The following is a 530,952-nucleotide window of genomic DNA, read 5'->3' as shown; positions in this document are numbered from 1 at the left end:
TGATTTCAGATGTATCTGAAATATGAATTCACTCAGTAAACTCAGCTTTACGACTTTGGGCTGCTTTTGCAAGCCTTGCTCACACTAAGCTCTCCCTGAATGTCTCCCTGAATAGAAATACTATTCTTAAAATAGAATAGTTATTATTAAACAATCTATTCTATTCCTACTGTTACTGAAATTCAGACATTTTTAAATGAAAATATTTTTCTCTTTTACTAGTTTCTAAAAGTCAACAAGTTTAGCCAGTTCTTGCAATAATTTTCCTTAATGCTTTATACACAAAAGCAAATGTAGTTTCTCATCATATGAGATCGATTTAGCTTCTATATATATATCACTAATGGCTATTTCACTTCTCACATGTTTTAGTTTTGTTATCACAACTTCTTTTAATTTCAGTGATGTAAATAAAGAGAAGAAACAGTGGGACTTACTTGCATGTGAATATTTGCCAGCACAGCTTTGCAGCCTAGTTGTACAAGTATTGCCATGCCAGTATAAGTTTTCAGATGAGCATTCTGCTCACAGATTAAAAGGAGCTTTTCCAATTTAGCTTACATTTGGCTTTGCCCTGGAACATCCTCATTTGGAATTTCTCAGATAGATGAATGCATCCTTTTGCTTGACAAAAGTATTCCAGGCAAATCTCCTGCTACAGGGAAACTTACCACTAGCTTATAGCATGGAACATCTTCACTTCTTTCAGATCTTTGACAAGTAGTTATGAACAGCCCAGCTGCAAACTGTGATCAAAGCAAGCAATGTAACAGTACAGAGGAAAACCACAATGTAACCCTAAAAGTGAGAAATAATTCATAATACACTGTATACTGCAGATTCTATAAAAATTGCTCTCTTTCTTCTACAGATGTAAAGCTGTGACATCATAGTGATGTGCAGAACGACTGTGGTTTTGTTTTTCCTTTTTTCTGAGATGTAAGAGAGCAGAGGCTGGGTTTTTAATGAATGTTACTTCACTGCAGGTTTCTTGTCACAAAGTCTCAAGCTGCTTTTTTTACAGGTCTGTCCCATGTAGCACCCTAAAAACTGACCTGTATGTAACACTAGCGAAGTCCCAGAAAGATGTCACCACCTCTAGTTACAAGGATGGAAACTTCAGCTTTGGAAGTGACTCGCTCTTCAAAGAGTGCAGAGTTTGCAATGTGCACTCTAGTTATTTCAAAATACCATGTGACAGGATATGTCCTTATTTAGAGTACAGAGCTTTATCCGTCAAGCCTTTGATACAGAGAAGGACCTGTTACTATCCCCACTTACAAGGATTTTATACATTGCCACTCTTGTAGTCCAACTTCTGGTAGAGGAGTAAAAAGGAAGTTAAATTTGCAAGGAGTTTTTCCAGGTTCCTACTTTTTCTTTCCCTCATGCAGGGTTCATTAGAGTTACTGGGTAAGTTTTCTGTTGGTTTTGTGTTAAACTAGATATGAAAATGTTTTTCTTGGGGCAGCTTTACAGTTTTTATATATAGATTGATTATTTTGTATTTGTTATCAGATTTGATGCATGATCTAAAGAGTATGTTTTATATTATCCTGGCAGTTCTTGATTCACAGAATAAAAGAGGTGACATGTAGGGAGATGTTATGGGAAATGGAGTTAACAAAAGCAGGAACTTTAAACTGGAATTCCATTCCGTGGAAATATTAAATTAGATACATGTATGCGAGGGTGATGGGAGATAGGGAATCATGGAGCTCTTTCCATCTATTTTCCCCATCACACCTATGGAGCAGTGATCAGTAAAATGGTTTTAGAGCAGTGTTCTCGTGATAGCTGTGCAAATTTTTCTTTCTGCTTCAAGACATGAGGTATGAGAAGAAAGAACTGGCTCCTCCCCTCAGCCTGACCAAATTAGAAGAATACTTCTAATCTGAAGATGTATAGCACTCTTTGGGTGTAGCCATAGAGAGAAATGGTAAAGCAGTAATGTACGTAGAACTGAGTGGATGAATGTGTTTGCATGAATGTCACATTGACAGAATATATCAGAAACCAGGATAGAAGGATTCTCCTGTAACACTGTGATAGTTTAAAAAGGTGAAGCATTGCTAACCTTAGAGAATCTAAGTAAGGGTGAATATGCAAGACTTCTCCAATGCAGAAGTGTGCAAGTGAAACCTAAAAGTTTTACTGTGTAAATATGCTCATGACAACCTGATCCATATTCTTGCTGGTCAGCTATCTTTTTTCTTTTATTAATTAATGAAAAGATGGAGTGATAAAACAAGCCTCTTGAGCTGTACAGAATAGCACAATGAAGTGAACTCTCTCTTGTCTGAGACCTACTTGTGGTTTTTCTGCCTTTAGGAACCACAATTTATCAGCAACATAGCATCTCAGAATTTGACTTTCCAACAAGGTATATGTCTCAAATTCTGAACACAGTTTCTCTTTGTAGGTCATAGACATGAGTAGACTCTTTGATATCTCTTTTTATGTGACTTTGGTGCATGGCATGACCAGCATGAACTCAGACCAATATCTTCCTTTCAAAAAATTCCCATTGCTCTTTATTCCTCAGGCATGCCCTGGAGGTCAATTATCACTTAAACTGCTATATACTGCTTTTTCCCCTTAACATCCATTTCCTACCTTTTTCCTGTCTCCTACTGTCAGTCTACATAAAAATGCTTTAGCTAAAATTATCCTCCTCTCCCATTTTTATACTATCTTAGACACCAAATTATGTTTGGATTCCTCCACCTCAGGACACAAACCTTTTCACTTTTCTCACCAACTCCCTTCCTACAACAGTTTCATAAGGTTTTGTGAGTTGTTCTGCAAAAAAGACTGCAGTTGATCTGCAACCTGGTCCTACACAGACTGTCTTTGTAGCTCCTCTGACCATCAAGGGCCAGGTTCTGCCACATTTAAAAAAGCTGCTTCTCTTGGTGATGAGCTAAGAGGGAGTTCCAGCCCCACAGGGATGAAGAGCCTCCAGCATCATAGTTTACCTACACGCTTACTTTTCTCCTCTGACTTCACCCTGGAATCTGTTTTACTCAATCAACAGATATGTCTGGAAACTCATTCACTCCCTGCTGAAAACTTAGAAATCTAAAATAATGTTTTTAATTAAAAAGTTTACATTATTATTTTTTTAGTTGATGCCTAATCTGTTTTCAATTTTTCTGGTGTATGATACCATACAGTTAATTCTGTGCATTTTTAGAGATTTTGCTTCATTACATACTTCATTTGTCTTTAGTTGATGCGTTGTCATTCCTCTAACAGCAGTGTTCTGTGTCGCTTCTTCCAGATGACACAGAAAGATTTTGGATAGAAGATGTTTCAACTGGCATTCACTATCAGATAAACTCAGAATCAGCTCTAACATGGCACCAAGCAAGGAAAAGCTGTCAACAGCAAAATGCAGAACTACTAAGCATCACAATGATTCATGAGCAAGCATATATAGAAGGTAAAATGATAGAGAGCAAGACTTTAAAATATGCTGCCCTAGACCTTTAGGTTACAAAATTGGCTGCCTTGTCTTCTGTCTCCGTGAAGAAGACAGGGTGTCAGGGCTGGTTCAGCAGCTGCCAAAAGGGAGATGGTCTGAAGTACCCTTCCACTAGCTGATGGTTTTATATGAAGGGTTAGTCCTAAACCTTTATGGGGATAAAACGGCCCCATCCCACCTTTGTGTTCTAGGTGGGAACTACGTCTTCTGCAGCCTGTCCCAGGGGGAGGGTTTCTTCCACTTGTCTTCATGCTGGTGCGCTCATTCCTGAGCAGGGCTATGGTCAAATTTACCTTTTTGCTCTGTGTTTCAAGGGTTATTAATCTTTCTAGGAGAATGTATGAAGATGGCTAGATTGGTCCTAATATGGGTACATTTGCATACATAAACTCCAAATAACTCCAGTGGATTTCAAATACAAGTATTATGGTACCAGTTTGGTTATAAATGGTTTGAAGGAGGATTTGAAGCCAATCACATTGAAAATATCTGGCAGCAACTGATTGGCACACTGCCTCTGTCTTTTTGATGTGTGTACTCCATGAAAGCTGTTACAGAAACATTTTAGCACAATTCCCTTCTGAAAACAAGGTATATTTTACATCCCTTATGTTGTAATGAAACAAAATGAGAGAAGTAAACTCTTATATAAGTAGTGAAATAGGATGTGGATTTGTCCTTTTAACTACTGAGATCTCTGCTAAATCAATATTTATTCATTTACTTATTTTACTTTTTAACTTGTGCAACTCAGTAAAATGGAAATTAGTGGTTTGGGGCTGGTTTAAACTAAGAAATATAAATTTATTACTTTTGATTTAAGTTTTTTTAGATAAACTTGCTAAGAATGAGAATAGCGAGATGAAACTTACTTTTTTTTTTTGCTAATTTAAAGCTAACTAAAAATTTTAGTCTTTCATTCTGGATTGGATTGAACACTTTAAATTTCAACAGTGGATGGCAATGGGCTGGTGGCAGCCCTTTCAGATATTTAAACTGGGCTCCAGGTAAGAACTGTATCTATTTTGTAATCTTTGAATGGATTCTGATAAGACACCAACAAATAAAACTGGCATAGCTACTTTTATTTCAGGAAAGGCCATTTGGAAGATCTAGGTGGTTATTTTAAAATTACACTTCCAAATTACAAAGTTCACTGCGGCTATCAAATATAGCAGGTTCTTCTATTTTTTTATCTAAGCAAAGATCTTGTTTATGAAAGCAGAGTATCATTTGAAGTGATATATAATCCCACAGATCAGAGATCAGAATTTTTCCATAACATATTGTCCGAGAGTATGAATATAAACCAAATCTTCTGATGATAGCAAAATATTTAGAAAATAATGGCACTATGCTGTCTGGAGAAATTCTAAATATTATTGAGAGGCTTACAGAGTCAGCTCATAATTCTTGAATGGTTTATGCAAAATTGCACTGGGCCACCTCAAGGAAGGGAGACAGAGGTGGTGCCTCTCACACATAGGGAGTTCTGTTTTGCTTATTGTTCTTTTGGTCCTGTATTTGCTTTGTGCCCCAAGTATTTCAAGCTGCCTCCTGTTTCGGAAAAGCTACAGGGTGGTAAAGGAGTAATTAAAATCTCCTTTATTTTTTCAAAAATTCTGCATCAGGAAATTTCCATTGCTGCTTACAGAGGTTTTTATGCACTACAACAGAGACAAGAAAAGGTATGAAAATCTTGAGCTATACCAGAGGGATAATAGAAATTAAAAGTCAATATTTTTAAAGCTTAGAAGTTTTTGACACAGGGTAAAGTTCTAGCTTCAGCTGTTCTGTCTGTGAGCACCAGGATATCAAGAGAAGAACAAGAAATTTCTCAGTACTATCCAGACACAAAGTCAGTGGCGGGTCATTACTCCACTTTCAAAGCATAGACTAAAACCAGCATGCTATAAACTACAACAGCAGCACTTATGCTGTAGAGGAGGGCTTCTTCCTATTAAGTATTGAAGAAATCAGAATAAGTTGATGTTTCTACTGACAACATGATGGTTTTGTCAATCTTTTTTGTTTAATTTTGCTGTGAGTTTCTATTTTCTCTCTTACTCAAAGGAAGTCCTTTCCTACTCCCTGGCAAAATCTGTGGAGTGATAAATCCCAGAAAGAATGCTAAATGGGAAAACCAAGCATGTAATCAGAGACTTGGCTACATTTGTAAGAAGAAAATCCTCAGTTCAATGTCTTACATCATACCCAAAGGTGGGTTAATCAAATAAAAAGAAACATTTTCTTCGACTTCTAGAAAGAGCAATCTGTAAAGGTCTGCAAATTGTAAAAGGCATGCAACACTATTTTTCAACCAAGATGTTAGGAGCTTTTGAAAAACACAGCTACACATGCACACTCAGACTTTGTGTATTGCTTTTGTCGTCCCATCTTGTAATTGACATTCATAGGAGAATATTATTATTTTTTTCCATCACTCTATTTTTCATTCTTGCAAGACAGATAGAAGCTGCTCTGTCATGGTAACCAGCACCAACAATCAAATTTGCATAAATACAGTAGAAATCTTACTCTCATTTTCTTCAAATGAGCAACTGCAGTTACTTTAATATTCATGCAAAAAATCCTCCTCTGATGAAACAGTATGCAGTGTGATGGGTTCATACAAGCAGAGCAGGAGGAGCAGCAGTAATGGCACAGGCTACATTTCAGCCATGGGCTATCCTGACCTACAGCTTTGATGGCAACAACATGGCTATTAACATGCCACATACAGGAGGGATCTGCTGGAGGCTGTCATCTTGGAATCCTATAAAAGCTACTTTTAAAGAGGTGGTTATATTAAAGCGGAGAAATAATTTCAGAGAATCTTTATTCCATTATTAACCTTAAAAAGAAATGCAGGATTCTATTTTTAAAGCAAGCTTAAGGTAAGCTTTTAAAGATATTTCAGGATCTAAGTAATAAAAAAGCTACTGAGTTAATATGAAGAGAAGACTTCCAGCTCTGGGCTAATTTGCAGTGCTTACTGACCTGCAGTTTCCAAGTAATTACTTCACACTTTTCCTTATCTGAAAATTATGTGAGACTGCAGGCAAAGCCTAATGTTAGCCGCCACAAGCAGAATGGGAGACCATGGCACACTGACTGAACTGCTCTGGGGGACAAAGAAGGGAGAGACTGATGTCTTCTCGGGTCTCTCTTCTGCCCCAGAACGTTATTTCAAATTGCATTTCTGACACAGAGTAGGCATTTTTCAATGATTCTTTGCTGAAGGAGACATAATTCTATTTGCATATTTAGCATGCTGTGCCTTAATGATATTTGGTTTTCATTTGAATGTACTTTGCATTTCTAACTACAGCTTTATGTTTATTCACATAGTCCCACTTTTGTAAAGAGGGCTCAAGGGATCTCATTCTAGTGTCCTCTATTTCCTCCTACAAAATTGCTCTGAAAAATTGCACTTTGATTTTAGAGGAATTGAGAGCTAATGAGTGCACAGACGGTTGGTGGCCATACGCAGGTCACTGCTACAGCATTCAGCGGGAACCCAGAATATGGAAAGATGCTCTGACTTCACGTAAGAAGCAAGATGGAGATTTGGCAAGTGTCCACAACATTGCTGAATACAGCTTTTTAGCGTCACAGCTTGCTTACAGTGAGTATATATGTAGGCCTGTATTGTGTTTGCCCCATCTGTAACATAAAAGCTGGGCTTCATATTAAATATTAATGCTTTCTCTGAGATGTCACAAGTGGAAGGCTGAATCTAACTTACAGGTGCTCTTTTATGTTGTTGCTGTTGCATAAACACAGAAGTATATTTATATTTATCAAGAAATAATCTACATTGTAAAATGTTATAAAGCAGAAAAAGAAAAAAAATTGTATTCCTTACAGACACAGTAAAGATTACTAAAAATTGCACTTTAGGCACCTTTATTCGATGTTCAATATCTTCAGAACTGAGCTCCATACTCAGAAGAAATTTAACTTCTTGCTGAGATTAAATCCTCTTGCTGAGGTTAACCGCTTGCTATATATCCTTCTAAGAAAATAGCATGTTTTCACTTCTGATTTTCCTTGGATATGTACTAACCAGTCCTGACACTTGCTGTACATGCTGGACTTGGTGAACACCCCTGATGGCTCATTACAAGCCCTCTAATACTTCCCCATTAAGAAAATGTATTGGCAGATATCTTCATGGCTTGGGCTCAGTATGATCGCCTGAGAGATCTGACACAGCCACTCATTGTCCTACCCTCCATGCTAGAGACCATTCTGTTGTTCTGAATCTCAGATACTCAGAAAGTTTGCGAAAGTCCTCTTCCAGCCATAAAGAGCCTTATGTTTATTAAACTCACCATTTCTGTATGGAATCTGAGGCCTTTTCAGTACAAACCAAGACATCTGTTCCTGCAGATCTGAGAGGAAACCAGCATTTGTGTTAAAGCACGAAGACCACCTCTCATGTACCACATGCCAAATTTAGCAGTCTCTGTTTGTTCTGCATGAGAAAATGTTCACCATACTGCACGGTGAGCCATAAGCAAACCTATTTCTTTTCATGCTTCAGATTCAACAGAAGAACTATGGCTGGGTCTGAACGATCTGAAGACTGACTTCTATTTTGAGTGGAGCGATGGGACTCCTGTGACATTCACTACATGGCAGCATGGGCATCCCACGTACACAAGTGGCCTGGAGGACTGCGTTGTTATGAAGGGGCAGGTATAACCATGCAGTCATGTTATAGTAATGCCAACTAATAACTACATCAGTCTGAAATCACTTAACGTTATATGCTTATCCAGGAGTCATTCTATATCTTAACTTAAAATAGTTTTCCCTATAAATTCGGCATCAAAAGGAAGTTCATTTTCCTCTCTGATAAACCATATGCCCCTCAATGTCACATCACTGAGACATGGCATTAAGGCATGGGCACCTGGCACCAGGACATGTTTCTTCAGCTGTGGCATAAAGAGAGCTCTAATACCTACCTGCCAAATATCTAACCTAAAATCCTGTAGTTGCTTGACTCATAAACTTTATTTTCTTGCAAGACAAGCTTGTTCGACACATTTACATGCGTGTGCATGAACACATATACACAAAAAAGTGTCACGAATTTTAAAAGAAACAAATTGAAAATGCTATTTTGAAGGAAATGCTGTTATTGAAAAAACTCTAATATCGTAGAATAATGTTGATATTTGCCAGTATTAAGCATCAATAGAATTGACCCTAAATTGTATTTAGGGAGGAGGGGAGGGAATTAGATTTTATTTTTCACATAATTCCTTTTTTATAAGAAATCAGTAATCAGATTCTTCTCCTTGATGGATAAAATAGATTTACTTCAACACACTCAGATGTGCGTTATTTCAGTTTTATTGCTCTTTTTGTAGTGTAGTGAAATAATCCTGCTCTAAATGCAGATTCATTAGCCCCAGATGAGATGTGCCTTTACAAAACTTCCTATTAAATAGATAGCTATGATAGCAAGTAATTCTGAGACTTCAAGATGTTGTTTATTTCCTTCTTTCATCTAAACCAGTATCAAATAGATGAAAAAACCAATCCTGACAGATCTGGTTCTTTTACAAAAAGGATCTCCAGCAATGATCCTATAGCCTTCCTAGGTAACATCTTTCAGTAGGCCTTGTAGTGAAGAAAGAGGAAAATGCTAGCTTTCCAATGTTTATGAATGTCCCTTTTTTACATGGATTTCTTCTCCCTGATATTCTAGGATGGATATTGGGCAACTGATGCTTGTGATAAGCGACGTGGTTACATCTGTAAAAAGAAACCTTCATCACAATCCTCTGAAAAAGAAACCACCGAGGATCCAGGCTGCCAGAAAGTAAGTGCTCTCTCATAAATTAATTATGTTGGGAAAAATGAACAGGAATTAATTTACTGTTTCTTGCTTCTTTTAGTGTCTTTCTATTTCTATCTTCTCGAACACCTACTCTTGAGTAAACCTAGTATTATCCTACTAGTAATTTACTAATACATGTTCACTTTTAATTTTTGCTCTGAAAATGTTCAGGAAAGTCAAGATTCATTTTCATGTACATGAATTCATGTACATTTCCCTTCATTCCCAGATGAACCACCCTGAGGCTAAATTACAAATATCTTTTAAATCATAATTTTACCACTATTCTCTCTCTTTATGCTCTTACCCTCACAATACATATAAAACTACCACATGCTGCTTTGTCTCTTCTATCAGATCTGCTGTCTATTTAAAGTCTTTGTAAAGTCCTTACTACATAAGCACAATAAAAGAAACAAAATAATTTCAAAACAGAAAAGGAGCAGCTTTTCTGTACCCTGTTCCAATTGATGGACTACTTAGTTGGCTTGTGAGTGATACCACCAGGTTGGTTTTTTCCAAACAAGAAATTTTTCCAGAATTGACCTTTTCAGAAAATCTTATTGGTCAGCACAGATCTCTCTAACAGCAGGAAGAAGTAGGAGTGTTCTACTGATACTCCTTCTTTCTACCTTCCCCAGAAACAGCCACTGACTGGATTCCTCTTGGCTCATAAAGTGTCCTTGGCCATCGCACTCAGGGATGGCAGGGGCAGCTTTGGGGATCTATGCTTGTGTGTGATTTCATTTCCATATTGCAATATTTTTATATTTCATTATGTCAGATCCCACAGCTCTGGAAGACTGGAGCTGCAGCTCCCCCTTGGATGAAACACAGGCTCATTCTGGTGCAGCCTGCATAATCCCACCTTGAAAAGCACTAGCAAATAGCACAGTCACAGTTTTCTTAGAAAAGTCATGTACATGTGAAAGAGATGGAAAAAAAGATCTCAATGCCATCCTTTAAACAAAAAAGGCCTTCTGTAGGAGCAAAGAGCAAAAAAACCCAGCTTTAGTCTATTAACAGATCAGCCTAGTCCCATCTTTTTTAGCTTAACTGCAGCAAATTTAACACCGAATATTTACACACAGAAGAGCAGAGCTAATTTCTGTTTTGAAATATCTTTCAATTTCACATTAAAAACCTTGTATTTGTCACAGCATTGGAAAAGGTATGGTTTTCACTGTTACTTGGTGGGTTCTGCATTTTTGACGTTTTCAGAAGCAAATAAGACATGAACAGAGCAAAGCTATCTAGCTATGGTGGAAAGCAGGTAGGAAAAAAGAAATCTTTTTTTATACTTCAAAATCAGTGCTTCTGATGGACCAACTTGCAAAATTTATCCTGTTTTTGAAGTCTTTGAAGTGCTTTATCAGTTCTTTTAAAAAAAATTTGTAATAGTAAGCCAAATAAAATCATCTTTTCAGGAGAAAAAAAGACCAAAGCAGACTCAGTGTTTTAGGGCTTTCTACTTAATCTATTATTCCCATTCTGGGGGTTCTTGAGTTAAACAGTTTTCCTTTATATTTCAATTCCTAATTAAAGCAACTTTTGTGAGTTTTTGTTGTTTGTTTGGTTTTGGTGAGTGTTTTTTATTTGTTTATTGGTTTTGGTTTGTTTTGTTTTCTGTTGTAAAGTAGTTACTACAATTTTCATCTATTTATGATAGGAAAGCTTTACCAGAAATATTTTCCTATGCTACGTTCTACATCAAATTCTGAACAAACGCAGCAAATCTTCCCCAGGATCTACTGCACCACAGGCAAATGTATTGTCTCCAACCTACCCATACCTCAGTCAGGCTTTGCAGGTTTCATGGCATCTGAAGAGCATGACTGCCTTCAGAGGTGATGGCTACCAAAGCTGACAATTTGGTCCTGACTTGAGGTCTGTTTGAGGCCCCTCAAATATTTGGAAAGACAAGGAAAACAGAATACAAGTAGAAGCCTATGTGAGTAGTTGCTTGTGACATTTCATAGAACTGGGTGGAAAGGAGAAAGTTGTCCCTCGCCAAATTCTTTTGACCACACTTAAAAGACTGCTGAGGTTTTGCCTACACTTGCCTAGGGCTCATGCTAGCACAATGATGATACCTCTATTTGTACCACTTAGATTAGTATTGCAAGGTAATAGTTTGTGAAAGAACACTCTTTTCCACTTCAGAAATGATCAAGCCTTTCTGATCAGTCTGATGGGGCTGAGGTCTGAAAAATATTTCTGGATTGGTCTCTCTAACACAGAAGAACGAGGGAGTTTCAGGTGGACCAGTGGTGAAACTCCTCTCTTCACACACTGGAACACAGCAACGCCAGGTAAGCTCTGGACAGGCTCAACCCTTGTGGCAGGAGTGCAGCTGCAATTCATGCAGCCTTTTGCTTTCCATCCCCTAGTGTTAGAACTAAGAATGAGCACTTTCTTTTGTGCTTGTAGCTGCAGGTGGCCAACACCATCAGACCTTGTGTTTGACACCAGCGCAACAAGCACTGTCACAGCTAAGTGTCAGGTGCTGTGTAAGTCAACCACCTGCAAAGTTGTACAGAAACAGATTTTTTTGTGGGACAGGCTGAAGGCAATACTGTGCGGGAATTAACAAGGTCCATGGGCTCCTTTGTTTTCAACTTTTTTAACACCAGTTAACAACAACTCATCAGATTGAAAAAAAAAAATAAAATTATTATTTTAACCCGCAAGGTGCATATTGAGAAATCAGCAGTGCACATCCAGTTGTTTTGCATGTGCATTTCAGCAAAACAGATTAGCATCTGCATGGAAACTCTTGCCTTCACACTAGCTAGTTAGGCCTTAAAACAAATTTGTCCTTGATATCAGCCTTCTTGAAATTTAATTACCTGGATATTGAGAACCCCTAAGTAGTTGTCACGCCATCTGCTACATATATAAATAAAATCAAGTGCCATTTGCCCTGTGATTTCCCTGAGGTGGCAAGATAAGGAAGATTTGTATTCTAAAGCTGAAAATCTCTGGTTTTAGCAAATGTGTCTGTGAGACTCATTGGCCTATATCTGGGCTCTGGCAGGAAGCATTAAAAAATAATTTTATACCCAGAATGGTTTGTAATCTGTATGATCTGCATCTTCCTTTTCATAAATTTCTATGAATAAAAGCAAAGGTCTCATTTCTTAGACAGAAATTTAGACTTTGGTTTTACTAATTTCCATATCACAAAGAAAAAGAACAAGGCTGTGTTGCCATGGAAACTGGAATTGCAGCTGGATTATGGGATGTTGTTAGCTGTGAGAAGACAGCAAATTATCTTTGCAAGCATCAGGCAGCTGGAGTGCTGCCTCCTGCTCCACTGGTACAGGTCCCTGCAGCTGCCTGTGCCGAAGGCTGGGATGGAGCCGCCCAGACAGGCTCATGCTTCAAAGTAAGTATGTGTCTACCTTCACTGTGAGCCTGAGCATGGGGCCGCCCAGAGGTCAGTGCCCTGACAACCATGGTACTCAGGGACCAAGGTGCTTGGTCAGTTTTTGGGAATGATCTTCTCTATGATGTTCAAGAGCAAAAAAAAAACCTACAGGAAAATCCAGTGAATATAGTGAAAGTCAACAATAGATAACCTGAAACAATGAAAACGGAGTCCTAGGAATGTGCTTTCTTCTATTTAAGTGCCAGGTGAGAGCCTCACCTAATTTATTTGCTTCCAGGAATTTGAAACTTCAGAAAAGCATAGCATTGCATCTCAAGAGCTGGCAGTGTCACTTGCACAAGACTATGTTGCCAGGAGAAAAATCATGGAAACCTGGCCCTCCGTCAACTTTTTCTCACATAGCTTGTGATACTTTTAAATTCAACTTTAGTTTGACATCAGTGACTCCCCAGCAATTAAAGGTTTGGGCATTCTCTTGATTTAGCTAAAAATGCCTTAGAAGTCTCCTTTCTGAAGAGAAAAAAAAAAATAAAGAAAAGGCAAAATAGGTCAAGTAAAAGTAAAGACACAACAATGCGTTTCAGGTCTTTACAAAAATATCTCACTTTCTTTCTTGAAACTTTCTGCCTGTTGCGAGGCCAGAGGTGATTCTAGCCCTGTATTTATAAGGGTCTCAACTTCCGTGTCACACAATTATTGTAACTAACATTATTGGTTCTTCCAATTACCAAGTTGTTGATCATCCTTTCACCAGAATGTCAAGCATCCAGTTCCTTACTTCCAGAACGCATGTACTTCACAGTACAAAGTGGAGATATTTGTATGCTTGCACCACCATACAAAAATCTCTTCCTCAGCCAGGGTCAGCACCTTGCCAAACAGCTTTCTCCATCCATACTATCCTTTCTATTCCAACATATTGACTTCTCTCTACCTTCCATTTCTCAAAAATCTCCTGCTTTCTACTCAAAATACTACAGCTGAGCTATGCCATCTTTCTTTGAGCCTTTCAGTGGTCAAAGTTCCAATTATGTTATGAACTATTTTTTTATTATGTTTATACGCTGTGATAACTTTTGCCCTTCTCAAATGCCTGTGCTACCCTTGCCTTATTTTAAAATAGAGAACACTAAGAAAAGAACACTTTACTAATGTTTAATATTATAGGTCTTGACAGACAATGTGTTGTCTCACTCAAGAATAAAGGGGTGCTAAAGTGATACTGATTTTAATTACATAATTAAATATATTTCTATGTGCCAAAATTTGCACATTTAGTAATCTATTACTTTTATTTTCTCAATAGTTTTTTGTGAGAGAGGGAAATCAAAAGAAGTCTTGGTTTGAGGCTGAAGAATTCTGTAGAGAAAGAGGAGGAAATCTGATCACAATCAATTCAAGAGAAGATCAGATTTTATTATGGCAATTAGCATCGTAAGTGCTTGCACAACAATTCTTTTTTTTGTTCATGCTATGTTACATAAGAATTCCTTAAAATATGTGTGGAACTGGGCAAGTGAGTGATTAAACACAATAAAATTTTAAATTAAATTGAAATTTTTCACTTGGAAATAATATCCTGAAACTTTTTTTTAAAAAAAATCTTGAATATTTCAAAGAGGGCATGATAGTTTTGAAAGTTTTATCACTGGTTTTATCCTGCTTCTTCTCCAAATCATACCAGCTTTGTACACGTTAGTACCACTTCTGAAAGGGAGGCAATAAAACGTTCAGCTTTAACTGTGCCTTTTTTGAACTGCTGTGATTTATATTTTAATCAATGCATTCAAAAAAACCCTTGAGTTAATGTGTGATGTAAACTAAAATCTGAAGACTTAATGTGGAAAGTTTATGACTATAAACTGAAGACTCCTGAAATCAAACAGGAATTTATTTTATTTAATTTTTGCTAGTACTGTAGATGCAATGTTTTTCTCACTATGTGGAAATTATGCCATTATTTCCCCCCCAAATTAGACTACTACATTCTGTATTCTGTAATGTCAACACATCTCAGTGACACATACTATACAGCTATTTATCCAAAACTGTTTCACTTAGTGGTGGATCTAGGTTTAATTTCTCAAGTAGATTTAAAACAGTCATAGAGAACAGTTTTCGTGACCTCACCCTTCAGTTTATTAATTTTTAGTATTGTGAGATGCTGAAGGTGTTTTTACTTGTTTGTTAGGTCTCTTTGTTTTAGACTATGAAATCATTGTGGAGGGAAATCTTTGTGTTATGTAGTGAATGAAATAGGAATATTTCATCAGGTCCATAGGTATGACAAGACAAATAGCATGAACTATTAAATAAACTCTATAGGAAGTGCCAAGAAGCAAATCAAAGCAGTTGAAGAACAATTTTTCATTAGTTAAATTGTATTATAGCTCTCTACTGATGTTTTGCTTTTTCTAACACCTCTGCCTGTGAACTGCTGCTATAGCCAAGAACTGTATTGTAGCCACAAGGATGGGAGCCTGAGGTAGCTCTGTGCTACATCACTTGTCCTTTAACTTCCATTCAAGTACAGCAAGTCTTGTCCCAACACAGAGCTCTATCAAACCCCTTGACAGAGTGCAGGCGGTGAGCCTGGCTATGGGCCAGCAGTGAAGGAGCAGCTCCCAACTTGATGTGACAGAAAGCATCATGTTTCTGTGCTTTCCATCATTAATACCACAGCCCCTCTTTCTACACTCCTGTATTTATAGTGTATAATTTATTTTAGGGATAAAGGACTACGTGCTCAGGCTTTCTGGATCAGTTTGTTTCTCTTAAATCCTGATGAAGGATTTGCCTGGATTGATGGTTCCCCTGTGAGTACTTATTTGCTGGATATTATTTGACTTTCTGTCCTTTAGAATACAGATTTTCATTTTTTTATGGGTTTTTTTCTGATCTCTTTAAACCTTCAGTGGTGCACGGCAGCCATTTTTCTGTATCAGGTGAACAACTGCAGTGCTTAGTGGTTCCACTGCCTTAACACAGTAATGGAAGTACAAAGTTGGCTCTGTTTCATCCCTGGTACTATGTTATATCCCATCTTTCACAGACCACACTCTTAGGTCTTCACAGCATCCCCAGCTGGGCATTGCTGTATGTCAGCACAGAGAAGGCAGGTTTCCATCTTTCACAAAGTAAGATAAGACTCCCTCCATCCATCAGTTTTCCCTCCATCAGATACATGCTTTTCTATACTGCGTAATTTTTACACCTTCTCCTGGGATTGATAGGGAAAGTGAGCTGATCAGCATGGCTTTCACAGCCCTCTCAGCCCTATCTGAACTCCTATTGATCCTATAAACTAAGTACTTGAGATGATGAGATCCTAAAGTTATGTTACAATGACAATCTCAATTACTTCTACTCAGTTCAAATCGCATAGTAATTGAGATATATTTCCAACATAGGTAATTTATGAGAACTGGGATGAAGATGAACCCAACAACTATGAAGAACTTGAACACTGTGTTATGTTTAATAAATCACCCAAAATGTGCTGGAATGACTTGCGCTGTGAACATTTACTTAATTGGATTTGTGAAACAAAAAAAGGTATGATGACTTGCCGTTGAATTGGAGCAATAAATTCACATTCAAAAACAAATTGTATGGATTTAAACAAATTGAAAGGAAGAAAGATACTGGGAATTGTTCATTTTAAAATCAGTTGCAGTGAAGGGAACACATAAAGCAAGAAGAATAAATTGAGTTATTTCAATTGTGCTCAAATGAGGGAACTTAAAGATGTCCCTATTTATCTCTGGCTTTATCTCTTTCTGCAATGCTTTGAATAAATTTACAAGGCAGTACTTGACCCTCTCCTTTTATCTCCCCTCTGTATTTCTATCTGCTTCAGGCTTACCTAGGAAAGCCAAAGATGCAGGACACCAGAGTTCTCTGTACCAAAGAGAAAAAAGCTTTGCTTCCTATTGTGAAATGAATAGTGGGAACCAAAGTGAGAGATCAGTTGCTATAGGAAACAGCAACTCTGAAAAAGAGGTCAAAAGTAGAGGCTGGTGTAGCCTCGAAGGACTCCCGCATCCACCAGCTTTGTCTGGGAAGTAGGGCCCTAACACCAGGCCTCCTGCACCTGGTGCCAGGGCACAAAATGGACCAGATGGACATGTGTTGGGGTGCCTGCCAGCAGGAAATGGGGTCTTCATGGGCTAAGGACCCCAAGTGGTAACCAATAATGAAAGAAGGTGTTTTATTTACTCAGTCCTACTTTTACGTCTCTGCTTCCTGGTTGTAAACCAAGTACTTGTATGCATCTCCATGGAACAGGAGATCCTTAAAAGCTTCTTGAAATTAAAAGAAAGTTGGATGAACACAGGGAACTAGTAGGAGGCACAATTGGGAGGGGAAGGGAGAAGCAGTTGCATAAAAATAACAGTGAATATTTGTAATATTTGATTACTCTGCCAACAAACCGTTGCCTTTGAATAAGGCACCATGCTAACACGGAAAACTTGCGTAAGAGAAAAGGAAGAATCATAGTTCCCTTGTGGGTAGATTAGTCATGTAAATGCACCATCAAAACAATGACTTTTGTGTACCAGCTTGAAGCAGTACATCCTGTGCAGCCCTTTCTGGTATGCGGAGCACTGCTGCTTTGTGCAGATGTGGCTCTCTGCTCTTGGTGGGATTACTCAAGAAACCACGACATAAAGACTCTGATCAGTTAATTTTGATCCTAGATGACCTTTCAAAAGTAAAAAAGAAATACAATTAGATCTTGTTATTGTGATTCTATATTGTATGATCATCATGAGTGTTAATTCCCACATGCTCACTTAAGACACATTTATTTAGACACTCCATTTTTTTGAAAAACAGGGAATGTTATGTTAGGATTAAAAAATAAAATAAAAATGAGATTAAGAATGTAAATTCATCATTAAGACAGCTGAATTATTTTAGTTCTATTCTTCACTCAGTACTTGAGAATAAAATGTTTAAAAGCTCCTAACAGAGGAATTTTAATCCTTTTTTCATTTGTTTGCTTATTATTTCCCATCTAAACTGTTCCTGTTCCATCAAATCACAGCAGAAATGGAGAAAGAACAGAATTAGTAGCCCTTGTGAAGAACAAGATAACAGGCATCCTAATGAAAGCAGAACTACCTTTGAGGAGCTATAAGTGGCTCTAGGAATAGCAACAGGTTAATGGCTTCCTCCTGGTCCATCCTGTAATCAGAAGCCTGGGTTTGATATCTACTAGCTCTCCAGGACCTCTTAAAACCAGATTCTCCTAGTAAAACCAAAGCCATCAGGATAGGAGGAATGCATCAAGACATAGGAAATTATGTACAGTATTAACAAAACACCAGCATTAACTTTCAGTACTTGTGAATAGTTTACTACTATGTAGGCAAACTTGAGGATTTACTATATTGGCTGGATTATGTTGTTTGGCTCTATTCCCATGAATATAAAATATTAACACTAGCATGCGAAGTAAAAATACTAAATATATTTTCAAATTGATGTAAGCTTCTTCTGCAAAGTGTTTACTGCACATCCTGGATTGTTTAATAAGTGCTGTTGCAGATACGTATATATGCCTTAAAGATACATATTTTTCACTAGATAAATATTTCTAAATTATACATTTTTTTAAATTTAATCCAGTGATATTTGCTCTGAAATCTTGAAAATACATTAAATAATTCATAGTTCTTTTTTTTATCCCCTTCTCTATTATACAAAGCATTTGCAACTACATAAAGCAAACCTCTCTGGATTTTTTCTGTATTTAGAATGTTGCTCATGATGATCTTTTATTTTACAGGTACAGTGCTAAAACCTGAACCGAACTACAAACTTGGTAGGATTTTTTTCAAAGAAAAGTTTACTGTATAGTTTTCAGACTTTGCACAGACCAGATATGAATACAATATTCTTTATCTTTCAGAATATCAAGTCACCCATGGTGGATGGATTATATATGAAGATAAGCAGTACTATTTCAGCAAAGAACGCCTCCGTATAGAAGCAGCACGGAGAATTTGTCAGAAGAAGTTTGCAAATCTTGTTGTCATTGAGAATGAAAATGAAAGACAATTTCTATGGAAATATGTAAGCACTAAGCGAATTAATTATAATTGAATTCTGAAGCAGAGCAGCTGAAAATATAAATAGAACAGCCTATGAATTTAGCTAGGCTGGAGTCCTAAGCTATTGTCCTAGTTTATTTATTTATATAACAATATCTTTGTCCAGGACCTATACAGAAATTACTATTGCTTTTAGTAGGTAGAAGAAAAAGACATGTAAATGCTAAAGGTGCAGCAAAGGGTAGTTCCAGGCCCAGGTTTCTTATTTCTTCTAAGATACGTAGTATTCAGCAAAGTGATTATTGCTTTCCTGTGCAGTTTTCCTCACTCCAGGATGTTTCACATATCCCTGTGCCTGCTTGAAATCTGGGTCTGAACCTGCCTGAGGCTCAAATACTGGAAAAAACCCAATCCAAACCAAACCACAAAACCCACTACCCCCACCCCCCACCTCGAACAGGATAAAAAAATCAGAGGCATGGTTAATAGGCTTGCAGATTTTTGCTTGCTGTTGAGGAACTGTTTAGTGTTTAACTGTCCATCACTTTTGTTTTAGATTACTTCAGAAGTCAGAGTGGAATCATATTTAATTGGCTTAGTTGTCAGCTTTGATAAGAAATTCAGGTGAGTAAAGGAAAACTGGTAGTGGACAACAAATAATGGTAATTTCACCACGCTCTGTGGGAGCATTCATGTGTGCTTTCATTTCATGAGTTAATAGCTTGTGTAACTGACCTCTGGATAGTTTTCAGGAGAAGCCTTAGATCAGAAGTGTTAAATTCTTCTATAGTTAAGGAGAGCAATGTGTTTTCCTTCCAAATCTGGGAAAGCAATACCTGTAGAAGTTCTTGACTAAGATACATCTCAATGCCTTACACTGACAGAACTGAGTTAAACAGCTAAGCAACCCTTCATAAGTAGTTGAAGAGAACTAATTTTAGGATGTTATTCTGCTTTAGACATCAACCTTAGAATGAGATTAACTCTGACCAGATCTCCAATGGTTAGAGAGAAAGCCCACAGATTTTGATAAAATGTAGGTGTAAGGGTTTAATCAGACTAATGCCAAGTTATGTGAACTTCAAGCAAGAAGTGTAAGCAACATCTCGCCCAATAGCTTTCTGAAATTGCTGGTAGGGAAGTTGTTTTAGAAATATGTCTGTAGAAGGCTTCTGGGACGACACTCTTCTGGGATGAAAGGGAAGTCTGTGCACTGGTGAGATTTTGGGGTTTCAGTCTTGCCCAGACCGTAAGAAGCCTTCCCTTCGAGTATGGCATTGTTTATCCCACCTCTGGCAAAATGGAATGCTGATGGGACTTGAATGTGATAGTACTAAACAGATGAGAAGCAGCAGTAATGCTGTGGACATTTTCTCTCCAGTATATGAAGAGCCATCGCCCTCTCGTCACTGTTAATGTCTTGCTTAATCCTTTACCTCAACAGACTTCGTAACTAAATGACTGCTAGAGATCTGACTGGCAGCCATTGTCTCCTTGCTTCTTTCAGCTGGCTGGATGGGACTCCAGTGAATTATGTTGCCTGGGCTTCAAAAGAACCCAATTTTGTGAATAATGCTGAAAACTGTGTGATAATATCAGATTTTGGTAAGTAAAATAACAACAAGAAATATTTGGTTGAAAACTCAACATCAAAATCCCAGATGTTTGCTACATATTTAAATTTGAGGCTACCCTACAAATAGGTAGTTGAACAATATTGACAGTTTTTCAGAACAAGTATGCTGAGGTTTGTAGTGGATTAAGCCCAGCTGGCAACTTAGCACAATGCAGCCACTCCCACCACCACTTTCCCTTCCAGTGGGATGGAGAGGAGAATCGGAAAAAATGTAAAACCCTGTGGGTTTAGATAAGAACAGTTTAATAATTGAAATTAAAGTAAAATATAATAATACAATAATGATAATAGGAAATAGAGGAAGGACTAAACAAGTGATGCATAATACAATTGCTCCCTAGCTGCTGACCAATACCCAGCCCATCCCTCAGCAGCAATCAGTCCTTTCTGGATAACTGGACATGACATGCTGTGGTATGGAATACTCGTTTGGCTAGTTTGGGTGAGGTGTCCTGCTTCTGCTCCCTCCCAGCTTCTTGCACACCTCCTCACTGGCAGAGCATGAGACTGAAAAGTCCTTGATCAGGGTAAGTGCTACTTAGCAACAACTAAAACATCGGTTTGTTATCAGCATTGTTCTCAGGCTAAAGCCGAAACACAGCACTGCACCAGCTACTAGGAAGAAAATTAACTCTATCCCAGCCAAAACCAGATCAGGTTTAAAACCACACCATCACTATTAGGAGACAAAACATACCACAGAGGAAGGAGGAGCGTATTTGGGTAAATGTGTACATGGCAACTGTTTCACATGCCTCAGGAAGGTTTCATTTGTGCTTTATGTATACTGTCTGGGGCTGAATGCTGTAATGGTCGTACGAGAGTTTCAGACAATGATTCTCTGTATTCCATTTATTTACAGGCTTTTGGAAAGTTGTAAACTGTGCTGAGAAAAATGCCTTCATCTGTGAAAGGCAAAATTCAACTTACTCAAGATTTGCTCCTACTGTACTTCCATCTCTGGGAGGATGTCCTGAAACTTGGCTTTTGTTTAAGAACAAGGTGCAGTAGCAAATATCAGCCATATTTAGCAAATTTGCTAGAAGTAGAGAAAACAACTATCCCTTTTATCTCACTATTTAAATTCTCTCACTTTACGCACCAGTTTATTAAGTGGTATTCTAATAAGCAGTGTAGTCAATTTTCATATTAGCAAGTCTGTATCTAAATCTAAAAAAGTTGAACTTGAATGTTTTAAGTTACTATTTTTGTAAATGTCCATGTGCTTTTAGCCATAGTTACTTTTTCAGTTTCTAGAATTTTCTCTTTATTTTACTCCATGAAAATCCTGTTCCATTATCCTTATCTCTATGTCTAAGTCCCCTTTTCTGAGTAACAGAGGCAAAGAAATGAAAGGTCACGCTTTTCATATGTAGTCAGCTATCGAAAGAACTCATCTTCAATTGAGTAACACAAGCAGCAATAAATCTCAAATGAAATACAGAAAACAAGCAAGCATTGTTATTTGCTAAGTTAAACAAAAGTACACCTAGCCACATGAACTTAAAAAAACCCCAACAAACAGATGAAAAGCACAAATCCATCCCACAGTAGAAATGGTAGGAAAAGTTTTTATGCATTCAAATGACACTAAAATGGAGAAGCAGCATATGTTGGTTACACACCATGTCTTCTGTCCCTCAGAAAACATACAATCACAAACCCAATTTTTTTTACATCGGCATTTGGGAAAAATCCCCATGGGATACTAATACACCGTACAGAAGAGTATTTCTTCCTGACACCATTCCACTTAGGCTGAGTGCTCACACAAGCTCAGGCTTTATCTCTGCATCTGCGATACATAACTGGAAGAACTTGAACTAAGGGATGCCTGCCCCAGTCTGTGTTCTCAATCAGGAAATAGTTTCAGTCCCTCAAAAATTCTACTTTTCAGTAATGTCTAGTGTGTGGTGCCCCTGCCCATGGCAAGGGGATTGGAACTAGATGATCTTAAGGTCCTTTCCAACCCTAACCATTCTATGATTCTATGTTACTTGAAACCTCTATCTGTGCACGTTGTATATCCACTTAATACCTCAAAAGCTTTTGGAGGCTGACCACTCTTGCCAAACACTAACACTGGACAGCCCACAAGTTTGTAAGTGCTGCGCACACACATCACTATGATTAGCTGGGTCTCCTTGGTGGCTGAAAGTGTTCACATTTCAGCAGATCGCCCATCTGCCGCTCTTTACATGCAAGGACTGGAGCTGAATTAATCTAACCCAGTGGTTCTAATACTCTTTGACACCTGAAATTTTGTTTATTCCTTTACTCCCCACAGTGTTATAAAATATTTGGATCCAGAGAAGAAGACAGACTGACTTGGCACTCTGCAAGAAGTGCTTGTATAGAATTAGGGGGAAATTTGGCCTGTATACAGAATGAGCAAGTGCAAGGTATGTCATTTAAATCTTTTGGTACTAAATATGAAGCCAGCACATTTCACTAATGACAAGGCCAAACTAGCCTCTAGATCTAAATCGCATAACCTATGAAGGAAGTCTTGGAGATGCTTGGTCCAAAGAGAAGAATGGAGTGCGGTATTATGACACTTCCTATTTCTTGACAAAAGCGTCATGTGGAGGGAACAGAATAATCTGTTACCCATGGCCTTGGAAGATGGGATAAATAGTAATAGTTCATAGCAATGAAATGCCTACAGATATTCAAGTTAGACAGTAAACAAACATCCATCAGAAATTACATATGTGCAGTTGATGTTACTGATTAATCCTTTTGAAATCCTTTATAGCTCTAATTTCTACAGCATTTCCAAGAGGTCTGTATTATTTTTCTTAAAAAAAAATAAAATTCCTTTTGGTTTCCCTTAATGAAATCAAACTGCTTCAGTTCAAATACCAATTGTAATATTTCTCTTTTACCATAATTACATCGTCTAACAATACTGAACTTTATGTTTCCAATATTTTTTAAGTTGATTAGTTGTTTTATTTGGAATTTGGTTTAAACTGAATTTGAAGAAAGGCAGCTCCTCAGCTATTCTCCTTCTATGTTCTTTTTTTTTTTTATAATAGGCTTCTTCACCTTCTACCTAAAGAATGTTGCCAATGAAACATGGGTCAGACTGAATGACATTAACAGAGAGAGTACATATATTTGGTCAGATGGAAGAATTTTTCGCTATTATAAGTGGGTAAGAGGATTTCCATTTAGAGATAAATATATACAAGTTGACTGGAAGTTTATTACAATACAGCAAACAGAAAAAAAAATCAGAAAATAGGTAACTTAGATAACATACTCAGAGTAACTGGCCTGACTTCTGTCTCAAATATATATCATATATATATATATATATCTTATATTTCAATGGCTTCAAGCAGAAGGCAACTAAGTATTTCAGGGATCAATTTTTTAAGCTGTAGCCAGAGATTAATGGGCCTGTTTAGAGTCTACATTTATCATCATTCCTTTGCAGAAGTCTAGAACTGCAGAAATGGAGAGCTCTGTTTTAACTGCAACAAATAATTAAAATTACTAAAATTGTTCGATTTAACTGAAAATATTCAGTATTACTAGCTGGGATTTTTACTTTGTTTTGTTGTTTTTCCTTGTACAGCATGAATCCAAATGAAAATTCAATGAATTCAGTATAAATTACCTCAAGATACATAGTAAAAATAGCTTTGGTGCACTTACTTCAAGAAATTTTTGTAAACTGACAAAAGTCCTTCCAGTAATCTGCCAAAGAAAGTACATTTGCTTGAGATACATAATACGTTTACTTTCCAAGAAACAATAAATGAAAAAAAGAGCCAGAAAATGAGAGAAGAAAGCTATTAACTTTGTCTCCTAATATTTCTATTATTTTGCCAGACATTTTGTACTTTATCACCTATAATTTTTTTTTTTTTTATTTTTCCCTAGACTGACTGTATCGTAATGATGAAAGAACCTATACATGAAGCAAGGTACTGGAAAGATGCTGACTGCCAACATAATAAAAGCTATATTTGCCAGATGGACAGCAGTAAGTTTTATTTTTCACCTTCTTTGTTGGAAGACATTTACTGAACAATCTGACTGTATGAGTCCTCAGTTTTAACTGCCTGAATGTGCCTATAACAGCGAGGGTGAGGGAACTAGGGCTACTTTCCCAGCTCAGGAATTCCAGACTCAAAACCTGTTTTGTGACAAGGATTATAGAAAAGTTCCATCTTTACAGCCTCCTTCCTACCAGCATACCCACTGACACTCAAAGAGAATGACTTCACCTACCCTGCAGACATCTACACTTACATCAGTTGCTTGCACATGGCAAGTAGACACTTAGAAGGCAGGATTCATCTGCCTCATTGTGAGGCAAATGCCCAAAACAAGTTGTTAGAAGAGCCATGCCTTCAAAATATCTTTTTTATCTATTGACAGAAAAGTTTAGCCGCTTATGCTTTACCCAACTAACACAAGCCCTCACACATACTCCTCTGGGGGGTTAACTGATGTCAGTTAAACAGATTCGTTTGCTGGTCAGTCTCTAGCAATGCTTTTACATCAAAAAACCAGGAGTAATCAGAAGGGCAAAAGTTCTAGTTTTCTTCGTGTATCCTCAGGGTGGGAGATGCATCTGGAGCACAACCCACTGCAGAGTCTGCAGGAACAGAAACAGGGAACTGCAACTAAAAATACAGTAAGAAGCCACAGCTGAGTCAGATGTTTCATGGCTCTGCTCCTTACAAGTGCAGAAAGCTGCATAAGGGTGTCACTAGCAAAAACAATCGCCAGAGTGTTCTCGATACTGACTGAACATGAAGGCAGTTTTTTGTCCTTTTTATCTGTTCACGTCGCTAGCTCTAGGTCTTTGTCTTCTACTTCTGCATATATAGCTACAGTTTCCTTTTTCACTTCATCCTATATGGGAAAGAAATAGCAGCAGAGTCACAAACTTTGCTTAGAATGAAATTTACCCCTATTTTGAGACTGAAGTGGTGTGGAGATCCTGGCACTGTTCTTGGGGTTCTTGGGCTTGGGAGGAATTTCACCTACACTGTGGGAGGGGGACCTAGAGAGCTCTGAGGGGAGGATCATTGTGTGCCCAGTATTCATAACATTTCATCTAGTCCAGTGTCTGCCTAGAGATACACACAGATCATTCTCTCCCTAATCCCTAATATAAACAATAAATTTATTATTTATAGTTAAAAATAATTCCAATTTACCATTCAAATATGTCTCCTGTGTTTTAGGTAACAATTTGATGCTGGTGCTGCCACACTATAGTCATCTGTTACTCCAAAGTAATACTGCTGTCCAGGCAGCTAGTAATTTTTCACTGTTTTTTCCCCTTCCTCTCAAATTTGTACCTTTTTCCTACAGAGCCTGAATTGTTTCATTCCACAACTGCTCCAGGTTCTGACTTCACCCATTATGATAACAGCAGCTATTTAATCATTCCATCTAAAATGAATTGGGAAGAAGCAAGAAAAGCCTGCAAGGAGAAATCTTCAGAGCTTGCCAGCATTTTTGATTATTACAGTATTGATTATTCCTGCTGCTGCGGGCAGTGTAATATGGCGAGCCCTTATGGATTGGGCTCAATAGCAATATGGTAAGATTAATCAACTTATAGGTGGTACAGTTAAAAGCTATGATTGGATTACTATTAGCAGGGAGAATTGTAGCATGAACAGATTTAAGATCCTAGGACTGGTGGACAGCACCCACTTCGTTTAACTTCATCCATCTTAAATCATTAAGCTTCATCTTAGCCAATGGAGAATGATGGGAACCTCTGACAGTGCTGGACTCTCTTTATTAGTTCTATGGGAATCTTAGACACTTAGGTAAAACTACCTGGTTAACTTTTAGATGGCCATTTTTAGGAGAGGCTCTAAGGCACCAACAGGGTCACTAAGGCTAGTGCCTCGTGATCATTGGCAGCTATAACTTTTTCATTCCTTTTTGTTTAGAAGGGTGCACAGGACATACCATGTGCCTCTGAACACCCTCCTTGTTACACCTGCTATGTCCCAAAGATTAAAAGCAGTAAAAGCTATACTGTACTAGAAATGATTATGGAGATCCAGGTCCACCGCTGTGTAAGAGAACACTTGAGTGAGCATCAGTCATATTAGCTCTATGACGGAGTGCCAAAATGAGCTTCAGTTTCTCTAGTGAATATGCAGTTGTTCAATGCACTTAACTATCATGTTTCTATTGCATTGTTCTTTAAAGTGACTAAGCTACCTTGATACTAAAAAAGATCTCTTTCATCAGTAATAATCCTCTTAGCTAGTGATTGTTTTTACTAATTGTGATTACACACTGACATAAAAAAAAGGCAAAATATGTCTAAAACTCAGTATCTTTAGGGAGAATTTACAATAAATGTTGCTTCAAAATAGCTTTTCTTATATAACGAACGCAGCAGCGCTCTAATAAAGCCTCTTAGAATGCTACATTGTCTGAGCCAATGAACTTGTTGATGAACAATACATATCTCCATTATTCTAACAGTGCCTTTCCCTACCAGACAAAATGCTTGGTCGTAGAATACATAAGTGATCAGTAATCACCAGCCTTGACATGAATACTTTCACTCATGCAAGTCCATGGGACATGTCTATCCAAAACTATTTCAGTACGGGAGGCGTACTGCTGTGTCTTACTTTTACGCTGCGGAGTCCTGATTCAATTCAATTTTTAACAATAGTAGCACAGATGTACAAACTGAGTTCTCTATGTCACTGTGAAAATGTGCATTTGTATAAATCCACTTACCAGAAACAACAGATAAGAGTGTAGAAAAATTATGTTAAATGTCTGTTTCAATTTTAGAGTCATGGCTATTACAAATGGATTGATAAAAGGAAAACAAATTTTTCAAAGTGGTACTATGGAGAACCAAAACAAAAAACAGCTTGTGTCTACCTAGATCTCAATGGGGCCTGGAAAACAGCACCTTGTAATGAAAAACATTTTCCTGTCTGCAAAAAATCTGAGGGTAAGCTATGGCAATGACTTTTGGTTTTATGGCAGAAACCTTGCTCAATCTGTTCTAACTGAAATACAAATTTTGAAACATATATAAAGGAATAATAAGCCTGAATATGCAATGCCAATACCTTTATTTTGCATAAACAATGTTTTATTTTAATGGCGTTGTCATTGATCAGCCAAGATACTGTCGTTTTACTGGTCTGGGTGATAACGGCCGTAGGAGTTATCTTACATTGTGGGCAGACAGAATGTAGAGATTATGGGAGTGTTAAACATTTCACTTCAAGTCTAGAATGTGAAACTTTCTGCTGGCAGGGATTTTGTGGGAAGGACTGTAATCAAAAAGTCCACTGAGTATAAAATAAATTTTATTCCTTCAACATAAGCAGCATTCATACACTGGTTACAGCTTTACTGTTACTAGATTCTAAAAAGTGAGGAAAGGAAGAAGAGTTGTACCTGGGGGAAAATAAGGGCCTGTTATTGACCCAAACAAAAAGTTCATACTTCATAGTGATTCTATGGGTGTCACTGAGAAATGCTACAAATTAAAAGCTACAGGCAAATCTTAGAATGAAACTGAACCTCTTTGCTTTCTCGTTTGTATTAGAGCAGCTGCTGCTAGTTCTAGTGACACAGGTTTAATGCAAGTTCTGAGTTTCTTTTGGTCTGGTTTTGTGTAGTTTTTCTTTAATTTCTTTTCCAAGCCATACTCTGAACTTTACCCATATGCAACTTCCATTTTAAAAATGTATGTACTAATTGACAATGTTACTGTTTCCATAATTTCATTGCTTTCAGGAAAATACAGGGCTACTACATAAATATTCAATGAGCTTCAGTGTATTCCATGCACTGTCAGACTTAAAGCTGTTCAGAAATTTTATATAAGGATTATTACCTTGAGGAAAATATTAAACGGGAAATTTCCACAGTAAACTATGATTTAGATTATTGTTTCATTTAAAATCAAATTGTTATTTGAACCTCCTGAGGTTTTGGGAATTTTTTTGTTATTTGAAAATCCTGAGGGTTTGGGATTTTTACGGCTATTCTTTTTCTACTTTTTACAGTGTCTTTTATTTATACAGATTTGTTGTTTATAACAAAATAAACCAGAACCAAAACCCCCTGAACACTCAAATATCCTTGAGACAGTCCAAGTTTGATTTATTTGGTAACACAGAAGAGCGCAGGCTCACATTGAATCATTCAGCTATGACTGAGCAGTTCTGCTCCTCATTGTCACTCTTGACATAGTCGCTGATAATTCTAGCACTGTATGCCAAAGAATATTTTAAGTACTTTTAAGAAAGGGTTTTTAAAAAAAACTTGATTTCAAATCTGAAGAGCTGCAATCCCTACTGAATGAAAGCATCTATAATATCTCACTTCTTCCAGATGTACTTCCTTCTGATCCCCCACAGGGTATTGGAACGTGTCCTGAATCTGGTCACATATATTGGATTCCTTTCCGAAGCCACTGCTATAACTTCAATGTCAATCAAATGAGCTGGGCTCAGTCTGTGACTCAGTGCATTCAATCAGGTAATTATTATTTTTACCTAAAGATGGGATTTCAGTCTTGACATAAAGAAAACTCACTTGAAAAACCACTTGAAAACTAATGAAGTAAAATCTACATGTTAGAAAAAGGAAATCAGCATCACATTCACTTTTCACCATTTATGCCATTTGCTTTTCAGTTATGTTGAAATTAAGGTGACCAATTTTCTTTTTTTTTCCCCCAGTTGTGCTTGTTTCTTGTTACATTTCTTCATTCACAAAATTTCTTCTTTTAGTAAGATTTTAAAATGACTTTACTTCTTTTTAGCCTCATTCCTTCTTTTCTCCATCTGTCCCTACACAAGAGTAGAAGTAAACATCATAATAACAATCACTTATTTTTAACGTGGGGGTATGATCCAAAAGGGATTGCATGTACTGCCTGAAAGTCCTTGCTCTAGCAGCAGGGCTCCCTGGCAGCCTGCAGAGCCAGGGGAGGGCAAATGCTTCCTTTCCCCATTTTGGAGGCATCTGGTCCCAGCCAAGACCATGAGCTGCTCCTTGGCGCTCTTCCACTTACGCTGCTGAATCATCAGGTACCTCATCTATACTTCAGGAGGCTGTGAAAGAGAAAGAGAAGCACTATACTGCCCAAAAGAAATTGATCTTTTTGTTTCATATCTTTTCAGATCCTCTTAGCCCTATTCCTCCACCACCATTGCCAGAAAAAATAATACTTCAGTTTTAATTGCAAATCTGTTTGTTGTGCAGTATTACATGCTACATAATATCCTGTCAAACCATGAAGAACAAATAAACATCTGCAATATGTGTAAAAATTATCCAGTCACTTGAAAATAATGTGCACTTTGCCTGATGTTTAAAAATCATCATCTTCACTGTGCTTTCACATCTTTCATGTCCGATGACACAACTCACAGTTGGTGCTGTTCCACTACAGCTGAACACTGCTTTCTGGTCTCTATTTCCTTGCTTGCTCCTTAACAGCAGGAGAGGTTTTATTATTAACCTTATCCTACATCAAAGGCTGTTACTACAATATGCCACTGACTGCTATAGCAGGGGATACCTCCAGTCATTTTCTGTTGGTTTTCTTGTAGGTGGTATGTTGACTTCTGTAGAAGATCTGACTGAATCAAGCTTTTTAGCAGAGCATGCAGACTTACACACAAGCAAGACAAGTGGCTTTTGGATAGGAATATACAGAAATGTAAATGGTAACTATTTTAAGTTCTATAAAAAACAATAAATAGACTTCATTAAATAGACAGAAATATGAATAAGACACATTGTTGTTTTTAAGGAACTAATTGAAGTACAATAGAAGCTAGTTAAAATCAAAAAGATAGAATGATAATATGTAATCTAAAAATGTTTGGAAATTGATAGTTTGAAAGGATGTAGAAATTTGCTTGGCTTCAATTATGGGTCTTGCATGCGTCCACCAAAGGGATGCCACCATGTGGGTTCTGCCTCAATTCAAATATCCCGTCTATATCTGGTTCAGTAGCTTTGCTATGTGGATGAAGAGTTAGGAATGTGTGATGTCGAAAAGTGTTAGGGATATCTTTTGAGAAGCAGAACACAGATAATAGTGCTCTTTAAGAAAGCAAGATACAACATTCAGTTTCAGCTGTCTGTACCTGAGGCAATCATCGGCTGCATTTCTCAATTTGAACAATCCAGAAACTGCTGTAATCAATGATAGTTTTGCACAGCTACTTAGGTTGCAGTGTCCTTCACAGAGGACCACAGACTATGACATATCTGTCCCACTGACCTCAGCCCTCCCTGAGGACGTCTCCTATTCCTGAACTGTGAGAAAGCCTTTCCCACCCAGTTTGCTCTATGCTCTGGTGGGGTACGTGGCTGGTTCTCATCTTCTCATGGCTTGGGAGCACCCACATGTGAGTTGTGGGTGTCCAACCAGAGCCCACAGCATCAAGCTTCTCTGGTTTAGTGTATGGGGAAAATTAGGCATTACAGTGAAAGTTGCTTGATTTTCAATGAGTACTGATGAAATAATAATTTAGAAATTAAAAAAAAAAAAAAGTAAAATCCTAGCTTTATTTCTTTTCAGTTTGAAACTTTAGTACCCTAGAATAAAATATGTGGATATATAAAATAAACTATCAGAAATGGAATGGAAAATCTGCAAATTGTAATTTGGAAAAGCAAATTTACAAGAGAATTTAAAGAAATAAAATGCATTAGAAAACAACCACAAATAGAATCTGAAGAAAGTAGGATTGCATTATAAGCTAAGTAATAACATTAATATGAATATTCACTAGTATTAGTGAAGGTCTTTCATATGGAACTATGAGTATTGCTACTAACTTTTTCAACAGGGCAGCTGTTTTGGCAAGACAACAGTGCCTTAGACTTTGTCAACTGGGGTGAAGGACAGCCCTCGGACAATCAGCTTGGCTACTGCATGGAGTTGTCTGCATTGTCCGGCTACTGGAGTATCCTTCCTTGCTCTTCCCAAAGGGGTTTTATTTGTAAGAAACCAAAGAGTAAGTGACTTTTTTAATAGTTGTTCTTGATGTTTACGGTTTTATTTCAGTACTAATAGCACATATAGTCATTACAAAAGACTGACATAAAATGCTGTATTTGCAATCTTCCTTATTACCTGTTTCAGCATTCAGTCAAAAATAATAATAAGTAGTTATCTTTTTTGTCTGCTCTGTTTATAATTTCAGATTTTCTTGCATTGTGTGATGAATATTCAATTAATAACTAAAGATGATCAATATTTTCTTTAAAAAATTTTAAACTCCTTTGTCATTTTGCTCCAACGTACACATGTACTTTCCTGTTAACATTTGTATTCACTTTCTATGGGACAATGATTTGCTTTTCTTCCCCTTGCTGTACCATGACACATGCTGTTCCAGAAAGAGATGGATGAAGCAATTCTATTTAAATAATAACAGAACAGAAGCATGATCCAGAGAGCATATAGTGACCTTTGAAAATAGTAGAAGTGTTTTTGTTAGCTTTTTTATTTTTTTTTTTTTTTGTATTGTGTTTCTGTGTAACCGAGTACCATCTGCTTTGGTCAGGAAGTAGAAATATCAGAATATTGTGAGCCAAGCAGCCATGTGGTATTTTGGAGTTTAACTGTTAATGCTGAAAAAAAAGTACTATTTCCTGCCCTCTTTCACAACCCTGAGGTTGGGGATGTTTTTGTGGTTCTGTCCTTTTCCCCCACCCTGAGCAGGGCTGCAGCTGGTGGGGAAAGCAGCCATACACATTCGTAGTGATGTCAGACCATTTTCTGAAAAGAAAAATTCTCCTTTTAGGGCAGCTCCTAGTTTTCTTTGAATAGTCAGGGCAACAGACACTACAGAAAGCTCATTCTTTGTTACCAGATATATCGGAAACACAGAAAGTCCATGTCAACACATACTTTATTTGATGGGTTTGACCGTGAGCGGCCCCTACGTGCAATGCCAAAGTACAGAGAATATTCCCTGACATAGGTTCTTCAGTAGAATAGTGTTTCAGTACAAACCAAAATTACATTACAGTGAGCTCTACATCCTTCCAAGGGACAATTTAACAGCTGTGTTCCCTTCCTGCTCACAAACACACTGGAGCTCAATGCGTTGATGTGCTTCTGCAGCAGCACCCCAGCTCCTGGTGCTTCCTAGGCTGGGACACCCTGACTATCCCTGCAGTTCAGGCTGCGCATGGGGAAGATCTGTTCTTGCACTGGCCATCATCCAGCATCGACCCAGCACGCTGGAAAAGACCTTGCAGATGGCGCCCTCTTCGCACAGCCAGGAAAAACTGCATAAGAAACCTTGAACTTACAATTATAAATGCAAATGAATGATGGTAAATTGAAATCTGCTGGGTCTCAAAGGAATTGTGTGCAGTACAGGAAAACTGTCAAATATCCTCACCATTTGATCAAGTTGTCTCCAGTCTCTGCAGGCATGCAGAATCAGCAAAGAGGGCAAGATTTGTTAACCAGAGGAGAAGAGAAAGTCCATCTAAATCAGTCAGACACTACCTGCGCTTGGAGATTCTTTGGTTGTTAAAAAAGAAGCAAGAAGAGGGCTTAAATATACAAAACAGCAGTTTTATTACAATGAATATCAGATTAAAAATCAATCTATCTATCTCACCTTTTCATCTCTTTTAATTTAGCAAATGTGTTTCCAGGAGAAGATGAGGTAACCTTGATGCGCAGCCCTTTTACTAACATGAAACTGTCAGCACTGAAAATGTGACCTTTTTAGATTTTGACTAAACATTTGTCTTTATCTTTGACAGCTATTCTTAAAGCAGCTGCAAATGTGGAAGGTAGGGTTTAATTTTCCTTCCTAATAGTTTCAAAGAGACACTAAAAGAAATATTTGGGGGGGTCTATAATTTGGTATTTATTATTTGGCTTTTATATGTTTACTTATATTGGCTTAATTTACTTAGTTGCCACTGAATAATTTACCAGTACCAATGAGACAGAGACACTTTAGGCATCCCGGGAAACTAAATACTTTGGTAAACTGAGCACTCCCTCTTTGCTCCTTCTTTTGAATGCTAAGATATATGAGGGGGGCTGTCACAGTGACATTATCATAGATTTTACCCCTGGTAATTGAGGGGGAACTTAGACCAGTAGTTTTCAGTATCCTTGTATTTATTTATGGCTACAGTACACCCACTTCTATTTGCTTTGTATTTATTTACAGATGACAAAAAGGACAAAGCACATGGCCACATGAATATGTGGATACTACTTACTCTGGTCCTCATCAATTTATTAGGGATGGGCTTCATTATTTATTTTTTATTCAAGATAAAAACTCAAAGTGCGACTGAAAGAGAGACGAGGCGGTACAGCACAGTGCTAGAATACAGCTGTGCCCTAACTGGAAGGGATGATGAAAATGATTCTACCAACAACAAAGAAAAGAGTGAACACAGTGTCATCTAATGGGATAACACAGCCGGACTACATGGTTAAGCTAAAAAAAACATATCTAGCTGGACCAAATGAAATCTTGAAGAAGTTACATGCACCTAATAGATACTAGGAACTAAAATTAACAATTATTCCTTTCTTTGGTAAGGATTAAGAGCTATTGCTCTATGCTCTTCAAAAAATACTCTCATGACAGTGTGACCCAAAAATGTATAAAATGGCTAATTAAACAAGCATGAAAAATAAAAAACTAGTGGGAATTTAGATTTAAAATACCCTATCGTTCTCTCTTTTTAGACCTTTGTGGCAGCATCACATATAGTCAAGTGCAAACATACAGTAAGCACTCTCTCTGGAGAGCACTCAGCCCCAAAGCCTGCACTTTGAGGATATATCTCACCACAATGTACTGAAGCTTGCATATTGCCACTCAGGTAAGATGGTGTTTGGAATAAACAGAGATTTACATGAATTGGTTTTCACTATTACTGCCCCTGTCTTGCACTCTTTACACAAGTATCTTCCTTGCCATAGTATTGTAAGTGAAATGCAAATACTTGTCCTTCATTCATGGCTTCAACTTGGATTTTGCAGTACAAGTAAATCTTTTCAGACTCAGTCATATTCTATAATTTCAAATGTATTTTATGAATTAATAATATGGGACTATATTAATAAAGGATCTATATATTACATATATATTACATAATAATACTTCAGTGTTGTTTAATTACCAGTTGGAGATGTTATTTTGTGTGGTGATCTAATGAATCATTTACTTTAAGAGAGAGGCTAACACGAGGAAACACAGAACTATGAACAAGACATATGACTAAAAAGAAACATAAATAAACTATAAAATAAAGTGGATGCCAGATAAAGCTGGAAGAGTTCATTCCTGGTGTTATTCCACTTGATTGCAGATTTTGGGATGTTTTTTCTTACTGTCCTCCAACTCTCTGATAAATGGACTGATGACTGATCACAGTATCCATGCTATGGGCTAGTAAGGCAATGGGGCCCACCACAGTGTCCCAGTAATTAAATGCTTTAGAGGTTTACTGTGCTGTTTACATTTTCTATGAATTAATGTTGTTTATTCCAGACTGAAGAAGAAAAAAAAAATAAAGAAAAATATCTCAAGGATCTCTGGGAATAACAGATCCTTAGAAAATGTTGGAGAGGTTGTTGGGCAGGAACAATCCACATGACATTGAATCACTGGTTTGTGGATCTTGCAGTCAAACAAAACATATTGCATAGGATAGGGAATGAAGGGCATTCTGTACTTAAACTGCTTTTACTGACAGTCCATTTGATCTTACACCTTTTTTTTCTCCTTAATGTAAGTTTCAACACAAACCTGTATTTCTTGTTTTGTAAATACTGACACCGAATTGGATTCAGTGCTGTTTGATGGCTTACAATAAAGGCACAGTAAATGAAAAGAGTAAACAGCTGAAAAAAAAACTTGAAATAAACATCCATATTTATAATTTTGATATTTTGATAGTTGATATTGGTAACACAGCTCTGAAGACCCTATACACTGTAAATGGGTTTCTTCTCTAACATTAAATGATATTTTGCCCTTGCAGAACATATTATGAGATTTGTCTTCACAATAAAGCCATGAAAAATGAGAGAAAATTCCAACGGCAATTTCTGCTGAATATCTTCCTACTTTTCCTTTAAAACAAGGATTTTGAATCATAGCTGAAGTTGATTTCAGCTAAATAAAGGGCTGCAACTCATTTGTAATTCTCATTTGAGAATATTTTTCTTTTCTTGTCTCATTTAGACTTGGTACGAAGAATGAATTATTAAGTATTAAAATTCATTAGTACTTTGTGGACTAATGCAGTATGTGGACTAATGCATAATTTTAAAAGACAATTTTGTTGTCCAAATCACTGGTTAAATGAAATGAGTATAACTTTTGTAGTAGTGAAGACCTATTTGGCCAAGAAATTTGCATGTATTTTTTTCCGAGTTTCCCAGGTACATATGTATGAGATTTCAAGAACATTCATTTAAAGTGCACTCTCTGCTTCTTTGTCTTTGAGGGTGTAGAATTTACAATCCCAGAGCAGAACCAAGAAAGACAAAAATAATTCAGCAGAATGAACTTTGCCACTTGAAAATGGATGGAAACTTCACTTTCAGATGCAGAGTTTGAATTTTATAATTATTTATTGATTTCAAAATACCACATGTGACAGGATATTTCCTTATTTAGAGCCCAGAGTTTTCTCTTTCAACTAAAACTCTCCAAAACTAAGAAGGAGCCAGCACCAGCTGGTTCCTTAAAGACTTCTACTGCAGCAGTTTATTTCACCTCATCTGTTCGTGAATAAGAAGAAAGAAATGAAACATTTGACTTTTTCTACAGTCTTAGTATTCCTGTCCTTCGTTCATACTGCTTTGCAGACATTCGGTAAGTCTTTGTTTTTTATCCTCTGCAAAAGTGGATGTGAAAGTGGGCATTTTTGTTGTCTTGCTTGTTTCTCAGGCTCTTTAAGATTTTCACGCAGCTTGACTACCCTGCATTTTATATCCATCCTAACTGGAGTAGTCCACAGAAGTTTAAATAGGTACAGATACAGAGATGTCGGTCCACTTTTAAAGAGTCAAGATGGGGTAAAGCTGGGAATCAGAAGTCAGGAGAGTCATGTGATAAAGATTTCCATTTGGATACAACTTAATTATTGGCTATGTCTGTTCTGTGAAGTAGATGGACTTCACAGTGTGCTCCATAGTCTTTGTCTGTATATGTGACTGAGTTATGAGAAAAGAAAAAGAGAAAGGAATTAAATAGGGTATTTGTTGTATGTGTATTTCCTAGCCTTAGGATAAGGTTGTGTGGGATGAGATGGAGCTTGTGGACTGATGTGAGATGTAATATTGTGGCTGAGTAGATGCCAATGAAAGAAACATATTAAATAGGTCAGTCATGAACAGGCCTGGAATAATCACTATGGCTTTCAGTGTAAGGATGAGAGGCATAGTTATGCTGTATGCTATTTGATGTCTTGAAAAGCAGGCAGCTGTGTTCAGACTGATGCTCAGCACTGAATGACCTGCTTTACATGTCAACGGTACAACTGCAGTACTGAGCAGCCTTTCCCAGCAGGGCCTGCTTATCTTGAAGGAATACTAAATTAGGCTGCTTATAATCCTTTGGAAGTGTTAGCTAGTTCCTTCAGCATTCACATGTTGTCTTTCCATAACAATGCACAGACACACAGGCACACAGCTATGGTATCTTTATCTCTGTATGTTGCTCAGTGTTGGTTCTTGTGAGAATGTTTTTGAGAATGTTTGTGATTTGATTGTGTGAATTATGTTGACTTCTTATGATACACATTCTAATGAGAGAATACTGGAACAAGGCAAGATAACAAGTCACTGTTCCATGGTTTTTCATCGTAAAAAAAAACCCCAAACCATAAAGAACATGCTGATTACAGAAGGAGCAAGAGCCACAGAAGGCTCACTCAGTGACTGTATTAAGCACAAATGCAACTCCATGGACGTGAGCTAAATCTATAGCGCATGAAGTGATGGCAGACTTCCAAATCTTCAGTAAGGTCTCTTGAAAGAAATGAAAGAAACTTTCAGGAGAAAGTTCATGAAAATTTCATTATAGTGATGACATTGTTGGTGCTGCCAAAATGTACTTTATGTGCTCATATTCCTCTGTATTGTATTTACATGTACTTACCAGAGCTTCACTTATTTTTCCTTCACAGAGGAAATCAAAGTCTTGAAAATGCTGTTTGATCTTTGCAAAAGTGACTCAGATTTACAGTCTCCTGACATGAGTCAGATCAGCATAGAATAAACAGCACATTTCTCTCCCCATGAGCTCCCCTTACCATGTGCTCACCATAAATACATTAATTCTGATTCTTTTGTTTTGCAGACAATGAAATATTTTTAATATACAATGAAGATACTGAACTCTGTTTAGTTGCCCAGAGTTCTCATGCAGTCACAACAGCTGCTTGCAAGAAAAACACTGAGTTACAAAAATTCAGGTGGGTGTCTGATGACCAGGTGATGAGCATGGCATTTGCACTGTGTTTGGGTGTGCCCTTCAAGAAAAATCAGGCTAAAATTTCTCTATATCCATGCAACAAGAAAAGTGAATTCCAGAAATGGGAGTGCAGAAATGCGACCTTGGCAATCCAAGGGGAAGATTTATTTCTCAGTGCTGGCAAAAGAAAAGAAGACAATATAGTGCTGAACACAGGATCAGCGACAATGAGTAAATGGAAGATCTATGGAACCATGGATGGTTTGTGTTCTCAAGGCCGTGAAGGTAAAGTTTAAAGGTTAATCTTGATGGTGTGTTGAACACACTTTTTTGCCATCACAGATAGGTCCTTTGACTTTTGCTCCTCTTAGTCTAACGTCATCTGTTCCCCCTGAGGCAATGGTGGACTAAAGGATGATTAGTTCACATATTCAGGCCTATATTCCTCCAACCTGGAGATGCACAGCTGCTTGCCTTCAGTTAGAATGCAGTATGTGCAAAAAAAGTGCATTTTGAATTTTACTTTTAAAGCAAAGGTAGATGTAGGCTATTTTTAATTCTGAGCTTTAATCAAAGCACTGTATTTAACTGTATCCTGGGACTAGTGAAGTCGTATTAGTGTTGTTGTATGAAAAAAACTTTAAGTTTAATATTCTAGTATTAAAAGTACGTAAATAATTCCATGCACACTTCCTTTCAGCTGCTCTATGAGATTTCAGATACCAAAAATTCCACAACATTTAACAATTAAATCAATGAATTATTTTTAATGAATGACAGAAAGTTAAGCTACATGGTACACAAATAACATTATTTTTAGAAAATTATATTTAAATATTAGATAAATACCATTACAGTTCTTTCATAGTTCGCTACTGTGAGTAGTACTGTGAGTGTGAAACTGCTCTAATTCCAGCTGTTACAGCTGCTGATATCATAAGCAAATGGTAAATTGCAAGACCTACCCAGAACTTGCATGGAAGACAAGTCTGGTGACAGCAGACTTACAGTGATGCAACACTTGTAACCCTTCCTCCACATGGCCTTATGAAGGAGAGTGAAGATACATAGAGAATTGGGGCTCCCGAATTTCCATACCTATATTATACTTCCTCGTTTGCCCCCTCAGATCTGTTTACACTGTTAGGAAATGCCAATGGAGCTCCATGTGCCTTCCTCTTCCAGCTGAGTGGTACATGGTATGCTGGGTGCACGGCTGCTGGCAGGTCAGACGGCTTGCTCTGGTGTGCAGCAACTCCTGACTTCGATAAGGACCATTTGTATGGATTCTGTCCAACTGGCAGTAAGTCCCAAATGCTGACATAGATGGTATAACACCACACTGTTAGGTAAATATATCAATACTGAGACACTTAATAATATGAAGGGAAAAACCTTGTAATTATTTTACTCAAAAATGTCTCTGTCATGCCATATCATTCCTTACAGAAGAAACAAAAATGTTTCCTATGAGTCTACAGTCAGGCTGAAAGTTGTCTGAGTGCATCCATCAGTAGCTAACACCCAGGAAAAGACCAGTATGCTTTAAATATGACTGCATTCAGCATGAAATAATATGAAAATTGAGACTACTCACAGCCTAATTCTCCTTGCCTCATCGCTATTTGTGGTAACAATAGTATAACTTTTTCTACCCATGCAAATCCTTGTTCTGTTTACAAGAAAGGTCTACAGTCCATGGGAGGATGCAGTTTCTTTTCTGAAAGACATGAAATGAGAAAATTGGCTCAAAAGTCTTACTGAAAGATAAGGCTAGCAGTGCTAGCCTTTCCCTTGTGATGTTTGAAATTACTTTTCAAGACAATGTTATCTGAACAGAGAAATGTATGTGCATCTGAGTGCAGGATGAAAGACACCAAATATGGCATTAATGAAGATATTAAAAATGCTGCCCAAGTGATGCATTTTTCAGTGCTATAGCACAGACCCACTGTTTGTCATTCTGATAGGAGTATTACACTGGGAAACCAGGTGCAATTCATTATCAACCACTAACTACTACCGAATTTTAACAGGCATTACTGACAGTTATTTCCTGGTGCAATATTACATGGAGTAGCTTGAAATGTCCCAGAACATCCTCAATATAAACTGGCAAACATGAAGTATTTGGCACTATAAAATTGCTGGGACACTGTCACTAACACTTGAGTCTACAGAATGTTAAAAATCTGAAGTGAATTAGCAATAAACACAATAGAAAATAAAAAACATTTCTTCTAATGAATCATTCAAGAATTTCAATACACTTTCCTCAACAAAAAAGAAAGTTAGGGGAAGTTGTAAACACAGCTTCTTAGCACTTGCCCAGGGAACAGTTTTGCTAGCAGTGAGTGAGTCTCACCAGACAGTTTAGAAATTCCAATTACCTAAAAAACATGCAGACTAGAAATAAGGAATACTTTTTTTAAAAAATAATAGAATCATAGAATCATTTAGGTTGGAGAAAACTTGTAAGACCATAGAGTCCAACTGTAAACCTAACATTGCCAAGTCCACCACTAAACCACATCTGTAAACACCACATCTACACGTCTTTTAAATACCTCCAGGGATGGTGACTCCACCACTTCCCTGGGCACCCTGTTCTAATGCCTGGCTACTTTTTCAGTGAATAATTTTTTCCTAATATCCAATCTAAACCTCCTCTGGCACAGCTTGGGGCCATTTCATCTTGTCCCATCACTGGTTACTTGGGAGAAGAGACCCATCCCTACCTCGTTCTATCCTCTTTTCAAGTAGTTGTAGAGAGCAAAAAGGTCCCCCCTGAGCCTTCTCTTCTCCAGGCTAAACACCCCCAGTTCCCTCAGCCATTCCTCTTCAGACTTGTGCTCCAGACCCTCCACCAGCTGCGTTGCCCTTCTCTGAACGTGTTCCAGCACCTCAATGTCTCTCTTGTAGTGAGGGGCCCAGAACTGAACACAGTATTTGAGGTGCAGCCTCACCAGTGCTGAGCACAGGGGGATGATGTCTGCCCTGGCCCTGCTGGCTGCGCTATATCTGATACAGGCCAGGATGCTGTTGGCCTTCTTGGCCGCCTGGGCACAAGCTGGCTAATGTTCAGCCAGCCATCAGCACCCACAGGTTTTTTCTGTCAGGCAGCTTTCCAGCCGCTCTGCCCTGAGCCAGTAGTGTTGTAAATGTAACTAATGATGGCATAGTTTGAAGAGAAAATTTTCTATCAATCATTGGAAATGTTTTCATTTCAGTTGTATTTCAGCCAAGTGTTAATTCAGGCATATGCTATGACCTGCTGAACAGGTTTTCAGAGTAGATAATGACCAAGGTACGGTTTTGCTTTATTGATCTCTTCACACTATTATCGTAATTGACTAGGAAAACTGAAAATAGAGGATGACAGGCCCATCTCTGCTAATATCAATGGCAAACTCTTTTTTACTTAGCAAAGAGCAAGCTAAGACAACAGTATGGGTTTGGAGGGTCTGAGCCTAATTTGTTCCAGAATCTCATTTCACAAGTAAGCTTGTAGTTAAATTTTCTCATAATTTTTTTTGCAAGATATTTATACAAACTGCAACACTAAATTTCCTTTTTCTCATACAGACAATGACAGATTTTGGAGTACAGATCCTTTGACAGGAACCTACTACCAGATAAATTACCAGTCAGCTCTCACGTGGCACCAAGCAAGGAAGAGCTGCCAGCAGCAGAATGCAGAATTATTAAGTATCACAGAGATACATGAACAAAAGTATATAGAAGGTGAACTAATAAGCAAGACTCAGTTAAAATTTTGAGTGTCAAAGAGGTTTTTGGACTGATTACAAATGTTTCATATTTTAATAATATTATGATGAATAGCTGATGTAAAAATGGTATATGTACTGCTAGAAAAACAGCACAATTATAATAAATTAAGCTCTTCATAGGTGGAACTTTTGCAAGTTGTGGATTTGCCATTTGGATTTTTTATTTTTTTTTTTCTCAAAGAATGTTAAGTATTTCCAGCTAAATAAGCAAAAGTTGCCTCAAGCTCAGACAACACCAGTAAGGTCCCAGAAAGAGACATCATTATAGGAACATCATTATAGGAGGCAGTCATTATATGACTTTTGTGTTAAAAAATTGATATTCTTCACATGTATCTATAAAATAGATTTTTGGAAATATCGTACAGATCTTACACAAAACACTATAAAAAAGTCTAAAACCTTCCTGGATTTATTGTAGACTCTGTAGAATAAAGGCCCTGTATCAATTCCATCACAATGAAGCAAACTTGTAACAAATATTATCAATAGCAATTCAGTGTTTCAGTTTTCGAATCTTATTCCTTACATATAACTATAGAATAGCCTTACATTCAGATAAACTATTACGCTAAACAGTCTTCTGCCATTCTCTACCCTTTATTTACAAAATAAACTGTTTATTGCCAGTAAATATGGATTCTGTACTGAACTTAGAAATCACTAAGCAGACATTATCTTCCTCTGAACTTTGAAAACACAGAGCATTTCCCAACAAATTTCATTAGTATTCAACTCTTTTGGTTACCTAGATTTGATTGACAGCAAGAGATCCTCTCTCTGGATTGGGCTTAACAGTCTGAATCTCAAAAGTGGCTGGCATTGGAGCGGTGGCATTCCCTTCAAATACTTTAACTGAGCACCAGGTAGTAATCATTTTTTTAGCAGTTTTTGGAACTAATATTTCCTGACAGTATGATGAATGCGTATTAATTACAGTCTCGTAGTATTCCCCATGAACATGAGGAAATCGAGTTGAAAGTTTATGAGACATGAGATTAAAAAGCTGAGTGTGATGCTTTTCTTCACTGGATATATCACAAGTAACTTCAAGCAGAAGAGGTAAATAAACTCATTTTCTACCAGAAATGGACACAGTGAAATGAAAAACTCTCGTTGAGCGGTAGCATACTAAGAATGCCTTCAAGTCAGTGAAATCCTGTGTGTTTCCTCAAATCTCATGAGGGTTATCAGACCCTGAGTCCTACAAGGACTCAGCTGTCAGTGGGCATCAGCCTTGCAAAGCCTTCCCCTTCACATTTTATTCTTTTCCTCTTTCACTCTCTCCTCTTTAACATTCAAGAGAGACTGCAAATAGAGTTCACAGCATTGGCAGTTTATCTTTGAAAGTGACTTGATTGTCATGGCAACAGCTGGTTGCAGCAAATGCTGTATGTTTGCTTGGTGAACAAACAAATGCACATATATTTTGGCCTTCCACAAGTCTCAAAGGTGCCACCTGTATCTGGCACAAAGGATGAAGGGAAAGCCCAGAGTTACTAAAGGGTCTTCTACCTTCACCTGGTCTGGTCAAATTCCTTAAGCCTTGCAAAGAAGAGGAGCAGCTGGCTCCAAGGTCAAGCAGCCCACACCCTTGGAGTTCCTGTATTCCCATGTGATGGCTATTATGAGTTAATTATGCATTTCCAGTTTACTGCAAAATTATTGTAAGTTGTATCTTTTGGAGGAAGGGAAATAAAAAAAAAAGGAAGTCATCAGTCTGCGGACCTCTGTAAGAAGAGGAAAACACTGCCCATTCCCCAAGGACAGTGCTCCTGGATAATCTCCTGGAGAGCCGGTTGCAGGGGCAAGCAGGAGATACAGACAGCAAGTGTGAGGGCATGTAAGGGGCCTCTGATTGCAGCAAGGAGCAAATCTGCAACCAAGTTGCCAAAGAGACATGCAGAAAGGACCTTTCCAAGGAACCTGAGTGGAGCTTTTTGTTCCAGCACACCACTGAAAGCTGCTGGAACAGAACCTGATATAGAAAGGAAAGACTCCCCCACAGGGGCATTGTGGAAATGAGGAAATTGGTTTTCACATATGGTTTGGTATGTCTCATCCAAAAGATTTGCCTTATAGTTTGCTTTAGGAATTTAATATTATTATTTTTCTGCTCTGCTAAATGCAGCTCTAGAAACTAGAAGCTATTTAACATGTTCCCATAAAGAGGAAGCCTACCCTGCTAAGTTCTGTCCAATGTAGGTTCCCACCACTGTCTGCTCAACTGCCAGACGACATGTCTAATCAACTGGTGGCACTTTGCTTTTGTCTCATGTTTTTAACAAATAATATTAATTTACTAAGCTTGGTTTAGCTCTACAATGCAGAGCTAGAACTCGAATTTTCAGGTTTTGAAATTTGTTTTACTGTTAGCAGCTGATGGTTCTTACTCTGAAGGACACTCTTCTCTTTTCACATCTGTAAAATTCCTTGTCTGACTATGAGGTATGTTAAGATGCTACTTCACTGTGTGCCTGCCCCAAATACTAGCTCAAACTGTGTCCTCTGATTCCACGAATGTAATTGAGTGTTTCAAGCTCATTACTTAGTCCTATCAGCATAACTGGGTCCTGACAACAAGTTGCATATAAAACTAGATGTTTCCTGAGCTGTGAAACTATGAACTCTCATTTCCTGCAGTCTGTGTACAGCATTGCAACTGTAGCAGCAACAGGTACCCTGGACTCTTCGGTCCAGCATCTACTGACTGAGCAACAACGTAATTTATCCTGCAACTGGTTGTAAGTTACATATTCCTTAAGGGAGGTATTGCTGATTAAACAGGGAGGGGAGAGCAAGGAAAGGACTTGCTGTAGCCTTTCCATCAGTGCAGGCTTAAAGTTTGGCCTTTTGTGTGAGTCAACAATTTTCACAAAAACTATAGGAATGTTTTGAGATTGCTATTCTGTAATCAAATATGGCAGAAAGCGTGTATTATGCAACAAGCAAAAATTGTAAAGTAATGTTTGATGGGTACTTATAAATTACACTTCTTATCTCCAGTAGAAAAATAACTGTAGCAAGTCCTGAGTTTGTAATTGGCACATGAAAATGCTGGAAGCAAATTGTTCTTTTAGCTGCTGTCATAGAACATGTGCTACGTAAAATTAATTTGTTTTTTATTCTATGAAGGAAGCCCTGAGCCTGAGAAACTCTGTGCAGTACTAAATCCTAGAAGAGATGCTAAATGGGAAAACCAGCCATGTAAGCTGAAAGTTGGGTATATCTGTAAAAAGGAAAACTCCACACTGGATCCTTTCATTCTTCTAAGTATGTCAAGCAAATAAAACCCTTTTGATAAAGACAGAATTTATGTCACTAAAATGAAATTTCATGGCTATTTAATATAATTTTTAAGAAAGCATTGTTATTCGTTGTTCTGCTTTAATAAGTGGCACAACAGAAAGCATACTGTTATTTCTTTAACCAAATTGTTTAAATACTGGAAATGTTGTTGGGACCCGATAACCACACAAGCAATTTTTTAATACTCACAATTCCAGAGGCACTGGTCTAAGCCATACACTTTCACAAGTGTATCATGGACTGCATGGATACGAAAATAAAGTTAGAGATGCCTCACTGTTCATGCAGAACATTCTAATAAGAACACCGAGGCTTATCATGAAAGGCTTGGAAAGATGGCACCAGTAGGCTCAAACCACCTTCTCAGTGGGATTGCCTGGAGACTAGGAAGATGGAGTAATTAGCAAGATCCTTCAGCCCATTTTTCTATTATGCTTTTCTTTGATTTATTTAATGAGACTTAGTATGGAAAGACTTCTGTGCAGAGAATTATTTGAGCTGCAGTAATAATGTCTTTATGAAACATGCAAAACATAATTGGGTGGGGTATATTGTGTGAAAACACTATACATGGAATTCCAAATAGTCCTCTGCCCAAAAGTGAATATTTCACACTAGTGAAGCTCAGTAACTACTGGCTCTATTATTTTCCTCTTTTGTTTAAGTGCAGTATGTTTTCTGCAAAAGTACAGTGTGCAACAGCAAACAGCCTAAAATGTCTAAAATGTACAAGGAATGAAGAGAACTACTACTTATTTATAAACACTTCATTTTCATTCTAATTAGTTACTTAACTGATATAAAATGTAACTGCAATTATTCCAGACTTCAGTTTGCACAGCTTAATAACTTGAAATATCTATTGATTTTGAGGGGATACAGAGCCTGTTAAATGCCCAGAAGAATGGCTGCCCTATGGAGATCACTGTTTCATGGTTCATAGAGACCCCAGAGAGTGGAAAGAAGCCCTACTTTCCTGCAATGAGAGCAATGGCAATCTGGCCAGTATCCACAACCCTGAAGAGCATGGCTTCATACTGTCTCAGCTTGGCTACAGTAAGTACTTCTACAGGACAATGTTTGATGCAGATGGAGAATTATATTATTAGACATATTACAGGATTAATAATAAAAAAACCCTATCTTTTTTTGTCATGAACATTTATAGGGAATCCCACAGATATATAGGTTAAACCCACAACTGAACACCAAATTACACAAGAGGAATCATTAGTGCTCTCTTTATTTTCTTTTTCTTTCTGTTTGTTTTGATTTTAATTTGGGTTGGGTTGGGTTGGGTTGGTTTTGGGTTGGTTTTTTTTTTTTTCCATTTGTTTTTCTCTGCATGAAATCACTTGAAGGAAATAGCAGCTCTAGTTACTGCAGTATTTGCGCTGATTATCTGCCTCAGACACCTTGTAGCTATACAGTAATGGACTTTTACTCATAAAGCTGAAGAGTCTCATTTCCTGCTGATATCTCATTTTTTAACTTCTTGAAAGACTGTGTTTTAGATCTTAAACTCCACTGTTATTTAATCTGGTTGAATTTCTATTGTAATTTCTGCTCATTTCCATAAAATCTTGCTCCCATGGACTGTTTCAAATTGGGTACTAACACAGCTGAATTTCTGCTTTTAGAGCTGTAGATGAGCTGTGGATTGGTCTGAATGACCTCAACACTCAAATGTACTTTGAGTGGAGTGATGGAACTCCTGTGACATACACCAAATGGTTGCCTGGAGAACCAACCCATGCAATCAATGGGCAAGAAGATTGTGTCATTATGGCAGGAGAGGTAGAATCATACCACATTTGTGTAGCACTATACTATTTGATTCTTGTTTCTCTTTCTAGGGTTTTTTTGAGTACAACTTAGAAAGACCTCAGGGAATGGTATCTTTACTCACTAAGAAAGTTGTTTGTTCTAAACTAAATTTAAATTACATTAGAGATAACGAGATCAATGTTCATATCTGATTGTGAGTGTACATTATATGCCAAGCAAACCTTAACAGTCTGCCTGTGACAGTTAGCTTAATATAACCACATAATTCAGATAACTACTTGGAATTAGAAAGTACAGCTCTTTATTCTCCCATTGAAACAATATTTTTTAAAATATAATCAATAAAGTTTCAAAAAGAAACAGGTTTTGCCTCACTATTTTTCACCTTTTTCCAAACTGCCATCTAGGATGGATACTGGGCAGACAGTGCCTGTGATTGATAGAAAGTTAGGCTACATCTGCAGAAGAGACCCACTACAAGGAGTTTCTGGGACAGCAAAGACTGATCCTGCCTACCTGAAGGTAAGAAGAAAGCATAACCAAGAATCTGGTTAGCAAAAATCCATTTCACAATTTCCAAGTATGAAATCCACTTTCATAAGCTCTACTTGACGTTGATACTATTTCCCTCCCTTCCTCCACCCACCCCTCGCAACAAGTGTGATTGTACATCAGATTCAGGGTGATTTTCACTACATTCTCTTATTTAAGATAAAGTTACTTTGACATTTTTTTATTCAATATGAGTCAGGCCCATTATGTCTCAGAACCATCTGTGAAAGAGGCTAAAGCCATTACTGAGGTTTTCTACATATTTGTTATATTATTCTACGACCACCCGTGGTTGTCTGAAGATGTGCTAGAGACTGGCATCCATTTCTGAGCTATGTGACATAACGTGAGGTGATGACAAATCTTACTATTGAGGCCAAACTAAAACAATCAAATTGTTTTTATGAGTGAATTTGTTTTGCACAAGTAATTGTATCCTATTGCTTTTCCCCCCACTCCTCTCTCTTTTTCCCTCTTTTTACTTTCCTATTTACTACTGTTCTATATTTAGTAACATTTCCCACAACCCCGTATGGGGAACAGAGCTGAGACTCATTGAGCTAGATAGAACTAGGCCACAGCCAAATACTGAAAACAGATTTTATTTACCTTTCTTGGATGCAGCAAGCAAATCTTGAGCTGGTGTAGAAGGGAAAAGGGACTTGGAATTCAGCTGTAATTTTGAGGCTTTTGCTTTTTGATAGTTTTTCTGCTAGCTCTTCAGTCAGACTTTTTAAGTGAACTGATGAGTCAAAACAATGAATTAGTCTAGTTACTATTCTTTTAGAACAGAAACATCAGGAAACTTGAGTTAGCATCTCACTACAGCAGACTACTCTTTGGTTCTGAGCAAAGAGTATTTTTTTCAGCTGCTTCTGAATACGCTCTCCATTCTGTGTGCCTCTGACTTCTTTATGAGTTAAAATTTAGTTACTAATTGTCAAAAAAGGTGGACTCATATGCATTAAATCTTCTATCTACGTGCTTAGTAATCTTAATTTCCACTAGTCCACTGGAATTCAAATGAGTACATTATCATATTTGGCTATATAAAAAATATGTTGATTTAGGAGTATACACTGAAGTTCAAGCACTATTACATACGCTGTTACTACTGCAAGTAAATTTCACATGGTCTTGACAGGGCTGGGAAAGACATGGTTTTTACTGCTACCTGGTTGGACGTACTTCTGTAACATTTTTAGAAGCAAAGAAAACCTGCGAAAGGAGCAGTGGTTATTTAACAAGTATAGGAGACAGGTATGGAAAAGTTAAAAACTGTGTAATTGATGCAATAATATTGGAATTTTATAAAACAGTTAAGAACTTTTTGGAAAAAAAACAGAAAAACAGAATATACTTTTTCTGGAGGAAAAAAAAGAAAAAAAAGAAACCCAATAAGTACAGTATGTCGTTTCCAACTAAATATATTTTACACATTCATGTTTTCTAGTACTTTACTCTGAAAGAACAGACCACAGCTGCCTCTGTTTGTAAGGAGCAGTTTTTCGGTATAGCACAGCTTCGCCTGCTATTGAAGCTAATCTATATGGTACCCAGTTAAGCACATATTTCCACATAAAAGGACACCTAGTAGACGTTCCATTCATTCTAGTCTTGTGTAGTTTATGATTATGAGAAATGCAGACTGAGGGAAAGCTAAGCTTAACCGCTCCTTAAGCTGACTCCTGTAATTTCAGATATGAGCAAGCCTACCTGACCAGCCTCATTGGTCTGAGCTCTGAGAAGTACTTTTGGATTGGTCTCTCAGACACAGAAGAGCAAGGGATGTTCAAGTGGGTGACTGGTGAAGGTGTTCTGTACACAAACTGGAATGCAGCAATGCCTGGTACTCTGCCATTGGAGTAAATTTATGCTACTAAGGAACTTTCTGTGTTGTAATTCTAAACTGTTTCCCAACCTTGCTAAAACACATTCATACGACGACACATACGAACATTCTGCCTTTGAAACAGGAGTGTCGCTGATACGTGTACTCGGCGCTGGTGAGGCCACACCTCAAATACTGTGTTCAGTATTTGCTGGGTGCCTCAATACAAGAGAGACATTGAGGTGCTGGAACACGTTCAGAGAAGGGCAACGCAGCTGATGGAGGGTCTGGAGCACAAGTCTGAAGAGGAATGGCTGAGGGAACTGGGGGTGTTTAGCCTGGAGAAGAGAAGGCTCAGGGGGGACCTTATCGCTCTCTACAACTACTTGAAAGGAGGATAGAGTGAGGTAGGGATGGGTCTCTTCTCCCAAGTAACCAGTGATGGGACAAGATGAAATGGCCCCAAGCTGTGCCAGAGGAGGTTTAGATTGGATATTAGGAAAAAATTATTCACTGAAAAAGTAGCCAGGCATTAGAACAGGGTGCCCAGGGAAGTGGTGGAGTCACCATCCCTGGAGGTATTTAAAAGACGTGTAGATGTGGTGTTTACGGATGTGGTTTAGTGGTGGACTTGGCAATGTTAGGTTTACAGTTGGACTCTATGGTCTTACAAGTCTTCTCCAACCTAAATCATTCTATGATTTTCTATGATGTTATGAAAGTATTTCTTTCCTGGCTCCTCACTGGAAGAACAAAATCAAACTGAGTGGAAAAGGTGAAATCCTTTCCAGCCTGGGCTGCCAAATCCTTACAGTGAGTGGCATAGGAAAGAGGCAGGCAAGGGGTTGTTCATGTGCTTATAAAGCTTTTCAGAGGGGAGGGAAGATGATGAAGAACTCTGCTTGCTGATTTCCTCTTTTTAAAACACTCTTCCTTTGAGCAGACACTACACTTAAAATTTTGAACAATCTTTTGTAAATTAATCACATGAGCTGTAAAAATGTCAAGGGAACCACTTTAAAACACATTTCAATTTTCTTTTATATGTCACAAAGGAAATGAAGCTGGTTGTGTTGCCCTAAGGACTGGAAATGCAGCTGGACTATGGGATGTTCAGAACTGTGAAGTAAAGGCAAAATTTCTCTGCAAAAAAATAGCTGAAAAAACCACTCTTCCTCTTGCTTCTCAAACCATTTCTGATTCCAAATGTCCCTTGGGTTGGGATACAAGCAATAACATTAATTCATGTTTCAGAGTAAGTATTTTATTTTCCAACACTCCTACTCATGAGACAGAAGAGCACCAAATAGGGCATCTAAACTTCAGAAGGCATCTAAACTTCAGAAAATGGCATGTTATTACATAAACATAGTAAGCGTATATACAATTATTCATGGAAATTGACACAGCATCACTCTGTCAGTGATACATTAGGTTATCCAATTATCATACTGTTTAATCCATATTATATCTCATAACTGTAATTGGAATATTTTCCTATTTTGCTTATACAAGGCAGTCAGCAGATTTATCTCTAACATGTTGAAACATAGTGTTCTACCTATATCTTTAGGGTTTTGTGAGAGAAGAAAAGCAAAAGAAAACATGGTTTGAAGCCCGAGATTTTTGCAGAGAAATAGGAGGAGACCTGGCTGCCATTAGAAGGGAAGAAGAGCAAGGAGTGATAGAAAATTTAATAACGTAAGTAAAAAAAATACCTAGTAATTTATATTTTTGTGCAGCAATAAATTTATATAAGAATAAATTATAAAATGCTTGTGTTGCTCCTGACATAATTAGTTGGAAATCTTCGTCTGTTTATCATCATAGTCATAGCAAAAAGAACTGAGAATACATTTCATATAGGTACCATTTTCAAAGACATTTTTGGAGCTCCTAAAATTTGTCATCATCTGCAAATCTTTCAAATTAAAAAATACCAACCCAACAACCAAATTGGTTGAGGGCTTCTCCTTCAGACCCATTTCTGTTTGTTCACTGAACTGTTTTGAAATTAAATTGTGTCTTCAAGCAAGCACTTTATTTCTCAAAGAACACTATAATCACAACATCAGTGAAGAAAAACAATGTGCCATGTTTTCAGCACAACCATTTGAGAAGTAGCAAATTTTAAGGCATGAACTTAACTTACTTGCTAATGGGAGTTGCCTGACCCATTTTATTAGTTTTAAAATTTCTACTCTATCTTCAGTAAGTGTGAGAGTTATTGTCCCACATAACTTTCAAAATTTAGCAGAGCTAACCACATACATCCTCTTCTTCCATGATATGTTTTCTCATGCTCTAGGAAAAAGCCACTACCATCTCAGCCTTTCTGGATAGGTTTGCAGTGTTTGGATCCTGATGTTGGGCTTTCCTGGAGTGATGGATCACCGGTGAGTATTTAACCTAGCCAGTTTCTTTCTGTTCTGACTTTCACTGTGTAGCTGTTTTCATGACTGATGACGATGAAATTTATATAAGAATTCACAAAATGTCTACCTAGGTAACTCTAAATCATTATTCTTCATGCTGGTTTAAAAAAGACCAATAAACCCTGAGGCTGCACTGTCACAACAGTGATGCATGGAGTACTAGACAGAGTACTAATTACAGCTACAGAGATGATTATCTAAGAGGCAAACACAGGAAATGTTTCTCCTGATTTTTATTAGTCTCTGGTGATACATTGCCACCTTCTTTTCCCCTGCTATTGATTTATAACCTCATTTGATTCAGGTTTCCATGGGACTGCTAGAGCCTGTAAAATGCTGCATAAGCCCAGAGAATTTCTTTTTTCTTGTGAAGTGACTATATTGCTTTAATAGCCCATATAGACTGCACAGTCATGGGAGGAAAGTAAGGAGTGGTTTGAAACTTCAGTTCTACTTCTCTTTCCTTCCAGAGTACAACTTTTTTTCCCTGTATGATATAAGAATGAAACCAGAGCTGTGTTTCTTCTTCAGGTGGATTATAAGAAGAATGCTTTTATTGACAACATTGCATTTGAATATTGTGGAGCAATCGGGGAAGAGTCTTCCATATCGTGGATTATGGTGCCCTGTGAAAACAGTCATAACTGGATTTGAAAATAGAGAAAGGTAGGTTACTTTTTACTCTAAACTCACATTAGGAAGAAATTTAAGATTAATCCCATTCTATCAAAACAGGAATTTATCCAAGTTGCATGCTGGTAGAAAATTTGGTTGATTTTTGCTTAAGGAAAAATAGGTCAAAACATATAAATACTTTCAGAATAGAACATCTCAACTGTTACTGATAAACTTTTTGTTTGTTTATTTTATTTTAAAAAAGTATATTATATGACAAGCTTTACTAAAAATATACTTGCTTATATAATTATAAAATTATAGAAAATAAGGTAAAGGCAAACTCAAGGTCTTCTCTGGTAAAATCTACTGCCCAGCACAAAACCAGATTTTTGTCAAAACAGATGCTTTGACTGACATGAAAATGTATGCTTCTTGGAACATTTACTTCTAGGGAATTCCCAATTTGGGGGCTAAAGGGCAGAGAAGGAAAAAGAGAAAATGACATTTAAAAAAAAAAATAAAAAGAGATTGCTTTAAATTTCTGTATCCTTTGTGAAGTGAAACTTCACTCCTCCACCCAGGTGTAGCTAGAATGCTACACAAGGACACACTAGTCACCTACTCTAATCTAAACAAGACTACCAGCATACTAGAATCATTCACTTTGTAAGATAACAAGTAAAGAAACTCCTATAACAACAGGTTTGCTGTAATGAAAAGATGGTAACCCAAGCTTCAAAATTTATATGCTTTAAGACAATAGGCAGGCTCACATCTTCCTCTCATACTAGTAGCAAAATCTTCTACGTTTACACCACTGTGGGTTTTTTTTTTTCAAAATGTAACTACTGTTGAGAAAAATACTCAGCAAAATAAGAGAGAAATCAGTTGCAGTGTTGCATTGAGTTACACATTTTACTTCCAAGACTTTGGAAGTAAGGTTACTTTGGTGGCTCCCTGCACTCCTTAACACAAGCAGTAAGGGTTAATGTTTAAAGTGACATTTTTCTAAATAACATTATTTCTGTTCTAGTGAATTATTCAAAACAATCTGATTTTAACCAAGACACATTGTCTTAGCTTCTCATGCTGAAAAAGTAATAGTCATTGACATTTATCACAGAGAAATGTGAAGATACCTTTCCTGGTAACTTCTTTTATAAGTCCTCACCTGCATGATCAGCACTAAACTAAAAAGTTTCAGTAACGCAAAAGTGTCAGTAGTTGCATACTGTTAATTATTAGTAGTATATAAATGACAGAAATTATAGCCTGAAGAAATTACCATAATTAGTCAGCAGTGTATAATATCATACTGAAAGATGCTAAAATAGTCCTATTACTTTGTACTTCCAGAACAGACATACATTTTTTTCTTTTAAATCTTTTAACTAATCATACAGTAGATTATTTTTAAAAGGTAACATTACCTTTTTTTATCCAAGCATGTGCATTACACACTTTATTCAATGTAATTACACATACAGCAATACAAACATTACAAACAATTCCTGTGGAAAAAAATTATAAAGGTGACATTTGTTTCACATTTTTATACATCTTGGCCTTGCATGTTTAGAGAACCATTGCTCCAATATCCCACTCCGAGTGATGGGGAAATTTTTCATTTAAATTTTTTCTCAAAAATTGATGGAAATTCAGTCGAATGTGATTCTTCATGAAGTGGTTTCATAGAAGGAAAAAAAAAACCAAACCCCAAAACAAAACCCCAAAAGTTTCACAAGCAAATGAAAACTAAAAAAATTTAAAATACTTCAAAGCAAAAAAAAGTATAGTTTTTGAATTTCTTGTCCAGATGCAAGACAATGTCCATGGAGAATCTCTTATTATTGCACAAAGCATACCAATAGTGAAGTGTTTTCACTCTTAATTTTCTTTCAGAAACAAGCACTCATTCAGACTAACTTCAGTCATCTAATTTAGGCAACGCTCAGGACGTACAAGATGCGCTTACAAAAAATCGACCAAGACAGAGATTTAGGCCTGTAATACATCTGTTATACCCTGAACATCCATTATTACTCTGCGTCAAAGAGACTATATGTATATTCTGCATTGAATATGTAAAATACGAAAAATTGATAGACATTAAGATAATTTCCACTAATTGAACACTTATACTGGTTCAATATTTGGGAAACAATTACACCTTCATTTTTTTCCCATTTCATTACAGGGACACCCTTGAAACCAGAACCTCTGGACCCTCCTGCCAGTAAGCTTCTGTTTATTTTCTCTTATCTAAAGGGTGGTATAAGTAACAACACCAACCTTGTGTAAGAATTGTGAAGAATACAGATTCCTCTTCTGTGTTTCAGTATATGAAGTCACAGAAGATGGCTGGATTATAAAAGGAGACAAAGGATATTTTTTCAGCGCAGAAAAGACCTCTATGGAGAAAGCCAGAACATTCTGCAAAAACAATCATGGAGATCTTGCTACTATTGCAAATAATAGTGAAAGAAAATTTTTGTGGAAAAGTGTAAGAGGAAATTTGACTATCTATCTTCTACATTATATAGCCTGTACACCCTGCTGCATATGATTGTGAAATGCAGGAGAATGTGCTTGCTGCATAATACTAAAACACTTTATTAGCGTAGATACAAATGTCAAATGAAAAAAATATTTATTCCACAGAATAAATATAGAATAGAGCTTCTCTTTAGGAAGCTAAATACAAAACAATTTACCATTTACTAGGGTAGGTACATTCTTGTATATTCTAATCTAAATAGAGTTCTGCCCAGGACCAAATATATGCAAGGAGCAATGAACAGACAGATTGGTTGTATACTGAGAAAACTATCTTTTTGAGAGGGTGGTTGATTCTCATCTGAATATTCTAGAATACATGTTATGTGTAGATGTGAGGCTACCAGCAGCATATCTCTGGTGGTCATAGACCACGCCATATTGCTGAACAAAACAACTTTCCAATGAAAGATTTAGCCTGATCCAGGTCAGGGACTGATGAACTAGGACCTTCATGAATTAGTTTTCCTGCAACATGTATCGAAACGGTTCTTGTATTTCAAGGACACTGCCTATACATTGCCTGAGATGGTTCTGTAGGGCACATGCCAAAGCCATGACAGGGGCATGCTAACAGTTTAATGGCATGGTTGTTGCCTCAAACCTCTGCCATAATCCTGTTAGGTTTACTAATACCAAAGTAGCCACATAATCTTCTTTCTGTGTCATGGTATTAGATGCTTTCTTTTATTATATGGGAAGATATGAAAGGAGGACAACAACAGACAGCTTGAGACACATGAATTGCATGGCTGCTTAAGTACAAAAAAAAGGTATACTAATTCTTTTCTCAGATCTTCTTTATTACTTCTTCAATTAAGAACACAACTTTGAAAGCATTTGAAAGCATATCAGTAATGCAGCCAAAACTGGGAACGCAGCACTAAAGATCATAAAGCAAAAAAAATGTGTTGTATGGTATTTCGGGGTCCTTCAACAGGGGTCCTCTCTGGTGAGTACACATGATCATTTTATACAATGTGTATTCTTCTATTTGCTTCGATAACACAAAAGTTACATTTTTTCATATTAGATAACTACTAAATAATAAAAAGCACTAACTAAATATACATTTTTGTGTTTAGATCTTAAAAAATGGCAAATTGGAATCATATCTCATAGGATTAATTCAGAATGCTAATCGACAGTTTAGGTAGGTAAACAAGCTGTATCAAGATTCATAAAAAGTGGTTGTAAAAGTTTCGTACTGCCAGAATTCCTTCTGGAGGGACCACTGCAAGGGAGTTAAATGCAGGTTCAGAGAGTTATATTGAATGTTGAAATGAATGCTCTCCCTTGGTTCAACTACATTGTAAAACCACTGTTTTAACACATTTTTTATAGGGAATATACATGCTATGAATACATAGATAATGTCTGTTAAAAACGAAGGAATTTTTGTTCTTTGACTTAACATGCAGGGATTTAGTTGTGTAAGGGCTTCTAGTGCTACTGGAAATTCAACTTACAAACTCAGCTGTGATTTTTTTAAAAAACATTTTCATCATGTTAAGGCAGATATTTCTGAACTTTTCCACGAACATTGTCTGAGCAACTGCTACTGTTTTGTTGCTGGGTTTTTTTCAGTTGGATGGATAGAAGCCCAGTGCACTATGCAGCTTGGGCACCGGGTGAGCCCAACTTTGCCAAAGCTCAAGAAAACTGTGTGGTTTTAAATAAAAAGGATGGTGAGTTACACAACTTCTTTAAAAAAGTATTTTTATGGGTACTGCTCTTCTCCCATTTGTTAAAAGTATCTTGCCAACTTTCCCAGCAATTTGGGAAAATATGCGTAATAAAGTCATTACATCTGAGGTTTTTTTCAGGGGCAATATCAGCCATAAAAGGGGAATATAAGAAATTGCTTTTAATGGGGAATGCAGGGACAATTTCGTCGCTGATTTTTCAGCTGCACAAACAAAATATTCTATTCAAATCAACAGCTAATTGGTCTTTCAAAAAACAGTTAGAGAATAGTTAGCAAAGGAATAGAGCATATGTGGAGTTTCATGTTTGATAGTGTATTCACTGATAAAATGTTACTTTACACTTGCATGTCTCCATGCAACAAAGCTTTTTGGGTGGGTTCTACTTGGAAGTAACAGAGTTGCCACATCAGCCATCTCAAGTGGCCAAGTATCAAAGTCCTCCTGTAGGCAGTGATGATGGGAGGTAGTTAGGCAGAAGTATGTTATCTCATATTCCCAGGCAGATTGTTTTTGAACCTGCAAGCATGGAAGTCAGTTCACTTCCCACAAATTTCAGTCTTATTCAATGTCTTAATATCTATATTTAAATTGATTTCAGGCTTGTGGAATGATGTCAGTTGTGGTTTTTCAAATGGCTATATCTGTCAGAGGCACAGAAGTTTTACAAATGCAACACTTCCTTCAGTGGTACCTGCACCTCCTGGAGGATGTCCTGAAGATTGGCTTTTATTTAAAAACCAGGTATGATAACATCCATCTAAGCACAATCGTATTAGTCCTTGGGAAGGTGCTAAAATATACAAGAGGCCTTTTTTGTCTCAGATATGAACTGACAGTGACTATCCAAATTTGCATTAAAAATTGAACCAGTTGCCTAATGCTTGTAAAATGGAGACTTTACAGATTTCTGTTTTCCTGAGAAGTGGTCGTCTGAGATAAACTGGAAAAACTGCTAAATTTCACATACTTCAAAAAACATCAAACTGAATTCAACTGAAAGTACCAACAATAGAGTAAAATTGGAACAAATAAGGAATAAGGCCAAATTTTTCAGACAGGTTTCAATGTAAATTGCATGTTTCTTCCCAAAAGGGACAACCTTGATGTGCTTATTAAGTGAGGGTTCTGTTTTCTAATATATACAATATTGTTATGAAAACAGCTATGGAAACTCACACCCATACAGGTTTTTTGCATTTTTGTTACAGTTGCAGAGTTGTTATTTTCCACAAGCTATGCAAGATAAGTAAGTCTCTGACAGGGCTACTGGCATGCCACAGAGCAGAGGGTGAGCTGGAAATGTGGAGAGCAGACTGATAATTACCAAATCCAGTTCAGGGCAAATGTGTATTAGTAATGTGATGACTGGGAACTTTTTAAGAAGTAAGAATCATATACTCCCATTAATTAAAGAGCTGCAAAGTGACAAAGGCTCAATGCACACATGAAAGCACACTGACCACAGGTCAAAAACATTTTCCAGAAAGTTCAGATGACTCAATGTAAAATCCTCGGCTGGGCTTTTCTTGTAGAGTCAGCACTTTTTTGTCTTTTACTAATGATGGAGTATGACTTCTCAAAATCTCTGAGTTAGTTAATGCATTAGAATTTCACCAGACTCCTGTTGTGGTTTATAAATGGTTGTTTGAGTTTTGTGGTGACTTTTTCAGTTCCTTAACAGAAAGACACAGAATAAATCTTAAATTTGTTAATGCTTTTGACCTGGTTCCAGAGCTGAGTCCCTGTTAACTTTGGAAAATTATTTTGTGGGTCTGAGATAAGCTAATTTCTACTAAAACTAGGGTAGTTCAAACCCAAATTCCTTTTGCTGTCACTCAGTAGTGGTCTATACTCATTTTTCCTCAGTGTTACAAATTTTTTGGCTCTTTCTATGAATACTGGTATAATGCAAGAAGAATTTGTCTGGACCATGGAGGAAACCTGGCGAGCATACACAGTGAACAAGTACAAGGTATAGTGCAACAGCCCTTCATGTAATAAATAGCATTTACTCTGTATACAATGGTCACTTCCTGCAAAGAAAATGGCAAAAAGAGGCAGTATGTAAATGTATGTATTTTATAATATATATACTTAGTGCGGGTTATATGGCCATGGCATGAAACATTTTTGGAAGAACTGGAGGCATCTGTTTAGGGCATGCTAGTGATAATAAAGGTTGCTTCCTCCTGTTCCACACAAACTGCTTTACATTGTTTATTGGGTATGAATTATCATAAAAGAACAAATCAAGACCTGGCACTTGTAGTTTTAGACACAGAGAAAGAAAAGGAATCCACGGTCTGTTTCTGCCAGAAATAGAAAGAGATATATTACTATATCTCTCTGAAATGACTGTCTAAATTCTGAAACTTAATTCAATAGTAGAATGTCAGAGGAAAACCCATTTTCACCTTGCCTATGTTCCCAGTCATTCATCTGCCGCTGTGTACAGCTACACATTTCAATCAGTCAATCAGCTCATCCCGAGTATTGAAAGAAGTGAACTCATTAGGTAACATGGTGGACAGGCATGTTTTTTTATCTTTCCTCTTTCCAAGCCTGATTCATAGTTCCAAATACTTCAACTGTTTGAGACTTTTCACAGACAAAGGCTTGGCATAAGCTGGCAATAATAAACTTGGTGAAATTTCTGATCAAATGCTAATTAAAATGTATATATAAGACTCTACTGAGCAGAATAGTTAAGGATTTGTTTATGAGCTGATACTTTGTCTGATGACAAGATGTGTTTATCTGCTTTTCTATTGGCTTTTTTTCCAGCTTTTCTCACGTACCATTTGAAGAATTTTTCAAGTGATCCCTGGATTGGTTTGAATGATATTCTCAGTGAACTCAACTTTGTTTGGAGTGATGGAAGTGCTGTCTCCTATACAAATTGGGGTCCAGACTCCCCAAAACTTGTAGAACCTGTTTTGTTTGATACTTTACATCCAGAAGATGGCCACAATCTGCAACAGGTAAATACTGCTTAGTGTTTAACATCACGTTAAATCTGAAGAGCAATATTACTTCAAGTAACAGCTCACTTTGATACAGACGTTGGTTCAGCCTTCTCCTCAGGTTATTCATCTACCTTTACATGGGGAATTGCAATAAGAAATTTCAATGTTTGAGTATTCTAGCTATCTCAGAGCATAAAATGGCATTAAATATTAGATAGATTGAATCAAATTTTGGGTTTCATAGTGATTTCCTGTTCATTTTGCAAAGAATATAAACATAACATTAAAATATTAGAAGTTAACACGCATTGGGAATATTTTCACGTTTGACAGGTTAACTCAAGTGAAAAGGAAGGAGGAGAGAGTTCAATTCTTTTCTACTTCTTCCCTATTTAAAATCATAATTGAATTGCAAAGAGCCAGTAGATGTCAACTACTTTCTAAACCAATCAAATTCTCTCGACTGCTAGCACTGAAATTAAACCTCAGAATGCTGCAAATAGCATTCTACATATTCAGATCAATATAGACTGATTTGAACACCCACATTGCCTTTCTTCCATTTATTTCCATATCATGGTTTCAGAACTTGCCCTTCACACTATGTAATTCCTCTCCTTGTCCATCCTCCCTTCATTTTGATATCCACAACTCTAGGGAACCCGGAAATCCTACCTCTAGACAACCAGCTTAATCTGCACCTGAGCCAATAAATTCGGCTCTTGCCCATCTAGCCACTGGCCAAGGCATGCAGGAAGGAGATAGGATACAGTATAATACATAGCTCTACTGCACCTCTAATAACACTCCCAGGAAATATCAGCCTGGGGGGAAAAGAGTGCAAAGGTACATTCTTGTTTTCTCCCTCATCTTCAAGATACTAACAGCTATCTCCTTCAGAAGATCCTTTTCAAATGAGTGAAATAACATCAGTAAGTTACTCAAGCTTAAGAAACTAGAGGCAAGAGCCACTAAAATAGATGTTCCTAAAATTTCTGCATGGCAACTTAGTAGTCCGTTGCAGGTTGTAATAAAGTTCCAGCTTCCTAAACACTCAGCTACCCTGATTTGGTGTAGCTGAAAAGGAAATTCTAAGAACTAGAGCTAATGATAACTGTGTCAAGAACCACCATTTAGATGATTCTGTCAATAATAACTACAAGTTAAAGTTCTGCAAGTCAAATACAAACCATGACCTCTGTTTATTTTTATTTCATTCTTATTCAAAAAAACTTACTAATAGTTGCTCACTAGTCAAGACAGAAGATATGACAGAAAGTTCTTGAAAATAATATGCTTTTCAAGTATGTCTCCTTGAAAACAACCAGATAAACAAGCAGGCTGAGCTGAAGTTGACAAAGATTTACAAGACAGTACCAAAGGGGAGCTGGCCATCATGAGGAGACCAGAATGGACAGAAAAGGATAAAAGGAAGGTGTTTCTGGAGTTGTAATACAAACCCTACAATATTGTGATTCAAATAAAGGACTGAAACTACCCAGGGGGCTATAGTACTTTGTATTATAACTTCTAATATCAATGTACTCATATTCTTTTCCTTACTCCAACAGTTTGATTGTGTTTCTTTGATGAGAGGTCATGCTGATGACACAGGAAAATGGAACAATGAGGAGTGTACTAAACTCAGAGGGTTTATATGCCAGAAGAATAGTAGTGAGTTCTGTATTGCTAATCTTGAAATTTCTATCACAAGGATTAAAATAACTTTTCTTGTTTAATATGCTCTAGATCAGGGGGTTTTTTGTTTTGTTTTGTTTTGTTTTTTGGTTTGGTTTTTTTTTTTGTTTGTTTTTTAAAGGATCAGTAAAACCTGAGGGCCCCTCTTGCATCCCAGTATTACTTAGCAATGTTTTGGAGAAGGGAATGATAAATAAAATGTCAGAATTTAGGAAAGCAAAATTCTTTTATTTTTAAAATTATAGTTAAATAGCTAAAACCCATAAACATTTTAATTTTTATTGATTATCATAACTGGTAAGTTTTACATTTATCCAAATAAACCTGATTGATTGATAGTCACAAAGCTGCTCAGTATTTTGAAAACACCTACCTAAGGGTAGGTTTGTTATTTTTGACTGATGGGGTGAATTCACCTTTGCAATATAACATACTGTGGATTTACTGATTCAAAATCCTCAGAGGCTGAAAATGTATTTCTTTCATCTGGAAAGTTCACCGTTGTTTTGAAGTTATCTGTTACTTATAAACAACGAATAAGAAGATGTTCCATTCCATTAGCAATTTTCTACTAGATTTGTAAATAATGATGATACTCAGTCACTCGAGTCAAATACGTGGTCTCCAGATTTAACTGTTCCTGAGGTGGGTTTTTTCCTCTTATTCTTGCAGATCCTGAACTCTTTAAGTCATCTGTAACAGAGCTGGACTTCGCTTTTGACCATTCTGGAGGCATCAGCTATTCTGTCACCCATTACAAAATGAACTGGGAGGAAGCACAGAAAAACTGCAATAGCAATGCCTCAGGACTTGCCAGCATTTTAGACCCATTTAGCCAGGCACTGTTGTTCTTATTTGCACAGGAATATGGAGAGCCTCTGTGGATTGGTCTTAACAGCAACGCGGTAAGTACACATACATTACATACAGGCAGTTGAGCTGACCTTTATGCTCTCATCTTTTAACCTAGAGGGATTTCTGCCAGCATAGTGCTGAAAACAGCATGTTACGTCAGTACAATACCTATTTATGGTGGAGTTCTTCAAATAAGACTCACAGAGTGGAGATTTTAATGAACTAAGAACGATTACAAGCTTTAGCACATGGAAATGTTCCCACAAACCAGTATATAACAATGTTGTGTGTTATTTGGAGCCATTTAAAAGGTCTTAAGTATAAATCATAAAATCTCCCATATTTTGAGTTCATTTTAATCTAAAAGATATTCCAGGAACAACAGGCATGCTGCCCTCCTGCCATGTGTGAGTACCTCAGTGATCAGTGACATGATATCTCAGGTTGCACATCTGAGACCTGCGAATGAATGTTTTTTATGTGTGTGTTTATGCTTACACATTCTACTAGAGTAGTCTTATTTATGGTACCAGTAGGAAAACATAGTCATGGATGGAAACAGGGCTAAAAAATAACAAAAATTAGTTAAAGAAATCTGGCAACTATATGATATGGTACATATTGACCAATGGATATAGTTTTTCAGTTGAAAATGCAATTGGTGTAATTACTTCCATTAAGAAGTTAGGATATCATGGAAAAAAAGAATCCTTTCTGTTCATCTGATGTCTACATCAGTTGTATGACAGGGAAAGGTGAATATTTGGATGGTAGGTGTGTTTTGACATACTACACTCGTCCCCATGAATCACCATCACGATAACTACAACACAAGCAATGGCGATCAGTGCTGCTTATTAAGAACATTCCCACTCCCACTCCCATTTTCCATCCAGACCTTTGCGTGGTCATACCAACATGATGTCTTATCTGACTCCCAGTTTTACATCTTCTCTCTATTCCCCTTTTTTTTTCCCTTCCATTTCCCAGTGCTTGAAAAATGCTCTGAATTAATGCTGGATACTTTTTGAAGCGCAGTAAAAAAAAATCATCCTGCATTCACATTTGTGGATAACAGACACTGTACATTTTGTTGTAGTTAGTGTTTACAAGCACAAAAAGGGGGCATTAGTAAGCATGTGATTCCACACTGGCCACAGGAGATTCCTCTTGAGGATCCTATGTAGTATCTACGCCACTGTCAGCAACCTTAACATTACCACATAGATTTTGCTTCCAGACCAATGGCAAGTATCAATGGATTGACAGATGGAGATTAGCTTACAGCAAGTGGTCCAGTGGGGAACCAAAACAGACACTAGCATGCGTCTACCTAGACACTGATGGCACCTGGAAGACAGCTTCTTGCAAGAAAAAACTCTTTTCTGTCTGTAAAAAATCAGATGGTAAGCAATTGTATTTAAGCATTTTAAGTAGGGGATGTGTAGATTTATCAACTGTGCTAAATATAAAAAGCCACTAGAAAAATACTTGGTTTAGACACTAGTATACAGGAAGACATGAGTAGCTACTAACTAGCTCTACATATTGACATGAATTCTTCCCAGAAATAAATCAGTTCATAACAATAATTACCAAAAGCCCAAGAAACAAAGGATTGAATACTCGTTAATTTCTTAGTTATGCATTCTAATAGGAAAAGTCATTCACCTGCTATGAGACCTGTTTTAATTAGGCATCATATGAAATTCTGTATCCAGTTTGGGACACCAAAGTTTGAAAGGGCTCTCAGTCATCTAGGGTTTTCAGATGACCAGGGGACAAGAATGTAAAGGTAATATTATAATTGGTGTTGGACAAAAGAGTAAGAAGCAAAAGACTAGGAGGATCCAGATTGTGAATTCTGAATATTAAAAATGAGCCCTAATGAATGGAATTAAATTCTTCCCTATGTCTGCTATGAGTTGAAAAGGAGTATCAGACTTAAATATGTTAAGCAAAACCTTCTAATTTTATCAGTACAGAAGCCTTTTATAGGTACTTTGGGTAGGTCAGGGAATCTCCCTCACTACAGCTGGCTAAGAACAGACAGGATGAACATCTGCTAGAAATTATATGATTATATATCAACTGCATGTCACCTGTGAGCAGGTGATAACCCCTTGAGGAGCTTTCTAAGCACAAACTTCTACGATTTCTATGGAAATAAGGATAAATATGCTTTAACAATTTAGCTATATTCTTGTTTTTCTCAACATTATGGAAGACCTTGAATAGTTAGAAAACTTAAAACTGCATGCTAAAAGACATTCTAAGATGATGTAATTTGACAAAAATCCTCAGATTTGATATATAATGTCTCTTTCCACTTTAATGTTCTGGAAATCTAATTTGAGTGCTGAATGTTCCTTAATAGGGAAAGAAATAGACTGTAGAAGACTCACAGGAAGAAAACGTAATTTGGCAGAACATTTAATTTTCATTCCATCTGCATTTATCTCCTCATCCAAAATCTTCCTACTATATCGATCACTATGGAATATATTCAGGAAGCATTTTAAAAGAAAAATCCTGCAAGCCATGTGTAGTCGTACCAACACTTTCATTCACAATCACAGTTTCTGCTAAAAGGTTTTGATCCTGTCAAAAAATGACACTGAAACATCAGAAGACATTTTAAAAACAGCAGTTATAACTAATCAGGCAGGTATTTATGCCAGAAAACCAGCTGGATATTTTGTTGACTAGAGTAATTACAAAAATCATAATTAGAGGAAATCTATAATTCATACATACTAGTGTATCTTCCCAAATCCTTAATAAATGAATATAAAGCGAAATATGCTCTGAAAAACAAAATCAAAGCCATACTCAAACTCTTTTTAGAACATGCTTCATTTTGTCTATGATGACAAACCTAATATTGTTTGTTTAGTTTTGTCTTACTAGTACAATGGGATAAAAAAGTTTTATACAATAACTGGATTCCAACTACCTGATCTCTTATCAGTAATGGCCCCTACTGAGTCCCCACAACTTCCTGGAAAATGCCCTGAATCAAAAGGACACGAATCTTGGATACCTTTCCATGGCCACTGCTATTACTTTGAGGCCTCCAGGAAAAGAAGTTGGTCTCAAGCTCATCAGGAATGTGCCCGACTAGGTGTGTGGGGATTTTTTTAGAAAGATTGAAGATGTAATTTAAACACATAAAAGAATGGATGATATTGCTAAGCAAATCTCTAAATTACTTTAAAACTTCAAACAATGATTTTTAGCTTGCTTTTCTGAGAATGCTTTTTCACAATAAAACTAAACTTTGTCAGAGACAGATGTGTCTGGTATCTCAAATACTAGGTGAACTATGAATATCCCAAAAATACTAAATTCCTACTAGTTTTATAGATATCAGTAATTGGGTAGGGAGATAAACACTTTTACAGTCCCCAGGAAGACACAGACTTCAGAATAAACATTTTCTTTTCCTTCTCCAAACAAGAGGGAATCCCCACACAATGTAAAATAGGAGAAACAAACTCATAGGAAAGTTGCCTTTGTTAGTTCCAGGACACAGTTTATTAAATGGATCGCACTGGCTGGACAACAAACGAGATGGAGGAGTCATTCAGTTCTCATGAACCAGTAAAACACCCCCAACCCTGCAGCTTCTGCACTGGAACAGCCCCCATTGCTGTCTGCGAGCTGGAGAGAAGAGCCATATGTGGATTAGGGGAGAGGAAAAGACACTTTACTCCACATTTCTGATTTCTCCTGACTGTTCAGTGATAAATGCCATGATGCAGCATATATTTCAGAATTCTGTGTTTTCATACACATAGGGAAGTGCTGCAAGAAATCCTTGTATTCTCTCTTCTGATTAAAAGTATCACTCAGACATATAGTGCTAATGTGTAGGATGTTTCCTCATGTGTATGAAAACACAAACGTATGATTGGGTAAACACAAAAAGTAGCTTTGCAAGATATTTTACTTTATAGCTGTGTGACAACAGAATTCCTGAAATGGTTCTATAGAAAGATAAATTACTACAGAATGTAAATAGCACACTAATAACCAGCATGAAAGGTCACATTTGGAGGCTGGTCTAATTCTACGCTTTTGCCTACATGTTACCCACTGGCCAGACCAGGAAGGTGGTCATTTCCTTAAGGCCCCAACACAGCTGTGTGTATTTGTAATGCATAATGTGTGTAATTTGCAATGCGTAAGGGCGCCTTACACATCCTATCTACCCTTGCAGTACATAACATCAGGCACTGCTAAAAATGCTGCATAGCCACTGGGGAGTGATACAGCTGTAGTAGCAACATGCTTGGTGTTGACTATGTCATATGTACCACTTTTAGTCTACTTGCACCATATTCTGGGTGGTTGTTGGGCTTGTCCAAATGGTGTTGCAGGACATCAATTTTTCTTCTCCAAAATACCAAAGGCTAAACAAAGTCCATGTTTTTGTGGATCCACTTGCATCCATACAGCTCACAATCATGCTCAAAATACAATGCAGTGATATAATAACTATGAGACTAATGAATATTACATGCAAGAATCAGTGTCTTTTACATATTTTTGTGTATCTTTTATGTGTTTATTGACTTCAGCTGTGACAAAATGCAACATTGTGATGTGTTATTAATATTTTTTCAGCTGCTAATTTGGTATCAGTAGGAGACTATACTGAGGTAAACTTTCTGGCAGACACCATTATGATACTTCATGGAAAATCACCAAACTTTTGGATAGGACTAAAGAAAACTGACAGAGGTAATATCTTCAGTATTTGATTATACATTACCATATCATACAAAACGATGACATATTATATTAAAAAGAAATCAATTTTGTATATTGGAAAAAAACACACAAATAAAAAATACACGAAGTTTATTTCAAAGCATGTTTACATATGCTTAGAAATGTACCTGAAAAATTTAATGACCTGTTTGTGTTATAAATTTTTGTTTTCCTCATCACAAGTTATTCTGTCTAACCCCTTGTATTTTATACATATATGCTCATTTTAAATATTAGAACAGTGGGTATGGACAGACAAATCTGCAATGGATTTTGTCAACTGGCAAATGGGAGAACCTTCAAACAAAAGGCAGGAAGACTGTGGAGAAATGTATGCATTGTCTGGCTTCTGGAACACCAACATCTGTTCTTTCAAAAAAGGATATATCTGTAAAAAACCAAAAAGTAAGTAATATCTCTAATACATTAAGGTAAATAATGCCTGATAATGTATTTTCATTGCATAATGTAAAAATGTGTGCAAAACCTATAGACCCTAATAGCAGGATTCACCTGCCTAAATACTGACAAGCCCCACATGGCTTCTGACTGCCCCTCAGAAGGCTGCCTCTCCCACAAGTCCTGTAAAATTACCAACAGTCCCATGCAGCCATCATGAATACTTTAGATCCCGATGTTTAGCTAAAAGAATGGTCAAAGACCACTCATTTTTAATAAACCCACAGTTTTCAGTAGACTTTTCCCTCAAATATCACACAGACTAAGCTCAAAAGCAACATTTTGTTTGATTTCAGCTGAATATATAATAAAAAAGCTATATCTTGTTCTGATGAGTGCAATGAAAACTCTGTCTTGTAGAAATGTTGGAACTGGTGATTCTTTTCATTACTGTCCTCTGAGTTGATGTATTAGACATAGAGGAATAAGATAACATACATTTTTGTGGCACTTTTTATCTACAGTATGATAGAAATATATGTAATAAAACGCTGGTAATATACTGAACACAAAATGATAATCTGCAAGAAAATGCATGAGTTTGATTACCAACCAAGATTAACTGAAAGTGGTCCAGAGCATGAACATTTTGTTTGGTTAAACTTCGTATTTCTGTTCACCTTTCCCTTACCTGCTAAGTTTAGGAAGTGCAATTACCACAGGAAACACATCCACACAGAATGGTTGTCTCTTGACAGAGGGGGCTAAACTCATAGAAGATCCTTTTCAGCTCAAGTAAAACGCTCATGATACATCTCTAACACTCAAGACATCCATTCAAGAAATGTTTCATGTTTCAGAAAACACCTTAAAAGGAGTAAGGATCCTGTGGGCAGTTTCTCAGAAATGAAAATATTTGAAAACACTTTTAGAAAGAACAGAATTCTGACTCTTAGTTTCCCGTCTTGTATGGTATCTCAGCTGAGGAGGTCAGACGTTCTTGGAATGAAATAGCCAATCACCCTATTAGAGGTTTATGCATACTTAGCTCCACGTCCCTGGGAAAGCAATTGTCACCAGTAAGTGGATTTAGAGGGAATTGTCAGGAACATCTGGACTTAGGAAGTTTAAATTGCCTTTTTTTGTTTTTTGTTTTTTTTTTAATTTTAATTAAAGCATTCAGAATAAACATTTTCTTTTCCTTCCAAAAGCTCCTGAAAACACAGAGATGTCAAGAGAAGATATAGGTAAGCATGCTTCCTTTTAAGTTGAATTATAAGGAAATGCTCAAATACAACAAGAATATAATTACATAATTTCTAGGTATTCATTTTGAGAGTATTTAAAACAAAAATTTAAAAATAAAAAGTCTATAAACTTAATCTGTATCTAGATGTAGGAAATATAGGTTATTCTGATGTAAATCCGGTTTTGATGAGACTTAATTTTTTTTGTTTGTTTGAATAGTTAAAAAAGCCCATGAAATAAGTGTTGAACAGCAAATCTACATGCATATTGCATTTGTCTGATTTCCGGTTAAAGCAATCCCATTTATTACTGGATTCTGAAATCTCTTAAAATTGAAGGTGTTGATATCATTTTATCCACTTACAGAAGGGAAAATGGAGACAGTACTTCCCACTGGCATCATCTGGCTGTTCATTCTTATAGCCCTTTCAATAGCTGGAGCTGGAATTATAATTTGTTTCTACTTGAGGAGGAAAAGACAAAACCTGCTACAAAGTTCAACCACAATGAGTGGACTAGAAGCAACTGTGGATATCCAAGAAAAAGATGCACATACCACCATGTAGAATGACAAAATGCCTGTATGTTCCAACTAACAAAAATCTTACGTCAGTTTTGCATTTTCCTACCCAGATATAGTCTCCTCCCTTCACAAATACAGTTAGTGGATTTTTGTAAATACATACATATACTCCCTCCAAAATCCCCTCCAAAGGAATTCCTTTTGTTTAGTTTGGGGAGTACACATATTTTTCACATAAATGAGCATGGCTGAAAAGCTGGCTCCAGAGGCGTTACAGAGAAACTCTGACAGAAATTTACTGTGTGAAATTATTTTATTTAACTTAATGTAGAAATTCTCCTTTTTGTACACAATGGAAATCATTATACTCAGTTCTTTAAATCACTTTTTTCCTACTGTATTACTTCGGTGTTATCTAGGCTATGATCGGAAACACTGTTCATGTCAGATTTTCAGCTTCACAGTTTACAATACTGTATTTTCATTCATTTAAAACCTGTTACAATGCCTCCATCTCTGAGTGACAAAAAGATGATACCATGCTAAAGATCTCTTATAAAGAGAAGAGAGTATCTGGAATAAGTGGAATACGTTTCTGCACCAGGATATCTGCGCCTATGCTGGAGCAGCCTGAGAACACATTTGTATTACCACTATTACTTACTTTTCTAGATATCCAGTAAACAATAAAGCCTCCCAAGCAGAAATGCTATTGATAGCTACTTAGAATGGAAGTAACCTCTTCCTGTAGGAATACTGACTTCAGTTGTTTTATCAAGGGCTATCTTAAAATATGGGGCACCCCCGCCAACATGTTTCCTCCTGAGCTTTCAATTTTTACCCCTGCACTCCTTTACTGGATGGACACACCTTTGGCTAAGTTTGTAAAGAAATTTCACCAATCAGAGATACAGAAAGATGTCTAAAGATTGTACAGCTCTTCCCTTTCTGGTATGTCTGTATTACATTACGTAACCAAGAGACCTGGTAAACCAAATTAACAAAAAAAAAAAACCCTATAGGTTATTTAAAATAGAGCTAAAATTAAGTAAACCGAAAGTAAACTTTACAATTAACATCCTTTGAACACTTTTTAAACCTCAGAGATAAAAGCCCTGAGATAAAAAGAAATTCCTTAAATTACTATAATAAGCCCTGTAATACTAACTCCAGTGATAAAGAAACGCTTACTGCTATTTTCAGGAAGAAACAGGAAATAGCTGAGAGAACTTTGCAGAAAACTCTGCAAATGAGAAAAACACCACCTGCTTCCCATGGAGATGACTAGAGATAAAACTGTTTCCTGGTATCTGCTACAGATATCTGGAAATATATAGTTATACTTGCCTTTTGGACAAGTAAATATTGAAAGTGCTTTTCCTATTCCATGCTTACAAAGAGTATAGGTTGCTGGATCCTACCATATATATGCCTTGCTTAGTGAATCTGATAAATTAAATTTACCTTTCCCAAAAGAAAAAAGAAAAAATACAACAGAAGAGACTAAATTTTGTTTATCTGTAAGTTAACTGTAAAAATTGGGAGCTCATAACACAGGTATTCTTGTGACTAGCTTAAAGCCTATAGCCTCCAGAGGAGCCTACGCAGGAAAAGCCGGGCTGGTATTAACACCATTCGGGAAGCACAGAGAACTCAATAGTCAGGCTACTCTGCATGCTAGCTATCTGTGTTATCATATGAAAATCTTTGGGTATACATACTTTTTAATGTAAAGTTATTTTGTAACTAGACTGAACATCATGTCTGAACAAGAAATGGACAGGATCACATGCTATGCCTAAGGTATGCTGCTGATCCTCCTGCAAGATACTGGGACACCATAAAGGTCAATCCAAAGTGCCTCTTACAGAATGACAGAGTGCGTTATGGTGAGAACAGCAGTGAAAATAGGCCAGGACAGAGTGAGCCAGGGCAATGGTACTTGTAGCTGGGGAAAGGGCTGAGAGGAGGGCCATAGCCCTGACCAGACCTGCTCACATCAGGCAGGCACTGCAGTTGTTACCCACTGCTTGCAGCGCAGAACAGTATTACCATAGCAAGCAAGGGTCATTCAATCTACTGAGTCTCAAACAACTGAACCACCACAGGGGCAGAGACCAATGTGTCTGAACCCTCTGATGCCGCTGTATTTGTCTTTTGGAGTTGATACTGGATATGACTAAGACATTGGCCACACACCTCATGCATTGTTCAGACACAGAAGAGGGCTGGATTGCACTTGGTTAATCTGCACTGGGCAGAGGAGACTCCTACTCCTTTCAATGCTCAATGCTTAATTCCAAACCCCAGTGTTTCTGCACAAGTCAGTTGTTTGCATGTTTCCCTCTTCTCTTCAAAAAGACCCGTGTACTTAAATGCACTGTCAGTTCAGTGCTTGGGATAAGAAAAACACTGCTTGAATGACTCTGTTTAAATTATCTTCAGAGTGGAGAAAGCACCCCAGCACTGTTTTCAAATAGAAGTGTTTATACTGATGTGTGTGAGTGTACTCATGTAGGATTTTTCCTGCCTGATTTTCCTCATCAGTTTCTGAAGACACACCACCTCCTCTGTAACTATACTGTGGTAATTTTGTGACAGAAAAATGTAATTCAATAATGGAAATACAGAATCCTTACTCTTCCTGCAGCCAAAGGAAAAAATTTATTTTTCAACTGTGGCCAAAGAAGAGTTGGTATGATACTGTGTTTGAAATACCAGAGTTAAAACAGGGGGATGTATGGAATTCCAACTAATTTGGTGTCTCACAATTACAAAGTCAACTCTCCAAGAATTAATCTTTTCATTTTCTGTGCTAGTTTTCTTTTGTATCTGTTAGAACACTTTGTACCTGATACTACTGCTGCACAATGGACTGAACTGTTGACAGAATGGAAAATTTTAGTATAGACAACACTGGCACTGCTGCTCGTGGTTGGTTTTACCTGGTTGCATTCAAGTTGGAACAGAAAGACCCACAGTAGCATTGCTGTGAATCATGAGCCCTTAGAGACAGTAAATACAGTACCCAGAATGATAAAACTTAGTCCTCTCTCTAAACCCTTCTGTTACCTGTCAAACAATGGATCCTAAAAGGCATCATGAAACAATTACTCTTCTTGCTATTGTCCATTAATTAATTCATATTCTGCTGCCTGTTTATTATGGTCTTTAGAAGGTATCAGTGGGCCTACTTTTCTCTTTGCTGACCTTTATAAACTGCTGTATGTAACGGGCTGGACCAGATCTGGGCCATGGGGTTTACACATTCCCTTTATGAATTATATAAAATTTGTAACATGCAAATTCATTCATTACAATTATAAAAATAATTTTTAGTCTTTTGAGTATTTTAAGTACTTTAAACATTTAGGAAAACAGAAGCAAAGTGTATCCTGCATACTTTAAGGGTTTTTGTCATTAATTGCATATTTTAAAGCTTTGCACTTGGACAAAGTATAAAGACTGAATCCAGGTGTAAATTGCTTATTACAATAAACTTTTAATCTTCACATTTCTATAAATAACCCTACTGCGTCTTAAGAAGAAGAAGACAAACAAGTTTTGTGGAAATGGTCTTAGGCTAGTTTCAACAGTTGCAGGAAGAATAATTGTGGACACATTTTCACATAATATTTTCCTTATTTTTCATCATAACCATTTGCAATAACACCATTATCTCTTTCATTTATAGGCTCAGCTATCTGAGACATCTGAAGAAGATGGAATTCATCTCACATAATGTAGCTATCTAAAATGCAGGCATATCTAGCTAAACTACTCACCCAAGGTCCTCACTGTGGTCAGCACAGAGAAATGGATACATTAGGGTGCAATTACTTGATCTAGCCTAGGGACTGATGAGAACCTCTAGACTCCCACTAACACACAGAAAGCCCAAATCAATTACCTCCCAGTAACTGAGTTCTGCAGGATCCAATTCTTAATTGGTATCTTATGCAATCTGGCACAGCACAGACTAATCGTTTCGTTGATTACATTTATCATCAATAGCTCCAGGCTATTTCAGAGAACAGTTACCAAAAGCAGCCCCAGTAGATTTTTTTTTTTTTCCCCTGCTTGAAAACCATTACTTTTGGAAACAAAATTTCTGTTAAATTAAAACATTTCTGTTGATTTTATTTTTCATACTAATTCAGAATAGAAACTAACCAGATAGCATTTCTTAAGAAAATGTTAAGAACATTGACAAAAGTTCCCATGAAAGCACAAATTATTGACCCTAACCACATTCTCCTCCTTTTTCTACTGTTCTATGACTTTATTCCCCTGAATCTTTTTGCCTTTTATGCCTGCCCTATACTGGAGATGGTTTCTCTCTTCTCCCCCTCATTTTCTTTCTCTGTTTTATATTCTTTTCATATTAAGTTCCAAATGTAAATGTTAGAAGGAGATCAAAGTACTACATTACAGTTTTTCAGTGAATACTGTATGAAGAGATTATGCCAATGGGAGTGGACTGGTTAGTACAGTTACCTAATTGGTTATATATATATGTAGGATACCCCAGAGAAAACTCACTCTGTTTCCCAAGACTACCTATCTATCACATATAGATTTGGAAATCTATATGGAATATAGATATTGGAATATATTCCAATATAAAATATATTGGAAAGACATTTAAATGTAAGTTCTCGATGTAATTATTTCAGCACTTCTATAAAATACTTAAGAAACTTCTGCAAACTTTAATGCTTGAGAAAGATTATTTGAACTAGAACAAATGATACAAGTTTTATGTTCATTAGCACTCAAGCACAATGAGACAAAGGTTTTTTTCCTAACTGAACATTAGTTTTCTCCGTTGGGTTTCAGCAGTTCCCAACTGTTCCTAACTTCAGAACTCCTTGTTCACAAGTCTGCTATATATCCAGAGGAAATTGTTCAACTTCCTGATTTGATCCCTTCTTTAATAGAAACAGAACTTGCATGGTTTAAATTATTCTGAACTTTGGCTGAATCAAGTTCTAGGTAGGTTTGCAGAAGCTGCAAAATGGAGAAATGTCTTTCCTACAAGATCACACAGACATTGAGATGACAAGCCTTCAGTGGCATTCCAGTACTGCATGAGCCAGGGACTCAGGAGAGGGCTTCATCAAAGACCAGCCACAGTTCACAAGTAAGCTTCTATTTCTACTGGAACTGCAAAGCAACTGAATGCCTTGGGGAAGGGTCCTCTCCATCCTGGGCCACTTTCTAGGTGTCCCCCATGACTGGCCAGTGGGTTGAGGAATGACCATTGGAGAGTCTATCTTTCGCACAGTAAAAGAACCCAGACTTGAGCCCAATTTGTGCACTGAAGACCGGCACAAGCTGCCCAGATATGTTGCGGAGTCTCCAGGCTTGGAGATATTCACAGCCCTGCTTGGTGCCAGGGCATGGACCAGGTGATTTCCCTTCCACCTTCAACCCTGCAGCGACTCCGTGACTCAGCCATCTTCCCTACTACACGGGTAGACATGCCAGGATCTAATATGGCGAGCCACATGCCACAAAGCAATAGTGCTCCAGAGTGAAGGGCACTTCCAATTCCCTCTTCTGCCCCACACTGCATTGCACACAGCCGCCTGTTGCCCTACACCTTGTTAACGTGCAGCGGGGGGCTCGAACCCGCGAGCGCTCCCCAGCGCCTGGGAGCACTGTGCCCTGCTTCCCATCCCGGAGGCTGCACGGCCCGCATCCCTCCCTCCCACCCATCCCTGGCTTTCGCTCCGTCCACACTCCCACCGCCCCCGCAGCCCTACACGCACTGACAGGGAGCGGGGAAACCTCCCCTGCCGCCTCCATGGGAGCCAGCCAGGCTCACTGGGGCTGGGGTCTCCCTTGTTTCATGGGCCGGGGCTGGGGGGCAGATGAGGGCGGCGAGAGCAGCACAGCGCTAAAACTGACCGCGCGGAGCGGCCGCGGGGCGGCTGGCGGGCGCGGGGCGCCATCACCCGCAGAAGCCGGCGGCGCCATCTAGCGAGCGAGCAGCGGGCTGCGGCCGGGCGGCGGGCCCGGGCCACCTTCTGCTTTGGTTTGGTGTTTTTTGTTTTAAGTGCAGTAAACGCTGACAGAAGCCCTGGAGCCAAAGAGGACATCTGTACCATGACAGCAGACTGGTTTTTCTGCAGGGCAACGAAGTGCCAGGTGAATTACTGGAGTTGTCCGGGATGTACCTCCGGAGAAAGGCAGGCTGCCTCTGCTGTGAGGGACTGCCAGCCCGAAGAGTGCAGGGTTTGGGTGAAACAGAACAGGTAACACTCTGGGATTCAGAACCTGGAGGCAAACAAATGAACTACAGTGGAGATGAGAGGAAAGTGGCTCAGATTTCATGCTTCATTTTTGGGATGATGAATGTGATAGTCCTGGTGTCTCTCCAGCCAGAATTGTCTCATTTTCTAGTCTAATGTCTAGTCTAATGTGGTATGTACAATTTTTTCCCCCTTTTCTTTTCTCTCCTTGTCACAAGTCTTATGGGACCATCACCTTAATGTTCCAGGTAGGTATTTGTCACTATCTACGCTATTAGGGTCAGTTTGTACAATATTAGCAACAGAAGACGTGGGTGATTCACTCTTGGTTCTGGTAATCGGTTCCTTACGTGACAAATCAAAACCTGCGTGCCTCTGTCTCCCTCACTAATGAAGGGATAATAATGTGTGTTTATCTTGCAGAAGCATTTTCCAGATCAGTTAATTGCTTTTAAATCTTAAAACTGAAAAGTCTGCAAAAATGCAAAGAACATTAGCTTATTATCATTGGTGACGCAACTAACAGGAATTCTCCTGGCTCACTTTCAGAAACTTGTTTACACACCAGACTTGCCCCTCTTGGGGATATAAATATGGCCACTTTTATTTCCAACCTTTTTGTCTTACTGTCAGGATGAGGGCATCTCACCACATCACTAGTCTTTCTGTAAATGTCCATTTAATATCTTTCAGTAAATGTCCATTTTGTTGGTTTTATGTTTTCCCAGACTTTCATGAGCTACATTTATTTCTTTACAGATTTTTCAAGAAGTGAAATGGAGTTGCACTTAGAAGCAATGACTGACACATCAGAGAGCATCAGTGTACTTGCTAGCAGTGTTTCTTTTCTCCTGTTTTCATTCTTTTCAGCTGTTCACTAAGATGCTATTGACTACAACAGATTAAGAGGCTTCAAATAAAACAAGCAGTAATAGTGGAAGACTTCAGTTACCTGTGCATAGACTCTTATTTATCATATGGGCTGTCATGCACACAGACATGTACACATACATCACTGTGAAAACTCACAACAGAAGGTTAATCCACACCAAGAACACAAGGCCTTGTTCGTGATATGCTTGGTGAAGGTCAATGTAACACTGATCACATTCTCCTCAAATTTGACATACATGAGTGGGGAGAGGGGGGAGAAGAAACAATATCCCAGGAGTTGTTCTAAAAGAACTCAAAATTTTTGTTTGTACATAACCTGTCCTTGAAAACAGCTCCAGTGCCAAAGGAATAGCAAGTCACAAATAACACATCAGTCTGTAAAACAATCTTCATATTTCCTGAGCCCTGTAAGACAGTTAATCTAATTTTCTCCGAGGTAGACTGGTAAAAACAGCAATAAGGAAAGAATTAGGAAACACCTATGATACCTTAGACCAAGATTAAGTGTGTCTTTCGTATTGGGAAATTAGGCCTAACAACTCTACCAAAAGATGCAATAACATGTGGAGAATATAGGTCATGTGCTATTCATAATCTCCTGAGTCACCTGGAAGCAAGAGCTGATGATGGTATTTACTGATAACTCGTAATTATTCATGGTTGTCAAAATTGGAGGTGGACTGTGGACACCTGCGGGTTTGTCCACTGCTGAGTTATGAGATAATAAAATGGAAACTAAATTTAGTGTTATGAAGGTTGAAGTAATGCATTTGGGAAAATTAACCCTAAAAATACATGCACAGTGACAGTTAACAAAATTATCAATGGGGTTATTGGATGCAATGAGATTAAAAGCACTAATAGCTTTTAAAGTGATTAAGGGTAAATATTATGGAAGCCTATAGAATCATGAGCTTTTTAGTTGCCATAGGATGGCATATTGTCAAAAATGAATTTGCCATGTTCCTGGGGAGGCCCACAGCGGCTCCTGAATACAATCGTCCAAATGTGACCTCTGTCTCAGGAGGTTCCTAAACTGTTAATTCAGAGAAACCAGGATGATGTAGCAAGGAAGACTTACTCAGTATATGCTTATTTGCACACTCCTGAAAGTGCCCATTATTAGACTCTGTAAGAAAGAGAGAAGACAATTTATTAGATGGACTTCTGGTTTGAGGCACTGTAGTACTACTTGTTCTACTAATTCTTGTTGTTATTAGTGACAAGGTTGAAAAGAAGTGAGCTTCACTCAGCTAAAGAGTAAGCTGGAAGTTCTTGAGTATCTTGAATATGGCTCTATGGCATGTCTTTTAAATCAACTTGTCAGATGCCTGAAATGTTTCTAAAAGGTACACAACTCTCAGCTATTGTATATGTAATCTGTTGGTTTTGGAAACAGGGATGTTTGAGCAATGGACTGTTATGTTCATCACTGCTTTCACAAAAGCAGGTGTAGTGTCCTTTCAGAGACATGAAGAGATTAAATACTTTATAGTGTGCATCTCAGAAGGCTAAAAAATTTACTTCTCTCTCTTGCATGTGTCCATTGATGTGATTTCTTCAAAGTGTTTCTTTTACTGTTTAAAGTAAAAAATTCAGTTAACATTTCTTTGCCTGCTACTCAGGAATTCTGACAGTTTATACCAATTTTGTCTTGGGAAAGAAAATGTAGCTTTTCATAAGACATTGCTATGTGTATTCTGCTGAAGAAAATACACACTCAAGTTCCATACTTGCTTACTTTGCAGTTTTCCAGGATTTGAAGCACAAACCTGAAATACGGTCTATTTATTTGTATAGAATCATTTGTAGAGACAGATTTTAGTGACTAACCAGAAGACACTTTCTATAACACTAAAAGTCATAAATATAATTCATCAGGAATGGCTTCTGTCTCTGCTTACTGAAAGATTATTTTGAGGACTTCCACAGTCGTGCTTTAATAGGAGCTCAGGACATGAGTAAAATCCTTGTGTTTGATGTTCTGAAAAATGTTGAGTGTTTGACTTTAATATACTCTAAGATATTGTTTTTCTATTGATTTGGGTACTTAGCAAGTATGTAGGGTTATGCCAAATAGCTTGTATTCAAATAAATATTTATACAGCACAAGTGATTCATACATTACAAAGCCAGAAAATGGCATGGTAACTACCTGCTTTAATCAGAGACCAGAGGCTGCAAGACTTCTTCGAATCAATTCTTATCAAGCTATTCTTGCACTATATCTCTTGATTATTTTGTAAAGAGATTACATATTTTCCCACTACTATCAGCAACAGAAACAAACATTAAACAGTCTCCCAGCTCTGTTTCTTGTACTGTCAGCTTTGTTTCAAAAATATGCTGTCTTATTTCCTGCAAGATTTCCTTTCTGGGCCTTTAATTGCTTTTCACCTTAAAAACATCCTTCAATCTTTGTCTTTGAGACTAAATGAACCTTCAGCACTGTCTTTACCTCTGCACTATGCTGGAAATACAGAACAGGCTAATTTGTCCTTCAGATCTAAGGATACTTAGAATGCTGATTGCTTAACCTATAAAGACCTAGGATAGGGCAACAAATAATGCTTTTCAGAAGCCTTCTAACTACCATCCATTCAATCACCATGTCACTTATTCAGAATGCATGTCTTCTGATTAGGTAATGCACTGATTTTTTATATTCCCCCCCCTCAGTTTTCTGCTGTTCTGTCATCTCTGTCATTTCTCAGGCTTTGCAGGACAAAGCCAGCTGTCCTAATAAATCAGCAGTCTTTTCAGAAGGAAATCAACCTCAGCTTTATTTTAACTGATAAACTTACAGCCTCCTGATATAAACAGTGCACTCTGTAATTGGCTATGTATAAATGCTGTGCTTCAACTCTTGTGGAAATGAGAGATATCGAAAAGCTGTCTGTATCATCAGAAACATCAATTGCCATCAGCACTCCTGTTTTTTCCCCATAATTCCAGCAACCGGGCAGATGAAGAAATAATTTCCCCCTCTTACTGAGTAATAGGAAGTGGAAAGTATAATATTTCATCTGAAGGTTCTAGTGGAATTGGAACAAAACCATTATTTCAAAGTATTTCTTCTTCTTATTGCTCCCAAAAATGTTTGTGGGTTTTACCCTCTAAAGCATATATTAGGAAACACATTTCATAGTTATTAACATGACCATACAGTTATTTCGCTGGGTACACAGTGGACTATCAGAAAGGCTTTCCAAGCAATTTGGGTCCACCTTCCCAGTGATCACCACTGAAAAAGGTTCCTGGAGTTCAATATGATTTTAACTATCCTAAGAAAGCCTTGGTTTGAAAAATGCTCATCTACTCAACTTTTACCTATATGATCGCACCTTTACATTCAGAAATTCTTAGGTACTGAATTGTACCATATAGGAATGAGGAACAGGTGGCTGGAAATTGTGCCAAGCCAAACTGAGCACAGAGCACTCTGTCTAAAAGGGTTCACAGCCATTCCACAGCTTCTATGGAAGCACATGTGCATACCTGCACAGATACTGTAAATCAATTCAAACAGCTGAGAAGCCTTTTTGTAGGTTAAGCTTTGTGTCTCCAACCAGCACTTTTTACCTCCTGCGTGCTGTTGTAAAGAAAAGGAAAGAAAGAAATTTTTATATAGTTCATACATCTTCATACAGCAGAAACTTGTATTGATCTCTTGAAAACACTTAGAAGATGTAAGCCTGTCAAGATTGTTGGTATCTATCTCAGAACTGATAGGCAAGTAAAACCACTCTGAAAAAGCTCCTGTATGCTTCAACATGTGTTGTGTAGGAGAAAATGAAAGGAAAATGAATACAAAAAGACTGATGAAAGTAGATTAAAACATTACATTGAAGAATTTACTGGGTATTCTGGAGTCATACTGAAATGAATGTTTTTCATGAACAACAAAGGCTGTTTAAACAAATTCTGCTTAAGGTGCTATCCCTTCATTTGACTCAAACATGCTTACTGAATGGGTAAATATTAACAAAACCAACTTCATCACAGGTAAAACATTCAAGACAAAAATAGGAATTTTGAGGCAAATAATCTATTAGAGGTAGACTATATTTTCCTTTATCTCATTAGTACTTTACCTGTTACTTTTTGCTTTAGATACCAGATATTTGTTATTCAATTAAAATAATTTGAAATGAGTGGGAAACACTACGATTCTTATTAAATCAAAGACTATTTTGTTGTAATAATAGGAACTTTTAAATTAATGTAGTAGTTTACACTCCTAGTTTTATGTCACTTTTTTTCCCAACTACAAAGAAAGATCATATCATATGGGTTTCATGCTGAGTCATGAAAAGATTATGTAAAGAAATAACCATTTTGTTTTCAACTGCATAATAGAATGTCTAGTACACTTGCTTTCAGGAAGAATTTTCAATCTTCAAATATAGCTGAATTACTTTTTTAGAATCAGAATAAAGCTTTCCTTTACATCTGTGGCAAATTCTGCATCATTTCATGGTATTTTGAATTTGCTAAGGAAAATTTCTTCTCCTTTGTGTTGAACACTCAGAAATTAAAATATCTGTTATAAAAGGAAAATATGAGATAGGAAGTTTACACAGGGAAAGTTATTTCAAGTTGAAAAAAGCAGAGAAGAATGATTTCCAGTGTTGGTTGTATCCTAAGAATGTACGACCTCTTGTTCTGAATCAAGATCTCCCAATATTATGCAGTAGGTCTTCAATGAAGACAATCCTCTCAGTGTCCATTCTAACAACAACAGGCAAAAATCTTCAGGGAGAAGAAATTGACTTCAGAAGGTTGGGATTTTTTTACCCTTTCAAAGGTTTTCTAATCCTTCTATTTCAAAGAAACAACAAATCTGCTGTAAATTTAACCTCTGGTTGAATCTTGTCCAAGACTGAGAACTTTTTTTCTGAAATGATCAGGACCTAAAAAATTCTCAGCTGGGTATTATCCCAAAAGATTGCATGCATCGAGGGAGGCAGAACTACACTTAAAGCTTGCTGAATAGCTAACATATACACTTGTCTCTATGAAAACCAAAATGGATTATTTGTGGAGTAAGTGATGCGGGAACTCTTCTAAGAGGAGAGTTGTAGCAGCTGGGTGTTGGGGCAAATTAGAGCCCAAATTAAGTAAATTGAGTGTCTTGGGGAGTGGCCATCAAAAAGAAATGAGTTGTATTTAAGGAAAAAAAGGAGGGGGAAATGCTTGTGGTCTAGACAGATAGAATCAGGGATTTGTTGTATCAATGGGACTATGCGTGTTGCAGGGAAGGTGCTGCAGGATTTCTTGTTTTTCAGGTAGTTAAATAGTCCAAAATATTTAACGTTGGCTGCATTATGTAACAGTTTGACCTGTGACAGTCTTCAGACATGAAGTAAGTAGATAAAGTGAGGGAGAAAAAAATAGCAATCGGACGTGTGAAGATAATTACAGTAGCTAAAGAAAGGATTTTGTAGGAAGATAGAGAATGTTAAGGATAAGAGGAGTGTTGGAGAGAGCCATAGGACAACTTCCAGAATTGATGTTTTCCTGATGTGCTATTAACTGCATAGCTGTGAAACCCAAGCCATGATGCAGTTTAAAAGGCGGTCAAGCCCAGCTGTTAAATTGTTAAAGAAAATCATGTTTATACATGAATATACTAGTAACCCACAGGGCAGGTTTTTAGGATTCTGTTTGCTTTGAATATATTTTGTGCGTATATTTTTTGGGGGGGTGGGTAGGGTGGATATTGGTTTGGGTTTTGGTTTTGGGGTTTGGGGGGGGGGGGGGCGGAAACAACGTGGTTGTAAATGAGAGAGTATCTTTGGACCAAACAAAAATCTCTGTCGGAATACCCACTCTTGTTTTTTGGTTCCTATATTTTTCTTTCCTGAAAACTAAAAAAGTTGAGGAACACTGACTATTTCCAGTCATAACGAGTTTCCAGTTTTATCTTTGTTTGATTTCATTACCTTGGTTCAGTCTACTGCATAGACTCCTTCATATTCATTGACATAGCTTGACTTTTGTTCAGTTTAAAAATGTGAAGTTGCTTTATATCACAATAAATGATACTCTAAACTCTCCCCCCCCCTTAAGTTTAGCAAAAACAGTTTAAATATCACATTCAAAACTAAGAAATCTACATGTAAATAAGCCTGTAACCATGTACAGCTGTTCCCTGACAAATTTATTTGAAATTCACTGCTGCTAAACATGGAGGCTTGGCTAATGTAAGCTGGGTATATTTGTGCTCTTGTGTAGGCTCTGCTCACTCTAGTCAGGTGCTCTGTGCTGCACATCATGCAATGACTGGCAGGACTGGAGCCTTATATAGACATGATAGATGAGATGTATTGATGAATTCAAGTCCAATAACTTGTGAGTATCTAGCTGATGTACTTTATCTGTCTTTCTTGAGAAAATGTCTCAGGGAATTGAGACATCTGGTGTGATGGATTTTTCACGGCAAATGTCAGTCCTAACCAGTGAGTTATTTTCTATATTTAAATTGGTTTTGGAATGGCATAAATTACGCTTATACAAACACTTTTGTCAGTGAAATTCATCACAGTCTTACAAATTCAACAGAGGTTTCAGTGATGCTATCTTTTGGGCATGTCCTGCAATGTATTATTAAATGAAACAAACATGGTTAAAAGCTGTGGTAACAAATAACTATAATATTTTTTTTGGCAGATGAATAACGTATGGATAAAGAAATCTTTTCAAATTAAAGTTTAAAGCAGTCATCATTTAATTACACAGTTTTATTTTTATTAGAATTTTTTTAATACTAGATTGTAATCCAATGCTTTCTATTAAACCATTAAGCAAGTAACCTATAATTATTGCCAACCTTAAGCAATCATTATGCAAAACTATCATTTCAGTACTTGGCACATTCAGTATTTTTACTATTCTATCTTCATTTTATGTTTGTAGTAGAAAAATAGCGGGCAATTGCAAGTGCCATCTTTTTAAGCAAAAAATATAAAGCCGGTTTTCTCAACTGTGGTGAATTAGAGAAAGGTACAATAACGATAGAGCTCTAAATGATAAACATCTTTTGTGGACAGTTGCTTTCCCTGTTCAAAAGGACGTGAATTTAAGTCTGAGCTGGGTCTTCAATATAGTGTTTTGTTATCGCATAGGGAATTAGAGGCAGTGCGTGAAGAAGGGAAATTTGCATGGTCCACCAGTTTTCTTTGATGTTTTCTGCTAGTCTGGATTTTTATGGCAATGCTGAAAATCACATAGCAGGCAAATGAACTGCGGAATTGCTACAAGTTTGAGATAATGAATATTCATTGCCTCAATTAGCAAATTAAAAATGAAAGCTCAGTAGGTTTTAGTGATAGTGTTGCAGCTGTCTACCATATTTTTACAATAGTGTGTAATCAAACTCTAAATGAATTTTTTGTCTTGATAATATTTTTTTATTATGCTGTTGTCATCCTTAATGTTTTGTGTATGGTCCACTGTGATACATGATTTAAGAGCTCCATTCTTTTCAAATTAAATAGCTTCCTTATTAAACTAATTACCTAGGAAGATGCTTTATTTATCAGTTTAAGATTCTTAGTCTTCGGTAATATCCTGGATGAGTTCCCAATCTGAGTTATAGCCAAGGCTTGAAACTGAATTTCAAAAATCTTTACTTCATATGAACATTTAAAGAAAACATCATGGGACAAGTGTACAGGTGTACCACTGTTCTCTCCAGTTTCCCACCTGTGGATAAGGTCAGATTCCTCTTTGAGCCACTGGGATCGTGTGGATCATCTTCCAGATGATGGGGAACATGATGGGATACTGTAAAGAAAACTATCAGCCGATCTCTTCATACAGGAAAAGGCTGATTTGGGCAGGCTGAGAGAACAAAAGCTGGCTGCATTGATGTATAGACTCAAATTTACCATCCTCAAGAAGCTAGGTGTTATCTAGGACTGCTAACGTTTCCTCTGTTCTAGCATGTAGTACAGTGTTTACTGTCGCACTTTGCAAATCCCCATGGCAAGGCACATCTGCTCTCATGTACGACACTGATTCAGAGGCTCACAGCACTTGCTGTGAGCTGTCTTGGTGAATGTCTTGGTGCCTGTCAGTTCAGCTACCCCACATCTAGTAAAGAGGAGTTGAAATCATGCTGGCAAATAAGAAAATGTAACTGGAGTCTACAAAGGGAGTTAGTATATTTAGCTAGTCTTCTCTCACATTGGCTCACTCCAGAGCAGCTCTTTCCTGAACTGTGTTATTAGTGGAAGTAATGTATTGGATATATTACAGCCCTAGCCAACAGAGTCAGCAAGCATTTATAAGGTAGTATGTATCTATATGTGTGTCCAGCATTTCCTAGTTAGGCAGTTCTGTTTAGGTAAAAACTCACAGATGATCTGAGGGCTAGAGCACCTCCCCCATGAAGTCAGGCTGAGAGTTGGGCTTGTTCAGCCTGGAGAAGAGAAGGCTCTGGGGAGACCTGAGAGTAGCCTTTAGTGTCTAAAAGGGGCCTACAGGGAAGCTAGAGAGGCCCTTTTTACGAGGGCAGATAGTGACAGGACAAGGAGGGATGGCTTTAAGCTGACAGAGTGGAGATTTAGATTAGATATTAGGATGAAATTCTTTAATGTGAAGGTGGTGAGACACTGCAACAGGTTGCTCAGAGAAGTTCTGGATGCTGCCCCACCCCTTGAAGTGTTTAAGGCCAGGTTGGATGGGGCTTTGAGCAACCTGGTCTAGCGGAATGTGTCCCTGCCCATGGCAGGGGGTTGGAACTAGATAATCTTTACTAAGATTATCTTTACCAAGATTTACCAGCCCAAACCCTTCTACAATTGTATGATCTTGATCTTGGAGAGTATAAGACTAGTCATACCTAAAGCAGCTTTAATGTGTTCCTGAGGCAATGAGTAACAGCGCTAAACTCCATTGGGCAGTGACTCCCTTATTTGTGAAGCATTTCTCAACCCTTTGTCAGCATGATATCCTGTGTTGCTGTCTTATGTATAAACACTCTCACTACATAATTCCCGTGTTATTATTGGTGTGTTAACAACAGCTGGAAGCAGTCACTACAAAAAATAAAGACAATATACTCATGTTTCCCATGAGTCATTACATATACTGTCTTAATTTCTTTGCTTTTAGACTAATGGTGTTTCCAATGATTTGTATGTTGAAAATGTGCTATATTGCTAAAAAAGCCAGAAGAAAACAAAAGCAGACTGTATGCAGTGTTTATATGGAGCTAGCTGAAGCCTGAAAGACAGCAACTTAAAAAGAAAATTACTTCTCTGTAAACAGCTTGAAAGTAAGCAATTTAATTTAACAGTTCCAGTTTGGGGACATGGTATTTTTCTGAAGTGTACGAAGGATTGCATTTAATGGGTTAGATATGTATTAACAAGGAGCATTTGGAACAATAGGAACTTCAGGAAGGGAGGGGAGAATTAAGTGCTTCAGGGAGAGAGAGAGAGAGAGAAGTCATTCAAACAAGCATCTGTTCCTTAGGAAAGCTGGAGAAAGTCAAGTAAAACTTGTCAATCACCAACTCTGTTATCTGTTAGAACTAAATCTGTTCATATTTAGTTTCAGGTCATATTTCAATTTGTTAAAATTCATGAAGTTCTGTAGAAAATATCTGGATTATAAATAATTAGTTTTACAAAAGTGTTCTGATGATTTTCCTAAGGCGTACTCAACAGGAAGCAATACCAACTCTGACTTTCTGAGCTGAGTGCTGCCTGAACTTAATAATGGCTCACAGAGCATGCTCTCCAAGATACCAAAAAAATTAGTCAGAAACAGGATTTTCCTCAGGAACAGAGGATGCATTCATCGTTCATCTGCAACTGTGGTAAATCCAAGCAACATTTATTTTTAATTTGAGTAAATTAATTTAAAATGCTTAACTAGCTACCACATGAATCCATATTTAGAGCTTACTCTCAAGTCAGCAGCAAGAGCCACTTCCTTTTAACTTCTGATTGCAATGAACATGCTGTGGGATAGGACTTCTGGAAATAAAGGTGTGTTTTCTCCTGCCCTCAGCTTCACTAGCCATATGCTTTAGTGTATGTCATGCTATGTTTATCTACCACTTAGGTATCTAAGTAAATCAAATGCCTGCTACAAGCAGTTGCTCGGATGTATATAAGGAAAAGAAATGGTTCTGCTAGTTCTATTAAAAAAAAAAACCAAAACAAAACCAAAAACCACAAACAAACAAAAAGAAGAAACAAAGAAACCACTGGGGTACATTGTTTTGGCTATCCAAGATCATAGTGAACTATCCACATCTCAAGTATTGTTTTGAAGTGGGAAATACATTGAGTTTGAATGGGTACAAAGGCAAGTAAAATTTACTGATAGAGTAATGGTCTTAGAGAAGCTAGGAGGAAAATACTTAAATCTGGACTGGAGAAAGCTGATAGAGATATTAGTGGTGGTTATAAAATCGTGAATGTTGTGGATAAAATGGATACAGAGCTGTTATTGATCAAATTTTACAGCACACTAATTGAAAATAATAGGAGATTATTTAAAAGGGATGAAAGAAAATACTATTTTACACAGTGTGTAGATAATTTCTGAAATTGTTTAGCACGGGATCTTCTGAAGGCAGACAGTATAAAGAGGGCATTTGGTTAAAATGTGGGAAAATAGGTTTATAAGTAGGTACTGGAGACAACAGTCGTGGATGTACCCTCTAACAGCTAACTGTAGTGACTACTTGTGCTGGGAATGTGAGAGGAGCAGACCACAGACAGTGTCAGGCTTGTATGCACTGTCAAAACAGCATTTTCTGTTGTTGTGATAGAATGCTAAATTAGGTAAAACACTGCTTAGAGCCAGTGCATTTCTTAGCCCCTATGGTCCTCTGCTCTGGGTGTCTTTTGGGTTACTCCTTTCATTTTGCTTGCCATTCTTCTCTTCATAAGGTTTGTCTTGCAGTTTGATGCTTATTCCAGTCAAAAAGTTATTAAAAATACTGAGCTTTATAAAACAGAATAAAATTAACCAAAGCCATAGACTTTTGCAGGATTTTCAACAAAACCACGAATCCTTCATAAAATGCATGGAAAGAAAAAAATCCTGCCTCATTTATGAATTATGGCTAAATTACTGATGAGCCTAATGGTTTGTGCTGGAAAATCAAAACATTTTTCTTTTTTTTTTTTTTGGCATTGTTAAGACTCTGTGACAAGCATCACATAGCTGTCTATGCTTTTCATTAGCTAAATGCACAGGTAGTTTGACATGTATCTATCCATTTGAGGGTATCACAAATGTATATTACCTCACACTAATGTAATTGGGCTAACTTGCAGTGCAAGTTACATCTTCCCAGGTAATAGGTTTATTATTACAGGGAGTACATAGCATGTAAGAATAGCACTTTCTCCTGAGATGGATGGTTTGTTTTTTTCTTTAAAAAAAAAAAAAAAAAGAGAGAGAGAGAGAGAAATTTTGGAGACAAACTGTACTGAGAGAAGAATACATTCATCAACTGTTCATGTTGGATTTTCTTCTGTTCTTACTGCCTCCTCATTTATAATATTCATTGAGAGATGACATTTAACAAGACATTAACATTAATGCCATGGATATTGCAACATGTTTAACTGAATCAAAATATCTCTTGAAGTAAGTCATTATACTTTACAAATCAAATTTGAGAATATATTTTTATATATCCTATTATCTTTAATTATCATTTGTTTCTGTGGATAATTTTAAGTCATAATAAAACCCCACATTCTTCTGTTGCAAATAAACTTCATTGGAAGTTAAAGGAATAAACAAGAGCAATGTGCCACATGCATTTGAATATCCATCTCTAAACCTAATAATTCACCAGCTTAGTACAACATACAAACACTTGGAAAGTGTTCCGTACAGCAGAGGGCAGCAGTGGTAAAATGGCGTGTCAAATAGATCATTACAGTATGTCTACCTTTATTATCTTCAATATAATGTAGCTCAAACAGTAAAAAGAAAAGCTAAACCTAGGGTTAAATCTTTTGTTGAAGTTTTCTTGATGATGTTCGTGCCAGCATTTCTTTTCATTAGTAAGAGAAAATTATTCTCTTACGTAGTTTCCAAATTCTGTACTAGAATTGCTCTGGCTTTAACTTCCTAGAAAGGTCACTGAACCTCCTACCCTATTAACTTTGGGTTTTTTTCTTTGAACAAATGAAATTCAATCCAGTTCTGAATTAGCAATTGGACATATTTTTTCCTGAGATTGTAAATTGCTAATCCCACAGATGCATTTTATTAGGGATCGCTTCATTACATTCTAGTGGTCAATATTCTGTTATACTGCCTCTCAATCAGTGCATTCCTTTTCATAAGTATAAAAAATATTGGAAAGCCTTTATAAATTAAAGTAGCAAATGTAATGAAAACTGATTGTGCCCAATCGCTTTGCATCTTTTCTCTGGATTCTTCATTTTGAGTAAGATGGTTTATGGTATTCATAATGTTTATCTTAGTTTTTTTCATATCTATAGCTGAGGCTTATGTCTGCAGCTTTCCTGCATGTACATACTAGGACAATATTTCTTCTAGCCCTTGTTTTGCAGGAATTAAATATCTTTGAGATTTTTGCTCCTCTGTCAAATATATTTGAAAGTGGCAAAATTGTTAAAGACTTGGGTGGAAAAAGTGGGGGAATTCATACAAAAAGAGGGAGGGATTTAATTGGGAAAATGCAGTTGATGATAGTACAGATACCAACAACAAGAAAATCTCTACAAGTTCTCTTCACTGTCAAGGAAGTCATCATAATTGCAGAGGCTAGAGAACAATTCTGGTCATCCAAAATTTTTTTCTAGATTAGGCCAGACAAGCTGCCTCTTAACATGCCTTTCTCTCTAATGCCTATATGGGGGAGCATAGGGTAACTTGCCCAGGTACAGGTATTAGTGAGCTTCACTTAGATGTTAAAAATCTTGTGTGTATTTGCTTTTATGGAAAACATTCAAATCAAAACCAAAGAGTTGTTGGCAGGTTAAGGGTGTAAGCTTTACTGTAAAGTTTGTAGTTTTAAAAATAATTGATTTATAATCAACATACAGCTACACACCTACATTCTCAAAGATTTAATTCAGTTTTATAGAGGTGTTAAAGAAGAGATAATACAAAGCAATGTGTCAAAAGAAAGCAGGGTGTGTTTTTTCATCCCTGGTTTGCATATACTTCCCTCTTTCCAAATGACAGTAAAGACAGTCTTTGGAAGGTGTATCTGAGAAGCGTTTTTCTGCAGTAAGAGAACAAACTGGAATTAATACATACCCAGTTAGCACAGTGTGCAGACAGTCAATATGCCTGTGTCATTTATTGCCTTTAGTTGGCAAGATTTGCTTGTTGAAGAGTTCCATGCTACTCAAAAGGAGGCATAGAAACAATGCAATGAGAGTCATCACTCACAGGTGGGGAGGAAATCCAGTACATTGGGTGTATCCACTCTCCAGACTTTCACGTGAAGGTACATACAGACTCACACTTCCATTTTTTTCACTTTGCCACTAGGTTATGAAGAATCTTAATTTTCTTTCTCTGATATAAAATTGCCTCAGCTTCTGCTGTAGTTCTTTTCAGGATTTCTGGGGGGGTGGTGGGGGGGTGGGGAGGGAAGGAATTTTTGAAATTAAAGTCTGGTTAAAAACCCCACAAACCTCCTTGCAGAGAGTTAATTTTTAAAAGTACCCCAGTGCACTAATGCTCTGCATACTAATCCACTTAGGCTTTCTTTTTCCAGCTTATGAGTGCCAGCCATTGACTTGTTCTACTTGGCTATTTTGGACCTTACACTGGGCTGCAGATTCTGTGTTGTTAAGTGTAAGCAAGTGTATCTAATTATTAATAAATACTTTAAGTTCATCTAAGTAACTTGTGAAAACTAGGGTTACACTTTACATTTATGATTTTCCAAATTCCTCTGTGTGTGTGCATTTAAAAAGGGCAGTGGAGAAGCGGGGGATTAGGATAAATACTCTTCTTGCATATCTCAAAATCTATTTCCAAGTGCGTAGAAGGGGGCAGGGAAGCAAGAACCACAGCAAAAGCAGAACTACAGTAAACTTGGCTAGTGTCATACCAAGCAGACAATTCGCTTGTAGCAGACCTTCAGTTCCAGGAAAGTTTCTGTCTCCGATGTTTCCAAGCTACTCACATTGAGCACTTCAGTATAAATCCCCAGCTGCTAAATCAAAGTACAAGCACTTGCTCAGCAGATAGTTAGCATGAACTGCCATCCAAGACTACAGAGTTTACTGGTATGGGAGCTAATAAGAGTTTGCCTTATAAATATAATTTTAATATTATTTTTTTTAATCTAAGCAGAACATATCTTTAGCACAGTGCTTTGAAGCTGGCATTTCAGTGCTTTCTAAAATTACAATTACCACACTCACAAAAATCTCTGTAGCCTAGTTCTAAATTAAAGGCCACTGTGACGAATAGAGGTGGATTGACCACTGAACTAAAAGTTGATGGCTACAGGTGTCTGTTAATTCCTCGATTCCATACAGGTGTATGTATAGATGAATAGTTTTAAACAAAATATACATGGCTGATCCTTTAAAAAAGTTCTTTCCTTAAAGCTGAAAATAACAATAAACAAAACTGGATAAGTGGAGGTTTTTAAAAATAAAATAAGAATTAGTATTGGTAGCTAGGAATGTCCTATTAAATAGAAAGAGCATTAATTCTGAATTCATTAAAGAAGGAAATTTTGTGTTAAAAATTTAAGAGGGCACAATAAAATAACAAAATTTTTTTGTCGAAAATCCTGTATTTTGCTTTTTGAATTTTCTGAACATCATTTGCTCATTTGTACCATGTGTTCTCTTCTTCCAGTTGTATTTCTATATAGAGCAATATAAATGTGCATTCAAATTATGTATAAAGTACATTATTTGTACTTATACAGGAGAAAAAAAAAAGGTTGATGGCAAGGAGAACTAGTACGTAAACAGAGTCAACATCTATGAAAAAATTAAAAAGCACAAATATTAAAACAGTTTACAGTCAAAGAAAGATTTAATAATATATCAAACCCAAAGTAATCAGTATGAAAATAAAGTACTCAGTAATAACTATCAAAAGGTGTCTCAAAATCAAAGTGAATTCTAGCCCTGGTGCAAGGTCTAGATAAGACTTTTTTAAAGTGTATGTATGTGTAAATTCAAGTAACTATATTAGTATGCTATCTTTGGAAAGTGTAGTGCCTTACTTTGATATAAATATGCTTTCTGCTCTGTTATAACCAAATAATTATTTCAGTTAAATGTTTTTTACATTTGCCAGACAAGACATCATATATTTAGACAGAAGCATTGGTTACAGAGCATTCTGGCCCATTATTGTTTGTTTTTAAAAAAAACACGTCTTGGAGTATGGTGAAATTTCACAGAATGGAAGTTTTTTCAATATTTCAATAAAGGTAAACAGGGTGACTGGGTATCTATACGCCATTTCACCAGACATCAAGCAGAGAAAAGCACTGTAGAATGCAGTTAGTGAAGAGTTAAAAGAGAGTAGCGTAGTTAATACTAATCAATATGATTATATGGGAAATGGATCAGGACAAACCAACTGTGATATGTATTTCATAAGACGATAATCTTCTCTGACAGAGATAACAGTACAGAAGCCCAGGCTTCCACAACGCTTTCACCTGATTCCTGAATGACTGCAATTTAAAAAAAAAATTACTTTGTGGGATGCCGTAAAACAATATTCATTCAATTAAATGAATCATGAATGGCAAGTTGTTAAATATCAGAATAGGCTTTCAGGAGGGCGTTTTTGATCAAATGCCATCTAACATTTTTCTCAGTGCTTAGGAAAAAAAAAAGGGATTACATATAATGATAATGGTCAGCATCTGCTTATGTTTGTAATGGTTTTTTTACTATATGGGATGTTTAATTGTGCTGAAGTTTAGGTGAAGTATCTGAAGCTAAAGAAATCCACACTGGAAGTATGATACATACATGTTAAAGGTGGGGATAACAAAGCTCTGAAACAACATCCCTATTGATGGCTTAGATCCTCAAATGAAGATTTTGATAGGGCCTGATTCTGTACATAAATATGTCTTAGGATGCAAACACACAGTGGGTTTATTTCAGAAATTTCTGGGTATAGTTTTTTTCTCCTGCTTTAATGCCAAACTGTGTAATGATCCTAAATGATCCATTCTGTTCTTAAAAACTGTGAACTGGAAGACATAGGTTGAAATCCTTCCACGTAACGGAATAGAAGTTATATATAAAAAACTAAGAAAAAAGTAATTTCTTATTGGTACTGTAATTTCTTATAGTAAACTTCTAGCTTACCTTGAATTTTCTAAAAGGCATAGCTTCAGTAAAACATGTTTTCCAAGAGTGATTTTCAGTAACTGGACAGTGGAAGTTATACAGTATGGAGCATCTTCAAGATAAACAAGTAGTTTGTGGGCACAAACATTCAAAAATTAGAAGAGTTATTTACTTTAAGTCTTCAAAAGGTATCTTGATGAAAAGAAAATTGAAATATAGGCTGTTCCTGTTTCCTATATAGGACGTTATAATTAGAACTAAATAGAAAATTCAGGCAAGCACTTCTTGGAACAGTGTGTGGGAGATTACAGGTACTGATTAGTCCTAGATTGTCTGGGTGGTAACAGTTCAAAATTGATAATTAAGGCTTAAAATACCAACCAACATCACAATGAGTGATGTTGTTACAAAGACTTCTGCTTGAACATTTACAGCTGAATATTATAAGGCTTTCTATGCTTGATGAAATTCAGGACCCACTGGTGTGATACATACGCTATTACCAGCTGGTTTAGAGTAAGTTCTCCTTTATGGTACCTGACAGAGAAGGGCTTCAGCCCTGAAACCAAGCATCCTGTATTAGTTCCGAAATGTATCTGCATTACCACTATTTATTTGTTTATTCCTGCTCACTGTCATCATGGCTGGGATCCTAACATGTGTCTTCACTAGTAAGTGAAATGAGGTCCACATTGTTTGTGATATGAGGATAGCCTTAATGCAAAAAAACTGTATTGTTACTTCATTCATTTTCTGGAGATGGCGAGAAGTGTTGAGGCAATGAGCTGAGCTTATTGAGATAATTAACAAAGGTGGAGCCTAAGGTCCATGCTTGAAATCTGCTTTCCAACTCACAGTCCTCCATGTGTTTGCACTAATATTAACTGGTACCATCTATATTATTTGTAAGTATAGTCAATAAGCATTGTATATAACATAGATAAAACAAGTAGAAACCAGAAAAGTGATTTGAGAATGGGATGGAGCCCTGGTTATGCCAGTGCTGTTAACTTCAGAAGTTGAACAACATTTCATTAACAGGCTTTTAGTTCTTAAGAAACAGCAGTCTAGTGGGAATTAAGAGTAACTGTCTTTAGAGTTGGCCTACTGCGCTGTTCTTTTGGTTTTGGTTGGAGCAAACTTACATTTCAGCTTGGCTGATTACGTATATATTTTTAGTAACTTCCAGAACAAACACAAATATTTACTTACCTACAAACAGCCTGAGTACAATAAAAGAGATTTTAAAAATGTTTCTACTGCCAGGTTTTGATGCAGTATAATTGCATGTTAAGTTAAAGCTCTTTTTATAATCTACGTTGGTTTTATTTTCAGTATGTTCAATATTTTTAACATTCAGTATATTTTCAACATTTTAATTTATTCAATGCATCTACACAACTAGAAAGGTCTAATTCTGTTTTTTGTGACTTTCTACTTTATGAAAAATGAATGTTATTGCTAAAAATAAGCCATAGTTTCTATTCAAAAGTTGGTAAAGAGGAGTTAATTAATAAACTACTAGAAATGTCAATTTTTTGTTTGTTTTTAAATAAACTTTTTTTTTATCCAGGATAAAGCAGATGCAGTAGATCTGCAGAAAGTCACTATAACAATTGTGTATAACTGTGATGTGGTACCAACTAGGAAATTACTTATTAAACTGGAGGACACGGAAAAATTGAGGGTGGGTAAAAATATAGCAGGTCATAGGTTACTTTGAAAAGGGATTGATTGACCTGATATAAGGTTGCTAGCGAGATCTTTGAAGATTCAAGTCTTTAGATTTTTCTTATACTTTCTTAAATTTTTTTTGGCATAAAGTTTGCTGATAACATTGGCTCAGGAGGCTGCGCAGGATATTTGTTTTCATGCAGAAAGAATTAGAAGCATGGAGTTTTAGACATGACATGAAATATAACAGTACATAATAAGGATTATAACAAGAATTTCTAGGATGGGAAAGAATGGAGGATTAAGACCTGCATGTATCACTTATCCACAGGAGTTATGAGGCACGTAGACTGTGCAATCATAGAAGAGGCAAATGTAATCTTTGCATGCACATTGCCAAAGGAAAGATGTGAAAATTCTAATATTATTGTAAAGATACTTCATTGGGAATAATGATGATGGTTATTATCACACGTACTTGTCAGGAGAATTCAGTAAGTGGAGAAAACCCTGCTGTGTTTATATAAGAAACAGAATAATTGTATTGAATCAGATATGGGGATTTTTATTGTTCTTTCATATTCTTTTTAATTTGTTTCATACTCCTTGTATATACATTTGTGTACAGAGAATATGCAGACATACTAAAATGCTTATGCAGATGAGCACTACTGTTGCCCGTCATGAGATCTCCTATACATTTCATAAAATGCTTTGAATATTCATTTACAGGACAGGAAATGAATAAGGATGCCAGTATCTCACCTCAGTATGATGAGTTATTCTGGTGTCTCTTAGTACAATAAGCATTGAACTCACAATTGTTTTCTTCTAGAACTAAGCACACAACCAATGGCAAAGAGATGCTAAACTCACTGAAGTATTATTAAAATGCAGCAATTCTGTTCCAGGAACAAAAGAATACATATACAAAGATATCAGGTACAAAGAATTCTGTGGACAACACTGAGCAGAATGAACAGTGTGTCCTCTTAATGATAAAATAAGAATTGTTCCTAAATTGGATAGAACAATACTGTGTTAACTCAAACTGTATTTGCAAAGTTGATTTTGTATTTGCTGTATGTATTCTCATAGTCTAGGGAAAAGCAAGCATTTACGTTATAATCTAAGGGTTACATATATGCATTCGTTGTGAATACGGGTATTTAGGTTATCTATGGTTATATATAGATAAATAACTTTTTTAAAGCAAAAAACTTTCATGAAGTATGAGCATTTCTTATGATAAAAAACTCCTCTCTCACTTCTTTTGTTACCAAACCTTCAGACAGTGGGTATAATACTGGGTTACATGGGGGAGATACTAGTTGGTCAGTAGTTTTAATAAAGGTGGAAACTAGGTTCACTGTATTGTGAAGAAGTTTGTATTTGGTTAAATTTAATTGTTTCCTATCAATACTGATTTTTTCAGGGTCCTTCTATTCTAGGATTTTCCTTTTTTCTTTTCATCTTTATTACTTCAGCAACTGTTACTTGCAGCTTATCTAGTCACAACTGTTCTGTAAGCTATTCTTAGTGTTGGTGCCACCTACAAACTTGCTGAATTTAAACAAAGGAGGAAAAGAAGGTCTCTTCCTTCCCCTCACCCTGGCTTGTATTCATGACCCAGAAACTTATATTTTTCCTTTGTTTTTAGGTAGGCTAGAAGGCCTTGAGGAACATCAGTCTTCTCTCGTGCAACAATTACCATGGTGTTTGCTTGCAATGACTCCTCCTTGTTGTGAGGAGAATTTCTTTAGGACAGCTGAACACTGAGTCATAGTTTGAAAACCAAAAAGTAATGTGAGTAAATGCTTATTAATTTCTGTAATAGTAAAAATTATTTATAAAATATTGTATGAAGTAGGAAAAATTACATAAAGGGACTTTTGAATGTTTTTGGAGCATAAGATGGTGACTATCCAACAGGAAAGGAACATTCCAATATGTTGGGGTTAGAAGTCAGTGGCTGAAGCAGCAATGCAAGATACACGTTTCCTATAAAGTGAATAGCATAACTGTTGAAAGGTTATTTTTCAATTTTAAAACCTTAATTTTTTTCCTTTAAAATATTACTTGGTGTTCTATGCTGTAATACTATATAATATTTGATTTAGGATGTTTAAATTTATAGTCTTACTTATTTAGTTGGACTGTAGATGCTTTGTACTGGATGACACATTGTTAGTAAAATCAGCTTGCGGGTTTTTTGCCCTGTGTCTTTGGAAAATTAAAGCAGCAGAACCAAACAATAGACATAATAGAGTCTGATTATGCTCCAGGACATAACCAAACAACAGGTAGTGTTGTTTAATGTTTAAATACCTTCAGCAAAACTAGGCAGCTGAAGTTCCTAGGGATGAACACAAGAGCATTTTTTCCCCATGTGTTTTTTAACTTAAAAATGGGCAACATGATCTACTTCCTTCGGAAGCTCCCTCTTTTTCTTGCCCAAGATACTTACATCGCCTACTGTGACTATGTTCTTCTTATAATTAATGTTATATTTGAATAGTATTGATGGGTTTTGGGGTTTTGGTTTTGAGGGTTTTGTTGGGTTTTGTTTTTTTGGTTTTTTTTTTTTTTTTTTTTGAAACACAGCCAGATAGTCAGCAATGGCAAGGTTGTGTGAGGAAGAAGTCTGTAGTAAGATGGGGGCAATTAATGAGGTTTTAGATGACACTCTTTCCATATAAATGAACACTTTCATTTTGTCAACCCATATAAGCTATTTTTAATGTAACTAGATTTCCAGATCTTAGGAAACTTTCTGCTAACAAGTGAATTTTGCAATCCTACACTAATACAAGGCTTGTTCCAGAGACATATATTAATATATGTAACTCTGCTAATATATGTATCTCAGATAATTTCAATAGCATTCATTTATTCTAATTCATTGGCAATCTTAATATATGTGATATTGTTAGGATTTCATGTGAGGCCAAGGAAACTGAATAGACTGTGGTAATTTTAAAGCACTGACATTTTTTATTACAGCTCTCTGGCATTAATTCATTGGCAAAGATGCTTTATATATTGAAAATCTACACAAATTACATGTAAAATGTAGCCTTTTCATATGTCAATATGCTGTCTATGGATGTAATTATAGCAATGTGCACGCACCACATTAATAACATGGAGGAAATCTACAGTACCACAGGATTCTTTTCTATTTGCCATAATTGCTGTGATTAGTAAAAGGGCAAAGAACACGTTTGCATAGTCCATCAAAACAAGTTATCCAGTATGTAAGGAATAAGAGTTATGTAGCTGCATTTCTCAATAAGCTGTGAAGTTCAGCAGGGGTCTTGCTAAAATAATGCCTGCATCCTCTCCCATTCTGCTGTACAAATACAATTAAGGCATTTGTCAGGTTGGTGGAACTCACAAGAATGTCCTTGTCATCTCATCTCAAAGTTTTCGTATTCCTATGTAGTCCATTCACCAATCTGTTGAAAAACAGCTAATTGCAAAGTGTGGTTATTCATGGCATTTGTGAATGGGCAACTTACTTTTGTTCTTCCAGCAGGTGTGTAGGTGGGAGAAACAAGCTGCAGTAAGTCTTACCAGTTTACTTAAAATTAAAAGCAAATAAATAAAAATCCTGTAATCAAAGAGGGCTTGCTGCATGTGCTTGTCATGTTCTGTGTCTGGTTATGCCATTTGGAAATTGCCTTCAATCCTGTTCACTAGAATGCAAGTCGGGATAATACTATTTGAGCTTCTAAGACATAAAAGATTTCGTTTGTGTGTGGAGCAAATTTGATATGTGGTTGTATGAGATCATAATCCAATCATGAAGTGAAAATAAAAATTTTTGAGAAGTTCCCATTTTTATCACTCTTCTTATCTTGTTTCTTGTGTTACTTACTTTACTCAGGCATGTACCTACGCCTGTCAGCAATCAGTTACTCTCTTGCAAGTGTGCCTCTGTGGTAACTGATAAAATCATTAAAAATGACCAATCATCTCTGTAAACTCTTGAGCTCAGATCCATGTTTGATCATGCCAAGCTCCTTAACTAAGTGTAGAATTAATTAAAAAAAAAAAAGTTTCATTTGCTTATTTAATCAGGAAGTTCATCGTCCTCTGATTTTGCAATACGCAGTCTGTCGTTGTGTTAGAATGGTAAGCTACTTCAATTTGAGTTACCCCAGTTCTCTAGTTCCTCTGAGGGCTCTTTCTTCTGTGCATATTGTCATTCTATTGTAAGCAGAGAGTCACTGGCTTAAAAGCATTATGCATGGACCTTTTCCTCCCCCTTTATTAAAAATCAGTGGAAGACATGCAATTGAATTTGAGCCAAAATAGCAGGGACTTATGAGAGAACATTACAAACCATGAGAGAACAATAATAGTGATAGGTGCTTTGGGAGGTTTTAAGACATTAAAATGTACTGGTGCTTTCTTTCTGTGTATCTTAGCGAGCTAATAGTCATGTAACTACACAGTTCTGTTATTACCACTGCTCTATTTTATCAGTTGGCACACCAGGATGGATAGGTGGTAGGGGAAAAATGCTAATACAGAAGGGTTTAAGAAAAGGACATAGCAATTGATGCTAGTAATTACTTCAAAAGTAGCAATCCAAGTGCTGTGTAGACAGAAAATTCTTTGACAGTGTCAGAAAAGCACAGGTAGTGCTCTCATGTCAGGGGTAAAAGCAGAGATTGAGGCTTGAGTCACCATCAGTGATTTTGCCACCACTGAGAAACTCATTTACAAGCTAGAGGAGGTTTGCAACACTTAAAAAGAGAGGTGAATTCTCCTTTGAAATCAGCCCTAGTACCCTGTACTAGTAATTATAATTTTAATACACTGAACACTTACTATTTTTTTTACCATCATTCTGTAATATAAATGTTAATGTAAGATATAGCCAGTATTATTATGTAAATCTTCTCTTAGCAGCTTTCAGTAGTTATAAATTATCAAATGTGTTTTTAAATGTTAGCTTCTCTCAATAAATTGAAACAATTCATCCTCTCTTTATACACTTTAATTGGACAGAATGAATTCTTCATTTCAATCTGTAATTATATACAAAACACCAAATTATGCACAGATAAACCTATTCTGTGTTTGTTTGGAGATTGAGCAATCCCTGGAATTAAATGCTGGAAGCTATTCCCTCATTATCTGAGGAATTATTTTTATTAGTGGAACAAGTCTGGACATAGTTAGCTTTGTTTCACAGAGCAAATTATATAAAAGCTAGAGGAGATGCATATTATCATGTGTTTCTGCTTTTAAGTCATTCATATAAAAATAAATATTGAAGATAATTTCTGTAATGCTTGTTTGCGTAAAATTGCATATTTGGCAATGTTTGATATATATCTTTTGTAACTTGTTAAGTAAAATGAAAAATACTTTGATACAAATATAAGGGTTTTTTTGTACTCGAGTATCTAATAGTAGGACTGATTTTTAAAATGCTCAGTCTTGATCACATAAGAGTTTATATATACTTCCATGAACTTTTGAGAATATTCGTTTACATTTTTCATTTTCCTCAAGCTGGTGTTGTCAGTTTAATTTTTTTTTTTTTTTTATAGTGAGTATCAGTTGCTAGTTCTCAGCCTTACTAAAACAAAGCTGTTCCCTTTAAGCTCACCACCTTGTAAGAAATATTACTGGCATTTTAGAACCCAGGATTTTTTGTCAATCTAGCTTTAAAGAGAATTATGACATTTCTATTACTACAGGCTTACTGCTCCATAGGATTTGTTGAGCCAACTGAGATACTGAATCTTCATTTACAGCACTGAAGGTTTGGAAGGTGGGAGAGGGCTATGACTGGTGTACCTGTTGCTGCAGAAAACTGTCAGACGTGACAGTTTTAACTAACTGCCTGCGCAATACTGTTGTAATGGCATGGTGCCGTAAATGTCGACTTTGTAACTGCATCCCTCTGGAAAATCTGAGTGGGTGGAAGAAATTTTTTTCACTGCAGTCTGAGCTATCCCAGCTTTTTTAATGGTTGCAAATGTGGCACAGAATAAATGGGGATGAAAGAGCCTGTTCTCTATGGACGATGTTTCACAAAGAAAAATTTTTCTATGGAGGAAAGATTTCTATTTCTATTCTGCTCTCCTATTTGCGAAAAGAAGTAATGTTTCATGGAAAAAAACGAAGTCAGGTTTGTTGTAGAATTGATCAGATAATGTAGTAATGTAGAAAAGAAAGTGCTTGCATGTATTATCCATCGTAATGAAATACATTCTTCAATAGATTTTGTACATCTTGCACTGTTAAAATAGACTGATTACATAAAATGATAACTACTAAAATATGTGAAATACATTCAATAACGTGATGCTTAGAACTTGCCAAGAAGAACATGTTCTAATTCCTATCCACCTCCATTGTTACCTTAAGAGCAGCTCTCTCCATAGCAACTGAAAACTTTTCAAGGCAGCAATAAACTAATCCTCTCCAGCTTCCAGAGCACCATCAAGGAATTTTAAAAACATTGGACTTCCAGCAGCTAAAATACTTCTGAGGATTCAGAAGGCCACAAAGCTAGATACACAAGCATTCTTTTTCCCTTCAGAAGGTAAGAAAATGATGTTTAGAAAAAGGTGCTTCCTTGTGACAAAGATGCATATTCCTAACCTCTAACAGTAAAATGTATCTAAATACCAAAAGATTTCCTAACTTCTAAAAACGTACTAACCTTTATCTGAGTGAATGCCAATTTGAATTCAGTAGTTCTTTTTTCATTTTCAGTACTTTCTTAGCAGAGTTGTCTTTAAAATGAGACACACACATATCATATTGTAGTTAAAAGAATCTGACCTTACAGGTAGCTGTTTAACACATGTGCATTATCATCTGAAAATGTATGTCACTGCCAACATCTGCCCATGAATAAAATCAAAACTTCTTTGTGGAAAACAGAAGTGAAACTCTCTTATATTTCTTGCTCTTTGATATTGAGACAGATTATTGTTAAAGCAGAGGCGATGGTGTATTAGGAAGGATAGTGACAAGATAGATTTACAGTACAAAATGTCTTTTACATCTAGAATTAACAAGCTAAACTTGCTGCTTCTGATGTGTTTGTCTTGTTTATTTACCAAGTTCTGTGAATGGAATGATGACCTCAGTTTTGCAACTCTTTCATCAGATCATAAAATATCACTAATTTTTACATACACCCTGTTCATTCCTGCTTTGTGTTGTATAGTTAGAGTTTGGTAACATTGGTAAAGTGTATTGAAAATAAAATCTGCTCTGTATCATTTTTGTGTAACATAATTACTGCACATTCATATCAGAATTACACTAGTAATCTTTATTTACAGCTATTTTTGCTACTAAAACCCTGTTTCATAATGGAAAGAAAGTGAAAGCTATGGTATTTTCCTGTTCTTACTGAAGAGGATTGTTAGTGAATGCAATAACATAGCACTGAAATGAAAACCATACACTTTACTTTTAAGAGGAGGGAAGGGCACTTTGAGTCAACCTCTTGGTAATTCTACAGAAGTTTTAAGGCCATGGTTGTCTTAGTTTCCTGCTGTTCTGGGCTGTAAAGCCCTTACAGGCTCCCTGTTGTTCAAAAACAGCTTGTCACTGCAAATCAGCTTAGCCAACCAATTAATAAATCCTTGCAAACATATTGCATTCACGCTAATTAAACGGTTGGGGTTTTTTTCCCCTTTACTATTCAGATTCCCCAGGTTTCAAGTTTAAGCTGTGAAGTGCAAACAACAATTCAACATTCAGTGCAGATCACGCACCGCAGGAAGAGATGTGTTTTCTGACCAAGCATCCAGCTCTTGGGATGGTATGTTCTGCTTTCATATTCGGCGTGCTCATTGCTGAAGGACAGCTTGGGGAAGAGCATGGGCAGAATGGCAGCTATGCTCCCAGACGAGGCTATCTGATGGAAGTTTTACGCGTTCTTTCAGCTGACAACGCTGAGCTCCACATGAACCACTCACAGGAACTGGTCAAAATGTTACTGGAGAGAACTGAGTGCCCGCAGCGGATTTATGGCATGCAAGAGGATTGTAATCTGGTTAGTGCTTCAATTAATGAGGGATATCTTTACAGGATCATCAGTGAGTTTGAAAAGTATTTATTATAGTGATACTCTCCTGAATACAAAACCTAAACATGTAAAGCGCTTGTTGTTGCAGCAAGAAGTTGTCCCTGCTTTAATCATTTTATTCTGCATTATTATTTATTGCTTGAGCTTATGAGGAAGTATTCCAAACATGACAGGCGTTCCTTTAAAATGCCATCTTTCAGTCACATAACACTAATAATTTTCCTTTAAAACTTATCAGGTGTTTATTTTCCAACACAGACTTTTCTTCCTTCCCTCGATCTAACTATGAAAGCTTAAATCTGGGACAAAGAGGATTTCCACTGTAGAAACACATAGGTAAAAGCTGGTGACTAGTTCTGCCACTCTTTTTTCTTTTTTCCTTTTTTTTTTTTTTCTCTCCTGTATTTTAGTTCATAAAAATAAAACCCAGACTGGATTGTCTCAGATTTAAGGGTCCACTTCACTGAAATAGTCGAGATTTAGGGGACGGTTTTGGTAAGCAGTTCAGGTCAAGGAAAATCAAAGGCAGACAATGAAATCTACAAACCCAAATTGAAACTAGAAAAAGTCCAGGGTACAGCTTCACAGAGGTTTGGTTGCCTAGTTGAGTTTAGGGTATTTTCAGAACTGATTCCCAATTTGGCAAAGAAAGGAACAAGTCTAATAAGATCCTAGGTCCTGGTAGGATAAAGGCAGTGGTAAGTGAGCAGCTTAGCTAAAAGGGACTACAAAGGGTTTGGTTGGTCTTGGCTTTGATTAACATTACTCTAGCTCTGGCATTGTTCAATGACCTATTATTAGCAGAGTGTCACTTTCCATCAGATTTATGAGGATGGTCAAAAAGGTGAATGATTTCACACTGTACTATTCTTGGCAATCTTCCAAGCCAATGTAATGGAGAACTTTTCCTCCCTTGCAGTAAAAAACTGCTTACTTAACTGGCCCTTTCTGCAAATGCTTCCATTTATCAGATGAGCCCCAATGTGAATTTCATACATAAATAAGGCAGGTGTTTGTTATTCCCTAAATGGGCAATTTTTATGAAGGAGATCATGCTCTTTTTCCTCTTTGCACATTCAGGCAAATGTACCAGATATGCGCCCAGATCAGAAGCTGAGAATGTATTAAACAGTAATGGGTATAGACTCTTCCTAAACCTCACAAAACAGAGGTCTAGGCCTTCTGGTTCTCCCTCTTAGTTCCAGTTCTCTTGATTGTTGTATTTTTTCTCTTGTCTTTGTGGTATATTTGTGGAGAGCATGCACTCTGTGTCCTTGAATGGAAATGAAACGATTTTACTTCGGTCAGGGCTTCCACTCTGTGTAGGCTTCATCTTGGAATTTTCCTGTGGGAAGAATTTGAGGACTTTCACCATTTCTAGTACTTCTCAGTGCTGGCTGTGTCGGTAGCACTGCACACATTCTGCTCTGCCAGTGCCACAAGGGCACAATTCTCTATGGAAAATCCATGAGAGAGAGAGACAGTATCTTCAGTAACATGCAGCCCACATACCACCATGCTGAAATCTTCCAAGATTATTTAACCAGATTTGGTAAACCAAGATAGCAAAAACTGTGCAAGAAGCACTATTCTTCAAGATCATAAACATTTGAAACAGAATGCCCAATCCTAGCTTGGCATTTTCTTTCCCATACTTGTTGGGATTAACTAATTGATTTCAGACTCAACTTTCCCTTGTAAATCCAAGATTCTGGTCATAGTATGTGACTGTTTTCATATATATATATATATTTTTTTTTTTTTCTGTTAATGATCTCTCCAATGGGTATTTAAAAGGGTATTTAAATGGGTATTTTTTGTTAGAATTGTTTCTAATGAAAAGTAGCAGCTCCCTCAATTCCTCCAAGGAACATTGGTTTCTGAACAAGACAATGTGTTTGATTCTACTCAGCTTCTGTATAGGAAAATGAACTAACATACCAAGTGAGATACACCAACCAACATGTCATGCTTGCAGGCACAAACAATTTAGTCTGACAAACTTGATTCTGTCTGGATTCATGATTTTATTAAAGTGCAGCTTTGATCATCCCATGGTACAGTCATGAGTTGTACTTTGTTCTCTGAAATGTACAGTCTGACTGTTCTACAATAATAGTTGAGATTAGCTTGCACGCCTATAACATGCTGGGAAAGGAGCCAGTTGGAATAAAATGGCTACACAATGAATGAAAATAGTTACAGGATCTCTTCAAGAAAGATTCTTTATTCTCGGATTCAGTATTTTATTTCCCATAGCCTGACATAGACATTTATTAGTCTTCTGATCTAATTTTGAAGACTAACTTTTGCTTGAGCTGCCACAAGTTTCTGGAAAGTGTCTGTATCAAGAAAAATTGAGAGGTTTACATACATATTTAATAATATATGTATTTAAAAATCTGTGCTCAGACAGAAAGCCCGCAAAATGTAAGAATATGATTTCAGCCCCTCTTGAAATGCATCTGGAGGACTAAATGGTGTTTAGACTTTGTGCAGGCTCTCTGCACAGGATCAAATTGTTCCAGTTAACAGAATTCATTTAGAAAAAATAAAAAGAGCTGTATGGTTGTAGGGTCAATGAAGTCTCTTAACAGTGCATTGAATATGATATAACTTCTGTTTACATACCCTAAATTATCTAAAGCCCAGATAAGGTATTTGTCTTATAAATGCATACAGAATGCACAGCTGAAAATTTGGATAGCCCCAGTGCTTATCTGATACATTTCTAACCAGAAATACAAGCCGTTGAAGCCAGTGGAAGGCTTTCAGTTTGCTACAATATTAATCAGTTAATCGTGATTTGTAGTAAATCTTAAATCCCTTTGATAATTGATATTTCTTAAAAACACAAGGGGATCTGGAAAAAAACACAGTGTGATCTTGTAGCTATAGAACTGCAACGAGTTACCTGCACCCTCCTCCTGGCATTCCATCAGCCTGCTGCCCTGTAGTCTTAGGTTCAGTTCCTTAAATATAAGAGTTGAATTCTCCTGTTCTCCTCTCTCACTGTATTGGCAGATGACTGGCAATGTGTTGCTTGAGTTGAATTTCCATTTATTTTTATTTTTTCACAGTGCCTTGAACCAGATGCTTTGTTACTAATAGCTGGTGGAAATTTAGAAGACCATCTCAGTGAAGAAGTATTTGAGAGAATTTCTCTTATTCTTCTCTACTACATTCTTCATCATAGAGATGCGTGCTCTTCAAAACTCAGCTTGAATAATAAGGATTATAAGTTTTACCTACAGAGTATGCTTAATTTAAGACATGATGAAAACTGTTGTTATTTTTCACGGAATGAAACTGAAGATATTTTGGCTGCAGTAAGGCAACATTTTAAAACTTCTGAAACCCAGGTAAAGAAAACAGAAGTAAAAATAACTTCATATTTATTACTGATATAATGCCTTTAAGCTAAGTCAGACATTGTGTCAGGGTTAGGGTTCTCCAGAAAACTGGTACATAACCATAGGAGAGGACAGGCTGAACACTGGTCTTTTGTTGTGCGTGCTGTTTAATACTATCCTTCTCCTTGACTTCCTTCTGGCATGTGTTAATTAGCACTTCCAGAGTCTGCTGAGACATGATTGAGGAGATAGTGCATATTAGGAACCATTCCCAAAAGGCAATTTAGATACAGTTACCCTGCTTAGGGCAGATGGAAAAGAGCATAGCTGTGTAAGATGCAAGACCTGCACTTGGCTTCAAGGGCAGAAAATACTTTCTTATCTCTTGTATTTGTTAGTATAAAAATACTAGCTTGTATTCAAATGGTATACAAAACAGCTCCAAAACTCATCTGGCTTGGTGAATCATTTTGCGGTGATGAAAACCTTGCCAGCCCCTGCACTTCCATGTCCATCCAAAGCAGGGCGGAATAAGGAATCTGTCCAAAGATATGATGGCTTCCTACAGTTGGGACACATACATTTGTGCTACCTATGATCATGAATATGCGTTGTAGAAGGACTGATACAGATAAGCTTAAATTTAAACCTTAAAAAAAAAAAAAAAAAAGGCATTTGGAGTATAGCCAGCAAAAAAAACATCCTTTTTAAGTCAGGAAACGTGCAGAGAGTTTTCTCACCACTGTTTATTATTCCTTATCTCAAGTAGGGTCTATAAAATAAAAGGATAATATTGTAAAGTTCACAATCTAAAGAAAAACTGTTTTCCTTGTAATGGGCAGTAAAATAAGTTTTTGCCAGATTAGATAACTCCTAAAGTACAGGTTGACCTCCTCTGAGAAACCCCTGAGATCTGTTTGTAATATACAGTTCAAGGTTCGAATTTGCCCTTTTCTTTTTTATTTAATTAGATTTTAATTTACGCCGTACTCTAGTAAAGTTTCCTACACAGAGGAAGATGGCTAGGAGTCCTGGCTGTGCAGCAGAATGTTGAAGGCCTCCAGTTTCTCTTTCTGTGTTCTTTGTGTAATCATTTCCCATCATAAATTATTCACTGACCAGTACTTTTGGTTCTGAGGCTTGGTGAACATGCTGATTTCCAAGAACTCCAATGGTATCTGGGCAACTGTAAAGAGGCATCGGCGGGTATTTAGCATGTCAAGATAGAATAGCAATCCATAAAGTGCTTTACTGTGTGGTCTGTTTGTTTATGCTGGCAGTATAATCAGTTGTCAAGCCTGTTCAGTAACTGAGACTCTACCGCTCAGACATGAAGGAAAAGAGGGGTTTTTATGAAAGGTACTCAAAACATTGTAGTCTAATGCTTTGAATCACAAAGCTTGAGTTATGGTAAGTGTTTTTAGTGGCTCTTTATATGTTTTGATTTCTCTGCAGTGTTTAAGGCATATATAGAGAGAGATGAGTATGTGTAAAATGTACTGGCTTATCTAGTTGACTTTTCAATTTGGATAATATGGGTTTGAAACAAATAAATAAACTTAAATAATTTTTGCCAAGTTAGGGTTTTGGTATGGTTTTTCTTATTTGTTTGTTTGGTTGTTTTTTTAATTTCTCAAACCCCAACTCTTTGTGATGAAAATAAACAAGGTGGGCAGAAATGGAAGAAAGCAGGGATGAGTTTCCAGACAACTGAGAGGGCTGTACGCTGCTTCCTCACTTCAGACCTGCACATGTCCACACACATGAGTGTACACAAATATCTGCTTGTGTCACCCAGCAGGGAAGTCATCCTTTATCTGCAGAATTATATCTTTCCAGATAGCTGCCATATAGCAAATTATTGATTCAATTTAATAGATAGGGAACTAAAAATATTGAGAGAATTCTTGATATAAAGAGTTATTAAAGTCTGTATCTGAGCCAATTTCTTATGCCTTAACAAAAATTCCTCCCTTTTCTGCTGCTTTCTGGAAGTAGATCTAGATGCAATTGAAGAAGGGCACAGGAATAAAAGAAACAGCATGAAAATAACACTAAGCAAAAATAACCTGAATGAAGGACTATACTTCTTCCCCATATACTGAGTAAAATTCCAGGATTTTTTATTTTTGTCTGTTCTCCTGAAAATGTCCTGTTTCTCATTTGATGTCAATTACAGCTTTAATCTTTGTATTTTTTCTACTCTGGCTGTCTGTGAAAGCTTTCTCTCCAGTTTCTCCTCCTGTCACTCTGATTATTTGAATGGAGGTCACCAGGTCTCTCTTCATGCTGTTTTCTCCTGATTTCAGTGTGTTGATGTGAGTACTCTGGAGAAAAATGCTGATATAATGGACAGAGATGGTGCTGATGAAAACACTCTTCCACGCCTTGCTGCTTTAATCATTACTCTGGCTCTCCAAGGAGTCTGTATGGGAAAAGCAAGTTTGCCATCCCCAGAGTTCTTTATAAAATATATTTTCAGTTCTCTAAACAGTACCACTGAACTCCAAGTGGCAGGTAAGCTGTTTATTCCTTGCCTTTTGCAACACACATTTGATGTAAACTATCTTTAAATGCCTGAAGGACTTTTCACACTTCATTTTAGATTAAAATGCTATTTCATTTTAGAGATGTTAAGTAGTCTGTTCTAAATTTAAAAACAAGGTTGGAAAATGAACTTATTTTTATAAATCTCTGAGAAGTCTAAAACTAATTGTTACTGAAATTATTAAATGTGTAGTGTCACATTAATTTATTACTTAATTGCTCAGCACAGTCTGAACTACCCAAGAGAGTGCTGAGAGTGGCAATCTAGCTGTGAGAGCAGAGTTCACTGGGGCCTCATTTACATTGCTTCTTTATGCAGATCTTTACACATTGCAAGACTCACTTAGGGGTAGATAGGATAATTCATGTACAGCAGCCAGGTTAGACACCTTAGTCATGCGCACCTCATTGTAGAGGTACCCCCAGAAGAGATGAAATAGATACAGACCACTATGTTGTGACCAAATGCTCTCTGATATCTGCCTGCTGTACCTGAAAACATCTTTATGGTTTGTGCTTCCCTACTCACTTTCTGACTTTAGTACCCAGTGAGTCTGGAATATGCAAAGTTTTTTTTCTTCAGGAGCTCTATTGCTAGAGGTATCAGAAATGCTACTTAACCATAAATATATATAAACGTCAGAGAGTTCCAAGTGATCAATAACAATAATAATAATAATAAATAGAAAACATGGGTGTTGAGCTCTCAGCAGCTGCTATCAAGTCTATTAAGTTCTGTAAAAGATTCTGCATGTTTAGCACTATAAGAAGCTAAACCATCAACTCAGGGGCCTATTACAGATTTAGAGGGTTTTTGTAAAACAGCCACTTTTACTTTTTTGTGGTAACTGCTAATAGCAACACTTTACAGGCTTTTCAAAGCACTTTAAAAAAGTTACATTAAGTATGGGTTAAGACAACTTTAAAAGTTGGGCTGAGTATATAGGTGTCTTGAACTTTGAGAGGTGTCAAGCAGAAATTACATATGGTACCAAACTGAGGAGATAAAAAAGTACTAAAATAAGGAGTTGAATTAATGTTAAAACCAATGAAATTTTAGCAATTACTTGTGATTTTATCTTTCTAAATGCATATTTTCCTATGGTAACATATCTGTTTTCTAATGAATTACTAGAACTAGAACAACTACTAAATGTGCTTACAGCCAAAAAGACCTGCACTGTAAATGGGCAATTCCACAGTCACAAAAGAAGACGTTATAGTATGGCAATCAGAGATATTGGATTCAGAAATATTCCAGTCAAAGGAAACCAAACAAAAGGAGAGTATCTGAAAGATTATTCTGAAGATCGTGAAAGGAACACAGATTGGGACCAGGTTAATTTATTTTTATGTCATTATAGTATTGGTCACAGAATTCCAGTGATATAAGTTCAAATTGCTTTGGAAACACTACATTATTTCTGAGGTAAAATTTACTAGTTTCAAAAAGTCAAGTTGATAATGATGAAAATATATTTTTATATAGTTATATTTGTTTAAGTATCAATTGGGGTAAGAACTTCATGGATGTTGAATGTGTGATTAAAGCAGTTGGGAGAGTCTAATGGAATGGTTAGTGTTATGCAGTATCAGGTGTTTCTTCAAAACACAGAGGACTGTAGTACCATGGCTTCAATGTTTTCACACATTTGTAAGATTTCTTTTGCTCTCATGTTACAGAGCATCTAAGGCCCCTTGTGCCCTTGTAGAAAGAAGGGTTGCTTTGTACTGAGAAAAAAAGAAGTAAATTAAGGTTTCTGCATAAGCTGTTTCTAAAAGGCTTCTGTAGACAGAAAATTGGGCTTTTAATAGCCATGGAGTTCAGAAGCTCCTTTAGAAAGTATAGAGTCTGTAAGACAGAAATTTAGCTACTACCCAGTATCCTCTTTGAGGGCTTTGAAGGACAGTGGCTCATTGCAGGTGATTTTATCCTTATCCTAAATATTCGGAAATAAACAAATTTTGTTTATAACAATGATTAAGATGGCATCCTTTAGACTGGAAATAACTCCTTTGACAAAAAAGATTTCAAAGTATATACTTTGTATATATTTTGATGTAAACACTTGAAATACGTACTTCAAACAGTATGTTACTATTTTTTCTAGTTCTTTGCAATTTAAGTTATCTCCAAGACACTGTTTCTTCTCAATTCAGGAGAATAAGCAATTGCAATTTACTTTTGCTGTGTGGTTGTTTTATGATGCGCAACTGAGACAAACAGCATCTGGGTAAATGCCATTCTGAGATATATTTATCTGTGTAATTTTATTGCATTTGGAATACATACTCTATCAATATGTTTATTTCTTTCCAGCTGGCAACAAAAGAAATCATGCTGATCAGCATGATAAGGCATTTAGTGGTGTCTCAAAATAATTTTAAATAAAGGTCATTTTAAATGTGTTTCATATTAATTTTAAATTATGAAGGATGGTAATCAGTAGTGATGCTATCTGTTCAAGAAGTAAAATTGCTCTCCAGCAATAGAATAATTTATAAAAGACAGTTTTTGATTTCTTGAACTTCTGACACTGTCTGTAATTCAAAAGATAAGTGTGCAGGGGAGTTATCTGAGGCTTGGGAGTCAAACTGAGAGCCAAATATTCTGTATAGACGAAAAAATCACAAAGAAACAACTGGAGAGAAGATAATTTCTCTTCTGCATTAATTTCTACTTTCTTTGTTTTATTCCATTCTGATTCTTTCAAGCTATGTCTGTTTTCTTTGACATATCGTCCTATCAGAAAGCTTTGCATTTTACTGTTGTGTTGCTAATTTTGTCTCCTGCTTTCTGCACGTATCTATGACAGCCATAGTGCTCCATTTGTAACAGATGCTGCTGCATATGAGGCATTGACTTGTTTATGGCTTGTGTTTGCTAACTACCTGAAGATCTGAAATTTGTTTTCATATAGGAATTATATTTGAAACATTATCACTGAAAAAGTCACTTTCTTTTTAAGTCATCATTGTCAGTACTGTTTTAAAAAATGCATATAAAGAAGTAACAGATGAATAAGAGCAATAATATTAAGTTCCATTTAACTGTGTAACGAGATCTATGTATTCATTTATTATACCTCATTAATGAAACATCAATTTTGGGAACCAAAATCATCCATCCATCCAACTAGTTTTTCATATGAGAATATGCAAATTTGATTCACTTGTTTCTTCAGTATCATCCTCCAGGACTGCACACATAGTTGTTTAACTAATGGAGACCGAGTACTCTGCCTCTCTTTGTTGAAAAGCTTAAAAGGCTAGGGCTTGCAACTGGAAAAGATGCAGGTCCTCATTCCTCAAGTCTTAAAAGAACATTTTACTAAATAAGATTTAATTTTATTTTTTTTTTCTGTGCAGTTGGACTGTTTATTTTCCAGATGAGGTCTTGCTTTTTCATTCAAAATTCCCGATAATAAAATCACATTAAAGTTTTGGTTCGTAGTAATCCTGGACCTCATCTTGTCTACCCTACTTATCAACACAGGGCCAACATCAAAGTCAGATTAAGTTTCATAGGGGCATCTCCAGTTGAATTCTAAATGTCTCCAAAGAGGGAGATGCCACAGTTTTTCTGGGAAAACTGTACCACTGCTTTATCACCCTCATTTTGATTTTTTTTTTTTGGTTGTTGTTTTTTGGTTTTTGTTTTGTTTTGTTTAAATTATTATTGTTGCAAAGTGGAATTTTCCCTGCTGCAACTAATAGCTATTGCCTCTGATCCTTTTGCTGTACACTTCAGAGAAGACTTTGGCTCTATTTTCCCTATAACCCTATTAGATAGTTGAAGACTTAAGATAATCCATAACCCTTCTCTTCACCAAACTGAACAAACCCAGCTTCCTCAACCTCTCCCCTGCACATGGTGTGCTGCAGTTCCCTAACCATCCTGGTGGCCCTCCATTGAACTTCCCTCAGTTTGCCAATGTCTTTTTTTTATACTGCTGGTTATTAAAGTGGACATAGTCCGGATGTGGACTCGTTATGTCGAGTGTGGAGGGCAATATTCTTTTTCCACTGCCTATCAGCTACACCCTTGTTAATGCAGCCCAATATGCAGTTAGCCTTCACTACCACAAGGGCACACTGGTGACTCATATTCAATTGTCTGTCAGGACCCCAAGGGCTTTTTCTGTAAAGATACCTTCCAGTTTTTCACAGCCTTTATTGGTGCATGGGGTTATTCTTTTGGAAGCACAATGAATTTGCTGATCTTCATGAAGGTCTTGTCAGCCCATTTCTTTGGCTTGTCAAGATCCCTCTAAATAGCAGCCATGCCCATTAGCGTATTGACTCGTGTCCCAGTTGGATTTCATCTGTGAATGTGATATGGTAGACTCTGCTCCATGGCTCAGATCATTGGTGAAGGCACTAAATAATATCAGTCCCTGTATAGAGTGAGAGATGCTGCTCATTACCAGCCATGAGCTAGACTTCCAACTTGATACCAGTCATTGGTGTTCCCTACTTCTAGGCAACCACTGCCTAAAATAGGCAAACTGGAGGTCTTTTCCGATATGGTAGCTCCTGAATTGTCTTCATGCTTTCCTTTGGCTAGGAAGCAGAAAAGACTAGATCCAGGTGGCAAGATCAGCTGTTATCCTGAAGACCTCAATGTGGCATTCACAACAAATGTATCAGTGCTTAATTCGTTCAGTTGCTTATTGATCTACAAGGCATATTTTACTTTAATAATGGATGAACAAAGGCAGGAAGGTGTTGGGGTTTAATTGGGTTATTTAAAAGTAATGATAATTACAACTTTTTTATTTAAATAGTAATTTTTTTTCAAAAGAAACCTAAGCTTCAGTGATTAGAAAAATAATATTTAGGAATCCCTTGATTCTCAGATGGATACTAACTCAAGTGAATCACAACTAATCAGATGAGATTAAGAAGTGACAATTATTCCTTTAAGTAAAATAGCATATTTGATCTGGACTTCTTTTTAAAAGTTCTTACAGAAATTGACACTAGAACCGTTCTAATGCTAACTGCTCATGTTTTTTACAAGAAGTTTCATCCTGGAGATTCTTCATTAATTTTTTTCAAGATACAGATGTTCCTAAGAAAAGTTCCTTTTCTTTTTTGGACAAAGACATGTTTCTAACGAACAAAAAGTAATTGGAATTCTTGAGTAGCTCTAATAATACAATTATTAAGTAATATTTAGACCCAATTTAGACTATGTAACATCTAATTTGCTGACCTTAAAGTGACATGCCATTGTTAAAAGAATTTTAAAAAGCAACTGAATTCCATATCTCACTAAGCACTCAGCACAAGGCAAAATTCCAGGCAGCATCTTACATTAATTATTGCTTGCATAATACTATTGCTATTAATGCAGTCTTACATTAAGAGCTAAGAATACGATTTGTGTTACCATTAATAGGTTTTTGTTAACTTGTATGACAATAGAATTTTAAGAGATATTGTTGTGTCAGGTCCTCATGATATTAACAGGCTTCAATAGAAATTGTGCTACTTCATCCCAAAGAAGATTCTGGTCTTTCTGGAATATATGGTAATAACAAGCTTTAATTGGAAAAACAAAAAAGTATTAGAAGTACTTGAAGTAATTAAACTAATATAACCAGAAATTCGTATATGGAAAATATATTTATTATTACATATATACATACATAATAATAATATATATGTATATGTTAATATATATGAGTGTTATATAACCTGTATTTCTAGGCTATACACTGTTATTCTAAGATTTTGTATTTAACCTCAGCATCAGATGCAGATATATGCAATATATTCAGTAACTGTATGTACTTTCCTGCATAGGTTTGTTTCTCTGCCAATGAACTGGTGAAGATTTTTTTAAAAAACAGTTCTTCCTCCATTTCTAAGGACCACTTCAAGCAAATCAGTCCAGCTATCATTCAGCAACTATTAAGTTGTTCATGTCAGCTTCCTGACTCCAAGAAGACAAAGCTTCCACCAACAACTCTGGAAAGTGAGTTATGTTCTTACCAGTAAACTATTGTGAAAATTCAGATAAAGGGATGCAGGGCCTTAACTTCTGGAGACATTTCATTCATTAATAAACTTTAACCAAAACATGATGAGATCTATTCACTCTTTAATTTATGAACTCTGTAATTTCATAGCATACATGTCAGAGAACAGTACTATATTGAGAAGTGAGAGGATCCAATGGTCTCAATTTTATATTAGACAGAATTCTATTTCAATATGTTAGGTTTTAAGTTTTATTTTCTTAATTTCCTAGAGGACTGCTTGAGGTGAGCCATGACAGGTCCTTATCAGTGGATTGCTGGGCAGTAATGATTTATTTTATGAAATTTCCAGGTTTGTAGTGGTTTATACTGTAATCATTACATTGCTCTTACATATAGTTTCAAGGTCATGATAGCTGGCATTTTATACCATAATGTGGCCAATGCTTGATATAGATAAATTCTGTGTGAATGTTGCTGGTTTTTCATGTTGTGATATTTTACAGCAGAGAAGCTTTGGGGATACTACTGTGGGAAGAAAAACAACCAGAAAACCAGTCACACAGGCAACTTGTGTGACAGAGTTGGACCAAGAACTGAGTTAGAGTATAATCAGATTGTTTCCAGTTGCTGTTGTAGTCCTCACATGCCATTGCTTCAGGGATTTCTGCCTCATCTTTTCTATGCTACACAGATATGCCCATTTTTCAGATGAGGAATCAAGGGACAAAGAAAGGAAATAACTTATTTAGATCATATACAAAGTTCGCAGCAAATTCACAGTTGAGTGAGATTCTCCCAAGTCTAAGGCCATCAGACCATTGATGACATTTTAGTGATCTCATAAAGGTGAGAGATATGTGTAGATAAGAAAAGCTGGACTATACAAACACAGAATGGAATTAATAAGAGCCCTTTCTGCAACACTTTCCCTGTGTTTTTTGGCAAAGGGAGGTTTCTATGACCACAGGGACACTTCTGCTGGCTTTAGAGAGACAAAGAACTTCATGTTTGATCTATGTGTTACCTAGTGAACTGAGCATAGGCTCATTAATTTTATTCTCAGTTCTATTTTACTGACAGACTGTGCTGTTTTGATAAGTCACCAAGACCTGACCTTCCATAAATATCTACTATACTCTTGTATTTGGGTGTGCAATCTATGAAATTTACTGTCTGATTTTACGAGGTGTTGAGCACTTTCAGTACTACTAAAGTGTGAAACGTTAAGTGACACTTTTGAATATTTTGGCATTAGTTCTTTTATGTCTGTTTCTCAACAGTGTTTTACCTCCATCATAAGACTTTCATACAGATTAATCAGGATTCATGTTGTGCAAAAGGTTGGAAATGTGACCAGTGTGCAACTCTGAAGAATTATAAGAATAACCTTCCAAAGGTCCTGATGTAGTAACTAAAGGAGTGTATGTTCACAGCACATTCGTAAACATAATTTTGACAAAAATGTTTATGCTTAGAACCTAAATTTGATGCCTATATTCATCTGAGGTTTTAGGCCTTGGTTTGCTTGCTGAATATGATTTGGTTAATAAAGTGGTATTGATGGTAAAGATACACAGGTGCGGCATATGAGGACGTAGAATAACAAGCAATAAATTTGTTAAGAGAGGAAACAAATGCAGACCAGCATTCATTGTGCTGCTCTGAGTGTCTGTAATCTGAACAGTCACAGTCTATTTAGCTTTTTGAGGTCCGATATTTGGAAACATTAGACTGTATTGCCTGTAAATCATGAAAAAAATTACTGTTTTGTAAACTTACAATTCTGTAATCTCTATTACAAATGCCTCGAAAAATCTGAGTAGTTGTACACAAAGGTGACAAAACACAGCCTCAAAAACAAATACAAAACCAACTACTCAGACACAAATAGAAATACTGAATGATTAAAAGGTGCTCTTGTTTTGTTTCATTTGTTTTTTCCTACAGAATATGGTTACAGCACTCTTGCTGTTTTACTTATTACTATCGGATCTATGTTTGGTACAACTCTCATTTTATTTAACTCCTGTCAAGAAATCTATACACTCATTTTACAGCTGTTTGTCGGTTTGGCTGTTGGGACTCTTTCTGGAGATGCGTTGCTACATCTTATTCCTCAGGTGGGTAACACACACTTCCGTGCTTCTAAAATGTTGACACATACATGCACAAGCACAACACACACACAGAAAAGTTTAATTTAGGCCTGGCTAATATTCATCTGTTTAAAAATAAAGCTTTCCATGAAATCTGCGAACCAGCTACCTAGCATTTCAAATACATTTGCACTTTGTAGTTCAGAGACAGATTCCAAGCAGCAAGAAGCAGAAACCAATGAGTAATGAGTTCAGAAAAAATCAAGTTCCTATTTTCACAAAAAACTTTCCAGAAAACCCACAAGTGCTGCACAAGCCATGTTTCTAGATATATTAAACTCTTTTATGAGGCAGATTCTGTAACACATTTTAGGAGAAATTGTTCAAAGGTTGTATAAGGCATCCACAGTCTCCTCTACATATTGTTCCAGAGAACCAGGGGCTATTAGCCTAATTAATCCTGCTGCCTAGAACTGTAATAAAATGGGTGCTATGATATTTTCCTAAATTAATTAAATAATTTTTAAGAGTAGGATAGTGTGTAAAACAGAACCCAAATTTTCCATGGTATATTCATTTATTTCTGACTGAGCCTCATCTGATATGATACAACTGTTATGAGTAGGCTTCAACTGGTTGTTGAAAGAGAGCTTCACACCTTCACTTGAGATTCTGGTCAAAATGTTCTTTGTACTCAATACACCATCTCTGGAAGCAGAACTGGGAGAGTGTTTTAAGGAAGGCAATTCTCAGTGAATGTCAGACAAATGCGTGTCATTAAGAAACACATTTTGAGTGCAAAAGTATTCTCCTTCATCAGTTTTCAGTGACATAGCAAGTAGCCTTTAAAATGCCCACGCTCAGAGCAAAGGAGGGCTGCCATCCTGTGCCACTGAGCTAAAAATGGAAGCACATCCACCAGCAGAAAGCTTTATGGATTATTTTCAATATAAATTTACATCTGAAGACAATGCAAGTAACTTTTTAGACTTTAAAGATCAATATACTCTAAACAAAATATACCACATATACATCTATACATATGTAAAGGGCAATTTCATAAAATTGTCTCTAAAAATGTCACTTTCACCACTGCGAGAGGATGAGGTTAGCAGAGGCTCCTAATAATTCATTTCATCTACCTACTATTCAGGTGATTAGCTCAAAACAAAATCTAAATTTGAAGGGGAAGGAAGAAGAAAATGTTGATAGTAAATTTAATTAACACACTATGGATTATCAAAAATTAAAGTATTGTCATTTTAATTTGTTTTTTCTTTATCTCTTTTTCTTTAGACTCTTGGTTTACACAAACATGAAACACAAGAGGTAGAACATTTCTATGAGGGGAAAGAATATATCTGGAAACTTCTGGGTATGATTGGAGGAATTCATGGATTTTTTCTGATAGAAAAGTGTTTCTTCCTTCTGGTAACACCACGTGACCAGGTAAAACTTTTGCACTTCATCTATTAAAAATCTCTTCTATTTTGAGATTTTACAGTGCAAAAAATCTTAAAATGATTGTAGAAAATAATTATAATTTGAGTGAGTTAAATGAAGCATTAAAAACTGCTTACCAAACTGTTTCTACCAGCTTGACATTCGATTTCGATTTTGCTTTGCTCTATGGATTTTGTGCACTTCATGAATGTGTTCTGTATATTTATAACTCAAGAAGGGAACAGTTATTTGAATGTGTTCCATAAGCATGCTTTCATGACTAGCACTGGAGCAGGTGAAGAGTATGTATCCATATGAAATAGCAATGACAGTTGTTTACTCTAGGCTCTGCTTGAAGAGGAGGAAGACATAGATGTAACCACAAGATAATTTCAAGAATGATGACTTAAAATTTCCAAATTGTTTTTGACCCCTATCCCAATTGATCTGAAAATCCAATATGTATGTTGTTGCCAGTAGAACCCAATCTTATATTAAGATACCTCCTTGCTCGTTGCCTTGCTTATAGTAATTCTATTACTGTATTTCAGTGTGGCTGGTGCCTGAAGATATGGTTATGCACAAGGATATAATGTAACACAAAGTGTGATGGCTCACTAAGTTTCTCAGCATGGGAGGCTATAAAAAAGGCTAAACTTTTGCTTGTTCTGTTTTACAGAGAGTGTTTAATGACTGGCCTGATTTAGATACATAGCAATGAGCCCCCCCACTATCTTTGAGTCAGCCATAAGAATATCATGTGAGATTAATAGAATGAGAATATTTTGATGATAGTGATATTTTGCTTGTTTGGTAAAAAGTAGTCCTTTTTGTTACTTATTTGGAAAGAAGGGCTTTATCATCATTCCACAAATTTTCAAACTTGTTCTACTGAGAACTATATGAATTCTCAAAGTTAATTTTTATATCCATCTCAGCTTCAAATTTTAATCTTCAGTTTTAATAGAAAATAAGTTTTATCAAACCATTACAGATGTCACTGATTTATCTGATTCCCTGTTCAGGCTTTTTTTTTTTTTTTTTTTAGCCAAAAAAAAACATTAGGAAATGTTGATGCCAGCCAACAATCTTTTTCAATAGGGTTTGTTTTGTAAAAACTAATTCTTCTAAATGATAAGCTTTTACAAAAGCCTGAGAAAGACTGCACCTGTGTTCACTGGGTTTCAGAACTAATTGCAAAGCATTTTCATTCAGCAGGGCCTTTCTTTAGTTAATGGGCACTGGGGACATTCCCATGATCTTCCAGTGGAATCTGAATTAAATGAACATTCAGGCAGAGGCAAATCTACTTCAACCATACAGTTGGTAGGTTGCAAATATGACATACTTCCCTGATTTTATATCCTTCTTTTTCTGTTCCTCACAAAAATGAACCAAATTAATGTCATAAATCAGTATTATTGATTTGTCCTTTATTACATGACGTGATTGTCAGGAACCTCTACATTTTGAAGCTTATAATGAGCTTTTACATTGATTTTAAAAACGGATTCTTACAATAACTTTTCTTAAGTGTATATCAGATTTTTATAACAATACACTTCCTGTTCTACCACTTGCTGATTAAATTTTGGAAGAATTCTCTCCTCCCTTCTTTTTAAAAAATTATCATATGTAAGGGCAGACTCTCTCATGGGAAAAACTTCAGGATTTTCTGCAGTACGAGTTAAGTACATAATTAGTGAACAGATGAAATCTTGGAATGTTCTTGGGCACTTTCCACAGTTTTGAAGAGTAACAAAAACAAGCCGCATATCTGGTAGTAGTGCTTACCTATAAGAAGTTACCTAATTTTCTATTGGTGGTGAGTATCCAGACAGATACATCTTTGCAAACTAAATTTACTTATGCCTTTTAACCTGGGTTGGTTTTTTTTTTCTCCCCAAGAAATCTCTTCATTTTATGTGTAGAACCTAGATACATAGGTTCCTGGTTATTTATATCAGGATCACCAGAGATCTACTATAATGTGATCTCCATTTTACTAACACAGTGGTGATGGGCAAGAACCTGATGAGGCACTGCTAATCTTTCAAATACAGTTAAGAAAGCCTCAATTGAATGCAGTGTAGCAGACCGTTGAAGGATGTTTACTAATCTGTGAACCACGTCATAGTTTCCTGTTTATGATAATGAACGACCTTGTCATTCCTCTCAGCTGCAAGATCCCCCCAATGTTCTGTGTAGATCACATGAATTACCCTGGCCTAGCTAGTCTGTACAAAAGTAGCCAATTTTTCAGAACCATGTGAGTAATAGTAAGACAAACACTGGTTGACTAAGAAAAGCTTATAAATCCTTCAGGTCAGTGATTAGTCTTGCAGTTTTGACTCAGAGTTCAAAGAAGTGGCATGTGAATAAATATTATAAGAGAAGTGGAACAAATACTGGAATTCATATGACTGGCTGCAGTCATGGGAATGAAAGACTTATTTTTCCTTTAAAATGTAGAATTTAAAAACCAAATCCTTTCCCTTCCCTCCTCATGCTGCTACAGCACATATCCCACATCACAACCAAGCTAATACTAGCCGAGAAACATATTCTGTTTTGCCACCAGTACACATCTCTGCTACAGTTTGTGGAGTGGTGGCTACAGTCCCTGACAAAACACTCTTTTGTCCTGCTGTTGACTCTTCACTGGCTGCCATAATGGCTTTAATATGCTTTTTTGGCCAATAAAAGAAAAGATAGTGATTATAAATTCAGTTTTTCTGGTTTCTAGCAAATAAGGATTTTTGGCTTATCTCACCCTCGCACAATTTTCTAATAATTTCTCTAACCAAAAGGAAAAGACCCAGGGAGGTAGGGGGAGAGAGAGGTTCCTCATGTTCTCTCTTTTCTCCCCACAGCTGCAGTTTCTGCTAATTAAATATTAGGGCTGATGCATCAAATTAACTCTCTAAGATAAGGACAAAGATAGATACTTTCTTCACTCACTCATTGCAGGGGAGTGTACTTATGGCCTTCTATGCCCAACCAGTGATGCCTGATGCCAACCAAGACAAAGCCTTAACTAAAGGCCACAAGGCAAGGCACTGGAGGCTTTAGCACCCTTTTTATAGAGAAAAAGTATCTACATTTTAACAGGGTGTGAGACCTACTTATGATCATCTTATTTAGTCTTGTGTTTCCACAGAGTAACTGTGAAGTAGGTGAACTCCAAAGAGACACTGGTGTCTACGCATTTTTCCTTGGAAATCCTTTAGATGTCCTATCCATCAGGAAACTACAATTATCTGGTCATAACAAAATCAAAAGATACAATTTGAACTATAATGTCCTTTTCAGTTCTGCATTTGGCTCAGATTTTTGTATATTCAAGCAGAAGCATGATTTTCTTGGGTTACAACAGTGCTTATGAATGTCTGTGTTCCTATCTGAATTAGACTGTGACCTTTTCTGGGCAAAGGAGATTTCTTTTTTGTGTGTTTCTGAAGCACCAATCACACTGCCAGTGCTCAATAAATTATTCTAATGATATCTATGCAAATAACAGCTACTATCTTTAATTCAAAAAGTTTGAACTTATTTGATATTTTCCTGTATTTATAGCAGCAGCTGGAAGAGCCCCTTAACACTGATCCATTATCTTTGCTTTTAACTAGAGAAGCCCAGAAGATTCTGAGTCTGCTGAAGATCCTTCACAGAGTAAGGCGATCAGCAAAAAAAGTTAGTATCAACAAAAAGACTAGAGAAGTTACAGGAAAAACCTTCAGACCTAAGATGGAATTGAAAGTGTGAAGTTGGCTTAGCTCTGCCTTTGCTATGTATTACATCACCACATCTGATGGTGCTTGGCTACGTAATTTAATCGCTGCTTGAAGATCTTTTCAGCTGCCAACCCTGTAATTGTGAATTTAATTAATCTTATAATGTCCATGCTTTAATGTTTGTTTACTCACTTTTGCAAACTATTTTTCTAAAGCCTTTGCTTAAAGGAAAATATTCAAAATCTAATACAAACCAGATTTTTATAATTGTAACTTTGCTAGGGCTTTTATTTCTGAAAGTAGTGAAATGATGGGTTTGTTGGCTCGCTGTACTAATATAATTCTGCTTCCTTCTTCTCTTACACAGTAAAGAAATAGCCTCTTTAAACCAATAATTATTTATTGCATGTATGGAATTATGGGCTCATGATGGCTCTCAGTTTTTAGGATTATCTGTTTTCTCCAGAGAGCTTCAAAGTAGTTCTTCTCTGTCTTGTTGCTGTCTGTTCCAAAAACTGGGAAAATAGAGCATAAACCAAACTCTGCCTTTGACTGTACTTGTGTGAACTTGGTGAATTTAATAGAGTTGTAGTCATTCATTGTAATTGAAATCAGTTTATTTATTATAATCAACTCACCTTTATTTTGTGATCTCAGATTTCAGGTCTTCAGTTTGATTTATTTAAAAATGTCAGTATCTTCTTCTAAGTTTTTAATATTCTTTGTTCTTGTGCGCTCCATTTCCATTTCTGAGGCTTTTGAAATTGGGATTTCCATTGCTTCAGTCTCACCTATCCAGCAATACACAGTCCAGTGCCAGTTTCAGTGTGACTACCTAGTCCATCTCTAGATGTTTCCTTTCTGTTCAATCATCACTACTTGCTAAGCACAAACAAATTTCTAGTGTTCTCAATGTTCTTTGCTCCAAATAACTAAATTTGGTGTATAACTAAATTTGGGATAGTTTCTCAGTAATGTTCTTTGTTTGGTTCCATTTTTATCTCATACCCCAATTTTACTTCTATATTAGAAATCACTAAGAGAGAGCATATTAGGAAAGGGGTGTTGGTTTTTGGTTTTTTTTTTTTAGGAGGATTTTTTTGATAATACGTGTTTTCAAAAGTTTGTATTGTTAAGTTCTTATGGATAACTTAGTGTATAAACATACCTAGGGACCTTGGTACTGAGCTAAACTTTTAGGTGTTTTTTTTCCCCAAAATAGAATGGAATCTGCAGCTCTAAGACAGAAGCCTGATATCTCCAGAAGTGCCAGACTTCTCTGTAATGCATGTCAAGTAGGACTGCAAGAGGAGTTGTCACCTTAGATAGCCAGTGAGTAATTCAGAAAGCAAGAAGCTATTAGAAGAAAAAGATGTCTTAGTGGCCCTCTCCTCATTTATCCCCACTTGTTCTACCAATATCTGAAAAGACCAAACATTAGCATTATATATTTGGTATGCTCAGTGAGACTTTACATTAACTTGAACTATTTTTGCTGTATAAGTAATAAAAACATTGGAAAAAGGACCTATTTATAGATTAATGTTTGCTTTAAATTCTTATTCAATGTTTTAAAAACTTAATCTATGGTGGGGGTCCTGTACCCATTAGCTTTATGAAAATTATGAAATAGAATTTGCTATGAGTTCTGATCACCAATTTACGCAGACAAAATTATAAAAAATACGTGCAGAATTGTTTAGGAAGAGGTGTCTTTGTAGAAATAGGGTAGTAAGTTCATAGTTAACAGTTACTGTTGCAGCAGTATAATGCAAAGAGATAATTGCTAATAACAAAGTTGCTTTAAAATAGGCTCAAAGTAAATTAAGGTAAACATTCAGTTTTGTTTATATATGCATCTTCTTAACTTTCAGTCAAGGAAGTTCACAAAGCTTACATTTGCAATTGCTCCATAATGTTAACCTGATCCCTATGTTATATTATAGACAACACACTGGAGTGAGTTCCAGTAACCATGGTATATCTTCTTCAACAATCAGATACTTGAACAAAACAGACTAATAATATCTTAGGGCAGGCCACGATTTTGTCCTTGCCAGTGCTTATTACGAATCACAAACTTCATCTAATGCAGCAATCTATTATTTCTATGTAATTCATTCTCTGCACTATTGATTATAAACTGCCCATAGTGTTTAGAAGGAACTGCGTAAACTGGGGACATCCACTTCCAGCTCTGTAAACTGGCAGGAAAATCTAACAAGCCTGCCAATTTTTCTGAACCCGCAGAGCTCCCAGGCAACTAGGGAGGATTTTCTGTATATAGTTGTTAGGCTTTTATGTGCTGTGTGGTTTTTTTTATAATAGGCTGAAGACTTCAGTTCTAGACAGTTTATGAAAGAAAAACATCTCCCCCATCACTATAAAACGGTCATCTCTGCAAAAACATTACTGAAGTGAAACCTCGTAATAACTATATTCAGACAGTTCTGTGCAGCTTCACATTAGCTCCTTAGGCTGTAATATTATGTCTGTGTGGGGCCATCGAAAGTCAGGAAAATACACGTTTAGGGTGCGAATCACAACCCCATATCTTCAGGCATAAAAGGAATTATTTGCGAAGTGTTCTGTCCATACTGTGCAGAGGGAAGCTGGATGAGTTTCCTGAGGCACATTAAGAGGTCCTGCTTATAAGATTATGGATAAAATTATTGGAACAATATACAAGGTAGGGGAGCCAACTATACGTTGCTAAGCCTAGATATTGAGCCAGCGAATGGAGCCTCCTTGCCACCTGAGGAGATAAAATCCCTCCCCGTGAATCCATTCAGCATGTTACCCAACTGTCTGGGTTACAGGGTGGACAGGGAGATGGTCTCTAATTCCCTAGCTTGATATCAGTATCACTGGTAGCATCTTTTCACTCATGTCTGATGCCTGATGATGAACATCTGCTGTACTGTTCCATACTAAAGCAAGGTCACAGAACAGCCTTGAATAAAAACAGCCATCTGCATCCATGAGTGATGCTGCAGATTGGAGTACTATAAGCATAACAACCACTAATTGATTGGAACAAAAGTTGGAAGTGAGCATGCTCTAATGCTGTACTAATAGGGATACACCGAGGCTTGTTGCCTTTCATCTCTGTCTTTCACTGCAATACAATCTCATAAAAAACAGACCCTAAAAATATCACTCAGTAGTAGCATGCTTTACAGTATTAAAATGATCAGCTGCATGAGACCAAATATTCGTCTTCACTATAGCTGCGCAATTCTATAAGCAATGTTGGGAAAATTCCCACCTTTTAAAGAAAAAAAAAAAAACAACCATATAGGAAAACGTGAATTTCAGCAACCAAAGAAAGATTAATGGGAACCTTTAGGATATATTACAAGGCTGGACTTAAAACATATTCTAATTTTTTGTGTAATAGTCTACCTAGTAAAAATAAGGAAGCTACTTCCTGGTATTTGCATCTCTGAAGTATTCTACACGTACTTTTTGCTTCAAAAATACTGAGGGAAGCATAATAACAAGAACAAACAGGATAAACTCTATTTTCCTCTGATTATTATGACTTTTCATAATGTTATATGTGAAGTCACCAAAACCCCAAATAATTTGTAACATAGCAAAAATTACATTATCTGTGTTAAAAATGCTGGGCTTTTTTGTTGTTTGTTTTTCCTAGGTAAGAAAATTAGCTTGTTAGCAATAATGGTTCTGGTGGGTGACAGTCTTCACAATTTTGCTGATGGCTTGGTAATAGGAGCAGCATTCTCATCCTCAACAGAAGCAGGTGTGACAACAACGATTGCTATTTTATGCCATGAAATTCCTCATGAAATGGGTAAGAAATATAATTTGTATTTCTCGTGATTGGCTTTGCAGTTTCAAGTTTTCCAAATAATTCTTTCCTGTATGACATTGGTGGAAATTCTTCTTTACAGCATCATGAACTATAAGACTAGTGTGTGAGATGGACATATAAAGGGGCTGTTTTCTCTAACCCCTTCATAAAAAGGAGGGGAGGCTTCTGCCCTTGTTATTGGAAACCATCCCATCTCACCTTCTCCAAATGTAAACGCCATCAGGTCAAGAGTGACCTGTTATTCTCGTGTGTACAGACAAAAGAATAGTAAGCTGTGAGCAAGAGCCATCTGTGCATAATAGGCATGCCTGACTCAATGGGCTATCTAAGAGTGTTAATATGCAGCAGAGCCATTTAACAATGCATTCCTCATGCTACCCTCGCTCCTGCTGCTAATTAAGTACAAAAAGATAATAAAAGAAGATATATGACTCATTTTATTAGTGGATAGGGCAAGAAGATCGTTCTATTGAACACTGCCCTCAGATATCTCTTTGTGGTAAATGTTTCAGTATGGCTGAAGTTGTTTCTGATGTTGCATTGATAGACATATATAAGCTGGCAAGTTTGAGGTGAGAACTGCAAGTTCTCATTTCTATTCTTAAATGACTGAAGATTTCATGCTCTGTGTACGTAGAAAACTCCCCCAAATAAAAACGCGGGGTGGAGAATTGCTGTAAAACTTATAACTCTTCTTTGCGTATCAAAGAAATTACCAGAATACTGAACAGTTAACTCCACAGACAGAACTTTTTAATCTTGGGGCAATAGTGCTCCAGTGTTAAAGTGGCATTTCTACACTCACAGGGAAGAATTTAAAAAAATCTTTTACTGTGGACCTGTTGCGAATTTTTTATTTTAGACGAAAAATCTGTAATGATATTCTGATGTACAATTTGCCAAAGTTAAATAGGTCTAAAATCAGTGGAATCATACTCAAACAGGAATCCTACTGGCATAGATTTTTCTGACTTTCAGCACCTGTATAACACTCAAAGACCATGCTGCAGATATACTCACATGAATTGAACTCGCAAGTTCCCAGTTGAGAAACATTTAGAAGCTCTGGGAAAGCATGTGACTTCACTTTTGCATGTATCTGAGTTGGAAATGTCACAGAACATCAAGAAGTAATCATAGAAAATCATAGAAAGCCACTCCTGTATACTGTATACCTTTAGGAACTGCTAAACAAATATAAGTCAATATGGGGGTTTTGAGTTTTTCACACACGATGAGTTTATAACTAATTCTACAGAAATCTAAGGGCAGTCCTGAATCCTTCACTATCTTTGTGCATATCTTAATTATTTCCCTTCATGTTTTATTACCAAGAGCCTTACAAATACATGTATCAACTAAATAATAAATTTTCTGTCTTTTTTCTCTATGCAGGAGACTTTGCTGTGCTGCTAAGTACAGGGATCCCCACAAAGATTGCAATTCTGATGAATTTTATAAGTGCGCTAACAGCATTCTTAGGACTTTATATTGGCCTTTCTGTATCAGCTGAACCATGCATTCAAAACTGGATTTTTACTGTTACAGCTGGAATGTTCTTGTATTTATCTTTAGCAGAAATGGTGAGAACTTCAGTCTCTTGTTATACTTTCCTTTTAACATAGCCACATCATAGACAAGTGTCAAACAAATGCAGGTGGATGAACTTGGAGAGAAGAAGAGTTCATAGGCTTGTTGGGAAAAGCATGTTGTCTGCCCTGTGTTTGTACAGTGCTTAGAAAAACAGTCTGGTTCTGTTTCATGTCACTGCCATGATAGGTGTAGTTAGCAATAAAAAGATGAAATAAAGGCCATTAGGAGGGTAATATATGAGAAAGACGTACGGGAATTTTAAGGGGAAAAGGTGAACAGTATATTTTTTAGGTCTGATAGAGTTACTTAGTCAACATAAAGAAACATTTGAACCTGCAGGGGTTTTTTTAAATCCTGAAGCTGGTAACTTTTTTCTCTTCACTGCCTTTTTTTTAAATATATTTTTCATCCATTGTTTCAACATGAATTTGATGTTTCTGAACTAAAATGCAAGGTGCTTATCCTATGCGCTTCCTGGCCAGCCTTTCTATCTCAGAGAGATTTGGATGAGCTCCTAAGCAATTTAAAGCCCATCAGATTGCCTCAGCCTTTTCATATTTGGCCAACATTTTTCATACTCCCAGTTCAATAGCAGTGATCTGACTATAGAAAAATAAAGTGTGAAGACATACAGCAAGAGGAAGGTCTAAGGACTGTGGAAGAATGTGGTGGAATCATAACTCATGCCTCAGGCCACATCATTTATTGAAGAGACTGCTAACTGTTTCATTTGTAATAGTGCAGAACTGAATTACTTTGTCAGCTTTGACACATGGCTTTTTAACCAATGTGTGTTAATGTAAAGTTGTTTGCATGCTTCTGAACAAAGAGTGTTTAGAGTGATTACATCAAGAGGGAAAAAAGAGGTCTGTCTCTTCCTAAATTATTACTATATTTTTCCCAAGCCTGGCTGTCTGTTGTGTTCTCTATCACCTCCCACCTCATACCTTTGATATCATTTACCAGGTTCAACCATAATACTTTAAACCTGATGTGCCATGCCAGTTTTAAAAATCTACTTGTAATAATTGACATTTGGCCTTTGGTAAAATTTAGTCTATTTTTGCTACTGTAACAAAAGTAAAATAACATAAACTAGTCCTAAGAGCTTACATGGAAACTGCCTAAGGATTGTGGATGTGTCAACAGTCCTGACTGAGATGTTAAACAATAGACAAGAACATTGTTTACCAAGTTGCATCTTTTTCTGACACAGAGAAATGTAGAAATGAGGCTGCCTACCTACTCAATAGGCACGGTTTTACTAATGTGGCTAAGAATGATTTACACATGTTTTTCCTTCAGTGTAGGATCAGGATCCATCAGGGATCCACAGGCTCCTAGAACACCATGTTTTCCCCTAAGTCTGCAAAGCAATGTGACAGCTGTAAATCCCAAGAGATGACCCAGTTCCAGGCTGAGACAGGGACATCTTTTCCCTTGTTGTCAGCTTGTCAACATAATCTTCTTCTTGATGTGAAGAGGAGAAAGGAGGAGGGAGAGAATCTTATTTCTCTTACCTCACTTTTATTAATATGTTTCCAATCAGCTTTTCTCTGCATTTTGACAAAAGAACTGCCATTGGATTGCTCCCCTGTCTTTGTCAGAAGTGCAGGTGTTAACATCACTGGGGTTATTTTAGTTTAACAACTATTCCTGTGGCACTGCAGGAATCTATAGATCTGGAAAGTTTTGTGTGTTTGTATAGTATATATCAAAAGAAAATCAGCCCTTCTTTATGTATTTTTCAAATTTCTGTTCAGAAATCATTTTTATTCTCTGCTGCATTCTCATCTACAAACAGCAGTCATCAGTGTCACTGCCAATGGTGTACAAATACTTCACGGTGTACAAAGCTTAGCTATAATTTTCAGTATTTGTTTTATGGGCTTTCACTTATTCATGTGCTTGTAAAAGCAGCAGTTAAATAAAACTGAACAGCCTCGCTGGTTTCTGCATTGAGGAACATTGAGGGGTATGAGCAAAGGTTCATTGGCAGGACAGCACTGTGAGACTGCTGCTGCAGTCAAGGGTGCACAAAACTACTTCTGTGGTTAATTAAAGGTTTTTCATTTCTACAAATGGCATTCTAGCTCCATTAACAAGCAGGGTAGACTAAGAATTTTAGAAATCTGAGGAAAAGGACAAAAGATAAAATTATGCATAACCTTCATAATTTTTCGCCAAGGAGTTCTGCAAAACTTCAACTTCCCAGTAATTGTGGAAGGTGGAAGGGAGGAGTATTTTGTCTTGCAAATGTATATGCACAGGTGGAATATTGCAATGTAAATTGTTTGTTGCTTCAAGGTAAGCATGTTTGTAAACACCTGTAATATTGTGGGTTTAGTTGTTTAACCATAATTAAGTCCTCTGAAAAACAGCTTTTTATGAGCAGTATAGTGAGATTTTTTGCACTTGACATCTGTTTAGAGGTCATAAGTATAATCATAGCTTTGCACTATTTCCAAAGATCTTTTAATTAATAACATATTTTTTCTTTAACATACCTTTAATCCAAACTGAAACTTGAGACACTAATATATGGTATGGAGAAGATCAACCCACTCCTAAAGATTTGTTTCTTTGACAAAGCATGTCCCCTTTTCCTCTTGGGAAACAAACTTGAAAATTCTGTATCAGCCTCTTAAATGAGTCTCTATGAAGTAATCATTACAGATAAATATTTATGAAATCAAATGCACTGTGTTAAACCCCAAGGACTGGATGTCATTTCTGAGTGATTTTACAGATCATAGTGGTTTACGTGGTTCCTGACCAGAAAGATTTACTAATTGGAAAGGAGGGAGATAGAGGCAAGAAAGAAAGTAAGGATATCAAGAAATAGGAGCTAGCCAACCAGTCCCTGAGGTAACTAACTGACTTTTTCTCTGACTAACCTTAAAAATCTTTGAATTCTGAAGATAAAGAAGTATTTTTAAAGTGGCTTATTCGGCTATTGCAGCACAGCAGTCATATCACATACGTCCCAGCTTGGTAGAACTCTCATTTAGCCAGCACATGCCTGCCTTCAGCATGCTGCTTCCTAATTCTTCATATCTTTTGTGTGCTTATTATAATATGAGCTGGAGTGGGAATAGAATAGTCCCTTGATGAACACTAACTATTTTGCCTCCAACAGACTTTAAGCTTTAGCAAGCGTACTGGCATTCAACAGCTTGTATGTGCTGCTATCTTCCTTGAATTGTGAAGTGGTTTGCATCTGCCAGTTGAACAAGCTTATGCTTCCTAAACAAGCTTTTTTCTGCTGGAGCACACACATTTGTGCCCAGAGAGTGTTGGGGAACCATAGCTGATACTGTGGCCTGCTTTCAGACATAAGCAGGGATGTCACACTAGGTAAGGCTGTAGAAACGGTCCGTGTGCTTGCTAATATGCACATAGGTTAGGTGGAGGGAGCAGACATATGCATTGGATATATGAAGGCCATTACCTGCCGATGCTTCTTTTTGAAAACTTTCTTAGGAACCTTCTGTGCATGTATGTAACTCATAAATTGCAATGACAGCAATAAGAAAAAAATAACTAGCTTTTGCAGTGGGAGGGGGGAAAGTTTCCGATTGTTCACTTAGGTGCTGGGAAAGAGGACAAAATAGACTGATTATCAGGATAAATAAGAAAGATCAAAGGTCTAGACTGGAAACCATGGATTCAGGCCAAGGTCTTAACAGTTTTTACTGCATACACAACAAAACCCAAATGCTCTGAACGCTTACAAGCTGTCAGTTCAGATTTTGATTTACATCAGAACTTTGAAGTATTTGCACTTACTTTAGATTAAAAGTTTCTGATGAGCTTTAAATACAAATTAAATATAACCATGTGAGTTTTAAATTTGTACCATAATTTGAAACACTGCTAGCTGTTATGAAGATCTGGGACATTTGGGTTTGCCTGTTATTTTTATGCAAAACCTTAAAGCAGAGGCAGATTTTTCACTCTAGTTTTCTTTTGGGCCCATGCCAACTTCTAGAGAAAGAAGAGTGCAGGAGAAGCAGACCTAGAGACCCCCCTCTGACTGAGGAAAGGACAAGCGTAGGAAATAGATGTAAACACACCCTGTCAGCCTCCTTGGTCAGCACCGCTCCACTGTCTCCCAGTGGCTGATGCTGTTACAGCTCCTCTGAGGAGGCTCTAAAGAGCAGAGGAAATAAGCAGCTTCATTCAAGCGCAGGCTGTGAGTGGAGCAGGAAGGGATGATGGGAGAGTGCCAGGACCACTCGCTCTTCCTTTGAAGTTCACAACAAATAAAAAAAAAAAAGCAAAAAAAGCCCCAACCAAGCCCAAAGGTCAGTACCAGGCCATTGCTCTATATTTATTTCAAAAATTGATGTGAAAGTATCAGCAGTCATTAGTGTCTCCCCTGATGTCTGTAATACATAAAGCATAAATACTGAGAGTCTGAGCCTGAGGCATCATTTTCACAGGGTCTGTTGAGACATAAATTTTGTCTAAAACCTTGAAGAAAGACACCATGTAGGGTGGAATATCAATGTAAGTAGTTTTTAATATGATTCTAAATAGCTGCTGCTCCTTTAATTGATTTAAAACTCCCAAAGAAAAATATTAAGCATAATTTTTTCAAGCATATTTAAAAAATCCTGTTTTCTACTTGTATGTTTAGTAAAGCCCAAGCAAACAGGAGGGTTGCCAGTTATTTCAGTAAGAGTAGGACTGACCCTATATATAGTACTGAAATAAAGAAACTCAAAGTAGTTTGTTCCCTCAAAAGGAAATTGCTGATTTTACTAAATAAGCATTTCTGTACAGACAGCTGTATAAAATTACTAAAAACTATTTAGAAGTTAACAGATTTTGGAATCTCATTTATAATTCTTGTTGGAGCTGGTAAAAAAACCAAAGTGGGTAGAATTTGGTTAATTTAAATATGTCAGTGTCAAGATCAGTGTTGTTACAATGTACAGAAAATGCTACAGCTTAATAACTATATTTCAGAAAACACATTTTGAAAGGGTTTTTTAAATGAAGTTTGCCTTGTTTTCCCATAAGAATTTTTTTCCCAGAGATGAATATATCTGGCTCTCATTCTGGTTCTTATTCTTTTTTTAGCTTCCTGAAATGACTCATATTCAGACACGGCGACCCTGGTTGATGTTTCTCCTACAGAACCTTGGATTACTATTAGGCTGGCTTTGCCTCTTACTTTTGGCTCTATATGAACAAAAAATTAAAATATAAGTTTTCTGCTGGAAACCTTGAAGTACCACTTATGACAGTGGATAGCATTATTCACAATTTTGTCATGTCTGCTATAGTGATATATAAATTAAGTTGCTGGGATTTTATATCTGAACAGTAGATAACTATTTCACTTTATTAACTTATTGTTCAAATTTTGTAATTTTTTTTTTTTTTTGTAAAAATGGATGTTTAGAGTTATGTTTTGTTTGTTACTGAGTCTACCAGATGCCATGCTCAAACTCACAGGAGCTTTTGATTAGTTTTTATTCAGACTATTCTAGTTGAATGCTCTAAGTGATCTCTACCAGTCTGATTGAAGAAAAGAATAAAATGTTTTTATAAGCAATAATTAAAGTGGACTAACCATAGTTGAATAATTTGAAGCAGAAATGTTTTCTGCCTCTTAGTACAAAAAAATGTATTTCTATAAAACTAAAAAGTATAGCAAAACTAAATTGTTAAATGGCATAAAGCATCTGCTCTAGCTACTTTGTCAACATAAAGATCCTCAGTAGGCATATATTACTGGTCCACTGTGGTAGGTAACAAATGACAAAAGTAAGTATTGACATTTATGATCTAGAAATCTGAGAATGCCCTTTTCTGACTGTAATAGAGTTCCTCATATGTGTGATGGAATCTGTGACAGTAAAGCATTGGACTATAGCAACTGTCAGAGTAACTGCCTTCTGCATTATCCCACCTCTGATGATTGCTCTTAGCATATGCTTCTGAAGGATTATAAGAAATACGTTTAAATTGTTTCTCCCTGATATTGCTTCCAGGCTCCTCAAAACAAGGGATTGCATGAGCCAGATGTTGCTTCTGAGCCATCATGTTTAATAAAAACCAACAGCGCTTTCCCGTCAGCAATTAGCTTATTCATACAGATGCGAAGTGCATTTGTGGAAAGAACATTTTCAGTTGCCTAAAGTGCCTGTAGCTGTGCTCTCTAAGGGCCTCACTGCAACTCCTTCTATCCTGAGTGATTTTTATGAAATTAATCCTCTTGATTTCAGGGGAATTCTGCATAAGTTGGGATGACTCATTTAATTTAGTATTGCAGAATCAAGCCTGAAACAAATATACAAATTCTGCCCTGATTCTGACGTGCTGAGCAACCTCCAGGAGGTACTGAGTAACACTCAGCTCTGCAATTTCTGTTACTTACATGCTATCAACTTTTTGTGTAAGGGCTCTCCCCTTCCTGATTTGTATTTTTGTATGAGACTAGAGATGTATTCTTTCCCCCTCCTCTGATCAACTGTAGAAGTAGGGAGAACAAGCTACAGAACAAACATATATTCTTTATGCAGCAAGTGGATATTTTCTTTTTCTTGTTTAATCTCAAGCTTGAGATATGGCTACGTTATGACACAATATGACTGCCTCACAATGTGTCCTGTTTATTTGATTGCTCCTAGCGAAGGTACAATTATTCTCATGTTACAGAGGGGAATAGAGTCTACTCTCCTAGAGCAGACTGTCAGAACTGACAGCTTTCGAAGGCTTCATAAGCATCATACTACCGTATCTCAAAATACAAAGTGAAAACAAATCTGAATTTCATTATTTATAATAGCCAAGGTTCATGGGCTTGTAAACCCCTTAGTTATCCACAGACCCTTGGGAAAAACACTGAAAGATCATTTTAAAGGTAGATAGGCACTCATGTAAAGTGCCTGTTAGTTATGAGAATCTGTAGCAAATACCCCAATACACATCTAAATGTACATCTAGGCATATACATACCTTCAGAAACTTTGTCCAAGACAATTTATCTAAGGTCACACATGAAGTCTCTATATAACTAGCGAAATGATCTGAGCTGCTTTAAGCCCCAAAGGAAATTCCTAACTTGTTTTATTTAGGTGTGGAAATATTATGACTGCTTTTTCTGTTGATTTAACTTTGAAAGATGAGCTGAGAAGCTATGGCTGATACTTCTCTTTTTAAAGTTTACATTTTTCAGGAGTCTGTGCTTGCTTTTAATAAGGTAAGATTTTATTTTTTTTTTAAAGTGGTTTCCCAGTATTTCATCTGTTTTTATGGGCACTGAGCCACTCCATGACCTTCAGCTGTGACAGTCAATTCAAGCAATAGCAGGACACCACTGGACGTAAGCAAAATCTATTCTTGTATCTGATGGTGCAAGTGAATATCGGAAACATTTGTTATTTCAAAAAGAAGAGCTACCACAGTTTGAATGTTTATGTATGCATAATATTCACTACCACAGAAAACAAGATTACCAATACAATCATGTTTTGGCAATGTCATTGTGTTCTGAAATATTAATCTACTGTTTATTAATGAGTGTGAACGAGGGCAAGTGATTTCTGGCAGTGTGTACTTTAAAATTGCATACGTGCACAGGTTCACATCCTGACATGATCTGTGAACATATTGTATGCATCTGTTCAGAAAATGCCATCTTTTGGCTACATAGATTTATCAGGTTTCTTTATCACATTTCACAACCAAGTTTATTTATACAGCTTCCACCGCAGGCACAAATATGTTGATCAGAATGCCAGTTAGTCCTCATTTCTGCCATAGAGCTCATAGCTTTTGTGGTATTTGTCAGTAAGTGAGCAGTTCAGTCACCATTTTGCCCTGGCGTCAAGTCTGAACACCTGATATCTTGTTAGCATACAGAAGTTTGAATTCCTATGGCATTTGTGAGAGAACTTACCTCACTACTTACAGTTGGTTCCTCTGCTGTAATTCTCTTGACATTGGCATCTTTAGAAAGATGCTGAAGGTGGAGTATTACCACATGTAAAAAAGACTAGACTGTATATTAGGAGCAATGCATCACAGAGGGCTCGAAACTGTTTCTATAGGTAACTGAATTAGAAATGTAAGTCAGTTTAAACCTAAAGAAATCCACCTGCAGGATTCAACTTTTTTGTCAATGTTTTCTGAAAATCCCAAGAAAAAAGGATAGAAGAATGTGGGGGTGTGTCTTTACAAAAAAGGTGGTGCACAAGTATTCCTATGATGCATTTTCTTTTTGTTTGTTTTAAATTCTGTAGAGTTTATTCATACAGATTTCAAACAAGACTCTATTTAAAGACAGGTATTTCTTTCTGTTCCTCCAAACCTAGCAGACAGAGAGCATAATATGCCAATGTTTTCATTGAGTCGAATCCTGAGTAAGGACTGCAGAACTTCATCACTTGCAGCCCTTAAATCATGACTATGTATCTCTCTAAGAGGTATGCAATTACTCAAGCAGATGTTATGTGTTTGATGGAGAGATTACTCAGTGAGGTTTTACAGCCTGTCAGGCAGTTCTGACTAGATAATCATAATGTTCCTTTGAAACCCTAAAATATATGAATCTATAGATATGAAATTTTTTCTGGAAGAAGCTGGTTAGTATTTCTCTTTCATCTGTTCTTAGTTTTCAGGCCCTCTCAAGATGAAAAAATAGAAAATGTCTTGCTTTCCTACATAGAAAATGAGAGAGAAAATAAAAGGTTGAAAGAATTTGTTTGCTACAGTATTTTTTCCTGGAAGTTAAATGGCAGACAGCCTCATTAAAAATACTTCCAATTCCAAACTACCAGGGCTCCTAAGCATAAGAGAGCTGACCTTGTACCTCTCTTTTCTGTATATGTTACACATTACCCAGTGATTCCTAAGATAAATAGTACCTCCTTTGCAGCCAGCTATGCTAATGCCCTTAGAAGTTTCTGGAGCTCATCTGCATGTTTTAAATACTGCCACCCTTTCCTTCACTGTATTTTATGCTTTAGGCATGAATGTGGCATTTCTCCAGAGACAAAAAAACCCACCTTTTTCGTATAAGAAAACATGGTTAGTTTTGATATGTGTATTTGGATATTTTTTCTTTAACCTTGCCATTGGATTTGGAAAGCATATTCGCATTGTAAGGATTAGGGCTGATAATTTTATAAGAAGTATATATTTTATCAATATTGTTAGCTTTTCTTTCTTTGCTGTAACCTTATGTCAAGTCTTCCACTCAGCTTAAAAATAAGCTGCCTTCTATTGTGAGTGTAGCTGTAGGAATGTGACTACAGAAAATGCAAGCAGTAGTTACACAATGGCTTTAATCAAAACAAAAAGTCCTGCAATTTATTTTACTAGACACACCTTCATTCTCTTCTCCGCAAAAGAACAAAAAATCCACATGCACAGCTGTTGCTCTGGGTCATGTAGGGGAATGCAAGAAGTGCCTTCTCCCTTTTATGTCTCTGATAAGAGGACAAGCTCAATGGGAGACCCTGTGTAGACATCTGCTTGCATTGAAGTTGCTGCCAAGCTCCCCTCGGCAGCAGCACAGAACAGCATCCTGGTGCAGGGGGTGCAGGAATCCCAGAGAGCTGGTGCCGCTTCCTCTTGCAGAGAAGAGAGGAGACAGAGCAGGCAGAGGGACTCCAGAGGGGTTTACTTCAGTGCAGCACTTCAACACTTGTAGCAGAAGGATCAAAGGTTTTATAGCTGTCTCTGCATCATCCTGCAGGAGCTCACTTAAGGGCGAATTCTCAGACGGTTCACATTGTCTTGGCTTTGGACAGGAAGGATGTCCTGAAAGTGATCTGGCTGATAACCCTGTGAGTGCAGGCTCCTGCAGCGCAATAATCCACGGGACACCAGCAGTCAGGTTGACCTGAGGGAATGCCACTTCTCTGCAGAGAAACCTCCTACAGTACTGTCATAAATAAAGAACAAGGTTTGTAGTCATGGTCAGGGTGGTACACCTCCACATTTCAGCCACAGAGCACCCGAACAGAGAGCAGTGTGACAGTCCCTCCTCACCAGGGTCTCAGCTCTGACATTGCCAGGATTACCTGGCAATCTGCCTAGCAAACATTTACATACTGGCCCAAGATAATGCTGACCAACCACTAATCCATGCTATAGACATGTCTATATGTGACAGCATTTTGGCCCACTGCAGCTGCTTTGGGAGCCCTGCCTCATCCTTTTCTCAGGGGCCAGCGGAAACTAACTTGACCTATCCCAGAGAGATTAAAAGAGATTATGTTTAGGGGAATAGACTAGTCAGTTATTATGTCACATTCCTGTCTTAATTTAAGACCATGACAAATTCTGCTGTCTCTCCACGGACTCGCATACTGCAGGGAAGGCATCAGGACAATGCCTGCACTGGTCTGTTGGGTAGCTGCCCAGGCTGTCCTCGCCAGGTGGTGGACAAGCAGCAGCCATATCTCAGGCCTGACAATTGTATTCCAGGTGTCCCTGTCATGGCATACCAGATACGGCATCCATCAGCACTCCACCTCACACAAAACTCTTTTTAGCTTTTCTGGCAATGACTAGTGTTTATTCTGTCACCTGCTTGCCCACGCTATGCAAATATCATAACCCGTGTGGTATGGGCTCTTACCTGTTTTCCCCAAAATCCATCCTGATGCTCTTGGGGCAATGTGTTGCAACTGTTTGTGGCTTCTGATGTTCGGAAAGGGCAATAGAGCGCTGGAAATTTCACTGAGAACCACACAAAAGGAGAAACTATTCTTTACACTGTGGTACCAGCAATTTGAATTTTCTTAAGACATTACTATGAATACTGAACACAGGCACAAGTAAGTCTTTCGTATTCCATGCTGAAGTGTGTTGGAAATGTCTTGGTGGTCTTGGGTAGTTTTATCACTGGCAGTTGGTAGTATGTTCTAATTTCAGGAATTCAAAGGCCATCTTCATATTCCTGTGTGAAGGTTTAGTATGAGCCCCAGAACAAGAATGTACCTTCTTTATGGCTGCCATCCCAATCCAGAAGTAGGTGGGTATTGTACTTCTTAAGCATACAAGCAAAAGTCAGCTATATACATGGTACAGCAGCTCAGTAGCAAGCAGCTGTAATTATCAGGAAGTTTAGAAAGATGTAAGTGGACAATATACCTCTGGTGGTTTAGTATGCTCAGGACAGCATAGCAGCATTCAGAAAACATAATATCCACAAATAAGCTATCGCCATGAATGCAATTATTTTCCCAGCTACTGGCACATGAGGCGTCCCATGAGTATTAGAATCATTCTGTTGTACTCCAGGACTTCAGTGATCATAACTTTTTTGTGCACTTTGCACAAGGCTTTAGAGGAAAACATGCAATGGGAAATAAGGCCTTTTCTGTAACCTGATAAAGAAATTAATACAAGTGGCAGTGCACTCTAAATTGCATAGTGATTCATCATCCTGCACAAAGGCAAAGCATCTCCCCTTTCACTTTGAGACAAACAGGTCAAAACAGATGCATAACAGGAAAGCCAGAACAAGGAAGTCTCCAGGAGAAAGTTCTTGTGCATGGCTGTGCAAATGCCAAAACAAACAACAAATATGCAAAAACTATTACCACCTCCTCATTGTAGTTTGTTCTCATTGGTAAACACAAAACCCACACAGTTCTCTGCAAATGTTCCTGGAAAATATCGCTTTTGAGAAGTCAAGCTTTAACACTGGAAATAGTTTAAATATTACGAAACAGATGACTTTTAATAACTCTTAAACTTGAGACATGCATTGAAAATATGATCCATATGTTCATAGCCATATATTTTGGAAAATACATATTCATAGTTGATGAAATCAGTATAATTTCAGGCACAGGATTTCAATTCTATCTCAAATAATGAGAAGGAATAAAGCTTATAAGAGCATAGTCCATTTTCTATTATTTCCTACTACCATAAACCCTTTTTAATTTGGCTTTTTTGTACTTGCAATTAGAAAGAATATGCCATTTGTCTAGACAACAGAGTAGCTGACTATCTGGCATTTCTGGCATTATTAGAATGGACTAAGAAAGCACATGAGTATTTGTTGTAAATTCTTTTCTAGCATGTAATAATGTAATGCACCATCAAAATTCTTAAGTTGGATTGCACTTAATTAACCCTCCATTTTTGACCTTGCATGGAGCTGCTTTTTAGAAGTAATTATTATGTACTGCACTTGGGTGAAGTGGGACTTTTTGTTTCCTTTCCTTCCTCACATTTCATTTCTCCCTTAGTACAATTTCTGCTACATGATAAGTTTCAGTATTGGTGGAGAAAAACTAATTGTTCAGAAGATCTTTTTTCCAGATATTTCATAATTACAGTGTATGTTGGATTAGGGTCAAGAGGGACATCAGAAAGGATGGTGTGAATGCTGAGGAAGCATAAATAGAGCAAGAGCAGTTCCTACCCACTTTTTGTTGGTATTGGAAAATATACTACAGCTTTAAAGGGGAAAAAACAACAGTAACAAACCCAAACAAACAAAAAAACCCAACCCAAAATGTTTAACTGTCATGGTGTAAATATTAACACTGGTATTCACCAGTCAGTTTGCACCAGGCTGCAAGTGATCAGATCTCCTGTGCTTCTTCAATCACTCTTTTTTGAAGTTATTGCTTCCCAGCTGAGACATATTAGCTGACATTGGGCATGTGCCTAATCTTCTGCAAATTCTTGGTAGAATATGGCTAACCACTTTCATTTTCACAGCCCATTGTAAAAATTACAGACGAAGACGTAGAAAATTTCTAATAATGGACAGCTATTTGGTAGTTTCTAATAATAGTTTTTTTGATAGTTTCTAATAATGGACAGCTATTTGATTTAGGCAATATAAACTGAAAATTCCTGATGACTTGAAGTAGATACTAATGAATTTGCAATATGTTTCTGCAGTTTACAGTTCTGGTCTGAATGTAAACCATAGCATTAACAAGAGTTGCTTTTGAATCTCTCCTACCTTTGTCATATGAGATATTTCATACCTTTCCCTCTTCCTCCAGAATTCACAACACAAGAGGTATGTCAGATTCAGGACAAAGAACAAACCTTCAGGTCCCTAGCTTTCTCAAGAATTACATTTTTGTATGTTCAAAGTGGCCACTTGAATAGTAAAAAGGCCCTTTCTTCTCCTCTTTTCTGCACTTTTGTCCTACTTATTTCAGAAATGGCCTTTTTTGACAAAGAATTGTCCGTCTTGTTCCCCAGCGCAGTTGGTGGTTCACGTGGTAAGAAACAGACAGTCTTGGCAGAAGAGACATTCATGTTCACTATATTCATGGGTACAAAATAGTGGCGGATGCCAGACTTTGCTCTCTAATGCTCTTATAATCAGTGAGAGTTACTTCATAGCATGTAAATGCATAAACCTTCTGAATTCTCAGGTTAGTTATATACCACTGAAACTTTACCAAAAGCAATAATTTCTGCTTTATACTATTTGAAACAAAAGAAAACCTGGGCTTTTGCATTCTCTGTAACAAAACCCCAAGTCTGCACAGTGCCTCTGTTGCTGAGATCTACATGATAAGGAAATCATCTGAAATACAGCTGGCAACCAGTACTGTTTCTCAAGTACTGAAAGTTCCTAGGCAGTATGTTTGATGAAAAACACATTGCGTGTTCATTTATCCCCATGTCTATTTAAAATGTGAGATATAAACATCTCTTCTACAGACATGCTCAACAAACCTATATCTGGTTTACATCCCTCAGTCACCGCAATGACATTTTGTTAGCTAATCCATTGTGGAACTGATTTTTAACAAAATGGAAGCAAATTCAGTTTGTTAAGTTTAACCTGGTCACTCAATATCTTTCCAGTAAGTCTACCGCTACAGCTCTGGCTGCCTTACATTTTTGTTTTCTGGTGACAGATAGGCTGCTGCAATTACTTCAACCATAACTAATCTGCTTCAAGGAGGGAAAGAAAAAAAAAGAGTTGAAAGTAAACTTCTAAATGATATGGTTCTGCACCTTACAGTGTGAATACAGTGCAATTTTTAGCTCTAAGAAGATAAGACAAGTAGGACAGCGCAAACCCCCATGCAGTGACAGGGAAGAAGCAGTGTTTGATACCTCTGTGACTGACAGATAATAATCAGCAATGACAATGTAACAGTTCTGGCAGTAGGTTGCTTCTCTTTAACTCTGCCTGTTGGCTACATCTGCTATTTCCACTCTAATTGTACAGTGTTTCACATTACCTACTTAAATCAGAAAGTAATTGAACAAGCTCTCTCAGGGAAGATCTCATGAAGAAGAGAATTCCTTCCCAAATGAGATTTTTCCATACCTTGTCTATCACATTATCCCATCGGCTGAGCTTGCAAACTGGTAAGAAAATGGAAAGACTTCTACAAGAGTCCAGTGGAAAATTCAAATCACACGGTTTTCCCTGAAGTTTAAAAAGGCATCTGTGGGTACTTCAAGTAACCCCTAGGTCTTGGTAAATTTGTCAATTTGTCTATCAGTAGCTAGATACAACAAAAGACACTTCCTTAGGTGCATGGTTTTATCTCTGCACTAGACTTCAGAAGAGAGCATGAGGACAGCAGAATAGGATAGAATTGTTAGTGAAAAGCCCAAAATATCCCTTACAGAAACCAGCCATTTCTAGAGACGGCTAATGCGAAAGGTAGCAAAATGTCTTCGCAGGCTCAGCTAGAGAAGGTTGCCCGCAGCTATGTCCAGCTAGGTTTTGAGAATCTACAAGCATGGAGACTGCACAACCTCTCTGGGCAACCTGTGCCAGCACCTAGTCACCCTCACAGTAAATTTTTTTTTATTTTTTTTTTTATGTTTAAGTAGAATTTCTTGTATTTCAGTTTGTGCACATCACCTCTTGTCCTATCACTAGATACCATTGCAAAGAGTCTGGCTCCATCTTTTTTAGTGTTTTACTTCGGGTATCCATATTCATGGGTACGATGCCCCCAAGCCTTCTCTTCTCCGGGCTGAATTGTCCCAGCTCTCCCCGCTGCTCCTGGTGCAGCAAATGCCCCAAGCCCTTTATCATCTTTGTGGATCTTTGCTGACATGGTATGTCCATGTGCCTCTTGTTCTGGGGAGCCCTAGCACTGGGGAGCACTGGGCCTCCAGACATAGACCTCCAGACATAGCCCACCAGGACTGAGTAGAAAGGAGGAGTCACCTCCCTCAGCCTGCTGGCAATGCTCTGCCTAATTTAAGCCCAGGAGTCTTTTGACCTTATGTGCTGCAAGGACACATTGCTGGCTCATGTCCCGGTAGCATTTTCTACAAAGCTGCTTTCTAGCTGGTCCCCAGCCCACACTAGTGCATGGAGTTATCCCTCCCCAAGGTAGGACTTGGCATGTCCATTTGTTGAACTTCATGATGTTCCTGTTTGCCCATTTCTCCAGCCTGCCAGGGTCCATCTTAATGACAGCACAACCCCTTGGTGTATCCCAGTTTTGTACCACCTGCAAATTATATTTCTTTTTTGCTTTCTCTCTCACCTACTACCTTAAATTAATTCTTATAGAGTGCTAATGGGAATAGAGGAGTGTCTCTCCTCAGAATGGCCAGTAAGTGTGGTGAAAGCATAGTCCTTTGGGGAATAGGCGACAAGGATTTCAACATTCTCCTGATGAAAGCAACAAGCCAGTACCCCAGTAAAGTGCTCTATGTGTTAGATATCTTATGTAAGGACAAGGATCTGTGCTTCTCTCTCAACCATCTCTGGAGGAGTAGTGACAGTACTTTTTTTCAAAGTCCAGTTTAGGCCACATTGGGCAATTTTGAAGAATGTCTTCACTGGGCCCTAGAAAATGCTCATTTCTAGATCCCAAATCCTTGTGATACATTCTGATTTGCTCAGACTGTGACAGAAACTGAATTTTAGGGAGCTTACAAATCAAATGGGAGTTACTCAATGTGCTTATGTACCTCTAAAAATTATGCATCAAGTGAGTGGCTGGTCCAGGATTGCAACTTTTAAACTGGGTGCTTAACTTCTGCTCAACTTCTGCTCCAGACATCTTAATAGTCTATGGGCTCTAGAGGGACTTACAGAGGGAAAGCAAACGTCACAAGCTTCTGGTCCAAAACATATGACATATAGCAACTTTAGCCCGATTTTTCCTTTCCCTCCAGCCGTATAAAGCCCCACAGTGTACAATATTCACTTTGAACTACTGCTACAGACTCTGGAGAAGGGAGGAGAATTAGAGATGAGACAGATACGGCATAGTTATTTCATCCTGTCTAGCAGCCCCAGCCAGTCCACATCCCTGCAAATTAGTACAGTTTATACTGTACAAAGAATATTAAAGCTACAGATTTTATGTCTAGAAGTTTAAACAAGTAAGCATTTTTGAAAAATAAGTATAATGATTGCAAACTCTACTTACTACCTATCATCTCCACCCATCTCCATTTCTGCCAAAGCTATGTTAATAAGTGCAGTATACAAATATCATTTGGTTAATGAGCTTGCTTGGAAATCTGAAATTCAAAGAATAACATTTTCTTTTCATAAGTTAACAGTTTAATTGCTATCAATAAAATTATTCTGTTCCTGCACTGCACAGTTCTGGCTGTAGCATGAGCTTTCCACATTTTTGTTAATCCCAAAATGTGCCCATCAGATAAAATTTTATATTTGGATAGCAATACTTGTCTTTCCAAAGTTGTTCATAACTCTGGAACATAAGCTTTAAAATGCCAAATTACTAAGATGTCTCTTTATCTGAGTGAATACATCCTCAGTTAAAGTAATAGTGCCTTACATTTCAGAGATTGCCTTGAGAGAAACCAGGAAGAAATTAAAGATAAACAGGACTGAACTACAATAATGAACCAAATGTATCTCAAAGGTGATCGCAATGCATTTTAAATGGATAATTTAATTTAAGACAAATCTTATAAACAACAGACCTTTTGATTAGAACATTTTTCAAAGCCCCTGCTTAATTTCTATAGCAGTTTCGGGTCTGACTCTTCCTTAAAGTCATTGAAATTCATTGACACAAAACAGTTTTGCATCCCCACAGGGACTCCAAGGGGTAATTTTAACAGAAATACCAGCTGACAAACTTCAGGACTCCTCTGGCGTCCTTGATGGTCCAAATATAAAAAGAAAAATCTGTATCCATCTAAGAGAATTGGTATAGTACAAATGGATAAGATACAGAACTGCAATTCCTTCAGAAGACCAGACATTGGTGGGAGAATGAAAGCAGAATTATTGCCTTATTCAGTATTTCATCAGAACAGGGGATAAACAGTAATTAGGTAAAATAAGAGACGTGGGAAGACCAGAAGATGTTAGATGAGACAGACCGTACATCAGAAAATGGTTGTCCCATAAGCAACAGCTTCTTTCTCTCCTGAATATATGATGACTCTCTCACCTCTGCAAGCTGAGAGAGAAAAATGCCATCAGATTTTGGCCCACTGACTTCTTCAGTATGTATTGTAACAGATGAGTTTGGCTTGCTGTTCTTTGTGAAGGCAGTCACTGGGGTAATGTTCCTCTACCTAGACTAGTCTTTTCATAAAGTATGTTACAACTTAGTCGTCCCTAACTCTGGCAAATTTAGTTGAGAGAAAGCAGGGGACAGACTGGTTAATAGATCATTTGATCATACAGTTTTTACATCCCCTGAAAAGTAAGCTGAAAGAATCACCACTGTAGTTCACCCTGATGTTCAAGGCTTCAAGGGCAGTTCGAGTTTCAACAGGGAACTCCAGGAAAGTTCGTACCCAGGACAGTTTGTTTAAAGGCACATGAAGATTCTACAACGCTGTTCAAACATGACAATACTCAAACCAACACTTCAATTCTTAAAATTCAAATTAAAAAAAAAGAAAAAAAGAAATTAAAAATTGTGCCAATCCAGTTTAGCTAAAGCCTAAAGGGGAAATGGCATCTAAAATATGATAGCAAGAACAAGTTTTTGTGGAATCTCTGGTGAATATTTGTGCTGTGTTGATGCTGTGTTTGTATTTTGTAGACTGAGGAGCAAACACTAAGTAAGTTTGGATTGCTTTTGCTTTAGCTTTATGAAGTGCTGTTAGTTTCCCATCTTCTCAGCTAAGCTGTATGTCTCTAGTTAACCTCATAATTATATAGGCAGGAAAAGAAAAAGATGTTTCACTTTGGTCTAGAAAATTATGAGACTAATGAAATGGTAACATAATTTTAAAAGATAAAGAGAAGATATTACGTCTAAGTGTAGCAGTCAGTTGATATATATCCTACCACCAAAAAAATGGAATTGCTCATTTCTTGCTACAAAAAATTATCATAGTTTATAGTTGTAAATGTAGTTACCTGATCAATATTTCCTCTGCAGAAAACCAAACTTGAATCATCTCTTTAACAGTGAAAGGAGTCCTTTGGAAATTTGCAAACATACACTTCTGTGCTGTTTCAAGATCACATGCCTTCCCAAAGGGTTTTTTTTTTATCATCAGGTGGCTACAATTAGCACTTCACAAAGGTGCTATAAGATAAAGAGGAGGATATTCAGTGAGTTTATTTCAGCAATATTTGCTCTTGTTAACTCTTTTTTTGAAAATGTTCTACATCCAGTTACTCCAGGAAAAGCTCTTTTATTCACCTTAAAAATAGTATTTTACTGCGGTAAAATGAAAGATAATCTCTTTCTTGTGCTTTAAACAGCTATGGAATTGCAAACAATTCCAATTCACCCAAGGCATGTTATGTTTCAATAATATTTAATTCAAAGTAAACATAACAAGGGATTTATTTAATGTGAAATCTTTAAAGATTTCCTTAATAATTCATTATTTATTTATTATTTGTTTTATCATAATTTCCTTAATAAATATAATTCCTATCCTTTTAATGACATAGGTTAGTAGGTTTAGCATTATAAACTCTTTGGTTTGTAATCCAGTCTGATTTCACCATGGATTTTTTTAGATATTGTTTCTTGACACCTTTTAGGTATAAACAATATAAACCAGAAGCTGATGATATGGCCTTTCTAGAGAAACTAGTTTCTATTCTCTAAATGCTGCAATTTTTCTGGGTCAGATACACACTTCTCATAAAATCATAGCAAATAACAGTTGATATCATAAATCATATGAAAATACTAACATTTTTAGTCATGACTCCTACCTGTATATTGCATGTTTGACCTCAGAACACATTTATGGTCTGAAGAATATCTGGAGATAATGAAAGTGGTAGTAAATGCATTCTTAGGAATACTGTATACTTCATACTAACCACTTATTTACGTGTGGGCCAGATCCAACATAGTAGAAAAGAAAATTAATAGCTATTTTCTGGCAGGAGAGTTTACTCTATTATTATGCAGTGGATATCACAACAGAGAAGGGCTGTTTCTGTTTGGGCTCTCCCAGTGAATTGACAGGACGTTTGGCAGTCATCCTTAAAGTTTTTGGATATACAAAACCAGACTTTGAAATAAATATTTACATTTGTTGTTTTATATAAAGCACTATGCCAAGACCAAATGAGAAAAAGGCTTTAAACCTTCAAAAATGTTGAAGTAATATTTAGCTTTTCTCATTTTAAAGCATTCCTTTCTTCTAGCTGCATTTGTGCTTCTCATTTGGGAATTCCTAGCAAGATCATAGTGTCTGAGGCTTTTAACATAATGGAAGAGAAAATCTAGAAGATGCTGTGGAAAACAGGTTATTATCCCATGAATTTGTTTTCTACTCAAGATTTTATAGATGTTCAGAAGCTTAGGTGGCTATTTCAGGTCTCTTTAGTGAGGATAATTTGTAAGGAAATAATAATATCTATCTAAATATATCTCATTTTAAGGGCTGGGGTATTCTAAATAGTGGCTGGTACAAAACCTTGAAGTGAGATTTATATTTATTCATTTATTAAAGAGGATCACAATCAAAGTAAGCTAAGTTGCACTCACGTGAAGTTACTACTGAAAAGATGGCAGTAAATGTAGCTAAGGCATTACCTGCTTTTTTCACCAGCCTGTAAGGCAAGAGAGTATGAAGGGGAGAGCTGTGGATTTGCCTGGAATGCCCTGCTCAGGGCTGGGTAGTGCACTGCATCATTACTTCCTCATGTTTCAAATTTCCACCAGCTGTGATTGTACAGCGGAGTTGTGTCGGGATGGAAATTAGATAAATGCATCACTCAGGTTTGTAGATGATGAGCCAAACTTTGTTTCTTTAGTATTACAGTATGACATTATTGCATCTATACAGTGAAGAGATGCACACTTGATATTGCAACCTGCTGTTTTTCAGGCTACTATGCAAACACGGCTATCTAAGAGCTGTCAGTGTTACAAATTCTCTGAAGACCAACAGTTCTAGCAAATTTAGAGAAATGCAATAAACCAGCTTCATCCTATGGCAGGTTTAATACTTGCTAGAAGCCCAGAGCACTGGAACAATCAAACTAGAAAAATTTGATCTCCCCTCTGGAGTGACTTATCTAGCAATGCTCAGAGAACCTGACCTAATTTCAGCAACCCTTCTTGCACTCATGCTAATATGAAATGTGACAAGAGCACTTTAAAACTATTCCTGATAAAATCTCAGGGGCAAAGGGTGGCTTGTGTCTGTATCCTATCTCATTACCCCAGCAGGCAGCTCTACAAGCTGAGCTGTCTTAGCTGGAATCCAAATGACTCATCACTTTAAAGACAATTATGATGATAACATAGATTTATAGAATCATAGAATCATAGAATCATAAGGGTTGGAAAGGACCTTAAGATCATCTAGTTCCAACCCCCCTGACATGGGCAGGGACACCTTGCCCTAAACCATGTGGCTCAAGGCTCTGTCCAACCTGGCCTTGAACACCGCCAGGGATGGAGCATCCACAACCTCCCTGGGCAACCCATTCCAGTGCTTCACCACCCTCACTGTAAAGAACTTCTTCCTTATATCTAATCTAAACTTCCTCTGTTTAAGTTTGAACCCATTACCCCTTGTCCTACCACTACAGTCCCTAAGGAAGAGTCCCTCCCCAGCATCCTTGTAGACCCCCTTCAGATACTGGAAGGCTGCTATGAGGTCACCACGCAGCCTTCTCTTCTCAAGGCTGAACAGCCCCAACTTTCTCAGCCTGTCTTCATATGGGAGGTGCTCCAGCCCTCTTATCATCCTCGTGGCCCTCCTCTGGACTCGCTCCAACAGCTCCATGTCCTTTTTATGTTGAGGACACCAGAACTGTACACAGTACTCCAAGTGGGGTCTCACAAGAGCAGAGTAGAGGGGCAGGATCACCTCCTTCGACCTGCTGGTCACGCTTCTTTTGATGCAGCCCAGGATACGGTTGGCTTTCTGGGCTGCGAGTGCACACTGCTGGCTCATGTTAAGCTTCTCGTCAACCAACACCCCCAAGTCCTTTTCTGCAGGGCTGCTCTGAATCTCTTCTCTGCCCAGCCTGTAGCAGTGCCTGGGGTTGCCCCGACCCAGGTGTAGGACCTTGCACTTGGCTTGGTTAAACTTCATAAGGTTGGCATCGGCCCACCTCACAAGCGTGTCAAGGTCCCTCTGGATGGCATCCCTTCCCTCCAGCGTATCAACCGAACCACACAGCTTGGTGTCATCGGCAAACTTGCTGAGGGCGCACTCAATCCCACTGTCCATGTCACCGACAAAGATGTTGAACCGGTCCCAACACCGATCCCTGAGGGACACCACTCGTTACAGGTTTCCAACTGGACATCGAGCCATTTACCACAACTCTTTGCGTGCGGCCATCGAGCCAGTTTTTTATCCACTGAGTGGTCCATCTATCAAATTGATGTCTCTCCAATTTAGAGACAAGGATGTCATGTGAGACAGTGTCGAATGCTTTGCACAAGTCCAGGTAGATGACATCAACTGCTCTGCCGCTGTCCATCAGTTCCGTGGCTCCATCATAGAAGGCCACCAAATTGGTCAGGCAGGATTTCCCCTTAGTGAAGCCATGTTGGCTGTCACCAACCACCTCGTTGTTTTTCATGTGCCTTAGCATGTTTTCCAGGAGAAACTGTTCCAAGATTTTGCCAGGCACAGAGGTGAGACTGACTGGTCTGTAGTTCCCCGGGTCTTCCACCTTCCCCTTCTTGAAAATGGGGGTTATACTACCCTTCTTCCAGTCATCGGGAACTTCACCTGACTGCCAGGATTTTTCGAATATGATGGACAGTGGCTTAGCAACTTCATTCGCCAGCTCCTTCAGGACCCGCGGATGGATTTCATCAGGTCCCATGGACTTGTGCACGTTCAGGTTCTTAAGATGATCTCGAACCTGATCCTCTCCTACAGTGGGCCTAAGGTCTTCGTTCTCACAGTCCCTGCATTTGCTTTCCAAGACTTGGGTTGTGTGGTCAGAGCATTTGCTGGTGAAGACTGAGGCAAAGAAGTCATTAAGAACCTCAGCCTTCTCCAAATCCATGGTAGCCAGTTCTCCTGATAGCTTCTGGAGAGGGCCTACATTGTCCCTAGCCTGTCTTTTATTTGCTATGTATCTATAGAATCCTTTCCTGTTATCTTTTACATCCCTTGCCAAACTTAATTCTAGCTGGGCCTTAGCTTTCCTAACCTGGTCCCTAGCTTCTCGGGCAATGCTCCTGTATTCTTCCCAGGCCGCCTGTCCTTGCTTCCACCTTCTATAAGCTTCTTTTTTCCCTCTAAGTTTCCTCAGCAGCTCCTTGTCCATCCATGGAGGTCTCCTGGCCCTCCTGCTGCACTTTCTTCTAGTCGGGATGCAATACTCTTGAGCACGTAGCAGGTGATCCTTGAATATCGACCAGCAGTCTTGGGCCCCCCTGCCCTCTAGGACTGTATCCCATGAAACCTTACTAAGGAGGTTCCTGAAGAGGCCAAAGTCTGCTTTCTTGAAGTCCAGGGCAGTGAGCTTGCTGCACGCTCTTCTCACCGTCCTGAGGATCTCAAACTCAACCATCTCGTGATCACTAGAGCCAAGGCTGCCCTGGAGCGTCACATTTCCAACCAGTCCCTCCCTGTTGGTGAGCACAAGGTCCAGCATGGCACCTCTCCTCGTCGGCTCCTCTACTGCTTGAAAGAGGAAGTTGTCTTCCACACAATTGAGGAACCTCCTGGATTGCTTGTGCCGGGCCGTACCGTCCCTCCAACAGATGTCAGGATGGTTGAAGTCCCCCATGAGGACCAGGGCCTGCGAGCGTGAGGCTGCTCCTATCTGTCTGTTAAAGCAAGAATTCTATCTTAGCTTGAAACATTCTCTATGGCCTGTAAGAGAGATGTCTGTTTATAAATAAGAGTGGATGTTTATATTGTTAATGTTTTCCTTTTCTCTTAAAGATTTTTGATAACTGCAAAATAGTTCATCCATACAAAATAAGAAGAGTTCATCAAAAGTAATTGATTGTTTTAAATTATTATTACAATAGCTAGAGCTTGCATGGTCTCTGCCTCAATTCAGAGCTCTTCTATAGGAGTTTGTGAATCAAAATAACAAATAAGTTATCCCAAATGAATATTCTTCGGCTGGCCTACTGGTAAATGTGGTGTGATTCAAGAACTGTTGATGTTACAGAAAGGGGTTCTTTTTTAACTATTACTACTTTCATACTAGCCTGCTTGATAAAATATCCTTTATTAAACTCAATTTACATTTATGTAGCTGAATTAAAATACCGCCTTTTCAAAACCTGATACCTAGAGCTGGTGCAGTTTGCTGTGATTGTCTGTCTGTCACACCATTCACATGGGTGTGATGTCTACAGGTGCCTCAGTAGAGTTTTGCTGCTCAAAAGCAACACTGGTGAAATGTTATTTTTGGAAATGTCATCATACATAGTGTTTTTACCAGCGGCATTCTTGCGCATGAAACTAGCGCTGTTAGAAGCGTGTTCACAGCATCATGGTTAATCTGAGAAGCTTTCATGACTGCTCCGACCCGTATATGCTTAAAATAACCAGGATGCAAGTTCTGTAAGGCTCTAGTAATAAAATCCCCAGGTAGAAGTGCATTGACAGCACAAATTAAAATCAGAATAAATACCAGAGTACAAGGGCATGGAACAACATGGAATAATATGGAATAACACAGAATGGCATGGAGCGATACAGCAACTACTGCTTTGACGAAAAGGTAGGATCCACCAGAGAGCAAACTGGAATTTTAGCCTCAAAAAATTGACCGGATTTATTAGGCAAAAAACTATATTTTCACTCTGTATGATGGCTTCAATAGCTATTGGATCAGTGTTCCAAAATGACAGATATCTGATTGGTTGCTACTCAATATGTCAACCTGGTAGGTACATATATGCAGCTATCAGATAAATTTCAAACTCTGAAATAAAGAATTACACTTAATCTATGTCAATGAACCTTGGGTTTTAATTCTGCTTGCCTTATAGCTAAAACTTTTTCTACGGTATCTCTCAGCAGAGTGTAGCTTTTTGACATTTTGACCTTTTTCTAAGTGGGATGTACAGCTCTAAACACGTTTTTCTTTTGAACTTCATGAAAAGCAACTGAGGACTGAAGAAGCAAAGGTCTCTTGGCATATACATACTTACTACAGTGAAAGGGAATTAGTCATATAAGCCAACATTTTTAAATCCTTCCGAAATAAGATTAATTACCTGATGTTCCAGGATCTTTATCATCGGTCCAGTCAGTCCTGACGTCCTTGCTTTGTGGTATATGTGATAGTTGCCTTTTTGGCACTGTACATTATTTCCTAGAGGGCTTCAAGGGTTGCAGTTACATGGGTTTTTGCATGAACCAATTTTACTGCACACATTTTTAAGCTACAAGAAATATGAGAAGTCTGTATTGTTTCTCTTGGTTATAGCGCAATCTGGAATGCACCACGACAGATTTTTAATCTGTCTTTGCTCTAAATGCATGGGGATTAGTGCTAACAGAAGTTGCATGTGAGACTCATTCACAGTATCCAGAGAATAGTCAAGCACCACTTCCCATTCATGAAATCCTGCTGTGTTTATCTTAGGGCATTTTGGCTTCATAGTTTCCATGTATGTAGTCATAACCACATGGAGCAATCTTCAGTTAAACCATCTCTCCTCTAAAACAATAAGGAAAATAAACACCAGAAACATTTGAGATGCTCTGGGAGCCCTGCACTTAGCTTACCTGTGAGTTTCAGCTTGTATCCCACTAAGCCAAGGATCACAAAGGCTGCAGCTGTAAATCAGAGCTTGTTTTACAATAGCTGGCCTGCACAGAAAGCATGCTTGCAGCAGGACAGAGCGCAGTACGTGCCAGCCACCTGAGTACTACCAGCTTGCTCAGGCTGAATTCACAGCCCGCATGAACCCTGCTGCTTTGCTGTTATCTGTGCTGGCTCACTTTTGTCATTTGCCATACAGACTTCTAGCTGCCTGGGGATGTACCGCAAGACATCTTTACACACCTTGCTAAACCGTGTTGTCACAGACCAGTTGTTGTTCCACAGAAGGTTTTCATTTACCCTTGGCTCCGTAAGTCTTTGTGGATCAGCAGTGGTATTTCAAAATCATTTTGAAGCAGGGGAGAAGGTGATGAAATAATTTGGATTTCCAATTTGGAGCAATTTTCTCTCAGCAAAGCCACTGGCTGACAAATATTTAACAATTCATACATTTCTCGCTAGAAATGTGAAGATGCAATCTATCTGCAGATGTAATTATCCACAGTATTAACAACATCTTGGGGTATTTTTACAGAGAGCTATGTAAATTGATACAGAGATTATGAAAATGCCACTTGACAAGGCTGGTGCTTCTTAATCACAGATGGCAAGGAGATTTATAATTTCTTTCTGACAAATATAGGAAAAGTTTCAAAGATCATCTGATCCCTGTATGAAACACCTAACAGGCAGTGAAGGGTGCTAATAGCACTTCTGTGGCAGCACAGCCTCAGGGCTTCACACTTTCTGAGGACCTATAGTACTGCTCTGACATCAGTGAAATGAAACAACCTGGTAAAGGCCACAGCCTGTCCATGTTAACAATATGATTTTCCTACTGCGAGCCTGGATGGCTAAGTAAACACTAAAACTGTTTGGAAAATATTTTATATTCTACAGAAGTTACAGAGTTATCAAGTAATTGCATCAAATTATTCTAAAGATGTTTGATTCCACTCATTTGGGTGATGACTGTGATTAGGCGGCAAACAGCACTAAACCTTGAGAGACTTAGTTTGGTTGGAGAGGGGGAGTTCTGGGTTATTTTGTAATAAACTGATCCTGTACACCTCTTTCATATGTCTCTCAATCTGACCATTAACTTTGAAAGTAACACAATGTTACTTCTAAATCTCTGAGCTCTGGAAAGATAATCAAACTACCTTTTCATAACATTGTACCTGTTACCTAAGTTTATTCTTAAGTATTTTCCTTACTGAAGCAGAAGTTTAGTAAGAAAGATTCACTAACAGCAAATGTTAGTGAATGCTGTACATCCCTTTGCACTGATGGATTGCAATATGCGGAAATTTTTTTCAAGATTTCTTTTTCTTAAGGAATTTTTTTAAAACATTTTGCATTTATAGTATTTCTATGTTTTGTACTTGTATATTTACAAGCATTCTATCTTTTTAATATTTATGTTGCTCATCATGAAAAATATGTATGTGCATAAAGCAACTGAACATATAGTAACTGTGGTGAAAGAGGTTTGGTTTCTGGTTTTGGTGGTACTTTAGTTTATAATCTGATATCTGCTTTGTTACCCCAAAACCACAAAAGCACATTTTTATGTGTGTAGTATCATCTTTGTTTACCACTTATGTTTTCAACACTTTCTGTCATATTTTCCTGGTTGGATTTGGGGCTTTTTGTTTGATTTAACAACCAGATTGGATTTCCTCTAAAGGTGTTGTGTAGTATCTCTGAAATTTAAGCTACTTCTAAAATGTAAGGTCTGATCTACAAATAGGATTACTCTTGTAAAATGTGATCTGAATTGAGGTTCTGCCGCAGTAAAGAGCAAACCTGGAAAGCCTTCCTGGGGTGCCAAGTGATCTCAAGGGCATTCAACTCCATGGCCATCATATTTCTTTTTCGAGTTGCACCTGTGAGAAAAACTAGGTAACTTTTTTCGCTAAGAAACATCTATGAGGATGCTTAGATCCACATTATTTGTCAGGAGGTTCCTGTAACCAGCATAAACAGCATATTCTGAAAACAAGGTTTCTTGGGACTGGGTGGGGGTGAAAGTAAATATCAGGTTTTAATCTAGTTAATATTGAATATTCTAAGAAGATGGGAATATACTGAAATTTTATTTCTGTTCTAAAGGGGCATTTTAATTTATCCAGTGCCTATTTTGGTTAAAAAAACAGAACAGTCTCACCTTGGAAACATTTAACTGTTCTATATTTCTTTCTTCCTGATCTGTAAATTATAATTTCACTGGTTTCTTATGCTATTATTTCTAATCAATATTATATAACAAAATGTTAAAAAAAGATTGCATTTAAATTATACAGTGCAAGACAATTAGCAAAATTACTAGTAAAATTACTAATTCAGACATTCAGAATAATTAAAGCATTAAATGTACTGGAACACACATTTGTGCATGAAATACACCTATCTTGAAGTTGGTTTCCCTTTCTAGTTGAAGCCTGGTAGCAAAAGTAGAAGATGGGTGAATTTTTGTACAACACACAGAATGAAGCTATACAAATGAAGAGATTATATATAAACAATATATTAGATTGTCATAAATAAACTTTTATTGCAGTAGCAAACAGCAAGATGAATGCTAATTAGATAGAGTTTATAGACTGTTATTGCACAACAGCATTTGTGCAATCCAAGAAAAACAGAGCAGGGACTCTGCTAGGTAGTGAACTGACGGTGCAGTGTGGAGTAGCATCCATTTTGACAGCAGCAGTTTATGAGAAGAACTTAGGACCAGCACCTAGTACTCGGTTTCTGAAGTCTCAAAGCATGAAGGATCTAGGCATTTCTTGTGTCTACATGATCTTCATGTTCTCCCTGATACGTTGGTGTGTACTCCGTTTGCAATACCAATTGGTAATAAAGGCATGCAAAAGCCCTTATAACAGTTATAACCTTGTTTATTTAGGAGAAGGGGAAAAAAAAAAAGAAATGGAAAGAAAGATTTTCTGGTATATTAACACTGTCAAAAGTTCCTAGTAAAAGCCCTTTTAGTGGCTGAGCAAACACTGCAGTTGAACTAATGCTTCTTCCAGAAGAAACTACACAGCAAATGAAGTTGGGTTCGCTGAATGGGTGACCACCCTCAGCTGGCCACTTTGCTGCTTTAGGACATTGCTGCCCCAGCAAAAAAGATGGCCACATGGCTATTTTACTGGTTGGAGAACTATTGCACTCAACTTATGAGTGAGAACCACAAATTAATCTTGTTTTAAATTAGCATACTGGATTTGAAACAGCAGGAGTTCAGGAGTTGATTCATGAACAACGGTTTGGCTGCAAACAGCAAAAATTTTGGTCCTGACTATCTCACTGTGTTTATTGTCATTGTTCCTTTATGCTCGGCAACATATATAGCAAAACTGAATAAAACAGTATTGGTTTTGGTAAAAGCATGCAATAGAGATTTTTCTCAAAGAAAACAACCTTACAGTGAACCAAACTGCAAATTGCTGAGCAATTAATCATGAGTGTCACACTAGTATTACTTATGACATTGGCCATATTACTTATGAAAGTAGCCATTCAGCAATGTATTTTTCTGTTGTTAGGAGACTTAGTCTAATAGACACTGTTGGCCTTTTTCATGTGTGTTTGATCTATTCCGAATGTTTTGTGTCAGCCTGTAGAAACAAAAACATGGGTTTTGCTATGTGTTGAATAGTAGATGAGCATTTGGAAGATATCAAAATATTTACTGCAGTAAATATTGAATTAATTTATATAAAGTGCTTTGGAATACTTGCATGAAGTAACAATTGTGTTAGTATTTACAAGCCATACTGAAATAAATCCAATGCAAAAGAAAACTTATTGTTTGGGATTCTGGCATCCAGTTAAAAACTGGTGTAGATCACTTCTTTAACTCATGAAAGGTTCTATGAAGCAAATGAAGTTATTTATATGAATGATTTGCAGGACTCCTTTGGTGTCTTTATATACAGCTCATTCACAAATCTAGGAAAACTAGGGCTTAAGTAATAGATGAACATGAATTGTTCTTTTTTTTTTTTTTTGGATGCTTCTGTCTTCAGGTGGGCATCAAAAATGGCGCTGCAGTCAGTAGTACTAATAGCAAGGTCTGGGCTGCAGGGTTTTGTCCAAATCTGCTTTTCTTACCACTAGAACATAACTACATTTTCCCCCAATTTCTCTAGCCAGATTTGGATGTCAGCAAATGAACAGGTGATCCTGCTGAGAGATGGCTCTACTAGGAAGCCAGCAATATTGAAGATTAATTTGTAAGGTGGACTTCAGCAACCTTCCATGCGTCTTTATGACACTCTAAACCTAAGTTAATTTACGACAATAACAATGCCAAGCATCACTTAAGCAAGCTATGCTTTAAAATTGTCTCTGACTAGTTACTTTGGGGGACAGAAATATATTCATATCACTAAAATCACATTGTTAGAAGTAAATAAGAGACCTTGATGAGAGTTTCTTTGCTTTTGTGAGCTCTACAGTGATTCGGTCATGGAAAAACATAGACTAATGTATGTTACCGTGAAAGCTGCAACAACAGATTTAGAAGATACCTATTTTTGTGGCAGGGTAATCTGAGTATCAACTTTAAAAAATTAAGATGTATCTTATTTTATAGATTCTTTTTTTAATGTTGGCATTGATTAATATGACACTCAAAAATTATTTTTATGTCCTCATTGACTCCTTACAGTCCACAGGCACCAGTCTATCAATAAATAGCTTCAATGTCCTGTTCTTATAGCAACTCCTGGTTCAGGGCTTCATGAGCTGTGAGTGAATAAACAGATGCGCACTGGCTCTATTTAAATAAAAAACCAAACAAACAAAAAACTGGGTGACACTGATTTGCATATTGCCAAAAGAAAGGCTGTAAAATCTCATCCTGAATTTATTTTGTTCTCAGGAACAGTCATTCTATGTACAGAAAAATTGCTAATTACCAAAGTGATCCACTTCCATTCTTGAGGAGGAAATTTTTTAAGGTTTTGCTCATTATCACTGTCTGAAATGTATTTTTCTTCCTGTTGTGCTAGAATATACTCCACATATCTTTGTAGAATTAGGGCTCTGGCTCACAGGCTGCTTCTTTAGCATTTGTTGCCATGGAGCTGCCTCTGCCTGTTGAATTCACCTGGGCGGACTTCAGATGGCACACTGAAGTTGATTCAGTCTGTCACTAACATGTGTCTTCAGAATTTCATAAAGGCCATAAGGAAAAGCAAGTCTTGTTCCCTCTTAAGGGACTGTTTTAAGTAAAATTAAAGGTTCGTTTTTTCATGGGATGCTTTGTGAGATCATGGATGGCCTGACATTCCCTTCTTGAAAGAACAATGCTTTGTCATTATTGTTCTTTGATGCCTTTTTCAGAAATACTCATTCAGGGAACTAACCCAGGAGTGAACGTGGATGTGTTTCACCATGGTATTCACCAGGAGCAGCAGCTCCTCTGCTACCCAGTTAGGTTAGGTCAGCGTCGTTTGAGTTCTAATGTCCTGGGTGTCACAGGCTTGGACACCAATACGTTACCTTTTGGCTTTGAACAGATACATTGTTTTAAAACTTGATCCTTTCCTATTATTTTTATCAGCGTAATTCCATCACGCAAAAAACTCCATGTTATGTCTATTTCAAGATATTTTCCCTACAAAACAGACCAGGGCAAAACTGAAAGGAAACTTGTGTTCTTAGCATTTAATGACATAAAGAAACCATTCAGATTTGAGAAACATGTCATAGAAAGTACTTGAGAGTGTATTTAAAACACATGGTTTCAAAATATTATTAAAGTACATATTTAGCTATGAAATGTAGAGTAAATCTGCTTGATGTTTGCCAGAGTTTTCTTTTTTGCACACGACTAAGAACAAAATGTTGCTACTAGGCTTCTTTCATTTTTTCTACAGAAGTCATACAGGATACCATTTCAATGTTACAATAAAAAACTATCATCTCAGCACAATCTTGGTTTTAGGTTTTGAAGGACACTTCAAGGACAGTTATCTTAACAAAATGTAGGGCCACAGAATCAGAGGGGAAGATGTCAAAACCATATGCACTGTTTTGTATTTCAGGTGGACAAATGTTTCTCTCAAAATTTTACTGTGGAAACAGATACAACGGTTTAGATGGCAATCAACTGTGGCTAATACAGCGTTTACATCGTAGTATTAATATGACTGTTGATATCTTGCTTTTCAGAAACTTAAAGGCTGCTAAAGCTTTATTGAAAATTACTTTCTTACAAAATGAGAACTTCAATTTTGATAAAGATTGGGGAGCAGCTGAGTAAAAAAGGCTTAGCAGTCAGGGAGAAAAAGGAGGAACAAAGAAAACTTGAAGACTTGTCTTTCCTCACCCTCCTTTTGATGCAAAAACTCAAAGTACTTAATAAAAATTACTTTTCTGAAGCCAAACCAACGTTATTCTGCAGTAATGTTTTCAGAACGGACCCTTGTTGCAGTTTGATGTTTATAGCTAGGCTGCTCTAAGGGCTGGTGTGCTGCCAGGAAGGAATTCCTGCAACCCTGCTCTAAGCTGTGTATTCCTGCTGTCCAGCCCCCTTTCCCCTTTCACCCTGGCAGTTGCAGTTTTTGGACTTTATGGTAAGTTGGCTCATGGAGATAAAGCAGCAGAGAATTAACCCTACAGAAAGGTAATTAATTTTCTGCTACATTTTAATTCTTGAATGGAGTCCTTCATGTTCGGAGAAGTACAAGTGGTGTGCAATGGAGGATTGGGTTAGCACAGCCAAGGCAAGGAGGGAGGGAAACGACTTCTGGCAAATGCTAGCTCTTCAAATTGACTTGATAACATGGAGCTGTGCCATCAGCGATCTGCACTTTAGATCTGTGCATGTATAAATTGGCAAAGTATTTGTAAACTCTTAGGTGTATTAAATCTGCCAACAACCTTGGTAATGATGCGTTAACTGTCAACCATGTTGATGGTTTTGCAACCCTCGTGCAGATTAGAGGTTGTCATTGTCTTTTCTGACACCATGTATTGTGAATGAAGTTTTGCTTCAGTGCCACAAATAAGTGACTGTCTGGCAGTAAAAAAAAAATGTCTTCCCTAAAGAAGAAAAACCGAAGCTGAGCACAGGGCTTAATGAAGGGTAGAGGAAAGGCCAACCTCAAGGACCTGAGAAGAGCTTGAGTGCTGTCCTTGGATACAGGCTGCGCAGTCTATTAAAAGCTGTCTCTCATGTCAGTAACTCACATGGGCTGAACATATTTGTGGGTGAGAGTGCTATAAAGCCTTTGTGTGCTCTTGTGATTCAAGTATTTAATAATAAGAGAGCAATAATGCTATAAATAGGAACACCATAGTTGGTAAGGACTGGGGATACAAAAGGAGATATGTGGTCTCAGTTATGACGGGAGGGCAAAGAAAAGGGAAAGAAAATATCAGCTGAAACCAGCAACTTCTGCAGAAGTGCTTAATCAAACATGGACTTTGTATACAACCCATAGACAACAAAAATTGCCTCTTGCAAAGTGAAGAGCTTGAGAAGGGGAGCATGCCTTTTTTGGTCACGTTTTGAAAAGGGCTTAAAATATGTGCTTAGTAGGTGTTGTGGCTTTTGCACATATTGCGAGTCTTCCTGTGCATTAGGAGCATTATTGCCGGTATTTGTATCTTGCTTATATCTTCCATCATGTAGAACCCTTGCTCCTTCGATCCTGTCCCCCCCAAATATATCATAACAATATCATTCAAGGTTTTGCTGCATGGCACTTACATCCCAAAGAATAAAGCACAATAAACACGAGCTGCAAGAACGGATCACTTCATTAAATCCAGCCAGGCAGCGCTGTGCTCTGATACAGACTGATAATAGATTCATAAGTGAGCCTGTCTGGAGTGGTTTTGTCCAGACCTGTTGTGTGAAAGATAACGTACGAAAATAAGAGAAATCTCTTTAGTTTGCTTTTGCGACAGCCAGCTTCCAGTTTATCACTGGAGAAGATGAACTATGTCTGTTCCAAGATATTAAATCCAGGTAACCAAGTTTTTTCATGATACTGAATTCCCAGCTACAATGCATTTTAAGCAGGAGGTGGCACAGCGTAATAAATTTCCAGCACTTCTTTTTAACTGATATTCCTAAGGAAATTCACCATATCAGAGCTTTACAAATATGCTCACTTAGAAGCACTTTAGTAGTTTCATTAGTCATTGTAAGCTCACCAGTCTACATTTTATGCAAGTTCTTAATGATCTCCCTTGGGCCTAAGTTACTTGCTTTTAGCTGCTTTTGCACAAGTATCAGTATCCTAGGCCTATTTTTTGCACATTCAGGTAATAGTTATAGACTAAATCAATCATGTACTCACTGTAAATGTCTGCAAAGGTTAGAATATGGTGCTGACACCACATTCTTATATTGGTGTTAAAGAACAATTAAATATGCAAAGTAATACAGTGCTTCTTGCTCTGAAGTAACATCTAATCTCTCTTAAAACAAACCCCCTGTTTTTTGGGCACTCAAATCAGGCTATGTTCTTTGTCAGCCTAAGGTTTTTGGGTTGTTTTAAAAAACCCAAACAATCTAGCTTATCTTTTCTTCTGGTCTTCTAACACTTACATGCTTAGAAAAATCCAAATAAGCATGCACAACACCTCTCCGTTGCAGATAACAGCGTAAAAAAAAATGCAGCAGAGTGGTTTTCTGCCGAGAAGTGTTTAGGTATAGCAGGTTGTTTTCCCCTTTAGAAAGAACGAGCAATTTGGAATCTTTGCATATTGTTTTTACACATTGACCCTTGTCCTGGAGCAGATGTGGCCAAAAACAGCATGCAGAGGGATGACTGCATGTGCCTGTTCAGCTGAAGGATTTTCACCGCACATTTCAAGGTTAGAGAACTCTGTTCAACTGCTAAACAAAAGGAAGAAAACAGAGTAAGATACTTTCTTACAATTATTTTTCTAGGCTAATCTTCTAGCTACTCCTTACCTCAAAGTAATGAATGATAATTGCCACTGAAGAACAGTTAGGTAGAGTATTTTCTCTCAGGAAATAAAAAGAAATAAACTTTCTAGAAATTTGGAGGTGATTAGGGGGTTGTTGTGGGTTTTTTAGAGAAAACTATACAACGCAACTGTTTAACCATTTTTTTAAAGTCAGCGAATTCCCTTTTGTTTATTTGTGCATTAAAAACTTATTTCCCAAGTCTCTGCTTTCTATAGCCCTTGTATGTGTGTATATAAACAAGCAAAATCATTACCTTTATCTTTTCATAAAGGAAAGAAAAGACAAAGTCATCATAAAAGATATAAGACTCTGCAAATAAAAAAAAACTTCATTTGATACATTCAAGCTCTAATTTATGAGGAAGTAGAAATACCCTTTCAACACAGATACACAATTTATGGTTTTAGAAACTGTAATGCTTCCAAAATGATCTCTACAACTCTTAAAGAATGGTGTACTTGAGAAACAAAACAAAACAACCTATGTTATTTATATACTCTTTTCAAAGTGAAAAATCCAGAGGGCAATGTGAAGGACCACCGTTACAGGATTAAATAACTTCCACTCCCTTCTTTGTGTGAGAGAGAATAGGAGATCTGTGATGGATGCCTGAAAATTTACCAATTAAATGTACTGAATCACAGTGAACCAAGTGCCTTTCATAGAGAATGGTTTGAAATACAAGGGTAAATGGTTCAAAAGCTATAAAAAAGTTAAAGCCAACATCTTTTGATAATACACCACTTAGCAATCATTAACAGGAAATGCTGTGTTTAGGTTCTTTAGTAAATCTTACCCTTCCTTAATTATGATGATGATTACAAAAAGTAATTCCATTAAAACAATCTAATTTGCAAATGACAAAGAAATAACTACTTCAAGGCCTGTATTAGAAGGTGAAGTATGTGTTCTTCCCACCAAATGTGCAAAGAGAAAATAACAAAAATATCTTTTTAGTTATAGCCACTAAGAGAGTTTCTGGAAGCAGTCCAGGCACTAGAATCTTCATATTTTCAAGATTTTTCAGCATTTCTATTGAACAATTTAAATGAAATTTGAGCATGTAAAAGACACTCTTCTCACTTAAAATTAAGGTTCTGACAACAACTTTGACAAAATTCTGGAAATTATTTTTAAAGAATACTACAACAACTTTTCAAAATGAAATGTGAAACTTTTTGGACAAGTGAAAGTTCTCAAGCTTCTTCAAATCTTGGAGCACTTCCACTAGCAGAGAAAGCCAGTTCCTTCACAATAGATGAGTAGTTCCTGCAGGATATTTTCACTATTCATATGAGAAAATCATAGGGGTAAGCTAATCCAGAGAGGAAATTTATTAGCTGTAATGAAAAATGTGGTGAATCAATCACACAATTGGGAGAAAGCTTGAAGGTACTTCTTAAAATTGAATTGGCTTTTGTGCTGGTTTTGGTTTGCTGGCTTCTTTTCCTCTATGTGACTATTATATTGCTGTTAGTCATGGTTGTGATTTCAGATATATGACATTGGGCCACTCCGAGTTTCTGTACTGACTTTTCACAGTTTACTATCAACTTGTAACAGATTTCACAATCAATCATTATGTGATTCTGAAAACATAAGTTTCTCTCTATCGCTGTGTGGAGAGCAGCTAGGTCCTATCCAAAGTTGACAAGGAGTGTTCCTCTATGAAATCTTTGACTATGAGTCCATTGTGTGCTTATGTAGTCAGAGGGTTTACAGGGGTCTCTGCCAGGGCAGTCATACAGTTGGATTTTGTTTCCAAGAAATGAACAAAAGATCATCTCCCCGGGTCAGATTTTGAACAGGTCTTTCAAAGTCTCGCGTAGGGCATCTGATAACACGATTGAAATTGTGCTGCTATACGTTACATAGAATTAGACAGTGGGCTTCATCTCGCCTGCTAGCTACGAATTGCTCATCCCTTGTTGATACATACACGAGCATCTCCAAGAAGTACAGGAAGAAACCGTGTCAACATGACAGACCCAGGGAACTTTCTCTTTGGAAGTGCGGGTTTGGTCACCAAAACCAAGGGCACGGCAAGACTCGGGCTTCGATGACTGCTGAGACATGGGATGCCCTGGGGTAGGGGTCGGGCAGCACTGCAGGGCTCAGAGAGGGGCGCACCCTGCCTCTCCTCGCCCTACCTGGCTGGGCGGGCAGGACAAGGGCAGGACAGGGGGGAGGCAGAGCAGGCGGAGGGGACGCGTCGCGTCTCTCCCACCGCTCCTGCTCCGGCTGCGCCCGGTGGTCGGCATTCAAACAAGCCGCCGAGTGCTCCGACCGGCGGGAAGCGCCGTTTGCAGATAATTTAAAGACAGTGGACGGGAGCGAGCCCTCATTTCTCTCGGCCGCGGCCGCGCTGAGGCTGACCCACTCTCCCGCAGTCCTGCCGAGCGGCGGGGCACAGCAGGGCCCGACCCCCAAGCCCCAACTTTCTCACACCGCCAGCGAATCCCGCCCCGCCCCGCGGCGCCCGCCGTGGAGTCAGCGAGGCACCGCCCCGCGCCCGCCGCCCGGTAGCTGCCGGGAGGGCGATGCTCGTTGTCACTTTCCCTCTCCCCCTTCGCACCGCCCCCTGCCCTCCCCCCGCGCCCCGCGGCGGCCGTGCCCCGTCTCTCGGCGCCGCGCTGCGCAGCGCGCTCCCCAACGGCAACAGCCAGCGCCGCGCCGCCGCCCGCGTCTGCCCGCCCGCCGCCTTCCCCGGCATGGCCAGGCGCTGAGGGGCGCCCCGCCGCCCCGCCCCGGCTCGGCTCGGCACGGCACGGCTCTGCCCCGCCGAGGGGCTTGGCGCCCAGCCGTCCGCTCTCCTCGCCAATGGTCCAGAGCGACATGTCCAAATCGCCTCCCAGCCCGGCGCAGGAGGTGCAGATGGAGCTGCTGGATAATCCCCTCCCCGCGGCAGCGCAGGTACCGCGGGAGTGGCGGGGCTCGGCCGGCGGCCCGGGGCTGCGACGGGGACCGGGCGGGGGGCGGCGCGGCCGGGTCAGGCGCGGAGGGCTTCGTAAGGAGGCAGCGGGCGGGAGGAGAGCGGCGGGGCTGCCGGAGCTCACTGTCCTTCAACTCCCCGCCGTCAGAAAAGTTTGACGGCTCTCCTGAGGCGCCCGACCCGTCGGTCCTCGCCCGCACCCCCAAATGCCGTTTAGTTATCCCGCACAGTGGGATGCTCTGTGCCGTGGAAGCTTCGCAAGTCAAGAATCCTCTTATAGTTATCTGGAGGGTGGATATATCAGAATACGTTGCTATTAAGGTGCTCTTCCGTATTACTCACAGGTTACGGCTATTCTTCCCTGCTCCAGTAACCTGTTGTATCTGTACCTGATGCTAACCGCGCACTGCTCAAACCTTTCTCGTCTGTTATACAGGCTGATGACAGTGTGTGCCGATGGGGGAAGGTGGTTCACGCCGATTGTTGAGCAGGAATTTTGGGGAGGCTGAAGGTGTTGAGCATGCTGATTTAAGCTTCTCGATTCTCGTGCAGAAGGTGGTTGTACAGTCATCCCTGAAATTTTAAAAACTGAGTCCATGTGCACTGCGCTCAGGTGGATGGATGGAGAGAGGGAAGCAGGGCATGGATGTTTGTGCGCTTGGTAAAGACACTGTATTTTGAAAGGTGGTTCCTATGTAATGTATGAATGTTGCATAATACCTTCGAGTTTGCAATAGTTGGCTACAGAGACTTATGGTGCTATTTTTAAACCCAGTAAAAGGGTGGTAAAATCTGATTGCATGCATTTTAAATTACAAACATGCTTGTTCATGTTAGGACAGAGGTTTTTTTCTTTTTGGGGTGGCAATTTTTGTTGCTGTTGCCAAAACTATCTCTGATGCCTGGTGTTCTGTGAGAAGGTGGTCCAGTTTCATCACAGAAGTGCTCGATTACAGGGGAAAATGCTGTCAGTCTGTCAAAAGACTCACTAGTTGATCTTTATTTGCTGGGGACCAGTGACAGCAGAACAAAATCCAGGCACTGAACCAGAGACTAGGTTAAGCTAGAAAAGAAAAAGTGTCTCTTTGGATGTGAATTCGACTGCAGCCTCCAAGTGCAGAACAGACATTTCAGTAGGGCCATATGCTTTGCCAGCTTCTCCAGAAGCAGTGGCAAGGGAACTAATTTCTGACCTACAAATCCCCCTCCCTTTTTGTATCTCTTCAGCCCTGAGCACAGAATCGCAACTGTCAAATCATATGGTGCCTCTCTGCTGTGGACAAATGTCAAACACTGATCATGAAATTGATTTTCGCTCTTTTTTAACTAGGCATAAAGAACCTTCCTTTAGAGAGGAAGGATAGCTTGCTATTTATGTTTCAGGTAAAGTACTTGTATTCTGTTTAATAGAATTGGTTTCTGGACACTTGCAGCCAAAGAGATCCACTTTTTAAGATAGTAATAATGCAGCTTTTTTGTTCAGGGAATATTTTCAGTTTTCAGAACCAAAGCCATTAGGCAAAGCAAGGATCATATCTTCTCCATATATACATATTCTAGTCATATGTAAACCTTTGATGTAGGAGAGATAAGGTTATGGAAGCAAAAGAGCCCTTTGTCTGAATAATAACGTTAATTTCTTAGCATGCACTGCATTGAGAGACAATTATTCTGATTTGAATTTTTGCTACATTAACATGATTTCCAAAAAATCAATATTGTAAGGGCTTGCTGCTTTAGAATATACAGTGAAAAGGAGAGGCTTAATGAGAACATGTGAATCATCAAGCAGATTGCCTACAGGTACTTCAGTTATGCCCACCACTATCTTTTTCACTAAGGTACTTGAGTATCAATCCTAGAAACATTTCATGCCAAGTAATACATCAGGGAAAAAGGCATGCAAACTTACGGAGTGATATCTCTCCTAGAAGTATGCTTTCTGAAGTGCTACTTCTGGGAATTATGATTTAGCAAAATATAATTGAAGAGCATTTGTAGAGTTGTAACAAGCCTCAGAATTTCTCTTATCCAAGAATTTTTTGAAAAGCTGAGGATTTCTTTTAACCTGGCTGTACATCATGGTCCATATCTTGGATCGTGCCTGTCCATCCATTTTGGCCAAATTTGTCACCACTTGGCAGAGGAGTGAATGTAGTTAACACTCTGGAAGTAATTACTCTTAAAAGGTAGTTAAATATGTGAAATATTCCTAGATGGCCTCTGTGTATAATCTATTCCTTATTTTCATGACGTGTTTTCCTAACAAGATCTACAAACAGAATAAAATAGGCATTGATCGTGTCAGTTCTACTGTACTCTCCCTGGGAAGTTCTTTGCAGTGGGGATGTGGTATTAGTGTGTTATTCTGTATCACCTAAACTTCTGTGGCTTTTAGGTCCATATTAGTGTAAAAACATAGTTTTAGGTAGTCGCTGTGATCCTAGTTCAGATGGGGTTGTGATAGCGTTTCAGGTGTCCAGTTTTATCCAGATGAAAGCACATACTAAGAGTCACACTGTAGAGTTATTCACAATGGTCAGATATATATCAGTGCAAACTGGTAGTTTTAGGTGTGGCCTTTTGTAATAAAATCAGCATTTTCAGTTCTGAAATTGTAAAACAAGTAAACTCTGTTCAAATGTGTCAGTGTTTGATGGTCAGTATCTGTTTTTTAAAAAACCAACCCCAGTCCTCTTTTTAATACTTTATTTCAAGAACCCTTTAATTCTAGGAAGTTGAATTGGTAGAAGGTTCAATTTAATAATTTTAATTAACCCAGATAGCTATGCCTATTTTTTTATAATATATTATAACATACCATATTAATGCTTTTTATGGTGGCTCTTGGCTTCTCTTCTCTTTTCTCTCCCTCCTGTATTATTTTTTTTTCTGATCCTACTTCAAAGTAAGTCCCTCAGTCCCCAGAAATCATTAGATTCAATTTCTATTGCTATTTTCTCATCAGGAAGCTTCCTGTGTTGTGTCATAGGAATAGTCACAGCACATCAGATCAGTAAATTATAGAAGATGTTTCAAAGAAAATATAAAGAAACCTTGTATCAAGCAACTGCAAGACTACCTTGTGGAGGGAGGAAGAATCTTACTTACCCTGGGTGAATTCTTCCCTGTTCCCCATTACTATTTTCCTCCTGTTCTTTTTTTTGCCTTCTTATGCATCATCTGTCAGGTCCTAACAACCTGACACGTTTTAAATGAAAACACTTCTCTTCTTGATTGTTTTCTTTAGCTCTTTCACTTGCATTTAGTTTTCCTCTGTAAGTGCTTCCCTCTTCCAAGTCTAAAGGCTTTATCATTCCAGGAGCACTTGGCTCCAGCTGGTTGGGTTGCACTGCTGAAGGTAAACTGCAGGCATAGGGTGAGGGATGGGCTTGTTCTCTTTCTGTATTGACTGTGATCCATGTTAACGTGAATTTTATAGTTAACGTGCAGGTGGTGCCACCAGAATATCAGCTTAGTTATTTGGCCCTAGCACTGACCGTTGTCCTTCCTGGATCTCCAGCAATCTTTCCAGTTGCTTAGCACCATCCCTTCACTGCCTGATTTGGGGTAATGAAGAATGGAAAGAATAGCCAGAGATTTACTCTCAGCAGATTAATCACACTGCCCTCTGCTGCTCTCTTTCAGCTGAGTTGATTTATCACAATTCATACTGTGTTTACCTATTCTTCAAGTAAACATTTTGCAACAGTGTATTTTCCAGTACTGACTTGTAAGAATACTTTGCAACCTGTAAACAACCAAAATTTATATCCCTTGGCTTACTTAAATAATAACAATAGCCATTCATTATAGAGGCATGGAAGGTTTTACTCTCTTCTGGCAGCATCCCTAGAAGCCAGATCCAGTGTGGTAGCAGTTCAGTGGAGTATATACAAACCAAGAAGAGATGAAATCCAATGCCATTCATTGGACTTTCTTATGTTCCTCAGCAAGAGGTAGTGCTTTCTCTCCTGATGGTGGTAACGTCCTTTCAGTGTTGGTCCCCTTGCTGACAAAAATAAATGTTAATAGTCCTTCATTGAAGAAAGCCCTTCAGGTTTCAGCTGTTAGTTTTCTGATGATTCTCCTTGGCGCTTGGGCTTTACTTTGCATTGTCCTGAGCTCTGTCAGTAATAAGTGCTCATTTTTACCAGAGACTTTTATTTGCCACTTGGGTATTACACATCATCAGCATATATGGGCTGTAATAATTGTTTTGTACGTTTTCCTAGAGTGTAGGATCTTTCTGAAACAATTCAGCAGTTTCAGTCCTAACTTACATATCTGGTAACCACCTTCTAGAGGTGATCTCTGGTTTTGTCTTGCTTTGTTTCTAGGTTTATAATTTCAAACCGTTATGGATGAAAAGTTCCTGTACTCTTCCAAGGCTGGCTTCTCTGGAAATGTCTTTCTGCTCTTTTTACTCAGTCATTTCCTGTGCCAGGATTGAAGAGTTTCAAAATAACACAAAGCAACCAAAATTACCCTCCCTGCCCTCCAAGGGCTTGCCTTAGTCTTTGTCAGCAGGGCAGCAGACCCTTAGCAGAGGGAAGCTTCCCTGTAGCTGGCTGTTGCTCCCTGCAATTACCTTTCTGTCCTAGAGTCAGATCTCTTTTTCTGTTTGCTTGTGTAAGAGAAATACAGAAATACATGGAGAGCAGGTGGGGAGGAGCAGGCACATGGCCTGCAACTGTAGCTGCCAATCTTAAAAGGCTGCAGGAGGCACAGCAGGGTTTGGGCATGAGCTTCAACACCTTCTGCTGTTGCATGCTCCTGTTTTGCTGAGTTGGGAGCAGACATCTTCATCACTGGTGATATGGGGAGATGTGCAGCAGATTTGCATCAAGGTGGGTTTCCAAGCCACCGGGGAGGAGGAGAGCAGGCCAAGTCCCATACCCCTTGTCTGGCGGGTGGAAACTGCCAGGTGACCTGGTCTGAGGCCAGGCTGAGAGCACTGGGAGGTGGCTTAGAAGTGTAAGAACTGGTGAGAATTGGGCTATTTCTAGCTGCAGTATTGGCAAGCCTTTATCACAGGCTGGCAGAAAAGCACATCAAAGATTTAACCCTGTTACAGATTTCTCAACACAAATGTATTTTCTTTTATACAGGGGAAAAAAAGGAGCATCTGTCAAATACTTATTTTTGGACTATGTATGAAAGTTTGGATAAATAAATTATTTGTGGAGGGTTTTTGTTGTTGTTTGTTTGGATGGATTTTGTTTTGGTGTAGGTGGAGGATTTTATAAAAGGACCATGGAATGGTCTTTGCAAAGTCATCACTATAGCTTGCCTGAACTTAAGGATTGTATATGGAGATCCTCAATTTGATAGCATTCCTGAAGGGAAGCCTTATCTTTTCTGAATTGTGTCCTGATAGCACCTATTTGTTTGAAGAAATCCAGGTTTTGAAACCTAGCCTTGGGTTTCTTCTCTGCTACAGGCACAGGAGTCTGTGCTCCTCAGGCAACTTCATTGAAGAAGGTATGTCGCGGAGTTGAGTGCCTGTCACAGGACTGGGCTGATGTGGACCATGTAGGGTGTCCTGAAACCCCAGTCCCGAGATGAAGGCAAGCCAGGATATATTGCTGTGTCCAACATTGCCCTTTTGCCCCCATTCCCATCGTGGAGTGGATCTGTGGAGTGTTGGGGAGCTCATCTATGTACATCTTCCCATCTATGTACATCTTCCAGCCCTTGTCTGTACTGTCAGAAGGCTGACCTCCCCTGCTTTATGAGATTAGTGTGATTTGTGGTGTAAAGATCAGCAATATGCATGTCTGTTTCTGTAGCTGACCTTTTATATCCAAAGATGCCCCATTTGTGGTGTTGGAGTGCGGGTGTGGGGATTTACAGTTATGCAGCCAAAGCTGGATGCCATACCACCACGCTGGAGGGTATTGTCTCTGAGAGGTGGCAAGCCTGGCCGTTGGCCAGAGAAAGCTTAGGAGGTCTAACCTAAAGGAACATTCTGTTGCCTTGTTGTAAGGAATTCATTAAAGTGGCAGTGATTTATTCTTCTGAGAGGTGGATGTGCATGTTCTGCACTGTCCCAGCATGCAGTCTGGGGCATGAGAATTTTTAAATACCTTTCAAAGCTTTTGCATGGGAAGGAAAAATGCTTAGTACACTTTTTCATTTCTGACTTTTCTGGTTGTTCCCTAATCCTTCAGGGGGTCAGTCTTTACCTTTAGGTATTCTTTTGATCCTGTAATTGGTCGTTTGCTCGTCTGAGATCGTGTAAGCTTCATTCCAGCTCTGAATTTTTATTTTTGGTTTTGTGCTCCCCAGATCCTTTCTTGCATCTATGTTTCAAGACCTGACTTGACATCGGTGACTCTGGTGTCTAAATCTTCTGCCCCTTTCCTTCCTTCTTTGAATGACATCAGCAGGCTAGTTTTTAAGGGTTTAACTTTGCCAGCTACCATCAGTCTCAATGACTGGTGCTCTTTTTACCTATTATAATCAGTAAAGGTTAAGGCTCACCCTGTGTATAGTCCTCACCTCTGCTTTGATATAAAATACCATTGGAGTGGTTACTGGTGAAGAGCATTTTAAGACTCTCACTGAAGATCGGTTCTCTGGTTGTAGATAGTTGGTCATCTTAAATGTTGTATATTTCCTCTTCCAGATGATAGTATTTTGCCTACAGGGATAAACCATGCCTTCTGCTTGTTGTGTGTGTTAGAAGATTAAATGTGATGGTTGCATGCTTTTAATGTGTTGAGGCAAAACCTCATTAAAATTAAAGGGTTTCACTGAGCGACATTGATCTCATCCATCTGCAGTAACAAGTAATTGTATATGAAGGTGCTAATTATCAGGAAACTGCTATGCATGCCTCTAATGCTTCATATGATTCCCATATTTCATTAGATTACGTGGGTTGAATGAAGGTTACACAATGTACTTTAACCTCAGAGTTGGAAAGCAGACTTTGTTGATGAAATGTTTGGGTTTTTTACAAGATTACTTTAGTAAGTTGGTTTTTTTTTTTTGTTTTTGTTTTTGTTTGTTTTTTTTGTTTGTTTTTGTTTTTTTTGTTTTTAAGTTTCACATTGTTTGACAGATTTTTTTAAGAAGCTGTAGAACATAACTGCGTGTGTGTTTCTTGTCTCTGGCAACTCAGCCAATTTAAAAAGAACTTCACACATCTGACTAATAAACCAAGCTACAGTTTTGGTCTTGTAAACGTGTACGTAACTTTATTTGTCTAAGACGTTCTGCTGAAATCCAATGAGAATGTTCCTGTCAGCAAACTTTTTATATAAACAAGGTTGTTCGCAGGACTGGAGTTGATTCTGTTAAAATTAGCTGGGGAAAATGATGATATTGAGTTTGTTACCGTGGTATACTGGTATACCGCAGAGACATTTGATCCCCTATGATTGTTCTGTTAGCTACAGCTACCTTATAGGTTAAGAATAACTGCCCAGTGTTGTTACTTTTACTGGTCAATGTCCACAGATTGTGATTCAGTCCTTTATTTTTAGCTACCTAATTGCAGCCAACTGCTGCACAGAACACAGATAAGACAGCTAATTTTAATATGAAAATCACAGTAACATATTGGGTTCATTGTTAAAAAATTTTCTCCTTTTTTTTTTTTTTCCCCAGAATTGAAAGTAAGTGGTAGATTATTTTCTTTTAGTGCAAAGGTCTCGTTCTCGCTTTAAGCTCTTATGGGAAAAATACACTCAAAGAAGCAAAACATAATGAATATGACAGGATGAGTATTCATGCTTCTCCACATGACAGGGATAGTTAATCATTTTTTAAATTATGTAAGAATCTGTTTTGTTTATGGAAGACTTATCTCATTTTTAGAAGAAAGGTTCGGGCATTTCTGACTGTGGGAATAAGCTTGAAAGGTCTGGAAGATAAATGTAATCCCAGATTAGCATCCTTTAAAATAAAGAGAAGGGTCATCAAATCCCTCTTTTCCCATGTACTGAAATTGTCCCCCTTTCCTCTGATCCAGAATCAGTCTGTGCACAGAAGCAGGTGTAAAACTGACTTGCCCTACACTGTGTAGCCTTGGCCTGCCACTCTGTCAGCTGTTTTTTTGTGTTTAAATTTAGTATTTAGCTTGTACTGCTGAATAGTTTCCATATAAAACTAGTTTTATATAAAACTAGAACAAACTCATGTATGCTGCTGCGCATAAACAAAAATTCCCCAAACTGAAAAATCAAGGTGAGTTTCAGTCTGAGCTTCATTTGCTGTGTGATGTTGCCTGAAATAAATGTTTTTAGTTGTTTAGTTGTGCATTTTATTTGTGCTTGTATTGTGTTTTTGTTCTGCTCATGTTTTTTTATCCTCATTGCTCTAGATACGGTCCCTCTTTTGCCTTTGTAGTAGCTTTTTGCATTATAAAACTGAACACTATAATTTTGTAAATTAAATATTGTAGAAACTGGAAACAAATACAAAAAAAGTGCCTGAGAAAGAATATGTGCACATTTTTTCTTGTATCTCGTTGGGCATTACACAGTACTGTACTGTACATTATTTATGAAGTTGCCTAGATAGTGTGAACTTTATATACATGTTTTATATTCTTGAGATGCTATGTGAATGTTATTTATTTTTATATGTCCACATTCTTCCACAAAAATTGGTGAAAAAAGGGCCAGAACATTGGTCCCGTGTAACTACAGTCAGTTGTCTCAGTAAGAACTATTTTTAGGAGGTAAACTTTGATTTAAGGATGTTGTTTTATTTCAAACTACTGATGTAAAAGATACTTTTTATTTATTTAGGTATCTTAATATTGTATTAGGTGGAATATTATATTGGGTGGAAAATGATGGTTCTGATAGAACTGTCTATTCTAACAGTAACTGGAAAATGTGTTACGTAATTTGTTGGTAACATTGGTTCTGATCTACATTTCTTTCTTATAGATCTATGAAGGCCTTTCTATTATCAAAAAGTTCTATTATCAAAGATCCCTTTTAGAAATGCAACCATGTAAAGCCATTCCTCATTCAATTTTAAGCTTACATTTTTTACCTACTGGATTACAGCTTTAGACTCATCAGAAAGTCCTATTTTCATCCCCATAATGTGTAGCATGCTGACTTTTATATATATTTTTATATAGTTCTGCCCTAAACCAACATGTAGTGTTGATTCATATGCCTTTCAGAAAGTTTTTACATGGCTTATTTACAGTTTTGTAAAAATCATATGAGTTTGACAAAATATCTTTCCCCTGAATCTATATTTTGTGGGAAAACCATCGCTTTTCTCCTAAGTCATTGTTAGTTTAGTGACAGATACTGTATTATTTTTGCTCAGAATCAGTGTCAGGCTGACAGATCTATTGTTACTTGAGTCATTCTTTCTAAAAGATTGGTATTAGATTTCAACCAGTGCTCCAAACTTGCCCAGAATCAACACTTATCGTCCAGATACAGGCTGAGATCATTCTCTTGCATCTCGTGGTATCAGGTTACCTGGATTTGTCAACTTGACAAATGATCTGAAGTTAGTAGTGGCTCTCTGTCATCCTCCTCAGTTACTCTTAAATTGCAAACTATTTCATCATACTTATCATATGTGTTACTGCAAAGAGCTACAGCTCAGATTTTGAAGTCATGATCTTAAAAATCTGCCAATATGAGATTCTAAGCATGTCCCCAAGCCTATGTTGGAGCCCACCTTCTGTACCACGAGAACCGATGGGATTTGGGCCCAAAGCTCAGCGTGGTGCTCTGAAAGTTGCCCAAGTCCGGGCAAGGACATGCTTTATGCACCCAGGCACAGTTTTATCCCAGGATTTGCTGTATCAAGGCTGGGTTGGCAGGAGTGCTGCATTGTAACACATGCACTGCCATGTTCTCCAATAACCTGATTATAATTTTCTCATCATGCCTAAGGCCAGGACCGACAGCGGCTTATGGCCAAAGTCAACAGCAGGATGCAGACGCATGGACTTGGGATGCTAGAGAATAATAGTGGATGAAAAATATAATTTATTAGTGTAATATTTTGAGACACCAGCACACTAGTACCTTATTATCAAGAGGGGTTTTTGTGGTTGTATATTTTAAGGAGAACAATGTGATTTCTTTAAAGGATTTTTTTATTCTTGGGAGAAGGATTGTGAGATAGTGTGAGGAGGATAGGAAATTACTCTCTGAAAGTTTAGCATGTAGGTGATGGAAGCTGGTGTTTGGTTTTGTGCTGCTGTTTCTGGTTTTGTTGGGTTTTTTTGGTTTGTTTATTTGTTTCCCCCCTGAGTTACTGGGGAACTCAAAAGTTCAGTGCTGAATGCAAGGTGAGAGCTAAGATTGGGAATAGGCCAAGGCAGACCTTGAAAGTGAAGTCAAAGACCCTGTTTCTTGCAGGGAACTGTGGAAGGTATTTAATGACAGGAGACATGATCCAGAGAGATGGATTAGTAAAATGACCTTTACAGAAGCGTGATGAGTGACAAAAAAAAAAAAAGCATTTATCTGCCTCAAGGAACATAATGTTTGGAGTAGTCAAGACATGATTTTGATGTAAGTTTAGATGAATTTAAGCAGTGTGACTGGATAGGAAGGGCTGTCTCAATGTAAAGAATAAATCTGTGAGATTTTGCCATATCTGGGAGGGGAGGCTTGGGAAGGGTCTGAGCTGGTGTCATGGCATGGATTACAGTCACTACAAAAGTAAGTGGTTGCAAATAGCATAGTTTTAAACCCTTTCCTGTTTTTTTGAAATTTGTTTTATGATATTTATTGATGGCCAATATTCATTGCACAGAACAAACAGCTTTTCTTGGAGGATTGGGCTATTTGCTGTGTTTCTATAGTACAGTTTGTTAATTTTTGCTTCAGACAACCATTGCTTTCTCATGGTATCTTTTTGTTTTTCTAATAGATAAAAACGATGCTTTGCTTTTTTGTCATGTATTATTCTTTTCCAGTTACATGTTTTGTCCTTTTTTATTGTTATACTGTTTTTATTTACCTAAAATTTTCTTAAAAAAAAAAAAAATAAAAAAAATTCTTCCTTAGTTGAAAGATTATATCCAAATCAACAAGTTGTTGGTCACTTCTGCTGTTTAATGTTCCATCAGATGACTTGGCTCATAGCTGTAACCTACTGGAGACTGCTCCAGTATCTCCTTTCCTAGCTTGTTTATTTAAACTAGCTGCAAAACAAACTGTACTTTTTAATCACTGTGACTTGGGTGAAGAATACTACAACTATACAAGTCTGTAAATGCTTCTCTAAACCTGAATGTGGGGGGAAAAAAACCCAAACCAAAGCATTTAGGGCTTAATTGGCCAAGCCTAGTTGTGTCGGTGAGCACTTCTGCACGTTGTCCTGTCAGTTACTGAATAAGTGCTTATTAATTGGCACAAAGCCAGTCATCTGAATCTCTGCTAGCCTAGGAGACATTGGTGATGCTTTTACTGAAACCTTTCTGTGCAACACAAACTAACACTGTTTCTCTAATCTTTTTCTTTTTTTTTTTTTTTTTACACCTCTTACAGTCTTACGGTAAAGGGGCAAGAAGAAAAAACCGATTCAAAGGATCAGATGGGAGTACATCTTCTGACACTACCTCGAACAGTTTCGTACGCCAGGTATGTGTTTTTCAGCTTTTAAAAGACTGGATGACGTGCTGATGTTAATGTTCAAGTTGTTGTTTTTTGGTTTTTTTTTTTTCCCCCTGATAAATTGTCAAATCAAAGGGTGATACTGCAGCCTGAGAAATAACAGAAGTCTTTGCTGGCACAATGAAAAATAACTTGGTTGCTATTGTTTTGATCTTGGCAGAAAAACGCTTTCTCATTTCTTATTCATTTCCATGTATAGTAGTCTTCATTATTTTTGCTACTCTAATGCTGTCAGGTGATTAAAGCTGGAGGAGGAGGCAGAATCTGATGGGAGTGCCTGAAGTGGCAACATTTGGGAGAAAGCAGCAAAACCCTACAAGTCCTCAGGATTTTCCTCCTTAAAATAGTGTTGTGTGAGGCAGTGTTAACTTACATGCTTTCCTCCCACGTCGCAGTGTTATTTTAAGGCATGGGTTGGAGGGGAAATCCCTGGCAGCATTTGTCCCCATAGCACTGGTGCTGGAAGGCCTGTAGAGGATGGAGCAATGACTTAGGCTCCCATGACCTGTGCTGCTTTCCCTCAAAGGGAGAGACTCAAGTGCAGCCTCATGGGGATCCCAGACCCATGTGGGTACTTGGAGGACAGCTCAATCTGGCCAACAGAGGTGGTAAAAATGAAGGGAAGGCTATCCAGAGTCCATCATGGTCTTTGGCTGCAGAACGGTGCCGCTGAAGCTGGGCTTTTGTGTGTTTGGTTGACAACACCTTGGAGAATATGATGGATATGCAGAGCAACTGCGCCTGTGTAGTCTGAAAAACAGTTCTTCATGCCCTGTGATTTAAGCTGTGGTTTTGCAAGTGCAGGCTTTGCCATCTTTTTTTGGGGGGCTTCTAGAATTTGTAAGGTTTCATTGCAGTTTTTGGTTTTGCTATAGCAGGCACCAGACCTTCTCTATCATCTTGTCTTGCATGTTACTTCATTTCAAAACATTGAATGGCTCCACTGCTGTCGTGCTGGTTGTATCAGTACATGTCATCTGTTTGCAAAGCTCTTCTACTTTGTCCTACTGTGATCATGTTAGCAGGTTTTGTGATAGGCTGTGGATTTGATAAAGTCAGGCCCCTTTACATTTCAGTGTCTGTTGGACATAGGTGTGAGGTATTAATTGATCATGAAAGTCTTTCAGTGGCAGTAAACAATATCAAGGTGGAAACCCTGAATCAGTAAATTACTTATTTGTGATGTTTTGTCCTGTTTAAAAATTGTCCAAAAAAAAAAAAGGGCAGTTCAAGTAGTGTTTGGGAGCAGCAACAGGATCTTCCAGTTCCAAGAAATCTTTGTAAGGAAATCTGTGTTGCTGTTTTCCTTAGCTCCTTGTGGATGTTGAATTCAGCCTGGAACATTTTTAGCAGAGTATGAGTGTTTATTTTACACTGGCTGCACATGGTTCGTTGCCTTTCTTGTTTACCTAAATGAAGTCTGAAGCTGATCTCAAGTATCTCTTCTTGCTGTCATGAGGGGGAGCAGGGCAAAGAGGATGTAGCACAGGGAAGCGGATTATCAAATTACATATAGATGTTGAGGTGGACCTCTGTTGTCAGTGGAGATCTGGTTCACTTTATAGACCATGGGCTATGATTTATCAAATCTTCAAAACAGACATATAAACCAGGGTTGTTGAGCTATAGTATGAAAGTGTCTGTATCTTTCGCAGGACTGTAAAGGGAGCATAGAGTGTGACTACCTTGATGTAGATTTTTACAGAAGAGATTTGTATATTTCCCTGAAATAAATCCAAATTTAGTAGTTACTCAAGTGATATAATACAAATGATGGAAATAGGTTTCTGAAAAAAATCCTAGAGATGTAATAGATTACTGAAGCAAGACTCGGTTTTGAAATGGTATTGTGACTGAAGGTAATGAAGGGATGTTAATGGATAAACATGTTATGTGACATGGTCCAAAATAAATAAAAAAAAGGAAAATCGTTACAAAACATTTCTAGTCAGTAATGTGCAAGCAGAGCCTGTTTGAGTTGCAGCAGATGTATGAGAGAAGTGTTTCTTTGCATTCGCTGCCGAGAGGTTTATTTCGGAGATTGGGCTGCGTCTTTGACAGGCTTTCCTGCTCTGATTCTCCTCGTGGAACAGCTTGATTTTCTCCTTCACTAAGGAAGAATTGCCACCAGTGGGAACAGGGTGCCCAGTTCCTCACATATTAAACATAATGGGTGCAGTTGCTTTCTGCTGGCATAGCAGCTGTGCTCTTCCCAGAAGCTACGTTGATGCTGCATATTGCTTGTCTCTGTCTTCTTGGAGGGTGTTTTACAGAGTATAAATGAACATAATTGTTTTTCCCTAACCATTTATTTGCAGGAGAAAAAGTGACTCCAAGAATTTGGTGTTTCTTCTGGGGTGGGTGAAAGTTGCAGAAAAGTGGACAAATGAATCCAAACTCAGTAGAATCATAGACATACCCTTTTATTTTCTGTTATTTTAGTTTAGTGCTCTCTTAAAACTGGAATTTAGCTTTTGGTTTGAAAGGGGTTTGTGTGTGTTTTGGCTGTGGTTTTGATCTAGGCATGGGATACATACAATCTGTTTGTTTCAGTTATGCTTGTGATGCCTATAGTTGCCTTTTTTTTCCCCTCTTACTTCCTTCCCCCCCCCCCCCGCCGCACATCCCATCTCCTTTCACATTTACTTCTTAACTCATCTTGCAACTTTTATGTGCATCTCTACAAGTGCTCCCTTCTATACTCAAGAAGAAATCCTGGGATTCTCCTGAATGTTTATTGCTAGGGTCTGCTTACGTTCCTCATAAAGAAGAAAGAATGTTTGGAAGGTACTTTTGCTTCGTATTTAGCTGGCCCGTCCTTAAACTGGGAGGGCTGTGAGAGGTGTGCAGGTTTCTCTCCTAAGCATCTACGGAGAGTGGACATTTCCTAACAGAGAAATATATTGGTGCTGGATGAAAGAAGACAAGTATGTCTAGTCCTAAAGAAATGTTATGCATGTGGAAGGCAGTGGAGGTGTTATGCAAGAGCAATTGCTTGCCATTTACGTTAAAGCTGCTGCAGGAGGGAGGGAGTTAGTATCTATTACTTACATTGACAAAACTTTATAGTGTCTGCATTTTACTATTTCCTTAAGGACTTATGCACCTCTGGCTCCAATATGTACCTGGCAAGTTTCCTGCAATGCATACCAAATGCTACAGTAGTAAAAATAATGTCAACCTAATTTTATTTGAGTAAGAAAGAACAAAGTAACATTTGATTAAAATTACTTGAAAATTCCTGCTCTTGTATAAGGAGAATAAAATGCACTCTGCACAGTCCTGTGCGCAATGATCTTTCCCATTTAAATCTGTTTTTCAGAGCACTGGAATAGAGTAGAGCGATCTATGTAGAAGCATTAAACCAAAGCAAAAGTGTTTATATATGTATAAAATATAAATTTGAAAAACATTTTTTTCCATCCAGTTAAACCTCCTCTGTACTGTGAATTTTATCTACTGATACAGATTTTTACTTTTATTTTTTACTTATGACACTGTAAAACCTGTGATTTTAGGAAAATGTTTTGGTTTATGTTCCATTTGTTTGTTGCAAAAAAATTGTTTAGTTTTGTCTCCAGAATGTTATTGATGATATTGGAGCTGAAAAAAAATAACTTAGCTTTCCTTTCACTTGCCAGTAGCTACTGCTTGACATTTCAGTAGCAGGAGAGAGAAGAATTTTTTTTCCCCTCTGTTGTGTTTTGAAGTTGTATTGGCAATTAAGCAGTGTATTTGGAAAGCAGAAGCATCATTGCACACCAGGCGGCTCCTAACTGACTTTAATCAGTTGTCTTTAGGGAGCTAAAGAACATTGTGTTACACAGTTTTCATCATCTTTTTTGAGCTTTGGAGTGATAAGCAGCTTGTTCTGAGGGTTAACTACGAAAGACTGAATTGGATCTGATCTCTGCTTGCTGCCATTTTGACTGATGCATGATAATGATTTTGTTCCCAAGGGTTTTTTCAAAATACAGATCAGACAAAATATTTTGCAGACAACACTGTGGCACTTCCCAGCAATATTATTTTAAGCAAATTGCATGTTCTGATAGCATTACATATTTTGTGGTTGTGCTTCTGGACCTGTCTTTGTCGAGGTTTTATTTTAAATCCTAATGATTAATCACAGAGGCAGTCTAAGTTGTTGGGATTTTTACGTACTGCAAAGGCAGATTAGATTGTGAAATAGACTGTAGACTATGGACTTGCTTACTGAAATATTTAAGGTTTTACAAATCTATTTTTTTTGCCTTTAAATATTGGCTTGATGCCTGTTACACTGTGTTCACTCAAAAACACAGCTATAAATAATTATGTAGGGAATTCATTATTCTTCTACTTTCCTCAAAGGACATTTGCCTAGCTGTGTAATTACCTATTGAATTTTATGAATGGTAAAACTAAGATTTGCACTAAAAAATGATTTGAAAATATTGACTTAGTTTTGCTCATAAACATGCCTCTTAATTTTGAGTTCACCAGAAAACTGGGCAGAGTCAGACTATATTCCTCTTTAAATTGCCTCCCCCCCCCCCCCGATATAGAGCTTAGCTTTGATTTTTTTCCTTTTTTTTTTTTTTTTTTTTTTTTTTTTTCCTTTCATGTGAGGAAGAGCTTATGTATTCAGCTCATATCCACAAGCTGCCAGTGAGGCAATGCATTTACAGGCTGAGCTGTAAAGAGCTGGTTTAGAGTGAGCACAGATATTAGCTTTGGTCTTAATGCCTAGTACTAAGAATCTTATGCTGAAAACCTGTTTATGCTTTCTCTGCTGGGACTATTCCTGGTTCTTGAAGACTATGTGTGAACCAGATTGTGGCTAGCCAGAAAATCTAAATAAATAATTATCCAAAAAAGATCATTTGCCAGTTATTATATTCTTACATTCTTTGTGTGCCTCTAATTATGAGACATGTTTGGCTTGGAGAGAAGAAAGGAGCTTTTCAGACTTCCCTTTAGTTTTTACACATAACAAAATGAAGTTTTTCAGAAATTTTTGGGGGTATTGTGCAAACACTGACTGTAATACATGAAAATGTATACCTACTGCTCAGCTTAATTTTCTCTTTTTATATTTCTGATGCTAATGTCTGGGCACATTTTCTTAGGTTCAGGTTTTTTTCTGATCTGATTCTGCTGATTTCACTGGAAGCCACATCAGTGATGCTTGTGGCCTGTGCTACTTGTTGTGGTTGCATTGAAGCCTTATGCAAGTGATATGTACTAAAACATCTGCTTATTTGAAGCATATTAAAACTGTTATTTCGTGAGGTTTTAATTTGATGGAATTGTGGTATCCTATGTTTTTCACTGTAAATTATAAGTTTTTGAAGGAAGTGTACTGTACTTGGATAAAGCCACCTCACACTGAGGTTGGTATGCCGAGTATTGTCTGTCGTGCTGTGTTCTTCTGGCATTAGTGGGAGCCACCAAATTTTGCTTCTAGGGCCAGTGTGTGACGTTAAATCATGGGCAGGCAATGTAGTTTCAGGGTGATGTGCTTTTTGTATCAAGCAGTGTTAATCAGTCTGCATTTGTTATGATACAAAATTCGATAATGTCTTTAGGAGCAGTTCTGGTTTGGGAAAGTGACTATTTTTTATGTATTTCTTGTGGTATGAAGTATACCAAGTTCACAGCAGAAGAGTGGGTGAAGCACTTAGAGCAGCGAAGGGAGTCATAAGAGTATGTCAGTTCAGCTGTTGATGTAGAGTTTCATTTGTGGCTGATACCTCAGTTCCTCAGTCATGGTAAAAAACAGTTAGATGGGGGTGGGAGGAGGACAGCTTTTAGAAGAGGCCTAGATTTGGAGTGTGTGGCTGGAGAAAGGAAAGGTGCAAGGAGGAGAAAGAGACTTACTTTCCCTTCTGGTGGCAGTTGTGGAGCTGCACTTCAGGCTCTGTAGACATGGGAAAATTGCATTAGGCTCATTGAGCTATAGATTTCCTTAGCTGTAGTAAGGGTTTGAAAAGTCTCCTTTTTTGGCCTGAAGAGAATAGAACAGATGCCCCTATAAAGCATGGGATTTTGGCAGGCATGACTGGAGGGGAGATGGCTGAGAAAAACCCAGCGGAAAGGAAGTTCATTTGCGGACTTCAATTCTTTCATGGGCTCTTTTTTGCCTCAAATGGTTTCTAAGAATAGAAATGAGAATGCTGCCATGTGTTTAAAAAAACCCACACACCCTTTAACCAAAACAAACGGGCAAAACATCATAAAGCTCTTCTTACACATCCTTTTCTTATAGCAGGGTGTGAGAAAATTATGGAGGGGGAACAACTAAATATACTACTAATATAATACCTTATTAAAAACTGAAGTATAGGAGCCCTCTTTATAGCTGTGAATGGGCATACATCTTTGATGTTACTTCGCGTGCAGCTGAGGTCAGCACATCCTTTTCCAGGCAGCAGTGGCAATTTGGAAGATGTGGCTCATATCTGGTGGCTGCTGAGATGACGGCCAGTGTTGCTTTTAGCTTGCTAAGATGATGGGTAGGTGTTGCGAGGTATCTGAGAGGATGTATGTGGCCACCCTGAGGGGACAAGGGAGATGTGAACCTTGAGGTGGGAGGTGGCATCCCTGCTACTGGCAGCTGTTGGACCTTCTTCTTTGGCATTCCCATTGCTGCTGTTTCATGTGTGCCTCCTGGTTATGTGCTTCTCCTCTGGGTCTATCAAGGAGAGGAGAAATGGGGCTTTCTACCACTCAAGTTTGTCAGCATCAGATGTGTCCTTTGTAGCAGGGCGTTTAAAGAGCACGACCGGACTTGTGCGTTCCTGAGCCATGTGGGATTTCTGCAGGTGACAGGGCTGCAGAGGAGGGAGGCAGTTGCAGCAGGAGGAGAGAGGCAAGGGCTTGGCTGCTCAGGCATGAGATGTGAGGGTTTTTAAGCAGTTATGCAAATTGATGGAGGTAAAGCATAATTTTTGCAGTTTTGCTAAGTATGCAGTTGGAGACTCTTCCATCATAGTGCATGGCATAGGGAATGAGCAGAAAGGCTTAAGCCTCATTGTGTGTTTAGGCTTTCTCTTTGGCCAGGTATCTTCAAGACTGGCAACTGCTCTCTGGCAGTCTCCATCTTGCACTTTTGTGCTAATCAGAGTGTGCTGTGCATGAGCTGAACCTCTCAAAGCCTTAGAGCTGCACTGAGAACTTTTTTGCCTTTATTTGCTGGTCTTTTTGGGTGTGGTGTAGTGGGAGATCCAAGTGAGAAACTACACAGTTGTAAACAGTTAAGATCAAAATTAGGAATAGGATTGAATGAGAATCCAGTGTTTTGTTTTATTTTGTCCCCCGCTTCTCCCAGGAAATTCACTGTGGTTTCTGGTTCTCATGTGCAGCATTGTCTTACTCAAAATATAATTCTGAACACTGTGGTGAGATGCAAGGTTTATTACATGCTATCATAGATGTCTTCTAGTTATAGTAAGCACAGACATACCAAGCATTTGCAATGGGACAAGGATTCCAATGCATATATTTAATTATAGCTAATGCAAAAACTCTCAAAAATAATTTATGAAGATAAATGCAATTTTTTTGTAACTTTCTCACAGGCCTATTTAGTTTGGATTTGTGATTTCATTATAGGGTTGGGTTTTTTTAATTTACTTTTGTGGGTTTTTTTTTAATAAGTGATCCATTGGATTTTTTTTTAACAAGGCCTTAAATCCCCCCCCCCCCGAAATAATATGTTTTAAGTCTCTTGCAGAATTCAAGTTTATAATTATGTGTAAATGCACCATAAACATAGCTGCTAACTTAGTTCCTTTTATGGAAAAGTAAACCTGAAGTGATTTTTGTCATTTTAAGTCTTGCATTGATTTTCAGGGTTTGCATTTATGCTGTATGGTTTTGATTGTGCATGAATGTGTAACAAAGGGAACAGTTTGGTTCTCTGTAAAGCAAATGTCATCTGCTCCAAAATGCAAGCAGTTTCAAGGAAGAATAACCATCGTTTGGCCGATGTGCAGCAAGCTGCTTCAGTTTCTCTCCAGCATGTAGCTGAGCTGCTCCTAGTCACTGGCAGGGCTTAGGGAGCAAAGAAAGATAGTTTGCAATTATTCAGAGGGATCTACTGAATCTTTTATCTTTCACAATACCCCACCAGTATGTTCCTGCTCAAACTCAGGAGTGTTTGGTTTTGTACCTCACTAAGCAGATATGTTGGAACATATACATGTGCCATTTCAGTCCAATTAGTCACGAATATGCCAGTTTTATGGGCAGTTGCGGCAGAAAGCTGTCTTCTCTTGGGCTATGTATTTAGACAGTACCTCCAACACAGATTGTATGTTCCTGTAGATGTGAACGTTGCTTTTTTCATGTTATCTCACTCAGACTTTTCTTTGCTAGAATATGAGGTTCATGGGAAAGCTTAGTGCTCCACTACTTCTAAAATGAATTTCAGATCTTCTAAGGAATTTATGGTAAAGCTTTTTTCTGGGTATTGAATTGCAGAGTGACATCCATGTGAGCACAGTTAGTGGGCATTTTTTTCACTGATAATCACATAATATTTTAGTTCCCAAATGTGACTGGCCTGAAAAATAGTAGGACCTGAAGCAGTCCTAGGTATATGAAAAACTGGAAGACTATCCTTACTTAAAATCTGATATTGTAGAATATTATATTAATAATCCTGTTGAGATGTATAGTGTTAATTCTAAGCTCCACATAAACCTGTAGTCTACTAAATGAGAAATTACTATCATGAGATTGTTTACTCGTAGGATGATCAAGTCTTGGGTAGGAAGGAGAACTGGTTCTTTTAAACGAGTGGGGAGCTAAAAGAGGGGAGGATGAGTGAAATGAAAAAGGGAGAAATATATCCATAGATGCCTTTGATAGCTTTCCTTATTTCCAAAATAATTGAGTTTTCAATTATTTTGCAGATTGAACCAGAAAATACTTCTGAATCCTGGGAAGGCTGTTACAGGGTGAAAACTAGACTTCTGCTTTTATGCTGAATTAACTTGAGATGCTATGTCTTTTACGTTAGAAATAGAGCTTTAAGCCATGGTTGATCAATTGGGTCTCAAAGGTCTGCTTATCAGACCTTACTTTTGGAGGGACTGAGCTGAAGGCAGGCGTTGTTGTTCCTCTAGAAACAGTGAAGCATGGCTATTTGGGTTTATTTTTCCTACAAACTATGAAAATTGTAGTATATATTCAGTAATCTCCCCTTACTATTTCTCTAAAAACATGTTATTGCATGCATAGCTCTCTGAAAAATAAATCATTCTTTGTCCACCTTGTTTGAGCTTATTTACCTCTTAAGAATTCTTTTGAAAACAGTAATGTTTCAAGGAAATGTTTGCTTATAATAAGAAAAGATTAAAGAGCATTTCAGCCTTGTCCTTGAAATAATTGCCGAGAAAGTTGCCATAGTTAGTAATAAAGTATAATCAGAAGTTGGTTGATGTTACACATCTCTTTTCAACATTAGCTACAATTTATCCATCATCTGCCATTTATACTGAAATGGAAATAAGATGCTTTCCTAAGCTGCTTATATTGTTAAATAACATGCTAAAATAATATGCCAAAATAAAATTTCTCATCCTTGGGAGAAACACCATTTACTCAAACTCCATCAGCAGTTTGGAGATATCCAAGGGTAAAATTTGCAAGATCTTCATGTTCCGGTTACCATCTGAGAAAAGTTAATAGCATTTTGTTCCAGACATGACGAAAAAATGAAAGCACATTAATAGATTTGACCATCTATGCTGTTACTGTACTGAAATCTGAATATAGAAAGTGAGTCAAGACCTTTCATAATCAGTAAATGTAGTGATACAGTGTGGTGTTGAGAGAAAGCTTCCAAATGAGATAATGCAGCCAAGTGGAAGAGACACAGCATCAGTTTAAGGCCTAAGAAGCAGTGATTCACTGGAGATAATCTGGAAGAATTGGCAGGATGCTGTTGCCTTTTTTTTTTTTTTTTCCCCCCATGAAAGCAACTTAACTCTGGAAGATTAGAAAAATCTTATTTGATTAATTGCTCATAAGCAAGAGTTACTTAGACCGGTACTTAAATTTTTTGCACCGTGTCCAGCCTACATGTGATATTTTTTTATTTCAGAAAGACTGCATGCAATTTAAAATTACTTGAATTTTGCATTGTTAGGTAACATACTGCTGAAGGTTTTGAAGAGAGAATCTGCTTGAAAGTTATCATACTCTGTCAGCAGACTTGCAGAAAATTTTGGGACTACCTTCCATAGGTATTGTTCAAACTTCAAGAACACCCATATGCATTAGCAGTGTGCAGTGCTTATTTGAACCACTGCTTATATCTGTATTTAATTTTTAAAGTGCATGCTTTGCCATTCTCTCATAGTGCAGCCCTGGCTAGCTGTAGCAGTTGAAGCCAGTCACTCTGCCAGAGTGGCCTTGCGATGGACAGTGGACATGAGAAGGTCTAGAGATAACCAGCCAGTCCCAGATTCAGTTCTTCTGCCTTCCTCCACTCTGAGGCAAATCTGCTAATATCCATTTTATGGTACTCTCATGTCTGTCCCTGTTTGCATGTGTTTCTTAAAATCACTAGTTAAACTGGCTGGATGATTTATTAATGCTGTATTAAAACTTTTTTGTTTAGATTTTTCTGTTCACCACAAAGCATGCTCTTTCTTAAACCCAAGTGACTAATTCTAATTCTCTTGGGCTTGGGTGCAGGCGAGGGAGCAGTGCTAGTGAATGGAAACTGTGCAGGGGTACTCCACATGTCCAGAAAATGTGTGATTGCCAGGTCTGTGTCAAAGCTTGGCGTTCATGTGCGCCTGCATCCACGGTTTTCACTGAGAGATGCAGAGGATCTGGTCTGCACTTTGAGGTATCTAATTCCCACGTGCACTAAACTCTAACTTGTAAAGAAAAGTATTACTCTCAGGTTCAGGTCGACAAACTCCAGAATTTCTGCATAAACCAGATGGCCTTGTTAGGAGGTGACTTGTGAAGCAGATGAATTTAGAGGAGTCCAAAGTAAGATTTTTTTAATTATTCTTTTCTTTTCCCTCCAACAAGACAGTGGCTTTACTTTTCCAGTCCTGCTCAGGAGTCTCATCTCAATCCAGTAGACTCTTTTGTATTTCTGCATCTCTTTGCTCAGCTATATGGTTTTATGTATCTGCCTGAACAGTTTTTCAAATATCATAAATACTGCACAAACACTATGAACAGATTACGTGAGTTACTCTGTCTTGAAAAAGCGCCAAGAAATGTCATCTTTCTTCCAGTGGGGCTGGATTCTTTTATTCCCACTCATAGCTAGGATCTCTGGTGGCACACTTCAAAATGAATAATCTAAGCCACAATTTAAAAATGTAACAAAGGGTTGAGAAGCAAAGCGTATTCTTTCTGTACACTGCCTGTGTTGTATCTCCTAAATGCAGTTTCCTTTATATGCAAATAATACCCATTAACTGTTTATGAGCCACTGGCACGTTTATTATCAGCCTCTGATGAGAGATTTACAGTAATTTATTACTTTGTTGGTTGACTGCTTTTGAATGATGAAAATAATATTTTTTTTAAATTTGCATCTGTTTTCTGTAAGTCTGCTTGCTGTGTATGTGCTGTGTTAACTGATGGACTCATGGTCATGATGTGTGGTAAGTTTTGTGGGCTTCGTGGATGTGATACTGACCAAAAGATTCAAGACACCCTGAGGGACTTGTCATCTGAATGCAGAGTGATTGCAAACACTTCAGGTCAGTCTAATGTTTTATGAGCTATGATTCACTCCTTCAAAGTCTAAGTTTTATTTCTAAAAAGAAGAGTTGTATTATTAATAATCTCACATATCCTTAGCAGGCCACTTCTTTTACCCACTTAGAACTTGGCAGAGTTTTCTAGAAGGAAGTAGTAATTTTAGAAAAGATAGAAATAATTCCTTTGTTGTCTGCAGCTTAGCTTTTAGATCAGTTTCAGAGGATCCCTGTCCCTTATTTTTGCAGTTAACTTTCTTCAAGTATCTGTAGACTGTCATCATCTCAGACCAATGAATATGTGTATGTAGTCACACTGGGATAGTTTATATACACCCTGCCTATTTCTACCTGTTTTGAAGGACTCCTACCTCAAAGACTGATGTCATAAAATAATTACTTTATAATACAAAGAGAAAGCGTTTTAATGTAAACACTTACTCATTCCAAAAGAATGACAAACATTAATTCCATTCCTCTCAGAGCAAAGAAGATTTGAAACTTTGTGACAGAATAAAACTCTGTGGTTGTATTTGCATTTACCATTCTCTCCCTAGAACCTGGAGACCAGGGCAGTGTACTTACAAGTGTTGGTAGTTCTAGAAATCTTAAATACTTCCAGTTTGGTCATGAACATTTTAAGTAGAAAGGGGTTTTGGGTTTTTTTTGGCTATCAATATATATAAGCGGACAGAGGGGATATTTGGATTAGATATTGGGAAGAAGTTCTTTACTGTGAGGGTGGTGAGACACTCGCATAGGTTGCCCAGAGAAGCTGTAGCTGCCCCATCCCTGGCAGTGTTCCAAGGTCAGGCTGGATGGGGCTTTGAGCACCCTGGTCTAGTGGAAGGTGTCCCTGCCCGTGGCAGGGGTTTGGAACTAGATGATCTTTAAGGTCCCTTCCAACCGAAACCATTCTATGATTCTGTGATATATATTAAAAAATTTATACATACTTTATCTATCTATCTAGTAACCAAACTCTTGGCAGTCTGAAGTATCCATCAGTATCGTATTTTATCCTCCTTCAAATTTTTGCTATGCAGAGTACAACTCAGAACTTACTTAATTTGCACCCCATTATATTCCTGAAAGTCAACATGGTGAAATCCATTTTAACACAACTTCATTTTTAACACAACTTTGGCATTTAATCTGATATTCTTCTTTCTATCAGAAATTGGCTTTTTGTGTTGAAAGGATTCATCATGTCAGTCCAGAGCTAAATCCTTACACGATACTCAGGATAATGCTTTGGTCTCCTTTGATATGTGATGTCATGTACTTTTTGTTATCCTACACCCTGTACTTTCTTGCAAAGCAGGGTCAGCTAAATCTAGGGCTTATTTCCAGCATGCATCAACTGTATGTGCTTTGGAGAATGTCCTGTTAGTTCTTACTTCCAGAAATGGTAAATGGAGCCTCAAACCACTGAAAAATCTGTGTTTGGTACTTTATTTCCTGCCTGTAACTATAGCCATAAATGTTTCATTGTTGGTACAAGGAAGCACTTGTGAGTGATTTAGGCTTAGCTAAGAGTTACTAATCACCAGGGGAGACAGAGAGATGAAATAATAATGAAACTCACTGCTGCGGTATTTGCTTCATTAAATAAAAGGGAAAGTTCATCCATTGGAACAGGTAGGGTCTGAGGTATTGTAATTTTGGCAGATCTTTACTTCATTTGTGTTTTTATCACCGCTGCAGAACAAAAGTGCGCAGCTTCCCCTACACCCCCAGCCTCAATCAGGAAGGGAGTCAGTCCTCTGTGATGGTTCCATTGGGGTTGCTCTGAACTGGATCTGCTTGTTCTGTGCTCCTGGCTAAAGACTGAAGCATATTGTTGAGATGGAGGCATTGATCTGCTCCATGTTTTCCAATTTTTGTGCTGTAAAACACTAACCTGTTCAGGCTTGCCAGTTCTGTTGGGTCTGCAGGCCATTTGCAAGAAGAGACGTACCTTGGCCAGATGAAATTATTAACTCTGCTGTTTCCAAAGTAGTTTTAATTTTCCATCATTGGGAAATTTATGGTCAGTAAGCTAAAAATTGTGGAGCAATTTACACATCAGAAAAGGAGGGTTCTTCATTTGGACATTAATGCCTTCCTCTTATTGCCTGACTATTTGGTAGATATTGGACTTGGGGGAACCTCTTATACAAAACTGAAGCAGAAAGTTTTTAGGCAGACTTTCTTGGCAGTACACGTAAGATTTTATTTTTCATGTTAGAAAAGTTCACTGTATTTATAAGACTGGTGTAATTCATGTTTTTTTTCAGAACACATACTTGAAGTCAAGCAGCTGCAACTTACAGTTAGTCTGGCAAACATTTACCTCCCTGCTCACTCTGAGTATCACTCAGGGATTTTTCTGTATTAGCTCTTTATAAGGCTTTTTGAAAGGCCTCACCAACGTGGTTCTGCCAGTCCAGGAACAGGACTTTAACTTGGTCTTACTTGTACTAATGGACCTTCCTTTCAAGTCTGTTTTAACTGTGCATGCATCATTAAATTTTTCTGTGAAAGTGGTATTTTAATGGTCACTCAAGAGTTGGAAATACAATAGCCCTTATGTTTCTAGTAAGGCAGGACCTGTCTCAAAATGCATTATTGGTTTTATTACATAAGGCATCCCCAAACCATAATACTACAAAATCTGAAATGTGTATAAACCCACCTCTGCCAGCTTGGAAAAGTGCTTCTCATTGTTTTGCGCTTGGCTGGTGAGAGTGTTTGCCGGCCACTGGGGCAAGGAGACACCCCTCAGACAAGCAGGCGAGCTGCTGAAGATTAGTTTACCAATGCTGGCAGCTACCAGACTCTGCACTCATGCTGGCTTCCTGGGGTAGTGAGGCTGCACAGGCTACTCTGCTTGCTGTACGTGGAAGGTTCTGGATGCTCTATCCCAGAAGGTCTCCTCTCCGGCCTGTGGTAGCCTGTACATTGCTGGCATGCTCTTTCAATTCAAGTGCTGCATGCTGCTCCTCAGCAACAGAGGACTATAGGAGTAGGAACTTGGATGTATACTATATATAGTGCAGTCCAGAGTTGGAGTGTGGTTGAAATCCTCATCACGCCAAAAAAAAACAACCATCAGACCTGGACACAGTCCTCTGCTTTTGCCCAAACTGTGGGGGCCCCTGGATTTGAAGCACACCGTACCTGCACCGTGGCAAGCAGAGGTGCGTGTGGACACCACTGTCTTTTGACTCACCCCTACCTTGTAGTTTTCCCTGGAAGGAAACAAGTTTACCTGGAAACCCATCCTCCTGTGTGTGTGTGTTCCCAGAAGGTTCTGAGTTTGTGCAATGGTCAGACCATTCTCTACCTGGGGCTGCAGGGCATTCCTTCCACAGATTCACAACTGTCTTGTTGGCATGGGTGTCCCCAGCTACTAAAAGGAGGGATCAAATCCTGTTTTGAAAGACTGTTTTGACATAAAATGCATTGTATATTGGGAGGTAAGCAGGTGCTCAGTGTGAGATAGGCCTGGAAACAGAAAGAAATGGAAATGAAGTTAATATATCGGTGCAGAAAGTAACTCTCAGCCTTTGTAAGCAGAAAACCCAGAATACCATGGTGAACGAAGAGAATTTTTCCCCCTGTGCCTACAAATATTTTATACAGCCCATTTGCTATATAGAGTATACTAGGGATTTCTGAATAGAACTGATTTATCTGATTGCTAGCAGTCTGTTTTTTGTTAGGTCTCTAGGCACCAGAAATGAGGGTGACTTGAGGCATTTGGATAAACGTTGCTTCTTCCTTATATGGTACATCCTTACCATCTAAGACAGTGTCTAGTAATTACTGTTCACTTTGCAAACTTGTCTGCTTTTTCGTGAGAAGATATGGTACAATTTGTACTATTCTATTTTAGAATGCTTTTTGTCCTTGCCTTTATCTTGCTTTTCTAGGAGAAAAGGAGGACCTGGTAAAAAGTCAACCCTCACTGTTGCTTAGCACATTTTGTATGCCTCCAGTGGATGCTGTTGGCACCAGCCAAGGCAGAAAGTGCTATTTGAGCTCTCACCCGAGCTAGCAGCATTCCTGTGCGTGCTTGGTAATTACAGAGACAGAGCAGCTTTTCCAGAAGTTGATTTGTTTTGCCTAAATTAGTGTTCTGCTCTGAATTACTCTCCAGAAGAGGGTAATCATAGTCCCACTGAGTACAGGGGGAACATCAGGGAAATGGCTTTCTCATTTACCTGCCTGTGGTTGGTTGCTCTGAACAGTCTCTTTTTCTCATACCTCAGGATGAGGAGACTCTCCTCAGTTCATGTTTCTGCAGCTATTTAGCATTATTAGCACCTCTTTAGCTGTTGAGCATAGATTCGGCACACATTGCTAGTGTTTTCTGTGTCTATGCTTTCATATTTCTATGAAACTTTTGCATCTGTTCTAGTCTATTGAAGTCATATGGTATATACCTATGCGCTGTAGAATACAGCAGCACGTAAGCTGTTTTCAATTTCATTGCTGTTCTGAATTTGTGAGTGACTCATTGCTCTGGAGATTGAGTTGATAAAACATTTGCACATCTCATTAATACTGTAATTCCCGAGAAACATTACAGAAAAAGCCTGTTGTTCAGATGGTGCATGGTGAGCTTTACTTGATTGATAGTATCATGGTCTGCATGTAACAATTCTAGGTGTAATTTTCTAGCAAATGAAAACACAATACAAGGACTCCTTCACAGAATCCAAAAAGTGATGTCTTGAAACTCAGACCTCAGGGAGCATTGGATTAAGAGCTTTAAAAGGCTGCAGTTTAATTCTGTTAGTCATACCATTCATTGTCATCAACCTTGATGCTTTTCTGAGCAGTGACATTTTTCTTTCTTTTTCAATATAAAGCTTGCAAATTGGTGACAGCCACCTGATTCAGCAAGAGATTGGTTTGAAAACTATTTTAAAGCTCTTATTTTATGTAATGGTAATCCATAAAGTGATACAGAATAATAAAACAAATGGAAAACCTCAAACAGTCTTGCTTCCCTGTATTTTTATGATTCTCATTTAGACAAGAGTTTTAATGCAGAGCACAACTAGTGAGCTACTTCTTGAATTCTGAGGACTAGTTGATTATCTTCTTGTTTCACTGACTATTTGTTTCTACTTTGTCTTATCCACTGGAAAACACTTTACATATTCAAGCTTCAAACCTCTCACGTCCAAGACACTAATACTAGGCCAGGCTTAGGAGCTGACTGGGTTTGGGCAGCCTGCCTCCGTGTAGAATCATAGAATCGTTTAGGGTGAAAAGGACCTTTAAACATGAACTTGAAGTCTCCCTACTTGTAGCAAACGCTTGATGTTTTCCGTAGTGCCCTTCATGGTGAGTGTTAGAGTTTGCAGCGTTTGTGTATCTTCTGGGAGCAATAACTTTTGAGGTATTCAAGTTATTACAATGGCATACCAGGGACGAAGATTTGGAGTATGGTAAAACGTATGGGCAGTTCTCAACTTAAGCCTAACTCCTTGGTTGTATTTTTTTATTTTATTTGTTTTCTGCTGTGAGAGGATAGCATGATGAGGTGCATGTGCAAGCTCAAGTAGAGCTTTGCTTTTGTAAATTATCCATAGTATGTCTGTGTGTACATGTTTTATTTTCTTTTTCTCTGGAGGACATAAAAATAGTTCTCTTATCCTGAAAGTTCTGGGCAGTCTGGTGGGCACCTAATGTGTGAATTTGTCTGACAGTTTCTGCAGAGCAGTGTTATGTGAGTTGCAGTGATTTTTGCTCAAGTAAACGACATCTGCTCTGTTCAACATTGTATGCGTTCCAGGGGCTCTGTTTATTGCAAGTACAAGACTAAGGGCAGAAACTCCAATTTAAGAAGTCTAACTTCCCACAACTTCAGATTGTGACCTCCAGCTGAAGTTGGAGAGCATATCTACATGTAATCTGGTCTAGCAGATGGTGTTTTATCATGTCTTGGTTCAAGATACAGAAATATAAATAAGCAAGGGAGCAACAGGTAAACTGTATGGACATAATTACTTGTAACTAATGGATTTTTAGATACCTGAAGTCCACAGACAACTTTGGATATTTCCTTTGCAGCCTTTCTCCATTGTCTGCTTGGGGCTCTTAACCTCTAGGCTAAATTAAATGCCAAAATAGTCACATTTTTTCTGATTATTCTGTCTAAACCTTTATCCATTTTTCACAGCTTAAGACATAGGCTTGGTGCGTGGATAAATTCTAGTAACAGTTCTGAGTAAAACAGGAAAATTTTGTCAGAAAGTTATGTCCCAAATATTAGCACCTTTATTGTAAAAGACAAAAAAGAAATATACAGTCCTATGCCTTGCTTAATTACCAAATAAAACTTAAAAGAATAAATAACTGTGGGTATGTTTGTAATGTATGTTTGAAAAAGCAGTTTGTATTGAAACTTCATTTATAAAAAAAGTCTGTAGAAATGTCTTTAACTGTGGTTAGTAACATCCTCTATTTGCTACAGGCAGTAAAACTGAGTACATAATCTTTCTAGAATGTGTTGGACACACGCTTTCACTGTTTTCTTAAATATTGATGTGAATTAGAATAGGTTGTTTTCAGATTTTTTTCGAAAATACATCTTCTTGGACTTTTTATTTCCCTTTTTTTACTTACAAGTTGTATGATTACGTAGTAACATTTCTAGTATTGGAATTCACTGTGAGGGTGGTGAGGCACAGGAACAGGTTGCCCAGAGAAGCAGTGGCTGCACCATCTCTGGCAGTGTTCAAGGCCAGGTTGGACGGGGCTTTGAGCACCCTGTTTTAGTGGGAGCTGTCCCTGCCCGTGGCAGGGGTTTGGAACTAGATGATCATTAAGGTCTCTTCCAACCCAAACCATTCTACGATTCTATAGTTTGTCTTTTGTTTCTTTAAATATGAAAAGACTTTCAGGCTGGGTTTGTATAATGCCTTTGGTTCCAAATATCTTGCATGTCCTTTAAAAAAAAAAAAACAAAAACAAAACCAAAAAAAACGTATTATTACCCAGATGATTAAAATGTCAATTAAATATCCTTTGATATTGAAGCATCTTTGGTTGAGGCAAGAGGCACTACCATATGTTTGGGAGCAAGGAAAATTGCGAGGGGAATGAGAGGGAGTCAGAACATGATTAAAATTTGGCAAGGTGCTGCGACAAGTGCTTCAGCAAGGGGATGGGTTTCAGGACATGTGGGCTATGGAGTGCATTTCCACAGCCGGGAAGGCAACCCCCAGACCAGCCTGTGAGAAGAAGGTGGGAAGCAGCAGCGCTGAGTGGGCAGGGAGTGAGGAGAGGGTGTGCGCCAGGAGTGGGACCTGTAAGTGGTTCCCGTGTCCCACTTGAGCCCTTGTTTTCTCGGGGGCTGAAGAAAGCCGTATCCTTGAGCATGAAGGGACAAAGAGGAGGTTAATTCGGGGTGGGAATCACAAGCATGGGGAAGTGCAGCCTCTCGTGCTGTTTCTTTGGTGCCTACAGGCGTGGGGCCAGCTCTGTGACAAGCAAGTTGTGGATGGATTTCCAAGCAAAGAAAATATTTTGTTTTCTTCAGCTTGAAAAGCAAACAGGAGTGTTTTGCTCATGACCTCTATCAGCTTATGTGCGAGGCACGTTTGTTGGGCTGTGGTGTCCACTGCGTGAGTGGAGAGCAGTGGGGCTCTTCTACGTGTGAGCCTGTTAATTGTGTGAAGTGAGCAGGGGAGGAGGGAAAAATATGAAGTGCTTGAACAGCCGACAGGAGCATTCAGTATTTAATATCCTTATCTGCCCACAAATTTAAGGATTAAGGAGGCACAATTTGTTACAGCCATTTTTCCCTCTTGGAGCTGTCATCTGGGCTGTAAGTAATGGATTATTTTGAGGAGGGAAAAAATGCCTCAAAGACACAACTCACTGCCTGCGCAGATGACTTTATATCTTTTTTTCCCACGTATGTTTGAATTATTTATATCAGAGATTCTGAAATAGTGCCCTGGTACAAAAGTTACAGGAAAGGATTGCAAAGGCTCTGAGCTTTGTGTTTGTGAGTATGAATTTCCCTGATCTTGAAGAAGTGCAGACTTAATAGCCACAAATGAGCACTGCTGAGGAAAGGCTCTTACCCCCTTGAAGCTGAGGCAGCTGATGCCGTGCAACAACTGGTGTCACAGTTCTGCATGGATGATGGGGATGTAGAGGCAGTGGTTTGCAAGCTATTACCTTCTACTGTTAATCTTTCTTTTTGAGGCCTATTTCATTTTATGATGTTTTAGGACATTGGTATTTGTTTTTTTATCCTATGAGTTAAAATCTAGCTGCTATGGTAAGAATGGTAGTGTCCATTGTTCACTGAAGAAAATCTAAAATTTTATGCATTAAAAATTATTCTTATTAATAAATAAATATATATTCAAATATATTTCAAACTTAAAACGGGGAGATCTAGGTTAGATATAAGAAAGAAATTCTTCACTGTGAGGGTGGTGAGGCACTGGAACAGGTTGCCCTGAGAAGTTGTGGCTGCCCCATCCTGCAAGTGTTCAAGGCCAGGCTGTTCTAGTGTTTCACTGCCCTCATCGTAAAAGAATTTCTTCCTTACATCTAGTCTAAGATCTAGTTTCCTTCCCTTGCCTTCTGTCCTCTTGTGGATACTTGCACATTGGAAGAAGTTTGTTCCCAGTTCTGTTCCTGGCCCCATTTTGGGGTTACTTTGAACTCTAGGGCTGGTTACCAGGAGCTTTAGAAAGACTCCTTGGAGCACACGGATAGATATGAGCTGAAGCTCAGTAATCCTGAATTATTTGCATTGGTTTTGGCTCTGTCTTGCCACTGTGATGCCTAGAGTTCTCTTCTCATAGGACCCACTGTGCTATTTTTTACCCATTAAGTCACTTTTAAAATAATTCTTTCAAGTAAAATGAACTCTAATCTTTAATAGATACAGCTCATGAGCAGAGAAGAAGATTGCTTAAAGTATTGTGGTATTTTAAAATACACAGAATCATAGAATGGTTTGGGTTGGAAGGGACCTAAAGATCATTCAGTTCCAACCCCCCTGCCATGGGCAGGGGCACCTTCCACTAGACCAGGTTGCTAAGAGCCCCATCCAGCCTGGTCTTGAACACTGCCAGGGATGGAGCAGCCACAACTTCCCTGGGCAACCAGTTCCAATGTCTCACCACCTTAAAACAGATGTTTCTTGTTTTACTTAGTTGCTGGGAGTAGGGTTCAGGTGTCTGTAATCTTCCCCTGCAAGTGCTGATGCTATCGTTACCGGCTTGCTTCTGCAAGGAACGCTTTTCCTCTCTCTGCATTAGGGTGAGCTATGGAATCGGCTCTTGGAGACGAGACACAGGGCCTGGTGCCTGACAGTCTGCAGGAATCAAGTGTTTCAGACTTTGCAGAGGACACTCTAAGTCTTAGACCCAAGGATGAGCTGGAAACAATTCCTGTGGAAGAAATTCAGGGTCTTAAACCTGAGGACTTGGAAGCATCTGCTCCTGCTGAAGCAACGCAGGACATTAAACCTGAGACTGGGAAGGTACAGCAAAGGGATAATATAGGTTAAAGGTTTGGGGCGTTTTTACGGTTACAGTAATGTATTCTTTAGCATTTATAAACTTACCAGTTTTCTCGGTTATGCTTGAGAAGGCTTACTTGGGTTTTACAGATTCAGCCCTTTATTTCTGTAGAGGATTAGGATCTGTGAAGCCCCAGCAAGGCCAGAGGTGCAGGGCTGTTCGGTGCATGCCATGCAAACCTTTTTTTGCCTTAGCTAGGCAAAAGAATTTTCTGTATGCTGCTTTCATCTTCAGGTGGACTGAGTGGGATGAGAGTATCTGTTGCAAACTGACCTACATAGCTAACTTCTAGGTATAACGCTGGGTACTATCCATAGTGGACAAATGGAAGCTGTCCTAATATGAGATGTACTTTTGCATGCAAGTTGAAATTACTGGTCTCTGTTCAAAGTGAGGCTAAAAATATGATTGTTTCTCTCTGCAATAGTCTTCGGTTTCTTTGTGGTATCATATTTCTCTGCGGAAAATTGCGCTCCACACAGCTCAAGGAGATACATGTATATTGGGGCCTTCAAGTAGAGCAGATGTAAAACAAACTTTCTGCAATGGAATGAACTTTACATCTTTTTTTCATGTTATTCCGAACAAGGGCAAAAAAAAAAAAGATGTCAGGAATGAGATACAGGCTTTGATGAACAGCCCTGGTGATCTGATCTTTTGCTCTAGCATGAGTCCTTGGTCTTCTGCATTGCAGGAAGCAGGCATGTCCTAGACACTGAACTGTGTTCTTGGCCAGAAATTCTCCTTTTAACATTTCTTTGCAAAGTTTTCCCATCTCTGAAAGCTGTTCAGCATCACTGCAGCAGGCACTCCAGGTGAGTGTCCTACCCAGCAGACTAGCAGGTCCATATCTTTACCTCCAAGGCAGTAATCCAAATCTACCAGAAGTCAGATCTCAGCCTGGCTACCTACATCCTGCATGGATGTCTTTCTGTTCCTTCCTTGAATACTTGGTTTGTGGTGAGTGTTTTGGGGGGTTTTAAATTTAATTTTTCACCAGAAGTCCTATCCTGAACTTGAGAAGTCTGCCCCATAGAAAATTTTGTTAAAAATAGCATATTGCTGCAAATAGTCTGCACTGACAGATTGGCTGCTTTTATCTACAGTGTCGTTCTTTTGAAAAACTCTAAATCAAGAAATGTTAGGAAGAATTCCGTGTCAGAATGAAAAGATGACTCTTGTTTCTGGATGAAAGAATGCTTAATAATATATCAAGAAAATTAACACGTGTCTGACATTATAACAATTCAGGAATCTGAAGACTTTTTTTTTTTTTTTGTTTGTTTTTTACAGAGTGTCTTGACTGTCAGAAAAATCTGAACTTCTGATGTTGAGAGGGGTTTTATCTTGTTGAGGGTTTGCTGAGCTTTAGCAAGAAGAATGGTTAAAGTGGGATGGTAGTCCTTCTAATGTAACATACAAAAACTTCGGTACTAAAATTTGGATGAATTTGAATAAAATGCTGCTTAAACAGGGCTTTCATTCTACTTATAAAAATGTTTTCTTGGTATGAGCCTGTTTCACTTTAAATCTTTGCTTAAAATGTTTTATTTTCCTATTTGTCAAATATCTTGATTATTTACTAAATGAGAATATTAGTCCATCTGTAAGGTTAAACTGTGAGGGAGCTCCTTAAGTTCCACCTAAACAGTGCATCTTCTGTATATTATCCAGGTAAAATTAATCGTTGCCAAATGTAAATGTGCACTTAACTAATGAGCAGATGGGATCCCATTACATGTGTCCTACATTCTTCAGGCTGGTTTGTAAAGCCCAATTAACAGGAAATGGTCCCAATGCATGTCTTCAAGTATGCAAGCCAGGAAAGGACAAGGGCCATTTTCAAAACCGTGTGATTTAATCTTGGCAAAGTTTGTTACTTTGCTCTGACACTGCTGAACATACATTTTCAAAACATAGAAATACAGCTCCATGAAAGCACTCACTTTGGCATAACCCTCCATTTTCTTTCTCTAATGTCTGGGAACAGTTCTTGCAGTTTAGTTTCCTGAGTTCTTTTTGCTCTTGCTGACTGTGTGTACATGTCCTCATGTGTACAGGACCTCATGTGTTGTGGGGTTGTGTGTGTACCTGGGCCCTTTCAAAGTAAAACTATTAATCACATTAATAAAGTTGCCAAAATCTTGGCAGGAGTTCTTTGTTTATATTCAGAAGCACTTTTTATTGTTCTTAAAATTAATCTAAAGAACATCCCAACATTTCTTTAAACTCTATAATGAACATTTAATTTAGTTAAAAAAATGGGGGTTATTAGAAAATATGTTCTCTTAGGAAATTTCTTAAAACCTTGAACTAGATAGAAATAAATTTAGAGGTTATTTCCATTATTGTTTTGATGTGAGGTAAATAAAAGTGCCATTTATAAAGAACTAAAGAATGCTATTGTTACTAATGATACAAAATGCTCAATCTATGCTTTTAAAAGTATTTCTGCCTTCTTAGGACTTTAAGAGGCAAACTTAGAATGCATTCTGGAAACTAAGTACTTGCATTATATAATGATGTGTGTGTAGTTCTTGAACTTTTAAAATAATGTTTAGTTTATGAACTTTTCAACTTGAGATACAGCAGATTCTGCCTGGTGACAGAAAGTAAGCAGAAACTACAACCTGCAGTTTCATTAGATGCCTAGACTAAATACAGTTTGTTTTCTAACACATCAGTACGAATGCCATTCATTCCCCAGCCTTTATATTCAGTGACTTGTAATAGATTTATGGATCTTAAGCGTCTCTTTCTCCCTCCCTCCCTGCCTCCCTGCCTCCTTCCCTCCCCTTCTTTTCTGGCATCATTTTGTAATGATTCAGATATTCCACTATTATTCTCTCTTTAAAGTGAAAGTAGTGCTTGCAAGAAATGCCAGTCTAATGGGCTAGGAAATTCTGCTTTCTTACCTCTAGAATCAATCCAGGTTAAGCAGTGGCCAGCCCAGGATCATCAGACAGATGAGAAAGCCACCATTTCTTATTAGTCTTAGCCTAGGAATGTGGAGTCCTTAGCGGTAAAAGGCAGCCCCGAATAACAGCAGGAGCATGTACTGTTATGGAAGCCCAGACTGAACTGGGCATGGAAGAAGATTGCTTCCTATAAAAGTTGCATTTCTTCCTGTAAAGTGTGTGTGTGCTTACATAAGAACTAGTGAAATATTCAGCCAAATACTTGGGTTTCTGGGTAATCCAAAAAGGATGGGAGACTTAATGGACCAGCTATGGCACTGTTCTCTATTGGGATGCTACTGGTTCAGCATTGGTCTCAAGGTGTTATTCTGCACCCTTCCAATTGTGGTTTCCTGTTCTGCACTGTTTGCCCTGCTGCCTTTGTCCATGAGAATAACTTCATTGACTGCTCCAAGTTAGTCTAATAGATCTCACACAAAGAAACCAGTAGTTTGCCTCAGACTTGCTCCTTGGTATAACATACACGTTCATACCACTAGTTTCTTCTGTCAATGCTTTCTTGGATGCAAACAGAAAGCTACCCTAAAAGGACCTGGAGTCTGCAGCATTGGCTCATTCCCAGCATCTGTTACATCATGCCTTCTTCGGGAAGTGAATTCGTGTGTCATCTTCACATATGTTCAGAGTACATTAGAATGAGTGGATGTGCAGCTCTTGTTTCTGCTTGTGATCAAGAGCAATTTAAATTGATAGTATCCTTGGAGGAAGAAAAAAATATTTGTAGTGATGGATATCCTGCATCTGAAGCTGCCTGATTTCTGTTTGCTATTCTCAGTAGCATCTTACTTGTCAGAATTTGCAATGCCTGTGGTGATGGCTTGCTTCCCTTAAGGGGATTCATATACACATTTTGTCAGATTGCCTTATGTTTTGTGAATTTTCCACAAATTCTTATAATTGTATTTAAGATAGCTCTTGTGATTTTTGGCGTTTCTTCTAATCTGCATTAATGATTATTTCAAGTGGTTGTAACAGGGTTCACTGGGACATGGGATGTTGCCCTACATCACTGGCCTGTCTTGAGTGAGTCCTGTTTTAAAAATGTGTAACGTAATGAATCTTAAGCCAGCAACTGGAAATGGGTTTGGCTTGTTCAAGCTGGTCTGTAGTTTATTGGCGCATTACTTTTGTTTCTGAACCTAAGTAACCCATTGGCTTTGAAGCTGTATTGAATTTGAAGAATCGGGAAACCGCTGCTTGTTTCAATCTGAGTTTTGCTGTCTCTGACAACGGTCAGTAAGCTGGTGCTGAAAGAGGTGAAACAAGTGCACTACATGGCTTACCTGACAGTGCTAAAGCCCTTTGAAATCACAGTCTGCCCAAGACCTATGTGAAACCTGGGTGAGCAGCTGGAGAATTATGAATCCTTGCTCATAATGAGGAGCCATAACTTAAGCAAATATAAGTGGTGACTCAGGGGGCCCCATGAACTGTGAAAACAGAGAACAGCAGATTAGTTTCAGAGGGGCAGGTACCTGAATGCCCAGCAACCTCACTTCAGCAAACCAAGGAGTGGAAAATGGCACGCAGCCTTAAATACCAAATGATCCAAAGCACAAACTCATATTATATGCATGATTTCAGCTTCTAGATGAAAATTAGAAGGTTTCATAAATCAATACCAAGTTTTTAGGAGGAGAGGAAGGTGTGAGGTTGAGTTAGGGTTACAAAAAGCTTTTTCAGCTTTTTGTTTTTTTCACAGCATTGTGAATCAGGCTTATTATTGTCTCTCAAATGACAAGCTTACATTAGGCCTTACATTATCTGAATTACTTAAGCACATCAAAAGTGTTTCTCTACATTTCAGTATTTATGGAGTCAATGGTGATCATCACAAGTTTCTTCTGTTCTTTTTAATGCTAAAAAACCCTTTTCAGCCACTTTTCTCCCCGTTCCCTCATCTCCACTCAAATAGTGTTTTCTGGTTTCTAAAATCTGTGCCATCTACCTTTATTCTTAAAGACTGTCCAAAATGCAGTTACTCTCACCTAATTTGTCCAGATTCAATTTCTAACCCTTTGCTTTCATTGTGACATTTTTTACTAGATTACAGGCCTATTTACTGTTAGAAGCCCTTCCTGCTCTAGTTTACATGTAATCCTTGTTCAAGTCACCGCTTAACTTTCTCACTGCAATAAACTTTCAACTGCGTTAAGATGACCAAAGTAATTTTTCTAGCACTTCTCTAAAATTTTACAGTTTTCAACAGCAGCCTAAAAGATGTGTGAATACCTGTCCTGCATGTATTATCCCAGTACTAGTCTTGTTAATACCATAACACCACCTACCTGCTCTCTCTGTCTTTGTAGGTTCAAAGATCAGGCTGACCTTCTAAGCCACAGAAGCTGCTTCTCAGCTGCAGAGAGGCTTTGTGTGAAGTCATGTTCACGATCCTTTCTAGATTCCCGCTTTCCTAGGTGGTCTACTATTACCTAGTCCCCTTTTTTAAATAGGTCTGGTTTTCGGCTTAAATCAACTTAATTTAATTAGGCTAAGTTCCACATCTGAGTCATCTCCATCATTGTTTATTGCATTCTACAGCTTTCAGATCAACCTACCAGTGAAGTGTCTACTTTGTTGCTTATGCTTTTCTTCCAAACTCATTGGCTTATTTCACTAAACTTGGCAGAGCAGTGGACATCTCAAAGATGTAAATTTTACTCTGACTAGTGAAAAACACAGAGGATGCTGTGAAGCAGACAGAAATGGATGATTCCACAGTGGGCAAACAGGTGAAATCTGGCCTTTACCCACTCCTATGGCAATGGTTGGATGGTCAATAAATGTGCAGCTCGTCGTGAGGCGTCAAGCTATGTAGCTTCAGGAGAGCCACTGTCTTCTGAAGCTTGCCCTCACAGAGGTAGGGGAGGATATCTGTAGAAACTGAGAGTACTGTGGTACTGCTGAGAAAGAGGATTTGGTGCATGAGGGAACCTAGGGAATCAGGGACACTGAGCTAATGCGATGGTTGTGATGGGGAAATGTGTAAGGACTTAAGATAGACAGACAAATGTAGGTTTTGCTGGGTTAGGCTGCCAGTTCAGCTCCACTGAACTGCTCTGATCCCGTTTAACCATTCTTATGTTCACGTATTAGATATGTCAGGGGTCTGGGCTACATATTTAGACTGAAATGTAATTGTTTGCACTTCACTTTCTTGTTGAATGTTGTTTATTTGTCAGAGTACTAAACACCCAAATCTATCTGAAAGAAAACCCTATTTTTATTTAGGTTAAATGACTGTACTATCCTTGTTTTTCACAATGAAAAAATTCTGATAGGAGATAGTTATATCTAGAAGCACTAAGTAAATGTTTTAAAAGAGCAGAAAAAACCTAGTATTGCATTACTTTGGGTACCATATGACAAAACTGATTAGAGTGCTGTTTGAGACCTATCCCGTATTTTTGAAGATAAATCCTACATGGTTAGGCATCTAATGTGTTATTTATGTGATACTAGGGAGAGGTATAGATTTCTGCTGATAGTTACATATGGCTGGCCAGCGCAGTAGTGTCTAGTCTTCCTTGCTGTTGTTTACCATGGGGAAACGTGAGCAGGCTGACATCATGCTGCTGCTGGGCGCTTTAGACCCCATCCTCTGCTGTATAGAAAGTCACCAGACTGTAAAATGCAGAAAGGGAATGGCAATGAGAAGATACTAAATTTTTTGTTGGATTTTTTGGTAACAGTGGACCAACTTCAAGTAACAACCATTTAATAATTTTGTCTTTGTGTATTTGATATTTTTTATCAAAGCTAAATTTTCTTTCTTAAAAATGCTCTAGCAGAAACATTTGTAAACATATATATAAAGAAGTAACATGAAAATGTTAGATGGTCTTAAACTGCATTTTCAGAAGAAGTTTTTAAAAAGTTACCAGGCTAGATTACTTGACTTTTTCTGTGTTACTTTCTGTTGTCCCTTTTTTTTTTTTTTAAGAATAGCTTCTAAATAATAATGCATTATGATATAAATATAGAAATTAACTCACATTGCATGTCCTCTTTAAATGATTTACCCATTGAATTTGCTCCACCAAAGCTATCTGTTATAAATATTTTGCTGGTGTCCAGGCACTGTTCAAATAAACGTTCTAATAATGTCTCTCAAGTCTGACATAACAGGAGATTTGTTATGGTTATATAAAGGTGGGACTTGACAAGATTAAGATGCTGAGCCACGGAACATTTGACTGTGAAGCTCAAATGTTCAATTTGAGTGTCAACACCTCCTGAAGACAGTGATGTGGTAGATGTGACTTACTATGAAAATGAAGGGAATCGCTATAAAAGCAAGGCATTGGAGTATTTTATTTATTCTGAAGACTGCTTATTTAACAGTATGGAAATTAGGTCAGTCCTACTCTCCCCAACCTTCTGTGATCTGCTAATATCCAAATGCTTTTAGTTTCTACTCTGTTTTCCTTGGTAGCTGTGAGGTCCCATGCAGATCTAATGTTCTCTGTAGAAATACCAGGAATAGTTTTAAGTCCATTAAGGCCAGCGTTGTATCATTTATGTCTATGGGGTGTCCAACAAATCAGACTCTGATGTTTGTTAAAGTCTTGCATGACATATTACGGTAAGTTTTTACTACACCTACTATTGGCAGTAATTGGTTGGAGAGTCAGCTTATATTTTTCTAGTTCATTGATGCAGCAAATTTAGTGTTGTTTTTTGTACTGAGCCTTCAAAGTAAGGCCACAAGAATCCTGTGTTGTCTGAAGAATTTAATGAGAACCCTTCTTTTTCTTGTGGTTCGTAGGGATACCCCTTTACCATGCAAGGAGATTGAATTAAAAGCTGTCAGACCTTCAAGGGGAGTTTTCACAGCTGACGTGATAGCATTATGCCTAGGTTACAAGAACCAAGACTGAATTTCTGATCTCTGCGGTATTTTTTTTGATGTTATTAATATATTGCCATGCCTGTTGGCAAAGCACACCTCTTTGGTGGACTACAGAGTGGCTGCCAGCAGTTGGCTTCTGCAGTTCAAATAGCCGTATTGTAAAGACCAGTGTCCAGTGACCTACTCTTGGCCTGCTTGAAGAGATCTTCTAGCCATATACAAAGCAAACACTAAAAATGACACTTTTAAAAATCAGCAATGAAATTTAATACATGCTATTCTGTGAATGCCAAGTAATTCACCAGAATTCATGTTTGATTTCTTGTGAAATACTCTGCATTCAAGTGTGAACTCCATGCTGCAATTGGTATCTTCTGGAAATCCTGGTGAAAGTGATAGAAAGTGCTTAGAAGTGTTATTGAAAGCTGGTAAGAAGGCAGAAAGGCATTACAGGGAATTGTTATTCTGGATGTGTAAGCATGGTGGATTTATGTGTTGAATATAAAGTTAGGTAATTTTTTTTCTATTTTTTTTTTTTTTTTTTAGATTTTTGACCGCCACATGAAAAAGATTGTGCACAGGATAAATTATCCAAAAAAAGGGGGGGGGGGGGGGGGGGAATAGTATCAGTATTATTTTTGGAATTTTTTAAAGCATTTTTGTTCACTTTGGTTAATTTGAATTATTAGTCTTGTGACTACGGATATGGTCAGCTAGGTTAGTTACGTTAATCAAAGATAGAGACCAATGAATCAGGCAAGGTAGAATAAGAAGTCATCACCACTTCAGTAATAACTGAGCAAAGCATACTGTAAATGCGAAATACAGTTCAGATGAGTGTGCGTGGGAGCATATTTTAGAGAGGCTGCAGGAGCTGGTTTCTGTAATTGTTTCTCTCTTTACAATCACTGCTGAAACACAGCTGTATGTCCCTGTGTTTATCACACAAGGGATAGCTCTTCATGATTGTTATTGCCCATGCTTTGTATGTTTTTACAGAGTAAAATAGCATTAACATTTCCTACCATATATTTTGAATAATAAAAAAAAAGGTTAAAGAGGTTCAGAATCTAACAATATTCAAAGTGGAAGTACAGTAGCTTTATTTAAGAGTAAGTTATAATGTTTTTCTGACAACAGTAATATCCAATTCGGGTAATTTGTTTTTGTTGTATCTATCTCAGCAACATGTATTCAGGGAAACAGAAAATGTGGACGTCTGTAGTTTCTAAAATAGAAAACATTGTTAGAAAAGCATAATATAGAATATATGTATCAAGTAATGGCAAAGATACTGTGCCCATAATTACTACAGGGTGATGTTTATTAATTTAAATAAAACCAAAATGATTGAAAGCTGTAAATTGCATAGTTTCTTTGTGAAATAAGTTAGTCTTTTTTTTCCTCTCAGCAATCAGGCTTTGGTTGCTTTGAATATGGATGTTTATCTTTTGTCATTTTTGCACTAGAGTAGCACAGAGATAAATGTCGTAGAGCTGAAGTTACTGTACACTTGCCAGTCCGAGATGGTTTTTTCCTAATATGTATTCTGTTGCATATGCTGGCGAGCAGCATGTGCGTGTGCTTAATGGATTCCTCTCTTTGTGTTTCCATAGATTCTCTGAAGATAAATCCTTTGCTGCATATAATTGTAATATTCAGAATATATTCTCTCAGTGACCCCAAATGTTAGATTTTTTTCATGGTTGTAGTGTTGCTGCCAGTTTGAGGAATATCTAAGCTTAAGGACACAAATACATTAAACATGTGCTTTCAGAATTCTGATTTTGTCCTTCACTGTTTAATATTTCATAAAGTTTCTTAATACAGTGAATAAACAAAAGCATGCCTATTAGTTCTGTTTGAATGAGGCTGCAGTGGTTACATATAGAGTACTAAATCACTGTTTGAGGGAAGGTTATAGAAAATGATTTGTCAGTTGTAGTGACTGACTGATGCTCTGATGAAACGAAAATTGTTTTGACTACAGTGCAAATGTTTTCTTGGTCTTCTAAATTTTGTAGTTTAAAGTTAGACATAAGAAATTTTGTTAATATTGAAAACGTTTATGTTATGTACATCAATTTTGTTGAATTAAAATAAAGATTTAATATGCAGAAGATAATGTTAAATAGTTAATTAGCATATTTATATAGAAGAAGCACAATAACATTGGTTTTGTATACTTGCTGAGATGGTTTTGGAACTCAAAGAGTTACAGGAAAAAAAAGCAACTCTGAAGAAATTCTACTATAGTTATAAAGGGTAGACCAGCAAGGAGATTAGTCATATTTTGACTCAGTTTCCATACAGTTGCATGCAGGTTTCCGATAAATTGTAAGAACAATCAGATGACAGCGAACTAGTTAATATTTACAGAATTATATTCTTGGATACAGAACTGTTGCTCTTTTGTTGGTCTGGAAAATGAAATTCCATTTTTTCTTTCTAAATATATGTTTGTTCCCCCTGCTCTCTGAATTTTATATTTAGTGCAATACACATGACATGGATGCTAAGTTTACCTAAAACAAGTATCAATCTTGCCAGCCTTGACAAGGTTAGGGGAATTGTTCTGACCTTTTGCAGTGTCATTTAAAATGGAATATATCTCGTGCTGCAGTTCTACGGATGTCAGAGATGAAGACAAACTTTGTAGTAAGAATAGTTTTGATTCCATTTTATACTTCACCATCTTATGCTAGAAGCAGATCACTATTCTAACAGGATTATTTTGTATTTAAAATTCATGCATGTTGTTTTTAAAATGTTGATAGATATTAATTTCTCTGGTAGTGCATGTATATTTATCATAGATACAGCATGAAAACAATTCATAATGGATAAATCAGCATAAAATTCCCAGGTAGCGTAAATTCTATGCTAGTTACACAATTGCGGGGAAGAAGTTCTGCTATACTGTGAGTACCTGAGGATATAATTACTATTAATGTTCATTAACTTGTTGAGGCACGTATTTTGAAAATGTAAAGCAAATTGGATCAAACACTATGTCGTTACTAAACATTTATGAAATATTTTAATGTAATTTAGGGAGATTGGTTTAAATATTCATGTGTGTGGGTTTGGGGGGGGGAGTCTGAATTGTCATTATCTCCACATATGGTCCATTTGCTCTCATGTTCCCACTTTCACTATCAGGTTTGAACACATCTGAAGATGAAAACTGAACAAAACTCATAAATTTCCTTGACTGTGTACTGAAAATTTTGCATGATATTATTAAACAGACAGAAGTGAACTCTAGTTTACTGCAAGATTTTCAGGGTCTTCTTTCTTTATATACTGAGAATACTTTAAAAATTGATATGGAAGTAAATGTCTTGGTTATAGAATTATTTTGATAAGCATGAACCAAATTCCTTAGATAGGAAGCTAAAGTGGAAGCTGTGTGGAAAAGCAGAAGCTCAGGGTGTGCCCAAACGTACCCCAATCCTTTATGGTTCCAGTAGGGTCCAAACAATGGTTGAACCCTACGTGTGCTGGAAACATTTTGTCCAGGGGACCAGGCTAAATCTTGTCTGAAATAAAAACCTTTCTGCACATAGCGGAGGCCTATAGGGGCGTTGGAACCAATTTCTTCAATCTACTTAATGACTCCTGTTATGCTTCATAATTGCTAATGGAGACGTAGCCAAGAATATAATCTCCTGCGGGTGATAATGACTTCCTAAGATCACCCATTGCAAGGCTTCCTCCTTAGCATCCTACAGTCTACCCAATTCTTTCTTGTATGAGTGCTAGTACATATTGTAAAACTTGTTACTATCAGAGTTAAATAGAGGTTGGTTTTTTTTTTTTAATTGTAGGCTTCCATTTCTTGCACACTGTGCAAACCTATTGGTAGACATGGTATTGCCTTGACTTCTGGCTTAAAAAAAGAAAACGAATTGTTAGTAGTACAGGGTACTTGTGAAGCCAGAGGATTTTCTTTGAAAGCTGTTACGTACACATGTATTATCAGGAAGGATGTATAGTATCTTAACATTTATGTCATTGTTCACTGATATCAGTAATGTGATAAACTCACCAAATGGGTTTGTGGGCAGAATTATGAAAACAATGCTTTAGATCTATTTAATTTTGCCTAAATTTGTGAAAGAAGAGTATACACTGACTACAGCTGTTGGTTTTTTTTCAGGATAATTATAGGTCTAAGCTCAGCTTGAGTGCTGCGATTACTCTCAAATCTAAACAAATATAGACATCTTTACAAAAGGGATTTTGAAAGTCTGTGACATGAAAGACACTCTTTAACACTGGATTGACTCTTACAAGACTCATTCTGAACTCTTATAACTACACTCAGTCAAGTTACGTCTGCTTTGAATGCCAATGCATAGGGTTTCCTGTAGAAATAAAAGTATCTCAATGGATGAAATGTCATCGTTCAGTTGTTTTATTCCTATTGCGCTTTGCTGTCTGGGTTAGGCCATGTTTCTTTCTCACATGGCGCAAGAAGACCGGACACTGGTCGTTTGTGTAGTAGCTTTTGTGCCACCTGAAGGACCAAGATGGGCTTGGACCTGAAGCCCGCTAGATGGGCTGTTCTGTGTCCAAAGAATGGAAAAGATAATGGCAGGGAATATGCAGCGACTGCCACAGCAATTTGTCTAGCCAGCATACTTTTTCCAGTGCTGTTTAAATACAGGCAGGGAGTAGGTTTGCAGACTTGGTGGATATTTGGCTATAGCTATTTGCTCTCAGATGCCATCTTATCGAGTGGCTCTGTTCATCAGTGCTGCTGTCCAGTCATCCCGCTGCCTTGTCCCAGGGAAGTGAGATGGGGGTCATACTGACCATTCAGGTAAGTAGGCTCAGCATCTGTCTGTTAGTCCATACTCATAGTGAAGAAGTGGGTTTAAGTAGATGTCACGCAAGCTCTAGTGAAGAGTAAACTTCTGACAGTATAGAATCACTGTGGTGGTTCCTTAGTGCCCCTTCCCCATCCTGAAGAGAGAAGTGGTTTTGTGGTTATTCCAGATTGCCCCCTTTCTGCTTTGCAGAAATCCAGGTGGCTGTAATGCCTACCTTCAGCATGTGAGTGACTGATGTTCTGCAAATCAGCAGCATCCCACGCAAAAGAAATGGACCGATGTTGATGATAATTTTTGTCCACTGATTCCTGGTTCTATAATTTATTAAAAGACTATTTATAGCCAGTTAAATTTCACCAAAAGTTTAATTTAGTACAAAAGTATTTCACCATCTAGATATAATGGTCCCTTTTATTTGTTCAGGATTTAAAATATTGGGAGGTAGAGAAGAGATTGCCTTGCATTGCTGACATCGAATTTACCTTCCATTCATGTGTGGCATGCCTTTAAGATAATATTGCTCTATTCAGCACATGAACTGCATGACACAAATGCCTCTCTGGTTATAGAGGAGTTCAGGGGTTTTCATATCCTCATTTGTTTGTTTGGTTGGTTTTTGTTTCAGAAGCTGGATAAGCTTTTTTGTTTTAGAAGCAGGGTGCTTAAATGTTTCTGTCTGAAATTGTATCTTTCTGAAAGCACTTCTGTATAGTAGATAGTAAGAAGTATTATGCTAGCAGCCCTCTTACAGTATTTGAGTTTCAGAATAAAATAGTAACCAAATACGTGATGAACACATGGATTGTGGATCTTCAGGGTCATAAATGTTTGGTATCTGAAAAAGCATTGGGTTTTTTATAAAGGTGTCTTTTGTAGTTGGGAGATAGAGCTGGTGAACTTAATTTAATATTCTATTAAATAAAAAAGCTTTTTCAGAAGCTTACATAGATTTCTTGAAGTTAAGCAGTATTTTAACACTAGAGTTGAACATTAAGGAGCAATATATTTTAAATACATGAATAACCTTCCAATATGCAGAATCCCCCATTTTGTTTCCCTTGCTAGGATTCCTTTTGATTACAGATGGTCTGTGTGATAGTTGCTATAGAAACCAGACCATTTTACTTCAATCTCTCCCTGTTGCTATGGTGTGCAGAGAGCTGCTATGTGTAAACTGTCATGTAGATTTTTTGCGATACTCCATGTAATAGTTAACTTGCAATCAATCTTCTCTAATGGCGGGTACAGTAATGTGACACACTAATGCTTTCTACCACCAACTGTTGGATACAACAGGCAGAAAGTAGTTGCAGAGTTAGTTTGATGAATTCTGCAGATACGGGTTTCTTCAAATGCTTAATGTTAGAAGAAAATAACTGTGTTAACTCACTGTTAGGCAGGATTGTTTTTCTTGCCGTAGCACACTCCCTAACTGAGGATGAGTGTATGCAAGGCACCCACAACCTCTGAAGGCAGGGACCTCAGGTCTCCAGGCAGCCCTGGTGCAGCCGCTATGACAGCCGAAGAGGCTTGTTTTGCAATGTGCAGTTGCTAGTTGCAGCTGTAGCAGTTCCTGAAGACAGTAGCAACTGGGACTGCTGATTGTGAATAAGATGGAGCCTGGAGGTCCTGGCCTCCAACCTTTCATCCTTCTGTCAGCCTGAAGTAAAACCACTGTGGGGGGTAGTGTGTAACGCTTGCAACGCTTCTATGTTGTGGTTTTCCTTGCTGGATTTGGAACCTAGGGGAAAAAAAAAAAATCAGTTTTTATCAGATTTCAAAAATTAAATTTTTTTACTCTAAGGATGGCATGAACCAGGCCTTGGTGAAGAAAATGATCTTGTCATTATTCTGAGATGAAGGTCAGATTATTTTTCGTGCAGAATAGTTGTATCCAGAACAAAAGTCTTATCTGAAGCAGGTTGGTAAGGATATCAACATCCCATAGCAAATATTCAGCAATTAGTTGTCCGCCACCTGACTTAGTTTAGTAGTATCTCTTACTTGATTTGTTTTGATCACACCCAACAGTAGAAAAGCCCATGCAGCATCAAAATAACAAAGCTTGCCCTGCATCTGAGCCTTAAGGAGGTGTCTGTGCGTCCAGAGCCTGGTGGCTCTTTGCCTCCCTTCTGGGGTTATCCAGCCCCTCAGGGGTTTTGTGCTAGGGCGGCAGGAACCAGGTTGTGCCATTGTGGTGGGCTGTCACAGCATCTTGGTCACGCCAGCTCTGGTGTGCTCCCCAGCTACACATTCTGTGCAAGTAAAGCTGGTTTCATGAGGATTTTGTTTGTTCCCAAGTTTTGCCACCCAAGAAAGGTTCCAAAATCCTTGTTCCCTGCACTGTTTCAGTAATAAATAGTGCAGAGTGTTTAGATGATACTAGTTATGTCCTGAAGCTTTGTCAACCACCTGCTCTGCAGATCTGTCTCTAAGAAGGGAAAATGACACTATCAGAGTGCATCTGTGTATGGCTTTGGTAGAGTTGTTTCAAGGCAGAGACTTTGAGTCATGAAGCAGAACTCATTTTGAGGCAGGAAATTTAATGGTAGTGCCTTTTCAGATGTGAAATGTTCTTTAATATTATTTAACTGCCAGTAAAGAGGAATAAAGAGAAATTCTTTGTTCTGTTAAGCGGGGTCCTGGGGTGATTATATGTGCTATTTGGAAATGCAAGATAATCCGTTGCAAACATCTGGTTCCCTCTGCCATTTTATGTATTATGCACTATTTAAATGTTAGTGTAACTCCATTAATTGTTAAGTATTCAGAGTTAAGCCTGGTATAAGTTAAATGAAAATTCTTCTTTGGCCTACCTAATTGCCTCACAGCTCACACTTCATCTTGTTTTAAATTTTTTCAAGGCATTTGCATAATAAATATATGGAGTTAAATGCAGTGAATTGAATTTTTTCTTGATGTGGTTTGCAGTGCTGAAGTGGAATAGCACATATGCCTATTACCTACCATCTGAGCAGCTGAATCAGGAAATAGTCATGGCACTTACACTTTCCACTGTTTTTTCTTATCACTTCTCTTTCTGTTTGTTATTGTGACTGATCTTAAAATGAAACAATTGAAACTTCTGGTTTAGGTCTCATGCCTTTGTTTAGAAAAAAAATGGGATTTTTGCACCCTGAAGAAACATTTGATCACATAGTTAGGGGTGCAAAGTACAGTTATCGATTCTTTGAGAGAGAGATAGGTTTATCATGTAGGAACTGGCTTCTAAATTGCACACTTTCCAACACGTGTATAAGTAGCACTTGCAGGGTTTGGATTTCACATACATGCTTTGAAGCAAGAACAGAAGCGCTCTGTCACAGTCTGTATGGATTATGGGTTTTGGCCCTGTCATATTCTGATAATGTGGATTTTCACAGTTGTAATACTTTATTAATATTTAGAAAGGAAAGGATAAATGCTGTTAAAGAGCCAATACTGTATTGTAGACCCTCTAACAGTAAAGTAGATGCACATTTCAGCATAATTCTTCATATTAAAGTCTTGCTTAAATAGTCTGCTTAAGTGAAAATTAAATCACCCAAGACACTACAGCATTGAGAAAAGCTGTCTGAAGCTGCTGTTCCTGTAATAATAAAAATTAAAATAGAGGGTAAAATGTTTTTGCTCTATCTCATTCGTTCTTTTTGTCGTCACTGCTATATGTGAGCTAATGAAAATGGAAGACCATTAATCTAGATAACTGCTCCTATTCAGCCAAGACGCATTGAGAATCTGACATCTGGAAACATCAGGGTATATTAATTTTTTCATTTTAAGTTGTTGCATTTTAAAAGACACTATTAAGACTGCTGTACTGTGTTTATGGTTTGGGCTGTTTACAAAATCAGTAATTGTCTTAAAATGTTTCCCTATGTGGATGGCGTTGAAGGTAGGTATGCAGATGGATTCAGGAACACATAGAAACAGAATCTATTTTTCTTTCATGTGTGGGACTATGCACCTGATTTTGGTTCTCTCAACAAAAGGCTGGCTATAAAGGTTAGAGCATAGCAGTCTTGGTTTTCTTTTTTTTTTAAGGAAGGGAATTTAAATTAAGCCATGCTCATCTTGTATCATATAAAATGTAATTCAGAGAGAGATCTTAAAAAGTCAAGATTTTATTTTGCAAGTCCGGATTGACTTCTTTCGTAGTATCGCTGTTATCTAAGGAAAACAGAAAAATCATAGTAACCATTAGAAATCAGAGTTTATTACAAAGTCATATATAATGTGTCCTTGAGCAAGAAATGTTACTTGCACCATGTTGGCATAAATAATTTCCAGTTATTGACTGGAATGCGTTTGACTATGTTATGTCGAGCATGTCTTGATAATTTTGAGTATAGTTTTAGTTTTTGTAGTTATTTAGCATCTGGATAATCTTTAATTACAGCATTTGTAATTTATTTCTTATTGGTTGAGACTATACTATTTTGGCTCTTAAGTGATTTGTTATAGTTTATAGACATCTTCACAAAAATTTATTAAAACTTTTGTCGAAAGCATAATCAATATAGTTTATGTGCAAGACTACTTCTTACAGATATTTCGTTTATACCCTATAGAAGACTGCTTCATTTCTAGCTGTGTAACTCTTAATCCCTCTTCAGCAGAAGTGAGACATTCCTGGCTTCTTTAGTTGCGATGAGCTGTACTTGCTTGTAAAAACCCTGAGACTATTGCCAGGAAGTTGGAGTAGGACTGCAAGATGTCACTATAGGGGAAGAAGAGGAGCAAGAGCTTGTTGGTGCTATTTCTGGGAGAGATGTCTAGTATCTGGTCGCAAGATGGAATGGAAATAGCCATTTTCTTTTAATTTTTTATTTTCTCCTTGAAAAAGAGCAAAATCACAAAATCATGCCTGTGTGATTTGTGGGTTTTAAGTCAGTTTTTACTGACAAATATTGCTACTACTACAAATACGCAGGAATCTTCTTTTCTTTTTGAGAGACATTTGATACTTGATGTAATAGTGCTTTATGATTAACTGTGGAGGTGGGTTCTGTTTACAGTTGTTTCAGTAGAAAACCAGACATGGCATGCTTACTGTGATTACTTGTATTTCTAGAAGTGAAATTTCTCAGCTGAAGAGTTGAGTCAAAGTGGAATGAAGATGTTCCTGAAATTACATGTTTATTGCTTCATTGCTGAAATGGTTGTAGATCTAAATCCATAATTTTTTTGAGTGTGGAATTGACTTTAATGGCACAGCATGCTGTGAATATTAACTAAACAGCCTATTGGTTTGTCAACTTATGTGTTTTACCTATCATTAATGATAGAGTTATGATTGATTTTACTAATATCTACCTTCTGTCATCACACATTGGTTTTTTCCCCTTTTGTGATACTTCTAAAAATGACATTGTAATCTCTTTGAAACACATGCTTTGCTCTGTTTGAGTTCTTTGAAGTACTTCACACAATTGAGAGCAATGAAAATTATCAGATATTACAAATAATGGCTAAATACACATTGCAGATGCTGAAAAGTAGACAAGATTAAGCTAGGATTTTTTTTTTTTTTTTAAGGAAAGATAATGGAAAAATAGACGTATAACTTAAAAAAAAAAACAAAAACCCCGAAATGCAAAATATCCGTACTTGTTTTCTTCCAGAATTCAGGAGCCACTTTAACATCTCTACTGTTGCTCAGTTTTTACAATTTTTTTGTCTAAGGTACAGCACTCAGAACAAACCAGACTTGCAGGAAACAAAACTTGTACCATCATTTTAACAAAAATTATGAGTATATTTGTTGAGATTCCTGGTGACAAATAAATCTACACGATTTGCTGGAGCACAATATAAATTCAAACAGTAAGTCCATAAATGTGTTTGATAACTGATTTCTTCATTCGAGGGAAAACTGCCTCTTCCTTTGTTTGATGCCAAAACCATTCTGTGCCTATTGCGTGTGTGGCAGCAGCTGTATTAAACGATTTCCTATATTGTGAATATAGTTAATTGCTGCAGCTATTATTTCCCTTGGTGGGAAAAAAAGCCCCATGCCAGCTGAAGGGGAAAGGAGAAAAAGAAAAAAAAGCATCAGGATTGGAATTGTAATTGTGAGCTTGTTCTCTCTGTTCTTTGTCAAGGTAGTTGAGTACTAAAAAGATAAGTCTGTTGGTGAGTTTGAAAGTTGCTGTGGTGCTGGAAGGTTGCTGTCCTTATGATGAATGTGGTGCCAGCAACGTGACATCTGTGAACGGTGTGAGAGATACGCATCTCCATGAGTCATTGATGGCGAGGAATGTTCTTGGTTATTCTAAGATGCAGGACTGTTGAGAAGTGTCTGTCTTTTTCATGATAATGTCTGATGTCTCAAAAATAAGCTCACTAACTTGTTGAGTCCTGGCGGCACATTATGGATAAGCTGGAGAGCCTGGCTAAGCATAAGATGTACAGACTTTCCTGTGTCTTTGACCCTGGACAAAGAGAATCTGGGGTAAATCCTTCTGAATAATGTCATTCAGTGAATGAGACAAAGTCGGTAGCTCTCCAGGACTAAGCGTTTGGTGGTGTTTAGCCTGTTACCAAGTGTTAAGACTTAGTACACCTGATGTTACACAGAAACACGTCTACAATCAATCTACATCCAGCAGCACTCTTTGATAATATAATTTATTTCTTCTTTCATAACTAAAGCAATATATAGATGTAGCCTAAATCCACTATTTTGTAGGTGAGGTAAACTGCACTTTGAATCCTCTGTGGAAAAAAAAGTGAGGGTATAAGGTTGGGCATGGAAAGTTATTTTTGCGTTATAGTCTTATTTTGCTTTTAGTTCTGTTTCCAAAATATATTAAGTATTGCATGCAGTTAGGTGATACCTAGCTTTTGCCCTCTGCAATATTCAAAGGAAATTCTGGCAACACTAACAATGACAATCATCTATTTTGTAAGGGGAGGAGTCCTAAAAAGCAAGACTTATGTAACTGCTTGTAGTGATCTGGTAAAACAGTGATCAAAGGAGCAGAAATACTGTATTGCTTTTAAAAAGAGCTATAGCGTACATTTATGGAAGAGATTATCCTCAAGTAAGGATAGACACTCCTGAATTAGCAGCAGTTAAGAATTTTATGCATTGTGAAGAGTAGGTGAGAGACTGGAGGGGATACAGGAACATCTTTTTGCATAAAGATTTGTTCTCTTTTGACTTCCCTAAAGCGGAGATTGAAACACCAGCTCTGTGTTCCCAGCACTCGTGTATGCCCTAGTAGTGTGAAAGGGTATGCTGGCCTCTCTTTGCCATTTTGTAATCATTCATGATCACACTCAGTGGTGGTGTTGTATAGGTTGATACTAGACATTCTTGGGCCACTCCTAGCCTTCTTCCAGGGATAATTTGAAGTGGGGTAAACTGGGCCATCTGCTGCAGGAGCAGATCCCAATTCTGGAGCTCTTCCAGCAGACTTGAACAGGGGCAGAGCAGTGCTTGGGACTGCGCTGGGAGGAGATGTCTCCCATCCCCAGCAATACTGTCAGCCCAGCAGCCACTTTCCATCCAGGCCGGACTGTTGGAGGGTGCAGGAAGGGCCCTCTGTTCATCTGTGAGCGATGCTGATGCTGATTCCTGGCCTTACCCTGGGGAGGAGGCAGTGGGCAGTGGGAAAGCATTGGGCTGGCTGCCAGCAGGGCCCTGTGGGGTATTTAACCGCATTATAAATTACTAAAGTTGGTGAAAGGGAGTTTAAGTTCTGGCTTTGAAATGATGTTTTTGTTTTCAAGATTGACCTTGGGGGAAAAAAAAAGAAGTAGTTTAAGAATACAGAAACCAAACATTTCAATAAAGATCAAATGAAAGATTTGGGGTTCTTAGTATTTTATTTCTGGAACTGTTCATGTCCATGTAACAACCTGATTTTCCCTTTTTACTGGAACCCAATTTACTTTCTTAATCTGTAACAGTCCAAAAATTATTTTCTTGCAGGATCTTTTGACTTCCGTTACCTTTTTAGTTATTTGCTCTTGTTTCTTCTCCGAATGGAGTTGCTATTTTTCTGTTATTTTAGTCACCAATTCATGTCTAGTGTTACTGTTTCAGGATTCAAAATGGCATCTACAGGGGAACGTAAAGGTTTTCGCAGGGCATAGCACTATAGTTTGTTTTCTATATCATACTTCTATTTTCAGCCAGTAACACTTTTTCACTTAATTAGCCTCTAGGCAAAAAAATGTATAGCTGTGACTCTGCATTTCACAATAGCGTGCTGTATTCTTTATCATATGCATGTTACATAGCTATGAAACCTGCAGTCTCTGTTCTGCTACTTATTCCAGTTGGTTTGAACTTCTGGTCGCTCTGTTATCAAAATGATATACCATCCAGAGAAGCCAAGATTAGTCAGACTTAAGTTATCATGTATGCAGTCTGTCTCAGGAGACAAGGGCTTCCTGACACCAAATCAGGTTTCAAGTGAAGCAGGACTGTAAGGTTTAAAATGGTTTTATTTCCAGTGGAGTGCTTTGGTGTCATCTGAATTCTTCCAGGCAACAAGTAGCCGGAGGAAGTAGAAATTTCATTACTTAATACCCCAGGGATGTCTTATTCGGGTTCACGAGACGTGCCATCTGGAAATTCTTGTTCATTCACATGCTGCAGCCTTTTTTGGACACTGAAGAGATCCAAGGTGCTTGGTTTGAGTTGCTTTGGAAGTGCCCAAAATAAAGTGGGAGAAATATTTTAAAGTCTTTATTTAAAATAAATAATAGAAAAAAAATCTGTTTCTATCCGAGTTGCCCAGGTTACCCTGCTCCGCTGTGAAGCCAGACTTTGCTGCTGCGTACTGCTATGCACTAAGCACTGCTTCTTTTCCTTCTCCTCTTCACCCAGTTGTCCCTTAAAATTCCTCATAGGTCGCCAGCAGCAGGGTATCCTTCTCTCTCCCTCTCTTTTTTTCTGCCCCCCAAACCATTATCCACCAGAGCCTCCAGCTGGGTCCATGAGGATTGTGGGAACATTGCCAACCCTGGACAAGCATACTTGGCACAACCATTGTGACATTTTCACGACTTCCATGTAGCTGTCTTGCTTTTCACTGCATGTGTTTGCGAGGATGCAAGCTTGGGGTCTCCCAGTTCTTTTGGGTTTTCTTTGGAAAATGCAAATTTGAGAGGTGTCTTTGATTTGGCAGAGTCTGACATGTGGCAGAGGTGTACCTGTCTCTCTTCACCTCCTACCCCACAGCCCTTGCCTTAGAACTTAAGGGCTCCTGGGCTTTTGTGGTCTTGAGGTATGGTGGTTGCTTGTGGAGCCAGGGGTTGAGAAACCCTCACACACATGGAGACTGCAAAGCTCAAAGGGTGCTGCAAAACTGGTAGTAACATGTGGTTTGTATCACTTACCATTGTGTAATGCAGACATCCTTTTTGGGTCTTGGGTCAGGTTGGAGAAGAGTGTTTTAAATGACTTTAATGAAGTGTGCTGAAATTTTACTAATAAAACAAGATTTATTTTGCTCTTTAAAAAATCTATTCAGTTCTATTCAGCCTTAATTTCTAAGGCTTTTTGTCTCAAAATTGAGGTCCTTTGTGACTTTTGTGTAATGGAGGCGGTGTTCATTCCTCAGTTTTTCCTGCAGAAGCTACAGTTTCTTTTTACTTGTCTGCTTATTTATGCAAATCTGTAGGAAATTACTATTTAGTGAGATTTTCCCCATCAGTCAAATACTATCAAAACTCACAAATGAGACCAATACGCAAAGGGAGAAACAAATTTTATTTTATCAGGGAATCAGTCTACAAGGCTATTATTTGCTTTCTTCTGCTTGGTTGAAAATAGTGAAATGTTACCCATCACCTGCAGAATATCCACTTCATATTGCACCAACTGCTTTTACTCTACTAGGTTCTGTTTATTTTCCTACAAATGCTTATTTTCCTAGAAATTTTCAAATAAGCTGTTCAAATATATATATAAAAAGATACATATAGAAAATACATATATAAAGTTTTGTGGTTTTGTTTGTTTTATTTTAGAAGAAAGAACTGTCAGGGAATTTCACTGAGTTCTCTGAACCTCTTAAGAAATGTGTTTTGTGTTACATTTGAATTTCTCCATTCCTTATGGTTTGCCTATCAATAAGAGCCCAATTCAGTAGAAATATATGAGATAGCTGTTTTCCAAGAGTCCAACAAGTTGGGTAACTATGGAGGGAATACTTGAAGAAGGCTTTGGAAGATACCGAAACTACTTTAAAGGAAAGTTTTGTTGTGTTTATTTTTGGTTTTTCTTTAATGTTGTAATTGCCCATTGCCTCTTGTTCTATCATGGGGAATCACTGAGTAGTCTGGCTCTTTATGACTTCCTTTTGGGTATTTATACATATGGATAAGATATCCCCAAACCTGCTCCAGGCTGAACGTGACCAGCGTTATGTTCTTCTTTCATGCCAGATGCTCCAAGGCCTTAATCACCTTCATGGCCCTTGGCCAGACTCACTCCAGTATGTTCATGTCTGTCTTGATGAGGCTGTGTTTCTCTGGGAAAGAAAATTTGCTGTGGCGAATAAGATTTTCAAAATTATGCCCTGTTGGAAATGTGTGGTGAGCTCCCTGCCTCTTAGAGGTGCTATGGATGAGTGATTTGGAGTCCTTCTGAGAGCCAGGGACTCAGGCTGAGCCCTCACTGTGAACATCATTGTAAGCTGCTTCTAAGTGACCTCTGTCAGCAGACACCTGCTTTTTGGGGACTGAAAATTAAAAGTAGCCAGGTGTGAGAGTACCTTTCTCTCTTGTGTGCGTCACGAACTGGACTGCTCAAATGTGCTTAGCAGGTGGCTTTTCTTTTGTCCCTCCATGTCCATTCCCTCCTTCCTGTCCTTTGGTCAGAGAGTTGTAGTGGTTCTGGTTAAAAACTTAGTTTGAGATGGGGTCAGGGGAGGACTCAAACTCTGTGGTTCTGGCTGTTTATTTTAACCTCTCCTGTGACACAGAAGCCCATAGATTTTATAGCTGCATCACTGTGATCACCAGTTTACTGGCATGTTAAATGACACACATCTAGGAATGGAGTGGATGCTACTGGGCAAAAATACATTCCACATCTATTGCGTGTAGCTGGTAACTTTCCAAATGTGCAGTGCACATTGCTTTGGAATGACTTGGTCTCAGTCTGGTTTATTCTGTTTTCTTTCCTCTTCGTTCTGAGTGGGACGTTTTTTGTTGACTTTCACTTAAAAGAAAATGCAAACTAAATAGTGTTGATACTCAGCATTAGCTTTTCCCCCTTTACCGTAAAGAATATGATCAAATCTGTCAAACATTTAGTATCTGCAGCGGTTGGCTCGCCTTTGATGCTCTCACTCCTTCTCTTCAGTCTCCCTCTCTTGACAATGTGATACTGTAGCCGGCGTGGCTTTTAAAGAGCTTGAGCGGGATGTTACAAGAGCGTACCATTAGCACACCTACTCAATGCAGTAAGTTTATAGCTTTCTGACTGGGTAAGTTGTTTCGTCAAGTCAAAAGCCCTTGACTCTGGAGTTCACCATGCTTCTGCTTGGAGCTAGCCAGATTTGTCCCATACAATATGAGAAAACAAGCCAGGATCCTGCTTTCTTTGTGTACTATTTGGGCACTTCGTGCTCCTGATCTGTGATTGGTGTTTTTTTGTTTTGTGGGTTTTTTTTTTTTTTTTTTTTGTTTTTTTTTTTTTTGACAGGGAGAGATACTAATAATGACAGTAGAGTTTTATTAAGTGATGGCTTAGTAGTTCTATGGAGACTGTGGGACAGGAAAACTCTTCCAATCTCCTTCCTTCAATGTATCAGATGGGGTTTGCTCTGCAGTATTATCTGCAGAGTTTGTGGATCAACTAATGTGTAGCGTATTTCATGTCACTATTACCTTCATTGCAGGTACCACTAATTCCAGTACATTGGGTTGTGTAAGTGTATCTAGTAGACAGCTTGGAATTTAACTTGAAGCATTATTCAATAAGCAGCTATGCTGAAATAAAGATTAAAAAGAAGAATTAGCAAGAAAAGGTTAAGGAGAAGGAAGTACTGCAAGAAAAGGTTAAAAGACTGGCTGTCTTTCTAAAGTATTTGCTGGAATTCAACCATATGGAGAATTTTACTGTGCGGATTTGAAATGAAGAAAAGTAGCTTTTACGTCAAGAAACATAAGGAGTCCTGTGTCCTCTTGCAGTCAAAAGATAGCATTACTGTGTCTGGTGTCAAGTGAGAAGATAGTGTATATGTTCATAGGTATTCTTTCTAAACTTAAAATCTGTATTCAGTATTATTGTTGCCCAATGCAATAATTTCTCCATGTGATTTCAGGAATATTTGCTAAAAATGCTTTCAATATTTTAATAATTTTAATAGATGAACAGTTCAATGTTTACAAACTTTTATTATTTTACACTTTTTTATTTTCTGTGTCTTTTTTTTTAATAAGCCCTTTTATAATCAAACAGAAAGATGCAAAGTCAAGTTTCAAATTATTTAGTTCCTGGTAATTGTTCTTTGGCCAACTTTGCCACCTAGCGGCTGTAATTAAACAACGGTTCATTTTCATTTTTTTTTCTTTTTCTTTTTTTTAGTGATGTAGTACAGTACTGCTGGTTTTTTTCCTTTGCATTGAATATTCTTTTTTCTGAGTTGGCGTAATTTTCAGATGCAACTGAAACCACTCATAATATGCTTATGAAAATAAGTACTTTATCTTCTCAAGTTGTTTAAGAGCTTAGTAAAAGAGTGACTGAAAGTATAAGAGAGTTTGTTATTACACTATTTTTTTTTAGAAAGCAGTTTTCTCATAATAGAATCCAAAGAAAAACTCTAAGCCATGTCAGAATCTCTCATGAAAAGATGTAATTTCAGACCTCTGCTTGTATGTGCTACAGACTTCTTCCTCTAATTTCCTTGTTGCATATGTAAAATAAATCATCCTTCTTCAGATATTGACCCTACAACATAGAGGAAGAAAAAACCTGCATCTGCAGTGCTTTTTGCTTCTAGTATGCTTTATAGGCACCTTTTCAGACTGCTGAGTCCATAGTAGGAGTAATAAAGGCTGTGTAAGTATTGTTTTCTTCCCTTCCACTTGCTCCTAGTTCTGATGCAGAACAAGATCAAAAAGAAAAAGAAATGGGTTATCTTCTTTTAATCTCTTTTAGGTTCCAAAGGAAAAAAATAGCTGTTCTCTGAGCAAGAGCTGCAGAAGCTAGATTTCCTTTTGTTAGACGTCCGATTTTTCTTTTGTATATTCCAGTGACAATAATTTTTTTATGGCAAGTGACAGCATGCACTGTGACTGATTCAAAGTTATTTTTGTGGTGATTTCCCACACGTAGGCACAGTATAGTATACAGTGTATAGTATAATTGGCCTGGCAGAGCACGTGATGCTTGTTTGTAGTTTAGTATGATTTTGTAGTTATCAGGAGTTTGTGTGTCTCTTATTTTATCCATCTTATAGTACTTACTAAGCCTGTGGAAATGAAATATCCTTGAAACTTCCAATATTTGAATTAAATTGACTGACAGGTGCAAAAACTGAGGAGATGTTGAAAGGAAGATCTTCTGGATGAAAGGAAGGATCACACAATTACATGAAGCTCTTTTCCCTAAGAGACGTTATCTAAAAAGCTGTGGGAAAGGCCGTCATGCATCTTGATCAAACTATGGCCTAGAGAGCATTCTGTATATAATAAGAAACTAAAATAACATGGACATCTTGTTAATGTTGTCATAGCACTCATATTATCAGATTCAATACAGCAAATTATTTAACTGTTGGAATATGTTCAATAAATCCTTAAAGTACAGGAGTGAGTAAACACAGAAGCAGGAAAAAAAGGGGGAGGTGGTACAGGCTTTCTTTAATGAGAAAGAAACAAGTCGTTGGCTTTTGAGCTGGGGACTAAGGAGAGGTGCTGATAGCATCTGAGATGGCATTAGAGATGACCTTCACATTGAAGGAGAAAAAAAGGTGACTAGGTGTAGAAACTGCCAAATGTGTGTTGCTAATGAGATTTCTGATAACAAATGTGTAATAAACGTGGTACAACCAGAACTGGTAGCAGAACATACCTCAAGAATTAGAGTTCTTTGTGGGGAAAATTGTAGGCAAATTGGAGAAAGGAAGAGAGGATAGCACATAGAAACATGGTATGTTTAAATACCTGTCTCACAGGAAAACCTGTAAAGCAGGTTGCCAATACAGAGGATGATAGATACAAGTAGAGGCTCACAGGAAAGAAGTTAAAATACAGTTGATGTTTCTGGGTAGCAAGAGGCAGAATGAACTGCAGGCAAAGGGAGCGATGGAGCATAAAGAACCTCAACAGGCATGAAAAAGACAATGTGTGTTTGTGAGTGGAAATCCCTTTAAAGAAAGCTTAGCTTGGATAACAGGTCATACAAAATCTCCTCCTGCATCAGAGCAGTAGACCATCTAGCACAGTAGTTAGTCTCTAACAGTAGTTAAGAATAATGCTAGTTAGAGAGTCTGTGAGAGAGCCTGTTGGCCTTATGAGGTCCCTTTTTCTCCTTGTTTTGTCAGAGGGTATATCCTGCACTATTTGCGTTTGTACAGTTTATCTATCTGCTGTCTTTGAATTTGTCCAGTGTCCTCTCCAGTATTTGTGCTACTGCCAGTGGCCAGTGGCAGCAAATTCCAGAACTTCATGCCTGATGTTGTATGAAGTATTTTATTTTACTTGTTTTACTTACTTTACTTATTTGAAATTGATCTAGAAAGTTTAAAGTATGATTGCAATTCTCTGACATAGATCTGTGTGAGAAAAACTGCAGCTGTAGTTAGGATGATAGCTTGACAGATTCATACAAACCAAGATTAGTGATTATTTGAGGCAAATTGTTTATTATCTGTCTTTGGAGAGCTTTTAGCATGTTGAAAAATTAGCTTGGAAAAATTGTAGTTTATGTTAACTCTCTAGATTAACAGGTACAGTGAGGTTCACATATATTGTTTCTTTCAGGATCCAACTATGATAACAACGAGGGGCTGCTTTATTAAAAGATATTTTTTTAATTATTTAATTTTTGCTCAGAAATTATGCATACATAGATGATGTAAGCAAGAGAGTTTTAAGTATTGCTAATTATTACATGCTATCAAGCAAAAATAGTATACTGATAGATCACTAAATCAAAAGATTTCAGGTTAAAAGTGTTTTTCAGTCTACATTGAGTTGTCTGCAATTTCAGTAGCTTTGTAAGAAAAAGTAAACTAAAAACTGAGCAGTACAGCTCTAAGGTAAAGCCAGCCAACATGAAGTCCTGTTAATAAAAATGAAGGCTCCTTAGCACTAATATTCTTTTCCAGAGAAATGCTGCCAGAGAAGAGGACGTTTATAACATTAATAGAAAGTCAACAATATTTGTTTCTGGTGGAGGACAGGAAGGTGGAAGCCATAGTTGGCAAAAGTTCATTGTCAATGATTAAATCAGCAAACTGTCATTTACGAATGTTAACTAAATGCCGACGTCTTGAGCTTGTACTGCATATTTTTTGTATTAAATTTAGTTGCTTAGATTTTTCCTGGAGAATACAGATCACATATGGATGATACAGTAGAGTATCCATTTGGAATAACACTAAAATATCAGCTGACGGAAGAGAATGTCATTGTGCTCTTTCAAGCTGTGGAAGTGTTGGACATCAACAAAAGTAGGTTCTCAAAAAGTCTTGGCAGCAATTTAGTTCAGCACAATGTCACAAAGAGAAAGATGACAGAACTGGAGAGAAGTCATATCCTAAGGTTATTTCCAGCACTTTCTGAAAGTCAGATTTTTTCATAATTTGTGATTGTGTGTGTAATGTATTTCACAATACATAGCAAAGGCTTTGTAAAAGTTGGACTACTTTTGAGAATCTCATACAGTTTTTTATCACTAACTTAATCAGCAAAGTAAGTTGGTTGTTTTTTTTGCTTTTGATCTTTGGTAGAGAGGGACTGCATCACTTTCTCTACAGTTCACAAACCCAAGTGATTCAGAAACAGCTTATTCTGCCAAAAAGTCAGATTTTTTTTTTGTCTTATTTTCTCTGTCACCATAGACCACTCACGGTTTTGTATGGATGCTTAAAATGTTTTATTTGTAGATAGCTGAGTGGCTTAAAATATCTTGAATGACTTTCTCTGAAGTTGTGCGTGGAAAGAATGTAAAATGGTACTGAGTAAATTAATCTATTTAACAACTGCCTAATATGCCAGAAACCTTTAGCTAAAAATAATACATTATTTCATAAATGCTGACTCAGATAAACTACTAAGAAGTGGGCCTGAAAAGCTTTAGAAGAAGGATTACAGTTAAAAGCAAATTAAACATTTTGATTTAAGTTTAGGAATCCATTCAGGTGGATGAAGTTGTTATGATATAACTGAGAAAAGCAGACCTAAATACTTGTGTGTATAAATTTTAGCGGCAGAGGCCTTGACGATGGACAGTGGTTTATACTAAGTATGCATATCACTAAGATGACATCCTAGAAAAATAAATCTTAATAATCTTTGAAGAGTCATGGTGGAAGGTTTGTGAGGACTGGAAGAAAGCAAATATAACCACAATGTTCATGGAGGGTGAAAAGGAGCATATGGGGAGCTACAGGCTGGTCAGCCTTAGCTTGATCCTTGTGAAAGTGATGAAGCAAATCCTTTTGGAAACCATTGTTAAACATATGAAGGAAAAGCAGGTGACTGGATAGGTGACTGGTAGTCAGCATAGATTTACAAAGGGCAAATCAGGCTTGATGAGCTTGACAGCCTTTTATGATGAGATGATTTGCTTAGAAGGCAAGGGGAGAAAAGTGGGTGCCATTTATCTTGCTTCTGGCAAGGTTTTCTAAGCTGTTTCCCAGGACATCCGCATAGACAAAATGGTGGACTAAATAAGTAGATGGTGAGGTGGACTGAAATCTGTCAGAACTGCCAGGCTCAAAGGCTTCTGATCAATAGCATGAATTCCAGCCCAGCTGGAGGCCAGTCACTAGTTTTGTGCCCCAGGGCTGCTTCTGGAGCCAATACAGTTTAGCCTCTCCATTAATAGTGTGGATGACTGAGCAGAGTGTATGCTTAGCAAGTTTACAGATGTTACAAAACTGGGAGGAGTGCATGATGCATTAGAGGGTTGTGCTGCCATCCAGATGGCAGCAGACCTCAACTGGCTGGAGAAATGGTGTGGCAGGAACCTCATGAAGTTCAACAAAGGGAAGTGCAAAGTTGTGCCCTGGGAACAAATAACCTCACGTACCTGTATAGACTGGGGCTGATCAGCTAGAAAGCAGCTTTAGAGAGAAGGCCCTGGGGTCCTGGCAGACTCCAAGTGAACCTGACACAGTAATGTGTCCTTGGTGCAAAGGCCTCCTGGGCTCTGTTATGAAGAGTGCTTGCAGCGGGTCAAGGGAGTTTATCCTTGCCCTCTGCTCAGCTGTGGCGAGACACATCTGAAGTGCTTGGTCCAATTCTGGGCTCCCTAGGACAAGAGACACATGGACTTTCTAGAGTGAGTCCGGCCTAGAGCTACTAACTTGTTAAAGGGCTTGGAGCATGTGCTGCCTATATTTCCATTTGTGGGCATTTTATGATGACAGCCTGAGAGGGCTTGCTGGGACTGTTTGGCTGTAGAAGGGAAGTTCAGGGGGATCTTCTCCATATGTTTAAATACCTGAATGGAAGGAGTAAAGAAGACGGAGCTAGATTCTTCTCAGTGGTGCCACATGACAGGACAAGAGGCAATGGGCACAAAATGAAATATAGGCAATTCAAATTAAACATAAGAAAAAGATTGTTTTTCTGTGGGGGTGGTCAAGCACGAGGTTGCTCAGAGAGGTTGTGGAGTCTCCATCCTTAGAGATTATTTGAAACTCACCTTGCATGGCTGTGAGCAACCAGCTCTAGCTGAGCCTACTCTGAGCGGGGGGTTGGACTCAGTCATCTCCAGCAGCAGTACCTTCCTACCTCAACTGTCCTGTGATTCTGTGGATAAATTGAAATACTAATTTAATGGAACTTATCTGTAAAGGATCCTGAAGGTATCATAGGGTGGAGAGTCATTTTTTCTATGACAAGTTTTATCTTGTGGTTTCTTTTTTAATCCAGAAAAAGGTTTCAGTGTGGTTTTATTCCGTCATTGCTCTCATTTGGAGTGGATGCAATGCCATTTGAAGTAGTGGGGGCAGCTGTGCCTTGAGGTTGCTGGCATTGGACACTTCAGATCTATCTCATTAGCTCTGGGCAGTCACTTGATCAGATTATGGAAGGTCTGGCCGCGAGCTTTGGGTGGCTGTGAGCTGGCAGAGGCTTTACCCAAATAGCGGTGGTTAGCTGAGGAAGCCAATCAAAGTAAATGATAAGAGTTTTCTGACAGGCTCTTTTTCTTTTCCCACCTCTCAGTTTATATAACCTGTGAAATGAAGTACTTAAGGAGAATACAAATAGCTGTATCGTTCATTTACCCTCTAAGGGTTCATTTCTACTCAATATTTCATGCCAGCCCATTCATTTAATTTCAGATAAAAACGTTTGTCCTTTCTTCTATGCTGTTTCAATATTGGAGACGATGTCTCTAAATATTTGAAGATCATCCTCACTGATTACTTTAAAACACCTCTGAAGTTTCTCTTTATATATTTTACCTGCTAGTATATTTGTCACAACTGTGTCACTGTTTCTTCCTGCTCCCAACTTGTCTGTACCAATTCTTTTCAATATTGTTTTGTATGTGCCTGATATAGCACCTTCAAAAAAGGGGCTTCATTTTGCCCTGTGAGCAAACATAAAATTATTCACTAAGAACATTAACATTGGTATTGTCTTAATGGCTAACTAAAAGTTCGTTTCAAAAATATATCACAAGAAATACAAAATCAGAAGAATTGCTGTGTTCACAGAGCTATTTTTTTCAATGTTAAGAGCATGGAAAATTTATCTTTCACTGGCTTGGTAGTATTGTGTCTTTTAATGAGGTCTTCTGATTTTTAGTTGTTGTATTAGGTGCCTTTGTTATACCTTCAATTTACAGTAGTGTGGAGGTTTTTTGTATTGGAACGACAATGTTAAGAGAGGGGTTGCTTGCAGGTTTGCCAAGACTCATTAGATGGGATGGTTGCAGTTTGCCTAAAGACTAAGCTCAGCCAGAAAGTACAGGAAGGATAGTGCTAAAATTTGTTATTTCAATGGTCATAATTATGTCTTTAAATGCAGTAAATGCTGCTAGTCATCACAAATGTGGTAATGAGAATGAGAAGGACAAAGGAAAGTAAAATCCAGTCTGCGTGCTGAAGAAAATTTAACCAATGATGTAAATGGTCTGATTCTGTATTCACTGCATTGTCCTATGGGAACTGTACACAAAGTCATATTTGCTGATCATAAAATTTTATTGGATTTCAATTACAGATGAGTTTGTCTTGGAGATTCTTGTGTCCCTAGTTTTGTAAGGGATGCTCATGGTTGCTATGGGTTGTCTTAATGAGTTTTAGGAAGAGTTAAAAATGCAGATGCATTTGTCGTCTTCACAAGCAATTGAAGCTTCTGAAATTAATTGATGCCTTTTCATATTGTTTGCCTTACTAGTGCAAGAAACACGCAAAACCAATATTATTGATGATTTCCAATTAAATTTCACAAATTTTTTTAAGAAGTTAAGTGTATACCATATAGTTGAAGCATGGCTTTTATACCAGTATTAGTTTATGTATGGATCTTCCCCAAGAGTAAAAAGCAGTCATTACAAGGCGAGAATATTATAGAGAACTGATTGTTATGTATTTATGTAGGCAACTGCTTTATTATTCTTTCTAGGTGTGTTTGATTAGCTGTTTTGAACAAGTGATTCTTTTTTTATGGTAATGTTCAGTATGACCTGACCTCCAAATGCTTTTTTCTTCATGCTAGTTGTCATTATTGCTATGTTTATTAGTGGTTTTGTTAGAATAACTCCAAACAGTCCTGATCTGAAGAGACGAGTGCTCTGTGTTGTTTATTGGTTGAGTATACTGCTTTTGGACTATGAAGTTGTTACAGGGACGCTTCCTTGTGTGTCATTGTGAAGTACCAACGTTGTGAAGTTTCTTTCCTTCTGCTAAAGATAAATCATTACATATCTTACTGTGTGGTAAGAGGTAAAATAAATGTAACTTAGATTTGGGTTTATAGATTGGCTCCTTACCATCCACAATTTCCTGGATTTAATTATATTAGTCTTATTATATTTTTTTAAGATGCTGAGAGCATCTGCAGGTCCAGCTGAGATGAGTTATCAGCAATGCATCTTCACTAACGGTCGTGGCTTTACACCAAAAATACATTTGACTTAGAAAGACTAGTCAACTCACCAGTGTCCATAGGAACTGCTGGTTGTTAGATGGTCTGGAAATAAAACTACTAAAAAAAAACCCCAAACCAACCAGCCCCAAAACCCAGACCAGTCAAGCTAGTGGTATTTGAATGGCTAAATATTCGTTTTGGTGCCTAAATTGAGTTTTAGTTGTCAGACTTTTGGCTTGTAAATGTTATTTCTCTTAGTTACATTATTTCAGCATGTGAGTCAGAGGGCTTCCCCCATCTATGGACAAACTGTCATTATTTTCCACTGGAATGAAACTCTCTCCTGACCATTCAGCCAGTTTGTGTGTGTGATGCCATTTTGCCTACACACAGATAACTTGCCTTCTTTGGAGTCCCCTCTTTCAAGTTCGGAAGCCAAATTAATGTCCAAGGAGCACCATTGTTTTCTTTACCCTTTTGAGAAGATTTAACCATTTTATTAGCCATTATCACACAGCCTACATAAAGACAGGGTAGAAATACCTTGTGTAATCTCTATTTTTTTAAATTTCATATTTTTAGTAATGAACTCAGTCATGAAATTAAAAAAATCTCTTTACCTTTTAAAAGCAATATATTGGTCCTCTTTTTACAACTTTAAGTATACTGTGTATCCTATTTTTTAGCAAAATGCTGGTGATGAAAGCATTAAGTGTGCCCCAGTGTTAAAAAAGTAAGTGAATCATGTATTCATCTGACCGGAGATGTACAGTACTGGAGACATTTGAGACTCTTAGACCGCTGCCAGAAAGTACTGAAGGATTTAATTTAAAGATACAATATAGCTATTAAGCCTTTTCAATATTGGAATATTCAGTATCTCCCAGAAGAGTAATGAACTGTGATCATAAACAGGTTAATTTAATCTGGCCTGATTTCAGAAGAGTCCCCTTACTGCTTTAAGGATAATAATTTTTCATTATATTTATCTTTTCAAAATCGTTATCTGTAAGTCTCAATTGTCCAAGTATTTAATTAGCTCTGTCAGTATTTTAGGTAAAAAAAAAATAAAAAAAATATCCTAAAGTCTAAGTGTGTATTCTGAGTTTTGATGTTCTCTCAAGTCCTTTTTGTACACAGTAACAGCAGAGGAGACTGTGCCTCTGATGCGAGTCAGGTAGTAAGGCCACTCAGCAGTCCTGCCTACAATTCATATGAAAGACGTATCGCCAGACAAAGCATCTGACTATTTGGAGGGTGGTTCTATAGTCCTGAGAATTCAGAGTGAATTAGGGTCTAGACTCCATTTTTTTCAGGCTGTTGGGGAGGGTTAAATAACAAATCAAATATGCCCAAGATAGAGCAGAGGTAACGCTGAAGCAAGGATGCTCTTACTGGTTAGTGCACTGGGAAGAAAGCTGTAATAGCAGCAGCAGCAATAACAACAGCAGCAGCGGCAGCAGCAGCAGCAAGAGACCTTCGGAAAGCAGGGTGTTGCAGTTGTCTGAGATATAAAGATCCTGTTACGTCTCTGCCTTTCCTAAGTTCAGAATGGTTGATACAAACCTTACACCACGTGTCGTAAAAGGTGTATACGAATATGGAATTTGCTTTGTAATAACTGGATGCTGAGGAAATAAAGACGTGCCTCTGGGTTTTTGTTGGGATTTTTTCCTGCCCCCCCCCCTTTTTTTTTTAATCATCTGAATCAGAAGAGATTGATTTAATCAGAGAAAGTAAGTTTCATCTGTCTTCAAGATAATTTAAAAGGACAGCGTGGGAGCTGGAGATGGACTGTTTTTCTACCTGTTTCCTTGTACCTGGGGCTGAAAAGTGAGGAGAGATGGACAGTGTCTCAGAGGAGACAGGAATGATCGAAGCTTGGTGAAAGCATAACACTGTTGTCTGCTGTCCTCTTCATGCAGTGCTGTGGGCTGGTGCACCGACGGCGAGTACGGGTTTCCTATGTAAGTTTTTGTTTGTACTAGAATGATGCTCACTTGTATATTCAGCTCCTAGTATATTAATTGGTATGGTATGCCTCAGGCAGGTATTTTAATGTATAATCTCAGTGACCAACCAAAGTACTAAGGATCTGTGAAATAAGTTTTTACAGGACAGAGACACAAGGATAACAGGTATGAGTTTCTTGTCATCTTTATTTTTCAGAACTTGTTCATACCAAGAATATATCTTATTTCAAAATAACCTGCAGTGTTAAAAGACTGGAAGTTTGACCCTTCTGATTTCTTTTTTAAATTATGTATTTTTTCTTGCTGGTAGCTCTGCGTAAGTGGAGTCATTAGAAAAGGACACTTCTGTTTACCTATATATGATAACTGGAAATAATTAAAGTTATAAGCAATTATGGACTGGCAGAAAAATTATTTGGAAGACATTGAAGAACATAAAAATCATCTTGTGAGGTAGTTCTTTTGAAAAAGAACAGTAACACGGTGGCAGAAGTATGGCCTGATGGTTTGCATGGTTTTGTTTGCTTTCCAGAACAGGGTGTTTCAATACTCTGGTATGATAAGACTGCTCTGTATTGCAAAATGGCTGTCTCTAATAAATGCCATAAGGAAGGCCAGCTCCAAAGCTTAAGTATTAGCAATGAAAAAGGTTGGCTATTAGCTGAAATATGTCTGAACTATACCCAGCTGACGTGTTAATCTCCTAAGTAATTAATTTATGTTTTAAAATTCCTTTTCTATTCTGCTGTTCAGTTGTCAGATAGATGTGATAAGAAACAGGAGGTTGAAATGATCTGGCTAAGCTGCAAATTGAAATTGCTTAGTATTTGCAACAAGCAGCTTGTAGCTTGTTGCACAAGAAAAAGGCAAATACATCGGGAGAAATAGTTCTGTTGTCAGGAAGGTTGTGTTTTTCTCTATGTCACAGAAAGCTCTTCTAAACAATGGTTAAAAAATTATCACAGAGCAAGCAAGGTTGTAAATAGATGTGATCTAAGTCAGTTTGTGTAGGGAATTGATTGAGACAGTAGAATTATTAAAAAGAAAACAAGCCCCTTCAGAAGGTGTTAAAGAGATGTAAACAATTTGAAATGTGTGTGTGTGTGCGTTCGTGGTTTTGCACATATAATTTGACTTGGGATGTGTTGTGTTCTCACTGGTGCAACAGTTGATACTGTTCCGTAGAGAAGCAGGCAGAAGCATGGAGATTCAGCTAAGATCTTTGCTTAAGGTTAGATATGAAACAGTACAGTATCTTGCATAAATTATGCAAAAAACAAATGTGTAGTTCATTTGAACCATCAATTCAATATAAAATCAGAACTTGGACATCTGTTATGCAGATACTTATTTGATATATAGCTATTCCCACTGTTATGCAGAAACTGAAATATGAATGCATTGAAAGCAGTTATTTGTTAGCGATCTCATGCCAGTGGAGCTTAGGGCATATGAAAATAATTACCTCTTGGGTTGCATCACCCACCCTTTCTTTTCTCCTTGTTATTGTTACTTAACAGTAGCACCAGCTGCTAGGAATAACATTATCTAGACAGAATAAAATATTTACCTGTTTGCAAAGTTTGTTTCACAACCTGGACGTGTCAGAATACTCATTTGTGAACCACCATGACATATACTCGGGTTTAGTCTCAGACTAAACATGTTAAACTCCACAAATTCCAACATCTTTTGGATGTTTGTGGTAATGGAAAGAAAGATGCTTAGTTAATGTGTTATGAAGTCCTAAGGTTTGTACCTGATTTTGTGATACTTGCTGTGTAAAGGGTATTATGTAATGCTGCTGGGCTTCATGGTATTCTGAGTACCTCACTAACTTGTTTACTAAAATGAAGGTTGCTCCATCTTGGTTAGGATAAGTGAAATGGAGTTTGCCCTTGATTTTTTTGGTCTGAACCCCATTATGTGAAAGATGACCATGTTCTCAAATAACTTAATTACAATGAAAATGCTCTCTGTTGTTTGAATCCTTGATTATCTAAACCTGTTATTATTGAATTTTTTTGATGCTCCCCATGGCATTGGGCTAATTGAGGTTGTGCTGTGTGATTCTTTTGGGATGAAAGCACTGAAATTAAAGTAAGCCAAGATATGACCCTTTTTATTAACATCTGACTCACTGAGGAAAAACATCAGACTTATTCTGGTTTATAAGTTTACAGTTCTTAAATTCCTTGTGGACTGTAGTAGTGAATGATCCAACTTAGAAGTTGTTGGGTTTGGGTTTTTTTGCAAGAGAGAGTTTAAGATATTGTGCTTTGTGTATCCCAAAACATATGACCAAGTGTAACTGACTATTGTTTTATAACCAATACAGCTCTTTCTGGTCCAGGTCCTAAAAATTGTGCAGATCTGAGGCATAATTAATCCTTTTTATGGTCTTTTGGGTCAGGAATAGGCAAATCATTACAGTAAGTTATGGGGGCTCACATCATTTCTTTTTAGGAGCAGCATTATTGTTGGAGAAGATGGTTGTATTCTTAAGTTGCTCCTTTCTGTTATCTCCTGCATGTTAGACTCATGCACAGAGATTAGTCCTGCATCTGTGTGCAGGGATAAAATTGAAGGACTGGATAGATTGTGTTCATCTTTACCTTCTCTCCAGATTTTGTTGCTGTTGTGTGATGTGCAGACCTCGCAATGTTAACAAGATTGTATTTGACCCAGGCATTCTCCCCAGGCTTTCCTGATCATTGACTCTTCTTTCAGATGGTACCATGTACTGCCTGCATCCACTAAGATTCCACTCTCTCTTCCTCTTCCAAGAGTTTCTTTTGTTGCGTGAATAATCAGGACAGGGATGGGGAAGGGAGAGAGGGCATTTAATGCAGTATGTTTAATATATGGTGTGGCATAATCTGCAGCTCCTAATGGTAAGGTGTCCTGGGTTCAGCTGCAACATTTATTTTTCTCCTTATTAGCTGGTGCAGTGCTGTGTTTTCGACTTTAGCCTGAGAACAGTGCTGATAACACACCAGTGTTTTTAGTTGTTGCTAAGTAATGTTTACTCTGATCAAGGACTTTTCAGTCTCATGCTCTGCCAGTGAGGAGGGGAAGCCAGGAGGAAGCAGAGACAGGACACCTGCCCCAAACTAGCCAAAGGGGTATTCCATACCACAGCATGTCATGCCCACTATATAAACCAGGGGGAGTCACCTGGAAGGCCCAGATCGCTGCTCGGGTCAGGCTGGGTATCGATCGGCGGATGGTGAGCAATTGTATTGTGCATCACTTGTGTTTATTGTTTTCTTTTCCTTTTCCCCTTTTAGTTTTATATTCTTTCCCCTTGTTTTTCCCCTTATGATTATTATTATTGGTGGTAGCAGTAGTGGTTTTGTATTATACCTTAGTTACTGGACTGTTCTTATCTCAGCCCATGGGGTTTACATTCTTTTGATTCTCCTCCCCATCCCCCCAGGAATGGGGGGGTAAAAAGGGGAGGGGTAGTGAGCGAGTGGCTGTGTGGTTCTGAGTTACCAGCTGGGCTTAAACCATGACACAGGGTGTGTCAGATGGCTGTTCCAATTGCATACTAATACTCAGTTCAAGAAATAAAGACCCTTATACTGGACATTTTCATGGCAGAAGCTGTAGATAATTCCAAAAAACATATTTTCCTTATTCCTTTAATTGTATCTGTGGGATGGGGTCATGCCATTTGTGAAATGGGATCATTTGTGGTAGTATGGAGGAGCAGCTATGTGGAGTTCTTCCAGTGGACAATCTTGTCTCTTTCTGGAACATGGAGTCGAAAACATTAGTACTAATTGTATAATAGTACTAATTGCCCCAAAATGCTTTCAGAGCTCTTACAGCCAGCATGCCACAGTATATCTAAAAGCACAGGAGCCTGAAGACCGACTAGGGTATTTCAGCTTTAAGACTTTAGTCCGGTCTATCCACCTATTGATTCAGCCTTCAGGAGGAGTTGCAGTCTGATGGAAGTCACTCAGAAATCTTGCAGTGTCTTCCCCTCTCTCCTGTTCGCCCTCAAAGCATCCTGAAATAAAGGTGGTTTGAACACAGAGTCCAAGATATTTCCAGAGTCTGCACATTGCTGAACACAGCAATTAGCTGTCACCACTTTGCCTGACTGTATGTACCGTCTCCTCTTACTACTGAGTGGTCTCATTTGCAGTGGTGCAACATACCTGCCAAACTGGAAAAATCATGTATATGGCAACACAGTAGGGGTTGACTATCCATGGCAAGTGAAAGCAATCACAGGTACAGGAGGAGGGTCTGTACAGTTTCTTGAAAGACTCTTCAAGATGGTGAGCTTGGAAGTGGCCTAATGTATAGCTGGAAGTCACCTACCAGAGCATACCAGACAGACAAATCCAGGCACTGGAAGTCATCTAGCAGAGCATACTAGACAGGCAAATCCAAGCACATTGAGCACATTAGTGTACGGCAAAGCATACTTTACACAAAGCATCCTGGCTTCTCAGAGTGCAGGTGTGTTTACAGAGTACATTTTTATTGCTACTTGTACAGCTACACAAGGAGTAGGTGAATGTAGCCAGGGAGGACCAACACATGATAATCTGGGTAGGCAAGCCATAGGCTGGAATCCGTTTTAGTAGCAGCTTAAAACCTATAGTACACTGTATTCAATATTTATTTAGTAGTTTGTAGTTTGTTCTACTACAAAAGTCTTATTGAGTTTTGGACTGTTTGCATTTTTTGGTGTTTTTTTTTTTTTTTTTTTTTTTTTTTTTTTTTTTAGAATTATCAAACGACATCTTTGCTTAGCTGAAAGGACTATTCAGGATAAGTCTGAGCCATTGTTTTAGTTTTTTTTTCTCAAATATATTACTAATTTGATAAAGATGATGTCTTGAAGGCAAATATTCATTACTCTGACTCTAATCCTTAAGAAAGGGCTATTGCAATTTGATATAAGCCCCCTCCCTTAAAAAAAAATGCATTCCAAGACAATATAAACTTTATTTAAAGATTAGTATTGAAATTGATGGTATGGCTTGCACTGTGTATTTTAGTTTAATGTAATTAAGGACCTTGGTAAGATTTTATTTCAAGATGCTTCTTTTCTAATGATGGGGACTGTAATTGGAGAGCTTTCTGCCTGCAGCAGCAAGCAGGATCCAGGCAGCAGGTTTTTTGTGCCTGTGTCTGGAGGATATCGCAGACCTCCTAAGGGAGTGTTCTCTTTTTGGTGTTGTTAGATTTGGACTATGGTTTTTTGTCTATTCCTCTTGAAACTGTAATCTTTTCCATCTATCACTTAATCATATTTCTCACCAGATCATTCTTTATCATAGGAGATGCTGCCCTTTTTCCTCGTTCCTTTTTCTCACTACCTCCCTCTCTCTTCTTCATTACAGATTTTTAGGGTTACTTTTTTCCAGATACAGCTACTTTTTCTTTCCTCTTCTGCACCATGCTTCTCTGGTTTTGACATACAAAAGTCTTGCTTCACATTTGCAAACTTCTTTTCCTTCTGTTGACACTAATTCCAGACTTGTATTTTCCCTTCCCAGGACTGCACCTGCCAGTTCTATCTCTGTGGCACTTAATACTCCTGTACCATCAACTCTAGCCTTGCATCTACCCCTCTTCTCCATTGCTGCTGTTGTCAGTTTTAGTTGGAAGTTTGAGCTGTTCACAAGCAGGCTCAGGCAGCTGTTGATGAACTGTCGTTATTACCAGGATTTACTGCCACGATTTTCCTCTTTATGTATTGTAGGCAGAAAAGCAACATGCTTGGAAGGAGGAAAGAAAGTATAAAGAAGTTGAGGTTTCTGATAGTGAGAATTAAATGACTTGTTTTATCATAAACGCAGTATGTTTACACCTTGAAGGAATTAGTTGGACTAGCAAAAGTAGTCCTTTAACTTTTTGTTGCGATTTAAGCCCAGCTAAGAAGGAGAAAAATAACCATTACATTACAGCTGAACCCAGGACATTTTTTTAAAGTGCAATGACTGTCTTCAGTCCTGGTTTAGTATGGCTGACATAAAACTGCTTAGGAGCAATTCATGATATCTGTATTTGGGGGATGCTTTCTGTATTTTAAAAATCTGTTAGAAGTTCTTTTGGATTTTTTCTATACCCTGCTTTTCCAATATTTTGCTTTGGTAGTACAGGAAGAAAACAATAAGTGAATAAAGTGGAATAAACTGGTGTGACAATATTTAAGGAAAAGTGGCCCGAATCACGACTCTTGTCAGTTGTTGTATACCAGCCAAACCAGGGCAAACTTGGCACTACCCATGTTAAAGGGAAATAAATCCCCTTTATCTGCATTTACTCTGCTACAGTTGTCTAACAGCCTATATTCATTACGCTGGGGAGTACTACTAAAGCTAAACTGTTTCTGTTGCAGGTCCATTCTTTGCAAGTGGAAGATCACGTTTGCTCCATTTGTTTTACTTTTTCCCTTTTACGTATTAGGTGGATGTAATTTCTTAGTTTTGACTTCTGTGGCTGCATTTAAATGATTGCATTCAGTTTTACTAGAATAGAGTTTGGACTATAAAGCCTCTATTTAAAGAAACAAAATAAGAATAACTTCTCTCATCCCGCTTTAAATTCTTTCATCTTGCTGCATTCCCTAGGTACAGCCTTTAAATTTAATTAACTCGCATAAGGGGCTTTTTCTGAAAAACTTTCTTACATTTAGGAGAATTAAATGGAACATTTATAGCTCATTCTAAAGTAAATTAGTGCATTCTAAAGTAAAATTATATAACAGTGTGACTGGTGGATAAAATATTGTGCATAAAATATATGCAAAAAGGGCCTGCTCTTTCTTTTTGTATGTAATGTAACTGCTTGAATAACAGATTTAAAATAGTTAAAATTTCAAGTCAGCAGCAATATCAGAATTTTAAATATACTGAAATAAAGAGTTAGAGAACCCTATTTTAGTTACTTTCCTCTATCCTCTGCGAAACCTAAAAAAAAGAGTATTTGTTAAAAATAAACACTTAAAACTAACTTAAGAAATTACTACAAGTAAAATATAACCTATTTTCATCCTTCATTTCTTTTTGGCTCACAGTCTTTTTACCCTCTGCCTTTTCCGCCACTTCATGCACAGTGAGCTTTGCTGTCCTCACTTGGTAAAAATGTTTTTCTCCTTTCTTCTTAGTCTTCTATTGGTTTGAGGTTTGTCTTCTTCCCTTGTGATAATTTTTTCCCTTCAAAATTTACTTTTTCTTTCTGCTCTTCTTGGGTGTAAGGCCATTGGGTACAATGCTTACTGACTTCAGTGGTGGAGGGAAAAAATGAGTATTCTTGGCAATTTTAATACATTTTCTGATGAGTTGGCATTCTATAACAATTTTATGAGTCTATGAAGTCATGATAAATTAACTGTCTGTCTTAAAATACTAATGGAGTCTCCTGACTTCTCTGAGGAAGATTGCCATGTTTAATGTCTTCCCTACTATCTTTATACTAAACCAGAGTAGCAAAATTAATAACTTATTAACAGGGAAATGAGAGGAACATAAAACAATACTTTTAGATTTGAGTTGAAAAGATAGATTTGGTGAAGTGCTGAACATAGCAAGAGTGCTTCAGTGAGGAGAAACTCTTACGGAAAAAGTGTTGCAGTGGTTCTGGTGTGATTAAGTATCCCCTTCTGACAGGAACGTTGAAGGAATACAGAGAAATCGTCCAAGCAGCCAGGGATCAGGTTAGGAAAGCTAAAGCCCTGGTAGTATTGAATCTGACCAGGGATGTCAAGGGCAACAAGAAAAGCTTCTATAGGTATGTTGATCATAAAAGGAAGACTGAGGAAAATGTAGGCCCTCTCTGGAGGGAAACTGGAGACCTGGAGATACGAAGAAGGCTGAGGTTGTCTATGACTTTTTTGCCTCAGGCTTCACCAGCAAGTATTCTGCTCACAGTGCCCAAGTCACAGAAGGCAAAGGCAGGGACTGGGAGAATGCAGAACCAAATGCTGTAGGAGAAGATCAAGTTCAAAACCATCTAAGGAAGCTGAAGATACACAAGTCAATGGGACCTGATGAGATATTCCTAAGGGAACTGGTAGATTATGTGGCTAAGCCTCTACCCATCATATCTGAGGAGTCGTGGCAGTCTGGTGAAGTTCCCACTGACTGGAAAAGCGGAAATATAACCCCATTTTTAAAAAGGGAAACAAGGAAGACGCAGGGAACTACAGACCAGTCAGACTCACCTCAGTGCCTGGCAGGATCTTTGAGCAGATCCTCCTGGAAACTATGCTAAGGCACATGGGCAGTAAGGAGGTGATTAGTGACAGCCAACATGGTTTCACTAAGTGAAAATCGTGCCTGAAAAATTTGGTGGCTTTCTATGATGGGGTTACAGCATTGGTAGATAAGGGAAGAACAACTGACATCATCTGCCTGGACTTATGCAAAGCATTTGCCACTGTCCTGCACAACATTCTTGTCTCTTAAGCTAGAGAAACACGGATGGATGGGCCACTCGGTGGATAAGGAATTGGCTGGCTGGTCACTCTCAAAGACTTGTGGTCAACAGCTTGATGTCCAGGTGGAGACCAATCACAAGTGGTGTCCTTCAGGGGCTGGTGTTGAGACCAGCACTGTTTAACATCTTTGTCAGTGACATGGACAGTGGGATTGAGTGCGCCCTCAGCAAGTTTGCCGACGGCACCAAGCTCTGTGGTTTGGTTGATACGCTGGGGAGAAGGGATGCCATCCAGAGGGACCTTGACACGCTTGTGAGGTGGGCCAATGCCAACCTCATGAAGTTCAAAAAGGCCAAGTGCCAAGACTCTGCACCTAGGTTGGGGCAATTCCCAGCACAAATACAGGCTGGGTGGAAAGTGGATTAGGAGCAGCCCTGAGGAAAAAGAACTGGGGCTGTTGGTTAATGAGAAGCTGAACATTACCAGCAATGTACATTTGAAGCCCAGAAAGCCATCCGTATCTTAGGCTCGAAAAAGGAGTGTGAGAAGCAGGTTGAGGGAGGTGATTCTTCTCCTCTACTCTGTTCTAATGAGACCCTGTCTGCAGTACTGTGTACAGCTCTGGGGCCCTCAGTGTAAGAAGGACATGGACCTGTTAAAGTGAGTCCAGAGGAGGACCAGAAGAGAAGCTTCCAGGGACACCTTATAGCAGCCTTCTGATATCTAAAGAGGGCCTACAAGAAAGCTGAAGAGGGACGTTTTACAAAGGCACGTAGAGACAGGACAAAGAGGAATGGCTTTAAACTGAAAGTAAATTTAGATTATATATGAGAAAGAAGTTCTTTACTGAGAGTGAGGGTGGTGAGACACTGGAACGGGTTGCCCAGAGAAGTTGTGGATGCTCCCTCCCTGGAAGTGTTCTAGGCCAGGTTGGATGGGGCTTTGAGCAACCTGGTCTAGTGGAAGGTGTCCCTGCCCATGACAGGGGGGTTGGAACGAGAAGATCATTAAGGTCCCTTCCAGCCCAAACCATTCTGTGATTCTATGAAAAGGGAATTGTTGCTTAGTGAATGAAAGAAGAAAGAGGGTCAAGATCAAGGTAGAGGAAGAGGCCAAATAACATTATTGAAAGAAGGTCAGTTCTTTGTTTCAACCTAAAAGAGCTGAAAGAACTAATTTTGTTTGAGTAATGAATTAATGTGCCTTTTATGTGGAGTGGAAAAAGAAGTTTTTGGCTTTTGTGGAGTCCTTATAAAGTTTGGCTAGTCAAGGCAAGACAAAATAAAATCAGGGCTGAAAGTCGAGGAGGAGTTTCGGTTTGCATTGGTTTGAAAATACAACATAAACACCTTGGTGAACAAGTTCACTTGTAGAGCTCTTTTATATGTCCTTCCTAGTCACAACTACTTTGACATTATTCATGGGTGTAGATATTGCCAGGGCTGTCCAGGATGTACGTTAATAAGTGATGGTTACAACATTATCTTTTCTGTACAGTTCAATCAAGCATGCACTGGGGTAAGAGACAATTATTCATGGAGCTGCGACACCAGTATCAGGCCCTTTATACTGAGCGTGCTGTATTAATGGTTTATGCCTATTCTTTATTTAAAAATAGCTTGTCATCAGGGATGAGTAGTTTTTACACACTCTTCCTCTAGATGGAACCACTCTGCTGCTTCAGTTGGCTGAAGTACTATGTGTTTAACAGCTTAAGGAACCACTGCTGCATGCACTTGTAATTGTGCATCTATGCTCAAGTGCGCACAGCGTGGCTAGGAGAATACTGTGTGGCATTAGATGCAAAAGAAGGAATGGTCTTGGGTTTTGTGTTGCTTCTGTAAATAAGTAATTTGGAGGTAGTGTTTGCGAACTTTAATGTGTTATGCAGTAGTGAAAATTATTATCTTCATGGGAATAGTGACCTACTTATTCTACATCTGGAAAAATGCAGTCAGATGCTTCATCTTGTTCCTCATCTCTCTTATGTCTATTTTGGAGTTTATAACCAGACTGTTAGCAATAAGACTCAACCATCATTTTCACATTTTATAGTATTTTCTGTGTATGGGTTTGTGCACAGAACTTGGTCTACTATACCAGGCATTGATACCTCTGTTTTCAGTAGAAACATCTTGCTTCATTTATTGCTTCTCGGTTTCCATTTTGTTGTTGTTCCCAGAAACTATCCCAGTCTAAATAGCTTTCTTTTTCTTTAATAATGTTTTTCCCATATTTTGTGATCATGTGGGCTTTTTTTCAGTAAGTTGCATATACAACTTCAAGGTTTCCGTTTTTACCTGACTGGAAATAAGTAGGTCGATTTAACTCTTATCTTCCAAGTTGTAAATGTGAGCTAAACCCATTACATGTTGTTTCTATTGGATTAATCTGGAAGCCACAGATTTTACTGAAACTGTAATATTTTTCTATATCTAAGAGCAGCATTTGTGTGCAAGACTTGGCCCACTGCAGGCCAGAAATTCAGAAAATAAACTCGTTTGATTAATTATCGGTCTAATCAGAATCAAACATGGTAAAATGTTGTCCAAACGAGAAGAAAGGAAAAAAATGGTGTAGTACAGTTAATCTCATGGGGTTTAGCCTTCTTTTTCTCCCAAAATATTGAAAGTGTGCTGAAATAGTGTGGGCCTACACAAAACCAGCACCAGTAAATAAATATAAGACGCTGGTTCTTGGTTCTGAGCAGCTAAGGAAGGAAAGGCTTAGGATTGTTATCCATTGATTGATGCTATCCTATCTGTCTTGCGAGAAGAAGGAAATAAGGCAGTGGATTATTATCCATTTTATGGAATCTCTGTTACCACATAGTAATACTAAAATAGCAAGTGCTGAATCATTGTTACTAGGTTGTACAGATCAGCTTGTCCAGTCAGGAGGGTTGGCCAGGGACAGTGAATAATAGGACCCAGAAAAAATTAATCATAAGAAATTTCTTCTTTTTAGGCTGGAGAATTGTTTACATCTCCCAGTAAGAACTGGGATGAAAAGGTAAAATGTGCCAGTTATTCACAACTCAGCAGGGTCTAGTCTCTTGCCGAAGGCGAGCAAATTCAATGAATTTAAGGCCTATATGACGGAATTGTAATGGAGTGTTACTTGCCAAAGCTAGATCCAGACTCCAGCAAGCTGTAGAAGGTACGACCAGGAATGTTCTCAGCCACGGTGCTTGGTTCTCCTCATTCAGTTTCAGTTTGTTGGGGCAGGATATGTGTGCCAGCCCAGCAGTAGGGACTGCAGTGATACTGAAAAGAGTATGTAGAAACCTGCGCGTCCCTGCTGCGCAAGGGTAAACCCGTCTCCAAATGCACATGGCTTAAAAGTCTCGAGATCAATATGAATATCGGGGTTCACGCTTTTTTTGTCAAAACAATGTTTTGAGACTTTGTCGGTGGCTGTGCTTTGCTGTGAAGGAGGACAGAGAAGAGACCCCACGAGAGGCCATTGCTGCTGTATTTGCTGCCTGCCTCCTGCCTGACCAGGGCTGTGGCCTGGCAGTGCTGAGGTGGAAAACAGCTGTCCCTGTGCAAGAGGAGGAGAGTGGAGTGATGATGCCTCCTCTCCAGCCTAAATTTAAGCCTGAATTTAATTGCAGCCCCAGTATTGCATCCTATGAATCATGTTGAGATAGAGATGTTTGTGTTAGGTTATGGACTTCATGAGAAACTTTCCCGTTTTTTCATCACCTAAACCCTTTCGTTTTGCAGAGGTAGTCTGTCCCACTGGCTCTTGTCTCAGTTCAGGATGCTGCTCACTGACACCACTCACAACCCAACACTTATGTTAACAGCTACCATAAGTTGCAGAACATCATTCTGCCACATGCTGGTCCCCATCGCTTTCATCCATCAGTGCCCAAGATGTGCTTCTGAGCTTGCTCTGCTGCTGGAACATTTAATTTGATGCATGAAGTATGATGTTATTTGTGGCCTTTTCCCAGTACAGTACTCTTGATTATTTTGGATTGTTTTGGGCAGCCCAGTAGGATAATATGTGTATATAATATGTAAATATTACCTGGAGAAGCTGAACTTGATTTAATTACCTTTTCTTTGTCCCCCATTTCTACTTTTTCTCCTCAGAGCCTCTCACTGACTTTAACTACAAAGGCACAATAAGCCAGAGCCAGGTGTTTTCCCTTGATCTGTCCTGGACTACCATGGGAAAATAGTTTCATCTGATAGTGTATTTAATTAGTGTTAGAAGTAAAGAAAAAGTTAAAATAAATTTTTGTTTCCCCAAGCACCTTTATACTCATTCATGGCTTTGCTTGTGTGTGTACAATATTCTGGTTGTTATGTTGTATAAAATATTGCAAATGAGTCATCTTAGCTTTTCTGTGTGTATGTGTTCTGAAAGAACTGTATGAGTAGTCACAAGATGAAGAATAGAAAAATGAAAAGGAAAATATTCAAATCATTATGTCAGTAAGTCATAGTAAAAGATATTGCCCAACTGTTCAAATAAATAAATGCAGTAAAAAGCATTGATTTAATGTAAATATATTTGGCTAAGACATGCATACAAAAGGGTTGTGGCTGTAGGTTTCACAGTGTACTTATTGTACTTTTGATTTCCTTCCATAAAAATTTCAAAACTTTTCAGGCATGTAGAAAAAAATAATAGTTTTTGAAAAAGTCATAGTCACCAGAATTCCTATTGCTCACCAAGGCTGGAGGGATTTTTAATTTTTTTTAAATATTCTTAGAATTAATACATTACCTCAGTAAATGACACCTTTCTTAACACATAGTACATTTTCTTTCGCTTTCAAAGGCTTGATTTGGCTTACCATTAATTATTGATTGATGCTGTTGATTATTTTTCTTTGTGATGTGGAATACAATTTAGTATGTGACACCAAGTATTAAATCTCAGTTCTCTGAGTATTTTTAGTAATTCCATTATTACTTATATGCAATGAATGGAAATACAACTGAAATACTACATTTGCATACTCTTTGAGCTTTACTTTGCTGTAAGCATGTTATTAATTTTCTACTTATATATATCCAATGTGAACTTTTCAGAAACCTCTAAAGCCTCATGCAGAAGCTTGTAAAAATCACAGATATTTTCTGTTTTACATTTCTTTCAGTGAACCTCTTTTTTTTTTTTTTTTTTTTACACTTTTTTGCATTATTATGAAACCTTTATGTTTGTTCTTTATACTGCTGAATAGGACAGATACGGAAAGAAGCCTGTTGTCCTACCTACCTTAGAACTACTGGAAGCAGATGCTGTCTGTTATTAATATCTGTAGAATTTCTTCCTGTTCTGAGAAACATAATCTCTGAGTCAGCTGCAGTATCTCAGATAATATATTTTGAAAATGTGAATGATCATTATAACCTTATGACAACTGCTGAAGAATTATTTTTAATCAAACTTTGAGTTATCTGAATTTTGATTAGTTTCCCAGCTTTGTAGTTAGGGGGTTTCTAGCTCTCTGTAAATCCATCCCATTTTTTCCCTGCCTGCTGGGCTGCACTAGCATGATGGCAGCCTTCTCACCCTGCTCCTCCTGTCATCTTGTACACGTTGGCTCTGAAATGGTGTAACTTGGAGGTTTTCTACGACCATGATGTCTATTCCAGAGAACGTTTCTCAAAGGATCAGGTTGTTACAAGTGGGATTCAGAATAGGCTGTGGAGATCTGCCTAAGGCAAGGGGTTGATCTGCCACTCTCCTGTGTTTGGCCGTCCAAGCAGAGTGGTGGCAGTGCTTGTGGCTGGGGCTGTCTGGAGGGACAGTGAGGTTAGGAGTCAGAGAAGGATGAAGGGGAGGCCAGGAACAGGGCTGTGCAGTCACAAGTCATCTGGTGGCAGGGAAGAGATGACCACCAAAATGCAGAGCTGACAGGGACAGCAGGAGGAGGGACCAGTGTCTAAGTTTCAGTATCTTTCTGGTATCAGTAAGCAGAAGACCACATGCCTCATCCATCTGGGGGGCCTGGCTTATGTGAAGAATAACAATTATGTTTTGGCAGCCCATGTCATGGATTCCTGTGTGAAGGCTTTTCTTTAGTGGTCTTCATCAAGCAGTGAAGTCTTCTGTAATGTTCTTCTAACTGCTTCACAAACTTTAAGGAGCAAATTTGCAGCATTTCTTTGCAAGGTTATGTTGTTATTTCTGTTTTATATCTAACAAGCAGACATGTTAATTCCAGTCTCTGCTTAGGTTGAGTAGGCAAACTGAAATGACTCTGGCAACATGCGTCTGTTTCAGCCACAGCTCTAAACTGAGTACACTTGCAGGCAGTACTGTGAAGCTTGTTGCGATCAAAATCATTCATATGGTTTCTTTCCTGGTTGTGAATCAAAACCTATCAAAAACCTATAAAACCTATAAAAAAAATTGAAAAAAGAAAATCTCTGCATTATAAAGTATTGAGATTTGGAAGTCAGTTATTTGAAAGCTGAAACACCCTAGAATTTTGTGCATACTCTGCAATGTGGTATTTCAAGAGCAAGAACCACATTCTCTTTTTCCTAAAATCACAGTTACATTCATCACTGGATGGCTGATACTCTGAGGAAAAAAAAATAATTCAATTTTCTTGAAGTGAGGCATCACTTTGTTCCTGAAGTAGGATCTCGGTAAGTGGATGTAGGACAGGAAGAGAGATATGAATAAGATGGAAATGGATTTGGTGCTTGTTTGGCTTTTGGCAAGCCTCGACATTTTGCTTAGATCAGAGATTCGGAACAATTTTGTAGTGTCTTGTGTACCACCGTTTGGGAATACCAGGCTTAAAACAACCCTGTGATCTCTAAATGGAAGTGATGAAGATTTATTTGCAGAACTGCTGAATATGCAATACAGCAGAAGTCCTCAAGTGTGCTCTAAATACAGAAAACACAGAATGTTAAATTCTTGGAAGGATCAGACCAGAACCCTCTCAAAATAGAGCTCTCATTAACTAGTGGACTCGTCTGGAATTGATATTCCAGCTGTCAAATTGAGTATAACAGTAGCATCTTCCCTCACAAGCATCTTCTGAAAATACGCTCATTACAGACAGGAAAACTATTGCATGTTGCAGTGACTGTACAAGAAATGGAGCCTCAGAAAGGAGATGATGCATGATAAAGACATGCAGAGTATGTCTGTCATTTTAGGTTTATTGTTTGTCTGATGAGTATCTTCTGTTTTCTACAACGAGATTTGCATCCTCTGGAGTTAAAGATTACACCATACGTCCTACTTATAATAGGGTGAATTTCTGGACTTTCTAGACTTTTTATCATCTAAATTTTCAACCTTTATTGTCTTTTAATTCATTCTTTTTTGCAGTAGGTTTTTTTAATGTATCCCACTGGCACTAAATCAGCTGCTTTAAGTAAAATTCAGTATTTCTAAATCCTTCTATGTGAAGTAATAAATTTAGTTCATTTTACTTGAGCACATGTCTGGCAAGCCATCAACAACTGCTGCTCTAAAATTCTGTGAACTTCGTTAATATTAAGAAGAAAGTGAAAACTCAAATGCCAGCTGTTTTCCAACATGTTTGTATGGGATCAAGTTTATGCTTATTAGCAAAGTATATAGCATCAGATCTGATCTAATTTGTTCTACACCAGTGACAGTACTGTAGGATACCTTTGCATTAGGTAGTCACGTAACAAACTCTGTACTTGTAACCTGTAACTTTCAGAATGGAATCAAGTCATTAATTTCACTGTGAAATATTTTCTTTTCTTTAATATGTCTAGACACGGTATATTTGAAACAGAACTGTTTCTAATGACTGCTTAACATCTCATTGAGAATCTTTCAAGTATTTCTAAGTGTTTCACTGCAGAAGGTTGCCACACTGCTATAGGGAGTCTATCCAGTCATACACCCTTTTATTTCACCTGTCCAACTACTAGAATTTGCACTTACTGGAGGCAACCATCCACAGGTTTATTGGATTCCAAATCATTTAAAAACTGAGTGTAGCTTTTCAGGCAGAGTTCTTCCAGAGGACACCATTGCCCTCGTGCTGTAGGACCTGGACAAGAGCCTGGTATGTGATGTGTGTCACGATGGGCACTTACTGCACAGCATCCTGTCCATAAATATGTATGGACAGCATTTGTCCGTGCATTGTATTTGGGCTTTTCAGAAAAGACGTGTTGGCTTTCTGCTGTACTGGTGGTGACTCACTTTACGTTTGTAAGTTGGCATATAAATGGATTCACTAACTCACATTGTTTCATCAGGGATATATGTATGATACATTAAAAATGTGAAAAATGTGAAAATTCAACTTGGAAGTAGTAATAATCAAACAAGTGTTGACTATTCAATGTGTCTGCTTGATTCTCAACCACTGGAGAGCAAATTAGCTTATGAAGTTACTTTTTTGTCATTAAGAACTAACTTTTTGCAGGACGACATTGATACCTCCTTTACATTTATTTCTCATTTTCGTACTATAAACATTGTATGTAAGAGAGATTTTGTCACTATAAAAAAAAAAGAATATCCTGGTAGTTTCTTACTACTAACAAAACCATATATGAGATGAAACAATCTATTCATCTCACACAAGTAATTTATATTTTATCAGAGTTCTATTCCAGTGATGTTAAGAGAAAGTACAGAGGTCTATAGCACATAGTTATTCATAACATATGCACTCTTTTGTCTTTGGTGAGGAGCACATATTAGATTAGAATAGAAATTAGATTTCAATAGAAATGAATGGATAAAAATACCAGGATCTTCATTGGTATTGAAGTTGAATCCCATGCATTTAAGTATATGCCTCTAACAGGAACAAAAGCATGACCTAAAAAGCTTTTTCCTGATTATGAGTCACTGATGAATGGAAGGCAGCTCCAATCAGTATGCACTGCTAAAATGTTCAAGACTGGCTTATAGTTTATTGTCTCCAGACAATTTTATCTCACAGGCTTTGTTTTATGTCATTTTATGCCTTGGAAACCATTGCTTGTGCATTGCCATCTGTGGCTTACGCTTTTTCTTTTTTTTTTCTTTTTTTTTTTTTTTTTTTTTTTCCTTTTTAAGGGGGAGGCCTTTATTTGGAAACTGTTTTAAAATTTGTAGTTTCTTTCTCAGGACAAGAAGTATTTATCTTTTCTGTATGAAAAGATAAAAAAATATCAGTATGAAGTATTTCTGTGATTGACTGAACCAGAGCTATTTTCTCTGACTCATTTCAGATTTCGGACTTGTTGGCATATCAGATATTTGAATGAACTTTCTCCTGGTGATGCAACAGCTTTTCCAGGCAGGAGAGAATCATCACAGGGGAACTGCATAAAACCTGGCCTTCTATTTGCCATTGTGCATCTCTTAACCTGGTATATCATGAGTGACTGGTTAATGGCTTGCTGGCAAGTGATTCTGTGGTCAGCATGATCAACAAAGAGATAATAGATATCTTTTGATGTATGATTCATGTAAAGATGAATCCAAAGAGAGTGTGCCTCACAGATGAAAATCAATGACAAGGCTGTTCAGAGACTGAGTAAAGTTGTTCCATACGCCATATGAGAGAACAGTTACAAGATTTTGGAAAGTCTCTGTAAGCCAGAAGTAGTACTGCATTAGTTTAGCAAGATAGATACAGGTGTGCATTTACCTGTATATATATCTTCAAATTTTCTTGCCTGGCTGGGTTACGCAATTAATAGAAAGAAGCATGTACATGACCTTATATTTTAACATTGATATTTGTAGTTTTTGCTGAAACCTTCAAAATATATGTATTTCATTAATGGTCTCTTTGTTTAAAGGATGGCCGGGAAAAGAACTAATGCAATTTAGGGATACAAATACATAGCCAACTTTGAGCTTCAGTGAAGGAAGTAAGTTCAATCTGCTGTTTTCTAACATTGTCTTCCCTAGAATGTGTACTGACCTGTGATTTATACCAACCAACTCCTCATGTAAAGCTGCCAACATACAGTAGTACAGTATTTCAGAATTTTGTTCTGTAATACTCAAGGTATTTCATATATCATTATTTTTTAAAATACTAGAAACTTTTTTTTTCTCCAAATATAAAAATATTTAATACTTGCATTCTTTGTAATGTTTTTGTTTTGATTTTGGTTTGGGGTTTTTTTTTTTTTTTTTTTTTTTCAGAAGTGAATTACAGTTTCCTTAACTCTAGCAGGATTTCTGCCTGCTGGATTATATTTGACCATCTACAGTAGAAAAATGATTTTTCTCTTAAACAAAAAAAATCCCTACTGTTAAACTATCTGATAAATCATACTGTCTCAAATAGATGGTTCTACTTCATCAACTTCTAGAGTTCATCAGCTGCTGACTTCCTAGATGCAAATCAAGGTCTACAGATTATTCTGGTTAAAGCAGCCGATATGCCAGTAATGGATAGTGCTTCAGCTCCATGAGGCTGGGTGGATTTACCAAAAATAGGGTGCTCTACTAAAAAACTGTGTTCATATAAGCCTTCATTCTAGCATATTCAAAGCAGTGTGTTCCAGACTTTTTCTAGATACCTACAGTATAGACAACATCTGCAGAAGACTGCAATTGTTTTGAAATTGGATGGTTATTTCCACTGAAAAATACATGAATTTTGCTTTTCTGTCTGTCCCAATCAGGGTAAACAGTTTCTAGAGTTTCTTTCCACAAAATAAAACGTTCATGCTGTCACCTTGGAAAAGACCTCAGTATTACTTTAATACCTACAAAGAAATTATGGAGCATCCACAAATTGAATTTGTGGAATGATGAACTTGTTGCATTTATTCAAATACATTAAATAATGTGTGAAAAGTGACAGATGATGTTTGGAGCATAAGCTATGTCTGTATCATGAGTAGGTAATGATATGAAGTTACTATTTATGAAGTTCTAGAAAAATGGTAATGCAAACTGCATCTGTGTGTCACATTCACAGTGTCTTGTCAGCTAGAATTAACTGAATTGTGTGCATATTTTATTGGTTTTTTTTTATCATTTCACCTCCTTACTTGTTCTGTTCCACCAGTCTCCTTTTGTATGTTAATTTTTCTTTTCTTCTTTTCAAGATTCAGTTTTATGATGGCACTATAAATTTATGATCATAGAATATATGATACATTCTGCCTTTTTACTTGATAGCTCATATTTGTATTTAAATAAATGAATATATATATTTGACCATGGTTCAGGCAGATGACTTTCTCATACGTTTAATGATATGCTTTGGAACAAGCACATTTGAATTAGATTGTTTGCGTAGATACTGGTGGCAGGATTTGCAAGTGTTACCCTAGGGAAGGATGATGCTTCTCACACATTCAGTACTCAGATGCCATGCAGTTACACCTGTACTGGATCCATATTTGAGCAGTAGCCATCAGGTACACAGAGTGCTTTAGGTTCATAAGGTCACTCTTTGGTATACCATGCTTTCTGGTGAGTCTCTGAGACTCCAGAAAACTCTTCCATGTGGGAAAGGTTGGAAACATTCCCCTGTAAACTCATGCAGCTATTAAAAACAGAATCTCTATTCCCTTTTCTCTTTTTAAAGGCAGCACGGTCTGGCTTGTTTTTACTGCACTGTTTCACTTCAAATGGACTGCTCCAAGCACACTCATACTGTGCGGTGAAGCATAAGTATTTTGCAAATGGTACTGGCCTGCGTGCTGAGTGAGGAAGCAGAGGTCTTCCTGTATAATCCGATTTCAATCAACTCACTCTAATCACTACTGATAGTTGCAAAATTTAGCCTGGATCTGCTCTGGTAATCTGGATTGACAGGGGGTAAAAGTAAAGGGACAGAAGGGCAGAGGAACAAAGAGAAACGAGCAGGGACAGTGATTTTCTGCTTTTTCCTCCCCTTCTGGGACACGTGTCTGTGCTGGTGGGATGCCGGGACAACAGGTGCCCTCCGCCGGGCTGGAGCAGCAGCTGCCATGCCATGGGCACACACGGCACAACAGGTACCCATGCAACCTGTGGCGTGCATAATTTATTGACATTGAGATCTTCATTCTCGTTGCTACTTGGAAGATCACAGGGTTGTGAAATGTTCAGGCACAGCGGCAGTTAAACAGAGCAGCCAGCAAGTGAGCATCTCTTCAGCATCCTCCGAAGGCGAGTGGTTTCCAGTGTTGGGCTTTATTCTCCTACGAGCTTGGTGGTTGGGTTGAAGCTTGGAGGCTAACTGGGCTCTGCATTTTCCTGGTGGCAGGTGAAGTGTCTATGAGAATGGGTCCTTTTGACTTTAGGTTTTAACTTTTTCAAGAGAAGAGCCAACCTTGGATTTCATGGATATACAGAAATACAGCCAGCTGCTGCTGAAGACAGGTATTTTGCAAACGTTTGCCTCTGTTTGACTGGATTGTAGATCAGGAAGAAAAATGACTTTTTTTATTGTTACCTGACCACATGCTGAGTGTGCCTGTGTCAGCCAGGCTAAGGGACTGCACATCCTGGGGTAACAGAGGTACCTGGACTACCCCTCCATCTGACTTTCCATGCTGGTAGGGCTGTTGTTGCTTATCTCAGCCTTGCATGTTGCCATGCTAAAAACACCCAAGGCTAAAAATGTGTCCTGGGTAAGTACAAAAAGATGAACAAAGCTTCTATAAATATGCATATTTTCAGATATATATGAATATGCTTCTCTGTGTATATATATGTAGAAGTATAAACGAATTAAGACTGAGGTGTCGGGTAGATGAAAAAATGACAAGTGATTAAATATGATTAATTAAATCATTCCTAAGAATTAAGAAAAATAAAAAATACATTAATCAGAACACCCATATTTTTAAGGAACTATATTTGGAAATTTTAGAATTATAGACTTTCAACTTATTTGTTTTTTTCAACTTACTTTTCATCTATGCTAGTAAAAGGTTTGTGCTACATACTTTTTAATTGACTGCAAAATTGGCATGGCTTTCAGGGTACAGAATCAAGGCTTTAAGAGTAGGGCTTAAAGATCTGGAGGGGATTAATGATTTTAATTATATTTTAATTTCTATTTTTGTATATTTCTATGATTTGTGACTGTATTCTTACATGCTGTATGATCTGCATCTTTAAACATTATGTTAAAAGTCCCAGGAGTTGTTTAGTATGTAGTAATAAGTTGTAATACACAGTGGCATAAGAGAGTCCGTGTTCAGTGTCTTTTATGTTGACTTTCTTCTTTTTTACTGACAAAATACATTGTTATTTTGTCCTTATACATTATTTCTGTCAGAAAGTAGGATTCCCTGTTGGGGAATAAAGTAAGCCATGAAATAGAATTCCAGAGTAAGTAACAGTGCCCTTTCCTAACCTCCATCATGTACGATTATACAACACTGCCAGTGCAGTGCCTGCTCTACCAAACAAACAGAATATCATTAAACCCCAGTTCCACATAGAAACCTGGATGTGCTGGCAACTGCTCAGCAGATGGCTTTAGGGCTTCTCCAGTTACCTTGCCGAGTTCCAGATCTTTCTCTACTGTGCTGCCCATAACTGCATTACTTCTTTGAGTATAGTGCAACCTTGTCGTCTTTTGGACTAAAGGACATCGCTACCAGATGTCAGGGTACAGATACCTGCCCTTCCCTGTGACTGCTCAGTGATTAATAGCTATGAAAATGTGTTAAGTTTCAGATTACTAAGAAATTTATGTGTGTTCTGGAAGCAGACTATGGTTGTATATAAACATAGTTGATGTTTGTACCTCCAACTTAGGTATTGAGGGATAAACTGCTCCCATACACAGTGTGTGTTCCTGGAGGTAGAAATCTCACAGGTTTGCAGCTACAATTGTCTCCAGGTGGTTATGTTGGGGAACGTCAAGGTACTGAATCTTACCTATAGTTTTGCACTGTAGTATAATCACCAAGAATAAAACAAAACCTATCTCCCCCTCCATACATTCACTACCAATTTGCATACAAAAGGAAACAGATGTATGCTGTCATGAAAATAGTAAATTTTGGTAATAATTTCAATTGTATGATTGATACAGAGTTGCCCTATGTTGCAGACGTTAATGACCTTCAATTCTTTCACTAAACCCCAACTAAACGTGTGTAGCTGCACATGTGGAATGTACAAACTATAAATGGATTTGAAAATTGCAGTGCAAAAATGGGAATTAACATGTTTGCAACCGTGTGCTGTACAAAGACATAGATGCAGCATCCAAACCACTGTGGCTTTTGGGATTACTTCTATTTTATGTAATGTTTTTGACCTTCAAAAATAAATAAATAAAACTGCAAAAATTATTTTTAAAGATTTCCAACCTAGTTTTGAATTAAGTATATTCTAATAGTAATTTATGGTTGTGACTGGATATCTGAGACTGAGTGAATGGAATAAATTCATAGTTCTATAAAAGATGAAGATAGTTTTATGTAACTCTTGCATTCACTTCCTTCCCTTTGGGTTTCTTGTTGGGGGGTGTGCATGTGTGTGTTTAATCACTTCATCCATCTTTGACAATACAGTATAAAAGTTATACACTAATAAGTGATAGAAGGCATAACTTCTTTAGAAAGTATAAAAATAATTTTGTGACCAGTATTTTAAATGAAAAAAAAAAAAAAAAAATAGCTATTGCACTGAGGATGTTTAAAACAAGTAATGAGAATTTTTCAGAACACAATAGCGACTTTTTTGTTTAGTGCTCTAATGTTTTGAAAAGCTGAGATACCCTGCAGTGAAATACAAGGGCACCTTACAGAATCAGGTACCTGCTGAAAGTATCACTTAGTTTAAATCCCAACAAGTAGAGATCATCTCGAGCTCCCTGTAACTCTGGAATTTGACCCTGGCAGTTTTATCTATCTGGTGATTTGATTTTGACCTTTGTGCGTATGCACACGAATTTAATTTTTATTGTGTAAATTATGCAATTTTATTGTTTGTTACTTTATGTACGTACAAGCAAACCTGCTCTTGAGCTCTCTGACAGATGTAGGTAGGACCTACACCTGTGAAAAAGCCAGTAGGTTTCAATAAACGCAATTATGGGGCATGGCAGGTTTTTTTGAGCTATGGTTTTGATCTAAGCAGCAGATGGTGGTTAGAATTGAGCTTAAAAGAACTTTAAATTTGAAGTACCATAGTGTTTTCAAAATATTCTTCTATGCTTGTTAATGAAAGATTTCTTCCCTGTACTTTCTGTAAACTATTTAGTCAGTCTGTTATACGGGTATGTTAGAGGAATAAACACCTTCTAAGTATTCTGTGAAAGATGTTTAATTTTGTACCTGATGTAATTTTCAAGGGTAGCATGATTTTACAGAGTTCCAGATACAGGCCTGTTTTCCTATCCAAACGTCCTCTGGCCTTTGGAGCCATGCAAGCCCTGCTGGTGGGTTGCAAACTTTGACTCAGTTCCAAAGCAACCTTCTGAGCAGAAAGGTCATCGAGCCACAGATACCCAAAAATAAATTCTAGCTCTTCAGAGTAGAGGCTCCTGCCATGCTCTGCTGTCAGTAGTTACACATTGTGGTACCCACTGCAAAAAAAAAAAAAGGAAAGGTCTGGGTGCCACTTTGGTAGAGTAACTCTTCTTCCCTGCAAGACAGGTTTTGGGTGGGTAGGAAATTTGCTGCATTGCTATTGCTTTTAAGAGTGCATACACATCTTTTCTGCTTTTGTTAATATTTAAATTGAGTTGTCAGTGTTGGTATTTAAGAGATAAAGCTTCTTGATTGCAAAGTATCCTTTATCTCTGTCCTCTTATTTATTCATGCTCTCCGTCACACACCTAGTATCACTCAACTTCAAAGGAGTGGATTTTACAGAGGAGGAAGATGACCAACTTTAGCAGTGTAATTCAGTTACAATTCCTGGTGAATTCCGTAAGCTAATAAAAGGGACTGATATTTCTATCTCACTTTGTACCACCATGTAACTTCTTAAGTAATAAAGTGTTACAATGGTACAGAAAGTAAGGGATGAAAGAAGAAACAATGTAGCAGTGAGATATGCTTGTTCCAGCTTTGAATGTCTCAAGAGAGGATGAGACATCTGTGGAAAGTGTAAAGAATAGTTCAGTTATATTGATTTGGAAACTCTTGTAATTGAGGATTAAGTGGTTGAACAAAGGAAAGAAGAGGAAAATTATAAGAAAGAAAAGGGAGATAAACAGGAAGACAAACTAGAGCGTTGAATCTTAAGTGATGTGATAGTATTAGAAAGAAAGGATTAAACAAATGCAGAAACACTAAGAGGAGGGTGTAGCTACATTAAGAGTTCTATTTTTGTGTCTGCATTTGGAGTCAACTCGAAAATAGGAAATTAAACAAGTGGTTTGCAGAACAGAAAGCGGGAAAGGCTTGCAAATAATTGGAAAATTATCTGAGCATGGATTTACCCTGAAACATGGAAGGTAATAATACAAATGAAATTTGCTGTGTTTCTGTCAGAGAGGACAAAAGGTTTCCTCAAATGAGTTCTCTTTGCTTGAGGTTCTCAAGATGCATAGATGAGAACAAAAAATCTGAGAGAGGCACTCACTATTTACAGGCATGCTATTACTCTGGTTTGGATTAGTATTGATCTTGTGAAGAGACAGCAGAAGTGGATGAAGTCAGGAAATATTAAAGATGGAAATGTCACCTGTCTGTGGAAGAATAATAAAGCCATTGCTGAATTTATAGGGCTGGTTTAATATGTTATTGAAAGAGGGTAGGCAAAGATCTCGGTAGAGAACTGCTAACTGCAACAGTATCTCTGTGGGCTTAAAGATGTATCCATGCGATAGTTGGAGTAGTCTGTGGCACAAGAGGCAATTGATAACCCAACTCTGGCTTGAGCAGAGGACTTCATCCTTTGATAAATCGTGGCTCTTGACATTTAAAGATTGACATAGCTAAACCAGCTGTAGATATTTTTGGCTGAAAAAAGAGAAAAAGAAAATAAAATCTCTTCTTTATTACATAAGCACCACGTATAAAGTGGTGTTTATTTTTAGTAAATCAGTAGGGGGCTACTTTGATGCTGTCTCTGTCTGGCCTAATGTGTGCTAATGTGATATTTGTTCTGTCAAATAATCATGGACTGAAATGACATTGTCATTTGCTTTCTTTCTGGTTGTTATCAAGTCCTTAGTTTCTGTTAGAGACAGCTCTTAGCATTCTGGGGTGACAGAGCAAGCTTCCTTGGCAAAGTTTTGATGAAAACTTTGGCTCTCTCTGCTGGCAGCCTGGTGGTTTTTTTTTTTTCTATTAATAGAGGCAGGCCTGTGTTGCCTCCATTCTCCAGAGGCAAACCTGTGGAAAAGCTCCTGTGACTGCTGGATTGTCTCCGTTTGCTTGCACAGAACTCAAGTGGTGTGCCACAGAAGGTTCAAAAGATCCAAAGCACCAGAAAACAAAAGGCAAAAAGCTTAATTACATATCCCCTTCTCTGTTTTTTTCTTGTACTTATTTATCCGTGTAATTCCCACTGATTTTGGTTGAAGCTATGTGCATAATCTGATTAGCAGAAAGGTCATTAGGACATGCAGAACTTAGTGTGTGGAATCTATCATTAATTTTAGCACTTCATCTTTCTGTGCAGTGTGCTGAGTTCATGAATTCCAGGCAACAATTTTAAAGAGGACAATTTATGTTAAAGGTAGAAAGTTGTTGTTGACTGACTTCATACAGTAATGAGAAGTTAACTTTCCAAGAGTACTTTTTATTAATGCTGTGTAATAGCATACGTAAACGTTTACCACAGATGTCTAATTGCTACTTCTAATCTCTACAGACTTTTGTGATCAAACAGATACAATGGGGGAGGTAGGAGGAATGTGTTTTCCCCTTTTTAAGATGTAAATTTAGGTGGAGTTCCACTATCAAGAGTTAATAGAAGGGCAGAAGAAGTTACCAGTTGACTCAATCACAGTGAATTAGAGCTGCCTTGAACTATCTTGACAAAGAGAAATTTTTAGAGACCTTCAGTTTATTCTGGGATAGAAGAGAGCATAGGACAAAATACAAATCTGACTTTGAAGGTAATGTAGTCTGAGTTGAAATAGAAGGTGAAATTACAGAAGCATGTGTGGATAGAAGGAAACTATGCCTGTTTTTCTCAGCAGTGTTTCTTCTGGCCTTTGACATTAAAATCTGGATACAGGAATGTCATGCTGTATATTCCAGTGGGTTAGTTATTTCTATTGTAATTTCCCTTTTCTAAGTGTTTTTTGAAACTACTAAAATTGGAGAAGCTTGCAAGATAAATTTGCAGTGTATTTTCCTGTATTTGAATTTCAAAGATTAAAGCTGTCTGAGGTTGCAATTTATCACAAATTCCCAGATATGTCTTGCATTTTAGAGGCATAAATGGGCCCAGAGTGTACAAACTGTAAATGGTTTACTTTTCCAATGATGCATGACAAATTTAAGCGTGTAACTGCAGAAGCATTAATGAGTTCTTCACTCAAATCATCAGTGCATTAATGGGAGACTAAAATAGCCAAGGGAAATTGAAAGGGAGAGAAGAGAACAGCTGGTGGACATTGAAGACTGAGAACATAGTGCAACACTAGGGAGACTCTGTAAAAACTAAGGAAGATTACGAAGTTTTAACCCTTTCATGTTCGATTAGTGTTATAGATGATATATAAATGTTATGTTACATCGAACACACTAGCACTGTGTGTTAAGGCTGTTTAATTTTCTGTTTGGATTCACTTTTAAAAGTGCTCGTCATGGTTGCTAAACTTCAACTGGAATTCTGCTTGTGTATAGATTTTGTAATGTCCTGTAGTTATTTTATACATTGAATTATACTGTCCTTCAAGTAATGTGGGATGCTGAACAAAAGTTATGCATACATCAAGAGAGCCTCATGAGAAATATTCAAGAAATATGTCCATATTTTTAGTCAGAAAGTTTTGGATAGGATTGATCAGAATTTCCTGGAAATTAGTAATTATATGCTCAAACTTTTCTATATCTGTTTATTTCTTGCTATTTATACTCATTCATAAGAAGATATATATAATCATTAACTATTTTATACAAAGTTCATAAGGGCTACTGATTACATTGTAAGCCTTCCTAAGTTCCATTTTCATTAGGTAGCCAGTTCTTGAAGGAAACTGAGAAGAGGATTTCCTATGTGGAATTGTTTTTGAGTATTTAGAGCCAACCTGAATGTAATATGGTGCAGAAAACTAAACCAAGTAAAGCATGCATTTTTATTATTTATTGTGGTGAAAAGAACTGTAATAAAAATTACTACAATAAAAAAAAAAAAAACAAACCCCAAACCCACAGTTACCATAGTGTCTCTGAATGCTCATCAAGAATATGCTTACTTAGTAACTAGGAAGTGTTCATTTGTTGCCTCTTGTAGTGGCAGCAAGATGTCTTCTGTAGAATGAAATCAACATCATCAGTTGTTAACACAGAGTGTGACAGTTGATGACTAGACTAGATAAATCTGGACAATGATATGCAAAGGTATGTCACACAGGAAAAAGATATATATACAAAGAAAATGCAAAAAAGTTATATATATGGAATGTATATCCCAAGATATACATTGGCAATGAAGATCTCTCTCTTTTCCATTATACATGATTCCTAAATGCTTTCAATCACAAGCGAAAACACCTTGGAAATGAGAGAAGAGATTTGAAAGATGTTAGAATTACAAAATATTTTGCCCTAAAAAAACCCAGCAAAGTAAATGAAGCTGTAAAAGCTTTAGGTTTCAAGAATTCAAAAATCCAGATCTCTGTCTAGAGCCCATCAGTGGTGCCTTCTCTGCAGAAGCCTCTTCAGAAGCCTTTATGCCTGACTATCTGATGTCTCTGCTTCTTAATTTCCTCCACTTCATGTTGACTTTGGAAAGTAAGTATCTGGCTACTATAATAGATTCAGTTCTATCAGATACAGCATATTGAATTCTTGCTCTATTTCCAGCCCAAATGTTTTTTCCTCATTTCTGCATTCTCCTTGGCCACTCTTCAGGCCAAATCCCACTTCTGCCACATTATAGAACCTGGTTCTCAAATGCAAAGTACTCATAACCAACTCTAGGAGAATTTATTAAGTAAATTTAATTTGATTATACTTCAACAGGCACTTTGGTAGTTACTGTAATAATATCTTGTTATCTTCAGACTTTTTAGAAAATAATAGGAGAAAAACAACATCTTGATTTTTGAATATTCAGCATTGCAAACCAATACCATATTCTTCAGGTGTGAATTATTTCATTGCAGGGCTCATACATGTTTAATACTTGCATTTTTTACTGTCTTGTGGGCTTTTTCTTCCTCTGGAAGACTCGCTTCCAATTTGAAATCTACCCTGTGGCAAAGAGTGAATTGCATTTTTTTGGTCTGATTTCCCTTGAGTTTTCCAGTAATTCTGAGGTTTTACTGTCAGATTTCCTTCTATATCGACTCTGTGTTGAATAAAAAAATCATATGCAATATAGGAAGCAATAATCAAAAGAGAAAGCCATGAAATATGTAAAGCACTGTCTAGTACATTAGGTACTCTTATTGTGAACAAGAATAAAATTCTTAAGTAATATTAAATGTTACTTCTTGAAATAAGACTAGTAAACAATACGAGACATTTAAAGAACATAATCTCTGTAAGACACAGAAGGGAGGATGCTGTTATTAAAAAAGAATGGTTTGTAGGTATGTTTGGTCCTTTGAGTGCACTGATATGCAATATATTATTTTACAGAAGTTTTCATTGCTACATTTCTGAACGTAGTTTCCTGTTGTTAAACTGCAAGTACCAAAGTTCTGGCCTACTCTTTCTTTGAGGAGTAAGGGACATTCAGTTGTTGTTGAAGTTCTTCCCTAAAGGTGCAAGGATGTGTAAAGACATCCTGAGGAAAACCAGAACGAAGTCCCAAAAGCATAAAGGGAAGGGGGATAATGAAGTCATGTTATCTCAGCTGTTGATAACTACCTCTTTGTTTACTTCTTATTAAAAGGCACGGGTCAGAAATGACATCTTCTGACAAACTGCTTCCTCTTTCTAAACCATCATCTCAATCTAGGCCTAGAGCTATTCCTGCCTATTGGTGAAAATGGGATGTTACTGGAATGCCTTGGCATAATTATGGCCTTTATCAATTATCTGAAATTAGAGCAGCAGTTAATATGCTCTGGTTTGACTCAGATGGATGAGTATGCATCAGAAGCACCACGGTACAACCCCCAAATTCAAGAACTGTAGACTTCTCATTAAAATCTTGATTTGCAGACTCAGTAGTTGGTCATATACTATGACTTGTTTCTTCCAGACCAGACAATTAATGTTTTGTTTCTCTTTGGCTGATCATTTAAGAAAGAGTGCACTTTCTTCTGACTTCTATCATGGGGAAATCAAGGTGTTATTTAATGACTTAGTCTCTTTCTGAACACTGACAAAACAGCAATGCGTAAGTACTCGGTGTGCGTGTGTGTAATACCATAGTTGGAAGGCATTAATACATGGTGATGGTCTTTGGAGTTGTTAGCAATTGGTAGAGAATAAAGCTAATGAGGCAAAACATAGCTATAGAACAGACATTAATTTCCTCTTAACGTATTTTTAGGAACAGATTTTTGTCAAGGAATAAGAAACATAATCACCCTTTGCCAACTAAAGCAGCTTTGCAGTTCAGCAACTGATAAATTGTATTCTTCCATGAAAAATAAATACAACTAATTTCAAATCTATTTTCAATGATTAAAAAGTATTAATGGAACATTATTAACGTAGTATTATTAACGTAGTATTAATCTCTATAATTAGTTTCACTTAAGTAGTTTTCCTTTTAAGAGTTTTGATGAATTCTTGGGTTTTTTTAAATTGTAAAATGTGTCTCAATATCATGGAGACTTGCGTTAGGAGATTTTTCCTATTGTAAACAGAAATTAAACATGCTCTATGCCAGCTATTTTAGTACTGTCAATTGAGTAGTTGCAAGGTCACTTACAAAAGCTCATAAACTTAATTAACTTCTCATACAAGCTTTGACATCAAGAGTAAATTGAAAAGTGTTGGATTGCCAGAAATTTCGAAGTGTTCCCAGTGCTGTAGCCAACAGACCTGCAGGAGAGGGGACAGGGCAGAGTGGGGCTGTGCTCTTTAGTTCCTGGCAAAATGACACAAAGATAGAGCGAAATCTCTTAAGTGACTTTCCAACTTTCTTCTGAACAAACTGTACTCTAAAGTATCATTTCAAACATCATCAGGTCTGCCATGTGCTTAATGTTATCATATAAGGGTAAGAAATTGTCTGAATGTTTGTTTGAAGTCAGTAGATCTGCTCTGGTGTAACCTCTTTGTGCTGTAAAACAGTGCAAAAGCAATGCTAGATATGATTATACTATATTTCTGATGAGTAAAACAATATCAGTCACCCAGTATCTTTCTCCGCTGTCACCAGAGCAGACATTTCAGTATTTTCACCTACGTTAGGGATGACAGGGAATGTGGGCTGCACTGCAATGCATGCTTAATGTGATCTGGTTTTCTCCATCAGATGGTCTCATGTGATCAGTCACCTTTGTCTTTTTAAATGTCCCACCTTTCCAAAGCCAATGGCAAGTTTGATAAGCACCCCTAAACACAGTCAGTCACTGAATCAGTCTGACCACTCTTATTTTCCCTTCTGCCAAGTTCTTCTCCTTTCGCACCCTCATTCTCACCCAAATAAACAGCCCTCCTCTAATCACTTTTTTCCCCCACTAGGTCCTAGTTTTGGTATGTCTGACGGTGTTGTCCAGGTAATATAGCCTTATACCAGCTTACCGACAGGGTTACCTGCGCACATGACCAGTTTGATGGTCACGGAGAAGGGCTCACATATTGATGAGTAAATGAGGCCCTGGTACCTCTCCAAATCTGGACTGATAGTGGAAAAATGGTGTGCCGAGTGATCAGGTCCAAGTACGCATACAAGTTTTAATTTGAACTATTTCTGGGTGATGCAAGCACTCAAGAAGAAGTGGCTTTTGAATTGCAGCCATTCCTGTAAATTTCCCTTAACATCTTGGCAAATTGGAAAGAGTTTATTTGAAGACATATTTTGTAGGTGACCTCTTCCAAGGGACAAAGTATCTGGTTTGTTTTTAAAGTACTTTATTTGAAATTGTGTTTGTAACTAAAGTGAATCTTAAAAATGTGCACGTTCCCCCCCACAAATAATAATGATAATAATAATAATAATAACAACAACAACGATAACAACAACAACTTAAGTTAAAATCCAAACCCCAATTGGTCTAAAATACTGGAATAATTTCTGCATATTTCTGACTTGATCAGTGCTTGACTGAGCACCTTATGACAGGGAATTAAGGGCTTATTTTCACTTACAGCCAATACTTTTAACTACTCCCTTGTATCTTTTTTCCATAGATTTATTTTTGCTAAGGGAAATACTTTGAATCCTATGAGAAATGTGGTATGTTCCCACACTAGTGGAAACTATTGTATTCTTGTAGTATACAGTTTTCAAGGGACTCCGCATGCTGCAAGTTGCATCATGAGTAATGAACGTGTTGGCTCTGGGAACTGGTGTTCTCCTAGTGACGGCGTAAACTCTCTGTTGTAAATACTGCGTTTTTAAGGAAAAGGAATGAAAAAGCTCTTTAGCAAGAACACAGGCATTCCAGATTAGTTAATTATAATGTTGCTTGGTAGTCTTTGAACTCATGCTCTTCTTGAAGTACTAGTAGTTGATTTAGTCTTCATATATCATAGTGTAATGTCTTGCTGGTGGGTTTTAGCAGTGTAATTTTATAGTTGTTGAAGTTATTTTAACCGTTGTATTGTTGCTACGTTGAATGGTATTATAGATCTAAATCTATGTAGAAAATGGAAGTAGTGAAGATTCAAGGCCAAATCTCACTACAGTGTGAAAAAGAGGAGAGTTAACTTTTTACAATTATTTCAGATATAATGCACATAGGAGAAGATAAATATTAACAATGTTAATAATGTTGAGGCATATTTGGAAACAAAGGGTAAAATATCCCTGATGTATATTATGTTTTGGTGTCCATCCATCACTAACAAGAGACTTAATGGCACTGTTAAAATTGTACTTTAGATTGAAATTTTCAAGATTTGCCAAACTGTGTAATTAAAAAAAATCTGTAGATAATTCCTCATGTCCAGACAGCAAAAACTGCTTTCAGTGTTTCTCACTGAAATCAGACCCTTTAAAAACCAGACTTGCTATGCGCCCATAATTAACTACTTCATGCATGCATTCTGATAGGATTTTTTGTGTATGAATGTGCCTAACTAAAAGGAGGAGGCAGAGGTAAAGCCATTTAAAACTATTCTACTTCCAAAGTGATTGATTTCTATTATTTCTGATATCAGCCATGCACTTGTATCAAGTTCTGTAGCTAAATGGGTGCAGCTCATTAACACTATTACTGCCAAATTCTGCTTTTCATTTCTGAGGTTTTTAATTCTCAATTTGCATGAATAAGCATTGCTTCATCTGTTTACAGCTGTAAATTAGGACAGTCAAATACTTTTGTTTTCACAGGACAAGGCAAATGCTGGTTATTCATGGGAATTTATCGTAGCATATAGGGTAGGCTTTGGGACTGCTTACTGCATCCCTCAGTTCTGTGCAGTCAGCCCATCCCTGGGGTCTCAGGTGTCTGATGGGGAGTGTTGTCCCTCATGGCTGGCCAACCCATGATCAGCTGGGGATCAGAACTTTAAATCTGGTAATTTTGAAGAGGTTTCAGCTATTTCCATGGTTCCCCTCAGGAACATCTTGTCACGCACCCCTGACAAGATGTTAGTAAAGATCATCCGTCTTTTCAGCTTGCCTTTTCCTGGTCAAATGTAACCTCCAAGCTAAGAAGCTTCATATGTTTGTGCATGTGAATTGGGGATGCTATTGAATGAGAGGAGGGGTGTGAGAAATACCTTCAGTGAGACCCATTTCTGGCATTTTTTTTTCAGACGTAGAGTCAGCATATTAAAAAGAGCTGTATTTTTAGCCAGGATTGCTTCCTAGCAACAGGCCATCATACTGTACTATGGGTTTAAGATGTATTAAATAATTTTAGCCTTCCTACTTTAGCCTCGGTGGATTACACTAATGCCTCAAGGCTCTTTTCCTGTGCTATGCTATATGCCTTCCGGTACAAGACAGCAAACTACTGTCAAGGCCATATTGGGCTTAACCCCAAATGCTGTTAAACTTTTTTTAGCGTAAGTATGATAACATAATTTCTGCTACCTTCCTACTAAGCAACTAGCTAAGTAAATATTTAGAAACTCAAGAGACTGCTATCCAAAAGCTGTCCTGGTTTATACTTTCACAAGTTAAAAAAAAATAGCTGAGTGATTTTTTTAAAAGCTGTAAATAAAAATGAAGGAAAAAATCAGAATGGGGGTGGTTAACCTTTAAATCTGATAAATTTGCAGAATTTTTAGGTATTTCCATGGAAAAGGAAGGAATATATTTTGCTGGTTAACTTTCTGTTAGGATTATTCTGAGTGTTCTTAAATTTTACTTATTTCCTCCTAGTTCCGAATATTTAAGACTTAGTACTGAATAACTTTCACTTTATTGTTCAATTTTGACCTTTGTATTTATGTTACAGTATTTTTTGTAGAATTTACTCCAAAAATAGTTTTGATTTTCAGCTGTGACCAATGTACATATCATGCTGGAGGCAAATAATAAACCTTTCTAGCTTGAGCAGCTTATTGTCTAAATAAAGCCTGCACTGTTTAAAGAGGATGCTTTGATTGAAGTATTTAAATGGTCTAGACCCGATACTGCTAGAAGGCAAAGGTCATGCAAATAATTTTCTTCCATACCCGCCCACCTCCTAAATGTTGATTAAATCTGAAGAAAATTGTCCCCTCAGACAACAAACCTGCCTTTCCACTGGCACAGTATAGTCACCTAGACTAAAGCAAAAATTACATTTATACACATTTTTAATAGCTAGAAATAGAAAGAAGCAAATAATAAGCCCTCAGAAAACTGTGGCCAGTGGCTACTCCTTGTAGACGACTAAAATATCTTAAAGTTTAGTGGATTAAACAAAGTATGTTAAGATACCTTAATTACTGTAAACTTCTAAAACTGTTTTAAAATTCCTTAAGGTTTAATTTTTAATTTATTTTTAAAAACTGAATATTTTAAATCTTTGGATATTCTTCAAATACACAAATATTGGATACTTTAAATGTGAATTTCTAAAATACTTTAAAATATTCTTTACCAATTAGTATCTTTTAATTTAACCTTTGTAGTTATGTTTATGTCCCAGTCAGTGCTGAGGTCAATAGGATACAAATCTCAGTTTTAGGAATTTCATAATTTTTTATTTATTATAATTTTTTTATCTTGTTTTCTTCCTAGTGTTTTCTTACTAGGTCTGTGGTAAGTGTTTCTCCAGTGTTTCTGGAAGTAATAACCTTTTTTCTCTACCCTGTTGGGCTTCACATTTAAAATGTGAAGTAAAAGTCTTTGGGCCAATTTTGTTGTTATTTATGCATGGGTAGGGCAAATCACAGCTATCAAGTTTTGTGCACACCATGGAAGATATTTATGCAAATGACTGAATAAGTAATTTTGCACGCTTAATGTAATTTTGCATATAATAAACCCCTTCCATTTAAAATCCCAAAGTGCTGATGAAAAATGTCTCTTCACTCTGGTTGGTGAAGTCTTAGTATTATGTACAGGGTAAACATAAATGGTAAACATACTGCCCTATTACCATGTCTCAGTTCTTGCCTGGTGGGAATAAAAAGGTTATTTCTGTCTTGTTTCTTTGCTTTAGGTGCTTTTCTGTTTGATTACCAATTAATATTGACTGTGATAATGAGTATGTAGCATGGAAACTGAAACTGAAATCTCAGCAGTCTGGCAGATGGGAGATATGTTTAACTGTTACTGAGATGCAAAGGGAAATCATCAGTGAATTCATGACACAGTTCATTACCCAGGCCCAAATAAGTGTAAGTTTCTGATAAGTGGTTGTAATTATAAATAGAATCTTAATTCAGATGTTTCTTAAAACAGAGTCCTGAATTAAAAATCAATTTTTTAAATATTAAATTTTGTAACCCAAAGTGATTAATTTTGTACTTGCGTTTTAGTAAAAGTAAACTGAGAAAAAAAACCCCAAACATTCCAGTGTATTCCTAGTATTGTACAAGATATTGCATAATGTCACAAGACACTGACTTGGACCCTGCTCCCAAAAATGAGTTATTCAAGCAGCTCTAACTAGGAGTGATAGAACATGATATTCAACATTGCTTTCCTGCTTTTTAGTCTGGCATATCAGGTGCTTGAAATCTGCTGATTTTCACTACTTTTCATACAGCTACATGTTCATTATTTTTATTCTGTCAAACTTTTTATATGTTTGGGTCTCAATCTCTCAAGTGTTTTGTTATGGTAGCTTGCTCCTCTTTGTGTGCACACTGAAGATGACAGAAGTCTGGCATGGGAAGGAGGCAGAGATATTCTGGGATCTCAATGTTAGGAGCTGAGCAATTTATCTTAAGAGTAAGATGCTTCTCTCCCATAAGAAGTTTCAGAGCCTTGTACGAAAGAGCTTTCGGGGATTGAAACACTGAGTTTGGCCTCTACTCTTTCCAGATTCGTTTCTGGAGCTGGTGCTTTGAGCATGCCTTTTCCGTGAAATGAATTGCCCATGTTGATATGGCAATAGGCTGCAGAACGCTGAGCTGAAAACTGGTTTGGAAAGTCTGAGGTCATATTTTTCAGTTCCTAAATTTTCAGAGAGATGTTTTAATTACAATTTTCTGTATGCTTGAGAATCTAAATAGTGCTTCCCAGCCAGCATCAAGGCTGCGCTGGGGGGATATGCAGAATCAGCTCCTTAACCTATTCTTTTCTTCTACCTTCTACAAAATCCTGCCGTACAGTGAGTTTTTGCTACTGGCAGCACTTAATGTTTTTATCCTTCCATATTTTGTATTGTCCCAGTTTCAAAATGAATTCTAGTGAGATGATAGTAAGAATATGTCTTTTAAATTTTCTTTAGTAAATCTGAATAGTATGAATCATTCATATAAGAAAAAACTTATTGAAGTAGTTGTACTAAAATCCCAAGGATAAAATATCATCCAGAGTTTCTTTGAAGAGTAGCCTTGCCTGCTCCACTGAAACGACCTTCTTGAAGCCCACTTCTTTCTCTGCTCTGAAGTACTTTCTTATTCTATTGCACCCAAGCTTCACTTGCCTGACTACTTTCTAAGGATTTTGGTGGCTTCGGAGATACTTATAGTTGGCTACAGTGTTTTGTGATATAACATTATTGGTTGCCAGTTGATGGTACAGGAAACCCCATGATATCCCCTGGTCTTCTACAGACAGATGGTCTGATATATCGTGTGGTGAGGGGCACATCAAAAGTCTTACAATGTTTCTATGTCACTGTTATGCTTGAGGTTCAGTGTTCTTTTGTGGTTCTTGGTTTATAAAACTGTATTGGTGTTATTATAGCAAAACTTAGAAAATACTGTTGCAGTCAAATACGATTTATTTAGTGAGACAACTTTAAAAAAATGGTCTATGGTAAATATGAAATAATTAAATACTCATCAGAATCTGTTTTGTTGCACATATGCTTAAGTATTTTTTCAGATATCTGACTTAAAGAAAACCACATACTTAAATCTTTAGTTGACTTGATAGTCTTTGAAGACAATTTTAGTAAGAAAAATCAAAGAAGTGTGAAGGAGTATAGAGAGCCGTGGAGCAGATACATATTTCCTTATGCTGCTATACTGTGTTTTTTCAAGGTTCTCATGTTACTGCTTTCCTAATAAAAAAAAAAAAAAAAAAAGAATAAAATCAGTAACCTCATAACTAGCAGAGTTAAAAATGAGTTTTACCAAGGGTACTATATTTGAGGATTTTACACAAAGCAAGAGACAACAGGTGAAGAAATTGAGTGAAATTGGAAAATGAGCTGTAACAAAATCAGTGGTCTTTGGCACTGAGGAGAGGTATCGATACAAATGAAGAGATATGTCATGTCACTCATGCCTATTGTGTCATGAGGACAGGAATATCCTGAAAAGTATAGCTGCATTTATCTTCATAATGCAGTGTTCCTGGCTTCAACTTGAGGCAGAGCAGCATCTCCTTTCAGCTCTACCATGAGCTGCCCATTTTGCAGAGCTGTGAAGAAATAGCATGCACAGCCAGAGGAGCTCTTCCTTGCCTGCGCAGGCAGCTGGACGTGAGCATGGAGACGATAAAGCCAGGCTGCCATAGAGCATGAAACCCTGGACCTGGTGCAGAAGTTGGCTTTGTTTAATTCCTTCATGGCATAAATGGAAAATGAAAGGTGAAGTTTAGAGTATTTCTCCCTACAGGCAGCACTGTTGCAGATTGCAATTTATTCAACATAGATTATAGCGTCAGCACAGCAACGAGCTGAACTTAGAAATATTTACAAAAGTAGTTTCCAATTAGTAGAGAATACCTATTTGTTTGCAACATCTGGGTTTATTTATATCAGAAATCTTAGTTTCCTACACTAAACCCTCAGCCTTATATCCAGGGTTACAGAGAATGAGCCAGAAGTGCAGCTCAGGCAGGGAGGTGCAAAATGGCCTTGAGCTATGAGCCTTGGGACAATGATGTGACCTAATCTAAACTCTCCCCTTTGCTGCTGCAGCAAGCTCTTCGGTGCTCAGTTCATTGCTTCTCCCTCCCCTCAGAGGCCTTTTTTCTGGGAGCCAGGAGCTAAATACTGTAAAAAAACAGCTGCTCTGCTTTCTCTGCTCCAGTGTCTCGTTTTTAATGCAGGCCTAAGACACTAAACAAATGGGTTTGTTATTTTTATCTTACACATTAGATGGTACTCTGACTCTCTGATTCTTTCTAAATGTTCTGCTTGCATTTTACAATTTGTGATATACCTTTTACATATACAATAAACAAAGGAGAATGCTACCCTTGCAAAGACTCAGTTATTTCCAAATGAGTATCCCAATCCACAGGCCAAAATAGTCATTATTGGTTTTAATTTGTTTCTCAAAAAAGATATCATTGTCACCATTTCTGTGTTGCAAGGCAAGTACAGTCAAGTGAAAAAGCTTAGAATTTAAATTGTAGCACTAGGCAAACTGATTCAGTGGCATTGAAATGTCATTTCTAGAATTATCCGGCTTACTGGGGAGTGTTTCAAGGAATAACCTTCTGGTGTTGCAGACTATAGTGTGGGGATTAGATGGGGCTTGCACAGCAGGCCAAATTCTGCCTGGTGTTAATTAGGATTGTGTGAGTATGAGGACAAGAACTGTCCCAGCGATTGCCATTTTATTTTAAAATTTCTGTGGTATGTATGTAACATTACTTTTTCCCAGATAGCAGTGGCCTCATGCCCCTTTTACTTAAAAAGGGTAAGCAAATGATGTGTTGACAAAATTGTTCTACAAAGTCACAGCATCTGTTTTGTTTTGAGAAATTTAGTATATCTTTAGGACTCTGCTTTCAAGAGAAATACGTCTGATTTTAGTTTTGTGTAAGAAACTGTGCAGTACTACCCGGTGAGCAAGACCTAGAGTTTTGAAGGTTTCTGAAAACATTCTTTAGGCATTACCCTAATGCTGTTTACAGAGATTTACCAGAAAAGCAAGGCGGCTCCTAAGGAACCAACAGAGTGAAGAATAGGTTCTGAGCCTGTGAGGCAGTTCAGCTGGTCCCACAACCATCCCTGCTTCTGCAGGGGCATAGAAAGAAAGAAACTCATGGTGAAACTTCTCAATTTGACTTCCATAACCTGTCAGCAGAAGAATATGGGAAGTTAGGATAGATGAGCATTGCCCCAAAATGTGAGCATGGGGCTTTGCATGCTTCCCAAGTTGCTATTTAACGGTGTCAGAATACAGAGACACGACTTTGAATTTCGAGCTGGTCCAAATGTCGAGTAGAATATGCAGCATGCTGCCTTCTGATTCAAAAGGCTAGAAATTAGAGCGGATTAAATAGCATTAATACTGTTATTTTCAATAATGTTCTTTTGATCTGGGAGTCTTTGCTATTTTTAAGAAATCAGATCAAAAGTTCAAGTGCTAAGAGCTGCTATAATTATAATAATATATATAATATATATATAAGCTTCTGACATCATCACGGGAACTTTTGGAACTGTTGCTAAAAGGATGATTGCGACTGATTTAATGGTGTTCGCTGGGAGCTACCAAACAACTTATTGAAAGAAGAATCTAGGGCAAAGAGAAGGGGTACTCATATTTAGATTATTTTATAACGAAATAAGACAATATACACGCTGTATTTAGGTAATTGATTTTTACCTGGGAAAAAATTGCTCTCATGTGCTGGTGACGAAGAGTCTGGGAGGGAGTGAGGGGTAGGAATGCATCTGGCCCTGCCATCAAGCCACTGAGGGGCAGGGATGTTTCCTCATTTGCTTTCTGCTGGGCATCTGACAAACTGCTAATTTCATGCTAATTTCCCAAAGTTCATTGTGGGGATGATAGGGCCAGTTTTTAAAGAATTCATAATTCCTGTATGTAATTCTTCGGTCTGTAACTATGTGTTGAACATGGCCAGGTATGAAAAGCTGTTGTTTGCAAAATCACGCCTGTTTTGCATTGATACTGCAATTTGAAACAATTAATTTCAAGATTAAAAAAAAATATTATTGTTCAATTTACAGCAAAAAGATCTGACAAGGCTTGAAGCTTTCGACTCCTAATTTCTGCTGTACTTCTGATATAGATATACTCTACTTCATTGACCAGGGAACAAGCCTTATACAATAATCCATTATTTGAGTTCTGTCTTTGAGTTCTGTTTCCTTATTTATACAGTTGGAGTTGGAAGAACATTTAGTGATTGCCTATGCTTACTCTGTTAATGGTTTTTGTACTCTGTATGTAATTCTAGGCATTTAATATTATTATTCCTAAGAATTCCCATTTAATCTACATCTGCCTTTATAGTATTTTTAAGTAATGTTTGCTACCACAGATAAATGGGACCTTAAAAATCAGCCCTATGATTAAATGATAATATTAGGTAGTATGTTTAAAAGGGGAGAACACACTAGAAATGACTAACTTGTGTAACTTTTGCCAGCTGCCCCTGCACCCTTAGCTCATCAAGGAAGGTGCTGGCAGCTGTTTGTTTATGTTAAGAGGGGATGGCATTTATGTCTCCTGTTAAATCCTTGATTGACGCAAACTGCCTAAATCTCCTTAGGAAGAAACAATCACTGCGAGGCACACTGTTCGGGTAGGCAGGAGACTCCTCTCATACGCAGAGCAGTGTCAGGACAAATGCACGTCTTGTGTTGCCTGTGCTTACGCAAGGCATTTTTCTGAATGAGAAGCTTGAAGAGTAGCAGTCGAACCCTCCTTTTGTGTTCCATGTGCCTTTGCCCACAAGTTGGATGGGGTGTGCTAGGGAGTAAGTTCTGGATTGAAATGGTTACTTAAAATGTGACTGCACTTGAATTTCCTCTCACAGTATGATAAGGAGTAAATTGTAAAAATAAAAAATGTAATGAAAAGGTAATTTTTCTGTTCTCTGTGGGAATTTCCCTCGATGGGTCAATAAACCCAGCAATTATTATTGGTTGGTCGGTTGGTTGGTTGGTTGTTTAGAAACAGAATTGCAGCATTCTGCTTCCTTTAAGTAAGACCACCATGCAAACAAGGGGGAAAATTTAAATTACATTGCTTATCAGCAAGAATAGTTTTCTGTCCCACTTTAAATAAATAATTAAACCTGGTAGTTTTGCAGCCATGACATGACCTATTTCATGTCTGTACCGGGCTTGGCAGTGGCAAACTGATACCTGTGTCCTGCTGTTCTCTTGTGCACTAGTTTTTACCCAGATTGATGTGCAAGCATGTCAGGAGATGAGAAATATGTGATCAAGGAGAGATGAGGGCTCTGAACCCTGCCTCAAAAGGTAACTGTCATAAAATGTCCTGTAAAGCAGCTTTAAACCAAAAGTACTGGAGATGTAGCACCTTCCAAATGACCTTACTTTTCCAGTACCTGAATGATTTATGTTCTCCATTGCAAATTCATTTTTGTCAGGACTGGTCTAATAGATTTACTGCAGAAATAATTTTGCAAGTAATGGATCTTTATTTAGCTCTTCTGGATTTCGTAAGAATAAAAGAATTAAATTTTTTTTTTTTTTTTTTTTTTTTTTTTTTTTTTTTTTTTTTTAAGGAAGCTTTATGCCCTGACAGATCTCAGTATTTAAAATGAAAGTTCTGGTGCAGTTTGGTTAAATTCTGACTTTCTGGGTGTTTTAAGAAAGTAGGATTTGGAGCAGGTGTTTCCTTGCAGGGTTTTATTGGTTTGTTTGTTTTTCAAGGAATGCCAATATAGGAAAACAACAGAATAAGTTGATGTAAAATGTGTTAAAAGGCTATTTGGAGGAAGTTATATTAATTAGAATTTTGAAAGTGAAAATATGGTGAAAGCAGCAAGTGATATATAGAGAGAAGAGAATGATAATGTATATAAGTGAGTGACAGAAGATGAAAGCAGAGGGAAGACACAGAAAATAATTAATCTAGAATTGAAGGTGAGTTTTTAAGTCAGCTTGAATAACAGCCATGGTTGAAAAATAAGTGAATGTAGAAATAGGCAGTTGTGATTTTAAACAGCAGTAATCCGAATAATCAAATTCTTAAAACTTCATCCGATTTATAGATATTCTTTTAAGGTGATGCGGTTCAGATCTTCATGTTAGAGATGTACCGAAGAGGTATTTGGGATTCAAAGAATCAGATAATCACATACAACTGAATACTGGTTTCATATCTGTAACTCAGGGCTTGCTGTTATCAGAAACCATGAAACTCTGTGAACTTTGTTTTTCTGTGTTGCCAACAACATTTTTATGGTACATGGAAGACAACATAGCCTGATAGTGCTTTATCTCTGACTTCTATGTGCTATTAATGAAATAAAGTATGTAATAATTAAAAATTCAGTCTACAAGATTGTTTCAGGTTTTAATACTTTAAAGAAGAGGTGTAAAAGATTAATTCAATGTTTCTTTACCATCCAGGAGCTGGAAAAGGGATGTCCATCCTCCCTCTCTCTCATCCTCAGCTGTGGGGCAGGCAGAAGGTTTTGGGTAGGCAGACCAGTGCTGAGCATGCCGCAGCCATGCATCAGATTCTACAGAAAATAGTTTCTGTAGTAAAATACTCTCTTTTAGAAAATCCTTGTGTTTGGTTTATTCTCTTTTCTTCCTTAATCCCTTTCCCTTCTTCTATTTCCACTACACAAGCAACCTAATTGCTTTTATAATTCTTTCTGTTCTATATTGTACTCACCTCTCTACATCATGAGCTAATCCCAAAATATGTTCTGTACCAGAAATAGCAAATGGGAGGTTTGTGTTCTGTTTTGTTTTGGTTTGGGTTTGGGTTTTTTGTTGTTTAGTTGTGTTAGGTTTTTTTGTTTCTAAAAGCTTCTTTCCAGCAGCCTCTTGTCTAAATACTGCCCAGAAATCCTGTGGCGTTCCTCAGATCTGGGACATGAAATCATTCTTTTAATTCCTCTCTCTGATTACTTTCTGCTTCTGACCAGTCTCTGGAGCTGAAGCAGACAAATTTAGTAGGTTTGATTTGCTGTGCCGCTGAAATCTTTTAGCGGCCAAGGATAGATAGATATATACATACATACACACATAACCCCCGAACAAAACCCCCCACCCAAACCTGTTCTCTCTGCAGCTGTACAGGAGGAAGCATAGTCTTGCAGAGCCAGATTGAAAGATTGAAATTCTCTCTGAAATCCGAAGTGAACATGTGCTTTAAATCATATTATGTTATGCTGATCTGAATATTTGCTGTGTCTAAAAGGTAGTGAGAAGGGAAGCAGTGGTTGGGGTGGGTCAGTATCAGTGAAAATTTATCTTAAAGAGGTTTGTAAAAATAACCCTAGTTGCTGTGAGATAAATACGTATTTTTCTTAATGGATGCCATTAGCAGTCCTAAATCCAAATGTAAAATGCCTGGATGTGTGGCGGATGTGTATGGAACTCAGCCCTTAAACAAACATCAGCTGCATTAAACTAACCAGGTATTTAAATGGAAGCACTGCATCCAACACAATTTTGTTTCCTAAATCTCCTTTTACATGCTTTACCAAAGCTTTATGGCAATAATTAACTGAGTTAAAGTGAAAAAGTAAGAAGATTCAGAACAGAAATAAGCAGATATTAGCAGTGCTGGGATTTGAGGGGAAGCCTCAAAGCCTGTAAGCACCATGTGAGATGCTTCATGTTTTGGGGCAGCCAGTGGTCTGGCCCTGCCTGCTGGGGAGGACGGATGGCTAGCTGTCCTGCCAGGCAGGGATGGAGGGGAGCCTCTGGAAAGACATTGGAGAGGTGAGAGGCTTAGCAGCACGATGTCTGTCTGGGTTGATGCTGCATGGTGCCGGATTGAAAGAAAACTCCAGATGAGCAGGTGAGGATATAAAATGAGAAACTTGAGTTGGCTTAGAAATGATGGTGAAACGATTGCCTGAGTGCATTTTAAAGTACTATTGTGGCCATAAATGGGGCCTGGCTTTGCCTGTAGAAGTTATTGAAGCTGTCTAAGGCTGTTTTTGTATGCGGGATCTGAGGAACGTCAGAGGTTTCTGGCACAGGAGTGCAACTCTGTAGAGTTGTCAGAACAGTCCATGGTGTGCATTTGGCCAGGACTGACTTGCAGTCTTCCAGGCAGCTCTTTGGCATCGCTTGTGAAACAGCACAGGCCATGTAGTATTCCTGCAGGACAGTTTGGATTCAGGCATACTTTTTTGAAGGGCAAGAGAGTTAAACTCTGTGGGCTTGGGCAAGTCCAACCCGGTTGGCTTCGGTTCAGGAGAATAGTCCACGCATTCAATGCATTAGACCCCAGTAAGAGGAGCCATGAGTACCGTCCCCTGCTAGTACTCAATGATTTAATCTTCTAGGGCCCTGCAGTGATCATTCTGTGAACTGCTAAGAGTGGACCAGGAGCCAAATAAGCCAGGAGGAAAAGTCCTGATCTTCTTCCAACCCTTGAAGGTACCGCCATGTTTATTGAAAAAGTATTTCTGTTTCTATCCCTGCATGAAAGGCAGGCATTTGCACAGCCAAGATTACATTTTAGCAATTATTTGTAAGTTGTGTTGTGCTTGATAATTCATAGAGCAGTAGAAGTTTTGTGGAGTAATTTTTTTTTTTACAGTACAGCTGATCTGATATCAGTGGTATTGCACTGTTTGTTAAAAAATATGAGACTTGCTTGGTTAAATTGTTCTCCATATTCTTCTGCTTTTGAAAAATAGTACTTTCACAGATATGTTCTCTGTTGAAGCTTTTCAAACAAAATACTGACATTGGCTATATAGCAAATTTAAATAGGAATGCAGTGTCTACTGTAGCTTCTGGTTATGGAAAGAATCGGGTTTAAAAGCAAGGTATATCATGTCCCCATTGGCTCTTGGGGAATATCAAGGAAGTAATCATGGGAAAGAAATGGACTGAATTATATTAGAGAGGAAAATAACACTATCAGCTGGAGTCTGTATTTGCAGAGATAATGTAACTTCTGGGCAGTTCCTGCTCTCATGGGCTGTCCCTCTGCTGCCTAGTTCATGGTCGAAAGCACTGTTTAGTGCTCTAGGGAAAACTCCTTCCCGTAACCTGGTACTTGACAGTACTAACATCTATAGTGACCTATGTAGTTTAATGGAAATTCACAGAAGTTCTTAGAGTGTGCACTCTTTTCTCCTGTGTGCAGTCATCTAAAGGGACTGCTTGCACTTAGTGTCCCACGTTTGGGTGTGATGTTTGTGGAGAATTTGTGCTTTAACACAACAAGAGGTTGCTTTTCATTTTACCAGAGGGAAAGCTAAGTCCTTGATCACAAAAACAGAACTAGAGTTGAAAAAGAAAAACATAAAAGGAATGAAAAGGAAACCTTAAGTATATTTAACACCAGACTCATTCCCTGGAAGATTTTGCAGAAGCATCTCTCAGCCATGAAGCCTTAGGGGCAGCTTAGCACCGCAGTGCTTCCTGGGAGTTATGTTTGATATCAGCCTTTAAGCTAACTTTGAAAGTTGAAGAACACAGTGTGTATCTTCTTTTCTTCTCTTTCTTCCTCTCATCTGTTAATTTAGGACTTGCTGTACCAAGTTAGATAAAAAATTTATCTAGCTGTTTCCAATAGTAGCCAATAGCAGAAATAGAGAGAAATACAAGCACAAAGCAAGTGTGTAGTGATACCTTTCCACGAGACGGTTTATTCCCCACAAGGTGTGGCATAAGGACTGTGACAGTGGTACTATATCTAAGGTTTATTTAATGTGTGTTCAGTGGCTCTCAATGGATTTGTATTCCAAGAACGAGTTGTGTCCACTCGCTTTTTTGGTCCAGTTCTATCATTTGCTGCATGTTATTTACTCAACAGAAACATGGTTTCTGAATTTACACTGCAGACAGTTGTGATGGCTCAAGTTATTTCTCGAGGACTGATCTTTGAGATGAAACTGCAACAGGAGGGATGCTTCTGTTTTAAGGGGTTCATCTGCTTTTGAATTCTGTTGTACCTATTAATTAGCACCTTTCTTCTACTTTAAAAAAAGCTTTGTTCTTTTTGGTAGTCTTGTGAGCATATAACAAATATTCTGTGTGTCTTCCAAAGACACATGGCCTTACAAGAAGATCTCTTGCAGTTGTCAACTGCTTGGAGGTGAGGCACTGGTACTGGGAGAAAGAGGCTTTCTCCTACGCACCAACTTTTGGTGCCATAAGCAACAAATAATCACTTGCTGCCATTTCAAATATTGAGGACGTACCTAGCCTTCAGAACTAGCGGCCTCTTCTGCCCGTATTCTTCATGCTTTAAGCCTTATCTGTGAAGTGGGGAAAAAGTCCCCTTCATCTTTCTGTGCTTCTTATTGTGAAGCTAAATTCTTTTTGAAGCTATAGAAAATACTAGTGATGAGATTCTCAGAAAATTCAAAGAACAAGTTAATAATACAGGCTTCAGAGCAATGAAGGAGCCCTGGGGCCCAAACACTCAGGACAACAAAGAGGGGAAAAAATACATACCAGGTAGCAACTCAGTAAGCATTCATCTGTCTGTGTGCTAAAAAATGTAGGAGCTCTCTGGAAATCACAAAATGTAGGTGAGGACAAGGGAATTCAATTAAAGTTGACCAAATGCTTAGTTGCTTTATTTTGCAGTCTTGCTATTCTTCTGTCAGAGTAGGCTCTGTGTGTAATATATTGTAGTTTAACCTTGGTATGACTGTTTTTTTCTTATTCTTTCTCTGTTTATAAGAAAAAAAAATTACTACAGTGTTTGTTATTATTTAAAAGAGCAAGTAAGTCGTCTTTTGCTGTGTTACATTGTTTTCCTGAGCCTATTTACATGTTTTAATTGGCAAGTAGTTGCTTTCCTGATCCAGATAAGTGGTGTTGAACTGTGAATTGCGAAGTCCAGTGTCTTTTAGATTGATGGGTGGAGACTGTGATGTTGTTTGTGAAGGATCACTGAAAATGCTTTAATACCGGCCTAAGAAACTGTGACTTCTATCACTACATATCTGTAGTCTGTAGTATTCTGTGATAAATGGTTCTCCACAGAAAACATGAAATACAGTAGATTAGAGTGTGAATAATCCACTCTCATTGCACTGATAGAAGTTGGGAAAATAATTCTAAAATATTTAAAAGTTTAATAACTTTTAGTCCTTCTAATGAACTGATGAACTGACCTATTTTTGGTATAATCTTAGAGGCCATAATTTTTTTCTTATTTATTTCAGTAAGGCTTTTTCTATAGTAGTAATGCTGGATTCTTCACAAGGCTTTAATAATAATCCTGTTAATATTTTATTGTTTGTGCAATTACAAGGATGGATACGGATATCCTCGTGTGATATTTTTATTGCTGGTAGAAAAAGAAAAATGTAACTTAAAAAATTGTGAATGCTCTTTGCTGGGGGAAAACTATGCTTAGGAAGAAAGCAGTTTATAACAGTTCATCATAGAATCATAGAATGGTTTGGGTTGGAAGAGACCTCAAAGATCATCTGGTTCCAATCCCCCTGCCATGGGCAGGGACACCTTCCACTAGACCAGGGTGCTCAAAGCCCCATCCAACCTGGCCTTGAACACTTCCAGGGATGGGACAGCCACAACTTCCTTGGGCAGCCTGTGCCAGGGCCTCACCAACCTCACAGTAAAGAATTTTTTTATCATACTTCTTCATTACATATAGCGTAACAGGCTGCTGTATGGGGAGTTTTCACTAGCTGATAGTCCCTTCTAAACTTGACTGTGGAGTTGCACATAAACAATATGCTTTCACTCACATATTGATGATTGTTTCATGTGGGCTATGCAATGGTACTTTGTGTCTGTTGTACTTTAGTATTAGATTGCTTTGATGTCTCCTGAGTAAGATCCCAGACTAACCTAGAATTTACAAAGTAATACTTTGTATAAAAATTATGTAGGAGAAGAGTACTGACCCTGGACCTTCCCACTTGGAGTAGTTTCAGCTGTGGCAATAATGGTCTGCTGTGGGTTTTATCCCTTGTGCAGAGGTGGACATGAATTTGCAAAGCACAGAAGTTAAAAAAAATCATCACACTGGAATACATTAAGGGTGTATGTCATACAAAATTGCAGTTTTTATTTCATTCTTTTCTGGGAGAATATGTATTAACTTGTATGTTCAATTGAACAGAACTGAGTATCCATTCTGCTTTTCCAGGATACAGCTTTCTGTTAAATAGAAATGAATTTATACACACAGAAATAGTTTCTGTTGGAACTTGCATAGTAGAAATGGGCCCCAGATGTTACCGTTATGTAAGGGCCTAATCTAAAGCCAACCGAAGAGAACCTTGTGGGCTTCACATCACACCAATAAGACCATTTTCAGGAGAACTAACATCCAAGGAGATTGCAATAAACTAACATTTTGTGTTGCTATTAGAAGTATAAAATCAAAATGTGTGGATGATGGGGTGGGCCTTGTTCACTGTGGCTGGAGTTCAAATTTGTACTTTGAAGCGGAAAAATGTGACATGAATTATTTTTAGTAAAAATAAAAAGACTGCATTTAAATGTTAAGCACAACTGTATATGCCTTAAAGCTCTCATTTTTTCTGTTTATTTGAGTAAGCGTTTGTGTGGGGGTTGTTAATTATTAGTGTTTTAAGTGTGAGATACTTGTTTTGAAGCAGATGTCTTCTGCTTTTGAACTGATACAGCGTTACATTGCGTATCTATTGTTATGCATTACAAAACAGAAATTAAACTCACAAAGGCAGTTAGGCTCTTGATGGGTTATCTTGTCATGCTTTGCAGTGAGGTTTGGGTGGTGGAGGCTTGTTGCCCCACCACTACCAGCATCCTCTCCCCTGCTTCTGTTCTCTTTAGCTATTTCACCCTATTGACCTGGCAGAAAAAGAGTAATAAGAGAAAGAAAAAAAACCCAAACAAGTAGTTTTCTACTGTGCTAGGTATGTCACTGTTCTCCTGGGTGGGAAGGAGTCTGACAAGTGCTGGGATCAGCAGAGGGGATGGAAAGGACTGTGGGAAGTACCAGGAATGGGGGCAGGAGTGGAGTGGACCAAAAGCTCTGCTCTCATCAGTGGTATTGATTTATTTAAACTGTTAGTTTAGCTGTTTTTGTGATGTTTATGTTTTACATGCAGGACTCGGATTCCTGTACATTTTGTAAAACTTGTTTCAGTGCCCTTAAGTTCAGGGAACTTAAATTTTCATCTAGTGCTGAATATCCTTCTCTGCAGAAATGAAAACTGATCTTTAGGTGCTCTGTGAATCCTGTGTTCCTAACCAGCACCTAACCTTGAATATTGTTGCACACTGATCCTGCTTTGTGGATGTCTCAGTAAGGCAGTGTCATGTAAAAGTGGGAGTGTATTTAGGCCGGTGGAATTCCACATTTTTCATTAAATTGTTTTTTGGTAGAGCAGTGTGTGCTTGAAGTCAGGAAGATCAGCATGCATGAAGATGCAACAGTTTGCTCTCAGGATCAACAGTTTGCAAGACAAATTCCTCAAGTTAGCTCATCAAAAATGGGGAATATGAAGGTGCAGTTCGTGGTAAGTCAGGCAGTGTGTATTTTATCTGTAAAACATAGCTGTGAACCTTTTTGTCCCTCTATCTAAACAAGTTGGTTTGCCCTTATTAAAAACAAACAAACAAACAAAAAATCCCAAAACCAACCAAAAGAAAAACCCTTGTGTATTATATCCAGTAGCCCTGCTGGTTTGAGTACTCAGTTGTTTCAAACCTTCGAGCCAATTTGGCAATATTTAGGCATTGCAGAATTTTCTCCTTTATTCTGTGATTCTTTTCATCTTGAACCTATAATATATTCTATATTATAGAATAAAGTTGATTTTCCGTTGGCCACAGAGAAAACCAAAACGTTGACTTCATATCTGGTAGTGAAGAAGCTTTTTCTTGGAGGCAGGAGTCTCTGTTCGTCTCCTTTACTCAAACTGGGAAAGTGAGAAGAGCTGGTAACGTATGTAACTTCTATGATTGGCAAAGGGATAAGTATTCGCCTTCAAATAGGGATAGGGAACAGCTTGGACCATACTTAACCTGTGGTCTTTGTATGGGATACTTGGATACCTAAAGAGTTGGCTGAGGAATATCAGAAACATGAAGTTATCTTTTGAGAAATTAAGACTGATGAGGCACTTCATGACTGAATAAAACCAAATGTGATATCTTAGGTAACTGAAGGAAAAAAAAAAAAAGCATTATCTGCTTTTAAAATGGGAAGGAAAGGAGAAACAGAAGAATTCTCCTGTATATGTATATATATTAGATTTAGACACATGGATTTAAAAGTTGCCATGCATTATCTTTATGTGTATTTATCCATCAGCAAATGCTGGATAGCATAATCCATAATGAGGCAGAATTACAATAAATTGCCTTAATTTGATAGCCATATGCCAAGTGTGCCCACATGTCCACATACGGATCAGCTGATGCGCAATAACTTGGTGATGAGAAAAATTACTCATAGGTCGCAGCTTTTATTACTTCTGAGTTACTGACTGTTGTGATCTCTAACAACTCATTTTTGATCTGGTTTGTCAACAAGAACTATTTTAGATAAACATCCATTTTCAACATGAGATGGAAAGAGGCAGAGTCCAAATACCTTCCTTGATTAGACAAAAAAGATACAAACAAAAAAACGGTTACAAGCAAGTTTCTATTAGTATGTTACTGAGCACTTAGTCAATCAGTGCTTCCTTTTTCATATGCTTAATGGCATTTATAGTCCAACCACAGTGAAATTTAATAAGGTTGCATTTAAAATTAAATGAGACTTCTGATGAAAACACTATGTAAATATGGAGTTTTAAGATATAATGTTAAAGCTACTTCTCCGTTCTCACTATACAGGATTAAAGAATGATAAAAATAGTAAGCATATAATCATATAACACCAGGTTGGAAGGGACCTTAAGTACCATCTGGTCCAACCTTTCTTGGCAAAGCATGACCTAGACTAGATGTCCCAGTGCCCTGTCCAGCAAAATCTTAAGTGTCCGGTGCTGGGGAATCCACCACTTTCCTGGGGAGATTATTACAATGGTTGATTGGTGTCATTGTGAAAAATTTTCCTCTTGTGTCCAGTCTGAATCTCCCTGGGAGTAACTTGTGCCCATTACCCCTCATCTTTTCCATGTGACTCCTTGTAAAAAGGGAGTCTCTGTCTTCTTTGTAGCCACCCTTTAAATACTGGAACATGGTGATAAGGTCTCCTCTGAGTCTTCTTTTCTCAAGGCTGACAAACCCAGTTCTCTCAGCCTTTCCTTGTATCGCAGGTTTTCCAATCCTTTGATATCTTTGTGGCCCTTCTCTGGATCCTCTCCAGGCTTTCCACATATTTTTATGTAGTGGGGACCAAAACTGAACACAGTATTCCAGTGTGGCCTGACAAGTGCTGAGTTGAGTGGGACAATGACATATTTATATCTGTCTTCCCAGGGCATGAAGTAAGACTGATAAGCCTATAATTTCCTAGATCCTCCTTTGAGCTCTTCTTGTAGGTGGGGGTGACATTTGCCACCTTCTGGTCTTGAAACAACATCAGTGAGCTCTCTCAACACCCTCAGGTGGATATGTTAGGGTCTCTTGATTTGTAGAGGTCAAGCTCATCATTGGTTGGATTGTGTTCCTGTTCTCTTAGTAAAGACCTTATGTTTTTCTGTAAGTGGCTGAGGTCACTCACTTTTGTTCTAAGGCACCTTAATTAATTGGTCAGGATACGCACTGCAGGCAGCTTTTAACAGACCTGGTACTTAGGAGATGATTCACTCTCTTCGGCAAAAAAGGGCAGAAGTCATCTAGCATTTACTGTACACTAGTTCCATCATTATCTGCTGCTCAGAATTTGAAAAAAAAAAAAAAGAAAGAAAAAGAGGTGATTTCTGTTCTGTGGCTAGAAGATTTAGGGAGCTTTCCACCAGGGAATTTCTCTCTTGCTGTTTCTGCAGTTTAAATCATCTTATTACTGTGTTTTCTAGTACAAAGTTCTTTTATTTCAATATTGCGATGCCAGAATTTGCCATGATGACAGCCTGGTCTGGAAAGCTTAGTTTCAGTATTCTACAAAATCTGCTGAAGGGCAGAAAATCAGCCTCTGGAATCAGAGCTGCCCTGTCCTAATTGTGGTATTCCAGCTGGGACTGTGATTGTGTATTCTTCAGAGTTTTGATTTGCCCTAAGGTATTCGTGTTCCACAGCATGTGTTAAACTTTTTAAGGATGCTAATTTTGCCAAAAAGCTAGCTCAATAATTGTACTGTAAAAAAAACCCCAACTTCATTATTGCAGTATTGCATCAGAAAACAGGAATTGTTTCAAAACAGTAGTTGTTTCAAAATTTCTGGTTTAATAATGCATCCTAGAAGTCCCTTATGGATGTCAAATTATACAGAGGTTGTCAATGTCCAGTGTATTTTCCTTTGCTAAATCTATTTCAGGTAAACAGAAACATCTAGTTCATGAGAAATAAGTATTTGGCTATTATAAAAAACTTATGCAAGATTTCTACTTATTTATTTCTATTTTGGCATCTGAATTGGACCTAATAGGAATACTAGTTTCTGAGACAGTGGTAAAATTATAACAATCCTGCATTCTCAGACTCCCCTTGCAAAAACCAACCACCTGATCATGTGTCAACCAAAAGTCACTTCTAGGTTTAGTGAGTTAGAATTGTGAAGAATATGGTATGCAGTGAATATAAATAAGAAATAACATTTTAAGTGATAGGAAGAGGGAAGTGGGTAACTTTATATTGACCTTGGTACACCTTAAAAGTAGCCATGTGAAAATATGTGAAGAAACCAGTTAATATAAATGAAAGCCAGTCTAAAGTCTTTATTGGGGGGGGGGGGGGGGGGGAATAATCTGGTTTTATTCTTGTTGTGAGACTACCACTGACTTTAAACAGTCTTTTCAATTTCAGTGTTAAGAGTTTGGCCTTTGGAAATAGGCCATGTTTTCAACTCTTATGGGCCAGAGTTTTGACTTTATGGGGCTTTGCTTGTCTGCCATGCCTATTAAAGACCAGTCTTCAGGAGTAAGCAGTGAAGATTGCCTAGCTCATTGAGCAACTGGAGCCAAAAAAAATGTTTGTGCTTGTTGCTACTCTCAGGAGTCACTGCCTCATCATTTATCATCTCAGTGGTAGTGGTAGCAGAAAGCCGCTTCTCCACAGCTCTCTTTCTACTATTTCTTGCCTGTTTCTTCATCCTCTTGCCGTCTGCTCCTTACTTCTCTTTACTACACCTCCGTAAGCCTCTAACCAATACAGACATATATCCTTCATTCTTTTTATTTACATTTAACCTGTGCTCTTACTTTAAGCTAGTTGACCTCAATCTTGCAAACTCTTAAACTCATTAGGGCCAATAATAATATGCAGATGAGTTTTCCTGATGATACCAGTGGACTGGCTAATGCATGGAAGTACTTCCATGCTGATGGGTCAAATGAAGTCATCTGAAGGATGGTAGTTTTTATAAAGAACCGTGGTTAAAGTTCATTTGAATGTATCTGAATGTATCTTCTACCTTAAGGTCAAACATTATTTTCCTTTTACAGGGGAGATTTCCAACTTGAAATTCCAGTGCCTAATATCTCTGTCCGGGAGCTGGGGAGGATGACAGGGAGGGGAACTAAAAAACTCCCTATCCACAAACACCAAGAAATCGATTATCCAGTGTTCACATTCAGATACTTCTCCATGATTTGTTTCTGGCTACATAGCCAATTGTCGCATGTTAGCAGGAGGCCATGTGTGCTGCAAGGCATGCATCTGAGGTTAATAAAATGTCATATTACTCCAGCAAGTGTGCATGCTTCACTCTTACAGCGGCTGACATCACTGGGAGTGTGGAGCCCTCCCACTCCTCCTTGGTAATTGATGGTGACAGGCTCTCTGCTGAGCTGTAACCTGACATAGGGACTGAATCAGATCAACAGCTGGGGGAAATCGCCAGCAAACAGTATCACTCCATACAGACAAAAGCTGGGCACTTTAAACCAGGCCTTGGACGGACAAGTATTTCAAAACATGGTTAATGCAGGCTGATCTGCTGAAGTTTTCGCTGGTGCGCTGCTTTGCTTCAGAGGTTTTGCTCCTGTAAGAAGTGTTGCTGCTGCTGGAAGGGCTGGGCTGCTTGGAGTGAGCCTGACATGCTTGACAGATGCCCGATGTCTCCTCAAACTAAGCAAAATACTCCTGGGGTAAGCATATGTTGAAGGAGTGCAGGCCAGATGCTTGGGAGCCCTTTAATTTTACAGTGTACAGGCTGCCTTGCAAGTTAACCTGATTACAGTTAAACTGTTTAACTTTACTCTCATCTAGCCAAGCTGAAATGTTGTTAAAAAGTGTGCCAGCCTTTTCATGGAAGTCCAAATTATACTTTTTAATCTCCTTTTTTAAAACATACTAACTCGCTGTCATGTTGAAAAAGCTCAAAAAACTAGAGTTGAGGGGACGGGAAAAAACTCACAGGTATCTGTTGCTGAGAGTGCTTCTGTCTATAACCCTATTAAAATAGTTAAAAAGAAATGCCTTGCTGTTTGTTGCATGTTTTGGGGGATTGCGTTAAATAGTTTTCTCCTTAATACGAGAGCAATGGGACTCTCTGCTGGCAGTAGTTTGAAGTACATTCTTTTCACAGACACAAAAGTTACACTCTCTTATTTTTGGTTTGGGTTATATTGCAACACGCTCATGAGTTTTGGTTTGGCAGCATTTGGCCAGGTATGTGTATCCTGGAGCCATGGACTTATAGTAGCAGATATCTCACTACAGCTGTACTTGTGAAATAAAATATAAATAAATGACAAATATTTTTTAAATGTTATAATTGGATGTGCTTTGTTTTCTTTTTTACACTGCAGAAAACAAATAAGGTAGAGTAAAATAAGAAAAGTAACATAAATATAAACTTAAGCCAAATGTTTGGCTTAAACTTGGTGCTTTCTATAACCTTTATGAGAGATTCGATTATAGTTGCATTGAAAGAAGCGTACCATAGGCATGACAGTAGCTTTCCAGAGTTATTCCGGGAAAACACAGGGACGGTGTCTTGTGTAACGGCTGCAGCACAGCTTCTAGAAGGAAATCAGATTTGGATCATTCCTATTTCTGGATTATTTAGGAATCTCCACATAAGAAGCTGAGTATTTATTGCTAACATCCATTCTATCCTCCTGTTATGGACAACTTTTCTTTACTCAAATTGGAAGGTGGTTGCATGTTTCTAGGGAGAATAATGCAACAATGGCTCTTACAGGAAGTGTGCCATGAAGTAGGAAAGCATACAACTACCATATAAGCATGGATGTTCAGAACAGCATTAAAGCTACTAGTTGAATCACAAAATCATTTAGTTCGGGAAAGACCCTTAAGATCATCGAGTCCAACCATAGCTAGAGGTGCACTTAGCCTTTTTTTTATGTAATTAATGTAGTTAAAAGTGTAAGTCTTTAAGTTTTAATATGTATCTTTTACAAGCGGTTCTTAAGAATTGTGATGAATTAATGCATTTTGAGGTTCTCTGACAATCTTGATACAATTGTAAATGGGGAAAAAATGGAGAATAATTTTTTTTGGTGGAAAAGGGTATAAAATGAAAAAAATCAATTGGAAAATACTGTTTTCGTGAATTTCGGAACATTTGGTCAACCCTTCTTTCAACGTGATGGTTGATGACTGTTCTTCTCATGTTTCCCCAGTTTCTATCCTAGGTTCTAGATGTGTCATGAGGGGAAGATGACGGTTTAGCTTTGCTAATGTCAATGTTGGCTGTAGTCACTTCTTGTTCAGAAGCATTTTACAGGAAGCTGTGCTTGCAGATTATTTTGGTTTTAGTGGTACTAATCTTCAAACATTACCTAAGTGGAAAAAAAGGAATTGTTTAAATGGCTGGGAAGAAAGTAATGGGAAGATTGGGAAGAGTAAAATAAGATATAGCTTAAGAACTTTTGTATTTCTTGGCATGTATAATTAAGTAAATTGACTATTGATAGTCTTTTAATGACAGATATTGTATCAAAAGTGGATATGAATTGCATAATTGAACAGAAATTTAGATAAATTTACTGGGTGCTTTTTTCTGAATTGCCAGATTTCAGGATGTCCCTTGTAATAAGTTGATCCCTGAAGTATTTGAGGCAATTAAAATGTTACAGTAGGATGAAAAAAAATAATACCTATTGCATAACCATGGACACATTTTCACCACCAACACAGTCCTTGTGACATAGATATTCTTCAATATGGAAACTTTGGTAACTGCCAGAAAGTGTAAGCACATCAAGCACAGTAATTCCTTACAGTCTCCTGAGGCTGTCATTTTGTCCTTACCTCACCCACTACGCAGAGAAGTGACATCTTGCCTTTTGCCAATTTACCCAGATTTTCCTGAATTTATGTTTTTAGCATCAGTGGAATATATAATCACTGCTGCTATTTTTTATTCAGTTTTCAAATGGCAGTGAACAGGCCTAGAAATTCATAAACTTGAAAGGGTGAATTTTGCTATTTGCTTCCCGGGATGAATAGTGTGGAAGTGCAGCATAAAAAGGGTGCAAAAGCAGGGGAGGTGCAGTGCCTTGAAATTTCCACTGGATTCAGATATCCGTTTTGTTGGCTATTAAACTACTGGGATGGTTGGTTGGGGGCAGTTCTTTGTTTGTTTTGCTGTGGGCCAAAGTATAGAAGACATTATAGTTTTGAAAATAGGTTTTCTAATTACATATGCACTTATGAATTTTTGCAGTTTTTAATTACTGATCCCTAAGGTCCTTTGTTGTAAGTTCAGTATTTCTTTGCAAATTTCTATGCACCCCTGGTGCTGCATGTACACTGCATGAAAGCCTGTGGTTTATATCATACTTGCAACTGCTTAATAACAGCAACCAATGTTCTGTGAAAAAGATAGTTTGAAATTCTCCATACTGACTGACAGACTAAATGTTTACATTGCTGCTCATGCCGTCATCTTATATTTAAACAAGCGGCTGAGTATTAAAGTGTATGGACAGTCTTTGTATAACTGTTCTGATTTTTTAGGTTGATTTCCTAGAACAAGATTTATGCAATCCCACTTTCCATCTGTTAGTTGTGCTTCTCAGTAACTTCAATGGCCAATTTGAATCAGTCTTGCAGAGGTCTCAGAAGCACTGAGTGCTTACAACAGCACTGGGACTGGATGGAGCTGTTAGAGCCATTTGCTCTACATGCTGGTGTGTGAGAGTCAAGGCACTCTCTAGGCTCCTCTGGCATCCAAAAGATAGCATCCAGCCAGCTGATGAGCACGAGTTTAACTCCAGAGTAGCTGAAACAAATGCTGCCTCTTGTTCAATCAGCAACTCATGGAAAGGGACGGGGAGTTTGGGGAAGCGAACTGAGGGTACAGAGCATGTGGTGTGTAGGGAAAATGAGAGCGAGCTGAAGGTATTGTGGAGGTGTGTGTGGGAAACCAGGCTGTATTACTTCTGCTGTTCACAAAACAACTTGTTTTTCTTCAGCTCGTCATTAATGATACATTGCATTTTGCAGTATTTTAGTGGATATAAATTTCTAGGTTTTTTTTTTTTTCTGGATGTGTTGAGGCAGCCGAAAGGGTGCTGACAGATTGATGGTTTAGAATATTCATCCGTTAAAAATTATTAGCTTGTTAATTAATGGTGTTTGTAGAATATTGGTATCAGGGGAAAAAAAAATACCGTTTCAAAGCTTTGCTAGCAATTCTGTGTACTAAAGCTAAATTTCACTTTGAGTAGGCTCATGCTCATCAAAGGATGGCGGTAGAAAGACTGGCTCATGGTTGCAGTAGTAACTTAGTGTCCTCTCAGTTTGACAAAAGTCCTCAGTTAAGTATGTGTTATTGTTTCTGTGCAATTCGCCACAGTCATGTAAGTGCAGTTCTGCAGCTCAGCTCATCAGCGTAGAGTTTCTTTGAAAATCTGTGTGACCCAGACATGCTTGGGCTTTTTGTTTTTCCCTCTTATTAAGACCCTTATGGTTCGGGAGTTGGATTAGATGACCTTTAAAGGTCCCTTCCAACCCAAACCATTCTATGATTTCGCTTGTTTGTTTAAGCAGTATCCAGTGACTGGTTTTTATTTGAAACTTTCTGGTTGTCTCTTTTTATGTCACATTCACATATACTTTATCGTTATTTGGTAATAACATACACATATCTTTCTTGCCTTTTAATAATGTAACACTGAAACAGGTGTTTTCAAATCATAGCATTATTTGAAAGAGTAATCTCTTCAGTATTTGCTCTTTAGAAACTTGTAACTGAATATGTATAAGGCGTGTGAAAAAAATAACATTTGAACTTTTTAAATACTGCTTTTCAGCAATGTTTCCAGTTCATCTTGGAAACAGAGTCAGTTCAGTATGTAGGAAACAGGTTGATACTTAGTCATATAATAGTGTCAATAGTTTACACTATGGTAGAATGCTAGAAAAATCATTTTCAAACTAAGCACTTTGATAACTTTCTGCCAAATTCAAAGTAAAACAGTGAGTTCCCAGAACATTGTGATATTTTCTGGCTGAATATTTTCTGTCAGGAAGATGTGATCAGCTTCTATCGCTGTGCTTTCACATGGATCTCCCAGCTCCATTATAAGCTGTATAGACTTAAAGCATCTAGCATTGTAATGGCAGAAGTCTTTCGTTTAAGGAGAAGCTTGAGGTGTCTGAACTAAACAGCTTCAGAGAATAATTTCCTTCTTAAATCTTAAAAGCAACTTTGTGAATTGATGCTGCTTTAGTGTAAATCCATTATTCTGTTCATGTCATGCACAACATGATATAAAATTTAGGTTCAGTTTCATGAGGTAGGAGAGAAGAAATTCTTGTACCTTGAATTCAAAATACTGTCTTTTTATAGATCACTACCATATTAAGATCAACAATTATGCATTTGATCAGAATTCTTACATTATTGACTTTTTTCATAATGATGATTCAATTGTCTAGTAAATTTTTTGTACTTAGGAGGAGTTTCTCAGTGACTTCAGAAATTCTCACACAACTCCCCTTAGTATCATGGATTTGAACCTGAAAAAGGTAGTGGGGGGCGGGTGACTGATGAGTCACATGAACAGGTTCACCTTTAAAACTCTAACCAGGATGTACAAAATGCTAGAGACCCTTTCTTGGAGTATTCGAGCCCTGCCGTCTTGGACAGAGAAGGCAAGCCTGACATAGAAATGCAAATTGAGGTATGCTCTTTGGTTTGATGCAGGAGCTTTCAGTATTGTCAGCACTGGCGGACCAGGCTGTTCACAGTGTTCTCTATATGAACACTGTGAATCATAGCAAGGGGAGAGAGGAAGGGGAAAATGTACCAAACAGAAAAAAGTAATTGAAAAATCACATTTTTACACCAATCTAGGAGAATAAAACTGGGGAAAAATATATGTATAATTTCATTGTAGGAAAGGAAAGACCTTTCGACCCTGCCCTAAGTGTTCACATTCTTACTCTTTGCTAACAAGATTCTGTTAATTTGAGTGGACAAGGAAGATTGACTAAAAGTGTCTTACCTTCATGCTTCATCTCATCAGGACAGTTCTGAAAATGTCGTTGTAACATGGTGCATTAGTTCTTTGTAAGGAACAACTTGATGTATGGATTTCATGCACTACAATGCAAACTGCTGACTCCATTTAGCTAACATACTGTTTTCTCCTCTCACTGTGTTTTCACCTCAATGCACTGATAGTTATTAGCCAGTGTGGAACATCTGGCTCCCTGATCATTAAACTGAAGTATGTTCTTGCAGTGCCAGGGTGACACCCATCCTCACAGGTGAGAGAGGTCATTACAATAGACATGTGATGCCTAAATTCCAATTAATTTCTATTCTGAGCTCTGAAGTGAGTCTCAAGTGAATATATAGTCCTTTCTGCAGAGACAAGTTTTCCAGCTTTCATATTTCACCACAACTCATTTCACTGGAACTTGTTAAATTATATAAGCCAGTCTTCACCAAAAATTAAACATAATTAATAAAGCTTTTAGGATTGCCAAAATGTGAACATCAGAAATATTAAAGATTTTAAACATAGTAAAAATGAGAAAAGGGAACTGAGATTTGAAGAAGTGATGAGGCCAAAGAAACCACAACATTTAGTGAGAATCCATAACTTAAATTAATGGAATTGTGGAATGATGGCTTGTTCCAAAAATACATAAACAAAGGCAAAGTGTGCCAAAATGCTTCTTGTGGCCTGCTGTTGTGGCTCTGCTGATCGGATGCACTTTTGTTTCTGAAATGAGGGCAGAATTTGACGGTATCAATAGCTCAAGTTTTACAAGCAAGTTTTACATGTTGGACTTGGTACATGAATTATTATCTCATTTTAAAAACCAAAACAGTTTTAAAGGAACAAAGGCTTGGACCTCTCTTCTGTGAAGTAACAGTTGATAAGTCAATGTCCTGAGAATGGGAATTGCACAACAGTAGCACCCAGAGGAGGGCCTGTAACTCAAGCACAGTTTTCAGGATGTGGATATGGTCAGAAGTGGTTAATATCTCTGGTAGGAGCTACAGGCCAGTTATCCTCAGTCACCAGCTCTGAGAGATCAGCATCTGGCAATCATCGAGCTGCTTGTGGCACTTGAAACATTCCAGTGCACCCAGAAGCAGATATGTGCTGAGTGTGAGAGTTAAAAGCCTTTCACTGAGATTAAATCCCAGCGTTTATTTTATGTAGCGTTTAGTGTAGCAGCATGTAGTGGTGACATTATAGAGTTAAATTAGCAACTTTTCACTGGAAAGCTGTATTTTTTAAGCAACTATAGCCATCACAGGTTGTTTTTGTAAGTTTTATGTATTTTGCTTCAAGGTCTTAGTGTTATCTATGAAGATTAGTTCTATTTTTGACTTTCTTGTGCTTAAAAGCATATGCATTTCCCTTCTTGCAATTCATAAATATAGCAAAATGAGCATTTTTTCTGTTTTAATCTTCAAGGTATTAAGTCTTTCAAATGTGGTTGTTGAAGCCTTTTTTTCCAACCAGTTAAAGCTCTGACAAAATTTCAGAAGTGTTTGGCTGCACATTTGGTTGCAGGCAACAAGTATAAGCATCCTAGCCCAGCAACAGCATGTTGAGAACTTGACTTGTTCTTTCTGTCTGTATCCCTGTTCTCTTCCTTCACTGCTGCAAGGCTACAAGAAGACGTTACCTGTGATTCCGCATCACATTTGAAAAATAGAAAGAAACAATCTTGCCCACACATGGGAACAATCACCTGTGGGCAGATCTTCCAACTTTATAGTGTTTATAGCACCTTTCCAATATCCAGGTGGTGCAGAGGCATTTGTATTATGTATCCATAAAATAAATGGTTTCAAACCTTTGCTGTGTTCCTGACACTCACTGTGAGTTGGGTTAAATGTTCTAACATCTGACTGCAAGAAGAATGGCAGCTTGTTATTTCTGTGACACTGTGAGAACATACTCATGTTATCTTTCAATGCAGGAGGAGAGAGCATGTGCCCCTAATGTATGTATGTTTGCAAGCTGAGAAGTTTAGTCTGCTGTTAATGTTATCACTGCTGTATCCTGAAATAGAAAACTGCAGGCAGATTGGATTGTGTTGGAGAATGGTAACCATAATAACCAATAACAATCTGCAAATGATAAGCAGCTCTAGTGTTTAAAAATAAAATTTAAATAGCATTCCAATAGTTCCATGAGCATAGTTTCGGATTTTATTTTATTATTCATTCGTTTTAAGCTTGTTTTTGAGATTTAAGAAGTGACATTAATCTTAAAGAAGTGTTTCATTATTGCGTCTTGATTTAGTTGACATTGGTTTATTATACACCTAAATTAAATCTCGTAGAATAAAATGTTACTTATCAACCCTCTTTCAGATGTACACCATCTGTAAAGGAGAATTGCCATCATCCTACATAATGTATGGAATTTTATGGAAGGAGATGTGGAGTTTGATTTTATGGCTAGATGTAAAACCAGTACATTAAGAAAAGAAATACAAAGTCTGCTGCAGATGAACACAGAGCATCTTGATGGCTTGGAATCTGCACCATGTTCTGGGATGCTGCCCAACACTTTTGCGGATTCAAAATTAAAACAAACAAACAAACAAACCCTTTAACTTGATCCAAAACATGCTATTTTGGGGGTGGGGTGGGGGGTGGTGATTTAAAAAGAAAGAAAGAAAGGTGTCATTCAAAAGAAGTGAAGGAGGAGGTCCAAATCATGTCCTGGCCCCTCCATCCTCCTCCTTCCCTCCCCCAGACATTCAAATAGGGCTGTTTAACAGGAGTCTGGGAAACTCAAATTGAATTATTTACCTGTCGTGGAAGTATATGACCAACACAGTGCTATGATCAAGCTGTTAACTCTTCTGGGTTAACTTGCTTTCAGTCTCCCTTGCTGAGACAGCCTTACCATTTTCATAAAATACTTGGATGTTTCTTAGAACATAGAGTCTTATTTATCAGTTATTCTTAACTGCTGAAACTGCAGTTGCCACCATACTGCTTTCAGAGTGTAACAATGGCAATGAGAAGAATTGGAAAAGACCCATCCTTCATAATGCGCTGGTGTTCAGAGGAGCAAGAAGGCCTGAGCTTCAGATCCTTCCTGTAGCTCTTTCAGGCAATAACATGCCTGGAGGTGTAAGCAAGCCACAGTTTGTGCTGCTGAAAGTGTGGTGCCCACAGTTATCCTGACTACCATGGGAAAAAATCAGTGTAAGAACTGAAAATCATAGGAAAACCTGAAAAATTACTTGTTAATCATAATTTTCCCATTTAAATAACAGTGTTAAGCTATTATTTAGTGCTGGTGTGAGATAGAATAATTTGGATGGTAGGTAGTTAAAGCCAAATAGCTCTTGCTCTTTGGTCCCATATGTAAAAAGGGACAAGTTCTTCAGAGTTTTTTTTGCCACAGATAAATGAAAATAGGAGCATTGCCGAAGTTCCTTAAGAGTGAAACACTTGTGTTTACAGGAGAAAATTCTTGTTGCTAGCTGTGCAAAAGCGAGTTACAAGCTGTTGACATTCCTCTCTGGGATTTTAATTTGAATCTGAATTAGTTAAGAGAGAGTCAATTGCTTTCTATTGGAGTTCCTCAAGAAAAAAATATTGTTACTGTTGGATGCAAGTTGAAAGATTCTTGTTTATCAAGAGACATCTGTTTAGACTATTAACCTTGACAACCATGTCAGCATTTTTTCCATTTGTTTTCCCAGAGGCACTATGTTGAAGTAGTATGATATACAAAGTTATTTATAGTGTAGACAATTCATAGCTATGCTTAAAAGATGTGGGTCAGAGTTTAAATACCAGAGGTAAATGCTATCCTCTTAGATGATTTGAAAAGTCATTATGCTTAGTTTTTGAAAATTAAAATGAAGAGATGGAAACACTAAAATGTCAATGTGAATCAGATATTTTTGACAGGATTTTGTTACGGTTTCACTGAGTGGTTGAGGTAGGAAGGCACCTCTTGAGCTAGTCCAGTCACCTGCTTGGAGCAAGGCCACCTAGAGTCCGTTGCCCGGGACCATGTCCAGGTGGCTTTTGAATATCTCCAAGGATGGAGACTCTACCACCTCTGTGGGCAGCCTGTGCCAGTGCTCAGTCACTCTCACAGTAAACTAATAATAACAACAACAACCAACAAAAAACCCCAAAACCAAAACAAACCCTACCACCACAAAAAAAAAATCCTTATGTTTAAATGGAATTTGCTCTCCTTCAATCTATGGTCAGTGCTTCTTGCCCTTTCACTGTGAGCCACTGAGAAGAGTCTGGCTCTGTCTTTTTTACTCCCTTCCATCAGGTATTATACATGTTAATAGACTTTTACAAAAGGAACAAAATTTACAGACAGAAACAACCAGAGAAAACAAAGTCCACACATATTGACACACCTGCATTTATACCTGCTTGCCTCTGTTAAGAGATGTTTAATGTTGCTATTGCTGTCATGGATTCTACAGATGAGCATGGGCTACTCTAATGATACTTACGTACAGTAGAAAACTAAAGAAGTTATTTCTTTCATTCTTGCGATTTACACATAATTTCAGACTGTAGTCTTGACTCTCACGGTCAAGCTTCCACGTAGTTTGTTTTCCTTTGGTCTAAAGGCTGGTTTTTAAGGCTCAGACTTCATCAAGTTTGTGTAGCTGCGTAGCGCTCTCTGTGATACATCTTCAAGCACATGTCTTGCTGGAAAGTACCGGCGGAGAGGAGCAATTCCACTCTTAGCTTTGTTTCTACCTTATTTTTCTATAGAGCCATTGCTGTGGTTTGACACTTTCTGCCTTTATCCCAGTTCCATTGCAATCCTAAATTTTGTCTCTTGCTGACGTCTCCATTCTATAGGTTTTGCAGCAGCCCCTATCTGCTCGATCAGCCAGTTCTGCCCAGGCATCCCATCTCAGCATCTCTGCGCTGCTCCTCACCATTCCCCTCTTCCCTGGATTAGGCGAGTCAGGTAGCCAGCTGTCCTTGTGCAGGTCCCATTCAAATCCTGTTATGTTCCCTGCCTATCATGAATGTTTTTCTTCCCTAATCTTAATTTGTGTCTTCTGGCCTGCTTTTAGTAGGTCACACAGTCACACTGCTTCCTTCCTTGTTCTGCACTATGGTATTCTGCCCTTCCCATTCTCATCACTTTTCCATTCCCATCACTGCCAGATTCCTTTTTTCCAACCTACTTCTCTATCTCTCCCATTTCCACTTCTGTGCTCACTTTTTCTGTGTGGATCATGACATTCTTGTCTGTACTGCCTCTCTGCAGGGGTCAGCAGCAGCGACACGCTGTCTGCCCTGTGCTGGCCAGTCCCATGCCACACTGTGCCACTGGGGGAAGGAAGCGCAGAGAAAACCCACTGCTGTCACTTTGCTGGGAGCAGAGCACAGGTCATCCAGAAGTGCTATGCTAAGTTTAAACACCCTCAACAGGGGTGGCATTTTTGCAGACTTTAACTCTTGAGCCATAAGAGCTATATACAGATTTGCTTTGTGGAGCCCTGAGATAGACGTGGATACCTGTCATGATGTTTCAGTTCGGGAGAGCAATGAGCAATTCAGCTTATTTACTGTCCAAGCTGCCAGACTTTGGCTGCTTGTACTGTCTGTAGTGAGAATTACTTGTGACATGAAAGTCACTTATGGTGACAGTCTGAATAATGCCCTAAGTCTCTGTTGAGTAGATGTGAACTGCAATCCTCGCTGAGTTCATTTTCATGCCCAAAGTACAGGAGCTGATAAAACAAGTAAAAAAAAAACCACCACATAATTTTTAATACATAGAAAGCAGTACGTTTGCCTTATTCTTGACGATAGGAGCAGTTGTGACATTCCTGCTGATTTTATTTTTTCTAAATTTAGTTGAAAGAGTCATATCCAAGGAGAAAACAATCAAGTTATGGCATCCAAATTTCAGTTGCTTGCAAGAGCTGTATCAGACAAGTGAAGTAATGGGTGATGACACTAGGTTTGCCTAGTATTGACAGGTGGGGTTTCATGTTAAAAAAGCTATGCAGTAAAGTTTAGGCAATAAACTAACTAGTGTGTGTAACCACACTCACTCAGCATCAATAATGGCAACCAACTTGGACAAGTGATTATTACATTCCACTTGTGGTTCCTTATGTCTGCTATTTACCTCCATGCAGGAATAGTGCATATTTTGTTTACTTTCTGGAAACACAATGTTGTGATATTACTTGTTTGAAGCATACTTTGCAATTAATATAATGTGAAGTGACCACTTTGGCTGATAGATTAAACTACTGCTATTTTGTAAACATGTTGTTGGAAGTAAAACTAATGTCTTCTGATTTCTAATTTGCTCTTTCCAAGAGTATATAGTTTGGTTTTAACTCTGGTTGTGAATACATACAAGAACTTTAAAAATCCAGACTCAAGAGTCACATCACATATAATCAACAAAGGACTAAAGGTCTGTTTTGAAAGAGAAGGCAGATTGAGGGATGACTAACCTACTAACTCACACAAAGAAACTGAGGTAGTCAAGATCTATTTAGAATAAGCAGGGAGAGGAGCAGGCAAGATGTTTACAATGTGTTTGAACTGCTTCATTTGGTGTTTCCTGTGGAAGAGAAGGCAGGTGAGTAGTACAGACTGTTTTTCAATGCTATGTGTTTTCATGGTATCTTGTCATGATATGTTGTGTATATTATATTAACACAATTATAGATACAGATAGGCAAGCACACACCCACATGTTTATACCTTCAGACATGACATATTCCATAGTTTTCCCTAGAGCTTAAGTATAGTTCTGATTATGGGTTGTAGTGATAGCAGCAGTATGAACTATAACGATTTTAGAGGGCTGAGCAGAGAGGGGATGGGTACCCGTGTATTGTTTCAAAGCTGTTTTGACTGGGGTTGTGTTGCTGGATGCCAACCTGTGGCCTCTTCCCCAGCTGTGAAGGACAGCCTTTTGAAGAGGGCAGTATCTCTGTATGCCTGGCTTACTTTATGCTGTATTTCTAAACCATCTTCAATGATATTTACTTTTAAAGCTCTGTTTAAATATTAGATTTGGAATGATATTGTTGTGTTAGACTCCTAACTCTTCTAGTGTTTTGCATTTTATCCCACTCTTTGGCTGCTTTTACTCTTCTCACCTGGTCTTCCTGGACTGGAAGTTGACCAGGAGCAAGGTAGGGCCTCGGCTCTCCTGTCATGGCATGGCATCCTATGTGGGGTCTGCTTCGCGGGCTGTGCAGGTGGTGGGTGTAACATTTCTGTTAACAGAGTGCCCTCATCTTAGAGATGAAGTTGTGCTGTGTAGTCCTAGAAGAAAGCAGTGGAGTGAAACATAGCAACGGAAACTATCCTGGACTGATCTTTATTTTTCGATAGAGGTGGGTAGTGAGAGAGCTCCATGGTTTTTGCAGAGCTATCAGAGGAGTGAGGGATACATTTGTGAAGTGTGATTATGAACTACTACTGAGCTCCTCCAAGTTCAATTTTGTGCTCGTTCGCGCCGAGCGCTTTACCGGAGCGCTTCACCCTCTGCCTCTGGGCGATCTGCTCCCAACAGTCGGCACGGCCCCGATCCCGATCCCGGCCCCGTCCCACCGTGCTCCCACCGCTGTTCCCCGGCCCGGCCCGACCCCGCTTCTCCTGCAGCCAATCAGGGCAGCGCCAGCAGCACGTGACGCGGAGCAGGAGCCTGAATGAGCGGCCGGGCCCCGCGCGGCGCTGACAGCCCGGCGCTGCCGCCGGACGGGCGAAGGGGGGGCTGCTGCTCCTGCCGCCGCTGCTCCACTGCCTTCCTCCTCTTTCTCCTTTCCCTCCTTCCCTCCCTCCCATCCTTCTTTTCCTTCCTCCTCTCCGTCTGCGGAGTTCCGTCTTGGGAGCACCCTGTCGGACCGCCGTTTCCTCGGCTCCTTGCAGCAAGAGGTTTTGTTTTCGTGTCCGAAAACAGCACTTAAAGAACGATTTGAGCGTGGGAAAGGCACGCTGGGGCTGTATCGCAGCAGTGAAGCCCGCTGGGCTGAAAAGCAGAAGTTGAAGATGAAGACCTTACTTTAGGCGGTCTGGGCGCGCTGGACGTCTAGTGTCAGGCTGTGGAGGTGTAGCTATGTACCTTTTTGGCAGTGAGGATTACGAAGTGGTAAGATGGAAACTAAAGATTTTAACTTTTTAAAGTAATATTTACTTTTACTGTTTCCTGTCTCTCAGAGTTTATTGGGCAGCTTTGAATTTGTCAGAACTGTTCTTTCCATTGTTGAACTTTAATAGTCACCAGTTCTATCGCTTTTAAAAATCACATTTTGCTGCAAGCTCTTCAAATGGTGAGATACTATTTGCTAGACAAAATAGAATTTACTTTCCTTGTCATGTTTATGGCATTGTGGTGATACTGATAATATTGACTGTTATGAGGCAATTCAGTCTTGGGGTTAAGCAAAACCATGCTTCCAAATAATTCAGAATTTGCCTCATAGTTTGTGATGTAGATGGACTACAAAGAGCTTACAGAACTGCCCTTAATTGTATGTTTGTGGGGACATTGCCAAACCATTTCTTTTGTACAGTTCAAAACATGTCATTGTAATGTAATGTAGTGTCCATCAAAAGAGCTAGCTTAAAAAAAACCCAACAAAAAACCCAACACACTCACATGAAATTCTGTCACTCTTTATTAAGTATTTGTGTAAAACAACATTTGAAGTAAGTTGATGATGTCAGAGAAGACGAGAAGAAAACTGCTAATAACTCTGCGCTGTTGCATGGCTTTGGTATCCGACAGAAGAGTTTGTGATTGCTCAGCCTGGGGCGCAAGTGCTCAGCTATAAGGAAAAGGGGTGGATTCTTGCACCCACACACCACTTGTGACCGAGTCAAGATCCAATGAGCTTTGTGGAAAAATAATGAGGCTGAAAAATATGTGTGTGAACTCTACCATAGGGTATCCAAATACATTTCACATGTTAAAAAGTGGCGCGTTCTTTGCATATAACTGGCAGTTGCAAATGTTTTGTTTTGATTATTGAAGTTGCTCTTTGAAGTATGAAAGCGCCTTTTATGGCAGTTGGGGTTCTACAACACATTTCAAGGAATTAATTTCGTTATTTTGGATTTTTTCCTCCCCCCCTTTTTTTTTTAATTCCAACCAGCCATGGTTTGGAGATGCAGGAAACGTAGAAGTTGTTGTTGAGGAAGATAATTTAAATACAGCTGTCTGCACATTGAACTCATTTGTGTGTGCGACTTGCACAAACTTCCACAAACCAAGCAAGGCAACTGAAAAGAACTTAGTTTCTCCAAAGCAGTAAACAACATGGCATTGTAGTAAGTAGACAATGGATTGATTACTTGTTTATAAAAACTGACAAGCCAAAGACGGTTTCCAACTGTAAAGGTTTTACTAGACTGATTTCTTTTTTAACCAGTTACATCTTTATAGGTCTTTGTAAAGGGTTGTAAATCTCTCTTACTAGATTTTTGCCCAATTTCTACTTTTCATTGTACTCTGTGTAGCTACTTACTAGTTTACACAGAGAATGAAGCTTTGGGTCTGAAATTTTAAAGTACCTTGGAAATAACCTAGATGACTGAAGAATGGTATTAGGATTTTGGACTCCAGTGTATCTCTGTATCTTTTTTCCTGATGCTAATTCAACTTTTAAAAAGTATCAAAATATTCTGTGTCACAGAAAATAGTTTAATACACTTTTCCCAGGCAGGTGGGATGTCTCATTCCAGTCAGCTTTCTACTACATAATTAAGCAAAGTAGAATAGCATCAATGGAAAAAGTAAGAAGTCCACCATAAATTGTGTGGGTTTGAGTTTTTTTAATTTTCATTTTCCTTTTTTTTTTTTTCCCTTTGATATCTCTAGAGGTCCCTGAAACTGAAGTTCAGTAATCCGTTCAAACAAAATGTTTTGTTAAGTCTAAACCAAAATATAATTTGAGTTTTTAATTCTTAGTTTTTCTTTGAAGCAAGATAGTTCAGAGAAAATATGGATGCACTTTTTGGGTGTTATTTTGGCAACCAGACTTACGAGATGTTTGCTTGACTCAGTGATAAATAAAATAGAATAGGTGGCCTACGTAAAGCTTGAAGAATAGTTTTATTGTTCAGTAAAAGCTAAAATCAATGTAAAACTTCTGTCTGTACAGATCTGTAGTCCATGAAGCCATATGCTCTGTGCTTTGGAAAAGGCATTTGTTTTATCTTCCCACACAAACAATTACTTGTGAGTCACTGAAGGACAAAGTGAGTGAAAAGAGTGACAGTGAAGAATCTCAGGATTTAATTTTAAGTTCCCATTAATTTCAAACAACTTTAAATTAGTTTGAGGCATTCTAGCTATGCATATAAAATTTGATCTTTATCTTAGATGGGAGATTATTGAGAAAATGAAACATAGAGTGATTAGAACACCTCTTAGGGGAATTCAGTAAAACCTTCTTTAAAAACCCAACCCTTTAATAGAGAAACATAACTTTATGTGGTCATTGTGTTTATTACATATGCACACATGCATGTCCACACGAGCACACACACACACGTTTGCAGAAATGTGTCTGAAGTGTTACTGTAACTTTGTTAAATTTAATAGTGAAACTCCACAGACTTTTACTACCAGCTTTTGCATGGGGTGTCCTCTTTTGCTCTCCTGTTGTTTCTGTGTTTAAACAAGCCTGGATTATTAGCTTACTGTAAGTGCATAATAATGCACTGATAATCAATTTTTTTTTTATCATTGCCCACAAACCCTAACTAAACAAAGATAATACCATTTAAAGATCAGTTAGCAACAGACAGTGCTGGGGTTTATGACCACTTCAGGTTAAAATCAAATAAAAATGTATTATTTCACAACATGACAAATTGTATATTTTTGACATTATTAATAAAACTATGTAGCTGTGGTCCTCTCCTGTTGGAATGAGTATTTGCTTAATGTTCTGACTTGGGATATTGAGTGTCTTTCACACTGGATTTTAGCAGTTTAGGCAGATGCTTGTACCTCTTAAGAGCTAGTGGAATTAACATAGAGACTCTTTTGTGATCTTTTGAAGTGGGTTTTTTTAATGCCGTATATGTGGAAATGTAGAGGTATTTGACTATAGTTAGGAATTTAGTAAATGTAGGAGAATATAAAAAGCTACAGGCCAGGGAATCTCATTTGTGGTTGTAACTTGTTTGTATAGGGATTTTCCTGTTTGCAAAATAAACTTCTGAGAACATAATTGGAATAGTACCTTAAAAATTAAGCAGAATGTGGGAGCTCTTTTTCATAGCTACCTGGTTAATCGTACTCTGCATTAATGTTCCAAAGCAAAAGCATCTAAAAATTACTCCCAACAGCTTTTGGAGTTGCTGAATAAGGAATGATGGACACGTAACATAGTACTGGCCAGTTTGGGAGGCCTGGCTGGCTCTCCTGTGCCCACAGGCTATGCTTGGCCCAGCAGATCATTTCCCACAGTTGCCAAGTCTGTGCTCCTGTTCACTCAGGTGGACTTTGCCAGGGCTGTGGGTACTAGGCATCTCTGGCCATGTCCCACCACTGCCTTTCCAGGGGACCCTGGCTGTAGGTACATGGGTGAGGGCTGATGTCACTGACTTTTCTCTAATCAGGCATGGGACACGTTGGTGTTTTGTCTCTCCTTTCTCTTGCCGGTCTTTCCTGGTAGAAACTTTGGGCTCTGTTGTAGTAGGATGATCAGACACTGTGATGTTAAGTGTAGGATTAATTATTATTTCGAGAACAGACTGATCCTTGGAAAGCTAATTTATGGCAAAGTGATTCAGAGGCAGGGAATTTTCCTGATGAGAGGTCATTTAAGGAAAATCACTGAGTTTCATATACTCTACTGCATGCAACTTTCAAACTTTAGCGGTCAAGTAGCTGTTTTTAACTTTCTTAAGAAACTCAAAACTCAGCTCTTTTGCTCTTCATAGATTTGTCTCTTTGAAAAAATCCTTACAACGAATGGAAAACCTCTTTATAATTCCAGTGAATTGGTTGTGATGTCCAGAGCACATGTTTTGGTTGCCTTGGAAATCCAGCATTTATCACTTGTGTTCTCCAGGCTAAAGTTTTGAAGTTGTCTATTTAAATAAAATCTTTGCTTCCCTTGAGTTTGCTTATGTCCTCTTGCAGGGTGGAACACTTCTTATGGAATATTAAGTATGATGTTGATAGATGCTAGTTACACGCATGGCTCCTGCAGGTAGTGTTATCTTCTAAAAGATATGAAAGTCTGTCAACTAAATTTCTAAAGGAGTGGAAGATCTTGAAGCAGTCAAATGACATTCAGGTGTGAGAAGAGTTACTATTTGAGTACTGCTTGTGAATCAGACAAACCCTGATTCTATGTGGAGCAGGCACACTGCTGATAGGGCTGATTTTGCTGTGTGAAGGGAAAACCCCACCTATTTTAGAAATACGCTATTTTAAGTCCTAGAAATCAGTAGGGTGAACACATTGATGTGTTTTCAGTGTTTACTCTGAGTCATCACTACTTACCTTATTTCAGAAACTGAGCAAAGAGAGAAAAGATAATAAGGGTGTTGTTTAGGATTCGAGAGTCATGCATAACTGTTTAGCAGTAGTGTTTTTTATCATAGCGTGGATTAACACAGGAAAATGTCTAAAAATTATAAATCAGGATTGGTTCTTTGCGAACCTCTCATTGAATTGTAATTTTCTTATTGCAAGCACTGTTCTGCAAATGACTTGTGGCAGAACACTGTAAAAAATTAATCCTGAGATTTTGAAATGAATTTTCCTTGTTCCCCCTACTTCAACGTAAACAAATAAATTGCACATCACATGTGAGTGTAACTTGAACCACAGACTTGAAAGATAGGCAAATTAAATTCAGCCTCTGAGGTTTACTTCAGAGCCAGGAGTCCCTTCTTGGACAAATCACTTGACATTTTGATTCTTTGCCTTTAAATTTCAGGTGATATTTAGTTTCTAGTAAAGATAGATGTTTAGCTTCTTAAAGCTCATAAATTACTTTGAAAATACCTGCTTTGCACATAACAAATACTAGTATTTGATTAATTTTCAACTGCAAATGCTGTACACGTGTACTAGGAATGGAGTTATTCATGCCTAAAACTGGGTGTTTAGGGACTCTGTGAAAGACACATGTGCTCACATCCGGAGCTGGTTGTAGGCTTGTGAAACAGTCACCCTTAGCAAGCCTTTTCCCGTGGATTCTCTGCAGCAGCCAAAGTGCAGAAGCAAATTATTTTTTCTTTCCTCAGTTGGAAATTCTGTGTGGCATCATTCCCCATGACTAGCTCAAAGATGTCTCATCTGTTTTTTATGGCCTTTGAATATCTCCATGTATGGAGACCCCACAACCTCCATGGGCAACCTGTCCCAGTGCTCAGGCACCCTCACAGTGGAAAAAGCATTATCTGATGTTCAGAGGGAACCTCCTGTGTTTCAGTTTGTGCACATTGCTTCTGGTCCTGCCACTGGACACCACTGAGAAGAGCCTGGCTCTGTCCTCTTTGCATTCTCCCTTCAGGTATTTATATACATTAAAAATACCACACACACCCCCACCCCCCCCAGCCTTCTCTTCTCAAGGCTAAATAAACAGCCCCAGCTCTCTCTCAGCCTTTTCTCATAGGAGAGATGCTCCAGTCCATTAACCATCTTTGTGGCCCATCACTGGACGCTCTCCAGTACGCCTATCTCTCTTGTACTGAGGAGCCTGGAAATGGACACACTACTGCAGGTGTGGTCTCACCAATGCTGTTTTGTTTGTGTGTTTTTATTGTAGCTCCTTCCTTTGCTTCTCACCTTCATCTTCCAACTCTCAGTAAGTGCTGGTGGAAAAAAAACAAGGGGCAGAGATGAATGGAGAGGCTCATCAATGTGTGCCCTCCACTGAACTGCTTGAGGTATATCTGTACCTCTCAGCTACCCTTCTTGTGAGATAGCAGCAGGAAGGAGGGAAGGAAGTCTAGCTCAGGATCTGGGAATAGTTGGATCCTAATTGTGTTGATAACACCAAGTCTTCATAAAATCTTTAAATTACTTTGTCTTGGTTTAATTTTTTTCCATCTGAAGGAACTAAATATGATAGTACCACCTGCTTCCTGGTGAAGCACCTATCAACCTCTCATGTTGGACAATTTGCCTCACTGAAGTGAACCAGCACGAGCCTTTAAAAAAATACCTTTGCTATCAGGAATACTTGAGTTTTTCTTTTCTGTACTGTCATCTGCTCTGCACATCTTGCTATAAAAAATATGGCTATTTTTAGTGAGGAACTTGAATGGAGCCTAATGTGCTAACAGTAGGGGCAGTAATCTAGCTATGGCAGCACAGAGCTAACAACAATTTATTGTGCTTCAGTGAGGGCTGTGCTGCTTGCCATTCAGCAAGACCCAAACAGGCTAGAGAGTTGGGTAGAGAGGAATCTAATGAAGTTCAACAAAGGCAAGTGTAGGGTACTGTACCTGGGAAGGAATAACCCCTTGCACCAGTACAGGCTGGGGGCTGACCTACTGGAAAGCAGCTCTGCAGAGAACGGCCTGGGAGTCCTGGTGGACAAGTTGCCTATGAGCTGCAAGGTGCCAAGGCGGCCAGTGGTATCCTGGTGTGCATCGGGAGGAGTGTGCCCAGAAAGTTGAGGGAGGTGATCCTCCCCCTCTGCTCTGGTGAGGCTGCATCTAGAGTACTGTGTCCAGTTCTGGGCTTCCCAGTGCAAGAAAGACAATGAACTACTCGAGAGGGTCTAGTGGAGAGCTATGAAGATGGCTAGAGGACTGGAGCATCTCTCTTATGAGGAAGGACTGAGGAGCTGGGCCTTTTTAGTCTGGAGAAGAGGCATCTGAGAGGGGAACTTATCACAGCATACAAGTATCTTAAGGGTTGGTGTCTAGAGGATGGGGCCTGACTGTTTTCAGTGGTGTCCAGTGACAGGATAAGGGGCAATGGGCACAAACTAAAACACAGGCAGTTCTACCTGAATATGAGGGAAAACTTTGCTTTGAGGGTGGCAGAGCACTGGAACAGGCTGCCCAGAGAAGTGGATTCTCCTTCTCTGGAGATACTCAAGTTCCACCTAATGCGATCCTGTGCAATCTGCTCCAGGTAAACCTGCTTTAGTAGGGAGGTTGGACTAGATGATTTCCAGAGCTTTCTTCCAACCCCAACCATTCTGTGATTTACATAGCTGCAACATACCTAGCTATCTGGGATTCCTCTGCACACTTGGATGGTCCGTCCCTGGCAGTGTTCAAGGCCAGGCTGGACTAATTCTTGGGTGACATGGTCTAGTGTGAGGTGTCCCTGCCCATGGCAGGGGGGTTGGAACTATATAATCTTAAGGTCCTTTCCAGCCCTAACTGTTCTGTGATTCTATGATTCTGTGATTCCTCTGCCTGTGTCTATTTTTCCAGGCTTTTTAGAATTATTTACAACTTGCTCCCTGTTATGCCATGTATATTCATACTTCTTATTTAATTAGGTCTCAGGAGACCTATGTAGCTAGAGAAGTCTACTGGTAAAAGATACTAATGACATGCCTGATTTAAGTCATCAATTTATAACTCTCAGGGTGGAGCCCTACATGGGAAAGTTGTAGCTATTTACAATAAGGTAGCTTGAATGTCTCTAGTTACAGAAATGGGACTTGTATATGCTGTGCATAAATACGGTACAAGAAAATTCCAGATCTTGCAGGGACCCCAATGTGGTGCCTCAAACAATAGAGTTACTTTAAATTCTGTTTTTCATTTAAGTATTTGTGACATGCATTTTGATGTCTATTTTGTTTAGTCTGTGGATGTATGTAAGTTAGCAGAAGGGGGAGCAGAAGGGTTAGCAGAAGATGTTTTACGTGAAAAATTGAAAGCATGACTCCCCTTCAGCACATATGGAAAACTAAAGTCAAAAAGGCATGTTCATGCTGTCTGCCATACGTGCCTGACTGCCTGGTGCGGCAGACTGCCTGTTTTAGGTGCGCTGTCCTGGGTAGTGCAGCTACTTTTCTCCCATCAATGGTATATGAGGTGGTGTCTGGCAGTCTAGGTAGCACATTGCTCTCTTCACCTTTCAACACTGTAGTAGTTACGACAGCTTAATTAAGTACTCCTGGCAGGCTGGATATAGTCCAAGGTCATTTTTATAGAAACCTTCCACACAGGGAAACCAAAGGCCAAAAATCCTGGTTTAGATTATCTGGTCTGAAACTTCTTTAATAATGTCTTCCAGACACAACTACTTTTTTTTTTTATTTTCCTCCTCCCCTTTTTCGTTTACAGTTCAGATTGTGTTTTTATGTCTGATTGGGAACACATTTTTGTTTTCCAGTTGGTTATAATAAGTAGGTCTGAACAAGTTCAGAAACAGCTGATCAGACTAAACCTATTATTCAATATTGGCTGTCAGGAAATATGTCACGGAAAAAAAAAGCCATCTACGTCTTTACTGAAGCCATGGGCACCAGTCTTCATGAAGACATGTCTTCTCTAAATTATAAACAAGCTCTGGGCAACTGGACTGACTAAATGAAGTGGTGTTTGTTTACTTAAACTACATGTTTCTTTCCAGATAACAACTTCAGCTGATGAATAAGAATTACAAAATGCTGGAGATAGTTAGCTCATCTTCTATAGGAGTCATTAATTATTTTTTCAGCAAATTTTTTATTTACATAGAAACAGGTAAGGATAGCTGTGACAGGCTCGTTTATTATTTTACGCATCTATGATCAGATTAATTTCTAAGATTCTGCAGGGAGGAAAATTTAGTGAAAGTTGGGTGTTACGATTGCTGTATTATTTAGCTGTTAGTTATTGCTGTAACTACAGGACAATAGGAACCAGCAATTTTCAAAGGTTTTCACTGAGAAATGAAAGAATTAAATCCCTGAGAAATTCTCCTGTGCACATTTCATTGTACATTGTCATTTACAACACAATGTGAATTATACATTTTAATTTAGCAATGCATAGGACTTCTGGGCATTTAAAATGCTAGAATAACATACTGTATTTTATGATCTACAATATAGTTTTAGTGTTCTGTTAGATCTTACAAATAAATCAAATGGAGTTAATAAGCATTGGTTTTAATATGTTTTTGACTTTTTTTAAGGTTTCTGTGTCTTGTTTGAAATATCTTGGCAAATTTTCTTATTAAAAATCAAAGTGTTTGTTTATTGGCACAAGGAAAGCAGTCTTGGTGCAGAAATCCAAAAGGAGAGTGCTCCCTACTCAGCTGAGCTCTTGAATCTAAGGGCAGGTAGACCATTACAGGAATTTTAAGTAGAGGGAACAATAGTAGGCCAGTTCATAGGAACAAGGTTGATACATGCATAGCTATTTATAATATAAGAACGTAATTGTATTCCAAAGCTATTCCTTTAAGGAACAACTAAATATGATACGAAAAATGCCTCTGCATGTCTTTATAAAGTGTATTTGCCTGAAAGTAAATGAGAAACTCAATTTTCTTTTTTCTTCACTGGAAGTAATTAAGGTTTTTTCATGTGCAGAAATGGACTTTACTAAAATTGACCTTGTGCTGAACTTGATACAGTTGTATTCATCTGCTTGTGGAAGCAGCTCAGTAGGCTAATTTTTGAGGCTAAATGTCTTATAACTTCCTAGTTTATTTTCTTAAGATGTTAGATTACTCTTAGAACGTCCTTAAATTTTTCTGGTGTAGGACACGAACAAGTAGAATTCTATATAAAGTTGCAAAATTTTCATCAATGGAGGTTTTCAAAACTCAGCTACAGAAGGCCCTGGGTGAGCTAATCTGGCTTTGCTCAGTGCAGTGCCAGATTCAGGAGGCTGGACTAGATGTCCTGTCTGCAGATGTCCCTTTCCCAACCTATTTTTTTTCTGTGGTTCTATTCAAAGAATACAGGCTATATAGAAATCTTACTGGCACCAAAGTAGAAATCCTCATGTTTTATAAGTCAAAATTCACTCTTAGAAGTCTTCATTTTGCCCATAATTTAGTTGCTGTTGCTGTAGGATGCCCCATGTAATTCTGAAATTTTAGGCCTATAATTCCCTGTGATTCTTTTGCCTTCATCTGCATTCCATATAAATATAGTGATATATCTATAAAGTGAGATCTGAAGGACAGAGGCATTAGATTGTTGCTCAAATATAGTCAACATATGTATTGTATTGTGGTTTAGCCCTTATATTTAGGAAAGTTGTGTTCTATTCCCCCTAATTGTCCTGTGGTCTTTCTAAGATGGAATTGTTTGTATTGTTTGCTGTAATTCTATTATTTGTTATAGGGACATCCTGACAAGAGCATGGGTGGCCTTCAGAGATGCTTAAACAAAATCACAAGGCTCATTGTACAAGACTCTAGTACCATATGTGAAATTTCGCTTTCACTGATTGACATTTCACTAGAGGTTCGGTGGAATTTGTAGGCAAGAACATCCGGGAATTGGTCTGGATGGGAACGTCCTTAGTGTGTTGAAGGAGAAAATACAATCCAACTGATAGCATTTTCCTGATACCATTGCCATGTCAGCACAGGAATAAAATTTGAGCTCTTTCTGTAATCAAATGCCTTCTAGTAAAATATATGCATTAAAAAAACAGACAAACAACCCCAAACACCGTAAGTTGTGCTGTTTTGATTAGGGCTGTTTTAAATAAACCTGGACATCTGTGTCTGTAAGTGTGATGGGAGCGATTAGTCCTGCCAGTTACACAACATGTTTTGTGGATCAGCTTGCCTTGTGACAATTGACAGTGTTATGCCTGCACTTTTCTGGTAGATTTTATGACGTGAATGAGATACTATTCAGTTTAAATAAGGTCTATTTTAGCAAAGGGGAAACAAGAAGGAACTGCTGTTGAGATCATAGGCTATGGTGATTTTGAAAATGAACAAGACTTAAAAATACTGATGCTTTTTCAAATCATAAAAAAGACCCATGCTTGCAGACAACTAGCAGAACATGAGAGGTTATAAAAGAGCATGTTTGTGTTACTGTGCCAACTTCAGCAACGAACATTTCCTTTTCTTCTGCATGAGGAAAGAAACAATAAGTCATCATTTTTGTTTTAGCCGTTGTAAACTCAAAAACTTTGAACAGGAAGGGAGATGCTAACTGTGTGAATTACTGCTGATTATAGATAGAATAATTACTACAGAAGGAGTGATGGGAAGAGAGCAGTGCAAATTTAGAGTGGAATTCTGGTTTCTTTAAATGAGAGTTTACAATATTTGTAGTAAGTGTTTCAGCGTAACTGAAATCAGTTAAGGAGAAATGTAAAATAAATTTAAAAAAAGTAATAAGTAAGATACTAAATTTCTTTTTTTCAAAGTGGAGATGAAATGGAATGCTATTGAAAGCCAGTAGGAATCAAACTTCTTAAAGCATAAAAAGCCCATCTTGGATTTAATGTTGAGTTCTGACTTTACCCTGGCTAGGGAATCTGGCACTGTGTCTCTGGACAATTTTTGAGAGGGTGTGAGCACAAACGCATTTGAATTGTGGTTTAGCAGCATGTAGACAATGTACATGACTATTGAGTGGGCAATAGGTGTGACCTGGAAAAAATGATGCATCTTGGGTTTCTCTAGCATCTTGTAAATTTTATCTGTCTATGAATGCTTTGGGGACTGACTTAATGTACAGCAGAATGAACACAAAGTGAGTGTTGAGTGGTTATAAGCAGAAAAACTAGTTGTGGGATTAGCTCTTTGTTTATATGCTTCAATTTGGAAGCATAGAACCACTGAGTGTTTATAGGCTCTAATAGAAAACTGCATGCGGTACAGATATGGAAGTGGCTAGATGTTATAAAAATGTATCTTGTTTAAAAAAAGGCAGATATTAGATTAATAATTGGTCTTCTAGTGCAGGTGTATAAGCACAAATAACATTGAGGTATTTTTTCTTTTTTGTTTGACAGTGTATTTGTACAATATTTTTAATCTTAGAAAAGATATGTTTCTGCTTTTGTGATCTTCTCTGCTGCTAAACTGGAGTGGCAATAACTAGTAAAAGTTCAGAAATGCTTTGTTGGCCTGCCATCCCTCTCTTACATTCTTGAAATATTTCTCTCATATATCTCTGATATTACTCTCATATTTCTACCCTCGAAGCCTTGTCCTTCTTTCCTGTTTTGTCATAGGTGCTCCTCTACTGTGTGGTATGGATGTTGCCCATCATCCACCTAACTACTTTCTGCTGGCTCCTTGTTCACTCTTTTTCTCTTTACGTTTAGGAATCTCGTCGGAATAATAATTGCCTTGCTAATTAGCACAGCAGCAATCTCAGCGATGTCTTTGTTATATTCCTGTCCTCTCAGCAGGAATCTGGTGGTGATAGCAGTAGTGGAACATCTGATAAGTTTGAGTGGTAATTCCTCAAGCAGAAACTGATTCCCTTATAAACTGGAGGAAATACGACTTTTAATTGAGCATAACCGGACGAGTTTAAGGAGAGAATTAATTTCATTTCCCAACAATGGAGCAGAGAGGAAAAAGCAGGCTTTAGCCAGTGCAGTTCTTGAAGAAAACAAATTGTCAGGGACAACATAGGTTCATTTGTATTTCTTTGGTGACAGTTAGCACGTTTTGAGACCTTAAAGCTTGCAGAACTTGAATTTCCATTCTTGTGTCTCATCATTGCAGGTGCTGGAGACTCTCTTGTGACCAGAAACTTGCTAGAGATGTGTTGGAAGGAATCTCTTCATCTGAGGGATTTTACAAAGTTGATTGATACTGGTGGTGTATTAGTAATGTTGCTTTACATCAACATGATGTCTTAAATTTTTTGAATGAGTTGACTATTGTATAGCACATCTATTTTGTCCATGGTTGGCTCTTTTTTAAGAAGAATTCTATTATCTTTCCAAAGTTGCAGATTCTTTTGAAATTCTGAACTCCCACGTCTTGTGTGAGCCCCCCAGCGTCTATAGGAGGTTGTCAAAAGTGTGGAGCCGGGCTCCTCTGAGGTTCGTGGTGGGAGGGCAAGAGACAAAACACTGGAAATTGAAAGAAGAGAGGTTCATATTGGATATAAGAAAAAACTTCTTCACTGTGAGAATACTCTGTCAATGTGATGGGTTTTCCCAGAGAGGTTCTGTCCTTGAAGGTTTTCAAGAGCCAACTGAATAAAGTCCTGAACCAAGCTGGTTTTAGTCTCACAGCTTGAGCAGGATGTTGGACTAGAGACCTCCTGAGCCTCCTTTCTGCCTGAACTACCTTGTGATCCTGAGAACAAGATGTATTAACTCGTCGTAGCTCTGGCATGGGAGAGAGTTTGTGCAGATATTGTAGTCCTCAGCTATCCTTTTTTAAGATTTTGGATTTATCAGCAAGTGAAACATGTATTTTCTGTCAGTATTCTGTATTGCAGCAATAGATGAAAGACCAACCGTGGTCCAAAATTTGGTGCGTCCTCTAGAGGAGGAAATGGCTTAGCGAGTGATATGGTGTAATTTGTTCTCCTGACCCAGACAAAGTCTATTTTGAATCAGAAAGAAGTCTACTCCTGGTGTTTCTTTTATGTCTTAACAAAAACCCCCAACAACCCAGAAAATGTTTGGTCTTCCAGGTTGTAACAATTTTAAAAACCTGAGTTCACTTATTGTCCTGGAAAGTGACTGTACCAAGCTTTGAATGTTCCAGGACACAAAAAATATTCCAGGATTGAGTTATGAAAGTTCACAACACCATGTGCTGCTTTTATTATTTCCTTCAATTTTTCTATTGCAGTTCATTTATATTTTATTCTTCTTCAGTTTAGCATTTATCATTGTCACCATCTTCAGTAGCAGGCACGTTTCTGTTTCCAAGTTGCCTAAAACACGTACTTCTGTTCTAACCCTGCCATCTTTATTTAAGCAATTATATCTCAGTAGTGCTAATACAAATCCATATTATGAGATCTGTTTTAGCTGTAAGAAAATATATTTAGATTTGTTCATTATTAGAGATTATACGGTATCAGATGGCTTCCTACAACCTTTTACTAACTTGGTTTTTGGAAACAAATGTTGTATACACTCTTGCAGATGGAAAACAGGTTCAGTAACATACAGAGACTTCAGTCTCTCTTCTTAGGAAAGAGATGAAGATCATTCTCTAAAAGTGCAGTAGGAAGGATTCTTGAATCAGAACCACAAACTCTACCTTGCTTTCCTGCTATCAAAAAGCAGTTTGTGGAGCCATACAAGCAGTGACAGCCACATGGATTGGGATGGGAGAATCAGGCATGCAGTGCTTGCTTTAGCTTCTCACCCTTGGTTGAAGACCACACACTGCACACTTGATATCCTCACCCACTCTGTGTGGATGCAGTATGTTAGACATCTCTTAGAGTCAAATCTAAAAGAGCCAATTAATTTGAACAGTTGACATCATGCAATCTATGCACTAACTACTACTATTTTAATTTTAGAACAAAAACTGCTGTAGAGAGAGAATTTTCCAAGACTGCTGTTTTGACATGTGATAGATAAAAGGGACAAAAGGCCTTTCCAGAGACTTTTCCATTGATGCAATGAAAGTATTAGACTGTTGTATTCTTGAAACTAGATGAAAATAATTGAAATATCTAAACGGTGTAAGGATCCTCATCCTCTTGAGAAAATTGCAAGTAGTTTGCTTTGGTTTATGCTAGATCTGAAGGATAAGTAATGGGTATGAGGAAACAGTCCTGATATTTTTCCAGTGGTATACATGAGGATGAAGGCTGGAACAAAGGTCTAACACCTGAAACCACAAGGTCTCATGTGGCTTCTGATACCCTTGGAAACTGAGCTTACAGTTAGCCCACTGATGAGTGTATGTGTATTTTATGTAGTGTTTTTATCCTGAAGTAAATGGTGCCATGCAGTGTGAAAGCTGCTCAGTTGGTGTTTCTGGCAGTATCAGAGGCTGCAGATGCTTAAAGGATGATTGTGCCTGCCAGAGATACCTGGGCTGAGTCACAAAGGAACCGCTGTTTGACAGGCTTGAGCTTTCAGTGAGCCTGGCTCAGGGAAATTTAATTAATTCATTATTCTTCACTGTGTGTAATTTAACAAAGGTGTTGATAAGAAAACCTCTCCTAATCTAAGCAATGAGCAATTTGCCATGTTTTATGACATGGCAGTCATTGATTGCTGTTAACAAAAGATCATGACTAGAAAATCAAGATTTCAGTAGCAGATGATGGGCTGGAAAATAAACTTATCAGAGGTTGAAAAATATTATAGACGACTAGTGTATGACAGCAGTTTCTACATAGTACATGCTTGCCAAACTAACTCATGAAGACAAATGGGGAAACAGATAATTATTTAAACAGAAGAGTATTATATTTACAGTATAGAAATGAAGGGTAGCAAGCAAAAATATGTATTAAAGCAGTTGTTACATTTGAAATAGTAAAATAAGGAAGACTTGACTGTATGTACTTAACCTCAACATTTTTAACAAGTTAAAAAGCAAAAAAGCAAACACACCTGCAAACATTCTATTTGTTATGTGGAGTAGATTAAAAATGTTACATTTGAAAACAGTCAGGGATTGTACATTTAGGGATAATTTGAAAAAATACAAAGAAATTTATTTTTTTTCCTTTGAAATTCTCCATTGCTAACTGAATTTCATGCTAAATTTTCAAGGAAGTTATTTTTAAGTATGCAGAAAATCTTAATGACTTGAACCAAAATCCCGGATAAAAATATACTGAAGATCTGGAACAGAGAATTTAAATTGGCACTTTTAACTGAGCTGAGACAAATTGAGATGATGGTTGCCATGCTTTCCTTCAAATTCTTTCCTTTTCTAGTTGTCTTTCTGTTTCCTTGTTGTCATCCCAGATGTGTTTTCCATTTTTCCTCTTTTTAATTGAGCCTTCGTGGTTGACCCAGTCTTCGTCTTTCTCTCTGCTCCTGTATCAGCAGATAGCATTTTATGTTCTAAGTCCTTTTTTTCTTCTATTTAAAATCCTTCCTTTGTGATATCCACTGTTGATTAACTGATACTGTCAAAAATGATATTGTCATTTTTCCTGAAAACCTTCATTTTTTTACCCACTTCTGTCCCAGTAAACACCACCACAGGTCGGCTTTTTGTTGGTAATAATCCTGATTTACCTTTGCCTAAGGGCTTAAATATATAATCAAGTTACCAGAGCTTTAAAAAGTTACCATGAGTCAACCAAGTTTTGTTAATATCCGTGTGTGTACTGACAGTCTGAGACAAAAGTGAGATGATTCAGGTTCATGAAGCTTGTAATCATTTCCTTGGTGTATTTTAATTCCTTTGACACCTGTCTCTGAGTTGTTCCACTGGCAACGTCTTAGCTCTGTCATTGCTCTGACTTTTCCTTACAGCTCAAAATCATCAATAATTTAATCCCATCGTTTAGATCCAATTAATTGTCTTGAAAAATCAAATCCTTTTTTTTTTTTTTTCTTTATTTTGGGGGATTTTTTTTTTTTCTTTTTATTTGAAAGTTCTCAATAATGTGATTGTATTGTCGCTAAAGCATAGGAGACCTTTGTGTATTCCTGTCATTGCCCTCTTCCTCAAAAGCACTTGCTCAAGTTTCATAAGCGTGAGAATCCCTCTGTCAGAATATACAGAGCTACCAGATTATCCTCCTTCAGAGGCTTTCACAGAACTAATCTCTGCCATAATACATATAGAAAACTTACTTAAACAACAACCCACCATGGTTATGCAAGGGATGAGTCATAATGCTGGTATCGAATACTTAAAAATACTTTATTTTCTATTGCATTGCTACCTTGATCCCTTTCTTACTCCTTTTTTTATTCTGCTCATATTCTCTCATCCTTGAGACTGCAAGTTCTTTTAAGCAGGGCTTGTCATTTAGTTTGTGACTGTACAGTGCCTTGTACAATAGGATCTCAAGTAGTTTTCCCTCTAGGATGGTTTTTGCAGAAATTGGTGAACTGTAACACACCAGAGCATCCCAAAGCTTTGGGGAGAGCTTAGCTCTGACTCTGAGGGGTCAATCTGTCTATCTGTTTGCTAACTAGGCTGAATTCTGCAGCTGCCCTTTTGGAAGCAATTTGCATATTGCCAAAGTTTTTCCGAAGAGTCGCCATGAGAAGACTATAATTTCTCTATAAATACCTACTCACGCTACTTTTTCGTAGCAAAACACCAGGAAAGCAACCTCATGAAATGTGAATGCAAATGCGTGTGGGGTTTTGATGTGTGGGGTTATTTAAGGTTTTATTCTTTTGTTTTTCCCTGATAAAGTACCTGATACAGTTGTTTCCCTGATTCATGAATGCCAAAATCTAGGCTTCTTGAAACTTAAGGGTTTCCTAGGGGGAAACCTTTGCTTTCATCCAGCCGTTGATTGGATTAGTACCTTGGAAACCTGTTTATGTCAAGCTGGGTGCCATGATCAAGCTTGCCAAAGTCATGTTAAGGGTAAAGAGAAGTCTGGTTTCCTATATAATCTTGTTTTTAATCACATTGCATCCATAAAGCTACCAGCTCTTCTAAAATTTCACTCCTCCCATTATTTGAAGGTCCTCCATGGCTGTAGATGCCATAGCAATGCCCAGTTAGCTCTAAACAACAAGAAGAAGATTCTAATCAATATTGGATTTGTTTTTTAAATGCAACCATAGCAGAGGATTTCAGTGACAACTGTAGGAGCTGGTAGCCCTACTTGTGTGATGGGAGTTGTGGGAGAGTGAAGTTTTATGGCATTTAGATCTAAATGTGTGTGTAGTGGGCAAGTGACCAAGTGCAGGCAAGGCCCATGCCAAGGACCAGATTGGACATCAGGACTAGACTTGGAAGTTGCCAGGCTGTGAAATGTCCGTGACCCTTACACAAGAGGGGAGCAATTCCTGCTTGATATCCCCCTAATGAATATGTGATCTTTTTCCTTTTTCCTTCGTTAAAACGTATTTCTTATTTTTGTCATATGTGCCAAATATACATGCCAAACAATTGGAATTAATTTGGTCTTTCCATAAAAATTCCGCCCTCAAATAATTAACATCAATATAACATTATATAGCATTCTCAGAGCAGCATTTTGTGCTCTCTTCAACATCATCCAAAACAATGACATTGCTTAGACATCTGGAAAAAATTTCATGGATAAGAAATTTTCACATTCACCATCTGTGGCCACTCTGGCAAACTGAGGCCTGTGGAGAAGGTGCTTTTGTGGGAGTGCTTCTGATTTTTCAGGTTTGTGGCTCATACATTTGAGGTTGGTCAGTTTATGATGAAACAGGATAATCTGTATTCCCCATTGGCATATTACAATTTGCCAATGTCAACAGTTTCAGTTTATGCTAAACTTCAACATTTCACATTTGCCTTTGTTCTGAATCAGTTTTAATGATTTTAAGTGAAATAAAAATGTTATGGAAGTAGCCTTTCAACATTTTCTTCCCTTTACCTTATTTTGTAGCACTCAAGAAGTAGAAGCACATCACAAGGACATGATTTACTATCTCAGATTGTGTCCTAGCAGAACATGTGATGTCTTTCTTACTACTTCAACAAGATTAGAAGATAAGCATTTAGCAATATCTCTGCATAAATTCTTAATGTTGAAATGAATTGTTCTTGTTATTGGCACAGTGAGACCCGAGCTTTTTATATTCATAGTGTAAATCGAATTAAGACATAAAGATATTTCTCCTTTTGGATTTAAAATTCTCTTCAGCATTAAATCAATGAAGAGATGAAAATTATATCCAGGAGAAGAACCCAATATTATAAATGAAGAGTTTATATATATGTGTAGTCACATGTACTTCTTTATTCTTTGTAAAATCTTGTATGTTTGCTTACTGCTTCATGCCTTCATTTAATAAATAACAAGGTAAAAAGTCTCTTCTTGAAGGAACTTGTATGATCTTTCTAGGAAGAGAATTATTTGAGAATTTTCAGCAATTTGGAAAGTTATCTGTTCTAATGATACCCAATTCATAAGTGGATTACCCTGTTAAAGAGAAACTCATGGTACTCAGAGGATCGCTTTAATTTTTTATGAAGAAGACGTAATATAAAGGCCAGGACTGAATTTGCAAGAGTAATGGTAGCGATGTTAACTCGGTGAGAATTTAGTACAGTAACAGGCCAAACACATCAACAGATTTTACACTATGAAGGCAACACGGCAGTCAAAATCTGTACTTAATCTCCAGCAGTACTGACCAAATTTAAGTATAGGTACAGAAAACCAACAAGAAAAATAGAGATCTAGAGGCACCACCTAATTTAACTATTATTAACTGCAAATAAAGGAAAGTAATAAAAGAATCCTCTTACATGAAGGACCTAGTCTCTTGAAATGATACACTTCTACAATGCCAAGGAAGATAAGACATGTATGGTCTTGGAGAAAAAGGAGCTCAAATATGATCACATATAACCACTAGCAGTGTGAAAAGCACGGGTTTATATTATAAGAATACGTCATAGAATCTACTCTAATATAATGGTATATGGTATTATATAATATAATGGTATTATATAATATAATGGTATATGGTAAAATAGTTGGTAAATATTTGCAAGCATGTCATAAAAACAGGAAGTTATTTCTCAAACAAACTGGGTTTGTAAACCTGCTGAATAAGGAGGGAGAGAAAAGGTGGTGGAGGGGGAGAGAGGGGAATAGATGGGATAATTATTAACATGACCTATCTCACTTTTATTAGTCAGTTTCCTGTGAAATACTAGGAGCTGGGGGCTACAGTAGTGTATATTACATACTTTTATTACTGCAGCTCTTCCACATTGCAGTGGAAGGTTATGGAGACCTGCAGAATCCCAGAAAGACTGAATTTCAGAAGCTCTTGGGAAAGGATCCATAGCGTTCCCCAGAGCAACCCCCTAAACTTGTGTAACCCAGGGAGGAAAAGTGGTTTTGTTAGCTGTCAAGAGTGGACAGTGCACATCCACTGGGCCTTGTTTTCCTTGAATAGTCAAGTTATTTCCGTTGTAGTCTCATCATAGTTTTTATCAAAGTTTGAATTTTTTCTCATCTTAAAGTGTTGAGTACATTCTTAGCTCGTATGAAAATGATTAGTAGTTTATAAAATTAATTAATTTTAATTGCATGCTCCCCTTTTTCCTGGATTGCCTTGATGTCAGGCTTTGATTTTTCTTTTTCCATATTCGAGAAGCAAGCTCCCAGTTTCTGCTTTCCATACAAAATTTACATGACCATGTCCATCCCACTGGGAAAATAAATGTAATGTTGAGTTTGATTCATGTGATTTGTCAATATAATTAAAATAAATTGGATCATTATAATTTTTTGGATGTGTGTTGGGACTGTGGCCAACACAAGACATGACCAGCACTGTAGATGATCTCTGTGGCCTGGAAGATGAAACTCCAATTTTAGCAATTCCGGCCTGACCCAAAAGGCCTTTAAAGGCATTTTGCCCCCCTTAGGGGAGATAGGAATTATATCATTTTATAGGATTAGGACCAGTTAGGCAGCATCCCAAAATTAGGCAGCATCACTTCTATACAGCAGAATGAGTGATAGTAAAAGTGATGCCATGCTGCTTGGTCAGTGGAAAATACGATGTGTTCATCACAGAAGTGCTGTAGAAAGCTAATACTCCCACTGTCCGTAGTGTGATTGCCATGTCCAGCTTAATGGCTGGTTGGCTTGTTTTCCTCTTATTTAAAGGTGATGTTGCTTTGGGATTGGTTTATGAAACCGTTCCTCACTTGGCAGCAGAATGACACTGAGGAATTGAAGGCTGAGGCTCTGTGATGGGGGTTTATCGCAGTCTCAGCTTTAACTAATGCCATGATAATTCAATGGTTTTGACGACAGGCCACTGCGGTGTAAACTATAGAAGGTCTTAGACTGTACACTAAACTTCTGTATGCTTGTTCCTGCTTGTCTTTTGCCACTGTTTCCATCAGGGGGCTGTCAGAAGTTGTGGCAAAGGGAAATTTTAAATAATAGCCAATTTTGGAAGACGACGGGGAGGTTACAGGCCTCTAGTCTTTTCCTAATGGACAAGATTTTTTAAAAAATTCAAGAAAAGTTTGACTGTATTTTCTTTTATTTTCTGCTCTTTTACTCTAGCTCAGTAGGCATTTTTGTTTTGGAAGATGGCTATAACATAGTGGATGTATTTGGACTCCTGTAAGCAAAATATCCCTTGGAGAATAATTTTCTTTATGTTAGCTCAAAGGCAGCGTATTAAACTCTGTGCCGTAACTATTACAGGCTTCGGGAAAGAAAAAGTAAAACATTTGGAAAGTTAAAATTTACCTTTAAGCAGTCAGTTTAGTGGCAACTGTTGTTTGCTCTAATAGCGGTTCAGTGTAGGCTTCTGCATTATTTGTGGTGGGGCAATTTCGTTGTTATACAGACACAAACCATGGCAGGATTCAGTCCTTTGTGCCGACATACTACAACAAGTGCCTGACCACTGTTCTCAGCTGTAATGTCTGTTCTCTATTTTTCTGTATTTATATCAAATATTTGTATATTTATTCAATTTCTGTGAATTTATATCAAAGGCAGGCTCTGCCATCAGCTGCAGTGATCTTTTTCAACTAGAATGTTGCGTGTCTGTCAGTGAATCATAAATGCCCTAGAAAACCATTCCTTATCATGTTACTCCCATGTAAGTTTATGGAAGGGTAGAGGGTGACTCTGAAAAGCAGAATGTAGAAATTCAATGTTTTGTTTGGCTTCTGCTATATTAGGATCTAGTATTTATATGTTAAGTGGTATGTTGCAGATACCCTTTGCTTTTTTCCTCTGTTTATGTCAGAAAAAATGTAAGCAGTAACTTGGGGGTTAAATTCCTGCTCAACAGGCATATTTTTGGATTTACGTTTTCTGTAAGAGAGCTGTGAGTGGAGCTCAGTGCTTTGCAGTGGAGGGAAGTGCTGCGTGACAGCACTGAGCATCCAAGGGAAAGGCAGCTTGTAGCAGACATACATGACGGGAGGGAGACGCTGTACCAGCTCTTCCAGTTTTGCAGGGACCCTGCATTTTCCAGCTGTTTACCCTTGAGATGTAAAATGGCAATTTGGCATAGGCTAACAACCCGGTGTGATGTGAGCATCTGCGTAAAAGGCTGCACATATGGAGCATGCCCAGTGATATGAACAGCCTGTTACCCCACCCCCAGCCAATCTAGGAAGAGATGAAATGAACTTTGCACTTGCAAATGTCACTGAATACATTTTGCACAGGATTTTAAAAGGTTCTCTTATAAGCACTATTTTTAACAGCCAAATCCGCCCCCCAAAACAGAAAGGAAAAAGCCCTAGGTATTTTTCTGTGGTTGATCTCAGTTTATGATCAACTGAAGTATCTCTCACAGCATCTACCTGAAGCCTGGTTTGTTTTACATTTTTATTGTTTGAGTTGAGGTTTTTGGAGGTGGTGCAGATCTTTTGGGTTTGGGTTTTGTTTTTTGGTTTTTTTTCTTTTTTTAATTATTTTTATTTTTTTACTGGCATGAGAAAATTTGAGAATTTAATTGCAGCAGAATATTTGGAAACAGTGAGGCTGCAAGCTTGAAAGGCAGAGGGAAGAGAAGGAAGGCTCTCAGAGCAGAGCATGGATAGGAAAGGAGCAGTGATTCTGCGGTGCTCAGTGTGCACATGTTTCATGAGATCAGTGCCGGGCGCTGCAGCTGCGGACAATAACTGAGCTGTCTGGCTAATGAAGGCCACCTGGATCAGGCTTCTGAAAAGAGCCAAAGGAGGACGTCTGAAGAATTCTGATATCTGTGTAAGCCCTACATTTTCATTATCGGCATGTATTATATGTATTGCAGGGAGGGAGAGAAAATAAGGAAGCGAGGAGATGACAGTTGTTTTCATTCTGATTGAATTAGCAGAACTCTATTTTGTATGCAGGGAGATGCAGAGGAAAAGCAGTGCTGTCATTATTTATAGAGCTGTTCTGGCATTGTGGCTGCTTCCATTGTGGCGATATGGGGACATGTGTTGAGTCCAGACGGATTTTATTAGTTGAAGGTTGATTTGTGGTCATTTACATGTTTTGCTGAGGGGCAGAGATGGATATGAGCCATTTGCAGTTCTGATGGGGAAAGTGTGTCAGGTAAAGAGGTTGCCCTAAAATAAAAATGGATAGCAGAGGTTAAATCTGTTAGCAGAGATACTGTGTAATGGTAATTATTGATACTGAATTTGCATTTTGATTATGAAAAGACTGTTTCCTTGAAAATACTGTCACTGTTTAGAGTTTCAATTTTTAGGGAGCCATCGTCGAAGCTGCTGTGTGTCCTTCAGCCCTGCACTGCACCAGTACTGTAACTCTACAGAGCAACTAGCTTTGCTTGCTGAAAAGCACACAAATAAGAGTATAGGGGTAGTGCAGGAAATAAAACACTGGGGAAGACACCTGCACTTTTGGAAAGTCTCCAGAAGAAAATATTTACCTAGACTTAATTTTTCTAACTGACTTTCACTTTTGGGTAGTTATTCTCCTCTCAGGGATACAGAAGTAAAAGAAAAGACAAGATGTATAACCACTTCTGCTGGAGGGTTTTTTTGTTTGTTTGTTTGTTTTTTTCTTTTTTTTGTGCTGTTGTTTTGGGGCTTTTTAACACTAAAACAACTTGAGACATTATTTTTCCTTTTCTTGTGCAGGGTTCGGCGGACTCCTACACCAGCCGTCCATCTGATTCAGATGTATCTCTGGAAGAAGACAGGGAAGCAGTGCGGAGAGAGGCAGAGCGACAGGCCCAGGCACAGCTGGAAAAAGCAAAGGTAAGGTGGTTTTTCATGTCACAAATTCATAAAATGTGCGGCTTTAAAGGACGGATATCTCATCCATTAGCGACACAAATGTTATTAATGTGTTAACATACAGCGTAAGACCTCTTCTAAAGATTTTCCAGACAGCAGTAGAAAAGAGATTTTTCCAGGAAAAATCACTTAGAATCAGTTTTCCATAGAAGGCATTTGATTGGCTTTTGTATTTCAGAACAATCTTATTTAAATGTGTGCGCTTCTGCTTTTATTGAATGTACACATTTATTGTGGTGTATAGGGTCAAAGCTTTGAGTTCTTACTGAAGATGTTTGTGAAAGTTTACCCATGGGTCGCTACGGCACTCAAAACTTACAGATCTGGAAATCAGCCCTCAAGCATCCTATTCACCTCCCTCCAATGAAAGATCAGTCCCTACAAGTCATATGTAAATGGAGAGAATCTGTTACAAAGGTCTTTTTTTCCTGAAGACTTCACTGACTTTCCTTACAGTTTGTGTGTTAAATGACCCCGTGAGCAATATGCTCTAGGACTTGTTAAGATTTCTCCTTTTATCTCTATACTCCTGGCAGATAGTGACAATTTAGTAAGGAAATACTAAAAGAGCTTTAGGTTCTTGCTGTGTTTGTATATTTTCCATGAAATGTATTTAGGACTCTGAGAGGTTTAGCAGTGAAAGGGTATAGTCTTGTTTTTCTTTCATGTGTGCTGTATCTTTAAATACTATTGCATCTGTAAAAATCATGCTTATCTTATTTGTTGTCATTCGCTTATCACTTTGTTCTAGCTTTTCTTTTTTGCATGCTATCATCTACAGATCTCAGTGTGTTACTGTTTTCCAAGGTCTGTTTTTATGTTTTCATATCTTATATCTAAATTTTTAATTACACTATTGAGATCCCTCCTCAGATCTACCTGATCTGCATTTCTGTCTCACTTTCTCTCCGACTCCCCTCCTCCATTTTGCCTGGGTTTTTATTTTGCTGTTTCCTTTTCCACTGCCAGACTTGTCCATTTATGCCACCTGTTTTACAAGGGTTCTTCAGAAATTAGGAGTCCAGATCATTGAACTATGCATCTGATTGTATGTTGAGGCCCAGGTCCATTAATAATATGGTACTATAATGCACAGGCAGACAGCTTAATCGGGCCAGAAAACTTGAAGAGGGAAGCCAAAGATGGGGGTGGGGTGGGGGTGTTAATTGTTAACTGATATTTAATAAGAGCTCCTAAAGCAGCTTTTTAATGAGCTGCTGGAACTTGCCCACTGTAGGAGATGCTGGACGTCTCTTTGAACTTGGGTCTTGCTGTCCTGGGATCAGTGTAGCAGAAACTCAAAAGCAGCAGCCCGCTTCGTCCCTTCCACCTTGTATCTTAGAGATGTTGCTGATCGTAATCAGGAGTTTCAGTTTTACCAGGGTTGCTTTTTGCTAGTTTGAGATTTGTTTGCTCCTAGGAAAGATAATAAAGGCTGCCATGAAATTCAGGTGGAGTGTTGAATTTTATCTTTAAAAGAAGAGGTGAAGCAATAATATCTTGCAGACTAATCAGGGTAGCAGTATGGCACTTACTGCTGAAACGATGCATTTCTTAGCGAGGAGTAAATCTATGCGAGTGTTGCTATGGGAATTTGGCTTACTGATGCTGGCTTGAATGCATGGACAGCCCTTATGTAATATTCATGACCTCTAGCACTGCTGCTATTGTAGTTTGTAGAGAAACTGCTAGCAGACCCTGACTTCTTAAAACTGTTTTTCTATACATCAAACCAATGTTCTCACTCCAGCTGGCATAAGATATAGCATCTAGGTCTGACACCGTCTGAAACTGTAAGACAACTTGTGAACAGTCAAAGTAGCAAAGGCACTGCCAAAACCATCCTGATATAACAATGGGTAGTTCCAGTCATATAGAAAACACGAAATGAATTTAAATCATTTGTGCTTTAAAATGGATTAAAGCTGGAACTACATTAGCATTTTTGTTTCTCAAGTCAAATGTTAAAAGTCATTCCAGGCTATAATGGAATCATTTTATGCAGAGGCTATAACTGCGTAATATTTAGTCTAATGTAATATTTAAATTAATAGTATTAACTAAAATATTATATGCATTTGGTGCTTACTTTTGGAATAAATGTTTAAAAAGACATAAATTAAACCTAACTGAGTAGATCTAAAATATGACAGGGTGTGCTTTTCTGCCTTTATTGGTGATTCAGTCCTTCACCTCCCTGAAACATAGTAAAATTAATGAAGCAGTAACTTCTGCTGGTGCTGCCTGGCTCCCGTGTGCCCTCAGACCTGTTTCCCACGGGCAGCAGGTTTTGCTGCCTGCTCTCCATGGCTGGCTTGCCTTCGCCCTGACCGGCTATCGGGCAGAGCCAAGTGACGCAGCTGCTTTAACTTTTTGCCTTTCCATATTGTGACTGGAAGTGTTGGTCCTAAATAAAGTCATTACAATTATATTTGTCACAGGAATTAGAAGAGGGTGACATACATGAATAATGCAGTGGTGGCGGGAAAATGATAATGAATTAAGGGTAGATAAAAAAAACTGTTGAACTGTGTCACGCATGTAATGAAAACAGTTTAATGACATCCATTTTCCTTCCTCACAGCTAGGGAAAACACCTTAAATAGAAGAGAAAAATATAGTAATAAAGCACACAATGGCAAATGTTTGGGAGGATTTTAAGATTTTTAAATTCGGATTTTAATGGATTCTAAGTGTTTGTGTAGCATAAAGCCAGAATATAATATGCATATCTAATACATATCCAAACAGGGAAAATAAAACCAAAAAAGCTTGTAAGAAAATACACATTCTGGCCATTTTTGTTTATTTATTTTATACAAGCATTGCTTCTCTGGAAAATAGCTAAGCATATTTTGCTGACTCACTTTGGCATGTGACTTACTGTAAGGAAGGTGGGGCCATGGGAACATGTTCGGAGTCGCCCAGGGATGGAAAATTAAGAGGCAACTGATGAGGATACCTACAGGCCAGCAGCTAATCCCAAGGGAAACAAATCTTCAAATGAAGCTATTAAACTCGAAGCTGAGATGAAATGTTCTTAGTTAGAACAGTTTAGCAATGCAAATGCAGAACAGGGTTTTGGGTTTGGTTTTGGTTTGGGTTTGGTTTGTTTTATTTTTAAATAGAAAAAAAAAAATCATTTCAAAACATCAAGGATTTCCCTGGTATCCTCCTCATTGTTTGCGGCATGTGGCTGTCTCTGAGATAAAGAGGACCTGGACTGTGGCTGAGTAGGGCATGCTAACAATGCCCAAATCTAAGGGCTTGTACTGATACTTTACTGAATTTCCCATTTCTATAAAAACATGAATCTTTAGCATTCGCAAGCCAAAGATAAATAAGAAGCCCAATGACATTAACTGCTTTTAGTGTTAGTATTTTAAGAATCATCATTTCTACAGAAAAAAGCTTTTTACTTTTGAAGAGTGAAGATTAAAAGTAAATGATAGTAAGTAGAGATATTTTTTGTCAATTCCTTGCAAGTATTCAATTAATTATCCTTTAAAATATTGCATCGAGAGGGATGAGATCAAAGGAAAACTGTAAGGTACAAGTATTAGTGGGACCTTTAAATTCAGTACTAAATGAGCTGAAGTTTGCACATGGGAAAGGGGACTTGAATAATGAATTGCGGCCCTCTTTAATGCTGGTAGAATTAATTCACATATTTTGTTGATTTCTTTTGCCTCAATGAAGCACATCATATCTTATAAACTAGTTTTTGACTGAAATACAATTAGTCAGGTGGTCTGTAAACCTCCTCTTCTGCAAGAGTAACTTCTTGTCTTCAGTCTCTTCAATTTTTTAGATTTTGCCTTGTTTTATTTTTCTTTCATGGCTTTAGAGCTCCTTATGCAGAGACTATTTTCAAATGAGATCTGTAGAATATTTTCAGCATTTTGGAAAATGATGTTTTTCTTTCTTTCAGTTATTTCTAATACGTTGGGTGCTGAAAGTGTCAGTTAATAATCCAGGTTTTGTTTCTCACATGGGACTAAGGGACAGCTCTGTGCTCTTTGTTCTCTGTTAAGGATTGTTCTCAACATTCTTTGGTCCTGAAACTTCGTAAATGTCTGTCAAAGTAAGATCGTGATCTTCCAGAAGTCAGTGCATATGTGTCCATGATAGAAAATCTGAATTTCTCTCAGCTCTGCTTTGTTTGCACTCTCCCTAATGCTCTACTGCTAGCATCCTTTCAGGAGTTTTTTAAAACTTGAAATATCCATAGTCCTAAAATGTCATTTAAATTGTTTCTGTATTAAGATGGGGAGCCACAGGAATTTTGATACCAGACATTCCTTTGCTGGCTTTTGGGCAATAATATAAGCTGTCGTGGTTTGCTTTCTTGATGTGCACTGTCGTAGTAGTGATGGCTTGTGACTATGAGTAATAATGCAATGTCTTAAGTGTAGCGCATTGCCTCCATGCATGAGTTGGGGACCACAGCTTTGAAACATGTAGCAGGCTGGGATAATGCCTATATATCCCTGCAAGGCTGAAGGCTTGAAAAAGATTGTCAGATGTAATTATCCAGTGCAGTGTGCCAAGACTAGTTATTTAAGTATTTATTCACTCTCAGACAGGTTCCACAGCCTCTGAATTACCCCATGCTGCTAGCAGGCAGCCACAAAGCTAGTTAAGGTATGTCTACTTAAGCTGCAGTAGCATTTTTGACACACCAGACGTGCCCATCACCTTGATGTGTGTCCTTATATTATGTCAGGCTGTTCCATCATGGAGACTCTTTCTATTTTCCCTCAATTATGAGGACATCATGGTGCTGAACAGCACCCAAAGCCTGGCAACATAGGATAGTGCTTTATGTCAGCTGTTGTGTATGGTAATATTTTTCCATTGATTTCTTCTCATTTGCCCTTTTGTTTTAAAATACTTCCATTGCATGTTATCATTTAGATAACTAATGTTGCTTGTCAGAGTTGCTGGGATTACATGGGAGCTGGCACAGTGGTCTAGCTGGAAATGAGTTGTTGATCCAAAAGTACAGTTGCAAATCTGGTTGTTGCTTAGCTGCAGGCAAGTTCTGCATTGCTGGATCTGCTCGAATCAGGTTACAGAAACTGGTTTTGTTCATTTTCCTCATTTCTTCTGCTTTTTCTTAGGCTGTAACACTGCAACATAAAGCAGCTCCCTTTATACTGCTGTCCATGAACTACAGAGTTTTTTGTTTATATTCATGATCTCTTTCATCTTCAATTCAGTGTATACCCTTGTTCTACACTAGTGCCTATCATTATGTTGGTTATTTCCTCAAACATTTTATCTGTTTTCACTGTTGGGCTGAAGTGTTCGGAGGCTGGAATTGTTTCTTCCCGGGATTCTCAGGAATCAAATGCTCCAGAAAAAGTACCCTCTCTAATTAAAAAACATCTGTCATCTCATTCATACTGTGATTACAGAGTGACCAAATCTGTTTCACAAGTATCCTTTCCTCCTCTGCTTCTTAAGTGTAAGTACAAAATAAGAGTGGAGGGGTATTAACCTAGCTAACTGTAGATAGATCCTTCAGTATCCTGATGTTCTTCAAATAATCAGTGGAGGGAGACAAGTTGTGTCTGTGGAATAGAGAGACAATACTGAGAAAAAGTCCTGACGACAAGCACAACTCTTCTGCCTGCTCTCACCTGCAGCTTTCACACACGCCTGCACGCTTCCTTGATGATATGTCTTGGCTCTGACTTTATCTATGTGGCTGAATTACTGTATAAAGGGCAGCATTACAAGTGTTACTTTTGAAAATGAAACCAGTTCCTTATTAAAAGAAGTGTTGAAGAAATATTTTAATCAAAGTAGGTGATATAAGCCAGGTACAAACACTCTTGTGTATCTTAAATCCTTGTATGGATGTTTTTCTGCTCCTCCTGCCTCCGGTCTCTGTGGCAGACACAGACTTAGCTGTCAGCCTCTGCTGCATGGCTGGCACTGCAGAGGTTAGAGCAGAGGTTCCCAAACTGTGATGTGCCTGTTGCCTGCTGCTTGCCAGTTGTACATGGTGACAGCCACATGCTACCTCCCAGCTGTGACTGCTGAGCCAAGCTGCAGAGGAAGTGTGCTCAGGCCAGCCCTCGCTGTAGCTTGCGTGGTGGTGACCAGTGGGTCTGGGTGTTGGGACAGGTGCTGGTGTGGGGGTCAGCAGAAGGGTTGTGGGAACTGTATGAGAGGATGAGAAGTGGCTTTGGAGATGTTCTGTTTGACCAGTGAGGAGTGAGTGTGGTTACACTGATGGGCCCCAGGATGGGAGGAATGAAGGCATGCCTGTGCAGGCTGCTCAGGCTAGCACAAAGGTGAGCGCTTTCACTGGTGTTAGTTAGAGGTAGATGCTGCTGGTCACTCTAAGCAAAGTAATTTCCAGTTAAGACATATATGGCCTGGTTCATTAACTTTCTTGAGGTTTCTAGAGTCTGATTCACTTTTTCCAGCATCCATACTGTCTAATGTGCTGTAATCCAGAACTTCACTTTTCCCAGCAGCTGGTCTGGCTATCTGAATGCCATGGGGTTTTAAGCAGCTGACATACATTTGTACTCTTAGAATACTGTTTCAAAAATAGAAGGGAAAATAGGATTTCAGGGCACAGGCCATTGTTAAAGGTAGTTAAAATGTTTTTAATCACCTTATGGTAAATGCTGACCGTTTTGCATCTATAGTATCTATTTTGGGGTTAATTTACATAATTTTATCTTTTCTATTCTACATAATTGATGTATATTTCCCATTTGAACTCCAGCTTACTGTAGAATCTCTCTGGAGATTTTTTTTTCTGTTTTTTTTTTTTTTTTTGGGGGTGGGGGTGGGCTGGGTGTGCCTTTTCTGAAATCTTTTATTTTTCTAAAATTAAGCATATAAAATGTTTTCAAGGTAGGCATTACTGATGCAGATTTATACAAGCATTAGGGCTCTTAGTTATTTTTGAGTTTGGTAAAACATAGGATTTTGAATGTCTGTGTTTGTGTGTTTTTATACATTATATATATCCATGTACACATCTTTGTGTATATATGGATATACATTTGTGTATAGGTCTGCGTGTATTAGATAACTAGCACTGGAGTCTTGAACTGGCTGTTCATCTTCTACAGCTGGTAACTTCCTGATGTAAAGTGTTTATTTTGTATCTAAGGAGAACTGTTATACTACAGGGTTAGCTTGTGAGGAAACAGAAGGGTTTTAGCAGAGAACAAAGTTACCTTGTGATCAGAGCTGGTAGTGGACTGCCATGGGCTTTTTGGAAGCAGGAGGTGGAGTAAGGGCTTCAGTGCAGTCTCACCTTGCAGAGGTGCCCCAGCTAACACTGACCCACGTGTCGCAGTGCAGTGGCTTGGAGAAAGACTCATTTGGAAAACAAAAGCATTATGCTTTCTGCTGTTGTACCAAAGTGGCTATTTTCCAACCAGTTCAGGAACTAACCTGACTGCTGTTAGAGCAGAGACCTGGCTGATGTGTGTTATTATGCAGAGAAGTACTTGTCCTCTGCATCGAAAACAAGCCTCCAGACACAGTTCTTGAGTCCTTGGCAAAGATCTGAATTCCCTCTTGCTTCGCTAGCCCACTGTCCCCAAAAAACAGGAAGTAAAAAAGAGTAAAAAATTAGGCAACTCTAACATTACATGCAAGATGCCAGTGAGTTCTAACTATAGGTAGCAGTAGGGTGCTTTGGCACAAAATTAGACTGATGTTAGATCTCAATTCAAAAGTGCTTCCTTTGGAAAATTTAGCATTAGTTACATAAACTAGTCACTGGTTTTATAAAACTTAAGAAAAATCAGTAGGAGACCAAAGTAAACCTGTGATACCTGGGAGGAAGATACTCTGCATTCCCAGGTTAGGAACATTTTAAGTGCAAAACTCAGCTTGAACTATGAAGAGTGTCTGGATTCTGCATAATTCATAGTATGAGAGAAATGAATTAAAAATGAAGATTCGTAGAGGCCCGCAGTGACGCCTTTCTGGTGGTGTTCTTGCTACCTTTTCATCTACATTCTGTGTCAAGCCAATGCACATCCTAGAGCAAAAAAAATGGCATGATCTTCCCCCAGCATTTACCCATGGAGCCTACAAAACTTCTGGACACCTCCTCTGTACATTTAACCTCCAATCCTGTATTGACATTTTCTACCAGCATTTCATAGTCACCTGGGTTGCATTCCCAAACTCAATATGATACAGAATATGCAATGCATAAAGTCTCTATTTCATACCTTTAAAATAAAAGGTAAAGTGTATATGCTGAGATACATTTTAGGCTGCCACAACATATCAAAGATGAAACAGACATTTATCCTCTGTGAAAGTATCAGGTAACCTTTGTGAAAGTATGGAAGAGCATTTACCCTTCTCACTCCATTTTTGTGATGTAAATGTCACCAGCAAGTTTTAGTCATACAACTTACAACTACACAGTTTTATTTTTACTTATTTGATTGAACAAGTTCAGCTCTAATAGCAAGCATGCAAATATTTACATTGGATCTGATATGAAATCTTAACATATGTGTTTCAGGTGGCATTCTCTTGCTTTAGATGAGGTAGTACCCACTGAAATATTACTTCTTGCAACTGTTTTTCTCGAAAACCCCTCTCCTCCTTGCTAAATAGATTAAGAGGATAATGGTTTCATCCAGGATTTTTTATTTAAATCCAAGTTTGTTGGTAGCAAGACACATGCATATAGTACCGAAGTTCTAAAAAGTGACAGAATGTGGAGATACAACTGTGCAGACAATTCGGATTAATACTGCTGGAGAGAATCCAGGGGTTTCTCCCATTTTCTTTTTCTTTACTATCTCCAGCTTTACTTTACTTGGTGTCCTCCCTGTCCATATTTGGGTAATTTTAGCATACTGTTACTGTTATATTACTTTTTTGCTTATTCTTTCGATTGCCTCCAATAACTGACATTAAAATGTGAACTTTGATTATTCTTAGAAGTGAGGCTCCCTTCTTGCTTCTTGGAATGTTTGGTAAAATAAAATTTTCCCAGATTTCTGACTCATAAAATGATCTTTCTGTGCTAACAGCTTATGAGTGTAAAATTTGTACTTTTATGTTCCTAGAAAGCTGTATAGTGCATTGGTGGTAAAAGAAAATATTTAGATAAATATATGACTACAATACATATGAACAAGACTGTCCTTTGTTCTCATTTGGGGAATCTTATCAGGTAGACACCTATTCTACAGGTGATTTGTTGTTTACTATATCTAGAATCCAAAATCCAGTTTGAAAACGGATGCCTTATTTTCAGTATTTGGAACAGATCTACATTTGACAGGTATGAAAGCAGAGATGCACCCCGTGGTTTGGGTTTTTATTGTGCAAATATACTTGTGGTTATTGATCTGCAAGCCATCATTTTTCAGTGACTGGATAAAAAGCGAAGGGAAAAATATCTTGAAAGGGAAGACGAAGGATCAAACTGCAGCTGCTTTGATTATTTTGACTGGAGGTGTCAGATTGTTGAAATGAGAGAAGAGATGCGCCTGCTGCTTTTTGGCTTCATCCGTTCTGCCAGTTATTTGAAAATTGAGTTTTAAAAAGTTGTTGGATTCTAATATTTCACTTGGGGTAAAATAGACAAACAGAAAGCACTTGGGGTTACTCTAACTCCCGATCACCTCTGTCTGTCACAAGAGAAACGCTTCCTGACTGAAATAAAAATGAGAAGAAATGCTGAGTACCTGCCATCTTGCGAATCAGCTCTTCACATTGCTTTTAATAATCAACAGTAATAAGTGGCAGTGATTGCAAAGACAAATGTATTCCTGACTTTTAGTATCAGTCAAATTACAGCTGAAAGCATCCTTCCCAGAGGAGCAGTAAGGGAACTTACCATATTTATCCAAGCTCTTTCATTATTTTGACCCTTTATTCACCTTTGGCAACGAGGCATGTGACTCACCCACAAAGTACCAATTTCCTTGCCTTCTCCCCTGGTGTTTCCTGATAGTTTAATCCAGTGAACCTAATCTGGTGGGGGCTGCACATGGACCTGTCTTCTCTTGCTGCCTCTCAGGTGCTCAGCCTGTCTGCTGCAGACCCAGGGGTGTGACATTAGGTTCCCTGACAGAAAGGTGAGGAAGAGCAGTGTTTCCTCACTGAGCTGGCTTTGACCTGGAGACACAGGTAAGTCCAGCAGCTTGTGATAAAGGATATGTGGCAGCAGTTGAAACCCTTTTTCATTCCTCATAAAGGGAAGGATTTCTTACTCCTAGTTTTAAACTCTTCTGAGCATAAAATCACCACATTCTAGTCATAACTGTATCCTTCATGTTTGCCTTCCAGAGCAAGAGCTTATCTTGGCATTAGGCTCAGTGCTGGCTAAAATCTCCAAGGAAAGCTCTCAAACCAAGAGTTTCTCTTGAAAGCCTGTGATTAAGGTACAGGCCTGAGGATGAGGGGAGGTCAAGGAAGGGAAAGCAGAGCAAAATAGTTCTGGAAAGGAGCAGACATAACATGAATTGCTTCACACGGCCTCATTCTGTGATGCAGCTTGAAGAAAATCTGGTGGGAAGGAGGACATGTAGGGAGTTAAACGTTGACATTCTTGAGCAGGTTTGAAAGACTTGACTTTTACCTTGCATTTCTCCAACTTGACAGTCTTTCCCTCGCACCTTTTGATTATTCTGTGTCTCTCTGGCAACGTACTTTCATGGCAGTGGCTTTGACTCCAAAGCATTAGTGTAAGAAGTTTCCATTCACAGCTGCTCAGTTCATTTATTTTGGTAGGATGATCAGTTAAGCAGAATGAGCACAGTGCAGCGTCATGGGCAGCAGTGTGCTAGACGTGGGGACGTGGATGGAGACCGAGTGCTCCATACCACAAGACTGAAAACGTAAGTGTACCCTTTTCACCTGAGAAACCTATCTTCTCCTGCCTTGGATAAGATCTTGTACTTAACTTACCACTGATCCTAGTTTCTGATACAGCAGCACATGCTTTTGGTTGTTCCCCAGTCCAAGAGAATTTGCTCTTCAGGGTTTTCTTCAGGAGCTGTCCAATGCGAACAGGGTTGCGCCTACACTCTTGTTACTTAATCCCAGGAAAAGGAGCAAGACATGAAGGGGCATAAAGCAATGGATCTGCTTTATCTGCTTCACTCTGTTATGAATTGAGAAGATTTTATTTTTGTCTCAAAATGACATGTTTCCATATTTCTTCCTGAATGCCTCTGTCAAATGCAGGCTAGAAATTTTGCCTAGTGCAATCTGGTGGATAGTTGTGTTCCCACAGTCAGGAGTAAACCTGTATTTTCTCTTTAAACTTCAGTGTGTGTTGCAGCAGTTTCCCTGTATTCATGAGCTATAGGTTCTCTGCCATTACTGTAGGACTGTTACACACTCAGCCAGGAATGAAATCAAGCATAATTCAACAGCTGGAACATATAAAATCAATACCATCCTGTATGCATCTTTCATGTCATCACAAAAATGTTCTTTGATACCTTTTTCTATGTTTTATTCGTCACTGGGCTCTTGAAGCTATAATCCTTTATTCTAGGCACCATGAATATCTGTCCTTGTGCATGACTTCCCATGGATTCTCCCTGTATGTTTTAATCCTGATTTGAAACTGTCACCACAGTGGTCTTTTGTCAAAAAAAACCCCCAGTACATGTAATAAATCATGGCCACTAAAGCAAACTCCTTTATGAGAGTCTGGAAGTGCAGAGATGAAAGGCTACTAAATATGCCATAACTGTATCTTATTCTCAAATGTTTGTATGAAACTAAAATTCATCATCATTAGTGGTAGAAATTTATTAATTGTGAACACAGAGACACTTCTCTTTGAAAAGTGATAAAAAATTAATGCCTTACTGATATTGTCAAGGTTCTTACGCATATATAAAAAACAAAATAACTTCAAGTCATAAATCCATTTATTTTGAGATATTACGGAAAGCATATGATTGTTTAGTGAGATAGTTCATTTAGGCGATCATATAGAGTATTCAATGGCAGTATTGCAGTGATACTGTCTGTTCAGATTCTGTTTATCCATATAATTATAGCATCAAGCTCTAGATGTTATAAAAAAAATACTATGCAGATTCTTTTCAAAAGCTCTGGAAAAGAAGTCTTGATTTTCATCAATAAACTCATTTCTTTTCAGAAATCTCTACCACAGCCAACTCAAGAACCTCCATGTCAAAACCCACGAACATTCTTTTCCCTGTTGAAATTAGTGAGTTTCTTTTGAACAGTTTAAGTAGAAGAAATCAAATGACAAAGTACACACAAGGATTTATGCAGCATTAATACAGCTAGAGAAACGTTCATGTACTGATCCCCCTTCCAGTTCAGAGCTAAGAAATGCCTAAGCATTTATGAGAAATATGGGAGGCTAGGTTGGACATCTTTTCTCTTGATTTATAGCAAGAAGTTAAATTTGTTTCTCTTGCTCCAGGTTTCTGTAAGCCATTCTGCTTGGATAAAATAGAATATTATCTATTTAGTATGTTGTCAGAAGTAAGTTGTCTACTTTGAATGTCCTGACATTTTTTCTTTCTTTAGAGTGTTTAACACATTTTCTAAGAAGCTGGAAGTTTAGGTGGAGATAAAAGGGGAAGGAGGTCTTACCATATTACTGAAATCCGTTGATGTTCTTTTTTCAGTGGAAGAACTTTGAACGGAAATAGAAGATAACATCTTGGGGCAGTTCAGAACATAGTGATTGAAATTAACTAGTAAATTAAACAGCTATTCAAGGTCTAAGACCCCAAATTCATCTTGTTCACAGTATGTAAGTTTAATTAAGCTGTCTAGTCACATACTCATTCGAGGAGAGTCAAAGTATGGTTTTGTAGATTTTTTTTTTTCACTTATTACAGAATTCTAAACCTTAAAAATGTATTTATTTTTTTTTACTTCTCATTGTCATAGTAAATTTTTGCTCAAATAAGGAGGCTTTATGTTTGGGTTTTTTTTAATTATTAGCATTTTCAGTTCATTCAGTACTCCTTGTGACTTAGGTTCTTCACATTTTATGTAAGGTTTGAGATCCTTAGTAAAGTGTGAGGTCTTTAGTACAGTAAAAGGAAGAGAAAATGTTGAAGACCCAGAAAATTAAGTGCATGATTTCTTTTAGCAACCATTGAGTAGCTGCTGAGTTTTGCTTTAACTATATTAAGGACAGAAACAGCTTTAGCAAATGCTGGGCCCTGTATGCAATCAGTATCAAGTATGCACAGGAGAGAAACCTTTTGCAGAGGTGGGGGATGCACATGTTCTTGTATAACACTGTCAAATTTAGCAGTGAGTTGAATAGCACCCGAAGAAATTTCATGTGTAGAGAGTAAGGCTTCTCTAATTAGCTGTAAAATGCCAAATGATGGGTACTAAATACTGTATTGTAGCAGTAAGCATCTCTGCTACAATCCATCAGTCACTCTATCATATTAAAGAGTCTGCTGGGTATGGCGGTCTGTGGTGTTTCAGGGTATCCCAGAGCTCTGTTGAATCTCAGACTGTTTCTGCACTTGGGCTATTCCACAGTCCTTTGAATATCAGCTGTCTCCAGTCAGACTGCAGCATGTACTGGTGACCTTCCTAAAAAAAAAAGAGAGGATAATAAAAAAAGAAAACATAGTTAAAATGATTACAGTAAAGCAGCCACTGCCTCTGTCATATTTCTGTTCTGTAAAATGTGCTTGTCATGGAAGGTGTTGACACTTGTGTCTTCCTCATCCTTTGCAAACATTTTCTTCACTTGTTTGCATTGTTTGAGTTTTTCAGATTGAGTAGACCCTGGTTGTATGCCTGTAGGTTCACCTATATTTTGCCTTCCAGTGCCAAATTCTTGTTTGACGTTGTCTGTAAGTGTACCAAATAATTGTGGTTCACTGCACATTGTCAAGGCACTCTGTTTATAGAAAATTGTTTCGTTTAGGAAGAGAACAAAGAGGGTAAAATCTCACGAATCTGCATTGAATGTTCTGCAGATGTTTCTGATCTTTCTTGTCTTTTGTTCACTTCTGAGGCCCGACACATGCTTCCTCAGTATCTCCCCACGTGGGATTACCAACAGAAGCTTTAACACTAGATTCTCCTTGAGTCTGCTTTTAGACGTGGAAAAGATTTAAATTGATTCTACTCCCTGACCAGCAACTCAAAGATTTAACAACCTTGCTAAAAGCCAGCTCAGACTGGCATGCAAAAAGCCATCCAAGGCCAGCGGATGGTACTTCGACCCATATTAATATTGTCTTCCTCCAAGCCAGCTGCTTTGTAGACCTGGTTTCAGCCCCATCAGAGGTAGAATTTCTTGGATCAACTTCGTTACTAAACAAATGTAATAGATACATTTAGTAACATGTTTAAATTATTATTTCATCTCAGAGTCAAATTCTGAGGAATAGAAGTATATTTCAGTGTCATTCTAAAACTTAGAAGAAAAAAATCTGTCACATATTAAATGGGCCCTAAATCACTCCTCCTTTCCTCAAAGTTGTGAGGTGGTAGGCTGCCTATGCAGAAAGCCAGTTTTGAGTAACATATTTTGTTTACTGTTGAATGTTTAAATTGTAATATGAATTCTGTATTCAAGCCTGGGCTTAGTCATTATATTTAGCCTAGTTAAAGTAGAAGTTAGCAGATATGCTTTTGCAATTTTTTTAAATTACTCTGATCAGTTTAGAATGTCTATCAAAGCAAGCACTTATTACATGTATAACATATGTATGCAAATAATAGATACAGGTAAAGAAATGAGTCTGCAGTGACTGTGAAGGAAGTCTGTTTGTTAGTAGGCTGCAGCAAATTTCTGCCCATTAAATAGCGAAAGAAATTCTTTCAACTTTAAATCAAAATGTAGTCCATCAAGCAAAGTGCTTTTATCCCACAATTACTTTAAAAAGGCATGAAATCAACAACCAAATATTATGCATATATTTCAAACATAATGTATTTAAACAAGTTCATAAGCAGAATTAATTCACAATTATTTTAGTTTTTATTTGACTGCACTAGTTGGTTAATGCTGTAAACTTTACTCAGTATTTTTGATAGATGAATGTTGTAGTCCAGCCCTCTTGCAGAAAAAGCTTTTGTGTGATTTCATGACAAAGTAAAACAATATTATTGGAGTCAAATGTAACCTAATGAGAAAAAATAGGTACAAGCAGTATCCGTTCTGTGATCCTGTTCACCCTGTTGCCATCCAAATTCTGGTTTGGGACTGGGCGAGAGGCTGCATAGGAGTAAGAAGACAAGTCAGGGGTTATGAGAAGACAGCATTTAATTTTGGTGAGAATGTTGGCTGAAAAGAATTGAAAGCATGCATAAAACTGTGGCCTGAAGGTCATCCTGAAGTAGAGTTCAATTTCATTATTTAAATATCCTTGAAAGTATATTTAAAAGACTTCTGCTTCACTTTGTAAATAACCAGTATATGGCATCTGATCCAGGGCCATTCATCTCACCTCTGTATTTCTCAAACAGGTACTTTATAGCGGGGATGGCTAATTTATATGTAGACATAAATTGACTAGGCCTAATTTTCTAAAACACAAGGTTTGTCTAGATTTATTACAACACAGGATGGCATCCAGACCACATCTTGTTTGTAGAACAACTTCAATAGCTCTGCTTGGTGGTGGTTTTACCCTAATTTTCTCCATCTCTAGATATATTTTACCTGGTTTGTTACTTTCTTCAGATTTATAATTCTTTCCTCTCCCCTTTTTCCTTAGTTTCTCTTTGTTAGTCATGGCGATGAGGTACACTAAGTCCCAGGCAGCCTTCTCCTTTCCTCCATGCCCAGCTGGAGAATATCTGCAGGCGGGTGGTGATGCAGGGGATGAGGAGGGGCTGGGAGCTGCTGCCTGCCACATGTGGAAAAGAGGCACCAGTCATCACAGTAAGAAAATGGCTTTTTTTGCAAATCTTGAGAGCTGCCTCTCACGTTGAGTTTAAAGAGGAGAGAAGAAATTATGAGGAGAAGGATATGACCTCCTTTGCAGAAATTCCTTCACTGGTATTTGGCAGCTCAAAAGTGGAAATTAAGCCAACTGTATAGACAGCACACATCATTTACCCTTCATGTCTAGTCTAGTTGCTGGGGTCTTTCTTAACTGCTGTCATTCATGTGTTGGCCAATCAGTTAGCAAGTTGGGGAAAATTCACAATGAATGTATTAAGCTTCCTTGAGACAGAGCAGGAACTTTGTTCGTTTTGCCAGCAGTGAGAAAAGGGATCATTGAATGTGTGAATTCTTTCCAAATGTACACCTGTATGATTTCCTTACAGTTCTTCGGTGGATTTTTATATTCTAATCGTAAACTGGGCGTTTGGCCTGTTCCGTTTGCCATTCTGTAACAGTCATCAACATTTTCTCTAAATTCAAAATGTCTTTTGTCCGTAGGCTGTTTTAACCTGTAAGAATAATTAATATATGGCTTATATTTCAAAAAGATGGATGCATATCTCCAGAGTTTAAATTGTGTGTCTGTATGTACATAAACTTACATTAGTTTCAAGTAGCAAACCTTATATCTTTTAAAAGTGGCCAGTCATGTTTCAACTAGCAGATTGTCAAATCACAGCCGTGTGGTGTCCTGTGTGAAAATGTGGCTGAATTCACATGAAATAAATGACAAGTTCCATTTTATAGTGTAAAAGAAAACCAGACTGTAAATATATCTCAAATATAACACAACTTCTTTCACTTGTCTGGATTCCCTTTCAAGGCATGACTTTTTTTCCTGACCCTCTACAATGGCTCTAATTTGATTCAGTGATGAGTTCTCTGGATGTAGAAAATATTTTCACTGGTGTTTCATAATGCTTTATAGATCACAATTAGGAGCTATTTCCGTATCTTCACAAACCACATGATCATTTTTGTTTTAGGGGACAGACTTTTGCTTGATGAATAATCTGTTCGAATATAGGGAAAAAAGTACCTGATTTGATTTCATCAACTCATGTAAGGCTGTGGGCTCTGGATGCTATCTGCTGACCAAACATGAAGTCAGTGAAGCAGCCTTTTGGGCTGATTGCTGCTGCTTTTTTCCCGCCTGTTCTTTCCCCTGTTCACATTTTTTTTTAAGTACGTTCTGGTTTGCATCTTCCTTCACTACCTAAATGTCTCTGGCCATATGCTACTCCTTCCTTAGCATGCATTGCTTGCTGCTGCTGAACAGTTGACACGGGTATATGTTACAATCTCTGATTCCATGTTCCAGTTTTTGTATGGATCTGGAGTTTTTCTGTTTGTTTAGTTTTGTTTGTTTGCTTGGTTGGGGTTTTTTGGTGTTTTGTTTTGTTTTTCTAGATATCTTAGCTAGTTTGCATGAATGATCTGGTCTAATGCAACATACCTGTTGGATTCAGTGGAGACTTTTAAGTGAACTTGTCATAACTTTGGTACAGCGGGCGTCACCAGTGCTCTTAATTCCCGCCCATCTACAGTGCAAGAACTCTGCCTCGTACTCCTTAAAGACTTCTTTCTCTTGGGTTGCACTTGCAAACTTTTCATAGTTCTCTCATTCCTTGCTGATATTAAAAATGCTGTAGTGTTTTTCTTGTGATGTTCAGTACTGTTTCATCTTTCATCATATAGAATACAATCTGAAAACTGTTAACTTGTTTTGTAGTACCTCAGGTATCATTTCCTGGACATCCTGCATGTCTTCTCTCAATCTATTATGTAAACACGGTATGTTGTGGTGGTTTCTTTTCTACTAAACCTGATTTTCAAGATAAGAAAACCTCTTTGATAACATATGGGTTACCATAAATGCACACATGCAGCTGTACTGTGCAGCTTTAAGATGGTGAGTAAATGATGACTTTGGTGATATGGCTTGTAGTGTAGGTTAAGTTAATCTCTCATGCTAAAGCAGTGAAGCCCAAAACCCACAAAAGCCATGTGGTCCTGATTTTTGGCACCTCTTTCATCGTGTGTCATCCACTTAAATCATTGTTAACAGTGTGTTCAAAATCAGCTGTAGATGTTTCTCAAGAACTTGATAGCTTCTTCAGTGTTTTGAGGCTATTAATAGATTTCTACTGGGTTTTTCTGTTTGTTTGGTTTGGGGTTTTGGGGGTTTTTTTGGCAGTTAATTGACTTTTTTTATTATCTTTCAGTGTGTCAGGCATTCTTCGTTTCCTTGAAAATGACCACTGGTCAACAGTATGAGAATACTGTTAATATTGGTGCTTGATTCTTTGTTTGTTTGCTTGCTTTCTTGTTTAAGGTCTAAACATTTCTTCCTATGCAGTTTTTGTGCTATGGTAACAAAGACTGTGACGTATGTGCAAAATTGGTAAATGCAGTATTCTACATGTCTGTTAAATGGAAAAGGACAACTCTGTAGTTGATAGTTTTTAAATTAGAATGTTCTTTTGGACTGGTGAAAAATCACAGATAAGTTTACATTTCTAATATTTTACAGTGCAATTTACTGTTGCAAATAATGCCATCTCTGTTGCATTTGTTTTCCTATGATTGAGTTTCCCTTGCCCTGCTTCCTTTGCTCATAGTTTTTTTATGAGGGAGGATTATTGTCTTTGCATAGAAAAGTAGGTGCAGTGTTGCAAATGTAGTGGAATGGGGAGTATTGAACTGTTCACACATCAAGCATATTTTTTAGATATCCCTTTCAAGATGACTAAATAACAGTGCAAAACATGTTTCGTGTTTTCGTGCCTCATTTATGGTTGGATCTCTGATCTTGCAAAGGTACTGTCGTCCTTCACTGTAACCAGCAAACACATTCTGTGAATTCACTGTGGATTAGTCGGCACTAACTTGCAGATCAGGAGCACTGAAAGGACTGTTTGCTGTGCTGAGGTAGAGTGTTTGCAAACATTAATTTTTGAAGGACTCTGATTTTATAGCCCTCAGTGTTATACATGGAAAGGATAGAGACAATATTTGCCTCTTGATTTCTGCATGCAGCTCTATCTTTATTCTTCCATTTAGGAACGTTTCGTACTTTCAATAGCTAAAAATAGCTCTTGGCAATGTAAAACTGAACAATATTTCACACAAAAGATTCCTCTTATTCTTTTCCTTTCCAAATGTATGAGCATGCACAGGAGAAAAAAAAAATCCAAGTGAAAATCTGATATATGCTCCTGCACAGGCAGAATTTGTCAGACATTTTGTCTTATTTTTATGATGTTGCTTGGTTCGATATTTCAGGAGACCAAGGAGAAGTTTAACTGCAATGTTATACATGCTTGGAAAAATAGCATAACAAACGTAACTTTTTGTAAAAGAAAACACGGTACCAGTACAGCTTAAGGGACATGTGAATGGTTTGATCCGTTCCTGGTGTATTTGCTTTATCTTTGCGCTTATTAGTTTGCTTTAAAAATTATAGCTTTCTCAGTAATTAGCCCACATTTCTACAAGTGCAGTTCAGTTTTGGTTTATTTATTAGTTGTAGTGATAAAAAATCAGTGCATTTGTGAGTCTTGAATCTTGAAAAGAGTAGGATAAAGATATGAGAAATGTAGTACTGAAAAGATTTGGCTGGATGCTCCTTGGACAGCTTCAAAGCAAATAGTTTGAGTGATGTGGAAAAGAACAGTGATTTAATGCTGTACATTTATCCAGCTAAATTTAGCTAACAATAAGCAATTTTTTGAGAGAGCAAAAATCTTTGCACTTTCTCAGTTGTAATCTGTAGGAAAAATGAGCCAAATTTTACTTTTCACTTCTAAACACCATGTTTGGTTTGGGAGAATTGACATTTTGGAAAGAGGTTGATTGAATTACTATCAGGTTTTGACTCACAAGGTCATTATAGAAAATAGGAAGCACTTTATAAGGAAAGCCAAGAATTTGTTGTTAGTTTAAGCAAAGAAATATTATTATTCCAATATCAGTAGTTTAGAATTCCATGCAGTTAAAGAGGGTATATACACAAACTTTCTAATATCTGATGTTTTATTTCCACTGCACCACTGAGTCCTAAGGTCAACAGTAGCTGTTGTGATTAGGGTAGGTGTGCAGTGAGACATCAGCATCCTTTACTGGAAGAAGCACAGTGCTGATACTAGTGGTTTCTTCCTCTTCCATACATGATACATCTTGAGTTGTTCTTCTCTGTTTGCCAGCATGTTTCAAGGCTTGCATTGGGCTGTAATTCTGCATTACAATCAAAGGTGCTATATGTGGTGTTCTTTATGTGTGCTGATACTGGTTCTTTGTTATCTTTTTACCCTTAAGACTGGTTTTATGCACAGCACCTAAAGTTGCATTTGTTTGATGGCCAGTCTAGACCACTAGATAAGTTGCTTCTAGCCCTTGGGCCTCCTGAGTCATTCAGGGCCTCTGCCTTCATCTCATGCCTGTACTTCTCTCTGCTGCGTTTTATTGTAGAGTCACAGGCAGTCCACTCTGTATAGTTTAATTATTTGTTGTTACTATTAGTTGCAAAAATATATTTAATAGGTGTTACATGATGCAGTTGTACAAAGCTAAGCAAAAGGTAAAGCAAAGTGCATAGCAGTTACTTGGACTTTAGATCATTTCTCTTAAGAACTAAACCAAGTCTCCAGGCAGGGGAAGACAAGACCCTCAGGCCTGTGATACTAATTTAACAATCAGCCTGTGCCTTTGTTTCTTTGTGTCCAAGGCCTATAGAAGATTGGTGTTTACGTGCTCCTCCACCTGCCAGATAGCATTTCTCCCACCTTCTCCAGTGAGCCTTTGAAAGGAAAAGATTTGCATAGGTAGCAGGCAGGCATCACAGCGGCACTGAGGTCTGAGGGACCGGGCAGTTTTATCCAGTTAATCCTGACAGAGTTAGCAGGACAAGGGAGAAAAGATGTGATGAGTGCCCTTTGAGAGAAAGAAAGGAGAAAATCCCAAAGATCTCCAAAAAAGCAAAATGTAGAAATGAGAAGTGCAGTTTCTGATGAAATGGCGATGAAAATAAAGGGGAAAAAGATCAGAGAAGTAAATGCAATTTCCCCAGTTGCAGACCTCAAGAACTCCTGAGCCAAACACTAAGAACAATGTCATTTATTAAATGCGATCCCAAGTTTCTGAGCCTTTAGGCAAGATTTGGGAAATATATTCAAGTCTTTTCACAATTGTAAGGACTAGAATAGTCCTTTTTATTTTTTTATTTAATGAAAGCTGAGAATGTAACTAAATCATAAAATTTTAAGACGTTAAGAATAAGGACTAAATAATCAGAGACTTAAAAATAATGCATATTGGCAGGACTACTCACTTGCTTTCACAAAGCCATTAGCTGACAGGGAGGGGAGATGAGAAATGTTCCTTATTATTTCACCTTTGAATACTGTCCATAGTGCATGTAGCCATCGGTGTATCATCTCCTCTTCTGCATTTCGATTCTTTGTATCTGGATAACTTCAGCAACTAACTCCAGCACATTACTGACTTCATGAGTTCAAGGGTTCTGGGAATTAATGGAGATAATGAAGAAGGTCAAATGTTAAGTGATCAGTGACATTTAGAGATGGTAATATCTACTTCTGTTTTGTGACAAAGGCTATAGATTGCCTCATTTATTTTTTTATTTCTGAAATGAGTTTGTATCTCTGAAAACATTCTAGAAAACATACAGATACAAACAAAAGATACAAATGCCTGGAAAGTAGAATTTTATTTACCAAGAAGGAAACCAGTTTTGTTGTGAGCAGCTGGAGTGCTGTCTGTCCAGTGAGTTGCACAGCCAGATTTATGTGAAGAGCCTTACAGAAAAGCCATACAGCATCTAGATTTAGTCACTGCTGTCATATTTCTATATTTAGTCAAGAGTTATTATAGAAATACTCCTTTTAAAGTAATATCAGTGTCACATGAGGATTATCTCGGAGGACTATTTGTATCTCTTATGGTTATGACCTGAATTATCTATATTTAGAGCACATAACAGATCTTAATACCTGTGACTTCACAATTTTTACTGTGAAGGTTTCAAGGTTTAGTCAATAAGGAAGGCATGCAAAATAGCGATACAAGCTTCATTATTGTGGCCTTTTAGGCCTGGACATTTTCCCATGGTAAAATGGTCCCATTTACACAACAGAGGGAGAATAAAGACAAAAGTGTTTGCCAAGGACTTAGTCTATGCATGCTTACTAGTTATCCTTGTTTTGTATTATTCTGGTAAGAATTTGGTATGTTAGTAATTTTGTATTCTTAAAGAAGAGACTTTACCTTTTTCTCCTTGGGAGATGTATTATTCAGAATTTCTGTCTCACCAACTTTCCCTTTGAGACTGGTTCTCCAATGTAATATTCTCTGTGCTAGAAGTTATATGTGTGATTTCTTAATTAACCTTTCTGATGCTTAGTCACTTTTTTGTCCAGGACTAATGTCAAATGAAAGGCAATTTATGATTATTGCATTAAAGTAATGGCCTTCACAACTGATGTGTTTTAGCATATTAGTTGCAAAAGTTACTAATGGAAATAGTAACATTGAACGGAAAACAGTAACCCTGCTAAATTGGAATTGATTAGATAGTCAGATACTTGGATAGCTAATTGAAAATCAAGAATCTTGTACTCAGTGCAAGATTGTTGGTGGTGAATTAATACAATGGAAAAAAAAAAGAGACTTCTGTTTTGAGCACTCTCATTTTATTATCACATCTTATAAAACACATTTTTAAATCAGCAATAGATATGATTTCAAAGCAACTGGGTTATCACATTTTGAAAACAGTCAATTAATTACTTTTGTGTATCTTAGAGGATACTTTACTATTGATTTTTATCCTATAGATTATTTTATGTTAATGAGTTGTACTTCCAGTTATCCTGGAGCTTTGTGACAGATATAGAAGTTGTCTGCCAGGATATGTCAGAGGCATGATTGTCTGATTACTTACAAGTTTGAATGAAACTACTTCAAGAATTAAAATGATGTTTTGTCATCATCATCTTCTTCCTGCCGTCTTCTCCTCCTTCCTCCCCAAAAAATTGGGAAGATTAATTTTCTCTGAAATAGAATAACTTCTGGAAAGTGATTGTTATTATTTATTCTTATTTAAGTAAAACTATTCTTGTCCTTACTTTTCTGAAATTCATTTGTTAATAATTTGATTAAACCCCATGATTCCCTAATCCAAATCAATTTTTAAGCATCATTTGAGGCAAGAAGTCTATAATTGGATCAGTACGGCTTAGTTACATTTTAGAACAAGTAAATGAAATTAAAATTTGCAGCCAATTTCACTTTTTATGTTAGCCATAGAAAATTGTGAAGAGAAAACTGGTGAAAAGGTAGGGGTGGAGAGGCCATTCATGGACTACTTATGAAATTATGAGGTACTGAATTGCTTTCCCTTAGCTAGTTTTCAGTAGCAGCCTTTCCTGTGCCATAACCAAGGTTGGAGAGCAGTATCTCTCCTAGCAGTTGTAGTGGAAATGCCTGCATAGCCTTAACTCTAAACAGTCTTGTTGATTAAGATCCTGTACAGTGTTTACTTAAATAATTAAGTAATGCACATACTACCTGTTCAATTTTGTAGTTTAGCTGAGTTATACAGGAGGGCGGGAAGAGGAGTTCTGTGCTGTGCATGGAGGCATGAGCCTCCCCAGAGGCTGAGCAGGCTTCAGGGGAGCACGTTTGCAGAGCAGCACCAGCCGAGAGCCGTGCCACCCCATCGCTTCAGGCAGGAGCTGGTCGTGCTCTAAGGGTCTGGGCATCATGCTATTTCATAATTGATGAACTCCATTCAGTTCAATAAGGATTTTATAACCTGCATTTTGGTCAGGACAAATACAGTGTTTCCTCAGTTGTGTTTACAGTTCATACTTGCATTTTTCACTTGAGTAATTTGTTGTCATCGTTTGCTGTGCTGTTCAGTCTTTCCTGGACATGCATGTGGAAGATGGCCATGCTTCGATATACTTCAGTAAGAAGGGTTTTCTCAGGTGTTATTTTGCTGAAAATCTGGTGTAAAACCAAGACTGATCCCGCTGATTTTAACTTACCAGCGAATTGCATCAACTTTTATTCCCCTGCAAAGGTAGCAAGCAGAGTTGAGTAAGGTTGTTTAATGTTGGCAGGATGTTCTAGCACTGAGATCATGACATTTAGCTCAAACCCTGCTATTATTTTCCATCCTCTCTGAAACCAGGGAGCTAGGAAGGAGCAGGGACATGATACTGAATGGGAGGAGGTGGTCAGCGAAAGCACTGCAGCAGTCAGTGAGATTTCTGAGGAACAGGACTGCCAGAGGCAGAACGCAGCTGTGTTGGAAAGGCTGAAGCTGGCTGGGCAGTGGAGGGGCATTATGTCCTTTCCCCACGCTGCTTGGCAGCCAGGGGAGCGATGTAGGTTTTGGCTGCTGCTTTGCCTTAGGCTGGAAGATTGGGGTTAGAACAGTGCAATCCAAGAGCCTGTGAACTTCTCTAAGCTGCGAAAACGTCTGTAAGGGCCAAGAGGATGCATGTAGTTAAAGCTGGAGAGTTTCTGGATGTCCTTGTGGGAAGAGGAGAGACGTGCTGTGTGAAAGGCTACAGTATTCACTTTGAGGACACGAACTTGTGAAATGTGTAGGAGTAGCAGATCATCACTGAATTGGCATATCTTCATTGCTGTGTTCATTTATGTCTTCTGTCTGGGAGCACAGTTACCTGTAAAGGTGAAGAAAAATCATGCCTTCTGTAGCATATGTGAAAAACAAAAAGGTAGATGGATTAGTTTTCTTACTATAATGTTGTCAAGTTATTGTCATACCTTTTAACCCGCACCTCAAAGACACCACTTAATTGTGAATCTTCTTATTTTCCTCTGTATGAAAAGAAAAATTTCTGTGCCTTAGAAGATTTTGGTCCTTTCCTTCACATGCATTGCCCATTTACAGAAATGCCAGGTCTGGTCGAACGTGGGAATTCGCTTTCTTGACCTTCTGGCCTTTTTTCTATTCTTGGCACTGGGTAAAAGTTTTATGGTAATGAGATAGGTGTTTTTTTCTTTAAAGTCAGACATTTAGAGCTTGGGCTTCATTCAGTCAGTGTTGTATGTGTAAGATCAGGAAGGAAAAAGTCAACAGACCTATGCCAGTTTGATCTAATAGAAGAGTTCCTTTATAATTTGGTACTTGAAACAGTTCATGAAATGCTGACAGGAGAGAAATGACAAGGCCAAGGGTTCTAGCTGTTTGCGAGGTTATGGGATGTGAAAGCCAGTCAGTTACCATTACCCTTCGGCTGACCACTTTGACACGGTGAACAAAAAGGTTAAAGGTTTCATGTTGTTTGCTCCTTCCCTCTTCCTTCTGGGAATGGTTGTGTCCCTTTTCTTGGCTTGATCAGCAGTAATCTCCTGACCTCATGAGGCATTTTCCCAGGAATTAAAGTCCCTTTGTTCTGTTCCCTGCCCTCCTGCATCCCATGGGATGGTGCTTCTCTTGGCAGTCTGACTAAATATCGCTTTCTGAGAATTGTGTCTTCTAAGGTCTTTTAACTGGGGTGGTAGGATTTTGTCTTTCCAGAGAGGAAACAGTAGTTATGATGGAGGATCTGCTGGCTGCTTGTGTCTGTTATGCTTTTAAAGGCTCTAAGCTTTTCCTAAGCCTCTCAAGGGTTACTAGGTTAGCTACAGCTTCTGTTTCCTGAGGAATTCATTGGTTGGTTTCAGTGCTAATGGTTCAAATCTGGTATGATATACTAAGCTGGTGAAAGGCAGTGTGCTCTTCACTGCTGCTTATGACGCAGGGCAGAAAAACACACTTGCAGGTTGCTTGAAAAAACACAGGTTTTCACAGAATGTCTTGAAGTTACTTTTGTTGAGTTTAATATTTAACTTAATTTGATATTTAGGGTAATAAATGTTGTTTATAGACCATGCATCCTTTTTCAGACAGAATTTCTCTTTTTTGAGGCTGTCGTGTACTACCATCAAAGCAAAGGAGCTCTCCAGTACTACAATTAAACACTTTTTTTATGTGGCTTTGACTTTTGATTGATTGCAAAGTGTGGTTGATATTTGTGCTTTAGTTGCACTGTTTCCACTTTATTTTTTTTTTGCTTTTACCTGCTCGCCTATCATCACAAAACTAAAGAGAACTTTCAGTTCATAAAACTTCTATTCCCTCTATCAAATTTGTGTGAAAAACTGAAAACTTACTGGGTGCAGAAGTCATGGTGTATGGGATGGCAGCGCAGGCAAGCTGTCACACATTGTCTCTGAGTCTGATACTGTGAGCCTTATTCCCTTGGACACTCAGCATAAAAATCTCAGAAACACTTCCCTTGGTCTGCTGGTTTCCTATAATTCCAGTGCTTCTGAAAGTCAGAAGAAAATTAAAATACAGATGCAATACAAAGGCCAATATAATACCAATATCTTCTTCCTTCTGAATTCAGAAATGGCTAATTTGATTCTGTGCAGGGGTAGGGAGTGAGGAGGGAAAGGAAGAAAAAGTGTAAGTAAATAATAATGGTGCTGGTAAACAGAAAGGGTTGGACTGCGGAGGGTTTATGAGAACATTGAGTTACGTGGCCAGAACACATTGTATCAAGCTGGACTGTAAAAAAGGGAGAATATAATTGTTACTTCCAACCTTTGCCTTTGACTTGTTACATAAAGTGAGAATCACTTTACAGTTGTAACTGACAAGAAAAGTTACATGGTGTTTGTTTTGTACCTCCAATCGCAAAAGTGCAAACAGCTGGTAAAGATAGGATTTATACTGGAAATTTATTTTTTTTACTAGTTTTATAGAAGGAAAGATCCCAAATCAACATATAGGGTGGCAGATTTGCTGCCTGACCAGCATGTGCTTCTGGCCCTGGGAGTGTAGCCAGGGCTCGTCCTGCCACCCAAGGCTGCGCTTGCCAGGATTCAGTTGTTTCATACCCACCTGGCTGCAGTGCTGTGGTTGGGGAGGATAGGAGCATGACAGAGATGTCTAACTGAGGCGAGGCGACTGCCCATCAAAATGCCTCAGCTACTTCGGTAGCTGCATTTCATTGTGACACTAATTTTTTTAAGATTAAAAGATTACTAAGGTTACACTTCATGGATTTTCCTTCCTCTCTGTGACCCCTGGGTTTAACACATGTACATTTTAGTGAGAAGGTCCGCCGACCTACATAGAGCAGGGAGGTGCGGAACAGTATTGCACTTTGAATATGCTTGTGACCTTCCTTTAATGCTTGGCACAACAGTTTAAGGTGATGGGGGAAGTACAGAGGAAAAGGAAGAGGGGGAATGAATTTTAAAATAGATTTTCAGCATTAGGCTCATTAGTCCTTACTCTCCTGGCTGCTGTGCTTTTGCCAGTTGAGGAGAGCTCTGTAGTAATCACATCAGAGCTAAAGCTCAAGACCAGATCTACCACTACTCCTGCTAATTTTCTCCATGAGCAGTGTTGCGATGCAGAGTGTACTAGCTCTCGTGCTGGGGCTGCTTCCAGTAGCCCAGTGAGCTTGGTCAGCTGCTGCCAAAAGACAAGTGAGAGAACAGCATCCCATAAATATCTCTCCCAACACACTCTTCCAGAGCTTAAGCTGACTCACTCCTCTCTTCTTTGGCCTTTTATTTATTTATTTTTCCTCTGTGACAGTTTATCCGTCATCAGGGTGTTTTAAATGTTATGTTTCTGGTGGATGTAAAAAGCTTTGGATCAGAAAGTTCTAACACTTCCCTGCCTGGCCTATGGAGGCCCAGGCATGGTTAACTGACCCTCCTATGTTACCATGCCTGCAGCAGGCTATACTGAATCAAAGTGCCCTCCAGAGTGCCATCTCATTCACATCTCTTGTGTCTTTCCCTACCTATTTCCTGGGAGTGTGGGTGTTGAAATCACTGCAGTGTCTGCTGTCTTTAGGATTGGGACCAGCGTGGGAATAGCAGATACCTAGTGCTTTTCGCTATGTGCCTCGGGTTTTGTGGGTTGGCTCTGGGGACAGGGCTGAATACTAACCTTAACTTCTTGATAATGTCCTTTGGGTACAGCAATCCATGATATTTGGCTATTTTTCTGGTTCCTCTGAGCTTCCATCTCCTACTATACTTTCCACTTTGTTTCTGTCTTTTTGTGAGCTTTCTGCTCATGCATACACCTGCCACAATTGTGGTCAGCTTCATCTGTTTCTCCTTCCTACAAACAAAGGCAGCCCCTTTACTGTGAGGGATCAGGATGAGCTTTATGAGCCACTTTGCCACACTTCCCACGTCTCAGGAAGTTGCTACCCGACCTATTACAGAGTGATATTTTCCCTCTGCAGGTTGCACCTTGCGTGGTCCCTTTGTGGGGCAGGGTGGGGAGGACTGTCTCCAGTGTTAATCTAACCTTTCCCCCTTTCTAGCCCCTCATGGGGCTGGGGATCTTGGTCTGTGCTTCCCACCAGGGCACGTATCCATTCTCCCTGCACCCATCAGCCTGCATGGCAGCCTTTCACACAATGCAGAGTGATGTCCTTTACCTGCAACCAAACTTGATGCTGAAGGTTAATGTTCTACTTCTTCAACTGCAAAAGATGCCCAAGTGCTTCTATGTTTTATTCCCTTCTGTTCTTTGGTGTTTTCCCAGATGTTCCAATTAACTGTAACTAGTTTTCCCAAGTTTCCTCCTTACACTTTTATTTGCCCAAAACTTAGTCAGTAGTACTCTGGGGCTATTCCAGTACTGGCAGAAGTACTTTTTGGTGTAGACCGTACTGGCGTGAACTATGTCCTCTGAAGGCATGTTTAAATACATCTAGAGCCTTTCGTTTGACAGTACATCACTATTTCTCTCTACTCGGTTTCATACAGTGGTCCAAACTTTCATATATTAAGCAAAAGTGTTAGTAGTAAACACCTTTTTGTAACTGGGAAACAGGTTAGTGCTATTGGGGTCATCTAGAACCCTTGCAGGGGATCACTTTTTTTTTTCATATCTTCTCATCCAGCTCCCATGCCTCCTAGAAGTTACATCTCTCTCATTAATTTGCAGCGTCTCATGGTATGGGTTGTCTAGAAGTGGTGAATATCTAGGTGTTTGGCCTGTGTGCTGTCTTACTCCTCCCCAGAAGACAATATACCGCATTCACTACTCAGTGATACCTGGGTTGCAGCTCCTTCCATCTCTCCTCGGTCTATATTCTGCGGCTGCACCCTTTGCAGTTAGCACTCTCACTGTCTCAACTGAGCAGCAGTTGCAGCAAATAGGACTTGTTCAGCTCTTCTTGTAGGAGCAATCTGCTTGCACACAAGGGCCTGCCTCCCCTTTCTGGTGACTCAGTTCCTTTGCCATGGTCCTCTCTTGTCCCTCTTACCACAGTGACAGAAATAAAACAAATGAACAAATTCTTGCTGAAATCTGAGCCTGAAGTCTGCTCAGAACTTCCTAAACTACTTAAAACTAGCACAACTACTTAAAACTAGCACAGCGAATCTCATGAATTTGAGAAAACTCAAAATGAGAAAGGCAACTTCTCCGAGTAGGGTTGGTCTTTTCTTTAAGGCTGGTTTTCTGCCCAGCAACTTAGTAACTTTTTTGGTTGAAATAAACCCCACCTTGTCTCTTTTAGGATCCAAGAAAAAAAATCTTTCCTTCTGTCACTCTGGGTCTAATCTTTTTTTATGCTTCTCTCCCTGCCTGCATATTGCCATTGTGAGCTGCATATGAATGCTTTTATGAATTTTAATATATAGCACTTCGATGTCACATTAATAAACACGAGAAGTTCATAGAGTACCAGAAAAGGGTAATTAACTAAAGCAATATATATGTATATAGAGCCTCTGTGTTTGCTCTGGGGACAAAAAGTAGGTAAAAAATAATTCACTAGATCTATCTGTGTTCATAGAAAAGAAGTAGTATTAGATGTGAAAGAAAGATTAGCTGTGTGGTGACTCCATGAAGTCCAGTATGAGTTTAACCAAGCTAGTGCAAGTCGTGAAACAGAGAGAGAGTTTGAGTGTTTTATGAATGTTGGTTTTGCAGTCCATTTCCTGGTGAGTGATAGCATCTTTCTGGGGTTTTTGTTGTTTGCATGTCTTTTTTTTTTTTCTTGTTCTTTTTTTTTTTTTTTTTTTAATATATTTAAGTAGTGTTAAATAATAACACTTTTGGCATAAGAGCTGGCAAAGAGTGGAGATAAAGTCTAAAATTAAATGAGTTTAATAACATTGAGATATTTTGGGTTTTAAAATAAACTTATGTAAATGTGAAAAAGCTCACACAGTAAAATAAAATTTAGACTTAAAGGGATTTCAAAGCATTCCCAAGAAGCCTGTTCTTCTATATCAACTCAGGATGAGTTGTACCGAAGCAATTCCTTAGTAGGTTTTTGTGTAACTTACTCTTAAACCCTCTGACACTTGGAAAATACGTAATGTTTCTGTGTTCTCCCTGCTGTTAGCTACACCCCTAATCATCATTGCTGTTCCTGTCCAAACTATTTATCTACTTTTTAATATTAATATACATTAAAAGCAGGAGGGAAAATATTCTAAATATTGCTAACTAATCTTATATAATTTTATAGGTTTTTTTCCCCTATTTGTTGGTTCTATTGTATTCATATTAATTTACCCTTTAGTATTCTTTCCTAAGTTTCAGGTTATGTACTTTTTATCTTTTTTTCATATAGGTTAGTTTGTGATTGTGCCCTTAATATTATTTCACTGAGGACCTGTCACTTTCCTGAACTAATTTTTAACTTGAGAACTGTTTCCCATGGGAAGCGGTTATACTTGAGAATACACTGAAAGTATATTAAAACCTGCTTTCCCAGAGACTATTGCATTCATTCTCTTGTTGGTGAGTTTTCCCTTTTCATGAGTGCTTGTTTCTTTCCACTTTTATGTTTTTAAACTGTTTCTACCAATTGGTTGGAAACAGACCTAGGAGAGCTTCTTTTGTTTTGTTTTCCCCACTTGTGGTTTCCAGCGCATTCATAGGTGTTACTCTTACCCTGCTTGCCTCTATTCTCAGTAAATGGCTTCATAGTTTAAATATGTCATTAAGACAATGACCTATGCTTATATGATTGGTAATTATTCAAATAAAACTGTTATCGTCTTCTCCAGGGTTGATTGCTCATAATATGTCTTTTCTGTTTCTATTTCCTGATTGGTTTGGGTTTTTTTTCCTTAATTTTATTTATTTATTTTCCTTAAATCAGAGACTTTCAATGGTCTATCTCACAGTTCATTCTAAACCTTAGAGAAGTTCTACATAATTATTATGCTAGGCAGCATCTTTCTTTTCCTTTCCAGAAAATGTAATCTCCTTCATGTAAATTTTAGTTATGCAGATTTTCACACAACTCTGTTTTATTAATTAAGACATGATTTTTGTTATGCAGTGGACTTCCAGTTCCTTTCGGTTACCATATTGGTGAGAGCACAAAGTGACAACAAAAGATTTGTCTAAATTGTTTACTGATATGTAAAAAGATGAGTTAGTTGTCATCAGGTTTAAACAAATGAAAGGATGCTGATTAATGAGGTACACGATCTGTATTGTTTCGTGTGAAACCCACCATGATATCATGCACTATATTAAATAAGTTTTATTTTACAATGAATGTTTTAAAACTTAAGCTAATGTTACATTAATGTAATATAAAAATTACGAAGCTGCCTAAAGTTAATATTGTGTTTATTAGTGTATAGTAGGTCTTATTCCATGGTGCAGAAACTGATTCATTTTAGATGAAAACCAGTAAAACATGCTTTTGTTTTCCAGTGTCTGACAAGTACTAGAAATCTTGAATTTGATACTAGTCAACCAATTTGAAAAGTTACGCTAGCAAGGAAGAGTATTTCTTTGGGATGGAATACAAATGTAAAACAAGATTAAAATATATTACTTAAAGAATACCTACTGATTTTATTTTGTCTCGCCATTCTCCATGTCTTGCAAACAGGTTTTATTAACAAAAATGGAATATTTTAACAGCATTGCTGCTTAATATTCTACTTTTAGGCTTCACTCCAGTCTCTTAGTTTCTTTAAGTAAATATGGAAATAGAATACGCCTATTAATAAAATTCATTGAAATTGAAAAAATAAATAAAGTGCAGAATTGTACCATCTGTTTTCCTGTATCCCCAGTATCACTTTGTGCACATGACTTATGCAATAATGGCTATTTACAACCTTCTGGTTGGCTACCAGCAATTCAAAGGGAATTGCAGATCTTCTTGGAGTATAGCCATGAATTTTACATGTGGGGTTTCCTGATGAGCATCCTTGTCCTCCTCTGGGTGTTCTGCCCTCTACAGTATGTGGCAATGAGAAAGAAATTAAATTTGGGGGTTCTCTAATATAAGCTAAACCTTACAAAATAAAGGGAAAGACAGTCTGGGGGTTGGAGGAGAGAAGGGCTGATTCTTACCCCAGTGGCTGTTGCTTTCCAGGAGAACCTGTTGCAGCAATAGGTGAAATCATGTAAAGTCTTGTGTGATATTGAACATGTAAATGGCAGCTGCTTATGAATAAGATGCTAGTATGTGCAATACCTGTTGTCTGTGGATAAAACAACTGTGTGTAGATAGGCAGCTGTATCATATAAGGGTGTTATCTTGCTCAGGTTGATTTCCTGATAAGACTGAGCGTGGGCTGCTCGACTTGCTTTGGTTCAGCCTAAGGAACTATGTCCCTGCATACCTATGGAAAATTCAATCCACTGAGCCAAAGAAAGCAGACTAAATTAAAATTGTCTAGAAACCCAAATTAGAATTCCTTCTGCTGCTTTGCATTTTGATACCATATCTCTTTTTCTTACAAAGATAAAATTGTTGCAATTCTATGTCATTTTGTTTCATGCTTTTGTAATAACTATTGCGGCATCCAACCTGGAACTAAACCTTAGCAGTTCTATGGCTATAATAAGAGTATTGCCAGCTAGTGTGCTATCTGCTGGCTAGATGACTAGCTGTGCACCAGCTGTATAATATATTCTGTAAGGATATCATTATCATAGCACTTTATTCTTGCATCTCATACACCCACCAGGAAACCTGTTTTATCTTGTGCTCCGAGCAAGGAATCCAAATGAGATGACTTAAGGAAAAGTAAATATTGAATATTAGGAAGTATTAAAGAGAAGTAATTCCATTTCTAGCATGTTACTGTGAGAGAGTGTTTTTGAACAGGAATGGGATGAAAACTCTCATAAATCTTTAGGCCTTGATTATGTGATGCTCTTGGCATGGCTCAGACAAAGAATGGCCCAAAGCCTGGCTTTTAACCACTCTTATGTTGGCTTCTCCCCTGCATAATTCTGCCTGGTTTCTGTCTTATGTCAGAGAGGGCCTAGCACTGCTCTAATTTAATTCTAAATCTTTAGAGGATTTTTCTGGTAAAAAGGGAACTCCAGAGCATGTGGGCAAGGCAGTGACTCTTCCTGTTACAGGGCAGGAGAACTGCCCTGCATTGCAGGAGCAGCTCTGCTGGTGCTAACCCTCACAGGAACTCTCCCATGGAAAGAGAAGGGTGAGGGTTAAGCGCTTACTGCTCTTCCAGATGGGCATGGCCACAGTGATGGTCAGGATGAGGACTCAAGATGGCCATTTTAGCCTGAAGGGCAAAAGGAGGATTTCAATAGATACAGGGGAATTATAATAGATTAAGTTAGTGACATAGAATTTTTTTTTAGTTTTATTTTTAGTTTTATTTTTTGGTCATTCTGCCAAAATTAAGATATCTGTCCTGATGTTTTATATGCTTCATATCAGCTTCAGCTAGACTTTATAAAAAAAAAAAAAAGGGAGAAAAAAATCAGATAAACTACATTTCTGATTAGCTTTAATTTAAATAGCTCTAGTTCCCAAGTCTCACAGTTGTTCTGCTTTCAGCAAATATTTGAGAGCACAGCCAAAGCGTGCCTCAGCTCTAGTGCTATTCCTTTTACAGAATACTAAACCATTTGCAGTCTGTTAATTCTGTGATTGAAGTTACAAGGAGTTTTTGGCAGTGGATGTAAAGGTTTCAGTCATACTGATGGTGTATGAAAAGGTCAGCGTGACACTAGAAACATATTACTTAAGGGATCATTTTGTTGTTTGTTTTATTTAAAAGTAGAAAATTGCACATACACACACCCAATTACATTTAAAAACAAACAAACAAAGTACACAATATTCAGTGCTGTAAAGCTAGAAAATGAAAGATGTAAAGTGGTTTGTGCTAGCTTAACTTTCCTGTGCAGATACATAATGCTATAGTCTTTACTGTATAATCTGATTATATTTCACAAGTAGTTGTTGATTATTTTGTTTCTGCTTTCTTCTTCTCTTTTTTGTAGTGGCCCAGTGTTATATTTACTGCATATTAAGTAGATGTATTTAGTTCTCTAGTGATTTCTTGTTTTTGTGGGGCCTTGTGCAGAAGCTATCCGAATGCTGTGTGAGCTTTGATTTGTCCTTACAGTGTTGCAGCTGGACTGCTAAATCACAGATTGAGAACAAAAGTTTATAATAATGTTGAGTGACAAATTTAAGAAACCTTCCAACCATAACACTGAATAGTGGGTAGGATTTGGTATGCCTGAATGACAAGGGTTTGGTGCTTTAGTTCCCTGCTTCAGGGATAGAGAGAGGCAAAGGTGATTCATGCCATCTTAAGAGATAACTCATCCCTTAGAGACTGCTTGCCTTTCTCAGTTGAACTTGGTGAGCCTCACTTTTTGATGGCAAAAATTAATCCATTGGAGGAGTATAAGACTCTGTAGAGAGCTCCCAGTGTTTCATACATCTTTGGTCTGTGTTGTGGTTTAAACCCAGGACAATCTGTTACAAGGGGAGATCCTTCCTTCATGCAAGTAAGATGCAGCACTGAGGCGGGGAGAATATATGATTATGAAGTTAATGACTAGTACCATAGTAGTATACACAGTGAAGGCTAAGTTAAAGGTACCAACACCATTCCCCTAAGTTAAAGGTACCTCCATTCTCATTTTCCCAGAGCCTGGGATTTTAACATGCAACTTCAATAAATGTTCTTCCAGCACAGTTTAAATGTATATGCTACATGTTACAATTTCTGTAATCTGTATCTAGGCTGTCAGGGAGATTTGCAGAAGAGATTCCATTTGAATTTACGTATGAGAATTACCTTAGATAGTGAAATACTTACAGAAACAATAGTTACTCAATTGAAGAGTAGTCTAATGGATAAGGGTGTCTAATGGATAAGGTCTAGTGGAAGTTGCCTTGCTTATGGAAGGGTGGGTGGAACTAAGTGATCTTTAAGGTCTTTTCCAACCCAAACCATTCTATGATTCATTCTGTCATTCTATGATGACTGCATAAGCTATGGCCATAAAATGTAATCATGTGAAACGGGCAGCAGCATTGAGTCAGCTGTAGTGTTTACCATATGCTGACATAACTTATCAGGTTTTGTTCAGCATATTAGTTAAGAGCTAATATAACATTTGACTTTTCAAACTCTAAAATACCATCCTTGGAACATGTGTTCATATAACTCCTGGAAATAGACCACTCTAACTACATAATGTATGTTTCTAATAAAGGAAGAATTTTTCTGCATAGTTTTTTAAAAACCACATGCTTAACTTATTATGTAAAAGTGAAACATTTTAACATTAACCTTTGGCTCTAGCAGTCATAGAGACTTTCTGATCCAGTTGAAAAAAATGAAGTGCAAAATTATTTAAATGTTGGAACTAGCAATAAAACTTGCATGCATAATATTGAATTTAAAAACATTTTCAATTATATAGCTTTTTTCAGGAGCTTTTGTTAATAGGATCTACATTTTTAGCTAACCGTTGCATTGTTGATTTATTCGTTACTTTAGCTTGCTATGTCACAAATTTATGCTTTTCCTGGATAATATTTGTTTGCTAACAGCCTGAAAATGTTGCTGCAGATCTTTTATCTATGTGAACCTCAATTTAGCCAAAAAGCTAAGATCTACTAAAATGCTGTCTCATAAGCTTAAAATGTCTCATAAGCATAAAATGTCCTCACTCTGACATTGAAAAAAAGAACTTGAAATCCCAACACAGTATTTTTGTTGCAAATGACAGTTTTCATCTGCTGGCTTTTGCTGCCAGAATAAGCATGTTTTCTATAAGCACAAACAGACTTCTTCAGCTGTGCCTGTTTCCAGTTGTTCCCGTTAACTCCCCAAGTGGGTGGCACTGAAGAGCCACCTTCCTGGCACACTTGCATGCAAACAACACACAGCCACCGGTGAGTTTTGGCATTATGCTCTAATAAGAAAAGACCCCACTCATATGAGAAAGCTCTGTGTGCGTCACTAAAGCTATTTCAGTCTTTGCTGCCTCCTGAGCTGAATGTAAACCGACATTGGTGACTCTCTATTCAGATATGATTTCGTAAAAGGAAGTAGGAAAAATAACTTTCAAGCTGTGTGTGAAGATGAGCTAAAATAGTAACAAAAGTATCTCAAGAGGACAAAAAAACCCCCTCTTAAACCTACCTGTTGTATAAGAAAAAATGGATCCAGCAGACTCTCTTTCGTATCAGCTGGATATGTTAAATTTTCCTTCTTTACCATTGAAAGCAGGCATTGCTGTATCAGAGATACCAAGCAACTGAAAGGATTCAGAGATTTCCTCAGCAAATTTCACCTCAAATGGGTCTCAATCCTAGGGAAAATCACACTTAAGCTTTAATAGCTGAGTGTCCAGGCAGCGACACTTGCAACCTGCTTAGAGAGTCCAAGAGGAAGATTGCAGTGGTGGCTTGTGTGGTGGGTATGTCTCCTTGCTGGCCACTCTTGCAGGAGGGTGCATGTTAGTGTTACACTGGGGAGCAGTGATTATGATGTTTCATAGGCAAGAATTTGGTGAGCCAACATTTGGTAAGGTAGCGTGCAGGTGGTGGTGGTGGCTGAGCATAGTTCACGTTGCCTTAGTTTTGGAAATAGATGTTAAAGTGTACTCAGATCAAATAATTTTTCAGTGCCTGAGTCAGTAATGACATTTGGCTCCAGGACTACTTGTTTTGGTGACCACTTCTCTTCCAAATGCCTCAGGAGAGATCCATGCTATCAAAAGCCTTAAATAATTCAGAAGAGTTTAAATTTCATTATACCACTGTTGTACTCAGGCTGCTGATTATTAACTACAAGTTTATTGTGTTTTGTTCTCCCACTATACTTTTTTTTTTCAGCTCTTTCAGTTGTTGGAAGTGCTGAGTACAGCACCTTGCACAGGGAGGCACTAACCCGAGACTTGAACCTCAGGCATTAGATGGTTATGAGGGCAGTGCTGTCTGCTGTAGGAAAGTAATACAGCTGCAGTCTTAACCGGAAATAATAGCATATCACACACACACACACAAAGCCCTTGACCTAGTGGTTGGAAAAAAACCCCTCTTTTTAGACCACTTACAGTTAAGACTGGAAACTGGTGATTTCTACTTGTAATAACACTTCATTTTCCTATAGTGCAGTGTAAAATCGAGTATCTGTTGTCTATTATAGATAAGGCCCCTCACTCGTAGATGTATGAGTGAACTATAGTTCCTGTATGGCTTTTTACCATCAGAGTGGTCAAATACTGGAGCAGGATGCACAGAGAGATTGTGGTGCCTGTCCTTGGAGGTGCTCAAGACATGCCTGGACGCAGCCCTGAGCAGCCTGATCTATCCAGACCTGCTTTGAACAGGGATTGGATTAGGTGACACCAGAGGCCCTTTCCAACCTCCATTCTTCTGTGGTTCTGTCTTGCTACCAAATTTGTTTGATACATACACCCACACCAGTAAAAGAAGGTCTAATCTTTGCTGGAAAGTCATAGTATTGATTTCTACTTTTAGTGACAGCAGGTATACTCTGGTTTTCGATTGGGACATCCATGAATTGTCATTGCTTCCTTAGCAATGAGATTGCTGAGCAGATGCTATTGTTAGAGATTGGTCAATTACTTATCTGTAATGAGGCTCCAGCAATAATCAGCATTTAGGACGTGAATTGCTTGTGTATTCATGTGGGTTTGATTTTTGTTTCTTGTGTAACAAATGTATAGATTAGTGTACAGATTAAAAAAAAAAAAGTTCTTTTAGTATTTTTGTTTATTTTTGCAATCTTGAGCTGCTTTTGTGACAGTATATATTTCATGTCATTTTAAACTTTAAAATAATAATGAAAATCACGTAATTCTGTAAAACATCTAGGTTTTAAACTGCATTTGCCTTATATATTTGACTCTCAGTCTCAACAGCTGGGCAAAATAAAGTGAGATATTGTAAGACAGCAGTTGTCAGGCCATCACACTGCTATTGATCTTTGTCCTACGTGAGGTATTAATATTGCTTATAGCCCTATTTCATTATGTACAGGGCTACTCTGTGGAAATAGTGCCAAATGTAGGTCATTGCCTGGCATATTTACTCCCTACCAAGACCACTAATGAAAAGTTCAGTGGTAGTATCATCTTTCTTCAGCTGAAAAAAACCCCTTGTGGTGTTTTAAATTTTCAGGAGTGCGAACCTGGTAGTGTTTCAAGAGAGACCCATTATATTCATTACTCTGGAGAAAAATAATTCCTTGCTTTCAGGACAAGGTTACAGGCATCTGTAAAAAGTGACTGTTATGAAGGATGCTTAGCATTTATGTAGAAATGGTAAGGAAGGAGATGTGCTTTGAGACAAATTTTCCAAACTTCACCACAGTTGCTGACTTTGACAAGCAACTTGTCAAAATGGTAACTGAAGTAATTCTGTGAGTAAGTTCTTGACTTAGCTGGCATTGCCCTCATGAAAGATGCATTCAGATTCCCATTCTGTTTCATTTAAACTGGTGTAAATATAGTGTACCTTTACTGTGGGAATGATGTAATAGAGTGAGAAATGAGATGGATCAAAGACTCTAGATCCTCATCACCTACTGCTGAGGAAAGTAAAGGCAGCCTTAAGCCTTGCTTGTATTTCTCCAGCCCTAGAGTCATTGCTTCACGTAGGACAGCTTCAGGTGTAAATGAAAATGCTTTGGAGAATGCTCTAATCTGTTTTTCTGCATTCTGGTAGTGGTTGGGGAATAGATAACTACCTCAGTTATCAAGCAACATTCCCAAAATTAGGGGCCGTGAGGGAGATGACCTGTTCTGAGAGCAAATTCTGTGTCAGAAAATTTGCCTCCTTGTCTGGGATCCCCAGGGGCTGCATCCACTGAGTTTATGGCACAGCATAAAAACTCTGAAACGAGTTACAAGAAAAAAAGGACCTTGTCATGTTTTAAGTACATTACTAGAAAACAGATTGTACTATTTTGTTCTGTTATTGGGTGAAATATTTCTTGAATACAAATTCAACCAAGCAGGTGCAAACTCATTTCAACTGACAAATTGGCTGAGGCAGATACAATGTGCAAATGTTGGTGTATGCATTCAATAGAAGTTAGTGATAAAACAAGGGTGAAGGAACATAAGTAGTAGAGTACAATAATACTGTAAATTCTATTGATTTAGTAATGAAGGTTGGCATGAAGATGTATAAAGCGACTATAACTTGTGAACCAAAAGGAAGAAGTGAGATACAGATAGAAAAAGTGAAAATTAAATAAGGTCTCTCTACTCCTGTTTGAATTTATGTCCGTTACCAAAACTGTACAGCCGGAGTTGGTTTAACAGTTGGTGAATAAGATTTCATTGATTCGTAATCTGAATTTAAACCAGAAGCTGAAATTGTGTAATGAAGAACCCCACTCCAGCATGTGTTCCCTGCTGTCCTAGTGGTAGAGATGATGGTAATGTCCATGGTGTGGTTAGTGTTCTCCTTGTGGGGTTATTTGGTCTGTTGAATGTTGTATTTTTACAGGGGAAAAAGGGAAAACAAAGTGGAAATGTTAATTCTGAAGATAACAGAAACATTGTTTCTCTTGAGAGAGATGAAATGTTAAACTGTTTAACATTTGGGAGCATCTGTCCTTCTAGTTCAGGCTGTGGATTAACTGAATGCTAAACTGACATCACATTTTCATGGAGATTTAGAGAGCTAACAGAAAGTGCTTAACTGTTTTGACCTAGTCTAATTTTAGAACTGGAGGATATGTAAGCAGATGCTAGATATATTTTAAAATATACATATGCATATGTAAAGAAAAAAAAATTTACATAAGGCCCTAATTACATAACAGCTGGATTTTTTTTTTTTTAGTTCAAGACAATGTAGTTCAAGAAAAGAAAAAGTAGTTAATTTGACAGTTCTATGACAACGTCAGAATTATTTATTTATGTAAAAAGGCTAGCATTTAACTTTTATAAATTAATTAGTTTTAAATATTCAATTAGATGAATTATTGTAGTCTAATCCCATGGTACTTCATTCTCCCTTTCTACCAGTATGGCAAGTATCTAAAATGGGACACACCATTTCTGTGAATATCTGTAGCTCAATGTTCTGCTTTGTTTTTTCTACTCAGAGTTTTACATTAATTTTTCAGCGGCAGAAAATGACAGAGGTTTTTTTACCTGCTACTTATCTTTCATGTTAAGATAGTTCTGGAGTAGTTTCCATTATTCTCTTTTTCCTGGGTAGTCAGGTGTGCCCTCTGAGAAGAAATTCTAGATCATTTCTTAGAAGTATGTCAAGGACATTTATTTGCTGAAGATGTCTGTTTGTTGCAGTGCAGCAGAGATTTTAGAGTCTTTAGTCAGAATTTAGTCTAAATTCTTTCATCCACTGATACTATTAGGAGTAAGTTACAATACTCTGTTGAGCATTTTTTATATTCACTAGAGGATGCAGCAAATGTGAGAATGGATAAGCAAGAATATTGTCCCCCTTATCAGTGTCTGGCAAAGGTTGTTCCTTAATATTTCCATTCTTGTTCTGAGATTCATTTCTACAATGATAGTTTACTATGCTTTACAAAAAGATCATTCTTAATACAATGAATGATTTATACCATGCTGTACTATTTAATGATGAAGTATTGTTTAGATTTGACAATTAATGCTTATTCATATCTGTATTTTCAATATTGAAATGAGTAATAGCATAGAAAGCATCAACTCTGTTAATCTGTAATTTTAAAATTCATGGAAGTTGTGGAGTTTTTTATGGATAGTAAAACCCAGTAATTTGTAGTCTTTTATTTTGAAGGAAGATACATGATACCACTGAATTCAGTGCCTGCGTGACTATGTTTTTTCTTTGTGGCATTCTGTAATAGTTTGCTGCCTTTTGGGTTGGGTACCTGAGTGCTAGTAACAACTGAGAGCATAGTAGAGAAGTTCAGTAAGGTACAAATTTGAGCTGCTAGGAAGTGGACATACTCAGACTGCAAGGTTTTTAAATTGTTGTGGAGGAATCACCAAAGTTTATTTTTTGGATGGTCATTTTCATAAATACCCACTTTTAGATATGTAATCATGAATGCATAAACATATCTTGATGCCCTTCTAACAGCCCATCTGTGTAATGACAAGGTTAACTTACCACGGGCTTAGTAAGGGACATACCTTTCTTTCATACTGGTGTCCAGAAACTTCTCTTAGGTGCCTCAACTCTTTTTGCAGCACACTGGAAAAGTTCAAGGTATGAGAAAGACACCCAACACAATGAGTTCAGCTAGCTATTGGAGTTTTTTATTGTTTTTTATATTTCTAAAAAAAAAATGTCCATCATTTTCTAACATAGGATGGTAGCTAATAAGAACATCTACTAAACTCATCTAAAACAGTTCCCACGTTATACATATTTTTCTACATATTTTCCCTGTTAATGGCTGAATTTGATCCACTTACCAGTTGTGTCTGTGTATTTTTTAAATATTATTCCTGATTTGAACTTTTTTTCTGTTGCACAGTGCAAATACAATCATGTTGTTTATACCACCTATATCTATTGAGTAACATCTCCAGCATGTTCTAACAGCAATAGGATTTTCCTTGTTGAAAGTAAAGACACTTTAAAAATTATTGTCTGTTTATTTTATTACTGCATTTCACACAGCACTCCTCTTTGTTAACATATTATTTCTGTTCAGGTGACATGAAAAGAAAAGCAATCAACTATTTGCAACATTCTCATTCTGACTAAACACCAAGAAAGACATTGAACTCTTGGGGTGTGTGATTTCAACCCGTAACTATATTCAGTTGCATTTAATTTTTCAGTGTGCTGTAGGCTTTCTAGTTTAAATAAGCGCCTGTTAAAATGGTACCAGTTTCAGTCTTTAGAGTCCTTCTACCCAACCTTTCTTAAGATTTTTCCACTAATTCTGGAAGAAAGAACAGACGGGATAATGTCCTTTTCCAGTAATTTCCTGATCATCTCTTCATACAAATACATATTTAGATATAGAATACCACATAAACATGAAACCCATTCTGCAATCTCCTCCCAAAATTTATTTCTGTTGAAACTGCCTATTTCACTTCTGGCTACAGAGACTCTCTCGACCCGACTGTTACAAAAGAGCTTATTCTTTATCCTTCTAAATTAAAAAGCCTTCCTAGAATGTGCTCTTAGATGTAAATTCTTTGAGTGTGGTAATTCATTCAAATATAGGCCTATTTAAGGAGTTTTAAAATCTGCTTTATTGGAGCCCTGTGGCTTTTACAGCACATTAGACCTAAATTAAGCAACAGGAAACCTACTCTCCCTTTATTTCCAACTGTCCTTTCCAGACCAGGTAGCATGATATTGTCTTTAGAATTATTTATCTATCTCCCTCATTATTTTATCATGTATTTTAAGGCGGCAGATTTCTGTCCCCTAGCACTATGCAAGTTGACAGAGTAAGCCTGGATGGAGCAGGCAGGGTTTTTTAGTAATCAGAAAAATACAGCATGATTTTTGGTTTCAGGTGTTCAGGTTTGCTGTCATGAATTAGGGGGTGCATTTTCATATTCTCCTTTGAGAATAAATGGAAGCAGTTCCGTATGTAGAAAATGAGACAATTTTTTTTGCTTGTCATCTGAGCAAAATACCATATTTTTAGCCAAGCTGAAGTGATGATGGATACCAACTAATAAAGCTAAAATTGTTGTCTGGTAGAAGTTTTAGTATATTTTAAGATGATAAGTTATGTCATGCCTTCCATAATCCCTCGTGAGCACCTCTGAGACTCAGCTCCTGTCTTAAAAAATATTTTACAAGCTGTAATGTACAGAGACTTCAGACTAGATTATAACAGCAGTGTAGTGGAGTTTGGGATGGACTAAAAGTTTAGCCTGGGGTAGGACAATAGTAGGTCCCAGGGATCCTCTGTCAGGAAAGCAAGCTCAAGGTATTGTTTGGCATAGAATAAATCAGAATAAAGGTTGTTCTCCTGCATTCTGGTTGTACCTCTTAGAAGAGGAAGCCCTCTGTAGCTGTAGGCTGGGCTGAGCAGGTTTTACTACTTGCTTATCCATAGAAAGGTGTTTCAGCATCAGTGGAGCTCGGAAGGAGAAGTTGTGCAGGAGGGTGGAGAGCAGTTGTGGGGCCAGGGGGTGGCTGACTCTTCCTGCAACTGCTTCTTGAAAATAAAACTTGTGAAAATCCTGTAACTCATTGATATCAATTACCACTATAGGTCATAGGATGAATTATGTGACCTAGTAAATTTCTGTGTCATTGGTATTCGGTAATGAGCTGACAATCTGAGGGCACGTTACTTTGCTCTTAGAATGGCTCTGCAGTGAGGTGTCTTGCTTTAGGGGTCACTGGAAGCTGCTGACACTGCTTCTTCTAATTTGTGATTTCCCTGAAGACTGCTTGGGGGCTGGCATGTGCCCCTCCATAGCTCTAGGCAGGTGTGGAAGCAGAACTGCAAGCTGCACATAGTATGTGAATTGCCAACTGCTTTATGATTTCTAATTACTGGTTTGACTTACTCCAAATGAATTCAGAGTGTTAGTAGGTAGAAAAAAAATCTCGTATTCCATCAAATGTGTTGATATTAAATAACCGATGTAAGTAAACATGATGTTCTCCATGGATGCTTTGAGCATTCTCTGTAATTTTTATGATTTTAAAAAGATAACTTACATAAATCACGGTCTATGTGTACATCCGTATATATGTACGTGTTCGCAAGGGAAATCTTCATGCCATTTATCCTTTGTTTTGCAGACAAAACCAGTTGCATTTGCAGTTCGAACAAATGTTGGGTACAGTGCAGCTCACGATGATGATGTTCCAGTCCCAGGCATGGCCATCTCATTTGAGGCTAAAGATTTTCTTCATGTTAAAGAAGTAAGTAAAACCAGACAAGTAAGTGAATCTCCCTTTAAGGATCTATCTGAGTAATAGTGCTACTACGTCTTAGCATTAACACTTCACATTGTCAAAACACTATACAAATGCTATAAAATAAGGAATTGAATATTCTTTGAAATATTATTCTTATAAAAGCTATGGCACAATTTCTCTACAATCAAATTAATAAAGTTTGGAAAGCGGATGCTTTTCTTCTTTAGTAAAAATAACTTATTTTGAGCTTTGAAAGTCTACATCTGCATATTCAATTATATAATTTTTCAGGATTTTACCATTCTAGTACTATGAGGGTTCATTGTGATTCAGCAGCCAAGGGTTGGTTCTCTTTTATTTGTGTGACTGAATCTCAGTTAACCCCAAAATCCTCAGGTCTCCTTTTTTTCAGTGTTACTTCCCTGGCACAGACAGTATTTTGTTAACAGTTACATACTGAAGAACCGATGTGATGTTTCATGATGGTAGCAACTGTCAAAAAAGGCGCTTTGCGTAAGCTGCATTGGATTTCTTCTGTAGTTTGGCTTTGAAAATTTCCAATTTTTACAGTTTCAATCACCTGAAGTAATTTTCATTCTCTGCTTCTTGAAAAAAAATACAAAGCAAATAACTTAGTAACTTTCCCATACAGGACCTCCATAGCAGCACCCTGGTCCCTTCTGAATGATTCCCTCATTTTACAAATTTTCCCAGCTTCTGGTCATATTCCATTGTATTTTGTCACAAAATAGTCCATCTGGAAACAGAAATTTATAGCAGAAGAACTAAGAAGTTAGCTTGAGAGTGAGAGCAACCTAGCCATGCATTTGAAGTTATATCTTTGCCCCATTTTAGGTTATCGAAAAATCCCTCAATAGTTATGATAATGCTCAATGAATCTCCTAGCACAGGTGCTTTGTGGAAGCAATAAACATTCCTAATACACAGGTAGAAATACAGGTGTACAGAGGCTAAGGAAACACAAGAAATAGACTTCAGTGCCTTCATACTGATGACTAATGATAATCTTTTTCCATATATGTTAAACACACAAAAAAAAGGTTAATTTGGATTCAGATTATATGTAGTAAAGGAAATGTTTTTTCTACTTGATGATAGTGCAAAATAATTGCTTTCTCTGGTGACAGAACAGGTACAGAGTCCTGTCAAAAGAAAACCATCAGCATTCTTTGGTGAGACTGAGAGCACTGGAAAATACAGCACAATTTGGTTAGATAAATGATTTTGTATAGTCATCTATTCTATCTGCGTTTCAAATGAGGTCATAATCTCAGACTTCACATCAAGTGTTTTTCCTGTTTCCATATGAACCAGAAATACAGTGTTAGCAGATTTTCTGTTATAATTTATGCTTTTTCCTCCCAGCACAACTTAGACTCACATGTAAATATGCATGGGAGAAAATGAGGAAGAAAAAGTTTCCTGAACTTTTCTGGATGTTCAGAAATGCCTTGAAAGGAGGCTTAGCTCAGTTGAGTTGTTATATTGTCTGCAACTGCATCTATCATTGAGGAACGGAAAAATAGATGTAAATATTCTTGCAGCTTCAGATGTAACAGAACAGGCTCTCTCTGGTAATTGCCTTTAAAAATACCTGATTTTCTCTCTAAGTAGTTAAGGAAAGTTGACTGTCTGGCGGTGCTAGGTCAGAGCTAGATTGTGGAAGAGACCCTGCACCCAGGCCAGATGGAGAGGTATGAAGGGACCCGCAAGGATTCAGACTTGGACCTAGATTCTCTGGTCCTGTGTTCGGCAGCAGCTGTTGCATCTGGGTGGGTTGAACCTCTTCAGGAGGGTGCCCCAAGCAGCGGCACTTCCCTGCACAGCTGCATCCTCCCTCTCCATCTTCTATGGCCATGCCCTTCTCGCTCTCCAGGGTGATATCCCACCAGATACTGCTCCTTCAGTAATTTTGGTGCTTCCTATAGTTAATGCTGGGAGAACTGAAATGTCCAAAGTTTAATCATTTCTTCAGATGAAAAGCAAAAAAACATACTTGACTATAAAATGCAGCTTTGCTTTTATATTTTATACCTAACTGGTAGCTAGAAATAATGAAATCTAAGTTAATCTCCAATAACTTTGACCTACATAGTAAGGCCACAGTGGATCATTGTTGTTCTCGTCTTGTCTGCAAGGAGTGTGCTCTGATCTGTGCTGCTGAGAGGGCTCAAACGAGAAAAACCTCAGTTCAAAATGTGCATGGGCAGTGGTGAAAAGTACTGCAGTGATTATTTTCATTATTAGGTTACATTCATTAAGGCTCAGTACATATAAAGATGAAGGATTCCTTCCTGCTTGAAGAAACAAGCACTGCACCATAGTTGCTCCTGAATCTTTTGAGGCTTTACTGCATGGCCATAATTCTGCTTCGCATTTAATTCATCTTTAGCCTTGGCACTCCAAGCACAGATGGATTACAGAGAATTGCTCACCCGAGCTTCCACCTTGAGAGCTGGACACCTTGCTACCAAGATTAATGTGGTTGCGTAGTAGCCTGCTGTACTGTAGAGCAGCATAAAGAAGTAGTGGCTATTCATATTTTGATTTAGTGGTAGTTTTTAGGTATCTGTCTCTTCCTTTTACAAAGTTAATGATACAACTTCTGCAGACTTCATGTATACCTTAGAGCAGTTCCATAAAATGGCAACCTCCATTGGCTCAATTGCTATAGTCTTCCTCCACCTATATTATCCTACAGTATATTTTAAATACACATGCATATCTTTGGTTAGCATTTTGCAATGAAAGGTTATGGTTTTCATAATATGCTTCAGTCTAATACAGCTTTGAGAAACTGCTATTCCAGATTAGCTCCCTTTTAAATATTGTTATTCTTACTCATAAAGGCATCCCACAGGATGAATGTTATAGATACCCTTATACTTTGTGAGCTTAAAAATGAGTTTATTTTAATCTTTATTTTTTGTTAGCTTGTCGTGGTTTGAGCCCAGCCGGTAACTCAGAACCACACAGCCGCTCGCTCACTTCCCCCCTTCCTCCCCCTGCTCCCGGAGGGATGGGGAGGAGAATCGGAAGAATGTAACTCCCACGGGTTGAGATAAGAGCAGTCCTGCAACTAAGGTGTAATACAAAACCACTACTGCTACCACCAATGATAATAATGATTAGTGAAATAACAAGGGGAGAGGATACAATTGCTCACCACCCGCCAGCCGATACCCAGCCCGACCCGAGCAGTGATCTGGGCCTTCCGGGTAACTCCCCCCGGTTTACATACTGGGCATGACGTGCTGTGGTATGGAATACCCCTTTGGCTAGTTTGGGTCAGGTGTCCTGTCTCTGCTTCCTCCCGGCTTCACCTCCTCCCTGGCAAAGCATGAGGCTGAGAAAGTCCTTGGTTGGAATAAACATTACTTAGCAACAACTAAAAACATCGGTGTTATCAGCGTTGTTCCCAGGCTGAAAGTTAAAAAACACAGCACTGCACCAGCTACTAAGAAGGAGAAAAATGACTGCTATAGCTGAACCCAGGACGTAGCTAAATATCTTGAAGTTCATTTCAAATATCACATTCCTATAGTCGCCAAAACGAAAGATAATACTGCAATTTAGGTTGTGTATCATTGATCCACCAACATTGTATTCTCATTGAAGTAATTCCTTTTTATGGGAGCCCACACATTTTACATGTTTTAGTCCTAACTGTACACCTGTTAAAACTACTTATTAAATAATTAAACATGCACTATAATATATACATTCATAGCTTCAGATTCAAGAAAGCAACTTTTCTTCCCATTCAGATGTTCTCTTACAGTTTCATAAATAATCCAAACTATCCAAAATTCATATTTTAGGGTTGTTTCCATGGAACTCCTAAAGCATTGAATATAGGGCCATACATAAGTGGCCTTATCCACAAATTAATAAATAATAAAGGAAAAAGCAGTTAGTTCTGCTCTACAGATCTCTGCAAAACAAACAAAAATTGCTGTGTATAAATAAATAGTAATTAGAGTAGTCATTATCTCATATTTCATATAGCTGAAATTCAGTGCATTTGTATAATTGCAAGGGGCTTTCAGCTATACAAAGATACCCATTCCTTGTGGATCTGTGATAGTATGTTTAAGATGCAGATCACATGAGCTGTATGCAGTAGAGCATATATAAGCAGCAGGATGTAGTCATATTTCAGAAGATTTTAGTGAGTTCAGAGAAGCGGGGCAGTTTGAGGAGTAGTGCTTTTTACTTCAGGTAGAGAATTGAATATAATGGAGTAGGAAAATTAGATTATTACAGAGCTGTAAAAATTGTTGCAGTTGGTAGGAGCAGATCAGAAGAAATCTCTGGTGTCCACCAAGGAGAAACATCAAGGGAAAACAAAAGCAGGTCTCATGTATGAGGGGGAAAAAACTGTGAAGCAGAAAAAAATAAAGATGGGGAAATGGGTGGAAATTACAGCCAGGGAGAATATGAAGTCTGCGGAGGAAGGTTTCTGCTTAAGTACTATAGCAATTTAGTGATTTGCAAGGTGTCATTATTTTAACATATTTCTGGATATTACCACAATTATTATTCTTCATTGCCATAATAAGATAGTACAGTGATTAAGTGCAGGGAAGAATGACATAAAATGGCTTCACTGCAAATTAAAAATAATTCCAAAATGATGACAAATATAGTATTTTCTTAATATATTTTTTTTTTATTATTTGTAGAAATTTAATAATGACTGGTGGATAGGACGGTTGGTAAAAGAAGGCTGTGAAATAGGATTCATACCAAGCCCAGTCAAACTAGAAAACATGAGGCTGCAGCATGAACAAAAGGCAAAACAAGGAAAATTCTACTCCAGGTAATAACAACAAATCATTAAAAATAGTAGCATTGATTGTGACACAATTTGGAAGTTAATGCTGTGTATGCTATACTTCTGTTTAATTATTGTAATTGGTAGTTACAAACTTTTTGAAAGAGTGAAGGAAGTAACTTTTATTTATATAATTAATGTCATTGCCGTTTGAGAGAGAAAGTAGATATTTAGATTGACAGTCTGTGGTGGCCTGCAATGGCTACTATTCAATTTTATTTTCGTAAAATATTTGCAAATACACATTGCAGTTAGTACATTTACTATGTGCAAGCACAAATTTTAATCTCCCTAAATTCTTTAGCATTTGTTACTTGTTTCCATGATCCTGCAATTTCAAAACCTTCTAAAATCACCTTTAAAGCTGATTTTAGAAGTTACAGAAAATGTTTAGATCAATTTATTTGTAAGCTGAAGCCAATGCCTGTTAGGTACTTCTTAGGGAAAACATTTCTTGGTCTTGTCAAATTCATTGCCTACAAATACAGCTTTTAAGAATACTGCATTTTATGATGGAAGTTTCACGTCAAATCGTTTGCTGTCTCTGACTGTAGCCATCATTACATAAAAATAAAGATTCAGTCTCCGAATGTATTGAACAATACTGCAAGATGGTAATAATATTAATTTTACTGTGGAATTCTTAATAAAGTAGTTTTCCAGTAAACATTAACACATGTGGAAGCAAATGTTACTTGCTTCCCTTTGAGTATATAGGAAACAAATATTTCCAGGATGTCTGAGCGTACGGACCTAGAATTGAGAAAACAGCTGGGGAACATTTGGGAAGCCAGAGAGGCTTTCCTACTTCAACAGGAAGGGCAGCAGTGTTCAAAGAACACGTCTATGCTAGGAGGAGACCAGGATGCTGCAGTGCTCATTTGCGTTTGCTAGCTGTGAAATGCCTTTCTTATGTGTGCTGTCTTCAGCAGGGGGAATGAGGTTCCTTATACTTCTGATACAGCCAAATTTGACCTCGTGATTCAGACCCTTTCCAAATTGTAAAGGCTTCCATTCTCCGGAACTTCTCACTGGAGATAACACTGTCCTACACTGCAAATGCATTTACTTAGTGCTTGTTAATATTTTAAGATGAAGTGGAAACTAGTACTATCACAAGAACTATTTGAAAAGTGAAATAGCCTTTCTTACATTCTTTTCAGTGCTTTTATCTTTATGTTAACAAATAGAATGACTAAAAATATTGCTTTGTTTTCACAACTTGACAAAACCCTAGACTGCTTTGTCTTTGAGAGACTTTTTTTTCTCCAAAGTGCTACCTTGTATTGAGACAGCAAAAGAATTTGTACTTTAATTAAATTGAAAAGATGTTAAGCAAACATACTAACATTTTCATTAGGCAGCTACCAATAATTCTTCCGTTAAACGAAACAGATATGCCCATTGGCTTAAGAATTAGTCTTAGTAATGAGTGTTAGTATTAATAATTATATATCAGTAGCCACATTAATGATTGGATTGCATTAAGATCATGAGGTAGTGAGAGCATATGCAGCAGAATGAAGTTGCACAGCAGAACAAGCAACATGAGTGATGTTTGCAGTTCCTCAATCCTTGAAATGTATATGCATTTTGTGTAAGATGTATATTCTGTATCTCTGTCAGAAATACTGTTTGTCTCTCAGCTAGCAGCTCATTTAGAAGGCAGGTGAAAAATAAACTAGAATAACTACTAAGAAAGATATGAAACTTCCAACTAATTTGTTGCTTTATTCTAGTAAATCAGGAGGAAACTCTTCATCCAGTTTGGGTGACATCGTTCCTAGTTCCAGAAAATCGACGCCTCCATCATCTGGTGAGTAGGTCATGAACTCTTCACCTTATGGACTCATGCACATAATCTTTTAAAATTTATATACATTTAGTCCGATTTTTCTTATTCCATGACTTCATAGGTATGAGTTTGGATGGTTGCTTTGCCCTGTAAGGCTGGTTTGGGTAGGTTTGAAGTAATGGAGTCAGTGCCCACAAGTTCAGGCAATGATGGGGCTGTTAACAATGCACAGAATTCCCTATTTGCTTTTACCATGGTGTTTTATAACAAAGACATAATAAAATGATGAGACTGCATTGCAGTAGGATAGTTAGAGGTTTGGTCTAGTCTGAGCACTTCTGCTGAACAAGAAATACCTTCTGGTACAGGAGAAAAAGCAACAAGAAGAATAAAAATTCCCAAGAGGTTTCTGCAGTAGCATCCAGAACGGCATTATTTTATAATAACAGGAACTATTAGTTTCACAGTTCTAATAATGAGGATGTGTCTCATGTAATTCTAGCATACTGGACATTTTTTCTTCTTCTGTGACAAATTTTTCACAAATAATATTTTGGTTTTAGAGCATCAACAGACAGATTTAACATTAGTTAGGTTGGATTCAAGAGGTAAGAAGCAAATACATGGTGAGTTGATGGAGGAAAAGCTACCGTCAGCTCCTCGAAAAAAGCATAGCAGAAGATTACTCCCCAAAAAATAAAATTCTACGACATTCAGCTGCTGTGTTGCTGGATGTTTTGTCTTCTCCTGAGAGAGCAAATGTGTATTTTGAATACCTGAAATCTGAAATTATTAATGAATGTTGCTAATGCCTTGTCTACTGAGGCAAAGACATCTATTTTCCAATCATATTAGTTTATATGGAGCCTGGTCTAAAGAGCAGGCATCTTAAAATGATCCTGAAGATGTTAAAGTATTTACATGGACATTAAGAGAGAGACAGGAATTCAATCAAGTTATGATAGTAGCTTCATTTAATTAAATTAATTGAAATAGATATCTGTATTGTGCAATGAATTTGTAACAACCAACTTTATTACAATTGCAGTTTGTTTATAGGAATTCCATTTAAGTTCCCTACTAGTCTTTTTTTTTTTCTTTTGGAAAATATCATTTTAGTTACTAATACGTGTCCATCACAAGTCTGTAGAACAAACCTAAATCTTTTCTTTTACGACGGTTTTGAACTGTCATGTTTACCGTTAAAGCCCAATTTTCAAGAACCACATTTAAGTGTCCATGGACCTGTCTTGCAAGTTAAAGCATCTGAAATGCTATAATATTGTCTTGTATCCTAAAAAACACTTAAAGATCAGTTTATTTCCAGATTCTTGCACAGAATTTAGAGGTAAGAGAACAGATAACATACTTTGGCTACCGACTGACTTGATTTGCTAGCCACGCCGGAGTGTTCATTGCATTGAATCGATTCTTCAGACAGTAGTTTTCAGAAACATGGTTTTCTGGAGAAAGAAGGAAATCTGGTAAAGTTTATTCTTTTACATGGCAGATTTGGAGAGTAGTGCACATTCTACTATTCTATGAATAGCGCACACTCTGTGCACTTAGCTTATCCTGTGATTTTAAGATTTTAGGTCTGCATTATTTATATTTTTGCTTAAGACATCCCAAGAAGGGTGAAAGAGGCATAGTTTGTGACTAACACAAGGGCTCAGTTGACTCTGAAGTAAAGTTCAATTATTCCCAGGCCTCCTCATTTTGAAAGTATAATAAATGACTAATACATAAATTATTTAATGAATCAAAGAGATTTTAGCTGAATAAGTTAACCTCATTTTTTGACTTTGAGTCAGGGATTTTTTATCTTTTTTTTCCAAATGAACAAAATCAAACAAACAAAAAACCAAACAAGAAGAAACAGTGAAAAAAAAGCCCCCAAATTAAAAGGAGGCACATAGCCATTTAAATAATATTATATTGATATATTAATCAATCCATACAGTCCTTACAGGCCACCAAACAGGGTGAGGATAACAGTGAAAATGACTTTGAGAAAAAACCAATGAACTAAAGGTAATTAACAGTAAAAGAATTATCACAGAGGGGATGTTACATAGTGTGAAGACTGAGACTGAATAAAGAATATATTGATATCTAGCTGATCTAATACTGCATTTCTTTTTTACAGGAAAAGCTTAACAACCTTGGTTTTTCTTTACTGACGATTTTAGTTGAACACTATTATGCCTTAGTATGAGTGATTTATAGCATCTGTGCTGGCCTGTAGTCAAGAAAAGATAATATGTTCTTTTTATACTTATGAAGAGGATGAAGGAACAGTGCGGCTAGAAGAAAATGTTATGTGATTTCTATAGCTGTTTTTAGGAGCAGCAATATAGAAACAGGGTGCAGATCTACTCACAAGCTTTCCTGGGAAAGGCACGCTCAAAGGCACAGTTCTGAAACTCAAGGATTGTCAGGCATCATGACATTAGATCTGTGGATAATTTCAGGGAGAAAATATACTTTACTCAAACAGAAAAGATCACTGTCCCAAGTGCCTCTTAAATCACTAGCTGCACATAAGCTTGACAGAAATATTTATTTGTTGCATAATTTAATAGCACATGTGCTGGATTGGTTGATGTCCCACTCATCAAGCAGCTGAAAGCAGGTCACTGAGGTGGTTTCATAATAGTTTGTAATGATTAATTATGGGTTTGGATAAAGACAATGCAAATGATCTGCTTACAAATCTATTTAGAGTTAGATTCGGTTCGACATAGTGGAGTGGCGAGATAAGCATGTATTATGAGAGTGTGTCACAAGGTGGATAAGATCTTTACACACCAGGGTGGTGTTCTACAGCGTGTTTGTGGATCACTTTTGTGTATTATTGGTTTCTAAAGACAAATTTAATGCAAATTTTTTACATTACTTAAGATCAGGATTGAGCATTGTAAACAAGAAAACTTGTTTTGTTTTGCAAGTAGTTAGCAGGTATCTGTTGAACTCAACATTCAGGATAACGTGGCTTTGCACTTTGAAATATATTTATTTCTGAGTTCATGATGATTTTTGCTTAAACTGTTCTTACTTGCTAAAGAGGGTAAATATTTTCTATTAATGGTATAAGTATTGTGTGCTGTGTATTCTTTTGGGGTAGAGGTTGAACAACAGTGGTTTGTTGTATTCACTTCCATTTTGCCCTGCCTACATTCTCACTCTTTACAACAGGCCTCTGAGACAAACTGGGATCAATTTCCTCTCTTCTGCTACCTATTCTTTTTAGTTTTCACTATTAGTAGGTCTGTTTTTATTATTTCTAATAAATGTGTCTTATGACTACTGTGTATGTTTAGTTAAAATGGCCAAAAATGCCAATTGTAGTTCACCCTGAGATGTAGATATTATTGTATCCAGGCTGATTTTGTTTTCAATAGTGATTTTTCTTCTGTTTCTCAATCTCCTATGGACATACTAATGACGTTTCAAATTTCAGTTGATGATACCCATTTTGAATGTGTTCATTGCTTTAAAGTAATTTAAATGTTGTTGGCCAAGTTCTGTTTTTTACATTGGTGAAAATCTTATCTGTTCCAGTGAACTAGTTTGGATTTACTCTGGTGTAACAAGAACAGACTTGGCCATTGCTCAGTTTTGCAAGAGTAATTCTGTGTATATCTGATGTAGCTATGTAAAAGGGGATCAGAGGAAAATGTTACAGTAGCTGTTAGAGATTGCCTTCTGTCTTTAAATCCTAATGTTCTGCACCTTTAATTTTTTCCCTTTGATTTATTGTGTTTTGTACTCATGGTTGGTTTTTTAATTTTCATCTCTTTATTTATTTATTACTCTGGACAGTTTTGTTTCTCTTTACCTGTTATTTCCTTTTTAACCTATCTTTACTTTCCCTGTCATCTGATAATTCTGAATTGTTTGTCTGTATATAGCTATAGACATAGATGCCACTGGCTTAGATGCAGAAGAAAATGATATTCCAGCAAACCATCGCTCCCCCAAACCCAGTGCAAACAGTGTAACATCACCCCACTCCAAAGAGAAAAGAATGCCCTTCTTTAAGAAGGTAACACCGACTTCCAAGCTCCCATCTGTCCACCTGCTCACCTGCACTGCGTCACATTTCTTAGTCCTGTTAACTGTCTGCGTCCTTTGACAAGCCAATAACATGCATGCTTTGTTGTTCTTTGTTTCTTTTCCATGCTGCTGTAGCTAAGCAGAAGCAGAAATCGGTAAGTTTATATCAACATTACCTGTGTTTATCCTGCCACTGGCATCACTAGCATTATTACCCCAGATTAATGATGCAGCTCTTCTAGAATTAAGGTAGAAATGTATCTAGCTATTAATGGATTCAGTACAAGAAAACAAACAGTGCCAAGTTCAGTGCATCCGTGAAACTGTTGCAGTACTTATAATTTTTGATGGAATAATAGGACACACTTGGAAGGCCACCTAAAAGTAGAGAGAAGTGAGAAATGTATTTCTAACAAATCCATATAATGCTTCTCTCTAGGGCATGCTGCTTCTTTCTATCTTTTTCAAGCTTTTTTTCTCTTATAATTCAGTCTATTAAAGTCAGTATTGGAACCTAATCGGATACTCAGATTATACTTAGAAAACAGTTAAAACTGTTTTCTTGTATTTTTAATTTAGTATTTAAACTTCTGATTTGCTAGGTGCAAAATCTGCAGGTGAACAAGACCAGTGGAAAACCACAGACTTGTTTTAACGGTTTGCTTTGAGTTTTTTCCTGTTGTCATGTATAAATTATCAGCCAAATGTTCTCGCCATCCACCACTCAGACTTTTTTAGTAGCTCAGCTATTGGAAATGGTACTGGTGGTTCCCAGGAGAGCCAATGTGTCTCCATAGATAACCCAGATAACTACAGAATTATGCAATTGGCATCCTGTTACAGCAAACTGTAATATGTTTCTAGGATCTTGGCTGGAATAAGTTATCAAGACATTAGATAGGAGCCAAACTATGCAGCGAAATACCACATTTTTACTCTTTTCTTTAGTCTTCATAGATCTTATTCATTTGTTTTAACCACTTAAATCTACAGGTAACAACAGACTATTATAGTGATTATAAACAGTTCCAAGTGACATTGTTGCCTGTGCTGTGGATGCTCTCATGTTTAGTAAATAGAACTTCTCTTTCTCTCTTTTCTTTTTGAACTCTTTCAAATAATATTGGATCCTTGTCATTTCCAAAGTCACCAGTGTTTGCTTCAGTAGGGGTTGTTAAGTATCATGTCATTCACAGCCCACTATGAAAATGAACAGCAGTTTCTTGCTTCTGAGTAATTTCTTACTTAATCATATTTATAACCAACTATGAACAATAAGGAAGAATAATACATGGTGACATATATTAGATGCTCTCTTGCATAAGCATCTTTCAAAGATGCAGCTTCTAGATGGACCACCTTGGATGTGGATGGTGGCTATTCCTATCTCTCTCTTCATTTTTTCCTTCCGTATCAGAATCATTACTGATTATAGTGGGTTTGGTAATACTGACATTTACAGTAAATACTGGGTGGGCATCCCAAACTAACCTGCATAATCAAACCACTGAGCAAAAGTCATATGCTCAAAACTATGCTAGTTTTTATTCCGAGTTCATATTTGAATTGAAATCAGCAAGTGAAAGCTGTATAGCTCAGTGCCAGACCCTTAGAAAATGTTAGATTCTGTAATGCTAAATTAAAGAACTTTAATGCTTCCATTAGATAACTTTTACTCAGTTTTCTGCTGACAGCTTCATTGTTTCAAGTTGTAAAGATTAGAGAAAAAAAAAAAGCTTGTTTCAACAGAACAGATTTTAAAAATAGCCCATATTCCATCAAATAAGGTAATTTCTGTGCTTTCCCTCATTTTCACATAACTGGTTAACTCTTAGCTTGAATACCTTCAGTTGAGTCAGCCACATTAAGACAAAGATCTGTTGCATCAGGACACTCATGCTATAAGCACTTACATATCTGGAATGAATTTTTCTTAGGATCTGTCTCTAATTTGCTTATCAGATTATTAGTAATGTTAGCAAGAACAGTGGAGGGCTATATTTTGATACTGTCACAGCATAATTGCAGGGTTTTGCTTTGAAATGTGTCAAGTCGGATTCTGCACTGTGTATAATAAATTCATGTCACATGCTTATGATGCCTTGGGCACTGGTATTCATTCTTATGTTACTAATTATCTGGTTAAGCTACAGGTAACAAAAAATAAGATAAATATTGTTGAAAAACATTCACAAAAATGTTTTCCATGTTTTGGACTGCTTTAGGCTGCTGCTTGTGTAGCATTTTGTGCTGTCACTGTATTAATGTCCGTCTGTGTGTTTTTGTGTTTTGGAATGTATATACTTATTATAATGTTATTGTGAAACACCTTGGGATACGTTGAGTACTGAAACAATGAATGACTGTATTCAGTGATCTTGACTGATGTACTTGTGTGATGTAGGCATATGAAAAACAGATCTGGCATAGCTTTTTCCATGTCATCCACATGTTCCTGGGCTTGGGTTTCAATTGTTTTTTTGCCCAAGACAAAGATAAACCAAACCCTCCCTTACAACAACTCCCTTATGAGTTCTGATAAGACTAATTCTTGGTGATGTATATTGAATAGACATTTATTAAAGAAAAAAACAGTTTGTTTATATTTAATTTTGATATCAATATAAATTATTTTACAAACTTTGGAAGCAATCTTTTTATCTTTGTATTTTAAAATACTTACTTATAAATTGTGCACAATACATCAGTAAGTAGTTTGGTGAATATCATACTAATTCTTGGGTGGTAATAGCAACGTCCCAAGTGGAAGGACAGCTATTCCAAGCTCTCTCTATGAAAGTTTTCTAGAAATACTAACTTGATCAGTCATTATTGTGATTTCACTTGCAAGTAAATTGCAGATGCAAATCTCAAAAGTCAGACTGTGAGTGCTCCCATGGGAATTTGCAGTGGTGTCACAATGTTTTGTCAAGCAGTGGGCAGATCTGAACATAAAAAAAGATGTGTTATGCTTTTCCCACCCTTTTTATTTTTTTCTTGCACAATTTGCCTACATTAATATTTTGCTGGGAAACAGATGTCACAGCTCTAGAGTCAATAATTTCAAATCATTAACTGTTGGAAATAACCTTTTCAATTTACCAGTTAAGAACTATGAAGTGGGACGTGAACGTCTCCAGAATAAGTTTTCGTGGCTTTCCAGAGTAAATATGAAGACAGTAGGAGAACTAAAAGTCAAAGAAAAGCTTTTTCAAAAGAAATCCCTGAACCTATTAAGTCCTTATCTTGTACTACCAGTTTTTGGGAAAAGTTAATGAATCCGTGATTCCTGTGTTGGCGACATCACTGGAAATTCAGAGTTCCTAACATTGTAAGTAATGTGTAACACTTTCTTTAGGTGCTGTGATGCTGAAAGCTTTTTCTGTTTTGCAGACAGAGCACATCCCTCCCTATGATGTAGTGCCTTCTATGCGACCAGTAGTTTTAGTGGGACCTTCTCTGAAAGGATATGAGGTAAGTGATTGTGTGAACAGTTTTATTTTGCCAAAAATATTGTGCCTCATTTGTATTCAAATGTTCAAAGGTAGTTAAGCTGAATAACATCATTTATATCATAGACAAAAATCTAGACAGTTTTTACTTCTACTAGATAGCTGCTTATTAGTATTTCATTTTAAATCAGAATTCAGATTAAGAATAAATTACATTCCAATCCTAATATTCAGATATATAATATTTACTGTCAATTTATTATGTATTGTAATTAGCATCAAGTATTATGAATTTCTCATGTGATTATTAATAGGTTGTTTGTTTGCTTCTAGGTAACAGATATGATGCAAAAAGCATTGTTTGATTTTTTAAAACATAGATTCGAAGGGCGGTAAGTACTTTGCAATGCAAATCTACTTGAGTTCAGGTCCTGTTAGGTACTACCAAGAAATAATGAAATTCTTTTTGTAGAAAATTACTAATGACAGCTAATTCCTTTATCAGTGGATTGGTAGATTCCTTAGCAGAGTACACTGAGGCTGTGTTTGCAGTGGGAAGTGTTGAGAGAGGAAAATAGGATGTCGTCTTCTTGATGGCTGTGATATTCACACTCCACATTGCTAAATATTTATGTACAGATTTAATAAATGTGTACTCTTAAAACATTATTTTGCTTAAGTATTTTTCAAGTGATACCTCATCAGCGCTTCCTGGGTTCTGTACAAGCTGATGAGGGCCACCATTCCTTCTCAGCTGTAGGTTTTTACAGTGTCAGCTAACCTGGAAAGAGTGATATGAGATTCAGAGTATCTAATGTATATCATTGTCAAACCCTTGGTCTCTCAAGATGGAAGCTTAGTTTGACAGTGGTGCTGGATTCTATAATGGGAAGACTCAAAAGGACTGCTGGGGGCAGGCAGTCCCCCACATTGCTGAAATATGGTCACCCTTGGTGGCAGACAGGCTGCACTTAGCTGGATTTTGATATGAGTGCTGTTACAGCCTGTCCCCCACAGGCAAGGTCCGATCTGATTTGTATTTGAGCCTCCAGGCATTACTGTAGTACAAATGTCAAATGATGATCCATCTCTAAAAGCAGTGGCATGTTCTGTACTTAAACGTCACGGGCCCGTGGACAAGAGACATCAGGTGCATTCTCTGCGCATGATTCTATTCCTACTGGATCAGGCTCCGGATTTGTATGTGCTAGTGGGTTGATGTTTGGGAGGAAAAAATTGAGAAAATTGGAAGGTCTTGTTATAATATCTGTAACTTCAGTGAATGTTCTATTCCATTTGGAAGTGGGCAGAGTGGTAACACCATTCTGTCTGTCTTGGTGCTGTCAAACTTTCAAGAGGGAGCTTGAAGTTTTCAGTCAATAGCTTCAGCTCTTTAAAATACCAGACATTGTGGTTTTAGCTATTGTATTTTCTCAGTCAGAGTGATGATGTTGATACCTAACCACTTAGTAGTCCCTCTTCATATTAGTCAGGGTTGTCAAATCTTAGATATGTACCTTTAAAATTGGAAGTTAACAAAATAATGAGTGTTGCAAGCAGAAGAAGTGTGTCTTTATGTCTTGAAATATTTTAAAACATATGTAATAATCAGTTGTAGATCCAGTTGTGTCAGGGTGAATCCACAAATGCTGATGTCTCAATACAGTTGATGTCTATAGTAGCAGATTTGAAGCATCCCAAACTTCAGTAGCAATCTGAATTGGTACTTGAGGTCCCCAGCAAATCTGTACAGGAGGTTCTAAAATTCGTGCTACTGTTTTCACTGCCACTCTGCCGTCGAGCTGTCCCCACTCTTGTTGCAATTGTTCCACTATATGAACATACATGCCCTTTGTTTTGAGAGCAGGCTCGTTCTTCCTCATGTTACATATCTCAAAAGACATTAAAATTACCTTGAAAAGACATTAAAGTAGCTTAAAATGAAAAATAGCATTTTTGGACTGATAATTCTAGCTTTGTTCAATATACCATATTTGTATTTGAAAAAGGGAAAAGTATTTTCTATTGCATGTAGAAAGGACGACTGGAAGAAAAATAAAGGGAAAAAAAGCTGTAGAAGTTTGTAGTGCTCATGAATTAGCAAATAAAGAGAAATAATGAGTACCTAAATAATGTTGGATTTCATTTTAAACTAATGGCATTATCTGTGAGGAGCTGAGCCAGAAATCAAATCCTTGGTTATGTTTTCAGCTTAAGTTAAGTTTCAAAAATTATGTTACTAATCAGTATTGTGCAAATAATTCTGTTTTTCTGTCTTAACTTCTGGCTTTTTTACTTTTTGTAGGGGTTTAGATAAATATATACACATGTTGAGTTCACTGGGAAATGACCTATTTGGTTACATTTCAGATGAACAGCATCTGACTCTGCTTGCTAGAGAGGAGCCCACCCTGTTCTTAGCAAATCCATTTCCTCCTTTTAAATTGCAAATAAAATCTTACAAGGAAGAACAAGAGAATATAATCTGTCTGATTTAACTCTCAGCACTGGAAAAATGTGACCCCTAAACCTCATTAGGCCAGATAGGCTGAAAGGGAATTTATCCAAAGGGTGCATTTTGACCCTGTAAAGCAAAACAAACCCAGTTAACTGTTTTCCTAGTAAAAAGAATAGGCAGAAGGTTATGTAGGAGGTCACTGCAAAACAACTGGAAGTAACCACTTCTTTTTTGGCTCATCTTTTCTCATAAACACAAAACTGAGCCTGCCAGAGCCCAGAGTTTTCATTTGTATGCTTCTCTATGGTTGCAGAGCTGAGTGCTGAGCATACTGCTGTATCTTTCTGGAAAATTATAGGTAACTCTTGCACTCTGTTAAAAAACATGTGCTAGTAAGCTGAGCAATAAAAATTAGAGTTATATGGCTGTGCTGCCAAGCTTTACCTTGACCTATTAACTCTGTATATCCCTATATGTCTTACAGGTATGGTTAAAGTAAGCTGGGATGTTATTCAGTACCTTTCAAGAAATTGGTCAAAATCAGGGAAGGGCAAAACCAGCCTGTTCATAGTGGGAATATCAGGCCTGGAGCCCCCAAGGAAGTCTCATCTTCTGCAGCATGTCTCTAACCTCCTGCTGCCTCCCTTCTGACCAGACACATGTAGTTTTGCAGTCAGTGGTCATAGTGCATTTAAGTACTGTGCAGAAAGGGAGGTGTCTTATCAATACCTCTTGTAACAGTATCAGTGAGATAAAGTTTCTGTTCACATTGTGCAAAGTGTACTGTGCTGCTGAGAACCTCTTTTTTTGTAGTCTTAGCCATATTCTACAGTTAAATGAGTCCCTTTTTGTCCCCACATCCCTGCAAGATAAATAACATTCTGTTCTATTTTACTGTATTTTATTTTTGCAGTATATCAATTACACGAGTCACAGCAGACATCTCGCTTGCCAAACGCTCAGTATTAAACAATCCCAGTAAGCATGCGATAATAGAGCGATCTAACACAAGATCAAGCTTAGGTAAGTACCTGTGACTATGCTGTCTACAAATTGGCTGTAAAGTATTCTACTCTCAATTAATATGTGTAAGCTAAAAATAGCCTTCTCTCTGCTGTGAGAAAATCACGATTCCTGTAATTCAGAAATCTTGGCACTAGAGATCATTTTAAATCACTATCAGGTAAACTTCATATAGTGCTGATTATTGGTTTATCCTGCTTATGTTCAGTTTTCAAGTTTTGCTGTTTGCCTCAGTGGGGAGAAGTAGCCATCCATAAACTAAATAAAGTCTGAAGAGGTGTTCTCCTGGTTGAATAGAAGTGATGGTTTCAGAATACCTGAAATTATATTAATATTATTGATACTATGCATTATCTTTGATAAGATTACTAGTAGTGATAGCTACTGATACTAGACCTTAAAAAAAAATATTGAAATACACATTTTCAGAATTTTGTATCAGTTCAAACTAATGCTGAGGTTGGTACAAAAAATGAAGGATGGAGAAGAGGAGACATTGTTAAAAACTATATAGCTAGGTTCATAGCATACATATCTGTCATCTTACATTAGTCTTTTTGTACTGTAGTTTGTCCAGTTATGTAAGTAACTAAACAGTTATTAGCCAGAAAGAAAAACAAGCTTAGCTGGGAAAATGTAATTAAGTGTCACCAGTTACAGTACAGGTGGCTTCTCTTCCTTAAAAACTTTACCTTCCCTTTCTTGAAAATTTGCTTCTTAAAACCCTTGCTTTCAGCTGTGTGGAGGCTGTGAATCTTTACTTGCAAGTAGTTTGATAGCTTCCAAGTATGTCTTATTTTAAGTGTTTTCAAATGTCAAAATGTAATGTACTGTAACAACATAATGTTTGCACACAAGAATATTCTTCTATGTGGATTTCAGTCTTGTCACTAAGGTCTGTTTAATAATCTAATGAAAAGAGAAAGTGTCACTTGTTTTGAATAGAACTGAAAATTGGTAATAAGGATATAGGTCATGCAGTCGTGGAACAAACAGAACCATGGTGATTTATTGCCCAACCTGAAGATCAAAGCATGTGCAATTTTGTGTAATAGTACACAAATAGATGCAGCAGTAAAAAGCATATCATCTATTTCTAATATTAAAATATTTTCATATACGTAAAACAGCTATGATGAAAAATTATACAGGGAAAAAATCTATAAAAACTAAATGCAGCCCAATCGTATACACCTTTATCTCATAGAGAACCTTACCCTTAAGAATATCAGTATCTTTTCTTTGGGCTAAGGTATTTTTTTGATAGAGGTATTTAAAATGGAAGTTCTGACAGAACCTCAGTTGGAGACACCCAAATGCTGCTTGTGATTATGAATATATGTAAATATGTAAATAGATAGATATGTCTCTTGTTTTTGTAACAGGCCTATTATTATTCTCTAAAATTTCCTGCTACATGTCAGGTTTTCAGTTACTTATAATTGTTCTAAAAATTAACTGATTTATGAAAGAATTTTGAATTCTCTTGGGAAATATTATTAGAGCAACTAGGTCATGTTAAAACTGAAGTTAGAGCAAAAATTAATTTTACCTATGTTAAAATATTCTCAAAACTTTTTTTTTTTTTCATTCCCCCAGAAGCTGTAATACTCTTATTCTTCTAATAACCTAACAGGGTTTTGAAATTTGGTAGTAAATTAAAAAGGATTTCAGTTACATGTTTCTGGGCATTTGTCGTTAAAATAATGAGAAAACTTGACCAAATTATGAGAAGCTGCCACTCACACACACCAAACTTTGCATCTGAATTGCTTAAAGACTCCGCTCGCTCTGGGCAAGGTCCAGCAATGATGCTGAGCAGAACCTGCCCCAGCAGATTGGATCAGGGCAGCCAAGCAGAACTAAATCTGGAAGGTGCTCATCTTTCAGCTGTTAATCCCTACTTTGCTGTGCAGCATGAACGATGGTGTAGCAAGTTGTTTACTTTAAAGATGTTCAACTGGAGGAGCAGATTAAGGGAGAAAAGCAAGTAGTGAAAATCCATTGTGGAAAAGGTTGGATTTATGGAATACGAGCTGGTATAATTGAACGTACCAGTGAAGTACCTCCAAGGTCCATGTTCCAGACATGAGGTAAACCATGAGAGGAAAAGAAACAGCCAGGAAGGAAGTCAGGGTGGGAAATGATGTCATGGCGGTGGGTTGGGAGGAAAACTGAGGTACAACAGAACATCCTGGAGTCAGAAAAGGGAACTACTTTTGTAAGGTTCTGGGAAAACCCTTGTGCAAGGCAAAATATAGAAAGTATAAGGAGTGTTACAGCCTGTTCCCTTGCTTGCCTGCAATGCCTACCTCATTTCTACCTCAAGGTAGAAATAGAGTCAGATTTGGAAAATATCACTGTAGCCTGCTGGTAGGTGGCCTTTATGAGCAATGGCTCATAAAGAAGATGACAGCATACTGCTGCTGCGAGTACTTACTTGGCTCAAGTAGCAGGAGTGAGGGGCAATATCACACCATATAGTAGAATTTTTATTTTTCAGTTTCTGTGATGAATTTGCTATAAGTCAGCAAAAAATGCTATTAAAAGAATATTATTAGGTTTAAAAACTCAAGTTGTGCAAAATAAAGGTTAGGAAGTAATAGAAGATTAACTGTGCAATTTCTCAGTATTTTTAGGTTATGTATGCTGTGATTCAGTCTTTGGTTATGTGTTTAAGATTATTTTTCCACCAGTGCTCTGCCTTAGTTGTTGGGTTTGGGTTTTTTTAATGTATAAACTAATGTAGGGAATTGGAATTGCTTAGTGAATTGCTGTTTTGCTTGCTGTGGAACTTGTAGAGTGAATGAGGCAAGAAGCTTCAGGAAGGCAAATGGTGTTCTCTAAAAGCACAATATGACCTTTGCAATTTAATTTTGGGGGCAGCAGGACAGGAAATAGTGATTTGACCAAAACTTTTTGTGGCATTAAATCAATCAGGAAAGATTTCTCAGATCCAAGACTGAATTCCTGATCAACCTAGTTGATTCTATGATTCATCATTTGTAGAAGTACTAAGCATTGTGGCTGAAACTGCGATTCAGGCTTTGAACCTGTCAAACAGTAATGTATGTCATCAAAATCAGCACGTTGCATGGTAATGCACTGATTTGGAAAATGCAGATGGAAAACAGACATTACTCTATGGAATACTGGTTAGGTATCTTATGAAATACCAGACTTATGGCTCCTCATTCCCAAGATGTCCTCCTGTTTTAGGCTCTCCTCTTTGCAGACATTTAACTGGGGAGCTATTCTTTTGCTTTCCAGCCTAGTTCAAAGAATTTTTCCCTTCTCTCAGATCAGTACTGATATCACGTACTGACAGTACAGAGCCGTGTCAGGAATGTCCTGAGTCTTAGTGCTGACTTCTAAAAGGAGTTTCAAGGTTATGTTCCATTTTGAAAGAAAGAATCCCCAGAAATCAGGATTTCCTGAAGGATGGCTTCCATTTTTCTAGTCTGAATGTAATTTTTACTATGGTAATTACTCTGAAGAATAAGACACTGTATTTCTAAAATCGACCCCCCAAAATTAGTGGTAACTTGTGATTATTCTATCTGGAAAATATAAATTCATCTTCTCAACTAACTGAAATGTTTCAAAGTGAAAAATTATTTTGTTGCATCAGTGAAATACCACCACGGTAAGTTCCATAAAATAGCCTACAAATAATTTATTCATTCTGTTTTTAAAGAAAGATTAGAACAGTGTGCTCTAAATGAGATGTGAGACACATACATGACAATGAAGAGAAAGTAACTGATTCAGTAGCTGTTTATTAGTTGACAGTGTATGGGGCTGTGTACTGATTGAAACAGCAGCCCTGCAGAAATAACTTATGTTTCTTATAATACAGACCACAGAAGGTTTGATTAAATCTTGGCATTTCCTACTTTATTAGTATTAGTTTTAAAGCCAAATAATATTCCATTCTAATACAAGTGACAGTCACAGATAAATCATTGAGTCAGGACCCAGGTTACATTAGTTCTTTTCTAGTATCTGCAGTAGGTCTGCTGAGGGGTCCTGGGAAATGAATTCTTTCTCTACCATCATTTTCCCCTTTAGACAATAATAGGGCCTTTTCTTCAAATCACTGGGGGAGGGGGGGGCGGAACCCAAACCAAAAAGCCCCAAAACAACAGAATTTTAGCGAACGTTAAATGACATAGTTCTGGTCCAGGTATTTAGAAATGGTGTTTATTGCAATGAAATTTGATCTTGTTGATGAAAAACAGGGTTTGGTTTGGTCTGAAGGAGTCTTCTAGCTGCAGAGCTGGCTGGCTGTCTATCTCCTCCTTGAAGTTAGTGGCACGTGGACAGAGACCCATGTGTTCATTTTTACATCTGGTGTAATTTAAAAACAGCTTTTTATTATAGCACATATAGCTCCCCAGAACTACTTTATGTTAATCCAAATCCCTCCCCCCTTGCAGGTTCAATGGGAAGCTATTCCTTTATTCACCCACCTTTGTGTAGTAGTACCTCATGCAGCTAGGCAGTCAGGCTACTTATGTATCCCTCAGTTAATGCTCATGTTTGTGAGCAGCAGTAGCAACTGCAGCAGAGAAGGCTATTTCTTAGACTTTTGAAAATACATTGTTGGATTTTATGTAAGTATTATTTTAATAAGTGTTATATTCATTAATTAACAAAGTACAGAGATAATGTACTTGATATATTAATATAAAATATTTTTTAATGGGAAATAAATCAACCTCTTTATGAGAACTCTTACCTTATCACCCAATACAGGTTTGCAGTATTGTGCGTATAGCTTGTATTTGTGCATAGCCCAGTGAACAGTGGAGTAAGCACCATTATTTGGAACTGATTTACTAGATAACCCAGAATTAATTTCAAGGAGGCATAGACAAACAATGTGATAATCAGGAGTAGGAATTGCCATGAGGAACTGGATTTACAGGATTATAGGGAGGTCTCAATGGGCTTAATGCTACACACCCCTATTGACTGAAAGTTTGCTTTTGTAAAGGAATCAGTTAAAAATAGACTTGGGATTTGAGTCATTGGAAATCAATGCCACCACTGAATATTGTAGTGTAAAATTAATGTATCCAAGAATTTTATAAAAATAATATCTGGCTTGCAAAGATTTAGGAGGACAGTACAGTCTTATTCCTCTCCTATATGAAAGCTTATTTTGTATATAAAGAGAAATGTTTGCTTCTAAATACTGTTATATGTTTAACATGTGAAATACTAGAACTAAATTTAAGGAAATGGCATTTGATTTATTTCTTTAAAAGCCTAGAAGAAATTTGTAATTTTGAAAAGACTTTTCTCTCCAAGAAAGTACAGTACATAGTTAAATCTCATTCACCCGAAGATCAGTCCCAGTTGGCTTAGTTAAATTTCTGTATGTACACGTGCTATTTGCAGAAACTACTGAACCAGCTTTGTGCTTTTGCTGCATTTCTTTGTCAAAAGGATCCAACCCTTTTTCTTGTTGTTTCTGTGTATGTTACACTTATTATAACCTTACCTCATGCTGTATGCTTTGTACAAGAGCCTGATTGTCTTGGCTTTTTCCATTCTTTGCTTCATTAATGCTCTCCTTTTCCAGATGTTCTGGGTATGTATACAAGCTTGCAAATTACTTTTCCTGCTGTTTTGTGTTCAGTGCTTTATTGTACCTCACAGAACCACTGTGTGTTTCTCACAGCTGGCTCACTGACAGAGAAAAGCTAATCCTGTACTGTGTTGATAAGTATTTCTTTTGGAAAATCTTGCTGGTTTTCCTTATTTTAAAGTAATTCTAAAAATAAAGTTGAGATTGACAAGGAAACACTAAAGATTGGGTTTTCCACTGTAAATTTCTAAGGTATATGCACCTAATCTGCATATTCTAACACAGACATGTGAATATTGATGTAAAATATGTCATTGTGTATATGGTAAATCGACTGCAGTCAAATGGCTGGGAATCTGTTTATTTGCTTTCTGTGTGCATATGCAGTAACCTGTTGGGCATTACATGCACTCAATTTGCATGTGCAGTTGAGTGCCTACCTTTGGAAAGTTGTCTCTAGAAAGTGTACTCGCCTCATTAAGTTCATATCCCAGAGTTTTGTCTTCTGAAAGTGAAACATAAATGCTTGAAGAAATAGTAGTGGATTATCAGTGCAAATTTCAGTTTTCTATTTTTATTTTCTTGATATCTATGTGAAAAGCAGTTGAATGCTTGAAACTGTGGTAACAATTTATTATATATGTAATATATAATGTGTATATATATCTCTACACATTATATATATATATGAATGATAATGTTACTATGTATTTTCCATGTTTGGTAAATATGTTTGACAGCTGTTGTATGTGATAAGTTTCAAGTAAATGCTTCCCCAACTATAGATTAAAAATAAACTTACAAGAGTGCTAAGCCTCATAAAGATCCTTCCCTACTTACAGAGGCCGTGGAACAGGAATGCAAAATTGGGATTTACCCAGGAATGTATTTTCATTCCAAAGTCTCAAGGATCTAACATAATTTAAAGAGAAGAAGGTGTTCAGTGTGTTATGGAAAATCCTGATTGTCCCTTTATGATTTTTTCTTCAAAATAGCTTGGAAAAATGTCCAGAACTCTCACTTGCAGTCATTAAACCTTCAAATATGGTAATCTGCTAAACCTGAAGCAGCCTTGAACCAGAATGCTGTAATGTAGCAGCCAAGAGTTTTTGGGTTATCGTGGGAATGCGGCACATGGGTGGGGAAAGAATAGCATGAAGATCCTGAAGCTGTTATAATTTATCAGACTCACATGTCTCAAAATGCTCTTATCCTGCTGGACCAGCTTTGATTTTGTTAACATCTAAGGTCAGAGTCTCTATAACGAACCTCTGTGGCCCTGAACATGAGAAGGATGTGGAATGTTGGAGTGAGTCCAGAGATGGTCCACGAAGGTGAACAGAGGGCTGGAGCACCTCTCCTTAGGAAGAAAGGCTGAGAGCTGGGCTAGTTCAGCCTGGAGAAGAGATGGCTCTGAGGAGACTTAGAGCAGTCTTCAGTACCTAAAGGGGGTTTACAAGAAGTCTGGAGAGCTTTCTTCACAAAGGCATGTAGGGATAGGACAATGAGTAATGGTTTTAAACTGAAAGAGGGTCAATATAGATGAGCTGTTAAAAAGAAATACTTCACTGTGTGGGTGGTGAGACACTGGCACAGGTTTCCCAGAGGAGTTGTGGCTGCCCCATCCCTGGAAGTGTTCAAGGCCCGGTTGGACGGGGCTTGGAGCAACCTGGTCTAGTGGAAAGTGTCCCTGCGTGTGGCAGGGGGGTTGGTACTGGATGAGCTTTAACATACCTGTCAACCCAAACTATTCTATGATTCTGTGATAATAACTAAGATACTGGATAGGTGAATAGGTGGTAGGTGGATAGGTGAATGAAATATTTTTAGCAAGTTAGCTGCTTGCCTAAGAATGCAGTTTTGCTTCCCTTAAAACTACTCACATCTGCAAGTTGAATTGATGCGGTATTTTTTCTTTCTCCGAGGCTCATGGAACGGATAAAAAGTTGGTGTCTGTATCCTCATTTTATCCATGACTAAGGGTTTGGGTTGTTTAACCATAATGCAAAGAAGTCTGGGTTCATTTCTGTTCTCTGCTAACAGAGGCATGAATTCATAATTTCCATCACCATGACAGGGCTATGATCACCAGGGCTGTGGTGGTTGTCAGTTGGCCCTGCTGAGTCTTATGCACTTTGCATAATAATTAAACTTTTCCTGAAGAAAGCACTGAAATCCATATGTTTTGCCTCCCACTCTCAGCATCAGGCCGTAGAGTCAGTATCTCCCACTCAGTGAATATACAAATGTTTTACGAGTGGCACACCATCAGCAGGAGGTGTTGAATAGCCAGTGATGGACTGGTTCCACATCCTATCTGTGAGAAGGGCTGAGCATTTTTATTTATGTTTGTTCTGCATAAAATAACAGACCCAGGGAACACTTGTTTAGCATCTGTGTATGGACCAGAGCTGTAAAAGCCTATAGCACTGCACTGAGTAATGAGGCGTGGTGAAAAAATGTCCAAGTTAGTGCTAGGCTGACATGATGATATCCATTCTGAACTCTGCAGAGACGCTTGCTTGGTCCCCTGGGCAAAATAAATGTTAGACTGCTTCTTTGCCCAGTCTTACTTTCCCAATTACTCACTAACAGAGCGTAGGGGAGCTTAATGATGGCAGCTCTCCCCTGCACAGTGCTCATCCACTCATCTTTCTGCTGCAATCCACTGATTTCAAGCTTTTCCATTCATAGGCCATTAAAATTTTCTTCCATTTTAAACCTGGCATAAGAAGCAGCATTCTATGAATGCTATTATTTTTCTAGCCCAGAGAAATAGGGGAGGAAGTAGACATCTTCATGTGCTATTTTGTATTTTTAAATGACACTATCTGGTTTATATTTTCACATAATTACAGTATTGCATTTCAGGAGATGTTAGTCCATTATAAATAGATCTTGGTTATGTTGAGGTTTCCAGACATCACATTGTATCTGTCAATACCACTTGGACGTGTGTGTGCATTCAAGGCCATCTGAATTCTGTCTAAACTGAGCCTCAGCAGGCAGGAAGAGGGAAACCCTGTTTTCCTGCTGCCCCTTAACCCACAGGTCCCCTTCAGCGGAGCCCAGGCGGGAGGGAGCACCAGGCAGAGCAGCAGACATGCTCCTCTCCTTTCTGCCTTATCCCTCGCCTTATAGGAGTCCCATCTGCTAGGCATGAGTAACACATGCAGCCACTTTCACTGGAAAATATTGTCATCCTCCCACTCCAACCCTCCCTTTTTTATGTAACAAGCTAGTGGCTAAGGGATTTGGTTGAGACGAGGGAAATGTGAGTATATTCACAAAGCTACATTTATGTTAGAAATTTGATGAAACCACCTGTAATCCAGGTATCTTCTAGCCCATTGCCTGAGGACTAAGAGCATTTATTCCCTCTTACTCGCTTATGTTTCCCTCTAAGATTTGTTTCTTCTTAGCTAGGTATGCTGGTGGGGAGGCATAGAGGCTTCTACTCCCCAGCATTGCCACGTGTGTGGAGCAGGACACTTAATCCTGGCTGGGAAGGGAGGGAGCCAGCTGTTCCCTGCCCAGCATGACCTTGTTGTTAGCTCCCTATCTATCCAGATGAACCCTGGTGCTTGAAGAGACGAAAAGGGAAGATTAGAAGAAAGAGGCCAAGCACTTAGATACACATGGGGTTTCTTACTGGCTTGCTCTGACTGCTCACACGCTGTGTAGCTTTCTAGATCACCCTCGGTAACATCTCGGTCTCTCCACTTTGTATACAGCAAGCACAGGCATCTAATGTAGTCTGGCATAGCCTGCTGTGGCCAAGGACCTGTATTCTGGCTAGTACAATACCTAATGTAAAGTGATTTTGTCCACAATATAAATGTGTATACACACATGCTCACAAATTAAAATTTAAAATTTGAATTCTGTCAGTCCAGCTCATGATTTACTTGTTAATCAAGAGGTGTGCGGGCACAACTCAATAGTCATTGCTTCCTTTTTGTTTTTCTTTTTTCATTTTGTTGGATTTCAGATATGACCTTTATCCATTTTTTAGTAATTTTTTTTGTGCAATACTTTCTCTGTTCTTTTAAGGCACCGGGGATATATAACTTTTTTTTTTTTTTTTCCCCTTCTTTTTGGAATTCCTGAGGCTGCCTTAAACTTCTCGTTTCTTTAATTATGTTCATAGAATTTAGTGATTAAGTATTGTTAAGTAAGTTTGCTTGTAAAAAGAATCGGCATAAGAAAATTCATGGCTACTCATACCCGTTCTTGTTCATTTATAAAATTATTTGAAAGCCATTTGTGCAAGGTGTTGTTAAGGATTTTTATATGACATGCATTGAAATAGGTATGTTCTTTTCATGCTGTACGTCTGTAATATCAGGAGCTTTGTTTAGAAAAACAGAATGCTTTGTGGCTATTGCAGTCCAAGTAATAACTTACAGTTCTGTTTCTATGAACAAAATAGTGCCACTCATACCACAGACAAGTAGACAAGAATTGAATAGGATATTAAAGTCATATCGTACTTAATTGGTGGCACATGAACTTCACTGTTCCTGCTGAAGATCAAAGACTCCTTGCTGCGTCTAAGCAGTATTTTGTGATTCTAGTTTGGCCTTTGCAGGCCAGAATCATGGCCATTTTGCATCACATCCCCATCACAAAATTGCCATCTCATCAGGGCCTTCCAAAGAGAGAGTGCTGATGTAGCCACTGTTCAGTCCATCTGGGTGTCCCTGTGACTCCTGGCTGCTATGAGTGTTTTATGTCTAGGTTTGAAAGAGGGTTGTATTTCTTCAACTGTGTAGAGTAGAGAATGTTCTTTTATCATGGCATTGTATAAGCGACCCTAATTTCCACCATACTTCATCTTGTTCTTAGTGAATTGATATAGTTGCAATGCAGTCTTACTGTGTCTTTGCCTTTACTTCAGGTGAGTTTATTGTAAAGAATTGTAAAGGTTTTTGCTTGAAATACACTTGTAAGCTCCAACTGGTATAAAGAATGTCTTTCTCCAAAATGGGATAAGCCACTTGTGCTCTCATTGCACTGAATTCCTATTCATTTCAGGGTGCAGAAGGAATATTTTGAATTAATATATGAGAGTAAGTTAAAATATGCAATATTTAAAGTTTGCTGGGAGACATGTAGTTCCTGTTTCTTAGAGCTGACCCCCTATTGTAGAAAATAAATAGTTGAGCCTGTCATTTAAAATATATTCCTCTTTTGATTGTCAAGGAGGAAAAATCAAATAGATTGTAAGGGTCACTTTAAATATGATAGCTGATTTGATTGTCATGGTGATTGTCACAGTAGATCTAATTATGTTTATGCCTCTGATTATGATTGGCAAATAAAATTTATTGGAGTTAATGTTACAGCATCACTGTTATGCCTCTCCAGTACATCAGAAGGGACATTATTATAAATAGATGATATTCATGGAGGTGGGAAGATTGCTAAGCTATTACTGTGCTGCTTTGAAGATACCAAACTGTCATTGTTCTCAGCTCCCTATTTTAACTACCAGTGACATTTGTGTTAATATCCCCACATGATATTTAGGGTTTTTTTCTTACTTTGGGCAAAAGTCTGAGAGAAAAATTTGTGTTGAGTGTCTTGTTGGGAAGGAATCTTTACAAGTATATAATTTGGTTTTTGAAAGATGTTGCTAAAGAAAGATGAAAACCAAAGGCGCAGCAGTAGATAAAGCCTTTGTCATCTAAAAAGAAAAGCTACTATTATATAAGTAATTGCAACAATCTTATGTGTAGTGAAAAGTCAGAATACAAGGAAGATTTCTAGTAAAATGCAGGCTTTTCCAGAAGCTAAAGAAGAGTGGTGAGGGACAGGAGATCAGGACCTCTTCAGCAATCTCTGTGGCATTTTTTCTATCCATTCTTGACTGGAGAGCTAGAGGCACAACATATTAGTTCATAAATCATGCAGCATAGTAAACTTTTTCCCTATACCCCCATTAAGAAAAATAAATGCAGAAATACTTTTTAATTGATGCACAAGGTATCTCCCCACTTTCTCCATCAGGTGGAAACTATTGATTCATAGGACCATAGTTACCTGCAATTATTACCTTGGGTATGTTTCACAATAGAAGACACCCTGAGGCATACTCTGCCCTGGCAAAGGATTGTCTCAGAAAGTATAGCAGGAAATCTAGTTCACAGAGGTGTATTCTATATTGGCAGAAGAGTGCTTCCAGCAGTGAAGCAAATACTGCTTCCTCAGACAAAATTATGATACACAAGCAAAAAGACACATTTTACTGGTTATAAATTGCATTGAACAAGGGTTTATAGCAGTCTGGAATGGTCTTGAAATGATACATTAACTGATATTGTTATACTGAGTGAAGTGTTGAGCCTGGTTTGAAATTGCAGGAAAGCAATCCAAACTCATCATCAGAACAGTATGACAAATTATCTCTGATATGTTTATTCTAGTTGTCAGTTGGACTTAAATGAGGGATAGACTATTGACTATATTCTACTAAATCACTGAGACAATGGTGTTCAGTCATTCCAGCAATATCTCTGTGCAACAAAGCTGCAGAAAATGTAATTGTGAATGTGCCAAGAACCGTCGGAAGTTCTGTCTTCAAAAATGTGGCCCTAATTCCAACAGCAGCTGGGCCACGGTGCAAGCAGGAAAGCACGCACCGATGCCTTCCATACCAGCGTGCCATGCACATCTCACAGTGTTCTCTGCTGTAAAAGGCCTATTGGCATGTACTCAGCCAAAATGGGAGATAACTACAAATATATGGAGATGATCTCTAATAGATCAAAACCAGTGTCGACCTCCTCCAATAGCGAACAATATATATAGATTTTCTGATGGCCATTTAAGATGTTACTTCATTTATAAAATGAATGTAGTAGTCACCTATTGATTGGGAATGGAAAGACTGAGCTGTGTGGACTTTAGATGGAATGCTTTGCTCTCGGAAATTTTGCAACCTTACCATGGTACCTAATTTATTCAGTTGCTATTCTAAGATAACAAAAATCAATCTCTTCACACCTCTTGAAAGAAACCATACACTATAGAAAACTCTCTCTAGCCAGATCAGATAGGCTGTGTTTCAAGCAAAAATAATGCTTGTGCCAGCATAATAAATAAAATACTGTAATTTCAAGAAACTCTAATAAGTAAGTTTTTGGTACCTCTTCGTGTCTTCTAAGTTTCTCTTGGTTATCTTCTGATATTTACTTTGAATGGGCTAGATATCTAACCTGGCTTTGGTAAATGGAGTGTGCATATCCTTTAAAGTGAAATCTGTATGAATTACAGTCTTGTCTGGCTCTGTGACTTTCTTTATAGACTTGCACAAATCACTCAATTTCTGTAATATCACTGTGAAGTCAGCCTATAGCAAGATTTGAGCAGGAAAATGTGATTCCATTTCAGGGATTATTTTGCTATTACAAGATATAGTTTTGTTTCATTTGGGAATGAAGACAGTTTCTACGTCACTTACGAAAGCAGACGCAGTCCGTCTGTCTTGGAGAGGTTTGCCCCTTGCAACTACTGCCAATCAGGCAGGGTGCTTAGGAGCTGGGAGCATGAGTTACTGGAAGACAGCATGATTTTTTCTAGGAAAATGACTTTTCCAGAACTCCTGGGGTTGGAGGACACCTTAGCATTGGTTGGATTACTGAGTCTGGGGTTTTTTAGAAGTGTTTTACATATTGTAATCAAAGTTTTTAATATGGTACCAGTCTGAGACCGGTATGTAAAGGAAACGCTGTTTTTCAGAGCTTTGATAAGTTGAAGTAAATGGAAAACTAGGAGTTTCTGCTAATATAGATACCTCAGTTCATCTTAGTGCCTACCTCAAGCACTGCAGTTTGAGCAAATTGATTAAAGTCTCAAAGCTGAGATTATATACATGGAGGATATTAATGGCATAATAAGATTACTCTGTAATGCAGCAGACATTCTTGCCTCTTCTTTTATGTGCATGGACTGGGGTCCTGTGGGAAAGTTTTAACAGTATCTCACCAGACTAACCCTGGAGATTGCAAGGGATTGCAGGAGGCAGTGGAGGTCAGAGAGGCAGCAGTACTGCCTGCAAGGCCAAAACACAATCCTTAACATTGCATTCATTTCTCTAGCATGCCAGGGACATGCACGGCTAACAACTCCTGCCAACCTGAGGAGGAGCAGCACACCGATCTGCCACATTTTTACATTTCCTAAAACTAATTATCTTTTAATATTTTCATAACCCTAATTCTCTACTTATCTGCAGCTGAAGTTCAAAGTGAAATTGAACGGATTTTTGAGTTAGCAAGGACACTGCAGTTGGTAGTGCTCGATGCTGATACCATTAACCACCCAGCTCAACTAAGCAAAACCTCTCTGGCTCCCATTATAGTATACGTAAAGATTTCTTCTCCTAAGGTAAATATTTTACTTTTATTCATACTGTGTCAGTCTTGAGTTTTTAACCCTTTCTTTTGTGTCCTAAATTCAGATTATCACATGTCCTCATTAAAGTTCAGTGCTATATATGGTTATTGCTTCCCTTTGGATGCTGAAATACCAATCAAAAAAAGTATCTTAGTTTTAGTGTGACCAAAACCTATTTTGGAAAAGAAGCTGTAGCTCCAATGTTTTTTTAAATTGGGATGACACTTTTAGTATCAATCACATAAGTAATGCTAACAGTTTGTTAAATGAAAATAATGCAGAAATGTAAGAAATATTTTCGTATAAAAAAAATCAGACTGATTGGTAAGCTTTAACATCTAATGATAACGTACTCTTTCATTCTGTGAAAAAAAACCCTGGACAGACCTTGTGAAGAGGCATTTGAAAGAGAACAAAGTTATGGGAAGAGAACTCAGGAAACCAATCAAAGAATTTCAATTTAGAAACAAACAAAACCAGAAGCAGCAGAGGAAAATAGGAAGGGAACTTTTTAGTGCTCATAACCAGAAAGGAGATGTTGGGAAGTAAATGAAAATTACCTTGTTCTGGATGTAAACAGCATGGAAATGCTCCTAAAGCCTGAAGAATTTGATCTGCTTAAGTGGACAGTTAAAAATATAAACATTTTAAGTGTTTATATACATACATGAAGTCCAAACCTGCTCACTTTTATTAATGTCTTATTTTTCACAGGTTTTACAGAGGCTAATAAAATCTCGAGGGAAATCTCAGGCCAAACACCTTAATGTTCAGATGGTGGCAGCTGATAAACTGGCACAGTGTCCTCCCGTGAGTCACAGTTAATTTATGTCTCATCTTTGAAATGTGCCTTTCTTTTCAAGTACGAGGTTAATTACCTAATTTCTGGGAGTGTTTGCCCTCTTCTGGCCATATTTCACTATTGCTTTTCTGCAGAATGCCTCCTGAGGTGTCTGGGCTCTGCACAAGTGTGAAGGGAAAAAACAGTCCTAGTCACAAGCAGTTATTAGGATGTGTGCTGATGCATTCACCACTTATACAAACTGAGCATTTGTTTTTATTGATAATTCTTTTGGGGTTATTTGTCTAAAAATGAACCCTCTTGGTGACAGTGCTTTATCTCTGGCAGTTTAGGGTAAGGCTGATAGTTTGAGCAGCTCACCCGGGGCGTATGTCACCACAGCCCATCACGGCTGGAATTCTTGGTCACAGTTTTGGCAAAGAGCTTTATGGTACTGTGTCCTGAGAACTCTGCAGTTCTTCCATTGATGTGCACTGAAGCAAATGCTATCAATTTACACCTATAAAGTGGAGATGATGAGACCTCAGCTACGTTTTAAACAGGGCAAGCGTTATTATCTGCATACTCAATTGTCAAGAGTATGAGTAAGAGACCAGAAGGCAAAGGGTCAGTTCAGTTGCAGATGTGGGAATTTGCCATAGTACAAAGCTGAGTGAGCAGTATGTTTTCATCATTTAAGTTCAAGCATCTCGGTTAAGACAGTAGTCTCGTTGGGTCCCCAAGAAATCAATGAAGAATGCTAGAGACCTGTGCAGTTTTTCAAAGCCTCCTTCAGGAGTACTTCTGTCTCCCTGGCCAGGGAGGGAATGGAGAAAACTCACCTCCTAACCTTAGATGCCTAAACTTGGACTGTGTGACTAATCTCTTACCTAATATTTGTATGACACTTGGAAAGCGGATGATCTGTATTACTCATGTTTCTTCCTGCTGTTAGTTATTGGTCTTAGTTTGTCCCAGTTTTCTCTTAGTTATTCTAGATATAGGGAGTGAATGCCTTTTCTTGACATTCTGTTTTGTTTTAATAGCTAAAAACTTCAATATTTAGCCTTTTTTTCTGGGTATTTGAGTTTTATGATTTGCTGAAGCTGCTTCTTCCTATCTTCATTGACTGTGCATTACTGGGTGGAAGTCATGAGGACTTGCTTTAGCAAATGTCGTATTAGTGCTAGTTATAGTTGCTGTCTTTTGTATCAATTGCATTAAAAAAAAAAAAAAGGTGAAATAACACAGGTATTAGAAATGTGATTCATTTTTGATGAATGCAGTATGCGGCCATCAATGTCTCCAGGTGATCTCCCTTTAGCTGGTGGCTGTTCTCACTAAAACCTTTCCTTTATCAGGAAATGTTCGATGTAATTCTTGACGAGAACCAGCTTGAAGATGCTTGTGAGCACCTTGCTGACTATCTGGAAGCCTACTGGAAGGCCACACATCCACCTAGCAGCAATCCTCCTAACCAGCTTCTCACTCGCACACTTGCAACAGCCACTCTTCCTATTAGCCCAGGTCCAAATATTAATTTACAGGTACAGTTTTTATGCCATCTCTTCTTCTTTTTCTATGAACTTCTTCCTCTTCTAAAGAACAGTGGTAGTCTGATACTAGAGTATGCTGAATGTCTTACTGTTGATAGAGTTAAGAGCTTTTTCAGTGCATATTCACCCATTTTCAGTGTAAGAGTCAAATACAGGCACATTATTGTTATTCCTATTGTATTCATAGTAGCATGTTTTTACATATTGACTAGGTGGCTGGTTTTGATTCCAAAGACTAAGCCAGCCTGACTGAAAACATATGGTGTTGTGAAGTGAAATACTTCAGGTTTTATTGTGCCCAGGACACCACTGTGCCAGTAATATATGTACCAGCCACAAGCATTTTCATAGCTGGCCATGTGTAATCCAATCAGAGGAATAAAACTGGGCTAATACTATGCGCGTTACAGCCTCTGGTAACTCTCTGACTGATGGCCACATGATTGCTAATAGGCAAATCACTGCCCCAGAGGCCCTGCATGACAAATTGGGCTATGTACAGAGCAAATCCACAAATGTTGGAGGGAATCTGTTCTTAGCTTCTCACAGGCTATGGAGTTGTAGAGGTTGAGAATGACTGACTGTACTAGTGAAGTCACAAGGCACAAGTGGCCCTTCCAGTGTTTCCTTTGTTCTTTTATTCATTGGCTAGTGCTGTGAAAAGTACATAGTTCCTTCAAGCCAAACTCTTCCATAAAACCGGAGTCCCCCTGCACATTGTGCAGAAAGACCTTGAAAGGCAGTGTGTTCTGAACAGCGAGGGTACTGACTAGTGGGCTGGGAAAAACAGGCTTTATTCCCACCTCTGCGCTGACCTGCCTGTTGACTTTGGGCATATTGTGTCTCCTCTTTTCTCCTTAAACTTTTGGGTTGAATAATTGTATTAAGGTTTTCAGCATAAGGAAGATGCTGTCCTTTGTGTATGTGTTGCATGGCATGAAATGAGATCTTTAAAGATGCTACTTCATTATAAATAGTGAGTGACGCCTTGAGGCCGAGAAGATCCCAGTGGGGGTTAAAATACATCTGTCCCAGATCAAATAATGGCTTACTACGTCTACATTTCTGCCTAAGTTCCACATATGCCTATAAGTTACCTACACATCAGTTACAATTCATAACTTTGGCTGAGAAAAACACCTTTTAGAAAATCAAAGAAAAAATACATATCTGCACCCAAAGTAAAATGTGGAAAAATTGCTCTTCGTTTTGTATGATCTTGCAAAACAATTTTTTGTGCCAGAGAATTTATTTCCCATTAGAAGACTGCAGACTTGACAGGTTTGTTTTTTAACAAGAAAAACTACTTCAGCCACCTTGCAGGGTATCTCCTTCTCTTGCTTTCAAAAGCAATTGCAGGAAGAGAGACTGTAAGCGATAGCTCATTTCTGCCTTTTTTTTCTGTCCTCAGAGCTGAAACACCCTGAAAAAAATTGTGAGCTGGAAGAATTTCTGAGTATGAAATTCAGTATTGTTGTGTGTAGACTTGCTACCTAAACTTTCTTTGCTTTGTAGACTTGTTTATTATTTTGTTCAAGTTTTTCTATGCCTTTTGGGTATGGATTTATTATTCACTTACTCATTTTGTTAACCACATTCTCTAGTGGAACTATACAGAGTTCTAATAACACTTTTCTGAATGTTATGCTGTGTCCTTACAAATTAACATATTTTAAGGACTAAAAATGCAAATGTATTTGCAGTTTCACAGTTTGTTTGTAGATCTACTAATCCAAAAATGTGATGCAGCACGAGTCCCTTATGGGACATAGAACTTCTATGTTCCTTTTGTTTCATTTTCCTATGATACATTTTCAGCTGACATCTCAAACCTGAGCCTGTCATGGTCTTGGCATAGAGTGGGTTTATTTTCTAATCGTGGCTAAACCCATTCTCATAATAGTGTTAAGACCCTCTATTTGGAGAATTTAAACTCAATGCACTATTTTTGTGGACTGCTCTGCAAAGAACTGTGCCACCAAGCATTTGGCCTGGAGGAGCCAAATCCGTGCTGCAAAGCATTCAAGTCATTCTCCCCCAGGTCCAATGCAGCACGCCTTTGCCATGAGACTTAATTGGGTTTTGTAGATTTTCAGTCCCGACTGTACATTGTAATGGGAGATTTGTGTTGCCAGCTGCCAGAGCGGTATTTTTATAGCATGATGCTGACTGTGTGCATTGCATGGCACAAGGTGCTTGAAGGTGTGAGGCCTCCTGGGGCTGTTTGGAATTAAGTCAGTGAAGACCATACACCTCCTGTCTGTCTGGTGGAGAGCTTTGAGGCAAACTGTCCTGACAACTGTTCTCAGGTTTCCTCTTCTAGGGAAATAGTTGGTTAATTCCAGAAAGAAGACTGGAGCAACCTTACACACATATGGTACAGGTGATTAGGGACCACTGCATGGAAATAGGGAGGAAGCCAACTTGACTCCGTGGACACAGACCTCTCTCCTCTTTCAACACTGCTTAAACTCTTTCCAAGAACCTCTGCTTCTTTGAAATTGCTACCCAAATAATGAAATGAGCTTGTTTCAAACTTCCTCCATTTTAGGCAAAAACCTTATGAGATAAGGCCGTAAAATCCCATTGCTGAATCTAATCCAAATCAGAGCCTTAATTTGGTTATCAATCAACCAAAAAGCCAGACCCTAACCCAGATTCAAACATTACCTGCTCAGTGTCCCTGTAATATTTAGGGAAAGTTAGTGTCAATGAATTTTCTTATAAAGCACAACAGCCCTAACGCTGTTCTGAAATTGCAGGTATTGTATCTAAATTTATTCATTGTGCTACTCCACACATACTCATCATAGCAAAGAAGATGCATCTGAATTTGTAAAAGTAGTGTTTTGTTCGAAGCAAGTTCAAATTTTGCATTTGTTCTCAAACCACAGCAATGATGGATTTATTAGTCATGATTATATATATATAGGTACATACATATTTGGCATTTGATCATATGAGAATTGAAGGGTTTCACATCTGTACCCAGTTTATGTGCCTTAAAAACAGTCATGGTTGTGAACTAATAGAAGTGTGTTTACACATCCAAAGCAGGAATTGCTTTAGACTCTAGCTTTTCACTTGATTTCATTTATAATTCACCTCCGTTGAGTCATTCCTGTTCACTTTGAACACATCTATTCATGTTTACAGTTACTACATCCCTTTTCTGGCAAATCATAATCATCTTGAGAATCATAAAAACAAGAAGAAAAAAGAAATTGGACCGCTGTTTCGGTTACCTTGTTCTCATCTATACCATTTGTTTCGAATTAGGAACACATGGAGCAGCCCAGCTAGTTGCTGGGAAGTTTACAGAACAAAATGTTGTCTTAGAAAATGAAGATTCGTCAAATTATAGAATTGCTGGTTTGAAATATGTTACTTTTTGTAAGTTTCTGATAAAATACAAATTTGTTCCTGTCCAATTTCTGTAATTTTACTTTTTGGGTTGCTAGGAAACCCACCTGCAGGATCTGTGGCTGAAGGACAAAATTTCCTCCTTCCCCTAGCTTTTTTCCACAAAATAGATGGAAAGAAGATATGTCCATGAGCTGCCCCAGAGGCAATCCTTATTTTTAGACAACTCTAAACATAGGAGGGCAAACTTCAGACTAACTTTGGTAAATTCAGAACAGTCTCACAAACAAATGCTTGTATAATTCTGTGAAAACCTACTTGAATTTTGTGCCAATAGAGATGATTTTGTCTTGATGTTCTTCACTTCATGTGAGAAAGATCATTCAATTTCATTATAAACTATTTCTTAAAATTTTGAAATTGAACTTGAAAAGTCTTTGGCTGTGGGTTGGGAACAAAAGCAGGTTAATGCAATCAAACCCCCAAATGACTTAAATAATGCCACTTGTTCGTTTTGCAGTGATTTCAAAGCATTATGCTGGTGAAGAGTTTGTTATTATCTGGTAATTTTTATTTCAGTCTTTTAATAGTAGTGATGTGTTAGGAAATTCTATAGGTGATAATATCACTTGCTTGCTGCTTTTAATGGCAGTGGTCTGTATTCTTGAGCTCTTAAAATTGTGAGGTGAAAGTTTAATTTTTCATTACCATGAAGAAACAGATTTATTGCTGAGAAAAACAGAAGGTCAGTGATACTTGTAGTATCATAATACAAACTTATTCATACCAGATTCAGTTGCATTTTTTTCTAAAAAAAAAAAAAAAGCTATCCTAAAAGAGCTGAGGTTTTATACTTCAATTGTCTGCTGGAAGCCACCTCCTCAGCCCTCTAAAATCACTTTCTCATAGTGGCTGTTTTCAAGCAGGCATCTGTAAACTCTCAACTGATACCTGCCCTTTTCTGGCATGATATGTCCTCTTTAATTTTTCTGCAGTCTGTCCTGCTTCTGCATGCTTTTTGTCTGGAGTGTGGTAGGCAAATATTGCTAACTGGAATAGTCAGAAACATCACAAGAGACAAGAACGTGTCATAGAATAACCCAAGTACCACCTTCCATTCTGATGAAAGGAAATGTTTGTATTATAATACTGCATCTTCAGTAAAACTTGAATTCTGGTTTAATTTTATTTTCTAGTTTAGATTCGAAGTGGATTATTGTGTACTTCAATTTTATTGGTTTTGTGATCCTTTCTAGCTGAATTTGATATTGGGGAAAGTTTTTAAATGTGTACTGCATATATGTGAACTTACTGCTGGTTGTGATAGCAGGGATCTCAAGGAGACCAGAGGAATGACCATTCAGTCCCTGAACGCAGCAGTTCACAAATCGAAGAGGAGGCACGGGTTGAGCCCATCAAGAAGTCCCAGCATCGCTCTTCCTCAAGCCAACACCACAACCATCGCAGTGGTGTTAGAGGCCTTTCTAGGCAAGAAACTTTTGACTCAGAAACACAAGACAGCAGAGATTCGGCTTACGTAGAGCCAAAGGAGGACTACTCACATGAGCACGGTGACCACTATGATTCTCACAGGGATCACAATCATAGAGACGAGTCTCACGGGAGCAGTGATCACAGACATAGAGAATCAAGGCATCGCTCAAAGGAGAGGGACCGCGAGCAGGACCACAATGAATGCAACAAACAGCGTAGTCGGCATAAATCAAGGGACCAATATTGTGACAAGGATGGGGAAGTGATATCGAAGAAGCGTAACGACACAGGAGAATGGAACAGGGATGTTTACATCCGTCAGTAACTTTTGCCTCCGGCAGTCTTGTGTTTCTTTGAAGTCTTGTAACGATACCCCTTGAAAATATCTTTGGGTTCCTCATTGCAGAACATATGGTATCCTTCTGTATGCTGATTTGTATTGCTGTTGCTTGCATAGCAATAGCATGAAATAGAATATTCATATACTTATTTTTTTGGTTAGTGCTATATGAATTAGTGTAGTACAACTGAAGCATTCCTGATGTTGTACTATGCCATTTTCAAGCTGTTTTTTGGTAGCTGCCACTTGAACAATATCTGTTGCCATCAAGGTGTTGTTAGTGTTTTTTAAAAAAAGGTACATTTGATGTTTAATGACTTCCCGTGTATTCAGCAAGCCAGAATCAGCACATAAAAAAAAAATCTAAAACTTTTTGTCTGCTCTGGTTTTTAATTTGTATGCACTTGATTTGCATATTGATTTAAGAGCCCCTCTCTGTTGCTTGTACCTCTGGTGGACTCCATTCGAAGACAGAATTCAGTCTTGCCTTACACGCAGGGGGATCATAAGTCAAAATCTATTTTCTATGTACTGGTACTGTGTACTGTATATACAGTTTATAAATGTTATTTCTTGCAGACACCTTCTTACTATATGCGTTTGATCACACTGTTTTAGAGTCCTAATGCCAAGTCAGCAGATTTGCTTTTGAATTACTGGCAACTGGAACTAGCCTCATTTAGGAAATCTGTAACAGTGTTCAATCTAAATACTACTTCTTCTGTAGCAGAAAGCTTATACTTATTGTAAATACGAATGAGAGCTTGAGATAAAGGGTCTAACTCTTATACCTTGCAAACCCAGTTTTGCATTTTAAATTTACGGTAAAGATATTGAACTTACCACTATAAATTATTCTTCTCTGTAGAGGTCACAAAATCGCAATGGGCACAGCTTAGGTTTTGTTCTGTTGTCAGAATAATAGAGCACATATGGCAGAGGTGTGTATGTGAGCGGGTGGGTGGTGGATGGGCGTATGTGTGCGTGTGCATGTTAGGCAGCAAAGTGTGAGAATCTACTGAAGAAAACAAAGGTTACTCAAAAGCCAAACAGGTCTTTTTCTTCATTCTGACTATTACATTAAAAATCTAAATTGCAGTCAGGGAATATGAGGGAGTTTACTGACCCAGGTAATTGAGAAAGCATAAATCTGCTGGCTCTTTGTTGAGACTTCAAGAGAGTAAAAGGAGGGAAATGTTACTGTGTTTTACTGGAAATGTAAAATCCTTGTGGTTTAGAGTATTTGTTTTAGTAAGAAAAGTTTACACAGCTTGTGGAGAGTTATTTTGTTGGAAAATAAATTTTTGTAGCTTCTCCACTTTTTCTACACTTCCCAGTTCCTCTGCATTCCCACTCTGCAGCCAGCTCACTGCTTTTCCTTCACCTAAACTGTTGTGATGCTGGTGAGAGCTTAGAAAAATGACTGTGAAAATACTGTTAAGAGCTTGCTAGAGAAAGTGCATTGAAATCAAAGGGAGTGAAGAGAGTTTGTTTTGCATTGAACACCTGTTGCACTGGTAAGCGGGGGAAATTCACTATTATTTTTGACTACAGGTTCCATACCCTTGCCTAGTGTAAAAGCTGTTCTGCATCACATATAGTCTTTGCAGTAACTGTATGAATGAAATACTTTTTGTATTTCCCTGTAAATAGCACATTATATAAAGACTGTAGTGGGATGATAATTAATTTAGCTGGAAGTTCTTTCTATTTATTATTTTAATTTTGGGAATATCAGCATTGCCTGATTTTGAATATCATTTTAGTGAAATGGATAAGATATATGGCAGGTGCATGTTTTCTCCAGTCTCCTATTCCAGCATCCAAGCAATTCAGTTTAACTCCCTTAAACATACTCTGTCCTCCCTGTCCCTCTTGCCTCCCTGCCCCCTGATGCTTTATATGCACTTTTTTACAATGATGTAAGAGTGTGAAATTCTACTGTCAGGTATCTGGCCATTTCTCCTGTGCTGCTGACTGTTGTGGTTTTTCAAGGTTAGTATGTGGCTCAAAGCATGAACTGTGGGGAACACAAGGAAGAGGGTATTTTTCTAGAAATAAAATTATAAGCATTTTTCTCAACATCACTACATGACATTGTAGACAAAGGAAGTATAGGTAAGTAGATCTGTTGTATTACTAAATGGATATATGAGAGTATAAAAACAGTGGCTTTTGATACAAGAGGATTTTCAGGGTATCAGTGGAAAACTATGTTGAAAGACTTTGTTGTTTGATTCATATCAGATCACATGTAAATGGAAAGAGAAGTTAAATGGGAAGAGAAGTTAAAATGTCTTGCTCTGTGTCGCCTGGCTTTAGCTATTTACCAGCTTCAGTGAATGCTGTTGCTCCCTACAGCTGTTATATGGCAGCTGTGTCCTCCAAGAAGTTACCTATGGATTCCATTTCAGTACCTTGACTTATTATTTTTTTTGCTGGTTTTGGTTTTGGGGTTTTTTTGTGTGTTTGTTTTTTCTTTTTTACTTTTGCTTCAGAGAGTGTTTGTTTTCCACCTTTCTTAAAGTATTTTTTAAGGAACGTTTGGCAGAATTTCAAAGCACTGAGTAGTGGATGAAAACCATGGAGTGTAGGTAGCCATGTATAGACAAATAAATGAGAAAATAAAGAGCATAGTCCAAGCCCTAGTATTTAAGTATGGGCTATATATTGATTTATGGAATATAAATATCACAAAATAAGGCATGTCCTAATCCAACTAATGAATCATGTTTTCTATAGTGCTGCTAATTATGTACAGACAACATAGTAACACCACATGTATTTCTTAGGCAGACTCACTTAGTAAGTTTTTATTAGCCTTGCTAAGATACTTCCCGCCGGTTATTGTTTTATGAGTGACAAATCATGTGTAATGTGAGCTTGTACTACACATATTGCATAATAGCACCTGCCTGCTGAGCACTACTTTGAAAAGCACTTTAACAGAATTATTTCAGTAAGAAGCTTTAAAAATACTCCAACTGGAGGACATATCAAAGGTTATTGTGATGAAATGTCTTTGCAAGTTTTGCCAATAGAAAATTTAATTATTGTTTGCATTAGGATACTAATGAGTTCATATTTCTGTATCTGGTTTCAGGAGCTTTGAATCTGAGAAATAGTAAAGGTCCCAGTGAGCTCCAGAGTTGTTTTATGTATGTGTGGTACAAAACAAGCTGTAAAATTTCTATTTAAATGAGCTAAAAAGATAATAAAACCAGTGAGACAGAAGGAAAGAGAGAAAGAAAAAAGAGTTGTGATACATAGCTCTTGTCAGCTCTTGCTCTATATTTTTCTAAAGAATTTCAGTATATGGAAGGAATGGGATACATTTTTACATTTACATGTATATATGTTAGATGTTAACGTTATTTTTGTATGTCTTTTCAAATGAATACACATCAGTACTGTTCAGCAGCCTGAGTCTATCCTTTATCAGTTGTTTAGTGTCACACAGACAGCATGGAAGACAGAATTCTTGAGGAGGGACTGGAGGGGGTGAGAGTAACAGTCTCCAGACCTGTTAAGGGACAGGACAGTGGGGATGAATAAGCAAACAGGTTTGTGCACAAAAGCAGCATCAAGTAGGATTTAAGAGCTGAAAGAAACTATTTTTAAATCTATCCATAAATTACTGCCTAGATATTAAAATAGTCTTCTAGAATACTCATAAATTCATATTCTGTGTCTGGTATCAGGAGTTCAAAATTTGAGAGTTCCACAGTTTTTACTTCTCAAGGTGTAAAATTATATAATTTATCCTAAGGATTTGGCCCCAAATAATGAAGACTGATTCTAAAGCCACAATGAGTTTGAGTGGTATACCTGGTTTCACAGAAATCTGTAAACTCTTAATCTGTAGCCCTTACTATAAGTAGAGAAGGAAATGAAATTTCACTCATCAAACCCTGAATAAAAGTAGACACCTATTTTTTACTTCTCCTTACATATCTGGTTACTCACCGTATATACATACAGTTCCTGCCTGGGTCTAATACCCTGCCCTTAACACTTACTGTCTTTTATGAATTTGTTAGTAATTACCTTTTTTAAGCTCTGTTGGTTTGTAAAGTCATACTTGCATTCTGTGACACCTGCAGAGGTTTTAATGTGAGCCATCATTCCCTTAGCAGTGAGTGGTCTGACTGCTTTTAATCAGTGTCTATCCAAAGTAAAAGGGTTAGTGTAAACCACCTCCTGTGTTAGTTACTAAAGCCTCTTAGAGATTTTTTGGTTTGTGGTTACATTTGGTCTCTGACTGCTTTAACACACCAGGCTGAAAGCTATTTCCCAGATGCTTTTGACTTTAATTCTATTCCATCCATGAAAATAAAGCACATTTCAAAAAACTTTATAACATAGTCTAGAGGAAGAACAGAAAAATGATTTTTTTTTGAGTGTAACATTTCTTGTGTACATTTACTTATATTTACTGCGGATCTTTCACCAAAATTTTAGTTCATCTATTGTCTGTAAAATATGTGGATGCCATTTTTATTGTGAATGTTTTTAATCAAATGTTATTCAATCAAATTTATTGCTTGGCAATTTGTCTATAATTTATTTCTCCACTTTTATATAACAAACTCTTATATATGAGCTTACGGTAGTTTTATAGAGTTTCTTTTTATAACTTACCACCCTAGAGATGTGTTCCTACGCAGCCCCAAAAAAGATTTATATCAGATATAATAGAGATTAAGCTGGTTCTTCTAACTCATCTGTGTTCTCTTTTCTTACTTTATTCTTAGCACTTTTATCTATCATGCTTGCCTATTCTGCACTGAATTCTAGCAGTACAAAATTGGATTTGCTCATCAATTTTTTTTAGTCATGAACAATTAATTAAACATAAAAAGAAGGTTCTTTATGTTTTAAACTACCCACTCCAAAGTAATTTCTTGTTGATCACCATCACCACTCTATTTCTTACTGAAATATTTCCTTTTCCTTAAAAAGCATATGAAATCCTATGATCTAAAATTTGGTGGACTCCATGACACTGAAACAGGAAAAAGCTGTGTAATAATTTCATACTATACTAGGCTGCCTATTTTAGTATCTTTATATTGACAAAGATAAATATTTAGATTTGGCACTATTACTAATCACTATTTCTGCAAATAGAGAAAAATACTTTTCAGACTTTCTTAAAGACAAGATCTGATTGCACGCCTAATTATCTATTTTGTAGGGTTAATCTTTAATTACAATGATAATAACTTTTTTAATTTAATATATAAATATCTCATATAGTATAAATATATACATATATTTAATTGTGCTTCAGCAGTTGGTGCTGAAGCATAATGATTCAGTGTGTAAAACATTCTTATCAGGAAAGTAATCCTGTTATGTATTAAAAATATATATATACACTATCAGAATTGTGACAGTGAGAAAGTATTCCTACACTTCTAGTTAAAATCACAGTAAGGTTAGAAAAGAAAATAAAAAGGAAAAGAAAAGGAAAAGAAAAAAGAAAAGCAAAGTAAAAGAAAAGGAGAAAAAAAGAAAAAATAAAAGGAGAAAAGGCATATATCTAACTTTACTGATCTGATTTAGCCAAGCTTGCAGTCAAAGGAAGGACGCTGGTGCCTTTAATGGATGATTTGGAGCATCTTAATTGAGTTTCTGTTCTGAGCTGCCTGATAGAGAAGTCTCTCCCCTCCCCACCACCACTCCCCAGTTACCAACAGAGATAGTGGCCTAAGGGAAACAGCTGAAGCTTTTCCTTTTAATATGCTAAGTGTTCTTTTAAGTCTAGGAGTTGACTTTTGCAGAAACAACTCTAGTAGTTAAAGTTCAGATATCAGTAATATTTTCAGGTGAAGTCTGGTCTGCAATTACACTGGAATCAAATACAAGTCAGTCATTTTTCTCCTCTCCTCTCCCCACCCCAGAAACTTCTCATATAAAATCAAGTGAGATCACCTTCTTGAAAAGCCTGTTAATCATTCAAAACTCAAGAAATCTGGGCAGGTCTCAACAAATCTTCCACTCAAATTCAGCAATCTTAATTCTTTCAAATTCAGCATTGCAAAATCCTGCTACTGAAACTGGAGGCAAAGTTCCTTACTTTACATGCATACACAAATTTCAGTATATAGTCTATGTGTGCTGATCAATGTTTACAGAATTTATATATTCTGCAAAAAGAAAATGCTTTTTTACTAGCACTGACGTAAAGATTTCAACATGTACTTACAATAAAAGACTAATCCCTTTTGTTACCAAGTAATTATTTTAGCCATATTTAGACTAAAAAGACTGCAATTTATAGTATGAGCTTTCATGATTCTAAATAGGGTATCTCACGTACTACTGATGAAACAAAATTACTTTAAATCTTCTTTAGACACATTGTGGTTAATGTCAACAAGTGACCAAAAGTAGACAAGTAGTTGACAGGAATTTCATCCTCCTTTTCTGCTAGTGTAGGCCTTACAGAGGATGTACTAGTCAACCGTGGCAGAAGAAGGGGCATTTGTTTAAGAACAGTAGAAAACACATAGTATCAAAACATTTATAGCAAATATAAGTAAACCAAACTACTGAGAAACAGAATTGTATAAATTGTTTTGATTGTGACCAAATGCAAAAGCACTTCTGACAGTATAAAGACAAATTATAAAAGAAGCATCACTCTTTTTAATCCAACCAAATAATTATGTGTGAAAAGAGACACTTTCCAGAAAATGCTTTTAAAAACTGGAAATTAATAAGAGGAAAAAACTAAACACACACAGATGTCAATTTATGTTTTTGAATTGTACTTACCTTTTCTCTCTAATTTCAGTGCTACTGTCAGTTCCAGCAGTACTAAGAAAAGAGAATACTGTTCAAACTGGAACTGAAACAGAATTTTCAAATACATCTAATTTAAGAAATTTAGACTACTAAATCTTTGAGCAGTGTATTAAGGCAGTTCTCATTAGCATGCTTCCCCAGTTTCAATTTTCCTATGATTTTAGCTGGTGACACTTTCTAACCAATGAAGAGTTAATATTCTTAGTTGTTTGAAAGGTGATTTGCAACATTTCAGATGGTATTATGCATTGTTTTCTGTCTTTCGATATATTAATCACAACTGTAGCCCCTTCTGTTGCAAATGTTTGATTTTAAAATTGTCACTTGTCAGCCAGTCCAATCGGCTATTTCAGAACCAATACAGTTTATGCATGGGAAGTTTGATGTTGAAACAATATTTATTTACATTCCCAGAGTGAGATGGTTTAATATATTCATGCTGCTATAAAAGACATGCTACAAAGCCTAATCGTATTTTGTGTATATACTATGTGTACAGAGAATCTTGCTTGTATTAAAATAAAAGAGAAATGAGGTTCTAAGTATCAATTTATAAAACAGTTCTTTGTAAAATGTTAGTGTTTCGTGAAGAAACGTTCATTTAATGAAACATTGCCTATTGGTAAACCTCCATAGAAACGACCTTTTCTAAGATTCACAATAATAGTTCCCATCTATTTTTTTTTTTTGTTTGCATTTCATAAAGTAGCTTGCTTCCCCTCCCTATACTTGCTGCACTAGATAAGCAACTCGCATGGGGAAAGACAGAGCAGACATCAGTGTGAGTGAACATACTTGTCATTCATGCACTGACCTCCTGTAAATACAAAAGCAAATGGAGACTTAAAAATGATGCTGCCCTTCCCCCAGACATGATTTTCTTTCTGCAACCTGTGGCTCTTTCCCAGCAGAACAGCTGGCAGATTTTATGGCTGCCATAGCAACCCTGCCGTCAGCCCGTTGGCTTGGCAACGTTGCAGCACTGAGAAACACACTTTATGTCTCAACTGTCCGTAGACACACAGAGGTATTTTTTCAGGTGGCATTCCTAAATGCTTATTTACTGTTCAATTTAATAAACTTTGCAATAAAAAATCCTATACAGTCCTTATTTGCCAGTAAAATCAGATCATCTTCCGTGAAATCTTGCAAAGAATTAATATCCATTCCTTGCAGCGTCACAGCAGATGGATCAAATCTCTGCAGCAGCTTCAACTGATCAAGAGGCAGACCAGCTCCCCTCATGCCTTCTCCTCCAATGTGAGGTTCCTTTTTAAGTAACAAAGAAAAGCAAGTTATTGCATCAGTAAAGGTCTTAAGTGCCCTAAACGTATTCTGGTGAGTATATGCAGAGCTGCCTGTTCACATGGACCAGCTGGGTTTGTATCATTCATAGCAGGGGAGGATTTAGAAGTAACGTGGCCCTTCTTTTCTTGCCTTCAGCTGGCCAGTATGTATAAAAGCATACATACAAGGTCCAAATTACTTTGAGGAGGTCGTGGTGCACTTTATTCACTTCAGCCCAGTAGTTTAGAGCACTTGCTGAGGACAGGTACACAGGTTTAAATCAATTCATTACTCAAAGGACAGAAACATCAAAAGAAAGTTGTTATCACCAGACAATAAGGTGTAAAGGTTTTAGGTTGCTACTTCTAAATGATGCAGAACTTCTGTGTACTGACTGATAGCTACGTGTTAAGTCAAAAATAGTGACTCCTTAGCCAGTTACAATATACTCAGTAACAGTAGTAGAAATAACTGTATTCTTCACATTAAAAATTCAACTGGAGACTGAAAGCCCCATACCAAAATACTCTGCTGCCTGAAGAGGCATTATTTTGAAAGATGAAGCAGCAGAAAAATCTGAACTTCAGATTTTCTGTCATGTAATTTAGACTAATGGGTAAATGAGACTACTGTTACATGTGTAGGTATATAAGGGCAGAGAAAGAGAAAGGAACAGCTTACCTATCTGAATTCAGGAGATGCCATTTGGCATCAAAATCCTGGAGAAGGGCTTAAAATCACTGCCCTTATCTCAGTATTTCTTGTGAATAGCCTTGACTGCTTCTTATTTATACCAATTCCTGGAAAAACCTAATTCTTAACTAAAAGTGGATTGTTCTTTCAATGCATTCAGTAAGAAGATACGACAAAATGTGCAAAAGCTGGCATTGCAATATCGAAAGTAAGTTTCACTTGTAAATCTAGTGTAGTCTATAATGCAGTCTACCACAGAGCATTTTTTTGAGCCATCACACTTTGCTAACACATGAGCTCACCCAATCAGCACATGATGTGAGTTAGTTGCTTAACCATGTACTGTATGCTGTAAAGCCGGGCAGCCAAGCATTTGCAGCCTGATTCTTCTTTTCCCTCAGCAGGATTTCAGTGCTTTCAGGTAAGAGACAAAAAGAGGTGTCCATTGCAAATTGAGAAAAAAACAATATACAAAGGGAGACAAGGGCAGCAACTCGTAATGGATGGAAAGGTAGAAGTCTAGGGAAAACAGTACTACATCAGGTCAAGCAACTTGCTCAAAGACAGACCAGTTTTCTCCTCTACCTTTTCCTTTTTCCTTCCAGTTAAGTTACTGCATTTAAGCTCATATACAATATCTCTTGTGTAAGCCTCTAAGAGGAAGTAAGTCTGCACAGACAAAGGATCAGCTGCCATGCAGTAACCTCCACCTACGAGATCAACACCTAAGGCTCCATCTCCTGTTCCTTCCTTACCCAGCATGATTCCAGGACCTGTTGCTAATTTCAGAAAACGGGAGACAGTGAATTGTTTATAGAAGGAGGTGTTCATTGAGAGACTAGAAGAATATGGGAAATACATAAAGGAACATAAGGTAAGTCAGCCCTAGACTGCAGTTCCTGTTCACTGGAAAAGATCACCTTACTTTACCAGGGAACTGGTTATAAGATACTATAAACTTTCTGTGGGTAAACACTTCAGTATCATCTCATTTAAAATATACTATACACAAAGCTTAATTTTTACAGATAGGGCATTTGTGTGTGAAAATTAGAGCTTTATTCAAGACTGATATTACTGGTGGGAGGAAGCTTATTAAGGAGGAATCTTGCATTTGAGTTAATAGGGCTTCTGTTTTGCATTATTGATCTATCAGGGATAATTTTTATGCTGTTAGGTAAATGTATAATCTCAGTTGAAACAGCTGGAACTGAAAAATTCCTAGTAAATGGATGGTGAGAAAGCAGGCAGAAGAACCCTGACGTACAAATCTTACAAATCATACAAATTTTTCATTGTACACTTGTTGTATGTATTTTTTAAATTTCAGTTAAAAGATGCATCTAAACTTCTTAAGACAGATGCAACTCATCACAGAATGTATAAGCTAAACAGGTTAGACTTTTCATCAAACTATGATGATAAACAACTAACCCACCCAACTCACCACATCAACAAAGAGGAAGAGAGACGCATATGGTCTGATGATAAAAACTCTTTCAAGGTACTAATAAAGGTAACATATTTTTGAATGTGTTCGGTATAGATAAAAGATTCTACTATCTCCCTATATATTACCTCCTCCCAGACTTATTAATGGTAGACAATAACTCCAAAAATTACAAGGTACATTCTTGGGACACTAAGCCTGAAATAAATTTGTTCCCTCATTCCTTTACATAATGCAAAAATAGCTCCCATACATATTAAATCCTCCTTCCTCAAAACACAAAGTTCTTTCCATTTATCTCCATCCTTTACGCAAGTCTTCACTACTTCAGTGGCATTAATAAAAAATTTTTCACCTCTCCTGTGAATGTGCAAAAAAAGAAAACAAAATATATGCATTAAAGTACAACTGCAAGAGAAATTTTATCCTGTCTGAACTATCTTTTGTCCCTTTTGTGTTTTAAATGACTTGTACAAATCAAAACAGCCACGGCACACAGTAGGAAACTACTTAACAATCCCTAAGTGAAGCTAAATTAAACATGAAAATAGATGCAAAAGAACCTCAGAAATCCTTGTGTTATTTCTATCCACAGCAGTTAAAATTGTCTGCAGTGAAAAAGATTTATTGATAGTAAATATAGCGTGTATCTTTACAGTGCCAAAACAAGCTCACTGGATTGTGTGAAATACCCTGAAAATACTATTACCTGTGGCTGAAGCCGGAGGCATGGAAAAGTTTTCAGGGCCCAAGCAACTTGCTCCTCATTTTCAGAGAGTGTAATCGTACATGTACTATATACTAAAACACCTCCTGGTTTCAGCAATTTCACTGCCTGCAGGGAGAAATAAACAATAGTTCAGCTTATTTTTAAATGCAAAAACTTTCATATTAAGCAACACTAACCAAGAAACCATTAAGCTATAATATGAAAACTTAGCACTTAAACTCAAATCTTTCTGTCTGAGATAGCCATTAGGATACTAATTCTTCTCAGGAAATGCAGTAAAGGATCCCATGGATTATAAAGATTCTTCTTTCCAAATCAGCATTATAGCTCATGCAGTTTATTAATGCCATTGTAATGATTCATCTTGTAAGATCTGTTATTTGTACAGCTCTGCATATCCCAGACAAATTAGTTCTGTTTTCATCACCTGCTGCCAACCATGTATACACAATATTTTTATCAGTGATCTTAGATGTCAGCTGTTTCCACGTATTTGGCATGGAAGCTATATATATGCTGCTTTTCAAGGTGTGGTTCACTTTGAATACATATAATTCAGCTTTCCACAAGCTTCATGAAATCTCGTCTTTCAGCATCAGCCCAAGCACACTTTTACTAGCATGAAAAATATGGCCTCCTGGCTTTGTACTCCACCTCATACCCTATACAGTACCTCACAACACCATTGCATGGGAGTTCTATGGAGTGAACTTACAAGAGTCTGTGCTGCTGCAGACAGAAGACTTTAACCTGCTCCATGAGTTACCAGAAATTAAAAGTGATGAAACTGAAGGAATTAAAAAAAAAAAAAAAAAAAAAAAATAGCATACCAGGTTGGAAGAAACCTCAAGTATCATCTCGTCCAACCTTTCCTGGCAAAGCATGACCTAGACTAGATGGCCCAGCAGCTTGTCCAGCTGAATCTTAGAAGTGTCCAACACTGGGAAGGCCACCACTTCCCTGAGAAGATTATTCCAATGGTTGACTGTGTTCAATCAGAATCTCCCCAGGAATAACCTGTACCCATAACCCCTCAGTTTTTCCATGTGACTCCTTGTAAAAAGGATATCTACAACTCCTTTGTAGCCACCCTGTAAATTCCACAACATGGTGATAAGGTCTCCCCTGAGCCTTCTTTTTTCAAGACTGAAAAAACCCTGTTCTCTCAGCCTTTCCTCATGGGGCAGCTTCCCAATCCTTTGATCATCTTTGCGGCCCTTCTTTGGATTCTTTCCAGCCTGTCCACATCTTTTTTGCGTAGCAGGGACCAAAACTGAACACAGTATTCCAGGTGTGGCCTGACAAGTGCTGAGTAGAGTGGGACAATGACTTCTTTCTCTCTGCTGGTGATGCTCTTGTTGATATAACCCAGCATCTTGTTGGCTTTCTGTGCTGCAGCAGCACACTATTCACTTACACTGAGCTGCTTGTCCACCAGGACCCCCAGGTCCCTTTCCACAGAGCTGCTCCTAGCCAGGCAAATCCCAGCCAGTGCTGTACTCTTGGATTGTGTTTTCCTAGGTGCAAGACCTTATACTTGTCCTTGTTGAACAAGTTTCTTGTTAACTCACTCTTCCAGCCTATCCAGGTCATCCTGCACAGTGGCTCTCCCTTCTGAAGTGCCCACCTCCCTGTGAATATAAAGGTTTTTATTTACTATAACTTATATATACCTTGCCCATGCTCCAATGAATTGATTTCACCTAGCAGATATGGTGGAGCTGGGAGGTTAACTGAATCCTAACACTTCTTAACTACTGAAAAGGCAGGGAAAATGAGGTACCGTTTTTCAGTATGAAGTTTTATACTGAAAAAGCATTTATGTTCAATTTAGCTTATCTACTCAATGATTAATACATACCACCGTGAAAAGCTTGCGTTGTAGTGGTTTATAAGAGGTCACTTCCTTTAAAGTCGAGGCATAAGCCATGTTTGGTCTCTGTCCCATCCCACTACATGGAGCATCAAGAAGAATTCTGTCAAATGACTCTGGTAAGAATGGAGGTCCTTCTGTAAAAAGCAATCAGTAATGTGAAATGTAGCTGGTTTTCTCTTTGAGACTTCACCATAGGTAAGGACAAGCTGTTACTGTATCTATAGAACATTTATGCTATAGGTAGTGTCTCTCAGCTAGAGAGAAGTTTCAGCATTGCTTGTAGTAGATTTCATCTTCCAGAAAACCAGAAAGTGTTAGTTCTGTGAGCTCAAGCAATACATGATCCCTTTAGAAAATAATATTTTTTTAACCTTAATAACTCAAAAGTAAAATGTAAAAATGATCAAGCAAAATGTTGAAATATGATTGGTCAGAGGTGCTGGCTACAGAGTTGTACATATAGGCTGTAATGAACCACAGTCAGCTCATATCTGAACCAAGTGTACAAATCTTCACTCAGAGAAGCCTGCAGTTAACAATTAAGGCTAATAATAATAAAAATAATAATAATAATTGGACTGTCTATATAATAACTATTTCTTGCAATGCATATATTTCCGTAGAAATAAAACACTTCAAAATAACATTAAATATTACAAGTTCTAATGTGTGACATGTGCTGTCTCCACAGCAGAACAATTCAGTAAACAAGGACTGTGAAAACAAGAACAATTTCTGAATATCACCTGGTTAGGTAAGGGAATGTATAACTTCTGTTTGCAGAGCCTATCCTTTCATCTGAATCCCACTGACTCAACAGCCCAAAAGTTTCTATTGCCTTAGGGCTAGACAGACGCTTCAGCTCAGCATCACCAAGACAAAAGTGGTTCCATACATATATCTGTGAGTATCTAATGAGGAAGAGAGACACACATATATGCTTTACCTCTCTTCTTCCTTCTGTTTCTCAAATATTCGTTAGGTTACAAGTGAAAACAAGTGAGTGACTTTATACTACTGCTACCTAGCTTGTTCTAGCACTACAAAATGAGTCTATCCAATTTATCTACTTCTGATCCACTACTAAAACATTCAAAATATTCCATGTCTTACTTGCAGGGACGTACAGAAAAGCCTTCATAATCTCTCAGTATTACAGCTAGCTCTTGTTCATCTGTGTAAGTAAGTGCTACCTATCACCTACAATATTTTATGCTCATAGAAAGACTTTTAAGAAAGTACCTTTATTCCTCCAAAGCAGGAGTAACGGTAAGGCATAGAAACAGTGAAGGCGAATTATGCAACCTCATTCTTACTTAGGCTAACCAGTGACTGGGATAATATACAGTGAGAAAGAACAGCATACTTTGCACAACAAACTAAAAATAATCAAGACAGAAGATACCATTTAAATCATTCCATCATGGGAACAGAACCAGTATCATAAATACAGGACTTCAGAAAAGCAAATTAAAGGAACTTAAAATAATACACTGTGCTTCCATAGAACTTTCCCTTGAACAGCTGAACAAACACCAATGAACTAAACCTTGCAGCACTCCTGGGAGTTAGGTATTAATAACCCATTTTACAAATGAGGATTCTAAGGCAGAAAAGCCAAGCAATTCTGCAAAAATATTTTTTTCTCTCAGACTAAGTCAACCAATTCAGAGTATGGGGTTAAACATTACCATGAAAGAAGCTTTAAGGCTTCTTCAGTCTTTGATATTATCTGAAAAAGAAATGCATTTCCTTTGAGCATATTAGGTTGTGATAAGGACAGATAGATAGTTTAAGGTTTGTATTTCCTTTATGGAGAAGCTGATCATCATAAAAGAGTAGAAAATCAATGTATTCACAGTGCTAAAGCAACTTAGATATCTGCCAAGACTTTAAGGACTTGCAGACCTGTGGCAGTTTTAATACTATTAGTGCACAAGCTTACTATTTTCTTCAAAAAGCTACTACTACCCGAGTTACTTTACCTTGTTCATCCTCTCTCTTCTCAACTGAAAGTGCCTTGGTTCCATCATAGCAAAAAGCCTTAATGCAATTCAACTGCAGCAATTCAGTGTTCTGCTTAATTTTTTTGACCTTGTTAGCTATCTTGTCCATGGCTATTACTTCACCCTGAAATAAAAAAAGATGAATTCTTCATCAAAAGCAGAGGGATTAAATGGATGGGAAGTTCCTGATTTCCTCCCCCCGCCATGAGCAATGTAAGGAATGAAGCTTCGTTTTCCCTACAGAATTTTGTTATTCTTAAATCCACACTCCTGTAGCCCTTTGTCTCCCCTATTTTCCATGATACCCTCATTAGAGTAGGTACTAGTCTGAAACTGTGTGCATTCTGACTGGCACTAGATGCTTGGCATAGTGACTTCCTAAGAGTCCCTATATTGTGACTAATGGCAACTGGGGTATTTTGTTTGTTTCTTTTTGTTTGTTTTGTACTTTTTTGCTGGGGAATAACTTAGGTTAAAATGTAATCATTTGAAAGAGCGTAGAAGTCTCAAACGCATGGTAAAATAGGTCAACAGATTTTAAAATTGCATGGAGATGGTAAGAAACATGATCACATCCAGCTCAGTCCTGAGGAAATGAGGCCCACAGCCATGCCTCTGGCTTGCTCAGACTCAACATACTGTTAGACTTGCAGTAGTTGTCACTCAAGTTACTTTGGGAAATACAGTATATACTAGAATAAATTTTAGATGTGGGGGGGAGGGGAATCACAATTATGCATTATTTCTTTTATGTAAGAATAAGATTTCTCTTTTCCTCTCCCAAGATAAATCAAAACAGACACACACCACTATCTGCTAGATGAAATCTGTAAACACGAAGGAAACTGTAGCATCAGTAAAATCCAGAACAGTAATACCATCTTCAAGAAAACCCCAAAGGCCGAAATCCTCTACTAGACTGGCTATAGCAAACAGAACCTGCTAAGAAACATGGCAACTTTTTTCTATTCGGTGATGGTCTCTAGAGGCTTACGGAAGGGTAACATGACTAAAACAGTGTAATAACTTTTATTTTAGTTATTAACTGTTCTTAACCCACGGGCTTTTACCTTTTTTCCAACTCTCCTCGCCATCCCACTGAGGAGGTGGGGAGGAGTGAGCAAGAGGCTGCATAGTACTTAGTTGCCGGCTGGGCTTAAACTACCACACCATGTGCCGCTGCCTCTCACCTATCACTGCTCAACCTATTGTGCACACACACTAACAACTGATTGTGCTTCAAAGTTAGATCTGTTGCTAAAACAGTGGATTTGCTGCATGTGCACTGTACTGTGGATATAAAGAGAGAACTCCTTCTCCTGACAGACTCTCAGAACAAAAGAACAGGCTGGAAGACAAGAGTCTTCTCTTACCTGGTCATGCATTAATGCTGCAAGATGGGTTGTTTTTCCTCCAGGTGCAGCACACATATCCAAAATTCTCTCGCCTGGCTGAGGGTTTAAAATATGGCTCACAACCACAGAAGGCAAGTTCTATCAAAAAAAAAAAAAAAAGGCAACAAATAAGGGAGAATTCAAACCTTATGTCCTGTATCAAGTCTTGTATTAAGGAATGTCAGACTTGTTGAAACAAAAATTTATTCAGCAGTGAAGATACCTATGATACTGCTGTCAGATTCCTAAAGAAAACGAACTATTGAAATTACATAAAAGAGACAATATGGGTCAGAAATCTCCAATAGCTCCTTTTTTATTTAAAGCTATATATGAGTATCTAAGACTGAAGTTTAAGGGTTCATGACTATGGAGACTACAGTGCTAAAAGTCAAAATAAGCTGATATTATCAGAGACAGAGCAGCTCTGTATATTACGATTATTTTATATTGATGTTTATTTGAGTATTTACTCTATGAACATACTGATGTAGTGTAGTAACAAACAGTAAAATCAACAGGCAGGAGTTTAAACTTGCTGAATTAAGGTACCGAGAAGCTGAACTGTGCTATTAATGGTATAAACATAACAGATGCACTGAAGAGAAATAATATGCAATAATTGTTCACAGTATTGCATCTTACACAATATAGCAATACTCTGAAAGATTCTCTTCTAACTTCGTTCAACACAAAGATATAAAAACCTTTTAAAGCTGTCTTTACTACATGTTGTCTTTGGTTAGCAGTTTCAAGTTCCATGCTACAGTGTTCAAAAAAATAAACAGTAATTCACCTCACACATGGCAAATTCAAGTCAAAAAAGCTGGGCTCAAAGGGTTGTGATCAGTGGCACAAATTGCAGCTGGAGGCTAGTCAATAGTGGTAACTAAAAGTTACTAAAAGTATCTGTGCAAAAAGAATTTTAAGTTTTCAAGTGACTTCTTTGAAATCCCTTACTATATCTCAGATGCCGGATGTTTAAACATGCAGATACCAACTTCATACTAAATGCTTTGTTTTCTTTAAAGCCAAAGAGTAAATTAGGTGCCACATTTATAAAGTATTGCTGTGTGTTTTTAGAGAATATTCATTATTCTGCAAATAGTACAGACTTTAATTTTTGTAACAAACATACCTGTAAAAACAATTGACTAGGGAGCACATTGTCAAAAGAAGGACTAAGGTAGACTGGCTCTATCATTCTTATGCCCATCCCACTGAAAAACATGAAAAAAAAGATAAAATCAACTACTCGGATTTATTATTTATAACAGTATTCAATTAAAATAATTATGCTTACAAATCGAAACTTGAAACAATAATCTTACAAAAATGAAAGCACGTATAAATCAACTAAGAAAAATACTTAATTACATCATTAAGTTAGGTAAGCCAGAACAAAAAAGGCACTACATTATAAATTGGAAATAGCTGTAGAAAAATTCATAAAGCAAATTTTTATTTTTTGTACACAAGACAAACTGAGATCTAATCCAAGCCTTGATAATGTAAAGAAATGCATTAAACCACATTTAAATGTGTTCATTTCAAGCCATAACTGCTTTTGGCTAGCCACGTGTGCACTAGGGAACTGGCATATGATTTCGCACTTAGGTCTTCCTCCATTTTCCTGGATTGCCTGAGATTTCAGTCAAATAACTAAAGAATTGCTATTTCAAAAGCCTTACAAGAATATTGATTTGCCTGCAACACAAAGGTTTGAACTTAGAAGCAACCTAGCAGTTTTAAATACGGTTGAAGTTCTGACACAGATTTCATCAAGACAAAAAGGAAATGGCCAACAAGATAAACAAAGAGAAAGCAAACTTGCAGACACCAGATACAGTGTTACATATTGCCATTCCCTGTCATCAACTCAACAGGTATATCCTACCACTACTTCTACTACATTTGAGCTCTAATGTATCAGAAATTCTCTGACAATTTTTTTTTTTTTTTTTTTTTTTTTAAAAGACCTTTTGTAGTTTATTCTCAGGATGTGAAGTCTCAGTCATTAATTTAGGTCCATGCTCTTCTACCTACCCTGCTTTTTATATGTATTTTAGTATAGCATACCTTAGTATTTTAGATGACAGAACTGAACAAACTATACGCTTTCGCAACAAAATAGAAAAGCAAGTAATCTTGAAATAGGTAACTACCTTGGCAAATGTTTGGTTGGTTGGTTGAAGATATCTGACCTTATGTTCTGTCCCCTGCCCCACCAAAAAAAAGCCCCTACAAATATTTTTAGGAGATGGAGAAAATGATAAGGCTGCACTTCTGTTCCATCCAAATAGGAAATTTTTCTGTTGGTACAGAGCAATTTACTGAAATGCAATTTTTCCATAGTGAGAATGTTTGTCACTTCTGTTTGTTTTATATTATTGAAGTCATATCCTACAAAAATTCTGAAAAAGCTTTCATTTCTTTTCTCCTATCTCTCAAGTAAACTGGTATCTGGTACTACCATGAAACTAAATTTTGAGTCTTCTAATACTTACTGTAGTACTTTAATCAGAATTGCCATCACACTACTGCTACCTTATTTGTGAAGTTACAGAAGACAGCAGGAGGCACGATTCTATTATATTCCCAGAAACTAACACTTCCTAAAAAATACTGGGAATCCCAACATATAACACAGGTCTCGGTGAAAGCCACCTTGTGTTTTATGTAGGGTACTGAGCATTTCAAAATGTCTTCCTATCCTCCTTCCCTTTGCGAAGTTATAGGTGTAGATTGCAGTTACTATGGACTTACTTTAATGGGCCACTTGAACTAAAGATTTCACTGCGACTCAGTTCGGAAATCCCATTTCCAAGGAAAACTTTGACTCCTTCAAATTCTTTGGCTCCTTTTTTACATTTCCCTTCAATATCTGAATACACAGAGACCAGATCTCCAGCTTTCAGAACTGCACAAAGAACAGAAATTTTGAAATTAATATTATACTTGACAAGACAGTAGTGACCAAATAATTCAGGATTTTCAGTAGACTATGTACTTCAACTCCTATATCACAGCAAACTTTAAACTTTCTTAATGTAATCAAAGAAAAAGATGAAATGATATTAGACTTAAAAGGGTACATGGTGAACAATGGCTACTAAATGACCAGAACTACTGAGAGACACAAGGTTACAAATTAGACCACGTGTCTTGTTTTTAAAGAGGCCAGACAAATCTTCAGGTTTTTTATACCATCGCATGGTCACCTCTAAGTTCTAAGCACACTCTTCAGGATTTAGTCCTCTGTGTATGCTCCAAGCATGCAAGCATCAAACACACTTACTGTACAAAGGCAATAATAATAATTTGTCCAATGACTTCTCAATAACTAGGTAGAACACAGCTATAGCTGCTTTTTCTGTAACTATTGCTTTGATACAAGTGATTATACATTCTTGTCGAAATAATTTTTCTGGTGGGGTTCTCTTCGCTCTAAGGCAACTACTGCTCTCAATAATCCTCTAGAAGAGTTTTACATCTGGAATTAAACCCTTCAGAACAGTAAAGTATGTAAATATGCACCAAATTTTAGAAGTTTCCTAGGGACTTTAACAAACTTCCTGAGCTAGAACAAAAATAGATGGAAAAGAAAGATGGTTTTAGGTGATTTCTTATAATAGTAAGCAAGCTCTATGCACTGACTGGCTGAAAAAATAAGCTTAAAAATAAAGGTCTCCACTGTCAGCAATAAACAATTTTCAAAAATTACATTTCTGATGTGTCTGACTAGCCAGAGCAACCAGAAGATATGACAAGTAAGACTAATGGCAGTTCAGCTTCCCAACAAGTCTTTGAATTGTACGACAGCCTACTGTTATTGTCTGCTTAAACTTCACTGAACAAAAACTTGCAGCAATTTAACTCTTCCATAAAGTATTTTTGCCAGTGATTTTTTGCACTATTCAAACATAAAGGATTTTATTTCTCTCTGTGCTGACAATAGTGTTTTTGAAATGCATTAATATTATGTATGGTTCTTAAGCTTTTTGTAGCTTATACTGGCATTCCATAAACATAAAGCTTAGAGTTTGATTAGCTAAATTAAACTCAAAGCCCTCTGATAATTAGTTTACCCTCATTTGGGTTTCAAGTTCAGTGATTTAATATGTGTTCTTGCTGTACTCTTTTTTTCCCTATTTAGACCATCTGTGCTTAATACAGCCTTATTATATTTGGCCTCAAGTGTGTAGGATGCCCTTTTATTTTATTTTCCTGTCTGCAATTCCCCTGAAGTGTTCCTAAAGTTTTATAGTGTCTTTTATTTTCTTTGAATTGATGTTACATGCATAATTACATGCAGCAATTATGATAAATCACTAGTTGACTCAAAGGGGGATTTGAATATTTATGAGGTTGTCTAAATAACCAGTTTCAGCAACTGCCATGGCAATATACTTATTTCATTATCATTTCCTAGAATGAAAAACATTCCTGTTCAGTGAATTGGACTTAAGCACATGCTTAAAACTTCTTGAAGGTTTTTTCCTAAAAGGGAATAAAGTTAAGTGGCTAGATAAATGCTTTCCTGACTCACTTTGTTTAGTAATAAGAACCATGATGATTAGTAGATCTTATCACAATAGAATAATGAGATGAATCATCCAAAATTATACTGATTTCACATAAAGTTAATTTGACCTTTAAATAAAAAATAAATAAGCTGCTGAACACCAAGCATGCATATGTAGATGTTTTATCTTGTCTCACAGGCATTGAAACAAAAATTTCCACTTCTTAAGAATCTGACATTAAAATCGAAATATTTTCTCATTAATAGAAAATGCAACTTTTTATTAGATCTCTCACACATAAACAATAGCAAATGAATCGCCAATGGATTTTTTTAAAAAAAGAAAATCTATTTTTTTTTAGATCTGTAACTTAGAATCTGACAGGATCATGAAGCCAAATGTCTTTGTGACTGTATAAAAAAATAATATACCTGGAAGCAGTACTTATTAAATAATCAACATACATCCAGCTATCATAGAGATGTATCTGTTGTGGCATTCCTTTTATTTTTTTCTTTTTTACAAGACTGGAAAGTGGCAAAATTCTGTGGGTTTATTCTACTGAACATTCACATTAAAAATTACAGTGTTCAGTAGTACAAAAAATCTCTTAAAAAGACAGGTTTTACTTTCAACATGCTCTTTAAAATGATTTTCAAATGAAAACAAGAAACTGAAATCCTTGACAACTAAAACTTCTGCTAGGAATTACATACTGAAAAAGCCACTGTGAATAGAAAAAAAAAGTCACTATTTATTGGAAATTGTCATCAAAGGGTGACATTTTTTCTCTCCTCTTTACAACTTCAATGGGTGTATTATAGAATTCTTACATTTTGAGGTAGATATGATTCCAGGGACATAAACATGTGCTCCTCGAAGTACTGCATATCCACATTGGGCTCCAACAATGACTTCAGATGTGTGTTTTTTTAAATCTCGCCTAAAAATACAAAATGCAGTGCAGTTTAAAAGAAAAAAAAAAAAAAAAAAAAAAAAGGGAGAGTATACCGAAAAAAAAATACCTTGCAAGTAAAATCTAGTTCATAAATACTGGTTTTGTCACAGTACAATAGAAATAATAAACTATCCTGTATTACACTGAAAAGAATTATTTTAGTCCCAGAGGAATCAAATGAAAGAGCCAAGAAGAGAACCAATTCTGAAAATAAAGCATATTTTGGTACATTCTGCCACTATTATGAACCTGACACAAGAATACAAATAAATTATACTGAGATGGAGAAATAATCCTCTATCCCTTCCTAGGCCAGATGATTGTAAAGTGAATTTTTTGTGTTTAACAACTGCTAAATGTTTCTATAGTAAATGTATAGCCAGGTGCTAGGAACTCTGCCAGTAAGAACTGTGAACAAGACACTTACTCGAACTTACTAAAGTGTAAACGTATTTGAATATAAATAAAACAGAATGTTCAGAGAAAGATGCTACAAAAGAGAATTAAATTGACAAAGAACAGATAAAAGAATTAGATGCTATTCTAGAGCCTACAGCATTTACAAACTGTTATGAATCTCTAGCTAATCATGATATAAACTGAATCTTAAGCATGTTAGTCTTCATTATGAAAACACTTTAAATAAAATGGCCATCAATGAATTCAACAAAACAGTCAAGAAACCCCATAGGGGCAGACGCAAATGCATCATGGGAAATATCCAAACATATCTGAAGAATGAAGAACAAACAGTCACTTCGTAGGGGATAAAATTGATTGATGAATCCTTTCAGATTAAATTCTGCTCTGGACTTGATTCTAGTGGAAGAAAACCCTGGCTGTATTTAGCTATAGTTCTATATTCCACAGCTAAAGTTTCACTCTTCAGTCTGCCAGCTAGCTGGCTTTCCAGATAGGCTGTACTTATGTTACATTTTCCATATAAAAACTTAATCTCATCAATAAGGAGAGAACTCTCTCTCTGTTTTCTTACATATTTTAAGAACTAGAACTCTCACCTGCTTAGGATATGGACTGTCCACTAGATCTTAATATAAAGAGTTGTATCTCCTTTACAGTGAACTAGTTATCATAACTGTTTAACAAGAAATCTGTAAGTGAAATATGTGTTATGACAAGCCTAAAGACTTGAAAATTTCAAACCTGGGTCCAATGACAGGAATTATTAAGATGTCCTGGAGTTTCGGGTGCTCAAGAACTGGAACACATAGTCCTTTAAATTGCTGTTTCATTAAAAAACATAATTATTATGCAATATTAACAAATCTAATACTTAAGTACTTAATTAGACTTAAAACTATTTTTCCATTCAAATTTATAGCTGTATAGTACAAAAAAAAAAAAAAACCCCAAAAGTAATGAAACAGTTAAGAGAGGCTGGGTAATAGCGCGTAAGGAGACACTCCACGTTAAAAATACTGGTGTAAAAGACATATAATATATTTAATAAATTGAGAAATAACAAGGCCACAAGGGGATTCACTGAGCAATGACTTCAAGGAGTGGGACAGTGTTCTAACACTCATAACCCTATCACTGGTTTCTTCTGGAAGAAGGCTGTGTTGAGTTGTTATCAGATCTTAGTAATACCACCAGAGAAGCTTGGGTCTAATATATGCTATCTTTTTGCTGTTATTAATTATAAACCACTGTTTACTCATGTATTGCCTGTCTTACTTAATATGCCAGGTTGGTAATACTTTTTATTTTTCTTTTCAGCTTAACTTTGATTTGGTACTGACAGCTGAGTTGTGCATATAGTTGAAAAAAAAATGACAGCTTGCCATTTTAAAACTGTTCTTCGACTTTAAAAAGACGATGTCTTCTTGCCTTCTAAAATATAACCGTAAAGCATGCAAAACTCTAAATTAATCTGGATCGTACAAGTAAGTATTTTCTTTTAAGACAACAATCCATGACCATACTTTTGTTAAAAACTGAATTGTGGCTTCCTTTTCTGATATAACCACATTTCAAAATAAAAGGTCTGTGAAAACCCAGCCTTAATTCAGTTTTCAGAAAAGCATTTTCCCTTGAAGCAAAATATCATACTGCAATACCCATTTTCAGACTTCTACAATCAAGCTAAAATTAGCATAACTCATTACCATCCAGCCAGCAGAATATTGTCAACTGCCTCTGCATCACAGAAATGTCTTGGCTCCTGTCATGCAATAACTCCCTGTACTCCCACTAGTATTAATAATTTACTTAAAGAAGAACTGGATCTTTTTAGACCAAGTGAAGATACACGATACAGTTTTAAAATAACCTAATTCTTAAGCATAATGGCTTACATATTATCAGATGTTCAAGGTAAGTAAAAATCCAGGAAATCACATAAAGATTAAAAACAGGTTAAAAAACAGAAAATACAGCTGCAAGGCATCACTCTGGCTCCGGTTTCTAAAACATGCAGATTTTCTCACTTTCCTGAACAGTTAGTGCAATTAGACATACAGCCATTCTCCTTCAATCTTAAAATGTTCTAAACACACTGAACACTGCATACTGAACTACAGTTTTTATCTGTTCATAACATCTTCTGTAAACTTATGACGCCTTTACAGTATTAACTAAATTTACTAAAGTACCCCAATCCTGTTTCAGGTTTGGATCTGCCATATGAAAAAGACTTGGTTGTCTTTTCCCTCTGTTATTGCCTTTCTTGAACGTATTAGATGAGGATACTGCACGACAGTAAATTTAACATTTCATGCTGACAGGAAATCAATATGATTGCATAATGTTAATACTAGTGGACATGTATTAAGTTAAGGGATAGTTTCCAGTAATGAAAAGCTCTCAGAATCAGGCAAAAGATGAAATATCCTGTTATTTTTGCTGTAACAAAGAAATGCACAAACCTTCTGGATCTCTTCAAACAGCAATTTTTTCACATGTTTCACTGAGGCCAAGTGGGTATTAACTCTAACAGTTGAGAAAGCTGGTGGATGAGATAGATGACTTAAGAGAGATTGGTATTTACTCTCTGCCTCCTGTGTACCTAAAGCAGTGATAAGCTGAAAGTGAAAGAAGAGGTTTTATATTAAAGAGATTCACACAGCAGTCTCTTCCTCAGTGCAAAAAAAACCAAAAAAACAAAAAACAAAAAACAACCCCAAAAAAAAAAACACCCCACCAAAAAAAAACCCCCAAAAAAAACCCAAAAAAACCAAACAACAACTGAATAAACATTCTGCAGAAATATGGTTGTGTGGTCTGCAATAGTGAGGAATGTCTATGTCTGGAGGCCTAATTCCAGCAAAAACCTCATAAATTTCTTGAGAAGGACTTGCTGGAAAAACAGTAGCATTAGCAAGATCATTGTAAACAGGCTGCAGCAAGTACCAAAAGTAAGTCAGTGAGCTCTGTACTGTACAGTCTTAGCAAGATGGAAGAGTAGATTCAAAACTATGAATTAATAACTCTTACCCAACATACAAAAACGTAATTTTTGTGTCCTCTGACATTAGGAATTCATAGACTGCCTATAGTATTTTTGGTTTTACACTACAGTAAGGGAGTATTTCTTGTCGACATTATGTGGTTAATACGTGGTTAATTCTCTGTGATCATTCTTTAGTGGGATCCAAATCTGAAGTCTCAGATTTATGCTCAGTTTAGCTTAAACATTTTTGTGTTACTTTGAGCCAACAGGCATAAAGAATAATTTTATATTTTAAATAGAATTATATATAAAAATCTGTGTCTAATGTGAAGATGATACCTTATTTTAAGGTATTAAAGTCACACAACATATTAAATCAAAGGAATATTAACAGTGCTCAAATAGTGAATATTTGTTGATGTAATATCTATTTCACATACCTCGTTGTTTCTGAACACTTTGGTGAGATACTCTTCAACTTCACGTTGGAAAAAAATTTTGGGGAAACAAGACATCTTCCTTTAGGTTTTAAAATCTGCTGTAAAAAAATGAAATAAGCAAAAAATTTTCTTAGCTGTTTTTATCATATTCTATAATTGTATAAATGTAACATAAAATTACAAACTAAGCTGCAGTTTCTGATTCCTCTGGTTTAATAATGCAATTTTACTGTACCCAGAATTCCAAATACTGCTCAGGATATGACTGTAACACTACTGTTAATTGCATTTCAGAATAAGTTCATTAACATGTTTAGTACTTGCAGTCACCTTATAATGAGGCTACTGGTTTCCTTGCTGTCACATCCTTCGCAGCCAAATCTTCCAAGACTACTTTATCAGTGTTTGAAATGTAAAGAAAGCATCACTGTGTCTAAATCCTGTCCCATTAAATCTCCCCTCAATATCCTTATCCTTGGAGAGAACTTGCTGTTTAGTCCTAGAATTAATTCACAAAGGCTCCTCAGAATTTAGCTTCTGACTCTTCTAAGTCGCATCTTTGAAATTCTTAATTACCTCATCATATCTGTTCATTTTTAGAGATAACCTTCTAATTTTTCACTGTCAGATTTCTTTTTCTCAAGCTTAACTTCTTAGGTTTCCTCCATAGTTAAAATTATCCAAACCTCATAACGGGGGGACTGTGGACAATTATTTTTTATTCCATACCTACTTAAAAAATTAAAGAAGGACTATAAATAAGTTTTCTCTTGAGTCTGTGTTTAATTCACAGGAGGAACAGTGAAGCATTAATGCAACAGAAGCTCTGCTCATCCTTACAGACAATCTTTAAGCTGACTAGTGAAAGATTACATGGTTAAAAGGTTCAGGAAATTTCCAGATGTTGTTTTAATTCCTTCTGCAAAGCCCAGCTATAAAGTCCCTATCGTAGTTCAGCCCTGATGCAGTTTTTATTCTTTCTAATTATTCTCTGTTTATTTTTCTCTGTAGGTAATGAAATAGTTATCTTCCCAAGTTGTCTCTGCCCACCCCTATATTGCCTGTATATTGAAAAACTATATATACTTCAGTCTGAAATGAGATTTCCTAAAAAATAGTTTGTTTACACCAACATAAGTGGAGGGAAAGTGAGAACATCCGCTGTCACTGAGGTTTATTATATCCATCACAAGGATAAATCAGAAAGTTTGGTATTCATCCTATTTGAATACAAGGCTATTTGTCACTGTTATCATACATGTCCCCCCCCCCCAATATCTTTTTTTGATATTTCAGATCCAGTTGAAGTTTTAATGCTAGAAGAATGTTATCTTTTTATCTTAACTTTTGACAAAAGGCAATTTTCAGTTTTATGGGTAGGAGTTTCAAAGCTTTATTCCCAAGATTAGCAGCCTTTGAAAGAAAGAAACTGTAATGGAATTAATTAATTATGAGCCCTAACAGTGACTTTGGTATTAACATTATGAAGGTATATTTTTAGGAAATTAAATAGGTATTTTATGATGACCGCAGAATCCCACAGAGCGATTGAGTTGATCTCACAATTACAGTTACTTCATGGAAACCCAGCCACTGACCTGACAGCATGTTGGCAACAGAACTTGTTTCTACCTAATTTTAAAGTGTGACAGAGTGCCACCGATCTTGGTCAAAACCACTGTACACAAAGGACAGAACTACAATGAAGTTCCCTAAATGTGTTATAAAAATGCAGCTAGCCCCATGATACAAATTAACAAGACAATTATGTCATTAAATAATGCAAAATCTCTACGGCTTGAAATTTCATACCAAAATAGAAAAGTTATAATGTGTTAGAAACCACTATCCTTCTGAACAAGATGGCAAGTATATTAGAATACCTGCAATTTAATGAGGGCCAACAGAGAAACAAGAATAAAACCAAGGAGATTTCACTTCTCCCCGTATAGATGGGGTAGACGTCACACATAAGCATGATGCCACATCTGTGCTTTTAACCACAGTTAAGGAACACTTTCGGAAGAAAGGCTGATGAGGGTGACTGTCTAGTGCCTCTTCAAATACGAGAGTTGGACTTCAAACAAAACTAGCAGGAGACAGCTTCGAAACCTGCGAGAGGGTTTTTTTTTTCCAGACCTGCTGTGCTGTACACCTTGCCCTAGGAAAGGCTTTTGACAGACTTCAGAAGAGAGCACCTGAAGGAGCCTCACTCCCTATTCACCAGATTCCCCTGTGCCCCTGTTGAGAGCTGCTGCGGGGGATGCGATGCTGGACCAGGGCTTTGATCTAACTACACACATACACACTGCGAGCTGTCAAACGCAGCCAGCACCTAGCGATACCGAGCAAGATTTAACTTTCAAACCTCCTCCCTTCCCCACCCCTTTCCACGAGGAAAAAGTCAGCCGGCCCGTTGCTGTGGGAAGCGGAATTTGGGGCTCTCTCCTTCATTCCCCCATCCGCCCCGTTACTGAATACTGGGGAATAGAGGGGGTCGCTGCGCGGCACCTCAACCCAGGTGGCACGGGGAGGCGGCGCAGCTCAGCGGGACGCTCCTCCACTGACCCCTCAGCCCCGGCGGACACCGAGGGAGTCACAGGCCCGGCCCCCCGCCGGAACGCTACAAGAAGAGCGGAGCACGCTGATGCCGGGCCTGGCCGCGTCCCACCCTCCCGGAGCGACCCACTGACCCCCCACACGCCACCAGGCCCGCACCTACCGCCACGCACCGCAACGCTCCCGCCTCCTCCGGCGCAGCGGCAGGAAGTTCCGCCTCTGCTGCCGCCGCCGGGGATTGCTTGGAAGCCGACAAGGTGGTGCTGGCTCGGCTGTTACTATGGAGCTAGACACGCCGCAGGGGGCGGGAGTACCCCCGGGCACGGCGGCGGCTAAAGCCGGCCCGAGCCCCAGCCGGCGTAAGCAGCGCCCTCGCCACCCCTGCCGCCGCAGGAGTTTGCCCCGCGGGCAGAGCGCGCTTTACCGCGGTGCCGCGGGCTGGGTCGTTGCAATGTCTTCCTCTCTCTCTGGGGTATCGAGCTGTGAGTTCAGCTGCCCGCATAGCTGCCGGCAGGTACCCGCGGCGGAGCGGCGTGTCCCTGCTTTACGGGGCAGCAACGAGGTTGCGACGCTGCAGTAGTTCAGGTCACAAATTCAGTGTACAGCTTTGGTTCATAAGGAAACTCTTGACAAAGCGTTCCTGACAGAGTTTTGGGATTCGTTTTATTTTGGGGGTTTGTTTTGGGTTTTGTTTTGGGTTTTTTGTGTCCTGGTTTCGGCTGGGATAGAGTTAATTTTCTTCCTAGTAGCTGGTGCAGCGCTGTGTTTTGGCTTTAGTCTGAGAACAATACTGATAACACACTGATGTTTCAAGTTGTCGCAAAGTAGTGCTTACCCCGATCACGGACTCTTCAGTCCCTCATGCTCTGCCAGTGAGATGGGACAAAAGAAGCTGGAAGGCTGCAGACACATCACACCTGATCCAAACTAGCCAAAGGGATATTCCATACCACAGCGTGTCATGTCCACTATATAAACTAGGGGAATCACCCAAAAGGCTAGATAGCTGCCCGGGTTAGGCTGGGTATCGGTCGACGGGTGGTGAGCAATTGTGTTTATTGTTGGGGTTTTTTTCCCTTTTCCCCTTTTGGTTTTATATTCTCTCCCCTTGTCGTTTCCCTTATCATTATTACTACTAGTAGTGGTATTATATTGTACTTTAGTTATTAAACTGTACTAATCTCAACCCCTGGGGGTTACATTCTTTCGGTTCTCCTCCCCATCCTGCCCGGGGACGAGGGAAAGAAAGAGGGGAGGGGGTCTAAGCGAACGGCTGCGCGGTGCTGAGTTACCGGCTGGGCTTAAACCACGACATGTTTATTCTGTTGTTCTGTTTTAGGGGGTTTGTTGGTGTCCCTCCCGCGTGAGCAAGCTTAAACGCTCCTGAGTGTATGAAAACAGGCTATTTCCACCTCTCCGGTGTGTTAAGTACTCCAGTACAGCACGGAAAACCATACCGCTATTTTTAAACTCTTTGCAGGAAATAATCGAATGCCTTGAAAACCCCAGCTCCTTCCCAGCCGCAACGAAGGCCGCCCCTACCCGGGCGAAGAACGCGGTGACGAGAAATGACGCTCCTGCTCCAGGCCAAACACCGCGGCGCGGCCGCTACTACCCGGGCGGGGGACAAGCACAACCCACGACACCGCTGCCTGGCGGGGCGCCTCCTCTTTCTCCGGACGCCACCAGCCAGGAGGGAAACCCGGCCCCTCCTCGCTGCTCCTGCCCCGCCGCCGCACGCACCCCATACCCGCTCCCGCTGAGGCCACACGTCGTGGGCGTACGCGATGACGCACAGAGTGACGCGGTGCTACAGCCGTGTAGGCGTTAGGGCGGCCCCTTGCGCCGTGAGGCCGTTGGTCGGGGCGGGGCGGTGCCGCGCCGCCGTATGCCCGGCCCACCCTCCGCTCCCCTCCCGGCAGCTGGCCTGGGGCTGCTGCGGTCTGCGACCGACTGAAGGGGGCCACCACTGCCGCTTGCCTGAGCCCTGGGTGCCTGGGGAGCTCAGGGGGAAGCTGAGGCCAGGCATGGGCCTGATCTTCGCCAAGCTGTGGAGTCTCTTCGGTAGCCAAGGTGGGCGCGGGGGCCCGAGCGGGCCACGGGGAGGTGGGGCGGGCGGTGCGCCGCTGAGGCGGGGGCGAGAGGAGTCCGCGGGGCTGAGGGGGCTGTGGGCCGCCCTCGGGGGTTGGGGGCCTGCTCCGGGCTTCACCTGAAGACGTGCCCGGGCAAAAGTTGGGCTTCTCTTTGTGTGGTGCCGTGAGTGGCGGTTCCGCGGCGCCTCGTGCTCGGAGTCGCTTTGTTTCTCTCATTGAGGGGGTCCCCTCCTCTCCGTCTTCCTCTCTGGCGGCTCCTAACACTTCATTTAGCCCGGTCAGCTCTTCGAAGCGGTGTGCTCCCGAGTTCGCGCAGTGGTGAATGCTGCCCTCTCAGGCATGTTTTTTCGCTGTCTGAAGCTTTGATGGACGATGAAGGTCTTGTTCGTGTTTGCAGACCCTCCGTTTTGAAGTCGGGGTTTATTGTTAAAATCATGCTACTTTTGTCTTCAGGATCAAGGACACCCCCCCAGCCTCCCCCCCCAAAAAAAACCAACCAAAAACCAAAACAACCCACACCAAAAAAACAAAACAAAAAAACCCCAAACTTGCCAGACTTGTGTTGGAGCCTTTGAGGTAAAGATCTGTTTGTGTTTTGGCAAAGATGCTAGTTAAACACAGTTAGTGACCCATGAAAATCACTTCTGAAGCCAAGAATAAAGAGGTCGTAAGCAGATAGCTTTCCATTCTCTCCTACCTAGTGCACCCAGCCCCACAGTAGTGGTTCATGCTCTAATCCAGAGTTCAAAACTTGTGGCTACTGCCACCCTTAGCTCAGTTATTATCGAAATTAAGATTGTTTTATCTGTTGTTCATTAAATCTGTTGATTTAATGAATCTTGTTTACCCAGCCTTCTTTGGTTAGAAAATAAAATAGTCAAGGAGTTTATTGTTTGTATCATTTTTCATCGAGGCCCTGAGTTTGGAGTCGACAAACTGATGTTAATGTTATTGTTCTCTCATAAGGTTTCCAAGTGCACGCTTCATTCCCACCTTAAAGTTACTCAAAATGCAGTTAAACTTTTTTAGTGCAGCACTTTGTTGCCAATACAATTTTGCAAGTTTTGGGAAGCAGGTACACCTGGTGGCTCTTTAATGGTTTTGTCACTGTACATGGACATAACTCATTCTAATTCTATGAATATAAGAGCAAAACCTCAATGTGTGTACATGTTAACAGCTGTGTATCAATCTTTTCACGGGATGGGAGTGGTAGGGAGATCCAGACCATTTATCTTTCCCCCACGTATACCATCCTAGCACATCACTCCTGAAGTCTTCTGACAGAGTCCTCTGAGTTTGTTGCTCTTGTTGATTTGAAGATTCTTACTTTTCTGAACCGGAAAGCCCATTTGGTAACATTCAAAGTTTCCCCTATTCTCCAGAAAACTGTGAAGTATTGTCTTGGTTTTCTTCAGATACTACAATCTAAAACTCCTTCTGTGAAGGACTCAAAGAGATGTCTATAAGCAGGAAAGTGATCAGGATATAACTTCTGGTGGCTTTTAATGTTGGTCTGTATGGTACCTTATGATGTCAATATTTACCTTAAGGAAGGAAGGAAGAGGAGCAGTTTCATGTTTAGTTTTTGTTTGTGGTTTTGGTTTGGGTTTGTTTTTTTTTTTGTTAGTACATGACAATGTTAGATTATGTTGATTTCATTTCATTAGTGGAAAACACATTGTCTTTGTTACTGTATATTAATTCCTGAAAGGAAAGTTATTTTTCACACATTTAAAATGTTAATGACAATTAGTATCACAGCAAGATAGACAAGGCAGTACCATGAAATACTTACCATTTGGCTTTTATCCCAGTGAGAGGCTTCTGGGGTGTGTTGTGGTCTTGTTTTGTTCTCTTTGGTTTGGTTTGTTGGGGTTTTTTTGCCCCCTCTTCTTATGGTGACCATAGAGAAGAAATTGAGCTTGTTTTCATGGCTAAAATTGAAATTCTACCTTAGAAAATTTAACCTTAAATTTTTGACCCATATAGTGGGAAATTATTCTCTAATTACCTATTTTCCTCTAAATAATATTATTAGTAATAATAAAGGATAGTAATTAGTGAGTTGGATTTGCTTACTCTTCTACTTATATCAAGTTCGGACAATTTCTTGGAGAATTCATAGGCTGTCCCATGAAACTGCTTGTTGGGCAGACTAGTGCAGTAGCTTACACAATGATTTTGACTATATAGAGGGAATATTCCAAAGGTGCAGACAGACCCTGATATGTGTGGAGCATAGCACAAGTTCATCGTGGCTAATGTAGGTTATGCTGATAGTCTGGAGCATTTGATACTGGCAAAATGAAAGTTAAACAAAGCAAAGATTTAGAAAGTGACATCTGTCTTCCATCAAGTAGAGCATGGGGGAGGAGGTGTGATGAAGTGCTAGAAGATACAAAACAGGAAATCCTTGGCATTTCACTCAAGTATTAATTGTTTCGCTTTATATAAATGTGAATAATACCTGAGCTGAAAATGCTACATATCAAAGGTATTTGATCAATAATGTCTGGACAAAGTTAAAAAAATAGCTGCTGGTGAGCCAAAACTGTTAACTCACAGGGAGAAGATGTGTTGGTAGCTTTCTGAAAAATGCACATCTTGAGATAACTAACATCTTAAAGTAGGCCCTGTGCATTTTTGTGCCTTTGGAGTTCAGTGCAGTTGCAGTAAATGTGCCATGTACAGAAAATTGCGTTCATTCAGAGTTACTTCAGCCTTGCAGGAAAACCTTGTAATGAAGGTACCTTAGATACTACTAAATCACTTTATGTCATTTTATTAATTTACACATCATCTTTACTACTCTTGCAATTTGATTCTCTTACCATCCTTTCCAATGGTAAGGATGAAGTACTGGAAGGGAGGTCAAGAAACTTGACCTAATCTGTTTCTAAAGACATTCCCTGATAAGTGTCTGTTGGCTGATGTTATCTGTTGACCTCTTCCAGCAGTATTTCTAACCATTTGTATTCAACTGTTTTAGCCCTATGGCTTGGGTGTTTCTTCCAGGGAGTTGAATCTGTCTGTTATTCTGTTTCAACTCTTTGTACATGCATTGTTCCAGTTGGTTCAGCCCATTTTGATTATGGTTAGCCCATTTTGGCAAACCCAGACTGGCTCGTAGAAAATGCAGCGGTTAAAATAGCGAGTGGCTTTGAGCTGTAACAGGAACTTTTGGGAGAGGAAAGCCTTTAGCTCTTTTTCCTGCTCCCCTGGTAGAGTGCACTGCTTTTCTATTGCAGTCCACCATCTACTCTCCAAATCTAGTGTGTGGGATTATGGAACAAGAAAAGCTGCAGAACAGTTTAAGGAAACTGGGTGATGCCTCTGCTGATCTGTGAGTCAGTGGCTAATGAAGGAGAGGAAGGCTAACAGGCCTTGCCCTGAGCACAGTCCATCAGGGGATATTTAGTTCTTTGGATGTCTTTGGAAGGGTTCATTTCCAGCTTGAGTTTGGCAGTAGTCCTTAAACAGTGGCTGATTTTGTTTCGGTGGTGGTGGTAGTAGTGGTCAGAACTCTTCCAGGGCCTTACTTAATCCTCTTGGTTTCTGTTCTCTGTGCCTTTTCAGTGCAGAGCTTAAAGCCTGAAAGAAGGAGGACAATAACCGTTTCTATGTCTTTCAGCTCTCAGTATACCTTGTCTCTTGAATCAAGTAGCAATTGAACAATGCAAAGTGAAATAGAGTTACTTTATTTATAAGAGAAACAGTTGGCTTAAAAACAGACTTTCTCCTTTTTTCTAGGTGACTTACCGATGGCTTCCTAATTCTTTTTCCTTATTTTTGAAACTGACAAAAAACATTGTCCAGTGTTGTTTTCATTTAAAATATTGTGCTCTGCAGCCGTTTAAAGTCTAGTTAGAGTGTCATAAGTTCAGATTGAACACTTATTTTTAAATAACTTTTAAAAGTATGTGTAAAAAAAACAAACTTCAAAAATGACCTGCTTAAGCTGTAATTCAGTACTCAAATGGCAGTCTTCTAAGCAACATGTAGTAATACAAGTAAATGGTAGAGTAACTAACTGATTGCCTCTGTTAACACATAGCTGAATAAAGCTTATTTGAGTTATCATTCCATCAATACTGTCAAGATTACTCTTAATGGTCTTAATAAAACTATGAAGAAAAACCAGAAGTAAATGTCTGCAACCTTGATAAAGGCAACTCTCACAGCTGTCAATACCATATTCCTTTGTGTTTGTGTGTGTGTGTGTCGCTGATAGGGTTCTTTAAGAAGTCCTTAAATCTTTTTAATTTTTTTTTTTTAATGTTGTTCAAAGTTTTCTAGGTTCTCTGAATAAATGCTATAGGTGTTAAAAAACTGCTGTAAGAAAAATAATGATAAGCTCTAAGTCAGGGAGGTTGAACTTCTGTAACTCCACAGTTTACTTAACTTAGGCTTGCTGACAGTTCCCAGTCTGTACCATTAGGGTAGCAGAGGCCATTATTTAGAAAACCAAATGGATTTTGGTTCCAGTGACTTCTAAACACTTGATAGTTTCTCTACTTTCTTGTACTCAAGTCTGGAAATACAAGACCTATTTCAGCAATTTTTGTGCTTAAAAGAAGACTCTAAGGTAGCTTTTAGTGTGCAGAATGAATCCCTGTATTGAAATGTCTTTGAACTTGAGTAAAATGCTATTCTTCCTGCCTCCTGTTTAGCAAACTTCTGCCTGCATTGTGTCTTCAGCCCTGAAGCCTCCAGGATTGTTGTTCTTCAGAACTAGATGTGAGGTTTCACAGCCTGAAAACCCTTTCCAGTATTCATTTCTTCTTGTTCATCATTAATTTGGATTTTTATTTTTAATTTTTGCAAATTAAAAATAGAAAAGGACAAAATTGTGAGAATTGGATCTTCAGTTTTGGGTCCTTTTACCACAGAGAAATATAGATGAGTAAGTGAAGAAAAGAGCCTATTATGTCTTCCTTCTAATATCTGCAAGAAGATCATCTTCTCTGTCCTATTATTTCATAATACTAGATTGCCAGGGATTTTCTTTAAAAATACTATAATTTTTTTAAATTTGTTTTCAACAGTCTGCCAGGAATGGTTGATATAACAGAATTCTTTGGATTCTTTTAAACAGTAGTCTAATACTGTCTTTTTTCCCCCTGCATATGCCTACTTTTTCTACTTATTTTTTTCCCCTCTTTCTACCTGATTTATAAAGACTCTACTCTTCTGCTCTGGCAACTCTGTTACGGATTTTCTTCTTCCTTTGCCCAAGAACATGGTGGACTAAGAAGATATTCATGAATACAACCCAAACTGAGTTTGAATACCAGCCAGTGAAAGGGAGAAACTTGGGTTAGTCTGTAAGTACAGAAAACAAATATGAGCATAAATCATTGCCTATGGTTTACTCCATAATTGTCCTTTCTCTTAAATGTAGCATCTATCTTCTACTAGTTGTTCTTGTAAACAAGTGCTCGTCTTGCTAAAATTTTGTTCTTAGTTTGTCAGTTTTTAAGTTCACGTGTTTTTCCTCTAATGCACATATACAAGTAAAAATTCTGCAATCTAACCAAACTAGACAGAAATTCAGGTTTTGAATATATTTGTAAGTGAAGAGGTTTCCATTACCATAGATGACAGTTCTGAAAGCAACTGCCGTTAATTAAAGGTGGAAACTGCTGTTTGTATGAGATACTGATGCTTTCATCTAATTATTTCAATCCCCAAATCAACATTAATTAACACTTGTTTGACTATTTCTTGTTTGTGCTTATTCAGTTGCTGTATAAAATACTGCATAACTATGGAGTAACACACATAAGCTGTGCCTTTTCTTCCCAATTAATGTTGAAACATTCATGCTTCAGTGGCTTTCAAAAAGTCATCTTGATGGAGATTTTTTTTTTCCCCATCACCTTAAGTAGCTTGATACTGTTTCATCCAATGCTTTTCTCATTCATTCCTAAGACCCTGTATTCTGATGTGAAAGTGGAAAAGAGCAATGTTAATGCCTGACCAGAATTCCTTTTCTTCCTTGAAAATAACTCAAACAGAATGTTGCAAAAGTAGTGTCATCTTCTCCTAGGCAATAGTTGACAAAATGGCTGTTTGAAAACAACAGAAGGGTATTTCTGTGTTTGAACTTTGAAAGCCCTTGAAACTTAGGTGACTTCGAAGAAGAAATGGACAGTCTAGCTGTGTGGCATAGTTTATTAGAGTTGAAAGCAGAGAGGATTTCATACCATTTATTTATTGGGGAAGGTTATTCATTACTGATGCTGCTGCTTATGGGGCTAAAAGTACTGCTGGATTTAAGGCCAGGAAAAGTTCTTGCCTTAGAATCTGTTGTCAGGATGCAATAGCAGGGGAACTGATAAAAGGAAATATATTTCAACATTTGTTAAGGCCATGTCACATAGCAAAAACTCTAAAAGTTCTAAGCAAGAGATTGTTTTATTAAAATCGCTTTCAGTATGAAAAGACTTGTGTTATTACATATAAAGAGATAGATACAAAAAACAAACAAAACCAAAAAACCCTCTTCCTTCCCCGCCCCCAAACCCCACAACCAAAAACACAAAAAACAAAAACATCACAACAAAACAAACCACTTCGATTCTTCCTTAGACCACCCATTTGTGGGCAAAACCCCACCAATTTTATATTTATGATAGCTCCTCTGACCTTTTAGTAATTTGTTCTAAGTCTTGTAGATTGAATGTGGTATTTTAGAGGACGTCTTTAAGCTTTGAACCATATTATGCTTTGAAATAAGTGGCCTAGAATTTTAAATATTACCCTTTTAAAAAGGAGCCTGTTCACATACTTTTAATGCAGATTTTACTTCTAGTATCCATTTGTAAATTCTCTGCACTCAAATGATTTGCTTTTTTGTCAGTAGGTGGATCAGTATCTTGTCACATCACACATGTATCAAAAGAACCACCATTCTAATTAGCTGTGCTGCTGTATTTGAAATTCTTAGAAGGATTAACTAGACAAGCATGTAAGTTCTGGGGGTTTTTGTTGGTTTTGGTTTTGTTTTCCCTGTGCCTGGAAAAATAACATTGCAGCAATTAGAAGATCGCTATTGTATAAGCTGGGCTTTCCAGCTGGGTGAGAGAGGTGATCTTTCCCTTCTGCTAAGCACCAGTGAGGACTCACATGGAGTAGTGTGTCCTCCAGTTCCAGGCTCCTCAGTACAGGAGAGATGGGCATACTGGAGGGAGTCCAGTGATAGGTCACAGGCTGATTAATGGACTGGGCATCTCTCTTATGAGAAACGGCTGAGAGACCTCGGGCTGTTTATTTAGCCTTGAGAAGAGAAGGCTTACAGGGTACAAAGAGGAGAGAGCTGGACTCTTCTCAATGCTGGCCAGTGACAGGACCAGATGCAATGGGCACAAACTGAAGCACAGGTTCCCTCTGACCATCAGGAAACACTTTTTCACTATGAGAGTGCCTAAGCCCTGGCACAGGTTGCCCAGAGAGGTTGTAGAGTCTCCATTCTTGCAGATAATCGATAGCCATCTGGATCTGGTCCTTGGTGACTGGCTCTAGGTGCACCTTGTTGAACAAGGGATTTGGATGAGATGACCTCTAGAAGTGGCTTCCAACTTCAGCCATTCTGTCATTCTGTGACTTTTCAGTTTAGAAATTGTAACACTGGAATTTGTGACCTACGCAAAATACAGCTTCCTCTTAGTTTTTACTGTGTGAATGATGGTGGTCCCTTAAGAAGTGGCTATTATTGAGCCTTAAATGTTAGTCTTGTATTTTGTGCAGTCTTTGGCTGTTTGGTGATGTCCTTAAGATGATACGCTGCTATGAGTTATATTTTTTCATTGTACTTTTCTTTCTAAAACTCAATTTTTTTAATGAAGCAATTGTATTATAACTATTCCTTTATGAAGACTTTCAGTACTGACTTCCTGAGACTGTAGTCTCGAGAGAGGATGAAGCTTTGGGGATTTATTTATTTATTTTTTCTATGCTGAAGTCACCAGTATTCTCTATAAGCTATTGAAATAAAATAAACAAGCAGTTGCTTTCTTCAGTAAGGAAAAAAGGAAGATTGATTAACGAGAATTGTAACTATTGCTGTTTCCACTAATTTATTCTTGTCTTTTTTTGTGTATATGCAGAGCACAAAGTAATCATAGTGGGACTTGATAATGCTGGAAAGACTACTATTCTTTACCAGTTGTAAGTACATGAACTATTTTGTTCTTTCTGTTTACATTTTGGTATTTGTCACTGTTTAATCATTGATGATTCAGCTTTGCAACCTGATGAAATCTCTAGGGTTCTAGATCACAGTTTGTACATTAATAGTATTAGTTGTTCTAACCAGAGTAAGTATTTAAAGGATAAGCGAAGGAACTACAGTGCTTTAAAGTGGAACTGTAAATTGAACAGCAAAATTGTACATACAAGCACAAAGTGAACTGTAAGTTCTTTGGCCATCAAAGCCTATCTTTATTTGTAAGCATAGAAATAATCCTGCCACCAAGAGCTGCAGAGAAGAAAGTGATTTTTAAGTTAATGGGAATTCTAGCCATTCTGCAAAAATCCCTGAATGTTTCCAATGTTTCCAATGTCTCCTGATTCCAGTGTCTGAAATTTGTGATGGAGGATTCCTCAGAATAGTATTTCATGTTGCTAAGCTCCTACCTTAAGCATTTTCCATAGCATCATTGCACCCAAATCTTGCCAGCATTACAATATCTATGATAAATTAAAGAATATTGGCAGGAGCATAATTGCTATTGTAATTGTGGAAAAGGTGGGAAGAGGGTGTAGCCAGGTTACTATGCATATATTTGGATATGAAAGCAGCAGAGAATGTTTTCAAGAAAAACTCTATCCTAAGCACTTTAGCCAAAGCTTAAAGGGAGAATAAAGACATTTTTAGCTATGTAAACAAACAGTCCTTTGGAAGTTTTTTATTACTGAGTTACAAAGTTGAGTGCTCTAATAAAATTACGTTCTGATTTATATTTTGCACAATTTAATGTTCCCCTCATTTGAGATCTTTAGCATAGCAGCTATTACGTTGAAACAAGTGCATTTTAAGTATCAGTTAAAGAGTGTCTTTTATGAGGACATCTCCTAAAATGCAGATGATTATCTGTTTGTTATAAGCCTTTTTTATGTACTTATTTTTCATTGCTGATGTCTTCAGGTATGTCTACAGTCTCTGCTACAAAAGCACACTAGAAATTGCCAACCACAGTTTTCAGTCCAAATTCAGATTGAACTGATCTTTTTACTGAAGAACTGCTCTTGAATATTTGCTTTATTTCTATAAAAAATTAGATCTACAGCTTTTTGATATATGCCTAGTTTTTAATCTTTTTTTTTTATCAGTTACACACATTTACTTTTTTCAATAAGAAATTTGTTGTAATTGAGTTGTGACAAGTCTTGTGAGTTTTACTATCAGGTCTTTATCATGTAATATTTTCTCCTTTAGCTTAATGAATGAAGTGGTTCATACTTCTCCAACAATAGGAAGCAATGTAGAAGAAATAGTGGTGAAAAACACTCATTTCTTAATGTGGGATATTGGAGGACAAGAATCATTACGGTCATCATGGAATACCTATTATTCAAACACAGAGGTATGAGAAGCTGCTCTACAAATTCATTAAGTTTGTTTGAAAGTATATTTATTTGTTAGGAATATTGGTAAATTTCTATAAAGATTTCAGCTGTATTGTTTTTAAATCTTTTTGAGGAAGAATAAACCCAAAAAGCGTAAGCTGTGTCTGGTTTGCAGCCAGTTTTCTGGTAATATTTGAAGTATTCGATGTGTATACTTTACAGTAATGTTGTTTGCTCTGACAATCAAATGATATCAAAATACGTTTCAGATCAAACAGGGTTTTTGCATGTTTTTCGAGTAGGTTAAAAAAAATTTGCCGTGGATTTGCAGTGGGTAACCTAACTTCTGTGCATCTAGTCTGAAATATTTTTGAGGTAATGATTATTAAGGATGAGGAATGAAACTTATTCTAAGCAGCAGTATTTAAAAGCTCATCAGCTTGTGGCTTTTATCCAAAGGATAAAAGGAAGTCTAGCTGTGCAGTACTCATGAGGTACTGGTAAAGCTGCCATTGCTGGAAGGGTTAGAGTAGAACTCAGCAACACTTGTCCTTTGGAGGGTTGTTCTTTATGCCAGCCTTCTTGATGCCAAAAGGTTATGAACACAACATGCACATAAATCTCTCTACACTCACTTTGAGACTTCTGCATTGATGATGTAAAAACTTTCAGACTTCACTTCTTATGACCTCTGCTAAAAGCAGGTCTCTTGTACATATTACTCATTATATAATCATTTTATCATCCTGCAAAATGAGGTCTTCTTTCCTGTATCCATTTTGAGAGACGGGAGATGAGTGATCCCGCCCAGATGTTCAGAAACTTTTTGCCTACTGGAAGCCTGGTGGTGACATCTCAACCTTCATCTCTAATATTTTTAACTTACTTTTATCTAGAAAAGTATGGCTACATCTAAGACACATGCATACTCCTGAGGGTGAAGAGACTTCTGCCAGCAGTATCTGGTACAATAATAATAAGTTCCTGACATTTGTCCATAGAGAACCTTTATTTCGGAACTTGGGGAAATGCATGTATTAGGGATTTTTTTTGATGCTTTTGTGGTGTTCCTTGTCATATTCTGGCTAGTAAGTGTGTGAAATTCAGTGCTTTCTAGCACTTGGAAAGAAATTTACCTTTACTTAGAAGCTTTGTCTGTTGGAAACAGTTGAGGAAGAAAAGCTGTCTGTTTAGTATGCTAATCCTAGCCTCCCTGATATGAATAATTCCTTTATTGTTCCTCCTCATCTGCTTAGACATCTCAGAGTCACAGCAGCATTACATTGACTTACTTTTTCATACTTCGTGGTCATTTTCAATGGGTAATGAATCTTCTTAATTTTATGAAGCAAAGTGGTTTGAAGCGTATGTTGGAGAATTATAGCAGTGACTTCTCATGCTTCTTTTTTGTTACTCTCTTTTCTCTCTTTCCTTATCTGTAAATTGAAACAATCTAAACAAAATCTTTGCAGTAATGTAAAAATCACCCAAATAAGCTTTTCAGTGCAAACCTGTCTTAACTAGTTTCAACTTGATAAGGCTAATTCTGGAATTCTTTTTTAAGAATCAGATCATATTCTTACAGAAAGGATGTTGAGACAGGCTTACCTGCATGAGATTTGAGGGAGAAGGAAATGGGAGGAATATCACCTCCTTGGGTGCCTCTCCAATACAGCATGTGTTCCCTGTAATTATGTATTTATTTATTTATTTAATAGTATCTGTATAATTTTCATTAGAATGTGCTTCATCTCCCTACTCACTGTTCTCACCTATGATGCTGTTAGTGCTGCTTGGAGCACACCGGGCAGGGCAAGTATTGGAACACTGATCAGTTGTAATGGTTTGTGTACGAATACTATTGTGTAATGTTTAAAAGCATTTACTTGAGTATTACCTGTTACGTAATGCCATGTCTTTTTCCTTTCCATTTTAAGGCTATAAAATAGAAGATACAAAACAGGGGATAGAAAGAGTGGGGTAAGAAAGTGGTTTTCATACCAGTGAGAATCGCATCCCATGGGAGACCTGGTGCGCCAGACCTAGCAGTGTCTCAGGATTCACAAGTAAATGGCCATGAGAATAATGTGCCTTGCAGGAATAGAAGGGGTAAAATCACTGCTGTAGCCATCTCCAAGTGCCTAGGTGGAAGGCTACATTGTGGAAAGTGAGAAGCCAACTTGCACAGGCCCTTGGCAAAGGTTAAGGTGGTGTGCAACAACATAATGCTAAACCCTACAGGTACATAGCTTTCTGAGGTCGACTTTGAAATAACATTTCTTAAGCCTGTGAGTTACATGATGCCAAATTATTAAAAATGCTTGTTTAAGAACAGAGAATTGCAATTTCAGTTTCCTAGCTTTCTGAGTATGCAGGTAGTACTGAACAGTAATAGCTGCTTTCATTGATCACTGTGTAGCAAGCTTGTCATCCACATTTTAAACATAATCCACTGTGTGTAGGTGCTTTTGGTACCTATTTTATTATTATCTTCCGATGTAGGGCCTAAAAGTCCACTAAGGAGATTTAACCATAGTATGTGAATGTAGGCCTTAATATGCAGTGCTGAAATATACAAGCACAATTTTTTTTTTTTTTTTTAATATAACTATAATCTTCATGTATGATTCCCAGGACTCTAACAAGAGACTGTAACAATGATGTTCTTGTTCTATTTCCTAATGTGCTCTGAAAGTCTAGGTCTCTTACATAGGAAGACTTGTGGTTAGTTGTCTCTCGAAAACATGCTTTCTGTAATTTACACTTTGTACTTACATGCTGTACTATTGTTTTTTCTCTTAGTTCATCATTCTTGTTGTTGACAGCATTGATAGAGAGCGACTTTCTATAACAAAAGAAGAACTTTATAGAATGCTGGCTCATGAGGTATGGTGGGGAGTTGGGCTAATAGTTTCATTGTGAACAGTCAAATAACATTACATGCTTCTTATGTTAACAAAAATTATACTGTCACAAAAAACTTTGAGCTTAAATGTGCATGCATGTTGGTCACATTTTAAAAACATAAATAAAGGGGAAAATTGTTATGAAGCACTCTTCTGATAGGGCTTGCTTGATTATAATCAAATTGCTCTTTACTTTGCAAATGTTGAACTGGTAAAATATCTTAAACTTCATATTAATGTAACTGGGTATTACCGTTCTCCACCATCTCTCATCTTTCAGTTAAAAGGTTAAAATTTTAAGAAATTACTTATTTGCAGTGGGTAACCTGATTGCTGATTTTAGAAAATCAGCAATTCCATTTCTTTCATGTTTGTTTTAATCCTGTTCCTTAAAATTAAGGAGCATATATAATACTATGGGTAAATTAGTTTCAGTTCAGTTTTCTGAATTTTGTTTGTAGTTTTATTATTATGTGTTGTATTGAGCACTGTCCAACACTGGGCCAGCTCCCTCAAACATCCTAAATTAACTTCTACATTGGATTAGCTAAAGTACATTAAAGCCTTCTGTGATGACTCTCAAGCTAAATTAGGAGTTTTAAATCTAAATAACTTCCTTCCTTTATTTTTTGAAAGAAGATTATTTAATACAATGCAAGTAATGCTGTTGAGCTCATTTCTTGGAGAGATTTTCATTCAGTGAGTTTTTACTTCTATAGTTAATGTAGGTTGGGCTTGGTAGTAAGGAGCAAATACATGACCAAAAAGGAGGAAAAGATGGCTTCTTGCAGAGGAGTTTTCCCATGTAGTTTATTAGTTTCCATGTAGTTTATTTATGTTATAAACTCTTAAGAGACTGTGATCTCTTGAAAACAGTTGGTAGGCCTAGACTGGACTACTTGTAGGACTGAATTTTCAACTGTGGACCATAAAGGTGGTTGGGGGTTTGGGTTTTTTTGGTTTTGGTTTTGTTTTTCTCTTGATGAAGAAATAGTCTTAAAATATAATGAAATGTGTTGAACACTTTTAATTAGAACTGTTGTTTTCCTGATTATTGCATTTGTTTACCCTTCTGCACTCCTGAAGCCATATATCCCAGTTCCTGTCTTTTTGCTGTGTGAAATCTTTAATTTCTGTACATAAGCAAAACAACTTTTTATTAGTTTCTGTTTTTACTAAAGCTGCTGCAGCATTATTAGAGCTCCCTTTTTGTGACAATAGGATAAAACTTACAAGAATTTAGATGGCTTTCTAAAATTATTATTGCTTTAACCACTACAGAACTTGTTTAATGAATTTGGAAGTAATTTTAAGGGAATGATATCTGGCAGGCTTTTCCATTTGAATAGTATCTAATGTAGATTTTGGAATGTTTTTCCAGTGATAATTATGCTAGCTGGCTGACTTTATACCTATTATGAATACTTTAAATTACTTCTAGGATTTACGGAAGGCTGCAGTTCTCATCTTTGCAAACAAGCAGGACATGAAAGGTTGTATGACAGCTGCTGAGATATCTACATACCTCACCCTCAGCTCCATAAAGGATCATCCGTGGCACATTCAGTCCTGTTGTGCTTTGACAGGAGAAGGGTAAATGCTTACCGCTTAATGTAGTAATATGTGGTAAATGAGAATACTGATTTAGAAGCCTGTTGATGCCTATGTGGGTTTCCTGAAACAACGTGTTTTCTGATCTTTGCAGTCAGAGGAACATTTTGAATTTTTCTTTTCTTTATTGAATCTTGTGGATATTTTTCATAGCTCAAACCAAATTTGTATGAAAGTCTTTCAGCTTATTGTTAAACCAAAACAAACCAATCAATAAAAATAAAAACCAACCACAAAGCCAAACAACATAGCACCCCCCCTAACACCCACCCTCCAAATCTGTAGCTGTTGACATAGTTGTTTACTCTCTGTGTGCTACCCTCTCGTTCTGTGTATCTTTGTTTAAAGAAATCAGCTACTGTCATCTTCCTTTACATTCTGATCTACCATAAGCTTCTAAGGTGGAGGGGTTGGTTGGTTGGGGGTTTCGATAAGCATTCAAACAGAATTTTGATGAAAAGCTGCATAGATCTGGCATAACCCCAAATAATTACAAATATTAAAGGTTTTATTTGTATCTGATTGATGTAGCTAATTTAGAAATTTTTATACCTTGTGCCAGCAATTACTAAAATGGAAAGCTGAGCTTTCCTTAGATCCTTTGTTTGTACAGGTCGAAAAGCATTTTTGGATGCCTGTAACAAGTTGGTTTAGTGTCTTGCTTACATGGTTTGAAGTGTGCTAATTTTTCATCTTGATTCTTAAAGGAGTCTTCTAATGTGTAATAGAGTTTTTTCAGCTGTTGTATGACCTTCACAATAATGTGGTCTTGTGACATCCAAAACAGTGAATAAACTGAGTATTTGGGAAGTGAGAGCATCTTCCTCACTTCCAGCATGCAGTGTTTTCTAATATAAGTAATATGTCTTGTAGAGTGATTGGTAACGTTCACTTTCTTAGGGTGGGATATGTTTGTAAGAACAAATTGGGGGTTTTGATTTAGTCTTTGGATTATATTGATTCATTCTAAGAGTTAACTTTGCTTTCCTCCTACCAGTTTTGCTAAAGTCACTTTTGAGTATTTAGTTTATATAGTAGCTTAGATTTATCTTCAAACAAGTTGGCATTTGGAGGAAGGTAGAAATTAATGAATATGAATTTTGGTTTAGAAACATTGGCCATACTAGCCTGCTGCTTTCTTATTGGGGCTTAAAAAAAGATCAATAATTGGAATACTTACACTGTGACAGTAGTGAGACCTACTCATAAAACAATTTGTAGAGTTAAATTGCTGAGCTGAATCTTCCTTGGGAAGATCTGACAGGTGTCTAGGGAGATTAGCTCCATGTGAGTGAAGCTATCCTTCTTGGATAGCTAAGTCTTGAATTACTTTAAAAAAGTAAAGCTTAAAGATGGCATAAACTAGGTAACTAGATCCCTAGTAAATTAAAGGAAAGTCTGTCTTATGAAATGGAAGAATTTAAACAAATACAAATTGAGTGAGTAAGAAGATTAAACTCCATGGAATTTTGGTGTTGAATATAAACATCTGTAATTTTGTAATGAGATTTTGGAGTTCTTGATACGCTGCCTTGTCATGAACCAATTCATCTGGGTAACCTGTCCTTTGTCTTTTAGTATTAGTTTGTAAAGGTCCTGCCTTCAAGTAAGCAATCTTTCCTGGGAAACCTGTAGAAAAACTTTTTTGGTTCCATGTACTTATGAGTAAGCATATTAAGAATAGTGTCTTTTAGATTTACAAAGGGAAAAAAATGGAGTGCCAAGCTTCAGTAAAATAACATGCTTGACCATCTTCTTGTGGTTAAAACCTAAGTAGACTTAGTTTAAAACACTAGTTATTCTGTTCAGGTTTCAATCCCAATTCCAGCTGATTTTATTTATTTTAAGTAGACGTTTTATAAACATAAAAACAAATAGGAAATACTTTAAAGATGTTGGAAGAGAACGAGTACCAATATAACATCTCTTATCTTTCAGATTATGCCAAGGCTTGGAGTGGATGACTTCCCGTATTGGAGTGAGATAGCTGCTTTTCCTATGCTCCCACCCCCTACCTTCCCCAAAAAAGAAGAGACTTCTATTTATCCTGTGAACATGTACATTTTTCTGTACTTCTGGCTGCTGAAGCAGTGACCATGTTTAATTTATATCAGCCAACCCCCAAGCTGTACTTGAATCAAGTGCAGTTGAACTGAAACACAAAGTATTTTCTTAACTTTTTTTTAACACACTAATCTTCAGCTGGATGATCATATGTGAATCTGGTTTTAAGCATTGAAATTCCTCTGAATATGTATTCTGACTTTTTCAATGATAGCTTTTTAAACTCTGTTTTGTCATTGTCAATATTTCATACTTCCTCTTTCTAAGTAGTTTATATAACTTACTAACATAAATGAGCGCAATTTGTTTAATAACAGAAAAGTAGCGAGTAGGTTGACTTTACTCTGGCATAGCTTTAGCCTCTAAGGATAACCATATTTCCAGCTGGGCTTCCTGGAACATCAGCAGAGTTCTAGCCAGCATGGGAGTTAATAGTTATGAACACAATTTTTTAAATGCTGGAGGAGTTAGTTATAGTTAATATTGTGGTGGCTTTTAACCTGGTATATAATTGAACTTCTGCCTCGAAATCTATTTCATTCTTAGTTTCTCTGGTACATAGATCTAGCAGATTATTCTTTTACTTGAAAATACATCTCTACAGCAGTTAAAAATTTGTTAGTAAGTGCTGGTTTAGTCATTTAGAACTTGAATACCTTTTTAAAAATAAACCTTTTGATAAGTAAATTTGGAATCATGGCAGCCAGGGTTATGTGTAGACTTACTGTAACCTGTTGAAATTTTTAAATACTGTATAAATGAGTCTTCCTCACCTTTTTGTGAGAGTGCTGTTTTCTAAATGAATGCGAAATTAAAAGGGAAGCCAGGTTAATAAACGGGACAAAGTCACGGTGCTATCTGGAGAATTCAGAGCAAAGCTAATCTTGACATTTATTTACCTACTATCAAATATGTTTTCAGATTCTGTTGCAGAGAAAATATTTTGCCTTAATTTTTGTTTTTAGTTTAATTTGCTGGAGCAGAGAACTTTTGACGGTGTTCAAATTAGATTCATTCACCTGAAATTTAGGAACTGAAAGTTGAAAAAGGAGGGAGCTTCCATTTGAAAAAACAGGTGGTGAAAGATTGGACCTAGTAACTGTTAAATCAATTTGAAGAGGATGAATGATGAAGTTAGATCTGTAAAGAGAATCTAAAGCTATAGATGAAGTTAATTGAGAACATTAGGCACCAAAAAAACCCTAACCACCAAATCTGAGAAAAAACAAACAAACAAAAATCCACAAAAACCCACAAAACAATAGTGGAGATAAAATAATGGAATCCCAGCAGCAGTCAGGTATCTATCCTACATAAATGCTGGGCAGGCTTTCCAAAAGCACCATTCTGCACTTTTGCATGCCTAAAACCCACATGGAGTCTGGTTACTAGAACCATTTTGCTAATTGACTGTAGGCATTTAATGACAAAATGTTTTTTGTGTAAATCTTGTTTTGATAATTCAAGCACACTGAGTTTTCTTTAATAAAATTTTATGGTGTGTAAATTTCAATTTGCTTTCAATTTTATTTGAACAAAGCTTAATGAAATTTTAAAAGTTGTCATAAGTGTTAAAGCGAAGACTTTGAATACATATGGAAACAGTGACTGGTTGAATGAAGTTGTGTATTAATGTTGATTAGCAAAAGTCACATTTAGGAGAAAAACTATGTTGAATGTCAAGCCAAAATGCTCAGAAAATAATTTAAATCAGTTAAAAGTAGTGCTTAAAGAAGAGAGGAATGCAAGGCAATGATAAAATGTGACACTAAGAGTTCTTGCTCTCATATTCATGCTAACAACCGTTCTAATGTGTGAAAATAAGATTTATTTTGTTGTTAGGGAAGCAAATTATAAATGAAAAAATAAAATAATACTGTGAATGAGGTTTCTTCTTTCAGTTTGTAATTTAGATTTATTTTTAGGTTTATGTAATTCAGAATGTAGTCTGGCATATTTGTAAAAAGCACTATCAGGGTGTGTAGCCCTCTGATTGTTTGGGGGGGGGGGAAGCATGATTTTGTATTTAACAAAATAAAAAAAAGTACAACCTCTCACCTGAGGTAATACATCTAACTTTGATTAGGAGGAAATGGTCATGATGCATCTCTTATAGGAATATACCTCCTGAAACACTGTAAATAAAGTTGCCTTCCTGAAATCATACTTTTTATCACATTTAAAAAACAAACCCAGAAAGCTCACATCCTTGTAGGCTTTAGTTTCTTAAGATAATGGAAATAAAAGCATATCTTAAACGAAGGGAAAACTTTGTAGATACAAGCCAACAAAATACGGAATTTTGGGTAGCTCACAACTTTTCTAAGACTAGATGGATGTCACTGCAAATAGTTGAATCTGACATAAAATTGCTTTCTTTTCAGGAAACTAAAGCTGGAATATGTCAGCTTCTATAGGCACAGAAATTCTTTTGGCTGAAGGTGACTGCTTTGTAATTTGCTTCATTAAGTGCAAGGTTCAATCTGAGAGGTGCTGAATATGTATGGTGTAGTTTTTTCACTAAGTCTGTTCATGTGAGTTTGCATTAAAGGTGTACCTTGCATTAGTCTTTTGTCTAAAGATGCTGACAGAAGTGTGTGAGGTACTAGACAAAAAAAACAGCTCATACACTATAAGTTTTGGTAAGGAAGCTACATTTCCTCATACAGCTGTCTTGCTAAATCCAATTTCATTTCACTGTTGTATTTTTATTTTTTTTTTCTTTTGAAGCGTAGCTTAAGAATCTTCTCTCAGTTTGTCTGTGTTCATGTTTACCCTCTAGCCCTAGCCTGTCTCCATTTCCAAGACACTGCTGGCATCTTAATCTGGGGATCTAAAGGGTCCCTTAGGTGGATGTTCTGCAGAACCTGGAAAAGAGTTTCTGGTACAGGGCACAGTTTTCCCAAAGTTTAGCAAGGCAGGCTGTCTTAACACTTGGGATCCGTGTCACAGCTTCCTCCAATGCCTGTGGACACTAGCAGTTTTCTAGTTTGGATCTTTGCAAGCTTTTTCTGTATCAAATGTAAAGCTTGCTCTTCACCACAGGGTTTTTTTTTTCTGAAGTGCGTGCTGTTATCCTGATCTTGGCAGGAGACCTTCCTTTTTTTTTTTTTCTGTAAATAACAATTTACATAAATACAGTATTGAGAGAGATTTCTTTTTTTTCAGCAGAAGCAGTGTTGGTCAAACTTCTGTTTGTGCTGCGCAAGCATATACTGTGTTCCAGTTCAAGAAATTAAAATGACTTGAGCATAGTTAGTTACTCTTAAATTATTATTCTTATCTAAATAAAATTGAGTTGTTCTGTTAAATTTGGGGGGTTTGTGTGTGTGTTCTTTGGTGAAGAGGTATCAAAGTAGCACAACATTTTCATGTGTAGGGGTTGGGAAAAGCATTTAATCTTCAATCCCTGGGCCTGCATCTTGTGCAACTGCAGCCAGTTCACAAAACATCTTGGTTGGACACCTGCTTCCTTTCATTTTGGGAGAAGCTCCAACTTTGATCCTAAAGAAACTTTCACATCATTTCAGCTATGAGAAGCAGAGTCTTTGTTTGGTTTAGCAAAGGGTGTTTGTTTTAGTGGACTGTTCCCTTTCAAAGTAAGAATAAGACAAATCCAAACAGAAGAGCAGGAAAAAATTGTTTAGGTTTTTGTGTGTGCATTCAACTATGTGTGGTATTTAGCTGAGTTTGCTTTTTCATTTTGTAGAGTTTGCCCTGTGAAAGAGCACAGAAGGCAACAGTGAAGAGAGCAAGTATGAAAAACATGACCACGACGCCAACATTAGCAATAGGAACTTGCGCGTTGGAACAAACTTAACTTCTAAAATATATGCGGAAGAAGTTCTTTACTGTGTGGGTGGTGAGACACTGGCACAGGTTGCCCAGAGAAGCTGTGGCTGCCCAATCCATCCCTGGCAGTGTTCAAGGCCAGGTTGGATGGAGCTTTGAGCAGCCTGGTTTCGTTGAAGGTATCCCTGCCTGTGGCAGGGAAGTTGGAAGCAGATGAACTTTAATGTCTTTTTCAACCCAAACCGTTCTATGATTCTGTCTTTTGACATTGAGTGTTTCTGTATTTTGCTGCTTAGGCTAGTGCAATAAAAAGGTGCATGCTGTCACACAGTATGTGTGCTCACCATACAGGCAGGAGGATGGGGCTCGAGAAAGTTGGTGCTTCATGTTCAGCTCAGTTCTCACACTGAGCTAAATTTTCATAATAACAGGTATGATACAGCTATGCTTTGCTGACTTCCTCACTTTTGGGGACCTCGGACATCCCAGACCTTTTCCTCTCTGTGTTGGCTGTTGACAGTTACACACTGTTTGTACCAGCATAGATCGTGCTTTCTTGAGGTATCAAGGAAAATCAGGTGGCTTTACATGAAGCCAAGTAGCTTGGAAGACATGATTGTGCATCTTAAAAGTGAGGCTTAAATTATCTCATCAATGTTTTTGCTGGGCATTTAACTGAAATTTACTGTAGAAAATTTTAGGATTATGGCAGAATTAAACTGTTATGCATATGGTCTCTTCGGTTAGGTTTGTTTCTTGTTAGTTGTGCTACTCTTCAATTGAATTTTGTTTTGCTGGGTAGAGAGAAGCATTTTATATAAAAAGTTTTCCTGTATGTAACTGTGAAGACAATCCTCTGCACACCAGTATGTGCCCCCTAGATGGCAGGAAAGGATCACTTTAACAGCGTCAAACCTGCATTAGCTTGTCTGCTTCAGCATCAGCATGAGGGATTTTAAAAGTACGTTCGTAAAATGAAGTGGTTGTGTATCAGTAGCTAAATCGTGGGGACTATGCTTAGATACAATGGAGAAAGCAGACAGGAGAGGGAAGTTGAATCATTTCTTCTGTGGAAGAGAAGCTTATGGTGAGTTTTGAATAAATTTGAAACTCAGTTCTGTGGCTTAAAAGCATTTTGTCGTAATCATTTGTGGTTAGAAGTATATTCCACACCATTTATTGTTGCTCCATCTGAGAACAGAGACAATGATAAAATGAATCCAATGCTTGTCATATTTAATTTTTATACTAACCTCTGTCTTCTGTCCCTGACATGTCTCTTTTTTTTTTTTTTTTTTTGAGCTTTAGTTGATTGACAGTAGTTCCTCTAAGGGTCTGTGAATTAGTGAATTAGTCTGTGAATTAATCCTCAGAAATTGCAAGGCAAATTGTCCATAACATTTGGAATCTGTAACATTTGACCTGTCAGTTGTATCTCTAAAACATACATTTCTGTGTGTTTAGCTGTGATGATGATTAGTAGTTTTTCCTATGTATTTATTGCATATGAAGGCTAAATTCAGGTAAAATTACAGTTTTGTTGCAAGGTTTAGATCATCTTTAGTGGTAAGCAGTGCTTAAAAAAGCAATGATCCTAGTGTGCAGTACTACCAACAGTCTTTCATTGTCCCTGCCATTTTTGTTGCAGTTGATGGAATGCATGTCTCCTGTGAAACAGTGCTTAATTCTCACTATTCTGTATAATTGGTGATAAATGTTCACTATTTATCAAAAATGTATGAAATTAGGTAAGGAATGTAGAGTGGTACCAAATGTTGCAAGGTTCATGAAAATAAGTGAAGTATCTGAGACACAGTTGTTCCTGCAATATTTTTCTTTCTCTGAAATTCAGATAAAGGTCAGAGGAGAGACTAGAAGAAAGATTGAACTATAGTGTTAATATACTACTACTTGCTGGGGAAAGGTTGGTTGGACTGGAGCAAGGAAGCACAACATGTCACGTCATGCTACCAGTTCTTCAGTAATTACGTCGTTTGGGAAGCTGTATGCATTTGGCTTAGATTTGATAATTCATACTAAGGAAAAATATGTAGTGCTGTTTGGCAGAATAGGATGCCAGCTTCTACTAACGAGTATTTTATTGGTGACTTGGATGAAGACAGTAGAATTTGTGCAGTCTTGAGTTGTACCTGAGGCTTGGTTGCCTGTGTGAATTCTTGAGGAGTGTTCATGATCACTTACTTATGTTGGTGAAATGAGGTTCTTCAACTATGTTGCTTGTATAAAATGATCAAATAATGTCTTTTTTTAGACAAAAGGACACTTTGAACACAGTAAGGACACTGCTTTTCTCTGAGTAACCCAGAGGAGGTACTACACCACATCCACCTCTCTCGCATCCACCTTTTCTCTAATTGTTGATGAACAAAATCAAACTAATTTCAAAACAATTGTTCTCAGCTTATTTGTAGTTCACAAGTTACTGGTTTTATTTCAAGCTTGAAGAAAGACTTGTACAAAACACTGTCTGTTCCAAATATGAAAATGTTTGGAAAATTTTTGGTTTGATTATATTTTTAGAAAGACACAAGCTATACATGTGAATGTGTTAATTCAGTGTGTATGTGTAATGTCAGCATTATTTCATGTGCTTGACACTTTCCAAAATACTTAAACTCTCAGGCAATATTGAAGGTTTTTCAAAATGGATGGTGTGCGGTGAAGATGGAGACAGACAAAGGTGTAAGGAAGCAGAGGGAAGCACAGCCAGTGATAGGATGCAGTTACTCAATGATGAGCAGTGTTGCACATGGAGAATGCAATTTTCTTACACAGTTTCTGCCATTGCTTCTTGCTTTATATTTCCTCAGTTCATCTTTTTCTGATCATTCCTTTCATTTCTCTCTTTGCACATCCAGTAGAATTCAGGCGAGCTAGTTCTCTTTGATTAAAACTTGGAGTTTCTTCCAGGTGAAATGAATCTGGAAGCAGGAAACCTCACACAAGGCAGTGGCAGTGCAGCCACAAACCTTGCAACTGAAGTGGTAGACTAGAACTAGTGCCCTGCTCGCAGGTAGAAGCAATGTTAATGCTGGGAAGACAGCAAAACAGCTCGCCTCCTGTCCCTGCTAAATCTTTCCTTTATGATGTAGCAAAGCCCAGTGTGATCATATTTAATAATGGAACAGTATTCAATCCTCAGATGGGCAGCACATGGACAGAATTTAAAATTATTTTCTGTAAAATACTTCGAAATATGCACAAGAGGAAAAAATAATCTTAGGTAAATGCAAATGGGAAGCTGTAATTCTCTTTTTATATTTTCTCATGTTTTTTGCATTTCCCTTTATACAGTTTTTTAATGAACTATTTACATTAATATTGTTGACATGAGTATTGCCTAATAATTGGCACTTCATTTTTATGTTCATATGAAAGTTACTGCTGGCCAGTCTTCACTACAAGTGGAGTTGACTTGTATGGTCTCAAAGGGCTCATTCTCCATACTGAAAAAGAAAATAAGTAGTGAACAGTGTGGGGCATGTGGGGAGGGAGTGAAGTCTAGAAGACCATAATTTCTTTCAGCTCTTCTCCAAGGATGTTTTTTAATGAAGTAGTGAGCAAGAACTTGAAACTCGCTTTCTGTTTCTGTAGTGCATCTTTCACAGCTAGTTGAAGAAGTAACTTCTGTGTAAAAGTTGTACCAAAGATTTTAACAGGTAGAACTTTAGGTACCTATCAGTGTGGGCGGGAGCAGTCATGACCTAGTTCAGCTGTGCTCCAAATCTGAAGGGTGAGATCCCATTCTGTTCCCAAGCTACTCAGATAGATGTACTAGCACAGGGTTGTGTCAAAACCACACAGACTTCAAGGCTTAAGCATGCTTTCTATGGAAGCTGACCTGTAAATCTCCACACCCTGATTGCATAGGTATATCTGTTCTGTGGCTGGACTGTCCAGCCCTCAGAAGCTGTCAGCCCTGCTGACAGAGAGGCTTCTGTGCTGCACGGTGGCGCATGGTGCACCCACTGTATCCACAAAGAATGAGGTGGATCTGCCTCCAGAGATGACTTTGATCTCACTGCACTGTTCTCCAGAAATGGCCATGATTACCAGAGAAGGCGCTGGAAGCTGAAATGAAAGGTACAAAGATGAAATATAGCGAACGTATTGGTTCAGCTTTTCAGATGTAACCACTGACCTTTTGGAATTAAATGAATACAAAAAAAAAGTTGGTCAGGAAAATGTCTACTGTGTTCTTTCTTAGAAAAGAATCTCAGAAAACATGTTTCAAAAGCAATGCTGTTAAAACTGATAGTTACTTTAAAAAATCTTGGTAACTGGCTAATATGGGTCAAAATCTTCTATCATAATTTTAGGAAAAATATGTTTTCTTTACAAAACAAAACTGCTTTCCAGTCCCCTGTTTTTCAAGATTGCACTGTTAAAGCGGTGTTTTCACTGGATCATTTGAGTGTTTTTCATTTTTTTATTACTTCTCCCACATTTCCTTGGAGGTTTTATTCTATTCTGTAGACAACAGAAAGAGAGCAGAAAGTTCACTAGTTTAATGCTGGTCAAAAAGGAAGTTGATGTCAGAAACTAGGCTTGGAGATTTGTTATTCTAATCACATGTTGAGAAAAAAGGTTTTGGGTCAAGCTTTAAAGTTTGGCAACAGTATATCTCCAATCACCACCAATACTCGAACTTCAGTGTAGGAAAAAACATTGAATGCATTTTGTTAAAATGGCAAACTAGAAATTTGGTATAGATTTCATATGAGTACACCACACTTAGATAGAAGTTGAAGTCAATTGAAAGAATGATTTTCAAACTTGTAGGAAAATATGAATGACTGTTGGGGTTTGGGTTTTTTTCAAGATATAAATTTCTTACAGGTAAAGGAAATTGACGTAAATACATCCTGTAGTCTGTGTAGTGAATATTGAACAAAATTAGTGTTGTTTCTACAATGGCCCAAACTGGTTTAGGCCTACTTTTCCCCACTCAACAATTCCTGTTGGATTCAATACCTTTCCAAGATGAATACATCCCTTCTTTGCTCTTTTATCAATGAGTTGCAAGACAGCAGCTGCTTGATAGAATCCATTTTCAGTTTAGTAGGAAATGTAATATATTTTTGCTCTGGAGGAAAATTGGGAAGTAATTATGGTAGAATTAAAACCTGTTGCTTCTGTGAAAATAAACACAATATAGGAAGTGTCTAGGGACTTGCAGTAGGATGTGTAATCCAAGAGTACTCATTCTTCTTCATAGAACTATCTAATTAAGAATTAATGAACAAAATATTGGACTGCTTGCAGTTCCATTCACTGATTCTCTGCAAGTGCTGTAGAAAGTTTCTTTTGCTTCCTATGAACCTTATTATCTTTTTGCTTTGTTTTTTAGCTGTAATGAAAATGGGATCTTACATTAACATGAATTGTGAATGTCTGAATAATAAGTGGTTAAATTCAGCCGTTGGTTTGATTCTCTTCTGTGCAGTCAAGACTGTTTCTGCTAGCCTTTGTATAGATTTGTATATACTTGTAAATATTAAAAAAAAAAAAAAAAAAAAAAGAAATAAAACCAGAAAGGTTAACTATATATGAGTTGAAATAAGGAGGGCCAAAAGTACTCTCATCTAAGGTCAGACCGTTTTCAGCTCATGTGAATCTGGGTCTACCTTCTGCTGTGCTTCTTTTGGAGGGAAGGGAACTTGAGGATTTTAATTGTGCTGAACAAGTACTTAACAAGGGGCTGACCTTTTTCTTTTCAGTTGTTATTCTACCGGCTTCTTGTCAGCTGGTATTTCTTAGCACCGAACACAGACTCCTCAGCAAAGTCTATATTGGTGATAGAGTGGTAATCCATGGCATACTGCTGTGCCCTGTTTTTATTCTGTCAGGATTTCTGGCTTAAGCTAAAGACCCACAGACTCTCTGTCCTGGGTTCAGCTCTAACAGTTGTTTTTCTCCTCCTTAGTAGCTGGTGCAGTGCTGTTTCGGCTTTAGTCTGAGGACAATGCTGATAATACACCGATGTTTTAGTTGTTGCTTACTCTGATCAAGGACTCTTCAGTCTCTCATGTTCTGCCAGTGAGGAAGGGCACAAGAAGCCGGGAGGAAGCAGAGACAGGACACCTGACCCAAACTAGCCAAAGGGGTATTCTATACCACAGCACATCATGCCCAGTATAGAAACTGGGGGGAGTCACGGGGAAGGCCCAGATCGCTGCTCGGGTCATGCTGGGTGTCAGTCGGCTGGTGGTGAGCAATCGTATTGTGCGTCACTTGTGTTTATTGTTTTCGTTTCCTTTTCCTCTTTTAGTTTTATATTCTCTCCCCTTGTTATTTCCCTTATCATTATTATTATTGGTGGTAGCAGTAGTGGTTTTGTATTATACCTTAGTTACTGGACTGTTCTTATCTCAACCTGTGGGAGTTACATTCTTTCTTTCTCCTCCTCATCCCACTGGGAGCTGGGGGGAAAAAAGGGGGAAGTGAGTGAGCGGCTGCATGATTCTGAGTTACCAGCTGGGCTTAAACCATGACGCTATCCCAACCAGTTCTAAGGTATAGACTCAGTTTTAGATTGAAAGTTGCCTGATACACTTACAATGTGACAAGTAAAAATCAGGCATTGAACCTATAAATCTACTTTAATATACACACTAATTTATTCTGGGGTATGGAAAAAAAATACTTGCAAGATTTGTAAATATTTGGTTGCTTTGAAACACAGATGTCAGTGACTTTATTTTTAAAGCCTAGTACTAGAATAAGAGAAAATTTTAATATTGCTAAAATTATGCTAAAATGCCACTGGAACTTCAGGCAAAATAGATTCAACTTAGACTAGTAAATTTATTTCACTTCGAAGGAGCAGAGTAATAAAACCCTTGAAGCAGGCATTACCTGAAGGTAATCGACTGCATCTATGAGTTAAATGTTCCAAGGAAAAGAGAAGACTGCTTCTAGCTGACAAGGTCAATTATGCTCTCACTGTGTCCTTTTTGAGTGATACTGGCATTCTGAATACATTTGAAATTGTTAAATAAAACTTTTGAGAGCAGAATAATTTCAATAAAATTCCTATTATTTTTTAAAAATACAGACATTACAGAAATTTCCATTAGAGTAATGCACAGAAATAGTACTAATCCTACGGAGATATGCACTTAACTTCCAAGTAGTTGTTACATGCCTTCATCACCTGTGGTTGGATGGAATCTTATAATGGGATTTTTGCATTTTGTTTGTTTGAAAAACATGGACTGTAAAGTGGCAGTGTGTGGTAAATGGCGTAATTAAAGGTTGGAGTACAGGTTTTGTATTTGGGCATCTCTGTAAGCCCTATTTCTGTTGTGAGCGGAATGCTAATGAAGTAGAAACAACTAAAATGTACGTGGACCAAACTAGGCAGTGCTGAACCAGATAGGGAATGGTAACAGGTCAGTCCACTGGTTCAGAAGCCAGTAGGCAGTGGTCTTTATCTGTTTTGTCTCAGATGGCCAACTTCAGCTGGCAGGTCCCACACACAAGAAGTGTCACCTGCCCTCTGTGCCTGAGAAGCATGAAGTAGATGGGCTCTCCCAGGCCGTCTCTCAGAATGCTGCTAGAGGAACATCCTCAGACTTCTCACAGCTTCTTTGGCTTGATACTCCACTTATGGGCTTTCCAGTGCTGAAATGCAGACCGTGACACATCTTGTACTCTATTCAAGACTTTCCCCCCACCTTGGTAATGCTATATACAGATTGTACCTTTTCTCTTGCCTTAGTTTCCTGTTCATTTACTTATAAACTTCAGTTGGGAATAAAATCATTATTACAACATTTGAGTTTCATCTGTTTTCCTGCAGCTTTCCTGTCAAGAGCAACAATTACCATGTCATGGTAACATCAGGTTGTTTGTCTGTGTCCAATTCGAAATGAACATTCTGTTTTCTTTAAAATTGATAGCCCATTCACTTTTTATCACAATGTTGTTCATTCCTTCCAATATGTTAACAATTCTGTTTCTAGCCCTCCTCATGCTGTTTCTACTCTAATGTTTACATTCGCTTGTGAAATCATGGGATCCCCTTTATTGTTTTACTATTATTTATAAGTGATAGGCATATTCTTGGTTTGTAAGTCTGTCACAAATTTTAATGTTCCGTGCAACTATTTGTCTTATTTTGACTTTTTGACTTCCTTGTTAATGTCTGCAGGTCCTTCTGCTTCTCTCTCTCTCTCTCGGTTGGTTTTTTTTGTTGTTTTTGTTCGGTTTGGGTTTTTTTTTTTGTCATGTTTGTAGTGCTGTAGTTTGCTTTGTATATCCTAAGCTTCATCTCGAGTGATATTTGCCTGGGAAACGTATTATTTATTTAAAGAGTAATTCTGGGTCTAGTTCTTTAACAGTTTGTCTCACACTCAATTTTTATTTTTTTTTTTTCTCATTCCTTATAGGCTATCTTTAAAAATCAGAAGTTTATCTTTTCAGTCTGTAGTTGGAGACTTCTCCTGGCTTTGCTTATTCTTCGTACTGTGCATTTAAAAATGTGCTTAAGCTATTTCAGAACTAGTTGCTTGCAAAAATAGTTTCCTGTAGCTGTCTTCCTTTCTCTCTTGGACCCACTTCTGGTAGCCAGAAATGGAAGTTCTCTTTTAAACCTTCTTCATTGTTGTTCGTGTTTCCAAAAGATTCCATCTGTTAGTAGGTACCCAGAGTATTTTCTTAACTTCATGTCCTCCCTGATTCAGTAACTGTTCAAAAGCAAATGTCTGCTTTGCTGGCTGTCTTATAGGGTGCTTGAGTAGGAGTGCAGAACAATGCTGCCTGCATGGTGAAATGATTTGGGGTAAAGGAGAAGGGAAAAGGCCATAGAGGTGGAAGTGCCTTGAGTCTGCCCAGGTGAGGAAACAGGGGAGTCTGCTTGTGTCAGAGGGGACTGCTCTGTGGCAACTGGAATAGAGTAATGGAGGCTGGAAGAAATCTTTAGAGCTCGTTTAGTTCATTGCTTGGCCAAAAGCAGGGCCAAATTCAAACTTTGCCTTAGAGCCTTCTCCAGTTGTCTTGGTCTGAACCTCTTTGGACACCGTGAACTGGCGTTTGCCCATGTTAGCCAATTCAGCTGCAATCACATCTCCATGCCCAGGGCACCAGTTTGAGCATTCATTTGATCACACTGAGAGTCAGGGAGGAGATTTGTTTAAAAATCAACCATTAAGCAACTTCAGGAGAAATAATGACAACATTGGTGTTAACAACATCCTCTCTAGGCTCTTCCTGAAGGAAATGAGGTGGAGAGATGCAGGAAAAGAGCAACCCCTTTGCAAATGCAAAACCTGTCCCTTCTTCCTTCCCCATCATGCACACACAGGTGACTGATGTAGGAAACCTCCTGCATTTAGTGTGTGAGAAATTTCATCAGAATAAATCGTGCTTTGGAAGAACAGACAACACAGTCAGAAGCTGTTAAATTCTTTTTATGTCCTGAAACAACCCCCAAAACAAAATAAAAAAAAAGTATAAGTACATCTCTCAACAATGACTCAAATTTAGGCTCCATGCAAAAACATGGTGGAAAAACAAGCATTTTGCTGTATTTTTCTCAAAGCTCACTGAAAGCTGCAATTCAGTTGAAATTCTAAGTCTGTAATTGGTGTGAAAAATATATACAAAATCCAAACCCTAGTGTTTACTACCAAACAAAATCTTCACAAAACTGCTCAACAGTACTACTAACAAACAAAAGCTTCACAAAACCTTCTTGTCCCAGATCTTGCTCAGCTTTTCCATAGCCTAATATTAAGCTCAATGACAGACACAGTATTCACCCTGGCTTATTCTTTGTTGTAGAAAAAGGCTCTATTTTAGCCTCTAGGAGATTTGAACTTGCAATGGAGAGCTATTACGCTTATTGTAATTCTACGTGCCGACCTGCTAACTCTCACAGCTGTTCAGTGCTTTATACAGTTCATAAATAACTTTAAAATTCTTTCTGCTGCATCACATCACACTTTTGAAGCACATAGCATGATAATAGGACAATCAAACATCATGGAGATCAAGTTTTAGTCATAGTACTTTAAATTCAACAACCAGCTCTAGTTCAGAGATCTTGTGTTTGTGTTGTTTATATCTTTGGGTTTTTAATCTCAATAAGGGTAAAGTACTCAATAGAAAAGGGAGTGGGAGTGGAGCTGGTGGAGTGTGTGGCAAAACAGGTACAGTAAAACTAAAGGTGGTATTTGATAGATATTATGAGAGAAAAAGAAATGGAGACTGAACTCTGGGTTTTGGGTTTTTTTTCCCTGTTCTTTGTCATTCTCTGAACATTTTTTCTACGGATTCTTTGTTCTTTCCTTCCTAAGCTTCCAAGTGAAACATCAACTCAGAAGATTTTGAGTTTTGTTTTCATGATTTGTATATTACAGTGGAGCTGAAGATAAGCTTAATAGATTGGGCTATCTGAATAGCATCGAGTATTATAATTCTAAATATCATTCTCATATGAATAACAAACATTTTCTATGTATTACATGCATTTTTTGTTTGGACATAAAATAGTGTTTAATAACCTGAGACCTGTGCAAATATAGACAATATGAATTTTAAATTCTTCCTGAATGTACAGTCCTACCTTCCGTTCTTCCCCCACCATATACTGGATGAAGTCTAAAGGAGATGGACTTGTGACTTAAAAAATATTTTTCCGAAGACTCAAACTGGGTTATTCAGTAGTGTTATTCATGGTCTTATTTGATCTCAGTTGCTTCCTCTAGAGATCAAAGAAACAGAGTTCCTTTTTATCAAGTTATTTAATCCAGTGTACCATACTATGAAATGCTGCCCAGCTTCACTGGGATTTTAAAATTTAGAGTCTTGAAGATGTTTGGTTAAATTTAACTATATTTATATAATAAAGCCTCTTTTTCCTACTCACCTTTCTATTTGCCATCAAAATATAGGAAGTGTTAACATATGTCATAAACTGGTGCCCTGGAAGAAGAGGCCTTTCTGTACTGTTGTAGAACAATTGGCCTCCTATATAGATTAGTTCAAACTGTATTCTGTACATGACTGTCTGGTTCCAAATGAGTACAGTAAAATAGATATTTTTATTTCTGACTTGTGAAATATTATATTGATGAAAAAACCCTCAGGTTTCTGTTCTCAGTCATTACTAGGAAGATGAAAAATATCTACACCATTGGAAATGCAGCTCAAAATTTAACATTAGATGCATACTTTTATGACAGCAAATCATGTTTTGAAAGCATAAGGCACAACACACATCCTAAAAAGGTACTAAAGAAAGACTTTTCAAACGGCCAGAAATTCAGACTCAAAACATGACTTCAAATCTGCATATTGGAAGCTGGCAAACCTTGGCATTAAATATCTTGGAGGCAATAAAATTTAAAAGCTAGAACAACATAAATAGCTGCTACAAACATTGAAAATTACAGATGTACCGTTCGTACCATTGTAAAGTAAGGATTTCAGGAGTGATTGATATGTCAAGAAAGCTCCTCTTTCAGTTGAGAATGAATTCCTTGTTCAGTAGAAACCCTGACACCTGCATTTGTGAAATGAGATTTCTGACAGGATTTGCATGGTTTATTCTGTGTGCAAGTAATATTTCAAATTAATATTCCAAAATTCTTTCAATTCTAGTGACCCTTCCACTAAAGCTCTAGATTTTTAGCTCTGTTACTCATTGGTGATCTTCCATGATAATCAGTGAACTACTTTGTCAGCTACAAAGGAGTTCACTGGTTATTCAGTATACAATACAAAATACTGGATTATTCAGACTGCAAAGGTCTCACATAAGATGGTCTGCTTATCACCATCAATTTAAAGAAAAACAATGAAGAGGAAACAATAAAATGAAATCAAATTCATGAAGGAAGCACAACATAGTTTTCTGTCGCTTCTTGAAAAACTTGGGTCATGTTGGTGAGAGACAACCTGTGAAAATTAAATGTGCCCCATTACTTCTAGTATCTTAAATATGCTTTACTGAGCTAGAAAGTAAGTTTATCAGCAGTTATGAATCCTCTTAAGACTCTCAAGGTTCTGTTAAGCACGGACAGAGCCAAACAAGATTGGTTTTTGTGTTTTGACATTCAGAGTTAGCAAAAGTACTGCATCTGACTTAGCATATAAAACTTGAGTGCCGTTTAAACTGTCTAAACATTAAGAGTGCATTTTTAGTCACTAAGAAGATGTTAAATAATAAAATCTGTTTTATTTTCATTGTATATACCACCTAATGTATAATGAATAGCGTTAAGGGGATGTTCTCTAGTGAGTTTGCTTAATGGGGGGTGCATTCTGTAAAAAGCTTTGTCCTAAATGTGTGCTGGCTTGAACTGTGTGCAGCTGTGCTGAGCTCCTTGGGACTGCAGATTTTGTTATCTGTAGGGACAACACCTCCTTAAAAATACATAATGCATAAAATTTAAATTGTGTTTAAAAATGAACAAAATCATGAGCAAACACAGCTGTGTTTGAATGTGTATTTTTTTGTCACTATCTCTCCCCATGGGTTTGTCTGTCTTCACTCGCATAACAGGAGATAGTTGCAAAGAAATTATTTTATTTGATTGTATAAAACACATTAACAGTTCCACTAATTTCCGTGAACAAATTAAGACTTTCTGTCTTTATCAACCCCAACCAAAAACATGGCCTATCCCCAGAAGGTTAAAATAAGTAGAATTGTTTTAAGGGAAGCTAGTAAGTCTAGCAATGGTGAATGGATTGCACTGAAATGTCTCCAAAACTGCTTGGATAGTTCCTAAATGTTTACACCGGAGCCAGTGTATTAGTATATTCACTGCTAATTATGTTTTGAGTCTGCACAGTTCAAGGTGTATTTAATGAAGATGTTAACAGATAGTCACTACTCTGAGAACTATCTTAATACAATTGTTACCTGGTAAGCAAGAGTTAAGACAAGGAGTAGTAGACTAGACTGGTGATGTTGTAATTCTTACTCAGGAAGTTATGTATAGGTGTTGATGGTTTGGTTAATTTTCTTTTCCCAATTTGGCTACATACCCTCCTATTCACTTCTTATAGTGAAATATTCAATCATTTCCTCATACTAGTGAATGTTATATGAAAGAATGTGAAGAAAATGTCATGTGAAAGGACAAGAGATATAACATGCATCAGAAAGTTTGAGAGCATTTAGGAGTTATTTGCAGGCACGACTGAGGCTTTGAAGACCTCAGTGATGTGACCAAAATTAGCCGCTCTGGGGGGGAGTGGGGCGGAATTGCATATGAGGAGCTTTCCCAGCTTGGTGTATTCAGGTACCAGCTTGAATTCAAATCTGGCTTGGACCAGAGGTTAAAATGGGTTTACACACTTGTCCCCAGGTAACATTTGTCTATATGCCAAGGCGAACTTACAGTTTGACACAGTAGTGCTGTCTAAAAAAGCTTTCTCAGTGGCTACCTGCCCTGTATGTGCTTCTCTTGCCATGAAATCAGTTGTGAGTAAATCAGTCTCATTCATTATCAAGATGAAATATTGAAGAATACAAAAATAAAATAAAATATAAAATAACAGTGTTACCTAAGAGGAATTGTAGCTCTTTTTTACAGTTCTTTAATGATTTAGATGCATAGGTGATCTTATTTTCTTTTTTTATTTTTTATTTATCTTTATTAAGCACATAGCTTGGAACACCACTCAAAAGGAATAATAAAAGAGAAGTGTTTTATCTATTCATTGTATCTTATCTTGCTTTTGTACACTAAATCTCCTTCAAAATCTCATGTAAAATTAGGAAGTAGCAGTCAGATTTCTCCTTTTATTTCCGATACAACCCAAAGCCAACTGGTTTCATGGATTTCTTTGCATACCTAGTACAGCTATTTGAAAAGCATAATTTAAAATTTCTCTTTAGCTAGCTCTACGGCACTTTGTAGTCTCTGAATGTTACTTAGGTTGTTATCTTTGCCCACCAGGTGAGTTCCAGGAGCAAAGTAACATGACAGAAAATAGCAGCAGCTGGTGCTGTATTCTGTAGAAGTAGCTCCTGTGACTGAAGTATGCCCCATCTCCAATGTTCAGGACTGGGACAGATTTTTACATTTTCTCTGAGTGAGGTGTCTGCATCTGGTCACAAAGCAGTTGCCTCAAACTGCTTTCCTTCAGAAAGATGCTTACCTTCACTGAACCAAGCAGGATGGATCCTGGATCTGTTCCTGAGAGATTCAGGCCTGCTTGCAATATGCTCATAAAATCTGCATAATTCAGTACCTCCCTCCCCATCCTTCATTATTTTTCCACTACTGGCTCCAGACTCCCTCTCAGTGGTGCCTGTTTCTTCCTCGCCTGTGAAGCAGCCATTATCTCCCTACATAGGAGGGCCAGAAAGCAGCAAATGCAGCCAGGAGTGAAGATACGATGCCAAGGACATTGCCTGAGCATTGGTGAGCCAAGGAAGAGACGAGGCAATTACAAGTGCAATTGAGCAGAACACCTATAGCGAAGTTCCCACATCACAAATTTTCATCATCCTGAATCCTCCCACAGCCTTAGCCTGTGCATTTGTCTCCTAGATTGCAAGAGTAACAGCCTTTTTTTACAGATTACCTAGCTTTTCATAATCTACAATTTCAAGCAACCCTGTTTTTCTTCAGTGTCTCTGTGCTGTTGCATCACACAAAATGTAACATATCTGGTAGACCATGGTTCAGCTATTTCCCTGTCAATGACAGTTGTAGGGGCTTGGGTTGGGTTTTGGGGTTTGGTGGGTTTTTTGAGGGTTTTTGGTTTTGGGGTGGGTTGGTTGGTTGGTTGGGTTTTTTTGTTTGATTTGTTTGTTTTGGTGTTTTGTTCTTTTTTTTTTTTTTTTTTTTTTTAACTTAACTTGAGGGAATGAAAATAGGAGAATGAAGGAGGAAATGTGGGATATGCCAGTCTCCAAAAGATAAAATTCACCAACAATTTTTAGTTTGCCCTTGTTACTACTGGGGAATCATTGCCTGGGAATACTTTCTAAAACCACTATTATTTCTTTCCTAAATGTTACTCGTCATATACATATCAAAAGAGACTGAGATTTTATTGTTTTTTTTTTCCTGCAACTCTGATCTTTTCCAACAGCTTCTTCCTGAAGTAGTAGTAGCATGTCAGTTCATGACGCATCATGGTTGTAAAATTAACATATGTTGTGCTTTGACCCATGTATAGGTAGAAAGTGGTTACAAATTACCCTGTGTATCTGCCGACCTGTTCCAGAATCAGTGATCTGGCTGAAAAAAATTGTTAATACTAAAACAGTGGCTGTCTTATTCTCTGCTGGAGAGAAAGCTGGCTCCTTATTGCTCAAGTCTGTAGTGAAAGCGTCTGGGAAAAAAAGAATTATTACATTTATACATTCAGTCTTCCCCAGGCTACAATTGCTTTTTTCTTCTCAGAATCAATTGCTGAAACCCCTACATCACCGCTGCTGTTAATAAAACTTAGTCATCGTTTTAATAGGCAGTGAATAGGCTTTTAATTTTCATTCTGTTCATTTATAAAGAAATGAATTCTCAGCTCTGCTATTTGCAGTTAAAGATGTAACACTGGTCAAATCTCCGACAGTTTACATATACCCTTTTGTCCTAGAGACATTTCTCCAAGCTCCGTGTGGGAGCTTTTACAGACTTGAGAGGATGATTATCCCAAGGCTTTCATGGATGTTTCAGAGTCGAAAGCAAAAATCCCTGGAAGCTCTTTGTTTCTTTCTTCCTCTGCCTTCATATGAACAGGACACATTTATTTTATTGCAAAGTGAGCCACTGCATAAGAAAGAAAATAATAAATCCCATTCACTGCCTTCACTGCCATGCCAGCTTAGCCCTCCACTTTCCTACTTGCACCACCTGGGAAGCAGTGAAAGCCCTGACTGACTCCGATAAGTATCCAAGTCCTGCTTGCGGTTAGGCTGCGGCAGCCCAAGTGAGCCAGACAGAAGCACTGGGTGCACATCCTTCTCCTTTCAGAGCTAGAGCAAGAGGTGACCCTTACAACAGGACTATTCCTCATCTTTGCAGGGTAGATGCTATCCTGGTCCTCAGATGTTCAGGACATCAGTAACATAGTTCACTAACATAATGCCTCTGTCTCTTCAGTCTTCAGATCATGACACAAAATCAATGAGAGTATTGATTGCAAAGCTAGTGCAGTTAAAAGCTACTTTTGTTTATTCTTTTTCTCACGAGGAGGGGTGCCCGTGAATGTTCTTATTGGCTTAATAAACTGCTGAAAAGTTTCAACCAACATGACGCTAAAATTACTTTTTCTTCCTGATGATAGGAAAAAATAATTCTCAATAACATGCTGCTGCAATAACTACCTGCATCTTGAGCTTACACTACAGGTCTTTTTCCAAAAATGGCATCAGCTATGTATAAGAAAAAGATAAACCCAAGATGGCTTAACAAAACAACTTTCCTGTGCTTATAAAGTTTCAGCTTTCTTGTCTACTTTTAATAGACACTATCACATTAGATCAGCCAAAGTCATCAAAGGAAGGTACAAAGAACTGAAAGTATGTTCAGGTACTCATATTAGACTATGATACAGAGGTTTTAAACACTCATCTCTTTAACAAACAAAGAGAAAAATCGGAGTTTTAGAACCGCTCTGAGGACATAGAAGAAAAAGAAATAGATAAAGGTTATTTATTAAACATGTTACCACCAAATATTTATATATGCTGCCTAGATGACAGGAAATGTCAACAAAAATTAACTAGAGCTGATATTTTCTTTCATTATACAATTCCAAATGGATTAATATTCTTGTTTCTTTAATGAGTAGGAAACATACTGTGAAAAAAGGAAAATGCTTCTGACTTGTGGACTTACTCAGAAAATGTCAGCAGCTCCTCTTCGACTACAGTTCTTTGACTAACATAATTTCTTAATGTAGTAAATTATGGAAAAAGTAATGTGTGCTTAGAATGCCACATAGCATTCCTGTTTGAATAAAAATATCTCATTTGGAAACAATAGAGTTGGGCTTTCTTGTTATTATTACATACAGCATGTAAAGAAATAAAATTATATGTGTTTCTTCTGATGTCTGCTTGGATCATACTTTTCCAAAAAGAGAGAGAGGTTTATCTTACCATATTTTGTATCACACGGCAGGGAGTACCAGGCAGTAGTATGTGATGTGAGAACAAAAGCCCAGATCTTATCTTTATGAACCCGTATTTATCAGAGACTCCTGAAAAATTCTTTTTGCTAGTTCAAATGGAAAATAATTTGGTTTTGCTTAGAATTAGCATATTTCTTATGTGTGTGACTGTACTTGCTTTGTTGGGTTGGAATATTACTTTGAGTAAGTGCAGCTCAGCTTGGAAGAGGAGCTCAGAGCAGGCTTGGGGAGACTTGGTCCCCCTTCTGAGAAAGGAGTAAACTTTATTTTTAGTAGTCATAGACTATGTTTATAAAGTTAAGCTTAAATTGCTTCTTACTTTGTGTAAGAGAGTAAAGAGAGGCTTTACTCTCATCCTGACTGAAAACTTGACAGTTAAAAAACAATCGTAAATTTCAGTTGCTTTAACCATGTCCTTCTTGTAACTGTTTGGTTTTTTTTGTTTGTTTGTTTGTTTGTTTGTTTTCCCTCAGTATTTCCACCAATTTGAAGGTTTTCCTTCTTATTTGCTAATACTAATATAAACTGAAGTTTGTTACTCTTACCAATTTCTTGGTGGTAATAATTACACTGACCTCATAAAAGGGACTATTACTTATGGTAATATCTAATATTATTTTTTTACTGGTTTTGTTCTCTGGTTTCTAATAACTAATACTTGAATCAAATCTCAGTTAGATATCTTCGTAGTGCTGTGCTTCAAAAAAGATTTTAAACATCTATTTCAGCAAAATATAAAGTTGTCTCTGCAGGTAATAGTTATGTGCTATCTGAAATCCAGAGGGCCATATCTCTGCAGTTTTATCTATCTTTCAGCCCACACTTTTAAACTCAAAGACCCAGGCATGAGGGGGTAGCAGACTTCTGCAGAAATGGGAAACGCCAAGCACTGATGACCTGTGACTAGCATGAGGTTTAGAACAGCGGAGATTTTCAACCTCATTCCATCAATCCTTACTTGTGACTATTCTCTTTGGGTGTTAACAACTCTGCAAAAAACAGTGGATAAATGAAAAAATGCCTACTAGACATTTTGGATGAGAGTCATCAATCCTAAATTTAGACATTTCAAAATTACTGTTAATAGCTAAGCTAGTTACACTATGCTCCTTCTGCAGTCATCTGAAAGAACTAGCATGTGATTCACTTCACCTGTGTTAGACGTTAACATTAGGATACCATGACCATTGCCCTGCCCTCCTCTAACTATGTCTACTGGCTGTTGCTTAAAGGTGGGTGATTAGCTCAGGTGTAGGCATTTATACTAAATCAGATTAATCCCATTCTATGCCATACCATTAGTTCTTTGAAATCAATATTCCATTGAAAAGGATGTATGTTTTTGTACTTTGGTTCTGAATTTATCAGTAGATAGACTTAAAAAGATATTTAGTTTACTGTGTTTGTGTATAATTCAGAAGTATTTGAAGATTTTTTTTTTGAAGGATATAATGGTCTTTTTACAAGGGATATATCGTCAAGGTAGGTGAGGGTTCTTTGGGCATCTTGAAATTTTAGCAAAGCTTTTGATACTGTCTCTCACAATATCCATCTGGATAAAATGTCCAGCACAGAGCTAGACAAGTTCATAATACAATTTGCTGATGGTCGGGTTCAAAGAGTACATCAGGCTAGCGGCCAGTCACCAGGGGTTCACCAGAGCTCAATTTTAGGCCCAGTTCTCTTCAATGTTTTTATAAATGATCTTACAGTAAGGAAGTTTGCTGAGTAGGGCAACCAAGATGGTGAAAGGTCTCAAGGGCAGGACTTATGAGGAGTAGCTGAGGCCACTTGTTTTGTTCAGCTTGGAGAAGAGAAGGCTGAGGGATAACATCATCATAGCACACAACTTCTTCAGGGGGGGTTGTGGAGGGGGATCTGGAGGTGCTGATTTCTCTCTGATGACCAGCAGTAGGACATGAGAAGTAGAATGAATCTACATCAAGGGAAGTTCAGATTGGATATTAGGAAAAGGCTTTTCACTGAAAGGGTTGTCAGTCACTGGAACAGGCTCCCTGGGGAAATGGACATGGCATCAAGCCTGTCAAGAGTTCAAGGAGTGTCTGGATTATGTTTGTAACCATATGTTTTAACTTGAGGTAGTCCTGCAAGGAGCAGGGAGTTGGACTTGATGATCCTTATGGGTCCCTTCCAGTTTGAGATATTCCATGATTCTATGATCCTATGATGACAAAGTTAAGTTGTCAAAGAAAAGAAAATATTTTGGGTTTGCTATAAAACAAGTGCCAAATAAGAGGATCTACTGCTCACTTATGCCCTCCTTTCCCTCCGATTTTGATGGAAATGGGATAATTCTCTTGTATAAAGGTGTCAGCCCTGCAAAATTCACTAAGTTTTTTTAAATTAACCTTTATGATAGTATTTCTTTGTCTTCATTCAGTGAAGTTTACTGCAAACATTTTTCCACCTTCTGTTGTTGCAGGAGAGTTTCCTTACTTTATAAATGGAGAAGGTGAGCAAAGATTTTCCTGCTGTCACTGTCACTACGTGCCTGCTTTGCAAAGAATTACATTCCTCTCTATGGGCTTTACGTCACATTAGTGGGAACATTTTCTAGAACTTCCTTGCCAGAATGCTGGCAGTTATACCATTGTCCACCTGCTATTTTAAAGGATTTGTTAATATGACAAGACAAACCTCAAAAGTAATTCTAGAATTGGGTTAAGACTCTTAATTATGTTCTTTTTAATTAAACCAAATTTTATTCTTAAATCTAAAAAAATGTGTGGATATTTTATAAGACTCTTCATTGAGAAGTTGCTAGAACTCTACCTTGACTTTAGAGGAGGAGGGGAGCAGCTTGCCTCAAAAGACAGAAAAGAAGATGATCTTGAAGTTTCTTGTATTATTTTAGGACATTTTTAAAATGCCACCTACAATACAGAAGCAGAAAAAGCCAGTAAAACAAAAATGCAGGTGGAAATGGAAGCACCTTATGCTGTTGTTTTGATAAAAAATGTAGTTTAAGTGCATTAGCACAAAAATTCAAAAAGTTCTTCCCCTCCCCTGCCACCCCCAAATCAGCTCAATCACCATCAGATGCATGGATCTTACTTTCCTCTGTTAATTAGTAGATATGGTAGATATTCCATTTATACCTTTAACCTATGTCCTCAGCTTTAAACTGCAGTAATCAATGTATTGCCAACCTCTGAAGCATGAGTATTTAAAAATCAGCATGAATACCCTGAGTGCCATGAGATTTAAAATAGAGAGGTGCTTAATAAACAGGTATTATTGTGTTTGTCTTCAATGTTTTGATTCTTTTCAACTCAGTTTAGTCACCTTTAATGAAGGAGCAGAAGTGTATTTAATTTTTTTTTTATTGTTAAATGGAATTTGCGGGAATTCACATTTGTTTACCTAGCAGACTAACCCAAAGTGTTGCCAGAGTTATGGCAGAATTTGGAAGTTGATAAAGGACAAAATCTCAGTCTTTGGTTTTCATTCCAAGAAGCAATAAGAAATAAATTCTTTCAGGAGTCAGCCCCTAGGCCATTGGTATGCTGTTACGTCTGACAAGGGTGTAGGATAATGATTTCTGAAACCACTTTGAAAAAGGGTGTTTTGAAAATAGGTATTAAAAAATAGATGATAGTGCAAAAACTCTTTAAGGACATAACCTTTTCTATAAGAAGTTGTATAAGTTTGTGATTAATGGTGTCATTGCTTATGTGTAAAATTAACTTTGTGAAATACCATGGTAGCATCAGAATAATCCTAAACCCTGAGTTATGAAGTGTCTTGTGACAGAGGCCTCTTGGAATTTCCTACAGTGGTGTGCATGGCAGCAGCTAGAACGTTACTTCTGAGAATCAAGTTTTCTACAATGAGTTTCACATATTCTACTCATTTAAGTATTCAGTTCAGAATTACATGTTTCGCATAAAGGCAGGCTCTTCTAATTAGGAACAGATGAGGAACTGATTAGGAACAAGTCCTATTTTCTCCTTTGTGTAACTACACAACTATAGTAGCACAGAAGTACTGCTTTGGCTCATGAGAGTGCTGGTGATTCTCTAGTGTGTGCAGTCATTTTGCATAAACTTGTCTTGATCTTTAATGAGAACCAAAAGGGAAAAGAATGTATTTAACAAAAAGAAAATATGGCCAACTTGGCGAAGTGCAGGTAGTGAATCTCTGTTCCCTTTCTTTCCAAGTGTAAATGATTGATGTGGCATGGCATGGGCTCAGCATGGCTGCTATAGCTTGGCCTACATCAGTTCCTTCTGAAGACTGGCTCACTCTAGCCACAGGCTGTGCAGCGCTCTGAAGTGAGTGTTCATGAAAGCATTGAGAAATTAAAAACGGAATAAATTAGTTAGCTGGTATGGAACTCATTCAGCATTAAGGATGCAAGAGAAAAGATACTCAAAGAAACTGATGAGAAATGTGTAAGTCAATTTAAGGAAGAAATAGCTGTAAGTTTTATTTTAATCTCTCTCCCTTGCTTTATTTTGTATTTTCCTTGATCCTACCTATAAAAGACTGCATGGAATTAGACCAAAAATTACACCTAAGTATCCTCTTTATTGTAAGGAATACTTATGAAAGAGCTGGAGAACTGAGCGTTTCCCTCCTATGCTCCTCCAATTTCCAGGAACCTTTATGTCTTTGAAAGTTATCTTGCTTTCCAGTATGTTTCCACTTGGGTTATTAAAGTTTCCATGAACTGACATATGAAAAGCAGATGTTGATCACCAACATGTTTGACTCTCTGGACTTCATTCTTAACTCTTGCAGACAGTGTCTGACTACCCTCCTTTTCTACAGTCCTGAGTGTCTTTGATGCTCCTCAGCTGCAACTCTCCCCAGCAGCAGAGCTGGAATGAGCTTCAGGCTCCATACTGGGCTGAAAAAATCAGAAGGATAAAGTACAGGCAGTTTTTGAATAAGCAGAAGAAAGATGAGCTTACTGGAAAAAGAAGCTGCTGGAAGGTCAGAGAGAAGAAGGGATAAAAATTATTGTGTCTTGTGTTATATGCAGTATCCTGTACATAAGCATTTTAAAAGAAAATAGGTCAGATGATTAGTGATTTAACTGCATTTTAAGAAAGGATAAAGACTTGTGAATGCTGGAGATTATAAGCAATTTTATTCCCTCTTGGGTTAAATACTAGGATTATTTTAATAAAGAAAGCAGAAGTTTAGTACAAATTAACAGTTATTCATCATTCTAGATTGTGAGAGAAAGTGTTGTTTTCACAATATTGGGGTTGGGGCTTCGCAATGTTGGGCCTTTGCAATATTGGGGCTGGGGCTAAGTTACTAAGGAAATGAAACAAAGGGCTTAAAATACCATGACTCACAGACACACTCTGTGGTTAAAGACAATGTTGTCTTTAGGCAACAGACACACTCGGTAGCTAAAAAGAATGCTAATTTTTACAACCTATGAAACTAAGCTGGTGCAAACTGGTTCTGTAGTTAAACAGTAAGTTGGGGTACCACATGTCTGCCAGAGAGTTATGAAATCGAACCATAAGAGAAGACAAGTAAATAAGAGGAAGGGGCATATGAAATTGAGTAAGGGGAGATGTAACCAGAGGTGGGACAGTTAGCATGTGGATTATACACTTCGGATAGGCTGTAAACCTCAGAGTACCCAACCAATGGGGAAACAAGGGAGGGAACTTGTGGACGAGATAGGAAATATAATTCAAAGTTCTGCTTTTGCTCTGTGTGCCTACTTGTTAGGACACCCGTTTTTAGCAAAAACGTTAAATAAATAGCTGCTTCACTGTTGTCTCTAACCTGAGCCTTTGCAACAGATTGGGGCTCGTATAGTGCTTCACCTATGGGTCCTGCCTGAGCCTAGAGACCATTATTAGCATACATATATTAGCATACTAGACCAAATAATCCATCTCTCATCTTTCCCCTTCTGCTCAAACATCACTGCCTCTTACCTCTTTTTTATAATCTTGGTTCACAAAAAAGGGACTGAGGAAATGCTGACATACTGCTGCTTAGTTGACTTTGGAGGGGAGGAGTCATTTGACCAACATAGAAAGCTTTCTGTCAAACATCTTCTAATTAGCTTACTCTGGACTGTAAACTTCTTTAAAATGCTCTGAACAGGCTTTTTTAAAAGTCTCCATCTGAAATAGCTTGTTCAAATCTGGACTAGCTTTTGCTACTCTCTTCTGATTGTTTTCCAATTTGCCAATGTCTATTTTAAAGCATTAGCAGAAATAGGATGTAGTGTCACTAGGGAAAGGTTCATTAGTGTTTCAGATAGCAATCTAAGCTTCTTCCACTTTCTGTTTTTCCCAATTTACAATATAGATATGCAGTGAATAGCATATGCAGTGTGGCTGCAGGCCCTTCTATAGAAAAAAAAAAAAATTAAAAAATAAACCACAAGGAAATCCTTTGTATCTTTTGTGATAAAATCCTCAAAGGCTTCCTGAAAAGTAGGTGAAAAAGGCTTTACTTGTAGGTCTTGCGGTTACAAGGAGGGTACTCTTTTATAGATGAAGTGACCATACTGTATTTTGAAAAAGGAAAGTAAATTTTATGATTTGGGACCTTTAAAAAAAAAACCCAAACAAAAAAACTCCAAACAACCTCCTAACCTTTCCTGTCTTGGTAGCAAATGCAATTAAAATTCTACCAGATATCCAGATCAGCTGTGTTTCTGACAAGGCGCCTTACTGATTTGACTCATTGTTATAAAACAGCATTTGTTGTGATGAATGTGCAATGCGAGATTTTTTTGTACAGAAAATGTTCAAAGAACTAGAACCCCTTCAGAACTTGTTAGTGTATAAATTTATAAAATTTAGATTATTCTTTTGTAGTGTTTCTTACTGGCTTCAAGAGCATCAGGTTTATTTTCTCTAAGTATTTTTGTGATGGACAAATAGTGCTGAGTAAGCCTGGAGCAGCAATGGAGTGTGAATAGAAGGAATAACAGGTCTGGTCATGAATAGAGGAGCAGAACTTTGTGAAGTCCAGAAGCACTAACTTATCCAAATGAATAATATATACTTCCACAGTAATTTTATGCATGTGGTGCCTCCTTCACTCCAACTACGTTGCAGACTATGTACATAAAAATTAACTCACCTGCACCAATTTGTGACATGTTCTCGGGCTGTAAACATCAGCTGTATAGTAAGGGAGCATGAAGCAAATAGCATTATGTCTAATTGACAGAGGAAAGGGAATTCAGTTAGTCAGAATGTAATCTGAAGCTGGTTTAATTTTGTTTCAGTTAAGTTAAAAAATGTCCTGTCTGTAGAACCAAGATCATAGCAGATAAAATAGTGGTGGTAGATTGCTTACATTACTGAAAATGTTTCTATAATTATCTTTAATCAGATTTTATCAGAAAAAGTAATTTTGAATTCCTGCAGCTACCCTGTTTATATTAGTTTGCCTGTGTAATCTGATCCTCATGATTTTAAAACTTAGTAAGGTAAACTTTCTTCCTGGAGATTTATAAATGCTCTTTTGTTTCTAATTCTAAATTAGCTTTTTTTGTTTTAATTTCTCCAGGAATCTTTCACATAATCAGAGCACTGATTTTTCTTGGAGACCACTGAATTTGAGGTTCTGTTGGTTATTTGACTTCTGGTTTGTACTTTAGTTTTTCATAATATTCGGTAACTCTTTCAGCTGAAGTTAAAAGGCCTAATAATGGGTAGTAATAGGTTTGAGAAAATTGATTAGTTATGAACCACTTGATTCTTTTTTTTACTCATTATCTCTTAGAATAACATTTAATGGCAAAAAATATATTGTTTTAAAAAAACCCAACAAACTATTATTGCTAACCACAAGGGAATGTACTAAGGTGATCATGCTGACTGCAAAATCTTGACTGAATACTGATTTGTATATTCCTTCATAGTTTTGTCCAAGAGCTGATATCTGAGAGGGTTTAATCACAAACAGATCATATAGCACTCTCCTTGTCTCTGTTATAAATGTTCTGTCATACTTTTCGTATGAGATTCCTGTCATAAATATAATGTTAAAAATTAAACTGGCTCTTCATGTCCATTCTTACAGTTTTTAATAAATGTTTCAGTGCAAATTCTGGGGGATCAGTCAAGTGTTTCTGAAACCAATGAAGACTGTGCATATAACAAAAGGGCTTTGGAATCACAATATTCTTTGGAGAGTCAGTGTAGACAGTGGAGTAGTTGTCTGGTGTATTTATGGTGACCTCTGACACTTAGTGGACAGTTAGAGTATTTAAGACTGGCTGCTGCTATTTCTTGATATTCTTAGCTATGAGCTACAGTCATGATGACTATAGCTGAAGATCATAAGTGTCTGAAACACAATTGCATGTATCTAAAAGGATGGGGACAGCTGTACAGCCAGAGGCAGTTGACCATAGATATAACGGGAAGGAAAAGTAGTAAAGACTTAGAATGAATCCCAAAGTTCTACTTTGTGTGATATTGGGAGTAACAACAAAACAAAATACAAAAAAAAAGGAAAAAGAAAAAAAAATACATTCTTTTTCTTTCTGTTTGTCTGTCTTGATATTTCATCTTCAATCAGATGTTAAACAGCAAGGCTTGGGGTGGGGGTCATAGAACCATAGAATAGTTAGGGTTGGAAAGGACCTTAAGATCATGGGCAGGGACAACACACACTAAACCATATCACCCAAGGCTCTGTCCAACGTGGCCTTGAACGCTTCCAGGAATGGAGCACTCGCCACTTCTTTGGGTAACCTGTTCCAGTGCCTCACCACCCTCACAGTAAAGAACTTCTTCCTTATACCTAACCTGAACTTCCCCTGTTTAAGTTAGAACCCATTCCCCCTTGTCCTCTCACTACAGTCGCTAAGGAAGAGTCCCTCCCCAGCATCCTTATAGACCCCCTTCAGATACTGGAAGGCTGCTATGAGGTCTCCACGCAGCCTTCTCTTCTCCAGGCTGAACAGCCCCAATTTTCTCAGCCTGTCTCCACCCGGGAGGTGCTCCAGCCCCCTTACCAGCCTCCTGGCCCTCCTCTGGCCTTGCTCCAACAGCTCCATGTCCTTCTTATGTTTAGGACACCAGAGCTGTACACAGTACTCCAAGTGGGGTCTCACGAGAGCAGAGTAGAGGGGCAGGATCACCTCCTTTGACCTGCTGGTCACGCTTCTTTTGATGCAGCCCAGCATATGCAGTTTCTGGGCCTTGAGCGCACACTGAAGCCAGCTCATGTTAAGTTTCCCATCGACCAACACCTCAAAGTCCTTTTCTGCAGGGTTGCTCTGAATCTCTTCTCCATCCAACCTGCAGCTGTGCCTGGGATTGCCCCAACCCAGTGGCATGGCATTTCTCCTGGTCAGCTCCTCTATTACTTGCAAGAGGAAATTGTCTTCCACACAGTTGAGGAGCCTCCTGGATTGCTTGTGGTGGACTGCACTGTTTCTCCAACAGATATCAGGGTGGTTGAAGTCCCCCATGAGGTCAAGGGCCTGTGAGCATAATGGGAATGGGCTGGGATATGCTGTGCCACAAATTTAATACAACAAGACATCTGGATGACTTTCATGTGCTTTTCTGTTAGCTTAGTTAAACTTCCCTTAAATAAGGTCTCTTAAAAAAGAGCCAAGTATTGGATTCAGTTTGCAATGATTATTCACCCTTACTTTTTTTACCTCTAAAAGAAGTTTGACCAGTTGGCTGCTACTAGCAGTACTGGTACATTCTGGTTGTGTGTTCCACCATGGATAAAGAAGAGATGGTCTGTGAACATACTGCTGTACCCTATGCATCTCATTTGATCTGAGTATGACAGAGTGTGCTTAAGGAAAACAGATGTCCGGATAAGGGAGCAGACTTTCTATAAACTTTTCAGTTTGGTATTATTCTGAAAAGTAATCTAGATCATAAGATGTTAACTGGTGGCATCAATAGTATGATAGCTTCTTTAGAGTTGTTTGTCAGTGCAGTAGTGTTTAATAATAGTTTTCTTCCTTTGAAGCATGCATGTTTTCTTTGGTAAAGGTTCTAGCTATAGTCAGAAGCAGAGGCAAAACACTGGCAAGCATTCAGGATGCCTGCAAACTCACTTTTCCCGGTATTCTGAAGCTCTCATCTAATCTGTAAATGTATAGTTCCTTTCTGTGGAAACAAACGTACCCTGATGTGGAGTTGGTATATGGCTAGAGCGAACTGCAGAGAACCTGAAAGCATGCTTCAATCTGATAATGCAAATGAGGCTTCAATAATACAGATGTAGCCTGATGTGTTCCCACAATGGATATCACGGAGATTAAGCTATATTATTTTTGGTGTTTACTACCTGTGCCATCTCTTAGAGCACTTCATGGAGATAAAGCAAAAGTTCTTGAAGGAAAATGACGATTTCTTAGCAAACTAAGAGATTTAAACAATCTAAACCTACAAAGAACAGTATCTCATTAAGCCTTTAAGGGTAACAACCAAGGCACATGAAATAGTTTCAGGGAATTTTTTTCCTATTATTGATTTTTTTCCAGGACTTTTCAGAATTATTATCTGTTCACATGGTTGTCAGGAAAAAAATACTTTGGTGCCATGCTCCCCATAGTCAAAGAACTACTGTTAAGTTTTATGAATTCTTTGACTTTCTTATTACTTGGGATGATTTGGTATTATAATTTGATAATATGATCCGAGTAATTTCAAGGGCTTCTAGCTTATTCTTTAGAATAAGGGACAATGCTGGTTTTGTAAATGAACCAGAGAATGGTTTGACAATTGATTTTTCATTTTATTTATGTGTGGATCAGGAGATAGCTGGCTGAGTGTATCTCTGGAGAATTAAGGTAGCACTACACATTCTTTCCTTGGAGAACAAATTCTAGTTTGGAAGGCTACATTATTTTGTGTATGTATTAAAGCTTTTGATCAACACCAAAAAGACATGTAATACACAAAAAGACAGCTTAACTGATCCAGTGATTCCATTTTGCTGTATTTTCTATGAAAGCTGTGAAGAATTTATGTCAGAAATTGATGTGTTGGTTTGTTTTTATAGTGCAGAAATTTGCATTTATTCTTAATTTTTTTGGAGTTTTTTTGTTTGTTTGCGGGTTTTGGGGTTTTTTTTGATGGGGAGAAGTGTTATTGCAAATTTGGGATTTCAAACTGTAATTCCTTTCTACCACCTCATACATATGCTCAGATATTTCTGGGAAAAGACATATATTTTTACATTTTCAATCTTAACAGAATTATACAACAGTCTTAAAAGAATTATACGATCTTGGGTTTGTAAGTATATTTTTGTCAACGGGGAAGATAATGTTGTGCCACGAGATGGAGTATTCACTCTGAATTTCAAATCCTCACATACTCTTCAGTAGCTAGAGACACTGCTTATGTCCCTGAAATGCTAGTGAAAATGATAAGACACAATTTAAATTACTTGTTTCTATGCTGAACTAGTTAGACAACATACGAGACTAGGAATTGAAGTTAGCCAGACACGATATTGCTTTTTCTTGGAATTGTTTATCTGTTCTATTCAATTTATGTAGTTTTAAGCAAAAATGGGTAGCTGAAAATGTCTTTATTCATTTCTTATAGATTATAATGCAAAGCAAAGCACTTTCTTAGTAACAGCAATTATATAGTTGAGGTTTTGCCACAGTTCATGTTGTCAGCTTTGGTGACTGCATAGGCTCCATAGGAAAAGTTAGCAGGAAGAGTGGCTCCTCAAACTTACTGTTCTTAGCAAACCCCTCCCAGATCCCTTGCTTTCCTAGATCTGTACATTGTACTGTCACTGCAGAGGATGCCATGGCTTTTGGTCCATTCCTCATTTGCAAAATAAATGTGCTGGCTTTGCAAAGCATCTCCTTAAAGCCTGACATTGCCTGGCTGTCTCACTGGAGGTATGTGCCAGTCTGTTGAGCTGCATCCTGCAGCACTGGTCTGACTCTACATTACCGTTAGTAGTAAAGAAAAACCATAATACTCAGGATTCACTAAGACCGACTTCATCTGTCACAAGATATGTTTTAACTAGGAATTGGAGCAGACATGAAGAAGAGACAGAACATACAGAGCTGTCTAGGGCTCCACAGGCTACAGCTGAAACTCCCTACATCTGTAGATCCTTGGCTCTTTGAAGCTTTTCTCTTCTGCTTTGCTGCTTCCAGCCTCTGAGAGCAAAAGAGTAAGTCAGAAGCCACACAACAGAAACTAACACAGATTTACAATTTTCTATTCAGCCTGGAATTTCTGTATGAGAGGAAAGTGCACAGGCCACAAAAAATAAACGGTATGATTGACATTCATTTGCAATCATTTAGCTAGTAATTCAGTCAATTTCAGTGTGTGTCCTGACACAAATTATCTGAGTTTTTCTAAGTAGACTACTGGGTATATACTGCCAAAAATTCAGCACCTTTCTTTCTCACCAGAAGTCGTGTGCTATAGTTTTTCAGTGCAATGGTTGGAAGCTCTGCTGTTTACTGTGTATTAGTCTTGATGGGAATAAGGCTTTTATAGAGATCGCCGTTCCCCTCCACCACCATTGACTGAACATTAATGAGAGTCTTACTAGGAGTTACTCATGTTCACAAGGCTTTTTCTGCCACAAATAGTATAAACTCTTCCTAGGTGAAGTTCAGCTCTGTAGTGAGATTTGTATAATCCTTCTCCAAGGGCAAATGCAAAGCTACATTTTAAAACTCATTTTTGTAAGAGTGCATTGACTGAAGTGGATTAAGTAATGGTGTAAAGGGAGTTACAGAGAAAAAGTCTCCCTCGTATGGCATTCTAGTAGCTCCATTCAGACCAGCTCTTCATTATGCAAGTGGAGTTTTCGTGCACTTTTGTTATTTCACATGGACTTACAACTTTTGTTTCCATTACACATATAACATGGAGTTTTTCGTTTTGTTTGTGTTCTTATTTTAGTATGTATTTGCCTTTGCTGCCACTGTTTTTGCAGTTGTTGGCAAACAACTGTACTCAAGGCTGCAGTAGTTTGCACTCTGATTTATATACTACAAAGTTTTGATGTGGAAGATATAGAAGTTCTATCCTTTAGTCAGCCAGCTTTTTTTGATGTGTTTTCCAAAATAATTCATAATCATTTCAGGTTTGTGGTCCAAATACCTGAGATGTGTCACAGGTTATAATACATGCCATTTTATAAAATTCAGTTGTGATTTCTACATAGCCTGTCCATGAGAAACAAACAGTTCAACATTATCACATAAAGATGGAAGCAGCAGCTGTGGTTATTTTATTTTCTTATTTTTTTCAGCAGCAGAGATCCAAATCTTTCAGAAGAGCTGTTAGTTTAACACTACATTACTGAGAGCTTTCCACTCCAAGTAATTTTAATTTCTAAAGTTCTGAGTGAGACTTAGCAAAATAATTAAAAAGACATCATTTGCAATTATGACGAATCTGATAAAACTAGCACAATAACATTAGCTTTATAAAACTTTCATACTTTTAAAAAATGTGTTATCACAACGTGCTGTCTTACATGCTCTACTAGAATCTAGAGAGGAACAAGTCAGGTAATTCCACCTCTGTAGCATAGGCAAGCTGTTTTTCCATCACTTTCTCTCCTTTATGGTTAATAGCTTGCTGTGGAAGTTAGCAGTTTCCTTTGGCTGGGGCTACGCTCCACATAATATTTATTTTTCATCTCAATAGCCACAACCTGAGCCCTGAATATTTTCTTTTTGTCTTTCTTTTTTTATTTTTTTTTTTAATTTTTATTTTTATTTTCCTTTGATGTCCAGAAGAAGCCATGGAAGCTGATAGAAAACAGTTTCAGCTTTGTGCTACAATATTCAATGGTGTTAGGATTTGATCCCTTCAGTTGCACAAGGGAGTTGCACATTTCCAAGGAACTGGAGACAATCTGGATGGCTTTCAAAGCTTTAGGGCACCTGGGACTCCCGTTAGTTTCAATCAAAACTCTAGCTACTCATTGCTTTTTAACAAATGTTTGATGATTGTGCTTTTGCAAGCTGTATTCAGGCTGTCATGTAAATCTGATATATACTGTCTTTTGTCTTCTTTTGTTGTCCTAAGGGAAAGGTTTAATAAAAATGGTCTGTGGCACTTATAAAGTGCTAGGAAGTAAAATTTCACATCTTTTTTTGTCCTGCAAATTGCTAGTTTAATTTGAGGTATAGCACCAGGAGGAAAAAGGAACATGTAGCAGAGCACTATAATTGCTGCAGAAGCAGCTCTGCATCCTTTAGTTCCCCAAATGGCATATATGATTTATTTCTGCTGTGCGTATGATTGCTTCAGACACCTGCAGGAAAGATGTTTTTAATAAAAATACATTTTAAAAAATATTTTTAAAGAATTTTCATCTATGGTATATAAAATGTAAATATGTGATAGTCCCAAATTATATTTGAGATACTATGTTATTATTAACATACTATATTATATATAATATATATTATGACTTGCAAGAGGAACAAAAGTATTTGGAAATGTGATCCTTCCATTTAGAACTAGTAAGAACTGTCTCCTGCAACACCTACTCTGCTTGAAGCCCACAGGGGAAACAAGGATCAAAAAATGCATATGTAAGGCTACACTGCACACTGATATGTGGTGCATGTGATGTGCTAGCAATCTTCTACTACAGCTTCTGTTGAAAAATTACATATAGCAACTGCCAGGCTACAAAACAAAGCAGTTTGGTCATGTAAGGTGTAAGGAGTATGTAGTTGGAAATATGCACGGTTGCTTCTGTCTGTAAATATAGCTACAAAAAATTAGGCAAAGTATTCAGCTACAGCAAATTGGTTTATTTCAGTTGCAATTTTGGGGACAACGCCATTTAGCACCAGATGTAGTTGGAGCACACTAAGTCTAGACACTCTTGTAATTTCTGCAGTGGAAAGGGATTTTCAAGTAAAGAATTAGAAACAATGCACTAAGTCAAGTGGAAATTTTTATTATAACTCTGCATGCTTCTGAATGCTGATATCTTCTTATTCAAAGGATTACTATTCCCAACTCTTTTTGTGTCAGGGTTATAGAGAGCTACTTGATTGGTTGCTTAGAGGCTAATCTTGGGAACTGTAAATAAAGGCTTGTTAAAAACAGAAAAAATCTATCCTAGAGCCTATGAAAAACAACCCAGGAAAATGTTCATTCTCATTTCAGTGTCTCTGTCTGTTTTGTACTTTGCTTTTTTTCTTTATTAACCTGTGTCAAACAAAGGTTTTATTTAGATAAGCAACATGTACCTGTCAAAAAGCAATCAAGAACATTTTCCTTTTTATTCAGTGAGTTCTTCCTTGTCTATGGGAAAAAAAAAAAAAAAGAAAGAAGAAAAATCTATACTCCACACTCTCTACGCTGCTCTGCTGATAAATTTGCTGGAAGTTCTGTAACTTGTTTTGATTTTTTTTTTTCTTTTTCTCTGCCTGTAGAGCCATGATGACATCCTTTTTTCATCTCTGACAGTCCTGACAGTTGTTGCAAATTTCAGAATTTTTCAGCCTTCAAAGACAAGTATTGAACTTCAGTGAAAAAACGTGGTTTCATGTGTCTGTGTGGAATTTACTGTGATACACTGTGGAATATTTAATGTTACTTGCTACAAACACTTTTAAAATGGGTTTTGTAGAAAAACCAACCCACCATACAAAATAAAAACCCAGATAAACATCTTTAAAACAGGTTGATCATTTGTTGTCCGCAGAGAAGACAGTTGGTGTGTTCATGGAACTGGAAGACTTACTGGCAGCACTATGCTGGGGAAACATCAGCCTGAAAGTAAACACACTTCCACACTTGTTTAACTTAGCATGACTGCATGCTATGAAAAATGAAAGCGTCATCATCTCCTGCAACAGTTTTACTTTCATTTTTGTTCACTTGTCATGCAAACAGAAAGCTATTCATGGAAGTGTTACTATTAGTAGAGGTGAGCAGATGTAGTTTGGTTCGTGCAGCCTTTAGGAGTGGAAAAGCCAGCACAGAGAAATTTATGTTGTTGGTGACCAGAACATTTTTGTTAAAAGCTCCTCAAAAATGAAACAAAATAATGGAAATCCAAGAAAGATGGGATCCCACAAAGACACTTGTAGTATTCTTTCTCAAAGCAACAGTCAACCCTCAGATTTTTTTGTCACAGTTAAATCTGCATACGTTTTTTCTCCATATCTTTTCAGTAACCAGATCGAATGAGATAGAACACAGTCTTCAGAGGAGCAGTGTTTTTAATTCCCTTTGTTGCCTCCCTCCTCTAAGTCTCCATTTTCCCAGTATTGTGTTTTTTACTTTTTAGGCCTGCTTTGTTTCTTATCGTGCCATTTATGCATCTTGTTTTGGTTCTGATTTTAAAGGCCTGGGAGCTGTTATTGTTTGTATTTTGTATCTTTGGTCCTTGGTTGCTACCTACCTTACCTTTAGTTTCATTATTTGATGAATAGTTAAAATTTGGTTGAATTCCCACTCGTCCCCCCTGCCTTAATTAGACAGATACAAAATATACAAATTGCTTGTCAATGGCACTTTTTCTTGACAGAGCACATTTTGCTGTGTCAGGCACACCTGCATGAAGGAGATGTTACACTTGAATTGTATTCAGTTCAAGCATTTTGGTTTGCAAGATTCATTTGAAGATACTTTTCTTCCAATATCCATTTAACTAAGTTTGAAACACTGTTACTCCAAGAGAAAGTAACTCAAAATTTCCAGCTTTTTCTGGTCATTGGTATGAAGACACAAACCAGCTGAGGTTTTCTCTGAGCTAGACTCGGCATAACTTACTGAGAATTAATGAAGTTTTATCTGCAAAAAATATCTGACAGCTGCAGAGTAGAAAATCAGTGCACTGTGTACGGAAGATAGCTATTAAGATGCCTCTAAAATTGGATATTTCAGTAACTGTTGCATAATGAAAGTTTCATTGAACAACAAGATAACCTAGCAAAGGCCATTGTCTAGGTGTGCAGCTTGGTATGATACAAGGATAATTAGACTCACTAGTACTTGAATAAAGAACCATAATACACTTCATTCAGAGAGATTATAACTAAGTACTATACAAACCTCAGTGTATTAATTTTTTGTTATGTGTGATCAAAGTGCAGATGCCTACTACTGAAATTGCCTCTATTAATGAACCTGTGCTTATATGGGAACTAGAGAAATCTTTCAAAGTATTAATGAAGAAAAATTTGATGCAACCTTAATATGGTGCGACCATCATGCACATAGCAAAAATCCTCCTGGGTGTCTGAATTCTTCCTGTGGAAGACAATTTAATTTGTGCTTTCCATAGTGTTAATATAAGATGTTCTGAGACCCTCATAATAAACAGTAGAGAAGGTGTCAAATGTAGCCTGAACAGCTTCCTTGATTTTTCTCTCTTTCATTCTCAATTTCTTTGGCTTTCAGTTTGAGATGGCTACCTTAATCCTGGGCAAAATATTAATTAACCCTACTCTCTAATTATTCCTGCTAAATGTTTTTCCCCTTGGGGAAAATCATACCCCTACCAATATGACACCTCAAAGTTAACTAGATGGCCTAATATCCCAACAATATTGCAACTTTCCCTCAGCTTTTTTCTTATCTTTTCAACTTTTTTTTTCTTTTTTGCCATACTTAGCTTTTCTATGCCTTGTCTATTCTGCTTTTTTTTTTAATAGCTATTTTTTTTACCTTTTCCTTTCCCTTCTGTTCTCTTTGTTCTTGCCAGATTCATCCATAATTTCCTTCTCTGTTTTTTACGGACTTTCTTAGGTCCACCGACTCCCTTAGGTTAAGTGGCACCAGACTCACAGCTAAGGCCCAATTCTGACTTCTATCTGAAACTGCCACTTTGTAATTCCACAGTGCAGAGCACATACCTCCATCTCTCAACTGAGGAGGATGACTCTCATGAATTGTGTGGTTCAATCATTAATGTTTGAAAGACATGCAGACTTCTCTTCTGGACAGTTAAATAATTTTACTGAGCTTGCGGTTTCAATTTTACTGTATCATTTTGTTCAGCATTGTTAGCTAATTTACTTTCCCACTTTGTCCTAGGTAACTGTTTTGGCAGATAGCCTCCTCTGTCCAATTTTGCGTGCTTTTTGTGATATGGAAAGTGATGGGCTTGCTAAACTGCAGTTGTCTGCATTGAGTGGCTCTTTGGCAGGTCTTTATCTGGGTTATTACTTGTCTTGTGTGCAAGATTAGTGCTATGGAAGGGAAAAAAAATCTATTGTCTGGTACATCTGCTGGTCCTAAAAGAGGAGCTGGTCTCAGCAGCGCTTCCATTTTAGCACTGGTAGGTGTTAACCAAAGAAACAGGTGCAGTAGGACTTCAAAAATATCTATTGAGATGAGGGGATAACAGCCGAGTGCAAACTAGGAAACAGTAAGTTTCATTCTGTACAGGTTGCTATAGATCGCACAGCACTATGTGGCAGAAGGATGAAGGAATGCCAAGTGATTACACTTTACAAGCAAAAATAATCTGATACTTCTCATTAACAAGTAACTCTATGCAACTGCATCATGAAGTCTGACTGCCCTTCTTAACATTATTTTGTGTGCATTTGTGTGTATGTAAATAAAATCAATGTGAATGTACGTTTGTGCCTCTGTGGTTATAAATCTGTTTATATGAGTTCCTGCTATTTTAGTTATGTCCTCAAGGGACAGAAAGTGGGTGATACAATTTCTGCCTTGTTTGGAATACTTTTTTTGATCAGGTTTCCCATCAGTAAAGCAAGAATGATTTACACGGTTAAAAACAGAGCAGGGCACTATAGTGATATGTAGAATTTCTATTTATTATTTGTAACTCTGTGTTTGCCAGTAGCCTTTCTCATAGAGAGTTGTTTTGTAGCATACTACAGCTGATGGTAGCATACACTCTATATTACCCTACTGTGGCCTTTTTCTAATTCAGGTTGTGTTTTGCTTAGCTGCATTTTCTCATTAACATTCCAAACTTTTAAAACCACTAGCAGCAGGAGTAAGTAACTCCTCTAATACCAGTATGTTGGAATTTGTGAGAAAGACCTTTGTTCAAAATTACTTGTAAATGCCAAAAATGACAGAGTCTCCTTGAATCTCTAAGTGCTTAGCTGGATTTAATGTCTTTACTAAAATCCCCAAATCATCTGTGAAGTCTCCTTAGCAATTGTGTTTAAACCAATCTTTACAAAGAAGCCTACGATGTCCTCACCCCCTTAATAACCTTAAAAAGCCCAAGTCCATGCACGAAACACCAGATTATCTGAAATTCATTAATGTGAACAACTCAAACAATGTGAGCCTTCTACCACTCAGTTTTTCCACCAGCTGTCACTGTAATAACTTCCAGCAAATGAGCTTTAAAGTCTTGATTTTTCTTTTATTTTTTTAATATATTGATTTAATTGAATAAATTTACTCATATACCTTCAGATAAAGGACTTCCATTGGACTAACCAATGGCACAGGCCCAAAATGAGGTTTTACTGTACCAGAATCAACCTGAGAATCAAGATTTTGATTAAAGGGCATTCATCCAAATGTCTCTTTGATGTTAGTTAAGCAAAACAAATTTCTGTTAGGAATTTGACTAAAGCCATGTCTTTCAGTCTAGTTTACTCATCTCTAATAATCATGATAAGGTAGATAAAAATATTTAACCCCAAGGCTCCTCTGCATGCATTGTAAAGCTACATACAGACAAAGGCTCTTTCATATATCCATTGGAAAAGCAATGAAGCTGACTTATGAATATAATTTATATGAAGCTGAATTTTTGTGCAGTTGTTCTTTCAAGGTACTAAGAATTCCTCTAAAAGCAGACCTGGAAGTACTGAGCCTGGTACAGACTGCTGTCCTGGAGACAAGGCATCTGGCATGTGACATTCTGGCTTTCATAGCTTTTGACGTTCTAATTACACAGCAGTAACTTGAAGTCTTTGTAATAATTCTACTGTCTGTACCACGTTTAATGGACTGCAGTGGTATAAGCTGTTTTCCTTTCTGGATTAGTGCAGAAATTTTGCTGTGGATTTGCTTAAAATAGAATTTGGGAATAACTGCTGAGATGAGGAAAAGGAAATAGAAAATTGTTTGGGGGAAATTAAGCTAATGTAATCACAGTTATTAATGAAGTAGGTATTTTTTATTGCATTTGTTTTAGAGTTTTATATTTGCCTTCCGTGCTATATTAACCTATGATAGTCCCTCTTTTTTTTTGGGGTATAGGACTTGGTTAAGTTTTCAGTGCTTCCTTGTTTGATATTAATTAAATGCACGAGATAGATAGCTACTTATCTCTAGAAGGAATTCTTTTTCAGTAGGAAAAATAATTATTTCTGAGAACTGTAAAGAAAGGAAATTACATGATAGAAAGTGGCAAGAAAACAAAAATCACTATGAAAGTGATGAATAGAAACTGCTTGGCTCTTTATCAGTTATGAATTAGTACTTTTCTCAAAGTTCATGGAGCTATGCCAACTGTGCAACCACAAATTTAGCTCATCAGCAGGCCAAAATTAAAGAACTATTTTATGAAAACATAAATTATTTGATAGCATCTTGTTCCAAAGACAGATTTTATTTCAAAAGGAAGATGAATTTATGTGAAACTGTTGCATTGTGAAGAAAAGCAGTATTTTTCTGCATGTGATAGGTGCATTCTCTTAATTCAATCATTTATTCATATTTTTCTTCCTTTTCTTTTTTTTTGTTTTAATTAAATCAGTGTATAAGTTATGATTCCCACCTGAAAAAATACCAGTTAGCTGATTGCTATGGAAACACAAAAAAAGATTTGTTTGTCTCAACTAACAGAGTAATTTAAAAATCTGTTTAATTAAAGAAAACCAAAAGAATGATTTCCTATTAATTTAAGGAATAGACATACAACTTAGCCTGTCTTGTGTCAACTCGACCATGATAATTGCTCATTTATGCACTCTTCAGACATGACAAGTCATGAATTAAGTCTACTTAAGTCACAGTTAAACAAGATTAAAGTAAGTGGCACTGCGTCCTTTTGCTATAGGCTTGGAGCAGACATACTGTCACAGTCTAGTTTTTGACTAGTGACTTGTTTAACAATGTTAACTTGACCAGGTGTCTGAATCTTTGGTAGTCTGAGGCATAGTTTAAATTGAACTTAAATACTCTTTGTGTACACTCAGACTAAAATAGATAATAGCATTTGTACTGCTTTAACCTGATGGGAGCTTAAATCAAATTAAAGCTGTATAAGAAGACCTAGTTTGGCCATGCAGAACAAGCCTAAGCTCAATTCTCTGGTACATGGGATGCTCCCAGCTCTAGTGAAACATAATTTGAGGGGGAAATGCTGCACATACTTCAAGCTTTGGAAGAGATGACTGGACTCCCATAAGCTTAATGGAGCCTAAAATTGATTTAGCAAACCAATTCTTTAACTGGAACCTCCATAATTCGATTATCAAAACAGGATTTGAAAATCACTGAGGAAGACACTAGGTCTTCCGTTAACAATTATTCTCTTTGTTTACATGCAAATGCATTCTAAGTCTTCTGAGTGTCACTCTAAGGATTGAACTTTAATACAGATTTTGAATACTTTATAATATATAGTGATACATTGGAAAAAAGTAAAATACCTGTAGCTTTTCCATTTTTAGCAGCTACATGTTAGTGTTACAATTTGTTGTGCCACCTCAAAATTTACTAAGGTCTCGACATTGGACTAATTCTGAGCTACAAGAACTATAACTAGCAGGAGTTTGCACTTGCAGTGAAGGAGGCATTCAGAATGGCTGTGCCGAGGGTGGTGGTTCAGACCTGCTTATTTGCCTCACTCCATATTTTAAAGACACAGGCATGCCTAAGAAGATGTGTCTAAAACCAGTTACTTTACCTCATTCTCGTTTCCACTGATTGACTCTATTTTTCATTATATTTAATCAAATGAACAAGAACTAGGTAATTTATTGTGTAATTAATATAGCCTTCTTTTTAATATTGATGAGGGGTTTATTTGGACAATTCAATCACTGATGCCTAAAGAAAATCTGCAATGCCTGCAGAAAATAACAATTTTTCCCCCATAGACGTGCTTTTGCGTAATTGTCTTTTAACTGTATTCATAGTTTTCTCTGCCAGGATACAGGAATGTATCTATCTATAACAGTGTAATGTGTTACACTGTAATGTGGTAAGACCTATATTGCGTTGTCTATCTCCTTAAAACAACAGAAAAATATTTCATTGTTACCTTTTTTGTCTTCCTCTGGGCTGATGTTACAAGGCTGCAACTAAGATCGGGAAATGTTTTGTAACATTTATAACTTCTGTTATCTAAAATTTTAGACTAAGTAATTCTAATGGTCCATTTGGTACATAACACCTACGAAATTATAAATATTTTTGCCTGCACCTGACCAAGTAACCTTCTAGTATAGCCTCATCCATTCTTTTCAGCAACCTTGATGATCTTTTTATCTTTTAAATTATGTTCTTGTATGTATCATCCAACTACTGCTTCATACATAGTTGCTATAATTTTATTTATGTGCTTGCATGCATATATACAGTGGTGTGAATGCATGTTTATTGGTTAAAAAAGTAATATATTATAAAAATTGGCAAGTGTACAGACTTTGCCCTTGAGGAAGCTGATGCATGAGGAAATATATGAACATTAAGGAAACTCGCTTGTGAACCAAAACCAGCAGACATGCAGAGGGCTGGATTAAATGGGCTCCTTGCATCTCTTCCAGGTGTCATTTCACAGTCCCTTCTGCCCCACTTCCCCTTTCTACACAGTAAAGGTTTTCTTTAGACAGTAAACTCCTAGCCTGTGGCCTCAGACATCATTTCATAGACTTTCAGACATCCATCTCTGGTCACATGGAACAGGGAAATATACGTGTTTGGGCTTTCGGATTTAGACTTTGAAATGTCACCTAGATAGCACAGTGTTGGAGCTTGGAGAAAAGCAAGCAAATTTACTTCCAACAGGTTTAATAATGTGCCGGTGATATTACTGTAGTTGAATAGATATTAGTAATGAGTAGTTTCCAACTTTTTCTAAAAAAAAAAACCAAAACAGTTGGTCAAAACAGTTGGTCAAAACAAAAGATCACCCTCCCTTTCCTCTGCTATGTTCTTTCTGCTGTCATAGCTGGCTTCTGTATGGAAACCGATGTCCCTGCATTGTTCATAGAATCATGGAATGGTTTGGGTTGGAAGGGACCTTAAAGACCATCTAGTTCCAACCCCCTGCTGTGGGCAGGGATGCCTCACACTAGACCATGTCACCCAAGGCCCTGCCCAATCTGGCCTTGAACACTTCCAGGGATGGAACATTCATGGTTCTCTGGGCAACCTGTTCCAGTGTCTCACCACCCTCACAGTGAAGAACTTCTTCCTTATATCTAACCTAAATCTAGTTGTGCAAACTAGGGCAAGAAATTCCTTAAACTTTCTTGTGAATGTTGGCTGTGTTTGCATTGCCTGGGGTCTCCAGACAGAAGGATCACTACAAGCTAGTGCCTCAGGGCACTGACCTTCTCATGTATCTGCTTTTTTTCCAAGACAATATAACAGCTATTAATAATTTAACACAGAAGAAATATCTCAGTAAAGTACTTCCCAGTCATAGGAGACAGATACCACAACTACTGGTGCAGTGTTGTATTTAGTATTCCATTTTCAAAATTTCTGAGTATATAGTAGCTTGTTCCATCACCATCATGACTGAGGACGGAGGAGTTCCCATTATAGTTCAGCCTCCAGAACTGTAACAGGTCTTATTTATGCCATTAGCAATTTGAAACCTTCAGTTGTTCCCAGCCACAGCTCATTATTGTCCACTATACTGATGCATTTACCAGGTACCAACTATATTTAGGTTCCTAGCTCTCATACAAAATGGGAGAGAAACATTAATCAAACTTCTGGAGTATTCAGCAAGTAAGTTTCCAGTCAAAGAAAAAAATTCCTCCTTTTACTTCATTGTAAATGGCTCATAATTTATGTCAAGGGAGAAGTAATAGGAACACCAGGCAGCAATTCCCTCCAGTGGCCCATGCAAAGAGCAGACACATTATTTGTTTAGCAGTCTATTGACAAGTGCTGGTGCTTCACTTACCATCCCTACAAAATGCAACAAAACAGAAAAGGATTGTAGAGAACTATAAAAAATGAGTCAGTGTTTTGAGATCTTTAGTATGATTTTATGCTTTGCAATTACTGGAATCAAATATATTGGTTGGTTTGTTTTGTTGTTTTTTTAAACCTCCAGCATGTAACATGGTCTGGATAATGAAATTTATCCTTTAATTTTGTCAAAGAACAAAGGACTTTCACTTTGCTAAGGAAACACATTTTCAATCCTTCCGTTTTGCTTTTTTGTTCTTCTTCCTTCACTGTTCAGCTTTACTGCTGAAGTCGTCTGCTAAGGCAACTTTAAAAATTATTTAATTTGACTGTGAAAGGCAGTATTGTAAGCATAAATTTATAATAGTTTTTACACATCAGCTCTCCACATTGTTATTGCAAGTGTGTGTGTTGTTTATAGACTATTCTTTAAAATCTGATGCTCTAACCATTTTGATGTAATTCTGTACTCCTACAACTTGCTGGTAGTTTTCAGTAATAGTAGTTTCTTCAGCTTCATTATTAATTAGAGAAGGAATCCAGGAAGGGCTTTGCAAACTATTGCTTTCTTTTAAACTGTTGCTTGTCAAAGGTGGAGATCTGTGTTAGGTAAACAAAGCAGATTATTTTAAAACAATATCCAGTCTGCTTCAAACACTAGGAATAGATTTTTTTAGACTATTGTGAAAACTAAAATCTGCGTTTTTCTGGAACAAATAACTTTAGGAATCTTGAGTTCTGAATCTGAACCTAATCCTCCCTCTTCCTATTAAAAATAATAGCTTTACATCCCTTCTCAGACAGATAGTGATGGGAAGGAATGGATGTTTTTTTTCCTTGCTCATTTTGACCAGACATTTCTTCTTACTGACTGAAGTGCCATTTCCAATGAAAAGCTGAGGTCCTGAGTGATCAAATTTTTACAATGGAAAACTGTTCTGATCATGAATTGCTCTTTAAGCATTATTCTTGGTTGTCACTTGGATTGAAGGACAGATTTTCTGCCCTCTTCTACTTTCAGCCTTGTTACAGAAAAAGTCTCCAGCTGTAATACACTTGCTTGTACCACCTCTGAGAGCAGCAGTTTCTGTGACAACAGGCACTTACATGGCCTTGGTGAAAGGTCTGAGTTTGGAGGTGAAGAGCAGAGGTGACATGGTCAGCAGAGAGGCAAATCTTAGTCTTTTCCCACATGTACCTGCTCCAATGAGTGGGCAATTAGAAAGGTAGAGTAACTTTCCTGACTTCATCCCTGGTTCCCTCTTTGCCATTCTTCACCAAGTCACAGTTATAATGAAATAGGAATTTCAGCCTTTGGGGTATAATACATCGCTTCAGCTTTTTGGACTTAAGAGAGAAACATTGTAATTCATGCACAGCAAAATTTTCTGAAGGAGAAGTATGTATGGGTTTGTTCCAGCATGGTAGCAGCAACGCAGAAACAACAGTATTTGAGTTCTGAATTGCTTTTGCATTCCTTAGGCTTCGTCAATAGATCAGCATTTTGTTGGCTGACCTTTTTGTTTCTGTCTTGTTTAGCCTCATTAACCTTTGAGAAATGAGGTGGATGGGACAGCAGGCAATCAAAACACGGAAAACCCAAGAAGGTCACTGTAATGTGGTGAGCAGCTGGACTTCACATAATAAAAGGGTATGCATTTCCTTTCCTTGCTGTCACACTCTTCAGCATTTCTTAAGTGAGGAAGTAAAACATGTTAGTTAAGCATGTGCGTGTCCCTTGGGAGCATTGCCTATCTCCTGAGCACATAGAGCCTTCCCTGTGAGCTGACTCTATCACCTGAGATCCAAATGCTCATCGTCGCACTTTCCCATATCTTTGTACCAGTGGAAAGGTATTTTGGGCACACAAGCCAGAAAGGAACCACAGTTTGGTCTGACAGATCCTCCGCTCTGGATGATGTTGGGAACCAGAGCTATGCAGGATTGCGCATAGCATTGGAAATCTATTTAGTCACTGCTTTTTTCTTACATATTAAGGAATTATCAATTTGCTGTTTGCAGTACATCCTAAAGGGTTCTTACAGAGATCAGGACCCTTTGCAAAACTGGACATGTCTCCTTGTCCCCAGTGGTCTGAGAAGATTCTTGTCGGTAGGTTTATAATCATTTGGACTATGCTGAGAGTTCAATTTAGTTTAATTTGGGTCAAATTACCTTCTTAACTCTGTGATTTCAATGTGGAAAATCTGCCAAAGCATAGCAAAATCAGGAGGCACTTTGATGAAACGTTTTAAAAGAACTATGGAGGAAAGGATGCATTTGTGAGCAATGGGTGAGAGGAGAACAGTGATTGGTCGGTGGGGCTTTTTGTTCTTGTGCTACTGCCCATCTCCTGAGGGGTGTGTTCTGGATAACACCATGGCACATAGCTGGTATAATCAAAGTTCTCACACCAAAGGTGAATCAAAAATAACTGGGTATGAAGTGGTGAAGATAGAATCATAGAATAGTTAGGGTTGGAAAGGACCTTAAGATCATCTAGTTCCAACCCCCCTGCCATGGGCAGGGACACCTCACACTAGACCATGTCACCCAAGGCTCTGTCCAACCTGGCCTTGAACGCTGCCAGGGATGGAGCATTCACAACTTCCTTGGGCAACCCATTCCAGTGCCTCACCACCCTCACAGTAAAGAACTTCTTCCTTATATCTAATCTGAACTTCCCCTGTTTAAGTTTGGACCCATTACCCCCTAAAGATGCAGATGTTGTCATGTTGTGACTGCATATATGGGTGATTTTAACAGTTGTAGACAGAATTTCAAGATTGAACACTACATCAAAACCCAGCCAAACCAGACAACCAACCCTACAAATGTATTCATCACTGATATTTAATACTACAAATCTGTTTTTCTAGAAGAGGAGATAATGATTTTTAAAATGTAGCATTTGTAAAAAATGTCAGCTTGACAGTTAGAAATTAACCTTTGTCCAAGGGAAAGTTGTACCACTTTAGTTAAACTGGAACAACTGGTTCCGTCTTGTGGATACTCCAGCTTCTTTTTCAAAGATCTTGCTTTTTAGAATTAAAAGTAAAAAACATGTCAACAAAATTTTTCTGTCACTATAACTGTTTTAGTATGAAATAAGACCTTTAATTATACTGGCACAATTTCTTACTAGGGCGGGGCAGACACTGCAAACACCTAAGCTGGTAAGACATGCCAGTGCCCATGTTATTCCCTGCACTTTGCTAGGGGTTATCACCTCATACCTCATCCAACAGAAGGGATCATATGCACAGTTCCCCCTACAGAGCAGGCAAAGGCAGGTTAAAGCAGACTCAAGTTACTAGGGTGAGGCTGCACTTGCACTCCCCTCCAGGCACAGAGAGGTGAAGGCAGCAATACCTATCCAGCTGTCAGTGACAAGCAACTGAGAATACTAATGCCTTCATTGCACGTCTAGATCTGGAAAGGATACCTGTCCTGGTCTTTTAGGCAACAAATAAATGAGTATAAGAAAGCCCTGAAATCCTATACTTACCCAAAGTATATGGCTATGTTAGAAATTTGCAGCAGCTTGAACAAATGGATGGTCAATAATTTATCACTTACACAGCTGAACCATTTAATATTGTCCAGCAATGCTTGTTCCCAGTTATGTTTTGTGAGCATCTACACGATACCTAATTTTGTGTAGGGCAGATGAAGTCCAGTGTCATTTAAGAAGTCTAGAAGTTAATTTATCATACCCTAATATGAGTGATAAAGTAAACAATTATTAGGACTGCATTTTGCAGAACGGCTTTAATAATAAAAAGCAGGAAAATTCCACTTTGTTACTGACAAGATTTTTGTTTTAGAAAGAAAAAAAAAAAGAAAAGAAAGATCTGTGTTTGTTTAAAACAGCTACCTAGAAATTCTAAGGTCCTTACCTATGACACAGTAATTGCAATCTTGGGTGAGAGCCAGCACCTTGGATTTTAAAAATGTAGGAAAAGAGAGCATACGAAGCATATTTTCACATGCAGGGAACCATGGTTTTCTAAATGCCTTTGAAATGTCTTTTGTTTGGTAACAAAGATGAAGAAACCCTAACAAAAACAAGGGCTCATTTTTCTGTGTCTGATTTTGATATTAAAAAAAGAAACATACTGTTACTTATACAGGGATTGAATAAAGCTTGTGATTTTAAAAATATAATGCTGTGTTGATACAGGAAGCTGTATTATTTATCCAATGGAAATGCGTGTGCTAGTTTGGAAAGATTATCTGTGATAAGGCTGTTCAGCTATCTATCTCACTTGAGCATTTTCTCTGACATCAGTTACACTGCTTCCAACTATAAGATAAGCAGGATTTTGTGCTCTGAAGTTGTGCTCTGATTATTATACTGTACATTGCAGTATCTTGCACTTGCTGCTTATAGAAAATGGTATAGTAGGGTAAAAGTGGTCTATAGCGGTGTCAGTTGAGAGTCTGAGAACTCAGTGTCATTACTTGTGTGCTTTGAGTTAAGCACATGATTTATGAGATCCAGGGTGGAAATTGTGAGAATCTCAGGATGAGACAATATCATCCTGACCAAAAATCTTCTTTTCTTTCTAAAAAAATAAAAAAAATAAATAAATAAAAAAAATCCTACAACTCTAGTCAAGAAATGAAAAAACCCTAAGAAATATCAAGAGCTGTTCATTGCAAAGCCAAGCATGTCTGAACTTCATAGAGCCTGAAGTTGTTTTTGATAGAGTGTATGATTTAGTACCACTGAGGCTGAAACAGGTTGTCAGACAGAAGATGAAGCAAGCATGAGCTATTGTGCCCTATTCTTGTAGCAGCTCTGTTATAACTGATGGCAGTGTCTGTACTGGCAGCACTAAAGCAAGTGTGTGAATGAGGAGGGGATCCAAGCAAAATTAGCCATTTTTGCTAAAGTAAATACACAGTGACATAACTGTCTGGTAACAGAGCAAAGAAAATAGTGGTTTTTTCATTGCTTCATTTTCTAGTTTCTGTTTATGGAGTGTCTGAGAGAGCTCTAAAACCTAAAATTAACAAAACAGCTTCCTCCAAATTGAAGGAGGAGAAGTGAGAGTGAAACCAGAAAAGCTTGTTCTATCTACATCTAGACTTTGCTAAATGAAGAATATTTGAGTACTAAACATAATACTTGCCTGTTACCTTATAGTTTCTCTCTCTATTTGGATTTATTATCTAGTGATGGTATTCTGTGGTTTCACTTGAAAAATTTGTGTTCCTTTTGTGGCCATTCTGGACTTGAATAATTTGCTGATTTGAATCTCTCACAATCTAAATCATGTCTGATCAGGAATTGCTGCGCGTTTGGCAGACCCAGCCACAAGCAGCAGGGCTATGGCCATCTCTGTGACTGGCCCATGCTACTGAGAAGATGGGGTCCGGCTTCTTTAGCTCTCCTGGTAAGCTTATGCCTTGAACATTTAATGACAGTCTGTTTTGTCTACTTGTACAGAGAGCATACTTTCCTGAAACATAAATATTCTGTGAAATAATGAGACAAAGTCAAGAAAGGCAAATGCCATATTTCTTGGGCTCAGCCAGGGCTGTTAAGATACCTGGTTTATGGGAGTCTGTTGTATCCTGTGACTTGCAGCACTCTTTCCCATGTACCACAAAGGAATGCGCATTCCACACGCAAGGCACGTTTCAAACAGCTTTGTGAAGCTGTTCAACTTTTCCTGCCTTTTTGAGCTCTTCTCACTGTGAAGAAAAAAGTGTCTTCCCAGACTGTGGAGGAGTCCATGCCAGCAGAAGAGTGCAAAAGGCAAAGATTATGTTGTCTTCTGTAAGACAAAGAGAGATGTTACTTTCATTTACTTACCAATAGAGATGAAGATACTCTGATCTTCAAAGCTGAAAAATATAAGAAAAAAAAGGGAGAAAAGGTGTACAGTGCAGTTATACAGTGCTGTTTGAGGACACTTCAGACTTCCTCAAAAAATCCCTTCAGACTCAATGCTATGAAGGAGACCAGAGGCAAGATGGACACATGGATAATTAAATCAGGGAGTTGAAAAAAATCCAAAATGGGTTTGGCATTTTTTTGGAGGCAAAACCCCCACCTAACTTGTAAAATATGTATGTTATATCTACAGAAAGTTTACTTCGCTATCTGCATCTTACTTCCTCATTTTCAAGGTATATTTCTACCACAGAAAACGAGCTTTCTTCATTTATCTGTTCATCACAGACTTACAGCTCAATACCCGCTTTCCAGGGTCAAACAATGTATTCACCGTCCTCAAACACAATACCGAATGTCTGTCCTTTAGTTTGTCTCTTTACTTCTCCCTGTATCTCCTTTGCTCCCATAGGCATGTGAAATACCTGGTTGCTGAGAGAAGTGTGGAATCTCCATCCTTGGAGGCATTCAAAATTTGACTGGACATCGCTGTAAGCAACCAGCTTCTGTTGTCCTACTTTGAGTAGAGGGTTGGACTACATCCGGATGATCTCCAGAGGTTCCCTCAAACTTCAGTGATTATGTGTTTCCATGTTTCTGAGATTGTCATACCAGTTTCCCCAGTGCAGGTGTCAGAAAATTGTCAATGTTCAGCCATCAGAGCTTTTTTACTGTGTTTCATTCACCTAGTACTAATACAATTTTAAGGAATATGGATTAGCAGCACAGTTTAGAATCTTTAGATTTTATTTTCCAAATTTTCAGAATCTTTTCTGATATTATAATTCTGTCTTCCATTTTCTGTATTTTTCTAAAGCCTCTTCTACTGACACTTTTATCAGAGACATATTCTTCAATCTATTACAAGGGAAGTTATAGTCATGAGAACTTTTCTAATATCTCTACAGTGACTAAAGGTATAAATGTCTTGAAGACCTTTCTTCTTTAAGAACTTCTTTTATGCTTTCATTTTCTGGCCCCACAGGCTGTTCATCTCTGGTTTTGGAATATTTATTATAGATATATTATTAGCCCTTATGTCACTAGCAGCCTTCCAATATCTGAAGGGGGCCTACAAGAATGCTAGAGAGAGGCTCTTCAATGAGGACTGTAGTGATAGGACAAGGGGGAATGGGTTTAATCTTAAACAGGTTGGATATAAGGAAGAAGTTCTTTACTGTGAGGGTGGTGAGGCACTGGAACAGGTTGCCCAGAGAGGTGGTAAATACTCCATGCCTGACAGTGTTCAAGGCCAGGTTGGACAGAGCCATGGCGACATAGTCTAGTGTGAGGCAGCCATGCCCATGGCAGGGGGGTTGGACCTAGATGATCTTAAGGTCCTTCCCAACCTGAACCATTCTATGATTCTATGAAATAGGTACTGCCGTCCATAGACTACTCTGTGTTCAAAAAGATACATCAGCTGTGCATCATATTTATTCACATTTAGAAAAAAATACTCTTCATCCAAAATTATGCTTTAGGGATATGAAGAAGTTGTACCATTTTTTCCATCTCTCTCTATAGTGTCCAGAATTTCTAGATAATGACTTTGACCCATCAGGACCTTTTCAGATAACAGACAACCAGAATGATGTATATGCCTGGAGAAGACTGCATGGGGTCAAGAAGTTCATTTTCCAAAAGGTCTTTAGGGGAAAAAGCTAAAGATTTTTAAGGACATCGCTAGACAGCAGTGCAGTGATATTGAATGTTAATGAATACAGCTACATGTGTTGGATGGTTCCTGTCCTAGTTTATAGCTATGAATTATGGTCTGAGTAATGTTTGCTTTATCTTCTTTAGGTCATTAGGACTTCTTTGTGCACACTATTATTTTTAGTAGTGGTCAGTGTCACTTCATCAGAGTTCTTATTCTTTGAAAAATACATTTTCTTTTTTTATGCATACATATTTTTGTTTCCATTATTCAATACATTTGTATTTATATAATTATAGTCAGTACTTATTGGAACTGTTACTATATGCATATATCAAAACTGAGAATCCTTAATCAATATTTCATTAAGAAATTGAATTTTGAGATATTTTTAAAGTGTATTTTCACTTCAAAACAGTGAGCAAGAAAGGAGTAAGAACACATGAAATAATGGCAGACAGCACATTTTTAGTCAGTATTGGACCAAATTAGAAAAAGCAGCAGTGCCCACAAGCGGAGAGCAAAGTGTCCTGGATGGAGAACTTTTTGGCACTTATAAATTAATTTCTGTGAGTGCTAAATAAAGATACAGTCTACTAGAAGGATATTTACAGACAAGGTATATTAACAGCTTCAGTATTTCTTTGGATACTGTTTTCCAGTGGTTCATTTGTTCATAAACCACGTATTTTTTTCATCTGTTCAAAGATAGGGCTGTTAATTCTTGTGGGATATTATCCGACTTAAAGGAACATATTTTGTTTAATTTAGTTTCATGTGGAATATAGGTAATATACTATGTGAATTCAGATTGATTGCTTGTATTATTACCCATAAGATAATTCTGCCGCTGCAAAAGGGTTTTGGTCTTCAAGGCAAAGAAGGTTTTGTTCTCTAAGTAGCTCCATAAGCTAGCCAAAATCAACGGATGTAGAGAAAGGACTGTTTTGAAAATGATGTGGAGTCATATAAGCTGCCACACAACACCATGTCTGCTTCAGAACTTCCATCTTTCTATCCCACAATAAATAGAGTCACTGCCAACTACTGCCAATTTTTTCCACAGAAGAGTTTATGGGTCAGTATTGAGGTGCAGCTTCACCGTTTCATTTGACAGCAAGAACTCTGGATTTTGGTAAAGCAGGCATTTTGTCTCAGGCAAGTAGGGCAATTTCACATTATGCTGCATTGCTGATACAGAATTTTGACCAAAATAATTTTTTTATATTAGCATTTAAAATCCAATTATTTTATTCCTAAAACTGGGAATCGGTCTTGAAATAAGCAACTGTTCAGAGGATGGCTATGCTGTTCCTCTGCACTGGTATATGGGGAAACAAGTTCCATGAAACATGGCTCTTAAATGTTTCGTTTAAGTTTCATCAAAACTTTAAAGATGAGAGGCAATACACTGAATCCCAAAGGAAAGAGACCAGAGGTAATTGCACAGATGTCTGTCCCTCTTGGTGTGTCAGTCCTCTTTTAGGTCTGCACCTGAGGTATTATAGTGATGACCACTAGGAGGGAAAAAAAAACCCAAACAGACTCAAAAGGGACAAGCTGTATTCCAGTGTGCAAATTAGAGGACGCAGGAAAACTAAAATCTCTGTTTGTCCTACACCTTGAATTCTGAGTGTATTTATTATACCTGGGTCCTGCTTTTCTACTTCAAAGGAAGCTCTAAAGCGATCATTAAGGTTCCCTTGGTATAACCATAGCATTCTGATGAAATTCCATCTCAAACAATTGTGTTCTGCCTTCCCAAATTCCCTGTGCCATTTCGGCTGGATATGAGATTCTTTTCTCACTATCTGTTCTTAGCTGTAGTGAGCAATTGCTGTCTAGAGGCAATGCTGCAGTGGGTGAGCGATCTACTTGCATAGTCTCTCCATTTATTTCCCAGGGGAATGTTGATTCTTAATTTAATGTTTTTAAAGCACTGTAGGAGCAATTGTAGTAAGTGTTGGACAAAGCATAGTTTTCTTTGCTATTTCTGTGGCTTTGATACTTTGATAAAGTTGTATAAAATATTATCACTTTTTAAATGTAAAAAGATTTCTACTAAGTATGGTAATTTGATGACAATTGTAACTCGGGGGTAAACCCATCCTTTTTCTTCTGTTTCCTGGTGGTAGAAGGGTTGCCTTGCTCCATGAGGTGGAAATAGATGATCAAGTAAATGTACGTGATAGCGGGAAGAAAGAGGAAATGAAGGTTGTACATAAACCAAGATAACTAAATTAAGTGCAATTTCCTTTCCTTTTCTGAGACACAGTGTGAAACATACGGTTGCACGACAGAATGACAATTTTGCAGTTATATGCTTTCTTGATCAAATTGATTATCTTGTTCAACCAAAAAAAGATGTTTTCTTTGGATACAATATAGAATTTGCTTTAGTGGAATGCAAATCAAATATAACAACAAGGGAACAACTTATTTCTTGTTGAGTTATGAATTCCATCAAAGGATAGTAAAAGTCTTTGGATATATCCCACATGCAATAACGTAACTTCTTTACTCAGAGCTACTCCGCTAATAATATTTTCAAGATATAAGAAGGAGAATTTGTCTTCTTGTGTTGAACTAGTGTACATAATTCTTTGCTACAGTTCTACTATGAGGAACGGTCTTTGCTATACTTATCATCTGTGAGGGTAAAGGGAGAAATCTGTTGAATTCAAATGTCAATATATAACCGTCTCTATTCATATTACACTGGTTTCTGCAGCTATTGAAATAACCTTGGCAGTTACAGGGTGATGTGGAGCTTAGTTAATGCTTTTTATACTGTCACATACATCTGGAAAGCACCTTCAGTGTCAGCAAAGACAACCTTTATCACACAACCCAGCTACAGTGCACTATGCAGAACCCTCGCATAAGGAGTATTAAAACTGTGCAGAAATGACCAGTAATGAAGAAAGGCTACAGAGTGCCTGAAAATTTAAGGCTGGAATAAATTACTAGATCACAGTAAACCATCCAGTCAAACCTCCTTTATACCATGTGGTGTTGCATTTTATGCCATGATACATTTATTGAGCCAAGATCTACCTGGCTTAGACATTTTTTTGTCTGTAGTTCCAGAATCCTCCTCTGAGGTGGCAAATTCCAAGTGACCACGTGCTTAAGTGTGCATTATGTGTAGGACTGCAAACTCTAATCTGAGCATGGAACATTGTTTTCTTTTTGCCTTAATCCAGTACTGAAATGCCAAAGGCTGCTCTTCAAGGAAAGCTAACTGAAAAGAGATCATGGCATTTGCAGATGCTGAACAAGGAATCACCTGATAGCACTATGTTTAACCATACCTCCTGAAAAAGCAAACTTTTCTGATTAGAAGGCATCAAAAACTGAACTGCAGAGTCTGTTACTGTTTTGGGGAAATGCTGTCCAGTGGTTAATCACCCTGACTGTAAAAGATTCTTATTCCTTGTTTTACTCAGTTTAGCTGCAGTCATAAGCTTCTTTCACTAACCTAAGTGGCCCCTTCGTATCTGGTGGTTTCTCTCAACTAAGGTGCTAAGTACTTGAATATTTTCATGGAGCTTTATTTTTATTATTTTAAAATTTCTTCAGTTTTAAAACATTTATTCTAAAACACCAAATATAGATGAAGCATTTCTAATGGAATAATATTCCTCTTTGTTAAACTAAAACATTCCAAAAAAAATTTCCAAAGCAATTCAAACCATATGACAGCTGATAGAATTTTGACTTAGAGCTTCAGAGAGTATCTGTCATGCACAACAGCTAAGAAATTGTTTCTTCATGGTTGGTGGTTGTTTTGTGGTTTGTTTTTTCTTTCTTCCGTTTTATTAGATTTGCTCAGAATCTTTTTCTTATGAAGTTGACTGCCTTCCCTCCCCCCCCCCCCCCCAATTTAATTTCAAAAATAGCTATGTCTTAGCTGAGAAAAATTTTACTTCCCAGGTAGGCTTTTTTCAGAATGTTCCAGTGTTTGGTGGTCTTATAAAACAGAAGTAAAATCATCTCTGTTCCTTTTTTGCTAGTCCTTTTTTTTGGAAGTAACAGTTGTATTAAACCCTTTTTGCCTCATGGTGGCTACTTGGGAGCTGACTATTTAGTATATCTATTACGCAACCTATATAGTTGCGTTATAGGCCTCCCAAGTGAGGCCTACATTCCTTGTTTCTTGCTGTTGATATTTACATATAGCTGTATTAAATCTAAGGTTTTGTAAAGACCTCTCGAACCAAGAAATCTATATTATTTTGTATGTTATCTTACAAGCAATACCTTTAAATTCCTGTCTGACCACTGATAGTTGAATATTATTCAATCTAGATGTTATTAGAAAATTTCCATTGTTGATGAGTCTCACAGACACTCCTTTCAAGTTTAACTAATAGGCCGATTTGTAATCTTCTCATTATGTACTTGCAGCGCTAATTCAAATTCCTTTATTATTCTCAGTCTTATACTTCTACAGTAAGTACACTTAAACAAATTTGCCATTTCATCCAATAATTAAGTCAATTTTGCTTAATAAGATCAATCTCCTGTAAACCAATTCAAAATCAAATTATTTAATTCCTGTAACAGGTTTTCTATGAGTTTGTCTCACTTAATGTCAGTAATTATTCCTGTCGTCCTCTTTGCTTTTGTGACTTTAGCCCAGTGTTAATTCTCTAGCAATATTATAACATTTCCTTGGAGTCCCAGGTTTATTTGAAGGAATATACACAGGCCAGATAATGTCCACTTTTTTGAATGTAACCATCACTACTAAATGTTGATCAACAACCTCTTTAGTTACTGCTAGTTGTGAAGTTTACCACATTTATCGATTTGTACATTATCCTGCTTCTTCCTAAACATAAACCAGAAGTATTTATTGAACTCTTCAGTCTGTTCATTACTTGATGCTGTTATCATCATTAGCATCTCCATCTAATAGTGAATAAAAAGTGTTGCTAGATTTATTTCTTCCCAAGAAGCTTAAAACTAATTTTTTTGGTCTTTTGCTCTGCCAACAGTTGGTTTTCCCCAATGTACTCATTATCCTTTGTTACTTCTATATGCCTCATAACTTCTAATTTACTTTAATTTCCATTTTCACTTTTCCACAGTCTTTTATTTCTAATTGCTTTCTTATTTCCAGCTCTTGCCTTGACTTTTCCACCGAAAGCAGAATGGGCTTTTTAGATCAAGATGCATAGTATATACATGCAGTAAAAAAATAAAGGCATCTTTGAGACTCAGGAAAAATGGCAGGATTCAGTTAAATTCAGGAGTGTTATCTTACAAAACCACCTCGAATAGCTTGAAATAGAGTAAAGCTGTGTTTGTCAGGATTGGAAAAAATGAGAGGCCTGAAAGGGATACTTGTGTCTGAGTTGTGATGGAAGCTTTTGCCATAAAGACATTTCAGGAAAAATTGGGAAGTGTGTAGATTACCTGGATTTGAGGACAGATGTTAGGATAACACCTAGATTACTGGGCTTGAGTAGGTAGCAGATATAAAAAGGATGTTTTCCAGAGTAATATAGGCTGAGGAGGTGATTTCTGAGGAAAATAATATCTTCTTAGTCACGTTTAACTTACACAGATGGGGAGACAAAAAGTGTCAGAAGGTCTGGCAGAGATTTCAGTTTGAATATAAGGAGGCAAATCTGATGGCAGAAATGGATCTGCATGTCCTAGCAAAGTGGTGATTGCCGAAGCTGTGTTTGCATTAGAGATCACAGCCAGGCTGGATGGACCTTTGAGCTACCTGATCTAGTAGAAAGTGTCCTTGCCCATTGCAGGGGGGTTGGAGCTAGATGGTCTATAAGGTCCTTTCCAACCCAAACCGTTCTAGGATCATAAGTGATAAAGAAGGTGGAGAGAAGATGGGGTAAGAATATGGATTTTTTGGTTCAAATAAACAACTGCCATTGACTGTCTTTCATTGCTTCACTGACAGGAAGTTGTACCAGGTCCATTCCGCACTTGGTCTTAGAAATTGGAACTAAGTGGGTGAATAGACACGTGGTGTTATTTCATGTCTTGTTGCCTGAAGAAGTAGTCAAGGATAACTTTCTAGTCTTTCATTATTTCATAAAGAAATAGCATCAGAAACAGGTGAACACTTACAGGGGGATAATTTTGGAAATGTTGCAATTAGAATTTTAATTTTTTCCAAAAATTTTGTCTGTGGATATGTTTCTGTCTTAGTTTGTAATGAATTTTCTCAACCTATAATGTCCTGATCCAGCTGGTGTTATTTTCCAATCTGCATAGAGCTGGGAAGGATGCAGTCAGATACTAATCTAATTCTAAGACTGATCTTGTCCTAGTCACCGTTATCTGCTCAGATCGTCCATACACACAGATAAAATTTAATTCCTGGAGCTGTAGTGCTTTCTGTTCACTATATCCTGCCCAAAAGATAGCATTTATCATATGAATATGCTAGATAATGATTTTAAAGTCAGTTTCCATAAAAACACATTGGAATAAAACTTTGCTTTGAGACTGTCTCCACCAATCTAACCAAAACAAGTGAATTCTCTATGAAACTGCTCTCACTATTATTTCCACTGACCTATCAGTTTCAATTAGTGATTTGGTTTGTTTGATTTGGCAGAAACAACAGAAATAAGTTATTACTTACATTGCACAGATTAAACCCATCAAATTTAGTGATGTTGCTACTCTGTTTTTTAATATTACTGTGCTAGTTCCCAGCAGACCTATTCAAGTGATGCTGAGGATCTGAAGACCGCAGCAGTGGGGGACAGAAATGCTTATTGTTCCATTGCTTTGGCATGGGTCTACCTTCAGAGAAGTAACAATCAGTACTAAAGTTGCACCTCTCTCAGAAGCATGGTGACATCAGCCAAACTTTATACAGATATAACCCTTTTTTTCACACTGTCAGAATTGTGTCTATGGTTCATGCAAAAAAAAAAAAATCTTTTTTTTGTTGGTTTTGTTTGGGTTTGGTTTTGTTTTATTTTCCTCCGAAAAAAGATACATTATAATAAATGAGTTGCAAACAATTTTCAGTTTAGTGTTTAGGCTTTAATAAATACTCCTGTAACCTTTTGCGACACTAATTTTTTTTTATTTTTTAAAATTATCATTTGCTAAGTATTTTACTGTCATGGAAAATATAGCTCAGAAATTCAGTTTCTTTTTTCTTCTTTTTAAGCAACATTTTTATTACACCTTGTATCAATTTATAGTTCCAGAATGCAGCATATTTCAGGATAGCTCCTTCCTAAATTGTGTTGAAAACCTTTATTTGATAATCATGACAGCAAAAGTAATGCCATCACATTAGTGCATCTTGGTATTAAAAACAGAGGAAAAGGAAGGTTAATTCAAAAAGAATGTTGATTCAGACAGCATGTGTATTGTTGCAGTAACTGTCATGTAATGTGATTTGCTGAAAATCAAAATAATGCTGCTCTAAAGTGTAGTCAAAACTGGTGCAATTCAGTCAGGCAAAACTTTCCTCAAGTTGGTTCTATCCAAAATGCACAACTAAAGAAAAAGAATCTTTCCAAACTGGTACTAATTTCTGTGAACTTTGATCCCTTTTGGAAGTTATAGAAGAGAATGTCAGGGTAAAATGACTTAGTCTTCATTTGTCATGATAATGAGATCGTAGAACATTGCTTTAAATTTGCCTCATTTTAGGTACACGTTTTTTAATGATAATATATCCTGATAGCCACTATTCTTCATGCAATCAAGTTGCAATTATGGTGTCTATTTGATTTGAATATATGAAAATAAATCTTCATAATGATATTATGTGACGGAAGTAAATGGCATTTATTTTAGGGGAAGCATCTGCAGGAATGAAAATAAGCTAATCATTAGAAACAGGATGGGGTTTGTGCATGGAAAATATTGTACAGAAAATGTATGTGACTTGGTTAGTATGGGCTTGCAAGTGACCTGAGGATTCTAAACATCTGAAAATACTGAATATACTGAAAATAAATGCGTACTATTGTATCAGTATTTCATTGTGATGAGTGAGGGTAAAAGTGCTTTGATTTTGTAAATGATTGTGGGAGCAGTTGTTGGTAGGCAAAAATTTACTATTTTTAGTCTACTGTTTTTACATATACGCGTCTTGTTTTTTTTAATGCTGTCTGATCATTACTTATGTGAATCAGTTAACTACTGCTTGATTTTTTTTTTATAGCTTTGTTTAAAATTTGAATTTTTCATAAGGACAGTGCTAATGGATTCATAAAGAGTTAATGACAAGCATTGGTCTTTTCAAAAAACCCCTCACTTTATAGCTACTCTATTGCATCCATGTCTGATCCAGGAAAGTCTCCGATGATAAGACCTTTCTGAATTCCTTAGTGTAAGTAAGTGATATAAAGAACAGGAAAAGGGTTACAGATCTCAGCCTTTGTATTTCTCAGACATCACATGATTTTGTTCTTAATATCTAATAAATTCAAAGTTTAGGTTATGGCTAGATAGTCACTTTTTGCATGCTTCCTGTATATGCTGTTGCATGTATTACACGCATAACATGCAAACATATAAATATGTTATGTATATGCACCAAGAAAATATATATATATGTGTGTACACTTAAATATATATACATATATAAGTATACAAAGTCCATATATATATATATCTCTATATATATATCTATATCTGCATACCTACTGATACACATATCTTTGGCTTGTAGGACACAACTAATGACTTTGAGTTTGATTTTAAGCTCAGATGAACATCTTGGCATTTTCACCATAAAAGACACAACAAATGCTAGCAAAACAAAAGCAGACAATTCAAAACCATTTAGTACCTTATCCATCGTTCACCCTAGATTCAATTATGCTGTTTCATTTAATGGTCTCTAGTGTAACTCTCATCCCTATACAAACAAGTTGTTATACCACAGAATGTGTTAGGAGGCTACATACATGGACATATATACCATTTTTAACCAAAAGAAAATAATTCCTTCTGACTAAAAAGCTGTTCTGTCACTCGCTGGCATGCCATACACAATTTGGAACACACTTTTGAAAGAATATATTGCTAGAGGGAAGGAGAGTTATTAATTAAAACACATATTAAGAAAGCATCTCTGTTTTCTGTGATAATTTACAGTATGAGGTCAGATTGAAGATTGTTTAGATTTTGAAAAAGCTCCTAGGTTTTCAATGATAATGTAATAAATCACCTTATGTCCCCATTAAAAAGAAACCTTTAGAACTGCTACACCTGTAAACTCACTGTAGGCACTTATATTGAAGCATTTATCTTCCTACATAGATAACAAATTAAGTTAGGATTCATCAGGCTGTGATGTCTCATTAAAAATGCTTCTCTTTTACCTTGGATAATCACAGAATCACAGAATGGTTGAGCTTGGAAGGGACCATGGGGTATCACAGAGTCCAAACTCCCCACTCAAACAAGGCCATCCAGAGCACAATCACAAACGCGTATTTATTTAAGATACCAGAAAGGAAAAAAAGAGAGATTTTAAAAAATTGGTAGCACACTTACACTGAAATTCCAAAGTATATTGACTTTGTTTATTTCATTCTTCTCATTATTATCGTGATCTTCTCTAGTTTAATATAATTCCTTTTTCTGTTTCTGTTTTCTTGGGCAGATAAGTTAGTCTAGTGTAAGCTAGGCACAGAGAAATCTTAGGGTAGTCTATGTTTGTCATCTGATATTCCACTGTTTTTTTCACCTAGAAAAAGAATAACTTCAAAAGGATTATACAACGTCTTTTATCTAGATCTAACTCAAAGTTAGTTCATTAGATTACTCTGGCAATTTTTATTAGCCAGGTGATTGGACCAGCTACTGCTTTGAATTAGTGACAGAGATGAGTAAGAAAGTGGTAGCCGTGGCTTGTAGATAGAGCTATTAACTCTTTGGCACTGTCGTCTGTAAGATGTATAAATTTATGAGATGAAGATCTCCAGCAGTGGTTGATAAGAATCAGATCACAATAGTGGAAGGTTCATCATCTTTTACCTTTTCAGCTTGGGTAACTGTGTTTATTTCTAACCTTAGACCTTTGAAAATTAATCATTAAATACAAATTATTTTCTGAAATTGGAAATACATTATGAAATGTACAGCATGTAAATATCAGCAATGGAAAATCAGTATGTGTATACTAATTTTTGTATATTTATAGGCTTATGGAATGCTAGAGAGCATTCTGTATACTCAATATTTTGACTTACATTCCCTATATTATTAACTGAAAGCACTGTAATGTGAATATTGATTTTTTCAGTTTTACCTTTCACTAACATTATGATTTTTAACCAAGCAGCTTTTATTGTTCAATTAGAAATCTCAGAAAATTCTTCATTTCACTTTGAAAATTCTCCACTTGAATCTTGGAAAATAGGACAAAAAGTGACCTCCTGGGCTGCTGATGCCCAGTCCCCTATGATTTCAGACAGCCATGCACCATAACATCTTTCTTTAGTTGATCAAAAGTCAAATTTGTCGCCAGTTTGTATTCCAGAACTACATTGCACTGTAGGTTAGAGATCTCTATTACTCACGGATAGTTTATGCTTGTTTATTTTTCTCTCTACAGTCTTTTATTTCAGGAATGTCCTTTTGATGAGATGTGTTTGCCCTCCTGCCTGCTGATATACTCCTTGAAATAAATTCTATCCCTGCTTGTCTTGGTTTGTTACTTCAGCTTATTTTAGCCTCTTATTGTAAGGTGATTTCCTCATGCCTCTCCTCAGTCTAGGTAGTTTATGCTTATTGCTGTAATTAAGCTTTTCTGTAAATGGAGGACTAATGTTCTGCAAATTATTTGTTGTGCACTGTCACTAGGGGTTTGGACAATGGAGTTACACTTACTTATCTGTTCACCATACCTCTTTTGTGGCTATGTGGCATTATTAACTGATAGCTGATGAGTCTTTCTCCTCCTCTGTCAACTCGACTAAACTCATATTTTAGACATGAATGAAATTCATATGATCTTGTCTTTTGTACTGTCATTTTACCCTATTCTAATGCGCTGCTTTTTAGAGTCTCTAGTGTTGGCTGGAATAGGAAGCTAAAATACATTTTGCTAGGATATTATTCTAGGTGTTAACATAAAGAATCCTAGGTCAAGTCCTCCTCTCAAAGAGTGTTTACGTATTTTACATGTATCTTCCACTGCCCTTTTGGAAGTATGTGGTAAAATGCTGCAGACAGCCCAACGACCTATTAGAAGACACACTCCCCTTGCCACTCCCAGGAGGAAGATAGGTTAAAGACCATGACTGGGATTAGGGACTAATTAGGTAATAGGATTGCTTTGCACTGTCAACTCTAAGGTACTTCTGAGAGAGTACAAATTCTTTGGAAAAACAGGAGCCACTCATATTGATGATTGAAGCACTTAGAGCATTAAGGGATCTCCAGAAATAGGTAGTGAATGGCCAGGATTTGAAGGATTTCAGACTGGAAACTACTTGCTTATGTTTTGCTTAATTTTCACTATAGATATTTTGATTATCAAATCCAAATACTTTGGATTTGAGTCTTAAATCCTATGTCTTGTTTCTCCATTCTTAAAAGCCTGAAGGCCCTCCTTTACATAGCAGAGTTGTAATGGAGAGAAATTAATTCCTGGCTATGCAGTACTTGAAAATGATAGAAGTGCAAAATCCTTCATAGCCAGAAGTGAACAGGAAATGTTTTCCTGGTACTGTCCCTGTTATTTCTGAACACTCAGTCTGTCAGGCATTTGGTTTGGTTTGGTTTTTCATTTCCCATTTACCTAGTCCTCTCCAGGGAAAGTCAGGATAATTTTGATTTTCCTTTAATGGCTTATTTCTTCCTAATCAATATTCTTACCTGACATTTTTTGTTTTTTACGAGAAATTTATGCTTGACAAAACTACAAAGAAGTCAAGAGAAAAAGGCCTATTTAGGCCCCACTCCTAATATAAGTGTGAGGCAAATGCCTTCAATATATTGGAAAACATCCCATCATGCTGATTCTCAACATTTCTTTATTCTAAAGCACTAAGGATGTTGCTTCTTGGTACTCAAACATCAGCACAGTCCCTTCTTCAATGAAAATATATGCAAGCATAAAAGAAAGCCAGAATTTTAATGCTGTGCTGATACACAGCACTTTGCAGTATTTGCACAATGCAGAGACCTGTTGCTACATACAATCCTTTACAAATTTCAGATCCAAGAGCCAACCACAACACATGTTGGTGGTGTTTGGTGTATCCCTAGGGATATCAATTAATCTGGATATAATTTAGAATGTGGTATTAGTTTTATTAAATATGCAGATTTATTAATATTTCACTGCATCATTTAGTTGGATGTTTAAAAAAAGATTTTATGGATCTATTATTTAAATGAGATAAAGGATTATATGGTTCTTTATGCAGAAAATATATCTCATCTCTCTTACTTTATTATCTCATTTGATTTTAGATGAAGGATGTCGGACTGCATAATGAGGGAATGAGATCTCATTTTCATTAAGGCTGCTCAAACTTAATGCATGGGTTTCAAGCTCCACTGTACTTCTAAGTAATACGACTCTATATGTCATACTTTTTTGCTTGCAAATTGTGGAGTAGAGCATTGTGAAGTCTCTAATTCCATGGTGCTCAACTGCCTGTGACATTATTAATAGAAAAGACTACAGTATATTATGGCTTTCTGGGTTACAGTTTCTTCTTCCATTTCATGCGCATGGTTTTGTTCCTTCAAAGCTTTTGGAAGAAAGAAAACAAGTGTGTGGTCAAAGAATATCTAGCAATGATGCATCAGTGATACTCTCTTCTGTACAAGATGTACATTTCAAATGCTTTCTAAAAACCCAAGTTAGAACTGATTTCAGAGGTAAAACAGAGTCAGCAACCAAACCATTTTTAGAATATATTACTTGATTCAAATTGGCTGCACACCATTTGTCTCTGGTGATCATCTTCCATCATTCACTGTTATCCTTGGGTTCTTCAGGCTTCTTCTTGGAGTACCTAACTGTTTTTGTTGGTAAATGTGTGTGGCTTGCTTTGAAATGACCAGACTGTGTCTGATGATTCATGTACTAATAGTGGCTAGATTAATTTGAGAGTCTAACTCTAATGAAATGTTATGAAATTATGTAAGTCTAATGAAATGTAAGCCATCAGCTGAAATCTGGAATAGAGCCAAGACAGAGGCTCCAATTTTCTTCTTTTACTTGCAGGGTAAGGGCTAGCGAGGTCAAAACTTCACATGCACAGCTAAGTGAAAATGGAAACGGTACTGTTTATAATAACTTTAGGTGATGTTTAAGAATTCTAAATTACCCTAGGAATACTAAGCCAAGATATTTAAAGACTATTCAACCATAATTCATGGAATTTTAATTGAAGTGTAAACTGACAAGTCACAGTGGGTCATAGACCTAGGTAAATAATTTCTGAAATGGAAGATCAGTGGAACAGCACGTTTAATACTTACGGGAAACTCAGGCTTTCTAATTTGTTCCTTCCCCCAACCTAGGCAGGGGGAAAGGCAGTTAAAATTTCTACAGGCATTATAGAATATGTTGGGACCCTGAGGAAGGAGAAAATATGCAGAAGCCTGGGGGTGATCAGAGGCTAACATGAGATGAGAATTCCTGGGAGGCTGAGTTCACAGGGTAAATATGAGTGTATGAAGAAAGTATAATTTATTACTTGAGAGAAATTGGCAGACATGGAAAGATCATGGAAATTTCCCCCTTCTCTCTTCAAAACTCTTCTTCAAATAATTTCAGATAATGAATTCAGTGAATTTGTAAAATCATTGCTCGTTTTGGTCCAAGAAATCAGCAGGAATTATTCCTTTTTTTTCACTGTGTTGTAGGGTGTTGTGTATATTGAGGTGGCTGACCATGTACAGTTAAGCATGAAAATCCTGGCTTTATTTATTTTAATGATTCCAGAAAGAATATTTCATTTCATATCTGTAAGAAAGTGTGAAAGTTCGTCCCACACTTACTCTCTGAATTTAGCATTTTTGCTTTTGTACTTCCATTTTTACATGTTTTAAGGTGAAGATACCAAACAACAACAACTCATCCTCACCAGGGCACTGCTCACTTTGTAAACAAACTTGAATTGCTAGTCTCCTTTTCAGCTAAGAAATTGCCTGAGTTCTAGAGTCAGACCTACAGAGATAATTCTAGTGAAATACAATCATACGTAAGTAATAGTGCAAGGCTTTAAATTTTCTAAAATTAATAAAGAAATTACTAGTTCAGACTGCAATCAAACAGAAGATATAAATAATCCAAAGGCATGCCATCATGGCAGATCACATTTATTAGGCTATTCTGTCTACAATAGCTCTCCAGATGGTTCCCATAATTATATTTAATAGCTAACTTAAATGTCAGATAGAAACTTCAAAATGAGCTGATGAAATCACTCAAGGCAAAATCTGACTTGGTGATGCACACAGCATTTGTCATTCCAATATGGACCTTTATTGCTACTGTTGTATTATTTCAAATAATTGGATTTTAATGGCATGTAAAGAAACTTCAGTGAGCATTACTCAAACAATAATTGAAGGCTGATTATTTTATGATTTTTTTTTTGAAGGAAGGATTATTTTCTTAGTAGGTTTGGGATTGAAATATGAGTGATTTAACTCTTCCAAAACTAACGTGATGCATGCTCCAAAATTATCTGTTCCATCTTTACTGAAGGTCTGTATAGAAGAGAGAAGTGCCTTTGTGTACACTCCTGAGATAGAACAAAACTATGTCTGTGAGTATTAGCACAACATTTTGGTATTCGTATATAAATAAAATGATCTTTTTAAGTAGAAATTCTAATATGAGTAATTGAAGAATAGGAGTTTGACTTCCATTGAACAGTTTGTCATTAAACCTGCTAATGAAATTCCAGAATTTCTTGTCAATACTTTAGTTAAAAAATATCTTTGAACCCAGAAATCTGTAATGTTCTATACAGTCTCTTATTTCAGTATCAAAGAATTACCAACAATGACATCTAATTTATTTCCAGAAAAAGGTATGTAAAATACTGCATTAAATGTTCATGTGTTTATATTCATATTATGTTCTCAAGTACCTGTTTTGACTTTTGCACAGTCTATTTTAAAATCAGTTAGTATAACACTTTCAAAGCTTTCTATGTGTGGAAACTTATATGATTTGTGTATGCTACAGTAATTTTTAAATGTTGTTTTTTGAATAATCATATAAATTAATGCAGGTAGGAAACAAGTGTTTAGAATGGAAGTATTTCAGAGAGGACAGTAAAGATGCTGGATTTGATGGCAAAGAAGTATATAAATATACCCATATCTGGATTGAAAATCACAGTCTTAGTTTATTGCACTTGAGATATGAAAAACAAATTAATCTTCATGCAAAGAACTCTGAGAAAGACTTTTTTTTTGCATATCCAAAGATCTTTATGTGTGGAAGAGTTTGGGCATTCTTGGAGTGTTATGTTCTGGTTATCTGTATGAAACTCATAAAATCAGGATTTGTTCAGGGGGTTGAGTTTAAAGTTGATTAGAATTAGTTGAATGTTTTATTTTTATTGTTGATCTAAAAAAGTCTGCTCTCTATGCAATCAGCACATGCACAAGATCAGCTTCCAAGAGTGTTTTGGATTCCAGGACAGCAAAACTGCCACTTCAGCATTATACTATCCAGATTTTTCTCCTCAATCTTGCCTAAGGAGAATGTACATTCATTGTAAGAGTGCACAGGGGGTACAACAGGGCTGCGAAGATGACTGAACAGAAATGGCTTCGACCATTATCAAAAACTGACAAAATAAAAAATTGGAATAAAACATGTCTAGTGCATGTGCACTTTGTAGCGTATCTATTTAACTAATTTGGTGTAAAAATCTTTCTAAAGACCCTCTTTATTCTGTTATAATTGTCTATTCATATTTTATTTTCCCATTTCTTTTGCAATTGATCTGCTGACATTATCAACACTGCTTAGAATTTCACACTGTTCATTCAAGTAGTATCTTGACATCTACTTTCACAGGCTAAAGACAAAACTAGGCGTTCAGTTGTCTCTTAAATTCAAACTGGTCAGCCAGGCTGGCTAAAATTAAGCTCAGATAGGTTTGGATTATTTCTCATTGCCATTTTGATACTGAATTAAATTAGTATTTCACTGTATAAATAATATCAAATTAAATTAGTATTTCACTGAATATAGACACTTAGGGCTACAAGGATTCTTAAACTACAATTTTACTGTATATAGAGGATATAGGGATAAGGAAGGCATGCAACAAGAGAATCAGATGTCTTCTCTCAAACCAATCTAGGCCTTCCTCCTCTTGATAAGGCCTGAGAAACAGGTAAACGGCTGCAAAAGAAAACAACTCGAGGAGCCTCTCAGGGTCCTAAATTAGACCAAATAAGAACATGCAGTTAATTGGAAAGACTGAACACACATTCCAATGTCTTTAACTAACAGATTTCCATAAAAGGGTAAAATGACTGGGGGTAATTCTCCCCAAACAACCACCATGACCCCTAGAGATCACTCCTCAAAATTCACAGCACCTACACCTGCGCCGCGGCCTTATCTTCCCAAATTATCATATGCAATGACTAACGGAAACTGGGTGGGCATTTTGCAGAATTATAATGAATATGCATATAATGAAGATATATAAGCTGTAAACTGTCTCTTCTCGGTGTGCGTGATAGTGATCCCCCATGCGCCTGGTACCATAATAAAATAATGTTGGCTTTCTAACCTGTCATTCTTATTAGAGAGTTTATTTCCTGGATTTTGGTTGCAATTTCTTGAGAAGATTTAGTCAGAATGCATGAAAACTTGCCACAGAATGAGAACAGATCTGTCTTTCGTGTGCATAGATGTCAATTCTGTGTTCTTCAAATTTTGGCCATATAGCAAAAATGCATTATTTTGTAACAATAATTCACAAAAGCTGCAATGTTGAAATTCAGCTAACGCAATTTCTAATCCGATACCAAAATTTATGTTGATAAACAGCCAGAACCTTCCTATTTCAGTGGTTATGGCTATATACAAAATGTCAAAGGTAAAGCACAGTGCAATTGTTTCTCTGACGTTTTTCCTTAATCTCCCTTGGAATGAATTATTTTTTGTCTTATTTTAAAAATTCAAGCTTAGTTTTATTTTTTTAGGTTGGTAAGTTTTTCAGGCCCAGAGTTTGCTACATGACCATATCTCTAGGACTAAAAAATTATTTTTAAGAGTTATGAGAAAAAAGATAAAGTTCATATTAGAACTTTAAACTTATTGACTCATAACTGAAGAATTTTAAAATCTCATTTGATTCCCTCTTCCGTTACAGAAACAGTTGCTTTAATGAAAAGGATGAAACCCTGTACTTTGGTGAACTCTGGGGGAAATTTGTCTTCAACTTCAGTGGAAGACATTCAGTGGAAGTCAGTGTTATCCAATGCAAACACCTGTAAGAAAAGACAATTTAAAAAATATGTCAGGGAAGTCTTTACAAGGGAGAGGCTCTGGGTGCTGTAAACACAGTCCTTATATCTCATGAAGTAACTAAAGAGCATAAAAGGAGAACAATTTTTAAGATGGATCTCCAGACCTGTACACTCTACATGGGCTCTTTGGATTCGTGCATTTGCCCCTGTTTTGTATCACAAGGAGTTTATTATCTTTCGTGTTTTGGATATAAACATATACTCTGCATTTAGATATGGAAATACAAATAATTTGCTGTCAGAAGTCCCAAATACTCCCAGTTCTGGCTAACTGTAATGCATATGAGGCTGATCAGTATCCATGAAAATCAGTCTACTTTGATTTAACACGTCTGTCCATGGATGTAGTTACACAGGTTTGCTCAGATTTAAATATTCTTTCTTAAGCCACTCTGAGCCTCAGATATAAGGAATGTACTATATTTATACTGCTCATGTAATAACATGTGTTTGAAAATTTCTTGCTATAAAATGCATATTAAATAAGGCTGCAAAAAGATGAATTATCTGTACATCACTTCTAAAACCATGAGTAGCCTTCCCCTAAGTTTTCAGTCAATCAGTGTCATCCACATAGTTTTAAAATTTTCTGTATGAACTTCCTACCTTCTTTTCCAGCATCAAGTTGATTAAGTTGTTTCTCCATCTACTTAACCCCTCATCAAATAGAATTCTTTCAATGAATGTAAGATCATTTCCTTTCTCTCTGTTGCTAGAACCTTTCTCTAGTAAATGAATAATTTAGTACCATCATATTAGTATTCATGCACGTTCTCATCACTTAGTGATGACAGTAAATCAAAGCTGAAAACACATCTGTTTATGGAGAAATTACCATATTTCATATACTGTATGCAAATTCTGTGCAACTTCTGTTATTTCCTTAAAGGCAGAATGGTCATTCTTCTGACACAGCTAATTACTTTCATATCCAAGTTTGTCTTGCTGATGACACATATTTGTGATTTTCAATACTACATTTGGAGTCTTCTTCCTGTCTGTGAATTTGACATACTGAATCCAAGTTGCTGGAGATGGCATCATCTTTAAAGACCCTGTCATTTTAAGCATGGTAAGTCAACACAAAAGGAAAAGAGTATTATTGTAAGCAGAATGAATAAAGCATACTCAAAGTTTAAACAGAAATGTCTGCTCTATTTTTCATTGTATTTTAGTTAAATTATTGCAAGTGCTTTTTTTTGTGCTTTTTAATTAATTAGTTTTACCCACATGCAAGAAGAAAATGTTCTTTCATCAGACATTTAATTGCAAACCTACTTTCTAGGGTTGAACAGTAAAACATAGTGCCAGTAATATTTTCTTTGCTAATAAAACAAATTATCATACTTTCATTGTGTAACTTGCCACCGCATAAAAAATTGTTCATGTGTAGTGTATGATGATTTGAAATTGGTTATGTGCCCTGTAGCTTATGAACGTTTCACTAAGAGCATATGCACACACCAAATTATGACCTAAGAAATAACCTGTTTTACCAGGACATGTCCATGGCAAGAAGATTTCTCTTTCATACATTTTGTTGATATTCTGATGTCACATAAAGAAGCACCCAATAAAGATACAATAACTAATAGATATGCACTTCTTACAATATTGTTTATCTACCCAAAATATAGCAAAGAGTAGCAATCAGTTCCCCACAAGATCTTTAATGGTTTCAATGTCATATAATGCTTTTGCATGCTGTGGACTAATGGCAAATGTTCCCATAATTGATTGTTACAGAAACAAAGGCAGCAAATACAGATTCTACTGGCAAAGTGCTGCAGTTCAAAAAAGAATTCCAACAAAGCTCATTATGATTTGTAGCTGCTTGTTGAGTTAAACAATATTAGCAAGACCATCTGCAGTGTTGTGGGATGGAAATAGAACAGAAGTTTTGTTTCCTATAGAGAAGTGGAAAAATGTATTATTCTCTGCTATATTTCCTAAATAAGTATCCACAATTACTTCACAGTTAGTGGCGAGTTTGTTATATTATGTAACAAAATAGTAATTCTAATTTACTGATTAATGAATTTTCAGGAAAGTGGTGAGAAGCAAAAGAGTGATTGTCATTCCTTCAAAATGTGATGACATCAGATTTGTCATTATTGTAAATCAGTCCAGGATTTGGTCTCTCCTTTTTCACACGTTGCAGTTCCTGGAGGAGGATTCATAGCTGAATTATGTACAGCTATTAAGAAAGTGGCTCTTTAGAAATTGATGTATTTGTGTATTTGTGGACACAGTATTGTTTTAATTCTTACTGTTCAAGGTTTAAATTATGCTTTGTCAGCTTGAGTTGATATCCATTAATTTAAAAAATTACTTTACTCCATGTTCATGGTTGCTGGTTTCATTTTTTTTTTTTGTTTGGGTTTGGCTTCTATGATTCTATGATTCTTTGTCCATAATTTGCTCATAGTTTTTATAAAGCGCAAGACTGCAACTATGCATCAGAATAAAATTCCTCTTGGGCCAATGTGCACGAAGTGAATGTGATCTGATTTTCCCTGTGCAAAATCGCAGTAAATTCACTAACCAAAAAGTTAGTGTGAAAGTTTTGAATAGCAGAGTGAATTTTTCAGTTCTGCTCAGGAAATCGTTCATGTCTTTCAGAAGAAAATTGAGCATGGATTTAACCATTTTCAGGACCAAAACCCAAATCCATTCCTCTATCTTTGGTTTTCCTCCATAATCTGCTGTCATGAGACAAATTCATTCATTCATTGAAAAAAAGCAAAAAAAAAAAAGCTATTTTTGCTTGCTGTGTTCATCCTGAATTAAGAAGAAGTTGATTCTAGGTAAAAAAATTATATGGCAATACTGTAAAATTACCCATACAATTAACAGCCTATCTATTTTGTATCACACGCACACAAAAATTGTTTCCAACATCTTTATATTTCATTAAAATAAACAATATATGAAATAAAAAGCTCTCTTAAAAATTAGGAAAATAACATTATATGTTACAACATATTTGACAAAACGGAGTTATAAAACACTGAGATATAGTAAAGTTTAAAGAGATTAATCAAGACTTTATTTTATTTTACAAATCATTAGGTACCTGCCGAAATCCCAACAATAAATGTACTCAGGAAATCCTCAAAAATCTGAAATCACCTATATTAACATGCAATCACCCTATTATCTATATTATGTCTGGAATGGACACAATGACATAAGCTATAGTTATGGTGATCATGTTCTACCACTACTGGCAGTTGAAGCAGGTGGGCAGAACAATTTAAAGCCAGTTAGCTCTTCTACTTGTATGAATTCTAGGAATTGTAGGTGTTGAGTTAAAACTTGCTCACACTGTGGATGAAATAGCTCTTCATTGAAGTAAATGAAACAAAATACTAGCTATTTCATGTAATCAAGCAACTAAACTAAACCCTTCATCCAAAGTGCTTGTACTTGGCACTATCAAAAGCTCAGACAAACTAAGCTACATACGCACCAAGAAAGCATCTGGCTGTCACTCTCTTGGTGAATGAATGTCTTTGTATCTGAGAGAAAAATTGAGGATATGGCAGTGAAAATCAAAGCCACAGTGAGAACAAACGTTGGAAATGTAGGCCTGAGAGAAACCTGTAAAGAATCTTTAAAGTCCTGGTTGAAGGACACTGGGTGTTAACAAACCATCCTTCTGTACTGACTCATAGTGTATTCAGAGAAACAAGGTTTCCTTTTTTTTTTTAGAAATACGAATAATTGGATCAGAAATCACAGTCGTTGATGTCATTTGACTGTCATCATTTGGACCACATAGGGCAACCCATCATACTTTATTTAATGTACTTTTATGAAATTTAAGTTAAAAGTTAAGTTAAAAGGTCTGGTATTGAGAAGCAGAGCCAACTTAAATTGAAAAAAAAATACGTACATGAAGTTAGGTTGTCTAATCCATAATTATTTTGTAATGTTTCAGGAAACACTTTTCTTTTTGACAACTTCTTTTGCTTCTTAATTTTATCCATGTTCTAGGTTCATCCAATGTTAACATCTGAGGATGGCGGTAAAGGAATAGTAATTATGAGTATAATAAAAAAAAAGGCTTTGCACAATCTTAAATTTACTCATTGAGGAGCTGGAAGGAAGAAAACAACCGTTTTCATTAATTGTAATAAAAATATCATTTATCTTAAGTATGTCAATCAGAAAGCATTATCAGCTTCATGTAATGAAAAGCTTTAGAGAGACTGGAGGGAGTGTGTTCAGACACATATTCCTGCACTAGTTGCACAGTTATATTTGCATTATAGGAAGAAAACAATAGTGACATATACTCAAAGAAAAAGAAAAAATATAATTTATATAAATTTAGAAGAAAATATTGGAATTGGGTGCCTGAAAAAAAAGATGAACAGAGGAAGAAAAATAGGAAAGATAAAGCATTTGTAACCCCAGTTTATTGTACTAAGGAGGTATGAGCTGATGGTCAGTGTTTTTCACAGCACGGCAAAAGCAGGCTTAGGGTTTACAATCAGCAACAGAATAGTACACTGGCTTAACAACACAGTTAAGCATAGGACTACACTTTCATGCTATACTTGTGAATAGGTCCTGGTGGCTTCTGAAAGGCTTGATCCAAAGCTTTTTGAAATCTTTGACTGAATTTCCTTTGGCTGCATGGGCATTAAAGCCTGTCTGAAGTATTGGCTGAGGAGGCAGAGGATACCAGCTGCATTCTGTCACATGTATTCATTTTGAGTTTCTTGTTACTCTTAAAAATGTTTTGATTTTGTAGAAAGTTAAAATTTAATATATTCTTAAAGTCAGGTCCATCCAGGATTTAATCTTTTTTTCATGTTTATACATTCACTTTGCTTCTCAGTAAAATAAAACAAGTTATTTAATATTTAAAATAAATATTTCTTATGTACCTGGAAATTAATAAGCCTGTGAAAAATTATTATTACAATGCTGGGTGTATGATTTTGACAACGAAATATGTATTTTTTAGTACTTCTGGTGAGAAAATGTATTTAATAATCTTAAATGCTTAGAAAGCTTAAGAAATGAAATGCAAATGTGTTCCTCTATTAAGCCAATACATTTCCATCTAAACTAAAGTGAAAAAGCCAGTGCAGTGGGATCTCTTCAGATTCACGCAATGCACAATATGAAAAAAAGCATTCCCAGCACATTTGTTCTTTCTTTTCCAGTTCATTTACTTTCCATCTATAAGCCTATTTGGAGCTTCTATTACACAGTGAATGGTTTTCCAATTTATACCACATTCATTCATATTTTACTTACTGTCAGTAATTAAAAGAACAATTCTTTTGGCTTTAAAGCTTTATTTTTATTGTCATAATTAAGTTTATATCTTAATTCCAATTAATTTTATAGGCATTTTAGTTCTGTGTATGAGAGAGGAGTTGGTTCAGCCTTCTCAGCGTTACACTAGAAGACCTCTATTTTCTACAGAATTGTGAGAAAGATTGTTTAATTGTATGTATTTCATCCAAATAATCTTTTTTGACATGGTAGAACTTGTTCCACTAGCAGCCTTCACTTCAAAAAAATACCTAAGCGTTCCCAGTGTTACACCACGTGAACGTACACATACATGCATATGGATAGACCCACTATTGCTTACTAGCACCCACTTCATCCTCCACAAGCCTGATATTTGCCAAATCTTGACTCCTGTAGGTAACTTTTATGTACTTGCATATACTGTGTGTTCCTGTTGTGCTCAAGGTGGTACAGGAGCTGTAGCTATGAATTATGTAGTTCTCTTTTCCTGTTTCCCCTTGCATTCTATTTTCGGGTCTTCCGGTACCAAACCTGGACAAAAACTTAGAGGAAGTATAGTCTTTAAAATAGATGCTAGCCTGTGAAAAGAGGTAAAAATCCTGGAAATTCACTTCGCTTACAATGTTTGAAAAAGCAATATTACACTTTCTTGGCCACTCTCTTTCATGCAGATTTAAGAAAACAAAGAGAAAGGATTGCTTTTCCTAGCAGAGCCACCTGTGCAAAAGCTTGCTGTCCCTGCTTTTCTCCTTCCAAAACCCAATGAGATTTCAATTTAGGAAAGTCTAGCTCAACAACAATCTCAATTATTTTTTTCAATAGCGAACTGAACCAAAGATAAACAATGTTGTGGTGCTAGCAAAATGTTTGGATGAAGGCCTGTTTCTATTACTATGTAGATGTGTATGCTTTTGTGTGGGCGACAGATTTGCTTTCATTTTGCTACATGGTTCTTTCACTTTGTAAGTGCCTTTAGCTGTGAGTGACTGTGGGAGGCATGTAACAGCATTATTTAAAATTTCTGGAAATAATTTTGCTAACAAATTAAATTAATAGAGAATTCTGACAATGTGCCTTTAGTGGTGAATCTGCTAGCAGAGACGTTTCCTTCTGTTGCCTGAAAAACTACTTTTAATTTGCTTGTTTGGATATTTGTATGGAACTCAAATGTAGCAACTCTTACCCAAGCTGTCTTGTCCATTCTGGCAGATTTCTGATCCATGTTATTGGTTGTTTCATGAGGTTTTGTTCTAAGGCTGTCTTTCTAGTCTTAGCTTTATTTTCTGTCACTCTCTTTGATTTTTAGAGGACAGCAGGTTAAAACAAAAGCAGATTATTCTGATCATCTGGTCCGACTGTCCAAAGTAATTTAATTGTGCATCAAGAGTAAATATCACTATGTTTCTTTTGCATATAGGGATAATAAGGATTTCAGTGTCTTAAAAGTAACAAATTAGGCACTGGAAATAAACATCTCAGATTCCAGCCTCTTTTTTTTTTTTGTAAAAAAAAATCCATGTCTATTAGGCCCTGGGAAACCAGTTCCATCAAATAAAACTAAATACAAAACTAAGCTCTAAACTGGGGCCTAGTTTGATGTTGCTGGCAGGTTTTGACTTTGGTTTTTTTTCTTCTTAAAAAATTCCAGAGAAAATATATTTCTGCATCTGTTGATTACACTGTCAGAACTTAAGAGAGCAGAAGTTTCCACTTCAATTGCAATCTTCAAAACCTCCTCAGATTTCATATGCTGGAAAAGGAGCTATCATACTGTATTTGATGCAAACCACCAGTTTTTAGCTTCCTAAAAGCCAGCTTCCTGGCCTGGCTGGTGAGGGGCTTGTGTCTACCAGGGCAAGAAGGATTAGTGAGAGGTTTGGCAGATTGGCTTCCCCTTCTGCCCAAGATTTTCTCACTGCTCAAGGCCTGAGGTGATCAGAAAAAGGCTGGGATTTCCCAGGCTGATATAAAGCCAACAGGTTGGCTACCTGCAAACTGTCTTTCTAGACTTTGGTAGGTATTATTCCCTCAGCATGGCCTGGTTTTCCTCCTGGGAAGTGTTATAACACTGGCAGTGTAGTTATCCTGTCAATGATCCATTGGATGGAGAGGAAATGGATCACGTGCAAAGGAAAACCTCAAAGAGACATCTAATCCCTGTCAATACCACCTACACCTGCATCCAACCAGCCACCCGGCTTTATTCAGACACTTGTTCTCATTTCCTGCTGATCTTTCTGTATTAGATTTTGAATTGAGTTTGATTTGGAGTTATTTATTCAAAACTTCTTTGGGTTACATTTAGAAATGAAGCCCCTAATTTTACCTGAGTCATTGGTTGACATTTATTACATATTTTTCAACCAGCCATGCTGCAAATCTTCACTGGTAGGTTTGTACAAGAAATTTTTGTGCTACCTGCTTTCTCAGTACATTTGCCTACTGCTGCAAACATTGCATTTGGGCCACCAGAAGCTGACATTCACTAGTATCAGTCAGTTGCTGTTTGCTTGTCTCACATGAAATGAGTCAGCTATGCCAAAGCTGTCCAGGGTGTATGCCTCAGAAATGAATACAGCCAAAACCTAGTACCTTGCTGACAACAGCCTCAGGAGAAAAACAAGGGTACTGAAGAGCAATAAAGTCTGAAATAAATTGACAAAAATCTAAAGGAGCTCTGACGCCTTAAATCTCTTGAGAATCTACTTTAGGGACATTGCTAACTTCTTGTTCCCAAGTGTAAAGTGGCAATCACCATGGTACTTGGGTATAATCTGTTTCTTGGAAACATCATGATACTTTTTCTAACTCCGTTTGTTAATTGAAAACTTCCATTATTAAAACTTAAAGAAAGTTTGAGTAGGTACATATTTACAGACCAGTCTGAATTTACTACTAGTTTAATTTCAAATACTGTTTTTTTAATGATCTTATTAGATTTATTACTTTTTTTTAATTTAATTGCTATTAATAGTTGTTTCTTCTAATCTTAGTAGAATATTAAAGAGGGACTCTAATGTGTGGTCTGCATTTACCTTATATATGAAAAATAACAAACTGCTTGCTATAAGTTAATTTCTATCTGCTTGTGAAACATTATAGTAGACTTCTACCTCCTCTGCAACTGTAACTTTACATGATATTAATCTATGTAACTACTTTTTGATGAGTTACCTCATTTCTACATAATTCATGCTAAAAATGTAATTTTCTTGCAGTG

The 530,952-nt window shown here is 37.6% G+C and overlaps 5 protein-coding genes across 25 annotated transcripts; 4 read left to right on the top strand and 1 right to left on the bottom strand.

Moving 5' to 3' along the window:
• The first annotated feature begins 36,093 nt into the window (after nucleotides 1-36,093).
• On the top strand, nucleotides 36,094-72,300 carry LOC115604085 (macrophage mannose receptor 1-like). Its single transcript, XM_030476800.1, is given in 32 exon segments — nucleotides 36,094-36,299; nucleotides 37,788-38,186; nucleotides 39,031-39,205; nucleotides 41,482-41,645; nucleotides 42,445-42,561; nucleotides 42,887-42,893; nucleotides 44,832-44,965; nucleotides 45,875-46,057; nucleotides 46,644-46,798; nucleotides 47,197-47,226; nucleotides 47,228-47,311; nucleotides 48,486-48,601; nucleotides 49,042-49,190; nucleotides 50,228-50,427; nucleotides 50,746-50,873; nucleotides 51,481-51,568; nucleotides 52,139-52,277; nucleotides 54,423-54,461; nucleotides 54,565-54,728; nucleotides 55,867-55,934; nucleotides 56,369-56,469; nucleotides 57,089-57,231; nucleotides 58,357-58,462; nucleotides 59,275-59,471; nucleotides 61,028-61,130; nucleotides 61,827-62,059; nucleotides 63,250-63,415; nucleotides 64,981-65,133; nucleotides 66,639-66,755; nucleotides 67,023-67,190; nucleotides 68,396-68,431; nucleotides 68,799-72,300. Coding segments are annotated over 32 exon segments (4,332 nt in total). The 5' UTR covers nucleotides 36,094-36,229; the 3' UTR covers nucleotides 68,999-72,300.
• Nucleotides 72,301-100,248: 27,948 nt separating this feature from the next.
• Nucleotides 100,249-134,248, top strand: SLC39A12 (solute carrier family 39 member 12). Of its 5 annotated transcripts, none has more exons than XM_030506546.1 (13): nucleotides 100,249-100,652; nucleotides 101,773-101,888; nucleotides 102,013-102,122; nucleotides 105,236-105,517; nucleotides 107,818-108,025; nucleotides 109,191-109,393; nucleotides 113,867-114,038; nucleotides 115,993-116,165; nucleotides 117,438-117,590; nucleotides 121,214-121,277; nucleotides 124,977-125,135; nucleotides 126,552-126,739; nucleotides 131,838-134,248. In XM_030506546.1, exons 3-13 carry the CDS (start codon nucleotides 102,033-102,035, stop codon nucleotides 131,964-131,966), a joined length of 1,821 nt encoding a protein of 606 aa, XP_030362406.1. In that variant the 5' UTR covers nucleotides 100,249-100,652; nucleotides 101,773-101,888; nucleotides 102,013-102,032; the 3' UTR covers nucleotides 131,967-134,248. The 5 variants fall into 5 exon arrangements, with proteins under 5 accessions (XP_030362406.1, XP_030362426.1, XP_030362395.1 ...); XM_030506566.1 differs by adding an exon at nucleotides 118,800-118,910 and having other exon boundaries at nucleotides 101,773-102,122; XM_030506535.1 differs by having other exon boundaries at nucleotides 101,773-102,122; nucleotides 125,055-125,135.
• Nucleotides 134,249-163,342: 29,094 nt separating this feature from the next.
• Nucleotides 163,343-413,938, top strand: CACNB2 (calcium voltage-gated channel auxiliary subunit beta 2). Of its 11 annotated transcripts, none has more exons than XM_030476373.1 (14): nucleotides 163,343-163,741; nucleotides 175,253-175,345; nucleotides 322,610-322,729; nucleotides 366,731-366,853; nucleotides 371,557-371,693; nucleotides 373,448-373,524; nucleotides 377,418-377,551; nucleotides 380,956-381,036; nucleotides 381,348-381,406; nucleotides 384,386-384,495; nucleotides 398,331-398,482; nucleotides 399,206-399,301; nucleotides 400,634-400,819; nucleotides 405,522-413,938. In XM_030476373.1, exons 1-14 carry the CDS (start codon nucleotides 163,649-163,651, stop codon nucleotides 406,008-406,010), a joined length of 1,950 nt encoding a protein of 649 aa, XP_030332233.1. In that variant the 5' UTR covers nucleotides 163,343-163,648; the 3' UTR covers nucleotides 406,011-413,938. The 11 variants fall into 11 exon arrangements, with proteins under 11 accessions (XP_030332233.1, XP_030332226.1, XP_030332294.1 ...); XM_030476366.1 differs by having other exon boundaries at nucleotides 405,519-413,938; XM_030476434.1 differs by having other exon boundaries at nucleotides 402,240-413,938.
• On the bottom strand, nucleotides 405,213-434,367 carry NSUN6 (NOP2/Sun RNA methyltransferase 6). 4 transcript variants are annotated; one of them, XM_030476445.1, is made up of 12 exons: nucleotides 434,333-434,367; nucleotides 431,611-431,705; nucleotides 430,647-430,802; nucleotides 428,923-429,002; nucleotides 427,634-427,743; nucleotides 425,041-425,194; nucleotides 423,413-423,494; nucleotides 422,254-422,373; nucleotides 420,860-421,004; nucleotides 418,860-419,008; nucleotides 416,978-417,103; nucleotides 405,213-414,107 (listed from the first exon to the last, which is right to left on the bottom strand). In XM_030476445.1, the coding sequence occupies exons 2-12, from the start codon at nucleotides 431,683-431,685 to the stop codon at nucleotides 413,895-413,897; spliced, it is 1,410 nt and encodes a 469-aa protein (XP_030332305.1). In that variant the 5' UTR covers nucleotides 431,686-431,705; nucleotides 434,333-434,367; the 3' UTR covers nucleotides 405,213-413,894. The 4 variants fall into 4 exon arrangements, with proteins under 4 accessions (XP_030332305.1, XP_030332322.1, XP_030332330.1 ...); XM_030476462.1 differs by having other exon boundaries at nucleotides 434,343-434,367; XM_030476470.1 differs by having other exon boundaries at nucleotides 431,611-431,708; nucleotides 434,343-434,365.
• Nucleotides 434,368-435,927: 1,560 nt separating this feature from the next.
• Nucleotides 435,928-454,299, top strand: ARL5B (ADP ribosylation factor like GTPase 5B). 4 transcript variants are annotated; one of them, XM_030476494.1, is made up of 7 exons: nucleotides 436,019-436,242; nucleotides 441,445-441,589; nucleotides 444,374-444,434; nucleotides 445,705-445,852; nucleotides 448,638-448,721; nucleotides 450,183-450,334; nucleotides 452,291-454,299. In XM_030476494.1, the coding sequence occupies exons 4-7, from the start codon at nucleotides 445,709-445,711 to the stop codon at nucleotides 452,337-452,339; spliced, it is 429 nt and encodes a 142-aa protein (XP_030332354.1). In that variant the 5' UTR covers nucleotides 436,019-436,242; nucleotides 441,445-441,589; nucleotides 444,374-444,434; nucleotides 445,705-445,708; the 3' UTR covers nucleotides 452,340-454,299. The 4 variants fall into 4 exon arrangements, with proteins under 4 accessions (XP_030332343.1, XP_030332354.1, XP_030332364.1 ...); XM_030476504.1 differs by having other exon boundaries at nucleotides 436,125-436,242; nucleotides 441,502-441,589; XM_030476483.1 differs by lacking the exon at nucleotides 441,445-441,589 and having other exon boundaries at nucleotides 435,928-436,242.
• The last annotated feature ends 76,653 nt before the right edge of the window (nucleotides 454,300-530,952 follow it).

Source organism: Strigops habroptila, chromosome 1, assembly GCF_004027225.2.
Source record: "Strigops habroptila isolate Jane chromosome 1, bStrHab1.2.pri, whole genome shotgun sequence".
NCBI lineage: Eukaryota > Metazoa > Chordata > Aves > Psittaciformes > Psittacidae > Strigops > Strigops habroptila.
This window is presented reverse-complemented; position numbering and strand designations above follow the sequence as displayed.

What these genes read in the sequence shown, in the direction of transcription:
- NSUN6 (XM_030476445.1), bottom strand. Translation starts at nt 431,685, where the DNA reads ATGTCTTGTTTCCCCAAAATTTTTTTCCAACGTGAAGTTGAAGAGTAT. An exon ending in ATTCCTGTCATTGGACCCAG is followed by an intron (nt 427,744 to 428,922) that starts GTTTGAAATTTT and finishes TTGTATTTTTAG; the next exon opens with GCGAGATTTAAAAAAACACA. An exon ending in CAGCATTAATGCATGACCAG is followed by an intron (nt 421,005 to 422,253) that starts GTAAGAGAAGAC and finishes TTTTTATTTCAG; the next exon opens with GGTGAAGTAATAGCCATGGA.
- CACNB2 (XM_030476366.1), top strand. Translation starts at nt 163,649, where the DNA reads ATGGTCCAGAGCGACATGTCCAAATCGCCTCCCAGCCCGGCGCAGGAG. An exon ending in AAACATAGATTCGAAGGGCG is followed by an intron (nt 381,407 to 384,385) that starts GTAAGTACTTTG and finishes TTATTTTTGCAG; the next exon opens with TATATCAATTACACGAGTCA. An exon ending in TAACACAAGATCAAGCTTAG is followed by an intron (nt 384,496 to 398,330) that starts GTAAGTACCTGT and finishes ACTTATCTGCAG; the next exon opens with CTGAAGTTCAAAGTGAAATT.
- SLC39A12 (XM_030506566.1), top strand. Translation starts at nt 101,853, where the DNA reads ATGTGTTTTCTGACCAAGCATCCAGCTCTTGGGATGGTATGTTCTGCT. An exon ending in TTAAAACTTCTGAAACCCAG is followed by an intron (nt 105,518 to 107,817) that starts GTAAAGAAAACA and finishes TCCTGATTTCAG; the next exon opens with TGTGTTGATGTGAGTACTCT. An exon ending in ATTTATCTTTAGCAGAAATG is followed by an intron (nt 126,740 to 131,837) that starts GTGAGAACTTCA and finishes TTCTTTTTTTAG; the next exon opens with CTTCCTGAAATGACTCATAT.
- ARL5B (XM_030476483.1), top strand. Translation starts at nt 435,957, where the DNA reads ATGACGCACAGAGTGACGCGGTGCTACAGCCGTGTAGGCGTTAGGGCG. An exon ending in GAGTCTCTTCGGTAGCCAAG is followed by an intron (nt 436,243 to 444,373) that starts GTGGGCGCGGGG and finishes GTGTATATGCAG; the next exon opens with AGCACAAAGTAATCATAGTG. An exon ending in TGTGCTTTGACAGGAGAAGG is followed by an intron (nt 450,335 to 452,290) that starts GTAAATGCTTAC and finishes CTTATCTTTCAG; the next exon opens with ATTATGCCAAGGCTTGGAGT.